General features: G+C 37.1%; 2 protein-coding genes and 1 long non-coding RNA gene across 7 annotated transcripts, besides 8 other annotated features; 1 reads left to right on the top strand and 2 right to left on the bottom strand.

Moving 5' to 3' along the window:
- Positions 1 to 31,491: 31,491 nt before the first annotated feature.
- PLPPR4 (phospholipid phosphatase related 4) lies at positions 31,492 to 78,152 on the bottom strand. Of its 3 annotated transcripts, none has more exons than XM_011542498.3 (7): positions 77,793 to 78,152; positions 52,926 to 53,111; positions 44,209 to 44,338; positions 41,846 to 42,041; positions 40,110 to 40,167; positions 39,179 to 39,352; positions 31,492 to 35,391 (listed from the first exon to the last, which is right to left on the bottom strand). In XM_011542498.3, the coding sequence occupies exons 2-7, from the start codon at positions 53,004 to 53,006 to the stop codon at positions 34,066 to 34,068; spliced, it is 1,965 nt and encodes a 654-aa protein (XP_011540800.1). In that variant the 5' UTR covers positions 53,007 to 53,111; positions 77,793 to 78,152; the 3' UTR covers positions 31,492 to 34,065. The 3 variants fall into 3 exon arrangements, with proteins under 3 accessions (XP_011540800.1, NP_055654.3, NP_001159724.2); NM_014839.5 differs by lacking the exon at positions 77,793 to 78,152 and adding an exon at positions 76,405 to 76,584; NM_001166252.2 differs by lacking the exons at positions 39,179 to 39,352; positions 77,793 to 78,152 and adding an exon at positions 76,405 to 76,584.
- Positions 34,646 to 35,845: an enhancer, noted in NCBI's record as "CDK7 strongly-dependent group 2 enhancer chr1:99770787-99771986 (GRCh37/hg19 assembly coordinates)". NCBI's record gives its function as "activates an origin of replication core promoter dependent on BRD2, BRD4, P300/CBP, MED14 and CDK7 cofactors, with strong dependence on CDK7, by STARR-seq in HCT116 cells {active_cell/tissue: HCT116}" and the evidence as "EXISTENCE:reporter gene assay evidence [ECO:0000049][PMID:35650434]".
- Positions 101,089 to 101,383: a silencer, noted in NCBI's record as "tiled region #9288; HepG2 Repressive non-DNase unmatched - State 24:Quies, and K562 Repressive non-DNase unmatched - State 24:Quies". NCBI's record gives its function as "represses a minimal TATA promoter and a strong SV40 promoter by Sharpr-MPRA in HepG2 and K562 cells {active_cell/tissue: HepG2 | K562}" and the evidence as "EXISTENCE:reporter gene assay evidence [ECO:0000049][PMID:27701403]".
- Positions 157,026 to 157,193: a silencer, noted in NCBI's record as "fragment chr1:99649439-99649606 (GRCh37/hg19 assembly coordinates)". NCBI's record gives its function as "represses an EF-1alpha promoter that drives an FKBP-Casp9 reporter gene in an ReSE screen in K562 erythroleukemia cells {active_cell/tissue: K562}" and the evidence as "EXISTENCE:reporter gene assay evidence [ECO:0000049][PMID:32094911]".
- PLPPR5-AS1 (PLPPR5 antisense RNA 1) lies at positions 192,224 to 336,800 on the bottom strand. Its single transcript, NR_033940.1, has 3 exons — positions 336,431 to 336,800; positions 196,946 to 197,040; positions 192,224 to 194,302 (listed from the first exon to the last, which is right to left on the bottom strand). It is a non-coding gene; the product is annotated as a PLPPR5 antisense RNA 1 (long non-coding RNA).
- Positions 262,654 to 263,189: an enhancer, noted in NCBI's record as "NANOG hESC enhancer chr1:99543443-99543978 (GRCh37/hg19 assembly coordinates)". NCBI's record gives its function as "activates a minimal SCP1, AML or CMV promoter by ChIP-STARR-seq in naive H9 embryonic stem cells {active_cell/tissue: H9 hESC(naive)}" and the evidence as "EXISTENCE:reporter gene assay evidence [ECO:0000049][PMID:30033119]".
- On the top strand, positions 335,290 to 450,831 carry PLPPR5 (phospholipid phosphatase related 5). Of its 3 annotated transcripts, XM_011540838.4 has the most exons (7): positions 335,290 to 335,970; positions 336,453 to 336,641; positions 384,335 to 384,467; positions 387,756 to 388,006; positions 419,018 to 419,194; positions 426,156 to 426,290; positions 447,972 to 450,831. In XM_011540838.4, the coding sequence occupies exons 2-7, from the start codon at positions 336,453 to 336,455 to the stop codon at positions 448,002 to 448,004; spliced, it is 918 nt and encodes a 305-aa protein (XP_011539140.1). In that variant the 5' UTR covers positions 335,290 to 335,970; the 3' UTR covers positions 448,005 to 450,831. The 3 variants fall into 3 exon arrangements, with proteins under 3 accessions (XP_011539140.1, NP_001010861.1, NP_001032394.1); NM_001010861.3 differs by lacking the exon at positions 335,290 to 335,970 and having other exon boundaries at positions 336,215 to 336,641; positions 426,156 to 426,275; NM_001037317.2 differs by lacking the exon at positions 335,290 to 335,970 and having other exon boundaries at positions 336,215 to 336,641.
- Positions 336,383 to 337,357: an enhancer, noted in NCBI's record as "H3K4me1 hESC enhancer chr1:99469275-99470249 (GRCh37/hg19 assembly coordinates)". NCBI's record gives its function as "activates a minimal SCP1, AML or CMV promoter by ChIP-STARR-seq in primed H9 embryonic stem cells {active_cell/tissue: H9 hESC(primed)}" and the evidence as "EXISTENCE:reporter gene assay evidence [ECO:0000049][PMID:30033119]".
- Positions 469,384 to 469,503: an enhancer, noted in NCBI's record as "active region_1357". NCBI's record gives its function as "activates an Ori minimal core promoter by ATAC-STARR-seq in GM12878 lymphoblastoid cells {active_cell/tissue: GM12878}" and the evidence as "EXISTENCE:reporter gene assay evidence [ECO:0000049][PMID:35858748]".
- Positions 556,512 to 557,101: an enhancer, noted in NCBI's record as "H3K27ac-H3K4me1 hESC enhancer chr1:99249531-99250120 (GRCh37/hg19 assembly coordinates)". NCBI's record gives its function as "activates a minimal SCP1, AML or CMV promoter by ChIP-STARR-seq in primed H9 embryonic stem cells {active_cell/tissue: H9 hESC(primed)}" and the evidence as "EXISTENCE:reporter gene assay evidence [ECO:0000049][PMID:30033119]".
- Positions 557,102 to 557,691: an enhancer, noted in NCBI's record as "H3K27ac-H3K4me1 hESC enhancer chr1:99248941-99249530 (GRCh37/hg19 assembly coordinates)". NCBI's record gives its function as "activates a minimal SCP1, AML or CMV promoter by ChIP-STARR-seq in primed H9 embryonic stem cells {active_cell/tissue: H9 hESC(primed)}" and the evidence as "EXISTENCE:reporter gene assay evidence [ECO:0000049][PMID:30033119]".

Below are 576,716 nucleotides of genomic sequence, written 5' to 3'. Positions count from 1 at the left end.
AAAGCAGGAAAGATCCAAAATTGACACCCTAACATCACAATTAAAAGAACTAGAGAAGCAAGAGCAAACACATTCAAAAGCTAGCAGAAGGCAAGAAATAACTAAAATCAGACCAGAACTGAAGGAAATAGAGACATAAAAAACCCTTCAAAAAAATCAATGAATCCAGGAGCTGGTTTTTTGAAAAGATCAACAAAATTGATAGACCACTAGCAAGATTAATAAAGAAGAAAAGAGAGAAGAATCAAATAGATGCAATAAAAAATGATAAAGGGGATATCACCACCGATCCCACAGAAATACAAACTACCATCAGAGAATACTACAAACACCTCTACGCAAATAAACTAGAAAATCTAGAAGAAATGGATAAATTCCTCGACACATACACCCTCCCAAGACTAAACCAGGAAGTTGAATCTCTGAATAGACCAATAACAGGCTCTGAAATTGTGGCAATAATCAATAGCTTACCAACCAAAAAAGTCCAGGACCAGATGGATTCACAGCCGAATTCTAACAGAGGTACAAGGAGGAACTGGTACCATTCCTTCTGAAACTATTCCAATCAATAGAAAAAGAGGGGATCCTCCCTAACTCATTTTATGAGGCCAGCATCATCCTGATACCAAAGCCTGCAGAGACACAAACAAAAAAGAGAATTTTAGACCAATATCTTTGATGAACATTGATGCAAAAATCCTCAATAAAATACTGGCAAACCGAATCCAGCAGCACATCAAAAAGCTTATCCACCATGATCAAGTGGGCTTCATCCTTGGGATGCAAGGCTGGTTCAACATATGAAAATCAATAGATGTAATCCAGCATATAAACAGAACCAAAGACAAAAACCACATGATTATCTCAATAGATGCAGAAAAGGCCTTTGACAAAATTCAACAACGCTTCCTGCTAAAAACTCTCAATAAATTAGGTATTGATGAGACGTATCTCAAAATAAAAACAGCTATCTATGACAAACCCACAGCCAATGTCATATTGAATGGGCAAAAACTGGAAGCATTCCCTTTGAAAACTGGCACAAGACAGGGATGCCCTCTCTCATCACTCCTATTCGACATAGTGTTGGAAGTTCTGGCCAGGGCAATTAGTCAGGAGAAGGAAATAAAGGGTATTCAATTAGGAAAAGAGGAAGTCAAATTGTCTCTGTTTGCAGATGACATGATTGTATATCTAGAAAACCCCATCGTCTCAGCCCCAAATCTCTTTAAGCTGATAAGCAACTTTAGCAAAGTCTCAGGATACAAAATCAATGTACAAAAATCACAAGCATTCTTATACACCAATAACAGACAAACAGAGAGCCAAATCATGACTGAACTCCCATTCAAAATTGCTTCAAAGAGAATAAAATACCTAGGAATCCAACTTACAAGGGACGTGAAGGACCTCTTCAAGGAGAACTACAAACCACTGCTCAATGAAATAAAAGAGGATACAAACAAATGGAAGAACATTCCATGCTCATGGGTAGGAAGAATCAATATCATGAAAATGGCCATACTGCCCAAGGTAATTTATAGATTCAATGCCATCCCCATCAAGCTACCAATGACTTTCTTCACAGAATTGGAAAAAACTACTTTAAAGTTCATATGAAACCGAAAAAGAGCCTACATTGCCAAGTCAATCCTAAGCCAAAAGAACAAAGCCAGAGGCATCACGCTATCTGACTTCAAACCATACTACAAGGCTACAGTAACCAAAACAGCATGGTACTGGTACCAAAACAGAGATATAGATCAATGGAACAGAATAGAGCCCTCAGAAGTAATGCCGCATATCTACAACCATCTGATCTTTGACAAACCTGACAAAAACAAGAAATGGGGAAAGGATTCCCTATTTAATAAATGGTGCTGGGAAAACTGGCTAGCCATATGTAGAAAGCTGAAAATGGATCCCTTGCTTACACCTTATACAAAAATTAATTCAAGATGGATTAAAGACTTAAATGTTAGACCTAAAACCATAATAACTCTAGAAGAAAACCTAGGCAATACCATTCAGGACATAGGCATGGGCAAGGACTTCATATCTAAAACAAAAAAAGCAATGGCAGCAAAAGCCAAAATTGACAAATGGGATCTAATTAAACTAAAGAGCTTCTGCACAGCAAAAGAAACCACCATTAGAGTGAACAGGCAACCTACAAAATGGGAGAACATTTTCACAACCTACTCATCTGACAAAGGGCTAATATCCAGAATCTACAATGAACTCCAACAAATTTACAAGAAAAAAACAAACAACCCCATCAACAAGTGGGTGAAGGATATGAACAGACACTTCTCAAAAGAAGACATTTATGCAGCCAAAAAACACATGAAAAAATGCTCATCATCACTGGCCATCAGAGAAATGCAAACCAAAACCACAATGAGATACCATCTCACATCAGTTAGAATGGCAATCATTAAAAAGTCAGGAAACAACAGGTGCTGGAGAGGATGTGGAGAAATAGGAACACTTTTACACTGTTGGTGGGACTGTAAACTAGTTCTATATACCCAAAGGATTATAAATCATGCTGCTATAAAGACACATGCACACGTATGTTTATTGCAGCACTATTCACAATAGCAAAGACTTGGAACCAACCCAAATGCCCAACAATGATAGACTGGATTAAGACAATGTGGCACATATACACCATGGAATACTATGCAGCTATAAAAAATGAAGAGTTCATGTTGTTTGCAGGGACATGGATGAAACTGGAAACCATCATTCTCAGCAAACTATCACAAGGACAAAAAACCAAACACCGCATGTTCTCACTCATAGGTGGGAATTGAACAATGAGAACACATGGACACAGGAAGGGGAACATCACACTCCGGGGACTGTTGTGGGGTGAGGGGAGGGGGGAGGGAGAGCATTAGGAGATATACCTAATGCTAAATCACGAGTTGGTGGGTGCAGCACACCAACATGGCACATGTATACATATGTAACAAACCTGCACATTGTGCACATGTACCCTAAAACTTAAAGTATAGTAAAAAAAATAAGAATAAAGAGACTGAGGAAAAAGTACATGGGCAAATAAACCTATGAATTCAACTGCAAAAAAAAAAAAAAAAAAGAAAAGGAAAAGAGGGAATCCTCCCTAACTCATTTTATGAGGCCAGCATCATCCTGATACCAAAGCCTGGCAGAGACACAGCAAAAAAAGAAAATTTCAGGCCCATATCCCTGATGAACATCAATGCAAAAATCCTCAATAAAATACTGGCAAACCGAATCCAGCAGCACATCAAAAAGCTTATCCACCACGATCAAGTTGGCTTCATACCTGGGATGCAAGGCTGTTTCAACATACACAAATCAACAAACGTAATCCATCACATAAACAGAACCAATGACAGAAACCACATGATGATCTCAATAGATGCAGAAAAGGCCTTCAACAAAATTCAACAGCCCTTCATGCTACAAACTCTCAATAAACTAGGTACTGATGGAATGTATTCCAAAATAATAAGGGCTATTTATGACAAACCCTCAACCAATATCATGCTGAATGGGCAAAAACTGGAAGCATTCCCTTTGAAAATCGGCACAAGATAAGGTAATATTATTTTCATTGAGAACTGAATATTTCCATATTCTAAAACTCATAGAGATGAAGTATTGGACCTTGTATAAAGAAAAGCATTTCTGCCTTTAAAAGAAGTACAAGCAATTTGGAGTTACAGACCGGCTATTACATGTAACAATCAGAGGCAGGGCACAGCCAATCAGCAAGTGGGTTGGAGAGCAAGCAAATGGGAGGTGTTTGGTCTAAAACTTCATAGCGTTGCAAATTTGGCATCGGAGATAACATTTACATAGTGGGACACTACGGAAATAATCTAATTTACTGTACTGACATTTTATGATTTCTAGTTTCTAGAACTAGATATTAAGGATTGTTTTCCAGAATCAGGACCCATTTTTTTAGTCACTATTTTTCTGATAGTTTATTTAAATGGAATACATGTATGTGGTTATAGGCAGAATAAACTCTGCTGGAGGTATACAGCCTCTGTCTGAACAGATCAAGAAATGGAAGGCATTGCTGATATTTCATTTTTGATACTATTTTCTCTTTCCAATAATTATAGCACTTACATATCTTTAAAAGCATTGCTTATTGCAGGCATAAAAAATGTAATTAGGTTTCTTTAGCACCGGAAATATGTATTTAACCATAATTTTCTGAACATCAGAAATAACAGTTGATACTATAATGTAATTGAATCATATTTTTGTTATAATGGAAGACATTTTGATTACTACAAGATACAATTACTTCAGTTATTAGGCATCTAATAAGGTCAAGTCATGCTCTTAAATACAAAGCAGCTTAAATGTCTAGCAGGCATTAAATGTCTGACATGCATTTCATTACACAGTCTTTCCTGAAATTAATGCGCAAATGCATCCTTAATGGAACATTGTACTGACTGGCATAAAATCAAGATACTTTCTTCCATCGTCTATATGTTATTACCATTGTTCTGAAGAAACCTCAGAAACTATAATATAATTCTGAACTTTTATGGGTAATTTGTATTTGTTTATGCTAACACACAGTGAGGAATATGTAACTTACATTTTCTATATTAAAAAGCATAGCTAATACAATTTATTAATTTGTATCATGAATTTACCCAGAAAGTATAATTCTAATGATAGTGAAACAATCAAATTTTGTGAGAAGATTAAAAACCTGACTAGATATTTAGATTATTTAGATGATTTTAGTGTTTTGTTTCAAATATTTTTTTCCAGAAAAAAAGATACATTTTAGAATAGACATTTTTGATCTTTCTGTTCTCTTATGTGAGACACCCACAGTTAACCCTCCGATTCTGATTAAAGTGAAAAAAAAAAAACCCTTCTTCAGTTAAATGTACAATCATCTTCTATGTGAAAAGCATTTAGAAATAAGACCAAATGAAGTATCAAAATACAATTTCAAAGCAGAGTAAAATTTCACAGGCTTCAATCAAACTGTGGGCTTTTTCACCGACAAAAATTAATGAAGGCAGTAAAGACTGATTGATTGATTCAACAACACTGAATGAGTTTCCTTTGTGGGCCTGGGCATCCCAAAATGAACAAGGTGGACTTAAAGGTGCTCACAACACAGTGGTGATTATATCATATGAAAACTTACAACACTTACTACATTTAGAAAAAAGTTGTGGTTAATCATTTTTGTAAAATAAAAGAGTAGTAATATGTTAATTATGTTTTAGAATTATCAGCCCTCTCTCTGGCTATTCATGTATTAATTGGGGCAGATATATATAAACTCATACATTTATGTATATGTGTTTTTTTCTTTGACATTTTGGCATATACTTAGATGATTTTCAAAAATGTACAAATAACTTGATGATCTATAAGGAAAGCTTTATAATATATATACAGATAGCTAATGAGAACATGTCTTAGTATTTTTTAAAATATATAAAGAAACTAAAAAACTGATAGAACTAGTAAGAGAATGCAGTTAGATGACAAAATGCAAGATAAACATGCCTGAATAGGTAATATTAATGGCAGTAAGTAATTAGAAAGAATAACTGGAAAAAATATTTCAGGCACAATAGCATGAAACTACACAATTCTAGAATTTTTTTAAGCAGGCAATAAAATATTACAATTTTACCGTCGAATATAAAACTGAACAGACCAAGTGGAGACACATCCCATGTTTCTGCATGGAAGATTAAACATTATATAGATGTAAACCGTGAACTAAATAATAAACTAAATGCAAACAGTGCTGGGAATTTTATGGAACTTCTAGCTGGTTCCAATGTTCATAAAAAAGAGTAAATAAACAGGTTACTAGCACACATTTGATACTTCCTACTATACAGTTGATCCTTGAACTTCATGGATTCACTTTTACGTGGATTTTTATTCCACCTCTGCCACCCCTGAGTCAGCAAGACCAACCCTTCTTCTTCCTCAGCCTGCTCAACATGAAGATGACAAGAATGACGATCTTTATGTCAATCCAGTTCCACTTAATAAATAGTAAGTATATTTTCTCTCCCTTATGATTTTCTTAATAGCGTTTTGTTTTCTCTAGCTCACTTTATTGTAAGAATACAGTATATAATACATATAACTTACAAAATATGTGTTAAGTGTTTATCTTGTGGGTAAGGCTTCTGGTCAACAGTAAGCTGTTAGCACTTAAATTTTTGGGGAGTCAAAAGTTACATGCAGATTTTCAATTATGCAGGAGTAAAAACATAATATACTTTAAGACTATTCAAGAATGAAAAAGAAATGTAGAGGAATGTGTTTGTAATCTTGCAGTAGAAAAGTCTCCCTAAGTTATGCCCAGATTCAGAAGCCACAGTGGAAAGCCTGCCATATTTGACTACATAAACTAAAATGGTCAGTAGAGCAAATAAAACCATAATACAATGAAAGTTAAAAGATAAAGAACAAATTGGAAGACAATATATACTTTCTATATAACCAAGGGGTAACACCCATACATAAGAGTTTCTACAAAGTCACACTGAAGAGTAATACAAGAAGGTGATGAAAGAAATGCAGACTGTAGTTTGTGTGTAGTTAATAAACGTTATTTTAAAAGATTGCATGAATTTTTTAATGGAGGCCAAATGTAAAAGTATATCCCAGTTTTACATTTTTCTTTTTAAATGGTTGAGTATTCCTTTCTTTTCACCATATGCTTGCCAGCATGCATCTACATGAATTTTCATTTTGACTCTTCTATTTTTACACTATGACAGGTACAAGAGATCTGTTTCCATAAACCTTGATTCATATGTTATTTTTCTAGCAATTTTCCTTCTTATTGCAGAAGGTTTCTCAAAAATTGAACTCTGATAAGCCTGTTATTATAAAATATCTATTTATAGGTAGGCAACTGGCAGAGTTACCATAGAAACCAAAACAGCAATCAATTCAGAAACCATAAAAGTGTAAGTAAAGATGTATTATGAATAGAAACCAATAAAACACACAATCCCTCATAATTATTAAAAAAATGCAAAATAGAATCTTTTTCAAGGGATAATAACAGAAGGAAAAACCGTTTACAATTATGGTTTATCCACTAATGTAAATTTGTGCAATTGTAATGAAGCTAGGCATGCTCTCATTTTAAGATGCTGTCACGAAATTGGTTATTTTAAGAAAACTGGGTAAACATAAAACTTCAGTACACTTTGAGAGTGTTAAGTACACTTAACACTATGTGTTAAGGCAAGCAATTATCACTCCTCTGTCTATACCCCCAGTATTAGACCTACCTCAAATGCAATGCCCAGATCATTTTGATTTGGCTATCTTGACCCACATCTACCCCTTCTACAGCTACCACCACACAAACACGGGAGTTGAATTCAGTGGGTGAAATTGAGGAACAGGTCAAGAATCTTTTTTGTTGTTGTTGTGGTTTGTTTTTTGAGATGGAGTCTCGCTCTGTCGCCCAGGCTGGAGTGCAGTGGCACGATCTTGGCTCACTGCAAGCTCCGCCTCCCGGGTTCACGCCATTCTCCTGCCTCAGCCTCCCGAGTAGCTGGGACTACAGGCGCCCGCCACCATGCCTGGCTATTTTTTTTTGTATTTTTAGTAGAGACGGGGTTTCACCGTGTTAGCCAGGATGGTCTCAATCTCCTGACCTCATGATCCACCCGCCTCGGCCTCCCAAAGTGCTGGGATTACAGGTGTGAGCCACCGCGCCCAGCTGAACAGGTCAAGAATCTTAATAGATGACCATCAAAGTGATAAAATCCTTTGACAAATAATTGTCTAGATATTTTTAGCTGGGATGTTTGGTGCAGTAATGTAATCATTCCCAAATTCATGATTGTGACTCTCTGGTAAGATTGCAGAAGGAATTATAGCTAATTCTGGTGGGAATGGCATTTAGTTTTCTCTTTTGAAAGCATGCTTTAATTTTTTAAAGGCAGAACAAAAGAAAGCAAGTGTTCTGTTGATAAATTATTTTATGAATGGATTTTTCTCATTTGTAGGTATTCACTACTGTAAAATGGAATTGTGTGAAGAATGTTAGAGTCAATATCCTTTATTTAGTAAATTAATATGAGTTACACCCTAAAGTCAAAGGCACCTTGTAATTTAACCTCACGTAAACCAATATGAGTAACTGGATTTTTTTTTTTTTTTTTTTTTTTTTACCAAACAAACAAAGGAAGTTTATAGTATACTAGGGAGCATAAGATAATTCATATTTCTATGAATATTCTCTTGCTAGATTAGAAGCTTCTCAAAATTTGGCAGGCAAAAAACATGGATTGCTTTCCCATATGTCTACTAAATGAAAAGGAAAATGATTGGTTTTAAAAATTCATATTAATTATATCAGATAGTTCCAAAAATGAAGATTATGACTCACTATAGGCTTGTTCAGTTGCAGAAAGCAATGCATTTCATTCCAAAGGGAAATAGCTCAGGTAGCTTTCATTACACTTAGGGAGCTGTAGACTACACTACCCTGACTCAAAGAGGTTTACACAACTGCAGGGGGATTACATAGTAAATCACTAACCTCAAAAATAATTCTCTTCATGAAAAATTGACCGTATTATTTGATTTTGAGAGTGTTAAAGGCCTTTCATTTATCTGAACACCCAAATTGTACATACTAAGTATGAGAACTAACAAAACAGTACAAATGATTTTAACTAAATGTAATGAGAAAAAGAACAGTAGTTGTGAATTTTAGGAATGAGAAATCCTGACAATGAAAATACTTTGCTGATGACTTTTATGAGTCAAATAAAATTAAGAGGGAATATTTCTTTTACCTTTATTTAAAATTTTAATGTTATATATAACAGTTTCTACGTGTACAGCCCAGTAAATTTCACCAAGTGAAAACCCACTTGTAGTAGTCCATTCTCATGCTGCTATGAAGAAATACCCAAGACAGTAATTTATAAAGGAAAGAGGTTTAGTTGACTCACAGTTCTGCATGGCTCAGGGGGACCTCAGGACACTTACAATCATGGCAGAAGGTACCTCTTCACAGGGCAGCAGGAGAGAGAATGAGTGCAAGCAGGGCAAATGCCAGACACTTATAAAACCATCAGATCTTGTGAGAGCTCACTCACTATCATGAGAACAGCCTGGGGGAAACTGCTCCAGGATTCAATTACCTCCCACTGGGTCCCTCCCAGGGCACGTGGGGATTATGGGAACTACAATTCAAGATGAGATGTGGGTGTGGACACAGCCAAACCATATCATCTCTCATGTAAATAGCACCCAAGTTGAGGAATAGGATATTGTCAACATCCCAAAGCTACCTCTTACCAGTCACTACTCACGCTTCCTAAGGTTAAACATTATTCCAACTTCTACCATCATGGAATACTTTGCCTATTTTTGAAATTTGTCTGAATAGAGTATTTTGTATATACTCTTTTATGGATGCTGCTTCTCTTACTCATTATCTTTATGGTATTTATCTACCTTTTGCATTTATTTGTGGTTTCACCCCCATATTTATTGTATAGCATTTAATTGTGTGAATGTTTTGATTCATTTATCTGTTCTGTTGACAGACAGACATGTAGTTTTCATTTTGGCTCTTATAAACAGCACTGCTCTGAACATTGTTGTTGCTCTGACCATTTTTGATCAATATGTAAGTATTTCTATAGAGTAGATACTAAGGAAGTGAGTTGCTGAGTCATGAGGAATGCACATATTCGGCTTCAGCAGATACTGCCAAACAGTTCTCCAAAGTGGTTATATACCAATTTAAACTTCTATCGATAGGATGAGAGTTGTAGTTGTTTCACATATTTGCAACAGTTAGCATTTTTTGTCCTTTTCATTAGTTATTCTTGTGAGTATGTAGTGAATTCTCATTGTGGTTTCTAATTAGCACTTTCCTAATATGTAATGAAATTGAGGACTTCTTCATACGTTTATTAGTGACATGGATCTTTTCATTGTGAAGAGCATCTCCAAAACAGTGATTGCTTCATAAGGGAAAATTGTAATCGGGTCTACACTTTAATAATTCTGCATTTTAATAAATACTCCTGGTGATGATTATTCATGCCAACATATGACAACCATCGCACCAGGCTCTATTCACTAAGACAGGGATTTTGTTTTAGTTACCATTGTATTTCTAGTGTCTAGCACAGTGCCTTGCTTTAGATCATTGGCTTTGCATTTTTCCTTTTAAATATGGACATTTAAAACTATAAATTTCCTTCTAAGTATAGCAATAGCATTTCTTTAGCTGCATCCTGCTAGTTTTGGTATGTTGTATGTGTCTTTATTATCATTTAATAAGAAATATTTTCAAATTCTTTTGTGATTTCCTTTTCATTCCTAAGTTATTTAGAAGGAAGCTGATTAATTTCCAAATATTTGGGGATGTTCTAGGTATCTTATTGATTTGTTTAAAAAATCCAGCTATGGTATGAAAACATGTGAATCCAATCCTTTTAAAGTTAGCAAGACTTGCTTTATGGCCCAGCAGATGGTCCATCTTAGTAAGTATTTCATTGTGCACATAAAAAGAATATATATTCTGCAGTTGTATGTATGTATAAATAAATAAATAGATAAATAAATAAATGAATAAATAAATAAGACTGGGCGTGGTGCTCACGCCTGCAATCCCCAGCACTTTGGGAGGCTGAGGTTGGCGGATCATGAAGTCAAGAGTTTGAGACCAGCCTGACTGGCATGGTGAAACCCCATCTCTACTAAAAATGCAAAAAAATTAGCTGGGTGTGGTGGCGGCGCCTGTAATCCCAGCTACTCTGGAGGCTGAGGCAGGAGAATGGCTTCAACCTGGGAGGCAGAGGTTGTACTGAGCCAAGATTGTGCCATCGCACTCCAGCCTGGACAACAGAGCCAGACTCTGTCTCGAAAAAAAAAAAAAGGTAATTTAAATTGCTATACTGAGGTATTGGAGCTAAACATTACATTTTTTTTCTTTTTTTTTGAGATGGAGTTTCACTCTTGTTGCCCAAGCTGGAGTGCAATGGTGTGATCTCGACTCCTTGCAACCTCCGCCTCCTGGGTTCAAGCGATCCTCATGCCTCAGCCTCCCGAGTAGCTGGGATTACAGCACGCACCACCATGCCTGGCCCAGCTACTTTTTGTATTTTTAGTAGAGATGGGGTGGGTACCCCATCTCTAAAAGAGTTTTACTCTTTCACTCCTGATCTCAGGTGTTCCACCCGCCTTGGCCTCCCAAAGGAATGGGATTACAGGCGTCAGCCACTGGACCTGGTCAAATATATATATTTTTTAATTTTAATTTTAATTTTAATTTTAAGTTCTGGGGTACATGTCCAGGATGTGCAGGTTTGTTACATAGGTAAATGTGTGTCACGGTGGCTTGCTGCACCTATCAACACATCACCTAGGTATTTAACCCAGCAAGCATTAGCTATTTTTTCTAATGTTCTCCCTCCCCACATCCCGCCCTCTGACAGGTCCCAGTGTGTGTTGTTGCCCTCCCTGTATCCAAGTGTTCTCATTGTTCACCTCCCACTTATAAGTGAGAACATGCAGTGTTTCGTTTTCTGTTCCTTCATTAGTTTACTGAGGATAATGGCTTCCAGCTCCATTCATGTCCCTGCAAAGGACATGATGTTGTTCCTTTTTAAGGCTGCATAACATTCCATGGTGTATCTGTAGCACATTGTCTTTATCCAGCCTGTCATTAATTAGGTCAAGTTTTGGCAGTGTTATTCAAAGCTTCTGTGTGCTTACTGATATTTTTCTACCTATCAATTACAAAGAGAAGGGTGTTAAAATCTCCACCGTTGAATGTGGATTTGTTAATTTTTGCTTTTATATTTTAAAATTCTGTTAATGGGTGCATGCAAACCTGGGACTATTATGTTTTCTTGATTCACTGATACCCCATCTGGTTAATCTGGCTGGGCTGATATCAATCCCTTTAGTACTTTTCTCTTGTGCTAGTCAAATTCTCTTAGGTGAGTAACTTTGAGATTTTTAATAAGGATTTCTGTTCCTATCTGTGATGAGTGCTTCCCAGGGACGGACCTCTTACCCTCTCAAATAAGCCTGTGTCTTATAGTCTCAGGGACAAAGCTGAAGTCTTCTGCAGAAGTGGGAAGGAACAGTGAGAAAGTTATGTGGTAGCTCTTGCTGATTCTTAAACATCTTGTTTTAAACCCTACATTTATCTCTATTTTTAAAGGTACCCAGTGCTGCAAATTCAGCATTGTGGGAAGAGTTGATAAAGAAAAAGCAGATTGCTTCTAAGTTTCCAAAATTTTGTTGCAGAGTTGAGGACTGTATGTAAAGGGAATAGTGGCCCAAATTATGGAAAGTAGGAGATTATTGGGGTTTATGGTTGAGTTGCTGCTGAAATTCTAACATCATAAATTAATTCTTCCTTTGAGTACTCATTTATGCACTTATTTGTTAAAAAACATTTCCTCTATTTCCAAAGGATTCAAATCAGCAGATTAATTTTTTAATTTAAATATCTCTTTTAAATGTAGATCACCCTGGGAAGTGTTAACACATGGACCTCCCCATCAGTCATTTACATGATATTCTTAAAAAAAATTAATCAGATCTTTCTAACAAACACATGAGAACCTCCCCCGCCCCTACTAAGGCTTGGGAATGTGGATAAGGAAATGCAAAAAAGCCAGGGTGGGTCTGTTTCTGAGCATTGTAAGCCTACAGTGTGGGGACCTAGAACACCTGGGGAAAGGAGTGCTATGAGGTGATGGGGAAAGAAGATAATTGACAAGATGCAGAGTTTTATCAGAAGTTGGACATGAAGAGAAAAAGGAAAGCATTCAAAGATAATATTAAAGTTTCTAGAACTTATCTGCTGTTAATATTGTAATACTTAAACTCCTCTTTGAAAGCTATATGCAGACTTTCTGGAGAATTACAGATTTTTCTAAAATGGAATTTTTTCTCTGGGCTCTTAAAATACAGTACAGATTAATCTTGCTTTCTTATGTTGTTTATAGGAAGTTATTTGTAAGTTACCAACTTTTTTCTAAATCAAATTATTTCATAGCAATTCATCTTGTAAATTTATAAATGTTCTACGTTACTTATTGCTTATTATTTTTTGACTCTTCAGGCTCTCTCTCAAGTAGCTAACATGTTTGGCAGTTAGAGGTACTACAAAGCTAATAATTAAGAAAAAGCAATTACTTTGCATTGCCTTAATTTTCTCCTAGAGTATTTATGTTTTATGCTGGTCTTTTTTCTTATACTCAAATAGTACCAATGCAAATAAAAATTGTAATTAATTTTCTGACTTAAAATATTTTTATTTTTAGAGGTCAGATAGATCCTATTTCTATACTTTGAAAAAATTTGTGAATACTACCCATGGAAGGTTTTTAGAGATGATGTTTGGAAATGCAATTAAACTGGGTACATGTATTGCTCGTAACACTGGTGGTGTGAGTTCAGCTTACCTGGAGGTGGCCTTCTAGACTAACAGGTTTTTCCGTTGTTACGTTTGTTCCTATGGAAACTGGCCTCTCTTGCATTCTCTCTCTCTTTTTATCACTTTAGAAACAGGTTACAGAAGCAATGGCCAAGAGGAAACATAAAATATTCATACAGCCACTACTTAGGAGCTTCAGCTAACATACTTACAGGTGTATATTTTCCCTTAAAGGTTATGCACACACATGCACAAACCCCCATGGCATCTATATATTTCTAGCAATCCAGACCACAAAGCTGAAAGAATTCTCTCTGACTTGGTAATGAAACAGTTCAGTGATGATGCTGCAAGATCTGTCAAGGCATGTGTGGAAGTGGACCCAAGCAGCATTAACAGAACTGAAAGATGATGGTGACTTCTTGGGTACGTTGCAGTTCTGGGCCAGGATGAATACATGCATTCCAGCCATGCTCCTGGTGCTCATTGATTAACAAAGAAAGAAATTGATTAAAATCTCATAAAGTGGATTAAAATCTCAGTTCTCAATCTTTCAGCGCATCAGTTTGCCCATCTGTAAGGTGGGAAAAATAATAAGATTTTTGTGAGATTACTCAGAGGACTCAAGGACCCTACTACTGCAGGCACATGCTGAGCTGGTACTAGAGTTCTGCACGGGCACAAAGAAGATAATATCTAGTTTCTATCTTGTCACAGCACTGAGCACAGCTTCAACAGCAAAAGCAACAGAAATAACAACACTTGCAATACTCTTCAAACAACTATGTTGGAGCCCTTTGTGTGCCCTGAGCCCCATTGTTTTAAAGGAAAGAGAGGAAGGGACCCACTCTAGTTCCATATCTAATGGGCAGCAGCAGCTGCAAGGGACTGGGAAAGCACCTCCTCCCAGGTGCAGAAAATAGAGTCTACGCTACATTCTTCCCTAAGTGTTGGTTTATCTGGTGACTAAAATTAGTTTAAATAAACCAAGCTGCTTTATGTGTGGGTCTTACATTTCTTAAAATCCTCCTCTACATGCTATTTTCTTTATTTTATATAAATGCATATATTTAATATTTGAGCAGTTTATTATTTTAATAAATATTAAGTAACTTATTCATTATAATTTAAATTGCTATGCTGAAGTATTGGAGCTAAACATTGCATTCTAATTATAGAAGACAAATAGTGCTACCATCTCCTGGTGGCGGCCTGCTGAATCACAGGTGGAAATAACTGAGCATTGCCAATCCATATTGCCAATACTTGAACCATTCACTGAAATGATTTACTTGAATATATCACATCTCATTTATTATACCTTCAGCTATGTATAATGAGGAAGTTAAATTATGAATTTTAAGCAAACCCTAAATTCATTTGCCAGTTTATATTTATGGTATTTACCAATCTTTTATAATTTTAAAAGAAATTGTAGATGTACCATCAATCCGATTCTCAAAAATCTGTGTGAGCTCATGTTTTTGGACTGATATTTTTTAAATTTTATTTTACAGAGGCAGAAATGGAAGTTCAGATAGATCAAAGGATAATTGATTTACACTGCAGGGAAGTTGCAGACCTGGGACTTGAATCCAAATCTTGTGACTGTATCTCAAGCCTTTATTCACTCTACAAGATTGCCTCTAACCTGGAGTTATCATCTGATTTTAAAATATAGCTACAAACATATATACAATATCTCCCACAAATTTCAGGTCATAAGTTTGACAAATCCAATTAATTTTAAATGTATAGAGTTAGAAAAGACTAATTTCCTGAAAGATCACTTTGCTTATTTATTACATAGTGAAAGTATCACAGATGTGCTAGGGTGCTGTTTAAAATAGCCATAGCAAAGGCTTATTAAGCTTACTGTTAACAAGACAGTCTGTTGTGGTTCCCCCATAGCCTATGTATGTCTTTGTTGAATATGTTTAACTGCAAGACCTAAGTGTCTTCTGATCCAGAACCATTTACTTAATTTTTCATGTAGGGTCTCAAGCAGTTCGAGGTGACTAGAACATGAATACCTAGGTCCTGCTTGCTCCCTGCTGGAGGGGAAAATGGCTTGTTTACTGCTTGCTACAAATTGTGCTGAACTCCTAGTCCTGGGTTCCCCAGCTGTAATCACCATCTGGGCCCACTGTTTTACCTCACAGGACTTGGGGGAATTTGTTCTACTATTTGATGCTCCTGATGTTTGCTGTGATGTGAGTAATAAATTGTTCTCTGATCCAATGTGTCTTGTCTACTCTTGGGATGTGTGCAACTGTCACAAGTCAATTTTTTTGCTTAGTCTTCTCTTTTGGAGTCTTGCTACTCTTTGCTCTTCTCTATGAGATTGAGGGCTCTTCCCTGACACTTTCCTTTATTCCCAGCAATTATCTAGGCACATGGTATTTTGGTTCTTACTTTACAAATAAGGAAATTGAGAGACTTAGTACAAAGTAGAAAGTGACAGAACTGAAATGAAAATATGGTGGATGTTCTCTCTTAATCATTACTTTTGAAAGAACAACAACAACAACAACAACAAAATAGCAAACCTTGAGCTAGGTTCTGACATTTTTTGAATAAATTCCAAGGATCACCACATCTGATAGAATTGAGATGCCATTTCATTTGTTTTGAAAGTTGCTACTGTTGATCAAATCTGAACTCCATAATTATTGCAATTATTGTATTTTCTTCTGGCAGGATTAGAATATATGATTCATTTGTGCGGTATGCTAGCAGCAATACTGGTCTTCCTTCAGTGGAGAGGAAAGACTGTGAAGCTAGAATAGAAAGTATGGAAAGCACAGTCAAGTTTGTAGCTTTTAGAGGATAAGGTTGAAGGATCTTATCCTATCTAGAGGATAAGATTGAGAAGACTAATGCCACAAGGAGTTCCTGGAGATTCCATTCAGCTCTAATCCTAGAGCTGGAACCCAGGTATTGGACTATCTGATTGGGGAAATAGGCTGTAGAAAGAGGTAGAAAGTTCAAATAGAGCAGACATGGTGAGGGTATCAGGAAAATATGGGCTCATTTCAACAACTGCAGCATCCAGGCCCTGAGTAATGGAGTTTGTGGAAATCAGGATTATACCTAGCTACATGAATTTGGGGGCATGCCTTTAATTCCACTAGTGGCTTAGACTAAAAGCGGACAACATTACCTAAAAGATCACAAAAGAAAACAGGTCAAGACTTCAGATAAAAGTGTTTTACTGAAGTAAAGGGAGAAGTAAAGGGAAGTAAAGGGAGAAGAGATTGGAGTGCAGGAGGAATTGTGGGAAAATTACTTTTGCTTGCCCCTGGGTTTATCTCAGCAGAATGACACTCCACCTGCCACTGATACATGGGTGAGGGGTCTTGACATGTCATATTGTGCAGTTACTTTCTCAGTAGTTCAGAGAGTAACATGATTGCCTGCTGATTGCTAGGTGTTCATTAGAAGTCTCTGGAATAGAGGATAGTCCTACCACTGAGGCTAACTTTCATGGCTATTTAAAGAAAAACAGCTTTTGAAAATACTGATATCGTGATTAATCTTAATAATGAAAGAATCCCCAAGACTGTGCATGATTATATGCACTCAACATCAATTTGAAGTGAGAAAATAGTCTGTCATCTGCAATGCTTTACCATTTTGATTTGCTTAGCAGAAAATGGTTTGCTTAGCTAGTGAAGCACCTCCTCTGTCATAGATGTTATTTAGTATTTAGACTCAGCAAGGTGGAAAAACTTGATTAGAACATTTAGCCTGGACAAGGAAAGCTGACAGCATAAACAATTTCTATTTATAGATAAGTGTAGATTAAGACTTTTTTTCACCTAGTTGTTATATATCCTTCAGCTGAAGTCTTAAAATTGAGGTATTCAAAATTTGATGATGGAGGAGGGGTGTATAGTGAGAGTCCTTAATTGGATTAACCTTTTTTTTTCTGAGACAGGATCTTTCTCTGTCACCCATGCTGAAATGCAGTGGCACAATCTCAGCTCACTGCAACGGCTACCTCCTGGGCTCAAGTGATCCTCTCACCTCAGCCTCCTGAGCAGCTGAGACTACAGGTGGGTGCTTTTATATTTTTTGATTTTTAGTAAAGACAGGGTCTCGCTATGTTGGCCAGGTTGGTCTTGAACTCCTGGCTTCAAGTGATCCTCCTTCCTTGACTTCCCAAAGTAGTGGGATTACAGGCGTGAGCTACTGTGTTCAGACTGGATCAACTTTTAAATGGCATGTAAACATAAACTTACTTACGTTTTTCATATAATGTATAGTTTCAGCATTTTTTGAAGTATTAATTCCAACTTGCACAAAAATAAAAATCTTTAATGATGCTGAGATAAATGTTTGCTGAAACTTGTTGAAAGCATTGCCAACATTTGCCATCTCCAGTTCCTTTCCTATTTGTTCTTGAACCCACTCCAATCAGGCTCTTCTCTCCTGCAAGTCTCCTAACACTTTCCTCATCGTAGTCACCGATGACCTTCCTGTTGCACAAATTTATATTAAGGCAATGGTTGGTGCTCATGTATGTATATTATTATGTAAATTTTATTCACTGTGGAGTCAAGCATGTACAAATCTACTTTTTCATTTCTTTTTTGGTCCAAAAGTTTTAATAGTTGCCTTTTTTATTTTCTTAGTTTTCTTTAAAGGTCTAATTGGTAATTTTTTCCAAAATGCTCTGAGATCTGTCAAATTTCTAGCAACAGTTCTTCCAGATGCTCAAACATTTCAGATGCACTCAGCTGAATTCCATTTCTAATGACATCTCACCATCCAGCCTCCAGCCTCCTCTAATTTAGACTACTTGATTTCTGCACCTGGTTACAACTAGACTCCTGAGGCTGCCCTTCAGTATTTCTGTGTGTTAGAATTGTGTTTTGGGTCCTATATCTTCTTTCTCATTTACTCTCTCATTTGTTAAAGCAAACTTGCCAGCACTTCCTAAGCATTATGAAATAAGAAACTTTTTTCCCATGCTACATCTCAAAAACAGAGAACAGTACTTAGCGCATAGGAGATACTCTTTAAATATTTTAGTTTTTATTTATTTTTAATTGACAAAATAATTGTACTTATTTATGGGGTACAATGTGATGTTTGATATATGTAGACATTATAGAATAATGAAATAAAGTGAATTAGTATATTCATTATCTCACCTTACTATTTTTTTGTGGTGAGAACATTTAAAATCTACTCTTTTAGCAATTTTGAGATATAAAATACATTATAATTAACTATGGTCACCATGGTGTACAATAGATCACTAACACTTATTTCTCTTGTCTGACTGAAGCGTTCTATCTTTTGCCTAACATCTCATTTTTCCACCCTGTTACCTCCACCTCCAGTAACCATCTCTGCTTCTGTGAGTTTGACTTCTTTGGGTTACACATATAAGTGAGAAGATGCAGAATGTGTCTTTTTGTGCCTGCCTTATTTCACTTAACTTAATGTACTCTATGTTCATCCAGGTTGTTCCAAATGACAGAATTTCCTGCTTTTTTTTAAAGCTGTATAGAATTCCACCATGTGTATATACTACATTTTCTTTATCCATTGATCCACTGACAGACACTTAAGTTGCTTTCATATCTTGACTATTGTGAATAATGCCACAATGAACATGGGAATGTAGATATTTTTTCAACATACAAATTTCAATTTCTTTGGATGTATACCCATAAGTGGGATTGCTGGATTCTATGGTAATTCTAGTTTTAGTTTTCTTAGGAACTTCAATATTGTTTTACATAACGGGTATATAATACTTTACATTCCCACAAACAGTGTGCAGTGGTTTCCTTTGCTTGCCAACATTTGTTATCTTTTCACTTTTTGATAATAGCCATTCAACAGGTGTGAGGTGATAGCTCATTGTGGTTTTAATTTGCATTTCTCTGATGATAGCGACATTGAGCATTTTTTCATATATCAGTTGGCCATTCATATGTCTACTTTTGAGAACTGTCTGTTTATGTGTTCGTGTCCTTTGTCTTTTTTTTTTTTTTTTTTTTTTTTTTGCTTTGAGACGGAGTCTCCCTCTGTCACCTAGGCTGGAAGGAGTGTGTGTGGTGGCGTGATCTCGGCTTACTGCAAACTCCACGTCTCGGGTTCAAGCGATTCTCCTGCCTTGGCTTCCTGAGTAGCTGGGACTACAGGTGTATGCCTGGCTAATTTTTGTATTTTTAGTACAGACGGGGTTTTGCCATGTTGGTCAGGCTGGTCTTGTACTCCTGACCTCAGGTGATCCACCTGTCTCAGCCTCCCAAAGTGCTGGCATTACAGGTGTGAGCCACTGTGCCCGGCTCTTTGTCCATTTTTTAATCAGGTTATTTTTTTTTTCTTGCTATTGAGTTGACTTCCTTATATATTTTTGGATATTTGCCCCTTACAAGATATATGATTTGCAAATATTTACTTTTCTATTCCGTGGGTTGTCTCTTCACTCTGTTAATTATGTTCTTTGCTATGTAAAATATTTTTGAAATGAAATTCCATTTGTCTATTTTTGCTTTTTTTTTGCCTTTGCTTTTGAGGTTATAGCCAAGAAATCACTTCCCAGATAAATGTCATGAAGAATTTTCCCGTTTTATCCTAATAGTTTTACAATTTAAGGTCTTATGTTTAAGTCTTTAATCTATTTCAAGTAGATATTTGTATATGGTACAAGATGAGGATCTAACTTCACTTTTTATATGTGAATGTCCAGTTTTTCCAACACCATGTGTTTTGAAAAGACTGTCTTTCACCATTGTATATTTGTGACACCTTTGTGGAAAATTAATTGTCCATAAGTGTGTGGGTTTATATCTGGGCTTTTCATCCTATTCCATTGGCTAATGTGTTTGTATATAGAAAATCCTAAAGATTTCACCAAAAAAAAAAAAAACCTGTTAGAATGGATAAATAAATTCAATAAAGTTGCAGAATACAAAATCAACATACAAAAATCAGTGGGATTTCTATACAATAACAATTATTGAAAGCAGAAATCAAGAAAGCAATCTCAGTTACAATAGCATTAAAAAAATACAGGAGTAAATTTAACTAAAAAGGTTCAAGATCTGTATACTGAAAACTACGAAACATTAATGAAAGAAATTGAAAACGACAGAAATAGAAAGATATCCCATTCTCATAGATTGGAATAATTTAGTTAAAATGTCCAATACTACCCAAAGTTATTTACATATTCAATGCAATACTCATTAAAATTTCAATGTTATTTTTCACAGAAATAGAAAAACAATCCTAGAATTTGTATGGAACCACCATAGACCCCAATAGATAAAGCAGTCTAGAGAAAAATGAACAAAGCTGGAGGCACCACATGATCTGATTTTGAAATATACTACAAAGCTATAGTAATCAAAACAGCATGATACTAGCAAAAACCAGATATACATTATTCATTACATATTTTAAATGAATGAATTAATAAATGAAGACATTAAAGAGTGTGTAAGGAATAAATTTTCTGAGACTACACATTTCTAGTTTCTTATTTTTACTATTTACATATTACCTTTACATGATGGTTTGGTGAGCTGTGCTATCCTAGATTGAAAATGATTTTCTTTCTCAATTTTAAACTTACGAATTTTGCTCAACTGTTTTCTCACATCTGGTATTAATAATGGAGAAGGCTGATGTTATTTTATTTCTGTTTCTCTCTTGTTCTTTCAAGAAGTAGATTATTTTCTTTCTTTTAAATTTCATGATGGTATCTTGGTGTGGTTATTTTTATTATCTTTTTGTATATCTCATGGGCTCTTTCAAGTTATAGTGTTAGGTCCTTCAGTCTGAAAAAAAAATTCTTGTATTATTCAATACTTTTCCCTTTCTATTGGACTTCTAGGATTACTATTCTCATTTTCTTTTTCCTCATTTCTTCTTTTCCTCCCTTCCTTCCTTCCTTCCTTCCTTCCTTCCTTCCTTCCTTTCAGCTCTATTGCTCATTTGTCCTTTTCCTCTAATTTCCAGATTTGCTTGCTTTTGCCTTTTAAATCTTTGATTAAAAATTTTATCATATTTTTATCATATTTTTAATTTCAAGAATTCTTATTCTCAGGTTAGCTTATTTTCATGCATCCTATTCCTGTTTCATAGATGTAATGTCTTCTGTTATCTCTGAGGAATTTAATTATAGTTTTCTCACAAAGATTTATTCTCCTATCTGAATTTTTTGTTTTTTCTGAATACTATTTTATAGTTTGTTTTGTTTTGGTCTCTATCTTTCACATGGAAGTTTTTAACAAACATGTAATGCTAAGTTTGGCTATCCGTTCATATTTATTGCAAAACACTAAAGTATTGGTTGGAAATTGTGTGGATGGGCAATGCTTTTGATTAATGGTATACTCTAGAAAGATCAAGGAGTAAGTCAACCATGTGAGTAAGGATCTTCAGATGTCAGCGTGTGGGAATATTTTGCATGGAACTGTTCATTTCTTACATTTCTTCAGAGAAGAATCATCCAATCTGAAGCTTGGTTGGGAAGGTGGGAGTTGTATCAGCTAATTGCAGTATTCTACCAAAAATGTGGAATGAAGGTCTTACATGTCAGACTTCACATGCCCCCTTTTTTGAGACTTACACATCCAACTTGCCCCCATTGCACCTCACATTTGTGTTATTTACCCGAAATATAACCCCCCAGTCTTTTCTATGGAAGGGGTTGACAGATGGCTGCACATAAAGGGTATAGGGAGGACAAATGATCTATGTACATGCTTTCTATAAGCCACTTGTTTTTATTTGTGTAATCTACCCTTATGGACTGAAGTTCCTATAGTCTTTGAGAGCTGAGCCTTTCAGGGGTTTCTTCTTTTTAGGCTTACCCCTCTGTAGGTATATAGATTGCAAATCTCCTTTTTCCTTTTTTAAAATTTGCTAATATAGCTACCACTCCAGTATCCACATTTTTACAAAATTATTTTAAAATATTCATCTGTTATTACATTCTCTTCCATTTTCCTTGTCTTTGTAGGTAATTATTTTTTATTTTTTACTTGTTTACTTTTCTACATTTGATTTAATAGAGTTTTGGGACAGAGAGAAGTTAAATGCATGTGGTCAGGTGGCTATTCAAATGAAGTAGGTGAAACAAGGAGTGATCAATATATGTGGGACATCTGTTGTGTACTGAATGGGTTAAAATGTGTTGCAGAATCGGGAACTCGTTGCTGTCACTATGTATATGTGATTCACAACTATAGCCAGAAAGCTGTTTCTATGGTGAAGGTACTGTTAGCCACCAAAAAAAATAGGATCTGCTTTGGTTATTTGGATATGAGAATAGCACTCACAGATATTTGGCATTTAGGCAAAAAGACTGGCAAAAATGTTCTCTTCTTCCAAAATTTTTTCCAAAAAATCATGGAGAAACATTTGCTGTGATTTATGAAACAGTGAGGGGTTAAAGAGGGGGAGGAGTGATCAAATGCCAAAAAAAAAGAAGAACCCAAACCATGCCCCCACTGAAGAAAACTGTAAGGAAACTTCATTTTTTTAGCATGTTCTTGACATGTTTTAAAATGCTTTTAGAATCAAAAGTGGCATTAGAGTTCCTACAGTGGGTAGTTATTCTAGGGAAACAAATGAACACTAATCCATTAAATAGTTTTCGTGTAAATGTTAAGAGTAGTGAGTAGGGGCAGTATTACGTAGGCCTAGGAGAAAAGTGGTAGTTTGAGACTATAAAAAGATAAAAATTACAAGAAAATCTTACGGTAAATATGTTGCTTGCTTTAAATAATTTTTGATTGAATCAGGTCAAATACACTGTTGTTTATGTTTTAAAAATATTATAACTATTGCCAGAATACTGTCAGGAAGTGAAATTTGTCAGAAAGGGAGGCTAAATATTTCTTAACTGCATAGTTCAGAATTGGGAAGAGGCTGCCTCACTGAACCCACAGGCTTCATTAATAATCTTGTATTCTAATGTGTGAAAATTATTTATTGGTCTAGAATTTTAAAATTATTACATGTAATGCTTGTTATTTACTCATAATTAAACTTACCTTCTTATAAAGGAATATTTAGATCTTGTTTTTGTTATATTGTGTATGAATGGTTTTGTTATATTGTGTATGTATGTTTTGTATTTATGTGGGTGTGTGCACTTCATGCATTCCTAAGTTGTTGCCTGTACCGTTTAAATATGATGCTGATGCTGTATTTAATGGTGAATTTTAATTTTAGCTGAGAGTTCAGTATTTTTAAAGGAATTAATTAACACATTATTAGATAATTAGAAAAAAATTAAAAAAATAGATCTGTACCATGCTAAGTATAATCTAGCAAAATATATGTGTTTAAAAACAATCCTGGATTTTTTTTTAAGACAAGAGGGCAGTGAAGATATTTCCACACAATCTCTAGACAAAAAACTGTCTCTAGAAGAACAGCTCAGATTTAAACATGAGTATTATCAGAAAGGGACCGGCTTGGAACCTATGTAAATGTTCTTGGGGGTGGGAAGGGAGGAGAAAAACCCAGAAGGAAAGAGACATGGTAAACCAAAGACAAATGAAGACTAAACCAAGGACAACTGTGTCAAGAATAAAATGAAAGCTTATAAACACTTGTCCTTGAAAACCAAGAAATAAAAAAGAAGTCTGAGAAGTCTGTCTGAGAAGAAGAGATACAAAATCTCAAGAAAGGGACATAAGAGAAGAGGATGAAAATGGAGATAGTGATGCTTGTGAAGGATAAAAGTAATATCTCAACAGAAATACATTCACATTAGAGAGAGGGGTGGGAGGATATTCAATAGTTACCCCAGTGGAAGAGTAAAGGAACTTATCTGCAGCTCATTCTGATGGGGAAATCTCAAATGGCCCAAATTTAAATTTCTTGGTGGACTTGGATAGCCAAAGGGCTCCAAAGACTCTTCCCAGAACCTCTACTCCCAGGGCATTATTCTAACACTTAAGTAGAGCCTTAAAAAAGGTAGGTGGCATGGAGTGAAACTAGCTCATGTCAGTAGGAGATGAGTTAGAGCTTTGCTCAACAGATAGAAGAAAAAGGAAAAAGTGTTTTTAAGAGACTTAAATAAATAGAAGCAAAATGAGAAACTGTGATCTAAGTAAAAAGAACCCAGGAAGTTAAACTCTTCACAAGGGCCCATTGGTGATCCACTATGGGTCCTTGTGAAGAGTTTAACTTTCTGAGTTCTTTTGCTTTAACCTGGCTTTTCTTTGTGGTAACCAGTTTTTTTTAGCAGTTGGTTAGAAGCCCTTGTTTTTCCATTCTTTAGTATCTTCTTTAATTCTGTGTATGTCCAGCAGCAGTAGAGAGCCTGCCTTGATTAGTTGACTTCAGTCATTGGGATAAGGGAGAGTTTTTGGTATACTTTTTCTAAGACAAGGAAACCATCAAAGTTGCAGAGAGAGTCACATTTGAATGACATTGCCTTGATTTTAGATTTACTACCTTACAAGTGCTATCATTGCAGACCAGAATTCCTGTCTTAGGGATTCTGATGGCCAACATGGATCTAAGAGAGGGAAACCATTCCTATCTTCGTGTTCCAGTTGTACCTTGAGACTTACCTCACCAAATGACCTGTTTTATCCTTTTCTTCCTCACCAGCCTGTGAATTCCTCAAATAAGAAAATGGTGTTTTATTCATGTTTATAAACTTGAGGTGCAATGATTAGTTGGAAATTGCTAGTAAAGGAATAAAACAGAGAGCATCAGAAGAAATGCCCCATGAGTCTTTGCTCCCCTGTGGTGTGTAGGCAACAGAGTTTCCCAAATATGCTCAGTAGAAATACAGGAGACAACTGATTTGAAGGCCATGGGTCTGCCATGGAATTCTGTGGAAAGAAGTGAGTGAGGTGCCTCCATAGCAGCACATCCTCACCTGGAGTAAGAAAGAAAATATGGCTGACACTCAGAGAATCTGGAATTCCAACAAGTGACAGGATAGTGGCAAGTCAGTGAAGGATAATCACAGGACCCAACACTGAAAGAACATACCTCACTTTTTCTGGTTGCCCACTGTAGCAGTAGGTACAAGCAGCATTAAAAGACATGGAAGTTAAGCTAGTGAGGGCTCATAATAAAATTCAAGGTTTGCACATGGGCTAGTTATGACTAATCCTACTGCCATCTGGACACATTAGCCTTTTTGCCCTATTCCCTGAAGCCTTTATCCAAGAGAGACTTTTGTAGGAAAAGTGGCTGATATACATTTAACTGATAATTTTGGTACGTAATCTCCAGACTACCACCAAGATGGGTGCTTCAAAGCAGCCTGAGAACAGTAATGGTAAAAAAGCCATTCTGTCTTGTTTTGTATATTTGTATGCAGGGCACAAATTTTGACCTTGCTATATGTATGTTGAAGAGTTTAATATTAATAATCTGGTGACTTGGGCATATGTTAAACGATGTTTAATTTTTTTTAAGTAGACGGCAGTTAATACAATTATGCTCTGGAAGGCTGTGATTTTAAATCATGCATGCACACACACACACACACACACACACACACTTCTTATTCTTACCAAATAAACAAACTAAAGAACTTTTGGGATCTTTGAAAACCCATTTTCTATCACTATGATGAAACGTTGAAAGATTTAAATCTAACGGAGTGCCTGAAACATAGACATGTTGAATGTGAATCATAATTATTTACCAATTGTATAATTAAAATAATTGTTTTGGGGTATTAATAATAGAGGTAACTTTTGATTAATTGAGGTCACTAGATAGTCTTAGACCCTATGAGTAATGTCACTGAAGTAAAAGTGACAGTGGCAGTCTTTTCTCACTGGGTCCTCTGCTCAGATTGAATTCATTCTACTTTCTGCATCTCATAGATAACATCACTGAATATTGAAATTTGTTCATGAGGAAACCTATCTGCCAATGAAGGAAACTGGATAGCCATATCTGAAGTTTCAATCTTTTTAGAATCTGAATTTCCATAAGCCATTTGGAGAATATTTGGAGGAGATCTGATCTGATTTTTTTTTAAGAAGTTCACCTTGACTGCCACCTGAAGACTATAAGGGGAGCCCCAAGCCTGGATAAGAGTATCAAGAGTTGATGGTGAGATAGCTAAGGGTAAAGGCAGTGATGATAGGAAAAGCGATCCTATATTTTGGAGGAAGAGCTGATAAGACTTAGTTTGAGAGTGAATGGTGAGAGAAAAGAATGGATTAAGGACAGAGTTTAGAATTTTTCTTTAGCAGCTGTGGTGGGAGGGTGGAGAGTTAGATATTACTAAGAGAAATAAACAAGTTTGGGAGTAGGAATCAGGAAGTGTATTTTGCAAATGTTAAATATGAGATAGTTATAGATATTTAAGTAAAGATATCAATGAAGTAGGGAGTTACATATTTGAGTCTAGAATTCTAGGGAGAAGTGAGGACTGGAGATAAAGAAGCCACAGAACACTTCCAAATAATAAAACTAAGAAAGAACATTTATGTGCTGCTTACTAAATGTCACATAGTATTTTAAATATTGTACCTATATTTATTCATTTAATCCCCATAACAACCCTAAATTATTATACTTATTGTACAGATAAGAAAACTGAGGCACACAGTAGGTGGTGCTGAAATTTGAATACTTGTCAGTCTGACCACAAAGACTCTCACTACTCTAGAATTCTGAAAAATATTGTGATATTCGAGTGGCACATTGAGTAGCAAGAAGAGTGCAGTGGATATGCCAGGTACAAAGAAATCACTGTAGGTCCTGGTCTATTATTTGATTTTGAATTAAGAAAAAAACCTTGCATGCTTGACTATACAAAGGGTTTTCTGTTTTTTTTTTGTTTGTTTGTTTTTTTTTTTAAATGTTGGAATAAGTAGGTATACTTTATTGTCACTTGCCTCCACAAAGATTACTGTGGAGGTGGGAACATCTGAAAAAACAACTGTTGCTAAATCATATGTATTGTGAGAAGACAGCTTGTTCCAAGAAATCTGGCTTATACTATGTCAACACTTTTTAAACATGCTTCAAATAAGAAAAAAGGGAAAAGCATAAATAGCATAAGTTTGGCTTCAGGGTCTCAGAGTGGATTTTTGAGAAACTGGAACTTCAGGGCACAATCAAATGGACAACCATTCCTTTCTCTTCCAAATAAGTCTCATTTACTTATTTTATTTATTTTTTATTCACAGTAGATAGAACACACTGTACTCATTCAATTATTCTGTATCTATTAAACACCTGTTGTGCTAGAACTGCTTATAAAGAACTTACAGTTCAGTGTGTAGTAAATATTCAATGTCTCATTTATCAAATTGATTAATCATACAAATTGTATGATTAAGTAAATGCATTGGTCATACAGATCAAGGATCTTTAAGTAGTTTCAAAAAGGAGAGATGAGGTTAGCCCTTTTAAAAAATGTACTAACTCTAGTGATGTCAGAAGATTAATTATTTGATTATTTAAAAATGTTTAATTACCTATCTATCATCTATCTATATGTCTATCAAACAGGTTTTCCTGGAGAAGTAGTAGACTATAGGAATTTGCAGGTTAGATTGTGAAGAGTTTTGAAGCTGGTATGACAGAGACTGATCATTAGTCCCCAGGAATTATTCTCATCCTCTTCTACCTACTTAGAAAAGATGCACACACAATTTTAGCTGGGCCCAGGGCCTCCCAGCTAGAGAGTACATTCTTCAGCCTGTCTTGCAGCAAGGTAATCTATTAGGTTGGTGCAAAAGTCATCGCGGTTTTTGCCATTACTTTCAATGGGACCAACATAATAATTACTTTTGCCCCAGACTAATAGTTTGGGCCAGTTGGGTAGATCATAAATAACGGATGCCAGTTATGTCATCTTCTTAAAGGTAAAGCTACTTATCCTTGACTTCCTCCCTCCTACTCCTACTTCTGCTTGGAAATTGTGGCAATTAGAACAACCTTGAAAGCCATGTATTAAAGATGAAAATCCACCTCTCCAAATACAGATTGCTTGTATCTATACTGTTTATTACATGAGATAAATTCATGCATTGTATAACTGTTTGGTGTTGGCTTTTTCATTCCATATAATTCTCTGGAGATTCAATCAAGTTAGTGGGGGTGTCAATAGTTCATTTCTTTTTATTGCTGAATAATATTCTGTGATATGATTATATAATAGTTTGTTTAATCATTCACCCATTGAAGGACACCGGAGTTATTCCTAGTTTTTAGCTATTAGTAATAAAGAAGCTATGAATATATATGTACCATTTTTGTTGTGGGCAGATAAGTTTTCATTTCTGTGGGATAAATGCCCAAGAGTGCAATTGCTGGGTTGTGTGGTTAAGTGTATGCTCAGTTTTTAAAATAAATTATAAATCTGTTTTTCAGAGTGGTTGTACCTTTTACATCCCCACCAGCAGTATATGAGTGATTCAGTTTCTCCACATTATTGCTATTTTTGATATTATTACTATTTTTAATGTTAATCATTCTGATAGATGACTACTGATATTTCATTGTGGTTGTGATTCGCATTTTCCAAATGGCTAACAATGCAGAATATCTATTCACGTGTTTATTTGCCATCTGTATATGCTTTTTTGGTGAAACTTCTGTACATATTTTTGTCCATTTTTATTTTACATTTTTACTTTTTTAATTTACTCTGTTTTTTTCTACTGTTGAGTTTTGAGAATTATGTTAATATTCTAGATTTGACCTTAAAAGCATTACTCATAAAAGGAAAAGTTTCACTGGATCTAGTTTGGGTCAATCAAGTGGATTATAAATGACGGTCACTTCTATATCATCTTTTTTTTCTTTTCTTCTTCTTCTTCCTTTTTTTTTTTTGACAGAGTCACATTCTGTCGCCCAGGCTGGAGTGCAGTGGCGTGATTTCTGCTCACTGCAACCTCTGCCTCCCAGGTTCAAGGGATTCTCCTACCTCAGCCTCCTGAGTAGCTGGGATTACAGGTGCCTGGCACCATGCCCCGCTAATGTTTGCATTTTTAGTAGAGACGGGGTTTCACCACATTGGCCAGACTGGTCTTGAACTCCTGACCTCAGGTGATCCGCCTGCCTTGGCCTCCCAAAGTGCTGGGATTGCAGGCGTGAGCCACCATGCCTGGCCTTATGTCATCTTTTTAAAGACAAAGAGGCTTATCCTTGACTTCCTTTCTCTCATTCTTATAAGGAAGTAGCCAGGCATACAAAGTGATAAATAGAAAATGAGATTTTATACAAATGCAATTTTCATATTTTCTCTTCTTCAAACTCATTTATCTAATGGTCAGTTGTACCATTTTGAAAATGTAACTTTAGAATTTAGATACATTTTTCTCATAGGCAATGACAGAATCTTAAGGTAGGGGAGTAAAGGAGATGAAAAGGGCATTCAAGTTCGTGAAGTAGAATTGGTGGCAGAACTATAGTTTCACTTGTCATTTACTGTGGTGCACAAATACACAAAATTAGGAACTTTCTTTGGCTGATAATTGTTTTGACCGTGAAATAAAAGTCACTTCTATATCAAATGGCTTATCTAAATGTTCTTTCAACTTGAAAGCATCGTCAATGGGGATCTTCTATAAATAGATCTTACTTGCAATCTATATACTATTACTGAAATATATGCTTTCTTCAAATGGGAATATTTGATCCTAGGGCATTTTAGAATCTTCTTACAGAATAAAGGCAGAAACATATTTAAGCAGAGGAAATGAAATATCCAATCACAGACAGGCCTTTGACAATTTTCCAAGTCATGGTTGTTGTTTTTTTAGATTAAATCATCTTAATTCATTTTGATTTTTTCATTTATATTAATTACATTACTCTCTGAATCATGCATACATATTCATTTTCCCTTTGACCTGTAATATGAAATTACCCATAGAGATCAAGTAAAGACTTGACCTATAAAAGACAGAAATAGCAGGGCCCTTAATGATAGCTTCCTAGGTGTATAATAACCAAGAATCTACTCAACTGTTGCCTCATGAGAAAGGTACTAGGACTAGGGGTATACGTATACAGGTCACCTGTTTTGATATGTTATGTGGTGAAATAGTTGATGTAGGCTTTCAGCAGCCCCAGTTGGCTTGCTTCTATTAACCTTGTAGTCAAAGATGGCAATACTAATTAGTTAGTTATTTTAGATCATCAAGTTATTTCCTATTTTCTTACCAGTTTTTGCTCATTGGATAAAATACATAATGATAATCCATAGAAATTGAGAACTTTAGGACATCCTTTAGAAGGGAAATATGGCTGAATGTCTCCATTTTAGAAATGAAAAAATCAAGACCTAGAGAAGTTTAATTTAAAGACCTAGAGAAACTGTATTTCACCCATTATATAAGATACACATTGTTTTTTCACATGTTAACTTCTCTAAAACCAGGGTGTTTCCTACAATCAATAGTATCTTACATTGGCTGTTGGCCAGGTAGTGATTGTGATGTTGTTGCCTGGTATGTATGAACTTTGTTGCAATTGGACAGCTACATGAACTTGGTGGCATTACTGGATGTTTGTAACTTCACATATCATTCAACAAACTCCTTAGGACCATTTGAGTAAATCCTAAGTTCTGGTTGTGGTCTAAAAACTTGTGCTAATACCTTCCAGTGAGATGTACAAATCATCAGCAGTAAAATTAATATAATGAGCCTTAATGGCTTGAAAGAATATCGTGGAGTTAATGGTGAAGCATTCTTTTAAGAAAAGCTGCAACGCCAATGGCCATGATGACATAAAGGTCTCTACTGTTTGGGAAAATAAGTACATCAACTACTCTTAGTCAAGTCCTTCATATTTTCTTTTTCATACACTGTAACATTGATATGCAAAAATATGTGTAAAGTATAAAAGAGCTCCTTTAATAAGCATAAAAGAAAATTCTAACAATAAGAAAACATGTCATAGATTGAGAAACTTTTCTTTCTTAGTTGTAACCCATTCCTAAACAATTATGAATTTAATCAATTCTGATTTTTTCTTATTTCCTCAGTTATTTTCCTACAAGCCAAGCTATTATCTATTCAGACTCTGAAGTAAAAACCAAACTATTCCAATTTTGATGAAGAAATCTAATCTTTATTTCTATGATTTTAGCACAATATACTCACACAATAGCTTTTATCTGTACTTAACAAAATACATTTATAGCACTTTACAAACTTTATCAGTTTGGAAAACATTGCATAACATTTTTTTAAACACAGTACTTTATATATACTATATATATTTTCATAATTTTATTTACTTTAAAAAGATAATTAACTCTCTTTATTCAATACTTGGTTTTATCAGTAAAGCACAGCCTAACAAAGGAAGAAGTGCTCCCATTAGCAAATAAGATAAATAGAACACTAAGAAGAGATACCACCTTTTAGTCTGATTTATTTTAAATTAAGGTACCAGTGGAATGTAAACAAATTTTTTTGTAATTTTTGTTTTACAAAAGACATGTTATCAAATATACATGCAGAGGTCTGAGTTCTAGTGTCTATCATTATATGTCCTTAACAATGTGGTACAATTTGTTAAGTCATTAAAAACTGTAGCCTTTGGCACTTTGAGTAGAAAAAGAATATATCAATATTTATGTAAAGAAAAAAAAACTTCAATGACTAGAGAAGTACTTTAAAATCTTTTGTTAAGAAATAGGAAAGATTAGGAAATATCATACTGCACCTGAAATGCTGCAGCAGGGGTTTTTGTTTGCTTGTTTTTGTCCTTCAGAGTACTAAAACCAGCCCACCTTTTCCTCTACAAACAGGCAAAAGCCAGTATGAGCGTCATGATGGCGGTGGTGGTGAGAAGTGGGGAAGGCAACATTTTATTCCCACTCCCCTCTCTGAGAAGGAAATTGCCAGAAGGGATATGGTTGAGTCCATGTTTTATTGCCAGAGTTTTCAATTCTGCTGGTTTCAGCTAAATTCCTAATGCCTTAGAGGTTGGTTTTTCTAGAAAGCTCCACCTTTTTCATGTGGAAATTGATAATGATGTGATACTATTCATCTGTAAACAACTCCTTCTGTTATTGGAAAGTGAGCTAAGATCAGATCAACCATCTCTGTTGTTTCCTTTCATCCCCTTGGCAATCATCAAGTATATATCGGAATTCTTATGAAATGGCATAAAAAAGGTTTAATACTAAGTTCCAAGAACTGAGTATGTCTTCATACTTTAAGTTGGAAAACACTCCAAAATATTTTGTTTTTATCTTCTTCTTATCAATGGTATTGGTTTGCTTTGATTTAGGCTCAAGGCTTGATTCAGGATAGGTAGCAACAATGGTTGTTTGCATGTTAAACTAAAACTGCACCTATTCAGATATTTTGAAGAAAGTCATTCTTAATTTGTACCGTGAGATACTTTTACTTACCAACATGCATTTTTTTTTCAGATTCTTCCTCTTGGTGTCCAATTAACAAAAACGTTTTAGAGACGAGTCAAACTTAACCAGTGTGGCTCTAATTTACTGGTCATCAGGATATAGAAAAAAAAAGTTAATAATGTAGAACCGAATGGGACTTTTAGATTACTTGTTAAGATGGCAACCTATGCCAGCTAGTTGTAGACATCTAAGGGCAAACTTGACCAACATTTCTGGCAATGTAACCCACAATGTCAAGTTTTGGCTCAGATTTCTTGTTTGCAAATTCACAGCAGTATATTTTGCTCAAGGAATGTCAATTGTTATTTTTGCTTTTAAAATAGGAGAACATATCTATAACTTCAAAAAATTAATCAATAAGTTAAGGAGAAGCCATAGAAAGCAAAATATGATCACAACAATTTCAAAAGATTCTCTAAAATAATATTTATAAAATTATGCAAATTTACTCACTAAGAAAACAGATTCATTAGCAGTACCTATACTTAAATAAAAAGTAAGCAGAAGAAAAACTATGCAGAAAAGTACTAGTTATTCCCTTTCACTGAAAATATTTCTACACAATTTTTGATGTTGAAGAAAGCAGAATTTTGAAGAAACGCACAAAAACCTTTTCATTTTTTGACTGTGACAGAGCCACTACAGAGAAGCTGCGGGGTGTCCTATTCTAACACAAAGCAGCCAGCATCTTCTTAATAAAGTAGCATTTCTTTAACAAGGAATTGCACACCACTATTTCACAGCTAAATAGAGTTTGAGAGTTTACATGGTATATGTACTATAATAATCAGCACCACCCGTATTGAGCTGTAGGTGCAGATTCTGCAAAATGAATATATAATACTGCATGGCCTCTGCTGTAGGGAAAACGTGTGTGTTCTGGGTTCCCACAGCTCACTATAAAGAAAAATCCCCAAAGTTGGCACATTCAGGAAGTAAAATAGTATACATTTGAAGAAAACCACTTTCTTTTGATACTGCCCTCTGCAAAACCTTTTAAGTTTGACGACAGGTCTTAAGAAAACTCTTCATATCATCACGTTAGTTAGGTTCTTGCATTGTGCTTTTCCCTCTCCTTGATGTGAGATCTGCAAGTTTGAGTATAGCAGTTCTGAAAAGTTACAGAGTTCTGGGCTGATGGTAGACAATCTAGCTTGGTGAGACTTCCCAATTCGCTGGAACAGAACACAGGTAGAATCAACATATGGTCTTTTGCGAGTAGCCCTAATGATGGAATGGACATCACTCAATCCTTATAAGCCCGTGTGGGGGAGGTTCCTTTGTAGAAGATATTTCTAGTGTTTTCGGGGCTGTTGCTTCTTTCAGGGATTAGAATGATATTGCCCTTTCTCCGCAGGGTGGAGTCGCGGGAAGAAGAAATGGACAGCGTCTCTGAGCCAATTTCGCTGCCCTCTACTGGGGTGACGCGGATGGTGGTAATTCCGTGGTGGTGATGCTCATTGCTATCAATGTTGCTTCTCTTGCGATCTCCAGAACCAAAGCTGTCTTTCAGAGACTCACAGCTTTCTGAGTCCCTGTTGAGATCGTTGAGCTCGTAAGTTTGGCGAAGGCTGCCCTTTTCAGGGGCTTTCCACTTCCAGGAGCCACTGCCTTCACCTTCAGTGGACGGGATCTGTATGATGGGCCTGTTGTTCTCTGGGTGAGCCTCAACCCTCACTATCCCACTGGGCTCATGGTCTGTCAAGGTTTTATAGCGGATGGAGCCAGTGCAGGAGACCGTGCTGCCTTCAGTGTTCTTGGGGCTGCTTTGGAGGACACCCTGCTGCTTGGACATGGCTATGACTTGCATGATTCGGGGCTGGCTGTTGCTTCTGTTACAGGCCACAGTCTTTTCAGCAGCTTTTAACCACTTGGCCCGAGCAGAGCTGCTTTTGGGGGAGGTGCTTATGTTTTCCTGAGTCTCCTCAGGGATGTGCACCAACTGTGAGGACCCAGGACGGGACTGAATGGACACTCTTGGCCCTCCAGGCATGCTGTTGTTACATCCGGGGACAGCGCCAGGCTGGATTTTGAGGTACTGATTGCCAGGACCATGGTGGTCTCCATTCACCCCTACCCTCGATGGCTCTGAGCTTGACCTCATTTCTATGGATCTGGGTGGTGACTGCCCAGGCTCAGGCTCTATAACTTGCAAGGACAACTTTCGACTTTCATTCTTATTCTTCCACTGGGTGAGGAGCTGCTTTGATCGAGCGGAATCCATAGAGGCATGAATGCTCGCATTTCTTCTGACAGGGTCTTCTACAGATGGGGTATTGGCTCGCGGCAAGGTATTGCTGAAGGTAACCATGTTCTCCTTCCCCATGGGGCTCCGTGGAGTAATGATTTCCACATCAGCATTTGCTCTTTTGAGATTTGTCAGAGAGCTAGCATCTCTGTGGTTTCGGTTGAGGATGCCTTCTGTATGAGCAATTCCATCACTGCTGCTACCATTTTTAGCAGATAAAAGTCGGTTGGGATCTTGATTGAGGTCTGTCAGAGACCTGAGGGCGTCTCTGTGCTGAAACATACTCTCATCACTGGGCAGGAAATTCCCCACAGCATACAAGCCCTAGTGTTTGAGAGAAAGCAATAAATATCATGCACTAGAAGACAGTCACTAGGGTTTCCTTAGAGTACCCACTGAAGTACATACATAGGTATATGCTTCCTATACACCATTGACTAGTACAAATAATGAAACATGAAAACTATATTTTTGCAGGGAAATACTTTGTAAGTTATATCATAAATCGCTGCATGAATTGCTCAGCAATGTGAACCCCATTCTTTTCTCCATCCTACTGGATGTTTTTGTCTATCTTATCCTGTGTATATTTTCAGAAGAAAAAGCAGACAAGAGAGAAATAAGGACTTTTTTTCTGCTTTTCAAAGCAATTCATTTTTCTGGATTTAGGAACTTCTTGTTGCGTGACATCTCAAATGGCTTAAATGATTTATTTTACCTTCCATTTTCAATCATATGATGGAAAGTAGAAGAAGTGTACAAAATATAGAACAATATATCATTTATAAAAAATGATATCTGGTTTTGAAAGAAGGTCGGAGACATATGTTATTACGACTCGCACTGACTACAGCCTTGTGTGTTCAGCATTGTACAGGGTGTTCTTGGAAGACAGGGCAAAAACCATCGCCAGATTGGGGCACCTAGATTCTTTCCTGATTTAAACTTGGTCATAAATTGGGAAATACTATTTGATCAATTTAGTACCATTGCACTAAATGTGAGCCAGATTTTATTTAATTTTGTCTTCATACACAGTGTATCTTTTTTTGTTTGTTTTAGATTTGGGAAGCAAAAATTTGGAAAAAGGCTAAAGTTCAGACTCAAAATCATTACCCTTTTGGCACATAGAAGATCTAATCCCTGCTGGACTTTCAGTTTTTGAGATACTTGGTATTAGAGATAAAAAATCAAGCAGCAGACACCTGTTTGTGTGCTAATTTCAAAAGGCGGTAACCACTGTCTACTATTCAAGTTCAAAACAAAAAAATATTGATTTAACATTTTATAGAATGCTTAACAATGAACAAAGCATTGGCTTAGAACTGAAAATTTTCCAATTTCAGGGCAAGAGTACAGACAGAAATGAAATAAAGCCAAGCTCCTGCCTCTTCAAGTATTTTAATTCCTGGTTGAAACCATCTTCTAAATATCTGTCTATGCTCTCACCAGAATGAGCAATCCCTAACTCATGTTCTATTAATAATTGTACTTAAATTTGTAAGTTGGGGAAGATCCTCCACTAAACTATAAGCTCTCCATACAAGTACAGCCATGTGTCATTTAATGACAGGGATACATTCTAAGAAATGCATTGACAGGTGATTTTGTCATTGTGTGAACATCATAAAGTTCACTTACACAAATCTAGATGGTATAGCTTCCCACACACCTAGGCTCTATGGTACAGCCTATTGCTCCTAGGCTACAAAATCCTACAGTGTGTTACTATACTGAATACTCCAGGGAATTGTAACACAATGGTAAGCACTTGCATATCTAAATATAGAAAACATATAGAAAAAATTCAGTACTCTAATCTTATGGGATCACCATGGTATTATATATGGGGTCCATGGTTGACCAAAATATCATTATGTGACACATGTCTGTAGTTGTTTAATTCTTGTTATGACATGGGACAGAGAGTTAGTATCTTTATTTTGTAGGTGAAGAAACAGGCTTCTGAAAAGCTGTGTAACTTGGCTAAGTGGAGGAAAATTTGGATTCATAACCAAATCCTTTGCACTATAAATCCCATGCTAATTCCAGGACATCATGAAATGACACACATGCAAAAGCAATACATAAACTAGAGAGTGGCATTTCCAGTCTCCTTTATTTCTTCTGCAATGCACATTGCCAACTAACACTCCCATGGGCAACCCAGGCTTATGCACAATTCCTGGCACACCAATTTTAATTTGATCCCTTTCTCCTGCAGTGAAGAATGCATGCGAGTGAGAATAACTTTTAAAGTGACAATCTTGACTGTGCCTGTTTATGAAAATAAAAAAACTTATAAAATTATAGCACACTTCAGTACTTTACCTGTATTTTGGTAATAATTTTCTTGTAATGCCTTTCCAAGGGCACTAAGACCACATGATTGAGAACTGTAGCTACAGATAATTTATTTTTACTTCTGTCAGCTCTTCTCAGTTTCTTTCATTATTGCCTTTTCCTCCGCATGTCACTTGTTTATTGGTATTCCCTGGCTACCTTTTATTTTTATGACCTGGCAGTTTTATATAACCGTAGTAACTACAATGGTACTTCCATTAAATATCCTTCTCCAATACTGATTGCTCTTTTGAATTCCAGAAGCAACTACTTAACTGCTTATTGATTCAATTGATCCCCTCAACTCCCTTTACCCCACAAATCTGCTTCATCTGTCATTTACCTGGTCTGCTAATGAAGTCATCATCTGTCCAGTGTTCCATGCTGGAAACCTGGCCATTATGTCTCATTCCTCCTGTTCCCCCACCTTCCACTTCCACTTGCTCTTTCAGATACCTGTCTCTTTGCATATGTAGTTTCTTCTTCTTGAATGCCCTCCCTTCTTTCTTTACCCCATGGAACTCCCATTAAAAACAACAACAACAACAACAGCTACACACATACACATCACTTTTGTGACGTCTTTTCTAACTTCCTCAGGCAGTTTGCTATTCCTAAAATACTTTGTTCATACCCTGTTATATCGTTTAACATGTTGTAACCATTTATATTTATGTTAGTCTTTACATTGTAAACTTCTGAAGAATACATCTCAATAGCAAAGACTTGGAACCAACCCAAATGTCCAACAATGATAGACTGGATTAAGAAAATGTGGCACATATACACCATGGAATACTATGCAGCCATAAAAAATGATGAGCTCATGTCCTTTGTAGGGACATGGATGAAATTGGAAATCATCATTCTCAGTAAACTATCACAAAGATAAAAAACCAAACACCGCATGTTCTCACTCATAGATGGGAATTGAACAATGAGAACACATGGACACAGGAAGGGGAACATCACACTCTGGAGACTGTTGTGGGGTGGGGGGAGGGGGGAGGGATAGCTTTAGGAGATATACCTAATGCTAAATGACGAGTTAATGGGTGCAGCACACCAGCATGACACATGTATACATATGTAACTAACTTGCACATTGTGCACATGTACCCTAAAACTTAAAGTATAATAATAATAATAATAATAAAAAAAAGAATACATCTCATTTCTCAGTGTTACAATGTTCAGTATAATCCCTGGCACGGAATAGATATTGAATAAATGTAAAATGCATGAATGCATGCATGCATGACAAAATGAAATGGACAATCTCAGTTTCCTTATGCTGAGGATATTTCCCTTAGAGGGGGACCAGGCTTGAAAAAAGAGTAGTGTTAAAGAAGTCAGTATTAGTTGGATCACAGTTACATTCAGGTGCTAAATTTGTGGTGTGGGGCAAGTTATATAACCTTTAACTAAATTTTTGCTTTCACTAACCTTACTTTTGGCAATAATCACTTTCCTCATCTGTAGCATTATAATTATAGTAGTAATAGTAGTCCCTGCCCACCTCCTGTTTGGTTGGCATAAAGACAAAATTCAGAAATCTTTCTAAAATTACAATTTCTGGCTCATAGTAAGAGTTCAATAAATGATTTTGTTGAAAGTGAGATATGTGTTTTGGCATAGAATGGAGATGCGGCCAGAGATTTTCTCATTTATATAAAATATATCGCAAGGAAGCTATTATAGTGCAAAATATTCTATGCATGTTTTCCATTTTAAACTTTGGCTTATAAGATAATAGTAACTTATTTACCAAGTACAGTGCAATTCCTCCTCCTATTAAAAAGCCACAATAGACATCAACTGGGTGGTTCTTATACTGAGTTATCCGTGTTAGCCCGCAGATTATTCCACAGATGATAAATGTGAAGACCAAGAGAGGTTTCAGAAGCTTAGAGGAATCCGTTAATGTGGAATTGAAGTACATCTTAAAAATGGAAGAAATGGGTTAAGTATGTTAGAAAGGCCATTTTATTAGTAAATTATAATCAAATAAAAGTTAAAAGTCTGATACAATTGACTTCAGTTTTACTGTTTCACCCCCTCTTCCTATGGCTATGTTCTGTGCCTGCCAAGAAGGGATATGCATGATGAAATTTATCAAATAAATAACAAATTAATTACATGAAAGTTGGAAAAATACCAAAACAGTAGAGTTAACCATTTAACTGTTTAGTCTCCATGTTACTTGTCGTATAATTTCGCTCATTTTTCTCAGGAAAGACTTCACGGACTATTGTACAAATTAGATAAAATGACTATTCATTGTACAACATTTCTAAATTTACACTGACCTAAAACTTATTGTTACAGAAATACTAAAGTAGCGTACGTGTGTGTGTGTGTGTGTGCACGTTGTATGTCTTTGTGGGTACTTATTGTGATTCTTTCAAGTTTTGTAACATTCCTATAATTCACAATATCCTCCTATGAAGTATAATATTAAAGGGATACCAGAATAAATAAATACTATTATAACTGTGTAGAAAAATTCTTTTACTGTACTATTTTTTATAGTAGTGTTTGATTTCTGCTTTGGATGCCATTGTATTGAAAGGCTGCAGTGCTAAATTTACCATTCTGTTATTACATGGTTATATCATCCAATTAGTCACCTGGAGACAACATTCATTCCTCAGATTTTCTGTAGAACACAACTTAACAAAAAAGAACCAGTTACTTACCGAAACATACACAGCTGCAAAGGCAGCAAGGGTTGCATGTTGAGAAGGGAAGGACTTTCTGCCAAAAGAAGATAGTCAAATTATGCCTTGTAGTTCAGATACACTGCTAGCAATCATCTCAAAGACACTGAGTGGTTAAAATGTTCAACTTAAAAGTCACAAGGCAATAAGCAATAATTTTACCTTCTGTCCAGCTTTCTGGTGAAAGACCTTAGTGATAAAATAAATGCTGCTAATCACCATTAATATTAACAAATAGTAGTGATGTAGTTTCCAGTATAAAAAACTGCTAGCTTGGCAAGGGGCCACTTCATTACATCACTAGAAGGATGGTTGAAGTAAAAATGGATTGGAAAACATCATTGTTCTTTGGTGTAAGAATTATACCAGTTCTAAGTAACAGCTCATAAAACCTAGGGGTTTAAAGCTTTAAACTTTTTCTATGCTCCTAAACACATTGTTTTATTTACATAAAAATTTTAAAAAATGAAGTTATTTTCTCATGGCATTGGATCTAAATGTGTTTTGTTAATACTCTAGAAAGCATAAGAAAAGTCTAATTTTAACAAAATGTTTCTCTACAAAATTAACAAAATGTAGTACACTTTACAATAATTTCATCTCAAGAATTATAGATCATCTTATTTAAACAGTTTAAAGAGCAGGCAAAGATAGTGAAGAGACTCTGAAAAGGGCAGGCAAAAGAAGAATAGAGATTTGTTTCAATGAATTAAAAAATTAGAAAAAATAAAATTCACTTAAATTAGTGCCTTCCTAATTATTTGGTACCATGATAAACAAGATCCCCATTCAACAGAGATAAGTTAATGTAATAGGACTGAGAAAAAAATAGAGGACATAGGTCTTGACTGTAGATCCAAAATTATTGAATGATACATGAGAACCTTAATGTGTATAATCACATAACATCAGGCTTTAATTATTCAGGTGTACCTATTAACTTATTTTTGACTCTTTAGTCAATATTTGGCAACTTATTGAATGGAAAATTCAATTCTTTCAATAATTGATTGGCCCTTATCCCTCTGCAATTTATTTCTTTTGAGACTGTAAACTACTATCTCTTGTCATGTAAGTTTATTTTTGCTTTATTTATTAAGAAATGTAATGCATTGGTAATTTCTTGAGTTTCCTTTATTTTCTGACATGTAAGGCCAGAAGCTATGCACACCCGGGTTCATTCAAAGAATGAATGAAATTATGTCACAGAGTCTGGGGCATGAGTTAGATCTGATTCAAAGAAAACATATGCAATCTTAGATGTTACCCCTCCTCAAACTTTACAAAAAGGAAAATTCACATTTTTTTTATGGAACATATAATGGAGATATAACTTTCATATGTGTTTAGTTTTTAAACCAGTACAAGAGTTATATTGACTGCCAGCCATGACTGACTGTAAATATTCTGAAATAAACCATTTATAGTAACCTAAAACCATAATGAGTATAGGATTGATCACAAAACATGGTGGAGTTTGGTGAAATAGGGACTAGTAGCAAAAATGTGAGGCTGAAATTTGGAGACATAGAGAAGAATTTGGAATAAGCCCCCAATGAGTTTCTATGGTTTAGTAATTGAAGAGATCATTGAATTGAAAAGAAAAATAAAAACAAAATCATTATGACTGAAAGAGGCATGCTTAAAGTGATACTCCAAGCAGCAATTGAATAATGAAAACAATGATGCAGAGTGTTTTTAGATCTGTTTCTAACCTGCCACTGTTGATAACTGTGAGGTCAGATCCTGAGCAAATATCTTCCACAATGTAGGAATTTTCTTTGCAAGATACATTCAGAGAGGTATAGTTTGGTTTGCACACAGTCAGAAAGTAAGGTGCTTGATATCCTGTGGACAGCTGTATGATATCTGTAATGAGAGCTGTAGAGCATAATCCAAATACATGAACACCTATAGGCAAAATGAAAGAAATTGTTACCAAGTTGGTGGTTGTGTCAGCATCAAACATATTCATTAAACATTAGTGAATTAAGATCTTAAAATCTATTGTGTTCATTTTCTCTAAGTTGATTTCAAGAAGACAGTATAGAAAATTCCTAAACTTCTAAACAGATACTTAAGTCCAAAATAAAGGCAATGAGTATCTCCAAAGTAGTAACTTTAGGCACTTTTGTTAATTTGGTGATAAAGTGCCAATTCTTAACATTAACTGTAAGTCACTTGTCAAGACACTTGGAACATGCTAAGGTATTATTTGAGAGCGACGACATGTGTGGAATGAAGAAAAATTTAAAGTAGTTTTAATTTGCTTAGCGTTTTTAAGTTGCCAGGGTTATTTCTCCCTGATGGTCTCTAACACTAGCCACAGTTATCACACCCTACAGAATCCATTCTAATTCTCTTCAAGCTGTGATCATACTAGGAATGCTAATTAAAACAGAGAAGAAGTCAGACAGGCCCTAACGTGGAAATGACAATCGTATCCTAGGTACACGAATGTGGGGAGCCCACGTGTGTGTTTGGAATTTGGACACGATGTTCTTACATATCTTGGTCCAAATTATTTTTTCTGTTTCTCCTAGGACCAATTTTAAACCATGAAATAAAAAAATCCTTGCACTTGTACATGCAAACTCCATGCCTGCTTGAAGTTGTTTGCTTGGCCTTATCTTTGGGAGTCCAGCTCTCTGCTCACAGGCACATGATCTGGAACTTTCTCACTCTAGGTTTTCTTGTCACCCTAGATTCATTCTGACTTGACAGCTTGCATTCTGATTCATGAGTTGCTCATAGAAATCATTATGAGAGGACCAGGGTAATTCTTCAGTCACCGCCTCCAGACCAAGAGTGCTGGCTTGCACATTACCCTGTTTTACATTTTTCTTCACTGCTTACTGTCACCTAACCACCATTCCTCCAATTGCTTCTCCACCCACACACCTGGGATTCATGACACAGAAACTTTATTTCTACATTCTAATTCCTAGAAGCATGCAAAGACTTACTTTTTCCTTTGGATAATGGACTTTCTAGACCTGTCGCTGATGCAGGCTCTGGAACATTGTTCTCTAGGGTAGAATGGATCATCCTTCCAGTCGAGAGAGGGTATGTGGCCCTTTGTCCAGAGTATTTTGTTACATTAGGGAATATTTTCTCTGTGTGCAGCTACATGTCCTGGAGTTTTATTTCCTTGCCTGAGTTTGCGATGCTGTTAAGCTGTCTATTGTTTTCTTATCATCTCAATGTGATGGTAAGAAAATGCTTAGTGGAGCAGAGTCTGGGGCATGAGTTAGACCTGATTTTTCCTCTTGTGGGAAAGAAATTTGTGTATAATTATCTACTAGGGATTAAGCAAAGCCATCAATTATTTTGAGCTTACATGTTACAGGTAAAAATAACTTTATGCGGACTTATTGGGAATGAATAGAAAACATTCAGGTTAGTGTGATGTATTGTGTGTGACTATTCAACTATATTAAAAAAATAAAAGACCTATGACTGGAACAACATTAGGATGGTCCAATGCTAAGCAGAAGAGATGAAGGTTTGAAAACTGGTTTGATTCAGATGCTGGTAGCCAGGTCTATAGATTTTCTATAGGTCTCATAAAAGATGAAAGGTAACATTAGGGGCTACAACCAAGGAAAAATGGCCATGATGCAGTACTCAATAGTGACATTTCAAAGTGTAGTAACTTCTGGATGGAAACACTCCAGGACAATTGAAATGGAATCATTAATGTGGCTAAAGTAATTCCTGAAGAGTTGTCTATTCATTCTGGCCTGCTGACGTTTGTTCTCCATTTTGAAAAACTGACCACAGATCCAGTGAAACCATTTTAAAATAAATTCATACTTCAACCAGAGCTAAGGCAAAAATAAATTGAAACACATGGCATATTAGCTCTCAAAACAAGGGCTACAACTGTAAATAACACATTTCAGATACAAAACCCAAATTTTGGTGTTTTAACAGTTTCTTGTACAATATAAAACTCATCATGTACTGAAATTATACATCTAAATTATAGCGTACGAGACTTAATATCTATAATTAAATATAACATTTCAATATAAAAAAAAAAGCATTTCTTTTCTTTGTGGTTCCCCACACCCACCAACGAATCTGACAGCTCGTCTGAGGAAGGAATTGAAGTTGCAGCCTCCAGCATTAATGTTGGGCTCTAGTCCGACCCCATTTCTTCTTTTGGAGAGGCAACAGTAGAGAATTCCTTCTCCTACCATAATCTGCAAAGATAGAAGGGTATTCAGGAAGAGGCATGTTGGAATACCTATTAAGCCAACAGGTATAAAGGAATTATATATCACTTTTTAACATATCAATTCAATAAAGTAAAGATGTAAATTTTCTTAAAAGCTGTAGAGGCACAGCAATTTCTTCTGAGAATTTGATCAAGCAGTGAGAAGTAAGTAATCAGGCCACTCTAATGAGATTTTGTAGGGTCTTCTGGACTCTCATGTACTGGAACATTTTACCAGCAGATTAGGTCCATAAACCAATTTGGGATTGAGCAGAAGGATCAATCCATGGAAAGTATGTGAGTGTAGAAAGGTGCTTTCTATAGCATAGCTGTCCCATAAATATTTCTGCAATGATGGAACTATACTTTGCACTGTCCAGTACAGTAGCCACTACCCATATGTAGGTATTGATCACTTGAAATATAGCTACTGCAAATGAGTAGCTGAATTTTTAATCTTATGCCATTGTATTAATTATTTAAAAATTAAATACACTTAAATATAAAATGAAGTGGCCACAGGTGGCTAGTGGCTATCTTATCAGAGAATGAAGATTACAAGAGAATCTAGGTCAGAAGGGTAGTATTTCCTAGATATAGACATCTAAACAATGTATTCACAATGTCATACAGTAGTATCAAGAGGACTCTCTTAAGATAAGGAACATGGCACTTTGCTGCAGGATTTTAGGACCTGTGAGATCAATGAAGGAACTCAGTATGATTTAGGCATGATTTCCCTCAGTAAGTTTTCTTTGAAACCTCTTACTGTACCCTAAATTGAATCACATCTCCGTCTATGTGGCTCCCTTAGCATCTTATCCTTCCCTCTAGCATAGCTTTATGAAATTGTTCATTTGGCTGTCTCTCACTAGACTAGGGCCCTCTGAGGGAAGAACCATTTCTTATTTACCTTTCACCTTCACTTGTCAAGCACAGTGCCTGGCACGGTGAGAATTGCATTTTTGGCTTTTACTGTGGGACTCACATTTGCTAACTACCTTAGGCCGTTGGGTTGTCAATTATTCTGTACAACAGAAGCAAGATTTAAAATTATCCATTTTATTCATGAAAAAGTCTTTCAAATATTTGAGATAATTGTGCCTAAAAGATTGTTGTGAAATTAAATATTGATTTGCTATAAATGCGTGGAGCTGAGGAAAGTACAATTAATGAGATACAAGCAGTCTCTTAAATGAGATACTAACAGTCTGTTAAATACAACTAATCATGTCACTGTAAATACTATAAACCTGATTTGGACTGAAACAGGTTTTCCATAGAAAACCTCTCAGTTGTCATTACTAGCTTAACATTTATTTTATGAAGTGTTCAAAATTATAGTTTTTTTTAAAAAATCTAATGACAGCAAGCCTATGGCCTTCTGCTTTGAATGCTTAAATTGCTATATTTACTTCTGTAGGGAATATGGTACATGTTTAATTATAGAGAATCTTACTTTGTATTAAAAATTTAAAGAGTAATTATCATAGTAGAACTCTACCTATAACCATATGTGTGAAAATCATGTGGCATAATAAACTATTTTAAGATCAATCATTATAGAAATAATCAAAAGTAATTCATTTCAAACCATTGGATGCTGAGTTAACCATTTATACTTTTTGAAAAATATAGTCCTACATTAGCACTTCAAGTTAGACATAGAAATTCAATAGGTTCTATACTCTGTGTAGACAGATACAACATAGTACAACAATTACACAGAATAATATAACTGCTACCTCAAATTCATCATTTCCAGAAAATTAACCACTTATTCTTGAAATGTATTGTATTCAGCTAAAAGAGGTTAATTTCACCTTCACTTCTTCAATAAAAATTCTGTGAATAATTTTTTTTCTCTCTGTATAATTATATTTGTAATGATTACATCTTGTCCATGAGTGTTGAATTACATAAGAATTTATCTGTATAGAAAAGTGTGTTTTGTCATACAATACAATAGTCATTATCTCAAATGAGCTTGAGACCTTGAGATTTCAGGAGTTTTTTTTTTTTTTTTTTGAGACTGAGTCTTGCTCTGCAGGCCAGGCTGGAGTGCAATGGTGTGATCTTGGCTCACTGCAACCTCCGCCTCCTGGGTTCAAGCCATTCTCCCGCCTCAGCCTCCCAAGTAGCTGGGAATATAGGCATGCACCACCAAGGTTGGCTGATTTTTGTATTTTTAGTAGAGACAGGGTTTCACCTCGTTGTCCAGGCTGGTCTCAAACTCCTGACCTCAAGTGATCCACCTGCCTCTGCCTCCTAAAGTGCTGGGATTACAGGCATGAGCCATCGCGCCCGGCCAAGAGTTTTATTTTAGTTGTTTGAATATGTTCAAAACTCATATGCAAAGAAAATGCATCAATACTTATTTGTCTAGACCATGTAATATGGATAGAGGTTTCTTGTCAGTATTCTGACATCACCCAACCATCCCTCTCATTAAACAGGACATTAATTTTCTCCTCACACTCACTTCTGTCACTTAACCTCAGCTAATGTCATTCACGAGTTTTCAAAATAATTCAATTTGGCATAAAGATAGGTCTCCTCAGGGTATAGGGAGATGTTTCCCAGTGCGTTTCCAAATGCCCAGCTTATTTCTCCTTTTTTTTTTTTGAATGGCACAGTGTTGTACTGAGGTATGGTGTCAGAATTTAGGTTCTGATAAGAAAATTATTTGTTGCTGTTGCATTTGTAAACAGAAAACAGTTTACAACAAGTATCTTTTCACAATCTCTGTTTTGTGCTGTACCCAACCCTGAAAAGGACGCAATTTGTTGTTGTTGTGGACAGGTTTTGGGAGGAGATATTATAATGACTACTTCAGGGGAGATTTTGAGAGGAAATATATTTCTTAGTACTATAAGGACCCTAGCCATGGAACAGTCATCATAGGGAGAACTCACAGTCCAAAAAGTCTTTCTTGTAAAACAAAACAACAAAAATTATTATAGTATTCATCATAGTATCTTCAATGTTTCAATTTTCAATGAATGTTTTTTGGAAGCCCTAACATGTCTAATATTCTGCATATTGATTGTGTAGCCTCCTAAAGCTAAGGCTATTCCAGGAGCTAGAATTAAATTCTGATGGAATTCTTCTATAAAATTAGATATATTAATTCTTTAACAATGTGTAATAAAATTGTATTTCCAGGAAGAAAAAGCGCCCTTTTTTTTCTGTTCACATAGACTTCATGAAGATTTGTGATAAACCCAAATAGTCTTTCTTGTTTTCTCTGAGAAATAATCTCCAAAGAACCTAAAACAGAATGCTTGTTTTATCACTCTAAAGTAAATGAAAATTGAATATTAAGGAATAAATTTTTCAATTTAAGGGCAATTTCAGAAAAATAAAAATATACATTTCACATAAATGAAATACATTTTTCCACTTCCATGTATAACATCACAAAGACAAGTTATTTTTAAACATCTCTCAAAGCATTAAAAAAATCTGGGAAGCAAATACTGAATGATTCATATTTAAATTCCTGCATACAAATCAGCCGATCTTTTTATTCATATGAAGGTCCTTTTGGAGAATCTGGCTGAAGCGAGGCCTTTTGTTTTGCTTTGCCTTACCCCCACTCCACGTGGCGGGTGTCAGCTCTCCTCACACAAGTCCTTTTGGACACTCATTCCCAAACGGAGAGTTCTGCTTACCTCCCTACCCCCTCTCATGACCCCATTTTTGGAACAGGCTTATGCCACCCTAAAGATAGAAAAGAAACTGGCATCCTTGAAGTCAGAAATTAGAGCCTGTTATTTTTACTTTCAGGAAGAGAGAGGGAAAGGAGTTAGCATAGCTGTATATGTAGGAAGATTCGAGATAGAATTATGGTTCTAGAACAAGATGACTGCAGACACTGGAGGATCACTGCTGAGAAAATGTATGTTTGGGGAGAAGGCCTTCAAAACCAAGAAAAAAAAATGAAAGTAGAGTGAAATCTAGAAGTATAGTATATGTTTGGAGAGAAAGCTGTGACAAAGTGTTTGATGTCAGCAAAGTCAAATCTGTCTCACCATCCAGTTGGTTACCTAAAACCTATAAAACCAGTGTGGTAGGAAAGAATTGCTGTCATCTTGGAGTATCCTGAAGTGATATAGGGAAATCAGGGATCCTGAAGTGTAAATAGTCCCGTAGTTTGCCTTTCCTTCCACGAAGAGGCATGCAGCAGCTATGGAGGTTCTGTGGAGATGCAGGAATTGAGTGGCACCTTTCTGGAAGGAGTTGGCACTGGACTTCCTACGTCAGCCTGGTGGAAGGGAGCCATGGTGTATTTTCCCTTTTATTTCTCAGGCCTCAAGAAAGAAAGTTTTAATGCCAAATCTCTCAGAAAGCATCTCAAACTTGTATATTGAGAATTTATTATAGGACGAGAAGGAGTCAACACAAGCAGGCACACAGTGATGACACCAAGGTTATTGTCCCCAGGACATGTACCAGTGTCAGCAAAGGAAGCAACATGAAATAAATAGTGCTGGCAGGGAGTGCCACAACTAAATTTGCTTTCCTAGCAACTTGATAAAATACCCTGGAGGAGAAAGACTTCTAGATATATACAAAGGAAATTGTTTCAATGATTACATATCAATACAGTTTTTATAACAGAGGCATGATCATTTGTGTAGTATGTTAAGTAATTTATCTCAAATTCAAATATATCAATTATAATAATTTTGAGCACTTTTAGGATAAGCGCTTTCTGGTGTGACAGTATGATACATTTAAAGCATCTATATATATAAAATTTATATATATTATAAACTCTATCTATCTATCTAAACTTTTATTTCAAGTTCAGGGGTACATGTGCAGGATGTGCAGGTTTGTTATATAGGTGAACACATGTCATGGGGATTTGTTGTACCCAGGTATTACACCCCATATCCATTAGTTACTTCTTCTGATCCTCTTCCTCCTCCCAGTCTCCACCCTCAGGTAGGCCCCAGTATGTGTCTTTCCCCTCTATGTGCCTATGTGGTCTCAATGTTCAACTCCCAGTTATGAATGAGAACACGTGGTGTTTGGTTTTCTGTTCCTGTGTTAGTTTGCTAAAGATAATGGCCTCCAGCTCCATCCATGTCCCTGCAAACGACATGATTTCATTTTTTTATGGCTGCATAGTATTCCATGGTGTATATGTACCACATTTTCTTTATCCAGTCTATAATTGATTGGCATTTAGGCTGATTCCATGTCTTTGCTATTGTGAATAGTGCTGCAATGAATATACGTGTACATGTGTCTTTATAATAGAATGATTTATGTTCCTTTGGGTATATACCCAGTAATGGGATTGGTGGGTTGAATGGTAGTTCTGACTTTAGGTCTTTGAGGAATCACCACTCTGTCTTTCACAATGGTTGAACCCACAACAGTGTATAAGCGTTCCTTTTTCTCCACAACCTCACCACCATCTAATATTTTTTGACTTTTTAATAATAGCCATTTTGACTGGTGTGAGATAGTATGTCATTTTCGTTTTGATTTGCATTTCTCTAATGATCAGTGATGTTGAGCTTTTTTATCATATGCTAGTTGGCTGCATGTATGCCCTCTTTTGAGAAGTGTCTGTTCATGTCCTTTGCCCACTTTTTAATTGTTTTTTTTTTTGGTAAATTTGTTTAAGTTTCTTACAAATGCTAGATATTAGACCTTTTTTAGATGCATAATTTGCAAAAATTTTCTCCCATTCTGTAGGTTGTCTTTTTACTCTGTTGGAAGTTTATTTTGATGTTCAGAAGCTCTCTAGTTTAATTGGATCCCATTTTTCAATTTTTGCTTTTGTTGCAATTGCTTTTGATGTCTTCATCATGAAATCTTTGCCTGTGCCTATGACTTGAATGGTACTGCCTAAGTTTTCTTCCAGGGTTTTTATAGTGTTGGGTTTTACATGTAAGTCTTTAATTCATCTTGAGTTGATTTTTGTATATGGTGTAAGGAAGGGGTCCAGTTTCAATTTTCTGCATATGGCTAGCCAGTTATCCCAGCATCATTTATTGAATAGGGAATCCTTTCCCTATTGCTTGTTTTTGTCAGGATTGTCAAAGATCAGATAGTTGTAGGTGTGCAGTCTTATTTCTAGGTTTCCTATTCTGTTCCATTGATCTATGTCTCTGTTCTTGTACCAGTACCATGCTGTTTTGGTTACTGTAGCCCTGTAGTATAATTTGAACTTGGGTAATGTGATGCCTCCAGCTTTGTTCTTTTTTCTTAGGATTACCTTGGCTCTTTGGGGTCTTTTTTGGTTCCATATGAATTTTGAAATAGATTTTTCTAGTTCTATGAAGAACATCATTGGTAGTTCAATGGGAATAGCATTGAATATATAAATTGCTTTGGATGGTATGGCCATTTTCATGATATTGATTCTTTCTATCCATGAGTATGGAATATTTTTCCATTTGTTTATGTCATCTCTGATTTATTTGAGCAGTAGTTTGTAGTTCTCCTTGCAGAGCTCTTTCACTTCTCTTGTTAGCTGTATTCCTAGATATTTCATTCTTTCTGTGGCAGTTGTGAATGGGAGTTCTTTTTTGATTTGGCTCTCAGCTTAACTGTTGTTGGGGTATAGGATTGCTAGTGATTTTTGCACAATAGTTTTGTATCCTGAGCCTTTGCTGAAGCTGCTTATCAGCTTAAGAAGCTTTTGGACTGAGACAATGGGGTTTTCTAGACATTGGATCATGCCATCTGGTGACTAGTCAGCAATAGTCTTACTTCTCTTCCTATTTGAATCCACTTTATTTCTTTTTCTTGTCTGATTGCTCTGGCCAGAATTTAATACTAGGTTGAATAGGAGTGGTGAGAGAGTTCATCCTTGTCTTGTGCTGTTTTTCAATGGGGAATGCTTCAAGCTTTTGCCCATTCAGTATGATGTTTGGGTTTGTCATACATGGCTGTTATTATTTTGAGGTATGTTCCCTCAATACCTAGTTTATTGAGAGTTTTTAACATGAAGGTATGTCAAATTTTATTGAAAACCTTTTCCGCATCTATTGAGATAATCATGTGGCTTTTGTCTTTAGTTCTGTTTTTCTGCCCTGGTAAAATGACTGTATAATATGAATTTTTTGTTAAAACTTCAGTAAATAATAGGAAAATAATGTTATTCTGAGCAATATCGCACTCCAAGAATGTTTTATTAGTCTCAAAGTCTCAGCTTCTTCCAAGTACATTATTAATAGTTCTAGTAATGTGACAGTCACTATAGAATAACTCATTAATTTTTAAAGTGTTTAGAGACCTTTCAAATATGATAAAGTTCTATGAAAATTAAGTTTCAATTTTATCTTCTGAGAATATTTTATACACTATGTATTTAAATTGTAAACAGCATATTATAATTATTTAATATTGGGGAATTAAAAAATCCATAGCTACATAAAAATATAGAGTTTAGAACATCTGTGCAGAGACTCTTCTTAAACTCTGCTGTACTGAACCTGAATAGGCGAATTCATTAGAATGTGGAGCTTTCAAATAAAGCTTTTAATTTAATAGCCATTTCCTTTGACATTCATGAACATGCTAAAAGCAAAACAAGAGTTTTTCACTGTAGAAGTAAATACCATTTCCCTTGAAAAGTGTTTCTTGTCCTCTTAGGTAGTATTTTTGGGGCAAAAGAGGTGGTGAAAAGGGTTGGCCAGTCTTATTTATTAATAGATTTATCTAAAAGTGTGTTACTCACAATGTATATTAACACATTAAAAACAACTATGTTTTGAATTCAGTTCCAGTACATTAGAGCATTTCTTTATGTACATATTTTATTTATTTAGTTATTTATTTTAGATTTTTTATTGATACATGATAGATGTACATCTTTTCAGGGTATAGCTGATAATTTGATACATTCATATAACATGTAAAGATCATATCAAAGTAATTAGGATATTCGTCATCTTATATATTTATCTTTTCTTTATGCTAGGAACATTTAAATTATTCTCTTCTAGCTATTTTGAATTCATGAACATATTTTAAAATGAAAATGCCTTTTCTGAATATAAAACAGTTTATTATTTGAGTATGTCTGTATGTATGTGTATGTGTGCATGCATGCATGGCTGGAATGAGTTTTTATATCTTTATAATTATTTATGCTCAGTATCCATAATCAATAAACAGTGATAATCTAGTAAGAAATAAAACTGTGAGTGATAGCAAATGCACTTTTGGCTATGTAATTTCTCCCCCATTTTTTCAGGCTTCAGATACTAAATAAACACATGTAAAGTAAGTTAATTAGGAAGTATATCAGAAATGTCCTATTAGCCATTCAAAGTGAATTATAAAGTTACAAAACTTTTCATAATGATTAATAAAAATAAACACTAGGAATCAATCATTTCTCCAATCATAAAATGTTTAAATTTTAATGCCAATAATGTTAAGCTATTAACTTCCACATGATACTGTCAATATATCTCAAAGACATGACTTTGATTTAGGATTTAGAGTTCACGTTTTGTTTGCTTTGAACCCATTTATTATACAAATGTGGTGATTTTTAGTTTTCCAGGACAGATAAACACAATTTTGGGGGTAATTCTTACCGTAATTGCAGGTCCAGCAAAAGCCAAGCTAAGCAACATGAGGAATGGAATTGCCTCCTGGGTTGGTTCAATGTACGGCATGCTAAGACTCCGGTCATAGCAGCTAAATCCAGAGTGCACAGGTTTGAAGACATCTGTGAGTTCGAGGAAATAGAGGCTAACCACCGATGATGCCAATATAGGCAACTAAGAATGAAGGACAAAGAAGATCAATTTATTCTACCTGATATACAGGGCATACATAGAAAACAAGTGGCTTTCTCTCCTTCTCTCGCTACTCTTCTCCGATTCCAGAGTTAAAAATCATTCATAAGTTCTATTACTTCTACCTTCAACATGGATTCCAATTCACCCCCCTTAGTCACAGCCTGTTACGCATCTATGTTGACCCCAACCTTCTAATTGGTGCTACACCTCCACTCCTACCCTCCCACCATACCCATTCATTTTCCACACAGCATTCCAAAGGGTCTTGTAGAAATATTTCAGATCAGACAGGTCAACATCACAGATAATCAGAAAAATGCAAATCAAAACCACAATGAGGTACCACCTCATGCCAGTCAGAATGGCAATTATTAAAAAGTCAGGAAACAATAGATGCTAGTGAGGCTGTGGAGAGCTAGAAACGCTTTTACACTGTTGGTGGGAATGTAAATTAGTTTAACCATTGTGGAAGACAGTATGGCAATTCCTCAAGGATCTAGAACCAGAAATACCATTTGACCCAGCAATCCCATTACTGGGTATATACCCAAAGGAATAGAAATCATTCTAGTATAAAGACACATGTGCATGCATGTTTATTGCAGCACTGTTTACAATAGCAAAGACATGGAACCAACACAAATGCCTATCAATGATAGACTGGATAGAGAAAATGTGGTATATATATATACACCATGGAATACTATGCACCCATAAAGAGGAATGAGATCATGTCCTTTACAGGCACATGGATGAAGCTGGAAGCCATCATTCTCAGCAAACTAACACTAGAACAGAAAACCAAACACACATATTCTCATTCATAACTGGGAGTTTAACATTGAGAACACGTGGACACAGACAGGGGAACAACACACACCAGGGCATGTTGGGGGTTGAGGGTTGAGGGGAGGGAACTTAGAAGACAGGTCAATAGGTGCAGCAAACCACTATGGCACACATATGCTTATGTAACAAACCTGCACATTCTGCACATGTATCCCTTTTATTTTAGAAGAAATAAAGAAAACAAACAAACAACAACAACAAAGTATTTCAGATCGCATCAGTCTAGTGGTTCCCACTCAACTTGAATAAAATCCAAATGCCATCCCATGCAATGCAAGTTGCTTCATGCTTTGGCTCTTGATTCTTCTTGTACTACGTTTTCACCACTTCTCAGCCCTCTGCTCACTGCAATCTAATTGGTTTTCATTCTTTTCCTGTAATATTCGAATTCATTTCTGCCCAGGGTCCTTTGTGCTTGCTGTTTCTTCTTCCTTTTGTGCTCTTTTTCTGGCTCTTTATACTACTGCTTCTTTACATCATTTAATGATGCCTTTCTGCACGCTTTACCCAAGGTAGATCTTGATCCATCCTTCACTCTCTACTTTATCATCTTGCTTGATTTTTTTCATGACACTTATCATTAACTGAAATTACCTTGCCAATTTAATACTTCACTTATTTATTTTTCATCTCTCCCAGTCTCCCACTGAAATAAGTGCTCTATGAAGTGAGAATCTGCCAGTGTTATTTATAAGTCCTGGCACTTGGTAGGCAGGGAATACATCATTTAATAATTTAAGGAAGCAATCAATACTTGTTGATAACTAGATAATTGAATAAATGTGTAAACCTTAATTTAATTACAATAACTAGACTAGAGTTAACAGAGTTAGCTAATAAAAATACAAGTCACCCAGTGAAATCAGATTTTCAGATAGCAATGAATAATTTTTAGTGTAAGTATACCCCATGCAATATTTGAGAGATACTCACACTAAAAGTTATTCATTGTTTATCTGAAAATCCTGACTTCACTGGGTCTCATCTATTTGGTCTCCCTAAACTAGGCACAGTGTACTTTCTAGGCTTTGTGTACCATTTTTGTGTTTAATTGTTTATTCATTCATGTGTGAATGTGCTAGGCACTAATGTAGGTAGATATAATATAGTGAATAAGAGATAGACTTGGTCACCAAGGAGCAATAGCTTAGTGAGAGACCTGCTCTCAGCTAAAGAGAAAATATCACACATGCTTAACCTAGTGCCAGACCTTCCAGAACCCAAAAATGTGGACTTACATAACACTCAAAGAACTGCTTAGTTTAAGGCTTTGTTCCTTTGGAGGATATAATATTTATTTAAGCAAACAGGAAATGTTTTTGATAAAGACAATATTAGCTACCCATGATTTCTGATTGTTTGGTTTGAAAAAACAGTTTTTTAATTTTTATTTTTAGAAGACAGCATTATGTCTTCTATTCCCAAGAGGTCTTTTTTTTTGTAGTTAGGAAATAATTAGGTTTACCGGAAAAAAAAGAAATACATAGTGAGTAAACTTGCATAATCTTTCTGTTTTTCAGATGGATGCTTTGCAGAGAACAAAAAGTATATCAAAAACATTTAGTTTTTCTTATCGGCTATTATTCGATCACTTCAAATATCTGATCATTTTGCCTCACTACTTCCCTCTCCTATAGTGCACGAATAGTAGCTTTCAGTCTTGACCAATAAATCAGCGCTTCGTGGTGCATGCACATTATTGAAATTTCCACTTAAATCCATATAAATATATTTAAGTATTAATTTAACAAATACTTCATAAAGTGCTTACTACGTGCCAATATTATGTTTTAGAAATTTTAATTAATTTGACATATTTTAAACTCATTTAACCTAAAACTTTCTATTGTGACATAAGATAGTTGCTATCAGTATCCTCATTTTGCAGGTGGATAAGCAGTTACATATCGTAAGTGACAGAGGTGGATTTTGAATCCATGAATTCTAGTTCCACAGTCAACAATATCTGGAATAAATAGTTTATAAATATTATTAAGTATTGTTGTTATTGTTATAACCAGTAACAATAATATATTCACTAAACATCACCTTTCTCATGAAGCTTTACTTGATAATACCTTTTGAGAGTAATTTCTTCAGTTTTAATCCCCTAGTACTTCTTTTTAGGAAATATTTACCCACTGCTCTTTTTTATCTGCTATAAACTAGGTTTAGTCTTTTGCTTTGCTTCCCAAACTAAAATCTCCTTAAGGCAGGGGCCTAATCGTACTGATTTCTATGTTGCCACTGATACACGTTATAGTGACTTCCAAATATATACGCATGTATCTCTATATATACATATATGCCACATTAACATATGAATTAAAGTAATTTGTCATTAATATTATGCATTAGTCTTTTCAGCCAGTAGCCTTCCTGAAACTGACAATTTTTCCAATTATATCATTTTTCTAATTATATAATTTTCCATATATATATTAATATCTTCTATATTTCTATAGAAGCATGTTTTAAAACCTTCATTTGTTTTCCTAATAAGAATCTTTTTTTCTCTGGGCGCAGTGGCTCACACCTGTAATCCCAGCACTTTGGGAGAGAGGCGGATCACAAGGTCAGGAGTTTGAGACCAGCCAGACCATCATGGTGAAACCCCATCTCTACTAAAAAGAACCTTTTTTTCTTTTTGATGTTTATTTATCTTATTTTTTAAAAAGCATATTTACTCTGCTCCTTACATCATTTTGTTTGTAATAGTTATTTGTATAAAATCTTCATTATATTCATTATATTTTGGAAATAAATAATTTTATACATGGTGTTCCCATACTGTAGTTTACTACCCAATGTAATGAATTAAATGACAATGTTTATTTCTAACATAATTGTCTTCAGAGTTACCTTTTTATCTTTTGAAATGCTCAACAACAGATTTTTTTTGAGTGTAAGGAATTTAACAGACGGTATGTGCCGGTTTCGGCATACATATAGAATTGATATGCACATAATAAAATTACACAGACTTGTTTCGATTGCATTTAAAATGAGATTTTGAAAATGAGATTTAAAGAGATTTTTTAAAAGTCTACATAGCCAAGAACTACAAATTTTATTCTCTAGTCATGATACAGCCCCCAAAAAAGTGTGAACCAAGCTTTTTTTGTTTTGTTTTTTTGTTTTCTGAGACAGAGTCTCGCTCTGTCGCCCAAGCTGGAGTGCAGGGGTGCCATTTCGGCCCCCTACAACCTCCACCTCCCGAGTTCAAGCGATTCTCCTGCCTCAGTCTCCTGAGTAGCTGGGACTACAGGAGCGTGCCACCACACCCGGCTAATTTTTTTGTATTTTTAGTAGAGACGCGGTTTCACCGTGTTAGCCAGGATGGTCTTGATCTCCTGACCTCGGTGATCCGCCCGCCTTGGCCTCTCGAAGTGCTGGGATTACAGGCGTGAGCCACCGCGCCCAGCCAAACCGAGCTATTTTTATGCAGCAATAGAGCGGAGGGAAATTACCTGAGGATTAGGAAAGCGGTTTATTTTCAAAAGGAAAAGACTGATTCTTATAATTACCATCTGCTGAGGAACCAGAAGAAAAATTATAACTGTTTTAGAGAACAGGGCAAACAAAAGAAAGGTGTTTTAAAATACCACATTTGCTAGATAACATTGATTTTTCTGATGCCAACTTTAAAAAGACAAATCTAGATTATATATCCATTTTAGTGAAACATTTTATCAAAACTATCATGATATTTTATCTAGATCAGACAGCTTACTTGTTTTTAGCCTGATTATAATAAAGACAAACTACTTTTCACTGGGGAGAGTTCACTTTGCTCTGAGCCTAGGGCAATACAGATCAGTTCCATTCTTTGCCTCTCTCATAGCCATTGTGAATTCAGAGTCCTATAACATCCTTTTGAACTGGTGGAAACCATAGTCACAAAGGGCCAATTTATATGCATGGTATTGGTGCCTCATCCATTTATTCATTCAACAAATATCTTTGATAGCCTGCTAGTCCCAAGCCTCGTTCTAGGTCCTGGGAATACAGTTATGATAAAACAAAATATCTGTTCCCATGAATATTTCATTCTAGTTGAGGAAGCCAGGTAAACAATATATATTTCATATATATAATATATATTATATATTAACTATATATTGCACATATATAATATATAATATATATTAAATATATATCAGAAAGATATATATATCAGAAAGAACACATACTATAAAGAAGAGGGCTGTGTAATTAAGTGCCTGAATTCCCATTTTAGATCTAGGAAGACCTATTTGAGTAGGTGCCATTTAAGCAGAGACTTGAATGGGCAAGAAAGAACTAGCCATATGAAAACCAGGTAAAGACCATAATCAAAAGGAGGAAGTGATACAAAATGAAGTCAGAGAGGTAGATTTGGGACCAGACGTTGCAGAGACCCGACGTCCAAGGAGGAAGTTAGAATTTTATTTAAAGTAGGATCAGAAACATTCTGGAGAGTTCAAGCAGAGGTGTAGTATGATTTGAAATGTATTTTACAAAGATCACTGGCTGTTAGATTGAGGATGATCATGGTGGGTCAAAAGTAGGAATAGGGTAAAAATTTAGAAGGCTGTTCAAAACTCAACAAATATTTATTAAATACCTAGTAGGCATCGGGTACTTCTCTAAGTGTAAGGAATGTAGCAGTAAACCAAACAGAGAAAACTCCATGCATTCACAGAGTTTACATTCTAGTGGATGCATGGCAATGGCGGAAATCCAGGAGAGATGAGACAGCATGTACTAGAGTTTAGTACTGGAGATACAAAGAAATCGGCAGATTGTTGATATGGTTTTGGACATAGATATGACAAACCTTGTTTATGGCTTGATCAATGAAGAAGATAAAACAATAAAGGTTGATTTCAAAGATGGGGTTTGAGGAATTAGGCCAGTAGTGTCATTCCTTGGGATAGGGAGAAGTTTGGATGGAAAGAATAGAAGATTCTGTTTTGAAAATATTAAAACTGTTACATCTCTTAGTTACTAAAGTAAGAGGTCAATTTGGAGCTAACAGGAGAGTCCAAGGCTGGAGGCATAAAGCTGAAAATTATTGGTACAAGATGATTTAAGCAGCAAAATCCTCACTTTTGGGGAACAACACTATCATAAGAGATTTCAAGGTTAAATTATTTTAGTTTTGATATAAGTAATGTCACAAGAAGTCAAAGAAAATAGTTGTGTATATTCATGCCAAACATATGCAAGAGCTATTCTAAGAGATTAAGGAAGATTTTAATATTAATAACACATTTAAAATGAGAGGCTTGGAACCAACTTTATAAATATCCCAAAATCATATATAATGTGAAATTTGAAACAATAACAGAATACATTGAAATTCAATTAAAACTGGGAAAAATACTAGCAGATCAAAGCAATTGTATTAAAGCCTGTAGCCATGAAGAAGATTGTCACAGGTCAACACACACGTGGTGAGGGAATTTTCTACTTCCTACAGTATGATCTTTAGTGGTATCCTGTAGTATTTTTTGCCTTGTAGCTAATACAGATTAATATTTTCTTCAAATATTGATAATAATAATAACATAATATTAGGCTTTATGGTATATAAAACTATCCTCACTCTAAGTATAGCATATTCAGATTGGCTGCAAAGAACTTCAAAAATATAGATTATAAACACAGACTAACACTTGAAGTGTCATTAAGGGAAATAATTGGTCAGAATGAGTCTGCAACATTACTTAAGGTCTAGAAATCTAAACTGGTTTTTATACATAAAACAGATGTGGCTTGTATGACATGAATAGATACAAATTGAAACAGGGCAGTGTGATTGAGGGAAACCAGTGCTGGCCTCAGAAGCAGGAGAATCCAGTTTCTCCCCTCATTTATTCTGCCAGCTTTTGGGATTTGGGAAAGTCACTTAACCTTTCTGGGCTTCATTTGTTATCAGTGAAATGAGGGGTTTTTTTACATTGCCATCTAATACTGAAATGCTTCATATACTGTCATGAATTAAGAATCATTTCTCTCATTTCTTTCACACTGTCACTGCCTTATATAAAGCATTAGGGCCTTTAAAAAAATCTCTATTCTCTTCATAATTTGTTTCATCCTCCACAATGTTTCCAAACTAATTTTCCTAGAATTCACACCTCATCATGCATTTAATGGTGCCCCATTAATAACAAAATAAAGTGCAAATTTTTTAGAATGATATTTATGACTTTTTAAAATATGGCCTTGATCTGCCTGTCTTGGTTGATTTTGCTTTCCACCTACTCTCCACTCTCCTAAACCAGAAAGACAGCCCATGTTCCCATTATATTTATATTTCAAAAAGACATGTTCTAGTCTCTGCTTCACATTATGGTTCCACATTTATTTCTCATAAAAATTGTACTTATTCTTTCAGGTTGAGATCATGTAATTTTTTTCTCCCTGAAACCTTCTCCAGGCTCTCCACTCAGAATTGAAGACTCCGTCTCACATACTTCATATATAACTTTATCGAAGGATCTGTTAGTCTGCCTTTGATTATAGTTATTTACATATTACCAACCCTTGCCCTAAGATCAAGTACTCAAGAGTGAAACCTTTGCAATTCACCCAGTGCTTTTAATGTTTTAGGTGTCCAATAAATGTTCACTGAATTTAATTGAAAGAAATCAAGAAATTATGATTAAAGGAACAAAAAACATAGGCAATTTCTGAAAAGTACACAGCATGTGTTGAGGACTTAGGTGCCAGATACTAGTTAAGTTTAAAAGATCGCTATATTCAATCTACACTGTATAAAGTATCTATTAGTATCCCCAGATTACAAATGAGAAAACTGAGGCAGAAATAGGTTATATAAATTGTGCAACAGCCACAAAGCCCCCAAATTGGGAACACCCAGACTCCTACCCAGGTGTCTAAGTTGGGAAACATGCTCAAAATTCTTTGCTCATGGAACTCAACTGGCTTTCCTCCTCCACACCGCTAAGATAACTGCATGTGGGGTGCCCATGTGGGGAGAGGGGGTCCTAGGGGAAAGGTGCAGTTTGAAAAACGCCACTCTGTTTCTCTTAATTCTTATTACTCTTAAACACATTCTCTACTCACTTATTCTTTATCACCCAAACATGAAAATTGCTTTGTTTGTTCCAATCTGAGATCTGTCTTTTCTAGAGCTCCTCTCAGTTTCAGTAGAATTTATTAGGTATGTACTTAGACCTAAAAAGCAAAGGACATTTACTGAGTTTTTATTTAGACATTTCATCCTAATTATCTACTTTAATTCTTAACCTCCTTGGGATCCCTAAGATAAATTTAAGATAAGGACCATGCCCCAGATAAGTAAAATAGCATGCCTGGCTTCAAAGGCCAGTAATTGAAACCTGGTCTGCTAAATTCCTGGAAGCATGCACCGCCGTGTATCCTGCTGTCATTCTGCCACATGTCACCATCTGGCACTAGTCTGGTGCTTTTCAGGAAAGGACAGCCCCAGGCTTCAATGAGATTGCCAGTTTAAAGGACACAAGGCGAGAGATGGCCATGTGTCAAGGGGTTTCAACGGCAACAACAGGAAAGGGGTGGCAGGCACTTTCAAATCACACTCTCACTGATGTGGTGCCCTCAGGTCCTGAACGTTATTCCTTGTGCAGTTTCTTTGAAGTTATTTGTATTATTTTGGTTTTGGGAATATCTTAAGAGCATTTAATTATATTTTGGATATGGTCTGCTTTTATTTTCACTTTTGTCTTCCCTAGTGAATGATTTCTAATATAAAGTATCAGAAATTAGGCAAACTTAAGGTTCCACATGTTTTCCTGCTTTTAGTGCTTCCTTCGGATCACTTTCTCTGACCATACAGAGATATCCTGATGAATGTCTAGATCATAGCAATTGTCATATGGGATGGCAGTTGTTCCTTTACATTCTCTCTTATTCAGCGACAAGATCCTTGAGAGCAGAGAAATAGTCTTATCCATCTCTTTATCCCTGACATACTAGGTGTCCCCAATATACAGTAAACTAATACATACATGGACAATTTGAAGAGAGATACCAAATGTTGAGACATTCTTGCAGTATTGTTAAGAAAATATCCACCATTTAAAAAGATCTTCATTTATTCTACCACAAGAAAATGCTTTCTATTTTGAATTTCTAGAACTCTAATGATTTCATTAGCATTAACAAATCAAGAAACTTAAATTGGATCCTCCATAGCAATGATAATTAATAGAGAAGAGCTACCTCACCTAATAGATGTATTAGGTTGAATGGGAAAAAAATCTGTTCTATGTTTTTATACCTGAATATGAAACTACATCTTTACAGCTCTAAAAGGACCAATGCAATCACACTGATGTAACAGTAAAGTCAAAAATAATGATAAGTGGTTGTTTTATTACCTGAATATTGATCTAGCACTAGGCTTGGGGTAGTTGGTTTTGCACTCACCAGACTTAACCTCAGGTAGTGAAAATTTGTTCTTCTTACATAATTAGACACTGAAGAATGTGCATTGTCTTGGAAAGCATTTTATTCTTTAAACCGTTAGAGACTAAGACCTGAGGCTGAGAATCTGTATTTCAATTATTAAAAGTAATTGCTTTTAAATCCTTTCTTCCAGCTGTAATTTCTCTTCCCTTACAACATACAGCTGACATTTAAAAATTTGGGTAATAATAGTAATTTAATGCTACTAATGTTTGACAGGTACCATTTAAAGTACTTTATATGTTTGAATTCATGCAATCTTCACAACACCTTTTTGATGAAGATACTATTATTACTGCCATCTTACAGATGAGGAAACTGAGATTACATGAGATTACATGATTTGTATGAGGTTATACAGTAAGATTCCATGATTTGTATAAGGTTATACAGCTTGTTAGCTGGATTACAAACTCAAGAAATCTGGCTTCCCAATTCATGTTTGTGATTATTGTACAGAATTACTGTATTCTACCTCTTCCTAGAAGCTTATACAATGGATCAATGGGTTTCCAAAGACATTGAGAAATAACAAAATAAAAAAGAGAATATTTCTTTTTATAGATAGTTAATGCTACCCTACAATTTCTATAGTGTGTGATATTGTATATATTCTTCATATCCTCTAAAAAGGTAAGATCTTAATATACTTAGATTAGTGTTTTCACTATTAGTGGGATTGTTTTATTCACACATAGAAAGCACACAGATGTTCACCTTGTAATAATGTCAGGCAAATGTGACATAACTAAAACTTCTACATGAGCGATCTTCAAAAGTCATGGAACATGTATATTATGAAAAAACTGTGAATGGATTTCAATTTTTTGCACCAAAATAAGCTCATACTCACTCATAACATATCTGAAAAAGATCTAGTTTGAAGCACCGAGAAGGATAAGATATCAGTTTGAAAAGAACCCCTGTCAGAGCAGCATGAGTTCTGCTAAAATTGAAGCAAGAACATGCATTGAATTTATGATGAAGCTTTAGTAGAAGAATGGCAAAATCATTGATAATTTGCAGAAAGTTTATAAATACAAGAAATCAGCAGTTTACAAATGGATAATTCATTTTAAGAAGGGAAAAGATGATGTTGAAGATAAAGCCCACAACATCAGACCATCCACATCAATTTGCAAGGAAAACATTTGTCTTGTCCATACCCTAATTGAAGAGGACTGACTATTAACAACACAAACAATAGCCAACAACATAGACCTCTCACTTGGTTCAGCTTACACAATTCTGACTGAAACATTAAAGTTTAGCAAACTTTCCATTCAATTGGTGCCAAAGCAACTGTGGCCAGATTGGCTGCAGACAAGAGTAGAGCTTTCAATGGACAAAAATAAACAAGTAGGATCAAAGTCCTGAAGCATTTCCTCAAAGAACTGTAACAAGTGATGAAACATGGTTTTATCAGTATGATCCTGAAAACAAAGCACAATCAAAACAATGGCTACCAAGATGGGAAAGTGGTCCTGGCAAAGCAAAAGTGGACTGGTTAAGAGCAAAGTTCATGACAACATCGTTTTGGGATGCTCAAGGCATTTTGCTTGTTCACTTTCTGGAGGGCCAAAGAACAGTAATATCTGCTTATTATGAGAGTGTTTTGAGAAAGTTAGCCAAAGCTTTAGCAGAAAAAAGCCCAAGAAAGCTTTGCTAGAGAATCCTTCTCCATCATAACAATGCTCATCCCTCTCACCAAACATGGGCAATTTTGTGAGAGTGTCAATGAGAAATCATTAGGCATCCATTTCACAGTCCTAATTTGGCTTGTTCTAACTTCTTCTTGTTTTCTATTCTTAAGAAATCTTTCAAAGGCACCCATTTTTCTTTAGCTGATAATGTAAAAAAGATTGCAATGATATGGTTAAATTCCCATTAGCATCAGTACTTTAGGAATGGACTAATGGTTTTTATCATTGCTTACTAAACTATCTTGAACTTGATAGAGCTTATCTTGAGAAATAAAGTTTATATTTTTTGTGTTTATCTTTTAATTCCATTTTTTCCATGAACTTTTAGAAGTCCCCTTGTATTTGAGTTATAGCATAAGAGAAGCAAATTTCTGATTTTGAGATTTAAATTGACATATAATCTTAACATTATATACACAGGAATGACTGAATTAAAGACCATCAGTGTTTCTAAATTAATTATGTTTTCATGATGTTTATTAAAATAAAGTATCAATTTTATTATTAAACCATTTTACTTAAATATTATGAAAGTTCATATTTTCTATTACATTCAATGCTTAACAAATACTTTTTAGTATTTTCCATGTGCCTGATACATTTTATTTGACCTATTAATTATCCAGAAAAGGAATTTCTCATCTAATTTCAGAGATTAGAACGCTCTAGCATATCACAAGCTTCTCTTCCCTCTAAGCTTGTCTCCTACATACACATCTTTATACACACTTAGATGCACACTTAGATGCCCATTATGAGCCCTTCTTCAAAGTTAAGTTTCCAATGCTGCTGAAGGCCTTAGTTATTTAAGTTTCATTTTTGAAAAGGCTTGGTGTATGTAAAAGAGATATTGAAGTTGAGCACTTAATGTGGGACATTAATAACTTCTATTTTATTTTCTAACATTTTAATGCTGTGATTAAGTTAATTAAAGTAAGTAGGATTGTGTTATGTGTTTTACTGGAAAACGTCAGTCCTTGTGATTCTTAGGGTCATCTCATATGAGGTACCTCATACCCCTCTCCCTCTCCCTACTGTGCTGCATTGACCTCTGGAATCTTAGGAAGGTGAAGGGTAGTGGTGGAGGAAGAAACAGCCTCCTGAGTTTGGTGGGCTGGGGGATTTGGAATGAGCAGTTCTTAAAGTTTTTTGTAGTCCCATAAAGTAGGCATTTTCTAGGATGTGCTACACTTGGCCCTTGTCAGTCATGTTGGAACATACATTTGAGCAGTGAAGTCTTAGCAATCTCTTCCTCTATTTCTGAACAGGACTGAAAGAACCACTAGCCTTTAAGGTCAGCCAAAGAATAATGTGGCCAAGGCCAAAGCCAAAGCTGAGGTTCAGTCCAGGCTCTGTCTCCCTATATTCATTAATTAAGCTGCTAGATTTATTGACCTACGCAACGACGAATCCATCACAGATTTATTGAGAGACTGTCTGCTCTCAGCTATTTGCATTGTTCTACAGGCTGGAGTTTAAAAATAAATAATAAAAAGAATTTTTCCTTAATTATGTCCTGGGCCAACCGTCTAAAAATTACCAGAACCAATATTATCTATGGAATAACCATTAGTCTGAGACTGAAATATTGAAAGATGTAACACCATCAAATAATTTTTCTTCATGTACATAAAATTCAACTGGAAGCTAGAAACCAAATGAGGTCTTAAAGGAGAAGAGTTTTCAAAAATTCATCTCCCTATAGTATATTGTTTATAACAGATTGCTGACCATCCTTTTTATCAGGTTTTGCCATGAAGAAGACATTATTTATGTCCAAATCTTCACAGTTGGATGTTCTTCATGTTTTAATAACTCAAATCTCAGTTGCTACAATACAGGCATTTTCAGATCATCACCCAAGGGATAAGTAACCTGTTAATTCTTCAGGGTGTATCCAACTGCCTTAAAAAAAAAGATTCCAATGAATCATACAATAGCCTAAATGAGATGACTCATTCCCAAAGACTAAATCTAATTTATTCATCATTTTTAGAAAGCATAATATTCTTTATTTCACAGATGGCTCAGTTGAGGCATGGGAAGATATTTAATTTGCATTGAACAGACACTGCTGCTGACGAGTTTATATATGATATTTTAGAACTCTGGAAAGATAAGAATGGCAGTGGCTTACAGATTATGGGCCTACCAACAACCTTGGAGTAGAGACTTTCAGTAGAGTGTTACCTGGGCACTGTGTATAGAAGACACACAGTAAATGAGAATTCCCCTCCACTGACTAGGTCAAGGTAAGGGTACTGAAAAAAAGTGGTCTCTATTTTGTGAGTGTGTGCATATGTCCCTCTATCTATAAAAATGAGCAGGAATTCCAGTAAATATTTGTTGTTGTTGTATTATACATTGTAATAAACTGCTCCACCATTGTATGCACACTGTATAAAACATACATAAATGTGTGATACCAATAAAAAACAATCAGGAGAACCAGCCCCTTTCCAGGGAATCAGGTAGCATCTAAAGCTACCACAAAGTTTACTTTAGACAAGATGGGAGAGGGGGTGTTGGTAAATGGGACAGAGAAAATTCATTTACTAGGCCTGTCTTTGCTTTAGAATTCTTGGCCATATTTTATAATTTGCATATGATTAAAGGGTCATAATTACTCTAACCTGACCACAATAGTTCCATCATTTTCAAATGAGAAAAATGAGGCTTAGAGAAAATAAGTTAACTGCCCAAGATTCTAAAGCTAATTGGTAGATCAAGTAAAAAAGAAAACTATATTCTTTTAAAAAAGTAAAAAAAAAATATATCTAATAGTTTGTTTTACCATAGGCACAGAAAATTGTTTGCTGGTATATGCACCTTATGTAACTAAAATAACTTTCTATGAAAATTAAAATTGCAAAGTTCTTTGCTTCAGTGATGCCTTTATTTGAAATTTCAAATCTCAAACAATCCATAGGTAAGTCCTAGATTATAAAATGAACGTAAGTACAATTAAGAGATGAGGACTCATATAGACCTTGGATATTGATCTAATCTTCAACTGTTCAATAATCCACAAGGCCGAGCAATATCTCTGATAGGCAATTTATGATCACTTTACAAATAAAAATGTCTCCACCAGCTGATAAAAGACAGTTAAAGAAAAATTTATGTTCATATGATTAGTCCTATTTTATTACATCCAGTTAAAATTTATTGAAATTCTACTATAGACCGGAAAGTATGCCAGTGATGATTCCATTTTGTTTCTATTACTTTTACCAAAAGTCACATCATAAGCAATTGATATTTATTCAACACATAAATAAATTGTTGTAAGAGTACAAAACAGGTTATACCCTGGAATTTCATTTTAGCATTCCTTATTGAAGAACATTTAATAAAAGATCAGTCTCTTTTGGACTCTATCCATGAGGACTTAATTTCTGAAGCATGCCTAGGATTTCATTAAATGGCAGTTTACCTCTAAGCAAACCCATAGCGCAGACTTTTGGTAAGAGCATTAAATTGTTAACGATATAGTCACATCTACTTCCATTGCTCTCACTCCCAAACATCATTCTTCTGTTAAATGTATGATTCCATGTTTACCTTTTCCCACAAATACATTGATTTTAATTACTCGTCTTTCCCCTTTTCTTTAATTTATTCTTAAGTGATCTAAATACCAGTTTTACACAGGCAGAAACCATCTTGTTACAGCAAATAAGAAAGCCATTAACCTCCTCTATGTTGCTTGACAGCCAACCAGATAGTTATGGACCTAAGTGCAATTGGTTCAGTCTAATTATTGGTAAGAAAAACACCTCAATGTTAGTTCTGCCAAAATTAGTATTTCTATCCTTGGCATCCATATTACAAAATCCACTTGACCATGAAAAGATTACTCCATTCGATAGTTATCTGTAAATACATTTCTCAGCTAATTCATACCATAAAAGGCTACCATGATGCTCATAATTAGACATTTCACAGTTTAAATATCACCTTTTTTTTTCTTCTGACCAAGATGAAAAATAGCACTACTTGAGTTTTAGGCAAGTTTTTGGACTTCCCTGAGTCTTCGTTACTTAAGTTTTAAAATAGAGTTTATATTTACTTCTCAGTTGCATTTAGAGGATCAGATGAGATAATGTATGAAAAATTTACATTGAAGTATAAGGGAAAATTCAAAGCTATTCCATAACTGATGACATAAATTATATTCTTACTGCTTCCCATGTTTATACTTCCCTGTACTCTCTGTTAGAGACCTCATGTCAAGGGAGTTAATTGTGAAATTACAGGTGGGCACTTAGGCAATGAGAAAAATCCCTCCTAATTTTCTAATCTTTAGCTATTACCGTGCTTTTCAAAGAGCCTAACAATTTGGAACAGTGGAAGATCCATTCATAATTGCTTTGACTTGTTTAATGTAAGGTGGTCATGAAATGTGTTTGGAAGTTAGCACAAACAGCCAGCGCAATTTGTTCACATGTAGAATTAGAATGACCTGTATTTTAAATGTTATAATCCAGAGGGAAACTTTCTAATAAAAGGAATTCTAGAAATAGTAATAATTAGGAAAGAGCACTAGAACAGGAGTCAGGAGACCTAGGTTCTATTCCTGATCTGATATTAACCAGTGTGTCCTTAGGTAACGCTGGCATACTTGATGTGTCCAAAGGTTAACTCAGTTAACCTTTTCAAAGCAAAATTTTCTTAGGTGGTAGAAGAAACAGTGAGGCCATATGTTCTTGGATCGCATAATTTTATTAGCCTTATCTCTGTAATAAGACTTTTAAACTCTGTGAGACATTTCCTCACCTTTTAAATACAAAAGTTGCTTGAGAAATAGCCTATGCTGTATACATATGCTGAGAGAAAATGTGTTTGCTTTGAGTAATATTTGTAATACATTTCCAACATAAACAGCAATAATTGTGTCTCAAATAATCTTTATTTAATAAGCCAGCTTAGAAAACCAAAATGTTTAAAGGGGTCTCCATGGTTTGCTCACAGATTGGATCTCCATCACACACACACACACACACACACACACACACACACACACACACACTTCACTCCTACCTTCAATTTTCTAATGCTTTTTCTTCTAATCCTGCTTGACTTGACCTCTCTCTGTTTCTATTACCTTGTTGAGTTTCTTTCTTTCTATCATTTGGACACACCTACATATTCTACTCTCCTAAACTCTATTTAAGTTCCAAGTCTTCCCTCTCACCCCCACCCACTGATCCTCATTAATCTTCATCAGAGACTCATGGGTGCCATTTGTGCTTGCCCAGAGGACGCTTCTTTTTAGGGGACACTGTGCCTTCTAGACATGTCAAAAATTAAACCAGTTACTATTAAGTAGGAAATACCACTAATACAGCCAAGTTTAGTAGCTGAATGTAGAGAAAAACTCTGTTCCAGAACTCTGACAGAGCCACAAACAGACATGTTTCAAATGCATGCATCCAGATACCATGAAGCTAGCCAAGTCACAGCACAGACAGGGCTCTCCATTGCACTTCATCACTAGGTTTAGCATTGTTGTTGGAAGCATGTGTGAGACAGTATGGTGTAGTCATAATGCAAGAGCAAGATGGACAAGCTCTGAAATCCTGACTCCCTCACTTCATTGCTATGTGTCCCTGGTAAAAACAGTAGCTCTCTGAGCTACAATTTCTGATTCAAAAAATAAAGATAACAATGCCTTCTCAGTAGGGTAGTTCTCAGGACTAAAAGTAATGTATCTAGAGAGTCTGCCATATAAAGAAGACTTGAAATGAACTATTCTTTGTTATTACTATGATTATTATCATCATTATTAAAATCTCCTTGAAATTGGCAGAAACCAAGTATTTTTTATTTCCTGATAGAGAAAAGTAGAAAAAAATCACATTTTGAGTAACTTGGCCATGAAGAAACAGTAAGATAGTGGTGGTGTTTAGGAATAGAAAATAATTCCCTAATAGCAAGTGCTATGTTCGATGCTTAGATTTGTAGAAATGTCCTCATTTAACTCTATCTCTAAAACTTAGGACTCTGTTCTCTATTTACTTTATTTTGCATCAGACTTTATGCATTGTGACTTTGAAAGAGAAGAGACTTGCCAACTCATCTCATTTGGCAGGGTTTGAAGTACTTCTTTAAGCAGACTCTACTTCTATACAATCTAGAGAAGAGAAAAAAATCTACAGCTACTATTTTGGTATATGCAATGCAGAAATGTGATTTTGTATTTCCTACTGATGCTAAAGTTTATGTAAAAGGGAATAGACTAGCAATATTTCTCAGCAAGAAAATCAAATGAGTTATATAATTTGTACATAGATCATGAGATAGAAGAGAAATCTTGTGAATTAATGTTTGCTACAATTAAAAACCTGTGGACACTTTCCAATGGAAAGAAAATAAAAATTGTATTAAGGTTTTGTCAAGAAGCCACAATTTCAAAATGTGTGTCTTTGCTCAAAGGCTTGTTGAACTTCCCCAGGTAGGATGGCAACAGAGTAGCAGCAATGGCTTCTTCTTCTGAACAAACTGTTTAGTTACTGACCTTATAGTAATTAAGCTCCATTAACAAAATCCTGCAACGTATCTACTGCTAAGTACACATTCAAAGTAATGAAAACTTTCTGAGTAGGCCAGGTGCAGTGGCTCATGCCTGTGATCCCAGCACTTTGGGAGGCTGAGGCGGGAGGATTGCTTGAGCCCAGGAGTTCGAGACCAGCTTGGGCAACATGGTGAAATCCTGTCTCTACTAAAAATTATAAATACTAGCTGGGTGTGGTGGTGCATGCCTGTAGTCCCACGTACTCAGGAGGCTGAAGTGGGAGAATCATTTGAACCTGGGAGGCAGAGGTTGCAGTGAGCTGTGATCATGCCACTGCAATCCAGCCTGGGTGACAGAGCAAGACCCTGCCACACACACACACACACACACACACACACACACACACACACACACACAAAAGGAATGAAAACTTTCTGAGTAATCTTAATTTTTTGAGATTAAAATATTCTGAATTGGAATGCTTCAGATACTGTAATTTTATGCTGAGTGGAGAGAGAGATGATATTCTTACTCCATGTGTATTTGTACATACCTATGCACAGAAGTGTGTGCATACATATGTGTCTTTGTGTGTTTTCTCGTATGAATAACAGGCAATTTCAAACTCTTTTCTCTATCTGTAGCCCTGTCAAAATATATTTGCATATAGGTCAAGCATAACTCTTCTGCCTTCATAAAATTAGCATCAGGTTTGTCATAAAAATGTTATATCATATAGCAGAATGTTTAAGTAAAAAGAATCCCTTTCCCATTTATTTCATGTTAGGAATTTATATTTTTTTAGGCTTAAAAAGGTAATTTGTCATTTGTTTACATTATATAGTGAATTGATCTTTGAGCAGGATGACTAATGAGAATAAAATTGTGAGCCTGAGCCCCAGAGGGACCACTGTAATTCTTTGCATAAAGGAAGTGCACTAGCCCCAGACAACCAGCCTTATCACATATAATATTGGGCTATGCCCAAATAATTATAAATCATTCTACTATAAAGACACATATACACATATGTTTATTGCAACACTGTTCACAGTAGCAAAGACTTGGAACCAACCTAAATGCCCATCAGTGATATTCTGGATAAAGAAAATGTGGCACACATTCACCATGGAATACTATGCAGCCATAAAAAAGGATGACTTCATGTCCTTTGCAGGGATATGGATGAAGCTGGAAACCATCATTCTCAGCAAACTAACACAAGAACAGAAAACCAAACACCAGATGTTCTCACTCATAAGTGGGAGCTGAACAATGAGAACACATGGACACAGGGAGGGGAACATCACACACCAGGGCCTGTGGGGGTTGGGGGGCTAGGGGATGGATAGTATTAGGAGAAATACCTAATATAGGTGGCAGGTTGATGGGTGCAGCAAACCACCATGGCACGTGTATACCTATGTAACAAAACTGCATGTTCTGCACATGTACCCCAGAACTTAAAGTATAATAATAAACAAAAAGTTTGAATACTCTTTTGTTAACTCTAGGTATACTGCTGGCTGCAATTGCCACTGTAAGTGATACAGCCATCACTTGCAGTGTACTTGGGAACTTTAAGGGCATGATAAACCTTTTCTCTAGTGGAACATTGCTTTTTACCTGCTTTTCTCTTTATCCTAATAAGGTGTGGGTATGCTTGTCTGAGAGTTCTTTTCACAACTTGACCTTTGTTTTCCCAGGCTGTACAGTGTAAAACTGAGTTAAGAAACTTGCTCATAAAATGAGGTGCAAAACTAAAAATCATCGTATTTTTCAAGTCACCATCTAATATTACTGTCAACCATAAGCCATTTCATTAGCAAGCAGCAGCATAAACCAAAAATGTAAGAAAAAAATAATTCTATCCCTAAATTCTATCCCTTCAACTAATGTGTGCTTTAACATCAGGTATCGTGGTGAACAAGGACAAGATTACTTGGTTTTAGTGGCTGAACACCAACACCTCAGCCTAATGCCCATTGGGGTATAATTAGAGATACCTTGACACTCTGCAAATGGGCTGCCAACATCTTTACTCCTTCCTTGCATCTATCCAGAGTTCTTGTTGAGGGGCACTAGCCACTAACTGATGAGCCAATGTGGGGAGTATGCACTGTCCTCCAACTCTTTGTGCTTGGACACTCCCAGTGGAGGAGGAACTGAGCTGAGGAAGCTGATCTGTTGCCAGAGAAAACTGTATCACCCTGTTTGTCAGTGTGCCCTTGCCTTACTACATCTTCCTTTTTTACCAGTGAGAAACAATAGAAAGTAACTTTGCCTATGTGAATGTTCTTTCAACAAGTTGAGAGAGATTGTTATTGCAGTGGTGAAGAGCGTGACCTTTGAGTTAATACCCAGCCCTGCCTCTAACTTTGCTTTATAAAATTGGGCAAGTTGTTTAACTTTTATGAGTTTCAGTTTCTTCTTCAAAACACAGATAATAATGGCCTCTTTCTTAAAGAGAAACTTTGAAGATTGAACAACATGGTGGATGTAAAGCATTTAGCTTTATTGTTAGTACATACTAAGTACTTTATAAATGGTTGTCATTATTCTTGTACAAACTGTAAATAGTACTTCACTCTCCCCATTTGTGTCAATTAATACAAGTCCATTTCAAGAAGCCTGTGGAGCCCAAACTATTTCTAGAAATTGGGGAGAAGATGACTTCTTCTCAACAATGGGAACTCTTAAGCTAGACCTTGTCAGGACTTGATCCCTTAAGTCCAAACTATAAGTAAAATAATTTATTTCAGGTCAAGAACAGTTATAAGAAAGGAAAGGAACTAACATATCTTGATTGCCTACCATATCTCAGTCATGATCCTTTAACCTCATAATATATTCAATATTCTAAGATGTAGGTATAATAATTTCTCTTATGTATGAATACAGGTGTATTTATATTTATATTATGTAAATTCTATTATATGTGAAGAAACTAAGGATGAGAGAAGTAACTTGGCCAGAATTATTCATGTAGTATCTGGCAAAGGCGGTGTTTGAACCAAGTCAATCTGTCTGCAAGGCCCAGGATTTTCCTAGAGCATGCTGCCATTTTCCTGACACAACTCAGTCCATCTTGATTTCAGCCCCCTCTGGCTCGAGTGTAAGTTTCCCTTCCCTCATTTTCCCAATTAAAGTTTCTTCACATCTCATACCTATCATGAATTAGTAATTTAAAACTTCTAAACTCCTTGAAAAAAGGCAAAGTGTAAGTTGCTCATGGTGTCACTGACTTGAGAACCAGGGACTGTTTTCTCCTGAGATCTGTTTTGTTAGCCTCTTCTTGTTACTTAAATTATGGTTTGAGTAACAGAGAAGGCTAAAAATATATGCTTTAGACTGATATGTGATGGAAGGAGATTCACTCATGTTTCACTTTTCCATCTTAATTTCTAAGGTCTTGGGAAACTATGCTGTAAAGCAAAGTGTCATTACTCTAGAGCATTTTACTAACATGCAAATTCCAGCTATGTTTATTCATCCTACGAAGGAGATGTAAATTTAGTGCATTCTCACCAGCTTCAAAATGAGTCATTTCAAAGGAGCGTGATAGTGCATGTGGTCAAACCCTTAAATAATTTTTATACTAATGCAGTCTCCCATTTTCTGGAGGCTCTTTAGTGGTTCATCATGCATTTAATTTTTAGGAAGATAATTTGCAATCCAATTGTGTGGCTCTGTCTTTGAAGTCTGTTAACCCCAAGATACAGTGTCATCAATGCTCATTTAAACTCCATGAATTGTGTTCAAGTAATTGTTCTACAGCTTGCCCTGCTAAGGAATTCATAGAGGGTATCTGAATAGGCCAAAGTAAAAGTAATGAATCTGGGCTATTTCCACTCATGGAAAAGAAGTAACAATTGTGAGATGTCTGTTCCTAAACACACAATTCAATTGCATTATGAGGCACTTGTACTTTTAAAATTCTTGCTTAAGGGACATGTACTCCGGTTAAAGATGCCTCAAAAGCGCCCACGTACATTCTGTAAAGGCACATCCTTAATTCTCTGGTTTGCCTCCTCTTTCATGAGGGCATTTTCCTTGAAGCCATATAGCTGCAACCCACATGTAGTCAGCTTCTAGCTGACCTCAGGTGTGTTCCTTCCTGGAGATGGAACTCAGCCATTAACTGATTTCTCCTAGACAAATGTCATTGATTCAGACACAAATGAAATCACTATAATACAAAACTACACGGATTAGCCATGCGACAAGTGGTCTGATGGATTGAACTTGAAGGCAGGTATCTCATCTTTCTATTCCTTCACCATTTTCATCATGGAATCTTCTGCTACCTACATTTTTCTTGAGAAAGCTCTTTATTATCTTTCAACAAAAATTACCTAAACCATGTTCCCAAAAATCTCTTGTGAAAAGAGAAAGGATAATAAATGGATTCATTATTTTAAATACATAGATTTTTTTTTCTTCTTTTCTATGGTTCATGAATGCAGGGGTCACCCATCATTTCTCTGAAAGTTATGCAAGTCACATACATCTTTCTTGAAACTGAAATTATTTAAAAAATCTATGACACTTCTACAAAACTTCCAAATATATTGTTACCTATAAGAACAGTCCGACAATGTCTCTTCTCCCAAGTTTCAAGGCAGTGACTATTCCTCAGGACAGATAAGCCTTACAATCATTGAATACAGAATCTACTGTTTGCACTTCGAAGGGCTAAACCTCCATATTTGGCTGAAAAGATGGCCAGAGAAGGATATTTATGATTCAGCAACAGTCTTATAATTCTCTATGCAACCCAGACTCTAACTAAACAGAATATAGTTTTGTGCCTAAAACCATCTGATTTCCCTAAATCTATGCAATACAACCCTTCAGTATCTGTAATTTAATAAACCTCTTGCTTAAAAATGTCTTCCTAATGCAATGGAGCACAGTACACGGAATCACTGTATCTGCCAATCTTTATAACACTCCTATGAATTGTTTCTCCCTCAAATACTGCATTTTGGTAAGTTAGAGGGTCATTACGGATACATCTGCATTTAATTGTTTATCTATAATACTGCTCAGCACAGTAAATACTCAGATACAAATCATGTAAAATCAGATGATGTCATAGATTTAAAATATTATATATAGTTATGTATACACACATATATAATATGTATTTTTTACTGTGGAAAGAGGCCAGTACATTGATGATTGATGTTTAGAGATGCAGATCCAATTTCAGAAGCGTATGTGAGCACCAAAATAATATAATAGGAGAAGGATTTGGGGGGGGGGGGCAGGAGCAATAAAAGCAATTAACAATATTTGTACTATGTAAACACCTTCAACCCTCATATGCCCTAGGCATAGCTGTGTGCACACGGAGTTCCCGACACGTACTCGGCAGGTTGAAGACACAAATCCCGAAATATGGGCATCATGGCCCCTCTGGGGCACTAGCGGACGTTGTGCACACAGGCACTACAGGAGGGCCAAGGAACTAAAACCACACTCACTCACACAGGTATCCGTTCCCTGCAGGCCACCCAGCAGCGACACCTCTAATGGTAATCACCCCGGGCTGACAGGTATTCACAGGCACATTCGGGGAGCTGCTGTGAAATCTAGGGGAAGAGGGGAGGGTCGGGCATTTGGGGACAGCCGCGCGCGCCCGGCAGGATCTCTGCGCCTCCAACACTGTCCAGGACCTGAATTCGCTCAGGAGATGCCCAGAGGATCTGCATTATGCCAAGGCACTGGGCCAACTCACCTCGACGAAATAAAAGCAGGGCAGGAGGGTGACGCTGTCCTTGATCACTTTGCCCTTTGGCCTCTCCTTCGCCGACATCCCTGCCGCCTGCCCGGGTCTGCGTCCTCCCCCGGGCGAGGTGTGCACAGCGCAGCTGAGGCGAGCTGCCTCCTCCAGCCCCAAGCGCCCGGCGCCGCTGATGTCACATTCCCCGCGGCCACCGCTGGAGCCAGCGCGCTGCATGCAGCGCCCCCGCCTTCTCCCCGCCCCTTTTTGCAGCAACCCAGCTATTCCCTGAGCGGGCCAGTCCTCTTCCTCCCCTAGTCTGGCTCCTGCTCCCCGTTTTTCTGGCGAGAGACGACGTCCAGCTCCCTCCTCCAAGCTGTTGCTGCAATGGCTTCCCCTCCCTGTCACCCTCCCTCAGCTCTCTACCGCCCTTGCGACGCTCCAAGGCTGTCGGAGCTTGACGTCAAGAATCCGAAAAGGAGGACGCACTCCTGGTTTCTGCAGTAGTTAGGCTGAGGAGCTAAGCCACCTAGTCTCCTCCTGGGGAGCCTCCTAGGTCACTCTAGGAATGCTATTAAAGAATGCTAAGGATCAGAAGCCCTGCTCCAGCGCGCTGACCCATAGCAAGAAAACCAACCCCTACCTCCACGAAATGAGATCTTGGATCCCATACTGAAAAGTAGGCTGAGGTAGGCATTAACTGACAGCTTGTTGCTACCCAGGAATGACAGCTCCTACGGGGGATTCTCTGCCTAGGAGACTCCTTATCTCCCTTCCATATCGAAGCACCCACTAACAAACACTACCGGTTGTGTGGGAATGATGTGGGTTCCTTGCATCCAGAGAGGCAGATGTGTGAATGCACAGGTAATGGGCATCCTCATTGAGCCCAGAGGCTACTGTATGTTCTAATCTCACTGTCACACCCCCAGAACAGTGTCAGTATTGCAATCATAACAGTAAAAAGAAGTATGTCTTCAGATATTAATAATCTAAAGTCCTTCATCTTGTTGGCAGTATACATGGCTAGTCTCAATTTTGTGATTACTTTGGCAACCAGAAGTATCAAGTTGATATAGAAGAGAGAAAGACCCAGCAAACACGAGACATGATATTATACTAATAAAGATGACCTAATTTTGTGATCACATGTCCCAGGCCATTTCCAATATCTCCAAGTCTCCATTTCAAGCATGTGATGGCCAATTCCCAACTCATTTATCCATTTCCCTTTTTTAGTTGCTCCTCCAATAGGTCTTTGGCAGTATGGGACCATCCTATCTAATAATATACTCATTTCACTGCCAACACCACCTCTTGCCCCCACTTTCTTCTGCCAGGCTTGGGTTCCAAAGTCTAGCAATATAATTGCTTGTTTCCGCCTCCCAATTTGCCATACTCACCTGATAATATCCCGGCTTAGTTGAACCCAATTCTCTGCCCTTACCAGAGCAACTGAAAGTGGCTGGAGAAAAACACACAACCGCATGATGCTGTCTCACATCCAACTCATGACCACAAACTCCAAGTAGGTCCTGGAGTTGCCCCCACGATTCTATAATTTTTTCTGTCCAGCCATTTTCCCATTCACAACTTCTCACTTCTCAAATCTCCTCATTCTCAGTTCATGACATTAACTCTTATTTCACTTAGAAAATAGAAGTAATCAGAAGAGAACTACATCTTCTTCCTAAACTCAGTGCTTGCCCTCACCCCCCACCACACACAGCGACCGCCATCTCTTGCCTAGACTGGAATAACCTAACGGCCTTCTAACTGTTCTACCAGCTTTTGCATTTGCCATTCCCACAACCTACAAACCATTCCCTACGCAGCAGCCAGAAAGGTCCTTTGGAAAGTAAACCCAATTGTTTTATTCCCCTACCCAAACCCTCCAAGAGCTCTCTTCCACTTCAATGGAAAGTCCAAACTTCCCGTCTCTTCCTTAAAGCCCTGCCTGGCCACCTTGCCTGGTTCTAGGACCTCATTCACATCACTTTGCACCTCAATGGTCTGGCCGTTCCAGCCTAGCCTTTCACTGCCTCAGGAGCTTTGTACTTACTGTTCCTTTGTCCAAGAACTCTGTTCCGCCAAAATTGCATGGCTTAACCCCTCATTTAATTCATATCTCTGCACAAATTTTAACTCCTCAGGGAAGTTGTGTTTGATGCACCGAGTAGATTCATAATCTCAGACCTCTGTTACTCTTTATTCTTTTATACTATTTTATTTTCCTTCATAGAATTTGTCACCATTTGATAGTATATCAAGTATTTCTGTGTCCTTTTTTATCTTGTCTGCCTCACCCACTAGTGAACTCTGTAAAGTCAAGCACATTTTCATTATTATGTTTTCTGGTAACTACAAGTGTGCCTGGCAAAGAGTAGGTTGTCAGTACATAGTGAAGAAATAAATGGAACAATAAAATTAAGTGATGCTTATATAACCGTATAGCATAGTTTTTCACATAGTATATGTTCATTAAGTGCTTGTTGATTCTGTTTAACTATTACATTAATCAGTAGTTATACTTTTCATTACTACCAATGTTACTTTGTCTTGTGGAGGGGGTGGGTACTGGAGCCCTTTCTTTTTTCAACCTTCTTGGTACCTCAAGAAAATTTACAATTTTTGGTGAGGTAAAAAATAAGCTAGAACATATTAAACTTAAGAGAGATGTTATCATCCTGGAAACTCAGTGTTTTTATTTGAGAAGAGGTGAAATATAAGACTAAACCTATACCCACCTAATTTCAATAGCAAAAAAACCTGAAGGTATGTGATAAAATATCAGAGATGTATGCTGACCATACATCAACAATTCAACAAATTGTCAAAACATCAGAAAGGTACTCTTTTTTTCCTCCCTAGCTGGTCTGCCCAGATTGACCTGCTCACATTGTCAAGGATCAGGAAATGTTTCAGAATTCAAAGCCAATACTTATTGTAAATCCTTTATCTTTCATTAGGTCAGATTCTCCTTCCTTCTGTCTCTCTTCTTTTGAATTTTATTTTTCTAATATATAGCATTTCATAAAACAATCAAGCTAAAGATTCCCTTAAATACTAAACACCATAGTAATGTCTTACATTGGGGTAACAGTTTGATATATATTACCTACTTTCACTTTTGGTACTCAAAACAATGCAATGAAGTGAACAGGGCAAATGATTTCCCTATTTTATAAAAAAAATCAGTAGACAGAACTCAGAGATAGAATAAATAAATAGAAAAATTTGAACCAAAACAGAATAAAATTTGGAGTCAGAAGACATGAACTTGAGCTCAGGATTTGTAATGTTTGAACTCTGCTCATAAGCAAATCACTTAGTATCTCCAAGCTTTAGTTTTCTATTATGTAAAATGAGAAGAGTACTGGTACTATCTGACAACAATGCCTGGTAGCTTAATTGTGACGATATATGTGAAAGCACTTGGTGAAATGTAAAACTGACTCATCCATTCATCAGTCCATCCATTCAACCTACAAGTATTTATTGATCCCCGGCTATGTGAGAGGCATATTTCTCACAAGACACCCACTGGAGAAAAGAGTATATATGCTTGTTGCCTTCATAGAATTCACAGGCTAATGTAGGTGAAGAGAAGACAGACACAGACAATAAATTAGTAATAGTAATAGAAAACACCTCCATGAAGCTCACTATGGAATAAGCATCATTAACAATACTTTGCATCTTACCTCACGTACTCACAAGATCCTTATGAAATTAGTATCATTATTATCACATTTTATAGTTAAAAAACTGAGACTCAGGGGGTAAACTATGATTTTATGGAAGGACCACAGATATAATTAGTAGGGCTGAGACTGTTGAACTCAGTAGGTTGCTGCAGGCTATGTGATCTTAAGGGCTACACCTACTGCCTCTCTTTACAAACATATAATTATATCTTGTGATATAGACTACTAAACAAACAATTAAGGTGCAGTTGTAATCACAATGAGAAACTTCTTAAGAATGGTGGTTGTGGCACTATTCACAATAGCAAAGACTTGGAACCAACCCAAATGTCCATCAGTAAAGAAAATGTGGAACATTTACACCATGGAGTACTATGCAGTCATAAAAAAGGATAAGTTCATGTCCTTTGCAGGGACATGGATGAAGCTGAAAACCATCATTCTCAGCAAACTATCACAAGAACAGAAAACCAAACACTGTGCATGTTCTCACTCATAAGTGGGAATTGAACAATGAGAACACATCGACATAGGGAGGGGAATATCACACACCGGGGCCTATCGGGGGTGAGGGGCTAGGGGTGGGATAACATTAGGAGAAATAGCTAATGTAGGTGACGGGTTGATGGGTGCAGCAAACCACCATGGCACATGTATACCTATGTAATAAAACTGCATGTTCTGCACATGTACCCCAGAACTTAAAGTATAATAAAATAATAATAACAATAATAATAAAAAGAAAAAGAAAGGTAGTCAAGGAAGTCCATGAGAGGAGTTGACATTCAAACCATTTACAGCACAGAGGCTACTAGAGAACACTCCAAAACTAAAAAATATGTTTCATCCCATCTTTACCACATAAATTCACATTGAAGCCAAGTGCAAAACTTTTATATTGAATGTTGCTTCATGTATGCTAGTTGCAGCCCTACATTATAATAGTGACATTAAAAACAATATAATGTGCCTCACAGAACTTGAACATTTTCAATGGAAATCCTGTTTCAGTGCATTCGAATGAAAAATGGCACCCACTGAAAAAGCAGCCCTCTGACATTTTGCGAGACAGAGTACTTCATAGCACAAATAACCTGGAAAAAATATGCCTGAAAATGCATTTGACACTATTATTTAAAGTGTCAGACTTCTCAGGTAAGAAAGAAGTCGTTTTTCTCTATATTGGATTTGTGTGCCCATAGCCAAATGCAAACTGCTTTTCTGTTTCCTGGCAACTATTTGCCCTTTGGGTATTTGCATGACATTTATCTTTAAGGTCATAAAAATATATTTAAATTAGTTACATATTTCTCAGATATCAGCCCACTCCACCACACTTTAAGGGGACAATGTAAGATTTTATTGCATTTTTCTAAATGGAAGAAACTTAACATAACTGAATATGCAGATGTGTGAAGTAGGAAAAACACTGAAATGAGAAGCTTCTGAAGGATGAGAAAGTGATGTTTTAGTTACAGCCTCATCATTGACTAATTCCACGGCTGTAAATAAGAGCATTTTAACTCAGGGACTCCGTTTCCACATCTAAAATGAATAGATTAGAGGAGTGAAATGGACATCTGTTGTGTGTTTGTTCAGGAGCCATCATTCCTTCTTTTTGTGATGGTTTCTTGAATTTTCATGTAAACTGTCCCACTTCTACAGTCCAAACTAGGACTGTAAATGAAGGTATTCTGTCGGCCCTAGGCCAGATAGGATAGTGACCAAATGTGAGCAACTGGACCCTGTTCCCCAGGAATCTGAATCTTGAGGAAAGTGACACAGAGACAGAAAATTGTTGGTGTTGATGCATGATAGAAGAAAAGAGAATGATAATTAATGCTGGCCTTTTGGTTCTCTGAACTGTCCTTTTTACCTTTCCCTTAAGAAGTCTGGCTTTTTTCTTTTCTTTTGTTTCTTTTTATATCCCCATTTTCTTTCCAAATATATCCTTTCCTCTACTCTTTCCTGTCTTTCTCATTAATTTAGCCAGAGCCCATTTTCTGTGCCCACAACAAATAAAAACATTTTCTGTGCCCACAATCAAACAAAAAAGTCACATACCTTTGATAAGAAGACATGACTTTTTTGTTTTTTAATCTAACATCAAATTTACCTAACGGCAATTCTTCTGGCAAGAGATTCTTTTTTTTTTTTTTGAGATGGATTTTCACTCTCTTGCCCAGGCTGGAGTGCAGTGGCACGATCTCAGCTCACTGCAACCTCCACCTCCTGGGTTCAAGTGATTCTCCTGCCTCAACCTCCAGAGTAGCTGGGACTACAGGTGTATGCCACCACGCCAGGCTAATTTTTGTATTTTTAATAGAGATGGGGTTTCACCATGTTGGCCAGGCTGGTCTTGAACTCCTGACCTCAAGTGATCTGCCTGCCTCGGCCTCCCAAAGTGTTGGGATTACAGGTGTAAGCCACCATGCCTGGCCCAGGCAAGAGATTTTTTAAATATAATTTTACCTTTTTTATTTTTTATTTTTTTTTACCATCGATGACTTTTGTCCACTATGGTCCTCTGTGATTCCCTATCAGGATATGGTAGAAGCTGATTTACATGAATCTACGGAGCTTCATCCCACAGGAACATAACTTTGCCCTGGAAATCAGTGGCTTCCCCAGGATAACCTATAGCAGTGATACAGGCAACAAAATAAAAAGTTCATTGCAGAGTTGTGTTGTGCATTGTCATACCAGTGTGTTGTGAATGGGTTTCAACTGTCCCATAAGATATTGATCCCCTCAGGGCCTTAGCAGGGTCTATGCAAAGTCTCAATGCAGATTGCTTCTGGTTGCAATAATCCAGATTCAAGGTGGAACAGTGCGTGACAGCAAGTTCAGAAGGCTATAAATCAGGAGAGAAACAACTTCAGAATTTGCTGCTGCACCCCAATGTACTAAATATAGCCAAGAGGGAGCCCCACTACTTGAAAACCCACTGGACAACCAGCTGCAGCATATGTTATTGCCCAAGAGCACCGGGCACACCCCTAGGTGTGGTCTGTTAAAGGTGCTTGGAGAGTGGAGAGATCCAACGGTTCTCCTCACAGGTACAATAGAGGGAAGAGATTGCTATTTCTGTCTTCTCTCTGTAAATTCTGTCCATGGGTACAGATATGTCTTGTTTATGGCTTCCATGCTACCTGCATAGCAATGGCTCTAAAAATGAATGTACATTCTGCAAATAAAGCATTATTTTTCTTTTGCAATATGTGATAAAAGATATTTAATTGGATTTAGAAACATCTAAGTTTATCACAAGAAATTTAAACATTACTTTTGTCAATGAAGGCAGTGCTATTGAATTCTTCACATGTAATTTCAAGGGTTGTATTTTTAATGATTATAAAGCAATGATATCAGATTTTTATCACCTACTTGTGCAAAGTTTCTCTTCAATGGTTACTATCAAGAATTTAAAGAGGTCCAAAGTAAAAATTCTGATGAGAAAATGCATGTAGCCATTCTTTGCACAAGTAAGCGCAAGTAAGCTCAAGTTTCTCATTTAAAAATTGAATAGATTTTATTTGGAAGTTTTAAATTTAAAGTATTTCTCCAAAACTTGATTTTTCTTCATGTTCACATACTACAAAAATGTGATGCTTTTCCTACTAAGTTCTGCACAGCTGCCTTCAATTCCCTTTTAAAACATTTACCTTATTGTGCTGTGTTAATACACTAGTTTATGTGTGAAAGGGTTGAGAAATACACACATATAAATTGGCCATTCCTTTTTCTTCAGTGTCACACTGCAACTGGTTCTCTACTATATTCCTGGAAAGTAACAAGCAGCAGCTATTTAAAGTATAAGATGATCCAAACCACTCAATCTAAAAATCTTGTCATCATCCTTGATTTATGCATGCCTGTGTCCCTTATATTTAGTCTCCAAATTCTTTTGAATTTCCAATGAACTTTTGCCCTTTTGTATTTTTCTCTTCCGTATTTCCATTACAATCAATTAATGCCTGGTTTCCTAAAAAAGTCAGCTATGGCCTTCAGGCTCTTCCATCATACAACACCCCTCTGGGTAAGTCCTGCCCCACTAGACACTTGTCTTGTGTCCCGCTCTGCAGAGATGTATCCTCTCCTCTGATGAGCTTGTTTGAGCTGCACTTGCACCATCTTTGTTCTGTTCCTGTGCCTTCTCACATGCTGTTCTACTCTCCTGGAATGCATTCATATCTCACATTTCTGAATTTTGTCCTTGCTACTCTAGCTCTCAAAGGCATCTCTCTGAATACCAGTAGACCTTATTTTGACTGCACAATCTAGCACAAGGCTATAAATCATTTTATTTTATTTGATATATTCTCATCTTGTACTTCCAATTGTATGAGTGAATTGGAGAAACAACACGTCATTTCTCTTTTCTCCATTTCCTCTTTTCCATGTCTGCTCTTACCATTTTGTTCACTTCATTATTTCAGTGACAGTATCATAGCATAGTGGCTAATTTCCCTAACTATGAATCTTCCATTTTCTGATCAAGTCTATAACTTTGCGCCATGAACATTCTCTTAAAGCACAATTTTGATCATGCCACTCTCTTGCTCAAAAGTGCTTTATGATTCTTCATTGCCTATAAAATTGTATTCAGTCTTTAGCCTGGCATATAAGGGCCTCTGTCTGGCCTCCACCAATCTTTCCATCTTACCTCTCCTTCCTGTACAGACACTAACTCCAGACATCCTAGGCTACATGGCATTTTATAAACCATATTCTCTTGCATCAAAGCCTTTTTTGTACTCTTCCTTTAATGATTTTTCAAATTTCAAACCAAAGTAACCTCCTTATGAGATTTCCTCAAACTTTCCCTCCTATGTGATCCTTTAGAGCTTTCTTTGGACATTTTTGTAGATCACGTATAAAAATTTTGCCTTGATTGTCTTATTTACCCCCAATAATATTTTTCTTCTTGAAAGTATAAGCCATATCTAATTCACCTTTTCTTCCTTTTTGAACCCTTAACATAGTATTTTGTACATATCAAGAGTTCAGCGAATCTTTATTGAATAAATAAATTTCATTCCTTTTACCCTTCCTTCTACAGTGATGACTATAACACTGGAACAACATAAATGTTTTGAATGTTCAATTACTGATTTTATAATTTATATAAATGAATAAGCACCCTGTCTCTCTCCCTTTCTCTCTCCTGACACTATGAGAATGCCATCGGCTCCAACAAGAAGTGCATTCTCTCAATCCTTTAGTAATTATCCATTGGTTGCAAGTTAGATTATGTATTATGATTAGTACAACATGGGAATTTTGAGCATCTCTTAGGAGCTGCTGAGAAATATGCTTCAGTAAAGTAGATCTTTATTGTCCCCTCTTCTCTCCGCAGTTTCTAGTCCCATGCCTTCTCTTAAATATTGCATCTTAAATTCTACTAAAGATTTGCTTCCCCTTTGAAGTTTCCGGGTTTGTTCCCAGGCTAAGACAGCTCCAAATGGTTCTATAATCTATATGTTAGTTGTCCTCGTTTTCTCTACCTGTGCATCTATGTGGCTCTTGCATACATCTTCCCACCTGTCCTGTTCTCCTTACTTGTTGAACTCTTCTGTGGGCTGGGACTTTTTTTTTTTTTTTTTTTTTGAGACGGAGTCTCGCTCTGTCGCCCAGGCTGGAGTGCAGTGGCGGGATCTCGGCTCACTGCAAGCTCCGCCTCCCGGGTTCACGCCATTCTCCTGCCTCAGCCTCCCAAGTAGCTGGGACTACAGGCGCCCGCCACTACGCCCGGCTATTTTTTTGTATTTTTAGTAGAGACGGGGTTTCACCGTTTTAGCCGGGATGGTCTCGATCTCCTGACCTCGTGATCCGCCCGCCTCGGCCTCCCAAAGTGCTGGGATTACAGGCGTGAGCCACCGCGCCCGGCCTGGGCTGGGACTTTTATTTGTCACATTAAAATACAATTTTTCTTTACACCCTCTCTTAATTTGACTGTTGTGATGATAGACATTATGTTTCAGAACCAATTGTAAGAAAAATTGGGGCAAAAGTCCAAATGATTTTAGAATAAATTAATGAAAGAAAACACCTTCCTGGATATGAAAAACCACCTTTGCTAACACTCATAAAACTTTCATGTATACTATTTGTTATCGAAGCTCCTATCAAAAGAGCTGAAGCAAGGTTATTCCTAAAATTAAGACACTTCATAACTTTAAAATAAAACATATAGAATTAAAGTTTATTTCAATTTCACAGCAGTATATAAAATACATAAAAATTGGCCAGGCGTGGTGGCTCATGCCTGTAATCGCACACTTTGGGAGGCTGAGGCAGGCAGATCATTTGAGGTGAGGAGTTTGAGACCGGTCTGGCCAACACAGTGAAACCCCATCTCTACTAAAAATACAAAATTAGCCAGGCATGGTGGCATGCACCTGTAGTCCCAGACACTTGGGAGGCTGAGGCAGGAGAATCACTTGAACCTGGGAGGCGGAGGTTGCAGTGAGCTGAGATTGTGCCACTGTACTCCAGCCTGGGTGACAGAGTAAGACTCCCTCTAAAAATAATAAAATAAAATACATAAAATTATAGACTTTAAATAATTTTTAACCCTTTAGTTACTCCTTTGATATAGATTTGTTCATTGATAGTTGAAAAATGACTCTATTTATACTGGACTCCTTTTTGATACATAACAGTAACACAAACTCGATTTCTTTCTTTCTTTCCTTTCTTTTCTTTTTTCTTTTCTTTTTTTCTTTAATGAGGTCTTTCTTTGTCACCCAGGCTGGAGTGCAGTGATGTGGTCATGGCTCACTGCAGCTTTGAACTCCTGAGTTCAAATGATCCTCCCACCTTAGCCTCCTGAGCAGACAGGACTACAGGTGTGTGCCACCATTCCTGGCTAATTTTTTTTTTGTAGATTTGGAATCTTACTATGTTGCCCAGGGTGGTCTTAAACTCTTAGCTTCAGGTGATCCTCCCACCTCACCCTCCCAAAGCACTGGGATTACAGGCATGTGCCACCACTCTTGGCTGCAAATGTGATTTCATATAGATGTGGAGTCACAAACAACAGAGAATCTCTAGTCCTGTCTCTGCAAATAGGGAGACTATGCTCACTTAATCTTTAGAATTCTCAGATTCATTGACTTGCCCTTCACATGCAATTGTATGTTATTAATTTATCATTCAATAAAATGTTCTTTCATAAAACTTTGACTTTGATTCCACATATAGGAAATATCTGTCGCTTTGGTTTGCAATGACCCCTTCTTTTGAGAGAGGTCCTCTCTTCCAAATACAAGCTAATATGTGGTCCTGAGACATCCGGACATTTTCTGTTAGATTGCACCACACTAATAGTGGGGTGAGCACACAACTGAAGTGAAGCCTATCATTTATGCTACCCTATATCCTCTGGCCATGGAGATTTGTCCAGAGATGATCACGAAACCAGTAGGAGCCTATCTGAATACCCAGGAGTTTTCTAACTAGAATCAAAGGAGAAGAGTGTCCTTCTCTTTCTGGTGGCAAAGCTGTACAGATGTAAGTACCAAAGCCGCCTATGTTCATGTCGCCTCAAGCAAATGAAGAAAGTCTTACACTTGTGAAAGAGAATAAAACTGGCATTAATAGAGAAGAGATGAGATATAGAAATTCTCAAGAGCTTTTAGTCCCTGAGTTCAATTACTTAGAAGAAGAGCTCCAACACAACCTTCTGTTCAACCTTTGAGGTTCAGTATATGAGTTAGTAATCACCTCCTCTCCCAACTATTTTTGCCTAAGTTACTTGTTTGTGAGTTCCTTTCACTTATAAACAAAAATCTCTGTGCAATATACACTTTATAAAGTGCAAGCAATATAGAATAATACTAACGATGTTGTAAGATTTTTTCTGTGGGAGTAAAGTATGAAGTGTTACCAATCAGTATCTGATTTCAAGCTATAATCAGTCTTACTATGCCATCATCCTGAGACGCATCACAATAGACTACAAATTAAGCCGTAACACAAGTTACTCACCACTGCATAATTTGCTGCCACCCACAACTTGCATGGAGAGGTGATGACAAGGATGCCCATCAACCCCTCTTATATAGTAATTCTGGAGTTTCTCTACTTGCAGGCACATATGTCTTGCCCGTGGGTGCAGCTCACTGGGGTTAACTGCAGCTGGCAGATTTTGATTGGTGAATTGTGCAAGTTGTGTGAGAAGCCAGCAGGTGTGAGGTGATGCCAGAATAAAGATAAGTAGGGCACTGGCAAGTTAAAAAGAATCAATACACAAAGTGTTGGTTTAATTTGCATTTTAAAAACTTGAGCTTCTATTCAATTTAGAATGTCTAGCCCTTCCAGAAAGGACTTCTTGCATTCCAGGAAAATGAGCTCACACCTGAATAAGGGTTTCTTTTGAACAAGGCTAAATTTTATTTTTATGAAGACAAATTGCAAGTTCATTCTACAGGAAAAGAGAGAAGTCATCTTGGAGCAGATCTTTACTTTAAAAAGAGTTGATCTAGGCAAATGTAAATAGAATAGGACCCAACAACCCTGAGGAAGACTTTTAAGGCCAAGGAAGCCACAAAAGTTGTTTGCTCTGGTATTTTGAAAAATGAATCTGTTTGATTTAATTTAAAAAGCTAGGATCCTCATGTAAGAAAGTGAAACCAGCCCAATTGTCTCACACAATTGATATTTACAGTTTAATAAACATAGAAATTGAACTTCCTAGTCTTAATGTTTTTTTTTTTTATTTTTTAAAACTTGTATTTTAAATTCAGGGTTACATGTGAAAGTTTGTTACATAGGTAAACTCATGTCACAAGGGTTTGTGGGACAGATTATTTCACCATCTAGGAATTGAGCCCGGTATCTAATAGTTATCTTTTCTGCTCCTCTCCCTCTTCCCACCCTTCACCCTCAAGTAGACTCCAGTTTCTGTTGTTTCTTCTTTGTGTTCGTAAGTTCTCACTGTTTAGCTCCCACTTACAAGTGACAACATGAGGTATTTGATTTTCTATTCCTGCATTAGTTTGCTGAGGATAATAGTCTCCATCTCCATCCATGTTCCTGCAAGGCATGATCTCATTCTTTTTTATGGCTGCATAGTATTCCATGGTGCATATGCACCACATTTTAAAAATCCCATCTGTCATTGATGGGCCTTTAGGTTGATGCCATGTCTTTGCTATTGTGAATAGTGCTATAATGTACATTCACGTGCATGTGTCTATATGGTAGAATTATTTATATTCCTTTGGGTATATATCCAGTAATGGGATTGCTGGGTTGAATGGTAGTTCTGCTTTTAGCTCTTTGAAAAATCACGATAATATTTTCCACAATGGTTGAGCTAATTTACACTCCCACCAACAGTGTATAAGTATTCCCTTTTCTCCATAGCCTCACCAGCATCTGTTATTTTTTACTTTTATTAAAAAGCCATTTTATTATTTTAGAATTATTAATTTAAAACAGTATATTAATATATAATTAATATTAGAGCAATATATTTTATTAAATTAATATTATGTAATTATTGTTTATTATTAAATAGCCACTATGACTGATATGAGATGGTATCTCATTGTGACCCATTCAGTCTTAAAGGTTGAGAAACATATTTGTCTTATCTGGATAGATAGATAGATAGATAGATAGATAGATAGAAATATAGATAGATAGATAAAGATGATAGCAATGGAGATGATAATTTCCTGCATTCCTTTCTCAGGAAATCGACTATCAGGAGTCCCAAGTAGTATCAAGGAACTGAAATTTACTAGATCATTGCTTCTGGACCAGGAGACACCAGACCCGTTATTCATCATGATTGCCTAACCAACCACCTGCTGCCTATTGACCAACTCCTCTTACCTACCCCTCCCCAATTCTTGTTTTCCTGCACTTTAGCTACATTCCTTCCCCACTATATAAACCCCTTATTTTGATCGATTGGGAAGATAGATTTGAAACTCCTCTCCCGTTTCCTCAGCTGTAGCACCTTGTATGGTGTTGTGCTTTGAGGAACCATGAATCAGCGTAAGATTGTGAAATAATAGAGCTCTAACCTGGCAGTCCCAAGGTGGGGCACTACTGGAGTCTGTGTCAGGCTCCAAGTGAGGGAGAGAGCCTCAGCATCCTCGAGGTAACCTGCACTGGGCCGTGGAGGACCAGGATGCAGCAGCAAATAAAGCAAAAATGCCTCAGGCAAAAAGAAGCTTTTCAATTCTCTCTCTTTTGACATTGGAAGTGGACTCAGCTCTTTGATGAACCAGTTAGACCTTGGGGGTTTTGGAGCCCCTACAGCAGGGGCTGGTGAATGACTGGCTCACAGCCCGAATCCAGCTTGCTTTTGTAATTAGTTTTATTGGAACACAAATACACCCATTCCTTTCTGTGTTGTCTATGTCTGCTTTGAACCTACAATGGCAGAGTGGAGTAGCTGTGACAGAGATTATGTAGCGTGCAAAACCTAAAATATTTACTCTCAGGCCCTTTATAGAAAAGTAAATCCTCATCCCTGATATTCAACAGCTTCCACAATTTCCATCACTTCATCTGTCCTAATTCTCACTAATTCTGAATTGTAGTCTCTGAGTTTGGTCTGAATCCATGTGATTGATCTTACTGTCCCTAGTATGGACCATGACTTTTTCCTCATATACCATTTCTTACTAATTTCCCTCATGTCCAAGTTCTTAAACCACATTCTACCCAACCACAATATATAGTGTTTGACTCTTTAATGTCACATTCTATGGATGTGAATTTCCTAGTGCAGTGAATTTCTGACATGACTTTAGACACACAGGAATAACAAGGACACAAAGTAGAGTTTAAAATTTATTTTTATAAAAAAGTTGACAGAAATGAAATATATTCCCTAATATGCCATAAAATACAGTGAAGTAATATTTTAATATGATATTTAAATTTCAGACATCTACTTGCCTCTGCAAATATTATTCATAGCAAAATTTAAACCTTAAAATGCCATAAAATGGCAAAAGCCACTTATAAAAATATCTTTAATTTATTCAGTCTGTGCTGAGTCTTTTGTAAGTTATTTAAAATGGCATGCAAATCAGAGTAAATTAAACATTATTTCATGAAAAGCAGATTTTTAGATGTAATCAACATGTCGTTTGAATAACCGTCTTAATGTTATTTAAACACCGAAACCAAATGTTGTATTGATTAGAAAGGAATATGACTAGATTTAATGGAAATAATGTTGTTTTCTATTGTTGACCAGCTACTCATTACCATCATAACACAATAACAATTTCAAAAGTATATATAATGATATACATATACATGTATCTACACACATATATGTTTATGTACATGCACATATAAGAGAGAGATAGCTACATTTTCATCCATATTTATCAATCAAATTTAAGCTAAACTAAAAATTTGATAATTGAACAAATATTTATTGAGGGAGTATTCTAGACAAAGATAATTTTTCAAATAAAATTGGCTGGCAAATAACTTAAAATCACAATACATGTAATGAGTTAAGTTCACACAAATGAGAATCAGCAGAATTAATAGACAGAAACAGATCCAAATTAACTCTAGATATTGGATACCTGAATAAAACAAGCACTCTGTAACTGTTCATGGAGATAAAAGTGGAACCAATGTTTTCAAGGGATTTAGGTTTGCATATTTGAAGAGGAACTATCTAAAAATTATGTAATGGAATGATTACATAGATAGGTTTAGCAGTAGATCGGACCCTGATAAAAGTATCGAAAAAGAAACATGATAAAAATGGCATGTAAGTCACGAAAAGCTTACATAGATCTAGAGTATTCTAAGTCTCTGCATTTTCTCATAGAAAAAAAAGAGGAAAAGAAAACATAACAGGTAGAACAAATTAAAAGCATACAAGGAAATGGAAGATATATATTTAAAATATATAATATGCATACTGTATATAATATATATTATGTATATAATTACATGAATTTATATTGACTAAGTTATATAGTTAAAATGCAAGGATTAACACATGATATTTAAAAATTAATTTCATCCTATTCACAGAAGATTTTGAATATTAAAAGTATAGATAAGAGAAATAGTAAACCATACAAAAACTTAGCCAAAAGAAACTAACGTAGCTGTATTTATTTGCAACAGTATAAAAAATGTTGCAGGCCCTAGAAATTAACTTAGAGTTGTGCAGGACTTCGACAGTAAAAGTTAAACATTTTAATGAGATAAAATAAAGTTCTCGATATTATACTAAGGGAGTAATACTTTTTTTGGAGTGAAACACTCAATAATAAAAAAATGTTAGTTCTCCTGAACTCACCTATAAATTCAAGACGGTCTTGATAAAAATCCAAAATATTTATTTGAGCAACTTGACAATCTATTTCTAAAATGTATATAAAAATTAAAATGCCATGAATTTTGCCTTTATTAAAAAACTGTTGATTAGACCTTATGGTCATCTGTTTCCTCAATTTCATAGAAGTATATTAAAAAATATTACCAAGACATAGCAAATGACTCTAAAGTATACCTTGCTCATTCACTTAAAACCACTTTGTTTATCCAGTAAAACTTATATGATGAAGGAGTAAAAGTAACTCTATAAAATTAGGTATTATTTACATTTGGAGTTTGCCCATTAATTACAAGTAAAAACTTATATGTTTATGCCAAAACTGTTTGAAATGGCACTCAAAGTACTTTAAAAATATAAAAAAAGAGAAATTGACACAAGAATTCTTACCAAGAAATTGATAATTTTTTACGATTAAAACTTAAATTTACAATTTTGAATTTGACTAACATAACTCTATCCGAGGAGGATAAATCGATCCTAGTTAATTGAAGCCAGTTGGTCAAAATTCAACATATTAAATCTTAGATTGCATTTGGGGATCTTGCCTACTGCAACAAGTCAAGGTGTCTGAAAATTATATCTGTCTTTTATAAAGGGAAAGGTGATTGCCAATAAGCAGATGAGAAAGGAGAACAGCATGGTGTTTTCTGAGGTAGACCAACTTTAGGAAAGAGTTTATATGGCAGTTTAGCACTTGGACAATATTTTTAAAAAAACTATGCAATAGAGAAGTCTTAGTGTATCAAACAGGATATCCATTACTCATTTTAAAGACCTCAGATATAATTGATATGGTAGAAGGGAGTACATGGTATGACTTAAAAAAAAATTGGACTTGCTCTGTATACTCTTACTGTTACCAAGACTTTAAATTTTATGTAATGCTAGTGACACCCAATACTCTCTCTAAACTGTCATAGAGCTGCTGGTGGAAATATCATTTTAATGCCTCCCAACTCCCATATGACCTCACATGATTTATCTTTCCTAAAAAACGTTCTTCCTGTATTCCTTTATTAGTTTCATCCAGACACCCAAGACACTTTTCTTATTTACCTCTCCTATTGGCCCCTGAGTCCTGCTAATTTTTTGAGGTATCCTCTCATTTATGTCACAATGCCCTAATCTCTTCTCATTGAGAATACTGCAAAATCCTTCCAACTGTTAGCCCTGTCTCCAGTTTTGTATGTGATTAATCACTGTATTCTATTGCCAGAGTAATTGTCGAAAATGCAAACCTCAGCATATTATACACCTATGATCACGTTTTAATGGTGTCCCATTCCATTCAGCAGTACTTGTCAAACTTTTCCATTTTTCATAAGAGGATAATAAATTTATATCTACAAAAGAGATAAACTTAGTTGAAGACTTGTATTTTATTTTTAATTCATGTGAATTAAGGTGTCATTCTGTAATATAATCATGTGTGGTGTTTTTAAAATTTTATTTATTTTTAAAATCATCACATTGTAATTGCACATTGAATCATGTGTATTTTAATTATTTACCATTTAAATCTGTTCACTGCCTCCAAAGGCCTCCATACTTGCATTGATGTCTTTCCTCCTCTCCCCATTATAAATATTGAAACTCTAGAAAGTTGTCCTAAATTGAGTTATTTCTCTGGCTTATCAGATATCTTTTGCACACGAATGTATCCAATCCCCACATATTTAAGAATAATGAACCTACAAGACAAATATAAGGTTTTACTTATATTTTTATTTTGCTTTTAAAATTGTAAAATATAATCACCCATATTCAAAAATACAGAGACAGATGTATAATTTAATAAGGTACAACACGGGTAACTCCAGAGTAATTTTCAGGTCAAAAAGTAGGAGGTTGCCAGCCTACCAGAACCTCCCGATGTGTCCTTTCTCTAGAGCTTGATTGTTTCACTCAACATGATATTTTTAAGAGTCCTCTGTGTATGATATATAAATGTAGTTCTTTTTTCTGTTCCCTTTTTTCTGTTGATTCTCCTGCCTCAGTCTCCCAAGTAGCTGGGATTACAGGCATTCACCACCATGCCTGGCTAATTTTGTATTTTTAGTAGAGACGGGGTTTCTCCATGTTGGTCAGGCTGGTCTCGAACTCCCGACCTCAGGTGATCCACCTGCATTGGCCTCCCAAAGTGCAGGGAATTTAGCATGTGGAAATACCACAATGACTTAGGCATTTCAAAGATTACAGATAGTTAGGTCAGTTTTTGTTTCTGGGGATTCTAATCAGGCTTCTAAGAATATTCCCATACATGTCTTGTGGTACACATGCGCACTAGTTTCTCTAGGGTGTGTACCTAGGAGTGGAAGTGCTAGTCATAGAGAATGAATATTTTGATTTTACTATATAACATCAAACTGTTTTCTAAAGTGGTAGTACCAGCAATGTGTGAGAATTCCCATTGCTCCACATATTCTGTAGTGTGAGACTATTTAATTGCAACAAATGTGGTTGTTGGTTTGTGATACCTCATTTCAGTTTTACTTTGCATTTTCTAAACATTTTTTTTTTTTTTTTTGAGACAGAGTTTTGCTCTTGTTGCCCAGGCTGGAGTGCAATGGTGCGATCTCAGCTCACCACAACCTCCACCTCCTGGGTTCAAGTGATTCTCCTGCCTCAGCCTTCCAAGTAGCTGGGATTACAGGCATGCACCACCACGCCTGGCTAATTTTGTATTCTTAGTAGAGACAGGGTTTCTGCATGTTGGTCAGGCTGGTCTCGAACTCCTGACCTCAGGTGATCCACCTGCATTGGCCTCCCAAAGTGCTGGGATTACAGGCATGAGCCACTGCGCCCAGATGCATTTTCTAAACTTCTAATGAGGATGATCACCTTCTCATACATCTATGGGCCATTGAATAGTCTGTTTTGCGGTGTGCTTGCTCAAATCCTTTGCCAGTTTTTCTATGAAGGTTCTTGTCATTTTTGTTTTTCATTGTATGCAGATTTTTAAAAATATCTTTTGGATATGTTTTCTTTGCCAGTTTTTTTCTGACAAATACAGTCTATCACTTTTTATTTTCTTTATGATATCTCTAAATGACATCATAAAGCTCTAAATCCTAATGATGTGCATTTGATTAACTTCTTTCTTTATAGTTATGGCTTTTTGTGTCTGGTGTAAGAGTTTTCCAAGATCTGAAATCAAGAAGATAGTCTGTTAATGAACTACTAAAATCTTTAATATGTAGGTCTATAATACTCCTGGAATTATTTTTTTATGGAATGAGTTACAATATTTATTTCCCAAAACATACTCAAATGTTATAACATTATGTATTGAAAAGTAAAACTTTCCCTTTCACTTGGCTATAATACCACTTACATAAATCAAATGTCTGTGTATACATGAGTCTCTGTGTGAGAATTCTATTTTACTCAGTCTATCTATTTTGTCTACCCAAGCACCACTGCCCTGCGATCTCTATTGTTACTACATGACAATAAATCTTGATATAAGGTAGAACAATTCCCTTCCACGCTGTTCTTCTTTGGGGGCTTTACTTATAAATTTTAGAATGAACTTGTCAAGTTTCACAGAAATAATAAACAATCAAAAACAAGAAGAGGTTTTTAACTGAAATAGCATTAAATCTGTGGATCAATTTATGGAGAATTGACCTCTTTACAATATTTAGCCTTCTAATCCATGGACACACCTATTTTTCAATATATTTTTGTCTCCTGTAAAATTTCCCAACAATGATTTTATAGGGATATTTTTGGCAGAGGTTTTCTTTTTTTTCATCTCTTTTCAAAATTTATTCGAGGTATTTGGTATTGTTGGTGTTACTGTGTACATGGTATTTTTTTCCTGTTTGTTACTGTTGTATAGGAAAATGGGTTACATCTGTTTATTGATTTTGTATATAGAAACATTGTTAGACTCTGTCATTAATCCTCATGATTTATCTGTAGTTTTCTTCATGTTGTTTGAGAATGACAGTTTCTCCCCCTCATTTTAAGCTTTATACTATCTTCTTTTCTTTTTTTTTTTTTGAGATGGAGTTTCACTCTTATTGCCCAGTACATATTCAAAATACAGATGTTTTATAACTTGTCTCCAATACTTCCATTATATGAGATCCTGTGGATCTTTGTTTTGTCTTTGTCTCTGCTGGTTGTCACCATCAACTTTTGTAGGCTTGACTGTTTTTAAACATGTTGGTAATTATAATTGAAAAGTTGTTTTTCAATGTGTTGAGGAGTTTATGTTAAGGTCAGTTCTGACATAGTAGTTTTGCAGTTGCTCCTGCTGGGTGACTGGTAGGATTATCAGCCTGAAATCATTTTAAGTCAAGTTGAGATTTCCTGATTAGACAACTTGAAAAGGGGCTGCAATTCCTTGAAAGGGCTATACTATTTCTGGTTCACTTTTACCCTGAGGATGTAACCTACCATGGTCCTAGCTCACTACGGGGGGTAAGCCCCACTTGTTGCCTGCTCTGGGCTTCTGTCACTGTTGCCCTACAAGCAACCAAGACGTAGGTTCTGAATTTCCAGTATTAACAAATGCCTTAAGACCAAAAGTAGCTTCTGTGCTCAACTATCTCTCCAGGTTCTTGTTTTCTTTTTCAATTTTGGCTTAGTAATTAATCCTTACTCTCTATTAGCTCTTCAGTATTTTTAAAACGGCATAGGGGAGAAATATATATAATATATTTTTTATGTACAGTGTGAAAAAGCTAGGATTGCTTCTGGCTGCAAGTAATAGCGCACACACACACACAAAAGTGGCTTAAGCAAATAAGGAATTTGCTATTTTTCACATGACAGTACCAGAAGTTGGTAGTCCAGGGTGGGTACAGAAATTCCATGAATCCTCCCTGAACCCAGGTTTCTTTTACTGTTTCCTGCATTCTTACTTTGAGCTTATTTAGTCACAAGTTGGCTTCTCCATCTAGGAGGAGGGGAAAAGGCCTAACAGCATCAGAAATGGGGTAATGTAATTTTCAAGATGGGCACATTGCCTAACCCAACAAAATCACAATTCTGACATTCAGGTGAGCAATTAGCAGCTTCTGCCTAGTGTTTGTGCAGGTAATATGTGAATGCTAAAGAAACAAGTAAATGTAAGGCAATGTTTTTATATTTGCTAAACATGTTTTCTTCGAATAAATTTTAGATATATTTACTTTCAAGAGCATATGAAAGTTGGAAGAAAATTTAAATTTCACCTAATTCAATCTAGAAATCGGATGCAGAATGTTTTTCTTTAACATCACTAACAGATGTTTACTAGTTTCTTCATGACAAATTCTGACTTCAGCTTGAAAAAGTTATCTGGTTAATAGATGATAACCAGCTTAGCATATTTTCTAGAAAACATACTGAGAACATAAAAATAAACAATAAAATAATAAAAACATACAACACTGAACATTATAATTGTTAATCTTTTGTTAGAACCAGAGTAGATTTTCCATTAATTGAGAAATGTATTTGATATCTTACTCATGCTTTGTTTCAAGAAGATAAGCAATTCTTCCCATCTGAGAAAAGATAAAAAAATCTAAATTCTTCTTCAGTCAAATGGCTTCTGGCTCAAATAATTGTTTTGTACAAACCAGGAAAATGAGGGGCTATTTTTTTTTCCTCTGGAATTGCTACTTTGTGGGATTATCCTAGTGTTCCTACATTCATTCAGAGACTACAACTTCCAAACACAAACAGGGAGAGACTTGCAATGTTGCACTGAATTCAGATAACTTAATTCCCCAAGTGAAATACAGTAAGCAGGATCAGAGGAAGTCTGAAGAGCTAGATTAAAGTACATTCCAAGGATTGCAGTTTTTCCTGGATTCCAATACATTACTGTGGGAGAGAATCAGATAGGAGGAATTAAAAAGGATTTACCTCAGTATAGCAGAACTGCACAAAGGGCATGCTTTGTATACAAAAAAAGATGGTGAGGTAGCCATGCATGTATATTAGCCATCCACTCATTTATTCATTTAGCAACTATTTACTGAGCATCTACTACATGGGAGAATAGGCATGGGACATACAGCAGTAAACAAAACAGACTAAGTCCCTGCCTTTCAAAGAGCTTACATTCTAACAGAAGGAAACAGACAAATATAAAAACAAAGATTTGTCAAGTAGTGAAGATGATGGGGTAAATACTACAGAAAGGCAATCTTATGAAAAAATGCTCAACGTAACTAATTATCAGGGAAATGCAAATTAAAACCACAATGAGATACCACCTTACTCCTACAAGAATGGCTATTATAAAAATAGATGATGACATAGATGTGGTAAAAAGGGAACACTTTTACACTGGTGGTAGAAATGTAAACTAGTACAGCCACTATGGAAAACAGTATGAAGATTTGTTAAAGAGCTAAAAGTAGAACTACCATTTGATCCATCAATCTAACTACTGGGTATTTATCCAAAGGAAAGAAGTCAATATATGACAAAGACACACGCACACACGTTTATAGCAGCACAATTCACAATTGCAAAAACATGAAACCAACATAAATGCCCATCAACCAATGAGTGGATAAAGAAAATGTGGAATATATACACCATGGAATACTACTCAGCCATAAAATGGAATGAAATAATGGCTTTTGCAGCAACTTGGAAACTTGGAGGGAGCTGGAGTTCATTATTCTAAGTAAAGAAACTCAGATATGGAAAATCAAATATTGTATGCTCTCATTTATAAGTGTGAGCTAAGCTATGAGGTTGCAAAGGCAAAAAAATGATCTAATGGACTTTGGGGACTTGAGGGAAAAGATGGGAGGCAGGTGAGGGATAAAAGACTACATATTGGATACATTCTACACTGCTACAATGTACACTGCTTGGGTGATGGGTGGACCAAAATCTCAGAAATCACCACTGAAGAACTTATCCATCTGACTGAAAACCACTTGTACCTCCAAAACTATTGAATTAAAAGACAAAAAAATGAAAGAAAGTCCAAGATCAAGACACCTGCAGATTTGGTGTCACTGGATACCTTGGTCTTGGTCTTCCAAGACTCCAGAACTTGAAGAAACAAATTTCTGTTGTTTATAAACCACCCAGTTTGTGGAATTTTGTTGTACCAGCCCAAGTGAACTAAGGCATTTAGTTTCACTTTTTTGTAACTTGAGATAATGATATCTTTACTTCATAAGTCATAGACTTAAGCTTTTGCAAATAAAAGCATGAGCAACTAATGGAGCTAGAAAGTGCTGAAGTCAAAAACCAACATTTGGAGGTCTTTGTAAACTTCCAAAGACCATAATATTTTCCTTTTTTAGGGCTGCCATGCTGCTTAATTGCAAAGGATACTATTCACAGAGCATTCTATGTCTTGACCAAGAATTGTACAGTCAGGCTACTTTCTGGCCATTGTTTTGTTATCCAATGACACCATTCAAAAAAGAAAAAGCAATACACAATCTAGTCTACAGTTTCAGTTTATCACTCTTCCACATCTCTTCCCATCATACTTTGTATCTATTTGAATACTCTATTCTAGCATCTATTTCATTGTGGTACAATTGTTTGTATGCATACTGGTACCTCTCCTTATGTTGTAGGTTACTTGAAAACATACATAGAATATTAGTCACCTTTGCTTCCTCAGTCTTACATAAATATTAAGTCAGTGAACCAATAAACTTTAAAAATTAGAATTGTAAGCTTCCTTTTCTTTTTTTTTGTCTGTGTATGTCTTTTCTCACATATTTCTAAGACATGTGACACAATATAATTTAGCGTCAGTTGCCAAAACAGCTCCAAACAGTTTTATCCTCTTATTTAGGGCATGCTTGTGAATGGTCTTTCATGTGGTTTTAGTAGTCATTCTTTTAAAAGAAGCTGGTATTGTAACCATAATCATACATCTGGGCAGACACAGATAGTCCATTATTTTTTTAAAGCCAGCCAAAGAGTTTTTCAAGCTGTTTGTCAGAACCATTGAAGGCAAAATATTTGAACTTAGCTTAGGCGACAGGGGTTGTGTGATGAAGAAAATGCACCAACATTTTTAATGATTCTTTCTCTACACATCTTAAATTCTCTATTCATAAAACACATGTTTATTTCACAAGTATCTGATACATAAAATTTGGCAAATCTATGAAAACACTCAAAACACTTTGCTATATAGTGATAATTATTTACATATTAGTGCATAGAACACATACTCTTTAAATTTTGTTGGACATTTGAGTTGTTATCATATTTTTTGTTCTCATTAAAAAATCCACAACTCTGATTATTTCTTTAGGATTAATTCCCAAAAGTGGAGAGGGGTTTGATTAATTAATTAGTACATTGAAAATATAATACATGGTGTTTGGACAGTTTAAGTGGCTTAGTCAATTTGTGGCAGGTCTTCTATGACTACCTTGATGGAAGAGCTACATACATTAGCCCTTCCTTCTCTCTGTGCCAGTGACTCTGCGATTCTGCTAGAAATAATGACATTTATCCTCCTTCGTAGCCCAGCTGTGGTGGCATTTCCTCCATTCTGTTTTCACTCTTAATACAATCACATAAGCGTTACGATTTCCAGACATTAGACAAAATTATTGTTGGTGCTTCATATCCTGTCTTTTCAACACTGATATACATTTATTATTTTATTTGGATTATGCAGTCTCAATGGAACTCTGCCAATAAGAGGAATCAAATGTGCGTCCTCAGCCTACGGTATTGATTCTGCAACACAGAGCGGGGATGGGGGAATGAGAAATGCTGTTGACTTGCTCCGCCTGGGGGCATGCTACAGCCCTCAAATGGGAGCTGGAGAGAGAGAGAGCACATTGTTCTTGGCCTCACCTGCCTGGAATGGAGCGTTCATGATGTCGAGCTTGAAAGGAAAGGAAGGGCACCTGTCATGTCACCTGTCAAATGCCACAGACTCATGCTTCTTCAGATATTTAGTATATTTTCTTGATTGAATATGTTTGCATTTGCTGTATGCCCTAAGAACAGTTTCCAGAGATTGTTAAGTGATTTTTAAAATATAATTTTCCCAGCTATGGTTGTGACACTGGGAAAAGGATCTGCTGAGCTCCTCACACTGCTATTCTGGAAGTAGTTCTCCATCATTTTTTTTTAAGCCTCTTAGTTCTAGGGTAGTTATTATGCAGCAAAGGGTATCTGAGGCATCTGTTATTATTATTATTATGATTATTACTCCTATAACCATTTATTTCATTGAGTATATATACTCTGTCTATGAGTACTCAGAACAGTAGGGATGTATATGGTGATAGTAAAAGACACTACTTGTATAACTACATATTTAACAATTCAGTTGGTGATTCAAAAGATACTCATGAAATATTGGGAGAAGGGAGATGGAATTAACTAATATTTATTAAACACATCTTATGGGTCAAGAGTTTGTATACATTACTTTTTCATTTTCTCAAAAGCACTGAAGTAAAATACATTCTCATTTCACATTTAAAGAAAATGAAACTCTGAGAACTTAAATTATTTGCGCATGCTGGCTCCACGGCAAGTTTAGAGTTGAGATTTCAATCAACATTTAACTGATTCAAGTCTTTGATTTTCTTACAGGTTAGTGATCAACCAACAAACAGAAGACTATAAGAAAATGTATAATAGACTAATTTAAAATATAAATTTCATAGAAATTTAAATAATGATGAATCTGTTTGAAGCTAAAATCTTATGGAGACTTGAAGGAAATAGGAACTGAATTGGACTCAATACTAATTATAAGAGAATGTGTTGGTGGAAAGATTTATTCTTGAAAGGTAGCACATGAAAAATAAAGGTACGGTGACAGAAATCCATTTGTCTGTGGAAAATAGTAGGATAAGTTTGGCCAGAATTAAAATGTACCTATGATACATTTATGATAGGTGTTTGGTAAATATGTGGGAGTTTATGAAATTGTTCTTGAACAGTAGGTAGAATAGATTCAATGGGTCCATCAATACAGGATTCCTTGATGCCTGAGGAATGTGAACTTTATCTAAAAATTGACCACATGGTCAAGATCAGAAAGGCAGGAAAATGAATGGAAAATAGATGGTAAAAACAGGATTCCTTGATTGCCTGAGGAATGTGAACTTTATCTAAAAATTGACCACATGATCAAGATCAGAAAGGCACAAAAAAAGAATGGAAAATATATGTTAAAAAACTAGATTAGTTATGACTGTTCACTTACGTACTTATATTTGTATAGTCTGACTGGAATAAGTTCCTGTTGATTTGTGGGGTAAATGTTTACAATTAGAGTAAACCATTTACTCCTCTGAAACAGACAGGTTATAAGGTTGCATAAATTTAAACTATTTGTCTGAATAGAAGCAGAGATGAGAACATGGCCTTTAAACAATAAAGGGCATTTTAATATGACACAAATCAGTTGGCTTACTTGCTACCTTAATCCTATTTCAATAAATGGTCTTTTGTTACTCTCTTGACTTAACCAGCCACCAGAAAGATTTATCCATCTCAGACCCTTACAAGTTGACAATTGTTTGACCCTCAATTCCTAGGTTCTATGTCAAGTCCAAGAATTTCCAGTGGGCTCTGGAGAATAAGTTAATGGAAGCCTAGTCTATTCTTGAGAAGCTAGTGGGGCGTGAGGGTTGGGGGAACTAAATGCCCAGGTAAATTGATTGTCTTTTACCTGCCGGGAAAGGATTTGCTGAAATTAAGTACATATCTTGAGTTAGGACCAGGTGAGCTGGGAAACCAAAACCATAAGTCAGAGAAGGAAATCTAAACTGTTCAACAAAAGTAATGTTAGAATGAGGAAATCAGAAGGCCAGCAATAAATAAGTGAGATACCTAAAGTTTGGTTCTAGGCAAATATCAGTGATGGCCAAGGTTGGCTTTTGAGAATTTTGTGTGAATTGATATGTGGGAGGGACAACTCATGCAAAAGCTGGTAGCAAGAAAGAGTACTTTGACAGTGAAAAATTAGCAACATTTTTAAATAAGAGAATCACTTTTTATAGAAGAATACAAAATTAAAGTTCATAGGGCAGGAACACCTCTAGTAATAAGAAACATGTTACTTTTTGAAGAAATCTATTCATTGTTGAACATGTCGAATTTTAAAAACTATCTCCCTTGTATTGCACTGAACTTGCCATCACCAAATGGACTGTTAAAAGTGCCTTCCACATGGCAGATCTTCAATATTTGATGACAGCTAGAGTGGTTCAATTTTAAATCTCTCCTAAATGCTAAATCTCTTCGTCCCATCAAGTGTTTCTTGTGTAATGTCAACTCTTTCTCTGGAATCATTCAGAATGTCAGTATTTTTTCAAATGGTCACTTTATGCTACAGCATCCACAAGCCTTTTCCACCTTGGTCTGAATATCACATAACACACACAAGTCAGTATAGTAAGCCAGTAGATATTAGATTCAGAATCTGAAAGACAGCTCAGGCACGTATTAGATGTGTGTCCTTAAAAAAGGAAATTAACCTTTCTTAGCCACTCTTTCCTAATCTGCAAACAGTTGGTATCTTTGTGTAGTTATAAGAATTGAATGACCTAATATTTACATCTAAATAAGTGCTATTATTAATAATAATCCAATGTATTTTTATCAATTTAATACTAGTATCTTGTACTGGCTTTATGTCTACTTGAAGCCCAACATTTTTCATGTGAATTGCTCTTAAGCTAGATTGCTCACATATTGCACTTTTGCAATTAATGGCTAAAAACAGGAAGTTACAAGTTTCCCAATTCTATTTTGTTTTTGACAGTTAAGCCCATATTTACAGTGTATTGAAAAGTTTATGAATACTGATCTGTGAATTGGCTGAATTGGCTGAATCTTCTGAATTGGCTACCTCTAAAACCATTATGAAATATTCAGATTTCTTTCTTTCAATGGACATTTATGGAGTTCCTTCCATGTGTCAAAATGGGCATAAGAGACAGCAGAATCAAAACACATGCAATTTGGTGAATATTATAAGTCAGCTGTGGATTCAACAAATATTAATTAATATCTTTATTCTGAACCTATACTTGTGTTAAAGGTATAAAAGTATTATCTCATTTAATCTTCACCCTACCCTATGAGGTAGATACTATTATTATCCCTGTTTTAAAGATGAAAAAGCTGAGCCTATATGCCTAACTCTAAAACTTTCTTACTCATGAAATCCTAAAAGGAGAAGTTAATTGCCACTGTTCTGTGAAAGATGGATGGTATATGTAGCATGTGCTTGGAGTACCAACCTCATTTCTGGCTTAAACTTTTCTTACTTTTCGTTAATTGTTTTCTTTTTCTAGATGCTGTTTTCATGTTTTAGTATAAATATTATTATAGGCTATGCTAAATTTCTTTTTGGAACAAGAGTGAAAATAAATAATCAGAGTGTTTGATAACAATCATTTCTATATTTTCAAGCCAAGGCCAAGAAGAAAAACTAATAGACATGACTGACTTCTTTAGGTGACATAAATCAATTTTCTTGCATATCATTATTTAATGAACTACTTACTCACATAATACTTGCTCTTATTCTCCATCATTATATCACAAAAGACCATCCAGTGCTTTTTTGAAATCTAGAAACATATTAATTTCTCCAGCATTCTCCTTGTCTACAACTGAGATCATCTCTTAGAGAAGAAAAGAAAGCTTAGTAGTGCTGGGTTGCTTTTTAATAATTCCACAACGAAAACAAGCTACCATTCTTTGCATTTCTAAGACACATGAACCATCTGTTTATGTCTTAGGGTTTCTTTGTGAAGCATTCACTTGTAAAGTGATATTCTTATTTTCAGAATATATGGTATTTTGTGCTGCTTTGAATACAATGAACTAGATTATTTTTGCTGGTGAACTTCTCTTGAGGGCCTCCCCAGCCAAAAAAAAAAAAAAAAAAAAAAAACACCTCTTTGGACAGCTCCACTTACTCTCAAGACCTATTAGGGCACCACTTTTGAAACTGTTTCTAAGATGCTTGGGAATAAAGAGCTTTAATGACTTACAATAATAGTTTACAAAATGGTACCTCAGTGATTCGAGAGAGTTTAATGCGCAGGCAGGGCAGAATTTACCTACCAGCTCACTATCAAGGAGTCAAGCTTCATGATTTCTAGGCTAGGCTTTGTCATTAACTGATTGTGTGACTATGGCAAATCATTAACCTTTCTAGTTCTCAGTTTCTGCATCTGAAAAGTAGGAGAGTTGGGTCGCGTTATCCCCAAGAGTTGCTGCCTGCTTCCCAAAGTCATGATTTACAAGAAGAGACTCAACCTTAATATCCAGCAAAACCAAAGGATTATATGGCAATGCTGTGAGTATATATGTATACATAATACGTAGATCACAATAAGTTAAGTACCATAATTAGTGGCATAATAAAGCTTAATTTATTATTTGAGACGGACCCTCTGAAATATATTCTTTTTTCACCATGTATTACATAATGTTCCTCTACAGGTCTGTTTTCTACTTCTTGCTTATTTAAAATTGTTTTTATTAAAATCTCACTTTTTGACTGCAATAGTGAAACAACTACCCCTAGAAAGCACTTGCATAGGCTCTCCAAAAGAAGAAAAGTTGCTGTTTAAAAATTACAGATTAATTTACTACATGACTTATTGATCAAAGATTTGGGAGTGACAAGGTCAGAAGAGATTTGAGACTCATAAGATCGATGTAATGTATGTTGAAAAGTCTAACGGTTAATAAGTAATAGTTAAATTTTAATCTAGGAAGTAACTTGAGCTTCCTAGGTTCTGAGGACCTCAGGTTAAAGTCTCAAAAAGATGGTCCACCCTAAATTTTACTGGCATAACAGTTTTTCTGAGACTACAACCAGAAAGTTGCTTGTGATAGAGCTTAAATCAATCCTTATATCTCTATTCACAAGCTCCATCATTGGCCTTCCATGACTATATGTGTAATGCATTGGTTTCTAGAGCTGCTGTAATACAACTGTCTTTCCATAAATAGGTGCCCAGTAATACCAGTTCCGCCAGCAAACTGGAAATTCTGGGAGCACTCTTAGCAATATTTTGTGTCCTGCAGGTTGCCAGAGGTATTTTGCAGAAAAACTAGATTTTTATATTTTTGTAACATTTCATCACTGGGTTAGGGCTCCTGAGAATGCACCAACCAGAGGCTGCTACAGAACCCCTCTTCCTTAAGGGAATACCTCAAGGGTTGAGTCAATTAGGGCTTTGCAGAGATTGGCTTACATTTTGTGAAAACTTTAAGACAATAATTCCAGTACACAAAAGTGTTTATACCATGCACCTTGAAAATCATCAGCAATCACTCCGGCAGTATTTACCATAGGAACACAATAATGGTTCCACTCTTTAAATTGTTACTTGCGTTTTCAGATTACTATCATCATTGTTGTTATTTTTAATATTGAAGGGAAAGGTGCTAAAATTATTTTGTGTCAACCATAGATAAGAATTTAACATTGAAGTTAAAATTATATACTTTCCGGGAAAAGAAGGTAAATACTGGATTCTTTTCAAACCTAGCTTCACAGAACAATGCATCCTTTGCAAATGCATTAAATATAAAGTAATTTCTTACCCTTTCATTTACAATTTTGTATTTGAAATGTGAGAGAAGGTGCTATACAAGGAGAGAAGAGTTTTAACAGGGGAGCTGCAGAAAAATACAACTTTGGATGAAATCTATGGTGCAGTGTGAGCATTTATACCAATAGCATTCACTAGTAAGTTTCAACAAGGGCACCTGCAGCAGAATTCTACTAACTTGCCCAATTTTCATGTGAAGCTGAATTTTTGCAAAGTAATGATAATGTTGTTTTGTTCTTGATAGTAGAAAATACAAGAAGGGTACAAGTTAATCAAAACTAGCATCCTGAGAATCCTGATTCAATGTCAGTAGCTTAGCTTTCATTGTAATAAAAGTTACCAGCCATTGTATTTGCTGGCAGTGAGTTAATTCCATAATGGCATTGGCTATGATACAGTTTAAGGGAAATTGTGGAGTAGAATCTGTCAGCACAAATCTTGAGTAGGAGTAAATGTTTTGCAGCACACTGTGTGCTTCCATGTCCATCTGGCGTTCTGAAATAAGAAAAGCCAGGGAGGTCTACAAAATGTGCTTGATGGTACATTTGAGAAAGAGAAATTCAGAAAGTGATACATATTCATATTTTTGTTTTTTTACAATACCTATTAGCAAAGGACACTGGACTGGACTGGCTATAGCTTTATTTGCCTAAAATAAATTTTAGAGAGACTCCACCTCACAATGAAGACAAGCATGTTGTTTACATGCCTTTTAATTTGTTAACAATAAAAAAATTATAAACAAAATTTTGACTCTAAAAGTGTCAGAGGTCCAGTTTCCAGACCAAAATGGAGACATATGCTTCTCCAGTGCACAATGCCAACCTCGCATTGTTTAATTTTATCAAATTATATATGTATGTAACATTTTGATATAAAATCCTCAATGCAACAAGAAAAACAACTTGAAAACAAAGAAAATGATAGAGGAAAAACACCTTTACCCCTATTGCCAAAAGATGATTGCTTTAAACATTTTGATAAGAGCCCTTCCAGTATCACACATATTTACACATTCAAATTATATATGCATTTCCCTCCAAAATATTGCTTACATATTACTTTGTTGCCTATTCTATTCATTTATATGGTAATATAGCATAGACATTTCCACAGAACTGTAAATCTTCACCTATAGTTTTTATACCACTTATGTTTAGAAATTAGCTTTCTAACCAGATTCTAACTTGATGTTCATCTAGTTGTTTTTGAAAAATAATCTGTTTCATTGCTGGATGCAACACCACTGCTTGCTCATTGTGGTTGGTATAAAGAGATAAAACTTCAGGGACACCTGCCACGCGGCACCTGATGCACCCAGAGAGCCTTCTTCCTCATTGTGTACCCACTGGTTAACCGATGGGCAGCATGGGGCAAAACTTTCATCAGGTACTATTTCCTGGGACAGAATCCAGAATGGTGGGATGCACCCAGCATCAGAGAAGGACATTTCATATTTCAACTGAAATAGTGTGTTGGAGCTCTGTTCATGTGAGGGTTATTAGTGATCAAGCAACAGCAGCCAGAAGTGGATGGTAAAAGGCCAGCTCATCTGATAGAGTGGCATTTTGCTTGGAAAAAGATGATGTTTTAATCTCCTAAACACCTCTTCTATATTCTGAATGTCTCTCATAAATTCATATGTTGAAGTCCTAACCCCACAGGTTAAAATTAGAAAATAGGAAGTGATTACATCATGAAATCAGAGCCCTTGTGGATGGGATAGTGCTCTTATAAAAGAGGCCCTGGAGAGGCCCTTGCCCTTCCCGTCATGTGAGGACATGGTGAGAAGGCACTGTTTATAAACCAGGAAACAGACCATCACCAGAGAACGAATCTGCCAGCATCTTGATCTGGGACTTCTGAGCTTCAGAGCTGTGAAAAATAAATTTCTATTGTTTATAAGCTACCAAGTATATAATATTTTGTTATAACAGCCCAAACAGACTAAGATAATCTGACTACTAGAAATGGCTATCATTAAAAAATGCTGTTGCCAAACAACTTAGCAGCACCCACGTTTTCTGTTTCAAAGCTTTTGCCCCTATTTTGGTGTCTATTCCCTCCATCCTCCAGGCCCAAATTCCAAATGTGGTCCAGTTGCCCTAGACTCTCCAGCCACTAGACACAACCATTTCCTATCTTGACTCCTACTAAAGTATTGTCAAGAATACATATGTTGTCTTTCTCAAGCACATTTTAAGTCTCAGCTTAATCATTATCTCTATCAAATATTTTCAATTCTCCACTTCACTCTGTCCCCTGAGATTTTTTATTCCTAGTGTCACATACAGTGCCTGGCTCACAAAAGCATATCAAGAAATATTGTGGAACTAATGGCTAAATGAATGAAAGAGTGATGTTTAAAAAAAGAACATAAACATGTATTTCTAGTGACGCGATGGAAGGCTTCTTGGTTCAAGCATCTCTCAAATCTCTCAAATCTAATGCAGTTTTGTGCCTTTTTATAAAATCAGACCTGAGTAGGCAGCACAGGGTTTTGCAATATCCTAACGTTGACACAAGACCTCCATTTAGTAGCTGGAGCTGCTTTATTGCTGCTGAAGGCTTAAGAAAATCAACTTTCTTCTGATATTTTCTAAACTCAGGAATTAAATAAAGCCTAAGGCCATTGTATTGGTGTTGTCCGTCTCATTTTCTTCAAGGTAAGATAAAGCTCCTGTTTGTCTACCAGACAGGCTTTCTCAAAGACTGAAGAACATAGAAACAGCTCCAGGTTTTCGATTTCCACAAAGCAATGTGAGGGAATGCTAGAGATAATAGTAATACACACTGCCTTCTCTGATTAACCCTGTCCCCAAATTCTGGCTCCAGTGGCTTTAGAAGTATACATTTTATTTAATGGGTATGATGTGCCCAAAGCAGCCCACTCTCTTTCATTTACTACCCACTGATTGTATTATGTCTAGTATCTTGATTATATTTGCACAGTGTCTCATTTTTTCTACCGATACAAACAAAGTGGCCAGGACTATGTCTTATTCTGTATTATTTCACTTGCTCCTAGAAAAGTACCTAGAATATAAGGTGACTTAAATCATTTCCTTTCCTAAATGCTTTGCAGTCTATCTGCTACTTCCTACATAGATGACATCAACTCTAGGACACATTTATTTAAAAAAATAGTTGTCTTTCCTTTGTTAGGTTATTTCTCTTTGGAAAAAGAAATTATTGCTGATGTTACAATAATTGATTTTTTTTTAAAATAGCTATTATTCTTTCTTAAGGAAATAATAATTGTGACATTTTAATAAAAAATATTCATTCTATGGTTTTTGTAAGAGTGACAGCACTGTGAGTACAGATTAACCTAACCTCTTCATCAGAAAAATTTAGTTATCCTTTATCTCTTCTTCTTTTCCAATTCATCCATCCATCTGTGAAAGTTTTTTTTTTTAAGATCCCAGCCTATTGATTAATCCCAGCAAGGCCTCAGCTGAAGACAAGAGAAGCCAGAAAGGTTAGTGGCTGGAAGGGCCACAGAGTAAGTAGATAAAGGCCAGAAAGCTAAAACAGCAGAAAGTATTTTGTAAGATTCGGAGAAAGCATCCTAGGTAGAAAATTGAGTGAGAGAGAAATTTCTTGTTCAACTCAACTCAACTCAACTCTATTCTCAGAGAAAAGAATGCATGAGAAGAAGAAAAAGTTACCAGAATACCCATGTTAATATGGATTAATCTAGTCCCTATAGTAATCATTATCCATTTCTTAAATCAGTCCTTCAAATGTTAGGTATCAGAGATAAAAATGTATAAAGAAGCCAAACAGATTGAATCCCTGGGTGGGGAAATATGACTTTTACTTACTCTCAGATCTTGTCATTGAAAACAATAGTTTTGAGTTAACTAGATATTCTTTAACTTGAAATTTTTCAGCGAATAATATGGGTAAGATCCTAGGAAACGTCTCACAAATAATAAGAGCATATGAACAATTCTTTATCTGATGACAATATTCATTTGCCATTAGCACTCATGTGAGTTAATTATACCTTTTAATAAAAAAACTCATTAGTTTTTATCTTGGTTTGGTGAAAAAATGTTTTTGCCCTCCTAGATTTCAAGTCTGTTCTTACATTGGAGAAGAAAATGGTATTTTTTTAATTCTCAAAATGCTATTTTACCTGAAGAATTATACAATTAAAAACTAATAATGAAAAAATTTAAGTGTAAAAGACCACAGGGGATATTTTCTAATTTAAAGGCAACATCCAAATGATACAATAACAAGAAGCTTTCTGTGTAAATTTTTTTGTCAAGGAACCTATTCAAGCTTATTAGAGAGGATTTTATATAAAACTTGGAGGGTTTTCATAACAAAGCATTTATTTTAAATAACATAATTTTGAGAAAATTCTTTTTTTCTTGAATACTGGTTACTCAAATGTTTCCTTAGAGGAAATGTTTCTAATAAATAGACAGAAAAACTGAAGTTTAAAAAAATCCTTCAAGTGGGTATAAGCTCTTTAATGTAGCCATTGACTTTACAGTTTTTTTAACCTAATGTATCTTACGTGAAGAGGTTCCCTCCACGGTTAATACTACATACTTAAGGCTTCCTATTTTGCTTAGAGAATAAATTAAAAATTAATGTTGATTCTATAAAGTTATATTTGCTGTAAGGAGATACAAATGAGCAGAGTATTTTGAAACGATTTGAAAATCAGAAACTGTGGCTAGGAACAAGTCAGTGGTAGATAAAATCTCTCCTTTTAGTTGATTTCAGATGCTAGCAATACATAAATATGAACCAAGCCAAAACCATTATAATTTTGAACCCCAGATGGAAGTTGTTTATGAACAACTAGAGAACATCCAGTTTATTTATAGTACAGAAATCATTAACACTTGAAAAACAAAAAAAAAAGCAATTACTGTATCTTCAACCGCGTAATGACCATGTTAGACAGAAGAATCACAAATTTAACTGCATCATTTTTAAATTTGGAAAACGAGAGAAAAATAACACTTTCAAAATTATAACACAAAAAAAGACAATTAAGTTGCTGCCATTATTCCTCAGGACAATAAAGTTCCAGTTTGGAAAAGACATAAAAGAATAAAAGTCATTAGAGAAATATTAAAATAAAATTAATTAGATGACAATAATTAGATGATGAACATTCTTCCATGTTTCACTCTCTCTTTCTTCTATGTTATGTATCTTCTTATATCCTTTCTTACTCAATTTCCCTTTTTTTGAGAGTCACAACTTTTACATCTCTTTCAAATATTTATTTTTTCCTTTTATATTCTTTCTAGTTATCGTGTGATGTTCCACCATAATGTCCCTCTTTCCCTTCCTTTCTATTTGTTTCTTTTCTATTCTCCTCTTTGTCACTGCAGAAGAAAGAAGAGTACCATTGGAAGGAAGCTCTAAGGAAACAGTTTTCTACTCAGAAGAATGAAGAACTTTTGGAAATCTGAGCATTATCTGAAATTGACACAAACAACTTTTCCGGGAGTGACCCCCTTGCTTTAAGAGATGTGCAGGAGGAAGATGGATAGTTAATTATCAGAAAAGTTGTGGAGAAAGCTTACATTAAGTAAGAGATTGAACTGAATGACCTCTAAATTTCATTTCAGTGCTAATGTAATATGCTTCTATGACTGTCTCTTGAGCAAAGCAGACGGAGAAACTTCCCATGATGCTGTATCATTCAGCACTATTTACAGAGGTAAATGATCATTCATATCTATTTTCCCCTCTGACTAGGAAAGTGAAAAAATCTTCACCAAGACTATACTAAACAAGTATTTGGTTATGCTCAGGTTAGATAAATCTTTTTTCTGTTCTGCTTTTCTGTTTCATTTTATCATCCATTTTTTTTCTTCTTTCTCTTGCTTCTCTTTTTCTTGCCATATACCCATCTCCTCAGTTTCCCGCTTTCTTCATCTCATTCTCTTCTCTTTTCCATCTTTTTCCTTTAGTCCTCATCCTATTCTTTCCCCCTTCTTTTTGTACTCCTGTTCTTACCTGAGGGCTTGCTTTAGGCATTACCATTCAGTCCCAGAGCTCAGAGCAATTAGTTATTAGAGAAGGAAAGGAGAAACTCTCTGGCCTGTTTCTGAAAAGATTACTTCTCATCCCTCCCCTCCCTTGACACCCCCTCCTACCAATGCCCGCTTTCCCCTTTAAATATTGATAGTATCACACTAGCCGCTTCCTAATGTAACTGTGGCTGGCACTCTGCAGAGGCAAGGGGAGCTGCAGGTTCTGTAGCAGGTAAGTGACTTGTACATGTTTTCCTTCCATTAGTTGCTCTTCTGTAGTCTCTGGGCTTCAAGCTTGCCAAGGACAGAAAAACCCTTATGTGTGTCAATAGATTTACTACCCAGGGAGAAGCTCCACTTCTGGTGCAAGCTATAAATTTTTCTGATACTTATCAGAAAGTGCAGAGGCTATTCTCCCAGCAGGAGGAAAGGTCGGCTTCTGTTCATCAGAGGAACAACTGCTCAGTCAAGATTCCAGGCATTGATGTCTTGGTGCTTCTGAGTTGAAGAAAGAAAACCCATTAGATATGGGGCTCTCTGCTTCCAAATATTGTTTATTCACAAGGCATCCTGCTGAACTATATCTGTGCCTACATCTCTCATTGGTTTGAGTGTGCCCAGAATAAGGGCAGTGTATTTTCTGAATTTCAGTGCAGCAGCAGCAGGTCCTGGAGAATTATGAAACAGCTGAGTGCTTAAATGTGTATCACTTAATTATGTGCCACATGTAATTTCAGAGCAGTTCTATTTATAGTGAAACTTTATTTTTAAAAAGCTTGTATTTCAAAGTGAGAGGCGATACAAATCATTTTAGACCCTGTAATGAGCTTTAAAATGTGACTCAAAGAAGCTATAAAATTGGGCAGCACTTCTAATGGGTCACATTTAGATCAAGATGGCAAAGAATACAATAGTGGCACAAAACCAAGCCCAAGGGCTGAAAATTTGAGACTTTTCTTGGTGAGTGTGTGTGTGTGTGTGTGTCTATGCCTGTTTGCATTTTGCTGTGTGTGTCGGTATGTGTGTGTGCTTGTGTTTTGCAGAGAGGTGATTATTGCTCGGTAGTAAAGATAGAGATGAAGTCAAAGGAAATTCAGGACATCTAACAGAAACTGGGAATTCATATAAATATCAAACAAGGTCAGATTTAGTATGATGCATATTCAAGATGAATTACTAATGAGGAAGACTTAGGTGAGAGGTAAGTATGTGACAGTGGGCAGGAGGAGCAGAGCTCAGAGAGCTGAAGTAAAGGAGGGCCCTGTCTGGGTTTTTGGTCATGAACCAGCAGCCAGGAGAGAGGGGAGATCCTGTGCCTTCTCCTCCACTAAGGTCAAAATGTGTGTTTATGTATGTCAATGTGTGTGTGTGTGTGTGTGTGTTTGTGTGTGTGTCCATGTGTTGAGGAGAGGGGAAATAGCTGGCTTATTAGAGGGCCCTCCATGTCTTGTAGGCAGATAGATTTCTATCTTTTCCTGCTTTGGCTATGGTATAAAGTATGACTAAAAAAAGAGATCCATTTTTTTCTTCACTAAGTGAAGGCAGGAATGATTGAGGACTGTAAATCATTTGGGTGGACCTAGAGGGATACTCAAAAATACATTGATCTGTTCTACAAGTGACTGTAGCCCTTCATCACCTAATGAGGAATAGCTGTTTGTCTTTTCTCTTCCTCTGTCCCCATCCATCCCACATTCTACCCATGGAGATTGGTCTCAATCTCTAGCAATTCAGCTAGAAACGCAGAGAGTGTGCTTAGCTTTAGAGTTGGCACAACACCCAGGTCTGTGGGGGAAGTCTTGATAAGGAGAATCAGTGAAAACAATTTCAGAAGCATGATCATCAGTTGATTGAATGTTTCTATTTTCTGAGACTGACTGTGGCATAGGGGAGATAGAGCTGCATATTTCTCACTGGTCTTAGCAGCTCTCTCTTATACTTCCTACTCACTTGCGCATCTACATTCAGCCTGAAATTTTACGCCTACTTTTAGGCCCAATCTCTAACCAAATTTGAATTATAATTCCAACATCCCATCCGCAATGCTTCTCCTTTCACCATGAATCTTAGCTCAGTGCCCACACACTTAGGTTTGCCAAAGCAAACTCATGCCAGTAACGGTTTTAAAAAGCAACCAAACAATAGCCAAGAGATTAAATGCATTTTCAAGATCTATCACAATACACATTATGGAAGTAAGAATGAGAAGACTGGATTTAATCCAACGATCCGCAGCAAAATATCACTTCTTCAATTTTTTTAAAAAAGCCAGTCTCTTTAGATATGGCTTCAAGGCCTAGAGTAGTACTCTGAAAAGATAAAATTATATCTTGTGGAATGTTACTAATTAGCTTTCTGTGGTTTGATTTTTTAATACTAAAAGACGAAGTATGAATCTGAATATTAGCTCATAAATTAGAGTATTGTCATAAATATCACTATTAACAACAGATAATATGGCAGTAATAAAAATTACTAGTAATAATAATATAGCGTTATACTTATTTAGAGATTATAAATTCTGTGTTATGTTCAATGAGTGCTTAGTATTTATAGAATGCTAATATTTTTCACATATATGCTTTTCTCATTCTTTTAACAATTCAGGAATCTTGTCTCATTCACATCTAAATCTTTCACATGCCTAGTACTGCAACTGGTGATACGGACTGGAGGCAGGGAAATACTTGGTAGAAGAGGGCGGGGTCCTTGGCAAGGACTCCACCCTCAAGCCTGGACCCTTGGCCCAAAGTGCAAACTCTCCCTGTTTTCTTGCCCAAATGTTGCCTTTTGGCTCACCCCACCTCCTATCCTGTGCCTGTAAGAACCCCAAACCCCAGACTCAGCACACACACACACACACACACACAAGAAAAGAAGCAGCTGGACATCAGAGATTATGGTCAGAGAGGAGTTCTGCCAGGGATAATCAGAGAGGAGCTCAGCCAGGGAGGGCTGGACTCCAGGGGAAGATTATCTTCCCACTTTGCCCCCTTTCTAGCTCCCCTTCCCACTGAGAGCCACTTCCATTGCTCAATAAAGTCTTTCACATTCACCACCCTTCAATGTATTTGTGTGACCTAATTCTTCCTGGACGCTGGACAAGAACTTGGATACCAAAGGGAAGGATATAAAAGGCTGTCACCCTGACCCTCCACTGAGCTGGTTAACACTTAGCTGTCCATGGACAGCAAATGCTAAAAGAGCACTGACTGTAACACACATCCTTTTGTGATCTGGGGGTGGGGGGGGTCATAGACACCCCCTACTGGAAAGCAGAGCTAAAAGAGCATCATAACACTTGGATGCTGCCACAAGGCCCACACAGAGCCTGCTCCCCACTAGACAGGAGTAACTGGCCAGTTCCAGCTTTTGTTCACTCTGGTTCCCGCACCCGTCCACTCATGGGCTCCCTCTCATAAAGCACTGAGCACAGCAGCTGAGTAAATGAGCCACCCCATTTGTGTGTCCTAAGAAGGGGTCAAGGGAATTCTCCCCTCTCACTGGTACATAGTTGACAAGTAGCAAATATTTGTTGGCTGAGGATGAGCAGCGCAGGCTTAATGTTTGTTTTGTGAATTCAGGACATATATCTATGACTTGGCCATCATCTGACTTAGCACAACCTTCTACAAGAGCAGACATTATCAATTCCTACTGTTCACAGATATCAGGTCATATATTTTATAATAAATGTATGCAAACTGTGATCCCATGCCAATTTTAGAAGATGCCATTACTGAATCTTCATCTGGAGACTGCCGGAAAGGCAGAGTTTTCTTGTATTCATATATTTATGGAGCATTGAGATTGGAGCAGCAATAGTTGGCTACCAAGAGGAATTCTTCCCAAAAATGACATTTTACAAATTTGACTTTCACACTTGGAATGGCTATGCAATCTTGCCACTGATTACTGGGACACTGCTCCAGGTTTCTGAGGATATTTGCTTAAATAAATAGTTCCGAATAGATTTGAAGTTATCTAAAATATTGTTGATAAACATTCTGTTATTCTTAAAAAAATTACCAGGGGAGATGATGGTGCCCTTGTAGGAGCAGTGACAAAGACAGACACCTGGGGGGTTGCTACGTGAGTAAGCACTTTGAGCCCTAGTGTCTTCATCCCACCTCAGATGTAATTGTGAAGAAGACCCTGGAAGCACATCAGAAACTAGAAACCACTATATAAATGTTAGTTGCTATCATATCTGTGAAATAGAGGTCACAATAGTACATCTGTCTTAAAAAGTTGGTTGGAGAATCAAATGAGATAATGTGGAAAGAGATTTTGAGGACAAGAGGCTTTCTATTCCCTAATAAAACTAATACTAAAACGTCCTCTTCAAGGACATCAATATCTTTTTCTGATGACTAAAATTAGCACAGATCTTCCTACAGAGTTCCATGGCAGTGGCACAAATTGAGTAACTGTTGCCATTACATGCTTATTGATTGAGTGATACACTATCAGCTGCTTCTTCAACATCAATTCTCTGTGATTCAATGGGCACAGTATTTAAAAATGCCATCAAAATTATAAAACCCATATGCCAAATAAGTTACCTGTTTCTTCAGCATCCACTTGTGCTCTTTAAAGAGCTGATAACTTCAAAAGGTGCCTCCTTGGCCAGGCATGGTGGCTCACACCTGTAATCCCAGCACTTTGGGAGGCTGAGGCGGGAGGATCACCTGAGGTCAGGAGATCGAGACCAGCATGGCCAATGTAGTAAAACCCTGTTTCTACTAAAAATACGAACCTGGGAGGCGGAGGTTGCAGTGAGCTGAGATCACGCCATTGCACTCTAGCCTGGGCAACAAGAGCAAAACTCCATCTCAACAATAACAACAAAAAAGTTGCCTCCTTAGAACATAAATCATTGTAATTGGAACTTTGGAAGTAATAAGGTAACTAGAATGATGAATAAAGCACAGTTGGAGAGTTTCAAGTATGAGAGTTTATATTTCCTCTAACGCCTGTCTTATGAGAAATTGGGAAGTCAAACAATATCTGTAACAAACACATGTCATATGAAATCCCATTGACTATTAATTATTCTTTTTAGCAGCTACAAAGTCCTTTCATGAATAGATTTCAATTTGCCCCAAACAGAAAGAACAGACATTGGTTGGATTGTATAGCATTTACCTTCATAACTTCCTAAGTCAGACTAATCCTCCAGTTTTCAGAGGCAGATATGCTACACTATTTAAGTAAAGCTTCCATCATCCTCATTGGTTCTGAGTATACCAATGGTTCTTCTGCTCCTCAAGGTCTTTGGAAGGGGCAATTAAAAAGTTAGAACCAGTTTTGTTTGCCATATTTAGGGGTCAGGAAGGAGTAAGAGAAAAGAAGAAATGATGTTTCTGACTGCATTTGTGGTTCCCATGTTGCCTTCGCTCTTACAATGTCCCTTGCTTACCAGACTTGGCAGTAGGAGAACTGCCTTTCATACTCTCTTCCCCACACACTCAGTTCTAGGTTAACAATAAAATATCAGTTTAAGAGGACAGAAACTATAAACATAAATATGGCATAATAGATAGTGAGGTAAAGTGTCTGAAAACACTTTTCTGTAATAGAGAGTGGGTACCTCTGCCACCAGTCTCTTCTAGAAACATCATTCAAGGGACTGAGAACACTTGACCCCTTTGGATCTGAGGAACAGGACCCCAATTCTCATTTTCAGTGGCTTCCAGGAACCAGCACAATCTGAAATAATTTTATAATGTATATAAATTATTTTTTAATTCAATATAGATTCTTTGTGCATAAACTGCAGAGAAGCAGGCAAATTTTTGATTGGCCATATAATTGGAGTTAATGTTTCTATGTAAAGTTAATTTTTTTTCTTGAACTTGGACTTTAATCTGTTGGATAATATCTGTCTCTTCTCCTTCTTCTCTTTAGGATGCTGTCTGAATTAGCTAGAGGGATATCTCCAAGTTCAAGGAAATGGTACATATCATAATCTACCATAACACCTAAAATTAGCGGCTCTTATCTTTGAATCCTTGTTCAAGAGTCCCCTCAAAAATCTTAATTTCCTACAGGCATTTCATTGGTTTGAGCTCCCTAAATTTTATTAACCCTTCCTCTTTCTAAGAGTCCATATATTTCCCAGATTCTTTATTTCCCAGTCCCTTCTTTATCACTTTTCTCCACTGTGCCTCTTCAGGCTCTCTATTCCACATCAGGCCTACCCACTTAACCTGCTTCATCCCATCTAGAGACTTTTTAAAAATCCATTTAATTGTAAAGTTATTGGATCAGCATGTAGGTTAATCTAGTCAGAGCTAACCAGTCTAAGTATATATTTAAAGACTTGCAATAGGCACCACTCAGAAAAGAGGAAATTCCTTTTCATTTATTTTTGTCTTCTTTAATTTTTTTTAATTCTTAATTTTTATGGGTACATAACAGTTTTATGTATTTAGGAGTACATGTGATGTTTGATACAAGCATACAATATGTAATAATAAAACCAGGGTGACTTGGATATTCATTACCTCAAACACTTTTCATTTCATTCTGTTAGGAACATTCCAAATCCACTCCTGTAGTTATTTTGATATCTACAAAAAATTTTCTTTCAGCAATGTTTGATAGTTTTCAGTGTACAAGTCTTTCACCTACTTGGTTAAGTTTATTCCTAAGTATTTTATTCTTTTGATGCTCTTGTAAATGGATTTTTTAAAAAATTTCCATTTTGAATTGCTCATTGTTAGTGTATAAAAACAGAATTGATTTCTGTTATGTTGATTTTGTAGCCTGCAGCTTTCATGAATTTATTTATCAAGTCTAATAGATTTCTGGAATCTTTAGAATTTCTACGTATAAGATCATCTCATCTGTGAATAGAGATAATTTTACTTCTTCCTTTCTAATTTAGATGCCTTTTATTTCTTTTTCTTGCCTAATTTTTCTGCCTAGGGCTTCTAGTATTATGCTAAATAGAAGTGGCAAGAGTGGTCATCTTTGTTTTGTTCCTGGTCCTAGAGGAAAAGTATTCAGTTTTTTTACCATTAAATATGATGTTAGCTGTCGACTTTTCATATATGACCTTTATTATGGTGAGATATTTTCTTTCTATTCCCAGTTTGCTTAGTGTTTTTATCACAAGAGTTTGAATTTTGTCAAATGCTTTTTCTGCATGGATTGAGATGATCATGTGATTTTTAATATCTTCATTCTCTCAGTGTGGTGTGTCAAATTTTCATGTGTTAAATCATCCTTATATCCCAGGGATAAATCCCCGTTGATCGTGGTGTATGATCCTTTTAATGTGCTGTTGAAGTCAGTTTGCTAATGTTTTGTTGAGTATTATTTTTGTATCTATATTCATCAAGGATATTAGTCTGTAGTTTCATTTCCTTTCAGTGTCTTTGGCTTTGGTATCAGGATAATGCTGGCCTCAGAGAAAGAATTTGGTAGTTTTTGTTGCTTCTTTTTGATCTTTTGGAAGCGTTTGAGTATCCAAAGTAATCTGTAGACTTAAATGCAATCTTTGTCAAAACCTCAATTGAAATTTTTTTTAGAAGTAGATAAAACAAACGTAAAATTGATACAAAACTACAAAGGCCATGAATAGCCAGAACAACTTTGAGAAAGAAGAACAAAGTTGGAGGCTTCACACTTCCTGATTTCAAAACATATTACAAAGCTACAGGAATCAAAACAGTCTGGTACTGGCATAAAGACAGACATACAGAAAAATGGAACAGAATAGAGAGCCATACCTTTAGTCACCTGACGTTTGACAATGATGCCAAGACTACACAAGGGGGAAAGAACAGTTTCTTTAACAATTGGTGTTGGGGAAACTGAATGTTTACATGCAAAATGAACCCTTATCTTACACCACACATAAAAATCAACTCAAAGGAGATTAAAAACTTAAATGTAAGATCTAAGCTATAAACCCCCTGGAAGAAAACATAGGGGGAAAGCCTTATAACTTTGGTCTTAGTAATGATTTCTTGGATACGACACAAAAAGTACAGGTAACAATAGCAAAAATAGGTAAATGGGACTACACCAAACTAAAAAGTTTCTGTGTAGCAAAGGAAGGAATCAACAGAATAAAAAGGCAATCAACAGAATGGGGGAAGATATTAACAAATCACACATATAATAATGGGTTAATATCCAAAATACATGAGGAGCTTTTAAAACTAAATAGAAAAAAAAAAATCAATTAGAAAATAGGCAAAGGACTTGAATAGACATTCTTCAAAGAAGACATACAAGTAGTAAATATGCAAAAAGATGTTCAATTTCACGAATAATTGGGGAAATGCAAGTCAATGTCACAATGATATTTTACCTCATACCTGCTAGGATGGCCATTATTTTAAAAATACAGAAATAGCAAGATTTGGTAAGAATATGGAGAAATTGGAATCCTTGTATACTGTTGGTGGGAATATAAAAATGATACAGCTGCTATGAACAACAGTATGGAAGTTCCTAAAAAAATTAAAAATAGGACTGCCCTATGATCTAGCAATCCCACTTCTTGATAATCATTCAAAAGTATTGAAGAGATGATCTTGATAAGATATTTGCACTCTCATTTTCATTGCAGCACTTTTCACAATAGCCAAGCAGTGGAAACAATTTAAATATCCATCGATGGATGAATGGGTAAAGAAAATGTAGTTTATACATATGATGGAATATTATTCAATCTTAAAGAAGGAAGTCCTGTAATATATTACAATATGAATAAACCTTGAAGATACTATGCTAAGTGAAATAAGCCAGTCATAGAAGAACAAATACCATATGATTCCACTGACATGAAGCATATAAAGTAGTCAAACTCATAGAAACAGAAAGTAGAATGTTGGTTACTGGGACCTGGAAAGAGGAAGAAGTGAAAGTTACTGTTCAATGGGTATAGTTTCAGTCACACAAGATGAAAAATTCTAGAGATCTGCTGTACAGCAATGTGCATATCAAAAACAGTCCTGCACTGTACACTTAAAATTTTGTTAAGAGAGTAGATCTTGTATTACATGGGTTTTCATTTGACTGGAAGAAAAGACCCAAGCCTGGTTGGTGGTGGTAGCAGGGGAAGTTGGGGTGGTAATGTTTGTTGCTGTAATTGTTGTTTTGATTAAAGATTTAGGGTATTACAATTTATCAAAACCAAAAACTCTATTTACACAAAACATTTTTGAACCTTAGCAAAGTTTCACTTCAATTGTTTCCGCTCATAAATGACTCTGACAAAGCCAACATACAAAAAGCTACCATGGCTATTGTCTAAAGGCAACGTGGAGGTCACTGAGTATTTGCACATCTCCAGAACAAGAGGAACTGCTTAAAATCTCCCCTACTCTAGGGTGAGGGCAGAAGGGGGTGAGTTTCAAATAGATGAATAAATAAGTATCTAGCTTTATTATCATGACCGATGGCTCCCAGGCAGAAACTCAGGGCTCCCTAAGCGGTCAACTGGACTCTGCCTGTGTTGGGAAAATGTACTAAAAAATAAAATCTTCTCTCAACCCAGAAATCTTTTCCATAAAGGTAGTAGAGAAAAAAAAACTTACTATTAAGCATTAAACCAGCATGTGATACTCATCATCAGCAATCTGCATAAGAGATTGCAAAGGCAGAAAATAAATCTCACTCTTTTCTGTAGCTAAGCAGATACAACCCATTACATCCATGTTTTCAAGATAAACAATAATTAGTCCTCAAATAACAAGGCTTGACAACACCTTTGGTCACACATAGTTGATCCCTACTTTATCTGATTAGGTAATTGAGGTGACCATCTGTGTTATCTAATTGGCTTACAATTAGGTAAAACAAACTTCTCATGTTTTTATGACAGTAGGTGGTTTTGCAACTTGGAGCAGGTTGCCTGCCCACTGAAGTTAGACTCCTACATTCCCACAGAAACTGGAAACTAGGGGTGCTATGTTTTTAATGTTTACATTTCAAAGAGATGGATCCCTGGTCCCTGAAAAATACATTCTTAGGTCATAAAGCTGACAAAAGGCCTATCTCATCTTTAAAGAATTTATATACACTTCAAAGAGAAGAGAAAGTATTTACAATGACAAGTTTTCTAATGTAAATATTCTGAATAAGAGGAGAGGGAAATCTCTTCTTCTATTTTCAGCTGCCAGAATTAAGCCTCTTATTTTTAATGCATATTTGTCCTTATGCTCTAGCTGACAGCTTGGAGCTCCCAAGGCAACCCGAGTGCGTGAGGGGTGTGTTTTGGGGACTTGAGGAGCCTCAGATTTTGGGAGGGCCCATGTGCCTGACAGCAAAGGGCGAGAGCCAGCACCATCTTCCCACTCCAGCCACGGGAGAGCCAAGCTGGGCTCTGGGTTAAGGGTTGAAAGGTGAGTACAGGGAGTTTCACAACCTCAGCAGCCCCTACCTCTCTAAGAAAGCATTTGGGAACCTCATGTAGTGTCAGGTGCCAAGGCCTAGCTATGCTCAGCTTTTACTTAAATTATAATATTTATTGGCTTATTGGTGTGGGGGAGAGGGAGGATAAAGAGATTTTTTTTTAATGGGGGAAAACTGGGTCCTTTCTATGAACTTTTTGATGAACGTGTATTTTAACATAACTTGTATTTCAAAAGGACTAGATTTGAATCCTGTGTGAAGCTGTCTTTAGAAGCAGTTTGTTAGTTTTTTTCTTCAAAAGTTAAATTTCTTCTATTAATTGTTTCTCTCCAAGCTCAATTTAATTGAACAGCTGAGTCCTAGCCAGCAGGTTTTAAAATCACTTGTTAGACCAGAATCCATTCTTTTGTTCAGTGAGTTTGTGAGAATAAACCTAGCTGTCATTTGAAATGAGGGCATATAACACCCTTGCTGCAGTCCTAACTTTCTCGTTACCTGACACTACACCACCGGATCGGTTGCTCAGTTAAAGCATTTAACCCAGACCAAGTGATAGTAGCAGGTGTTTGTATCATAAGGCAAGATCAAGTTACATCACCCTCATCTATACAAACTCTGCTTTACTTTGGCTATTGCCAGTATTAGTTCTTGATTTTCCACAGATAAACCGCTGTGTTGGAATTACAATATAAATTGCAACGTGCAAAGCCCCAGCTGAATGGAAGATGCTTTTAGGGGGACAGCCATTATGAAGTTCTACTCTGAAGTGGTTTGAATTTCTTAGTATGAAATAAATATATGTTAGCACAAAAGTTGCCTTAGCTACTTAGTGCTATCCTGTATCAACTTCATTCAGCAAAAGCTTCAAGCAGTGAGCAGATATTTAGTTACCAATGACTTAAGGACAGTATTAAATTTCTAAATTGTTTTATGTTGGGCATCAGACAATGTAATTATATTCTTTACATTATTTCTGATTGTTAATCACTTTCATTCTTATTCATTTATAAAATACACTCAAAATTTATTCACATTTGCTCCCTTTCCAAATGATAATTCTCTCTCCTCAATACTACTGAGCCTTCTACTTCTTGTATCATTGACAAGTTTTAGCAAATTATAGCCTTCATTCACAACCCTACCTAACATTTGATTCCCCTACCTAACAAAAGGTAATAATTTCCAAGCAATTAAATGGTAATATGGTAATTCTCAAACAAGAAATAAAATGAGAAATATGCCTGATATTATAGTTACTTCTCTATATTTTGTATCTCCACATAGATTTTAAGTTTCCTAAGAAAGAGGCCATGTTTTCCACATCTGTCTCTCACAGTGACTAGTAAAGTGTCTAAAACATTGCTTTGTACAGTTAGATGCTCAATAAATGTTATATTGACTGGAAGAAGAAATGCACCAGAAACAGATCCCCTTCATGATAAAGAAGACATCTCTGAATATCAAGGAAGTTGTGGTGACAATTTTCAAGATATTGAATTCATTAAAATGACTAATATTCTCATGTGTTTTTTGAGGACAGAATTCATTCAGTTTTTAGATAAGAATTTGATTTTATATTTGTTTGGGGGACTTATTTAAAACTTATAAGTGATCTTTTAATTTTAAGGAAGGGTTGAATGATACAGTCAACTATGTATTACAAGTTAACACAGAGTCAAAGTAAAAATAAATTGAATTAAATTAAAATAAGCCTGGAGTAAGTAATTAAAGGCTATTCTTTTTCTTTTCCTTTCCTTCCCAGAAAGCTGAACAATAGATGTGTTTGTTGAATATATTATATCTGTAACAGAAAGAGTTGACAAGTGGTCTTACAAGCTTATTTAATTCATTAAAAATTAATTATTTTTAAAAACTGATACCTTTACTGTATCATTAGTATAACAGATAAGCTAGTTTCTTCTTCCACATCCCTCCACTAAAGGAATTATTCTTACTATTTATATGTGACATTTTTCTTAATCAGAGAGCGGAAATGAATCTGCAAGCCTTTCTGGCTCTTGTGAACTTAAGAAAATTGGCATAACTGGTTTAAGAGAGAGTAAATGAAAAATGATTTTTCTAATGCCCCTTTAAAATCAATCATATTGAACCATAATTTTGCTTCCCATATTATTATCCCATTACTCTAATAAATAAAGGATTGATCAATATTTCCAATTCTTCACAATATAGTGTATGACTTTAATATGGATTTCATCACTAGTGAAACTAAAAAACTGTATGTATTGTTGAATTATTTTTTCTCACTTCTCAGTATGGAAAAAGCAGGGGCTAGTGTACTGGGTCAAAAAACACCAAATAAGCGGTTCAGAAAACAAGGAAGGTGAAGAGCACTAGTATTTATTAGGTGTCTGTAGCATATTCAACCCATTACCTCATTTAATCTTCAAAATAAACTGTATTGACTCTAGTTTAGAATGAGGAAGCTGGGCCTCTGTAATTGTGTCTAAGGCTTATAGCCAGACAAAAAGTGGGAGACCTAAGATTAGAATCTAAATTTCTCTAGCTACCAAATAGTTGTACTAAACTATGACAGCACAAAGATGAGTCAGCTGTGAAAAATAAGACATAGAATGGGATTGGAATAACTTAGCATGCAAAAGTGAATGGATGGGGGAACATTCATGTTTTAACTACACCAAGAATAGTTGCACAGAGGGTGAGAAAAAGATGATCTCCAAGAGAAGCTAGGAGAAGGTTAAAATGGAGCATGAGGGATTTGAGTTAGATTTGTGAAAGAAGTCTTGCCTATGAGGGCTGTAAGATGTTGTAGGAGATTATTGAGGGCAGGGGCTGCCCTTTTGAAAGTCTCTGTACAGAAGAGATTCTCACCTATTTGTGAAGATATGGTTAGAGACTTGGGGAGATTACACTAAATGGGTGTCAAGGGCACTTATTTGCCCTGAGTTCCAGTTTGTGGTGTCTGAGTCTCATCCCTGCCTCAGTTGACTTGTTAGTTGAAATAAAGGAAAAGGACTTGAAATCTGGCACAAAAGTAGAGTCTGTCGCTGGTGACAGGTTAACAGACAAGCTGAAAAACATGTGAGAATATAGATTTGGTATGACCAAAACAGCCTTAATGTTCTCCACAGCTTGAACAAACATTAGGCAGGCTTCTTCCTGACTCTAGGCTCCTGACCTCCCTTTTCTTAGAGCATTTGCTTTAGAAAACATAATTTTAGATTATTTCCCTGCCTCTCTGAGATGTAAATTTTTTTAAAAAAACCTTTTGCCAGAATTCATTCCTCCTAACTGCACATTTGTACTCATTGACCAACTGTAGTTAACAATATTGTATAGTATATTTCAAAATAGCTAGAAAATTTTGAATTTTGTCACCACAAAGAAATAATCATTAATGTTTGAGGTGATGGATATGTCAATTACCCTGATTTAGTTATTACACAATGTATGCATGTATCAAAACATTATATGGTGTCCCATAAATATGTACAATTATGTGTCAATTAAAAACAAAATACACAATGCTCATCATCACTGGCCATCAGAGAAATGCAAATCAAAACCACCATGAGATATCATCTCACACCAGTTAGAATGGCAATCATTAAAAAGTCAGGAAACAACAGGTGCTGGAGAGGATGCGGAGAAATAGGAACACTTTTACACTGTTGGTGGGACTGTAAACTAGTTCAACCATTGTGGAAGTCAGTGTGGCGATTCCTCAGGGATCTAGAACTAGAAATACCATTTGACCCAGCCATCCCATTACTGGGTATATACCCAAATGACTATAAATCATGCTGCTATAAAGACACATGCACACGTATGTTTATTGCGGCACTATTCACAATAGCAAAGACTTGGAACCAACCCAAATGTCCAACAATGATAGACTGGATTAAGAAAATGTGGCACATATACACCATGGAATACTATGCAGCCATAAAAAATGATGAGTTCATATCCTTTGTAGGGACATGGATGAAATTGGAAACCATCATTCTCAGTAAACTATCGCAAGAACAAAAAACCAAACACCGCATATTCTCACTCATAGGTGGGAATTGAACAATGAGATCACATGGACACAGGAAGGGGAATATCACACTCTGGGGACTGTGGTGGGGTCGGGGGAGGGGGGAGGGATAGCATTGGGAGATATACCTAATGCTAGATGACTCATTAGTGGGTGCAGCGCACCAGCATGGCACATGTATACATATGTAACTAACCTGCACAATGTGCACATGTACCCTAAAACTTAGAGTATAATAAAAAAAAAATAAAAAAAAAAATAAAACTTTGACAATCCTTTTGCCAGTTTTACATCCCAGGACTATCTTTCTTAAGGGTCTGAGAGTCATCCCTTTGAAATATAATCACCAAGGAAGATAGCATTCCTATTTCCCAGTTTCTGTGGGAGGGTGGGAGCCAAACTTCAGTGGATGCCTTGCTCCAAGTTGTAAAACTACTTACTGTCATAAGTTCAGAGAAAATTCACTTGTCCTTTAGGTAAAGCCAATTAGCAAACACATCTGACCTGTGATTCCCTCTTCTCAACTCTTAAAAACTCCCCAGGCCTTTGTTTCAACAGAGTTGAGCTGAGACTGAGCTCTGGCGTCATTCCCCTATGGCAATAGCCTTGAATAACATCTCCCTTGCTTGTTTAACTTTGTCCAGTGGATCTTTCGCTTTGATAGGTATTATAATACATCCTCAGTTACATATGATGAACTTACAAAAATTTGAAAGAAGTAGTAATTTAAGACAGAAAGTATAGTAATTTTCAGGTGTGCCAAAAACAGAATTAAAAATGCTTATGTAATTTTACAGGAAGACTTCATAGAGAAATTGTTTCCTTCATTGCCTGTATTTTATTTTTCATTTAGGTTTTAATTAATTAAGTTGATGTGCATCTTAGAAATATTAACATATCATTTCTTGCTGGTTTTATGCTGAAAAGGCACACAATCCCCTTCTGTTTAAAGTGGAGTTTTTGAGAAATGATAATTATTTTGCTTGTTCTCATGCTTTTAAGTTTCTTATGAAGTAAGCTCTTTATTTTGGGGGAGAAAAATTATCCTGGTAGTTAAGCTCATTGATAACACTAAAATTAATTGATCATCAATCTTTTACATAATTTATTAAGGTAGACATGATGTTTTTGAAAATCTCATTTGAGTTTTACTCTTTAACATGCATTCTATTGCCTATCAGGTTTTATCTTTATGCAAGAAATCATAGTACATTTAGAAATTCCTTTATAAAATTCTTTTATAATACATATAAAAATTCCTTTATAAAACACCTTTATAAAGGTGTACACATTATTGTAATATTATCAAGCCAAATGTCTCAAGTTAAATGACACTCAGATTATTATTAGGTTCCCTTGGCTTCTTTTCACTTGGGCTTCTAAGAATTACTGCATACTAGTATTACGAAAATATTTTGGATCATCCTTGGTTTCCCAAGTAGATATGTGAGATTTGAATTCTTAGAGTTGAATCCAAATTATACTAGATCTAGAAGTCAGGTGTTCTTGAGTAATCTTTTGGGCCACAACTGAGTCTTCAGTGAGTCTTTGGAAACAAGCATTAGCTTAGCTAGCCCATATTCCCCACTACCTTTTACTCTATTTCATCAATTACAGCTAAGAAGATTTGCCTCTATCCAATAGAATTTTATGTCTAGAACTAGTTTTGATTTCAGACTTAGCCCCCAGGTTTCTTCTGGTAGGCAACTCTTTTCAGATGATTCCATGTAAGTTTAGACAAGCATAATGGCTTTTGGTCACATTTGAGATAATTAACTCAGTCTCAAGTGATTTAAATTGTCATCTCTGAACTTGTGTTTCCTTCCTCTGGGTAAATTCTAAAACCATAAACGTTTTAAGAACACTAGTCAGGCATCTTGAGGCTGAGGTGGTGTCCATTTTCAACCACCATGTCATGAAGCCACACAAGGAGTCCTGTGAAGAGGTCCACATGGCAAGAAACTGAGGCCTCTTGGCAACAGCCATTTGAGTGAACCATCAGAAAAGTGGATCCTCCAGCCAAGACTTCTGATGAGTGCCGCCCAGCTAACATGATGACTACAAAACTTTTAAGGACCACTGAGCCAAAACCACCCAGCTAAGCTGAATTTCTGATTCATAGAAACTATGAGATAATACATACTTGTTGTTATTTCAAGCTGCTAGGTTTAGGGATATGGTTTTGCAACAATAAATAACTAATACAGAGTCAAAGATGTGTGTGTGTGTGTGTGTGTGGTGTGTGTGTGTGTGTGTTTCTTTCCTATGGTGGGCTGTCTTCACTATATTGGGGTATTAACAGTTAACTACTGGGTTTGCGTAGGGCCTGAGTTTGGGAGAGGGGAATGGGAGTAGAGATAGTCAAAAGGAATATATTGAAACACATTTTATTATCATATTGTCACAGAAAGTAATATCTCTGAAGAGATGGAGGTAATGTCTTAAATTTAATAGTAATGACGCCCTCAAATCCATTTTCCACATTGCAACCAGGAAGCTCTCACTGAAGGGTAAATCAGCTATATAATTCCGCTGCTTAAATCCCTTAAAAAGTCAAAGCCAGTACTCCATAAATGGTTCACAAGACCTCTGTTAACCTGTGCTGTGCTTATCTCTTTAGCCATGATTCACCAACAACTCCAGTCTCCAATCTCTGGTCTTAGGCTTTTTCTTCTGCATGGAATTCCAAACTCTTACCCTGACTTTTTTGGACTCCAAGTTATCTAGCCAAGTTTAGGTCTCCTTCAAGACTTTCCTGACACCCTAAACACAGTTAGATGCTTTTTCTCTAGGCTGCCATAGTATCCTTGCTTACATCTGAAATGTCCTTTATTGATGAATATTAATATTACCCTCCTAATATCTATCTTTCCCAGTATAGTATAAGAAATTTGAGGGCAAGGATTGTGTCTGTTTTATTTTGCAACTTCAGTGCACATTTGGGAAAATAATTATTATTCAATGAAGACCTAATAAATTGAAGAATAAATAAACACAAACTTATTCCAAGCCAAACTGGTATAATGCACACAAACTTTCCAAAAAATAAATGATACTTTCTATTCCTTTTTTAAACATATAGCATTACAAATGTTTCTAAACTTTGGGAGTTATTTCATTAGCAGGAAAGTCAAGATTGCATTCTTTGAGCATCACTAAATCTTTTAAAGAAATGTGATATTTTCCTTTGGGGTTGTTTTAACTTGATTATTAATGATATCCTTTGTAAAATGCATGGAAGCTTTTGTGACATTACAAATGTCCTTTTCATAAGCCTTATCATTAATCAGAGCAGGTAGATATGGGCAAAAATTGCATTATAGCAAAGAGAATTGAATGTTCCCTATAAATTCAATAGTTTAAGGCCTTTTCTTCTTAACATAATTCTCACTGAAGCAGTTATGCTCTACTTATACACCATAGTCTCACTGGTTGTCAGAAAACATTATTAATCCCATTCCAAACTTGGACCTACTGTTGTGATTCTGTATCCAGAAGGAAATAAAATATTTCATGCTTTTACATTGTCTTAGTTCAGGCTGCTATAACAAGAATACCATAGACTGGGTGGCTTAAACATCAAATATGTATTTCTCATCATTCTGGAGGCTGGAAAGTCCAAGAGCAGGGTGCCAGTGTGGCCAGGTTCTGGCGAGGGCTTTCTTCCTGGTTTCCTCACATGGTGGAGAGAGACAGTTGGGGGTCTCTTCATCCCTGTATAAGCACACCAATCTCATCATGGGAACTTCACCACCATGACCTCATCCAAATTCAGTTACATCCCAAAGGTCTCACCTTCCAACCCTATCACATTGGGAATCAGGGTTTCAGTATATGAATTTTGGAAAAACAGAAACAGCCCATAGCAGATATTGACCCATGTTGGATTGTAAACTGGTATAAAGGGAAAGATTTTTTTTCCCTGTCATCACAATACATTGGTTCTGGCTCTGCGCTGTTGGGTCTTTGGCTTTAAGCCAGGAATCTAACCTCTCTGAACCTGTTTTTTATGATAAAATGGGTGTAATCATTTCCATATCACCAGATCACTATGCAAATTAAATAAGATTATATATCTTTTCTATTATGTAAAATGATATACAACTATAAGATGTTAAAGTATAGTTGTGTACCACATAAGGACTTTTGGTCAGTGATGGACCATATATGACCATAGTCCCATAAGATTATAATGGAGCTGAAAAATTCCTATCACCAAGTGACACTGCAGCAGTTGTAAAGTCACAAACACATATTACTCATGTGTTTGTGGTGATGCTGGTGTCAACAAACCTACTGCACTGCCAGTAGTATAAAAGTATAGTGGATACATTTATGTACAGTACATAATAGTTGATAATGGTAATAAATGACTAAGCTACTGATTTATGTATTTACTATACTACACTTTTAATTTTTATTTTAGAGTGTGCTCTTTCTACTTATAGATTAAAAAGTTAACTGTAAAACAGCCCCAGGAAAGTCCTTCAGGAAGTATTCCAGAAGAAGGCATTGCTATTATAGGAGATAACAGCTTCTTGTATATTATTGCCCCTGAAGACCTTCTAGTGGGACCAAATGTGGAAGAGAAAGACAGTGATACTGATGATCCTGAACCCATGTAGGCCTAGGCCAGTGCATGTGTTTGTGTCTTAGTTTTTATAAAAAAGTTTAAAAAGTAAAGAAACAAAATTAAAAATAGAAACAAGCTTATGGAGGAAATATATAAAGAAATTATTTTTTTACAGTTGTATAATATGTTTGTGTTTTAATCTGTCTTATTACAAAGGAGTCAAAAGGTTTTTAAACAAGTTTATAAAATAAAAAGTTACAGTAAGCTAAGATTAATTTATTACTGAAAAATATTGTTTTATAACTTTAGTATAGGCTAAGTATACAGTGTTTATAAAATTTACAGTAGGGCTGGGTGCGGTGGCTCACGCCTGTAATCCCAGCGCTTTGAGAGGCCGAGGTGGGCAGATCATGAGGTCAAGAGATCGAGGCCATCCTGGCCAACATGTTGAAACCCCATCTGTACTAAAAATACAAAAATTAGCTAGGCATGGTGGTCACGCACCTGTAGTCCCAACTACTCGGGAAGCTGAGGCAGGAGAATTGCTTGAACCGGGGAGGCGGAGGTTGCAGTGAGCCGAGATTGCGCCACTGCACTACAGCCTGGTGACAGAGTGAAACTGTGCAAAAAAAAAAAAAAAAAAAAAAAGAAAAGAAAAGAGAAGAAAAAAAAGTATATAGTAGTGTATAGTAATATCCTAGGTCTTCACATTCACTCACAACTCCGTCACTTACCCAGGGAAACTACTTACAGTCCTGGAAGCTCCATTCAAGGAAGTGCCCTATACAGATGTACCATATTTTGCCTTTTATATATGTTTTTACTGTACCTTTTCTATGTTCAGATATGTTTAGCTACACAAATACTTGCATTGTGTTACAAGTGCCTGAAGTATTCAGTACATAACATGCTGTACAGGTTTGTAGCCTAAGAACAATAGGCTCTATCACATCGCCTATACGTGCACTAGGCTATACTACCTAGGTTTGTGTTGGTATACTCTGACATTTTTATGACAACAAAATTTCCTAAGGATGCATTTCCCAGAACATATCCCCATTATTTATTTATTTATTTTATTTTATTTTTTTTGGAGATGGAGTCTCGCTCTGTCGCCCAGGGTGGAGTGCAGTGGCATAATCTCGGCTCACTGCAACCTCCGCCTCCCGGGTTCAAGCAATTCTCCTGCCTCAGCCTCCCTGGTAGCTGGGACTACAGGCGCACACTGCCATGCCCAGCTAATTTTTTGTATTTTAGTAGAGACGGGGTTTCACCCTGTTGCCCAGGCTGTTCTCGAACTCCTGAACTCAGGCAATCCACCCGCCTCGGCCTCCCAAAGTGCTAGGATTACAGGCGTGAGCCACCGTGCCTGGCCCATATCCCCATTATTAAGTGATACTTGAATGTAAATCTAATTTTTGGTTCCCAAGAGTAGCAAAATAACAACAAAAACAATTATAAAAACACAACTAGCATTTACATTTTATCCAGGTACTTTCCACATATTAACTCATTTACAATTAGCATTGAATTTTATCCAGGTACTTGCCACATATTAACTCATGTAATCCTCAAAACAACCCAGTGAGGTAAGTATTTTTATTATTTCCTGTTGTGGTTTGAATATGTTCCCTCCAAAATTTAGGTGTTGCCAATGTAATCGTATTAAGAGGTGGGGCTTTTAAGAGATGATTAGACTTATAAACAATCGCCATTCTGACTGGCGTGAGATGATATCTCATTGTGGTTTTGACTGGCATTTCTCTGATGATTGGTCATAATGAGCACTTTTTTTCATATGTTCATTGGCTGCTTCAATGTCCTTTGAGAAGTGTCTGTTGATGTCCTTTGCCCATTTTTTAATGGGGTTATTATTTTTTCTTTGCTTGTTGATTTAAGTTCTTTATAGATCCTAGATATTGGACCTTTGTCAAATGCAGAGATTGCAAACATTTCCCTGCATTCTGTAGGTTATCTGTTTTACTCTGTTAATAATTTCCTGTGCTGTGCAGAAGCTCTTTAGTTTCATTCTCCCACTTGTCAATTTTTGTTTTTGCTGCAATTGCTTTTGGGGACTTAACCAAAAATTCTTTGCCAAGGCAGATGTCAAGAAGAGTATTTCCTAGGTTTTATTCTAGGATTTTTATAGTTTGAAGTCTCACATTTAAACACTTAATCCATCTTGAATTAATTTTTGTATATGGTGAAAGGTAAGGGTCTAGTTTCATTCTTCTACATATAGCTAGCCATTTACTCCAGATGTTGGTGAGGCTATGGAGAAAAGGGAACGTTTATATGCTATTGATGGAAAGGAAAATTAGTTCAGCCACTTTGGAAAGCAGTTTATACATTTCTCAAAAAACTTAAAACAGAGCTACCATTTGACCCAGTAATGGAAATAGATCATTATACCAAAAGACACATGCATTCATGTTTATCACCACCCAATTCACAATGGCAAAGACATAGAATCAACCAAGGTGCCCATCAGTGGTGGATTGGATCAAGAAAATATGGTACGTATATACTATCGAATACCATGCAGCCATAAAAAGGAACAAAATAATGTCCTTTGCAGCAACATGGATAAAGCTGGAGACCATAATCCTAAGTGAGGTAACATAGGAACTGAAAACCACATATTCTCACTTATAAGTGTGGGATAAACATTGAGTACATAACATGGACACAAACGTGGGAGCAACAGACGCTGTGGACTACTAGAGAAGGGAGGGAGGGATGGGGCGTGGGATGAAAAACTACCTATGCTCACTGCTTGGGTGCAATATACCTATGTAACAAACCTGCACATGTACCCCCTCTATCTAAAATAAAAAATCAAATTTGAAAAAGAGAGAGAGAGATGATAGGCCATGAAGTTTCCTTCCTCATGAATGGGATTAAGGGCCTTATAAAAGAGGCTTTATGCACCATGCAGGGAGCTTGACCTTCTGCCTTCCTCCATATGTGGATGCAGCCAGACAGCTGGAACCTTGGTCCTGGACTTCCAAGCCTGCAGAATGATGAGAAAATCAATTTCTGTTCTTTATAAATTATTCTGTTACAGTAGCACAAACAGACTTATAAATTCACACCTTATAGAAACTGAGAAAAAGAGAGGTTAAGAAAACGGCTAATGATTTTGTCTTGATTCTTGCCAATCATTTTGATTTTTAGCAAAGGCAGATAATACATTTTAAAGATAATTTTGCTTCAAATTTATTTAATGTTTGTTAATCAGAACTTTTACTCTCTTGCTGGCAGGCTATACTAACCCAATTCAAACTACATTTCTCAAATAAAGAAAATTTATTGGTTTAGATGACTGAAAAGTCTATTGTTAGATTTGAACTCTTTCTCCCAACTTCTTCACTTTGGCTTTCTCCTGGTTGGCTTCTTTCTCAGGCATAGCTTGCCCACTGGCCACTGGAAGCTGGAAGCTAACAGTCCCAATAGCTCCAGAAAATGACCTGGGACCTAACATAGTACATGTGCCCTCCCTGAACCAACCACCATGGTCAGAGTTACCTACTAACCTCAAGTTTCTTGTCTTCCCTCTAATGAGAGGTGGGTCAGCATTACTCAAATTATAGGGAGTGGCTTTGGGTAGGGCAAACCCAAAAAGGAATATACCCACCATAGTAGTATCCCACTGAACAATGCATCTCACAGAAAATACCATTCTTTAAAAAGAAATTCTTTATATTATTAACAGTGTTTTCTTTTTATAATGGTACAGAAAAATATATACTAATGGTGGAAAACACAGAACACATACTATATAAAGTTTATGTTATACCTGTTGAAAATAGAATTATAAAAACTGGAGCGAAAATATAAAAAATGAAATGAACAAGGTCCAACTTATCAATCTTTTCTATCATGGATTGTGCTTTTGTGTTGTATTTACAACTCGTCCCTGAATTCCAAATTCATGTAGATTCTTGTATTCTTTAGAAGTTTTAAAGTTTTTCATTTTACATATAAGCCTTCAATACACTTTGATTTAATTTTTGTGAAAGATGTAAGGTCTCTATATAGGTTCAGCTTTTTGCATTTAGCTGTTCAATTGTTCCCCTGCCATTTTTTTGTAAAGATTATCTCCTTTCCTTTGCAGCTTAGATCAGTTGACTATATTTGTGCAGGTCAACTTCTGAGCTCTCTATTCTGCTCCATTGATCTGTGTGTCTACTCTTTTGCCAGTACATCATCTTGATTTTTACCTGATTTTTGTTACTTTATAGTAACACTTGAAATCAGGCAGTGTGAAACCTCCAAGTATGTTCTCTCTAGGTATTATTTTGTTTTTACTGTTTTTTGCCTTTTCATATAAACTTTAACATTAGTTTGCCATAGCTCCTAAATAGTTACTGGTATTTTGTTTGGGATTGTATTGAATCTACAGAACAAGTTGGAAAGAGTTGACATTTTAACAGTAGTGAGTCTTTCAATTCATGAACACAACTATCTCATTTATTTACATATTATTAAATTTTCCTCAGCATTTTTTTAGTAATTAGGTAAATATTCAGTAAAAAACTAAAGAAACGTGAGTAAAGTATTAATTATACTTAATGACTTAAATATTAGTATTAGTTCATTAATTGTGAAAAATGTATCATTATATTGTAAGATGTATTAAAGTGTTTTCTAAATGATCCTCCAACTGGGGTTCAGGCCTGAGGGCCTGAACCAATGCCTCGGTTGATGAAAAGGTATGGTCATCCAACTTATCCTCTCACTAAGAGTTTAGAGGCTAATTCTGCTCTTTTTAAAAATACACATGGTCTTCCAATTTCATATGCTCAGAAAATTTTTATGGTGACTGCCTTCATAGTACAGAAAAGCAAGTTTACAAAATGTTGTATATCACCCATAAAGCAAGTTTTACACAATCCTAAAATACATTTGATACTTATATATATTAAGGCTGTTTCTCAGGCTCAGTCTTGAATAAGAGTTTTAAAACTCAAGTTCTAATCTAGAACCTGCCATGGCTTACTGTGCTACCTTGGATGACTTACTTAACCTGAGTTACTTTCCTCATCTGTCAAATTGGATAGTAATACTTTTCAAGCCTAAGGTTATTGAAAAGATCAAATCAGAAAATTATGTGTTAATATGTTTTGCAAGGCATAAACATCTATAAACATATAAACAAAGAATAGAATTTTTACTTGTCACTTGAAAAACTAGGAGAAAAACATTTCTCTGAGATAGGAAGAGGATCAATCATTTAAAAATATTTTATTCTCAGGAAAGAAAAGTAACTTGTATTAGAGAGCTATTTTGTGATAGAGTATTTGCACAATTTATTTCATTTCAGTGCCATCCCTGTGCCAGGCACTGGGCTAGGCACCAGGAATTCAACAATGATTAAACTATGTGATCCCTCATTTATCCCTTATGAATACCTTTCTTTTTTAAGAGAGGCAGGGTCTTGCTCTGTCACTTAGATTGCCACATCAGGCTCAGTGCATCATTGGACTCCCAGGCTCAACTGATCCCCCTGCCTTATCCTCCTGAGTAGCTGGGACTACAGGCATGTGCCACCAGGCCTGGTTTTTTTTTTTTTTTCTTTTTTGTAAAGACAGGGTCTCACCATGTTGCCTAGGCTGGTATCAAACTCCTGGCCTCAAGTGATTCTTCCACTTTGGCCTCCTAGAATGCTGAGATTATAGGTGTGAACCACTGTGCCCGGCGGCCTACAAATACCATTTCGAGCAGGCAGCTTAAATTAGTCCAGGTTATTCAAGAAGCAAATGCCAAGAGGGGATTAAATTTGCAAGTTTGTTATTTGGGAGACTGCCTACCTTACCATATCTGATTGAAATCTATCCTGAGCACCCTTAAAGCATTTTATTTCCTTCCACACAGGTGTTCTCCCAGGGCCAGGTACCAGATAATGAAGGACAACTTTTAAACCCTACATCCCACTGAAATTATTCAATCAAGCCAATCCTACACCTGCTCACCCTGACTTACTCATTCCTTCCCACAGAAACTACAATAAAGGCTTATGCCCACAGGTTTCTATGCTCCCTCTGTCTCCTACCACAACCTGGCACACCCCTGTAGGGTCCTGGGCAGTGTGACATGCCTCCTGATTCCAAGAAACTGTAAGTATCATTTCCATATGTTCTTACCAGGTAAGCACCAGGTTGGGTTGGGAGACAGAGGGAGCAGAGGAAAATGTGGGCAAAACCCTTTATTGTGGTTTCTGCTGGAAGCAATGGCTGAGGCAGGGTGAGCAGGCTGGTTTGTTTCAATAATGTCAGTGGGCTCTAGGGTAAAAAGGCTGTCTTTAGTTGTCTGGTACCTGGTCCTGAGGTGATTAGGGCAAGTGGATAGTGACCCAGAGTGCAAGAGCCAGATAAAGTAGGTGGTTGGGTGTAAGGGCTTTGAATTGGTAGATTTGAACCTGAAAAGCATGCTAGTGTAGCAAGTTGTTGTATTATCTCTGGGAATTGGCTAACCCTGGGGGAAGAGGGCGGAATCCCTCCAGGTTTAGTGGACTCCAGATACCAAAGCATCAGAATACAGAAAATAAAAAGACATGATTAATATAGAAAGGAGCCAACAGACTGCGATCTGAGTCTGATCCTGAGAGAGAGAAGGTTGTGTGGAAATGTTCTAGAGAACAAAGCAGACTGAAGAAGGTTTGGCAAGGCACCTGGGGAATATTCAAGCTGAAGTTTGCCAGCAAAGGAATCTCACATCTCCCAGGAACAGGACTGAGAATCCTTGTCACACTCAGTCGCTGGCTGAGGCATGGCCTCAGTGCAAACACAGCCAGTGTTTCAAGGAGCAGCAGCAGGAGCATGTGTACTTCCTGTACCAAAGGGACTGGCAAGCACAGTTTCAAGACCTCCACTGAGCATCATCTTTATTTCACAGGAGGGAAAACTGCATTTCAGAAAGTTTGAGAAATGTTCCCAGAGTTACGATGCTAACAAATGGAAGAGATGGAGTTCAGCATCAAAAACCTTTGCTCATACCCCATGCAACATGTCACCCTAGTAACAGACAAGCTACTTACCAGGCGGGGCACGTGCATCAATGTTTCATGTACTTAAAAAAACCTTTTGGAGGTGTGGCCCTTCTGGGTAGCTTCCGCCAATTTCCTTTATCAGTGTGAGTAATCCTTCTGCTGTCATTGGAAGTGAGTGAATTCATCAGGAAGCTGATGAAAAGAACACAACGTTGAATGATGATTTTCATTTTTCAGACATTTAGAATTTAGGTGTTCAGCAGAGTCCAGATCACTTTAACATAGTAAGTTTAGGAAATATTTTCCTAAAAGGAAAATAAGCAGTGTTCTTTATCATTTCCACATGTTTATTGCTTGATATTAGTGGCCACTGACTTAGACACCTACAGTCACTATGTTACTCGCGCATTGTTAACCTTAGGATCAAGTACTCCGTTGGTTGGGGTTAAAGAGGTCAAGGTCATTGGCTTAACCATCTTGAGGTTCACGTTGGCTTTATCCAGTCCTAAGGTCACAGACATTATTATTATTATTATTATTATTTTTAGTAAAGTCAGCTATATTGCAAAGACGTATGCACAAGAACACCGGCATGTATTAACATCCTGTTAGGGCGGATTCACTATTCATTTACTGCCCACTTTTAGGCATAGGCCATGAGCATTGGCCATATTCACAGGGTTAAGTCTAGTCCAGAGGATAGATTTCACACATTCCCATTATGTCTATTCATCTTTGTCATCAGACGCTGGTGTGGTAGGCTTTGTCTATAACTTTGAAAAATGTAAATTACTATACAAGTATACATTACTAATGTTGAATAAGTATAATTGTATGAGATTAATGTATGTCTTATAATTCAGCAAGTGTTAGTTTGTGTGGTAGGCAGCCTCTAAAAAGATCCCCAATGATCTCTGCCTTCTGGTATTCACATCCTTATAAAATCATTTCTCCTAAGCATGGGCTAGATCTAGTGACTCAATTTAAAGTAATAGGGCAAAGTCCTTACACCTTATACAAAAATTAATTCAAGATGGATTAAAGACTTAAATGCTGGACCTAAAACCATGAAAACCCTAGAAGAAAACCTAGGCAATACCATTCAGGACATAGGCATGGGCAAGGACTTCATGTCTAAAACACCAAAAGCAATGGCAACAAAAGCCAAAATAGACAAATGGGATCTAATTAAACTAAAGAGCTTCTACACAGCAAAAGAAACTACCATCAGAGTGAACAGGCAACCTAAAGAATGGGAGAAAATTTTTGCAATCTATCCTTCTGACAAAGGGCTAATAACCAGAATCTACAAAGAACTTAAACAAATTTACAATAAAAAAAAACCCATCAAAAAGTGGGCAAAGGATATGAACAGACACTTCTCAAAAGAAGACATTTATGCAGCCAACAGACACATGGCAAAATGCTCATCATCACTGGTCATCAGAGAAATGCAAATCAAAACCACAATGAGATACCATCTCACGCCAGTTAGAATGGCGATCATTAAAAAGTCAGGAAACAACGGATGCTGGAGAGGATGTGGAGAAATAGAGACCCTTTTACACTGTTGATAGGGGTGTAAATTAGTTTTCAACCATTGTGGAAGACAGTGTGCTGATTCTTCAAGGATCTAGAACTAGAAATACCTTTTGACCTGGCGATCACATTACAGGGTATATAACCAAAGGATTATAAATTATGCTAGTATAAAGACACATGCACATGTGTGTTTATTGTGGCACTATACACAATAGCAAAGACTTGGAACCAACCCAAATGTCCATCAATGATACACTGGATTAAGAAAATGTGGCACATATACACCATGGAATACTATGCAACCATAAAAAAGAATGAGTTCATGTCCTTTGCAGGGGCATGGATGAAGCTGGAAACCATCATTCTCAGCAAACAATCACAAGGACAGAAAACCAAACACTGCATGTTCTCACTCATAAGTGGGAATTGAACAATGAGAACACTTGGACACAGGAAGGAGAACATCACACACTGGGGACTGTTGGGGGTTGGAGTGCAGGGGAGGGATAGCATTAAAAGAAATACCTAATATAAATGACAAGTTGATGGGTGCAGCAAACCAGCATGACACATGTATACCTATGTAACATACCTGCACGTTGTGCACATGTACCCTAAAACTTAAAGTATAATTTAAAAAAATAAAAAAAGAATAGGGCAAAGTGATGAGATGTGACTTCAGACATTCGATTACAAAAAGACTATAGCTTCCATCTTGCCCACCATTCCTCATCCTCTTCTGCTTGGAGACCTTGATGTGGAAGAAGCAAACTGTCCTGGTTGGGGGAAGCCCATGTAGGAAGAAAATGAAGTTTCCATCTAATAGCCAGTAAGGATACGAGTCCTGCCAGTAGCCACGTGAGTGAGCTTGGAAGTGGATGGATCTTCTGAGGCTTGCCAACAGCCCTGTGATTGAACTCAGAAGCAGATCCATTCTGGGTCAAGCCTTGAGATGACTGCAGCCCTGGCTGACACTTAGATTGCCATCTTGTGTGAGACCCTGAGCCAGAGAATCTCATTAGCCGTACCCAAATTCCTAACCCATAGAGACTATGACCTCATAAATGCTGATTTAAGCCTTAAGACTTTGGAGGAATTTGTTATGCAGAAGCAGATACCTAATACACCTAGGAAAGCACGTTAAACATTTGGGATGTGAAGATTTGCTGCAGATTCATAAAGGACTCGCTTGAATTTTCAATGCTACTTCCCTCCCTCAGTGCCTCCAAAGGACTTGCAACAGCAGAAGAAGTCGGAGGAGGTGTTTTTCCTCCTTTTAATTTAAAAAGTATCCATTAGGTATTCTCTAAACGTTTCATATTAAACAGTTTCCATTATTAGGTAATCATCTACTGCTTATCTCAGAATAAATTGGAAAGAGCTGAATTTTGTAACATATTTATGCTCCTATTCAAATCAGAAGAAACCCACAAACCTCTATTTTAGAATCACCAGTGAAAGTATAAGAACATTTTGGAGTTTCAGTTGTCACTGGTGTGTTCAATAAGTATTTTTCACAGGCATACATTTATTTGTTCTGTCCCAAAGTATGGCATAGCATAGTGCTTTACAAATACTGAACATAGAACCTTATAAAAAGCCATTAGGGGAATATTAGCTCAAAATTCATTGATTTGAGCATAAATCAATTTGAAGATTTTGTGACCTGTACCACATCTTTTAGGCTCAGCAAAAATAGTTTCCATGTTGTTATGAAAGCCTAGGAAAATTGTGAACAGTTTTCCTTCAGCAAAGAGGTGCTGCAATGTAACAAAAACACCATGGAGTCAAACAGATATAAATTTGAAGCCTGACTCTTGCATTTTATGAGCTGTGTGACACTGGGCAAGTCAATTCCCCTTTCTGAGTGGTTTTCCTTGTCTCTAAAGCAGTGATAATTAATCTCCTGGCATTGTCAAGAAAATGGAATGAGACATTCTTTGTGAAACAATGTGCTATGCACATTGCAAGTGGACAAGAAACAGAAGCTACTGTAATTGCTCAAAAACCCTTTCACATTATGAAAACTCTTCTAAAAAGCTTTCAAACATCATAGCAGATCAATCACCCCTGAATTTACGCTGATCTCCCATTTTACCTCTGCTTATCTACCATTTTTTGTCCACAATTTTAGCTCCTTCTTTATGTTTCACTTCTTGCCAAACAAGAAATGAAGGGAATATAAATTGCCCAGGCTTAAAATCTCCACACTGGTCCATCCTTTCCTGGGGAAAGCTATGGAAGACAGAGGAGAAATATATTAATAGGATAATCCCTACATACAGTTTTAGAGTAAGATTTATGTAGCATTATAATTTATGAGACATTTACTAATGCACATATAAGTGTGATCATTTGGATTTCAACCTCATATCACTAATTAACTTGAGTGATGTGTTATATGTTCACATTCAGTTTATTAACGAGAAAGAAATTTTTAAAAGCTAAATCATATTTGATGTAACTATGACATACATAATATTTTAAAATAATTTTGAGAGTGAAATGTACAATTGGAATGTGTCATTTGAGACATATTTTAAAAGCTATAACCAGGTAATAATGTTAACATGGTAAGTTTCAGCCATGGTTTTTTAAAGTATTTCCTTATCATGGAGATAGGTCAGACAAAAATATGAGTCTCCTATGGCCCCCTCCCCGCAAAATCTAAATTAGCCTTCACTATCATTCTCTGCAATTATTATCTGTTTATCTTCACAGCTCAGAGTTATGGGTTTACTTGGTGATTTATATTTTTAATGTTCCTACTAAACTGTTAGCTTTAGGAGGACAGGGATTGGAAATATTTGTTTACCATGCAATACTCAGCCCAGCCCTTAGCACGGGGCTCAACAATTACAGAGTTAACATATGTGTTCATGGGCTGGTTTTAGCTGATTACTTTTGTGCATGTTTGGAACATTGATGAGCATTCAGAAACATTTACTGACCATAGGTTCTGATAACTATATATAACTGTATGTATGAAAAACTGTACATGTAACTACGTATATACAACTACAACTACAATTCTTTATATATATATTCCAATTTATTGGAGAGGAATTATGTCTTGATCCAAAATTTGAAAAACTTGCATCTTAAGATTGCAGACTTTAAAAGGTAAATCATTAAGAATTCCAGAGTCAACCTTGAAGAATGATAGCAATTAGTAGAGGTCTTAAAGTCTTAGTACCAATAAAGGGAATGATTTTGAGACGTCTCATTCTACCATACAGTCAATCTCTAGATACCACACAAGATGATTCTGATTGTTACAGCTAGATGGAGACTTTGTCTTGTTTGCCGCTGTATCCCCAAGACGTACAACAAGACTAAGCATATAGAAGGCAGTCACTAAACAACCGTTGACTATACTGCCCAGTCAGTGTAGATGATTTGCTAAACCAAGCAAATTAATAGGCTCTTCCTGTGTTGTCTTAATTTAACAAGTACAATTTTGTGTCGCCTAACAATGGGACAATGGGGACATGCTCTGAGAAATGGGTCATTGGGCAATTTCATTGCCGTACAAACATCATAGAGTGTACTTACACAAACCTATATGGTAGAGCCTACCACACCCAGGCGATATGGTGTAGCCTGTTGCTCCTAGACTACAAACCTTTATAGCATGTTACTGTACTGAATGCTACAGGCAATTGTAACACGATGGTAAGCATGATGTAGCTACACATATCTGAACATAGAAAAGGTACAGTAAAAAGATGATGGAAAGATTTTAAAAGGTGGTACACCTGTGTAGTGCACTTACCATGAATGAAACTTACGGGACTATAAGCTTCCCCAGATGAGTAAGTAGTGAGTGGTGGGGCCTAGGGCACTACTGTACACTACCAAAGACTTTATAAACACTGTACAGTTAGGCTACCCCACATTTATAAAACAATATTTTTCAATATTAAATTAACCTTAGCTTACTGAAATTTTTACTTTATAAACTTTTTAAATTTTACAAGCTTTTTGACTTTTTTTTTTTTAAGATGGGGTCTCTCTCTGTCACCAGGCTGGAGTGCAGTGGTGCAATCTCCACTCACTGCAACCTCCGCCTCCTGGGTTCAAGCGATTATCCTGCCTCAGCCTCCCGAGTAGCTGGGAGTACAGGCGTGCGCCACCATGCCCAGCTAATTTTTGTGTTTTTAGTAGAGAAGGGTTTCACCATGTTGGCCAGGATGGTCTGGATCTCTTGACCTCGTGATCTGCCCGCCTTGGCCTTCCAAAGTGCTGGGATTACAGGTGTGAGCCACTGCACCCAGCCAACTTTTTGACTTTTATGTAATAACACTTAGCTTAAAACACAAACATATGGTACAACTATACAAAAATATTTTATTTCTTATACCATTATTCTATAAGCATTTTTTTCCTATTTTTTAAACGTTTTCAACTTTTTAATTCAAAACTAAGACACAAACACACACATCAGCCTAGACCTACACAGTGTCAGGATCATCAGTATCACTGTCTTTCACCTCCACATCTGGTCCCACTGGAAGGTCTTCAGGGGCAATAATATGCATGGAGCTGTCATTTCCTATGATAAAAATGCCCTCTTCTAGAATACATCCTGAAGAACCTGCCTGAAGCTGTTTTAGTTATTTGTTTAATATGTAGAAGGAGTGCACTATGAAATAACAATTAAAGTATAGTATAGTAAATACATCGCTAGTAACATAGTTGTGTATTATTATCAAGTACTATGTACTGTACCTAATTGTATGTGCTATACTTTTATATGACTGGAAGCACAGTAGGTTTGTTAACTCCAGAATCACCACAAATACATGAATAATGCGTTGCACTACATGATGTCACCAGGCGATAGAATTTTTCAGCTCCATCATAATCTTATGGGACCACTCGTGTATAGGTGATCTGTCACTGACCAAACTGTCGTTATGCTGTGCGTCACCGTAATTTTGATGATGTGTTTTGATAGCAGTAAAGTGATCTCTGGATTCAAAAGTGACATATGCCAATAAATAATCTTAGAGAAGATATGTTTAGAACACCTTATTATTAGTTTTCTAGATGTTTGGCAGAAATACATATGCATAAATAGCTTCTAGTTATTCAGTTTGGAAACAACAGAAAGACATTTCTTCATTATGACAGGTTTTAAATGCCAATAAAAAGAGAAGATATTTAAAAAGAGTGCTCATTGGGTACAGAGAATAGTTCAGAGGATAATATCAGTTTAAAAAATACAGATGGTTTTAGACAATGTGTTTGCTTTAGAAAAGAGAAAAGTCAGTCATGTGCTTTAATTCACCTTGAAGTGACAGATAATTTTGATAAGGCCATTTTGAAGCATCCAAGTCAAAGTAGTCCTACCAAAATGTAAGAATTTTATTACCAAATCATATTTACAACACGCATCTCAAGTTTATTCTCCTTTTATACTATATCCCCTTTCCACCCTCCACTTCCCAAATAAGGAAGACTTTCCCTTTTTACCTTAGTGTATCTTACTGTCTGTGTTGTTGGAATTTTTAATAAGAATATGTAGACTTTACAATCAGATATTTTTATGTAAACCTGTTTTTAAGTCGTTAAGAGCTAACATTTATCAGAGTTTTTCACTTGTTTCCCATGATTGTCAAGTAATTTAATGACATTGGGCTTTTTTGTTGTTGGTGGTAGCTATTATAAATGGGATTTTTAAAATTGTCTTTTGTGGATAGTTTGTTGTTAGTGTGTGGAAACACTATTGATGCTTGTGTGTTCATTTTGTATCCTGCAGTTTACTGTATTTGTTTATTAGTACTAACAGTGGTGTTTGTGCGTGTGTGTGTGTGTTGTGTCATCTTTAGAGTTTACCATATATAAAATCATCATGTTGTCTGCAAACAGGGACAATTTAACTTCTTCCTTTCCAATTTGGATGCCTTTATATCTTTCTCTTGCTGAATTGCTATGGCCAGGATTTCCATTACTATGTTAAATATAATGCTTCTCTTATTGATAACTGAGATACTATTAGACCTTAAAAATTATTTTAATTACATAAATGAGGCCTAAATATACTTATGTTAAAAACAAACAAAAGAATTCTGCTATGGTTACAACTCATGATTTACTTGTTCACCACTTCCAGTTGCATCATTATCCAGAGGTAGTGATGATTATCAGTGTGGTGGGTATCCTTTGGTATTTTGGATTTCCTTTTATATAAACTTTATGCTGTTACATATGTAATATGAAATAGGTATATAAACTTTATGCTATTACATATGCTATTACATACATATTACAAATGTTTCCACATTTCCATTTTTAAATTTCAGTGCCCTTTGCAAATTTTCCATGTTAGTACTCATAGATGAAATACTAGAAATGTAATTGAGGATTTCCTCTGCAATTTGCACTAAGAAAAACATCATATTTTTGCCCAAATAGTCTTTGTTATCCTATCAATTTCTAAGACACAACTAATCAGATAAAATTACCAAAATCAGGAAACCTAAAAAAGGCCCTAAAGGTAGTTTTGCTGTATAAATATTAAGTATGTCAAGCTGGAAATTCATCACTGCAATGCTTTTAGTTATCCAGCATTTCACACTGGAAAGCCACCTTCTTTTTTACAATTCCATGGCATATTTAGAAGTGTTTATAGAAAATTTATGCCTCCAAAACAGCAAAAAACCCTTTGAATCCTAACTTTAGAACTCATCATTTTTTATGCATTCATTTACGCCTTCATTTAATATTACCAAGCTAAAGCTATGTACAAGGCACTCTGCTAGGGGCTAAGAATGGGAAGATAAATACCTAATCCCTGACACAAAGGAGCTTGTAGTTTACTACATAAAACACTTAAATAACAAATTCAGTGGAGTGTTATAAATGCTGTGATAGAAGTATAAACAGTGCTATGGGTGCACCGAGGAGAGAAGACTATTTCAGACCATCAATTAACCAATATTTATTGGCCAACAATATGAGCTAAGCACTGTGCTAGGTGCTGTCATTACACAGACATTTTTTTCTTTTGTAAAAATAAAGTATTTAAATGTCTTCTAATTTTATTGCTTTTCTGAATATGTTGGCGAAATACAGTTCAGTGATTAAGAGCAGAGATGTTGGTGCTAAGCTGCTTGGGTTTAAATCCTTGCTCTGCCCTTTTCTAATTGAGGTATCTTGAATGTAACATCACAGTTTCATCACTTACAAAATATGGATATTAATCATTTCTGATCCATAAAATTGTGGTAAGATTAATACATGTGAAGCACTTAGTACACTGTCTGATATTGATTAATTACTCTAAATGTGTTAATTTCTATTTTGTCATTTTTCGTGGCATTTTAAAAGAACTCATTAGACATTTTCTCTTTATCTTCAGTTTCAGATGCTCAACATTTTGTCTTAGGTTAAATTTTCATGGACTGCCATAAAGATTGTCATATGTACTCACTCATTAGTGACTTAGAGAAAGACAGATTTAATCTAGATATCTCCATGATGAGGGCAAATAGTCACTCTGAAAATAGTTTCAAACCAGTTATACATTAATAAGCATTGAATTTGTTTCTGGGATGTACTATCAAATACAATATTTCTTTTAGAAAGAAAATAAATGAAGATACTTCAAAATAAAATACGCCATGAACACTTGTGCACGTGCACCTGTGCATGAGGGCATGTGCACACACACACACATACACAGACACATTTTTTAAAAATTTTTATTTGAGGTTTGGAGGTACATGTGAAGGTTTGTTATATAGGTGAACTTGTGTCACTTGGGCTTGTCATACGGTTATTTCATCAACCAGGTATTAAGCCTAGTGCCCACCTAGTTATTTTTTCTGCTTCTCTCCCTCCTTCCACCCTCTACCCTCAAGTAGACCCTAGTGTTTGTTGTTCTCTTCCTTGTGTTCATGAGTTCTCATCATTTAGTTCCCACTGATAAGTGAGAACATGTGGTATTTAGTTTTCTGTTCCTATGTTAGTTTGCTAAGGATAATAGCTTCCAGCTCCATCCATGTTCCTGCAAAAGACATAATCACATTCTTTTTTGTGGCTGCATAGTATTCCATGGTGTTTATATATACCACATTTTCTTTATCAGATCTGTCATTGATAGACATTTAGGTTGATTCCATGTCTTTGCTATCACACACACTTATGACCCAAATCTTGTTTGAGTAGTTCTCCAAGAAACTTCATGGTACAGACATTATAAATACAACATTTAAAAAGATCTAGCACTTTAATCTCTCTTAGCTTGTGCAATGCTGCTCCTTGGCAAAATTGACTATAGGCCATCTCCATCATGGGACAGGTAATAGAGTTGCCAGATTCAGCAAATGAAAACACAAGGCACTCAGTTAAATTTTAATTTCAGAGAGATAATGAGTACTTTTTTTAGCTTAAGTATACTCCATGTAATATTTGGAATGTACTTACGTGGAAAAACTTACATGGTGTTTACCTGAAATTCAAATTTCACGAGGCATCATATATTTCACTTGGTAATCTTAGAGGGGACACATCAAATCTGTTTCTAGGAATGCTTTCTCATGCTGTTAGATTCTCTTGACTATACTTACCTCCCACCATTCCTGTTCCAGCTCTTTAGAAATATTTCTTAAAAGCCTTCATAAATAATCACATTTTTAACATTTAAATTTACTGAAGCAAATGGTATAGCCATCCCCACAATCAAATACTATCATATTTATCATTTTCTTCTGTCCCTTCACTTTATTTTCTCCTCAATTCACCTCCATTTTGTTTTCCATTTTGATTCCTTTTGGCCTTTGTTTGTTTGTTTGTTTCTTTCCTTCCTTCCTTCCTTCCTTCCTTCCTTCCTTCCTTCCTTCCTTCCTTCTTTCTTTCTCTTTCTTCTTTTTCTTTTTTTAAAAGAGTCTCACTCTGTCGCCCAGGATGGAGTGCAGTGGCACGATCTCAGCTCACTGCAACCTCCGCCTCCCAAGTTCAAGTGATTCTTCTGCCTCAGCCTCCTGAGTAGCTGTGATTACAGGCACGTGCCATCACGCCCAGCTAATTTTTGTATTTTTAGTAGAGACGGGGTTAATCCATGTTGGCCAGGATGGTCTCGAATTCCTGACCTTGTGATCTGTGCGCCTCAGCCTCCCAAAGTGCTGGGATTATATGTCTTTGTTTTAATGATTACTTTTCTTCCTTGGACAACATTCCTTCTCATTTGTTAAGATGAGGTGTTGGAGGAAAAGGATGGAAACAAATATTTTTAAAAATCCTATTGAGCCTAGATATAATGTCTCCCTTTACTTCACTCATTCTTTGCTCTTGTCCTCATCTCCATTAATTATTTCTTCTTCCATTGTCCCTGACTGATTCAATATGAATACTGGACCAATCCAAATGTCCTCTTTTTTTTTCCCCTGGAATCTGAGCATTATAATGGGAACTGCAGATTGATGCCACTATAAATTGATAGTTTCTAACCAAAAATGTGTATTCAGGTCTGCACAGAAATATCCTATTGTTTTATTATTTTTTTTCTCACTGGCTGTCTTCTCATTGTCCAGATTGGCTATTTCAATTTTTTTATTCATTTCAAAACTTTCTAATTCCAGGCTTCACCCTTTGCTCTTAGGAAATAACTTATTCTTCAATTTTGCACGGAAAATAGAAAATAGAAACCATCACACAGGATTTTCTTCAGCTTCCTTAAATCACATATACAATTTGCCTGAACTCATTCTTCCCTGATGCTTGTGTTTGCAATGGAAGAGGTGCCATTTCCCATGTCTAAAGTTGAGGATTCTAAAACTGCCTGTTTCCTGTGTTTTACACTCTTTTACTTGTATTGCTAACATTTTTCTCCTTGATATTTCAATTGTTTAAGAAGATTTAAACACCTGATAGTCTAATCTTTTTTTTTTTTTTTACCTTAAGGAAGTGAACAAGACCCTTAAGTTAACCCTACAAATCAGTTTAACCAGAGAGCTACCTCTTTCTTTCTCTTCAAACTCAAGCATTTTGAAAGAAAAGAGGTATGTAGAATAGCCATTAAATGAGGTAAAGTCCTCACTTAACCATTTACCATCTGGGACATTAAAATTTGCTGTTTATCTTTCAAATTGAACTGTTTTCACAAAGATTCTCATTGCCATACTTGTAGCCTTATCTAATAAAAATCTTTTAGTCTCTATTTTATTGATCTTTCTTTAGCATGTGATGGCCTAGATCACCTTTGGAAATGTTTTTCTCTTGAATTCTGTGATGCCACACCTTCCATCTTATTCTTCTTCCTCCTTCCATTATGCCTATGACTCCCAAATCTGTCGACCTAAACTACATGTTTTAATTTCTTATGGTTGTTGCAACAAATTACTGTACACTGGGAGGTTTGAAACAACAGAAATTTACTCTCTCACAGTTCTGGAGACTAGAAATCTGAAAGTAATGGGATCTCGGAACCACACTCCCACCAGAAGCCCTATGGAAGCACCCATTCCTTATCTCTTCCTGCTTCTGGGTGCTGTTGGCATTTCTTGGTACGATGGTTAGTTTTCTGTGTAAAGTTGGTGAGGTTATAGTAACCAGTGATTTAACCAAACACTTAACTGAGGTGTTGCTGTGAAGGTATATTGTAGATATGGTTAATATTTACAATCAATTGGCTTTAAGTAAAGAGGATTATTAGACTAGCTAGTATAATACTATTATTTTCAATTAGGAAAATATATTGTTACTGTCAATGGAGCTTGCAAAGAAAGATTTTAAATTCCTAGGTGAGTCTAGTTTTCCTGGGGTTCACCCGTACCTCTCAGCTCTGGCCTCCTCTGTGTCATGAGGGCTCTTCTCCAGCCTGGCTCATCACCATGCTTTCCAACTGTAGAGGGTCAGTGCCAGCAAGATGTGAGCACTGGAAACTACAAAATACTGCTTAGAGAAATCATAGAAGGGCCAAATAGATGAAAATATGTACTTGTTCATAACTGACACACATACTCTTGAAACCTCAATAAAAATTCAACCAGGGATTATTGTGTAAACTAACAAGTTGATTTTGAGATTTACATGAAATAGTCAAAGATATAAAAGAAACAGTACAATCTTGAAGGAGCAAAAAAAGTTGGGGACTATCAGTAAAGATGCAGCTAATAAGACAATATAGTGTAGGAACAAGGATGGACAAAGAGATCAATGGAACAATATAGAAAATCCAGTGGTAGCCTCATACATATCTGATCACTTGATCTAAAACAAAAACATCAATATATTCAGTGGGTAAAAGGGTTGTCTTTTGAAAAAGTAATGTTGGCCAACTGGATATCTATATGGGGAGAATGTGAACTTTGATCTCTACTTCATATACCACATTTGAAAATTAGTTTTGAGAGAAAGTAGGTACCTAAAGGTAAAAGGTAAAGTTTCCGTTAATCAAAAGCTACCATAAAGAAAAGGAAACATTATGCCACAGAATAGAAGAAAATACTTGCACACATATATCTAAAACATGTCCAGAATATATAAAGAAACCCTTCAAATCAATAAGCAAAAGACAAGCATAACAAATTTTAAAATTATAAATGAGTTAAAGAGGGATTTAGCCCAGGAGGATATCTAAATAATCAGTAAGTATATGAACAGGTAAGGAATATCATTACTCATCACTGAAATGCAAATTAACGTAACGAGTGGTAATATTTCTCCTGACACCAAATAGTTAAAATTTATAAAGATTGACTATATCAATGCTGGTGAAGATGAGCAACTAGAACTCTCATATTTTGCTTTTGGGGAATATGAAATAAGTCCTTTAGAAAATTAGCTGTTTTTGCTAAATCTAAACATAAACCTGTCCTATGACCCAGCAATTCAACTCTGGAGCATACACTCAGAAGAAATGAGTGCATACATTTACATTCTCTCATACACACACTAAAGATAAAAATGTTTCTAGTAACTTTATTTATAGTAGCTGAAAATTAGAAACTACTCTAATGCCCATCAACAGAATGAAGAAATAAATTGTGATATGTTCATATAATGAATTCTACCTAGCAGTTAAAAAAATGAACTAATGGTACATGTAACAATATGGTTGAATCTCAGAGACATTATGCTGCATGAAAGAAGTCAATTATAAAAGAGTATGTATTGTATAATTCAATGTATAAACTTTAAGAATAGGCAAAACAAATCAATAATGGTAACAGTCAGAATATTCTTTATTTTCTGAGATGGGGTAAACTGGGCAGAGGACAAACAGAAACTTTTGTTTTGTATCTTGATCTAAGTGGTGGTTGCATGGGGACATAGTTACATAAAAATTATTCAGGTTTTAATTTAAGCATATATACTTTTTATCTATGTTATGCCTCAGTTAAAAATGTAAATAACAACTATAAAAAATACTCAGGTTACAATTACGTGAAGTCAAATTCAAGATTCTAAACTGTATTATAATATGATTCCTTATATATAGGAAAAAGTGCTAGAAAATTAAAATAAAAGTGGTTACTTCCTGGACAAAACTGTTTTGGTCTGATGTGTATATTTGTGAAGAAATAATGCATTTTTTTATTATTATACTTTAAGTTCTGGGATACATGTGCAGAAAGTGCAGGTTTGTTACATGGTATACACGTGCCATGGTGGTTTGCTGCACCCATCAACCCGTCATCTCTATTAGGTATTTCTCCCAATACTTTCCCTCCCCTAGCCCCCCACCCCCTGATAGGCTTCAGTGTGTGATGTTCCTCTTTCTGTGTCCACGTGTTCTCATTGTTCAACTCCCACTTATGAATGAGAACATGTGGTGTCTGGTTTTCTGTTCTTGTGTTAGTTTGCTGAGAATGACGATTTTCAGCTACACACATGTCCCTGAAAAGGACATAAACTCATCCTTTTTATGGCTGCATAGTATTCCATGGTGTATATGTGCCACATTTTCTTTATCCAGTCTACAATTGATGGGCATTTGGGTTGGTTCCAAGTCTTTGCTATTGTGAACAGTGCCACAATAAACATACGTGTGCATGTATTTATAGTAGAATGATTTATAATCCTTTGAGTATATACCCAGTAATGAGATTGCTGGGTCAAATGGTATTTCTGGTTCTAGATCCTTGAGAAATCACCACACTGTCTTCCACAATGGTTGAACTCATTTACACTCCCACCAACAGCGTAAAAGCATTCCTATTTCTCCACATCCTCTCCAGCATCTGTTGTTTCCTGACTTTTTAATGATCGCCATTCTAACTGGCAGATTGATCATTAAGAAGCATAATTTGCAGGTGAGAATTTCTGGCAAGATGGTTTTTTGGTCTTTTGTTTTGTTTTGGAAGCTGGTGGAAGAGCGACCTGTGTGCCCACGAATGGGTATTATAAGCAATCGGCTATTTGACAAGGCTTTAATATAGACATCAAGAAGCACACCCACCTAAAATGGCCGATAAACAATTGGAAATCATTTGGTTGCATTATATACTCACCTCAGGAAAAGATAACTGTGTCTTACTTTAATGGGGGACCAAGTAGGATTCATATGTTTTTAGAAAAAAATATGTAAATAAGTATATACACCTACTATGTGCCCACAGAAATTAAAACTCAAAAAAGAAAAAATCATAAGTAAGTAGGTGCAAAAGTGGACAACTTTTGGACTTAGACTTGAAATCAGAAGATCAGGCTTGAATTCCAGATCTAACTCATAATGGGCATGAAATTTTCAATAATATAATTTACGACTAATTTTCTTATATATTTAAATATCTTGTAAAGATAAAAATGAGGCAAGTAAGATGTTTTTGAACTGGAAAGCATTCAGACAAAGCATATTGTTGTATGTTATTATAATAATATATAGTTGTGTGTGTGTGTGCGGGGAGATATTGTAGAGACTTCCACTCAGAGCAAGTCTTATATATGTTTTATACACTCCTACACACACCATTTCTTAAACCCTTCTGCATTGAAAAGCCTTCTTCTTAGGGACATTATCTCCTTCCTCTCCCAATGTGATTTCAGGGAAAGTTGGTATATTACCTGTCCCTGCCTCCTAACAACAAGTGATTGGTCCAGACCTTGGAAACTGACCCAAGTCTGGACAAACAGAATATTCCTTAAAAATTTATGAACTAGATTAGAAAATAGACATAGTTCTTCTTTGACTGTAGAAATATGAAAATGTATAATATAATAGCTACATTTCTCATCCAGTAGAAGTAGCCCATCCACAGTGAGAGAATAAACCAGGTAGGAAAAGAGAAGCTGGATTACAGAAAAAGCAAGTGAAAGAGAAGAGAGCATAAGAGAATGTGAGGACATGAGAGAGTGATCTGGCAGTCTTCACTCTGTCATTTTAGTTGTTTCTAAGCTGGGTTGCATCTCTGCTCTGTCCACTCTTCATAGTTCAACCTGAGATAGCCCAGTATCCTTGTGATGAATTTCTCCCTTACTTTAAGCTAGTTTGGTTTTGACCATTTGCAAGCTAAGGGGTTGACACAGGCTGAGTTGCTTAGGAAGCAAACTCTGAGATGATGATTGGCATGCAGAACATTTGCTCAGGTGTGTTGTTGGGATCAACTTCTGTGAAGGGAAGGGAAGACAGCAGGATTGGATAGAAGGAGAAGTTGAGATGTAATGCAATCTCAATGAAGACCTCAGCTGACCTGAAAGACAGCCTGGAAGCTGGAATGGCCTTAGAGGTCTGTTCTAATTTGGGGCAGGAGATGTTTTCCCCTGACATTCAGCAGTCATTAAATGTAAGCCATGCTAGAAAGAGTGTGTAACTTATGGTGAGACATTTTTCTGCAACAAAGGCAATCACTGAAGTGGGGTGGCAGTTGAGGGTCATTCCCTGGCCATACTACCAGCAGCTGGGGGAGTAAACTCTCCCTTCCTGAACTGGGGATCTGGGTGGCCCATTACAGAATCCCCATAGTCCAACTCAAATCCTTTCTATCTGCATGGGTTTCAGGTCTACAGAAAAAAACACAAGTTCACCTGCAGGACTTGTGAATGTATCTTTAAAGTTAACTTAAAGTACTCCAAAAGTAGTTACTAAAATTGAATGCTTCTTGAATTCTATGTTATTTCATCATCATATAAGCTGTTTCATTTTCTTTATCGAATTTCAAAGCAGAGTTTTCAAGTCTTCAAGTCTTGTTCTGGATCAGAATACTCTGTGGAGCTTGTTAAAAATACAGACATATGGGCTGCACTTTGGAGTGACTGAAACAGAAGTTCCTGAGTAGAGCCTGGGAAATCATATTTTTAAAAGCATATAAATGGCACAGGCCTTTTGAAAGGCAAGATCAACTCCGAGATATTAGTCGTAAGCTGCAGCTTCCATTGGTTTATTATTCTTTAAACTACTTAAAAAGAAACAAGCTATTCAAATGTACAGCTTATTACAATGCAATTAGTGACTAAAATAGGCACCAAATTCAATGTCAACAAGTAACCTATGATTCACTGGCCCTTGCACTGACATGATAAACTAGGACCCTGTGTCTCCCAAGCTCTCAGAATAATCCTAGGAGCAATTGTGCTTTTGGCCATGTTTTTCTCCTTCCTGCCTTCTGTTTTCTTGGCCTTTCCACTGGGCAGTTGCTTTAGTTGGCAGCTGTCACATATTGCTTTCACTTCCATGAGATGTCATTTACAATAGGCATGATAACCATTTCTACTCTTGAGGACAACAGTCTTCTCCAAACTTTGCCACCGCAAAGGGGCACCACTACTGCTTGCTTTCCTGGGAATCAGCAGGGCCATCTCAGCTAAATACTATTGCCTATTCCACTGGGTGCTGCTGGTGATGCACTGGGCAAATGCAGGGCAAATAGATTCTGGCACTCTACAATAAATTGGGGGGAAAAGGTACTCTCATTTTTTTTTCCATTAAAGATAAAATCAGGTATATTTGAGTGAAATATATCTTTTACTTTTGACTTTCTGCCTTCTCCAGAATTCAAACAAGGACAGTATCAGAAACAATTCTGAGTGACAGTATGTTGTACTCAAAAATCTTCCCCTACTCAAATTCAGAAATCTGTTACTAGATGTGTGTGTCTACCTGTCCTGTGTTTTAGAATTAGCTTCTCTTGGAAGTTCCTTAGTCCTTTAAATAGTTAGGTTTCCAAAGGTCTGTTTGATAAGTTGACCAAATATACATGTTGATATGGTTTGGCTGTGTCCCCACCCAAATCTCATCTTAAATTGTAGCTCCCATAATTTCCATGTGCCATGGGAGGGACCCAGTGGGAGATAATGGAATCATGGGGACAGGTTTTTCCCATGCTGTTCTCATGATAGTGAATAAATCTCATGAGATCTGATAGTTTTATAAAGGGGAGTTCCCCTGCACATGCTCTCTTGCTTATCACCATGTAAGATGTGACTTTGCTCATTCTCCTTTGCCATAATTGTGAGGCCTCCCCAACCATGTGGAACTGTGAATCAATTAAACCTCTTTCCTTTATAAATTTCTCATCCAAAATATATATAAAACTCAGGCCAGATGCAGTGGCTCATGCCTGTAATCCTAGCCCTTTGGGAGGTTGAGGTGGGCAGATCACTTGAGGTCAGGAGTTCAAAACCAGCCGGGCCAACATGGAGAAACCCCATGTCTACTAAAAATATAAAACAATTAGCCAGGTATGGTGGTGGGCATCTGTAATCTCAGCTACTTGGGAGATGAGGCAGGAGAATCGCTTGAACCTGGGCGGCGGAGGTTGCAGTGAGCTGAGATTGTGCCGCTGCACTCCAGCCTGGGCAACAGAGTGAAACTCCATCAAAAACAAAACAAAACAAAACCAAAAAACCCAAAAAACTCAATATGCAACAGTAAGGAAACATAGAAATCAATTTTTAAAATGGGCAAAAGCTTGGACACTTACCAAGAAGGTTATAAGGATGGCAAAGCAGCATATTAAAAATGTTCAACATCATTAGCCATAAGTGAAATGCAAAGTTAAGCATTAATGAAATACCACTGCACACTTATTAGAATGCAGAAAATAAAAAATACTGACAACACCAAGTGCTGACGAGGATGTAGAGCAACTAAAACTCTCATACATTGCTGGTGGTAGTGAAAAATGGTACAGCTATTACATAAAATGGTTTGACAGTTTCTCATCAAGTTAAACATGTAGTTATGACTCAGCAACTCTGATTTTTTGGGAAAAGAAAGCTTTCGTTCAAACAAAAACCTCCACGCAGATGTTAATATAGTAGCTCTCTTCATAATATATTCCCAAAACTGGAGACAGTGCAAAAGTCCTTCAGTGAGTAATGGAGGAAGAAACTATGATACCTCAGTACAATGAAACACTACTCAGCAATAAAAAAGAACAAACTATTGATTCAGATCAGAATTTGAATTAATTTCAAGTGCATTATAATGGGAAAAAGAAGTTAGTCTCAAAAGGTTGCATATCACATGATTCCATTTATATGAAATTCCCAGAAAGATAAAAGAAATGGACAGGAGATCAGTGGTTGCCAAAGATTAGGGGAATGGAGTGCTGTGATTATAAAGAAATGACACCAGGGAGTCTGAGGTGATAGAAGGAACTCTTTTCATATCCTGATAATGGTGGTAGTTATTTGAATCTATAAAAGTATCAAAATTCAAAGACCTGTACAAGAAAGTCTGTGACTATATGATAATTTAAAAAGCAAAATTAACATTTTTTAAATCCCATGCTTACAACTTACAAAGATCTGGATGAGTTTGTCAGGTTCTAGCTATAAGGAGCTTATACAATAACATTAGAGGTATTTTCTCTTGCTCGACCTTACAGTTAAAAATCTAACCAGGCCTCTATGTCTCCATGTGTTAAATCTATATGTTAAACATTGTTTGTGTAAGCTATATTTTCTTCCCTTTACCTGTGTTGGCTTCATTTTGAAAAGCTCTCCCTATAAGATGACAATAACTTCAGGTTTATGTTTGCCCTACAAGCAAAAAGAAATTATCTCTGGCCAGGTGTGGTGGCTCATGCCTGTAATCCCAGCACTTTGGGAGGCTGAGGCGGGTGGATCACCTGAGGTCAGGTGTTTGAGACCAACCTGGCCAACATGGTGAAACCTCGTCTCTCCTAAAAATAAAAAATAAAAAATAAATAAAAAATCAGCCGGGCGTGGTGGCACGCTTCTGTAGTCCCAGCTACTCGGGAGGCTGGGCTGAGGCAGGAGAATCACTTGAACCCGGGAGGCAGAGGTTGCAGTGAGCCGAGATTGCACCATTGCACTCCAGGCCAGGCAATAGAGCAAGATTCAGTAAAAAAAAAAAAAAAAAAAAAAAAAAAAAAAAAGAAAGAAAGAAAGAAAAGAAAAGAAAAAGAAAAAAAGAAATTATGTCTTTCTCAATAGCTTCAGAGTTCTCTGGGAGGAAACAATTTTCTTTGGCAAAGCTATGACCCATGCCCATTCCTCAATGTAACATTTGGCAAGGAGATAGAGCTTTCTCTTTGTCTAGGCATCCGTTTTATGTCCACTGTTGAGCCAGCCCCATTCATTTCCAGGCAAGAATGAAGTAAATGAGGTTGACCAAAGGCATGCTGGACAGACATAAAACATATGTCATCTCTCTTGGACTTAGTGCTGGGGAAGACACTTAACTTTTCTTTGTCTCAATTTGACCACGCAAAAAGGTAGTAGTAATCATACTTTCTTCAAGCAATGACAACATCTATCCACAAGTAAGCTGGATTGCAAACTGGCTGCTTTATTTCTCCCGGTCATCATCATAGGGTGTTAGAGATGGTTAAAATGAATGAAGCAACAGTGCCATAGTATCTACATTTCATGCCTATAAAAATCACAAGATGCTAGTAATGAAAGGGTTCATGAAGAGTCACCTGCCTCAGTCGTCTGATTTCAGGAAAAGTTATACTTGCACATTTCTAGGAAGAAGAAAAAAAATACATGTTTATGATTTTCATGGCATAGTATTCTATGATAACTCTTGGTAATGTTTTACCACCTTGATTCCATTCTTAGGAATCTCAGAAATGTCTTAAACTCAACTAGTCTTTCATGTTATTGCTTATATGAAATAACATGAAAACTCACATCCCATTTTTATATCTTTATTAATTTTTTAAAAAGGAAAAATATAGCTGGTCACTCTATTTTTAAATATCTTCATATATGGTACTTGAAAATGTTATTGTCATAAATTCCTCCACCAATCATTTGTTCTCCATACGCTAAACTCTTGATCCACTAAATTTTCTTTACAAGTTGCATTTTTTTAACACTTTGAATATATATATTTTAACTCTTCAAAATTTCTGAACAATCTCTTTCAGGGCAGCAGAAATCTGAGCTCTACCCATTTTTTCAGTAACAACTAAAAACTCCAGAAATGTCTTCAGAAGACGAAAGGAAGCATGTATCTGGAGAAAAGGTTATTCCAGGATTCTGAGGGAGTCCCAACACTTTCCAGACCATCTGGCTGAAATCTAATTGCTAATGAAATGAACAGATTTTTTTTTTATCCACAAGTATAGCCTGAAGGGGAATTAAGCCAGGATTTTCGAGAATGCCTGGCACAAAAGAGCTGTTGTCAAAGAAAGCTAAAAAGGATAGTGATAATGATAGTACATTAAACCATACAAAATATATATTTTCATTTGCTTTTGGAGAAGAGAGTTAGGGCTGCTTGTATAATGAATTATTATTACCCACTAAGTCAGCTGCACTAATTAGAATCAATTTAATTTCTCAAATCTATTATAAAAAATGAATACTAGCCAGGACTCAGATTTTTTTTTTCCTGAAAAAAACTGATACTGTAGCTTTAATTGTGCATGGAACTGAAAAGGTTGTCATGGAGATGGGAATCTGTGATAGGCCTGCTCCACTTCGCTGGCCTTGTTCTGAGCCTGAAGTGGAAGGTTCTATTGTTAGAGTAGGTTTTCAATTTCTTGCAATAAAACCTGTGTTTAGATTTTTTTCAGTGCAGTTTTGTTCCTGCTGCTATCTTTTGTTTCATGAAAACAGTGAGAGTGCTTATAATGACAATAATGAGACCATTTTAGAATATTCTATTTGTGATTGTTGGGGAGCACACAAAATGGTGTCCAACAAACTCTGATAGTCACTGCAGGCTCCTGCAATAGTTTGGAAACGTTTGCCACCTAGTGGCGGCAATTGAGAAATGCTGAGAGATAGTAAACATTGTTACCTTTTGGCTAGTAGGAAGCAGAAAGAAGAGTATAACTACCTCTATAAAGAGATTCTTCATTTCTTTTTTTCCTTAAGATATAGAACAATTCCGATTTCCCATCCTTATTTCGTTATTTAAAAAATAATATTTTAATGGTATTTGCTTATTTCATTTAAATATTGAAATTACGGACATAACATTGTTTATATCTTTCTATTATATTTTAACAATTATAAAATCTAAAGTAATATCCTGGCTTTTATTTCTGACTTTTTTGACTTCTCTTTTTTTCTTGACCTTGGGGTTTATAAATTGTGTTTTATTTTTGAAGGACCAACTTTTGGTCTTCTTTATTAATTTTATGTTTGTTTTCTCTTCATTGGGCTTCTGCCTGTGTCATCTTTTTCTTCAACTTTCGTTGGATTAATTTGCTTTTCTCATTGCTTCTTCAGATAGATATGTAGAGTGTTGATATTCAATATTCTTTTCTAACATATGCACATAAGCCTGCACATTTTACCTAAGCATAACTTTAGTTATGTATTTTGATATGTCAACCATGTTATCATTTATTTCCAAACATTTATTTCCAAACATTTTCTAATTTTCATTGTGATTACTTGTTTTCGCAACCGTGTTTTAACACCTATATACATGATAGCAATTATTAAGGTTTTTTTCTGTTTATCTTTTTGTTACTGCTTTCTAGTTTAATTCTACTTTCTGCAGAGAATAGAACCTCCTCTGAGATTTAAAATAAACAGATCCATCAAACAAATTATTATTTAATAGACTTCTGGCCACTATTTACACCTGGTGCTTCTCTTCATGCTGTTGCTTGGAATACCTTTAAGGATCAGCTAACATGTCAATTACCCAATAAAATATTGGCCAATTCCTTCTTTTGATATTTCCTTAATCACAATTAATTTCTCCTTCTATTGTGCTCCCACAGCCTTTTGTTCTTACTGCTATTACAATACCGCTTCCATTGCATTATATCTAGAGGTAAGCGTGTGTGTGCGTTTAGCCATCTTTTGCCAGATTAAGAATTTCCTTGAGAGAAAAATGCTTTATTACTTTTTTATTCCTCTGTACCTACATTACTAGCAGGGGTGTGGTAGGCTTCCCATAAATATTTACAAAATTAATGAATTGTCTGCCTTTTACTTTTCAGCCCCTCCTGAACCATTCTGCTTCCCGTTACCTTTATTCTTTTTATTCCTCCTCATTAGGATGGTGTCCCCTGCTACAGGGCCTTTGCAAATGGTTTCGTCTGCCTGGAATAACATTCTTTCCTTCCCTTTTTCACCTGGTTAACACGGACTCATCCTCTGGTTCTCAGTTCAGATATCTCCCTTTGAAGGAAGTTTTAACCCAGTCCCTGACCAGGAAATTCTCCTTATTATACACTTTCATTGTATAATATTGTTATTCTTAGTGTTCATAACATTTTTAAATTTTTCCACAAAAATAATTATAAAAGAGAAGTTATAAAATCAATCTGAAAAAAATTTAACCTTATTTAAAAAAAAACACAGACCAAAACTATTTGAAGGGAAAAATCCTCATTTGAATACTTGAGTTATTGCAAAAATAATCTCCCCTTAGCCTATATATACATTGAAAACACTCCGTTATGTCTCTTGGTGGAATTTTCACAGTCTGTCTTCAGTCAGTAAATGCACAAACAACCCTGAGCACATGTGTGGGTCATTATAGTGAAGAAAACACAGGCTTCAGATTCAGATCTGGTTTCCAATAGTATGGCTATTTCAAACCGTGAGATCTTGATCTTAGAATTTCGATTTCTTCATCTGTTAAATGGGTTTAACAAAAATCGTTTTATAGGACAGTTGGAAATATTAGCACACCCTTATTTTTTTTAAATCATCCTTGTTAATTCTTGCTAACCAAAATGTGCTAGGAAAGCAAAAATAAATAAGATATCGTCCTGGAACTCAAGTAGACTCGTGACGGAGTTCAATACATAAATCAATGATTATTACGATGAGAGATAACCCTGAGAGGTATGGATAATCCAGGACCGTGGACAGGTGGGCAGTGTGGTTAAGCAGGGATGGGTCCCCCAGTGCTGTCAGTGGGGGTAGGAATAAGCAGATGGTGTTGCCAATCTTCTCTTATATTAGAGGCATATTGGCTAATACATGTTCTAGCACACTGGTGGGGCAAAACCTTGTATCTTTCCAGACACTGGGCGCACGATTTAGGGCATATCTTTTAATCTCTATGTGCCTCAGTTTTGTCCTCTGTGATGATAGTAGTAGCTAAAACTTACAAAGCACTTACTAGGTGCCCGACACTCTTCTAATTGCTTTATGTATCTTAATTCCCTTAATCCTTACAACAACCGCATTTTACAGAAAAGGAACCAAGGACTGATAAAGTTAAATACCAAGTATCTTGCCCAAAGTCAAAGAAATAATTCAAATGGCAGAGCTGGGATTCAAACTCAGGCAATCTTATCTCCAAAGTTTCATGCTGAACCGTAACTGACTCTCTATAGTGCAATGAATAATAATAATGGCTACATATCCAGCACTAACCACATGGCCTGCACACAGGAAGCATTCCATCGATTTTGGCTTTGATTACTATTAGTTAACTCTTTAATTTAAAGTATTTTTTAAAAATTTAATTATCCAGGAAATATTTCAAAATCTTGTTTCTCTGGTTTTTACCAATAGATGTAAGCAGATTACTAATCATGGGCAATATTTTTGACTTTCAAGAGCCCTCTTGTGGAAAAGTATAATAATCCAGGACAGCATTTTTATTTATCTAAGGATTGTCATATATGTGAAAAGAAATCCTAAATGTAAAGAAAATTCATTATTTTTTCAATCTGGCATCACACTTGGTTTCACTGAATGTAGGAAATATATTATTGATGACTCACATTATGAAATTAAGTAGGTAAAACATTGCAGTGCTGTAAAAAATTAAAAAGCAATTCCACAGAAAAATTGAAATCCATTTTGTAAGTAACCGCAGAGCAAACTGCATGGCTTAACAAATAGTTCCTATTAACTTTTAAAATTGTCAGAAAAATTCTAAGTTAAAACATTACAGGTAAAAATCTACTTATCTAAAGAAAATAATTACAACATTAGCATTTAGTATGAAGCGATAGTATTCTTTTCTTTTGTGTCATTTATTCATTTTAAAACAAGTTTGACTAAGGAATTAAACTTGAATAAGTAATAACCCTGAATATGTTTAAATATGCTATAGTGTTTAAAAGGTTCTTAGAGCAATTGAAGATAAGAACTGATTAAATATTAGTGTCTAGATGAATCATTTATTAGATGACTCTATTGTGAGAATTAATGCATGCCTTTTACCCAGGAGAAAATATTCCCCTGGCAATGAGTATTTATTTGTCTCTAATGTTCCCTGGTTTGTTATTGCAGAAATGTGTATCACAGTGACTTTATCTCTACTTTCATTTATAAAATGATGCCGCTATCTGCTCTGAAAGCAGGGAGACAGCTGCACTTTCTAACTCATGTTTCTGAATCATAATGAGTGGTCCTAGCCATGTGCTTTTTTCTTGTGTTTTTTTTTCTTCTCATCTCCACTCTAAAAATAGAGATGATATGAAAAACCTGCAGTTCTTTCCAAATGAAATTTTATGTGGTCAAAGGATCTTTTAAATACAAGCTTACTATTTAAGTAATTTTCAAACCTCATCAATTTAATTTATTAGGAAGAGCTCAATGTTAACTTCTAATTTTCTTCCAACAAAGATATTTACTGAGCATCTATACTGTTATTCAGGTAATGTACTAATGTTTTATGGCCATTATCTCTTATTATCTTTACAATAAAAAGACACCATCAATCAGGGTAGTTAAGTTTCTCAAGTTCCTAGAAAAAGTAAATGCAAAGCTGAGACTGGAACCCACACCTGTCTGACTTAGTGGTTTCCCAGCTATTTGTCAATGGCTTCCTTAATGCCTTAGAGACCAGGAAGCATCTCGGGTGCTTCCAAGTTTTGGGGAAAGATGTGAGAAGTGTCTGAGCAGGTATAACTTGGGTTTTCAGCATGTTGCAGAGAAATTTTTTAATGTTTCACATTTTGAGGTTCTCTGAAATATTTCATTTGCAGAAGAGTAAAAGAGTTCTGCAACTAAAAACAAGATGAATACCACTCTAACTACATATACTTCTCTCTTAATTTCTATTTCTCTGAATAGGGAGGGTAGAAGTTCCCTTCAGTGACTTTATTTCCTATCACCACCATCCCCCTTTTCCATCTTCCTGGCTTTCACTACAGGTTTTCTCTTGAGTTCTGATTTAGCTTGCTTTAGTATAACATACCCAAGTATATTACAGCTCTGAAGCTCTACCCATGTTTCTCTTCCAGCTACACTTGAGATGCAAGCTAGAGAATGAAGAGGTAGGGCCTAATAGGAAGAGGAACCCACACCTGGGTTCCAAGACCAGGTGGAATATCCAGCTAATATTAACCTGTTAGTTATCTCTCAGAAATCTATTTCCCCATCTATAAAATGGGGATAATAGCATTCATGTTATTTTGAGGATTAAATGGACTACCCCATGAAATTCATATATTAAAGTGCTAAATGAAAGTTAAAATATTAATGTTCTTTCTCTGTGTGTGTGTGTGTGTGTGTGTGTGTAAGTGTGTGTGTGTGTTCTGAGACAGGGTCTCGGTCTGTTGCCCAGGCTAGAGTACAGTGGCACAATCATAGCTCACTGCAGCTTCAAACTCCCTGGCTCAAGCAATCCTCCTGCCTCAGCCTCCAGAGTAGCTGGATTATAGGTGTGCAACACCATGCCTGACTAACTATTTTTATTTTTGTAGACACCCTGACTGAAAATAAAATATTAAAATAAATAAGTAAAATTACTGGTAGGAAAGTCTTGGGGCTACAAGTAAGCATGGGTTGGAGAAGCACCTTAAATGAGACTGGCAGGAAGGCAGAATCCTGGTGACCAGGTTAAAGAATCTGGATCTTATCCTAAACATCTCTCAAGTATCATTTTCTCAGGTCCTTTCATCTTGATTTAGTTCTGATGGAACTAAAAGAGTATAGAAACCTTCTGTCCCTAAGAAGAAGAAAAATCCTAAATTAAACTACTCCATAAGGGAGACTAGTAATTCAAGGAGGGGCTAAATGACTTGTTCAGTGCTTTCCTCTGAACCACCAGTATTGCTGAGTATTTCCCATGAGCCCCCTAAGTTCTTTTCTAGTGCTCTAGTTTACAAAATATGATTCCATGGCTAAGTGTCTGATTAGGCTCATAGAGAAACCCCATAGAGGCATAGTTCGATATTGCACTAAATGCAGTGACAATAAATTTACTTAGGAAATTTATTTTATTTCTCTTTAGTAAAGGGAATAGTTGCTTTTGCTATCAGAAGACTGTCACTTTCTTCTAATATTCTAGTTCCTGATACATCTTCAAGTAGAATTTCTTTTAAAGAAGACTTGTGCATGGCAGTTTTATTGCTTGGAAGCTCAATTTGTTACTGGGATAAACCCTGAGTAAAACAAATGGTATGTTTTCTGAAAAGCCTCACAGCTATAGTTTTTCTTCCTGTGTATGTCAAAAGAGATGAAGCTAGAGAAATAAGCAGGAAGACAACCTGGTTAAGATGGCTTAGAAATCTCAACATTTAATGTCATTTACCATTAGCAATGGAACTAAATATATCCAGAAATTATGTTAAGAAGGTGAATTGAATTAAAAATTGAGGTAGTAGGAAGAGAGAGAGAGAAAAAAAAAGAAAGGAAAGAAAGAAAGGGAAAAGGAAGAAACTCAGTTTTTACATAACTACATCAAAAGACAAAGCATCCTACCCTAGATTTGTATAGTGCATGAGAAGCTTTGAAATTACAAAAACAGATATTAATATAGCTCTCACTATTGAGTAACTACTAGGTGACCAGGTATTTAAGAGTATTATCTCTGATCTTCACAACAACCTTTCAAGATAATTATTATTGTTTATTTATTTATTCATTTATTTATTTTTGAGATGGAGTTTCGCTCTTGTTGCCAGGCTGGAATGCAATGGTGCGATCTCGGCTCACCGCAACCTCCACCTCCTGGGTTCAAAGGATTCTCCTGCCTCAGCCTCCCAAGTAGCTGGGATTACAGGCATGCACCACTGCGCCCGGCTAATTTTTTGATTTTTAGTAGAGACGGGGTTTCTCCATGGTGGTCAGGCTGATCTTGAACTCCCAACCTCAGGTGATACGCCCGTCTTGGCCTCCTAAAGTGCTGGGATTACAGGCATGAGCCACCACACCGTGCTTCTAGTTAATTATTATCTCCGTTTTATAGATAAGACTACTGAGACTTCAGGCCAGGTAACTTTCTCATAGTCACAGAGCTAACAGGTATTGATAATGAGAGTCAATCCTCTTCTCCATTTTATGATAGAGCCCACATTTTTTTCTTCTGCTGTAAAACCTCTAAAGAAGGCCTCAAATGTGACTACTACTGTTAAAATCAGCCACAGGAATTTGTGTTTTGAGTGCTACATTAAACAAACAAATAATCAAATACACCCACTTCCCATCTCCAGTAGATGTCTCTATCCAGGTTATTTTGTGTGATCTCTACCTCTATCCCTTAGGAGCATCCATTATCACGGCTACCATCAGGAAGTGTAACATGGAATCTCGAGTTTAAGATCACTTTCAACCCCTTGACTAGTAACTATCTTTCATAGGTAGAAACACATTTGTTGTGAGCCATTACGAGGAAATGTAACTGACTCCCAGGTCGCCAGAGATAGGCAACCAGGTAGGAAGTGATAGCAAGAGAGCTACAACTTCAAATCCTAATCACTTTCATTCATAGCAGATGTAAGTTTCAGGACGGCAGCCTGCAAGATTCTTTTGGGTAGTAAAGATAAAATCACCCACATAAACCATGGATTTGCCATCTGGAGTGTATTCTTTGGAACTGGTATATCTGAGTTAAAAAAAACTCCTTGGCAAAATATTGCTATCCTGTTGCCATAGTCATAGTTACATTTTTTTCCATTTTATCATGTGTGTGCTTTTTTTTCTCCTTGACCTATTTCTGGGATGTATTTTAAAAATGGAAAGAAAATTCAAGTTGATGTGATAACAGCATCTGGTTTCCCAAATTAAACAAGTTACCTTTATTACCTTTATATTTCCACCTTATTTTCCTTTAAATTATTAGTAATAGAAGTATTTTGGTATATGTTTGGATTTTAAAATTTAGGTGAATATATTTTGAATCACATTTCTAAAATCAAGTTGATATTCCTGAAGTAATTTATCCATTGAAGTTGCTGAGTATGAGTCTATTTCTGATATTAGAAGTAAAAAAGATATAGAAAATGGTATCTAAATATTTTAATTAGACAAATACTTATGAAAAGATTTAGCAAAAATATTTGTGAAACCTATTTTCAGTGGTTTTAATTTTTGCTTCAAGGAACTTTTAAAACATTGAGATCATTTTGTTATTTTTGTCAGATAAGAAATACTTAAATTTCCCAAACTGTACTGTGAGTGGGTATATGAGTTAACATGTATCCCTTAGAATTTGTTTAAGTTTTGTTATTGGTCAAACTGTTAAAAAGCCCTGTTTGATAAAGAAGAAATTAGAGACTGATGTAGATAACAATATGTTAAAGATTTCCTTGTCAGTGATGTAAGAAAAAAAATCTTGTTTTATACAAACATGCACAGACACACATATGTATGTATAAACACACGTAAAGGTATATATATTTACCGCTACATCCATGTATTTCTAACTTCTAAACAAATAAAAATTGACTCAATTGCCTCCAAAGTGTGACTAAAATATAATAAAATTCTCAGTGATTAAATAAAAAATTAAATGGCGCTGGAAGCCATTATTCTTAGCAAAGTACCCTGGGAGCAGAAAACCAGATCCCACATGTTCTCACTTATAAGTAGGAGCTAAATGGTGAGAACACCTGAACACATAGAGGAGAAAAACGCACACTGGGGCCCATCAGAGGGTAAGGGGTGGGAGGAGGGAGTGAACAAATAATCTGTACAACACATCCCCATGACACATGTTTACCTATGTAACTAACCTGCATATGTACCCAAGATCCTAAGAGTTTTGTTTTTAAGAAAGAAGGAAAATAAACGAGAAAGAAAACAATAAGGATATTTAGCCATCTAAGCTAGGAGTATCAAAACACTCTTCTGTCTTTTAACATCTTCCTTAAGTTATTTGATATTGAGGAGAGGGAATAGAAGTTTCTAATTCTATATTTTAAAATAAGTCCTGTATTTTATGTTTATCACATAGGTACTCGTTTCATGAGAAAATACCTTAGCATAAACTTTGCAATATAAAGAACTCAAATTTCAAGCTCTGATTATGTCCACAAAGAGAACTTAATATATTGTACATGTGAGAATATGGTTTCTTTGAAGAACTTCAAGATTTGGGGGGTTGTCTGTGGACATGGAATGAGTTATTAAATAATGAAAGTTGGGCCAGTAGTTTTATTGACTTTATGTGACAAATTTCATTAATATTCATAAGATTTTACTAACAAAAAATTTTAGTAATGCTTTGTTTTGTAATATACTTTGAATAAATAAAAGAAACTCATAATAATTATTGTATCTGTTTTCATTGGGACCAACTAGACTCCAAGTGCTTAACATATATTAGTTTTGGTTAATAATTCTCCAAGACATTCTACAAGGTAGTTATTAACCCCATCTCACAAATAAGAATGACATAAACATCCAGAGGTTAAGAAAATAGCCAAACTCATACAATTCATTAATCAACCTCAAGGTTGCTTTCAAAGCCTGTGCTTTTACTATGAGACTGTCTTTCCTGTAATCAGCATGTTTATTTTCAGCCAGTGCCAACTATTTTAGCGTTAATTTTAGGTTGCGCTGCATGTGCTTGTAGTCTCTTTTCTATTTGGATCAGTCAGGGTAGACTAGGATTTGTCGTGGTAGCAATTTAACTCTAAAGTGTCCATGGCTTAACAGTAACCGTGGTTTATTTCTTACTCATGTACGCTGTCAAGTTGACAACTGGAGCTCTGCACTAAAGGTCCCAGGAAGACTGAGGCTCCACCTTCTGGAACCTCACAGGTGCTTCAAGAGAGGGAGAGAGAATGGGGTGTGCCACAGATTTTTCAGTGCCTTTACCTGCAACGACGCAGTCACTTCTACTCACATTTTATTGCCCAGAACAAGTCTGAGGGCCCCATATAACTATATGGTCTTAGGGGAGCACAGCTTCTCTTATGCAGGGAAGAACAGGGGAACTGTTCATTGGTGAACAGTAATATCTACCATAGCACTCATATTGTATGTTAATTCTAATTAGCCTTAAGAAGTCTGGTAGGTATTCAGTGATATAATTTTTAAAAGACTATGCCCTCCAAATTATTTAGGGAAAAGCACATAGACCATATAGCACATACATTATAAAAGGATCAGAGGGAGCACAAAAACAAGCATACAAGCACACAAGCAAAAAGAATTAGATAAATGAGGGAATAAAACCATGCATAATTATTAAAAATATTGATTAGAAAATAACATAAGGACAGAATTAAATTTTAAAAAGATGGTGTCAGCTCTATTAAAGAAACAAAGTCCAACTACAATGCATCCTATGCAGATGAGTCATATCTAAATCTAGTTAAAGTATGACTAATTTTGTATGAGTCAAATACAGGCAAAAAGATAGTAGGAGATGAAATCAGAGATTTGCACAGAATGGCAGGTATCTTAAATAGCTTCACCACCAAATATGAAAGAATCAAAATCAGTTAATTAAGCGTCCAAGCCAAGAAAGTGGGAAAGATCACCAAAATATATGTTAGGAAAGCAATAGGAATGTTTTAATAAGAATATTAATGAATTTTGGAACAAGAGGGGAAGGCAGAATCAAACACAAATTCCCCAGGTTTGATTCTTGGAAAACAGCAGCAGTAACAACAACAACAGCAAGATATCAAGCTTTATCAAGCATCAACGATAATTACCCAAAACATAAATGTCAATGTCACAAGAAGTAGTATACCTTTCTTCTTTCACAAAAAACCTATATTTTGAATTTAATGATTCTTAGATATATGTCGTTGCTAGCTCCAACCTATTTTCTTCTGTTGCCAATAAATTTGATAATCCAAATAAAGAGAAAAACAAAACCAACAATAACAAGAAAATTAAATCATGAAAGATAGGAATATTTCAGAAAATAGAAACTCATAATTTTCTCAACTAATGAATAATAAATTCAATAATATGTAATGAATAATAACTAAAATCCAATATAAACTGATATTGTTGATAAAATACAAATTATATAATTTGATACAAGAAGAGAAACATATCCAAAGTCCAATAACTGGAAAATATTTTGAGAAAGTTGTCAAGAGATCCTTGAACAATATTTCCAATCAAAGTGATTTCAAAGATTATCTTTCAAAGCATGAATAGAAATAGAAACATTGGTATTTAAACTGTGCCTGATTTCATAAAAAGAAAGAAATCTTTTCAATTATTTTGCAAAGTGAGAATTACACATACACTGGAATCTGAGAGAGATAATATAGATTTAAAAAACAAATCTTTCTCTAATCTGTGCAGATAAAAACCCCAGTAAAGCAAATAATAATTTAAAAACAAAATTTGACTATTGATGCAAAAATATGGCATACTCCCCAAATGGTTAACATCATAATGTATTTAATATTTTTGTACATGACCTACTTGAATTATTCTTGGAATTAAGGAATAGTTCAACATCTGGAATGTATTAATTTTATTAGTTATTTTAAGAAGTTACAAGGGTAGGTAAATGATCTTATCAATGAGTACTAAAACAGGTTTGCTAAAACTCAACTATGATTCCTTTTAAAAAAATCATAAACAGTCTGGGCGCGGTGGCTCACACCTGTAATCCCAGCACTTTGGGAGGCCCAGGCGGATGGATCACCTGAGGTCAGGAGTTTGAGACCAGCCTGGCCAACACAGTGAAACCCTGTGTCTACTAAAATACAAAAATTGGCTGCAAGTGGTGGTGGGCGCCTGTAATCCCAGCTACTCTGGAGGCTGAGTCATGAGAATTGCTTGAACCCGGGAGGCGGAGGTTGCAGTGAGCTGGGACCGTGCCACTGCACTCCAGCCTGGGGTAACAGAGTGAGACTTTGTCTCAAAGAAAAATAAAATCATAAACACAAGATGGATATCATTTCTATTTCTTATACACTAAAATGATATTATGTTTAAAAGTGTCATAATATTAAATGCTCCTTAATGTATAACTATGATATATATCTCATGGTTTGCAAAATGCTTTATAGTGAGCCATAAAAGTATTCTATTAAAGTCATGAACTAGAAAGACACAGATACTTGCTACCATCTCTGTTATTTAATATTGTCAGAGAAATGTTAAAGGAGTTAGAAGTTAAAGAAGGAAATACAATGTGTATGCACTAGAAAAGAAAATATAATACATGAATGTCTCTAAATGATATTGTTATATGCTATGCCTAGAGATGACAAGAAATTAACTGAAAAACCAATAGAAGCAAATAAGAGAGTCTGATAAATTAAATTGCCAAATAATCTAAATAATGTACAAGGTAATGTAAAAGTCTCTGTAATGCCAACAACCGCCAGATAGAGGGAAATGAAGGAAAAAGAGATGTCATCTACAATAATAATACAATGATAATTTCCAAGGAAAAAAACTTTAAATAAATTGTACAATATGCATATGTATAAGCCACAGACTTTACTAAGAAGTATAAAATAAAATTTGAATGAAAATAGAGACATCTTCTATTCTTCATTTGAAATTCTTAAATTAGAAAGATGTTGGTTTTACTAAATTAATTTAAATATGCAATGTAGTACTACTCAAAATCCCAACAGAAAGTTTGGAACTTTATTACTTGATTCTAAAGTTCATCTGGAAGAGTAAGCATGGGGAAAATTTAAAATATAGCAGCAATGTGGTATATAGTAATAAAGCAGTGTGGTACTGCCTCAGAATGTGGAAATCAATAGAAAAGGCCAGATGTAAGAGATAAACCAAGTATATGTGGGATAATTTTCTCATAAGGTATATGATAAAAGTAGCATTTCAAATTAATGGCAGACAAATAGATTATTCAATAAATAGCATTGAGATAACTAGCTAGCCTCATAGGAGGAAGTGAAATTGTCTGTAATAGCACAGACGTAAAGCCTATTGATTTGGCTCCTGGTCCTTCCATTTCTCCACTGCTCACTGCCAGTAACCAGGAGAAGCCATCATCACCTCTCCTGGACTAGAAGAGTCTTCTAGAAACTCTCCCCAACCCAGTTTTCTCTTTAACTTAGATTTAAACAAACATAAAACAAACTATCCAGAGTTTAAAAGAATAAAAATTCAGATTAAGATATTTATATTAATAGGAATTTTCAGAAAAGTGTTCTGAGATGTATTACTAATTCCATAATTTTATTTATGGTTATATTATAAAGCCAGTATTTTAACAGTATCTCACCAATAATATGATTTCTGACCTAGAATGAAATTTTGGAATATAATAAAGTAAGGCTTCTATGTTCAAATACAGTCACTTTTTGATTATTCTCTGATTTCACAATAAGAAGTAAACTTTGATGCAAATAATATACAACATTAGATGATACAGAAACATTTCCCTTGGTTAGGAATAGGTTATATTTATTTTTGGAAGTAGATTTTTCTTTGCAACCGTCACATTTTTTATAGGTTCACATTGGGTGAGGGACCAGACCTTAGCACTTACAAAGTATGATTCTGTGACCAGCTGTATCATCTTTTCCTGGGGACTTGCATGGAATGAAGAATCCCAAGAAACATCCTGTAACTATTGAATCAGAATTTGAATTTTCACAAAATCCACATGTGATTCTTAAGAACATTAATATTTAAGAAGCACTGAACCAGAGTGTCTTCTGGGATAATCTCAGATTTGAAATTTTCTTTCCATAATACATGAAATCACAGGGAATAAACAGCTCAGTGTGTCTTTCTGTTTGTCTACCTCTTTTCTACCCCTTCACCAAATGTAAAAATTAATATATATCACAGAAAATGAGAATCGACAGGGATGTTTTGTCCTATGTTCCATGATATTAAGCTTAATCAAGCATCAAATATACTCACCCAAAACATAAATGTTAATGTCACAAGAAGTAGTATATTTTTCTTCTTTCACAAAAAAAGATATTTTGCATTTAATCATTCTCAGCTAGATGTCATTGCCAACTCCAACCTATTTTCTTCTATTGCCAATGATATATATATATATACATATTTTAAATTTACAATCCAAAGCATTGTGCAAAGATGAAAACATTGAAACAATTTGGTTCAGTCAGTATGTGCATGTTTTACTACCCTCTATGACATTTATAGTCTCTCCTGGCAACAAATATGACTTTACAGTTTATGAATGACCTTGAAAGTAGTATGAAATTGAAACCTGTATCCCAAATTTTGAGGCTATTCTTCTAAACTTGTCTATTTTATATATATCTACCTACCTTGGGGAGACAAATTTCTTTTCTTTTCATTCTTTCAGTCAAAGTAAATTGAACAATAATTATGGGTGCACTTTTGCGGCATAAGTACTTTCTAATCTTTCTCTGTCACAGCAGGAAATTGCTTATTGGTATTGTGTATTTCATTTAAAAGCAGATGATCTACCCAACAAGATAAATCTTAGCCATATGCTGGTAGCCTGACAAAAATATCCTAAACAGAAAATATGTTGAGAAAATAAGGTACTTAGAAAATTGTCCAAGCTGCCATTGTTTTAGGGATTTGGATATTGCAAATATATGCTGCTCTCCTGGATCTCAAGGTACACAATGATTTTTATTTTTTATAACAATGCTAAAACTCTCGTTTTCAACCACTGGAGTTTTCTCAATGTGTTTTCTTAGACCATGAAAGAAGGAGGAATCTCCTTTTTGTTCCAGAGGGAAACTTCATATTGAGTAATTCCTGTAGAGGAGACAGAACTTCATGGAAGGAGGAGAAAGGGGGGCAGTGTTGCTGGTCTCTGAGCCACAGTGTGGTGGTGCAGGGTGAGTCTGGGAGAGGAGATGGCATCACATAGCACTCACGTTGTGGCCTCAGGTACAATGGGATACCCGTGGCTACACTCTATCACATCTCTTCATTCATCTTCTCAGCAACTCTCCATTGAACACTTACACTGTTCTAGACACTCAAGAAAGAGCACTCCTTAAGGCAGACAAAGTTGCCTGCCCTCAAGAAGCTACTATTCTAGTGAAAGAAGACAAACAAAAATAAATCAACCAAAAAGTGGAATATTAGAAAATAAGAGTTATGAGAAAAAAGTAAAGTTGGGGTGGGGCACAGGCAGAATTAGGAGGGGTCACTGTATATGGCTGGTCAGTCACCCTTCAAGAATCGGTTCAACACCATTTGAATCTCAGAGTTCCCCTGTGCTTTATAAGATGAATGTTGATAAAAGATTCTCCCTGTCCATGTCTATAGGAGATATCATTACAGCCCTGTGTCTCAGGACTAATTTTTTTTCCATTTTGTTCATTTATCCATTGAGCTATTTTTAAACAAACATATGCTTGATTTTATAATGTCTCACCTCACAATCATCTAAGGGCTTACTGTCTCTCTCTTTGTAAAATCCCAAATCCTTATCATGGCCTATAAGTCCCCTATCTACGAGCCCATGATCTGGTCTGCTGCTGTCTGACTTCATGCCCTGCCTTTCTCCTCTTCGCTCACTCATCTCCAGCCATCATGGCTTCCTTGGCACACCAAATCTTGCCTCACGGCTTTTACACAACTGTTCCCTTTACCTTAAAGGTTTGTTGTCCAGATATCCACATGGCTTGCTCTTTGGTCTTTCCTCAGTATATTTTCAGAGAAGCCTTTTTTGAGCCTCCACCCCCACGCCCATTCACCCCATTGATCTGTCCTCTTCCTGGATCTCAATTTTATTTATAAACACAGACTGGGTATTTACATCCCTAAACTGGATGATTTATGAAAGGCTTCTCCATGTAGCTGACACTTATGCTGAGGTGCTGATATGGTTTAAGCCTCTGTCCCCACCCAAACCTCATGTCAAATTATAATTCCTAATGTTGGAGGTGGAGCCTGGTGGGAAGTGATTGGATCATGGGGGCAGATTCCCCCTTTGGTGATGTTTTTTTGATAGTGAGTGAGGGTATTAGTCCATTTTCAAGCTGCTGATAAAGACATACCCGAGACTGGGAAGAAAAAGAGGTTTAATTGGACTTACACTTCCACATGGCTGGGGAGGCCTCAGAATTATGGCAGGAGGTGAGAGGCACTTCTTACATTGGCAGCAACAAGAGAAAATGAGAAAGATGCAAAAGCGGAAACCCCTGATAAAGCCATCAGATCTCATGAAACTTACTCACTACTATGAGAACAGTATGGGGAAAACTGCCCCCATGATTCAAATTATCTCCCATTGAGTCCCTCCCACAACACATGAGAATTATGTGAGTACAATTCAAGTTGAGATTTGGGTGGGGACAGAGAGCCAAACCATATCAATCCACCCTTGGCCCCCCCAGATCTCATGTCTTCACATTTCAAAACCAATCATGCCTTCACAACAGTCCCACAAAGTCTTAACTCATTTCAGCATTAACCCATAAGTCCACCGTCCAAAGTCTTATCTGAGAAAGGCAAGTCCCTTCCATCTACGAGCCTGTAAAATCAAAAGCAAGCTAGTTACTTCCTCGATATAATGGGGGGTAGAGGCATTGGGTAAATACAGCCATTCCAAATAGGAGAAATTGACCAAAACACAGTGGTTATAGGGCCCATGCAAGTCCAAAATCCAGCAGGGCAGTCAAATTTTAAAGTTCCAAAATGGTCTCCTTTGACTCAATTTATCACATCCAGGTCACACTGATGCAAGAGATGGATTCCCATGGTCTTGGGCAGCTCCGCACCTGTGACTTTACAGGATACAACCTCCCTCCCAGATAGTTTCGTGGGCTGGCATTGAGTGTGTGTGGCTTTTCCAGATGAATGGTGCAAGCCATTGGTGATCTACCATTCTGGAGTCTGGATAGTGGCCCTCTTCTCGTAGCTCAACTAGGCAGTACCCTAGTAGGAACTCTGTGTGGGGGCTCTGACCCCACATTTCCCTTCTGCACTGTCCTAGCAGAGGTTCTCCATGAGTGCCCTGCCCCTGCAGCAAACTTCTGTCTGGGTATCCAGGCATTTCTATACATTATCTGAAATCTAGGTGGAGGTTCCCAGACCTCAATTCTTGACTTCTGTGCACTTGCAGGCTCAACACCACATGGAAGCTGTCAAGGCTTGGGGTTTGCACCCTCTGAAGCCATGGCCCCAGCTCTACGTTGGCCCCTTTCAGCCACAGCTGGTGAGGCTGGGACACAGGGCACCAAGTTACTAGGCTGCACACAGCATGGGGACCCTGGGCCCGGCCCACAACACCATTTTCTCCTAGGTCTCCAAGCATATGATGGGAGGGACTGCCATGAAGGGCTCTGATGTGCCCTAGAGACATTTTCCCCATTGTCTTGGGGATTAACATTCAGCTCCTCCTTACTTATGCAAATATATGCAGCCAGCTTGAATTTCTCCTCAGAAAATGGGTTTTTCTTTTCTATCACATTGTCATGCTGCTGATTTTTCTTAACTTTTATGCTCTGCTTCCCTTATAAAACTGAATGCCTTTAGCAGCGCCCTAGTCACATCTTGAATGCTTTGTTGCTTAGAAATTTCTTCCACTAGATACTCTAAATCATCTCTCTCAACTTCAAAGTTCCACAAATCTCTAGGGCAGGGGCTAAATGCTGCCTATCTCTTTGCTAAAACATAACAGGAGTCACTTTTGTTCCAGTTCTCTGTGGGAACACAGAACCAAACCATATCAGCGAGTTATCCTGAGATCTGGTTGTTTAAAAGTGTGTAGCAACTCTGCCCTCCTCCTCTTCCTCCTGCTTCAACCATGTGAAGACATATCTGGTTCCCGCTGGCTTTCCACCACGATTGTAAGTTTCCTGAGGTCTCCCCAGCCATACTTTCTGTACAGCCTGCAGGAACCACAAGCCAATTAAACATCTTTTCTTTATAAATTACCCAGTCTCAGATATTTATAACAGTGTGAGAATGGACTAACACATATGCAAATGACAAAGATGGATTCAGTCAGTGAAAATCAGAAGAAATGCTTTCTAGGCAAGTGGAAATTGAGGCAAAAGGTCTAAAATGGGAATGAGCTTGACACCTTTGATTTACAAGAACATCAATGTGGCCAGAACAAGGAGGACAAAGAGCAGCAAAGTTTTTAGATAAAGTTGGAAAGATAAGCAAGGGCCAGATCATGTGAGAACTCAGTTTATAGTAAAGAGTTTAGGTGTTATTCTACATCTGATGGGAAGACTTCATAGAATTTTAAGTGGGAAAGTATTTAGGCAGGTAGTATTTTTCAAGAATCACTTCAGTCATGCAGTAGTGCTATTATTATAGAGACTAGGAAGTTGAGAGAAGGAGCTGCTTTGGAGGAAAATCATGAATTTTGCTTCAGCTCTCCTTGGTATGATGCACATATAAAATATCCATATATAATAATTAAATATCCTGGAGTTCTAGGAAAATACTATGGCTACAATATTGTTAAAACGAAAGATGGAGATTGCTGGCAAGATGGCCGAATAGGAACAGCTCCTTTCTGCAGCTCCCAGTGAGATTGACGCAGAAGGCGGGTGACTTCTGCATTATCAACTGAGGTACCCAGTTAATCACATTGAGACTGGTTGGACAGTGAGTGCAGCCCACGGAGGGTGAGCTGAAGCAGGCTGGGGCATCGCCTCACCCAGGAAGCTCAAGGGGTTGGGGAATTTTCTCTCCTACCCAAGGGAAGCCGTGAGGAAATGAGCCTGAGGAACCATGCACACTCCAGTTCAGACGCTGCACTTGTCCCACTGTCTTCTTTGCAACCCGCAGACCAGGAGATTCCCTCTGGTGCCTACCCCACCAGGGCCCTCAGTTTCAAGCACAAAACTGGGCAGCTGTTGGGGCAGACACCATATTATCTGCAGGAGTTTTTGTTGTTGTTGTTGTTTTCCATATGCCAGTGGCACCTGGAACGCCAGGCAGATAGAACCGTTCACTCCTCTGGAAAGAGGTGCTGAAGCCAGGGAGCCAAGTGTTCTGGCTCGGCAGGTCCCACCTCCAAGGAGCCCAGCAAACTAAGATCTGCTGGCTTGGAATTCTCGCTGCCAGCACAGCAGCAGTCTGAGATTGATCTGGGATGCTCTAGCCTGGTGGGGGGAGAGGCATCCACCATTGCTGAGGTTTGAGTAGGTGGTTTTATGCTCACAGTGTAAACAAAGTAGCCAGGAAGTTCAAATTGGGCTGAGCCCACTGCAGCTCAGCAAGGCTGCTGTGGCCAGATTGCCTGATTTCTCCTCTCTGGGCAGGGCATCTCTGAATAAAAGGCAGCAGCCCCAGTCAGGGACTTATAGATAAATCCCCCATCTCCCTGGAACAGAGCACCTGGGGAAAAGGGCGGCTGTGGGTGCAGCTTTAGCAGACTTAAAAGTCCCTGCCTGATGGCTCTGAAGAGCACAGCGGACCTCCCAGCATGGCGTTCGAGCTCTGCTAAGGGTCAGACTGCCTCCTCAAGTGGGTCCCTGACCCCCGTGTATCCAGACTGTGAGACACCTCCCAGTAGGGCCGAGAGACACCTCATACAGGAGAGCTCTGGCTGGCATCTGGCAGGTGTCCTTCTGGGATGAAGCTTCCAGAAGAAAGAATAGGCAGCAACCTTTGCTGTTCTACAGCCTCTGCTGGTGATACCCAGGAAAACAGGGTCAGGAGTGGGCCTCCAGCAAACTCCAGCAGATCTGCAGCAGAGGGGCCTGAATGTTAGAAGGAAAACTAACAAACAGAAAGGAATGGCATGACCACTCAAAGACCCCATCTGAAGGTCACCAACATCAAAGAACAAAGGTAGATAAATCCACAAAGATGGGGAGAAACCAGCGCAAAAAGGCTGAAAATTCCAAAAACCAGAATGCCTCTTTTCCTCCAAAGGATCATAACTCCTCGCAAGCAACAGAACAAAACTGGACAGAGAATGAGTTTGACGAATTGACAGAAGTAGCCTTCAGAAGGTGGGTAATAAAGGAGCTAAAGGAGTATGTTCTAATCCAATGCAAAGAAGCTAAGAACCTTGAAAAAAGTTAGATGAATTGCTAACTAGAATAACCAGTTTGGAGAAGAACATAAATGACCTGATGGAGCTGAAAAACACACCATGAGAATTTTGTGAAGTGTACACAAGTATCAGTAGCCTAATCGATCAAGTGGAAGAAGGGAGATCAGTGATTGAAGATCAACTTAATGAAATAAAGTGAGAAGACAAGATTAGAGAAAAAAGAATAAAAAGGAATGAACAAAGCCTTCAAGAAATATGGGACTATATGAAAAAACCAAACCTACAATAGATTGGCATACATGAAAGTGATGGGAGAATGGAACCAAGTTGGAAAACACTCTGCAGGATATTATCCAGGAGAACTTCCCCAATCTGGCCCCAATGTAGGCAGGCCAACATTCAAATTCAGGAAATACAGAGAACACCACAGAGATACTCCTTGAGAAGAGCAACCCCAAGACACATAATTGTCAGATTCACCAAGGTTGAAATGAAGGAATAAAACGTTAAGGACAGCCAGAGAGAAAGATCAGAATATTCACAAAAGGAAGCCATCAGACTAACAGTGGATCTCTCTTCAGAAACCCTACAAGCCAGAAGAGAGTGGGGACCAATATTCAACATTCTTAAAGAAAAAAATTTTCAACGCAGAATGCCATATCCAGCTAAACTAAGCTTCTTAAGCGAAAGAGAAATAAAATCCTTTACAGACAAGCAAATGCTGAGAGATTTTGTCATCACCAGGTGTGCCTTACAAGAGCTCCTGAAGGAAGCACTAAACATGGAAAGGAACAACTGGTACCAGCCACTGCAAAAACATACCAAATTGTAAAGAACAACTACACTAGGAAGAAACTGCATCAACTAATGGGCAAAACAACCAGTTAGCATCATGATAACAGGATCAAATTCACACATAACAATATTAACCTTAAATGTAAATGGGCTAAATGCCCCAAGTGAAAGACATAGACTGGCAAATTGGATAAAGAGGCAAGACTCATCAGTGTGCTGTATTCAGGAGACCCATCTCATGTGCAAAGACACACACAGGCTCAAAATAAAGGGAGAGAGGAATATTTACCAAGCAAATGGAAAGCAAAAGAAAGCAAGAGTTGCAATCTTAATCTCTGATAAAACAGACTTTAAACCAATAAAGATCAAAAGAAACAAAGAAGGCCATTACATAATGGCAAAGGGATCAATGCATCAGGAAGAACTAACTATCCAAAATATATCTGCACCCAGTACAGGAGCACCCAGATTCATAAAGCAAGTTCTTAGAGACCTATGAAGAGACTTAGACTCCCACACAATAATAATGGGAGACTTTAACATCCCACTGTGAATATTAGATCAATGAGATGGAAAATTTAAAAGGATATTCAAGACTTGGACTCAGCTCTGGACCAAGCAGACCTAATAGACATCTACAGAACTCTCCACTCCAAATCAACAGAATGTACACTCTTCTCAGCACCTCATCGTACTTATTCTAAAATTGATCACATAATGGGAAGTAAAACACTCCTCAGCAAATGCAAAAGAACAGAAATCATAACAAACAGTCTCTCAGACCACAGTTCAATCAAATTAGAACTCAGGATGAAGAAACTCACTCAGAATCACACAACTACATGGAAACTGAACAACTTGCTCCTGAATGACTTCTGGGTAAATAACAAAATGAAGGCAAAAATAAATAAGTTCTTTGAAACACAACATACCAGAATCTCTGGGACACATCTAAAGCAGTGCTTAGAGGGAAATTTATAGCACTAAATGCCCACAAGAGAAAGCAGAAAAGATCTAAAATTGACACCCTAACATCAAAATTAAAAGAACTAGAGAAGCAACAGCAAACAAATTCAAAAGCTAGCAGAGGATAAGAAATAACTAAGATCAGAGCAGAACTGAAGGAGATAGAGACACGAAAACCCCTTCAAAAAATCAGTGGATCCAGGAGCTGGTTTTTTTTTTTTTTTTTTTTTTTTTTTTGAGACGGAGTCTCGCTTTGTCACCCAGGCTGTAGCGCAGTGGCGCGATCTCGGCTCACTGCACAGGAGCTGGTTTTTTGAAAAGATCAACAAAATAGATAGACTGCTAGGCAGACTAATGAAGAAAAGACAGAAGAATCAAATAGATGCAATGAAGAATGATATAGGAAATATTACCACTGATCACACAGAAATACAAACTACCATCAGAGAATACTATAAACACCTCTATGCAAATAAACTAGAAAACCTAGAGGAAATGAATAAATTCCTGGACAGATACAGCCTCCCAAGACTAAACCAGGAAGAAGTCGAATCCCTGAATAGACCAATAACAAGTTCTGAAATTGAGGCAGTAATTAACAGCCTACCAACCAAAAAAAGTCCAGGACCAGATGGATTCACAGCTGAATTCTACCAGAGGTACAAAGAGGAGATGGTATCATGCCTTCTGAAACTATTCCAAACAATAGAAAAAGAGGGAATCCTCCCTAACTCATTTTATGAGGCCAGCATCATCCTGATTCAAAACCTGGCAGAAACACAACAAAAAAGAGAAATTTCAGGCCAATATCCCTGATGAACATTGACGCCAGAATCCTCAGTAAAATACTAGCAAATCAAATCCAGCAGCACATCAAAAAGCTTATCCACCATGATCGAGTCGGCTTCATCCCTGGGATGCAAGGCTGGTTCCACATACAGAAATCAATAAACGTAATCCATCACATAAAGAGAACCAATGACAAAAAACATATGATTATCTCCATAGATGAAGAAAAGTCCTTCAACAAAATTCAACACTCCTTCATGCTAAAAACTCTCAATAAACAAAGTATCAATGGAACGTATCTCAAAATAATCAGAGCTATTTATGACAAACCCACAGCCAATATCATACAGAATGGGCAAAAACTGGAAGCATTCCCTTTGAAAACTGGCACAAGACAAGGTTGCCCTCTCTCACCACTCCTATTCAACAAAGTACTGGAAGTTCTGGCCAGGGCAATCAGGGAAGAGAAAGAAATAAAGGATATTCAGATAGGAAGAGAGGAAGTCAAAGTGTCCCTGTTTGCAGAGACATGATTGTATATTTAGAAAACCCCATTGTCTCAGCCCAAAATCTCCTTAAGCTGATAAGCAAATTCAGCAAAGTCTCAGGATACAAAATCAATGTGCAAAAATCACAAGCCTTCCTATACACTAATAACAGACAAACAGATAGCCAAATCATGAGTGAACTCCCATTCACAATTGCTACAAAGAGAATAAAATACCTAGGAATCCAACTTACAAGGGATGTGAAGGACCTCTTCAAGGAGAACTACAAACCTCTGCTCAAGGAAATAAGAGAGGACACAAACAAATAGAAAAACATTCCATGCTCATGGATAGGAAGAATCAATATTGTGAAAATGACCATAGTGCCCAAAGTAATTTATAGATTCAATGCTATCCCTATCAAGCTACCATTGACTTGCTTCACAGAATTAGAAAAAAAACTACTTTAAACTTCATATGGAACCAAAAAAGAGCCCACATTGCCAAGATAATCCTATGCAAAAAGAACAAAGCTGGAGGCATCACACTACCTGACTTCAAACTATACTACAAGGCTACAGTAACCAAAACAGCATGGTATTGGTACCAAAACAGATATATAGACAAATGGAACAGAACAGGGGCCTCAGAAATAACACCACACATCTACAACCATCTGATCTTTGACAAACCTGACAAAAACAGCAATGGGGAAAAGATTCCCTATTTAGTAAATGGTGTTGGGAAAACTGGCTAGCCATATGCAGAAAACTGAAACTGGACCCCTTCCTTACACCTGATACAAAAATCAACTCAAGATTGATTAAAGACTTTAATGTAAGACCTAAAACTGTAAAAATTCTAGAAGAAAACCTGGGCAATACCATTCAGGACATAGGCATGGGCAAAGATGTCATGTCTAAAACACCAAAAGCAATGGCAACAAATGCCAAAATTGACAATTGGGATCTAATTAAACTAAAGAGCTTCTGCACAGCAAAAGAAACTCTTATCAGAGTGAACAGGCAACCTACAGAAAGGGAGAAAAATTTTGCAATCTATCAATCTGACAAAGGGCTAATATCCAGAATCTACAAAGAACTTAAATGAATTTTCAAGAAAAAAGCAGACAACTCCATCATAAAGTGGGAGAAGAATATGAACAGAGACTTCTCAAAAGAAGACATTTATGCAGCCAACAAACATGTGAAAAAATGCTCGTCATCACTGGTCATTAGAGAAACGCAGATCAAAACCACAATGAGATACAATCTCATGCCAGTTAGAAGGGCGATCATTAAAAAGTCAGGAAACAACAGATGCTGGAGAGGATGTAGGAATACTTTTACACTGTTGGTGAGTGTGTAAATTAGTTTAACCATTGTGGAAGACAGTGTGGTGATTCCTCAAGAATCTAGAACTAAAGATACCATTTGACCCAGCAATCCCATTACTTGGTATACACCCAAAGGATTATAAATCATTCTACTATAAAGACACATGCACATGTATGTTTATTGCAGCGCTATTCACAATAGCAAAGACTTGGAACCAACCAAGATGTCCATCAATGATAGACTGGATAAAGAAAATGTGGCACATATACATCATGGAATACTGTGCAGCCATAAAAAGGATGAGTTAATGTCCTTTGCAGGGACACGGAAGAAGCTGGAAACCACCATTGTCAGCAAACTGTCACAAGAGCAGAAAACCAAACACCGCATGTTCTCACTCATAAGTGGTATTTGAGCAAGGAGAACAGATGGACACAGGGAGGGGGAACATCACACACTAGGGCCTGTCAGGGTGTGGGGAGGTAGGGGAGGGATAGCATCAGGAGAAATACCTAATGTAGGTGAAGGTTTGATGGGTGCAGCAAATCACCATGGCACGTGTATACCTATGCAACAAAACTGCAAGTTCTGCACATGTACCCCAGAACTTAAAGTATAATAAAAAATAAAAAAATGAAAGATATTAATCAGGTAGTATTTATTAAGTACCTTCTATGTGCTCTTCACAATGTGAGATGCCAGAGGAATACAGAAGATATATTAGACATATTTATTTCTCTAAGAAACTTGCAAGCTAACTAGAAGTATTGCTAAAATCACAAATTAATTATAGTACATTTAAGTGTTAATTTGATAATCTCATCAATAACAACTGGGGGAAGAGGATGATTAGTATTAGTGTTAGTTGTCAAATAACAGCTAATGTTACTTTGCCAGATTCTTTTTCTAATTTAGTTATTGACAACTGCAAATTCATTTATTCTTTGTAACTGGAACATAGTAGCGAGGAAAATAGACCTGGTCCCACTTCTCAAGGAGCTTATGATATAGTAAAAGATAAAATATTTACACAAAATCTGTGACTTAAAACTGTGATGATTGTTATGAAATAAATACTCCTATGTGTTATGAAAACATTTGAGGGGCCTGGTCTAATCTGCTATCAGGAAAAACTTCTGTGCTCAAGTGTCATTTGAATTGAATGTGAATGAAGAGAAGAAGAGAAGATAGGGGATAGAGGTGGAAGGAAAAGCATTGGTTCCAGAGAATCATGGGTGAAGCCTCTGGATTGTTGGAAGCATGGTGTACTTGAGGAAGTGAGAGGAGGCTGTTGTGACTGGAGGTACTAGATGCCTGGCTGGAGAAGGAGAGTCAAGCAAAGGCTGGTTTAATAGGTTCTTATAACCATGTGAAGAGTAGTGAAAAGCCAGTGAAGGATTCTACACAGGGAATGTCATGAACAGATTCTCATATTTTAAGGATCTTCTAGCATGTATATATTCAATAGGTTTGGGAGAGTGTAAAGCAGGTTTCATAGGGATAAGAGGTTTGCATAGTACAAGGACCTCTGGTAGATGAATGGAATCCTGGTGCTGAGGCTGTTAAGAAGTAGATAAATTTGATATTACGTAAATGCATAGATGGATAGATGGTTAAGTCAACCAGATGTGGTGATACATTGCATGAAGGTTTTAGGAAGATAGAGGTGTCAAAGATGATTACCTGATTTGTGATTACCTGGTTTGATGACAACCTGGTTTGTGTAGTCACAAACCAGGGAGCTGGTCATCATCTTTGACACCTATACCTTAGAGGATGGTGTTTCCCTTCACTAAGATGAGACATTTATTTTTGTTGTCGTTCTTAACAAATTTAAATAAGAAAGTATGAAGAGTACGGACAGGAAGGATTTTAAAATAATATTTATAAAAATCAGTCTTTAAAATTTTTAGACTGGCATTATGACCACACATTAGACTTTTCCTATAACAAAAAGACTGGTTTATTATTATAGTACCTTCTACCTTAAGAAAGAATAAAATTATCCCCTAATGGCATATGGTATAATCTTTAGAACTGGGCTAAAGATTTTATTTAATGACAAAATATTCTGCCAAAAAATAATCTGTCTAAAGTGTTTGTTTCATGTGCAATTGGGAAATATTCTGTCAAAAAAAGGTCTTTTCTCTGTGATTTCTTTTTTTAAATTATTTTAAGTTCAAGAGTACATGCGCAGGATGTGCAGGTTTGTTACATAGGTGAGTTAGGGCATTTATTAATGTCACAATGCTTTCCAAAACAATGTATTGTATTGGTCACTGCACGGTGACCTTTTAAAATTAAATGAAGTTTTAAAGCTCACACCATAATTCCAGGTATTACTTTATTTTTGAGGGCTTTATTTTACAGTGCTTTCCATTTAAGCCAGATACATCCTCTATATATAGAAGCTCTTTTATACACTTGGCTGATGTTAGATATTTACTTGCTATAAGTTTACCAAGTTAATCTTGTTAATTTTCCTCACAAAAGCATATCCATAATACATTCTGACCATGAAAATCTTCTTAGCTAGTAATTATGATTAATGAAAATGATGCTGTTTGCCTCAACTCTCATCTGCTCTTTTCTCTCGTTATAAGCCATCTTTATCCTTTGGAGAGAGCAAAGGGAGAAATTTTATTCAATGAGTGGCACATATTTGCAGCTTTCTTACATTAATCTCAAGATAATGAAAATTTAAGAAGGCAAAGATTCTTTCCTCCTGTCTGACTTTTTCACATTATTTCCTGATAACATTTTTTTTAAATGAAATGCACATAATACAAAATTAACCATTTTAAAGGGTAGAATTAAGTTGCATTTGTTGTATTCACAATGTTGTGCAATGATCACCTCTATCAAGTTTCAAAACATTTTTGTCACCCCAAAAGAAAATCTCATACCCATTAAGCATTTACTCCCACTCTTCCTTCTTCCCAGCCACTGGCATTCACCAATCTGCTTTCTGTTGATGTTATGTCTTCTACTACTTCTCAAAATTAACACTTATGTTTAAGTATAAAAATATTTATTCAGAATATGCTTAACATTTAAGTATATTCTTTTGCTATATAAAATTTGAAAGCTCCACCAGCATAAAATTAACATTTATATCTAACCTACAAATTCTAATTTAATGTACTAATTTAAATCTCCCAATTGTTTTAAATATTCAAATTCATTCAACAGAATTATAATAACTCAACACCTTCTACATACTAGGGATCATAAGGATTAAAAGAAATATAATAGTCCAAGCTTGGTGGCTCATGCCCGTAATCCCAGCACTTTGGGAGGCCAAGACAGGCAGATCAAGGTCAGAAGTTTGAGACCAACCTGGGCAACAGAGCAACACTACATCTCTACAAAAAATGCAAAGACAGTTGGGCATGGTGGCGCATGCCTGTGGTCCCAGTTACTCAGGAGGTTGAGGCAGGAGGATTGCTTGTGCCTGGGTAATAGAGCAAGACTCTGTCTCTCTCCCATACATACATACATACATACATACATACATACATACATACATACAAAAAGAAGTATAATACATGGTTCTTACATTCAGGGAATAAATTTTACTAAATTTATTTTGAGTAGTCAGTTTGAATTGTCAGTAGTAAGTTTAAATTCAGAATCTATCTCATTTCTTAGGTGGAGAAACTGAGGCTCATATGCTAGAAAATGTTTCTATATCATGCTCTGTACCAACAAGAAGCTACTGGTTAATCAGGAGTGTTGGCGTTTTATTGTCTGAGTCTATGTATTGTCTGGCAGTCTATTATAAACATGTTTATTTGGTCTAGTATATAGGGAAAAAAAGAATCTGTTTCTCTAGTGGGAGTTATAGTTGGAGTGGAATAATATTCATCCTAAGTAAAATTTAAACGCTGCTATCAATAAGAAAATAAAGCATTTCAAAGTATGAAGACTGGACTATATCTTTATTGGATAAAGATAGATGATAGATAGATAGATAGATATATAGATAGATAGATAGATGATAGATAGACAGATAGATAGATAGATGAAATTTATTTTAGTTCCCAACAACTACTCCATTACTTTTGCAAACAAACGGGAGGATGTGGAGGAGATAGAGAAAATTTATTGACAAGACACTGGACATCTTCAGTAATTTAGAGAGAGTTGAGCAATCTTATCACTTAAATCCAAGGATGCAGGCCCAGTGTCTCTCCTTTTTAGATTTCAAATTCCTAGGGAAAATTTAATTTGCCTGGTTTGGACCAGGTATCTACCAAAAGACTGGTTATTTATGGTGAGTGTTAGAGGAAGAAAACAGACATGCATGGATTCTGGGGATATTCCATTCAGTACAGTTGTATTTTCCAGTAAAGCAGAAATAATGTCTATAGGATAAATAGCTCAAGAGGTTATCTATTACTATTTGTGTTTGTTTCATGTGCAATTGGGAAATATATTGGTTTAAAGGATGTGATGTTACAAGGGTCAGACAAACCACGTTTCACAATTAAGTAGCTTAAAAGGTCAGATAGGGAAAAACAAGATAAAATACCATTAAAGCTGCTTTACACAGCTAGCAATCTTGATCACAAATACAGAATTGCAATGAAATTCTACATCTTTTGGCTATGCAGTCTCTGTATTATAGCTGTATATTTTAGAAATAGGAAAATAAAAACAGAATACTAGTGCAAACTTTCAGATATTACATTTCTGGATTGAAAAATATGACTCCTAATAGAAATACTGATCATATTCATATCTCTCTGAACTCCTGTGGAAAATGTTAATTTCTTCTGCACAACCTGATTACCTACCCAGATGAGCCAGGCTGGATAACCTGCAAACTTAGAGAATATCTTGTTCCTTGATATGATTTAGATTTGTGTCCCTGCCCAAATCTCATGTCAAATTGTAATCCCTAATGTTGAAAGAGGGGCCTGGTGGGAGGTGATTGGATCATGAGGGTGGATTTCCCCTTTGCTGTTCTTGTAATAGTGAGTGAGTGAGTTAGTTCTCATGAGATCTGGTTGTTTAAAAGTGTTTAGCACCATCCCCCCCACCCTCTCTTCCTTTCGCTCTGGCCGTGTAAGACGTGCCTGGTTCCCCTTCGCCTTCTACCATGATTGTGAGTTTCCCCAGGCCTCCTTCGCTATACTTCCTGTGCTGCCTGTGGAACCATGAGCCAATTAAACCCCTTTTCTTTATAAATTACCCAATCTCAGGTATTTCTTTACAGCAGTCTGAGAATGGACTAATACATCTCTTTAACTCAAGAGAAAGACCTGGATTATTTCTTTTCTCCCTGCTCTAAGTCTGGGTGGTACCTAAGTCATGGTAAAGATCCGATGATGCACAACAAATCCTGCAAACCTGCTTCTGCAGAGAAGTTCCATTTTTGTTTGTTTTGCTTTTTGTTTTCTGCTTCAGGCTTAGCTTAAAGAAAGGGCTCTGCTGCTAAAAATAATAGTCAATCGATTGCAATAAACAGGAAGGTTGCAGAAGTTTTTACAAAAGGGGAAGCATTGAAAGGGGTTCAAATAGATGACAAAAAGAGGAAACTCAACTCCAGGTAAAAGGAGACTGTGAATGAAATTCAATCACACAGATGAGGTAGTGATGTAAAGAACTTTCCTACAGCATCACCAAATCACATTTTCTATGTCCCACCATTTTATTAATGCTTTTCCTTTTCAAGAACAATAACTGGAGGTTAAAGAAAAGAAAAGTGAGTAGGGCCTGAAGTCTGAAAACCAGGGTTCCATTATGATTGTGCTATGTAATTGTGATATTGGTAAGCTATTTATGCTTATAAACTTCACTTTTCTTATGTACAAAGAGATCTTGTGACTGTTGCTGATTTTTATTAACTAGGCTGCCATTGTAGAGTTTACATCCAGGAGGGAAATAGGGATAATAGAAAATGTAAACCATGCTACTTGGTGATAAGGACAATAAAATGAAAAAGAGTAATGGTGGTTTGGTTCTGAAGGCCAGTGGAGTCGTGTATGTCCTTTTACAAATAGTAGTTGGAGAGGGCCCCTAAAAGGTTAGCATTTGAGCAAAGACTCGAATGAAGTGATGCACCAAGTCGTGCAGTTTTCTAAGGTAAGAATAGTTCAAGCAAAAGGAATAGCAAATACAAACACTCTGAAATGGGAGATTACTTTGTATAATCTAAGAAGCCAGGATATCTGAAGCAGAGTGACCAAAGGATGAAAATGGCATCAGAAAAGAAGTTGATCTGGGGCTGGGAGGACAGACCAAGTACAGTTTATAGGTTGTGGTGAGGATTTTGGATATTATCATGAGAGACATGGGAAATCATTGAAGGGTTTTGAGCAGAGAAGTGACATAAAATGACATATTTTAAAGAAACCACTAAGGTTGTTCTATGGAGAATAGACAGCATGGGGTCATTAGTACAAGTGGAGGGACCAGTTGGAAAGTTATTGCAACCATCCAGGTGAAATACAATGCTGTTGTACAGATTATTTCTGTAAACTGTAATACACATATTTGTTATTACATTTTTCCTTTTTTTCCATTCCATTCCAGGAAATCCAGTTTAGCTCTGAGTATTTCCTTCTATTTCTTGCTAGATGCAGGAAGAGATGATTGACCCACAATGCAATTTCCATAAATCTGACTCCTGCAATCTAGTTTGCATTATTTTCCAGGCTCTGATCTGTCCTATTGATAAGGATGCACAGCGTTTACGGTGTGAAAATGGCTGAGATGTCAGAAATCACCTAGTGGTATTTTGAAATTTACTTTTTACTTCGTAAGTGCAGGGTTTTCTTTATTAGAAGGAGGTAGATAAGAGACATAATTTCTCTTGGGGCAGATTCCTTTTAGGCATGCATCTGTAATGAAAAGCACCATGGTTAGGGAGGGCTGTTGTACTTTAGAAAATTGTATTAAAACTGGATTAAAGAACATTTTATTATAAATTACATAAAAACATAATCAGTTTTAAAAAATACGGTATAACCCACTCAATTTAAAAGACAGCATATTACAACTTGCACTGCTTGGTTTTAATGGGTTGTTGTGGTGGTAGTCATAAGCTATTGTGCTGAGGCTTATTAATGTAGTTATTCAAATTTTAAAATATGACAACCTTTAAAAAAGATTTATCCCATTTCTTGGCTTAAATACTTATTTTGTGAAGGTGAACAATAAGAGGATTCCTAGTTTTTTGCTTTTGTTTCACTTTTTCTATCCTCAACATAGAACTGATTTAGTACAAAAGCTTTGGTCCAAGAATGGCTTAAATGTCAAACATTCTCAAATCCGTGATCTTCAGAAGTCCCAGGTTCAGGGGAAGCTGCAGTGGGGAATATTAGTTGGGGCAGAGTCTTTAAAAAACTGCTTACAATTCTGTTTTTCAAAACAAAGAATCACCTTATTTGTCCCTCATTTCAAAAGCAGATGGTGATGATTTCAGAAGTGTTGTTTTCCATAGCCACTCACCACTCGTTTGCATTCATCCTGCCACTTCACCTTACAATATTTGCCACCAAGACTTCTATGTTACAGGAAACCACACTTCAAAAAAATTGCCATTTACTGATTTTTACTGAAATGATTCACTTACTACCTGGGTTTTCTGACTTGTTGCCAAACTGCTCTCATTTCTCTACAGTCTCTTTTTAAAAGAAATTTAGAACTGCGAAGTCCCCACTTTTAATCCATTAATATTTTGAATAGACAGTTACCACTCCAGGTACTCCACAATCTTCTTAGCAAATAAAACCATAGACTACACTGGTATACATATGGGTAGGGGGAGGAGTAGAGATATAGAAAGAGGAATCAAGGTAAAGATACAGATGAGTAAAGGATTCAATAGAGGGATGCAAAGTTCAATTTCTATATTTTTCAGAGCAAAAGTACTTCACAAAACATTTTCTAAAAATGATACATGCAAAATTCAATGAAAAACACAACTGGAAATATAGAATATATTTTTATTTCTTTGAAAAGTTATATGAATAATAAAGTAATTTTTACAATTTTACAATATTACGGTAAGTAGTCTTCATGTGTATACAATTTGTGCCTGTTATTATTGGATCTATTGAGTTGTCTTAAAGATTGCTGAGTAGAAGAAAAGTGTAGGATTAGAGCCAAAAGCTTTAAGTTTAAGCCTAGTGGAATGACTTTGGTCATTTAAATTTTCAGAACTTCTTGGATTTCCTTTATTTTTAAACATATAAATTTCCAGTCTCTCTATCTATATTTATATCTGTATCTATACTTATAGGATTGATGTAAGAGTCAAATCGGTAACAAATATATAAGCTTTTTGAAGGAGCAAAATATTCAGCATAAATTTGTGATTGATTTCTTATATTATTACCTTTTCATAAATTAACAAATGATCTCTAGAAAGTGAGGGCAGAATTATGAGAATTTCAGAGGATAAAAATGTAATGCTATGACTTCTACACCCAATTGTGTTATATATATACTATCTTAGTTCTTTCTGGCATATTTCAATCAAATTAAGCTTTCTTAAACTAAGGCATGTATAAAAGAAGAAAGAAGATCTTTTTATTGTGCACAGCTTAGGAAAATATAAAAGCAAGCAAGCTTTGCAACAAATTATTATTTTTCATATTAATTGCATCAGAAATAGTGACTTATATCTTAATATTTCCAGGTGGGATATGCTATTGTTTGAGAAATATTTATTCCCTACCCACACCTAATACCTCCATGGAAGCAGATACTACCTTAAGCCCAGATATTGCCCTGGCCTGTGGACTTCTGCCCAGTAGATGAGAGTGAGAGTGTGCCAAACCTAACCCTTATGAACAACTATTCTCACTACCCTATCTGGGAGTTTCCGATTTTCCTTATGAGAAAATATACTTCAGGATTTTGCTGTACCTCCTGTCTGGGTGCAAAATGAGACACATGGAATGGAATATCTTCACTAGCCTATCTGCAGACCTGCAAGCAAGTGACTAAATGCCTATTGTTGTATGCTACTGATTTTGGAGTGTTTGTTAGGTGGCATTATTATGACAATAGCAAATTATTAATATTATAATTAGTCACTACTAAGCCCTAAATGAGCCTCTGACTTCTCCCCAGCCTAACTTTTAGAGTAGTATTAGCAGGGTAGTCTTTAGAGTTGGAGGGAAGTTTTGGGTCTTCAGAGCAGACACTAGCACCCAAATCACTTATCTTAGTGGAGGGCAGGTAAGGGTAAAAGAACAAATGCTCTTGGTTTAAGATTTGGGAAAATTTAAGTTTACCTAAGTAAGAAAACAAAAACCAAAAACAGCAGATAACTCAGTCTATCTTGGTGGGAGGAATCAAGGAAGGGAATCAAGAGGTTATTAATGTTTAAGGACAATCCCTCCTCCTGGAAACTAGAAAATTAGAGATGAAGTGTACCCTCTTCACAAACATAAACACTTTGTGCTTTTAATACATTGGACTTAACAATTAAGCATAGGTCAAGCAGGAGCATGAGCAAGTTCTGTTATGGGATCCTCGGGGTGTCACTTTTCTGGCCGGAAACCTCTGTGGCCGGTGGCACCTTTGCCTGAGTTCTGGTCCTGTGTCCAGGAAGAATGAGATATGCAGACAAATGCAGGGTGAGCAAGGTGAAGAGGAGCTTTGCTGAGTGTTAGAAACAGCTCAGAAGAGACACACAATGGGTAGCTTCTCTCTGTAGGCAGGCTGTCCTGTTGAGCGTTCAGGTCTCAGCAGAGAGGAAGCCCTGGAGTGAGTGGAGGAGGAGGAGTGGAGGCCCTGGAGTGAGTGAGCAGGAGAAGGCTCCTCTCCGCGGGCAGATCACCCCAACGAGTGTCCAGTTCTCAGTAGAGAAGCCCTGGAGACGGTAGCTCCTCTCTGGAACTGGTAGTCCCATCATCTCTGCAGGTCTCTGAAGTTCTCAGCAGAGAGTTCCTCTCTGCAGCTGGTCACCCAATTATCTGCTTCTGGCTGAGCACGGGTCTTTTGTGGGCCTCAGAGAGGAGGAAGTGGATGCCAATTGCTCCATGAGTAGCCATGGGGGGACCTGGAAAAGGCACCACAAGTTCCCACTTTGGTCCATGGGACTGGCAGCCTGATCCTAGCCTCAGGCCCTCCCTGGCCTGAAGGTGGAGCCTCATGAGGGACCCGCCCCTTCTGTCCGGAAATCTGTCTGCCTCCTGCTGCTGTTCATCACCCCCAACGCGCAGCAGGACAATGCCCTAAGATCCAGCAGGTGCCAACAGCAGGGATAAGCCAGGCAGCGGGAGCAGGCACTTCTGAACCTGCGAGAGCACAGGTTCCCCCAGGCCCCCAAGAGCACAGAGAGGCTGGATCCACAACTGCAATTTGGGCAGCTGCAGCCCTTCCGAGGAGGGCAGGGCTCCAGCCTGGTCCCTGGAGCAGGAGACCTGGGTCTGCAGCCACAGTTTGGGTGACGGCACCCAGGAAGTTCCCACTCCAACTTGGATGGGGCGGGGCTCCCGCTGGCTCCATGAAGCGTGCAGCCTGGGCAGCGCCTCCCCACTGCAGCCAGGTGATGGCAAAAGCAGGCTTTCTGGCCTCTGCCATCAGTTCCTCAAAGACAGAGGTCCGCAGCCTGTCAGGCAGTTCGGCTTCTACCTTCATAAGCCCCTCCTTCTATTCCAACCACTGCACCTCTCTAGATCCTCCTGGTAGACAGTACACATTTTACTCAGGAAGACTCTGAAGTGACTCACTATTGTAATTAATTAAATTGAATCCAAGGTAATGTTAAATTCAAAGCCAAATGTTTATTTTTGATTTATGTTCTCTTCTAAAATATGACTACCCATGTGGTTAGCATAACAATGAAATTAAGATCTTCTAATAATCAGTGAAAACATTCTTGAGATGCTAAAAATTTTTACTGTAAACTTTGTCATATTACCACATTTCCTGGGAGAAATTAATTCTAAAGATTAACTGTCTTTATAAATCCAAAATTAAAGTCTAAAATGAATTCAAATCTGATATCAAATTATCTTGTCTTATGAATAAAATGTTCAAGGAAATAAAGGTCTTCCATCTGTCCTCTGAAACATTTAATTCTGCCCCCTCTCAGCTAGAAAATTCATGTTGGGTGGATTTGGGGTTTCTTCAACTGCTGCATTCTAGACTGTCTCTTAAGAGAATGGGGGATTATTTTAATGGAATGAGGGATTATTCCAGAGTCTCAGAATTAACTATTTAGTCACTGACATTATGCTAAGGAAGCTGAAAGATTTAAGAAGGACATGAAAGATTTTATAGCTGTTCTCCCCTTTCCAAGATTTTAAATGAGTGACTCTCTAGCCCCTAACGAATTAGCTCAGGCAGCACTGTGATCCTAGACACCTGCTTGTACTTAATGTTGGCCACAACAGCAGCAGGAGCACAGTGGCATATAGGTGAAGGGGATAGATAAAAACAAATCTTGATTTTAGGCTGATTCTATGCAGTTTGCCAGAATCAATGGCCGGTGGAATAAAACTTACTGGAGAGAAATCCCTCTACGAGAGGTTAATTTTGACATTACGGAATTCTCATCTCTAGGGAAATAAAATATATTTCTCTGTGTAAAATCTCTTAATTTCCATTTTGCTTTTGAACACTGAGTTTCTGGTATCCTCACACTGAATTGAATGTGGGTGTAGGATCTATCCACACACCCTCAAGAGCAGGCTTTGGCAGACTTTTGCCATCATGGCTATTGTCACTGCTTTTTGCATGCACCTGTTTGGACCTATCTCCCGAAATCTATCTCCTAGGAAGGTTTTCTCTTCATCCCTACATTTGTTTAAATGGAGAAATCCTTTCCTCAGATTCTTAAGTTGTTAACGCTATTTTTAAAAATTTATTTATTTGTTCGTTTGTTTGTGCTGCAGTCATAGATCACTGCAGCCTCAAACTCCTGCGCTCGAGCAATCCTTTAACCTCAGCTTCCCGAGTAGGCACATGCCACGACACCTGGCTAATATTTTTAATTTCTTTCTTTTTTTTTTGTAGAGACAGGGTTTCACTATGTTGCCCACGCTGGTATCAAACTCCTGGGCTCAAGCAACCCACTGGCCTTAGCCTCCCTAACTGCTGGGATTACGGATGTGAGCCATTGTGCCAGCCAATTGTTGCTGCTATGGATGCTTCTGAAGCTGTGTCCCTGAGGGCCTGAAAAGAATCAATACCTCTGCCATGTGCCCGCAAGATTCCATACACATTGGATTTGGTAACCCTAAAGCCATGGTCAGAGCTTGCGTTATTAACTAATCCAGACCAGTTGGAGACCACATGCTAGGGGCATCATACTGGAGCGTCTGAACCAGCCACATGAATCCGAGATTTGTCCCTCCATGGGACTATGGGTGTAGGATGGGATTTGGAGCAGTTTTCTAACACTCTTTAGGGCTAACACCAACAATTTCAAATCAGAAATTCACTAGTTCACAGGGACACCAGCTTCTTTGCAATTAAAAGTAGGAACTATGATGCTGCCTCCCAGTGCATGAAAATAAATTGAATTCTATGTCAGCCTCTCCAGCAATAGGCAGAGCAGACTGCCCCTTTGGGGACAAGAGGATAAGCTGCAGCAGCTTAGGGTCTGTGAGCCCTGCATGCTTTTTAGTTAAGGCCACTTGCCCACAATCCTTCCTATATAAAAGCAGCCACTCACCTCTGGGCAAACCTGCCATACCTGCAGTAATGCAGCAAGGTCAAAATCTTGCCTGGTTTGCCTGCTTGATGTCCAAGGCTTAAAGTCACTGGCTCAGGCTGCAGCCATCGGTATACCTGGAAAAATACAGCATGATATACACCAGCAACACCTGCTAGAGTCACAAACCCACACGCTCTGTACTTTGTCAAGCCTCAGCAAAGCTTGAAAGCATTCACTCTAACAACACTAGAAGTCTATTTTTTTTTCTTTCCTTAAGCTAAATACCAGACCTCGTTGATCTTTCAGGTAGCCTCACCCACCCAGTCACAGGAAGCACAAGACAATATAGGTGCCTACTGGAGGGAGAAGGCAGTTACTACCAGTTTACTGCATATTTGAGAGTAGATCAATTGCATGCTTTCTGCAGGCAAGCCAATTCCAAGGAGAAAGAAAAGAGTAATAGGTGGAGCTCAACCCAGTTCTTCCTGTCAAATCTATTAATGACTGTAAGGAGGTGTTGAGAGGCAAGAAGTGCTTAGAGAAATTCAGAAGGAAGGGGGAGGAGTCTCACTGGTCCCTCAAAGTAAGGGTTCAGATTTATTATTTTTTTCTAAGCATCTGTCATTAAAACACACTTTTCCCCACTGATTTGAAGTACCACATTTCAATTACTTCATTTATTTTTATTCATAGGCCTACAATTGTCCATTCATTCACCAGTTCCCAACTGTTTAAATTATAAAGGTGTTAAAGATTATATTTTAAATATTTAAGTAGATCATTATTCCCTCTTGCTCTTTTCCCACACTAATTTGATGGATATTTATGTGATCATTTTCTTACATTTAAAAGTAATAATTTTCTGATATTTTGAAATCAGATTATAGATGTGGCATAGGATTCTAATACAATAAACACTTTATAACATATACTTATTTGTACTTTTTTTCCTTCAACTTCTAGACTTTGAGCTCCAAAAGGACAAGGAGGACTTATTTTCAGCTCTGCATTTTATACAATAGTTCCCACCTATGTTGTGATTGAAACAACAAGTTTTTTAAAGAATATATCATTCTTTGTACACCACTGCCTTTTTAAAAGTATCCTCTACTTAGATTCCTTTTCTCTAACTTTTCTATCAGCCGTATTCTGTTTATTCTGCCATAACCACACAGAATGTAAACTCCTCTGAGAAGCCTTCATTTATGCTTGCCCAGGTAGAATCTTAGCCTCTCCTCTAGAATGCTGTATTACTATCTATTGGTCTCTATTTTATCCTCATCATCTTTAACTGTGTTTTTATTTATCTATCTTCCTAGAGATAACAAGTTAGGCTATTGATAGAAGAACTGTAATATTCATGGTTTTTTTTTTCACCCTGGATATTCCCTGACATATACATTTGATAAATGAATGAATGTAATGAATGCGAATTGCTTTTGCTTTGTAATATTTGTCACAATTAAGAATAAATTTTGTGTAACAATTCTATTTTTTAATGAATGCTGTTAAAAATAATTGTAACTGGGGGGCTATTAGATTGGCATGGCTCTAGCGCTTTGAGTTCCTACCAAAGCAAATCAAACCTCTAGCCATTGAGAAACTATCAACTAACCTCCAACTAGGAACTTGCCACTCTAACCAATTATATAATTGTTTGTCTTGCTTGTGCCAACACTTCATAAGTTTCCTTTCTCACTTCTCCAGCGGAGTGCCAAACTATTTGCAGTCCAGTGCTGCCCGATTTATGAATCACTGAATGCTCAAATAAACTCTTTAAAATTTGAATGCAACTAAGCTTATTTTTTAACAATGTCTTTCTCATTAGATAGTAAGCTCCAGGAGATCAGGGACCACGTCAATCTTGTTTACCATTGTATTGTCTGGTTCTGGAACAGAGTAGCTTGTCAAAAAATATTTATCAAATAAATTGTTATTATTTCTTAGTGATATTATGAGACCTTAGCAAATGTTTATGTGAAACATTTGCATAGAAAAATTATTATATATAAATGATCAATACACATTTCAGAAAATAACCCCATTTTATAATGGGAGTCTTTAAAGTCCTTATTTTTTACATTTTTATTTTTGTTTTTTTTGAATAAATAAGTGTTTATGGAGCTTACTCTACAGTAATGTCCAATACTGTACAAAATTGTACAGTAATGTCCTAGGTCTTAACATTCACTCAGCATTCACTCAATGACTTACCTGAGAGAAACTTCCAGTCCTGCAATCTCCATTCATGGTAAATGCCCTATATATGTGTGCCATTTTAATCTTTTATACAGTATTTTTACTGTGCTTTTTTTCTTCTTCTTCTTCTTCTTTTTTTTTTTTTTTGGAGACCGAGTCTCATTCTGTTGCCCAGGCTGGAGTGCAGTGGCGTGATCCCGGCTCACTGCAACCTCTGCCTCCTTGGTTGAGAATAAATCTGGATATATACCCCTGGAATATTATTTTTCAGAATTATTGATTATTTTACAGACCCTTTCTTATTAAAACAACTATAAATATTCAATACAAAAATCTAAATGCAATGACAAGATTTCTTCGGGAAGTAACAAGTGAAATAGAATAGTCCGTCTCTACTAAATACACAAAAAATTAGCTGGGCTTGGTGGCCTGTGCCTGTAATCCCAGCTACTCAGGAGGCACTGTCGCCCAGGCTGGAGTGCAGTGGCGCGATCTCAGCTCACTGCAACCTCCGACTCCCAGGTTCAAGCGATTCTCGTGCCTCGGCCTCTTGAGTGGCTGGGACTACAGGTGCCCGCCACCACGCCTGGCTAATTTTTTGTATTTTTAGTAGAGACGGGGTTTCACCATCTTGGCCAGGCTGGTCTTTAACTCCTGACCTCATGATCCACCCACCTCTGCCTCCCAAAGTGCTGGGATTATAGGCGTGAGCCACTGCGCCTGGCCTAAAGTCCTTATTTTAAAAGTCATCAAGAGACTGTGATCACAGAAGATATCCTTCAGGAAAGTAACACATCTTGCTCTAAGTCAAGATATGATGGGAAATCTATTCATAAAACATTGATAGGGTGCATATAAATAGGCTTTTAGCCATTGAAACAGCAGCCATAGGTTTACTGTGTCAACAGAAATGTATTAACATGACAGCTGGATAAAATAACATAAAATGAGCCATAATACTGCTTCATTTTTATTTCACTTGTTACTTCCTGAAGAAATCTTGTCATTGGATTTAGATTTTTTTATTGAATAGTTATGTTGTTTTAATAAGAAAGGGTCTGTAAAATGATCAATAATTATGAAAATAATATTCCAGGGGTATATATCCAGAACAGCACACTTCTAAGGGAAAAATGCTTCCAAAAATATAGAAATTACTGGATCTCCATATACATGACAGAAAATATCTAGATGCCATTATTAAACAATGTACTAACCACGAACCATCAGTAAGTCATTATTGTTAATATGCATGATACGTATTGTACTTAATATATGATTATAGGAAAGGAAAAATAGTTTTCTCTTATTCTTTCTGAGTTCTCAGATGGAAACCCCTGTAACAAAAGACAGATTAACAGGAGAAAAACAAGCAGAAGTTTTTTAACATGTATATTTTATATATAAAGTCATATATCACTTAATGCAGGGATATTGTCTGAGAAATGTGTCATTAGGTGATTTGATTGCTCTGCATACATCATAGAGTATACTTACACACACTTAGATGGTAGAGCCTACTATACACCCAGGCTACATGATATAGCCTATTGCTCTTGGGCTACAACACTGTATAGCATGTTACTTTGCTGAATACCGTAGACATTATAACACAATGGTAGGTATTTATGTATCAAAATATATCTAAACATAAAAAAGGCACAGTAGGCAGGGCTTGCTGACTCATGCCTGTAATCCCAGTACTCTGGGAGGCCGAGGTGGGTAGATCACCAGAGGTCAAGAGTTCGACATCAGCCTGGCTAACATGGCGAAATCTCGTCTCTACTAAATATACAAAAAATTAGCTGGGCGTGATGGTGTGTGCCTGTAATCCCAGCTACTCAGGAGGCTGAGGCAGGATAATCCTTGAACCCAGGAGGGAGAGGTTGCAGTGAGCCGGGATCGCGCCACTGCACTCCAGCCCGGGTGACAGAGTGAGAATCGGTCTCCAAAAAAAAAAAAAAAAAAAAAAAAAAGGCACAGTAAAAATACTGTATAAAAGGTAAAAATGGCACACCTATATAGGGCATTTACCATGAATGGAGATTGCAGGACTGGAAGTTTCCCTCGGGTAAGTCATGGAGTGAATGTTAAGACCTAGGACATTACTGAACAGTTTTGCACAGTAATGTACACTACTGTACAGTAAGCTTCATAAACACTGCATACTTAGGCTACACTAAGTTCATTAAAATATGTTTCTTTCTTTAATAATGAATTAACCTTACTTATCATAACTTTTTTACTTTACAAACTTTCCAATTTTAACTTTTTGACTCTTTTGTAATAAGGCTTAGCTTAAAACATAAACACTTTGTACAGCTGTGCAAAAATATATAAATATTTTTGGATGGAGTTTCACTCTTGTCGTCCAAGCTGGAGTGCAATGGTGTGATCTCGGCTCACTGCAACCTCTACCTTCTGGGTTCAAGTGATTCTCCTGCCTCAGCCTCCCAAGTAACTGGGATTACAAGCATGCACCACCACACTTAGCTAATTTTTGTATTTCTAGTAGAGACCGAGTTTCATCACATTGGCCAGGCAGGTCTCGAACTCCTGACCTCAAGTGATCCACCCACCTTGGCCTCCCAAAGTGCTGGGATTACAGGTGTGAGTCACTGCGCCCAGCCAAAATTATTTTCTTTATGTCCTTATTCTATAAACTTTTTTCTACTTTTCAATTTTTTTATTTTACTTTTTAATTTTTAAACATTTTTGTCAAAAACTAAGACACAAACACACACATTAGCCTAGGGCTACAGAGAGTCAGGGTTATATATATCACTGTCTTTTCATGTCTTGTCCCACTGGAAGGTCTTCAGGGGCAATAACTTGCATGGAGCTATCTCCTCTGAATGGCTTCTTCTGGAATACCTCCTGAAGAATTGCCTGAGACTGTTTTACAATGAACTTACGTTTATAATAAGTAGAAAGAGTACACTCTAAAATAATGATAAACAGTATAGTATAGTAAATACACAGACCAGTAATACATTTATTATCAAGTATTATGTATCATACCTAATTGTATGTGCTATAATTTTATATGACTGACAATGCAGTAGGTTTCTTTACACCAGCATCACCACAAGTATGTGAGTGTCAAGGAAAAGAGTCAAACTCTGTAAAATATTTGAAAGGATTTATTCTGAGCCAAATATGAATGACCATGGCCCATGCCACAGCCCTCAGGAAGTCTTGAGAACATGTGCCCAGTGTGTTTGGGGCGCAGCTTGGTTTTACACATTTTAGGGAGGCATGAGACATCAATCAAATATATTTAAGAAATACATTGGTTTGGTCTAGAAAGGTGGGACAACTCAAAGCACGGGCTTCCAGGCTATAGGTAAATTTAAACATTTTCTAGTTGACAATTGGTTGAGTTTGTCTAAAGACCGGGGTTTGATAGAAAGGAAATGTTCAGGTTAAGATAAAAGATTGTGGAGACCAGGGTTCTTTTGAAGTCTTATAGTGGCTGTCCTTAGAGACAATAGATGACAAATGTTTCCTATTTAGATCTTTAAAAGGTGCTAGACTTTTAGTTAATCTTTTTACGATTGGGAGGGCCTGGAATAAAAAGATCTAGCTATGTTACCAGAGATTCTTTACAGGTGCAAATTTTCCCCCTATAAAGGACAGCTTTGCAAAGCCATTTCAAGATATGGCAAAGAAACATGGTTGGGGTAAAATATTTTGATTTTCTTCCTTGTCTTGTAATGTTATGCCAGAGTTGGGTTGGAAAAGTAAGTCATGATATATAGGGTTAAATAAAACTCATCTGATGAGAATTTATGATTTGTAGGGCATAACTCCCAAAACCCCTTAGATAGGAATTTGGGCAAGATAAAACTCTGAGTTTAGTCCTCATGAGCAATGTGTTGCACTGTGATGTTATGATGGTTATGACATCAGTAGGCGATGGAAATTTTTCAGCAAAGGTAGGACCACTGTCATATACATGGTTTGTTGTTTACTAAAAGGTTGTTATGTGGTGTATGACTGTACATGGGAGATACCCAAAGAAGTGAGTAAATCTCAAAGAGGTGGCTTAGAATTGAGACTTAAATACCATCCTCAGAGGAAACAAAGAAAAGAGGGTAAGGGAAGGCTGGTTAGGGAGGTAACCAGAAAAAGTAGAGTAAAACAAGAGTAAGGTTTGTTATGCAGATTTAAATTGGTTACTTTTCCATTGATAAGATTTTCTGGTGATTTAGTCATCCTTCTGCTGATACAGAAAGAGAGACATCCTTACAAATGCAGATTTCCTTTATAAATGTAAATTGCTCTTACAAAAGGGTAATTTCTACTCTCTTTTCAGGGCTTCTTATGTGTTAGCTATTTCTAAAAATAATCAGCTCAAAATAATTCTTATGGCAAAGAGGCATATTTTGGGGTGGCATATTCTGGTTTCCTGCATGATCATATATACTATATTTGTATGAATAACTGCAAGCATGAATCCTAATAATAAAATCCCAGGAGCATTTAAAATAAATCTTTCTAGATCCTATTAAGAATACATTTGAAAACTTAACTGTAAAAACTTTTTGGAAAACTTGGTTATAATAATAGCCCAATGGGTTCTTCCTGTCCACTCCATAGACAATGATCAATTCACTGAGACAGTGACATTGTAGTAGAGAAAGGTTTTAATTGACATGAGGCTAGCCACATGGGAGACTGGTTTATCACTCAAACCAGCCTCCCGAAAGTCTCAGAGGTTGGGGTTTCTATGGACGATTTGGTGGGCAGGGAGATAGGGAATGGGTGCCGCTGATTGGTTGGGGATGAAATCATAAGGGCATAGAAAATTATCTCTGTACACTAAGTCCACCTCTGGGTGGGGCCACAGGACCAGTTGAGTCATGAGTCACGTGTCCAGGTAGGGTCCCTAAGTTGCAAGAATGCACAGTCTGATTTAAAAAAAAAATCTCAAAAGACTAATCTCAGGATCTACAATAGTGATGTTATCTATAGGAGGAATTGGGGAAGTCACAATTCTTGTGACCTCTGGCCACATGACTCCTGAGCAGTAATGAATTATAGAAAATATACCTACATCTTTTCAGAATTTAGGTCCCTCTCATAATCCTAACCTTGAGCCTTTTTATTAGTTTTACAAAAGTGATTTAGTTTTGGGAAGCACTACTGTCATCCTTGCTTTAAGGATAAACTATAAACTAAATTCCTCTCCAAATTAGCTTGGCCTGTGCCCAGGAATGACCAAGGACAGCTTGGAGGTTAGAAGCAAGATGGAGTCAACTATGTCAGATTTCTCTTACTGTGATAATTTTGCAAAGATATTTTCAGCATGATTCATTCATACTAATAAGAGTTCATATATATTGAGAATTCACTATGTATCAGGTGCTGTTCAAAGCAATTTATACACATTCCCTCATTATTTGTTCCATACTACAACATGTGGAGTAGGTGTTATTATTATTATCCTTTGATTAAAATGGGATCTAAGACTGATAGTGGTCAATGACAGGGCCTGTGTTAAAACTGTCAGCAAGTGGCAGAGCTAGACTTTGAAACCAGTTTTGTCTGCCATCAAAAACTGTGGGTTTTTAACCACTGTGCTCTTTTCATAGGACAAACTGGTGGTGTAAGAAACAGATCTTTCTTGGTCAGGAGACTGTTAAAAATATACATGAATTTGAACACATTTTGGCATGGCATAACTTTGCATCTCTTTGCATGTTTGCATTTCTTATTACTCTCTATTGCCTTATTAAGCAGCTGATTTGGCTCAATACAGTTAGTTTACCTTCCTGGTTATAGAAGACATTTGATTTTTGAGACTCCTGCTCTAATGGATCAAAGAAGTAGTAAATGTGGAATCTGGGAGGGAAAATGAAAGGACATAGGATCACTAAGACTAGTTGAAAATCCAACCAAAAAGGCTCTAAAGAACATCTATATCTGTACCTGTCTTTGCATCTATCAGCCTCTCCATCTGAATTGACTTTCAGTGTAGATCTCATCAATTTTGACCACATGTATGTCAGGATTTTTGTATGAAGACACCTCAAAGTGGGATTACACAGAATGGAATTGACTTAGAGGACACAGACCTTGCCCACAGTCATTTTGTGATCTAGATTAGGAGACTTCTGGTTGAAAGCAACTCAATAGAGATGGTATAGAGATTGAAGTAAATGATATTTATCCCCCTAGTCTAGTATGATCTTTTTTCTAATCGATAATTTAGCTGCATCTGGGAGGGGTTAGAGTTTGAGTAAATTTCAAGGCACTACTTGTTCCAAGTAATTTGAGGGCCCTCTTAGGACTCTCACTCAAGCAGAACTTGACTGATTTAGGCACCCATAAAAATCTTATGATGTCTTAGTGCTTTATATGTATTGCTTTTAACATTAACAGGAAACTTTCTCTGCTCTGCAGTCCTATTTCCAGCTTTCATCATTTTATACATCTTTCTCTGACCTGCTCTGAGAAAGAATTGGCAGGTGGGTACAAACTTGCTCTGCATCTGGAGTTCCTCAAGATTTTAATGTCATGCCAGCCTGTGTGTGCCCTTTAAAAGTTTGGCTGGCTTCTCCTTACCCTGTAAATTTCACCATCTATGTTGGGCCTGCATCTTCTGCCACTATGTTTCTATGGATGAACTTATCAGGAGTTGCCTTTTCTCCTGGAAAGAGCTTGTAGAGCTCTGAAATTTAGTTCCTTTAACTTTTTTGTTCACCTCACCTCTCTGATGGGTATTAAAAATTATAATTTCTCTGTACTCTCTCCAAAAAATTCTTTAGGTGTTCTGTTGGAAGCAATGATTATTTGTGATTTTCTACATACAAACTGAGAGAATCTTAACCATTCTGAGTCACTATTTTGTTCTCTCTATAAGGGAAAATTTTGAGAGGATTTAAATATGTCACGTGAAAACTACTTAGTTTGGAGCCTGACATTGGTAGGTGGTACCTCATAAGTATTAATATCCTTTCTCCATTAAGTTTGATATCAAGGGATGTCAAGTAGAGATACATGCAGCTGTGTGGGTTTTGCCTGGATAGCATTTGGAAGGAGTTAAGTTTTGAAGACAGAGAGCATAGATTGACAGTGAGGAAAAAGAAAAACTGAGTTTCTGTCTGCTTCATTTATTTTTTTCAACAAATGTTTACAGAACACTTACTTACGGATTGTCCTTATGATAAGCATTGTTCTTGAAGAGACTTCTAAACCAGAGACCTTGTACTTATTCTTTTAAAATCTTATGAATATAACCACTATGTTCTACAGAAGCAAACACAGTTATTTCCACTTAGGTGCCTGTTTAAAAAGGAATGGGAGATAAAGTGGGAGTTACAGAAACATAATGAAATCTGATAAAAGAAAAATTAAACCAAGAAACAAAACAAGCACAATGGGTAACAAATGAAAAGAGGAAAACTGTCCAAGGACAACAGACAATGGGTGGATGGAAATGAATTTGTAAACACTTTGTAATATTCTAGAGAAGAGCTACAGATCAGTGCTAGGATTCATCTCAGTGCTCCACACCTGGAAGAATGAATTGGCTTACTGAGGGGGTGGAGGAAAGATCAAAAAGGGAAACTGCACTGTTAGTTACACTTAACCCTGCTCGAGTTTTCTCTTGATGGTTTTCATTTACTCTGACCAAAGAGAATCTTCTTATTAAAGCTTCTTTTTCTCTCACCAGGACAGCCAGATGGGTGACCCCAATAGGAAGATGAAGTAAGCCTTTATGTATGAAAAGACTGTTGTTGAACGGAATAATTACATTTTGGAGTATGTGGATTTTTCAAATCAGCCAGTTTTATTGTGAATACATGATTCATAGAAACAAAAGAAAGACAGGAAATAAAACATGAAAAGAAAGTAAGAAGAGAGTCCTGTATATTTTATTTGGGTCAGAAACAAACTAAGACCTCAATGAATTAAAATCCTATAGGATAGGAGTAGAGGTGGATTTATCCATTTGTGATCTTGACCTATCAGCTGTTACATGAGGTTTCTCAGCTGCTGGCAAAACCACTCATCCCTCCCTGGAGGCAGCAGCTGGGATCTCATCATCCTCTCTACAATTTCCTGCTTGATCTGGGAGCATTTGATTAAAATACAAATACAAAAACAAAGAAACAAAAAAATTCTAACAAACATTAACGTGTATATACAGGCCAGATACTTTATTTCTCCTAAAGGCACTCTTTCTTTTTCATAAAGAGAGTTCTGCTGTGTCATCTGCATTGCTACCATGTTATCCCTTTTTCTCATTTCCTGTATCTGCATGGAAGGAGAGATTCCATCAGAAGTCTGCTCTCTGAACATGGAAACTAAGATTCTCCTGATTGTACCATTTACTTTGTTGAATATAGCACCATATTTTTAAAATTATATTTATTTTTATTTATTTATTTATTTTTGAGACAGAGTCTCACTTTTTCACCCAGGCTGGAGTGCAGTGGTGCAACTTTAGCTCACTGCAACTTCAGCTCACTGCAACTTCTGCCTCCTGGGTTCAAGTGATTCTCCTGCGTCAGCCTTCGAGTAGCTGGGATTACAGGCGCCCACCACCACATCTGGCTAATTTTTGTAGTTTTAGTAGAGACAGGGTTTCACCTTGTTAGTCAGGCTGGTCTCGAACTCCTGACCTAGTGATCCACCTGCCTCGGCCTCCCAGAGTGCTGGGATTACAGGTGAGAGCCACCGCGTCTGGCCCCATATATGTATTTTTTTGATTACGCTTATGAATGTTACTCCTTGATAGCCTATTTGTGGCAGTCACTACTCTAGGAAATAAACATATTCTGAGTGTTTAATTTATAAGTCACTGACCTTGATAACTATTTCATGACTGCCCTCCTTGGCATATTTGAAACCATAGTTCCCCAGGCTTACCTACATCCAGCACTTATCACATAATATTTTAATTGTGAGATGTGATGGCAAATTAGAAAGTATATGAGCCTTGTAATTCATCACAACAGCTCAGATACTAGCTGTTTGACATTGGGCAAGTTACTCTAAGATTCACTTCTTTCACCTGTAAATTAGCATAATAATAAGATTTCTTTTCTACTTGTGGGGCTTTAGGGAAAGTTACTGCTAAGCAGAAGCAGATGGCACTAGACTGGCTGCCTTAGAAATTTTTATTCTTTCCTTTATCAATTCATCAATTTCTGTGTTCTTTCAGGTCAAACAGAACATCATAATTGTACTAATTCCTCAAGATGCATGTGGCTTGTCTTTGAATCTTTGATGCAAACCTTCCTTATGTTCTCAAATTGATTCTGGTTTGAGCATTGAGAAGCCCTGATCTCTGGGATTGAGTTAGGCACAAGATCCAGTCTCTTGTGATCTGTGAGCCTTGACTGAGAAACATCTGAGAGGGCACTCTGCTTTATTTCCCCATTTAGAGTCTTTGGTGGATGTTAAACAATCCCTGATAGTGGCTGTGGATGTTACAGACCCAGAGGGAAGGAATAGTGGAATTTATCAATTTCCCAATGAACAGATAAAGAATAAATATTCTTACTACTGGAGGAATGTGATTTCTTCTTAAACAAAGTTGGAGGAAAACTAAAAGAAACAATCACAAACTCAAAAGCCCCATACTTCGTGCAATGTAATTTGATCTACCATTTCTGTGGAAGATCTCTGAAAATCCTGCTCCATTCTCAGAGACCTTACAGGATTCTCAGTCTCTGCAATAAAAACGTAATCTAAAAAAATTTGACTTTTGCTAATCAAATATCGAGCCCTTTTATATGCCAATATGATCTGCTTTATTTGCATTTAACTAGCACTTAAAAAGGAAATGCTAGATATTAAGAGAGAAAGAGTCCTCAGGAACAAGGATCCTGAACAAACACACTTGGGCTTAAGTAGTCACAGTTTTCTAAGCATCACAAAAGAAAGATAATTTGTTCCTAGGGAAAAATATTGGCAAAGGAATACTTTAAAATTCTCAACTACTATCTTAAATTTAGTTAACCCCTATCTAGTGCTAGTTCTCCAAGGAGTTAAAAATCATCACATGAATAAATATTTCTTGCCTACAATAGTGCAGACTCCTGAGAAGTCAAAACAGGTTTGCTCTTCCCAAGGCTTGCCTCTTACTACTCCAACAGCAAGAAAAAGAAATCTAGAACATATGTAAATGGGAAATAAAAAAATGTTGACCTCAAGGTCTAGGGTGAACTGTCCTAGGATTCCTTTGCAAAGCCTTCCAATGCTGAACAGCTGCTGTGGCCCCAGAGCTCCCTTTACCTCATCAGTGTTTGGAAAAACTCCCTAAGCAGGCAAAAGAGGGAAGCCAGAAAGACAGAGCAATGGCTGCAATTTCTTCCAACAAGTAGCTTCAATGTCCTTATTTGTATATCAGCTACTGAGAAAAACTACATTAAGAAACAGAGATGTGGGTCCTGAACTTTAATCCATTTCTACTTCAAAAAAATCTATAATATATATTGTAATTCTCTTTTTTTCTGTTTCACATATCTATTTTATATCCAATCCTTTTAAAATTTCTGTATTCTAGAAAAACATGTTAATTTTTTAATCAAACATTGAGTTGTCTTTCTGTAGCTTCAATTCTGCTGTGTATGACCTCAACTGAATTTAAATTGCTCATATTTCATTTTAAGTTTTCTAGCATTTTAAAGTTATTTCAGCCTAGTTATATTCACTTAGCTATCATTCATGAAATTCTAGTTTATTTTATGGCCCTGAAGATTGGCTCTAAGCCAATTCTAACTGAGATATTATATAGTTACAGTAGACAATTACTTAAAATTTGGTGAGGACAAATTAATGTTACTTGGGAAAGTTATAATTTCTAATTCTTAATGTATATGTTGCTAAGAAGGGATATCATAACTTATATACCCTGTTGTCTCAATATGATGTTTCTATAATACAAAAATACTGAATGCAATAAGAGAAAATGTCCCAGAATGTAAAGCACAAAGACAAAGTATTAAGAATATAAAAGAGAGTTATGAGACATGGAAAATCAAATAAGGAGGCCAAATGTACTTTGAAAAAAATGTTCAGGTCTATTGAGCTGGAACTTAAAGAAAGAAAACAAAGAAAGAAAGAAAAGAATTTTTAGAGAAAGAGCAGAGATAATACAGGAATATAGGAGAGACATTAGTCAAAGGAATAATATAAGACTATTTACCAAAGATAAGAAAAAACACAGGCCTTCAAATTAAAAATATTCAGCAATATAAGGTAAAAAAAAAAAAAGACCCACACTTAGGCACATACTCCTAAGTTTTTTGAAGCTGGAAAGAAGGATCCTAAAAGCTTATGAAAGCATTTTATAATAGAATAAAATTGGAGGAGCTAGCAAAAATGGCTGACTAGAAGCAGCTACAGTGCATGGCCCTCACAGAGACGAACAAAAGGGGAAAGTAAATACAGCAACTTCAACTGAAACATCCAGGTTCTCACATTGAGACTGATGGGGAAAACAGTTCAAACCACAGAGAATGAGAAAATCAGGGAAGAGTGGTGGCCCACCCAGAAGCAACACAGAGGCAGGGGACCCCCCCGCCACCGACCCAGGGAAGCAGTACTGGAAAATCCAAAGTGACTGGGGACTGGAGCAGATGCCCAGCAAATCATAGCAGCCCTACAGAAAAGTGGCCAGACTATTAAAAGGAAAAACAAAACAAAATAAACAAACAAACAACAACAACAACAAACACAAACCCCATCCAAAGATCAGCAACTTCAAAGATTGAAGGTAGTTAAGTTCACAAAGATGAGAAAAAATCAGCACAAGAACACAGAAAATTCAAACAGCCAGGATGCCCTCTCTCCTGCAAAAGACCACATCACCTCTCCAGCAAAAGTTTGAAATGGGGTGAGGCTGATATGGCTAAAATAACAGAAATAGACCTCAGGATATGGATAAAAATGAACTCCACTGAACTAAAGGATCATGTTCTAACTCAATGCAAGGAAGCTAAAAATCATGATAAAATATTACAAGAGCTGAAAAACAAAATATCCAGGATAGAGAATAACGTAACTGACCTGATAGAGCTGAAAAACACAATATGAGACTTCTATAATGCAATCACAAGTATTAATAGCAGTATAGACCAGGCAGAGGAAAGAATCTCAGAGTTTGAAGACTGTCTTTCTGAAATAAGACAGGCAGACAAGAATAGAGGAAAAATTATGAAAAAGAAGGAAGAAAACTCTGTATATAAAGAGACCAAATCTTTGACTGATTGGTGTACATGAAAGAGCTGGGGAGAATGGAACCTATTTGGAAAATGCATTTCAGGATATCCTTTAGGATAACTTTCCCAACCTTGTTAGACAGGGCAATATTAAAATTCAGGAAATGCAGAGAACCCCAGTAAGATACTGCATGAGAAGATCATCCCCAAGACACATAATCATCAGATTCTCCAAAGTTAAAATGAAAGAAAAAATATTAAGGCAGCCAGAAGGAAAGGCCAGCTCACCTACAAAAGGAAGCCATCAGACTAACATTGGACCTCTCAGTGGAAACCCTACAAACCAGAGAAGATTGGGGGCCAATGTTTAACATTCTTAAAGAAAAGCAATTCCAGTAAAGAATTTCATATCCAGACAAACTAAGCTTTACAAGTGAAGGAGAAATAGGATTCTTTTCAGACAAGCAAATGCTGAGGGACTTCATGACCACCAGACCTGCCTTTCAGGAGCTCCTGAAGGAAGCACTAAATATGGAAAGGAAAAACTGTTGTCAGCCATCACAAAAACACATTGAAGTACACAGACCAGTGAAACTATGAAGCAACCACACAAACAAGTCTGCAAAATAACCAGCTAGAATCATGATGACAGGATCAAATTTACACATAACAATACTAACCTTAAATGTAAATGGGCTAAATGCCCAAATTAAAAGACACAAAGTGGCAAGCTGTATAAAGAACGAAGTCCCATTGGTGCGCTGTCTTTAAGAGACCCACCTCATGTACAAAGACACACATAGGCTAAAAATAAAGGTATGGAGGAAAATTTGCCAAGCAAATGGAAAAAAGCAAAAAGGAGTGATTGCAATTCTAATTTCCAACAAAACAGACTTTAAACCAACAAAGATTAAAAAAGACCAAAGAAGGGTATTATATAATGACTTAGGGTTCAATTTAATAAGAAGAACTAACTATCCTAAATATATATGCACCCAACTCATGAGTACCCAGATTCATAAAATAACTTTTAGAGACCTTCAAAGTAACTTAGACCCCCCACATAGTAATAGCATAAGACTATTGGGGAACACTCCACTGACAATATTAGACAGATCGTCAGACAGAAAATTAACAAAAATATGCAGGACCTGAACTCAGCTCTAGATCAATTGGACCTGATAGGTATCTACAGAACTCTTCACCCCAAAACAATAAAATATACACTCTTCTCATCAGCCACAGCACTTACTCTAAAATCAATCACATAATTGGAAGTAAAACTCTCCTCAGCAAATGCAAAAGAACTGAAATCATAAGTCTCTTGGACCACAGTGCTATCAAATTAGAGCTCAAGACTAAGAAATTCACTCAAAACCATACAAATAAATACATGGAATTGAATAACCTGCTCCTGAATGACTTTTGAGTAAATAATGAAATTAAGGCAGAAATCAAGAAGTTCTGTGAAACTAATGAGAACAAAGATACAACATGCCAGGATTTCTAGGACAAAGCTAAGGCAGTGTTAAGAGGGAAATTTATAGCACTAAATGTCCACATCAAAAAGCTAGAAAGATCTCAAGTTAACAACTGAACATCTCAACTAAAAGAACAAGGAAACCAAGAGCAAATAAACCCCAGAGCTAGTAGAAGATGAGACATAACCAAAATCAGAGCTGAACTGAAGAAGATAGAGACATGAAAAACCATTCAAAAGATCAATGAAACCAGGAGCTGGTTTTTCAAAAAAAAAAAAATAATACAATGGATAGATCACTAGCTTGACTAATAAGGAAAAAAGAGAGAAGATAGAAATAAACCCAATCAGAAATAATAGGGAGGATATTTCCAACACCACAACTACTGACACCACAAAAATACAAACAACCATCAGAGAATATTATAAATACCTCTATGCACATAAGCTAGAAAACCTAGAATAAATGAAATAATTCCAGGATACATCTCCCCTCCCAGCACTGAACCATGAAGAAATTGAATCCCTGAACAGACCAATGAATGAGCTCTAAAATTGAGGCAGCAATAATAAATAGTCTACCAACCAAAAAAAGTCCAGGACCAGATGGATTCACAGCTGAATTCTACCAGATGTACAAAGAAGAGCTGGTACCATTACTACTGAAACTATTTCAAAAAATTGAAAAGGAGGGGCTCCTCCCTAACTCATTCTATGAAGCCAGCATCTGACAGAGATATGACAAAAAAAGAAAACTTCAGGCCACTATCTTTGATGAACATCAGTGAAAAAGTCCTCAGCAAAATACTGGCAAACCAAATCTAGCAGCACATCAAAAAGATTATTAACCATCATCAAGTAGGCTTTATCCCTAGGATGCAAGGTTGGTTCAACATATGCAAATCAATAAATGTGACTTATCACATAAAAAGAACAAAAGACAAAAACCACATGATTATCTCGATAGATGTGGAAAAGGCTTTTGATAAAATTTAGCTTCCCTTCATGTTAAAAAACTACAGATAAACTAGATATTGAAGGAACATAATCCAAAATAATAAGAGCAGTATAGGAAAAACCCACAGCCAACATCATACCGAATGCACAAAACCTGAAAGTATTTCCCTTGAAAACCAACACAAGACAAGGATGCCCTCTCTCACCTCTCCTATTCAACCTAGGATTGGAAGTTCTGGTCAGAACAATCAGGCAAGAGAAGTAAATGAAGGGCATTCAGATAGGAAGAGAGGAAGTGAAACTATTCCTGTTTGCAGATGACATGATCCTATATCTGGAAAACACGATTATCTTATCCCAAAAGCTTCTTAAGCTGATAAGCAACTTCAGAAAATTCTCAGGATACAAAATCAATGTGCAAAAATTACTAGCATTCGTATATACCAACAACAGTTAAGCTGAGAGCCAAATTATAAATGAATTCCCATTCACAATTGCCACAAAGAGAATAAAATACCTAGGAATACAGCTAACAAGGGAAGTGAAAGATCTCTACAAGGAGAACTACAAGCCACTGTTCAAAGAAATCAAAGATGACACAAACAAATGAAAGAACATTTCATGCTTATGGATAGGAAGAATCAATAACATTAAAATGGCCATACTGCCAAAAGCAATTTATTGATTCAATGCTATTCCCATTAAACTACCACTGACATTCTTCATAGAACTAGAAAAATCTATTTTTAAAATTCATATAAAACCAAAAAAAGAGCCCCAAAAGCCAAGGCAATCCTAAGCAAAAAAGAAAAAAAGCTGGAGGCATTACACTATTTAACTTTAAAATATACCACAGGGCTACAGTAACCAAAACAGCATGGTACCGGTATGAAAGCAAGCAGATAGACCAATAGAACAGAATAGGAAACCCGGAAATAAAACTGCACACCTACAACGATCTGATTTTTGATAAACCTTACAGAAATAATCAATGGGGAAAGAACTCTCTATTCAATAAATGTTGCTGGAGTAACTGGCTAGCCATATGCAGAAAATTGAAACTACACCCCTTCCTTATACCACGTACAAAAATTAACTCAAGATGGATTAAAGACTTAAATATAAAATCCAAAACTATAAAAACCATTGGAGAAAATCTAGGCAATACCATTCAGGACATAGACACAGGCAAAGATTTTATGACAAAACATCAAAAGCAATTGCAACAAAAGCAAAATTGATAAATGGGTTTTAATTAAACTAAAGGGCTTCTGCACAGCAAAAGAGACTATCAACAGAGTAAACAGACAACCTACAGAATTGGAGAAAATTTTTGCAAACTATGCATCTGACAAAGGTCTAATATCCAGCATCTACAAGGAAATTAAACAACTTACAAGATAAAAACAACCCCATTAAAAAGTGGGCAAAGGACATGAACAGACACTTCTTAAAAGAAGACATATATGTGGCCAAGAAGCATATGAAAAAAAGCTAAAGAACACTGATCATTAGAGAAATGCAAATCAAAACCACAATGACATGCCATCTCATACCAGTCAGAATGGCTATTATTTAAAAGTCAAAAAATAACAGATGTTGGTGAGGTTGTGGAGAAAAAGGAATGCTTTTACACTGTTGGTGGGAGAGTAAATTAGTTCAACCATTGTGGAAGATAGTGTAGTTATTCCTCAAAGATCCAAAGACAGAGCTACCATTTGACCCAGTAGCCGCATTACTGGGTATATACCCAAAGGAATACAAATTGTTATATTATAAAGACACATGTGTGCATATGTTCATTGCAGGACTATTCACAATAGCGAAGACATGGAATCAACCCAAATGTCCATCAATAATAGACTGGATAAAGAAAACGTGGTATATGTACACCATGGAATACTATGAGGCCGCAACAAAGAATGAGATCATGTCCTTTGCAGTGACATGAATGGAGCTGAAGGCCATCACTCTTAGCAAACTAACTCTGGAACAGAAAACCAAATACTGCATGTTCTCACCATAAGTGGGAGCTAAATGATGAGAACACAAGGACACATAGAGGGGAACAATACACACTGGGGCCTATCGGAGATTGAAGGGTGGGAAGAGGGAGAGAGGAAGGAAATATAACTAATGGATACTAGGCTTCATACCTGGTTGATGAAATAATATTTACAACCAATCCCCATGACACAAGTTTACCTATGTAACAAACCTTCACATCCTGCACATGTAACCCTGAACTTAAAATAAAAGTTAAAAATAAATGAATAATATTTTAAAAACAGAATAAAATTGACTATTTTATTCTAGAAGTAAGAAGTTGAATGACAACATGTTTTTCAACGGCAACACTGGATGATAAAACAGGAGACATCCCTCACTTAAAAATTTTCAGAATAGGCCAGGTGCAATGGCTCATGCCTGTAATCCCAGTGCTTTGGGAGGCCAAGACAGGTGGCCCATGCGTGTAGTCCCAGCTATTCGGGAGGATGAGGCACCAGAATTCCTTCAACCCAGGAGGTGGAGGTTGCAGTGAGTTGAGATTGCACCACTGCACTCCAGCCTGGGCCAACAGAGTGAGGCTCTGTCTGTCCCCACCAAAAAAATTTCAGAATATCAGGAAAATAAAACTTACACAAGAGTGGGCATAACATTTCTCTGTAACAGCTTAGTTACTTGTATGGTTTGGCTGTATCTCCACCCAAATGTCATCTTGAATTGTAATAATCCCATGTCTAGGGTGGGGTCAGGTGGAGATAACTGAATCATGGGGGTGGTTTCCTTCATACTGTTCTTGTGGTAGTGAATAAGTCTCACAAAATCTGATGGTTTTATAAATGGGAGTTCTTCTGCACAAGCCCTGCTGCCATTTTAAATGTGCCTTTGTTTCTCCTTTGCCTTCTGCCACAATTGTGAGGCCTCCATAGCCATGTGGAACTGAGTCAATTAAACCTCGCCTTTATAAATTACCCAGTCTCAGGTACGTGTTTATAGCAGTGTGAGAACAGACTTATACAGTTAGCTAATCCTCAGCTATAAGGAGATGTTTTTCAGTGAAGTCCTTAATAAATGGTTTATTTTTCTGTTAAAAAGTGGAGAGTAAAGTTTCTTTCTTTTCTTGAGTATGCCTAAGAGACTGTAGCTATATAAATAATATATGGAATATTTCTCAGCCAAGAGGTGAACAGCCCAGCAACAAGCACTCAGGACCCATGGGAGAAAGACTCAGAGTAGTTGCATCACAAGACCTATTCTCTCAGTTACTACAAATCAGAATGTTGGAGAGAAGCAAACCTTTCCACAGACTTTAATTAATATATTGAAGTCATCATAGATGTATAAGTAAAGTCATAAAAGTTTTAAGCATCCCCAAACCAAGGTGATAGATTACCATGGGATAGTTAGGGAAGAGACTCTGATGGAACATGTAGGAAGTAGAGGACCAAGAAAGCCAGAGGATTTCCAAGTAACCCCTGTAGCGATTTTCCCTTAAAACTTGAAATAGTATCATAGTTACCAAATAGCGTGATAGCATGTGCTTAAGATAATGTGCGGTAATGAACTTATTAGTTCATGGTCCCTAAGCATTGACAAAATCTGGAGGAATATATACTAAAATGCTAGCAGGAATTATCTCTGGATGGTAAAATTACACAATATTTTTACTTTTTTTCTTTTTACACTCATTTATAAAGAGAAGTAAATACTTTTATATTCAGAAAAAAATAAAGCAATTATTTCCAACTGATAAAATAGAAATTAGAATTGTGTTAGTAATGGTAAATTCAGGCTGCCATAATGAACATACTGCTAGAGGAGCTAAGAGTAGTCCAATTAGACCAAAAGAAAGTGGAAATGACCAGTAACAACCTAGAGTGCTTTTTTCACTCCAAAGTTTTATAGCCTATGTTTATCTCACAATTTCTGTTCCTACCGAGAGAAAAAACATACTGTCACAGCTCTTACATGACATGACCACAGCTCTGAAATGCACAGGGAGACTTTCTGATTCACCATGAAGCACCCAAGGTATACTGCCGGATATCAGCTCTGCTGCTCCACATTTTACAGTGGACTATTGAATATCACACCAAGCCTTAGGACATGGCCTCAGTTTCCAATATGGTGTTTGTGGAATGTCTGGGTTCTGAATTAAGATTTCTAAAGAAAAAAAGACATTTACCTATTCTTTCAGGTGGAAGAACTTACTCATCCCCTAAATTCTTCTCCATATAAGAAATTTCAGTGGGACAGATTTCTCAGCCTCACAGGTAGTTGGCTGTGGCCTTTTGAATATGGTCTGGCCAATCTGGAAGTGATGTTCATATATCTTTAAAAGGATAGGACATACTTTCCTCCCATCCCTTTCCTCATTCTTGTTTCCCAGAAAGCAAACCTGGTAAAAATGAGCCATACTGGGCTACTTAGATGAAGGGGACACTGTGGGATGACTCAGTAATGTGACAGAATAAGCCTAGATCTTCAGCACTGGGCAGCTTTACCTGCCCTAGACTACATACACCTGGACTCTTACTAAGTGGGAAATACAATTCTTTGTTTTGTTTAAACTATTGTGATTTTAGTCTTCTAATTTAGTCCTTTAATTTATATACTGAACTCATCACAAATGGAAAAGTAAAGTCATGAAAGTTTTAAGCCTTTCCTAAGTGATCCACTTTTATGTTCAAAATGGTTGGAATAACAAGGGAATAGCGTTTTCCTGGGAGAGTCAGTTATTAAACACTTTTGTCATATTTAAGGACCCACTATTGTCAACCTAAAAGAAGAAGCTGAGGCAAAATTAATGTAAGCAGAGAGTTTATTTGGGCCAAGCTTGAGGATTGCAACCTGGAAGCATAGATTCAAGTGGCCTTGAATATACACTCCAATTAGCAACCATTACAAGCAGGTTTTTAAAGGAGAAGAAGAGGCAGTACCTAAGTTGTTTACCAAGAATTCACAGCAAAATAACGTAAGTATTGTTTGGCTATCCTCATTCATTGTATCACAAATTCTAAGAACATGAAGACGCTGGGTGAAGAAGATAGTCAAGAACAAAGTAACTTTAAACAATTGCCCCCAGGCATGCGTGTGGGGACATGACCGAGGTCCTGGGCTCCTGTATCTCTGAGCCTGCATTCCTCATGGAGCTCAGGATGCCCTGAGTCACTTTTCTTTTCTCACTCTGAAACCAGTAGGTTTTTACATGATGCTTCCTTACCTGCTGGAAAGCTAACACATTCACTTATTATTTTAAAACCTCATAATTTAAAAATCAAGGTTAGGACTTTACAAAAAGGAAACTTTTATGTTTAGGTTTTCCCCCTCCCCTCTCCTCTCTAAGAAAATGCATCATATAAGCTACCAGTTTAATTACTATGGGCTGGTGAAAAGATAATCTAGCCAAATATTCTCTGAAATTAGACACAACCCATTATGACAGTCCTCTAGAGCACACAAGGTTATTGGAGTTATTGAAGATTTTAATCTCTTTTTGTGAAATTCCTCAATAGAAGCTGTAGTCAATCGCCAATGCAGTTATTTTATTGTAGAAGGTGCATTCATGTTTTGCAAGTGCTTGGGACACGAGGGGACAATTAATGTAAATCAATTAATACAGAAGATGGTATTAAAACAATATATAAATGGTAATAAAATGTAGAATACTATTGTAGGGATCTCTGGCAATAATATAATAGCACTGGTGCAACACAATTACATTAATTTTGCCTTGCAAACATTATGTGACTTTTTCTGCTGATATTCACATACTTTAAGAACAAAATAGTATTACAAAAGTAGTAATGCTGCCCATTCCCCTCTCAGTTTTTTGCACTGATGATGAATAGATGTAGTGAAGTTAAGGCAAATTTCTGATCTTCCCCCTAAATAATTGCTAATGGGATACATTATTCGGTTTGAGGGATGGGAAAAGCAGCAGATTTACCTTTCTAATTATGTTTTTCTGAGACTAATATTAACATTAATTAGCATTCAATTTGCACCCACAAGGAAAATGATTCTAGAATTTAAATTTGCCAAGTTAAGCTAAGCTATGTGCAAATTAAGTAGATTTTCCTGTGTATATTATTTTCCATGTGAAAAATTTTTAAATTTCCCCTAAGTGGGTGAAAAAAACCTTCCAGAATAACTTACATTTGAATAACTTGAATAATTCTTTCAAATTTTTGTCTATTTTACAGCAATGTAGAAATTGTTTCAAGATTACACAGCTAGTAACAGTTCTTAAGATTTTTCCCCCACAAACTCATCATCTTTTATCACCACAAAACTGCTACCCAGATACCAGCTAGTACCAAAGGTATATAGATAAGTATTGAATCTGAAATAGCATGTGAGGCCCCACTCTTAACACCTTGGTAGCTATTACCTAATGTATTAGTTTGTTAGGGCTGCCATAGCATAGTACCACAGATTGGGTTGCTTACACAACAGTGGTTCATTTTCTCACAGTTCTAGAGGGTGGATATTTGAGATCAAGACATCAGTAGGTTGGTTTCTTCCAAGAGCTCTCTTCTTGGCTTGCAGGTAGTCATTTTCTATGATTTTCTCTATGTACGTGCATGTGTCCTAATCTACTCTTCTTATAAAGGCACCAGAAAATTGAATTAAGGCCCATCTTAACAGCTTTATTTTACCTTAATTACCTCTTTAAAGGCCCTGTCTCCAAATACAGTCACATTTTGAGGTACCGGGGGTTAGAACTTCAACATAAATTTTAGAGGAAAAGAATTCAGCTCATAACACCTAGAAAATTTACTAGTCTCCCCTTTTTCTTTTCTATCACATATATCTCAAACATAGTTTCTGAGACAGGAGCGTGAAGTAATCCATTTGGTTGGGAATTCAGGTCTGGAGGATCAGATTCCATATTCACAGCCTATTTGGAGTGGACAGTACTTTAAAAAGTCCTCTTCATACACAATATTGCATTTGAGCCTCAACATGAACTTGTGTGGTAGGTATTATTATTATACTCATGAAATAGATGAGAAAATTGAGAACCCTGCAGGCTAAATGCCTTGCACAAGGTTCGTAGCGACTGATAGAGCTAGGACTCAGGCAGTCATAGGACACTGCACCTCCTACAAGGAATTTACCAACCAACTTCTCTGTTTCTTCCCTTCTTTCCTTTCTACTTTCTTTCCTGTCTATTTTTTTTTTCTTTTTTGTTGTTTTAGTTGCTCTATTTAACTTTTCATTTTTTTGAATGCTACAGAGTCAACAAGGATTGGTCTTGTTGGTTAATTGGACTAATTAAACCAAAGGAAAGCACCAGACGAAAGTGCCAGTTTGACCCACAAAAGCGCGATTCCATATGATTCAGTTTAGAAATAATTTACAGCCAACACTCGGTTTTCTGGTTTTGTCTCCTTTGCATGCGTTCACTTGAGATTTACCCTCATTGTTTGCCTTTCATCTGACCCCATCTCAAACCTAGCCACTGGTCAGCCAGTTGTGCCCTTCATGATAACAACCTGAGACCAAACTAGAAGGGTCAAGGCAGACATGACAGTATGTATGTTGGGGAGTAAATAAGTTAGTGGATCATGAGCAAACAGTAAAACACAGGAACCACCTCTAAGATTACTGTTGGGTGTTCCCCTTCCCAGGATGGTTATTTCTTTACAAAACACAAACAGACCAAAAACAAACCAAGACAACTTCCTTCTTGACTGATATCCAGTATGCTAATGTATCACCAACAATATTTATAGCAGTTATCTATTACTGTGCAAAATATTACACTAAAATTTGATGGTTTAAGTTAATACAGTTAACATCTCACAGATGTTGTGGCCCAGGTATCTGGGAGTAGATTAGCTGGGTGGTTCTGACTCAAGGTTTCTCATGTTGATGCTGTCAGGACATTGGCAGGAGCTGCTGTTATCCAAAGGCTTGGCTGTGGATGAAGGATCTGTTTCCAAGGTTCCTTCCTCACGTGACTATTGGCAGGAGGCCTCACTTCCTCACTGGCTTGTGGCAGGAAGTCAAAATTCCTGGCCACGTGGGTCTCTCCTCACAGCATGGCAGCTGACATGCTCTAGACCCAGAAATCTAAGAGTGAGCCAGTGAGCAGAAGGACACAGTGCTTTCTGTGACCCAGTCTCTGAGTTAAACCCCATCATTTCTGCTATATGTTATCCATTTGAAGTGTCACTAAGTTCAGGCCACAGTTAAGAGCAGGGGAATTAGGCTTCACTTCTTAAAAGGAGGACCATCATAGAATTTGTCGACATATCTGTAACTACCGCCCATATATATGGTGTGAAAAAACAATCAAGTTCAGAAAATTCAATGGCTCTCAAACAGCAATTAAAGTTCAAGGATGGGCTTATTTAGGTCTTAGCCTTGTCACATATAATGGAATACATTAAATAAGTTATATAAGCCTGAACCATTTCTGAAAAGTATGTCAACAAAACGAAATATACCAGCAGTAATTTGTCTTGGCCTATTTAAAAGTACAAAAATATTTTTTGGTTCTAAAACATTGTACACATTAGACAACATTGGCCTTTTATTTATGGTTAGCTCATCCCTTGCTGACATGTTCTGCTTCTATTCACCTTTCAATTTTATTTAAATCCCAAAGGCATGGGTAACTTGTACAAAATTTTAAAAAATTGATCAAAATGTATAGTTTTATGAACAGTATGACAAATCAGTGTACAAAAGTTATCAAAAACTCCCCCTTACCTTTGCTCCAGCTCTCAAAAAGACAGCACCAAGTGCCGAAGAATAATGTCTTCATTTTCAAAGGAGGTCCCTGATACCTTATACTAAGATCTAAAAATATTTAAAATGTTTGCAATATGCCCTTGTAGTATCAATCCTTACTTTCATTCCAGTTTAATAAATATCATATTTCCTTTTTCATCACTCATTCACTGCACATTTTAAATTTTGTAAAATATTACATTGTGTTACATGTACGGAGAAGAGAGGGAGGCTACAGGAATGAACGCCCTGGGTGACATGGGCTGACAACACTTGCAGTGTAGCAGGTGTCTAAGGGCTACATGACCCACAGCTGAAGCAAGAGTCCCAGTCATTAGCTTCTTCCTCTCTCTCCCACCTTTTTGTCCTTCATCTTAAATTTCTGGGGCTCTCATTTTGTTTGTTTTTCATCATCATCAGTTACGAGTAATCTTTTATTGTAGAACTACTTCACAGTCAGCTCTACTTTTCTCCCAAGGCTTCTATGAAAGTGATTTGCAAGGAAGTTCAGAAACCCCTCCATCTCTTCCAATCCCTTCAGTCCCCACTGAAGTCTCCCTGCCCACATTCTTTTGTTTCTTGGATTTTGTAGCCTGGCAAAGTAGCTGTAGCTAGTATAGTGCTGGCAATAAAGCCCAAAGTCCAGCTACTTTCTCTTGTGTCTGCTCCGTTCGCCCTCTGTTCAATGGCCCCTGGGAATACAGGCCACTTTTCCATGAGCCCATTTCTTCAGCCTTACCATTTCTTTCTAAGACTCTAGTGAAAGTGTCAGAGTAAAATTGAAAAATATGTGCATCCCCAAAATAAATGGATAATTTGGATATCTAATTGTCATCACACAGATTTCTTATCATTATGCTAAAAAATTAAAGCATATATATAAAGAAGTAAAATAAAATGTTTTAAAATGAATTTTATTAATGAAATTCAAATGTCATGCTGATGCATGGCATAAACTTCACTAGCTAAATAACATTGTATTAGATATGAATACTTTAAAAGCCTTATATCTTGAAAACCTTACATCTTTAAATATTACATGTCTGTGATCACTTCTTTGCTTTTGCCATAACTGCATTACTGCACCATGCAATGAAAACCTCTTAAACTAAGTATGTAGTGGGGAATAATTTTTGGTGACAAAAATGTTTCATGTAAGTTATAAAATTATAATTTTAAAAAAATTTCATGTAAGTTAAAAAATTATAATTTTTATAATTGCAAGACCATTGCTCTTTTCCATTTAAGCTTCCCTATGCATTACAGTCTTCTTTTAAATTACCAGGATTTTCATATATGTTTTTATACTTTTATTATTATAATAACTGAACTGCTACTGACATATTTTCATAATAGGACATTAGAATGTAGGGCAGGATGTGGGAACAATTCTTTACTACATGTTGAACATTGTAGAGCATGTAACACCCTTGGTCATTGTGCCTACATATCAATAAAGGGTCTAACTCATTATGAAAACCCACTTTCCATATACCATTTCCAAATATTCTCTGAAGTGAGACATTCTACTGAAAACTACTGAACTATGAGGAGAGTGGTGCTTTGGCTCCTCTCAGGAAGGAGGCTGATCTCAAATGTTTATAGCAAATTGAATTTAGAATATGGGATACATCAACATTTTGGCCTGGTCATGATATTGCAATACAGGAAAAAAAATTACACTTCCTCACCGATATGGTTTGGCTGTGTCCTCACCCAAATCTCCATTTTAGCCCCCATAATTCCCCCATGTTTTGGGAGGGACACGGTGGGAGGTAATTGAATCATTGGGGCGGGTCTTTCCTGTGCTGTTCTCGTGATAGTGAATAAATCTCACAAGAGCTGATGGCTTTATTAAGGGGAGTTCCCCTGCACATGCACTTCTTCTTGCCTGCTGCCATGTAAGAAATGCCTTTCTTCTCTTTGCCTTCCACGATGATTGTGAGGCCTCCCCAGCCATGTGGAACTGTGAGTCCATTAAACCTCTTTCCTTTATAAATTACCCAGTCTCGGGTATGTCTTTATTAGCAGTGTGAAAGCAGACTAATGCACCGACCACTTCAGTTTCATCTACAGAGGAATTTGTATATGTTTTCTGTTTTGATGGGTTATAGGATCATATTCATTTTTGCACATCATTCTCTGCTAGTGATTCCATATAAACATCTAATTTTGACTCTGTAAGGTCTTCTGGTTTTGCCTACTTGGCTGTTTGAAAGGAGGTCAAACTATTTACTTGTGTATTTTTTTCATAAGGATTATAATCAAAGTATTAATTGATAATTCTGTGTAGATGATTCCACTGTTTTGACCCATGTATACCTAAATCAGGTATTTCATAATAAGATTTTATTTTGAAAATTTTAAACTATATAGCGGGGATAACGTGGAAACTCCTTGGAATTTGAGTTCCTGCTGCAGCTTAGGTTTAAGATCCTCTTCCTCCTTCCCATAATCTTGGAGGCAGGAATACCTTTGAAGGGGTTATTGACAAGCTTCTTAATAAAAGGCCATCTCAGAAAATGCTTAAAATTTTGATGGAGCTAGGGGAAGGACAGGTGCAGAACTGTAGGGGATGATGTTGCCATGGTACCCAGTGAACTCTAACATACTGTTTCTAGTCAAATGTGTCTCTGTCCAACAGATATAGTCAAATGTTTGTTATCTGATTATGTGTGCACTAGGGTAGAAGTGAAAATGTTTGACGATCTCTCAAGCCAGAGGGAACATTTAAAAAGGAAGGATCCTTGTAGATGCTAGATGTAATGTAAGTGGAAGATATTGATGTTTTCAAACAATTACTCAGGATGCCAGATGTCAGTTCCTGGTAAAGACAAAGTTAGCTTTGTAATGAGAATTTATTGAACTTCCACAGAGCATGTAGCCATGTACAAACTGGATTACAAAATCATTGTATTCTTTCCTCCTATCCCAACAGGAAAATATGTTTCCAAATCACCAAAGCCAAGAGTTTAGTAGAAGCAACACAATTTTTCCCTGCTTCATCTTTGTAGAGGTAAGAAAGCTCTGGACATTTACCATTAGAATATGTATTATTCAAAAGAAATAGACTGTTCCTTTAATACTTACTTCATGTATCCCTTTTGACATACATTGATGATGTAACTATAGAAACATGTAAGGTCATGGGCTTGTTACCATCTGAAGTGTTTTGTGGTCATTGTAATTAGGAACACAGGGGCAGTTTTGCATCATGCACGAATGAGTTTTTAGATCCAGAGTTATTATTGTATTACCTCACTGATGCATCTTTTTCTATCTGTCCCCATTTTCTAGTATCTACCCCTCTTCTCACAAGCTCTTCCTTATCCCAGAACTTCTCAGCGTTGTTTGAGAACCCCATAATGTTACCTTTACTTGATTGGAGGATACAGCTACAACTGACCCCTATTTAACCAGCAAACCCTGAGGTTAATGTCAAGCACTTTGGGATCTTTCTCCTCTCTCCTGGATCAGCACCACTCACCTGTTTCAGTTCCCTCCACTTAACTTTGCTTCTCTCACATTCGTTCCTCATACACATGACAAGATCTATGAGTTCTGGTGTTCTCTTATTTCAGTCTCATTATGTCCATGAAGGATTGTAAGAAATACAAACTATCATCAGAGAATACTATATACACCTCTATGCAAATGAACTAGAAAATCTAGAAGAAATTGATAAATTCCAGGACACATACACCCTCCCAGGACTAAAGCAGGAAGAAGTCGAATCTCTGAATAGGCCAACAACAAGTTCTGAAATTGAGACAGTAATTAACAGCCTACCAACCAAAAAAAAAAAAAAAAAGCCCAGAACCAGATGGATTCACAGCTGGATTCTACCAGAGGTACAAAGAGGAGTTGCTACCATTCCTTCTGAAACTATTCCAAACAATAGAAAAAGAGGGCCTCCTCCCTAACTCATTTTATGAGGCCAGCATCATCCTGATACCAAAACCTGTCAGAGACCCAACAAAAACAGAAAATTTCAGGCCAACATCCCTGATGAACATCGATGCCAAAATCCTCAATAAAATGCTGGCAAACTGAATCCAGCAGCACATCAAAAGCTTATCCACCATGATCAAGTCAGCTTCATCCCTGGGATGCAAGGCTGGTTCAACATACACAAATCAGTAAACGTAATCCATCACATAAACAGAATCAATGACAAAAAACACATGATTATCTCAATGGATGCAGAAAAGGCCTTCAATAAAATTCAACACCCCTTTATGCTAAAAACTCTCAATGAACTAGGTATTGATAGAACGTATCTCAAAATAATAAGAGCTATTAACGACAAACCCACAGCCAATATCCCACTGAATGGGCAAAAGCTGGAAGCGTTCCTTTTGAAAACCAGCACGAGAAAGGGATGCCCTCTCTCACCACTCCTATTCAACATAGTATTGGAAGTTCTGGCCAGGGCAATCAGGAAGAGAAAGAAATAAAGGGTATTCAAATAGGAAGAGAGGAAGTCAAATTGTCTCTGTTTGCAGATGACATGATTGTATATTTAGAAAACCCCATCGTCTCAGCCCAAAATCTCCTTAAGTTGATAAGCAACTTCAGCAAAGTCTCAGGATACAAAAATCAATGTGCAAAAATCACAAGCCTTCCTATACACCAATAATAGACAGAGAGCCAAATCATGAGTGAACTCCCATTCACAATTGCTACAAAGAGAATAAAATACCTAGGAATAAAACTTACAAGGGATGTGAAGGACCTCTTCAAGGAGAACTACAAACCACTGCTCAAGGAAATAAGAGAGGACACAAACAAATAGAAAAACATTCTATGCTCATGGATAGGAAGAATCAATATTGTGAAAATGGCCACACTGTACAAAGTAATTTATAGATTCAATGCTATTCCCATCAAGCTACTGTTGACTTTCTTCCAAGAATTAGAAAAAAACTACTTTAAACTTCATATGGAACCAAAAAAGAGCTTGTATAGCCAAGACAATTCTAAGCAAAACAACAAATCTGGAGGCATCATGCTACCTAACTTCAAACTATACAAGGCTACAGTAACCAAAACCACATCGTACTGGTACCAAAACAGATATATAGATCAATGGAACAGAACAGAGGCCTCAGAAATAACATCACACATCTAAAACCATCTGATCTTTGACAAATCTGACAAAAACAAGCAATGGGGAAAGGATTCCCGATTTAATAAATGGCGTTGAGAAAACTGGCTAGTCATATGGAGAAAACTGAAACTGCACCCCCTCCTTACACCTTATACAAAAATTAGCTCAAGATGGATTAAAGACTTTTAAATGTAAGACCTAAAACCATAAAAGCCCTAGAAGAAAACCTAGGCAATACCATTCAGGACATAGGCATGGGCAAAGACTTCATGAATAAAACACCAAAAGCAATGGCAACAGAAGCCAAAATTGACAAATGGGATCTAATTAAACTAAAGAGCTTTTGCATAGCAAAAGAAACTACAATCAGAGTGAACAGGCAATCTACAGAATGGGAGAAAATTTTGGCAATCTATCTATCTGACAGTGGCTATAACTAGAATCTACAAGGAACTTAAACACATTTACAAGAAAAAAACCAAACAACTCCATCAAAAAGTGGGTGAAGGCTATGAACAGACACTCCTCAAAAGCAGACATTTATGCGGCCAACAAAAACAAATGAAAAAAAGCTCACCATCACTGGTCGTTAGAGAAATGCAAATCAAAACCACAATGAGATATCATCTCACGTCAGTTAGAATGGCAATCATTAAAGAGTCAGGAAACAATAGATGCTGGAAAGGATGTGAAGAAATAGGAACACTTTTACACCATTGGTGGGAGTGTAAATTAGTTCAACCATTGTGGTAGACAATGTAGCGATTCCTCAAGGATCTAGAACCAGAAATACCATTTGACCCAGCAATCACATTATTGGGTATAAACTCAAACGATTATAAATCATTCTACTATAATGACACACGCACATGTATGTTTATTGCAGCGCTATTCACAATAGCAAAGACTTGGAACCCACCCAAATAAATGCCCATCAATGGTAGACTGGATAAAGAAAATATGGCCCATATACACCATGGAATACTATGCAGCCATAAAAAAGGATGAGTTCATGTCCCTTGTAGGGACATGGATGAAGCTGGAAACCATCATTCTCAGCAAACCAAAACAGGAACAGTAAACCAAACACTGCATGTTCTCTCATAAGTGGGAGTTGAACAATGAGAACACATGGACACAGTGAGGGGAACATCACACACTGGGGCCTGTCGGCGGGTGGAGGGCTAGGGGAGGGATAGCATTAGTAGAAATACCTAATGTAGATGACGAGTTGATGGGTGCAGCAAACCACCATGGCACATGTATACCATGTAACAAACCTGCATATTTTGCACATGTATCCCAGAACTTAAAGTATAATATATATATATAAAATAATATATATATTTTATATATTATATAATATATAACATGTTTATAATTATATGTATATAATTTATAATGTATATATTATATTATATAATTATATATACATATATAATTATATAATATATTTTATAATATAATAAATAATATATATTATATAATTATATATAATTATATAATTATAATTATAAAACCATTACTTATATTGGCTTTTTAATATAATATAATATATATTATATAGTATATAATTTATATATATAATTATATAATTTATATATAAAGTACATACTATATAATATATATTATTTATAATTATATATAATTATATAGTATATATTATATATATATAATTATAATTATAAAACCATTACTTATATTGGCTTTTTTAGATTGTGTGTGGATAAGCAACATATCCATAGTAGTGCATCAACAACAATCAAGGGACACCCAGTCGGAACCTGTTTACCCAGCCCAATCTACTGTTGGATACTTGCTTTCTTTTTAAGTGTATATAAAACATTAGAAATATCACACATGCACTTTTACAGTGATGTCACCTTTATGATATGTATGTAATTTCCATGTTATAATGAGTAAAATTAATAATTTAATTAAGCCATAAATGCTTAATTGGTAATAACTTCTTTCAACAATGACTTTAACAAGATTATAGCTTAGTGCTCAGTCATTACAATTACTTTCTTGGAGTCTGCCTCCTTTTTTATGATTGCAATTCTTTTCTAGTATCCTTCTAGAAAATGATCTAAGGCACTCTGTATTGGGAGGCAATGATATCAGGAAAGTAGGGGAGGGTGGGTAATGAAATCACTTTCATTTAGTTTTCAAACTTGTAGATTGTTTAAAATATTCTTTAATGAATGAGAACTACAAGAAGTAAAACACTTTTAAGAAACTATGGTTTGAAAAAAAATTTAGCAAAAATCCAAAAGTAAGGTAAAATGAACTATTTTTAGTGTTTATGGCAAAGAAGTTTAGCCTTAGCATGAGCAACATTTACCTAAAGACAAACTTACAAATGATGGACTGTAGACAATACTTTCTTTATGGTTCGGTGAAAAGATATCTTACATGCTATTCTACCAATCATTTTTCTTTAATCTGGGGGAAAGAAGAGATTATGGCAGTGGGAAGAATTTGAAATGTTAATTTTAGACCACAAGTAAAAGAGGAAGAAGCTCCTAGGTAGCTGAATAGGGCTGGCAATGGGAAGCACAGATATGAGAGATTTTGCTATTGAAAGTTCTCGAGATTATATAGAGCAAGAGAACTGAAGCACAGCGGGATAAATGACAACCTCTAATGCCAAATCACGTTGCTGTCTAAACTGAAACAATTCTGGTGTTTGGGGAGCAATGGATGTTCTTTAGTAGGATTCTAACAACTGAAAAAAATGCTTTAGGGTGAGTTGGGGATGCTAGCTAAACTATCTGTGGAGTATATCCAGGAATCCAGACAGTTAAGCAGAGACAGAAAATAGTTGGGACTGAAGTGGGGAAGGCAGAAATGGGGACTAGGTGTTTTAAATTATCTTTAAATGGTATTCTGACTGATGTTATGTAGGAACAGAGGTTGTTGGTCTATCGATTTACTTTCGGTATGTTAACCTTTGCCCCAGTTGGGTAAACTAGGGACTGGATTAAAAAAAAAAAAAACTTGTTGCATAGCATTCACTAATCTACCTAACTTTGCATAACTAAGAAGGGAAACCCAGGCATGTCCCTTCTTTCCCAACTATTGCACCAACTCCATCCACTCTATACTTAATTAGGTAGGTGAGAATATAAAATCCTATTCTGACCTGGTTTCCTGGACCCTCCTTTGTTAGCTCAACTTCTGGACTTTCACAGACCCACGTGCATTTTCCATGTTCCATGTCCTTGGTCTTTCAAAGCAATGAGACAAAACCAGCAACTTCTGCTGGATCATCCACCCCACTCCCCTGTTTTCTTCCTAGACAGCACTTTTTCTTTTTCTTACAAAAAAGAGACTTCTTTTTCTAATTTTAAAGTAATAAATATTTGTAATGTTTAAAAACTACTATAGCACAGTTTTTAAAATTTCATTTATTCGTTTCTATTTGAATGCCTTCTATGTAGCAGACATTGTTTTAGGCTCTGGGAATACAATGGTGGTGAAATTATGTAATCTGTCTCCTCATGAATGTTACATTCCAATGATCTGAGAAAACAATTAGCAAATAAGTGAGTAGAGTATTTATGGTAGTAATTGTGGATAAATGCTATGGAGAAAAACAAATCAGGAGATGAGGGTGAGGTCTGGTGATGGCAGATGGGGCCTCATAATTTTCCTTATAATATTGCTACTTATCTGTTAATATTTTAGCTATAAATTACCATACATTTTCTTTTTAACATTTATTTTAGTTTTTAATTTATTAACACATACACATAGCTTAAAAGGTTAAAAAACTGTTGAAAATTAAAACAAAAAATTCCAGTATACTAATTCTGTCCCCCTACTATAAAATAACTTTACCTGTTCTGTATCCCCCTATTATGAAATAACTTAATCTATTTCTCCAAGTAATATGTGTAGACTGCTATGTTTTGACTTATAAATGTTAAATATTATCTATTGATTTCTTTTTAAGGGAATTAAGTCTCTAGCTTTTACCCTTACTCATTTTCCTCCTAACCATTCTCTTATAATAGATGGATTACAATTTTTGGCAAAATATATATAATGTCTTTATTATTATTATGACTACATTGATTCTACTCAAGTACTGTACTATGGGTGAATGAATTTCCTTTTTTTCACAACTTTTTGCTTAGTTTTCTTAAATATCTGGCTAACTCTTGACACACAATTTAATAACTCTGTTAAAAATATCTTGCTACAATTTTCTGCATGATTAAATATATCAAATAATCTATTAATTACTTTTTTCCTCTGAATCCTTCAAGTGCTTTTTTAAAAATTTTGTTTTAAGTTCCAGGATACATGTGCAGGATGCACATGTTTGTTTCATAGGTAAACGTGTGCCATCGTGGTTCACTGCACGTATCAACCAATCACCTAGGAATTAATCCCAGCATCCATTAGCCATTTATCCTGATGCTCTCCCTCTCACCCCTACAGGCCCCAGTGTGTGTTGTTCTCCTCCCTCTGTCCATGTGTTCTCATTGTTCAGCTCCCACTTATAAGTGAGAACATGCTGTTTGGGTTTCTGTTCCTGTGTTTGCTGAGGATAATGGCTTCCAGCTCCATCCAAGTGCCTTTTATCCCCTTGTTTCAGATTGGTCTATGCAGTCTCTAGGTTTGGTCCACAAAAGTTGTGTTGAAATTTTCTTTTGCAGCCATCTTGGGAATTACCTTTTCTTTCCCTTTCTCCTGTGTTATAGTGCCTGTATTGACCTGTATCCTAGATCTCCTGTTCTTGGTTTATTCTTCCACTTTAGTGGAGAAAATTTTACTGTACATTCTCACAAAAGCATATGTATTCGTTTTCTATTTTTTTTCTGTAACAAATTACTGCAAATTCAGTGGCTTAAACAACACAGATGTATTACCAGGTAGTCCTGTAGTTTAGAAGTCTTAGATCTCATTGGGCTAAAATCAAGGGGTGTATCACTTTTTTTTGTCTGTTCTAGTGTCTAGAGGCTCCCCACATTCCTTGACTGGTGACCTTCTCCTCCATCTTCAAAGCCAGCAATGGTGGCCTGGATTCTTCTCACTTTACATCTGACCTCCTCTTCTGCACCCCCACTTCTACTTTTAAGGACCCTTGTGATTACACTGAGTGCATCTGGATAATATAGGATAATCTCCATATTTTAAGGACAGCTTGATAGTAAACTTTATCCCATCTGCAACCTTAATTTTCCTTTGCCATTTAAAGTAACATATTCACAGATTCCAGGGATGAGAACATGGATATGTTTAGAAGTCCATTATTCTGCATACCACAAGGTGCCTGGAAAATGTGTCTTAAAGTTTCCATTGTACATATGCATCTAGTTAATGGATTGGCTGGGTGTACAATTCTAGGTTGAAAATAATTCCAATAAAAATTTATAAAGCATTACTTCATCTCTTGTATCTTGCAAATTGCTCAACTAGGACGACGTTCTGAGTCTCAATAAGTTTTAAATCTCAAGGCCTTGTTATTATTGGTATTACAAAATTTTGCAAACATTAGTCTTGGTTTATATTTTTTTATTTATTGTTTTGGGCACTTAAGTGGGGTTCTTCCACATTTTTCCATTCTGAATTTTTTCTAATTATTTGCAATTATTGATGACGTCATCATCATTTTTCTATTTTCTCCATCTAGAGCTCTAACGGTTTGGATGTTGGACTTTCTGAATATCACACATTGTATTAGTCCATTCTCACACTGCTATAAATAACCACCTGAGACTGGGTAATTTACGACGAAAAGAGGTTTAATCGACTCACAGTTCCTCATGGCTGAGGAGGCCTCAGGAAAGTTACAATCCTGGTGGAAGGTGAAGGGGAAGCAAGGCATGTCTTCCCCCTGTGGAGCAGGAGAGAGAGAGAGTGAAGGGGGAAGTGCCACACACTTATCAAACAACCAGATCTCCTGAGAACTCTATCATGAGAAAAGCAAGGGGGAAGTCCACCCCCGTGACTTGATCACCTCCCAGCTGACCCCTCCTTCAACACATGAGGATTACAATTCAACACGAGATTTGGGTGGGACACAGAGCCAAACCATATCACACATATATGAGATAGAAGAGATGTTACACAGACACATGCATACACACAGTGTATAAATATATAAAAAGGGGAAATTATATATACACACACACACACATTCAACATTCTCTGTTGTTTTGCTCTTAATTGTTAACTCCTTGCTTTCTGAAAGATTTCCAAAATTTTCCTAAGTTTTATCTTCCAGCATTCTCACTGAATTTTAAATAATAAATTAATTACAAAATGTGTGATTTATAAGAATTGCACTTAGTCCCTGATCTGTCCTTTTTCATCTCATTCTTTTCTTGATTTAGAGATGCAATGTTGTCTCTTAAAAATTTTTTTTTGAAATTTTCTTCTGTGTCCTGCACTGTCTCCACTTGCTCTTAATTTCATTTATTTCTGCATTTTTTTTTTTTTTGAGACAGAGTCTCACTCTTTTGCCCAGGCTGGAGTGCAGTGTCACGATCTTGGCTCACTGAAAGGTCACATATCTCTGTTTCTGCAGAATTGGTCCTTGGTAGCTTATTCAGTTCATTTAGTGAGATCATGTTTTCCTGGATGTTTTTGATACTTGTAGATGTTTGTGTCTGAGCATTGAAGAGTTAAGCATTTATTGTAGTCTTCTCAGTCTGGACTTGTTTGTGCCTGTCCTTCTTGGGAAGGCTTTTGAGATATTCAAAAGGATGTGGGTGTTGTGATCTAAGCTGTATCTGCTTTAGGGGGCCCCTCAAGCCCAGTAACACTGTGGTTCTTGTAGACTCTTAAAGGTACCACTTTGATGGTCTTGGACAAGATCCAGAGAAATTCTCTGGCTTACCAGGTAGAGACTCTTGTCCTCTTCTTGTTTTTATTTCCAACAAATGGAGTCTTTCTGTTCTGAGCCACCTGAAGCTGGGGGTGGAGTGTCACAAGCAGCCCTATTGCCACCACCACTAGGACTCTGCACTGGATCCAATCTGAACTAAATGCAGCTTTGGTCTCATCCAAGGCCTGCTGTAACCACTTCCTGGCTATGTCCTATGTTCTCTGAAGGCCCTGGGGGCCTATAATCAGCAGGTGGCAAAACCATTCAGGCCTGTGTCCCTCCTTTCAGGGTGGCGAGTTCTTCCAAGCCCCAGGTGGGTTCAGTGGTATCATCCAGGAGCCAGGGACTAGAGTCATAAACCTTAGAAGCCTTCCTGGTGTTCTGTTGTACTACAGCTCAGCTGATACTCAAACCCAAGATGCAGTCCTTCTCACTTCTCCCTCCCCTTTCCAAAGGCAAAGAAGCCTCATCCCATGGCCACTGCCACAACAGACCCATAGGGAATACTGTCAGTCTACCACCAGGGTTCCCTTAAGGCCCAAGGGCTCTTCAGTCCACTTGTGGTATGGTCTGGGGCTCACTCTTCAGCATCGTGGGCTTCTCTCTGGCCCAGGGGAAGTCCAGGAATGCTGTCCAAGAGCCAAGTCCTGGAATCAGGGATCCCAAGAGCCCAGTTGGTGCTCTACCCGCACTGTGGCCAAGCTGGTTCCTAAGGTGCAAGACAAAGTCCTCTTTATTTTTTCCTCTGCTTTTCTCAAGCAAGAGTCTCACCCATTAGCCACCACAGCTGGAAATGTGCTAAGTCTCACCTGAAGCCAGCAAGTCTCAGAGTCTCACCCAAGGCCCTCGACGTATTACCTGCGTATCACTGCTGGTATTCAGGGCCCAAAGTCTCTTCAGTTAGCAGGCGATGAATCCTGCCTAGACTGGGTCGTTCCCTTTAAGGCACTGGGTTCGCTTTCAGCCCAGATTGTGTCTAGAAATGTTTTCTAGGCTCTAGGGCCTGGAAAGGGGATCTCATGACTCTGGCCAGTGCCCTATCCTTATGTGGCTGACCTGTTATCCAAGATGTATGCCTAAGTTCTCCCTATTCTTCCCTCTCCTCTCCTCAAGTAGAAGGAAGTCTCTTTTGGAGCCATGTAGCCTGAGGTTAGGGGAGGGGTGATGCCAGCACTCCATTAGCTGCCCTGGCTAGTGTCTCAGTAGGTCATTTGCCCCCAGAGTCCACTGTCTCTGAGTCTAGTTCGGCACTAGGACTCACCTAGGAGTTGCAGTCCTTGTGGTCTGGACTGCTTTTCAAGTTTATTTAGAGCCCTAGTGCAATTTAGCCTATGGTGGTGAGGCTTTCAGGAACTCAAGTTCAGGAACTCAAGTTTGGACTACTGGGATTGGTGATTCACCTCTGGCTAGGGCTGATTTAAATACTGTCTCTGTGGCTGGGCATCAGAGGAGTATGGTCCAGTTTGTTTTCTATTATAATAGGAGAGCACTGAGTTTAAGGCCTCAAAATTGCTGTGCTCTCCCTCTCCCCGGAACACAGAAATGCTCTCCACACCAGTCTGTCACTGCCAGGAGAAGGGGAGAGGTGGCACTGGCAACTCAAGACTGTTTTTCCTATCTCTTCAGTGTCTTTTCCAATTATATGAAGTTAAAACCAGGTACTGTGAGTGCTCACTAAGATTTTTTGGTTCTTATGAAGGACAAAAAATGTTTTTGTTGTCGTCATTTTTTTTTTTTTTTTTGAGACAGAGTCTCACTCTGTTGGCCAGGCCAGAGTGCAGTGGTGCGATCTCGGCTCACTGCAACCTCTGTCTCCCAGGCTCAAGCAATTATCCTGCCTCAGCCTCCCGAGTAGCTGGGATTATAGGCATGTGCCACCATACTTGGTTAATTTTTGCATTCTTTTAGTAGAGCCGGGGTTTCACCATGTTGGCCAGGCTGATCTCGAACTCCTGACCTCAGGTAATCCACCCACCGAGGCTTCCCAAAGTGCTGGGATTACAGGTGTGAGCCACCACCCCTGGCCTCTTTTTTTTTTTTTTCCAATTCTTTTTTTGTGTAGATGGTTGTTACATTGGTGTCCTTGAGGTGGGGGGACAATCAGTGGAGATTTCTATTCCACCAACTTGCTACACTTCAAGTGCCTGAAAGTAATTTAATTGGTGGGATATTTTTTATAAAAATTAGAGTGGTGATGGTATTCCAGATTCTTTTCTGTGAAGTCTGGTATAGGAAGACCACACAGAACAATATTTTATTAATTAACTTTTGTAGTGATAAAATCCTAAACTATTAAGCAGCATAGTATATAAAGAGGACATTATGCATCTAAGGTGTTGTTTCTAAGGGAAATAGCAATAGTCACTCAATGATTAAGTACCTAGAAAAGAGAATAGAGAAGTTAAAGATAAAAAAACTTCAAGCTTAGAACCAACTTTAAGAAATTTGTGTGCTAAGAAATATTTTCAGTATTAGGTAGCATTCTAGTACTGAAACCATTAATAGTGCTATTATATAGAATATAGGTGATCTATACTCTCAGCATTTCCTGTTTACATTTAAAAAATTTTAGTCATTCTCCATTTAGTCTTATCTCTTTCTCATCTCCATTTTTATGACCAAGTTTCTGGCTTCTTCCTGAAAAGTATTATATCTTAGAAACAACAACTCTTTAATTACTTAATACTCTGTTTGTCTGTATGAATGAAATGCCCACATAATTTCTATTCACTTCTGGATATTTAAAAATTATTATTCAGATCATATAGTGATTTGAGTATTATAACATAGTTTCTTCATATGGGATAATTCCCAAACTAAGAAATGTATACTTTTTATGCAAGTTTTTATAAATTGATAATATTTTTAAAATCCATCTTTTTCCCTCCTATTTTTAACATGGGTTAAATTGCTAAATAGTATTAATTATTTTAGTCCTATGCCCAAGTTTCATTGGCACCACATAATAAATATTTGTGGATAAGCAAGTGACTATACCTAGATGTCATGAATACTATAGATTAGTGGGTGCCATCATTCCCCAAAATAAACATAACCAGGTATCTACTAATGCATGGTATAGTAACAGGCACTAGGGGTACAGACAGATAAAATATTACAGTTGATTAGGAGACAAAATATATACCTAAGATGGCAAACAACTATTGACAGTTGCCTGAGGCCAATATATCATTTCATGGCTTATACTAAATCTCAACCTTCTCTTTAAAACTAAGTCTTAAGTCAAATTGTCTCTGTATTCTCTGCCAGAAAAATCTTACATATCTTAATTCCTCAAAACTGTCAGAATAGAAGAATGTGTAACCAAACAAAATAAATGAGGAAATGGAGCAACATTTCCAACAGACTACTTTTACGTGTTTGAATTTGTCTTATGTTTATTCAACTTACTAGGTAACTATAACACATACTGTCTCAAAAATTCACCACGAATGAGTAGATAGTGCTTTCTATTCTATTTTACTATAAGACAATAGGATATTTATCTTATTTATATTCCATCTGACACATTTTAAACTCAGTTGGCTCTTGAAAATTATTTGTGACTCCTGCTGATCCTTCACCCCTTTCTCTCGTTTCTTTTTATCTTTAGAGAAAAGGCATTTTTCGAAAGTTACTTCTAAAGCATCAAAGAGCAGTGTTGTTGCCATATACAATACTCTTTCCATCAGACAATTTGAATTGCTTTGGTAACCTAGCAATTTACATTCACTCCCTTCAGGTAGCATTCGGACTCCACTAAGGCATCTTCCACAGCAGGCTTATTGCTTTTTCAATCCTATGGAGTCTTGTATGAAGACAACTTCTTTTTATTATTATTATTATTATTATTATTATTATTATTATTATGCTTTAAGTTTTAGAGTACATGTGCACAACGTGCAGGTTAGTTACATATGTATACGTGTGCCATGCTGGTGTGCTGCACCCATTAATTCGTCATTTAGCATTAGGTATATCTCCTAATGCTATCCCTCTCCCCTCCCCCCACCCCACAACAGTCCCCAGAGTGTGATGTTCCCCTTCCTGTGTCCATGTGTTTTCATTGTTCAATTCCCATCTATGAGTGAGAACATGCGGTGTTTGGTTTTTTGTCCTTGCGATAGTTTACTGAGAATGATGATTTCCAATTTCATCCATGTCCCTACAAAGGACATGAACTCATCATTTTTTATGGCTGCATAGTATTCCATGGTGTATATATGCCACATTTTCTTAATCCAGTCTATCATTGTTGGACTTTTGGGTTGGTTCCAAGTCTTTGCTATTGTGAATAGTGCCGCAATAAACATACGTGTGCATGTGTATTTATAGCAGCATGATTTATAGTCCTTTGGGTATATACTCAGTAATGGGATGGCTGGGTCAAATGGTATTTCTAGATCTAGATCCCTGAGGAATGGCCACACTGACTTCCACAATGGTTGAACTAGTTTACAGTCCCACCAACAGTGTAAAAGTGTTCCTATTTCTCCACATCCTCTCCAGCACCTGTTGTTTCCTGACTTTTTAATGATTGCCATTCTAACTGGTGTGAGATGGTATCTCATTGTGGTTTTGATTTGCATTTCTCTGATGGCCAGTGATGATGAGCATTTTTTCATGTGTCTTTTGGCTGCATAAATGTCTTCTTTTGAGAAGTGTCTGTTCGTATCCTTTACCCACTTTTTGATGGGGTTGTTTGTTTTTTTCTGGTAAATTTGTTTGAGTTCACTGTAGGTTCTGGATATTAGCCCTTTGTCAGATGAGTAGGTTGTGAAAATGCACAGCAAAAGAAACTACCATCAGAGTGAACAGGCAACCTACAAAATGGGAGAAAATTTTCTCAACCTACTCATCTGACGAAGACAACTTCTGACAACAGGTCTTCCACCCAATCACAACTCCTGGACCCAGTAACACCCTGCTGTGATTCTTATATTCATCACAAGATGACTTGATGGTTATCATTGCTAACTTCCCAGAGAAATGGTAAGAGCAGAAATGTTTAGAAGATTTGGCCTTTAAATCTCTATAAAAATTGGCCAGTTAAAAACAATTATTAAAAAAACAGCCTCCAAACAAAAGTTTTTCTTCATTCTGATGAAAGACATAATGGAACACCTTGTAACATCTACTTCACCAAAGAAAGGCAATCTGTCAAGTTCTGTATAAGTAGCTGGATGTATGTATAGTGATGAATGCTTGCTTTTACTCAGTTCATTTTTTAGAGAAGAAAAATAGCTGTAAATTTAACTGAGACTACTAAATACTAATACAAATGATGAAAGGGCAGTGTGTTAGAGAGGAAGACCCCTAAGTTGAGATGCTCAGGATCCCTGGGAAACCTGGGATCACTTGGTACAGAATAAGTGTTGATTTGTTGATAATTTGGGAGTTAGAGTCTTAGATTCAAGTTCATCTCAATAGAAGTGAAAGCTTAGGAAGTTACTGCAATCTCTCTCTGAGACTCAGTTTTCACATCTGTAAAATGAAAATAATTATGGTGGCTACCACAGAGGATTGTTGTAAGGACTAAATAAATTATTTTATGTAATGTATTTATCAACATGCCTGATACATATTTGGTTCTCCTTAATGTTAGTTACTTTGTTTATTTATTCAAAAAATGTCTACTCTTCTACTTTCATGTTATAATCCTTTCTAGATATTACAAATTGAACAGTTCTGCACTCAAGGAGTCTGCAATCTAATATAAAAGATAATTTCACGGACAAGTCATTTAAATGAGCAGGACCTATAGTGGCAAGTCCTGGAGGCTGTATTTGTTTTTTGTGATGTTGCTCTTTTGATTAGGTGATTGTACCAGGTGTTGCTATTCGATTCAAAGTGAACCAGTCAGTTTATGGCTTTAGATAATTTTGAATTGACATTCAAAAATGAAAATTGGCCTCTGATTATTACCTGAATTGAGGACAAGCACAGTCAGAAATTATGGGATTCATGGTCAGCTAATTCCAAAATGAATCAGAGAAATTTGATAAGGTAGGAGTGAAAAAGACTGTGAGTACAGTTGCTTTGCTTTCTGTAAGTTTTCCAATTTCTGGTTCCATTTATTTGTAAAAGCAAAATGTACTTGCTGTTTGTGGGTTAAATTTAAAAATCTGTATCTTAATCATCTTTTTTTCAGTTTGTATGATTTAATTTCTATTACTTAAAACCAAAGTGCTTTATCTAAGACATATGATTTGATGTGAAGGAGTGAACTAATATTTAAAGATCTGTAAACCAAGTTCAATCTGATGTAAGATTTGTTGTTGGTCATAAAAAGGGAAGCTATAGGAAAAGAAGAGTGAAAACTGAATCAAAACTGAGTAGCAAAGTTAGTGCATGCCCGGGACCCAAACCAAATTGTATTGAACGTATTATTGCTTTCTCAGCAGACTTTTATTCTCAACCATTTCCTTATGGAAATCTAAGTTGTGGAACTGTGGAACTTCTAATAATAGCAGTGGTCAAAGTTCATTGATACTATAACTTGCAAATAATATTTGTTAGTAAAATGATAGAAATCCCTGCCTCAAAATTGTGTGCCCCAGCAATGCCCTGACTCATGTTCTAATGTATTTTCTACATGGAATACAATAGTGAATATACAGTAATTGCTTATTAAAATTTATATTTTGCATAATTAATATATACTGGGTTCATGGAAAATGTTTTTGAGAATATAAGGTAATATTTTATACTAATGATATACATTAATGAACCCAAATAAAACCTGTAAATTACCTTCTGCTAATTCTATAGTTATCAGTTAATGTCACTTGTTTGGGATTCTAATTTTATTTAATTAAAAAATTATAAACATGAATAATATGTAGATTATTTTGAGACTTAAAGAGGAGCTTTCCTCAGTAGTAAAACCAATTTTATGCAAATGCATCCTTAATTCTAATTTTTGTGTGTTGCTGAATATCAGAAGTATTTACTTCTCATATTGGGGCTTAATTTCTGAAAAATTTAAGAAATCATTCCAAAGGAAGAGAGGTCCAAATTTAGTCCTCTAGGTATAAGTTGAATGAGATAACAAAAATTTTTACCTAAAATCTTAGAAATTTGGAAAAGATGTCAAATGCTTCACCGTCTAAGAATTCCTTTTACAGGAAAAGGTTTTCTGCTTTTAGAAATATTTTATGTATGTACCACATTTACTTTATCCAGTGTATCATTGATGGGCATTTGGGTTGGTTCCAAGGCTCTGATATTGTGAACGGTGCTGCAGTAAACATATGTGTGCATGTGTCTTTATAGTAGAATGACTTATAATTCTGTGGGTATATTCCCAGTAATGGATTGCTGGGTCAAATGGGATTTCTGGTTCTAAATCCTTGAGGAATCGCCACACTGTCTTCCACAATGGTTGAACTAATTTACACTCCCACCAACAGTGTAAAACCGTTCCTATTTCCAGCACATATACACCATGGAATACTATGCAGCCATAAAAAGGATGAATTCATGTCCTTTACAGGGACATTGATGAAGCTGGAAACCATCATTCTCAGCAAACTAACACAGGAATAGAAAACCAAACACCACATGTTCTCACTCATAAGTGGGAGTTGAACAATGAGAGCACATGGACACAGGGAGGGGAACATCACATACTGGGGCCTGTTGGGGAACAGGGGGCTAGGGAAGGGATAGCATTAGGAGAAATACCTAATGTAGATGATGGGTTGATGGGTACAGCAAACCACCATGGCATGTGTATACCTATGTATCAAACCTGCACATTCTGCCCATGTGTCCCAGAACTTAAAGTACATATATATGAAATATTTTATAATATATTTACTTACAAATATACCACATTTTATTTAAAGTGCTTACATGGCATTTTGCATGAGACCAAATGGAGGAACAAAAATTGTATTTTCAGTCCCATATGAAACAAGAAGCAGATGTAATATGTAAAACAACGGTTTTCAAATATTAGAAATCAGACAGTGCCAGAAAATTATACAGGAGAGAGATGAAAGGATAAGGTAAGTCAAATGACTGTCCCAGCAGTTCCACAGGGGCCACAGAACAGAGGGGGAACCTAAGCACAGCCCAGTGTTCTTTCTGAGTTGAAACATTGAAGTTGAGAGTCCAGGAGCAGGGTATTAGTAAAGAGAGAGAGAGACAGAGAGAGAGAGATCTGCAGAGGATCCTCTTTGAATATCTAGCTGAGTATGGATCAGTACATGCATTTGAGAAAAGTACTCAAAGCTAGAAAAAGGATTATTTAAAAGAAGTAGGGGAAACAATTGATAGTTATTACATAAGGCCAGGAATAGTTTGCATTTTTTTTTGTTTTTGTTTTTTCTTTTACTTTAAGTTCTGGGATACATGCACTGAACATGTAGGTTTGTTACATAGCTATACATGTGCCATGGTGATTTGCTGTACCTATCAACCCATCATCTAAGTTTTAAGCCCTGCATGCATTAGGTATTTGTCCTAATGCTCTCCCTCCCCATTCCCCCTATCCCCCGACAGGACCCGGTGTGTGATGTTCCCCTCCCTGTGTCCATGTGTTCTCATTGTTCAACTCTCACTTGTGAGTGAGAACATGCAGTGTTTGGTTTTCTGTTCCTGTGTTAGTGTGCTGAGGATGATGGTTTCCAGCTTCATCCACGTCCCTGCAAAGGACATGAACTGATTTTTTTAATGGCTGCATAGTATTCCATGGTGTGTATGTGCCACATTTTCTTTATGCAGTCTATCATTGATGGGTATTTGGGTTGGTTCCAAGTATTTGCTATTGTAAATAGTGCTGTAATATACATATGTGTGCATGTGTCTTTACAGTAGAATGATATATAATCCTTCTACTGAAGGATATCAGATATTGAAGATCAACTTACTAAAATAACGTGTGAAGGTAAGATTAGAGAAAACAGTATAAAAAGGAATGAACAAAGCCTCCGAGAAATATTGGACTGTGTGAAAAGACCAAACCTATGATTGTTTGAGGTCCTTGAAAGTGACAGGGAGAATGGAACCAAGTTGGAAAACACACTTCAGGATATTACCCAGGAGAACTTCCCCACTCTAGCAAGATGGGCCAACATTCACATACAGGAAATACAGAGAACACCACTAAGATACTCCTTGAGAAGAGCAACTCCAAGACAACTTATCACCAGATTCTCTGAGGTTGAAATGAAGGAAAAAATGTTAAGGACAGCCAGAAAGAAAGGTCAGGTTACCTACAAAGCAAAGCTCATTAGACTAACAGTAGATCTCTCTTCAGAAACCCTACAAGCCAGAAGAGAGTGGGGGCCAATATTCAACATTCTTAAAGAAAAGAATTTTCAACCCAGAATTTCACGTTCATCCAAACTACGCTTCATAACTGAAGGAGAAATAAAATTCTTCACAGACAAGCAAATGCTGAGGGATTTGTCACCACCAGCCCTGCATTACAAGAGCTCCTGAAGGAAGCACTAAATATGGACAGGAAAAACCAGTACCAGCCACTACAAAAACACACCAAAATATAAAGACCAATGTCACTATGAAGAAACTACATCAATTAATGTGCAAAATGACCAGCTAGCATCATGATGACAGGATCAAATTCACACATAACAATATTAACCTTAAATGTAAATGGGCTAAAAGCCCCAATTAAAAGACACAGTCTGGCATATTGGATAAAGAGTCAAGACCCATTGGTGTGCTGTATTCAAGAGACCAATCTCATGTGCAAAGATACAAATAGGCTCAAAATAAAGGGATGGAGGACTATTTACCAAGCAAATTGAAAGAAAAAAAAAGCAGGAGGTTGTAATCCTAGTCTCTGATAGGACAGGCTTTAAACTAACAAAGTTAAAACAAAACAAAACAACAACAACAACAATAACAAAAAAAAAAAAAAAACAAAGAAGGCATTACATAATGGTAAAGGGAGCAATGCAACAAGAAGAGCTAACTATCCTAAATATATATGCACCCAATACAGGATCACCCAGGTTCATAAAGCAAGTTCTTAGAGACCTACAAAGAGACTTAGACTCCCACACAATATTAATGGGGGACTTTAACACCCCACTGTCAATATTAGACAGATCAATGAGACAGAAAATTAACAAGGATATTCAGGACTTGAACTCAGTTCTGGATGAAGCTGACCTAATAGACATCTACAGGACTCTCCATCCCAAATCAACAGAATATGCATTCTTCTCAGCACCACATAGCACTTATTCTAAAATCAACCACATAATTGGAAGTAAAACACTCCTCAGCAAATGCAAAAGAACTGAAATCACAACAGTCTCTCAGACTGCAGTGCAATCAAATTAGAACTCAGGATTAAGAAACTCACTCAAAACCACAAAACTACATGGAAATTGAACAACCTGCTCCTGAATGTCCATTAGGTAAATAGCAAAATTAAGGCAGAAATAATGAAGTTCTTTGAAACCAATGGGGACAAAGAGACAATGTACCAGAATCTCTGGGCTACATCTAAAGCAGTTTGTTCAGAGGGAAATTTATAGCACTAAATGCCCACATCAGAAAGTAGTTTGCATTTCCACCAGCCAGAATTTACAAAAAAAAAAAAAAAAAAAGAAAAAAAAAAACCTCACATTTCAAGAGATTTTATTCAAAGTATTCAGAAGTGTATTGTCTCAGTAGCTGGAAAAAAAAAAGCCATCAACCGAACGCTGCTTTGGTCCAGAATAACAAGCTTAAAGCAGTCCTCAAAAATATCAAGCAGTTACCAAGTAACAGATTCATCGCATCACATCACATTCATTCATTCATGTATTTCTACACATGAAATCCAAAGATATCCAGCACCCAAAAGAGAAATATTTACAATGCCTAGCATACAGTAAAAAACTACAAGGCATGCAAGAAAGCAGAAAATATGACTCGTAATGTAAATAAAAATTAATAAAAACTAACATAGAAATTACAAAGATGACTGAATCAGTGGATAAAGACAATAATACAATCATTTAGCTGTGTTTCATTGGTTTAAAAAATAAACAAAAGATTAAACATATTAAGTAGGAATAATATATTTAAAAATACCCAAATAAAAACCTCGATATAGAAATTACAATGTTTCTATATTGCTAAAAATAGGTGTATACTGAATGGGATTAACAGCACATTTGAACCTGAAGAAGAAAAACTAGTGAACTTGAAAACATAGCAATAGACACTATGAACAGGAAAGTATAGAGCAACATAATAATACACAAGTAACATAGTACACATGCAGATGGAGTGCCCAAAGGTGGAGGGGGGAAAGTCAGAAAAATATATAAATAAAAGACTGGGTAAAATAATTCCAATTTTCACATAAACTAGAAGTCTGCACATCCAATAAGTTTAATAAGAGCAAAACATGAAGAAAAATTGATCCAGATGTATTGTAATCAAATTTCTGAAAAGGAGACATAAAAGGAAAATTTTTTGTCCAAGGAAGAAAAAAATGACAACAGTCTTTTGGCGGAAAGTCCTGTAAGGAGGCAACCATGGAGTAACATCTTCAAAGAACTGAAAAACAAATTGCCAACCTAGAATTCCATACCCATAAAAATATATTTCAAGAATGAGGGTGAAATGAGGACAAGATAGTATGATATTTTTACTAGACAAACCAATGAAATAGAATGGGGAGTACAGAAACAAATATATACATCTACAATTGACCATTAAAAAATGTCAGAGTCTTACCCAGTTGCCCAGGCTGGAGTGTAGTGGTGGGATCTCAGCTCACTGAAACCTCTGCCTCCCAGGTTCAAGTAATTCTTGTGCTCAGCCTCCCAATTAGCTGGGATTACAGGCATGTGCCACCACACCCAGCTAATTTTTGTGTTTACAGTAGAGACAGGGTTTCACCATGTTGGCCAGGTTGGTCTTGAACTCCTGTCCTCAAGTGATCTGCCTACTTCGGCCTCCCAAAGTTCTGGGATTTGTAAGGTCACTGCGCCCAGCCTTATTTCATATTCTTGATTGAGAAACTTGTGTATCCATACAATGGAATACTGCTGAGCAATCAAAACTATTGATATATACAACATGGACAACACTCTAGTGTATATCTATGACATCAAGAAGTTACTTAACTCAAGATTTCATGAATCTAATAGCGATTACTTAGAAATTAGTGAGCCTACTTTTTGAGGAAGAACTAGGCATTTTACTGAACAGGTCCACTAACAGAGATGAAAATGGATTTCCACCAACTCACCAACACTTATCTATTAGCAGTGGCTGCCTGAACATTGTGTGGAGAAGAAATCTGAACTCAAGATTGGGTTCAACATGAAATAATATGATTCTTTATTATCAATATCTAAACTAGCTGAGCACATGGAGTGAAGGTTCATATGGTGTATATTTGCCATTTTTGGACTAGATTGTAAAAGATGAAGGGATTCTGATAATAATTATTGATTCCTTCTTTTATTAGTTTGTTAGAGCTGCCATAACAAAGTACCACAGACTGGGGGGCTTAAACAACAGAAATTTGTTTCTTCCCAGTTCTGGAGGCTAGAAGTCCAAGATCAAGGTGTCAGCAGGTTTGGTTTCTCCCGAGAGCTCTTTCCTTGGTTTGCGGGTGTCCATCTTCTCCCTGTGTCTGTGTCTGTATTGTCTGCATTAGTCCTCTTTTATTTATAAGGGTACCAGTCATATTGAATTTGGGACTACCTATATGTCCCCATTTTACCTTAATTATCTCTTTAAAGACCCTGTCTCCAAATATAGTCACATTCTAACCTTCTGGAAGTTAGGACTTTAACATATAAAATTTGAGGAGCTATAATTCAGTTCTTACCAGAGATTCAGATACAAATTTTTGATTCCTCCTTAATGAACTGACAGAAATTCTCAATTCAGGGAATTATCTGCAGTCTGAATTGTTTTTCTTCCAGGTTCTCTTTATTTTTTTTTAATGTAATGACTATCACCACTTTCCTGTCAAGGTTTGCACTAGAACAAAATGTTCTTTCATAAGATACCTTACTAGTTCTTGAAGAAAATTATTGATCTTAGCTTACATATTTGCCATTTTCTACATTTTTTTCTATATTTTTGTTTTCCTTGCATTTGATCTCTCCTCCTGTGCTGTGTGAATTCACCACTGTATAAGTCTTGGTCTTTGTGAGAGGTGAAGCCATTTTAAATGCCTAAATGGTTACATAATCTTTATTCCAAACTCTGTTATAGCACAGGAACATGCAATTGATCTAGGTTAAACCAAACAAATGCTATAGGTATTCAGACAGAAGCCAGTAACAGATAGAAGCAGATATGGACATTGTGATGGTGGTTGCAGTAGAAGTAGCAGTATCCTTTCAAAAATGGCTATTACCGTGGCTCCAGTGGAAATGTCCAGTATCCAGCACTGGCCTTTGTGAAAGTGGCAGTTATAACACATGCTGTGGCTTCCTGTGGCCAATGGCAGCAGTAGCAGCAGTATCTCTACCAGAATTTTCTGTGCTGTGATTCTGGCTGAGGTTCTTATTGCTGCTATCTTCCTTTGCTTTTGCACAATATTAAAAGCCTATTTCTCCAGCTTTGTCATAAATACTGTAAAAAATCTAATATATTTAAAATAAATTCTTTTTCAGCTTAAATAAGTCAGAATCATTTCCTCTTCTTTGTAGCCAAGATCATTGACTAACAAATTTATGAAAAGCCTTCATTATTAATGAAACTAGGTAAGTTTTTGGCCAAGGCAATCAGGCAAGACAAAGAAATAAAGGACATCCAAATAGGAAGAAAGGAATTCAGGTTATCCTTGTTTGCAGATGAGATGATTCTATATCTAGAAAACCCCATAGTCTCAGCCCAAAAGCTCCTTCAGCTGATAAACAACTTCAGTAAAATTTCAGGATACAAAAATCAATGTACAAAAATCATTAGCATTCCTCTACACCAACAACAGCCAAGCTGAGAGCCAAATCAGGAACACAGTTTCATTCACAATTGCCACAAAAGGAATAAAATACCAGGAATACAGATAACCAGGGAGGTGAAATATATCTACAATGAGAATTACAAAACACTGCTCAAAGAAATTAGAGAGGAAAAAAACAAATGGGAAAAGCATTTCCTGCTCATGGATAGGAAGAATCAATATCAGTAAAATGGCCATACTGTCCAAAACAACTTACAGATTCAATGCCAGTCATATCAAACTATCAATAATATTCTTCATAGAACTAGAAAAAAACTATTTTAAAACTCATATGGAATAAAGAAAGAGCCCAAATAGCCAAGCTAACCCTAAGCAAAAAGAACAAAACTGGAGACATCATGTTACCCAGCTTCAAACTATACTACAGGGCCATAGTAACCAAACAGCATGGTACTGGTACAAAAACAGACACATAGACTAATGGAACAGAATAAAGAGCTCAGAAATAAGGCCACACACCTATGACCATGTGATCTTTGACAAAACTGAAAAAACAAGCAATGGAGAAAGGACTCCCTATACGATATATGGTCCTGGGAGAACTGGCTAGCCATAGGCAGAAAATTGAAACTGGGCCCCTTCCTTACACTTTATACAAAAATCAATTAAAAATGGATTAAAGACTTAACTGTAAAACCCAAAACTATTAAAAACTTTGGAAGACAACCTAGGCAATACATTTCTCGACATTGGAACTGGTGAAGATTTCATAATGAAGATGACAAAAGCAATCACAACAAAAGCAAAAATTGACAATTTAATCAATTAATTAGTTTATCTAACTAAACTTAAGAGCTTCTGCACAGCAAAATAAATGATCAACAATGTAAATAGACAACTTATAGAATTGGAAAAATATTTGCAAACTATGCATCTGACAAAGGTCTAATATCCAGTACCTGTAAGGAACTTAAACAAATGTACAAGAGAAAAACCAAACAACTCCCTAAAAAAGTGGGCAAAGGACATGAACAGACACTTTGCAAAAGAAACATACATGCAGCCAACAAGTATATGAAAAAAATGGTCAGTATCACTGATCATTAGAGAAATGCAAATCAAAACCACAATGAGATACCATCTCATACCAGTCAGTAGAGCTATTATTAAAAAGTCAAAAATTACAGATGCTAGCAAGGTTGTGGACAAAAGGAAACACTTATACACAGTTTGTGGGAGTATAAATTAGTTAAACCATTGTGGAAATCAGTGTGGCGATTCCTCAAAGAGCTAAAAACAAAACTACTATTTGACCCAGCAATCCCATTACTGGATGTATACCCAAAGGTGTATAAATTGTTCTGTCATAAAGACACATGTATGTGTATGTTCACTGCAGCACTATTCACAGTAGCAAAGACATGGAATCAACCTAAGTGACCATCAATGGTAGACTGCATAAAAAAAAATGTGGCACATATACACCCTGGAATGCAATACAGCCATTAAAAAAAGAATGAAATCATGTTCTTTACAGGGATATGGATAGAACTGGAGGCCATGATTCTTAGCAAACTAACACAGAAATAGAAAACCAAATACAGCGTGTTCTCACAAATGGAATCTAAGTGATGAGAACACATGGACAGAAAGAGAAGAACAACACACACTGTGCTCTACTTGAGGGTGGAGGATGGGAGGAGGGAGAGGATTAGGAAAAATAACTATTGGATCCTAGGCTTAGTGCCTGGGTGATGAAATAATCTGTACAACAAGCCCCTGTGACAGGAGTTTCCCTGTATAAGAAACCTGCACATGTACCCTTAAACCTAAAATAAAAGCTTTAGAAAAAACAGAAACTAGGTAAGTTTTGCTTCCCTCTACTTTGCTCTGTAGATGGGAGCTAGCTTTGTTAGTTGGTAAACTAGAAAGGGTTTTCTCTCTCCTTGTTAAGATTCACTCCTCTATATAAATTCTCTCTATATTATACACCATGGTTTCTGCTATAGTACAGCAATGGGACTGATCAATTTTGTGCCTTTTGACTCTAAAAGTCTGAGCTAATAGTAGAAAATTCATCTTGAGAAACATGGATATCATAAACCTTCCTTGTTACTGTTTCTAATGATGACAAATATATTCCAAATCCAACCACTTATTACATCTCCATTCCAACATCATTACCATCATTTCCCCAAAGATTACAGAATAGCCAAATAATTATTTGGTTCCTATACTAGTCCATTTTCATGCTGCTGATAAAGACATACCCAAGACTGGGCAATTTATAAAATAAAGTCTAATGAACTTACTTAGAGTTCCACATGGCTAGGGAGGCCTCAAAATCATGGTGGAAGGCAAGGAGAAGCAAGTCATATCTTATGGATGGCAATAGGCAAAGAGAAAGCTTGTTCAGGGAAACTACCATTTTTTTAAACCATCAGATCTCATGAGGCTTATTTACCATCATGAGAAGAGCATGGGAAACACCTGCCCCATGATTCAATTACCTCCCACCAGGTCCCTCTCACAACACATGGGAATTCAAGATTATATTTGGGTGGGGACATAGCCAAACCATATCATTCTGCCCCTGGCCCCTCCCAAATCTCATGTCCTCACATTTCAAGACCAACCATGCTTTCCCAACATTCCCCCAAAGTCTTAACTCATTTCAGCATTAATTCAAACGTCCACAGTCCAAAGTCTCATCTGAGACAAGGCAAGTCCCTTCCACCTATGAGCCTGTAAAATCAAAAACAAGTTATTTACTTCCTAGATACAATGGGGTATAGGCATTGGCTAAATACAGGCATTGGCTAAATACAGCCATTCCAAATGGGAGAAATTGGCTAAAATGAAGAGGCTACAGGTCCCATGCAAGTTTGAAATTCAACGGGGTAGTCAAATCTTAAAGCTCTAAAATTATCTCCTTTGACTCCATGTCTTACATCCAGGTCACACTGATGCAAAAGGTGGTTCTCATGGTCTTGGGCAGCTCCAACTCTGTGGCTTTGCAGGGTACAGTCTCCCTCCCATTTGTTTTCATGGGCTGGTGTTGAGTGTCTGCAGCTTTCCAGGCACACAGTGCAAGCTGTTGGTGGATCTACCATTCTGGGGTCTGGAGGATGATAGCCCTCTTCTCACAGCTTCACTAGATGGTTCCCCAGTAGAGATTCTGTGTGTGAGCTCCAATCCCACATATTCCTTTCACACTGCCCTAGCAGAGGTTCTCCATGAGAGCCTGCTCCTGAAGCAAACTCCTTCCTGGACATCCAGGCATTTCCATACAACCTCTGAAGTCTAGGCGGAGGTTCCCAAACCCCATTCTTGACTTCTGTTTTCTTATAGGCTCAATACCACATGGAAGCTGCCAAGGCCTGGTGTTTGCACCCCCTGAATCCATGGTCTGAGCTGTACTTTCGTCCCTTTTAGTTACGGCTGGAGTAGCTAGGATGTAGAACACCAAGTCCCTAGATGACACACAGCACAAGGACCCTGGGGCTGGTCCAACAGAACCCCTTTTTCCTCCTAGGCCTCCAGACCTATGATGAGAGGGGCTGCCGTGAAGTCCTCTGGCATGCCCTGGAGACATTTCCCCCATTGTCTTGAGGATTAACATCTGGTTCCTGGTTACTTATACAAATTTCTGCAGCCAGCTTGAATTTCTCCTCAGAAAATGGGATTTTCTTTTCTATCACATTGTCAGGCTACAAATTTTCTGAACTTTCATGCTCTTCTTCCCTTATAAAACTGAATGCCATCAACAACACCCAAGTTACATCTTGAATGCTTTGCTGCATAGCAATTTCTTCCACCAGATACCCTAAATCATCTCTCTCAAGTTCAAGATTTCACAAATCTCTTGGGCAGGAACAAAATGCTGACAGGCTTTTTGCTGAAACATAACTAGATCCACCTTTGCTCCAGTTCCCAATGAGTTCCTCATCTCCATCTGAGACCACCTCAGCCTGGACCTTATTGTTCATATCACTATCAGCATTTTTGTCAAAGCCATTCAACAAGCCAGTAGGAAGTTTCAGACTTTCCCACATTTTCCTGTGTTCTTGTAAGCCCTCCAAACTGTTACAACCTCTCTGCATGTTACCCAGTTCCAAAGTCACTTCCACATTTTCTGGTATCTTTTCAGCAATGCTGGTACCAACTTATTAGCCTATTTTCATGCTGGTGATAAAGACATACCCAAGACTGGGCAATTTATAAAAGAAAGAGGCTTAATAGATTTACAGTCCCACATGGCTGGGGATGACTCACAATCATAGCAGAAGGTGAAAGGCATGTCTTACATGGTAGCAGATAAGAAAAGAGAGCTTGTGCAGGGAAGCACCCTTTTGTAAAACCATCAGATCTCATGAGACTTCTTCACTGTCATGAGAATAGCATGGAAAAGACCTGCTCCCATGATTCAGTTACCTCCAACCAGGTCCCTCCCACAACACGTGGGAATTCAAGATGAGATTTGGGTGGGGACAGAGCCACACCATATCAGTTCCTCTCTTGCCTATCACACATGTATAGTTTGTCTGGAAAATAATAATCCTTAATCGTATTTCCAGGTAACTTAGAAAAAATAAATCCAGAATCTTTACTATGGTTTACAAGACTCCATTATTTTGCTCTTGCTTACCTTTCTGACTTTTTTTTTCCTTTTCTCTTCTTTTCTTCTCTTTTCTTTTCTTTTCTCCTTCCTTCCTTTCCTTCCTTCCTTCCTTCCTTCCTTCTTTCCTTCCTTCCTTCCTTCCTTCCTCCCTTCCTTCCTTCCTTCTTTCCTTCCTTCCTTCTTTCCTTCCTTCCTTCCTTTCTTGCTTTCTTGCATTTTCCAAGTCTCACTTATGTTGCCCAGGCTGGTCTTGATGTCCTGGGCTCAAGGAATCCTCCTACCTTGGCCTCTCAAAGTGCCAGGATTACAGGTATGAGCCACCATGCCTGGTATACTAGTCTGTTCTTGCACAGCTATAAAGAAATACCTGAGACTGGGTAATTTATAAAAAAGTTTAATTGGCTCAGGGTTTTGCAGGCTGAACAAGAAGCATGATGGCTTCTGGGGAGGCCTCAATAAATTTTCAATCAGGGTGGAAGGCAAAGTGGAAGCAGGTATGTCTTACATGGCTGGAGCAGGAGGAATAGAGAGAAGGGAAACGTGCTACACACTTTTAAACAACCAGACCTCATGAGAACTTAGCACCAAGGGGAGAGTGCTAAACCATTCATGAGGTACAGCCCACTGATCCAATAGCCTCCCACCAGGCCCCGCCTCCAAGACTGGGGATTACAATTCAACATGAGATCTGGATATGGGCACAAATCCAAATCATATCACCTGGCCTCTCTCTGACTTCATTTTCTACAATTTCCTCTCTTGCCAAACTGGGCCTTTTTGCAATTCGTTTACCATGCCAAGAAAGCTCTCACCTCAAGGCCTTTGATTTGCCATTCTCTAACTTGAGAATTCTTTTCCCAGATATTCACATAACTCATTTACTCACTTAATCCAGACGCCTGTTCCAATACCTTCCCCACAATAGCACTTTCCTTATTGCCCTTTCTAAACGACCGTATTTGTCATTCTTTGATCCCCATCCTACTTTATTTTTTTCCTTGTAATGCTTATTATCATCTGACATCATATAGATATTTGTTCTTATTTATTTATTTGTTTTCCCCCCATGTAAATGTGAGCTTCATGGAAAGGCAGATACTCTAATTTTTTTTTTTCACGGCTGTATGTCCAGTGCCTGGAAGAGTTCCTAGGACATAGTATTAAGTGAAGGAATGAACCACAGTGGTTCAGAGTTGGGTCTTGGATAAGTGAAGAAAAGTTTTGTATAGAAACTTTCTTTCCTACTACTAACAAGCTGTTTTATTTAAGCTGGACTCAAACACATCATCTCTGATATAAGCACTAACAAACTAGGCTGCCAGTTTGTCAGCATAGCATCTGACAAACTCAAACAAGCATTAGTGGCTGACTACATACCATTAATTGGTGACCAAAATACTCAATAAATATAATTTATTTAAATAATGATGAAATGATTAAATAACAGATAAAATATTAATCAGACATGAACTTGGAAGCCTCACAAGCATTAGGAAATGTCTATGGTGGCCTCGTTCTTAAATTCTATAATTTTTCCAGGTTTCTATATTTTGTATTCATATCACTGGTTTGATAAATTTTCTTGGATCTTTATGTTAAATCAAAACAACATGAAAAATTTAAACTATTTTTTAAAGTCATAGTTGTTATTTGGTTGGCATTTATGGCTTTTACAGAAATTCAGCTAAGCAATTCGTTTATCATCATTTATCATGAGTGTCCAGGTCAATATTTTTTACTTCATTCTGAGAATATAGTGTTATCTGGTGCTTGGTTCAAGTCAATTAAATTCAGAGCATGCTGCTAGGGAATGAGGGGATTCTCTGGAGAAAATGACATATTTCCTGCCTTCAAAGAGACTGTCAGTTCTAACATTAATACAAATTGGGTCTCTTTCTGGATATGACACTTGGTTTGTTTCTAGCTGAGTCAATCTTTGCCTTAGATTCCTCAGCTGAAAAATAAAGCTAATAATAGAACTGTTAAGAAAAAATAGTATAGAATAGTAAGGTAATGTTTACAGTTGGAACTTAATAAGGTACAAATTAATACATTCTAGAATGTTTCCTTGTGTGCATCAATAAAGAAACTAGAGTCTGTTCTAATTTCAATTAGAGCTAGAATATCTATTAGAACTGGAATGTTTAACACCCTGGTAGTTTTAAAGTTTTTTATGAATTATGTTAAATGAAATTTTAAGCTGAAGCATAAGCAAATAAGCTTGTTAAAACTGGAACTGTACACCTGGGATTGCTTAAATAGAGTTCAACATCACTAAGACCTAACTCCTGGAAATTTGTCACATAGATACAAATGATTTCGAGCAGAGTGTGACAGTTTTATGGCCTCTTGCACTAATTTGGATACAGTTTTCCCATTTGGCACCATTAGACAGATATTACTCATTTCCAGGGCAACAATATAAGTTATCCCAACACATAGAGATAATGGAAAGAAATTTAGTTGCCTTGGTTATAAGAATAACTCTAGTCTTCATCTCAGTAATCTCCATTTGATATTTTTAAACTGTAGAGAGCCTTCCTTAATCCATGGCATCCAATCCTTGTATCTGTGATGTCATCTGAAAAATTAGAAGCCCATCTGTGATGCACTCTTGCCCTAAATATGATTATCTGTCACTCAAATGTACTCACATGTGCACACACACACACAAACACACACAACCTGATTCCATTCAAGTTGTTGGTCACAACTGAAAGTGAACTTGCCTCTATCTGTTCTGCCAAGACAGTGTGGAAAGTAGATCTCACATTCACCATTGTATCTCAAACACCTATCACAGTTCCTTTGTATTCATACATGAACGTAGGCGTGCATTTATTCACCATTCAGTTGAATACATGCATGCTCTCTCTGTATCTGACACTGTTCTAACGACAGGGAAATAGCATTGAGGAAATTGGTTCCTGCTCCATGGAGCCTACAGACCTATGTATGGTTGGTGCTTTATAAGCATTTGTTCAGTTAGTGAAAACATTTTATTTGCTCGTATATAAAGAAGAAGTCATGGTAGAGTTTTTAAGAAACTAAACTTTATCTTTTAGAGCAGTTTTAGGTTCACAGCAAAACTGAGCAGAAAGTAGAATTGCCCTATAACCCCTTGCCCCAACACACAGCTTCCCTACCATTAACATCTTGCACCAGAGTGGAATTTTGCTACAATTAATAAACCTATATTGACACATCTTTTACCCAAAGTCCATAGTTAACTTTGTGGTACACTCTTGGTGTCATACATTCTGTGGGTTTTGACAAATATATAATGATTATGTATCTGCCATTAAAGTATCACACAGAATAGTTTCACTACCCTAAAAATCTGACTAGACTTTTGAAATTCTATTTTGGGATTTATAGAAACTAGATTGATTGGCAGCTTCTTTCAGATTTTCTTAAAAAGTTCTAGTCTACACGATATTTGAATTTCTGAGGTAGCAGCCACCCTGGCTGAAACATGCTTTCAGATCAGGTGATCTCACAAATGTGTAAGGGATCTGGTTTCTCAATCTCTTACAGCAAAGTAGTTTCTGAAGACTTCTCCAAAATGAGACAGTTCATAGAATGAAAAAAAAAAAATCTCTGCCTTTATGATCACTATGCATGAGCATAACTTTGACACTCCTTTGTTTAATCCTCTCTTCTCCTTCTCTTTCTTCTTCTTCTTTTCTTCTTCTCCTTCTCCTTCTGTTCCCACTCCTGCTTCTGCTTCTGTAAAAGGGTGGATGATTTGATTTTCAGAAATGCGTGGTCTAGAGGTGCTTCTTTATAAATTAGAGATTGTGTCTGATATGAACCCCTCATCAGCCATGACACAATCATAAGGCTGAATAGGATTACTAATCAGACTTTTCTTTTGCATCTGACCACCCAGTGGGCTCTGGTCTTTAGAGCCTAGAGAGTCTCCGACCTCAGAAAATGGGATCCATTGAACACAGTACCCTCTTCCTGACTCAGTGATTCTTGGGACATCAAACACACTTTAAAAGTCACTGTTTCCAGTTTCCTCATTTTTTAGAGCAGAAAACAGAGACCCACAAGCATAAAGGTACTTGCTTCAGTGGAGACAAAAGTTATACTAGAGTATCAAGATTTACAACATTAATTTTCACTGCTCTATATTAATGATACATTCTATGATGTATTGACTTTCATCAATTAATCATAAACCAAAATTTAACAGAATTTTGCTTAGAGATAATATCACTGATTTAGTAAAGCATTTTGTAGCAAAATGAATCAAAATTTTCCCATTGAGGATACAGTTTTCAGGAAACAGAAACATGACATTTCACACCAAGGAACATTTCTTGGTCCTAGAAATGTTCAAGAATCCTTTAATAACGCTGCCTTTTTCTTTCTGAATTCCATGTGCCAGGGCACCAGCAGTCATTTGCAGGACTCCTGGATTTCTTCAAATTCTATTATTTTGTTAGATATGACTGCTGTGGACATAGGATGATTCAATTTTATATACATGTATGTAAATATATACACATATGGGCATTTAACCCCATTTAAACTTCCGTGTAATTATGACCAACACAACTATGCAACGACTGAAACCAGAACAAAAGAAGGTCTTAAGCCTCTGAAATTCCTACGGAACTTAGGCAAGCCACGTAAAATGATTCTTTGGGAAGCTGGTCCTGGCATGAGCATAGCCATCACCACACCAGAGAGAATGGCATGGCATTTTTAATAAGAAGATGTGGTAAAACATTGGTTTCTATTTTCAAAAAATATATATCATATTTAAATCATCTAAGAATAGTGCAAGAGTTCACTATCACTTCCATCTGATTATAGAACTTTTGAAATAGATGGAAACTGACAATTTCATTCAGTCAAGGACTGCAGCATCCCTTAAGGTTTCAGTGGAGTACTCACAACAGAAAGATGTCTAGACTGTTTTGAACACCTCATGGACAAAATTCCACAGAGTTTTAATTATAAAAAGTATTTATATATATGTTAATATGCTTACATGTATTTTTTCCTTCTATGAGGATAAAATGAGATACCACAGGCAACATGTTAAGCACAGAGGCTGAAACATTATAGGGCTTAATATATTTCATTTCTATGTCACCAAAATTTAAAAAAAATTCCAAAGATAATAAGCTAATTGCATGTGTACTTTTTTCTACTAGACTGTAAGCACTTAGAGCAGCCATATTTTTTTCTGCACTTCTGGTGCCTAGTTTAGTGTATTACTGAATAGTAGAAAATAATATGAGAAGAATGCAGAAGAAGAGAGGAGGGGAAGATGGGAGAGGGCATGGAAATGGAAGAAAGGAAGGAAGGAAGGGAGGGAGGGAGGGAGGGAGGGAGGGAGGAGGGGAGGAAGGAAGGAAAGAAACAAGCAGGAAGGGTGAGAATAAGAGATAGCAAGTAGACGAAGATATATATTTCTCCAATAATTTCCTACCACTTTAAGTATAGATAGACTTCCAACTATTTAGCATGGTTTACAAGACAATTCTTTGCTCTGGGAAGCTCTGTAACCTCTATAAATACACCTCATGTTCAGCTTCAGTCACACCCAATTAGTGGCGTTTCCTCAAGCATTCAGTCACAGCCCTGGGCTTTGCATTTGTTATTCCTCTAACTAGAACATATACCCTCTTCATTTCTGTCCCTTTGTCAGTCTAGCTGGCTTCTTATCCTTTAAGCTTCAGCTAATGCATTTCATATAATCACAGTAAGTAATTTTTTATTATTTCCTCTTATATCTTCTTTTTCTGTTTCAATAAAATGTCTTGTCATTTTTTCTTTTTTATGTATTTGTACATGATAGCATATTTGTTTTCTCAGAATGTACACCAAATATTTTTGTTTACCATCCTATTTTATTCATACCAAATTCACATATAATTCTTAAAACCATATGTTCACAATCTTCTCCCCAAACGTTGCCTATTGTCATCTAGTTTTTTTCTAGTGTGCACTCAGGAACCAGTGTTGAACCCTTCTCCATTACGTAGATGCACTCTCTTTAACTCTGGAATTCTGGAATATTCTTTAGGAGAACATTTTTTTTTCCTCCAATGCTACCTTTTTAAAATTAAGCTTTTTATTTTGTATAAGCATAGACCGACATCCAGTTGTAAGAAATAGTACAGAGAGATGCCAAATACCCTTTACCTATTTTTCCCCAAAGATAACATCTTTCACAACTCTAGTATGATACCACAAACAGGATTTTGATATCGGTATAGTAAAGATACAGAACAATACAGAACAGTTCCATCATTGCAAGGATTCCCTGTGTTGCCTTTTAAACCACAACCACTTCCATCTCTCCAACGCTGTCCCCAACAGGTGGCAACAACTAATCTTCTCTTCATTTCTATAATTTTGACATTCCAAGTATGTCATAGAAGTGGGATCACATAGTATATGACCTACTAGAATTAGCTTTTTTCACTCAGCATAATTCCAGGAGATCCATCGAAGTTATTGCATGTATCAATACAGTAGTTCATTCTTTTCTATTGCTGAATAGTATTTCATGGTTTGGATGTATCACAGTTTATTTAAACATTCACCCATTGAAAGACATATGGGTTGTTTCCAGTTTCTGTCTATTTCAAATAAAACTTCTATAAACAACTATGTACAGGCTTTTTGTGAATATAAGGGTGCATTTCTCTGAAATAAATGCTTAGGAGTACAATGATTGGGCCACATTGTAGTTGAATGTTTAGTTTTAAAAGAAACTATCAGTTTTCCAAAATAGCTCAACATTTACATTCCCTCCAGCAATGCTTGAGAAATCCAGTTTTTCCATACCTCATCAGCATTTGGTGTTGTCACTATTTCTTATTCTAGCACTTTTAATAGATGTATGATTATACCTCTTCATGGTTTTAATTTGCATTTTTCTTAATGGTTATGATGTTAAATATTTTATCATATGCTTATTTGCCACTTGTATATCCCCTTTAGTGAAATGTCTCTTCATACTTTTGTCCATTTTCTAATTGGGTTTCTTATTGAGTTTTGAGAGTTCTCTATATTAATATTCATTAATATGTTAATGAACATCTATGTGTTAATATTCCTTAATATATTTATGATGATGATAATTAATTTGTGATGAATATTAGTCTTTCATTGGTAATATGGTTTGAAACAATTTTCTTTCAGTCTGTGGTAATATTTTCAACATGTTGACAGTGTCTTTGCAGGATCAAAGTTTTTAGTTTTGATGAGGTTCAGTTGGTCAGGTTTTTGTTTTATGGGCCATACTCTTGGTGTAAAGGTTAATAAGTTTATGTCTAGTCCTAGATCCAAATATTTTCTCCTATATTTTTCAAGCAGTTTTATAGCTTTATGTTTTAAATATAAGTTCACAATCCAATTGGAGTTAATTTTTGTGAAAGGTGTGAAGTTTAGGCCAAGGTTTAAATTTTCTGTCTATGGATGTCCATTGGCTTGCAGCATGATTTGTGCAAGAGGTTACTTTTCTTTTATTGAATTGTGTTTGCACCCTTGTCAAAAGTAAGTTTGGTGTTGCTATGGATTGAATGTGTCCCCCAAAGTCCAAATGTTGGAAACTGAATCCTCTATGTAACAGTATTGAGAGGCGGGCCTAATAAGAGGTGATTAGATCATAAGGGCTCTGCCTTCATGAATAGATTAATATCAGTATCACAAAATTGGGTTAGTTATCACAGACTGGGTTTGTTTCAAGTGAGTTTGGCCCCCTTGCAGTCTTGTGCCCACTTGTCCTTCCACCTTCTAGCATGAAATGACAGCAAGAACAGCAAATGTGATCTCCTCCACCTTAGACTTCCAGACTCTACAACTGTAAGAAACATACTTATTTTCTTTATATATTACCCAGTTTGTGGTATTCTGTTATAGCAACACACAACAGATGAATGCAGGCATATTTTTGTGAGTCTACATCTGAATTCGCTACTGTGTTCAGTTGATCAATTTATCTGTCCCTCCACTGATACCACACACTGTTGTGATTGCTATAGCTATATAGTAGAACTTAATATCAAGTGGAGTGGTTCTTTCTACTTTATTCTTCCTTTTCAAGATTGTTTTAGCTATTCTAGGGTGCTTTTCCTTATATATTTTAGAATATATTTGTTTGTGTCTATAAAAAACCTCACTGGAATTTTGATAGGAATGGCATAAACCTATAGATCAGTTTGGAGATAATTGACGTTTTCATTATGCTAAGTCTCCCAACCCACAAATACGGTGTGCCTCTCCATCTAGTTGAGTCTTCTTTGATTTCTCTCATCAGCATTTTGGAATTTTTAGCATACAGTTCCTGTACATGTTTTGTTAAATTTATACCTAAGTATCTCATTTTCTTTAGAGAGATTATACATGGTATTCATCCTTTAATTTCAGTTTCCACATATTCATTTTTAATATGTATAGGAAAGAAATTGTCCAAATCAGAAAGGAAGAAGTAAAATTATCTCTGTCTTTATATGACATAATCCTATATGTTAAAAAACCACAAAGATTCCACACTGTTTGAACTAAAAGTGAAATTCAATAAAATTACATGTTACAAAATTAACATACAAAAATCGGGAGCATTTTTATACAGAAATCACAACCTACTTAAAAAAGAAAATAATTCTCCCTCTCCCTCTCCCTCTCCCTCTCCCTCTCCCTCTCCTTCTCCCTCTCCCTCTCCCCGGTCTCCCTCTGATGCCGAGCTGAAGCTGGACTGTACTGCCACCATCTCGGCTCACTGCAACCTCCCTGCCTGATTCTCCTGCCTCAACCTGCCGAGTGCCTGTGATTGCAGGCGCGCGCCGCCACGCCTGACTGGTTTTCATATTTTTTTGGTGGAGACGGGGTTTCGCTGTGTTGGCCAGGCTGGTCTCCAGCTCCTAACCGGGAGTGATCTGCCAGCCTCGGCCTCCCGAGGTGCTGGGATTGCAGATGGAGTCTCATTCACTCAGTGCTCAATGTTGCCCAGGCTGGAGTGCAGTGGCGTGATCTCGGCTGGCTACAGCCTCCACCTCACAGCCGCCTGCCTTGGCCTCCCAAAGTGCCGAGATTGCAGCCTCTGCCCGGCCGCCCACCCCGTCTGGGAAGTGAGGAGCGTCTCTGCCTGGCCGCCCATCGTCTGGGATGTGAGGAGCCCCTCTGCCCGGCTGCCCAGTCTGGGAAGTGAGGAGCGCCTCTTCCCGGCCGCCATCCCATCTAGGAAGTGAGGAGCGTCTCTGCCCGGCCGCCCATCGTCTGAGATGTGGGGACCGCCACTGCCCCGCTGCCCCGTTTGGGATGTGAGGAGCACCTCTGCCCAGCCGTGACCCCATCTGTGAGGTGAGGAGCGTCTCTGCCTGGCCGCCCTGTCTGAGAAGTGAGGAGCCCCTCTGCCAGGCAGCCGCCCCGTCTGAGAAGTGAGGAGCCCCTCCGCCCGGCAGCCGCCCCATCTGGGAACTGAGGAGCGTCTCCGCCCGGCAGCCGCCTCATCCAGGAGGTGGGGGTCAGCCCCCGCCCAGCCAGCCGCCCCGTCCGGGAGGGAGGTGCGGGGGCAGCCCCCAGCCGGCCAGCCGCCCCGTCCGGGAGGTCGGGGGCGCCTCTGCCCGGCTGCCCCTTCTGGGAAGTGAGGAGCCCCTCTGCCTGGCTGCCACCCCGTCTGGGAGGTGTACCCAACAGCTCATTGAGAAGGGGCCATGATGACGATGGCGGTTTTGTTGAATAGAAAAGGGGAAAATGTGGGGAAAAGACAGAGAAATCAGATTGTTGCTGTGTCTGTGTAGAAAGAAGTAGACATAGGAGACTCCATTTTGTTCTGTACTAAGAAAAATTCTTCTGCCTTGGGATGCTGTTGATCTATGACCTTACCCCCAACCTGGTGCTCCCTGAAACATGTGCTGTGTCCACTCAGGGTTAAATGGATTAAGGGCAGTGCAAGATGTGCTTTGTTAAGCAGATGCTTGAAGGCAGCATGCTCGTTAAGAGTCATCACCACTCCCTAATCTCAAGTACCCAGGGACACAAACACTGCAGAAGGCCCCAGGGTCCTCTGCCTAGGAAAACCAGAGACCTTTGTTCACTTGTTTATCTGCTGACCTTCCCTCTACTATTGTCCTATGACCCTGCCAAATCCCCCTCTGCGAGAATCACCCAAGAATGATCAATAAAAAATAAAAATAAATAAATAAATAAAAAAAGAAAATAATCCCATTATATTTCCTGATAAAAGTATTAAGAAATTTAAAATACTGAGGAGCAAATTTAACCAAAGACTTATAGACTGAAAACTATAAAGCATTGATGGAAGGAATTGAAGAAGACACAAATAAATAGAAAAATATTCTGTACTCACAGACAGGAAGAATTAATATTATTAAAATATCCACACTATGCAAAGCAATATACAGAGTCATGCAATCCCTATCAAAATCTCAATGGCATTCTTTATGTAAGTAACAAAATCCATCCTAAAATTAATATGGAGCCAAAAATACCCCAAATAGCCAAAACAATTCATAAAATAAAAAACAAAGTTGGAAGCATCACACTTCCTGATTTAAGACTTTATTGCAAAGCTATATTAATCAAAACAGTATGGTACTAGCATGAAAAAGAGACAAACAGCCCTGCTTAGTGCTAACACTACCCTAGCAGGGAATCAGGGCACCATCTGGTTCTGTCAGACTGTGCTTTATACTCCAACACCATCTTATTGGGGAGTGAAAATTTCTTCCCTACTTCCTTGGGATGAATGAGGTTTTTTATTGGTGTTTAGCTGGACTAGGGAGGATATTGCAAAAAAAAAAAATCTGCTGTCAGGCAATCTTTTTTCATGTCTCTTGGCTAAAGGGACAGGTTTTCTTTGGAGCTGTGTGTCCATGTCTATTGGAGGTTTGGGGTTGGAGGCTTCTGGATCTCCCTGTCCAGGATATACGGAAGGCACTAAGAAATCCAGTGGACCCACTGCTATGTCTTCCCTCAAGTTCTGAGATCCCTAGGCAGAACATCTTCCTTCTACATTTTGGAGGCTTCCTATGTTTGTTTGCTACATATACCCAAAGTTCTTTTGTTGTAAGAAGGATCTGGGAGGAATAGTACTACTAATCTTCATGGAATCTGGAGACCGCCAAGGCTAACTTTTTTCATATATTAAAAGTATTTAAGTTCATAAGTATAACCATTACATTACATAGGTGTGAATGTGTTAACTATGTGAAAATGTAATAAAATATAATACCTGTCATAGGACCCTGTATAGTGATATGCTTCCCTTAAACAGTATAAAATAGTGATTACATCTTACTCTCTCTTCTCTGCATTGCACTTTTCATTCATTCATTTATTTATTCACTTACTCCTTTGACCTATGTTTGTTAACTGCTTTATACAACCCATAAAACTCCAAGGATATAAAGATTGAGATATATTTTTACTCAAGTTTTGCTGCATTTACCCAGTAGCCCAAATGAGAAATTTAAAAATAATTGACTTCTTCCTCTCCATTAACCATACACCCTACATAGATACAATTTATCAGCAAATTTAAATATTTTCCCTGCGATACAGGTCATAAATCCATCCAGTTCTCTCCATATTTCTTATGAGCCTCTAATTCAAGCTGCCATCATCTTTCATTAAGGCCCACCTTTCAAGTTGACCTTCCTCTTTCAACCAGCAGCCAAGTAATCTGTTAAAAGTATCAGTAGGAATGCGTTAGGGCTCACCTTAAAAGCCCTCCAGTAGTTTTCCTTAAGATGAAAGATAAAATCCAAATTCTTTATAATGGATCTTAATAGTTTGCCTACACTTCCGAGCTACCTTGGACCACTCTACTATCTCTCTTTAAGCTTTATACTTCTCCAAGTTGCTCAAACCCCAACCTTTTTTCTACCCTAAGTTCCCTGCCTGTTCAGTTTTCTCCAAATTAACATTCATTCCATTACCTCTTTCCAAGAAAATTTCTGTTCAACATTTTGAGCTCTTAAACCCTTAAAGTTTCTTAAGGCTTTCCATTTATTCTATAATTACTGAACATCTTCTGTGTGCCTGCCACTGTATTTGGAGCTGGAGATAAAGCAGTAGACCAGACAAAAAGACAAGAGTCTTAGCTTTTACGGACCTCATATTATATGAATGAAGACAGACAATGTATATGCAAACACACAAATTAGCAAAATTTCAGATAATGACAAGTGCTCTGAAAAAGACAACATGATATAATATGGTGGAAATATATATACATATGCACATACATATACATATACATATACATATACATAATATGGTGGAAATACACTGGTGGTATGGGTATGATGGGACTGCTTTTGGAGCAATAGATTAGAGACAGTCTCTTTGAGGAGGTAATATTTGAGTTGAGAGGTAAATAGTATGAAGGAATCAGTCACATAAAGATTTAGGGAGGAAGAGGATTTTAGGCAGGGCAAATAACTAGTGCAAAGACAGAAGAAAAACAGGCATGCTTGGGAAGCAAATGAAGAGCCAGTATGGTGGAGCTTTGATGGTAGGCAGTGATCTTGAAGAGGTAGGCAGAGAACAGATCATGCAGGACCATTCAGTTCATGAGGAGCTTTGGGAAATATCTGGAGTGTAAAGAGAAGCCACAGAAGGGGTTTAAAACAAGATAGGGACACAATTTTATTTATATGTAAAAAGGTCACCCTGGTGATGAAGTGGAAAATAGTTTGTGAGTAGGCAAAGAACAGAAGAAAACTAGTTAAGATGCTCTCTTCATGGTCTAGGTAAAAGGTAATGGCAGCTTGAAGGAGAGGAGTGAAGAGGAGAGCGTCATTACAGTTAGAAAGTCTTGCCAGTACTCTTGAAACCCCCTCACTTCTCCAGGCATGATCATCCTCTCTTTTTTTTTTTTTTTCCAATTTAAAACTGTTAATTTAAAAGTAAACTTTAATGTCAAAAATGCAAACTTGGGGAGGGCAGAAAGATCACACACAAGGCTGGCACTTCACACTTGGAGGGTTGCACAGCGGCCAGGCAGAGGGGCTCCTCCCTTTCCAGACTGTGGGGCGGCCTGGCAGAGGGGCTCCTCACTTCCCAGACGGCATGGGGGCTGGGCAGAGGCGCTCCCTCTCTTCTTATAAGGACCACCACTACAGTCACTTTTAACAGCATAGGTAGATACGTTTTGTTGGGATGTTTTGTATTGTGTTGTTTTGTAATTTCTGTGACTGGAATCGTAATTTTTTGTGTCTTTCACTCCCATCTTTCCATATTTTAAGATTTTTCCATCTTGTTGCATGCAGCTATAATTTGTTAATCTCATTGCTGTTACACCATTCAGTCAGTGATTCTATCAAAATTAATTTACTCATTTGAAGGGTAGCAAAGTATGTCACCCCAAAATCTGCCATTTTGGCATAAGGGTTATTTTGAATTGAAGGGAATTGAGAAGAAGCAGATACAAGAAAAACTTTCTGTCCTCCCACATTTGCCTAAAAGCAGGGCATATATTTATAAACATGTCTTCCCTTCCACCTCTACCAGGAAAAACAAAGATTGATCACCAAAGATAAATTTAGACTTTTATAAGCCAGGAGACAGAACCAGAGGAATCAACAAAACAAACCTTTATTAACTAGACTTTACCTACCATTAGTTTCCCATAACTTGCCTCCTTCTTTCTTTGAACTAAAGATATTATATAAACTAAAATTCTAGTTCATCTCTTTGAGAATTACTCATTTCTTCGGTATGTCACATGTATATATGAAATATACATGTTAATAAGCTTCCATTTGCTTTTCCTTTGTTAACCTGTCTTTTGTTGCAGATATCCCAGCCAAGAACTCAGAAGGGTAGAGGAAAAATTACTTTTTCTTCCTACACATTTTACTGTTGATGGACATGTGGGTAATTTCCAGTTTGGAACGATTACTGATAGTGCTGCTATGAACATTTTAGTGCATGCTATTTGGAGATATGAAGTAGAATTGCTAGGCCATAAGACACACATATGTTCTACTTTAGAAGATACTGCCAAACCATTTTCCAAAGTAATTGCACAGATTTTAATTCCCACCAGCAATTAATGACAATTCCAGTTACCTGGCATTTTTTTTTTTTTGTATTTTCATCACAGTCATTCTGTAGGTGTAAGAGGTGTCAATTTCTATTTTTTGGATATGTTTATTTCTTATATTTACTCTCTAAATTTTTTTAAGCCTTTGATCTATACTCTCTTTTTGTTTCCTTTACTTTTAGACAACAACTTCCAAATTCGAATATCTTTTCCTTTCATCAATATGTTCACAATCCTCTGTTAGTCTATGCTGCCAAATAAAAGAAGAGCACTTGCTTTCACAGTTATTGCTTTCATAAGCCTTCTTATCATTGAAATACAGAAGTATTAAGCTTTCAACAATCCTACATTGTCTTACATTCACCATAGGCTCTAAGCATTATTCTGTGGATTCATGGGAGTTTTATCAGTAGCTGATTTCAAAGTCCCTTACATCTTCAAATTTTATTTGAATAATTTTCATCATTCTTTCTTTTTGTGAATCCTCTTTCCTTTGGACCAGGCTCTACTCGTTTCTGCATCAATGGTATTTCCCCTTTTACCACCCATTTTCACTCAGTCTAGGATCCCAAAGCAACTCTTAGGTATAATTATTCCACTCTGATAGAAAGTTATATTTTATGTATGAGTTTAATTTTCCAGAAATTTAAAAGTTATTTTCCCTAGAGAAAAGGGTCATAGAGCAACACCATTTTTAAATGCTTTAAAATAGAAGGTCTTTAGTAATCAAAGCAATTCAAGATCATTTTCACAGATATAGAATTATCCAACTTGTTCCTAAATCAACTTCAGAGTTGACAGTCCTTATACACTTTGGACAATCAAAGTGATTAATACTTCTGGGATTTTGCCTATCATAGCACCACATCAAAATAGTAATTACTTCAACTGAAAGTTATGAGTATTACAGTTTAGGGTTGTACCTGCAGCTGTGCTTGTGGGAATACCATTGATTCAGAAAATAAAGAGCAATAAGGGTCTACAAGCAGGCAATTGAATTCCCTGGTACATGAATTTATAAAAACATGTCGCGCCCGGCTCTGTGGCTCATGCCTGTAATCCCAGCACTTTGGAAGGCCGAGGCGGGCGGATCACAAGGTCAGGAGATCGAGACCATCCTGGCTAAAACGGTGAAACCCCGTCTCTACTAAAAATACAAAAAATTAGCCGGGCGTGGTGGTGGGCGCCTGTAGTCCCAGCTACTCTGGAAGCTGAGGCAGGAGAATGGCATGAACCCAGAAGGCGGAGCTTGCAGTGAGCAGAGATCATGCCACTGCACTCCAGCCTGGGTGACAGAGCAGAGCGAGACTCCGTCTCAAAAAAACAAAACAACAAAAAAACATGTCTTGGTGACACTGCTAGCAGTTAATGAGATATTGCGGTGCTGCTACCTGAGTCCCTTTAGCCACATGATTCCATATTCTGCTTTTAAATAATTATAAATAGTATTGGAGGAATATCAGAATAAACTATTGTCTTCTCATTGTCCACTGCTAGGATTTAGTTGAGGTTACATAAGTTGTAGAACAGATTTATTAGAAATTTTTTCATGACTAAGAAGCTTTCTACGAAAGAATATAAGCTGTGTCCTCTGCTGAGTTTCAAACATATCTGATCCTATCTGATGAACTGGTGAGTTGGCCCCAAAGAAGTCTGATTGTGAGCAAGAGATTAAGAGCTCTAGGGAACTCATTCCAAGGAAACAGGCAAATGGTCCCGACCCAACAACAAAGCCATCAGAGGAGAAGGAACTCCGGATACAATGTCTTGGCTGTTGCATGATTTCCTTCTAGGCTCAGCTTCATGGATCTAAAAGTTAAAACAGGAAGATTTTTGGTTTTTTTACTAAATACTGTGAAGTACTATACGATGCTTCCTTGATGCAGCAGCTTCTCTACTAGTGGTCTTTGCAATTTCAGGGTGTGTCAGAGGCTGCTTGCTGTGTTTACACAAAGTGTAAACACTTTGTGGCACAGGCGACACTAATTTTCACCACTGTAACAAAAATCTATTTAAAAAATATTTGAAGGGAAACAGGACAACTCTCAAATCCTTTCACAGGCCACATCCAGCTTTGTTGTAACTGAGGCCTTAGTGTGGGCATTCAGACACCTTGGGTGCCCAGACAAGCAAGAGGAGAGTGTCTCATAACAAACAAGCTGTGTGGTGATCAGCAAGCAGCCTCTGACACACTCTGGAACTGCAAAGACCACTAGCAGAGAAGCTGCTGCATCAATGAAGCACCATATGGAGCATACAGTCAGAGGAGCAGCATCGATGCTGAATTAGGTCTTGTTATATGAGACATTTCTTGGGTACTCTCAGAATCATTCATTGCCGGGTATGTGGAGTTAGGGTGGGGGTGCTTTGATAGGAAATGAGATTTTTTTCAGAGTTTGGATTTTTCTGTGTAGCCAGGGTAATTTGACTTATAATAGGATAAAAAGTTTAAATTGTCCTTAAAATTAAAAGTCTTCTCTGCATCTGTCCAATCATCCAGCTATATAAACATACATGTATATGTTTTATACATATTCAGAGACTGCCTTTATTTCTTCCCTCTGAAGACAGAAACAGAATTATTTGCCCATGTGGTTGTGCTTGTTATATAATTTCCTACATTTTAAAGTTCTTTGTCTTGTTTTAATAATCTTAATTTAAAAATTCCTTCTTAAATCCCTTTCTCTCTTTGATTTAACTTTGAAAATGGTTCTTTGAGAACTAAAATAGCAATATTTCAAATAAAATGGGCATATGTGTTGTATAACTCCTGGTTCTAGCTAATTGAGAAATAGAATCAAGAGACTAAAAAAAGAACAAATTTCAGTGCCAACTTTATTATTGGTAAAGCTAGATAGAGAGCCCTGCATAGATTTGAGGCCAGATTGGCGCTTCCTATGCCCGCTTCTGAACTAAGGCTACCTAGCTTTTAGGGATGTATTCATCCAGTCACAGGCAGAGACATTGGATCAGGGAGAGCAGAGGACAAGCTGGGCTTGCCAGGGGTCTTTTTTGGTTTGGTTACAGAAGGATGAAGGAAGTGCAAGTCAGGCCCTTAGCACTTGAGGGTAAATGGATTTTTGGAATGGGGGAGGGAAAAGGAACATCCTTAGCAATGCAGCATTTCCACTAGTGACCCCCTGCCTTCCAGTGTGGCTCACGGATATTAAGCTCTTCAAGAACTCACCAATTAGATATTTTACCTCAGCTCCTATGCGACTATGTTCAAATTCCCCTCTCTACAAGGAATAATAGAAAAAGAAGTCAGGAAATGAGCTTTCTTCTTGAACACTCTCAAACTTTTTGTTTCCTTAACCTTTGACCACAACCAAGCATATGGTCAACCAAGGTTGTGGCTGTATCTCTTCAGAGGAGTGACTAGCAGAGTATCAGAGAGCCCCACTCTCTATTTGGGAAACCTCTTTTCACTCCCTACCAGTGCCCCTCTGGACCTCCTTCTGGGACATTAGTGAATAGTTTCATTTTTGTTCCCAGAAATTTCCAATATATCTCAGAATAAACCATTAACTGATGTAACTTGCAGGGTACAATGCACTTTTAGCCAACAGCTCATTCTCTATTCAATTTCCAACTTTAAATTATGCCCAGCCATATTGTCACATAGTTCTTATCAGAGAATATACCAAAAAATTCAAACAAAAATACCTCCAATAATACAGTATAACTTTACAGTTGATTCCAACTTAAATCACATGGAGTTCCCTGTATTATTATATTCTCAGAGAGAAATTATGGACCCAAAACAAAATCGGATTAAAGTTCATTAGGTTTTAAAGAAATTAAAATCTAAAATCTTTTCTATCCAATGGTTTTCTGTTTTCGGCCAGAACAATTTCACTCATGTGGAATCTGGGCTCTTTCAGAAGCAGATTGGCCCTTTTCCATGAAAATAAGTGTAGCAACTTCAAAATTTAATTACTCCAATTTCAAGTCACTCAATTTCAAGGCACATCATGTGTGACATGCCATCAGACAAAGAATCCATAAAGTCAATAGGATACATATGATGATCTCAGCTGCAGCCCTCACCCATGCAATTTAGAATAGACAAAATAATTTCAATTCTCCCAAAGCAGTTACTCCTGTTCATAATATAATGCAATATTGCAATTGCCAGCATTGAACCATAGAAAACCAGAAGAGAATAGATTTGAATTCAGCTTTACCAGAATGCCCAATAATCTAGGCTAGTTTATTGAATATTTAACCTATGAACTTAAATTTAAGTATGAGAATATTTTAATTAAGAAGTTAATTATGGCATTGCTTCTACATTTATTGCATTCTTTCATTTTGCAAAAATATATACATATAAATTTGCTGTGATGGCCTCACCAGCCTTCAGGCCTTATTTGAAGCTCTTTTCTTTCATTTCATATTCATTTCACATTTTTTCATTTCCATATCTCCTCGGAGCCTTATGATTCTGGCATGTGGATGCTGAAGGCTGAGCATGCTGCCTAGGGATACAACCTCTTCTTCCTCTGGAGAGCTGAGTGTCCCACATTTAAAGAGTCCATCCTCCAGAATTCATTGCATTGTATTCTCCACAATGTCAATCTTCTGCTTTTTTTTTTTCATTTTTCTGGATTTCTCCAACCACAAAAATATCTAAAGGCATTTTTAGCAGTGTGCCATTTGTCTGCTGCTACTGCCTCCCCCTCTAGAATTCCTTGGGCTTACGAATCCTGTGCCTTAGAGGGTTCTTTCCCTTGTCTTTGCATCACAATTGCCTTAGCTGGAGATTTTTCTTCAGGAGATTCTTGAACTGAAACAGCTGCTGATTTTTACGAAGCTTGTGCCTTAGTGGATTGAGGACAAATGTTTCCTTCCTTTGTGTACTTCGCCCAATACTGCCTTTCTGGAATTTTGGAGTTGGTAGAGCTTCAATCCCTAGGTTCCTTCCATGTCATCCCAAATTCTGCTCTTTGCCATCTTTTTGGCACTTCCCCAGAGTGTTCTATTTCTCTCTGTTCCTCTACTTCTGTCAGCTACGCCCAGCCGAGCTTTTAAAATTTTACTAATTTCTCAAAATTTTCTCTTCTTCTCTTCTCTTTTCTAAAGCAACAACTATAATATTAATTGTAACAACGGACATTTATTGAGCATTTACAAGGTGCCAGACCTTATGCCTAGAGATTTAAAGGTAGGCATGCATATTTCCAAGTTATACAGATGACGGTATTGATGATTAATGAAGTTAAAGTATTTTTTGAAGTTTACAAAATTTAGATTAAACTAAAAGATAAAGTTAGAGGAAAGAGGTGAATTACTCATTGTCCACACTTTAATAGAACATCTCTATCCCTAATAAATATACACTAAATTCCTCATTTTATTAGCCACTCCTGCAATAGAGATGAGTAAACGAAGAGGTGGAGATATGAGAAAATATTTGGTTTACTGGAAAAAGGCAGTGTTTCCTTGTGGTTAGTGGCCCAAACTCTCTAACTGAATTGTCATGGAAACTAAATGATTTCATATAAATTAATTCTCATTATTGAAATAATTGCTGCTCTTTTCTCAAGAATATTGCAAAAGTCTCTAACCCTCTATAGCCATGAGAGGGAATAACTGTGCTTTTCAACAACAGCTAAATTCAACGCACTCAGCCAAGGATGTGACTACTCACAATTATAATGGAAGGAGAACCTGTTGATTAATTCGCATCATATTTCTGTCTTTCCTACAGTGTGGAGGAAGAGCTCTGTGTGTTGATTACTATTTAACTTGTGACTATGTGACTACTTCCCTTTTATATTTTATGATAATGTTGCTTGATCATTTATTCACAGTTATATACAAACAGTAAGGGTTTTTCCCTAAAAAACTGCCTTGATTTTAAAAGAATATAAGGCAAGTCATTGCAAAAAATGATAAAATACTTAAACAAGGAAAAGAAAATGAATATCTTTGGTGATTCTACTTCCAAGAGGTAATTCCTTTAATATTTTGGTGGTAATCTCTTAGGGCTTTTTCTGTTATAATCACACATACCTTAGAAAAGGTAAAGTTTTACATCCACTTTTAAAGCACTCACTAATGTTTAAGAATGTGTTTTTTTTTTTCTTAATAATATATCATTGGAAAAAATCTAGGTGGGGCGCAGTGGCTCATGCCTGTAATCCCAGCACTTTGGGAGGCCAAGGCGGCCAGATCACCTCAGGTCAGGAGTTCAAGACCAGCCTGGCCAACGTGGTGAAACCCTGTCTTTGCTAAAAATACAAAATTAGCTGGGCATAGTGGCGGGCGCCTGTAATCCCAGCTACTCGGGAGGCTGAGGCAGGAGAATCGCTTGAACCCAGGAGGTGGAAATTGCAGTGAGCCGAGATTGCACCACTGAACTCCAGAATGGGTGACAAGAGTGAGACTCTGTCTCAAAAACAAACAAACAAAAACAAAAAACAAAAAAATTGTGTTAACACATATAGACATCAACATTTTTAATTGAGGTAGTCCATTGTATGGTTGTATCTTTATTTATATGTCCATTTCCTATAATCAGCATTTAAATTAGTTCTAGTATTAAAATGTATGCTAAGATGAATATTCTTTTACATATATATTTGTGCATTTGTCCCATTATAATCCAAAAGATGAACAAATGGATCATTTTTTAATCTTTTGCCAAAGATGTATTAAAAATCAGGGACATTTGCTGGTACATACAAATCAGAATGTGTCTGACAGGGGGAGTGTACACTGAAAAATCTATTTTGTTTCTGAGGGCAAAGCAAATCTAAGTCATGATTTGCTCCTCAATTCAGTTTCATTGATCTTGCAATTAAAAATTCTTGCAAGAGTTTGAAACTAGCTTGACTATACATTTAGTTTCCATTGTTGTTATAAACTTCTCCATTATTCTGTGCTTTTGTAACTATTTTGTTAATATTTTTCATTAAATTGTATGTTTTTAAATATAGAGAATTGCAAATAAGATAACATGTACAGCACTTTTTGAGACACAGTCTTTAATTTTGCAAGAACACTCTGTTATTTTCAACAACATTTTCCTGTTCTGTGGGAAACTTTGTTTAGGTTATTCAACCACTAGTTAAAACAACTAGGTCAAAGATAAATTCTCTGCTGGATTATGTCATGATGAAGAAGAACTCTACCCTTTTTTAAAGGGTAGTAATATCTGGTCTAGGTATGTAGAGAAGTTATCTTATACCCATGGGACAACAGAGGTGGATACTTGCAGCCCTGAGTCAACTCACTGCCACAGCTTTACCCATGTTTTGCTGTGGAATCTTTTTAGACCACCAATTAGGACCAGAAAGTCAGTAAACCATACTCAGGGATTTACCTCCCAGTAAAAACAAGTAGAAGAAAAACAGCTATGAGTAGCCAGACATCTAATCTTTGATAACTTTACTTCCAGTTGATAATTGGCCTACTACTATGTATCATGGCTAGCATATGAACCTGAACTCTGTATTTATAATTTCACCATCCATATTTCATTCTTCAGTCACTTATTCAATAGTTATTTATTGAGCATTTATTAAATTCCAGATTATATTGTAGGTTCTGGAGATACATTAGTAGACAAAACAGAAATTACTGCTCTCATAATTAATGAATGACTATTTTGTGATCAGCAAACTGCCTCAGATATGCCTAGATATTTAATATCAAATTCAGATCTTTGGAATTTTTGAACATAGTAGAGTTTCCTGACACCTTTTCAGACTTGACAGTTGGATTTTTATATTTGACTCTTGACTGTCCTAACATCGATAAACTCCACATGGCAATTGGTAACAAAGACATAGCAACTTGATTGTGCACTAAATCAGTGTTTGTGTTTGTAAAAGAGCCATAAATTTACATCCACAGAAAATATGGCTTACTTGGAATAACTGATATAATCCTTCTTTAAGACCACCTCCCTGCCACCCTCACCAACAATGCTGGAGAGCAGAGAAAATATAATTTAGTTTAATTCAGTAACTTATATTGATCCAACAATTTAAACTTTGTTTTACAGATGACTATCTTATTTTGGTGAATTCTGCATCTTTCAGGGTTCCCATCTGTCCCTCTGGTATGTCCAAGTGGGTCTCAAATTGCAAAATGGGGAGGGTTACATAACCCGTAGTGGTTGAGAAAAAGTCTGCTCCACTCACAGGTCTCGCTATCTGCTGGTGTACCGTGCTAACGTTTGTGCCTGGGGAATGTATTGCATCCTCCTGGATCTGATCAGGGCCCAGAGATCCTCCCCTCCTGACTCAAGTTTACCTTTACTTACTGGTGCTGAGAGGGCTTGGGTGTGACTGCAGGGTATTGTACTTGACTCTTAGATCACTCAGTGCCTGCCAGACCACTGTGGAACTCCGGCAATTACCATAGCTGGACTCCCAACTATCTCTATATCCCCACATTCACCCAGCTCTGCGGGCATGTGGTATTTTCCAAGACTTTTCCATGGCATGTGGGAGTTAAGAGTGACTTAAGAGTTTTATCTAAGGCTCTTATTCTGCCTAAGATTCCAAGAGGAGGTCAGAAGGAACATGCTCTGAGGCTGTGTCCTCTTTGAGGTAGAGTTGTTTAAACAGCACTTGACCTAGGACTCAGTGCAGCTGATTTATCTCTCCATATTACAATTGGTGTTTGGTGTGATAGCCACATGTACATGTCAGGTATGATACAAATCCTATATTCCCAGCTTGTGCTATAAACAGTTCTTTAATCTCCCCTGGGATTTTCCATTTAAGAACTGACCTAACTTAGTGATGTACATAGGATTAGATGAGCTTGTCATAGCCCATAAAGCAGAACCACCATCACCAAGCGGCTGCAAAAGCTTTTGATTGAGGCTGAGTGAGCAGTTGATGCAAACAAGCATAATAGAGATATATCCTTTGGCAGGTGAAATGGTGTCTGGATCCGCATTGTAGTATACAAATTGTGGTCAGCAGTCTTTATTTTCTCAAGTTATTTACAATTTTAGAGATGCCCAGTTTGCATTAAGGCAGAATGAACCTCATGTGATTTTAACATTGTCGGCCCAGTTTTAAAATGTAACTAACTGATTTGCTAATGTAGTGTGAGTTCCTAGGATTACATTAGGTCTATCAGTCTAATTAGGTTGCATGCCCACTGGGCATGGACTGTGAGTGCTTTACTAAGTTTTTCCTTAAGACCTAGGGCATTTTTATGTCTCAATAAATATCTTTTGTGCGAAATCTCACAAAGCAGTACTCAAATAACCACTTATACATTGCAAAAATAAAATCACATGATGTATGCAACCAATACTTTCACTCAATTTTGAAAATTGGCCTCTGATTTTTTCCTTAGAAAGATCATTGGAACTGTTATATAATTTCTTTCCAAAACAGTGAAGGGAAAAATCTAGTGATCTGTATACGTTAGATAGACGTTAAACTATTATACCCCTGTAATTCCATATCTGTATAAAGACCACTTCTTTTAAAAATTATAGTGTATTATTTTCTTCTAAAATTCTGCAGACTGATTTATTGGTGATTCATCTCTTTAATCAGTAACTCAAGATGATCTTAGGATACTTTACTTCCTCAGTAAGCTGAACTAACATTAACACTGGTCTACGTAAACATTACTTTTGTGCTTCACCAATAGCTAACTTTTTTTTTTTTTTTTTTTTTTTTTTGGTAGAGATGGAATTTTGCCATATTGCTCAGGCTGGTCTAGAACTCCTGGGCTCAAATAATCCACTTGTCTCAGCCTCCCAAAGTGCTGGGATTACGGGCATGAGCCACCACATCTGGTGATAGCTAACTTTTAACACTTTATCAGAACTAATACTTTTCTACGGTTCACAGCTATTTTTAGTACATATGCAATCAGTGGTAAAACATTTTTCAAGATAAATTTTCTAATCAGATGCCTAGATCATGGTATCTAGGCCATAAGATCCACAAGGACACAGACAAGTCTTTTATAGCTTTGTTTTACAACACAGAGTCTGAATATGGTAAGGACACAACCAAATAGAAATGAGTATATACCTGATTCAAATCTCTCCACACTAAGGGACACCCAAACATGTGTTCATGAGACACCACCTTGGAAAAGAAAAGGGATAGGAGGCCAGGAGACTTTGTCCTATGATGCTCCAGAGGACTCGTAAGTACTTCAGTCAAGATCAAATGCTCTATGCAGGCAAATATTTCCCTGCAAATAATACACCTGCACCTTGATTTGGTCATTACAGCGTTGACTTCTTTTAGAACACTTTGTAGGTTTCACAGGGTCTATAAGCTCTATATGAAGCACACAAAAGAGAAAATAAGCTCAACATTGTATGAACATTTTATAGTGTCAGAGAATTCTAAAGTTGAGAAGATTCTCAGAAGTCATCAGTCAAAGCTTCTACCAAGACTTAGAGATCCCTCTTCACCCATAAAAATCATCCAGCCGGAATCCCTCCACTGAGAGAAATGATGTTCTTTGTAACTATGCACTTAGGTGCTTGTCATCCGAACTTAAGAGGTCCAGATCTTAGAGAAATAAATGAGCCTGAAGAAAAGAACTGTACATGTGAGACAGAAGAAAATTTACCTGATTCAGAATAAAACCTATATCTATATCAAAGAAAATCATTATGTTTCAAAAGCCAAAATTAATGAAAGAGACCAAACCCCTTCTACAAATGTTAGAAAAATTTTAATTTCAAGGACAAAGCATCTTTTCGGTTATATTAGAGGCTGCTAATTGACACCTCCCCCTTCTCCTCACCCCCCTGCTCCAAATATTTCCTGTCATCTTCTTTTGTGGTAAGAATATTTTAACAGAGTTACCTAAAGTAAGGATTCCCTTTCTCAGCCTCCCTTGTGTCTCAATGTGGCCATGTGATCAAGTTCTGGTCCAATGATATAAGCAGAATTTGTACGTGGCTTCTAGTCCATGCCCATTCCTCTAAAAGGAAGAAGTGTGTCTACCACTTTGCTCTCTTTCCCCTTATAGCTGGCTGAGATGTGAGCATGGTGGGGAGCCCTCCTCGATGTGGATAAGGCAACATTTTGGAAATGTCAGAGCATTTCTGAAGGAAAGGACCTCCATATTAACCCTGAATTGCTTATTCTGGGGTTACTGCAGAAAGAAAGAAAGAAAGAAAGACAGAGAGAAAGAAATGTTGGACTTGTTTAAGATACTTTTATTTTAGGGTCTTACTATCACATAAGTGTATAGATAAACTGCAAAGAATCAGCCTTTCAATAATATAGGTGTATATTTGTTTAACTGATATAAAACAACTGAAGGATCCTACAACAGATACAATACATTCTCTTCAACAGCTGATAAAATATTTTAAAATATGTTAGGTCATAAGAAACTCATTAAACCACAAAAGCAAAAATGTGTAAAAATTGTTTTCTTTGTTCAAGAAAACAATAACAAAAATGAAAATAGATAATTGAAGAAAACTGAAAAAATTTAAAATATACTTTTTAGATCAAAGAAGAAATTAAAGTTGTAATTGCAGATTATTTAGAAAACAATGATAAGGAGTTTCCATTAAAACTTATGAGATATTACCTCAGTACTGTGATTATGGTATCCTAATGTCATTTTCCACTTTTAGGACCAGGACTCACTGAAGAAAACTAATTTCAGGTCTGGGTGAGGAAATTCATAATGTAAGTCTAGAACATTTGTCATAACAGAAAGTAAGGAAGCTCTCATAGTATGCAAATTTCCTATCAGAATGACTCAGGAGTAAACATGAAGAGGTTTCCACTGGACAAAGATGAGCATTTTGAGCAATAATAATAATATCTGCTCTGGATAGAAACAAATCATATATAATTAAATCCCTGAATCTATAAGGTTAAGTACCTCTCCAACTCCCCAAAATATTCCTTGGATACCTATGAAAACACTAAGGAAGCAACTCAATATTTTGAAAAAAATAAGCAAAAGGAATAAATCAACCTGCTTTTCCCATAGGAACTATATCTCAGAATAATCAAATAATTGATGAGTGAAAGTTTGTCTTTTGTGGAAATTTTGCAGCTAATAAAGAATGATAAAATTGCAAATGGCCATTCTGCAACTTCTAATGTAAATCTAATGTAAACAATCTAGGCAGTAATCATTAATGGCTGCTAATATGGTAAAAACACAATCAACATATTATGTATCTCTTGATGAAAGCATATTACTCTACCTATGAAATGAATATGCTTAAGCATCTCAACATAAAAACCAATTTACAGTGAAATAAGAAACAGAGAAAACCTAGCAAATGACACACACACACAAAATCATCATCAGAATCTGTACTGTGGGAAATGCTATTGAATAATAGAATAAGTTGACACCAAAAGGAAATAATCATCAGAATCTGTACTGAGGGAAATGCTACTGAATAATAGAATAAGTTTTTCTTCAATACAAAAGGGGAGGAGGGAGAGAAAGAGACACAGAGAGGAAAGGCAGGGGGAGAGACAGAGAGAGAGAGAGAGAGCTGTAGAGTATATTTAAAAGACATAACAACTTACATAAGAAGATAAGAATCGTTACATAAAATGATACAATGTCTCACTTCAAAATGATCCAATGGTGGGAGATCTATCTGGAGACCTATTACAGGAAAGAAGATTGGCTATCAATTGATATAGCTCCAACTGGGTAATCGATGCACACGAGGGGTCATGACACTGTTCTACTTCTGTGTAGGTTCACACTTTTCTAAAATTCATGAGTTAAAGTTATGGGATAGAAAAAAAAAACATTTCTCAGAGAAAATATTTTAATCATGGATGTCCTCATTATTAAGCAAGGTATAAACAAATCAATCAGCTCAAGAGTTTAAAAATGAATAACAACAAAAAACTTCAAAGAATATAAAGTAAATTTAAAAATTAAAGCAGATAGTAAGGATTTCAAAAGTATGATGACTTCTATGTCACAAATAGTCTTTAGTAAAGTAATTAATTCATAATTGCCTCTGTATCCTCTGTGAAGGCGATTAAGTCCAGCAGTCTTAAAATCTAGCTTAACAACAAAAAATCCTTCTATTGGAATTCAGTCAAAATAAGCACTTCTCTTCATCTGCACTCCTTGTTTCTAAGAATGTGTAGAGCTTCTTATGGATCCTGATGTCACAGGATCAGTGGAGGTGTTGGAAATGACTTCTTTCAATCCAGTCAGAATCCTGGCTTGTTTCTCGGACCTCACAGGTGTACTCTTAGGACTGTTGGCTCTCCTCTGACTTGAAATCTTGCCAATGAGCCAAGCAATAACTCACTACAGGCTTGCAAATCACTATCAGCACAGAAATTCCTCAAGAAAGAGTTTCCCAGTATCCCATATATGGTTCATATACAGTTGACTACTGCCTTCACTGGTGTAGATTGCTGTCTCCTCTTCCCCTGCTCCCACCTGGCCTCAGCTTCCTTCCCTGATGCTTCCCTTTATGACCTCCATACAGTGCACAAACATCTGGCAGGGAAGCTTTTTAAATGATAAATTTCTTTTACTTAATCAAGGTAAGATTCCAAAATCAAAATTATTATACAAACAACAGAGATAATAGACTCTTCCATATAAGGGACGCTGAAATCCAGGTACTTAAGTCTCTGATGCAGAAAGTCACTTTATAATATACTCCATAAATAAATGGTAAATATTTAGCTACAGTTTATGATATATACTTTTAAGATGTAAAATCACTTATTTAAAAAATATTTCCACAAATTTTGAATTGGCAATAATTTATGTAGGCATTATTTTATGTATCTATGTATCTAATTATTTGCTCAAGGATTTATATTCTATGCAATATTGTGAAAATATTTTGTGTTTCTGAGGCAAATCTTCTTCATAGATAATGTTGAGATAGTAACACTTCTCTCATATTGATGTTACAAGGATTAAGTAAGATAACAAAATGAATTTTCAACAGAAATAATTTATGGTATGTACTCTATATGTCTTAGATTTCTCTTAAAAAATAAAAGAACAAACATTTAAACACTAAACATATATTCCTGCTAAATTGTATATTACTATGCTATTACACTAACAATGTGGAGATTTTTTTACAATAATTCTTTTCTACATTAGCCAGGACATTCTTTCCATGATTTAGAAGAATTATTTGGAGAAAATCATTTATAAAGAAATACAATTTAAATTATGTTTCAACTTAATGACAAAGAAATTATGCATTATGCATCTAATAGAAAAAATACTATGCAAAGGAAATAAAAATGAGGCTATTAATGGTAGCTTATTCATGTATTATTGATTACACTGATTTAATTACACAGAGTTATAAAATTTTAGAATAAAAAAATTGGAGGGCATCAAGTGATATCCTGATCATTTAATCTTCTGTACTTGAGAGCATTATTAATCTTTTTAAAGGGGTTATAGATCCCAATAAATAAAAAAATAAATGATTTTTCTCTGTTGAATCATTTCAGGATATGAACATTACAGGAGTTTCAAAAATTTAAGGGTAAAACCTTTTGTTTTCTATATTCATTTGATCACACTGGTGGAATGGGGTGAGTGTGGTGGGTGGGGCACAAAGAGATGAATCCCTAGCAGGGCATGGTGGTGTACCTGTAGTGCCAGCTATTCTCGAGGCTGAGGCGGGAGCATCACTTTAGCCCAGGAGTTCAAATCTATTCTGAGTAACATAGCAAGACCTTGTCTCTAAAATACATTTAAAATTAAATACAATTTTAAAAAGAAGAGAAGTACAGGGAAATAACATTTGGTTTATTACAAGGCATAAGCTGGTATTTTTTGTCCACCAAAATATCAAATAGAGAAGGCATAACAATGACTTACTTTCAAACATGAAATAGAAAAAAGGTTAACATACTATAATGCATGTTTGATCACATGGTTGCCTGATCAATCTCATTTTTTACTGATTTATGTTATTACCTTCAGGGAATTTTAAAAGTTAAAATCTGGTCCAAACGACAACATTTTTTTGTTTGTTTCTTTTTAAAAATTTTTTCACTTTAGTTCTTAAATTTGGTGTACATTTTCAAACCCAGAAAAATGTCTTAGTTGTGTGGGTAAAAAGGATGCATCCAATAGGATATTTTGTCAAATTCAAAGTTCACAATTTTTGTGTGTGTGTTAACAAAAGACATCAGTAAAAAGTCACCAATATTTGGTCCCTTCCAATAGGTAGAGCTTTCCTCCCTTCCTCTTTTTCATCACCTCCCACCCCTGCTCACTCCATTAAAATATTTAGGATATACATAATGTAGAGGCTAATTAGACCCATCTATTTGATGATCTCCATGATTCCTTGACTCACTTAGACTTTTAGTTTTCCAAAACTGTCCTTCTATTTGGAAAGACCATCCAAATATCTTGGCCATTCAAGCTCTATACAAATCTTTGATTTCTCCATTTGGAATTAGTATCTCTCCACTGTAATAACTTATCAAAACATCAACCCTGGTTAAATTCATTTTTTTCCTTTTCCTTTCCTGCCCCAAGCAGCTAAACATGGCTAGAGGAAAAAAGTCACAATAACCATTGTAATTTAAAATTAATAAACACAGACCTTAAGGTGCAAGTAATTCTACCACATCTCCTCAGCTAGTTCACTTTCTTAATCTCCTAGGTAAATATTTCACATTTTCTCCTCTCTCATAAAACTCCAATACCCTCATCCATACAAGATGTCCTTGATTCTTATGTCATTGAGAAAATATAAGGAAAAAGAATACAATGTCCCCATGCTCTTATTACCAAATTTACCAAATTATGTACATCTATACTCATATAACTCGTCTTCTTTCCTAGGATAATGACAAATTGATTGTACTTCTATCTAAGAACAAACCATACCTTTGTGCATAGAGTTATATTTTTCTCACTTATTCTAAGATACTCTCCTGTAATTGGTTCTTTCTCTCTTCTATCATTATTTTTCCCCTTTGTAGATAATTTTTTTACCAGCACAAAGACATGCCACGATATCTCCCATCTTAAGAAAAAGCCTTTCTTTACCCCACATCTTTTTCCAGCTACTATTTTCTTCTTCTGCCCCTCTTTACAGCAAAATCTCTCAGTAAGTTATCAACACTCACACTTTCAATTTGTTCTTTCACTCTCTGGACTCCAAAAGATATTTGCTGGCTAACTAATAATATAACATGTTTGATCTTCCATTATACGATGTATTATAACTTGCTTTTACTATGTATGTAGTTCCACATACATATACTTTATTTTCTTTAGAGCAACCAATGATGCCAAACACTAGACCTGCATTTTACATACATTATCTGTTTTATCTCTTACAACTCTGAGATAAGAATATTATTAATATTTTATAGATGCAGAAACACATTCAGAGAGATTAAAACTGCAACATGTTACTATTCAATAACCTCATTCCTAACCCTCAAACAAAAGGCTTTTACTATTACTTTACATTTTAGTTAAATTTTCTAACATTTAATTTAACCTGTGTAATTTTAGGGAAATTTCATGAAATTAAGCATCAAGTTAACTAAATGTATTGCATATATACTTTTGAAACTTTGATCTATAGAAATTGCAGTTGAATTAACTACTTGAAGTATTTTCTCATTTGCTTTATTTACTTCTATAATCATTAATGAAAACACATATTCATTAATGAAAACACACTTAGAGTTCTACAAAATAATGGAGTTGCCTAAGCTATTGAGCATGAAAGGCTAGAAAAACACACTATTTCAGCTCAGTGAGACATGGAAATTTTTATTTTTAGAAATATTTTTGGAAACAGTAAGCCTTAATGAAGTATATGAAACTTGAATTTAAATATTTTATTCATCAATTTAAATTTCTCAATAACCCAACCTTTAATTTTTTTGCAGGCTTTTTTTTTTATGCCACTAATTTTCTATTACTTTCTACCCACACTCCCACATCCCATCTCCCAGGACTTAATAGTTCTAATTCCTACAGATGCAATATAGGCTAGAGCAAGTTAATGAAAAAAGTAGAAATTTGCTCTCCCAAATTCTCTCTGTAATTTTCTAGATGTGCCTCCCTCACTCCCATATAATCCCCAGTTAAGGAAGCAATGATATTAAAGTTCTAGAGTGAATCTATAAATATCTAGAAACTTGAAAGAAGCTGGAATTGACAGAGAGAACCTTTCCTTCACTGCTGTCCCCCCTCTGTCTTGTTCATCTCCGTGCATGGTTATGCCATTTGTCCAGGGGCACCGTATCTATTCCCACTATCCCTGGAAATCATCTTAGGCATTCTTTTCTCTCACTATGCTTTCTGTCCCTAAATCAAATCAATCACTAAATCCTGTTGACTTTACCTTCTAGATAACTCTCCAAAGTGTGAACTTCTCTCTCTGTCTGTCGCTGCAACCCTGGCCCAAGCCCCTGTATTATAGCAACAACTTTCACATGTCTTCCAGCTGTCTTCCAGCTGTCAAACCTTTTAAATAAACAGCCAGTCTGATTTATTCTAAAGACAAATCAATTCATGTTTACGCAAAACACGTCAATGTCTTCCCAATGTGTTAAAGAAAAAGTTCAACTCCTTACCATAAGCTATAGGATTCTGTGTTTAGCCTGGCTAATACCACTTTCTTTCACTGCCTACCATTCTGTGCATGAAACATTGCTGAAAGGTTTGCAGGTGAACGTCCCTGTGCCTAGAAGGCTCTTTACCAGACTCTGTAGGGTTGGCTTCTTTTCACTTTCAGGTCTCAGTTTAAATGACTTTTCCTTAGAGAGGCTCCCTCTGATCACCCGAAGTAATTGTTCTCATTATATTCTTTGTCAGAGTTTTATTCATAATATTTTTGAATTTTCTTCGTAATACCTTTTGCCTCACAATTACATATTTACTTGCTTATTCTATGTGTCTTTCATTAGACTAAGCTTCACGGGACAGAGACAATGTCTATGTTGCTCTCCAGTGGACGCCCAGGGTCTAGCGCAATGCCTGGCATATGGTAGTTTCTCAATAAATAATTGTTGAATGCATGAATGAACAAACAACTGAATGAATTGCTTGATGAATTTAGTAAAGATTGACTATTCCTTTTTGTTGAAATGTTGTACTTTCATTTTCAAAATTCTTTGGTTTAGATCATCTTACGAGATATTTAAGCAAATTTAAGCTTAAACAAGCTTAAAATTATCGACAAAACAAAAATATGTATAGTCATATTTTATAGTAGGGTTTTACTTTTTTATATAAAATGAGCAAATTTTTCATTCTGGAACATCAACTTTATCAACAAAGCATTAATTATTAGACCATATATGTTGAGGTTCCCTAATTAAAAGTGAAGGCACATCTGACTCAGCACTATGGATACTCCTCCTCTTACAATATCCCTCATAAAAGCATCTCCTTCAGTTTATGCCTCTTGTCGTTTTCTCTACAAGGCTCAGATTTACTTAGGTTAAAGTATTGCTCTGGGAAAGGAAGTCACATTTTCCGCCTTCATCACCTTCATATTCTGCCATATTCAAAGAAACTTGTGCAAATAGATGTCTGAGAGCGACTGCCTCTGCAGACTCAGCAGATCTATGTGTATCTTTATCTGGGCTCAACTAGGTCTCACATCATCTCTACAACTGCATGATACAACAATAGAAGTTGCTTCTTTATTTTTCAAGGAAAATTCTTAATTTAAAATGTTAAGCTAAAAGGAAAGGGACAAAATAAATATGGAAAATAAATTATAGGACATTTGACTATAGACATCATAAGTAGTCACATTATAATCTAGGAAAATTCTTTACTACAGAGACAAGAAAACATTTAGCTTTACCACCTATTCATTTTCTAAAAGACTACTAAATTTTGGGAAGAACTTGTAAAAAAATAGGAACAGTTAAACTCTTTTGAACCATTGGTTTATGAGAGGTATTTTTCTAAGCACTTCACGTGCATTAAATAATTTATGCTCCACAAAATTTCTATTAGGTAGGAACATTTATCCACCCTGTTTTACAGATGAGTAATTATGATATAGAGATATTAAGCATCTTTTACAAAATCACAGAGCTAGTATATGGCAAGGATGAGATTCAGATTTAAAGCCCACATCTTTAAACATCATGCTATACTGCCCTCAATATATAAATTGTATTCCAATCCATTTATAAAGAACCTATAGATCAGGAAAATGTGAAAATGTGTACAAGCACAAGGTATTAATCTTTTCATATAATTAATAGTTATAGTTTCCAAAATACTTTCACTATACTATTACATTAGTTTATACATGTAAATATTTAACATAATATCTGGTATATACTACACGCTCAAAAAGTGGTACTCTTCACTAGATTCTCACCTTGATTCTATGAAATAGGAGATCATAAGTGTCAGGTAAGAGAAGCTGTCTGTGACAATAAATTAACCCGACATAATTCAACACAAGTTTATTTCTCACTCAAGCAAAGTGTCATGTGAGTCAGCATGCATCCACCTTCAGGCGTAGATCAGAGAGACTAAAATCCTTGACAATGGTTACCAATTACAAATCTTAGTGCTAGCCCATCCATCTCAACACAAGGCTACTGGATAAGGGATAGGGTGCAGTGAAAGAGGCAGACCACATGATAACTCCCTCAGTCTAGTCATTTCTGCTTTCGTTTTCTTGATCAGAATCAGTCAAATGATCTGAAGGTAAATCCAAAACAAGTTAGAAAATCCTGTTTTCCAATGGGCCTGTAAAAAATAAATCGTAAAACAAAGAAAAAGCATTGTCTCTGCCACAAGAACTAGTATTCCTCTTTGTCAGGTTAGTATAATGAGATATGTAAAGGTTGATAGACAGGCTCTTGGCCATTCAGTTAGTAATTGCAGAGCTGGAACTTTAAACAGGCTTTCTGTATTTGAAATTAATTAATGATCATTATGGCAAGTTTCATAACCAAAAAGCTACAATTTTAAAAAGTTAATAATATTTTCAGTTTGAAATTATGAGAAGTACTTAATGGAAGAGGTGCCATTTAAATTGTTATTGAAGGATAGATGGAATTTGTGTATGGACAGATGGGGGAAGGGAAATCTAGGCAAAGTGAGAGAGTACATACAGGAACTAGGAAATAGCTCAGTCTGACCAAATCAAGAAGATTATCCTGCCTGAGTAAAAGAATTCACCTCGATTTGATGGATATAAAAATTGAATTGCTAAATTGATGTGGACATTAAGACAACTTATTTTTTCATAATTTGATCAATTTGTTTTCTTTCATTTTTATGCTAGTCATATAGCCTTGGGTTCTGAATGATACCTGAAAGCTCACATGATTTATTTAAATTTTGCTATGGTTGAAATATTTCAAAATATTCTTCCAATTCCCAATATGATCATTAATGATTAAATATTGATCTGTACTTAAAAATTATCAGAAGAGCCCTCATTATAGAAATATCAAATTAAAAAAAAAGAACTTGCATTTATTTATTTATTTATACATCTGACTTTTCCCTTTCAAGGATTTGTTATGTTACAGTGAAGGTGCTAGATGCAGATTAGACATGATTGGGATGGATCACTTGGGATGGGTCCACTGATATGGATCATTCTTCTTACAGGCGTAGGCTAATGCCTTCAGCATACAGCTGGAATGAACAGAGTTTGCAATAATAAAAATATACATTATATGTACTTGTATTTTTTCCCTTTTAAAATAACTCAAATTTTAAACTAGCAATAGAAAGTAAAGCTGGGTGAAATTATACTAATATACAAAGGAACAGAATGTTATTTTATCATACCCAGAAGCATTCAAGTAAAGCAGAGAATCAGTTTTTTCTCTCTTTGTGTGTATATTATCCTAGGGAGACTCTGAGGTTATGGCAATGGAGTTGAAAAAAGAAGCAAAATCTCCCTAGGCAAAGTTCCAACAAGATTTAAACTTTTTGTTTCTATGAGGCATGCTATATGTGATATTATTGGGATGAAGTAGCCAAGAGCACAGAAAACAATATAAATAATCCAGATTTCTATCTGTGTACCTCTTACAAATTAGGCAAAGAGGATGCACCCAAGGACAGATTAGCTACATAAAACATGACACGTGCACTCTGTTAGAGGGCCCTTTCATGTTTACATTCTTTGGTCTCCTGGGTTACAGAAAACTGGACCAGACTAAGATTGCCTTGCCTTCATCTGTCTTGTAAATTGAAGAGTGATAAGCAAATTTTGGGTCACAATTTTACCATGCCCAGAAGTGTCAGAAACAAGTAGACTATCAAGGGATGACAAAATATCATCACAATTATTCATACAAAGTTGAAAAGACAAATTTATTTTTGGATTTTTGGTATATAAAGATGATGAATTTTGGTATGAATTACAAAGTGTTATAATTTAAAACCAACTATATATTCTAGAATGCAGTCTAGGATTAAAGGAAGTTTTGACAATGAATAAAAATAAATAATTGAGGAGAGACAACATGGGCCATTCAGTGCATCCAGAAGTGCTACTCCCATGGAGGGAGACCAAATTCTCAAGTAAACCAACAAACTTTGAAAAGATCTTTAGAGAGAAAACACTGAGTCAATGGAGCCATGGCTCAGACACCAAGGCTGAAGGGGGGAAAGCTGAGTCCTGTGCAGGGTTGCTGAATGCCAGGGCTAGTGCCTGCCCCTCAATAGCTACTAAGTAAGGGGTGAATGAAGGGACAGAGGGACAGCCAACTCTTGCTGCAGACGCCTGGGATCCTAACTACAAGAGAGCTCACGACCTCCATAGACATTTGAACTGGCAGGGGGATCTGCACTAAAAGTAGGCAGAGACAGAGCTCCAGCCTGCACAGAGCCCACGGAGTTTGCACGCACAGGGCAGCTGCAGTGGAATGTGGACATATTAATAGGTGCTCAACTCCCAAGGCTCCCCATCTCCCTCTGAATAGCTCTAGCCCAAGCTGACCATAGGGCCAAGAGAGAGCACAGCAGACTTTCCACTGGGAGTGGAGCACATCTGTTCTGCAGGCCTACCTCCCTGCCAGCCCCTCCCAAAGCCCATACCTGGCCGCTCCTGCGGGGTTGTGTACACAGTGCAGCCTCTGCTACCCAACCTGGGTGTTTTGCAGGGGCCCCATCTGAGTACTTTCTTGGAAGCTTGGGTGTACTTTGGATCCTCCAGTGCCACTGGTGCCGGACCTCAAGGGACTGGAGATGGAGCCACGGGCTGGTCTCAATGCCATAGGGCTGTAGTGCTGCTCAGGAGTGCTCAACCAAGATTCACAGCCGGTGCTCATGTTGGTGAGGATCCCCCCACTCTGAGAACACTGAGAGAGGTGAGATGCATGGGCTAGTGGGCCAGCGCCAGAGCAAGGATGTGCCTTCCTTTACAGGGCTGGTCCTAGAAAGGAACCTGTGGCCTGTCTGCCAGCTGTGTCCTCTGCCTGATGGAGCCCACGGCTCAGAATACCTAGCAAAGGAAATGCGGGCCTTGTGCCAGTGGTTGGAGGGAGCTCTTCCAAGGCGCAGGAGAAGACATAGTGAGGGGATCATCTTTCTCCCCCTCCTATACCACAAAGAACTGCTGCAAATGCGCTGAAATACAAAGGAGATGCATGGTTGAGTAAGAACCTATCTGCCAGTCATTACTCTTAACCATCATCTACTGGTTCACTTGACAAATTACAACATCAATATTCAATAAACATGGCCTGTGAAACCCAGGGCAAAAATCCATCAATAAATAAAGGTTCCACTTCCAACATTAGGAATTACACATCAACGTGAGATTTGGGTGGTGGGGACACAGATGCAAACCATATGAATACCCAAAGGAAAATAGGTCATTCTACAAAAAGACACATGCTCTCATATGTTCATTACAGTGCTAATCATAAGAGCAAAGACATGGAATGAACCTAGTTACCCATTAATGGTGGAGTAGATAGAGAAAATGTGGTATGCATATACTATGGAATACTATGCAGCCATAAAAACAAACAAAATTACATTCCTTTTATGTTTTGCTGCAACATGGATGCAGCAGGAGGCCATTATTCTAAGCGAATTAACACAGAAACAGACAACTAAATACCACATGTTCTCACTTATAAGTGGGAGTCAAATATTGAATGAATACACATGGACATAAAGATGGGAACAATAGACGCTTGCCTCTACTAGAGGGAGGAGGAAGACGGGGTGTGGTCAGAGCAACTACCTATGAGGTACTATGTTCACTACCTGGATGATAGATCATATTACCCTAAACCTCAGCATCATGCAACATACCCATGTAATAAACCTGCACATGCACCCTCTGAATCTAATATAAAAGTTGAAATTATTTTTTAAAAACATTTTTCTCTAGAAGAAGTAATCTAAATAATGTTCTCTGGAGTTACAGTTTTGGAACTTTATTATTTAGTGAAAATTTTTGATGTAGGAAACCAAATTATTTACTGGAGATAGGTAGTGACAAAATGAATCTACAAGAGATTGAATATTTCAAGTAGGGCTTCAAGGTTTTGTTAGAACAGGGAGATTAGCCACCTAAAACCTAAGAAAGAGAGTGTTTCCAGGTTGTCTGTCTTAAGAAACAAAAGCAATCAAACAAAAATATTCACAATCAATAAACTTGTTATTGAAGAAGAACAGAATTATGTCCTTTGCAGCAACATGGATGCAGCTGGAGGCCATTATCCTAACTAGATTAACACAGAAACAGAAAATCAAGTATCACATGTTCTTACTTATAAATTGGAGCTAAACATTGGACATAAAGCACACATGGAGCCCTTGCTATAGAAGATGGGGGCTATTTAAAGGAACATTCAAGAGCTTTGTGCCTGTTCCCAGAAGACAAAGATACCATGTGATGAGTAGTGCTGATGTCAGTACTGAGGGCTGAAGGAGGATGGAACCTAACACGCAGTAATCAGAGTGATGTAAGTTGGGACAGAATGAAGAACTAAGTTGTTGGTTTTCAGTCTTCACGTGGAAGTTTGGGGTAAGAGACTGTGTATAAATACTAGATTAGACAGATTAATTTCAAAAGAAAAGTGAGGCTTGAGGTGAAGCTTAAATGAAGGGTAGAAAGAATACTGAAAAGAAGGAGTTAGAGAATTCCAAGACAGGGGGATGGCATGAACAGAGATATGGAAGGAAGATGATGAAGCTTGGGAGTCAGCATCAGGGAGGAGTGGGAAGTCATTTTAAGGTGACGTCAGGAGGTTCAGAGCAAACAAATGATTTTAGAATTGAATCTATGTTTAGATTACAGTTAATTAGAATAGAGTCAATGTTTAACATAAACTCCATTGGAAGTTATTATAAAATGTGTGATGTGATCGACTTCGTCTCCTCTGAAGAGTAGTCTGGAATGACTGAAAAAAAGATGAATGGGAGGGTGAGATATGGAACCAGGGAGACTGGAGATTGCAAGTAAGAGATGATAAGAGGCCAGGGATACTCTATGTCATATACAGAGCAAAAGATGGTCTTCTTTGACTACTAAAATTAATCTGCTCACAATGACACTTTCTAATCCTTTCCAGGAACTGCTTTTTCATAGCTTTCCTTACCACTTTATTTTTATTTATTACCTATATCTCCCCTGTAATATGTAACATGTTTTGTCTGTTTTTCATTGTTATATTTCCACAATCTAGAATAGTGACTGACACATGGTAGTTGTTCAATGAATTTTTTATAAATTAATAAATAAATATCACCAAAATTTTGCAGAAGGTAGTACTATGTAGCAAACTGAATATAAAGAATGAGGAGAAAGAAAGAAAAACTAAAATAATGATTTCAGAGAATACAGCCTAAAGTGTGATTTTAAATGGGAGGAACAGTTGGAAGCTTTTATGTAACAGAAGGAGTTTGGAGATGGTTTTAGACTGGAGCCTAAATAATATTGAAAGTATTATTTGGTTAGTACTGCATTACCAGCACTTAGCGTGGTACCTAGCACAAGGCTGGTGTTCCATAAAGAGGTGTTTAAAGAATACATGCTCTACTGGGTTTGAGGATTTAGTAAACGTGTTTTTTGTTTGGAGTTTGAAAAGTAGGACTGAAGGGCAGGAAAAAAATCCTGACCAAAAAAAGTAGATTTGAACTTTGCATAAAAGCTGGACAATCTGGTGTGGCAGAGGAGTTTTTACAGCTCGGAAATGTATAAAGGGTTTACTATATTCATGTAATTAATTTTGTGTAAGAAAGGCTAGTCTCATTGGGCCAAAATCATGTTTTAAAAAATTTAGAGATTAATTTGAGAAATTTGCAACCTGGAGACAAGAGCACAGAAATGTTAAAGCTTTGAATTAATGTTATGAAAATGTGTCTTTTATTCATTTGGTAAATTTCTAAAAAGCTATATGCAAATTAAATAAGGGCAAATCTGCTTACATTGACTTACATTAGAACAGTTTATTTTATCTGCATTTCTAATTGATTTGCAATTGACAATCCTTCATAACACCTTTGCCATTTCTCTGCCCTTCAGGATATTCTGTCAATTAGTTGATGAACTGTCAGCATTTACATTCATCAAGAGCTTCCTATTTAAAGGCTGTCTGTAATGAATGCTTCAGTTATATCAGAAAATCATATTTATATATATTTAGTTTTCTAAAGAGCAAGGATCATGTATCATTAAATCTCAGAAGACTTTTGGTATCATAAATTTATAAATGAAGCATAGATGGCCAGGTGTGGTGGCTCAAATCTGTAATGCCAGCACTTTGGCGGGCCAAGGTGGGCAGATCACTTGAGGTCAGGAGTTCTTCAAGACCAGCCTGGCCAACATGGTGGAATCCTGACTCTACTAAATGTACAAAAATTAGCTGGGTGTGGTGGTGCACACCTGTAATCCCAGCTACTCAGGAGGCTGAGGCAGGAGAATTGCTTGAACACAAGGTGGTGGAGGCTGCAGTGAGCCAAGATTGCACCACTGCACTCCAGCCTGGGTGACAGAGCAAGATACTGTCTTAAAAAAAAATAGAATATGCGAAAATCATTATTTAAAACAGCAAATGTTGATACAAATGAGTTCATTAAAGTGTAAAAATAAGATACATTATGTTTTTAACCAATGTGAAAATTTAGCCAGCTATTAAGATCCCTGAATTTGGATTTTCCAAGAATAGGGACTTCATATGAAAACCTGGAAATGTTACCGATTTTCTTCTATGTCACTCTCTCTGGTCTTAAGTCAGGCTTAATATTTGTACTATAAGGATATGTTAATTCCATGGTGGGCGGGTAGGTGTGTCTTCTGTATATCATGTATACATACACATAAATGATTAATCAATTTTTATATATCTTTTTTTAGGAAACCTATAGTGCACAGTTTAAATCCACTTGAGCCAATTAACATTTTCAAAAAATATTTTATACCATCTACATTAAAACGTTAAGAAAACAAACTTTGAATAAGTTTTGAATCTCAGTCAGGGAGTTCTGAAATTAGGGACCAAAGTTCAAACTGAGAAGAAGGAACCTGGAGAGCAGAATGCTCATCAAATCCTCCCTTTTAGATTCCCAGAGCACTCATTAAAGCTGCTCAGTTAGTACTTAATAAATAATGCATCCCTTGCTCTGAAAATAATCAGATTTATTGGATTACATAGTGATGTAGTTATCTTCTTTTTCTGCCTTCTGAAAAAGTAGACAAAAGTATTAGCAACATGAATGAGATTAAGGCAGATACATATGTACCATGCTAAAAAATGTCAACTTTATCTGGAAGATAATAGTGAAACACAGGAGATTTTCTGCTTTCGAAAGAACACTCAGTTGGCAAGTAAAGAATGATGTTCACTGCTTTGTGCAGTGCCTGATACATTTGGCCCATTGTATCTGTGGGTTCCACATTCATGGATTCAATCAACCACAGAAAGAAAACATATGGAAAAAATATTGTGTCTGTATTGAACATGTACAGACTTTTTTCTTGTCACTATTACATAAATAATACAATATAGCAACAATTTACATAGCATTTACATTGTATAGGTATAACAAGTAATCAAGAGATGACAAAGTATACAGGTGAATGTGCACAGGTTTTATGGAAATATTATGCCATTTTATATCAGAAGCTTGAGCATCCATAGATTTTGGCCTCTCAGAGAGGTCTTGGAACCAATCCACTGCAGCTACTGAGGGAAAACTATGTATAATAGGCACTCAAAAAACAATGTTGAGGCCAGGCACAGTGGCTCACGCCTGTAATCCCAGCACTTTGGGAGGCTGAGGCAGGTGGGCCACAAAGTCAGGAGTTCAAGACCAGCCTGACCAATATTGTGAAACCTCATCTCTACTAAAAATACAAAAATTATCCAGGTGTGGTGGCACACACCTGTAGTCCAAGCTACTTGGGAGGCTGAGGCAGGAGAATCGCTTGAATCCAGGAGGTGGAGGTTGCAGTAAGCCAAGATCTAGCCTGGGCGACAGAGCAAGACTCCATCTCAAAAAAAAAAAAATGTTGAATGAATGAGTGAGTGAATGGTGGCATGTAGGGCTCAGGGGAGATTTCCTGAGTATAATACATTAACCATTTTCTTCTAAATTTAGAAATAGCATACATGCAAGATCTTGGTAATGCTTACAGTGAATGTTTCTAAATAACGTAACAATTCATAAATGCAACCATTCATTTATTCATGCACTGATTTTTTCTTTAGTTCATTCATGTGACAGATATTCTATGCAAAGTACTATATAAAGTATCATGGGAAGCAATGATAATATATTTTGTTCTTGCAAGAAATCTAGATCCCAACAGAAGAAATAAGACCAATATTCAAATATTAATACAACATAGTCTGTGGTGAGAAGAGTAAGAGAAACAGAAATTGAAGTTTACTTTATGCTGGCAGTTACAAATGGTTTCTGGAATAGGTATTATTTGGGCCCAACTTTAGATAAGTAGATTTATTTTAGACTTTAGAGATAGTCAAGATAGAAGCAAATAAAGCAGGCAGCAATACCTACTTGTAATAATTTGTTCAATTTTTTATGGTTATTGCTTACTTTATTCTGTCAATATTATGCCAGACTACTTTTTGACACTATTATTATTATTAATTAATTTATTTATTTTTAATTTTACTTTAAGTTCTGGGAAACATGTGCTGAACGTGCAGCTTTGTTACATAGGTATGCATGTGCCATGATGGTTTGCTGCAACTATCAACCCGTTCATCTAGGTTTTAAGCTCTGCATGCATTAGGTATTTGTCCTAATGCTCTCCCTCGCCCCTTAACACCTGACAGGCCCCCGTGTGTGATGTTCCCCTCCCTGTGTCCATGTGTTCTTACATGGAAACCAGGGATGGTTTCCAGCTTCATCCCTGTTGCTAAAAAGGACATGAACTCATTCTTTTTTATGGCTGCATAGTATTCCATGGTGTATATATGCCATGTTTTCTTTATCCATTCTATGATTGATGGGCATTTGGGTTGGTTCTAAGTCTTTGCTATTGTAAATAGTGCTGCAATAAACATACGTGTGCGTGTGCCTTTATAGTAGAATGATTTATAATGCTTTCAGTATATACCCAGTAATGGGAATGCTGGGCCAAAAGGTATTTCTGGTTCTAGATTCTTGAGGAATTGCCACACTGTCTTCCACAATGGTTGAACTAATTTACACTCCAACCAACAATGTAAAAGCATTCCTATTTCTCCACATCCTCGCCAGCATCTGTTTTTGCCAGACTTTTTAATGATTGCCATTCTAACTGGTGTGAGATGGTATCTCATTGTGGTTTTGATTTGCATTTCTCTAATGACCAGTGATGATGAGCTCTTTTTCTGTTTGTTGGATGCATAAATGTCTTCTTTTGAGAAATGTCTGTTTATATCCTTCACCTGCTTTTTGATGGGGTTGTTTTTTCCTTATAAATTTGTTTAAGTTCCTTGTAGATTCTGGATATTAGACCTTTGTCATATGTATAGATTGCAAAAATATTCTCCAATTAAGTAGGTTGCCTTTTCACTCTGGCGCTTGTTTCTTTTGTTGAGCAGAAGTTCTTTAGTTTAATTGGATCCTATTTGTCAATTTTGGCTTTTGTTGCCATTGTTTTTGGTATTTTAGCCATGCAGTCTTTGCCCATGCCTATGTCTTGAATGGTATTGCCTAGGTTTTCTTTCTTTTTTTTCTTTTTTTGAGACAGAGTCTTGCTTTGTCACCCAGGCTGTAGTGCAGTGGCACAATCTTGGCTCCCTGCAACCTCCACCTCATGGGTCCGCCTCAGCCTCCCAAGTAGCTGGGATTACAGGTGCTCACCACCACGCCTGGCTAATTTTTGTATTTTTAGTGGAGATGGGATTTCACCATCTTGGCCAGGCTGGTCTTGAACTCCTGACCTCATGATCCACCCACTTTGACCTCCCAAAGTGCTGGGATTTCATGTGTCGGCCACCACACCCGGCCGCCTAGGTTTTCTTCTAGGGTTTTTATAGTTTTAGGTTTTATGTTAAGTCTTTAATCCATCTTGAGTTAATTTTTGTATAAGGTGTAAGGGAGGGATATAGTTTCTGTTTTCTGCATATGGCTAGCCTGTTTTCCCATCACCATTTATTAAATAGGGAATCCTTACCCCATTGCTTGTTTTTATCAGGTTTGTCGAAAATCAGATGGTTGTAGATGCCTGGTGTTATTTCTGAGGCTTTGTTCTGTTCCATTGGTCTATATATCTGTTTTGGTACCAATACCGTGCTGTTTTGGTTACTGTAACCTTGTAGTATAGTTTAAAGTCAGGTAGCATGATGCCTCCAGCTTTGTTCTTTTTGCTTAGGATTGTCTTGGCTATACAGGGTCTTTTTTGGATCCATATGAAACTTAAAGTAGCTTTTTCTAGTTCTGCGAAGAAAGTCAATGGTAGCTTGATGGGAATAGCATTGAATCTATAAATTACTTGGAGCAGTATGGCCATTTTCACAATATTTATTCTTCTATCCATGAGCATGGAATGTTTTTCTATTTGTTTGTGTCCTTTCTTATTTCCTGGAGCAGTGGTTTGTTGTTCTCCTTGAAGAGGTCTTTTATGTCCCTTGTAAGTTGTATTCCTAGGTATTTTATTCTTTTTGTAGCAATTGTGAATGTGAGTTCACTTATGATTTGGCTCTCTGCTTATCTATTAATGGTGTATAGGAATGCTTGTGATTTTTGCATATTGATTTTGTATCCTGAGACTTTGCTGAAGTTGTTTATCAGCTTAAGGAGTTTTGGGTCTGAGACAATGGGGTTTTCTAAATATACAATCATGTCATCTGCGAACAGAGACAATTTGACTTCCTCTCTTCCTATCTGAATACCCTTTATTTCTTTCTCTTCCTTGATTACTCTGGCCAGAACTTCTAATACTATGTTGAATAGGAGTGGTGAGAGAGGGCATCCTTGTCTTGTGCCGGTTTTCAAAGGGAATGCTTCCAGCTTTTGCCCATTCAGTACCGGTTTGTCATAAATAGCTCTTATTATTTTGAGATATGTTCCATCAATACTTAGTTTATTGAGAGCTTTTATCAGAAATTGGTGTTGAATTTTATCGAAGGCCTTTTCTGCATCTATTGAGATAATCATGTGGTTTTTGTCATTGGTTCTGTTAATGTGATGTATTATGTTTATTGATTTGTGTATTTTGAACCAGCCTTGCATCCCGGGAATGAAGCTAACTTGATTGTGGTGGATAATCTTTTTGATGTGCTGCTGGATTCAGTTTGCCAGTATTTTAGTGAGGATTTTTGTATCAGTGTTCATCAGGGATATTGGCCTGAAATTTTCTTTTTTTTGTTGTGTCTCTGCCATGTTTTGGATTCAGGAAGACACTGGCCTCATAAAATGAGTTAGGGAGGAGTCCCTCTTTTTCTATTGTTTGTAACAGTTTCAGAAGGAATGGTACCAGCTCCTCTTTGTACCTCTGGTAGAATTTGGCTGTGAATCTGTCTGGTCCTGGGGTTTTTTATTTCAGAACTTCAGATGAAGGGGTGGCCTGCCCCTCCACACCTGTGGATATTTCTCGTCAGATGGGACGAGAGACTGAGAAAAGAAATAAGACATAGAGACAAAGTATAGAGAAGGAACAGTGGGCCCAGGAGACTGGCGCTCAGCATACGGAGGATTCGACTTCTTCCTGGTTTAGTCTTGGGCGGATGTACGTGTCCAGGAATTTATCCATTTCTTCTAGGGTTTCTAGTTTATTTGCGTAGAGATGTTTGTAGTATTATCTGATGGTAGTTTGCATTTCTGTAAGATCAGTGGTGATATCCCCTTTATCCGTTTTATTCTTCTCTCTTTTCTTCTTTATTAGTCTCGCTAGCAGTCTATTTGTTAATCTTGACAAAAAAGCAGCTCCAGGATTCATTGATTTTTTTCAAGGGTTTTTTGTGTCTCTATCTCTTTCAGTTCTGCTCTGATCTTAGTTATTTCTTGTCTTCTGCTAGCTTTTGAATTTGTTTGCTCTTGCTTCTCTAGTTCTTTTAATTGTGATTTTAGAAGGCAGATTTTAGATCCTACCCACTTTCTGATGTGGGCATTTAGTGCTATAAATTTCCCTCTAAACACTGCTTTTCCTGTTCCAGGGATTCTGGTAGCTTGTCTCTTTGTTCCCATTGGTTTCAAAAACTTCATTATTTCTGTCTTAATTTCATTTTTTATCCAGTAGTCATCCAGGAGCAGGTTGCTCAGTTTCCATGTAGTTGTGTGGTTTTGAGTGAGTTTCTTAATCTCGAGTTCTCATTTGATTGCACTGTGGTCTGAGAGACTGTTTGTTATGATTTCCGTTCTTTTGCATTTGCTGAGGAGTTTTACTTCTAATTATGTGGTTGATTTTTGAATAAGTGCTATGTGGTGCTGAGGAGAATGTATACTCTGTTGATTTGGGGTGGAGAGTCCTCTAAGTATCTGTTAGGTCCGCTTGTTCCAGAGCTGAGTTCAAGTCCTGAATATCCTTGTTAATTTTCTGTCTCATTGATCTGTCTAATATTGACAGTGGAGTGTTAAAGTCCCCCATTAATATTGTGTGGGAGTCTACGTCTCTTTGTAGGTCTCTAAGAACTTGCTTTATGAATCTGGGTGTTCCTGTATTGGGTGCATATATATTTAGGTTAGTTAGCTCTTCTTGTTGCATCGATCCCTTTACCATTATATAATGCCCTTTTTTGTTTTTGATCTTTGTTGGTTTAAAGTCTGTTTTGTCAGAGACTAGGATTGTAACCCCTGCTTTTTTTTTTCTTTTTTTCTTTTTTTTGCTTTCCATTTGCTTGGTAAATAGTCCTCCATCCCTTTATTTTGAGCCTATGTGTGTCTTTGCACATGAGATGGGTCTCCTGAATACAGCACACTGATGGGTCTTGAGTCTGTATTCAATTTGCCAGTCTGTGTCTTTTAATTGGGACATTTAGCCCATTTACATTTAAGGTTAATATTGTTATGTGTGAATTTGATCCTGTCATCATGATGCTAGCTGGTTATTTTGCACATTAGTTGATGCACTTTCTTCATAGTGTCATTGGTTTTATATTTTGGTGTGTTTTGCAGTGGCTGGTACCGGTTTTTCCTTTCCATATTTAGTGCTTCCTTCAGGAGTTCTTGTAAGACAGGCATGGTAGTGAGAGAACCCCTCAGCATTTGCTTGTACATAAAGAATTTTATTTCTCCTTCACTTATGAAACTTAGTTTAGCTGGATATGAAATTCTGGTTTGAAAATTCTTTCCTTTAAGAATGTTGAATATTGGCCCCTACTCTGTTCTGGCTTGTAGGGTTTCTGCAGAGAGATTTGTTGTTAGTCTGATGGGCTTCCCTTTGTAGGTACCCTCAACTTTCTCTCTGGCTGCCCTTAACATTTTTTCCTTCGTTTCAACCTTGGAGAATCTGACAATTATGTGTCTTGGGGTTGTTCTTCTTGAGGAGTATCTTAGTGGTATTCTTTGTATTTCCTGAATTTGAATGTTGGCTTGTCTTGCTAGGTTGGGGAAGTTCTCTTGGTTAATATCCTGAAGTGTGTTTTCTGACTTGGTTTCATTCTCCCTGTCATTTTCAGGGACCCCAATCAATCATAGGTTTGGTGTTTAACATAGTCCCATATTTCTTGAGGCTTTGTTTGTTCCTTTTCTATCTTTTTTCTCTAATCTTGTCTCATGCCTCATTTCAGTTAGTTGATCTTTAATCTCTGATATCCTTTCTTTGGGTTGATTGATTCAGCTGTTGATACTTGTGTATGCTTCACGGTGTTCTCATGCTGTGTTTTTCAGTTCCATCGGGTCATTTATGTTCTTCTCTAAACTGGTTATTGTAGTTAGCAGTTCCTATAACATTTTGTCAAGGTTCTTAGCTTCGTTGCATTGGGTTAGAACATGCTCCCTTAGCTCAGAGAGTTTGTTATTACCCACCTTCTGAAGCCTACTTCTGTCAATTCATCAAACTCATTCTCTGTCCAGTCTTGTGCCCTTGCTGAAGAGGAGATGCAACCATTTGAAGGAGAAGCAGCATTCTGATTTTTGGAATTTTCAGCCTTTTTGCACTGGTTTTTCCTCATCTTCGTGGATTTATCTACCTTTGATCTTTGAGGTTAATGACATTTTGATGAGGTTTCTGTTTTGGGGTTCTTTTTGTTGATGTTGATGTTATTGCTTTCTGTTAGTTTTTATTCTAACAGTCAGGACTCTCTCCTGCAGGTCTGCTGCAGTTTGCTGGAGGTCAACTCCAGACCCTATTTGCCTGAGTATCACCAGGGGAGCCTGCAGAACAGCAAAGATTGCTGCCTGCTCCTTCCTCTGGAAGCTTCATCCCAGAAGGGCACCGGCTTTATGCCAGCCAGAGCTCTCCTATATGAGGTGTCTGTCAACCCCTGTTGAGAGGTGTCGCCCAGTCAGCAGGCACAGGGTTCAGGGACCCACTTGAGGAGGCAGTCTGTTCCTTAGCAGAGCTTGAGCGCTGTGCTGGTAGAATCCTCCTTGTCAGGGTCCACTGCTCTCTTCAGAGCTGGCAGGCAGGAACATTTAAGTCCACTGAAGCTATGCCCACATCCGCCCCTTCCCTCAGGTGCCCTGTCCCCGTGAGATGGAGTTTTATCTATAATTTTATTTATAATCCCCTGACTGGGGCTGTCGACTTTCTTTCAGAGATGCCCTGCCCAATGAAGAGGAATCTAGAGAGGCAGTCTGGCCACAGCCGCTTTGCCACACTGTGTTTAGTTCTGCCCAGTCCAAACTTCCAGGCCTTTTTAGTGCAGTCAGGGGAGAACTGCCTACTCAAGCCTCAGTAATGGCAGACGTCTCTCTCCCCATCAAGCTTGATCATCTCAGGTTGACTTCTTACTGCTGTGCTGGCAGCAAGAATTTCAAGCCAGTGGTTCTCAGCTTGCTGGGCTCTATGGGGGTGGGACCTATTGAGCAAGACAACTTGGTTCTCTGGCTTCTGCCCGCTTTCCAGGTGAGTGAACAGTTCTGTCTCCCTGGAGTTCCAGGTGCCACTGGGGTATGAAAAAAATACTCCTGCAGCTAGCTCAGTGTCTGCCTGAACAGCTGCCCAGTTTTGTGCTTGAAACCCAGGGCCCTGGTGGTGTAGGCACATGAGGGAGTCTCCTGGTCTGCGGATTGCAAAAACCATGGGAAAAGTGCAGTATCTGTGCTGGTTAGCACAGTCCCTCACAGCTTCCCTTGGCTGGGAAAGGGAGGCTCCCATGCTCCTTGCACTTCCTGGGCGGGGCGATGCCCCATCCTGCTTCTGCTCACCCTCCATGGGCAGCACCCACTGTCTAACCAGTCCCAGTGAGATGAATATGGTACCTCAGTTGGAAATGCAGAAATCACCCACCTTCTGCATTGGTCTCACTGGGAGCTGCAGACCGGAGCTGTCCCTATTCTGCCATATTGCCAGCTAAATACAGACTATTTTTAACTAAGTAACTAATTCAAGTAAAATAGCCAATCAAAGGTTTGCATATAAATGAGCTCTCAAAGCACCAGCTATTCACCTTGAGTTATCTTTTCTAACTTGTGGAACAAATATTAATGATCTTTTATCACCAATATTTTCAAAAAATTAAAATTTAGCAGCATTCTAAATAGTTAACAAATGTTATCCTTTAGAAAACAAGTGGTAACAGAGAATGATTTAGTGGATATGCAGATATTGCAGACAATATGTTACCTTTTATAACCCAATAGTTTATATAATCCCTTCCTTTATATTATTTCAATAATTTATTAACAATTTGAGTAATTATGTTGCTGAAAATGTACCAAATGATTAATAATCATGTCAGATTCATTAAGACTTTCCATTTGACAGTAACTGTACTGTTTGTTTCGTATATCTTACCTCATTTAATCCTCAAAATGACAATATGCAGTAAGCATTAACATTCCTATTTTACAAATGAGAAAGCTTAAGTGTAGAGAGCTTAGATAACCTGTCCAATATCACGTAAACCATATATGATGACCCAAGATTCAAACCCAGATCTGTCTTTTCCAAAATCGGCACTCTTAATTGCTGTATATACTAATAAAGACATAGTAAAAAATCTGACTCATCCCTAATATTGACCAAGGATAATCAACTACAATAATGTAATACAAGTGAGAAATTGGGACTGAAAGTTCTGAGAAGGTGCTATCTTTTCCCTTTTGAAATACCAATGCCACCCCTTGTTCTTTGGTGTGTAGTAATCGCTTAAGATGCATTTGTTGACTGAATAAATGAATGAATGGATACAAAGAAATACAAAGAGGGATTGGAGCATCAGGGGTTACTTTTGCAGAAGAATAAATAAAAAAGTTAAATGTCTCCTCCAATGCCATATATTTATCTAATCAAAATGTAGAGGCTTGAACCCAGATCATCTAATTCCAACTTTATTCTTTTTCAAGGTTACTACAGACGCCTACCTTTGGCATTATCCAGGAATATGGCACATAACAGAGATGGTGCATGTCATTTACTAAGATGACAATATCATATTTTTGCTTTGGCTCTTTAAATTGTTTCAGCTTTATTGGTGTATAATTGACAAAAATTGTATAGTTAAAGGTGTACAACTTGTCAAACTAGTTAACATAGCCATCATTTCACATAGTTAACATTTGTGCATCTGTGTGTATGTGTGTGGTGAGAACACTTAAGATCTACCTTTGATATGGTTTGGCTGTGTCCCCACCCAAATCTCACCTTGAATTGTAACTCCCACAGTTCCCTCATGTTGTGGGAGGAAACTGATGGGAGATAATTGAATTATGGGGGTGGGCCATTCCTGTGCTGTTCTCATGATAGCGAATAGGTCTCACGAGATCTGATGGTTTTCAAAACAGGAGTTTCCCTGCTCAAGCTCTCTCTCTTTGTCTGTTGCCATCCATGTAAGATGTGACTTGCTCCTCCTTGCCTTCCACCATGATTGTGAGGCTTCCCCAGCCACGTGGAACTGTAAGTCCATTAAAGCTATTTTTCTTCTCAGTCTCAGGTATGTCTTTATCAGCAGCATGTAAATGGACTAATACAGTAAACTGGTATCAAGAATGGGGTGCTGCTGAAAAGATACTTGAAAGCATGGAAGCGACTTTGGAACTGAGTAACTGCAGAGGTTGGAAAAGTTTGGAGGGCTCAGAAGAAGACATAAACATGTGGAAAGGTTTGGAACTTCCCAGAGACCTGTTCAATGGCTTTGCCAAAATGCTGATAATGATACAGACAATGAAATTCAGGCTGAGGTGGTCTCAGATGGAGATGAGAAACTTGTTGGGAACTGGAGCAAAGGTGATGCTTGTTATGTTTTAGCTAAGAGACTGGTGGCATTTGTACCTGCTCTAGAGATTTGTGGAACTTTGAACTTGAGAGAGATGATTTAGGGTATCTGGCAGAAGACACTTCTAAGCAGCAAAGCATTCAAAAGGTGGCTTGGATACTGTTAAAAGGATTCAGTTTTAAAAGGAAAACAGCATAGAAGTTTGGAAAATTGCAGCCTGTCTATGCAATAGAAAAGAAAATCCCATTTTCTGTGAGAAATTCAATCTGGCTGCAGAAATTTGCATAAGGAGGAGCCGAATATTAATCCCCAAGACAATGGGGAAAATGTCTCCAGGGCATGTTAGAGGTCTTCATGGCAGCCCCTCCCATCACAAGCCTGGAGGCCTAGGAGGAAAAAATGGTTTTGTGGGCTGGGTCCAGGGTCCCTGTGCAGTATGCAGCCTAGGGACGTGGTGCCCTGCATCCCAGCTGCTCTGCTCCAGCCATGGTGGAAAGGGGCCAATGTAGAGCTCGGGCCGTGGCTTCAGAGGGTGAAAGCCCCAAGTCTTGGCAGCTTTCACGTGTTGTTGAGCCCACAAGTGCACAGAAGTCTAGAATTGGGGTTTGGAAACCTCCACCTAGATTTCAGAAGATGTATGGAAATGCCTGGATGCCCAGGCAGAAGTTTGCTGCAGGATCAGGGATTTCATGGAGAACCTCTGCTAGGGCAGTGAAGAAGGAAGATGTGGGGTTGGAGCCCTCACACAGTGTTCCCATTGGGGCACCACCTGGTGGAGCTGTGAGAAGATAGCCACCATCCTCGAGACCTCAGAATGGTAGATCCACTGACAGTTTTCACCATGCACCTGGAAAAGCCACAGACACTCAATGCCAGCCTGTGAAAGCAGTCAATAGGGAGGCTGTACCCTGCAAAGCCACAGAGGCAGAGCTTCCCAAGACCATGGGAACCCATCTCTTGCATCACAGTGACCTGGATGTGAGACATGGAGTCAAAGGAGATAATTTTGGAGCTTTAAGATGTGACTGCCCCACTGGATTTTGGACATACCTGGGGCCTGTAGTCCCTTCATTTTGGCCAATTTATCCCATTTTGAATGGCTGTACTTACCCAATACTTGTGTCTAGGAAGTAACTAACTTGCTTTTGATTTTACAGGCTCAAGGTGGAAGGGACTTGCCTTGTCTTGGATGAGACTTTGGATTATGGACTTTTGAGTTAGTGCTGAAATGAGCTAAGACTTTGGGGGACTGTTGGGAACACATGATTGGTTTTGAAATGTAAGGGCGTGACATTTGGGAGGGGCCAAAGGCAGAATGATATCGTTTGGCTGTGTCTCCACCTAAATCTCATCATGAATTGTAACTCCCACAATTCCCACATGTCATGGTAGGAACCTGGTGGGAGGTAATTAAATCATGTGGATGGGTCTTTCCTGTGCTGTTCTTGTAATAGTGAATAAATCTCACGAGATCTGATGGTTTTGAAAACAGGAGTTTCCACATTCCAGCTCTCTCTCTTTGCCTCCTGCCATCCACGTAAGATGTGATTTGCTCCTCCTTGTCTTTCACCATGTTTGTGAGGCTTCTCCAGCCATGCAGAACTGTAAGTCCATTAAACCTATTTTTCTTCCTAGTCTTGGTTATGTCTTTATCATCAGCATGAAAAAGGACTAATACAATCCTCTTAGTAAATTTCTAGTTTAAAATTCAGCATTATTAACTATTGTCAACATGCTGTACATTAGCTCTTCAGGACTTATTCATCCTCCATAACTGAATCATTTTGTCGTTGATCATATTCTTATTTCCTCTACCCCCCAGCCTCCTGGCAACCATCATTCTCTCTGTGTTTCTATAAGTTTAACTATTTTAGATCCAAATATTAATAAAATAAGGCAGTATTTGTCTTTCTGTGTCTGGCTCAATTCGCTTAGCATAATGTCTTCTAGGTTCTTCTATGCTGTTGCAAATGGCAGGATTTTATTATTTTTAAAGGCTGAATAATATTCTATTGTATAAATATATACCTAATTTTCTTTATCCATTCCCTGTCCACAGAAGTTTAGATTATAACCACATTTTAGCAATCACAAATATTACTGCAATGAACATGAGAGTGCAGATATCTCTTAAAGATAATAATTTAATTTCCTTTGAATATTTAACCAGAATTGAGATTTGCTGAATCATATGGTAGATTTATTTTTAATGTTTGGAGGAATCTCCATACTGCTTCCATGATGGCTTTGATATTTCCACTAACAGTGTACAAGGGTTCTCTTCTCTCCCCATCCTTACCGGCACTTGTTATTTTTTGTCGTTTTGATAACAGACATTCCAACAAGTGTGATGTGATATATCCTTGGGGTTTTGATTTGCATTTCCCTGACAATTAGTGGTGTTGAGCACTTTTCATGGACCCGTTGGCTATTTCTGTGTCTTTTCTTTAGAAATGTCTATTCAGGTTCTTAGCCCATTTAAAATCAGGTTATTTGTTTTCTTGCTATGGAGTTGAATTCCTTATATATTTTAGATACTAGCCACTTATCATATATGTGGTTTGCAAATATTTTATCCCATTCTGTAGACTGCCTTTTCACTCAGATGATTGTTTCCTTTGCTACAATCTCACTTGTCTAATTTTGCTTTCATTGCCTGTCCTTTTGGGGTCATATCCACAAAATTAATGCCCAGACCAATGTCATGGAGTTTTTCCCTATGTTTTCTTCTATAAGATTTACATTTCAGGTCTTGCATTTATGTCTTTAATTGATTTTAAGTTGATTTTTTATATACGGTGTGAGACAAAGTTCTAGTTTCATTTTTCTGCATGTGGATATATGGTTTCTCCAACACTATTTATTGAGGAGACCATTCTTTCCCCATTGTGTGTTCCTGGAAACTTTGCTGTAGACCAATGGACTGTAAATGCTTGGATTTTATTTCTGGGATCTCTCTTTTGCTCTGTTGGCCTATATGTCTATTTTTATGCCAGGGCCATACAATTTTGATCATGCAGCTTTGTAATACATTTTGAAACCAGGAAGTGTGCTGCTTCCAGCTTTGGTAAATGAAATTCTTTTCAGATAGCTCATTGTATGTGTATAGAAATGCAACCAGTTTTTGTATGTTGATTTGTATCATGAAACTTTACTGAACTTGTTTACCATAACAGTGTTTTGGTTGAATCTTTAGAATTTTCTACATATATGATTGTGTCATCTGCCAAAAAAAAAGATAATTTTACTTCTTCCTTTTCAATTTGGTTACCCTTTATTTATTTTTCTTGCCTAATTGCTCTGGCTAGGACTTCCAGTACTGTGTTGAATAGAAGTGGTGAGAGTAGGCATCCATGCCTTTTACTGGATCTTAGAGGAAAAGATCTGAGTCTTCCTCCATCGATTATGATGTTAGCTGTGTGCTTTTTATATGTGGTCTCTATTGTGTTAAATTCCTTTGATGCCTTGTTTGTTGAGCGTTGTTATTAAGAATGGATGTTAAATGTTGTCAAATGCTTTTTCTACATCTATTAAGATGATCATGTAGTATAAATTTTCATTCTGTTAATGTGGTGTATCATATTGATTGATTTGCATATGTGGAATCATTCTGACATAACAGAGATAAATTCCACTTGGTCATGATGTATGATCCTTTTAATATGCTTTTGAATTCAGTTTGCTCTCTTCTCCTTCCAGTATTCCCACAATACATATGTTGGTTAATTTGATGGTGTACCATATTGTATGCTTTCTTCAATCTTCTTCATTCTTTTTTGTTTATGTTCCACTAACTGGCTAATTTCAAATGATCTGTCTTCAGGTTTATTGATTCTTTCTTTCGCATAATTGAGTCTGCTGGTGAAGTTCTCATTGAATTTTGCTGTTCAGTCACTGTATTCTTCACCTCCAGGATTTCTTTTTGGTTCTTTTTAATGGTTTCTATTTTTCAAATAAAATTTCTCATTTTGTTCACATTTGTTTACCTAATTTCATTTGATTGTCTATTAAATTGTAGTTCATTGATATTCTTTAAGATGATTGAGTTCTTTGTCAAGCTGTTCATATAACTCCACTTTTAGGATTGGTTACTGGTCCTTAATTTTCTTTGGTAGTGTCATATTTTCCTAAGTCTTCATAATCTATGCAGCCTTGCCTTGGTATCTGTGTATTTGAAGGAGCAAACAGCTCTTTCAATCTTTACAGACTGATTTTGGCAGGTAAGTACCTTCTCCTGCTGAGATGATAGGCTGATGGGACTGCCTCTGAGAGCATAGTCAAGCAGGGCTGGAGCCAGGTCAAAATATGGGATGCCTTTATTCCAGTGGTATAGATGAGTGTGACTTCATCTAGGTCCTTGGGGGATGAAGTAGAGGGATGCTGGAGTTTGGTCACAGGACTGCTTCATGGTCCACAGTCAGGTCTGAGGTGAATGGGCCTGCTACTGTGGGTGCTAATGAGTATGGCTGCCTATAAGTCCCTGGGTGGGCAGAACTGCCCCACAGACTGCAGCAGAGCAGGATTACAAACAAATCATAGGGCTGCTCAGGGTCTACAGCCAGGTACAAGGTTGGCAGGCCTGTTAGGGAGGTTATTGATGGACATGGCTCTTACCAGATCCCTGGGTGAGCAAGACTGCCTCCAGACCATGGTAGGGTGAGGCCGGAGCTGAGTTAGAGGGCAGCTTCAGGGTTCACAGCCAGGACAGAGGTTGTCAGACCCACCTTGCTGGCATCACTTTCAAGATAACAACATTCTTGAACTGGGGTTTTGCTCCACATTTACTCTAAAGCTCCAATGTCCTATTGTATGCACCAGGAAAACAGTAGGTAGTGATTAAAAGCATGAACTCTCAGTCAGGTAGACTGGGTTCAAATTTAGGCTCTCCCCTTTACTAGCTATGTGGTCCCAGGCAAGTTGCTTTAATTTCACTAAACCTTGGTTTTATCATTTATAAAATGGACATAATAGCACACAACACATAAAACTATGAGGACTGAATATTAAAATCCATGAAAAGTGCTTAGTCAGAAAGTAGAATGGTGATTACCAGGGGCTAGGGTATGGGGTGGCATATTAGTCCATTCTCACATTGCTATAAAGAACTATCTGAGACTGGGTAATTTATAAAGAAAAGGGGTTTAATTGACTCACATTCTGCAGGCTGAACAGGAAGCACATCTGGGGAGGCCTCAGGAAACTTACAATCATGGCAGAAGGTGAAGGGGAAGCAGGCACATCTCACATGACCAGAGGAGGAGTAAGAGAGAGCAGGATGAAGGTGCCACACACTTTTAAACAACCAGATCTTGTGAGGACTCACAAACCATCACAAGAACAACAAGGGGGAAATCCACCCCCATGATCCAATCACCTCCCACCAGGCCCCTCCTCCAACACTGGAGATTACAATTCAACATGATACTTGAGCAGGGGACACAAATCCAAACCATACCAACTGGGGATTTGGGAAATATTGGTCAAAGGATACAAAATTTTTGTTGGAAGGGAGAAATAAATTCAGAAGTTATATTTAATAACAATACATTATATATATAAAAATTGCTAAGGGAGACTTTACATGTCTTCACCACAAAATAAGAATGTGAAATAATGGATATGTTAATTGGCTTGATTTAGTGATTACACAATGTACGCATATATCAAAACCTCATGTTGTATGACATGAATATATAACTCATTTTATTTTATTTTACTTTATTTTATAGACAGAGTCTCGCTCTGTTGCCCAGGCTGGAGTGTGGTGGTGCGATCTCGGCTCACTGCAAGCTCCACCTCCTGGGTTCACACCATTCTCCTGTCTCAGCCTCCCAAGTAGCTGGGACTACAGGCGTCCACCACCATGCCCGGCTAATTTTTGTATTTTTAGTAGAGACGGGGTTTCACCGTGTTAGCCAGGATGGTCATAACATTTTTATTTGTCAGTTAAAAAATTAAAACTAAAAAACATGCTTAGCACATTGCCTAATGTATATTAGTCTTAAGGAACTGGCTGTTATTTTATAGCATCAGGTTTGTTAGTTTCTCAGGGCTGCCATAGCAAAGCACCAAACAATGGATGGGTTAAAACAATAGAAGTCTATTGTCTCACAGTTCTGGGAGTTACAAGTCTGAAATAAAGGGGTTGGCAAAGCCATGCTCTCTCTGACAGTTCTAGGGGGGAGAATCCTTCTTTGCCTCATCTAGCTTCTAGTGTTTGATAGTAACCTTGGCTTTCCATGTCTATCTTCTCCCTGTTCATCTTCACATCATCTTCCTTCCATCCAGGTCTGTTTCTGTATCCAAATTTCCCTTTTTTATAATGATCCTAGTCATATGAATTAGAGCCCATTCTGATGTCATCTTAAACTGGTTACCTCTTTAAAGACCCTATTTCCAAATAAGGTCACATTCAGAGGTAACCGGAGTTAGGATTTCAATATATACATATTTGGGAAGACACAATTCAACCTGCAACACCAAGAATTTACTTTTAATACTGCTGCTCAGAAGAGCCATGTAACTTCAAATCACCCACCCCAAAAAAGCAATGTGAAAAGCACTTAAACTGATTATTTCTTTAAAGACTCCATTTCCAAATTAAGGTCATATTCAGAGGCACCAGGAGTTAGGGATTCCTATATACATATTTGGGAGGACACAATTCAACCTGTAACACCAAACATCTACTAAAAATACTGCTGCTTAGGGGAGCCATGTAACTTCAAATCACCCAACCCAAAAAAGCTATGTGAAAAGCACTTTTCTGAGAACTGTCCCTTGTGTGTCCTACTTTTCTTCTCAGCCAGCTCCTGACAGCCTCAATTGAGAGTTGCCTCTTGGGTCTGGTTTAGCTGTCACTCCTAGTCTAATTAGGGGAGTCACTGGCTGACCTACAGCCTCTGTCCCCAGTAGGGCCCCAGTTCTGCTTTTCTTGTTTTAGTACCTGCCTCTCTAGTGACATGACTGCCTCCCTTGGAGGCTGACCTTGTCCTCATTTTACCTTCACTAATTCTCTATTGCATAAATGATAGTAGTAAGAGCTCATATTTATGGAAAGTTCTTATGAGTTATACCAAATGCTAACACTCTATAGGCATTGCCTTATTTAATTCTTACAACAGTCCTATATGGTAAATTGACCATTTCACAGATGAGAAAACTGAGGTTCAAAGAGCTTAAGTTGTCCCAAATTGCACAGCTAGGAACAGACAACACCAGAATGTAAACCTAAGTATATTTAATATCAAAGTTTGCTTCTTAGCTATACAGTAAAAGGCAAAAGATTTATACGATCTGAGGAGAAACCAGAGTATAAAGATTGCTTCTTAACTATATAGGCTCTGCTCCAAGAGGGTGCATTGCTTATGGGGAAATAAGTCTATAAACACAACAACAAAGTAAAATGATTAGGATAAGAAGTAAACATAGAAAACTATGTGAACACCCAAAAAAAGGGTCCTAATCCTAATGGGAATTATCAGGAAAGGCTTTCAAAAGATTATGATTTATCATGCATATGTGAAAGTGTGTGCCATGGACAGAGACAGATGACCAGAGGGATCAGGAAGAGCCTTTATAGGATACAAAAGTTTGAAATCTTAAAGACAATAGAGGAACGGAAATTTACAAAGAGAAGATCATATTAACAATTCTTATTTAAGCAAGGAAATGACAAAATCTGTTCATATTTTGGAAAGTTCACTCTGAAAGCCATACGGAGAGGAGATTAGAGGGATACAAATCAAGAGCTAGGGCATTTATCAGAGGCTATTGCCTGAAATAGGCAAGAAATGATGAGGCTTGAGTTAAGCTCATGGCAGAGGGAATGAAGAGGAGGGAGAAGATTCCAAAGAGAAAGAAGTTATAATTATTGCACTTGGGACTGATTTAATGTTAGCATAAAAAAGAGGGAAAACAATGAAATAATGTCCAAGATTCCAGTATGATTTCTGGATACACAGTGATGCTACTTACTGCAATAGGTAACAAGAAGAAAAACCAGGTGTGGAGAAGGTGGGAGGCAACTATGGATTTAACTCTGAATATGTTAAGGTTGAGGTACTTTAAGTCATGAAAGTGGAGACATCTGTTAGGCAGGCAGATGTATGGACCCAGAGGGCAGGGAATCATTATAATTGCCTCCTAAATGATCTTGTTTCTGTCTCTGCTCCTCACATCCCTCTGCAACCTGTTCCCCCTACACAGTAAGTTAGATGTTGTCCCTTCCCTATTTCCTAACAATAGCTTCCCATCTCATTCAAAGTGAAAAGCCAAGTCTTGACTATGACCTACAAGGCCAGATATAATCTGCTGCTTTCTGGCTATTTCTGATCTTATCTCTTAGTACTTTCCCTCTTACATACTCCACTCTAGCCACACAGGTGCCTTTATTCTTTTTGAAGCCACGAAAGTTCCTACTTCAGCCAGGCAAGTTCTTTGTTATTTTTCAAGTGAGGCAAGTTCCCACTGCTACACTTGAGGTTTCTTCTTCCTGGAACATTCTTCCTTACAGGTAAACCTGTGGTGGGTTCTTTCACTTCCTATAGATCTTTACTCAAAAGCCACCTTCTTTCTCACTGGGACCATTGTATCTAAAATTGTGTAATTGTATCTAAAATTTCAATTCTTATTTGGCATTTCATCTCTTCATTCTCAGCTTTATTTTTCTCTCCTTTGGACTCATCACTATTTAACCTACACTACGTTGTACTTACACGTCTTGTTTTTTTGCTCAAATGCAAGCTCCCTGGGGCACAAAGATTTTATCTGCTTTGCTTGCTGCTCTATTCACAGTGTCTAGATGAGTGCCTGGCACAAAGTAGGCATGCAATAAACACTTGTAAATAAACGAATGAATGGGAACATCTGCTCATTCATTCATTCAGTAATTATTTCTTGAATATTGTTTCAAGCATTGTTCTAGATTCTGAGAAATAACAAAATAGATCACTTATCTGCCATCATAGAGTTTATTTCCTACTTGAGGAGGGCAAAAATGCCAGATGGTGACAAGCACTATGGAGAGAAACAAAGGAAGCTAAGGAAGCTGGATTTCAGATTCATAAACATAAGATGCTGGAGTCCCACGTGAAAATGAGGGACAATATATAATTTCTGATGTAAGGAAATGCCAACATTTAAGGGATTAATGGAGGAAGGGAAGTCCATGAAGAAATCTGAGAAATGGAAGAAAAGCCAGGACAGGGCAGCCTCAGGGAAGTCAAGGAAGTGAAGAATCTTGAGAAGGAAGGAGTAATTCATAATGTCAAACTTCTAACTCATAGAGGTCAAGTACTATAAAGACAATAATGTGTTTTAAAAAATTGGGCATTTAGGTGAATTTACAAAGATCAGTTTCAATGGACCAGTGAGATCAGAAGCCATATTACCATGAACTAAAATGAGAACGAGATACAAGGAATTCAATTTGGTAGATATGATCCACTCTTCTCAAAAAGTGCTGCTTAAAAAAAAAAAAACAAAGGAAAAAACTAGATATTAAAGGAATAAATGAATTAAGAAGACAGCTAGGGGAACACTTGAAAACTTCATTACAACTGTTTTGAATACAGTCACGAAATTGAAGGCAGTTCTCTCATTCTCTCTTTCTCTCTCTCTCTCACACACACACACACACACTCACACACACTTTGCCCTCAGGAAGCTTGCATTTGAGCACAAAAGACCCATTATAATCTTAATTTTCAAAGGATGGCATTCTCATAAGCTTACATGAAGTTCCTAGAAGCATACAAACTTTATGAAAGCTGGGGCTTGTTTAGTGGTCAGCAAACTGCAGTTTAGCTTTACCCACAGGTTTAATGCAAACATAGGTGAGTCACAAAATGTATATTAACAATAAGAACAATATTATCAGCAACTGAAATAGAATGAGAGCAATAATTTTAGCACTAGCTAAAATAGAATGAATATCTAAACACTATGCTCCACACTGTAAATTTATTTTAGTTCATTTTTGAGATGTGGAAACTGAAGCTCACAGATGTAAATAACTTGTCCAGGGTTACAGGGCTTATAAAAGTAGAGCTGGGAATCAAACCCAGATCTGTTTAATTTCCTTTATGATTCCACTGTACCAGGCTGCCTCAGCTATATAATGCTTTAGTGTCTTACGCTATTGCAACTTGTAGATAAATTCCAAATGGGTGAAAGGCCAGAATGTAATAAATAAAGACATACAAAAACTAGAATGGATACATTAGTACTGGGAAAACTTGCTTGTTTTCAAAATTGAGAAAAATAGAGAAAAGATTTAAAAACATGAGTACATAAAAATGAAATAATTTCAAACTGGGAATATACTTATATTACATGCAGTAACATAATAGCCCTAACATATAAAGAGCCTTGAAAAATAGAAAAGTACCAGCAACTTTATAAAAAACTGAGCTAAACATATGAGCAAGAAAAGAATGCAGTATATTAGTAATCTATTGTCCAGTAGCAAAGTATCCCCAAATTTGGCAGCTAAAAACAATAAATATTTATTATTTTACAGTTTCTATAGGTCACTGATTCAGGCACAGCTTAACTGTGGCTCAGGGTCTCTCACAAGGCTACCATCAAAATGCTGTCATCTTGAGGTCGGACCAAAGAAGAATTTGCTTCCAAATTATATTGTAAATAGTCTATATATCTATAACATATTTTGAAGAAAAAATATAATCCCTAAAACTTAAAAGAAAAATGAAACAAATGAACTTTACTATTTATGAAGTTGATGACATAAGTACATAGGGAGGAATTATTTAAAATAACTTTAATGGCCAGTAATGTCGAGCATTTTTTCATGTGTCTTTTGGCTGCATAAATGTCTTCTTTTGAGAAGTGTCTCTTCATATCCTTCGCCCACTTTTTGATGGGGTTGTTTTTTTTTTGTAAATTTGTTGGAGTTCATTGTAGATTCTGGATATTAGCCCTTTGTCAGATGAGTAGATTGCAAAAATTTTCTCCCATTCTGTAGGTTGCCTGTTCATTCTGATGGTAGTTTCTTTTGCTGTGCAGAAGCTCTTTAGTTTAATTAATCCCATTTGTCAATTTTGGCTTTTGTTGCCATTGCTTTTGGTGTTTTAGACATGAAGTCCTTGCCCATGCCAATGTCCTGAATGATATTGCCTAGGTTTTCTTCTAGGGTTTTTATGGTTTTAGGTCTAACATTATGCAAATCAAAACCACAATGAGATACCATCTCACACCAGTTAGAATGGCAATCATTAAAAAGTTAGGAAACAACAGGTGCTGGAGAGGATGTGGAGAAATAGGAACACTTTTACACTGTTGGTGGGACTGTACACTAGTTCAACCCTTGTGGAAGTCAGTGTGGCGATTCCTCAGGGATCTAGAACTAGAAATACCATTTGACCCAGCCATCCCATTACTGGGTATATATCCAAAGGATTATAAATCATGCTGCTATAAAGACACGTGCACATGTATGTTTATTGTGGCACTATTCACAATAGCAAAGACTTGGAACCAAGCCAAATGTCTGACAATGATAGACTGGATTAAGAAAATGTGGCACATATACACCATGGAATACTATGCAGCCATAAAAAAGGATGAGTTCATGTCCTTTTTGGGATATGGATGAAGCTGGAAACCATCATTCTCAGCAAACTATCACAAGGACAAAAAACCAAACACCGCATGTTCTCACTCATAGGTGGGAATTGAACAATGAGAACACATGGACACAGGAAAGGGAACATCACACACCAGGGCCTGTTGTGGCGTGGGGGGAGGGGGGAGGGGGGAGGGATAGCATTTGGAGATCTACCTAATGTTAAATGAAGAGTTACTGGGTGCAGTACACCAACATGGCACATGTACACATATGTAACTAACCTGCACCTTGTGCACATGTACCCTAAAACTTAAAGTATAATTAAAAAAAAAAAAAAAGAAAATGCCTAAAATTCTCATTACTTATTTAATTGAACAAGTTTTCTCAGGGCTTAAGTCTAAAAAAATTAAAAAGAAGAATAGAATTAAAAAAATAAAATAACTTTAAAACACAGAAATTTATTTGTCTCTGTATTTCTAGTGAAAAATGGCTTAAAACCAACCAAGCAGACAAAACTGCCCCACATCATGGGAAAAAGCACAACAAAGACATTTAACTCTTTTCAATGATTATATTATTTGTGGTAATGTTGATGTTGTTGGTCTGTTATTTGTATGATGTGTGATAAACAGATGCATAATTATGTTGATATCCTTGTGAAGCAGGATTTCCAGCATGATAAAGTACAGATGTAAGATTAAAGAGATTAAGCACAAATCCTGTATTCTTGACTGTGAATTGGAATGTCAGTATAAACTCATGGCATATTTTCTCTGAAAGAAAAAAAATCTAGTTCTTTCTACTGAGAAGAACTGGAAACAATGGCCAGCCAATAGGTAACAACTGGCAACTCTATTGACCAGATTTCAGCCGCTACATAAATACCATTTCCCCCTAAAAGGAACCAAAGCACCTCGGAAAAATAGCTAGTTCTAGTTCTGAGACAAAACATATATAAGATAACTGCTACATCTTATACCAGAAGGAAGCTAATGATGATACTGTGATTACAGTTCTGTGTAAAGGATACAGGAAGCCAATTGAAGAGGCTTCTAGTGGCCAAAAAGTGAATAATTGGAGTATCAAGAATAACAACATAATGAATTGAAATATATCAAATGCCTCTAAGTTCATAGATTTATAACTATAAAATAAATTATATATTAATAATATATAATTAACTATATAATTGATAAGTAATGTAAAATATATTAAATACTAATAATATATTAATTATATTAATATTATATATAACATGCAATATAGTAAAATTTATATATAATGAAATTTATATACAAATATTATATAAAATATATTAATATCCAGATTGTTTACCTTTGCAGGATGCTAGAAACTAACTCACTTTTTATACTACAAGGGAGCTAAAGAAAAATTTATCCTGTTTTTCTACATAAACTCTACTACTGACTAACTAAATAGTTGATTAGGTGAAGTTTCTCCTTATATAGGTACTATAGTTAATAAATGAGGAATGAATGATAAAAATAAAATTTCAACATTTTTCAACCCCTAAAAGAAAAAAACAGATCTAGGAGATAATCATTGATGATGGATAATATCAGTAATAGAGAAAAAAAAAAAAAACCATGTTATTTATTTCCTAATGAAAGTACATACCAATGCCTATGAGGTATTTTTGCAAAAAAAAAAAAAATACAAAAACGCTAGATTAATCTTCTAATACACAGAAATGCAGGGGACCACAGAATATGTCAATCAACCCTATTAGGTTGCAATTATCAAAATCTAGCCTATGGGGACTCTATGGCTCATTTTTAATTTTTTTAAATTTTTATTTCTTTCTGTGACAGGATCTTTCTCTGTTGCCTAGGCCGGAATGTAAATGGCATGATCACAGCTCACTGCAGCCTTAACCTCCCAGACTCAATCAATCCTCCCACCTCAACCTCCCAAGTAGCTGGGACTACAGGCATATGCCACCACACCTGGCCAATTTTTGTATTTATTTTTTATTTTTTTTGTAGAGATGGGGTTTCACCATGTTGCCCCATCTGGTCTTAAAGCCCCTGGGCTCAGGTCATCCACCTGCCTTGGCCCTGCAAAGTGCTGAGATTACAGGCAACTCTATGGTTTAAATGATTAATGTTTAAAATAAATTGCAAGGGAAAAACATATAGGAAGAGGAACCTATAAATTAATATAGAAATTGCAAAATCTGAACCTTATTTGGTTCCTTATTTGAAGAACGTATTAAGAAAAGAGACAATGTGGAAATGTGAATACCGACTGGATATTGAATATTTAATAGTTAACAATCATTATTTTATTTTTATTTTTAAAAAGCATATGTATACATACATATATGCTTACATTGCATATATACTGAATTATTTGTGGATTAATTAATATATACTAAACTATTTGTGGATGAAATGACAGGTTGGGGATTTGCTTCCAAATAATCTGTGGGAAACGGAGAGTGAGAGTAAAGATAAAGCAAGATTGATTACAACATGATGATTATCAAAGGTGGGCAATAAGAACAGGAGAGCTTATTATACGATTCTCTAATTAGATACATTTTTGAAATTTTCCGTGATTTTTTAAGGAGGGTTGTTAAAAATACCGTATCAGTCTATTTCTGAGTTGCTATAAAGAGATACCTGAGCGGGGGTAATGTATAAGGAAAAAAGGCTTATTTTGGCTCACAGTTCTACAGGCTGTACAGGAAGCATGGTGTCAACATCTGCTTCTGGTGAGAGGCTTAGGAAGCTTATTATTATGATGGAAGGCAAAGGGGCACCAGCATATCACACGGCAAAAGAAGGAGCAAGAATATGATGGAGGGAAGTCCTAGACTCTTTTAAACAATCAGATCTTCCATGAATTAACTGAAGGAGAACTCACTTATCACCAAGGGGAAGGTGCTAAACCATTAACGAAGGAGCTGCCCCCATGATCCAATCTCCTCCCACAAGGTCCTACCTCCAATATTGGCAGTCACATTGCAATATGAGATTTGGAAGGGATAAACATCTGAACTAACATCACTTAGTTATGGGATGTCACTGGGATTCTTTTAAAACATTATTTCTGTATTTTTCTAAATGTTCGAAATGTTTTCTAATAATAGTACAAAAAATATGTTGATTAGTACAGTACTTCTCACTTAAGAGACATATAAGTTATAGCTCTTATTATCACGTCCTGAAAGTAACCAGCACCCCTCTATGACTGTTTATTCATTATTTTATGGATTTCAGTCTTTTTATGAATTTTAAGAAACTCATTTTCAATTGAGACTAACTCACTGATTCAGGGGAAATTGTTGAATTATCTTACTCCTTTAATAACTCCATTTTCCTACTTTTAAAAATAAAAACAAATGAAAGTTCATTGTTAATAGAGTTTAGTTTTCTGTGCTTCAAATTACTTGAAGAAAATCATTATTCAATATAAAGATTTTGTATGTAACCAATACGTAACTTACTCTATGATCTAAAAGAAAGATTTTGATAACAGAGCTAAATTATAAAGAGGAAATAGTGTTTGTTTTCAGATAAAGTTACATATAACTTTATCATTAATAAATAAAATGTTTTTATATGTAACTAATCTTGTCAATGATTACATTGCTTTTGCCTTTTGTTTACCGCATATTTCAAACATTTTAACATTTTCTCACCAAAAAAAAAAAGGTAGGGCGCATAACACATTTTTGATTTTCCCTGACAAGTGCTAGACCACATGAAAAACCTTGTGAAATTAATTTTCTCCTTTGTCTTTCTCCTATGCTATGCTGATTTGATGTGCCCCATGACTTAGTTCAGTCTCAAAACACGGCATTGGATCAATCGGTGAAGTTGGCATAACTTTAGTTGCTCTGATATAAGATTCTTTTAAAAGGAGTCACATTCATAAGATATTTTAGCCGCTAAAAAATAAAAATAAAAGTGTGTGTATTCTTGCTATTTTTTCCAAAGGAAAAGGGAATAAAAGGGGTGGTATGGGGAGTAGACGAAGACAAGGGAGTGCAGGACATGTGTCCTGGAGGTGGAACACTTTAGGCCTGTCTTTCATCTTCAGGCATGAGTTACAGGCATGCACCACTATGCCCAATTAATTTTTCAAAAATACTTTTTGTAGAGACAGGGTCTCGTTGTGTTACCCAGACTGGTCTTGAACTCTTGGCCTCAAGAAATCCTCCCACTAGGGCCTCCCAAAGTGCTGGGATTTTAAGCATGAGCCACTGTACCAGGCCTACTGAATAATTTTAAACTAATTACAAAATTAGACATAGCAGATCAGCAAAGGTATAGTAACTATTTCTTTTAGATCGGTGACTAAACAGGAATGTTAATATCGTCTGCCTCCCTACTTAGTCCAAGCTCTGAGATTGAAAGAAACTACTCAAGGAAACAAAATAGATCCGTGGGGCAGACATATATACCCAGAATTGCTGCCTCCCCACAAAAAGAGGGGACATATCTCCGGATCTTTCATCTTTTAAGTAGATAAGATTTGTCTAGTGGAACAAACGTGAACCAATGTATGTCACTGTCCCTCCCAGTTAGGTAAGTCATTGCTCCCACTTGGGCAGAAATGAGGAAGACACACCATGAGTATTACTCTAGTAGAGGTCTCTCCACAAGGAAATATGAAGCTATGTATACATTCACAGTGTAGGATATTCTCCATTTTTATTGTTTTGACCCTCATCTTTATGTAAATACTTTCCAAGTCCATATCTCTAAGTCATTATGTGTGTCTAAACTTTCCAACATTGAAACTGCCTACTCTCTTTCTCTCCATCCCCTGCCCCATGCTCCCCTCTGTTTTGGTCAGCGGCACTATGACTCTCCAGTAATCATTTGCATCATCTTTTATTCATCACTCTTCTTTGTTCTATTGGTTCTTCTTTTAAAACATCTCTCATGTTCCTCCTTTCTCTCCAATTTGTACTTCTGTCATCCTATGCCACTTTTTATTTGTCATGCATTCCTTTAACAGCTATTGATTAAGGACATACCAAATGTCAGAACATTTTTTAGGCAGTGGAGATACAAAAGAAAGGTACATCAATTCATCCTTCATGGGGCTTAGAAAAATGAATGAAGAGTTATCAAATAGTAGCCCAAACAAATGGATAGACTCAACATAGACAACTGCAATGCCTCAAAGACACTTAGTGCTATGTGAGCCTATAATCAGAAGCTTAGGGAGGTGGGAAATGACTTATCTGGGAAGTGACACTCAAGTTGAAATGTAAAGTATGAGTAGGAGTTAATTAGACAAAGAAAGCAGAGAGGAACACTCTAGGTCACACTCCACATGTGCAGATGCCTTATAATTGGAGGTAGCATGGTGAAGAGAGGTTACAAGAAGCTAAGTGCTGATTTGGGAGAACACGGTACAGAGTCAGAAAGCTGGAGAGGTAGGGAGAGGCCATGTAGAGCCTTGTATAACATGTTAAGAAATATTTTCTTTATTTTGAGATAAAAGAAAGTTATCGACATGATTAAACAAAGGGGTAACCTGATCAGATTGAATTTTCAAAAGATCACTTTTGCATTTTTGGATCACTGCCTTTGCTTCCCAATTGATTGTATGTGTGCCTCCTATCCCTTCACCTTGTGAATTATTATACATACCAATGTCCACATAATTGTCACAGGGTGCTGTTTTAATCTTATCTGTTTCCTGATCAAATAGTTTAGATGGCTTCCCATTATTCTTAGGACACAGTCCAAACTATTAGATCTGTTCTACTGAAGCTTGCTAGCATCTGGGTTCAGTCTCCTTGTCGAAAATAATTTCCCACTTCTTCCCAACACTGATTGGTTTGGCTAAGTCAATCTTCCACTTGCCTTGCAAACACATCTATCTCACTTCTGCCTTTCATTTTTTTGTTCAAAGTTTTGAGGTTTTGAAACTCCTGCCAAAATCTTTCCTCTTACTAAAATTCAAACACATTCATGATTCCGCTCAAATCCTCCCTTCTCTGTGAAATGTCCCCTAACCAATCCAGATCATTGTGTGAGGGCACTGCCCCTAAACCCCAACAGTACTTGTATAATTGTCACAAAGCTAAACAAGACTGGGCTTTTCACAGGCATAGTTCTCTTGCGAAATGCAATTTATTTCCTATTTTAGGCACCATCATCTTGGCTTCATATGTCAATTTAGACCTATATTATGACCTTCTTAGCAATATCATTTTGTTATGTTTTTCCACTCTGAATGTGATTTTTTTTCTAAAGAAAGCTTTGGAAAATAGAGAAAAAGTAAAAGAGAATAAAAGTCTAATTCTAATTCTTATAAAGGATTTTCATTCAGTGTTCTTAAAAGTTTTTTGGTAATATTTTTAGTTGCTTCATGATATACTATTCAGTTGCTATTCCACAATTTATTCAACCATGCTCTGTTTCTGGGCATTAAAATTTTTCCATTTCATTATGATGTAAATAATGTGGTTAAACCATAATTTCTTTTCATAGGTCCCAATTATTTTCTTAGGACAGATTTAAAAATATAGACTTACTGGGTCAAGGAGCCAGTTTTTGTCACTTACCACCTAATAGCTTTCCAACAAGGCTGTACTACAAATAGTACATGAAAAATATTCATCTCAGCACATTCTCACTCACATGGGCTTTTATCATTGCATATATCTTTAGTAATCCAATATTTTAAAAGTAATGTAGTGGTAATATTTTGAGTTGAATATCTGTATGTAATGAGGTTTAACATTTGTATATAAATTATCTGAGAGAGTGAATGTTGGGGAAATTACAGCAAGAATGGGTGCAGGACTAGAAGGCTGCAATAGCTAGAAGGCTTTTTATCCTGAGGCTAGATTCTTTGATTTATTCTGCAAATACAAGTGCTGTGCTGGCTCTGTCAGGCACTATACTCTATATCAGATTGGCCATAAAGCAGTGGTTCCCAAATTTCGCTACATATTGAAATCACCTGGGGATTATTAAAAACTGTGACTACCTAGCTCCCACCCACAGACATTCTGATTTAATTGGTATAGGGTGTGACCTGGGCAGCAAGAGTTTTAAGTTTCCCCAGGCAATTTCAATGAGCTGCGAAGTTTGAGAGCCCTGTCAGGGTTAAAAAAGGTGAAGTCACAGAACACAACAAGACAACAACAACCAGTGTTTTGAGAGTCTGTCAGACTTCCTCTCCAGTGGGTTATCTCAGACAGTGACTTTAAACAGTACTGCTTGGATGACTTCAAAATGATAAGACTATGCATTCAGCAAAACGAGACACTGATCATGACCAAATAGCTGTTTACTATCTCAGCCTAAATCTTAGCTTTCATTTGAGAAGCCTGGTAGCCACAGATACATCAAAGGTGACCTCCTCAGTGTCCCTTGTGAATCAGTTGAATGGAGCAGAGCTTTGCCTGAGAGAGTCATTGTTAAAACAGAACTCAGGCGTTTACACAATATGCCTGGTAAAAAATATTGGCATATTGTAAATACGCTTAGTATTTTGATATATGTGATTATGTTAGTCAAAAACAATATATATTTTTTATTTCCTCTGTAAATTACTTATTACAGGGTATATCTCTCCTAGCATAAATATAAAAAGTGTGTGCAAAGATTTATCTATCTTGATTTTTTTGTCAGAACATACATCTCTGGATTTAACACTTGTGAATCAGTTAGGTGGAGAAGGGCTTTGCCTGAAAAGGTCATTGTTAAAACAGAACTCAGGCCTTTACCCAGTATGCCTTGTAAAAATATTAGCATAATGCTGTAAATACACTTAATATTTTGATATATGTGAATTGTGTTTATTAAAAATAATATACACTTTTTAATTTTCCCCGTGAATTACTTATTATAGAGTATATCTCTCCTAGCAAATATGTATAAAGTGTGTGCCAAGATTTTTTATCCATCTCCTTTTGATTTAGTTGTCAGAACATATAACATCTGGTACAGCTAAAGCCCATAGTCTTAGACATTTTTCTTTCATTGCACTCTCAGTCTGCACATCATTAGTACAATTCAGATGGAAATTTCATAGAGATGCAATATTGCTAAAAGATTGTACGTCCCCAGAAAATTTGACCCCCCCAAATTTGATTTATTTAATATATTTGCATTTTAATGGTTTCTCTGAAAGGGCAATCTTCTAATCAAGACGGGCTGCTGTGGTTTTACTGAGTAATTCACAATTTTCAACTCATTTGTATGTGTTTGTTAATATGCGGTATGAATATTTACACAATGTATAAGCACATATGGATTATGTTTACCTGAAATGCATGTTTAAAAATTTGAAAGACTGAGCATTTGGTATTTTGGTTACCTTACAGATGTTAGTCCTTTAGTTAATTATATTCCACTGAGTCAGTCTCCCAATTTCAAGGTTAATAATAACTAACTCCTGTGTGGTACCCTAATGTTTATAGTACTCTTCACATACATGAACTCATTTAATAGCATTCCTGAACCTTTGGGAAGGTTCAATAATCCTAAGAAGCTACAAGTAAACCACTTTAAAGAGCCAGCTCTTCCCCGCAAGCCTCTATCATTAACCTTCAAAGATGCAAGTTCCTAAGCTATTTCTGAATAAGCTGTTAGATTTAGGTAGTGGACATGGTCAGTGGATGTGGTCAGAGGGTGACCTACTATCTGATATGGCCAGATTGAATTCTGGCACTCTCCCCTCTCACCAGCCCCAGCCTCCTGCCAAACTCCACTTTCTAGGTTCGATTGACACAAATGTGTTTTGTTCCCCTCCAATGCCTCTTTCGTAGTCCCCTAGTTCTCCACAGGAATTGGTACAGTCTCCCTAATCACTGAGACAGGGTGCCTATTTGTGCCACCCACTGGCTACCCTGCAAAGGAACTATTGGATTTAAGGACTAAGTTCTCTCCAGCTACTGGATGGGATCTGCTCTTAATGCATTGATTTGTTGTCTGTGGTGTCCACCATACTTCTTAGGATAAACACCATACATACCAATTTCAAAACACTGTTACATGTCAGTCTCCATTATTCGTAAGCATCATGTTTATCATCTGCCAAATGCAGATACCTCAGAATATGTATCTGTCCATATGGGACTAAAGACTCTCACAAAACATGTCACCTTCTGTGTAAAAATAAAACTATAAAAATATTAGAAGCTTAGTATATTGTCACCCTTTCTTCTTTTTCCATGTTTCAGATATTTTTCCTTGATGTTTCTGGTATACAGGTCTATGAATTATAATACACATATAGTTCAGATCATCACCATAACAACCAAGATGCAAGACAGTTCCATCAGTCCAAAGAACTTCCTCGTGATATTCTTTCATGGTCACACCAAAGCCCTGGGAACCACTGATTTGCTCTCTGCCACTACAGATGTGTCTTTTTAAGAATGATATAAAAACAGAACAGTACAGTATATAACCTTTTGAGACTGGCTTCCTTCCTGAAGTATAATGTCTTTGAGATTCATCCAAATTATGGAGTTTTTTTTCTTTTATTGTTCATTAGTATTCTATTATATGGATATATCACAGCTTGTTTACTCAAATATATTGTTGAATACATATAATGGTTTTTTGGAATTGGTATAACATATTAAAAATTGTCAGTATGATGCAATAGAAATACCTTGGGAACTAGCCAGATCTAGATTCAAACATCAATTCTGCTGCTTATGAATTGTGGGCAAGTAGGAAAGTACTCTGACACTCAAAATTTGCAAATCAGGGAGTAATGATATTAATTTCATAGGGTTTTCAAAATAATTAAATAAAATTAAAGCATGTAAAGTGTCTGTCACATAGCAAATAGCCAAACATGTCTATTTTCCCACCCATCTGTCATAAAGTTGAGGTAGCCTGGTATATATGTTTAGAAATTGTTATCATCCTGATTCATAGGTGTGGAAATTCTTAATACTGACTTTTTTATGAATGATTTTGTTAACAGACCAGAGATAATCTATTGTACTATGCATAATAGAGATCTTTGCATATCATAAATTCTTAACAAGTAAGTTTCTTTACAAGTGCAAAACACTAGGTTGCATGACTTTCTAGTACAAGGTTGTCTTATGGAGTGAGTTCCTAGAAGCCAGGAATTTGGTAAATCTGTTTGAAATATAACCAGCAGAACTGGTGACACCATGTAATCTGATGCTGATAAGTGATTGATGCAAATTTTATGTGTTCCTTTTCAGGCAGTCATATCCAACTGGAAAGAGGGAAGCAAAACTTAAGGCAAAAAAGGCTTGGGTGGTCCAGACAGCATTAGGAAAGTCTTCCGATGAAGCTGATTTCTAAGCATCCTTATCTTAGTTGATACTGGACCCCATCGCTTGTCAGTAATTGACTTGTTGCAATTCCTGAAGCATAGCATATGACTTTATCAGTATGAGCAAGAAGATGCAATTAAATTTCTAATCCAAAGTTAAAAAATATGAGTGTGCTTATTCCAAACTCCTCATATTTTGCCATTTCCTACTTCTGGCTATAAGTAAGAGTGACCTTCATTATCAATATTTATAGTATGAAAATCACATTGAAGGGGGTTTTAGTGGAGTTGTTTTGCCAAATAAATCATTAGAGTTATGTGCCATTAATTCAGTTTTAACTTGTGCTTTTTGACTTTTATAATGAGGTAATAAAAATTAACTTTGTCTCACACTTAACTTTAAAGAGTTCAAATCTGTCAGATTGGGAGGCATGATATCATTAAAAGTGAGTACATATGATATATTTCTCAATGTTATAATTTATGAGATCACCTAGATAGTTCAGCAATAAAGCATACCTACATGACCTTGTATAGACTGATGCAATTAAAGTTGTCAGTGAGCAAGTCTTTTTCACCTAAAGAAATGGCAACTTCACATAGTTCAACCTAATAAAACATCCCAAGATGTTGACTTAGGAGAGCTGTGGGTTCTTCTAAGTAGAATTTAGTGTGTAACACCCTCCCAAGTAGAGTCTAAGCTACTCCGGGAGCTGTTATAACCTAAATTGTATCCCCCTAAATTCATGTGTTGAAGACATAAGTTGCAATGTAATGGTATTTGGAGACAGGGTTTTTAAGGAGGTAATTAAGGTTAAATGAGGTAGTAAGGGTGGGGCCCTAATCAGGTTCGACTTGTGTCCTTATGAGAAGCAACACCAGAAATCAATGTCTCTTTGTGCACACACCAGGGGAAGGCCATGTGAGGACAGGGCAAGACGGCAGCCATCCACAAGCCAGCAAGAGAGGCCTCACCAGAAACCAATCCTGATGGGTGTCTTTGTCTTAGACGCCCAGTGTTCACAAATATGAGAGAATAAATTTATATGGTTTACAGTCTGTTGTTATTTTGTTATGGCAGCTCAAGGAGACCCTGATACAGGTGTCTACACCCAATTCTCCTCTAATCTCCTGGTTAGGTAACCAAGACAGATTATCAAATATTAAAGGGATATAGGGGCACCTACTCTTCAAACCTACAGCCTCATCTGCAGGTCCACTGAACACCAAAATGAAAACTCTGTGTCACTCAAGAGCAACTTCCATTTCTATTTCCAAAAGAGTAATTTTATGCTTCTGTAGAATTACAATTATGTTAGGTTTAAAAGTCTGCAGACTCAAGCTTGAAATTTCTTGAGGTCTCTGTACTGCCTGCTGTAACAGCACACGGAAGTCCTGTGCTTATCATGTATTTTGTCCACTTTGTCCCAAATTCACTTTGCCACATCCCTGACATGCCACCATTAGTGACTTATATCCTAAAAGTTAACAGGGCTTAAAAGTGAAACTGCAAATACACCTGTGGCAGATCCCTTTGTAACACAAGTTACAAAGTATATTTGTATATGCTGTCTCATTTATTTCTCTCAACCAAAAACACACATTGTTGTTAGGCCCATTACGCAAACTGAAATTTCCCACATAAACTTTTATTCCTTAACATTTATATTAATCAGGTAGATACATAAAGAAGCTTTTTTTTTTTTTTTCTTTTTTTTTTTTGAGACAGTATCTCACTCTGTCACCCAGGCTGGAATACAGTGGCACGATCATGGCTCACTGCATTCAACCTCCTGGGGCTCAAGGGATTCTCCCGCCTCAGCCTCCAGAGTATCTGAGACTATAGACACACACTTCCATGCTCAGCTAGTTTTTTTTTTTTTTTCTGTAGAAATGAGGTCATGCTATGTTGCCCAGGATGGTATCAAACTCCTGGGCTGAAGTGATCCTTCTTCCTCTGCCTCCCAAAGTGCTGGGACTTCAGGTGTGAGGCACCTCACCTGGCCAAGAAGCAACATTTTACAGTAGAACAACACCTGGACTAAGATTCAGAGAACCTACATATGGGACATGCTTGGAATCCTTTCTCATAAAAAGTCATTTAGATAGAGTTAAATATAATAGATACAGATACACTCAGTCCAAAGAACTAAGCTACTTGATAATGATAAAAACATGACTTTGTCTTGCTGAAAATAGTAATAGTAATAAAGTAAACTGGAAATTAGAAAACCAAGAGGTTCTCTTCCTTGCTCTGTAGTTACATGACCTCAGACAATTAGTTAATTACTTTGGGACTGGTTTCTTTGTTTAAGATGAATGGGATTCAAATTGTAGCCCAATCCAAGGTTCACTTCTGGCTCTTCTTGTCTTTGAGAATGATAACAGATTTAGGAAAAACAGACCTTCCTTCATGCTCTGTCTAGTTTCCTAATCATCTGCTTTGAATGAGGTATTTTGTCATGAAGAATGAAAAGGTGGACGAACTGCAATTGTCTCAAGGGCGTTTTTCCATAAAAATTTCAGATGATTTTCAGAATGCTATTTTGGTGATGGTGAAAACCCTGCCCTAAATTTCATCACACTTGCATGGATTACCAAATTATGAGGCTATATTCTCCCCAAGAGTTTACAACTATAAGCAAGGAATATAATTTTCATTAAGGAAAGAAAATAATTGTCGAATTGGAAGATACTAAGTCATGGAAAATTTTAACTTTAAAAATATAATTATTGGCCGGGTGCAGTGGCTCATGCCTGTAATCCCAGCACTTAAGGAGGCCGAGGTGGGTGGATCACCTGAGATCAGGAGTTCAAGACCAGCCCGGCCAACCTGGTGAAACCCATCTCTAATAAAGAATACAAAAAAAAAAAAAAATTAGCCAGGCATGGTGGTGTGTGCCTGTAATCCCAGGTACTCAGGAGGCTGAGGCAGGAGAATCACTTGAACCCGGGAGGTGGGGGTTGCAGTCAGCCAAGATCACGCCACTGCACTCCATCCTGGGCGATAAGAGCAAAACTCCATCTCAAAAGAAAATATATAGATATAATTATTTAGGCCAGGTGCAGTGGCTCACACTTGTAATCCTAGCACTTTGTGAGGCCAAGGCAGGAGGATAGCTTGAACTCAGGAGCTCAAGAACAGCCTAGGCAACATAGTGAGATGTCCTCTCTACAAAAAAGTCAAAAAATAAGCCAGGCATAGTGGTGCACACCTGCTACTAGCTACTTAGGAGGCAGAAGTAGGAAGATGGCTTGGGCCCAGGAGGTCAAGTCTGCAGTGAGCCATGATCACACCACTGCACTCCAGCCTAGGTTACAGAGTAAGACTTTGTCCCAAAATAATAATAATTAATAATAGGTATTTATATACTGTACCACTATGAAATTAAACAAAGTCATTTTGAAAGAAAGTTGGGGAAAATATTTGGAAGAGAAGCATATCACTGTGAATATTGTTTTGTTTACTTTTCTGAGTATCACTGTTATTGTATCAGTATTTCTAAAGACATTTCATTATATCAATCAACCATTATAACCAATGCCTTAATGTGTAATGATGCCGTACATGTTCAATTAATGGAGAAGTACAAAATATTTCCACTTGTTTAGTCACTGATGACTTGCTTTAATACATCTTTAGGCTAATATAGATCTCTAATAAAGATAGAAGAACATGAATAGTGAAAACTCAGTTAACTTCATAAAAGAGGGTATCCTGGGGAACTACAGCTTTTATTAATAGAAACCCTCTTTTTTTGTCAGAACTCTTAAATTAGTAATCAAAACATGCTGAATATACTGCATTTATCTTTGATGATCTGACACAGGGGTCATTATTTTAATGTTCAGTTCTTACTGTTCATTACTGTAGCAGAACAAGATGTAGAAGATTGAATTTTTTAAGTGCTGATGGCAGGGTAAACTCTGGACATTTTGTAAAAAAGTGCCTGAAATATGTTTGTTTGGTTTTTTTTGAAACAACAACAAGACTATTTATTTAGTGACTACTATACGTCAGAAAGGGGGGGGTGCCATTTTACTCACAGATTTCTGATCCTCACAACTATCTCCACTTTACTGAAGAGGTGTAACAGCATTAGTTTTGGTTTACTTCTCTTTCAAAAAGTGGTGTGCAGAATACTATTATGTTCTCCATTTAATTGAGGCTTCCAGTGTGGCAGGGGGTCCAGTTATGAATAAATCAGGTTTTCGTTAATCAAGATTATGAACCTTGATTTGTTCATCTGCTCTTGATCCCAATTTTTAAAGATGAAAATTAATAGTTGATTATGGTCCAAGTATTAACATAAAGAATGATTTTGAGTGCCTAGTTTCTGTCATATTTTTATTTCAGTCATTTACCTAGTACAGGACACTGAAGGACAACCAGGCAAATGCTGATTAGCATTCATAGTCTGTAGCTTTGACAAAGAACCTGCAGCTGTCATCAGCTTAGTTGCCCCATGTGTTCTGTATCAGTGCTAAAGAACCTTTGTTTCTCAAAGTATTAACAGGACTTGTGATTTAGTTTAGAGTGGTCCTCATTTATCATAACACAAATAATGACTTTCAAGTGTCTTTAAGAAACATGAAGTTACAAAAACACTTCTGTAGGAATGCTGCCACAATTCCAAATGGATCAATGAAAGTTTTGCTGATTCAGCAGTGGCAGAATTATACCAGTGTAGGTGATGAATAACAATCACAGTAATGATCGTGGCTATCATGAATGGCCTAGGCTCTGTAAGGCACTTCGGTGAAGTAGGAAACATTATCCTCATTTTAGGATACTGTAGACACTGAGAAACTGAAATGACCTGGTCAAGCCCCACCATCATGATTCTACAGTGCAAAGATACAAACTCTGATCTGTTGAATCCCCAATCCTTGCATTTAACCACCATATTTCACAGACACACTCTTATGTACTTTTCTTAGTAATTGTTATAGTTATTCTCAGGGAATTTGAATATTTTGAAACGTCCTCTGATTTTATAGACTCATGGATTTATACTTAACAATGTGTATTTTTATGATTAACACATATAGTAAACAATCCAATATTCACAGATGTGAAAACAGACCAGGCAGTGATGAATCTGAGTTTTTGTGAGTTGGAACCCAGTGATGGGAAGAAAACCCGGGACCTACTTAGATTAGTCATTCTCTTTTCCTGATCACATATTTTCTAATGCAGATTTTCCCAATGCTTTACTATTTATGAAGCATTTTATAAATATAAGCCTTTTCAACATCTTTGCATAGTTAAGATTCATTCACCCAATTTTAGAGATGAGCAAACTGAGACTCAGAGAGACTAAGTAATTGCCAGGTTTACACAGTAAACATTATCAGCATGTTCCAATTAACTTTTGCTAACTTAATAATTTAAAAATGTTATGTTCACATAAGAGTGTCCCCTTACATATTAGTTAAGTATTTCATTTCTTTCCCAGCCTTAATATTTTATTTTATTTTAGCTCTTTTCACCTGGTCCATTAATTTCACATCTGTACCTTCGGTGAAATATAACTAGATTCTCTAATAAAATATACGTTCTGTTTGTGATAACTGTGTTAAAAGTGAAAACTTAAAATACTGGAAATGTAGAACAGAATAAGCTATAATACAGTCGCAGAGTAAGGCATTTTAAAGACATCTCAGCGGTCCCAAGATAAATACGACTTGTCCAGGTCAGATGCATCTGGCCTTTGAGATAAATATCCCATAACAACTGGAAACTCAAAGACAGACACTCCAATTACTACCCTAGCTGTTTTTCTTCCTGTTTGCTTAAGAAAGCAGCTACAACCTAAATTAAGCACTGGAAATCATTTTGTGAGGATATAGTACCGTATGATGTCAATATGAAGAGGTCAAGGGTGTAATCCCAAATGTTCCTACCTTTTCAAATTTGCCTTTCAGAATTTTGTATCTTTGAATTTATGTGAATGTCTTTAAGCACACATTTCTTGAGTTAACCAGATTCTACATCTTATTTCTCTTATTCAAGCTTCAGGGGCATTCCTCACATCAAGTAGTCTGGGAGTTAGTAGACTAGTGTATTTGTTCATTCTCCAGATTCAGTCCAGTAAAAAGCTGCTAGATACTGCCTTTTGTAGGCTTTTAAATAATTTTAGAATAAAATACCAGATACTCTTACTTATTCTGAAAGCAGTTACCTGGTCTATTAAAAATATCTCTTTCCAAATTTTCCCCTATGAGATCTTCCACCAATCTATATGTTAATATTTGAAGTTCCTCATTAGTTCATACTCATCTAACTTTGTGCACCCTTGAATCTCCTTAACTATCTCTAGCTCAGGTTTGACATTATGAATACAGGTTTTGTTGCTGTTGTTGTTGTTGTTTAAAGGAGAAATCTATTCTTTTGGAGATGCTTCCCGTTTGTCTTATGTAAAACTGTCTCAATCCTTCATATTACACCATCTCAGCTAAAATTTTTTTCTCTGTTTTTGCATATGGAATGAGAACATTTCAGGAAAATGGCTTGGCTTATGTACTATTTACCCGAAACACATGGAAATCAACATTTAACATTCTGTATTTTTTTTTTGGAAATGCTCAGGTATGTCTTTGCCAACAACATTATGTCTATAAACCAATGAAGGTCAAATCCTTGGCCCTTAGAGGAAAATCTCAATCTAGCTCTCTCAACAATAAAAGATTTGTTGTATAGAACCAAACTGATAATAATCTTGAGGAGCCAGGTACAGATGTACTGTACTTTTCTAGCAGACACCTTAGGTTTTCGAAGTTAAATAGGAAGAATACACTCACTTATCTAAGCCATCCACAAATATTCAATGCTCGCCCATTCAAGGACTATCCTCTATCCTACGAAGATAGAGGTCTCCTCCACCTTGACTTTTTGTACATCCATCTTCTGTCTGTGAAAGAAGAATTATAAACCTTATGGATGAGGACTATATCTTCCCATGCTAGTTGAGCACCTTACTAGTTTTTTTTTTTTTTTTTAGTTGCTGTTCATCAGTTTATTATCTATATCTGAAAAATCATCATAGAAAATTGTTTGGTTTGGCTCTCAGCAGCCCGCTCCTAAGCTCTGAGGAAGCTTGCCTTCTTTTGAGCTACCCAATCCTTCTTCTGAGCAAGGGACATTTTGGAACGGTTCCACCTCTTCTTTTTAACTTCTTTCTTGGGCTTCTTTTCATAGACCGGATTCTCTGGTACAGCAGCATGAGCTTTCTTATACATCTCCTCCATCATGTCTGGAGTTACACTGTTCTTTATGTATTGAGAGAACTGTTTCTTGTAAGCATCTTCATCTTCTTCCAAGAGCATACAGTATTGGGGTGGAGAGAGGTATTGGAATTGATAAATGTTTCTCCCAAGATTTGTCTTAACATTTACCATGGTTCATGTTTTATGGCGGAGAAACAAAGTGGGAGTGGGAGTGGTTAAGTCATGCACATCTAACTATAATATGAATGATGAGAAATTGGAAAATAAAAGTTATGAATTCCACATTTTTAATCTAGATTATTCACGTTGGTAGCAGCTGAGATAGGGACAGTTTGAAGGACAAGACAGTGTTTTGCTAAGACTGACAGCTATAATACATTTGAAAGCACAATGATGTGCCTAAGAATGAAATTAAGGATTCAGGCAGGATTGTAAAGGATTAAATATCAGTAGTGCTGTTTTTCATCTAGAAAGAGCCAGAAACTTAAGTAAAAATTGAGGCAGGATTCCAAGGGATTCTTTGCAGTTGGAAAGATATATTTTGGAAAAGAATTAGCTTAAGTGACTTAATAGAAAATAAAGTGAAGAAACATCTAAATAAGTGCCTACTTTGGACCAGGTAGCTCACATATTCTCATTTAATTGCCAAAATAAACCCAAACGTTAAAAAAATTACTTCATTTTGCCCCCGAAGCAGCTCAGGCTTAGGAAGGTAAAGGAATTAGCCCAAGGGCACATAACTCATGCTCTTTCATCCACCCTGAACCACTTCTATGAATACCTAGTCTGCTCAAATATTCATGGAAGGTGAATTTAATACTGGTATCCTTATAACATGTGTTAAGATTCAATATTAACTTTGAATTTCAGCACTGGATTGTTATCCAACCATGAATCAGTCAACGACATTCTTTCACCATCTAAAACAGACAAATAATGGGGGATATTAGAATTCTGAAGGAATATAATATCTTATTCCTGAGATGGATAGCATTTAAAGGAGAAGACAGAAGGTGCACAAATCTATAAAAATATTTGCACACTTACAAAAATATGGGTTCAACCAGAATCATTCTGTAAGCAATAAAATGAGAAGAAAGTGACTGGTGATGGCTGTTGAAATGCCCTGAGTTACTTAAGGTAGGTTAGATACATTTATGTAGAAATTAAATTTTACAAAATGTGCCAGACATAATAAGCTTAGCATCATTTAATCATTATAGCCACCTTGTAAATTAGGTACTAGTATTATCTCAATTTTACTGGTGATGAAACTAAGGCAGAAAGAGTTCGGACATCATGCCCAGGCTTCCAGAGGTGGTAAGTGGCAGAGCTAGCATTTGCACTGAGGCAATACCAGAGTCACTGCTCTTATGCTGAACTTACACCTTTTACTTCAGTGTGACCATGTAAGTATGTGGGCTGTGTTTATCCGGATTCTGACTCCTTAACCCTTGACAAATTTTGTACGTGAAAACAGTTTCCCATTGTACTTAGAGGAGTCAGTTCGTTTATTTACTCGACAAATTTTTCTTAAGTAACCATAATGTGCAATACAGTGCAGTGCTCATGCTGGGGACACAGCAGTGAACAGGTCAGACAAGGACTCTGCTGTGTTGCATGTACTGTGCTGGGCACTCCATACACATTAACAACGCAATACAATGAGTCTTAATTGTGAAAATAATGCTCACTTTCATTAGACTGAAGAAATGAGTTGCCCTTAAAAATTAACATCATTCTTCCAAAAATTGGAAAAATGTCTATAAACAAGACTTCAGGGGCATTCCTCAGCGAATGAGATAGTTTGGGGGGATTCCTACTTAGAACCAGAGTACCAGTTTAAATACCCTTACAGTCTCAGAATGATTTTCTTAATGAAGCCTTAAAACATGTATCTTTGTAGTAGTTATATTTTCATAATATAAGCTGCTCATGTCCATTTTGGAACAGCTTACTCCCACTGCCCAAAACTGCTTGTTATACACATTGCTTAGTGTTGTCTATCTTGTAGCTCTAAGTAATTAGTTGTGGAATTATGTTTACGACAATGCGGAGGGTGAGGTATGTATGATACTACATTAAAGAAACTCACACTGCCTTTACTATCCCATCCCAAAACTACCAATCATTTGCCAAATTTCAACAGATTTTTAAGCCAACAGTGTTTTGTTTTGTTTTTCCTGATGATAAAGGCCCACCTCTAAAATTCATCAAGCTACAGCCTATTACAATGAACCAACATTCTAGAACCCTGCTAAGGTGATTCCAGGTTTTAATGAGCAGGGCAGGGCTCTAAAAATATTTTCCTCCTCTTGCTTGTATTCATGCTTCCTCACCTGCTCACTGGAGTAGAGGAGTGTCAGCCTGAGGCTCAAAGAAAGACCCCTTGAGAGTCTGCTGACTAAGCTTGCAGCAGGGACCCACATGGCATGACAGAACGGGCTCCTTGCACATATGCAGTTCCATAGTTAGTTACATACCCACGCATAGGCGTGGATAGCCATGGACGGATGAATTTTTGTATGCATGTGCTGTGAGCCAGCATTGGTCTCCCTCTCCTTTATCCCGACCCCTGAGGAATCCCTGCAGTTCCCTGGAATTCAGGGAATAAAGAACGAGATGAGGCAAATAGTCCTTTTTCCTACCCTGGTGGCTGGGACCGCTCAGTGCCTGGAATCTGCAATGCCTCCTCTCACAAGCAGCTAATAAAGACAGACTGAAAAGATGAGCAAGAGAATGCATGGATCCAGGAAGGGGCCGCTGTACAAGAGATGATGCTTCGGGAGCTACTGGGCTATGATTTCTATTATTATTTGTATATACATATATATATACACAAAGCCCTAGGAAGCTGCAGAGGAGGCAAAGAAACCTCGCTGAGATTTTTCTAACAGCGCCTAGAAACCACCGCCAGGCTCCAGCCCCGGGCTGGGTCAAGGAATTCGAGGGATGCAGGCTGAACGCACCGGTTGAAACTCTGGGCGCCGCATCGGCACTTTGCGCCTTGGTGGGCTTTGCGCTCGGAAGACGCGTCCACGCACCATTTTCCCAGGCGTTGTGCGGGTTTCTTAAACCTCTCAGCTGGTGCCTCGGAAGAGTTTCTGGAAGCTCCATCTCTACTGCCTCCCCTCCCCCCCTTTTGATTTTACCCCCGCCAGGAGCTTCTCCAGCCCCACAGCGTCCGCCCTGTGAGGGGTACAGGTGCCGCTGTCCCGCCGGCTGCCGCCCCGTCCGCCCACGCAGCGCCTCCTCCGGGCTAGCCTGGGGGATTGACCCAGCGCCGCTGCTTCTCGAATGGTCTCGTGCAGGGGCGCAGCGGCCGCTGCCCGTCGCCCGGGACTCCCCGCCCTCCCTCGCGACCCCGCGCCGGGGCGGGCGGCGCTTGCGGCGGGCAGGGGGCGGGCAGGGGAGAGGGGGCTCGTCCGGGGGTAGCCGCCTCCTCTGCAGCCTGCCGGCGCCTCGAAGCCCGGACCTGCCTCCGCCTCTTCCTCCAGCGGCTCCATCCCGCCTCCCGTGCCTCGTCCTCCCGCCGCCTCCGCCGCCGCGCCCCCGGTGGCTGCCTCGGCGGACCGGGGAGGGGGCCCACCGCGTCGACCGCCCGCTCGGCTCGGCTCGGCCCGGCCCGGGAGGCGTGCATGCCCCTGCTGCCCGCGGCGCTCACCAGCAGCATGCTCTATTTCCAGATGGTGATCATGGCAGGGACGGTGATGCTGGCGTACTACTTCGAGTATACGGACACGTTCACCGTGAACGTGCAGGGCTTCTTCTGCCACGACAGCGCCTACCGCAAACCCTACCCGGGCCCGGAGGACAGCAGCGCCGTGCCCCCCGTGCTCCTCTACTCGCTGGCCGCCGGGGTCCCCGTGCTCGTGGTAAGCCCGGGGGCGCTCGCCCTCGTCGCCGAGTCCCTGATCTCGCCCCTCGCCTTCGGGGTTGAGGCCCCTCTAAGGGTTGGGGCGCAGTAGGTTTTGCCTTCTAAGTTCCTCCAAGTTATGGGCAGCCCCTTCCCCAGAGGACATTCTAGGGCGCGTGAGGGTGGGTGCGAAGGAAGCCCCCAGCTCTTCCCACACGTCACCCCCCCACACCCCGCGGTGGCTTCAGCGTTGGGTGACTGGGCGGGGATGGAAGGGAAGAGGGGCCGTAGGTGGTGAGGAGTGGGGATCCGGGTTGCAAAGGAGGTGAGCTTTGGGGGTGAACCTTGATTCCATCCACTCTGTGGCCTTGACTCGCTCACTGCCTCCTCTTCGATTGTGCCTGGAAGAAGAGCAGCGGCGGGCGGGCCGGCGAGGAGAGAGGGGATCAATTGCTGGGGTGTGAAAGGGACTCCCACTTCCCGAGTCGGGGCACGTATTTCTATTTCGCCACCTCCCTCCTTTTCAGGTGAAAGTGCCAATGGGACTAAGCTGACCAGGGAACAAATATCTGAAAAAAGAATTTGAGAATTTCTAAATGAAGAGGCCTCAGCACCAGTGCTTTGCTGAAAAGCAGGAGCTGTACCTCAATTACAAGAGCACTTCAGATTTATTTAAAGGCTGCTCCGCTCCCTGGGCAATTTAAGTCCTTTTCTCTTAGAACCTCACAGAGCATGCCTTTTGGATTTATTGAGTGTATGTGTGTGTGAGAGAAAGAATGACTATACAGATACACTCACGTGTATACACACACCTCACATATATACATATGAAATTATTGGGGATAAATTACACATAATAATATTAATTTTATTATAGTAATTTACATATGTGAATATGCTACATATTTATTCTTAGGAGAATTGTTGGTGTTTCTTTAGAAAACCTGATATTTTATGGTTCCTTTAATATTGACAAAGTATTGGAGGTTCCCTTCCTGTGATGCGCGCTCTCTCTCTCCCTCAACAGATAACAAACGGGAAATAAGAAAATGAAGGGGAAAGGAAGAATGAAGTTTTATTTTCAGTAGCTAAATGTGTAAATTGAATGTTAAGAATGTCTGTTGAATCCATTAAGTTTGGATGTTCATCTTTTTTTTTAATTTTAGGAGCAATGACTTACTAATTTGTAAAATAATGAAAAGTTCCTAACACATAAGATAGAAATCAGTGAACAAATCAAGTAATTTCTTGATAACCTTAAAGTAACTTTATCACATGTCCTGTGATAGTTGACTTCAAATTGCCTCTGTCATAATGGTTTGAAATGTGTTAGACCTTGCCCCAGATAATGTTTTACATATATATATATATATATATATATATATATATATATATATGTAAAATAAGTTGCTAAAATGTGTTAGAAGCCCCAAATCCAGCCTTCATGTTTGTGTTCTCTTTTCTCCATTTGACAAGCTGGCAGAGAAAAAAAAAAAGGTCGATTTTTGGGGGCCCTTTTTACTTTCTGGAGATCGGGGTTTCCCATGTACAGTTTTCCAGGAGACTAAATAGCTCAGATATTTTTCAAGGATTGTTTTAAAGAAAAAGGAAGAGCCTGTCACTTTCAGCTCATTGGTTTGGTCATAGCTATAATCAATAATGTCTGTAACTCATCCTTTAATTCCCATTCTATGTCTTATTTAAATAAGATAGCACTTTTCAGTCCTAACCATCCAATCATGGTGGCAGGTGCTAGTTAGAGACGAGAGCACACTCACCCAATGATTTGGATGATTCTCCACTTAGGAGGAATGTAGGACGGAGAAAAAGAATGAATTAGTCACTATTTAGTGCCTACTCTATTTTGGGTACCGAATAGTCATAGTCACGTATATTTCTCAGAGCAGCTCTTTCAGGAGATATTATCTCCAATTAATATTTGAAGAAAGTGAGGTTCAGATAATAAGGAATATCTGAAAACAAAAAAAAAGGTGGGTATGGCATTTGTATGCCTATAGGACGGATGCCTGAATGCCATGCGACTTACATTGCTTCCAAAGAGCTTGTTCTCTGAAAGAAGGTGGAAGCTGGCTGGTCAGGCAGGCATTGAGAATATAAGTGGATAGATTTTTCTGAAGTCAGAATCCAACTTGATTTCGATGTTTTGGCTTTTAGTTCTTTTAGGTACAAGAGAATGGGTTTGGGAATCAGTTTAGAAGAGAAGGAAGTGGTAGGTTTGGGAGGATGGCTGTGCTGCTGGCATTTGTTTTCCCTTCTGCTTCTAGGAATAGTGCACTCTGTCACCATGTGAGGAGCTGGGAGCAGTAAGGGCAGCTCTGCCTCTCCACTCTTCTCAAGAACGCTGGGTTAGCATGCTCACTTGGGCATCAAAATAATAATAATAATATTAACAGTACCCATCATTTGTTGAGTTACTACTTTCTTCCATATACTCTAATAAACTTTCTACATACCTTATATCCTTCTAATATTTGCATTATCTCTGAAAGCAATAATTATTATTCTTATCTAACATTTGGGAACATGATGGCTTAGAAAGATTAAGTATCTTCTCCAAGGACCAAGGCTAAGAATGTTACACCCAGAATTCTCCCCCTACTCTGTCATACTCTCAAGTGTGGTTTTTCTATTACAGGATGAAAATTCAATTCGCTCATGAATCGTTCTTCTAAATAAATGCCTCAAATAGTCTCTTTTACATTTTTTGTCCTGTAGTAATAAAGCTTCATATATATATATATATATATATATATATATATATCTTTAACTTTCAAACTCATTTCTAGTTCTTGAGAGTAATTTTGAAAAGTCGTTCTCCTCACTACCACAGTCTACAGATTTGTTTCATACTTGCTAAATTCATTTATGTAAAAATTAAAAACAATATATATTTTGAATTTTATCACTTTTATATAATGCTGACTAGGGCTCAGGTTCCGAGTCTAGTAAATTTGGATTTAAATCCAAAGCACACTCTGCTGCATTGTTAAGAGTTGGGGGTCGGTTGCGGTGACTCACGCCTGTAATCTGAGCACTTTGGGAGGCTGAGGCGGGTGGATCACAAGGTCAGGAGATCAAGACCATCCTGGCTAATATGGTGAAACCCCGTCTCTACTAAAAAGTACAAAAAATTAGCCCAGCATGGTGGCGGGCGCCTGTAGTCCCAGCTACTGAGGAGGCTGAGGCAGGAGAATGGCGTGAACCCAGGAGGTGGAGCTTGCAGTGAGCAGAGATCATGCCACTGCACTCCAGCCTGGGTGACAGTGCAAGACTCTGTCTCAAAAAAAAAAAAAAAAAAAGAGTTGGGAACTCTACTTGCTGTGTAATCTTGAACAATCTATTTAAGCTCTTTAAGCCTCAATTCCCTTATTGACAAGGTTTTGAATATCAAATTAGTTACAATATGTAAATGTCATCTTTGGCCCATAGTTGATACTCCATAAGAGTTCACTACATCATTAACATTATTGTTATTAAGAAAATAATAATTCAGTAAAAATTTATTGAATTCATGTGTTCCAAGCATTATATCTGGCTGAGTAGAGGTTATAAAGGCAACTTCAGAAGTAAACCATAGTAACTGATCCTAAGGCATTTACAGTCTAATTTGTGAAATTAGATAAACATACCGCAGATCATAATATAAGTAATTATGACAGAAGTTATACATATGTATGTATATATGCATATCCATGCATCTGTATATACCACAAAGACCTCTAGTGGTTCAGAAGAGGAGGAGATAGATCACTTTTGTTTGGAGACATGAGGAAAGGCTTCATGGAGAAGATGGTGGTATTTAAGGTGTGTCTTGAAGGAGAGACTGAAATGGAATTTGAGTTAGGACATCACTCCGTGAACAACCCCTTGGAGGCAGCAAATGGAGACTGCACTCTTGAAACAGCAGTTGGTTTGTTTGTTTCTAAGAGTGGTGTGTGGGGAAAATGGCGTATACATCTGAAGGTGAAGGCTGGGGTCACATTGATAAGACCTGAAATGCCATGCCAGGCTGAGAGATTTTCTCAGTTTGGTAGGAATTTAGCAGAGATAAAGTTTGATGGGTGGTGGTTTAGGACATTTTTTTAGGTAGCAGTGTATAGTACTCTAATGTTATCAAAGTACATAATTTCAAACTCTTCATCTCCAAGTTTATTTTGCATTGTCTAATATTACTTCAATTGCATTTTCAGAAAACGCCTGTAATTTGGGCTTATTTACAGAGATGATATAGTTTATATACTCTTTGAAAATAGGTACTGTTCAGTTTGTTCTGTATAGCATTTGCCAGAGCACTGGACATTGCTTGTACAGATACAGGTTTAGTTAGTGATCCTTGGTGTTCATTGATGAAAAGAACTGGTGATGACAGTGGTTTCTGCTCCCCAAATTTGGATACAGTGGCCGCTAGCAGCTATTGTTCCTTAGATCTCTGAGCAACATAGATGATTTAAAGGAAATGAAGCTAGATCACCATCTTCACAAAGCTAGAATAAAGATAAAGAAAACCAGCACCAACCAAGGCAGCCCTGGACACTGAGCACGGCAGGTTTGAACATTAAGGTACATCTCAGATTATTTATATCTGCCACTCCAGGAAGCTCCCTCTGGACCCGGAGACTCAGATTTGAGAAATGTAGCTACTGCTGCTATCCCAAGGGTGCTGGCGTCATTGTATGTGGTACAGATAGATGATAGAAAGTCATCTCATACCTAGAGCTCCCCATTGGATCAACCTGCCTAAAGCTTTCCCATAGACCTCTTTTCCCCCAAACCCTGCCTTGGGCATCACTGCCCATCCCCATTCCTGGAACATTCCCGTGGTGTGGTGTAGGAGAAAAAGCACAGACATGGGTTTCAGATGTGTCTGGATTCTTATCCTGGTTTCTCCCACTTACTAGCCATGTAACCTCAGTCAAAATGTTCTCATTCATAAACTGAACATAAAAACACCCACCTCTTGGAGACTCAGTACATGCACAGGTTAAGATCACAGACTCTGGAGCCTTCTTGGGTTTGAAGGCCAGATCTGCTACTTTCCAGCTGTGAGAATTTGAGCCAGTTAGCCTCTCCATGCCTCCGTTTTCTCTATTGTAAAATTGAGGTAAATATAAGTACTGGCCTCACAGGATTACTGAGTATGAAATGGGTTAACATGTGTAAGTATCAGAGCAGTGCCCAGCTGTATACGTGTTAGCTCCTATTAGGCTTTCCAAGGCTGTGTTGATTAATCAGGAAACCTCTTTAAAGCACCTAGCAAACTACTTTTGTTTGTTAGTGGATTCCAAGGCTGGTAAGAAATTAAATGTGGATAGAAACCACCTAGTTTAGTCTACTGACCCTCACAAATTGGGAGTCTGAATAGGAAGAAAAGCAAAACTTAAGCAGAATTCAGTTCTTAGAATGAAATTAATGATTCCTATCTTTGGTGACTCCTCTGTTTGTCCAAGTGGGCTAACATTAGCTAAAATTGGTCATGCATTTCTTATACACCAGCCACTGTGTTAGGTGCATTTAACCCATTGCTCCATTTAATACTCCCCAGGATAGTACTTTCCTTAATCATATTGGGGACTAACATTAAATATATTTATTTTATAAATGAGAAATAGAAGTTTAGTGAGATTACTGTATGTCAGACTCTAATTATTTAAATTCATTAATGTAATCAATTTTCACAACAAATTTATGAAAGAGATTTGGAAGAGGTTAGATGACCAATCTGGAGTCCCGTGATGGCAATGGCAGAATCACCAAAGGCTGTGCATTTCATTTTTTGTTATATACTTTTATCCTAACATGTTAATTAGTCTTTAAAGATTTTACTCATAGTGATTCAGTACCAGGAGTCAAAATTTTCTCAAACCTTTTATCCTCGATTTCAATGTTCCTGCTTCGATGGAAAACTTCGTGTTCTATCGTAGATGATGATTTCAATGGGTGGTGTAGGAAATCGTTTGTTTCCTATTAAGCTTGGAAATGTTGTAGAGGAGTAGGTGGCAGCAGAAGGGATTCAAAGATATTTCTATTGTTTTGATTTAAAGGCATGTGTCTCATCTCAGTAACACACACTACTACAGTGCTATAAGCACCACCTTTATGTGGAACCACCCTCTGGTTCTAGATCTGCAAACCGTGGTATATGGAGAGGTGGAGGTACTTCTGTTTCTAAGGCATGCTTTTTAAAATGAGACCTGGCACTAGATTTGGGGGTGCAGTGACTCCTTCTTGTGCCTCTTAGGATTTTGGTTCACTTAGATACTTTCACTCATACTGATTTTTCTCCCTTCTTTCCTGTTTCCCTCCCTTTCTTTTTCCCTTTCTCTCTTCATTCCTCTTTGTCTCTTTTTCCACTTATTTTCTCTCCTTTGCATACTGCTAAGGAGATGGTGATGCTGAGGGAAAAGCAAAGAACCATAACACCAGTTAGTGTTTTTTTCTCCCTTCACCTCTTCCACCCTTCTCTCTCTTTCCTGTTCCTGTCTCTCCCTCTGTCTTTCATTGCTCACTATCCATGTGGCTTCTCTTGCCAGTTCCTTATCTGAAAAATATTGACTTATTTCTTCCTACTTTTCAGTGCTGTTGTGAGAATGAAATGGTTGAGAAAACACTGTGGAGACAATAAACCACTTCATACATATAAGGAAAATATAATGTGAGCAGGTTACATGGGTTATGTAGCTACCTGGTCATTGGAGATGGTTAGCACTGCTTGCAGCACTACTTTGCCAGCCTTAGTCTGTGGTGTGGAAAAATGAGTAAGATTTTTATACTTTTTTTCCTGATTTTCCTATAGAAAGAATAGCAAAGATTAAAAAAATGTAAAATGGTCTCCTAACTAATTATTAATGCAATACCCAAGGCTGTTTTCAAAATATTTCAATAAGCTCTGAGTATTGTCAACATGATTAGAAAGAATCATCTCGTTCATTTTGTACTTTGAAATAAATAATGTTTCTAGGGAGCATAGCTGATACCATGTATTAAGTATGTCGTGTATCATATTAATTTTTAAATTGGTACTGTGCCACAAACACATTATTTGCAAAAGTTTTGAAAGACGACAATGTATCTACTATGTAATAGGTATAGTGCTATTGCCTGGGCTTCTAAAGTAAGTAAGGCATATCTCTGCCCTTCGGAAGTTCAGACACAAATACTTAAAATTACATATCCAAGCCTCAGTTTTTTTAATCTGTAAAATTGAAATAATACTTAACCTGATACCTGATAAGAGTTAAATGTTTACATGCACTAAGTGCTTGATAAGTGATAGCTAGTTTGTTTTACATAAATGCTAATAATTTTTATTGATAATGCAGAGCAAATGACATTATGTGTACTTAATCATTTTTGTTGAATGAATGAGGTAAACCATTTACTCTTTAATCCTTTCAGATAGCATATGTAGGAACATATGCAGGGAGCTTTAGTAATTTGCTCCAGTTGGTAAATGACATATCTAGGATCTGAACCTATTACTTCAGGTCCAATGCTCTGTTGGCTGCAGTTGCCCACTGATTTGATTTATAGCATAAATGATGGCATTCCTAGCAGGCAAGGGAGAGTTAAAACATATTGAGTATACATCAATATGTTCTTACAATATCCACATGCTTGTTAATATATAAGTTTAGTTACAACCAAACATAAAAAGAAGAAAATAATCTATGTTTAAAGATAAAAGTTTATTGATTCCTAAGACCAGTGGAATAGCCAGTAGAACTAAATTTTCCCAGCTCATCATTCCCATTTATACAGGTTGAGAAGGTAAGTTCTGAGGTCAGAGTTAGGATCTTAACCTATAGTTAGCAGCACCCTTATAACAGACTTTGGAAAATCCTAAGGAGTATCATTATTATGAAAGATATTTTAACATATGTGAAGTGGAGTTCTATATTCAGTACTATTTAAACTTTTTGTGAGAATGCCAGTTTTCACTCAGCAGGCTGGTTACTTTTTTAGTCTTATTATGACAGATGTAGTTTAAGAATCACTGTCAGTAAAATCACCATTTTTTTTTGGTGGCAAAAACAGGACTCTAGAGTTTTATTCTCCAGGCCAGGTACATTTGAAACTCTGTAGATAATTTATTATGGGATTTTCTCACTGATACAACATGTAAGAGTTAAGCATGTGTATGTATGTGTGGGTGGGGGTAGTGTATGTGTGTGTATAATACATTTGTAGTTTCTTGTATGAATTCATTTTTATGTTCCTTTCTTCTCACCTCTATTATGCTTCCCTCACCCCCACAAAACCAAAAAACAACTTCCTGGAATATTCTGATATATTCTTCCAAGCTAGCACCAATGCCTTTATGTAGGTCTCTTGGACTCTGTCAGTTGAATAACTGCATTCTCTTCTATGATCCTTTCATCATTTAAACAAGTTGTGAAACTCAAATAACTTTATATTATACTTTATATTGTATTTTATTTACATTTCCATAACTAGACTTGAGCATCTCAAAGTCATGTGGTGTTATCTGATTCAAGCCAATTTGGTCATGCCCAGCTTTTAGGTTATTTTTACTAGATAAGGTATCCAGACACCAACTGAAGTTCATGGTGATGATGTTATAATGAATTAAATTCAAGTGTCAGAACAAATTCTGCTGTGCATAGTTATTTAATAACAACTTATTAAGCAACAGTTTACATATTCCATTCTCTAAGTTCTCTAAGTTCAGTGAATTCCCATCTCTCCGTCCTTGAGAAGTTTTTAGTTCATGAAATCCTGTATGAAAGTGTGGGCACAGCCACAGTGGGATTCTGGGTCCCCAAGTTGACATGCTCCAAGCAGAAACTGTTTTAAACCAAGGGCTGGACTCTAAATCCATTAAGAATAAGCCACTGGGGGAGAGGGTGCAGGCCTTACTAGAGTCCTGTACCCTACTCATTCAAGAGTGGGAAGTATCTCCAAGCTATTTTAGTTAACCCACATAGCTTGAAAGTCTCTTTTTAAACTTTTATTCTAGGTTCAGGAGGTACATATGCAGGTTTGTTATAAGTAAATCGCATGTCACAGTGGTTTGGTGTACAGATTATTTCATCACCCAGGTAATAAGAATAATATCCCATAGGTAGTTTTTTGATCGTGACCCTCCTCTCACCCTTCACCTTTAAGTAGGCCCCAGTGTCTATTGTTTCCTTCTTTGTGTCCATATATACTCAGTGTTTAAGTTGATTCCGTTTCTTTGCTATTGTGAATAGTGCTGGGATGAACATACATGTGCATATGTCTTTATGATAGAGTGATTTATATTCTTTTGGGTGTATATCCAACAATGGGATTGCTGGGTCAAATGACAATTCTGTTTTAAGTTCTTGGAGAAATCACCAAAATGCTTTCCACAATGGTTAAACTAATTTACATTCTAACTAGCAGAATATAAGCATTCCCTTTTTTCTGCAACCTTGCCAGCATCTGTTATTTTTTGACTTTTTAATAATAGCCATTCTGACTGATGTGAGATGGTATCTCATTGTGGTTTTCATTTGGATTTCTCTAATGATTAGTGATGTTGAGCTTTTTTTCATATTGTTGGCTGCAAGTATATCTTCTTTTGAAAATCTTTGATTTTACCAATGAGTTCATCTTTAGCATTCATCATGCGAATTCAGTCATTACTTTCATCAATGAAAAATTCTTTTTTACATCCACAATGCTAATTAAATCATTGGTAATTAACATGCAGATAGCAAAAAGACTTTGGAGTGGGACCTTTCTGATAAAATGCTGGTGACTATGTAGGACTTGGCATTTTGATAGCATTTTAGCTGACTACTCCTTAAATCAGAATATAAACAAACTGGTACATACATATCAGACAGATTATGATGAAGTGTTTTAAAGTAAATTACAGACTTCATAACTTAGGAACGAGGTCTTCTTTGTCCTCATTATTTCTAGAATAGACATACAAAATTTGTTAGCTAATGGGTAACTTAATAATTGTGGAAGTGATTGAATTTTATTTGCCATATTGCCACAATTACATTTGCTAGTCTATTGAATTTTTCAAGTTTTCATTAATTTGTTGATGACCTGTTTTGTGTTTGGCATGGCATGGAAATATCTAAAACACTTGGAATTGAAACAGTGTGGAAAGAATGGAAGTACAAAAAGAGGAGAGTAAAGGAGGGAACTTTTTCTGCTTCCATTCTTGCTGCCCTCTCCCCTCCCTCCTTCCATTTTTTTCCTTCTCTCCCTTCATTTCCCCCTTCTTTCCTTTCTCCCTCCCTCTCTCATCCTTCCTTTCTCCAGACAAATATTTGGTGAGCACCTTCTATGTGCACCATACCTTGAGATTAAGGCTTAAAGAGGTTAAGTGACTTGTTCCAAATCCTAAAACTAGGATAAAGCCCAGCCCCCACCACTCCTTCAAATCTTTCAAAGAAATATGTGGAAATAAAATACTTATGAAATTATAGAGCAGTTATGTACAAATGTACCCCTGACATATCTGCATAACACTAAAATAACGTGGCATTTCCTCTCTAAGGAAAATTGAATTTGTGTTGATATGACCAGAACCTCTGTGCTGAGTAAATTGTGTTCTAGTGCAGTGATCCCTTTTATAAAGGGTGCTTTTGATAGTACCAGCAGAAACTGTACTTTCTAATATCCATTTCATATTTAGCATTTTCTCACATTGGGGTTCATAGAAGCACTTTTTACACTCCGAAACATCTTGTATTTCCAGATATCTCATCAAAGCAGAACACTATGTTCTCACACACACCAAAATTGAGCAGTCCTGGATAGAGATAATGCACTTGGGGATTCATCTTGTAATTTAAAATGAACCCCTAAAATTTCCAATTAAAAAAATACTAGACAGTATTTTTGGGTTGGTGACAATGTCCTCTTCCTTCACATGTGTCTTCACAGTGTTGGGCTTGCTCAGTTACTAAATTGAATGAAGAGACTTAGTCAAAACTATATGACAATCTTTTTGGTCTTTCACAAAGAGATCTTTATTTCCTCTTCTCTCTGGCTCCTTATCACATGAATACTTGGGGTTCCCTTTTTATTTTTCCTGGGCTAAATCTAGAATACAGATATGAGAATCCAGTAGACACTTTTTTCAAGCCACACTATCAGGCTCTTTCTGTCATCCCATTTTTGGAAAAGATTCGTGAATCCAGTGTGAAAGAGAACATGCTTCTTCATAACTGGAACTTTTTAGTCGTGAAGAAGGGCTTAGAGATTATATAGTTTTATCTCATAATTGTCAAATCAATGCCTAGAGAGACTAAATGACTTGGCCAAGGTTATGCAACTAATGAGTTAACACAAATACACAAGTAGCTGACGTATATAGAGCACTTACTGTGTAGCAGACATTGTTCAACTACTTTATACATATTAACTAACATAGTGCTTACATCAGCATTATGAGACCCTATTGTTATTTCAGCTTACAGATGAGGACACTGAGGCACAGAAAGATTAAGTGGCTAACCTATGACCCCACATAAAGGAAGTGACATACCTCGACAGAATGGTTCCATATGTGCTTTTAATACAGGGATGGCCCTTCTCACTAATACTGTTATTTTTTGCCATTTCCTACAGATGTTAAGGCCATCTGCAATGAATCTTTCTTTATGGCAGTATTAATTGGAAGATAGATGAAGAGTATGTGACTACTATGAGAGTTTTTTTCTGAGTGACTATACTGTTGTCCCAAAAGATTTTACTGAATATTGTATTTATAGTTAAATACTGTGATAGTGAAGAGGTAGCAAAAGACAGGGAAAAAGAGCATTTAACACCCATGTCATTTGGCTTGATATGATGCTTTTTTGTTTCTAACATCAAATCTTTTCAGACAAAAAGTAACACTACATTTGAAACTTGCTACAAGTGGATATAACCAAAATCTACCCATTTTTGATGCACAGATTTTGAATTCTTACAGTGTGATTTTCACATAGCATAATATAACAGTATAAGTAACATATAGAATATCTATTGCACCTGAGACATAGTCATTAGTTTGGCAACTGCTTAGAGGCAGAAGAGATATTCAGTGGTATAAATTTAAGAGAAAAGCATAGACATTTATATATTTATATTTTGAACTCATATTTATTTTTGAAGGGACACAATCTGTTCTTAGGAGTACTCTCAAAATAATAGCAAACATAATAGCAGGACTGGTTCAGTCCTGGTACCATTTCCTGGGAAGCACCAGTGACTTGAGAAAGTAGTTCTATGAGCTACTGTACTTGATGTTGTTTTCTGTGTTCTTAATTTGGATTTATTTAAACACTTTCCATCCTTTAATTTAGACAGCTCCAATACTATCTCTTTCATAACTCTTTCCTTAATGCTTCTACTCAACAGTAATCCATCTTTTCTATAAACTCCTGTATTTTTCCCTTATCTTATATATTCTGCATAAGATAAAAGGGTACCTGTGGGTATGGGATGGATTGCTGGAGAGAAAGCAAGACAAATGAAATGAACAGTGACTCACTGGCCTGACAGGCAGGCAAGTACGTGTTCCTCCTTGCTCTGCTGCTTACTAGCTATAAGCCCTTGAGAAAGTCTAGTCCTTTTTTTTGGGCCTCTGTATCATTAGCTATCTGGTTAGCAAAGGTTTGAACTCCAACTGGGACAGGATACTGACTCATTGCTTCCCCAGGCAGCTGTTTCTATGTAAAAATCAAGTCTGACTATTGGGATGCTCCGCCTTCCAGTGAAATAAAGTCTGTCTTTCTGAATCTCCTCACTGACCTCAACTCAACCTTTTGAAGTTATTTGGAACAACTTAGGTGGTTTCATAGTGTTTGAAGTTACTTTTCAGTTCTCTGACTGTTCTTTTCTTGAACTGAGAATCTTTAACTTCATATAACATGGACATGAGCCCTTTCTACTATTCTGGCTGCCCATATCTGACTGTACACAAGATGTCTTATGTTCTTAACTGTTGTCACCACTACTGAATGATGTATTTTGAGTGTACCTTGCAAATGGAGTAGAAAGTGTACTTATTTTGCAAATGGAGTAGAAAATGGAGTAGAAAGTGTACCTATTTTGCATGCTATTTTTTTTTCTCAATGCATTAGACTTGGGGCGGGTGTAACGACACCTTGTGGTCAATTTGTTTCATCCTTAGAGTAGATTCATCTTTTTTTTTTTTCAAATAGGCAAAACACAGTATGGTGACACTGTCCTGCTTCATGAACACAGTAAATGTTGCTGAGAGATCATGGCATTTTCTCTCCTGCTGAGACTAAGCTGGGCTTCTAAACCTTAAGAGAACACTCCAGGAAACTTCATCTAATTGGGTTTACTGTCTTGGAATCAGATGATTATTAAAATGCTTCCAATTGTATGTAGTATATATGATGTAGTATACTACATGGTTGTGCATTATAGTTAATTACATACACACATATTTTGGCTGTCAAAAGATTATAAATTCCTATAGACTAGCATATTTGTCTTGCGTATTTTTGCTTCTTGCTCACCACATCCTGACTACCATAATGCCTTTAAAATGGTAGATATAAATAACGCTAATATTTGTGTATTTAAAAAAATAAAATTAATAGAAATTAAAATTAGTTTAGACACTCTTGTTTCTTTAAGACTGTTAATAATTTCCTGGGCACTTGAATGAAAGAAAATTTTTATGAGAAAATATATTTAGGCGTACTGCCCATCCATAGAGGCCTAGGTTATAAAGTCCAAATTATTTTTCCAAAACTCAAGTCTTTAGTTTTACTTTATTTCCTAATCATCACTGATTTCTAATATTTTCTTCATGTATATTCATTTCATTTTTTGTTTAATCAAAGCTGTATAAGACAGTCCAAAATAAATCTCACTTACTTCAAATGGAGAATATTTCACACACTCATCATTTTGTTTTAAAAATCTTTAACATAGTCACATTTTGCCTCTGTAATTACTATTTCACATTCCTATATCTTTAATAGTACATAGCACATATATTCATAACTTTAAATTTTCACTACTTAAGCATTTATATAGTATGGTATGTGCTTTTTCTTTTTTTGTTTTTTGTTTTGTTTTGTTTTATTTTGGGATGAGCCTCCTTACTCTGTCACCCAGGGGGAAGTATAGTGGCGCGATCTCAGCTCACTGTAACCTCCACCTCTTGGGTTCAAGCGATTCTCCTGCCTCAGCCTCCTGAGAAGCTGGGATTACTGGCGTGCACCACCATGCCTGGCTAATTTTTGTATTTTTAGTAGAGATGGGGTTTCACCATGTTGGCCAGGCTGGTCTCAAACTCCTGATCTCAGGTAATCCACCCACCTTGGCCTCCCAAAGTGCTGGTGTGAGCTACCATGCCTGGCCTGCTCTTTCTTTATCAAGGGTGATATTTTATATACTTTGTACACTTTTTAACAATTTTTTTCTGAAATTAATCAGATGACTTAAGATCATCTTTCTTTCACTTTTATAAATCAAACCACTGTCAAAAAATTACAACAAATTTGGTTTAAATATCTTAATTGGCTTTTATTTGTGATTCTAGAATTGGATAACACTTCATTCTATAAAACAGAGTGAGTTCCAATGAGCTGAGCAGAGGAGTCTGGTTATATAGACATAAAAGGGCTGAGGAAAGAAGAAACAGAAAACAAAAAGCAGATTGGTTATTTCACAGTCACTTCTCTTACACAGGTCAAAGCAGAGTGGACTTCCTTATCATGCCAGCCAGAACTGGCTTGTTTGGGGTTTTGGCTATTGTCTCTTATTCTGATTTCTTGGAAGGGCAGATAAATAACTTAGTTTTGGCTTGGTGACATGGAACTTTAGCATGGATGATTACATTTAGTTTGGTTCCTTAGGCCTAGTGCAGGAGCTCAGTCCAAGCCCGTGTTCTGTACATTTTATTTAACAGTTCTCCTCTTTTGATCACACTCTTACTTTTGGTAGATTGGAGCATTACCACAACTCTGTTACTGTTATTCTGAGTTTCTAGTGTTAACACACCATTTGTGGGTTACAGTGTCCTCATGATTAAGCATTTCTTTGAGTTCTTTTTCTATTCCAGCCAAAGAGACCATTTGACATTCCATGAATAGTTGAAAGCAAACATTTAAAACTTGAGATAATACAGTATACCAAGGAGAGTACTATTATGATTATTAGGAGAATAATTCCAAGAGTTTGGAATATGTTTCTTAGCCAGGGTCCCCATGAACCAAACCAACTAAAATTGAACAGATCAAAGAATGAGCATATGATGATTCTGCCCATTTTAACCAAATAGGCTGTTTATTAACTTTTTGCAACTGAGTTCCTACAGTGCTTCATGTGTTTATTCATGTGCAACGAGAAGTGTCAGCAACTGCACAGACTCCTCCCTGTTCAGTTAGTAGGTAATCTGACAACCCATGACTCTGTTAAATTAAAGAGGAGTGAGAACAAGCAGATCTAGAAGTCTTACTCTATAAAAGGGATCACTGGTACAACTTGAACAGCAGTTGTGTTAGGGATGTTGCTAAAGTTACGTGCTGGGTGGACTAAAGGATTCCTTAGTTCATATAATGATCTGAGTTTGGCATGTCAAATCCAATATTTCATCAAGTTACCCACAGAAGGCACCGATTGAGAAATTACAACTATAGCATGATCCTGCCAAGGGAAAAATAGAGGCATAAGCAAGGAAAACTTAAGAGAAGCAAGAATCTTATTATGATATGTCCAAATATCTTGAGAAAAGTAGTATACTACATGAAGTCATCAACTTCTTGTCCTAATTTATAGTGTCAATATCTGTGGTTATGGTATTGGGTGTTTGGTGAGCTCTCAGTATGGCCCACACATCAGGCATGAGATTTGTTCCTTGAAATTTAAATTGAGTTGTCCAGTTTTAGCTTACAGGGCTTCAGGAACAAAGCAGATCTTGTTCTTAGAGAGTTGTAGCCCAATATTGGAGGAAACTAGATAATTCAGGATATAGTCTAGCCTACAAGTTGATAATAAATCTTAAAAACAATGAATAGGGCTACAACCTAATAACAGGTATAGTATATTTTTTCTTCATAAACATAAGCTTTTTCTCTACAGTTATCCCATTTATAATAAAGATAATTAGAGTAAGACCAATTTGTTTACAACATAGGTCTAATCTCATTAAACTTGGCCTGAATACATAAATGAAACAATAGAGATTGACCACATAGGCTCTTTGCAAGTTTGCTTTGCTGCAACTTTTGACAAAGAATTTCAGATTTGACTTTTTAAAACCTCTCAAGGCTGGGAAGTCAAATCAAAGTGGACTTTAGACTTGACCTGCAGTACATACAGATTCATTCTAGGTCTTTTCTCAGATACCACATTCCAGTCAAAGTTTTGGTAATATAACCAATATTTCTGACTCTATACTGTTATAAGCAGAACATACTCTTACTGCACTTGTGCAAATAACTTTATTTCCATAAAAATAAGAATGCCCATGAATAGTTTCCAAATTCTGGAGAGATCGGTTATGGAGAAAAAGTAAATATTTCAATTTTTGTTCATGAAAGTATACTATACCAAATTGCTATAAATTTTCGGTAGCTTAAGAGAAAAAACATATTTTCTTAAACCTAGAAAAACAAATCAAAAGAATCAGCAATGTTAAAAAAAAGTGTAAAATGCATAATTCTTTATTAGTTTATTTCATCTAATTAATTTTTATTCTGCTTGCCTTTGGTTAACAGTTTCATGAACCCACTGGTTTCTTCATTAGAGTGATAGAAATTCTTACCCAGTCCCATGGTGTGATCTAAAGTTATCAGAAAACAGTATTTGTCAGAGTCTTTTCCATGAATTTATTTGAATGCATCACACATTAGGATTACAGTTGCTTGCAAAAGGCTTTCAGAAAAGCATTAGAATAAAGCAATTAACTGTGGACAAAAGGACTTAAAATGACCATAGTTAAAGATCTGATTTGAGTTCACTATGATAATGGCACAACTCATAGGGAAATATGGTATTTCTGTTGTGTACCATGTTTTAAAATAAAAACCAAAATTATGACTAATAACAGATCAGATTTTTAGGAATTTCATACAGTATTTTAGGACACTCATTAGTAATATACCCATAAATATCACTTAAAGAAAAATCACTTAATATTTGAAAGTGCTTCCCATATAATTTAACATATCAAATAAGCCTAATTATTTTAATACCTCTCTTATACTACATAAGAGACATATCCTTAGAAGTTTTTCCGGGGCTTAAGTGGAAAAATCCCAAAGTTAACTTGAGATCAGGAAGACTTAATTTAGCATTTGATTTTGGGAAGTTTGTCAGTATCAAAGTAGTTAAAACACTTGATCAAAACAATATTACATATCACTGTAAAGTAATAGTCATTTATTTATCCAGAGTGATAATTGAAAGACTTTAAGAGGCAAATACAGGAAGTTATATAGATGTCGGAAAACCTTAGCTCTTTCAGTATGGAGAAGAATCAATTTTCTTAAGTAATCAAAGAACTAATAAAGAAAATTTGAAGCATAGGGAATCATCTTGATAGCAGAGAATCCCTGTTTCCTAGGCCAATTACCTAAAAGGTTAAAAAAAACACCCATTTCACTATTTTCTATTAAGAGCAGATCAACTCTCCAAGAAAACCTTGTCATTGTAACAGAGGACCAAATTTTAATTTTGCATCAGTGTACTTTTGATGTGTAATGTTCCCTATTTAGAAAAACATAAAGAGTTACCTTCTAATTTTAGCCAGCTTTATCACGCATAAAATTCTTTTCACAAGATTCGTCTTCCACAAATATTCTACAGTTTTCTTATCCATTCAGTTTTTGGCCTATACTTTTCCTATTTTCTCATTTTGGAATAACCACTCTACTTTGGAACAAAGATTATTCCCTTATTCCTTTAACAAAAATATATCCTTATACTTTACAACTTCTTTTATTAAAAAAAGCCTTACTTTTCTCACATCCAGAGTTGTTCCCCTTATTATTTCTACTTTTAGTTACCATATGTTAATTAGAATTTTAAATTCCTAGTAACCTTAAGTTTTAGTGAAAACCTGGGAATTAAGCAATTTTGAACTCCGTGTCTTATACTAACATTTTATGAATGTTAGTACATTTTATAATTTTTAAAATTATGTGTTTCCTCTAGAACAATTTTTTCATGTTTACTAACATACCTAAATATATTTAGCTTCTCCATACCATATAAAAATAAGATGCCAAAGTATATATACTTTAAACATATGTTCAGCAATTAATGTTTTAGTATTATAGCTAACTTAGAAATGACTCAGATGTTTCATAAATATCCATTACTTAATTTAATATAATGTGACTTTAAGATTTCAAGTTACTGAAAAAATATTTTTGAAACGGTGACAAGTGCATTTGTAAACTTTTATCCCATTAACATTCTCCAAATTTACTCATTCTTAACAATTATACTTCAGTTGTTCCTTAAACAAACTAGCCATTGAAGGAATTCAGGAAATGCCACCTCAAAATATGTTGCATTGTATACAGTCATATGTCCCTTAACAACAGGGATACTTTCTGACAAATGTATTGTTAGGTGATTTTGTCATTGTGCAAACATCATGAAGTGTACTTACACAAACCTAAATGGCATAATGTGTATACAATGAGGCTATATGGAATAATCTGTTGTTCCTAGGCTATGTACCAATGTGTACAGCTTGTTACTATACTCAAAACTGTGACAGTTGTAACGCAGTGGTATTTGTGTATATAAACATATTTAAACAGAGGAGGTACAGTAAAAATATGGTATAATAGATTAAAAAATGGTACACCTGTATAGGGCAATTATCATGAAAGGGGTTTGCAGGACTGGAAATTGCTCTGGTGATTCAGAGAGTGAGACGAGTGAATGTGAAGGCCTAGGACATTACTGTACACTATTGTAGACTTCATAAACACTGTACATTTAGGCTACACTAAATTTATTTTAAAAAATAAAGTAGTTGTGCTACAATGTTATGATGGTATAATATCACTAAGGAATTTTTCAGCTCCACCAAAAAGGTTTTGAAACCGCAGTCATCTGTGTAGTCAATCAATGACCACAATGTTATTATGCAGCACGTGACTCTGTTGATTAGTTTGAGGGCACCTGAAAAACAGCATAATGCAAGGTGGAGCTTTCTGAATTCCCCTTATCTGCCTAAAGACAGATCATCCCAGAGGAACTCAGTTATTATCAATCCTCTCCCTAGGATGTTCCAGCAATCAGGGACAATTAACTTTTATTAAAGGAGAGGAGACTTCACCAAACCTAGACAGCCGTCATCTATTGTTCTAAGAGCTCCTTCATCCCAAACAAGAAAAGGTGTAGGTAGGAAGCCAAGTTAAGACAAAATGGTCAAAGGTCAGGCTTGTTGAGACCAATGAGCTTTTCTGTTGTAAGGATTTTGAGTGGTTTTTCTTATAGATACAAATTTTTATGAAGAGTTTTTACATAGCCAGCTCAATACAAGAAAGATATATTTTGGAGACAAATTTAGTTAGCTAGGTAGTTTTTTTTCAACTTAGCTTGTTTCCTTACTAGATTACCAACTTCAGGGTGGAACCTATTAACAAATAGATCAAAGAAAGTATTTTCTTTGCCTGGACTCAGCATGGATACCTCTGAAAAAGAAGGAAACCTGCTCTACCTGAGGTCCTAACCTTTATAAACATCTTAGATTTCTTTTCACTTTTGGGATAGGATAGTAACTAAGGGAAAAGGTTAATAGATTCAAATTTTCTTATCAATTAGTCACTTAAGATTTTTATTCACCTTTGCAAAAGAATATTTTTAAAGAGTCAATAAAATGTTTTGAAATCTTTTTAGAAGCTTCTGCACAAGATAGGTGTTCCTGAGTGGGCTTAATTTGAGAGTCCTCAATTTTAGATGCACTCTGTAAAGTTCTGTGTTGTTCACCTGGAACATTCTACATAATGGCCACTTTAATTCTAAATTACCTTTGGTAAGATTTCACCATTTTTGTAAGCGTTTGAAGCTTCCAGGGACAAATACTTATACATGTAAAAGGCAAGCATAGCTGGAAGGGGGTGTACTCAGTTCTTTAGAAATTAAGGATCCCATTTTTACATTGAATCTTGGTTCCCTTAGAACAAATATAAGATCCTAGGAGGGAAAGACTGCAGGGTTGGGTCATGTAATGCTTTGGCAGGGTATCTCATTGCATAGACACTCTCTTGATGCTGGCGGGCACTGCCCTGTTCCATGTCCAGCTTATCCTAACATAATAGTCTTATTTTCTGTTGCCAGGCTGCTTTAGTAGTTCTTAAGTTCCTGAACTGAGCCCACCAGTCAAGTTGTGGCTTTGGCTTTGAGATACACTTGAGCAGCTTAGCTAGTGATATTCCAGTTTCTGTCTGACTCAGGAACCTGAGGCCTCCCTTACCTAAGTGCACAAGAAAAAGAAATTAAGAGAATAGAATTCAAATTACATGTGAATTTCAAAAAAAAAAAAAGAAAAAAACAACCCATCAAAAAGTGGGCGAAGGACATGAACAGACACTTCTCAAAAGAAGACATTTATGCAACCAAAAAATCACATGAAAAAATGTTCATCATCACTGGCCATCAGGGAAATGCAAATCAAAACCACAATGAGATTATCCCATCTCACACCAGTTAGAATGGTAATCATTAAAAAGTCAGGAAACAACAGGTGCTGGAGAGGATGTGGAGAAATAGGAACACTTTTACACTGTTGGTGGGACTGTAAACTAGTTCAACCATTGTGGAAGTCAGTGTGGCGATTCCTCAGGGATCTAGAACTACAAATACCATTTGACCCAGCCATCCCATTACTGGGTATATACCCAAAGGACTATAAATCATGCTGCTATAAAGACACATGCACACATATGTTTATTGCAGCATTATTCACAATAGCAAAGACTTGGAACCAACCCAAATGTCCAACAATGATAGACTGGATTAAGAAAATGTGGCACATATACACCATGGAATACTATGCAGCCATAAAAAATGATGAGTTCATGTCCTTTGTAGGGACATGGATGAAATTGGAAATCATCATTCTCAGTAAACTATCGCAAGAACAAAAAACCAAACACCGCATATTCTCACTCATAGGTGGGAATTGAACAATGAGATCACATGGACACAGGAAGGGGAATATCACACTCTGGGGACTGTTGTGGGGTGGGGGGAGGGGGGAGGGATAGCATTGGGAGATATACCTAATGCTAGATGACGAGTTAGTGGGTGCAGCGCACCAGCATGGCACATGTTGACATATGTAACTAACCTGCACAATGTGCACATGTACCCTAAAACTTAAAGTATAATAAAAAAAAAAATGGAGTTTATGCCCTCTGCAGTAATAAGCACTTACTGCAACAGCTATCAGTTAGCTTTAAAACTGCAGCTCTTACCAGTGACTCCTCAGCCACCCCAAACCCAAAGGTTATGCGCTCTCTCGCAGCACAAACTAACTCTTGGTACCTAATCCAAGGTCAAATGTCTTCTCACAGAACAAACTAAGTCTGGCTTCAAAAGCCCATAAAAACAGCGGGTTGATGCAAAAAGATCAGAGTCCTACCTAAGAGGAACTTACAACCCTTGGGGCTCCATGAGGAAGACAGGGGACCTCAAAAGGGTCAGCAGTGCCTCTCCTGCTTTCCTCAAGAGATCTCTGGAGTTGTCAGCAGTGATATTCAGGTCCCTTAGGTTGCAAGAACTGTCAAAAGACAAAATTACAACACATTTAATTCAAAGATCTTAATTGGCTTTTACTTGTGATTCTGGAATCTGGCAACACTTTATTCTATAAAATAGAATGAGTGTTCCAACGAGCTAGGCAGAGGAGGTTGGTTTTATGGAAAGAAAAGGGCCGAAGAAAGCAGAAATAGAAAACAAAAAGCAGATTGGTTGTTTCAAAGCTACTTTCTGTATAAAGGTTAAAGCAGAAGGGACTTCCTTATCCTGCCAGCTAAAACTGGCTTGTTTGAGGAATTGGCCATTAACTCTTCTGGCTATTAATTGGCTATTAACTTCTGATTTCTTGGAAGGTCAGATAAACAACTTAGTTTCTGTTTGATGACATGGAATGTTAGTATGAGTGACTCCATTTTGGTTTGGTTCACTGGGCCTAGTGCAGGAGCTCAGTCCAAACCATTGGCATCCTATAAATTTTACCTAACACCGCCAGTAAAATTTACATCTGAAAACGTGTATATATGATAAAATTAGAACACTTTTTTGGATGTTGTTCTCATGGTGCATTCAGATAGCTGGCAGAGTTTCTAAATGAGATGAGTCATGATTTTATTGTCACTCAGGATCTCTGAATCATACTCTGTACATTTTCATCAGTAATCATAGAGTAAGAGTTGAAACATTTGACTCAATACATGGAACTATTTTTGAGAAAAGTTTCTTTCCTTGGAGAGTGATAAAAATTAGTGGTACTTTAGAGATTGACATTAATGAGTAAAGGAAGATTCGGTGCTGCTTGGGCAGGCAATCACTTACAACTTCAATTAACTTCAGGCAGAACAGATAAAATAATATTAGGATTTTGTTGTTTATAGATACTGTTCATTGAAATTCAGGATTTCCTAATTTGTGAAATATCAAACAAGTGCAAATTAGCTTCTCCCCTTATCATATGGGTTCAAAATGAAATGGCCTATTAGCAATCGTGTTAAAGCACAATGACTTAAGCATGCTTAAGTTAGTATTCAGTAATTCATTCCTTCATATAGTTATTAAAAACATTTACCAAGTGTTTCTTGGACAAGTCTGTCTGTGTGTAATGGGTTCTAGATAGTCAGAGATAGAAGAAAGGATCCCTGTATTAGTATATTTTTAACTAATCCTGATGGAGGTATGCATAACTGGAAGTGGAATGAGGTGGAGTGGAGTGAGAAAAATGGAAGAGGCAATCATGAAAGAGAAGGTTTCTGAGAGGAGGTGATGTTGCTAGTCACGGAAGTGAAGGACGAGTGTTCTCAGCAAACAGCATGCAAAGTTGTTTAGGCTGAAGAAAGCTTGGTAGGTTGAAGGAACTACAACAATGCCTAGACTGGGAAGGTGTATAGCACAGAGGTAGCTAGGTTCAGAACATAAAGCTGTTGAGTCAAAAATGTATTACAATGATACTGAGAGGTTGAAGTCAAGATTCCTTTACCAGCTTGAAGAGGTAAACCTGTAATACACAATTTAACATCTTACCCTCACTTTCTTTATCTGCAAAATGGGGCCTCTAAATCTACCTCTCTCGCACAAGTAATTCTATTTCTGTGACCAATTTTAGTTTAGTAAACTAAAGAGAAAAAATATAATATTGGTTTAGAGTTTTAAGGAATCTAGGGCAATATTTAGCACATGGATCTCAGCTGCTAAGTGTGTTGCAGAATTCTTGGGTTTTTCTCACTTTGAAATAAAAATTAATACTGTGAAATGCATTTTTGATTAGATGGTTACTAAGAAGTTAACTTTTGTCACAAACATGCTACCTGATGTTAAACTGTTATTTGCATCATGGACAATGCTAAAAGATAAATATTTGTGCAATTATGAAAGTTTGTGTTGGAAATATAGAATTAAAATTCAACTTGGCAAGTTTATTTTTATTTCTCTTTCTATGTTTTGCTTCTATAATTAATTCACCTTGACTTGTATTTTCTAAATTGCATAACAGGTGTGTTCACCTGTATAATACATGTCTTCAATCTTCTCACTATAAATTGAAAATTAAAGTGTAACATATACACCTATATATTGCTCTATAAATTTGAGGATATGATACTGCAGTTCTTTCAGAAAAACACTGATTGTAATTAATGTGAAGTCGAACAGTACTATTCCTGGTAGGTAAAACTCAGGTTTTTCCAGTTTATACTATTAAGGATTAAATGTGCTTGGTTTTCTTGCAAGATGCACTATCCTTCTAAATTTAGTCATCTAATTAAGATTTCCATTCATGGGAAATGACTTCAAAGAGCACATAAGACAGGCTTTTACACAAATAAGTTTTGATTGGATTAATTGGATTTGCATAAGTTTTATGATATGAGTGTACTAGAGTCTTGACTTCTTTCGCTTATGAGAGAGAACTTAAAGGAGTTTGAAAGAGAAAACACATAAAAGTTTGCAAAGGAAGCAGGTAAAAGCAGTCATGTTAATGGCATGGCAAGAACACACTATGAGGAACAAAAGTAGTAAAAGCTTTGGCAGTATATAGGCAGGTCAAGCCACAAAACCTGGGCATAGGAAGAAGGAAACTGAAGATTCAGACAGATCACAATATTTTGTTGCTTCTTTCAGGAGAAAAAGGGTCTAGAGCATCCCTGATGCCTGAGGTGGGTTTGGTTATAGAGACTGCCACAGAAACCAGTAGTGCATTTAGGACCAGGAAAACCAAGATAAAGATGGCTTCTTGGATTATGGGCAGGCAGTCAGGCATCAGAAAGATAGCTCTAATAGAGGGTCACTTAGACATGAGAGAGCAGTGCTGAGCCAGAGTTACGGATATGAGGGCAGCCTGGAACCAGGATGCTGAGAGGCAAGGCAGAGCATGGCAGTCTGGAAGAAGCAAAGATGTGGTGAATTTGAGAAAAGATACCTTAGTAAGATGAGGCAGGCTGGTCAGATTCAAAGTCAAGAGAGGGAAAAGTATAGAACATGGTGGTGAGATGAGATCCCAGGCACACGATCTGGGTTGCAGAGCTTGGCAGCCCCACATCAGATTACCAGCAGTTGGAGGCCAGAAATCCATCGCAGGAGGCAGAAATCTGCAACCTGGGACCAGAAATTGATTCTAAGGAGAGTCTGAGCAACAGATGTGAGGTAATATAATTATGAAAGCCTTGATATGGAACCAAACAATCTGACCTTACATTTGCTAATACAGAAGCTAAGTGCAGAACATTCATCCTAGCATTCATATATTAAATAATAATGTGATGTCTATAATAGCAACAACATAGCCCCTTACGTTTGTATAGGCTCTATCACTTAGAGAATAGCTCACAATAATCAAATGGCATGGATATTGCAGTCATTTAGAGATGATAAAACTGAGGCTTAAAAAATTAGACTTGCTCACAGTCATGCAACCAAAACAGTAGCAGAGCTTAAATTAGAACATAACCCTGGCATTTTTAAACCTTTGTTAAGTACTTTGCAGTGAGTAAAGAACAAGAAAACTGCTCTGAAGAAATTAGAAGGGCTCTTCTGACCTCAGGAAGTTTACAGTCAACATAAAAATCATACAGAAATAACCTAAATGAGAAGCTAAACTTTCAAAAATTCACTCCAGTACCTAGAAGAATGCCTGGGACCTGGGAGGTACTCAGTCACTGTTTTACGTATAAATGAGTATCAGGTGAAATGCTGGGTAGCCCAGTGAAGAAAATAATCAATTTGAACTCAGGATATAGAGAAGCCTTCTCTGAGAACATGCGTTTTAGCAACTCAATGACAGGATGTTTTCATGTCATCCTGTCAGGTGTATTTGGATTTGGTTGGGAAGGAAAGATAACTAATAATTCATTGAGAGAGATTTAGAATCAGACATGCCTGTGTTTGAGTCTTGGTTCTACTAATTCTTGTAATATGGAATGAATTATTTGACCTCATTGATTCTCAGTTTCCTTATGATATGTGTTCATTGTATAGAAGCTAATGCTTTTGAACATCTTAATTTTTCTGGTGGGGGGAGCTGATTTAATTTTCACAACAGATCTGTCATTTTGCATTATCATTACCCTTTTGCAGAAGAAGAAACAGATTAAAAAACCATCATGTAATCTGCATAAAGTTAAGTAATTTGAAACCAGTTTTGCCTGGCTTCAAAATTCATTCTCTTTCTCTCACTCTCCAGTAATGGCAAAAGATGTGTTCCAGGGGTCCATGGGGAGTTTTGAAGACAAGGAGCATGTTTCTTCTACTTAGTCTGTTTTATAGTATTGAGGAATTTGTAGAAAGAGAAAGAGAGTTATGAACACGTGAAGAGAGCAATAATTTACATGTAGCTGAAACAAATCCCAATGCAACATCGAACCATCATTAATGGAGAAGAAGATTGAAGATGGGATAAAAATTCTATGTGAAAATCAAAGACTGCGAGACCAATTGAAAATGTAGCATTATTTGAACAATTGAAATATACAATTGAAAATGTAGCACCCCTCCCTCCCTGTCTTCCTTCATTCCTTCTTTCCTTCTTTAGCAATCATTAGTTGATTTTCTTCTCTATGTGAGGAACTGGGCAGAGGTCTAGTGATACAAAGATAGAGTCAAGAATTCATTGTCAAATGTAATCATTGTCGATGCCAGAGGAATTAAAAATCATTTCTACTTTTCTCCTCTTGCATTTGACAGACAAAATTTGGAGCAAGTAAAAGATTTTACGACTTTTATCTAAAGTCACATTCATGATTATTTCATAGCTATACCACCAGAGGTAGTTTGATTTGATTATGCATGGACATTTTGAAAAAGTTAGCATTCTTGATATTCTACCATGCCATTATTATTTGTTTTCTTTGGTTACTGGTTTGTAAGACTGATTGAAAACCTTCTTTTCTAAAGCGCCATTTACTATAGTATATGTATTTACTATAGATGATGTGAATGCTCCTTAAGAGCCTTCTCTGGGTCAGAGGCTAGTTCTCTACCAGAAGATAAACCTTTCTTCCAAGCAAATGTTAGGTTCACCATGTATAGAGAAATTAACCTGAATAAAAACATACCAGGAAGAAGGTATGTTCAAATGTCAGCATGAGGAACCAGATAAGGTTCAATACATTCACAGGGAAGAATGTATTGAACTTGCTGCCTTCAAATAACTTGTGTCAATAAAAACATGATGGTCTTTTTTGCTTATTATCTAAGCATCATAGCATCCTAGATCAAAAGCAAATAGTCATAATAAGAAAAACAGGTTAGAAATTCTAGATATATTAGCATACATTCATAGAACCAATGAGAACATTGCTTTGGGGCAGGAAGATGGGAGAAAAAAATAAGGAACAAATTTTGTGAGTTGACTCCATTGTGATCTGTTTGTTTTAGTTATTACAGAATATATGGGAATAATGGATCATGAATTGTTACAGATTAGACCTCAGATGTGATTGACATGTTTAAGCTGCATCTAATTCAGGAACATGAAAAATATTAGGACAATTGATTAAAATGCCCATCGAATACACTAGAGTTTCACATGTATTTATTTAATCCATCCACAAATGTATGCCCAGTTGCCTGGTGGAGTCTCCATCATATGGCATTTTATCTTTTAAAGACCAAGTCACTGGAATAAAGAAACAAGATGAAATTTATCTAAAAGTTCTGCTCATATTTATATTTCAACTAGAATATCAATCAGATGTGCCTGCCAAAAGAGGCCTCAAAAATCTATATCCATGATACCTATGCAGCTGTCTCCTCCACTCTGGCTCTTTTTAAACCTGGGACCTATTGAGCAATTATTATTGTGGAGCAATTATCTGCTGCTATGATGGGCCAGGGGACATGAGAAGAGAATCTGGACACACGATACTCAATAGAAATACAATGTGAACCATATTTTAAATTTTCTAGTAGCCACATTTTAAAAAAGAAATAGGTGAAATTAATTTTGATAATTTATTTTACTAACTCTATATATGCAAAATATTCTAACATGTAATCAATATACACACTTATTAATAAGTTATTTTTTATTTTTATTAATAAGTTATCGTTTTTGTACTAAGTCTTCGAAATCTAGTCTGAATTTTGCACTTACAGCACACCTCAATCTGGATTAGCCACCTTTCTGGTGCTCAGTCACCAAGTGTTCAAGGCAATTGGCAGTTTCATCAGACAGGGCAGATCTAGATTTTTTTTCTGGCTAATTAAAGAAACTTGGTGGTTTCCTAGTCTACTTTTTCTGTGGGTTTAGGAAATACCATTGAATTGATATGCACTATTTTGATCTGTACTTTAGAAGATATATCTGAATAGATTTTTAAAGCCATTTTCTCAAATGCTTGGTTTACAGTACCTGTTTCAAACATGATTTTTACATCACCTTTTTGTAAAAACACTTTTTCATCAATGTTAGGACATAGAGAAGGATGTGAAAATATTAGAACATTTTTGAAGCTTAAACTTGAATCAAGACATATTACAGATTTCCCTTTCATGTATCTCACTGTGAGAGGAAAAGATTCATTACTATGTGTGGATTCTCTCCCCAACTCCTCTTCCTTTTGTTAGCTCATTTTATATGTTAAAAAAAAAGTTGTTTGAGAAAGGTTATTCATGGCATCATTTAGGCTTTTTTTTTTTTTTTTTTTTTTACTTTTTAGTAGGATGATCTCATCTTCAGCACGTGCCTTACAGATTGCAGGGCCTGTCTATTCCCTGGAACCACAACTGCCTTGACTCTATCACAGTCCATTTAACATATGTATTCATTAATAAACTCTTAGTATATATATATTACATGCCAGGCAGCTTGCTAGGCGTGGGATCCAATAATGAAAAGGAAGTCCTCAACGATCTCACATTAGTGGGAAAATTGTGCAAGAAGATTACAAATATTAACATATGTTGTTCACCACTACCCTCAACAGGACATATTATTTATTCCTTGTTGGTTCGGTAGAGCTTGGGTCGAGATATCCCGATTTGCTGGAAATCGGGAAGTGTCCCCCTCTTCCTTGACTTTTCTTAAAGGTACAAAGTATGTTCATGTGTATGGGTCCCAGCCGACCCTTTTTCCAGGTAAATACTCCTATCAGGGGAAGCTTATGTCTGTATTTATGCATAATTGTCAGAGGCATCAGATCAGGTAGGATAGATATTGAAAGAAGTCAGTGCTTTGCAATCTCCAAATAACATGTAGGTTATATTTGTACTTCTGTTGACAACTTTATTTGTACTGCAAATATTGGCAACAAATATTCCGCTGAAACCTCAAAAGGCTTCATCTGTATGCATGGATCAGTGCTTCTCCCTGCTTCCTGTACATCTCCAAGGACATGAATCACATGCCGTGATTTCTGTCAATGGAAGAGAACAATGCAAAATCTGTTTTCCTCTGGTTCCAATTTACAAGTGTTACCACATGCCTGAATACTTTATGCAAAGAAGGGATTGGACACAAAAACCTATTATGCATCAGGACAGGGTGAGGCAGAGTCCTACTCTATAAACCAATGAGATGAATTAAGTCAGCAAGAACTAGGGTGTGGAAACATTTGAGGCACGGACGCAGTCAAGGCATAGAAGGGTAGACTCTCCTGACGATTCTCTGGGCATCTGGTCCTGCAACAGAACATGATCTCTGAAAGGAATAGTTACAAAAGAGGCTGCATCAGGGAGGTCTTGTGGGGAGCAGTGACATGTCCTCGTAGGTGGGTAGAACATAGCTCCCAGGAATCTAGGAGCAGATGGGTGTTAAGAAAACCTGTTGCTAAGTAAGAGAACAGTGCCTTAGCCACCATATAGGGTTTAGCAGCAAAACTTCACTGCCTGTAAGACAGACAGGAATCACAGTCCCAGACAGTCCCAGCCTTAGAGCAACTGAGGTGCAAAGTAAGTGATCAAAGCGAAAACTCAGGAATAGGGATCTGCTAATGGAATTCAGGTACAAAGTAGAAATTGCATTTCAGGAATAATGCATACATCTTGTTATCAAATATAGGCCAGAATATACAACCTGAATTAGCAGAGGAGACTTGATACTGAATCACAGCTTGGATTATAGCTCTATAACTTTCTCCTGCCTCAGTTCAGAGTTTTCAGAGATCAGAGAGAGTTTAGGGAGCAAGGGAAAAGAAATATATTTAAGCACCTATGACTTCGTGAAGAGAGTGGGGATGGTGGGACAGAGCTAAGAATGAAACAGGATGAAGGACCTGTGATCCATTTCAGAGTTTCTTCTATTTTCTACTCCTCACCTAATTGATTTCATCATTTAAGTCAAACCCATTGCCAGGTCATATAATGTCAGATTTGCTGTGTGTGTGGAGAATTCTTCCATTGACTTAACTAACAAAGTTTTCTGAAAGGCAAAGGCAATGTGAAAAAGTTTTGTGCTTTCATTACTGTCAAGCTTTTTCTCAGAGGTCACCAATGACAACCTCCTTGCTTGAACATTTACTTCTCTTACTTCTTTGTGACACTGAATGTGGCTGATCGAGGACCCCTGTCTTGAAAGTCTGTCCCCTCTGGTTTTCATGGCATGATAATTTTCTTCTCTACTTGCTGACACTTCTGCCCAGTGTCCTTTGTTTGCTTCTCTTTATTGCCCACTCCCCAAGTGTAAGTGATCTAAAAATGGACTTTGGAGCCTTCCTTTCCCTTTGCTCTTTTCTCCTCATTATTTGCATGTGCCCTTTTGCTTTCCCGCGGCTTTAAGCATGGTTCACTACCCGGAAAGGATTTACTACACCAGACGCTTCCTGGGCTTTCTACCTCCTCTCTCCAGTCTCCGCTGCCTTTTTCGGGATTGATTTTCCTGCAGCATAGGTCTGACCCCACCCCTCCCCTGCCCAGAAATTTTATGGCCTCCCACTGTGAACAAAATTAAGTACCGGCACCTCACTTGGATCTTAAACCATTTACATCATGGTCCCAGGATAATGTCCCATTAGGCCCCTGTATCTAGTCTGCATGCCAGCCAAGTGGGCCCACTTGCTGTTCTTCAAGTACATTCTATACTTCCCCTCCTCTGAGACTCCATTTATATTCTTCTTTGCACTATAATTGTGTCAACCCTATGTCCTGGTTTCCCTGGGTCAGTTCTGGATTATTTCTTTTGTCTTGGTATTAATATTATTAATCCTCCCATTTCACATTCAAAAATAGTAGTTTGAATGATAAATTACATGATGGCCCTACCTGTAAAGCTCTTCCACTTGTTGCTTCTCTGAGTCTTATTCCCAGTGTCCACTCTGTTTAGCTTTGCTTGTGATCAACATAACCCTGTCCTTTCAAGCCATGTGCCATGTGAAAACATCAACTTTTGTAAGACTTTCTTCCTCTCTCCCCATCCTACTGTCCCTAATTTAAGGTATTCTCTTCCTACTGTCAATCCCTACATTTACGGTATTCTCTTCCTACTGTCAATCCCTACATTTACCAACATGGCATTGCAATTATTTGTATTTATAGATAGTTATTTGTATATTTTAAATTTTATCTTCTATGGTACTTCACAGGTTCAGGGTCTTTGTAACGATTAAATTGCTTTCATCTGCAAATAACAGAAAACTCGGACTTAGATATTTAAACAATTAGGAAAATTTATTCTGTCACATAACAAGCAGTGTTAAGTTAGGATGGCTCAGAAATGACTAATTCAATATCTGAACAATAGGTCAAAGATCCAGGTGTCTCTTCTCTGTCCACTCTGCTACAGTATGTGTCTGTTCTACCCTGGGCTGACTCCCCTCGTGATTGCACAACGATTGCCCTTTTTCTAAACTTCACATCCAAACATAAGGATGTCTAGCTTTAAAAAAAGTATTCTGTGAGTCCCTTTAAAAGAAATAAACTCCTATTTCAGAAGCATCCATCCCTACCAGAAGTCTCTTCATGCTTCATTGGGCAGAATCTCACGCCATGCCCAGGCCTACACTAGCCCCAGATCAGGGCCATCAGGACCTGACAAATCATTCATCACTTGAGGCAAAAGATGGCCCTGACTCCCCTGAAGATCATAGCCATTCAGTAAGGTTGGTAACTGAACAAAATTAAGGCTGTTTGAGAAGGAAAGATAATTAACATTGATTAGGCCAACAACATTGCTACTTATAAGTTTAAGTTCAATTAATAATTATTAAATAGAGCTTTAGTTTGACTTCAGAATGTAAAGGATTTTGATTTACCTCAATATTCTAATGGTATCATAAATTATAAAAACTGATGTTAAATAGGCTTTAAACAGTATCAGTACTGCACATAACAGGTTCACTTTCATATTGTTTTACTTAAGTTCATACGGGGAGATTATAATTAAGATTTTGAAAGAAAACTTGATTGAGATTTTAATAGCCATCTAAAACTGCTGGCCAGCAAACTGTGTTCAGAATTGCTCATTAAGTAGAATTGTTTTCTGTTGCTTTTTGAGGCAATGTCTAAGTATTTGTTCATAGAATTTCAAATATATATTGCAAATTCACCATTTGGTATTGGATTGCAGAATTCTCAGATATCTGCCAGCTGTGAAATGTGACAAACAATTGGTTAAAAAATTGTGATTTTGAAATGTCTTATAGTACCAAGGGGAGCTTGGGAAGAGAGGCTGCTAAATGAGGATCCCTGCCTCTCACACCCTTTATGAATTCTTTCTTCTCATTGAGGGTTCGTTTGGGCCCAACACCACTCATGATCCTCCATAGTTAAGTCAGAGGTGGCAGCTGGAGAATGTAGCACAGAAGTTAGTATGTATTCTGCAAATGGGGGCTCATTCAAGCCTCTGAATTGTTGTCACCAGTCAGAAACACAGATGGTCCCAGTGGTGAGACCATGGGGGGAGCCTTGCCTGTTCTGTGTCAACATGAGAACTCTTAACATGAAAATATTCATCACAATGAAGGGGTCAGAAAGACTAATTCTGTTTTTGAATGAAATGGAAAGAACAGAACAGAGAGAGTCTGCTTCTAAAAATTTCACTGGGCATTGCTGCTCAGAGTTGTAGACCTTGGTGCCAGGGGGCTTGCAGCTGGCATTTTATGTTCTCAGCAACACTCATGCTAACTGCTGGGATGTGATGACTCTCAATATTTTAGCAGCCCACAATAGGACTCAGTAGAAAAGCAGAATCTAAGATTGTGCATGATTTGGACATTTGGACAAATATTCACAAGGATGAAGGGGCTGGATAGGATAGATTGCCTTACAAGTATAAAAGTCAAGGATTCCTATCTCAGAGTTCAAAAAAAATGGAAATGCTAATCTGAATCTTGAAGGGAGGGGAAATCAGATAAAAACTGAGTAAGTTATATGTGAAAGAGATAGTGTAGTCATACTTTTTTTTTTCCTTAACATTTATAATCAATAGGAAAGCTTACATACCACTTCTATGGGCTTCTGCTATGCTGTGCAACATCTGCAAATAAATATATAATCATTATTGCTTTGAGATGTAATATGAATATGTAACTCTTCTCCAAAGTTTATTTTTCATAAATGAACTTCCTGTTAATATTATCTGAAATCATGTTATTTTCTTCACCTCTCACCAAACTGCCCCATCACCAATATTTCAAAAGACATTTTGGAGTAGCAGGCTGCTTCTAAAAATAAGATGTAGTAGTCTGGGAAAACACTGCAGAAATGAACATTCCAGGCCTCATCACACTGCCCACCAATACACACTTTGTTCTCTACTCCTCGTTTGAATAAATGTCACTGTTTATTAGAGCATCTTATTGGTTTATCAAGCATTTTTTACGCTTTATGCAGAAAAGCTTATTGGAAGAAATTATACTGATAAGTGCAGAAGTTCAGATAAAAAGTTTTAACTTTTCTTCCTAAAATAAAACAAAATAATAAAATATTATAATGTCAAGTTTGACATTGAGTGATAAAGTAGGTTAATATGTATCTCATAAAGTGCTTTGACTCCATTCCTACAAAAATCTCTTATGATGAATATAATATTAAAATTGAAGTCAGACTGTCAGATCTGTCATTTACTAGCTGTGAGACCTTGGGAAAATTACTTAACCTCTTTGTGCCTCAGTTTCCTTACCTGTAAAATGAGGTAATAATATCAACCTCATAGGGGAGTTGTGAGGACCAAGTCAAGTTAATATATGTAAGATGTTTACAACAGTACTTGGCCTAGGGTAAATGCTGTTTGTCACTTTTTAAAATGACAAGGAAAGGGAATATATTTATGAATTTATATAATAAATATACATATATATTATAAACTGAAATTAAAGGCATTTGGAATAATAATCTGATTTCTAAATATATTTCCCATTGTGTATTAGAAACCCTTAAATTGGCTTGCATAATAAATTCAACCCATTCCAAGCTGTTAGAGTTTCACATTTAAATTATAATTGCACCTTTTCCTAGTACATGTGAGCAGTAAGCTGGAAAGCTGCATTTATCCCAAGCACAAATGAGACCAGACTGCAAAATGAGTTTATGTTCCAAGACTCATTCATTTATTTTTGGGTTTCAATCATGCTTTTCTTTGTGTATTCTCATCAAACATTTTTAATGGCTTGGTAAAATATAAGGATTTCCTATGTAATCAACATTTACTCTTCCTGTGAAAGTGTTTTAAAAATAAAGTCCTTCAAATGTCTAGTTCTTTTTCAGTAAAAATGAGTGGCCTTAAAAGACATTTGTTCTGGCAGTCTGTTTAAAGATGGGAGAGATGAAAGCCAAGAAACCCAGAAGAAGATGGCCTCAAGGGAATGATCTGTATGATGAATTTGAAATTGCAAGGAATACTGTTTCTGCTTTCTTAGGCAGAGCTGTCACCTCAAAAGCCTATTTTCTTGAAAAGGAGAGTGTTACTCAGAGTATCACGGTTTAGTCAATTGAATATATATTCCCTGAATGCAGTGGCAGGGCACTTACAGGTGACCACTGTACAACAGAAACATGTACTTTGGAACTGAAGACATCTCAACCATATGACAACATAGATTTTTTCTGAACTAGCAAAAAGAAAGAAAGGAAGGAAGGAAGGAGAAAAAGAGGTAGAATTTACTGTTTGCTACCAGACATTGGCAAAGAGCCACCCCACTGATTCAGGTCCCTGATAATTCTCCCCAGATACAGTTGTCAGAGACAATCTAAGGAAGTCCAGTGAGGAAAAGTATAGGTCTTCCATACTGTAAGAAAAAGAATGTCATTCTTTCTAAGCCATAGATCCAAAAGGTCAGGTAAATCCTTATATCCTCCCCTAGCCACTTCTGCTGCGCATAAATCTCAAAACTCTACTTAAATGCCTTTTTAGTTTCCTACCTGGGTTACCTTTTAGAATCATATTTTTTCTCTCCCATTGTGTGAATTAATATTTGCTCTCTTTTATTTTAAACTTCCCTCTCTTCTTTTTCTAATAACCAGGGAAGTGGTGAATGAGTTTTTCACTTTCTAAAGACAGCATTTCTCAGCTTTACTTTTGCCTTCTGAAGACCTCTAATTCTTTTCTCTGTCATATAATAGCTACACTAGACTATCTTTCCTAAATTTAAGTTTCTGTCCTCTAGAAAGGAAGACTTTTACTTTTGCGTGTTCCCTGTAGTGTTTCTGAGATGCTAGCTCTACCAGATATTTAGGATTGTCCCTGGAATATATATTTCTAAGCTCAAATAAGTTTGGAAAACACTGGACAATAAAGTTAACAATTTTCTTTAACAGATTGTCATGCTTTTGGTTCATACAGGGAAAGTAGTTGGGAGGAAACTATACTCATAAATTCAGAATTTCATACGAGAAAGCTTAAGCTACTCGGCCTTTCTTCCTAAAATGAAGCAAAATAATCAAATATTATAATGTCAAGTTGAACTCCAAAACTAGACTGCATGGGATTGGGTCTGGCTTTGTATCTTAGTAGCTAATGACCTTACACAAGTCATATAATCTCTCTGTGCCATTGTGTCCTTATCTATATGCTGAATACAATAAAATGATGCCATCATGGGGCTGCTGGAAATTATGAATCTTTTTACATTTTTTAAATTTTTTTTTCACTTTTATGGGTACATAGTAGATTTATATATTTATGGGGTACATGAAGTATTTTGATACAGGCATACAGTGCCAAGTAATATAATTTATAAATGTTGATGAACAAGTAAGGTTTTAGCTGATGTTTTTTCACCAGAATTTTTTTTCCTAGAAAATATCACTTAACATCCTGCTACATAAATATTATTTGAGAAACATTGACCTAGGGACAGTTAAATTTTGCTTGTGCTTAAAAGGTTTATTTCTAAAATCTCCATCATCTTTAAGTCCCAGAGAGTATTTAAATTTTATCATATTGCTTTTTTGTTGTTGATAAAGAAGAGGGGAAAATGATTCTAATGGGTATTTTAGAAAAACTGGAAAGCTTACTAATAACCCACATACTAATTTTTTATTAATTATAAGCTCGCTCTTTTGAGGAATGATAGGTACATTATAACAGTACTGGCCAACAGTAGATCTGTGAACATGGAGACATTGACTTTATATATTAAAATTAAAAACAAACTATAAGTATATAACATGAGTGTATTCATTTTCCTTAGAGCTTATGTTTGCTACCTTTATGTGAGTGGTTTGGCAAAGCATAAACATCATGTAAAGTTTAATCAGCAGCATTTGTTTTTGCTAGGGAAGTGTTTGTTAATGGTTTCACCAGCTTTTTGTCATTTAAAAAGAATGCTCGTAGCTTGTGAATCTTGGTGTTCTTGTTCAGCAAACTGAATCTCCTTTTTCTGTATCTTCCCACTGACCCTCATCTACATGTGCAGTGAAAGATTAGTGTCAGGACTTTTACTTTATCCCAAATGATCAAACAACTCTATTACCCTATTCTAGGCATCCCAGACTCCTTTACTCCCTTACCAAAAACACTAATCCATCGCAGATACGACTTAGAAAGAGCCTTCAGGGCTACCTAATAATGACTAAAATTTACGTAGTGCTTACTCTGTGCCAGCCCCTTTACTATGAATGTTATAACAATAACCTCATTTCTATGAATGTTATAACAATAACCTCACAACAGCCCCATGATGGCATTATTTCTATTGTTTCCATTTTGTATGATAACATTGAGGTGAAGGGAAGTTATATGACTTAATTAATTAATTAATTAAGATCATTCAGCTAATAAGAGGCTGAAAAAGATTGGATAACTTTCTGCCAGATTGTTTCAAAAAGGGGCACTGAGTTTCTTTTTGTGCAAGTTTTGGTGAGTTGCACACTCAGTTGTCAGTTATCACTTACCCCTAATCTCATCCCTTCTTCATTTATTTACTAGTATTTTTACATGTGTCTGTACTGGCACATGCATGCATAAATAAGTGCAAGCTAAGTTGTAAGTTTCTTTGATGGCCTCCCCATTTTAAACATAGTGAGCCATGCAGTAGACTCGCAGAGGATGTGAGTGGCCTTCCTGGGTGCTGAGCATTGGTTAAGTGAGCCATCCTTCTCAGGACAGTTCATCTCTTCATATTTCACTTAAAATATCTAGAAAGTGAGAGTGTTGGATTTGTTTTTACTTTAGGATTTATTTAACCTCTCTTTCTATAGTCCCATCCTTTTATTGCAATACCTAGAATAGCTCTTTGCACAGTACAAGTACATAATAATTATTTGTTTGAATCAGTATCTAAAAATCCCTTTTAACATAATCTTGACAAATTTACAATGTAATAAAAAGGAGTTTTAGACACCTTGAAATATCTTATAGAGCTTAGAGAACTTGTTGAAACACAGATGGCCAGACCCCCACCCCCAGAGTTCTTGAGTCAGTAGGGGTGGGGCCCGAGAATGTGCATTTCTGTCAAGTTCCCAGATTGCTGATACTGTTGGTTCAGGGACCACATTTGAGAGCTACTGTCTGTAGAGCTCTCAAAATAGACATATATCTTTCCCAGTTGAAAAGTGAGTTAATAAGCTCATCCCACCCAGTGGGTGGGATGGCAGCTTCATGTGTTTCTTATCCTCTGGTATCTGCATTTTAACAGGGGTCTCCTAAAGACTGCGAATCTTAACTCAAAGGTTCAGATCCGCAACTCAAAGGATCAAATCCAATTCTTGACCTCATATCCTTCCATCAAAGCGGCCTTTGTCCCTCCACTTCCCTTAACTGTCCTCTCCCCAGAATATTAGGGCTTCCTGGTTGCCACATCCCCACAATTATAACCACGGCTAGTAACATATATAGGTTACTTTATTCTTTATTTTCTTCTTCTGTAACTGGATTTTAATAATAGCATCTACCTCATCAGATTGCTTTGAAAATTAAATTGGCCAATATTTGGAAAGCACTTAGAACAGTGCCTAAAACCTAAGCCCTATTTACATGAACAGTGTAAATGAGCTTTTATTATATGTTAAATGTTTCCCAAATTTTCCTCTCAGGACATCACCTTCATGACTTAAATCATAGCTGCATACCAACTCAGCTAGCATTCATTTTTTCTTGAAATCAGTTCACTTTACTAACAAATTATTATAAAAGAATACATTCTATTATTACTACAAATGGAAAACCAGTATCACTTGGTAAGTAGAAGGGAACCATAAAATAAATACAAAAAAGCCTACATTGTTTTAAAAATTCTAGCCAGGCATTGTTTTCTGGAAAAGACCCTGAGACTGATACTTGCTCTCTCTCTTTTTAAAAACAGGGAAATTAGCAAGTTCCAGTTTCTGTAACAAATAAAACCCCACATTTCACTGGATTCACACATTCAGAGTTTAAAGTTTAGGTGTGTCCCATGACTGTACTTCTGTGGATTCATTTTGCTTTTTGGATATTATTTCACACATCTCTGAAGGATGTGAAACACATGCCAAATACTATCACACTGATTACATAACTTCTGTTTCACTGCATTACATCTGAAATGGTTTTCTTGTACCAATTTCAAATCAATGATGCATGGATATCTTTGAGTTACCACCAGTTAGAGGGGAGAGGAATTTCTAATTGTGTGCTTATAAATGAAAACATAGAGCTATTTGGAGTTTGACATTTGATGAAAATCTACAGCGATTTTCTCTTCCTAGTAAAACTTCAGTATTTTGTCATCAAGGACTGTAGATCACAAAGTTGGACTATGCATAACAAAGGTTGAGGTATGAGAACAAAGTGATGTGCACATCCTGGAGACATTTATGATTCACACCTGCATTCTTGTAGGTTGCTATTCATCAGCAGAATGGGGCTTTTTACTCATTACCAAAGACGGTAATTGATTAAAATAAAAAAAAGGGCTAGATACCAGACCTGTCCTCAAAGACATGATGGAGACTTAGTTGCGTCATTAGGAAGGAGCAGACAGTGTGTAGATCCAGCTTGTTAGGCAGGGCAAGATTCGAGGAGCTTCATAGTGTTCAACACTGGGATTAATAAAGCATAATGTAATGTCCAGCAAGGGGATGAGGTGTAATAAGGAATGTGATACTCAAGTTTGAGAAGGTCTGTCAGTGGGGTGCAAGGCTTCTATCAGGTTGGGGTTCAGGAGCAGATCTCTTCCTCCCAATGAGGTAAACTGTCAGATTGCAATAGGGAGGGGACTGTGACTAAGAAACACCACAATTGCTCAGACCCAGCTCTGAGTGCATAGATAAAGTAGTGAGGCCAGGTGCAGTGGTTCATGCCTGTAATCCCAGCACTTTGGGAGGCTGAGGCGGGCGGACTGCATAAGCCCAAGAATTCAAGACCAGCCTGGGCAACATGATGAAATCCCATCTCTACCAAAAAAAAAAAAAAAAAAATCAAAAATTAACTGGGCATGGTTGCACATGCCTGTAGTCTCATCTACTCAGGAGGCTGAGGCAGGAGGATTGAGTCCAGGAGGTCGAGGCTGCAGTGAGCTGTGATTGCACCATGGCACTCCACCCTGGGCAACAGAACAAGATCCTGCTTCCAAAATAAATAAATAAAGCAGTGAAAGCCCTTCAGTATTAGTTTCTGAGCCCTTGGTGGGCATCTCATCACATTCTATATCAGATTGATAAGGACTATGAACAGTCACTAATCTTCCTTGGAGGTTGTTTGAGGGCTTCCTGTACAACTGGGAACAGACAGGTGCTTTGCCTCTCTTGGCAGAGTAGGAGTAGGGATGGGTTGAGTTTAGTGAGCCCAGATGAGGGGAGCTGGAAGGCAGATGTAAGAGAAACGAGGTAAGGGTTGACAGCTCTGCACTTACTGTGCCAGCCTGCCCTCTGTCTACCAGCAGAGTCCTTTTTTCCCTCCTTTTTCTTTCATGTCCCAAGCAATGGAGAGTTTTTGCTGAGGTGGGGGAGGAGTACCTCCGTGAAAGGCTGATCCATGGGAGGCCCGTTGATCCTTCCCACTGGGACCACAGGTGTCCTTCCCAAGGTTCTGCTTCTTTCTCCTCCTCTATAGACAGCTGGTGCCTGTGGGAGGCAGGAGGGGCCCTGCTGCTTCTCAGTCGATCTCAGTTAACACTGTTCATCATCTCAACTCTGTCTAGAAACAGCTTTCATTGGTTGGTTCACAGAAGAAAGGAAGTTTTATCAAAGAAAACTGTGAAGTGACAAAGCTTTTAGCATCTCCATCTCTGGCTTCTGTGACCTGGAAATCTCATATTTTCCACTCCCAGCGGGGAAAGCAAACCAGTTATGCTCGTTGCCCCAGGGATGCTTTGGGAATCTAGTGAAAATGGTAGCGCGTGATTCCAGAATTAAGAACCCCTTCTTGATAAAGGTGAGAAAACGACCAAAACACCAGATCCTCAATGGCACCTAAGAACCAAGGATATGCAAAGAAGACATGAAGACATTTCAGTGAAAAGAGTGTCTCAAAAAATTGCAATGGAGTTAGAAAGGGTGATGTGAATGTTTTTGGTATTTGTTGGAAGACTGGCTTGTGTGTTAATAGGATCAGGAAAATCTTTTTTTCTATACTCGGCTTTCTTATACCTGGACAGCAGAGGAGTCCAGAGGTCCTTATGAGGTGCTTTGTGCCCTATCTCCTATCTTTTGAAACTGTAGAGATGCTAGGAATGTGGTAGGACTCCAGGGTGTGACCTGTAAGTGGGCAGCAGGGACTGACCTATCTTAACTTGGAAAAGCTGGAGGAGAGGCTCACAAGTTCCCAGGCAGAGGCTGTGGTCAAAATAAAACTCTGAACTTGGATTCAGACTCTGGCTGTGCCGGTTACCATGTGACTCAGGCATGTTCAATCTCTCTCTCTCTCTGTCTCTCTCTGGAGGTTTCCTTATCTATGGAGATGGGAAGATTGAACTGCATTCTCTTCATTCATACAGTATTCATATTTATTGTCAGTCACTGTGCTATAATAGTAGAAGTTTAAAGATAAATGTTATGCAATCCTTACCTCAGAGAGGCTCTCAACTGAGTGGAAGACACAGATGTTACTGATACTTATAAACGCATATGCAAATTATCATAATAAATGTACAACGTGCCATTGGAACACAGAGAAGGGAATGATGAACTGCACCAGGAATAGAATAAAGTTGCAATAGAATAGGCAATATGTAAATCATGTCTCAAGCACAGAACCATGCACTGCCTACCAAGATATACTAAGCCATGGACCAAGCATAAAAACCTGGATGTATGGAAATACTGGATATGTTGGAGAATGAAAATGCTTAGCTGTGACTAGAGCACAGAGTGTCTGAAGGCTATGTAGGAATTGCTGAAGCTGTAAAAGATAGGTTTAGGCTCAGCAGTAAATGATCTCTTATGAAATTTTAGTTAATCCACAAGCTATGAGGACACACTGAAAATTGTAAATAGAAAATGTGGGGCTGGGTGTGGTGGCTCATGCCTGTAATCCCAGTGCTTTGGGAGGGTCGCTTCAGGCCAGGAGTTCAAGACCGGCAACATAGCAAGACCTGATCTCTCTACAAAAACTAAAAATAAAAAATAAAAGAAATTAATTGGGCATGGTGGCACATGCCTCTAGTAGTTAGTCTTAGCTACCCAGGAGGCTGAGGTGGGAGGATGGCTTGAGTCCAGGAATTTAAGGTTGCAGTGAGCCATAACTGCACCCCTGCACTCCAGCCTGGGTGACAGAGGGAGACCCTGTCTCCAGAAAAAGAAAAGAAAATTTGGATTATACAAAATTTGCTTTCAATAAACCAATCTGACAGTAACAGTTTGAAGAGCAGAGAAAATGGAAGCACAAAGGCAAGTTCTGAGTATGCTTTAATGCAGGAAAAAAGTGAAGAGGGACTGGATTTTAAAATGGAGGTAGTGATAAAAGTGGTCTTATTTGAAATAGAATTAAGATATATAATCAACAGGATTTAGCAATTGATGGAGATTCAGTTAGAAGGAATAAGATCTCTTGTGCAACATGGTGACTATAGTTAATAAGAATGTAGTGTATACTTAAAAATTGTTAACAGAGTAGATTCTAAGTGTTTTCACCACAAAAAATGCTAATTATGTGAGGTAATGCATATGTTAAATAGCTTGATTTAACCATTACATAATTCACATATTTCACAACATTATGTTGCACACCATAAATATATATAATTTTGTGTCAATTAAAAATAATATAAATAAAAGCAATTGATGAAAAGAGACAAATGAAGGAACTGGAGGTGTCAGCATGATATGTAAATGTATGAGAGTTTTAGCTTGAGTCCAAGTAGAAATTGAATGGATTAATTGAGATGGTGACACAGAAGAGCAGGAGGAACACATGGATTTTATTTTGGATGTAAAGGCTGTGTGGCCTTCCAATAGGTAGATATGAGCATGTTGAGATGTCACTGTTTAATAGGTGGATGGAGACCTGCATCTGGGGTTTAGGGGAAATATGCAGATTTAGGATTCCTTAGTGGAGCAGGGGATGGTAAAGTCTTAGGAGGAATGAAGTCCACCAGGGAGAGCTTCTGTCAGGAAAAGAGAGCCAAAATAAAATGCCAGATAATATAGAACTTAGGTCTGTAACTCACTGACGAGAGCCTCTGATTCAAAATCAAGAGGAAAAAGAGAAATATATACCTTAGAGTCAATATGACCTGGTATTAAATTAGCCATAAGGACAGACATATAGGGCAGTAGAAAATGAAAATTCCCTACTTTGTGCCTAGTACTGTGCTAAGCTTAGGAAGAAAGAATAGATATGAATATCAATTATTAATGGAAATATAAACTGCATACAATTACATATATATTAGACTGTTTACTAATGCCATTGGCTTTAATAGCGACATTGCTATTGTTAATGATGCTCTTGTTGCCAATAATTTTTTCAACAGTTATGACAGTGGTTAACATTTACCAAGTGCTACCTACTGTGCCTCTGCCTTCAAGGCAAACTCAATCTACTTTAGCCTCTGTTGAGGTCAAGCTGAGAGCTAATAGGAAAAAGGTTACCTCCTCCTCTCCAAATGCGTTCTAGTTGGAGTTGTTTTTGAATTCTGTATATTTATCTAATAACAAGCTTTAAGTGTAGTAAGGATTGCACCCTATCTTTGATGCTGTGTATGTTTATATTCTCCTAGAAGCAATTATCAAGTGAGATTAGAAGTACAAGAGTTGTTAGAAAAAACATCTGTGAAAAACAGAAGTTGAGGGGTAAGCCAGAGACAGCAAGGAGAGCCTTCAGACTGTGATGGAGGTCTGTCCCCTGTGCGTGAGAGGGAGAAAGAAGGAAGACTGGGTGGGAAACACTTCAGACTAGGTTAGGTAGTCTCATTGGGGTAGTGGGATTGTATAGGAAACATGGCTCCAACAAGGATTTGGTCAGGCTCATGGAGAATCTTTGAACCAAAATTGCAAATTGGAGGTATCCCATGTTTCAGAAGATTAGGTTCACTCCCACCATGCTTAGTCATTGGCTAGGAGGAGCCTGTAGAAGTGTGGCCTCAGCATGGATACAGTATTGGATCCAGAGGAGCGCAGCAGCCGGGGCCATCTGTGTGTAAACATCTCTGCAGTGGGAGATTTGAGTGATGTGTTTCATTGCCACCACAGATTCTCTCAGTGACTCAGTGACACTTCTTCCTAAGTGTTCTCCTAGCATGTATTGTCCAAACCAGTCAAATAAAGCTCAGCCTATGCAACCTTGTAGCATTATTAATCAATTTGCTTGTGTCTACCCTGTTAGATTATAAACCTTTCTTCAAACATTAGTGTCTAGCACTGTGCCCTTAACTCAGAAGGCATTTACATAAATACATTCATCATAATTATAATTATTTTATTTTCATTATTTGAATTTATCTGAGAGCAGGCTGGGCACGGTAGCTCGTGCCTGTAATCCTAGCACGTCGGGAGGCAGACGCGGGTGGATCACCTGAGGTGAGGAATTCGAGACCAGCCTGGCCAACATGGTGAAACCCCATCTCTACTAAAAATACAAAAATTAACCTGGTGTGGTGGCATGTGCCTATAGTCCCACCTACTTGGGAGGCTGAGACAGGAGAATTGCTTGAACCTGGAAGGAGGAGGTTGCAGTGAGCCAAGAGTGCGCCACTGCACTCCAGCCTGGGTGACAGAGTGAGACTTCATCTCAAAATAATAATAATAATTATTATTATTATCTGAGAGCAGTAAACAATTGGAGTTTTAACTCAGGAAGTTGGGTGGGGGAAGTTAAGAGAGAATATGGTTTTGATGAGGGGTTCCATGGATATCACAGTGAGCTGTGGGGGAAACAGAACTAGGGTGTGTGAATTAGACATACCCTTGGAGGAAAGCAGACACCTAGGCATATGCATTTGATGAGATGAAGTCCAAGTAGGTGGACAGAATACAGTATCCAGAGAACATGCTGGAAAGAGCTAGTCTAGACCAAGAACTGGCCGGAGGGTCCAGCAAGATGTGATGGACAGGCATTTGACATCGGCGTCTAATGACAGCAACTCTCTGTTTGAAAACTACCTTCTCTACCCACAGTGACATTTTCATGTACCATAACATACCTTCTTAACCTTGGCTCATCGGACTGAGGGAGATGCCTTATCTCAACCTAAACCTCCTGGGAATTTGGAATTGAGGTTTGGAAAATCTTATCAGTTGAACTGTTTCCTTGGACCGAGCTGACAAATTCAAGATAAGCTTCTTGAAGACAACTGGGGAAATCATGTATGCTCGGAATCAGGAGCACTGGCTGGCAGAAAGGCATACAAAGAGAAACTGAGATGAAAGACAGTATGACTCCAGGGAAAGAGGGAGAATGAAATGGTGACAGCTGTTGCCTGGATTCCTGAGGACTTTCCATTCATGGGCCTAATCCCCAAGCTCCCTGCCCTTCAATTCTGAGGAAACTAACTGTAGAATAAACTTACTATTTTAGTTAACATAGTTCAAGTGGGTTTCTTATAGTAGCAGCCAAATGACAGTGACTGAGAAACTGTTCTGGCAGAAATGCTCAGGACACAAATCGGAAATTCCGCAAGGTGAAATGTGCTGAGATGCAGGCAAGCAAGAGGTCAGCATTAGAAAGCCACTGGGAAGAGAGCCCCGGGAAAAGTGGCCCCAGCAAGGCAGTTCTTGGTCTGTTAAGACCCTGGTAACTAAAAAGAATTATCAAGTCAGGGACTTCATATACAGGCTCCAGTTTTAGGAACTAGGTACAGGATAGATCCTTCATCATAGGAACAAGCCAGAAGTTGGTTTTTAGAAGTCAGGCAAAAGATTAATAGCAGACTAGGACATTCTGATCTATTGAAGCTGACGGTTTTTTGAAAATGTGATTCCTTTATGCATTAAATAAGAATTATTGGGTACCTACTACATTCTAGGGAGTTTAGCATGGTAGCCTGAGTTGGGGTGCAGTGTACCATGGGTTGGGGCCTGCCAGGGGATGGAGACCCCGTGGAAGCTGCAGTGGAGAAGAGGAGGCTGAGAGGGCAGCCATCATGTGCAGAGCCGGTCAGCTCATGAAGTGGAGTGGATGATGCATTGTTAGAATTTGAAACATTCTGTGGTAAAACAGACCCAGAAGAAGTTGAATCTGAAAACCCAGAAAGCATCATCATGGTAATCTCTTTCAAGGTGCACTGAAGAGGAGGTAGGACATGAGAAAAACGTTATTCAGAAAGAGAGATAAGGTATCAAACACACAGTTCATCTACTTATCAGATTCTCCAGATACTCATGAAAAATAATTCTTGTGCATCCTTTGGCTGGATGAACTGTTTCATCACACATCCGCTCTACTTCACCAATGCCAGAGTTAAAATTCAGGAGGAAGTTGGAAGTTCTTATCTCTCCCAACTCAATCCACTCTCACCAAATAGGCAAGACTAGTCTCTTTTAATTTAGTTCCACTCAATGTCTTCTGATTTAACATTGAACCCTGGCTTACTTGAAAAAAAAGTATAGTTAAAAAAAGAAAGAGGAAAAGGGGGTAGAAAGAAGGATGAAAGTGAAGAGGTATCTCATAATCTTTTATTCACACTGGGGTAAAAGTAGGTCAAACACCTAATCTCCTGTAACCTCCTTCTCTACCTCACACTTTCTATTTTGAATATCTTGTAATCATAGATACTACTTTTCATAGAGATCCCAAAAGCATTTCCCCAGGGAATGTCAGGGACTCCCTGTATAGCATGTTAATTAAGCTTGACAAGACATAATAAAAGCAAACTTCACAATGACAAATTAGTAGACACACTGTTAGCTCCAGTTTCTTTTAATCTTATTTCTCATGCTGTTGTTCATAGTATTAGAGAGAAATTTCTTCTTGGCTTCTGACTGGCCTTAAAAAGAACACATTATTTAACTTCCCTAAATCTCCATTTCCTCATTTGTAAAATGGAATATTAATACTTCCTGTAATACCTTACTAGGTGATTTTGAGGACCATGTATAAAAATCACTACCAATGGTACAAATATGGTTGTAAGATAGCCAGGTCCTTTAATAAGTCAACAGAGTAGAGCAAAGCATCTGTAACAGAACCTTGTTCTTGGGCAACTCACTTGTGTTCCAAGTCTTGGTGTTTCTTTACTTGTAAAAGGGTAGGATGCTATTCCTAGTTTCATATGGTTTTAATGAAGATCAAAATAACATTTATACTAAAGTATAAGTAGTATATTATGACAATTCCTAGTAATGTCTCAGAACAGGAGGCTCTCAAAGTCAAAGGTGTGCAGATTTATTTTTTCTTATTTATAAAAGTATTAATATGATTTTAAATTAGTATGTGTGTATCAGATGCCTTAAAAATATTTGCATGGAGAATCTGTTGTGAATTCTGTAGCAGAGTCAAAATTAAATAAGACACAGTAACTTAAAAAAATAAAACATGGAATTTAATTACACATAAAAATAAATGAGTGCTTCCTTACATATCTTTTGTATATTTTATTTTTTTAATTAAGACTTTTAGGAAACAAAAATGTTGTCTATTTTTGTTCATAATTTTTCTTTTTATTTATTTATTTATTATTATTATACTTTAAGTTTTAGGGCACATGTGCACAATGTGCAGGTTAGTTACATATGTATACATGTGCCATGCTGGTGCGCTGCTCCCACTAACTCGTCATCTAGCATTAGGTATATCTCCCAATGCTATCCCTCCCCCCTCCCCCAACCCCACAACAGTCCCCAGAGTGTGATGTTCCCCTTCCTGTGTCCATGTGTTCTCATTGTTCACTTCCCACCTATGAGTGAGAATATGTGGTGTTTGGTTTTTTGTTCTTGCGATAGTTTACTGAGAATGATGATTTCCAATTTCATCCATGTCCCTACAAAGGACATGAACTCATCATTTTTTATGGCTGCATAGTATTCCATGGTGTATATGTGCCACATTTTCTTAATCCAGTCTATCATTGTTGGACATTTGGGTTGAGAAAAATATGGTTTACATACATACGGACAAGGCTATAATCAAAGGATCTAGGAAATCGATTATGGCTCTGTTTTACATTGAGATTATTACCATTCAAAGGGGCTCCATTTTACATTTTTAAAATAAAAATATTTTACATTTATACTGGTTAAATTCTAATATTCCTTAATCTTTTATTTTCTTTCAAGATAATAGTTGGAGAAACTGCTGTCTTTTGCCTACAACTAGCCACAAGGGATTTTGAAAACCAGGAAAAAACTATTTTAACTGGAGACTGTTGCTATATAAACCCGCTGGTGCGCCGAACTGTCCGATTTCTTGGTATGTGTTCATTAAATTATTTTTAATATTTCTGAAACAGTGTCTATGTGTAAGCTAAACCTTAAAATAACCCACATGTTAACTGTTTGCAAATATTAGGGGTTTTTTTCTTTGAAATGTTTCAATTTGCTTTTAAAAATAAACATTACACACTGCTTGGGTGATGGTTGTATCAAAATCGCAGACATCACCACTAAAGAACTTACTCATGTAACCAAACACCACCTGTTCCCCTAAAATCTACTGAAATAAAAAATAAATTAAAAAATTTAAAAATAAACATTACATACTACCTTCTCTTTAATATAGCAAGATCCCACTTTAGGATGTCATTTCCACATTCTTTTAAGGAAAAAAGAACACCACCTTTGGATGTTTAATATTCTTTAAGAGCCAAAAATTACGTGATTACTGTGTTTATGAAAATCTTTGAACGGTACTTAGTGGGAGGGTGGTGATAATCCAGGTAGGTTGTCGAACATCACGAAGGATAAGAAAAACAACTTGGAAAATAGAAGAAATGTAGCACTCCATGCACTACTTCTAAGTTGATTTTTATATAAACAAAAAAGTATTGGGGATTTTATTAGAGGACAAGATTCACTAATAATTTAACTTTCAATCTCAAATACTAGCAATAATAAATATATGCATGAATGAATTATTGAAAATCATTTTAATTCAGGACTTAGCCTAGACCCATTTTTTAACTGACGCAATACAATTTAATATAAATAATTGTTTCCTGGATTTATCAGATAAAAATAAGTGTATATGCTAAATGCCATTTAAGATAAATTTTTATTAGTATTAAGAGATGCACTAAAGATAATGTAACTCTTCAACATAGTTCTCATATTGAAGGGAACTCTTCCACATATTTCTCATATTGAAGGATTCAGGATGAAGACTTTGAAGATATTATGCATAGATCACCTAATCTATCTATAAACCCATTAAAGACTAGCCAAATGTTATCAGGCTTTTGGATCTCTCTGAAGACGAAAGGCCTTCATATCCAAGATTGTTATTTTTACTGACATCAAGTTATGTATCTCCAAAGCCCTCATTTATCCTGTTGAAGGGACAACTTTTATATGAAACCTTAAAAGTTATTTTTTCACATGTATCAATACTGTGTTCTTGACTAATTTCTTTTTGTATAAGTCATTTAATAAAAAAAGCAATATGCAACAATATGCTTAGAATTAAAACTATTTAAAGAAATTGATGCTTTCCTAAATACTGTTAAGCAAATTACATTGTACCTATTTAAGTAAAATATTTTTCTGCATTTGCACACATATTTCTAAAGAATATTTGGCTCAAAGTACAGTATGCTTTTAAGTCTCTGCATGCTTCTTCTTATATGATTTTATAAAATATGAAAGCCCATTTGTTTCTTGTTCCCTTATGGTTTGGATGTTTCTAGCTGTAATAAGTGGAAGCATGTAAGCGAAGCATCACTGTATAATAGTACATCATTCTGTATAGTGACTTTATTCTTTAGGTCAGTGCTTACTTTAGGTAAGCACTTTAGGTAAGTGTAGATACACTTACAGGATCTCACTTTAATAATTTTCTTTGTAGTCAACTACAGTATTAGCCTTGGGCTGATGCACTGACATTTTAATTCCAAACACATTTGGGAACTTTAAAGTGTCAAGAGACATTTCCACATTCTTATCAAATATTTCTCTCTGTTATAAACAGGAAAACCCGTTACACCAAACAGCCTAGATTTCAAAGGTGTACAAATGAAGAAGACTTGTGATTTAGGTTCCCATGCTTGGCCAGGAGATTTTGGAAGAAGTTTTATTGAGCTCAGTTCTCTTTAATTTCTCTTCCTCTTTCAAATTTCTGATTTTGATAACCTTTACTTTGTATGATTCAAACAATGCTGGTGAGATGTTAAGAAAGGGCTTCTTACTGTTTGCTTTTTAGATAAAGAGTGAACTAATATCTTTGTTTCATTCCCATTTGTGTACACATAGAGTTTTGCTGTGTGGGGGTTTTTGTATGTAAACTTTTTGTAATCTTATATAATATTTCAAAAATTTAAAAGAACAGCTATGCATCTAATACTGGAAAATTATTTGATCTGGTACAACTTTTATGGTGATATACTATACAACAGCCAATAATGATGAAAAGGCTTGGGAAACAAATAATCCAGAAATATATGACTAAAAAGAAAAACATCTAACTATTGTAACCTAAGTATATGACATTTTAATAAATCAGTACTTTTAGAAGTATTACTTTGGGATAGTTTTAAAAGGTCCTGTTGGATTTTATTCCCAAAATTATAAAAGGATGAATTTCCTTTCATTGGTACCACATCCTTGAAGATTGTAGCTCTAAGTTTAATTGAAATTAATGCCAAAAATTATTTTGCCCGTATAATAGAAAAATAAGTTTTAACAATAATAACCAATGACTTTGAATTTAGAAAATGTTTTTGGTATTCAAGTAAATTGGCAAGTTCCTTAGCAAAGGAGGAAAAAATATCTACACACTTAGTTCTATACCTTCAGGTAACCAAAGCAAATAAATTTTAAAACTGTAAAAATCATTAATAACCTATAATTTTGATTGCCTTGTTTACTAAATAGCCCACATTGGATCAATTGGAAGCCAGTCCATATAAGATAAGGTGGAAATAAATTACTAGCTGTTCTATGACTTTAAAAAAAATGTGTTTCTGAAGGCAATGTAGAGATTACTCTGAAAGCATTCTGGTTTACTTAAGATTTTCCATATTTAAATGAAAACTGATGGTACTGGATTTACTGCTAATTGGCACCTCCAGCAGCGTTAACATCAGTCTGAATGGGAGTAACAGCATAATCAAAGAGAGACAACTGCTTTGCTTCGTTAGTGAGATAAAAAAATTTTCAAAAAATGGGGGAAAAAAGGAAATTGCTAACATTAGTAGAGCATGATAGACTATACCCTCTCAAGGAACACATGACTCCATGAACAATTGCATTACCCGGAGTCTGAGAATACATGTTCTTATTTTATCTTATGTCTTATAAACCTGCCATGCCCAAAAACCAGTAGTAGACAGAGCAATATTTACCACTTTCACCACTCCAGAAAGCCAAGGAAAGAACTGGAGAGGGATGAAATAAAAGGAACTATGTATATGCATGGAATATTTTATAGTTTCTAAAATATTTCCATTTTGGTTTATTGTAAACTGAAATTCACACACACACACACACACACACACACACACACACACACAAGCAAGAAGTTAAAATTATTTGTTTTCTTCCCCAGGAATTTATACATTTGGACTGTTTGCTACAGATATCTTTGTAAATGCTGGACAAGTAGTCACAGGAAATCTGGCCCCACATTTCCTTGCCCTGTGTAAGCCCAATTATACAGCACTTGGATGTCAGCAGTATACACAATTCATCAGTGGGGAAGAGGCCTGTACTGGCAACCCAGATCTCATCATGAGAGCCCGAAAAACCTTTCCATCCAAAGAAGCAGCTCTCAGTGTCTATGCAGCTATGTATCTGACCGTAAGTAAGGATTATAAATTTGTTGTCTTAGTCTGTATTATTGTTAATTTTTCCAATGTAGAAATTCTTTTTCTCTGCCATAATGAAAGTCACTTAAAGCACATTCATATCTTTCTGTAGGCCATTTAATCTATTTTTAATAATAGCTGTTTGTACTCTGAACAAAATTAAGTCAGTTGACTCTCATGAGATTATGTGTGGGTAGTTGGTTGTATTAAAAAATGTAGCCATTAGCATTTCTATTTGAGAATATGTTTGTCTTTATATTAAACAGGACTTAGTGGAAACAAATTTGTTGTAGCATTCCCCATGAACTTGTAATAGCACGATGAAGAGAACTACCTAGGCCTCTTAGCTGCCTACCCAAGCTCTCATAGTCCCTGCTGGGGATGAAAGGGACACTCTTTTTTTCTAGAAAGCACTATTATTACAGGCAACTATATCTTCATCATATCTCAATTAGCGTTTAACGTTTTCTCATAGAACTAACCAAAGTGTCCTTAGAAATTCTATTTTTTCCTTTAGTCTTGAGAGTATTGGCCACCATCTTAGTGGCAAGAGCCAGGCCCCCAGGCAGCTATCCTAGGACCTTTAGTTGGAAGTGAGTGAGTGCATTACCCATATGCAGAAGGAAAAAGAAGGGCAGCTTTGGCAGGCAGCTCTTGTCCCCAACAATGGTACCATCAGCCTCTCCCTCCTCACAAGGATGTACCTTGCAGCTCAGGAGGTGGACTCCTAACGCGTTCCCTGTAGGCTTTTCCACAAACCCCAATAAGGTCAGAGATTTTTTTTTTTTTTTTTTTTTCTGAGACGGAGTCTCGCTCTGTCACCCAGGCTGGAGTGCAGTGGCGCAATCTCAGCTCACTGCAAGCTCCGCCTCCCAGGTTCACCCCATTCTCCTGCCTCAGCCTTCCGAGTAGCTGGGACTACAGGTGTGTGCCACCACACCCGACTGATTTTTGTATTTTTAGTAGAGATGGGGTTTCACCATGTTGGCCAGGCTGGCCTCAAACTTCAGACCTCAAGTGATCTGCCCACCTTGGCCTCCCAAAGTGCTGGCATTACAGGCGTGAGCTGCTGCACCCGGCCAGATCAGAGAATTAAATGTCTTCTGGGGTTCTCCTTCCCAGTGGTGCCAAATCTACTTCCTTCCAATTTCAGCTCATTAACAAGAGATCTGTAAAATCTCAGGACCAATTCGAAACCAAATTTGATTATTTCTAATGACTTGGAAAAACTTGGAATTATTTTTTTACCCTCAGAGAGCTATTTGATAATGGAAATGTTTTCAATACAATCATGTTATTTCTAAAAGCAGAAAGAATATATGGAATACCTTGTGACATCTCTACTTGAGATTCAAATAAAGATTACTGAATAAAAGGACAATTTAGGAAGGAAATACAGCATTACACGTAACATTTACAATGGCAGGATAATTTTAGAACCATAGAGTATGCATTTTAACATTTTTTAAAGTTTTTAAGCCAAGTTAATTCTATCCCTCACTGCCTGGACATTTTAAAAATCCCATCCAGAAACTTTTTATGGAGTCAAGGATTCTTTCCTTTATCCTATCTTATTTATTTTCTCTTTCACTGCTTCCTAACTTTTCTGAAGTTTGTCTGTTACAACTCTCTCCTTGCCATCTCACTGTGTCCCCAAACTCTATTCTTCTAATTTCCCCTGTTTTCTTTAGCCCATCAGCATTGCTTTTTCTTGCACATTCTAAGGTACCTTTGGGCCTGATATGAGGTATGGTAGCCCATGCATATTCTTTCCTATTCAAGAAATCTCTTGGCTACATGTTTCACCTCTACTAGAATATGAAGCACTCAGCCTTAAAACAGGGATTGAAACTTGAGTGAATCAGAAGTCACAAAGTACTTTTCACTCATTGCCATCACGTCTAAATTTGATGTTCATATTTGTATCTGGGTATGAATTGCAAATATATCTGCATATAAATACGTGACCTAGCCAATGATGGGAGACAAATTCCAGAATGCTCTCTGACCCCAAATATTCTTATACAAATATTTTAATACTAATAGACATTAGATTCAGATGGGGCGTGGTGGCTCATGCCTGTAATACTAGAACCTTGGGAGACCAAAAAGCAGAAAGATCACTTTGGAGTTTGAGACCAGCCTAGGCAACCTAGGAGATCCCATCTTTACAAAAAAGAGAGAGAGAAAGAAAAAAAAATAAGCAAAACCTCAGCCAGGTGTGGTGCTGCATGCCTGTAGTCCCAGCTACATGAGAGGCCAAGACGGGAGAATCTCTTGAGTCCAGGAGTTTGAGGTTACAGTGAGCTATGATCACTCAACTACACTTCACTCTGGGTAACAGAGCAAGACCCTGTCTCTAAATAAATAAGCAAATAAAAATTTAAAACACAGTACATGTTAGATTTTGCTGTGTAACCAATGTTTGCCAGTGGTGTTGATTGTGCTGCTATAATAATATACTTGGCCTTTTTATTCTGGCAAAATAGTGTTTCAAAGGCATTGCTACAGGAGACAGTATTATTGTTTATGCACTAGAAGAATCTCAACATCTTGTCTTGCTCCAGTCTACTGGCCACTGGCATGTATTTGTTTTATAAACTTCTGAATTATAAATCATACTGTTCTATAATAAAAATTGGGACATATTAATGATAATAATTATAACAAACATTTGTTGAACATTTACCATGTGTCAGGCACCAATTGCTTCACTTTTACTAACTTAGTTAATACTTTACTAGTTCCTTTGTATTTTTAAAGTTATTTATCATTATTATTTATTTAATAATTGATAATTTGTGATAATTTATTGAATCCTCGTAGCATTTTCTTAAAGTACGTGATATTATTTTACCCATTTATAAATGAGGAGACTCAAAAAGTAAAGTAACTTTCTCAGATCCATAGAACCACAAATTTTTCTGGTGGCGATGTTTCTGAATGTTCCAGAGAAGGAAACATTAGATTATTTTAGCCCTAGTGTGTGCATCTGCTGCTGAATTCTTTCCTGCATAATACCAGCATCCAGTAAACTGTAAAGCCAAGGGTGCAGATGGTAGATTCATTTAGAGCAAAATCCCTTAATAGACACTCCAGCACTGGGAAGTGTTGTACTGTTAAACATTGGTTCAGACTACAAACTAGGATTCCTGCTTGTAATTACATTGATGGGTACTTCTGTCTTTTTAACAATAGATTCTGTTCTCTGCTGTTTCTCTGTCTTACCCCACCACCCCTTTGTGTGTGTGTGTGAGTGTGGGTGGCTGCTATGGCAACTCTGAATATAACTCCTGCTGCAAATGTAAGCCTTATAGGCAGGCTTTGCTGTTATATTTGAACTTACATACAAATATATTTTTTCCCACTTTCACTAGAGACACCTTGGGAAAAGTTGATAATAGGAATGTTGGGGTGTTTCAAACTAATGCAGTCTCATGAAATGCTTGCCAGAATTTTGATGGGTAGTAAATAGAAAACAGCCATATATTCAATATCCTCTGTGGAAATGGTCTTATGGCTGTATTTAGTTAAAGGCATATTGATTTAATTTAGTGTTGGTGTTATAAACATACATAAATGCATAAATAAAAATCAATGAGCCCTGTTATGGAGTACGTAAATAATAACTGAGAAATATGTTTCTGATGCCTCTTTGTGTGGATTAGGAAATAAAACTGAGGAATTTGAACTCTCCCTTAACATCTGACTTTAATTAAGGCTTTGGTGCTAAGTTGATCATGGAGGTTTATTTTGCTTTACTGAAAATTTTCAGGAATAATAAAAAAAAAAAGCTCTATTCCTATTTTTGTAAGTACCATTGGTTCTCCGGGAAAAAAAAAATTGTGAGAGTTATTTAACTCTCAGTCATCAAATTTATAATTCAGTGTTCAGTGACATTAGAATGTTTAAATTTACCTTTGTGGTATTTCTTTTCATATAAATGGGTAAAGTTTTTTTCAATTAAAAGCAAATGAACTTCAAGGTTGAGAATGAATAATTATGTTTGGTGAATTTCCAGTTAACCTCATATAAATTGTTGAAACAGACAGACATGAAATGACCTCCTCGGGTCACTTCCAATTCTGACCTTAGATTTTTGAAAATGTCAAGGAAAAAGGGTCAGTTACATTTATTGGCCTCTGTTTCCGCTACGTGTTGCTGCATTATAAACCACCCTAGACCTTAAAACAACAACAATCTGTTACTGTCAGGATACGTAGGGTTGACTTGCAGTTTTCCTGCTAGTCAATCCTTGCTTCTTTCACATGACACATTCAGCTAATTCAGAGATCTGGGGTTTGGGCTCAGCCGAGACAGCACAAATAGCTGGGCCTCTCTCCTTCTCAACAGGTCTTTCTCACAAGGGTCATCTTCCCTGATGGCATCTCAGAGCCGCCTTCCAATAGGGTAATGACCCAAGCTGCAGGGTATCTTAAGACTTAGGTTCCTAAGCTTGTTACACATCTCTGTCACTGTATTTTATTGTCCAGAGAAATCACAAGGCCAGCCCAGATTGTTGGGGGTAGAGAAATAGATTCCACCTAGAGATGGGAGGTGCAGCGAAGTCACACTGTAATGAGGAGAATTTACTGGGATGGGAAGAATTTGTGGCATTAAACGATTTATCCCAGTCTTTTCCCAGAATACTGGTGGAAACTCTAAAATATCATTCCCTCTCTCCCCTTCCTCATTGGTGGCCAATCGTTGGCATTATCCCACTCTCACTTCCCACACAGCCATCTTTTATAATAAGCTCACAAAGTCCCATGCACAACAATCACTGCTCACAGGCTGCTGAGACAAGGGTTAAATAAACACAACCCACTAGTGTCTGTTTGCCCCTCTCTTCTTTTGAGACTTATTACCTAATTCTGTACAGGAGCATGAGCTAGCCCTCACTTGGAGGTATAAGGATTCAGGGAGTGCATGTCCGTTTACTTGTAGCAGGTGATTTCATGAGACTGGTCAGGGATTGTGTCTGGAGTAGAAACAATAGGGTGAGCCAAATGAAAAGCTCCAGGCTGCCATCATGTACTTCTTTTCACTGGCAAATGAGATATAGCTGCCATCAGAAGGCCATTCCTCTAAAGCTCCCTGCTTAGGCGTAATGTAATGCTGAAACGTATAAGGTCCCTGTGCTCTAAATGTCAAACAAGCAAATTTGATGAAGCATCTGCTATGTAATACATCAAAAATATTTACTGAGCATGCACTCATACTGTGACTGCTATACTATTATTATGACAACTGGTGCCATGACCACTATTATTAGTCGATTGATGTTTCACCTATTAGCCTTCAGCTAAGTGTTATTGATGTAGTTGGGGGAGAGTACAAAAGACATTTGTGAGGTATCTACTGGGTTCCAATATTTTCACTACCATGGACCCCTTTCATTATTAACCCTGTCTCCCTTTCCCCACACTACTCCATGAACTGCGTGTTTTAAAATCTTTAAAACACTTTTTAAATCTTTAAAATACTTTCCCATTGTATCTTAGGCCCAGATATTAAATAATTGCTCATAATCATAAAATATAATAATGCTGTTTTGCAGTTACACACATACAGCTATTAAAATGGCTTGGATGATAATAAACAGTTAAGTAAATGACTAAAGACCTAGAGATACTCTGCATCCTTACCTTAATTTTACTTGGCTTCTGTAAAAGACACTTACATTTGGGTATTCTGTGATTGACATGTGGCTTTATAATGGTTTTCTGGTTCTTCAGTCACATCACAGAAATTCCCATGTCTTCAACAACCACTAAGCAGCATGAGATCACCAGTGTTGCCAAATGACTTAGTGTACTCCCAGCCAAAAGCAAAGAACATTGACGTTTTGGTTAATGCATGTGGGCTTATGATGGATAAATATACTATTTGATTAGGCTGTTTGAAATATTGAAAAATATGTCAGAATTATATTTATGTGTCTGGGGTTTCTTATGTTAGCAAACGTCGGCTTGGGGACTGCTGATAGCCTCTTGAACATTCTAATTAAGAAAAGAGGACTTTCTATTCTAGGACATTATAAGATAGGGCTGTATTATGACTTCCATGGACCCTAGGTACTTTTGCCTTCATGGGCCCCTTCCACCATAAATAAAATTAAAAATGATATTTTACAAGTGTAGTTCTATAAAAATAATATATAAATGTTATACATTAAACATTTTCTTTTCACCTAAAAATTCACATTTACCTTCCGCTTCTAAAAAAAAGTTATGATATTTTCACGCGTCCTTCAAAGTGTCATGGGCCCTAGGTACTGTGCTTACTGTAATGCTGGATTAGTCTGCCCTGAGTAGGGGGTCTAATAAAGTTCTCTATGGAATATGATTGTAAGAGTATCTGGTAATGATGAGTCCCACCCAATGTCCAGGAGGGATGAGGTCCTGCTGGCAAGCATCACGGGAAGTGCTTCAGAGGTGAGTGGTACTTGGGGTGAGTCTTGGAGATGGACATGATTTGAACAGGGGGAGAAGAAGTGTCCCAGGGAAGGGCAATAGCAGAAGCAAAGGCAAAGAACAAGAAACACTGAAACAATCAGAAACAGGTAAGGGGGAACCTCAGCACGAGGGTGTACATTTGGAACTGTGGGATTTAAGGATTAGCAAGGGTGAATAAATCAGGAAGACTTTGTAAACCAACCTGAGGCTTTATGACTTGAATTAAAAAGCAATGTGGAACTGAGAAATGACATTACAGAAGCAGTGCTTCAGAATGGCTGTGTTTGATTCAATTCCATAAATATATATTGAATACCTAGAATGCATAAAGTCTCTACATACTGTTATAAACTCCTTTGGCAGCTTAAAAATGGTCTGGTAGAGAGTAAAGAGAGAATTAAAATTGAAAGAAACTAAAGGCGAGGGAAAGCTTTTAAGAAGATCAACACAGAATCTTGGGCATAAAATCAAAATCCCTAGACAGAGTCTCAGGATTTGGATTTGGATTTGGATTTAGCTGGTTTCCTTAAGATTGAGAGCCCTTATACTGATGTGACCAAGACCAGATGAAATGAAATGAAAGTCATAGTTTCTGAGGAATGGAGTAAGCTGGGACTCTGAGCTGCCAAGCCTGAGCCATGGCAGGGTGAGTACAGATTGGAGCTGCTAGGGAATCTCTAAGCACTTTCTCCTAAAGCACAGGAATAGGCAAGTCAGATCTAGACCTAGAGCCAGTACTGCATTGTCCACCTCAGAGTTTCTAAACCATCACCAGCTTACTTACACTATGGCTAAATGTGGCCGAGTTCATGGTCCAATTGTTCTGCTGTTTTATTTCAAACCTATGTCCCAGTTACCATTTACTGAAAAGTGACTATTGGCCTACTATCGTACTAGTTACTTTACCTTACCTCTTTATATGGCTAATTCTTTAGAGTGGCTGAAATGAAAGTATGGCTGTATTTATTTCACAGGTAACAAAATTGAGACTATGAGAAGCTAGTTGACTTGTCCAGGGTTATTCAGCTAGTCTGTTTTACAGCCAGGAATGTGACCCAGGCCACTGTGACTCCAAAGTCGATATTTGGTCTTTTACATCACACTACCTCCTGGAAGGTACCCCCATTGAAAAGAAGGCAGCCAAATTTTGAGTTATCCCCAGAGTGCAGTGCCTCACACACAGTAAGTGAAGGAAACTTGTTAGTTGATTTTAATTAAATGATGCATAATATGAATTAGGAAGATAGTTGAAAACGTGTGTGCTCCAGAAATTCCTGTCTTATGTCCTATTTTCCAGGTGACCAGGTAGCTCAAGCACTAAAAGCCATATAGATAGTCTTGATTATTGGATTTTAATTGTTCTTTAATTTTAAGTGAATGCATATTTTATAATTTTTATATGTTCTGCTCTACATATCATCTAAGGTGTTAAAGAGCTTTGCTTTTTAAAGTGACAACTTCTAAGTATTTTTAACTTCTTTTCCATATGCAACAATTGACTGCCTAACAACAAAACTAACACTGGCAGTGCTTATAGCTGGGTAGAACTCCATGGTAGGTAATATCACTTTGACAAGGTGGAACAGAAAAACAACAACAACTTATAATGAGCAGCTCTGAATACATGGTCATTTGATGTCAGGCCCAGTAACATGCTCGAGTCTGCTTTTCAAACGACACAATTATCTGCTGCAGGTGACATGGCCTTACTCCTGGACCCCTGGGGCATACATTGCGATGCTCCCACTGGAGCCTGCCATAAGCTCCAGACTCTATGTTTTCCCACCACTGACACATCAATCCCTAGAATGTCTGCTGGATCCATGGCCCAGGTACCAGAGCTGCTTTCCCCACAGCCTGTACCTGCTGCTGCAGAGCCCTTTCTTGCTTCAGGTTCTATTCAAAGTTGGCAGCTTTGTATGCCACCCAGTATCTTAGTCCATTCAGATAGCTCTAACAAAATATCACAAACTGGGTATAGCATATAAACAAAAGAAATTCATTTCTCACAGCTTTGGAGACTAGAAAGTCCAAGATCAAGGCTCTGGTAATTTAGTGTCTGGCAAGGGCCTGCTTTCTGGTTCATACATGGTGTCTAGTCATTGTGCCCTCACATGGTGGAAAGTATGAGCTAGCTCTATGGGCTCTGACCTCAAAACCTAAGCACTCCACCTCTTAATACCATCACTTTGCGAGTTAGGATCTCAACATATAAATTTGTGAGGGGGATACACACATTCAGATAATAGTATTTAGTATATGGGGCAGAGCAATACTTACTGATATGGGAGGTATTTTTCCCAAAACCCAAAGTGATCTACAAAGTATTGTGCGTCCTTCTTTGTGGTAGGGGTACGAGATGCAGTAATTGTCTTTTACTTTGGAGGGAATGTCTAGCATGCCACTGACCACTGGATCCCTAAAATCTTTATTGATGTCATTAGGCCCTGAGTATTGTAGGATTTATCTCCCCAAATCTGGAATGCATGTGTCTTACCAAGGCCTACAGTGTGCTAGCCAACTCTTGTTTATCTTGTCAGCATGATGTCTTGTATATAAGTGATCAATGACTAAACTGGGGGACATCCAAACTATCTCTATCTCCTTAGTCTAAGTTATGGCAGAGAGTGGGAGGGTTAATATAGCACTGACATCAACTGTGATGTAAGGAATTGCCTGTACCAGGTGAATGTGAACTGTTCCTCATCCTCTTTTTGGAATGGAATTGGAAACAACCCATTAAACAAATCAATGGCCAATATTAGTTGGTTGAAGATTCAGTGGTCTACACTTATCCTTCAGGATCTGAACAGTCTTGTGAATTACATGGAAATAGAAGAACCAGCACTCCTGCATTATTGAGATCTTGAGAGGTGACATTAAATCTTCACTATCCTCCCTTCAATAATGTAGTAGTATTTTTTATTTATTATCTTGGAGTTTCCGAATATTTCAATTAAATTCCCCTAATAAGTAGTTACTCCTCTTGTCAAGTATTGTGCATCCCCATTTATGCACTCATGGACTGAGGAAATGACCCCTGCATATGCTCAGAGACTTAATAGATCCACTTTCAGCCAGACTTTGGCCTGGACTTATTTATTACCTAGGCTCATATGTCCCTACTCTAACAGGGGACCGTGATGACACTAATTCAGGTCTCCATGTATCATTGTCTACACAGACCCTGTGTCCAGTCATCCTCAAAATATCTGGATATTTTTTTTTCTCCAGTGTATGGAAACCTGAGTAAATGACTGTGGGTCTTTTTGAAGAAGGACTGGGGAAATCATTACAATGTATACCTCCTACAGAGTTTCAGGGTCCTTCCCTCTGGGGACCTGATGCCTCTTCAGGCAATGAAGTCATTCAGTGTTGTAACTGTGCAAAGGGTTGAAGATTTTCCCTGGGGCACCCACCCTCATGTCATACATTCCCATTTTCTTGGGATGATATATATTAGGTAGTCTCGTGGCTCCCCGTCTATTTTGCCCCTAAGGGATGCTATGTTCTATAAACCACCTCTATAACTTTCTGTGTATTAAGTCCCTTTGGCTGTCACTCTGGCTTTGTGCATTGTTATGACAATTGGGACCCACTGGCTTGTGGTGGTTAAGCCCAGCACCTGGCTTCTCTTTCTTCAGGGATGCTGTAATCCCCATGGATATTAAGACACCCAGCTTTGTGACAGCTTCCCCTACCATCAGCCCTGACCTGCAGAGGAAAGGTATCACTGAACTTCTGGGTGATGCTGGTGTCCCTCTCACCAGTACACTCTGATGCCTCAGTGAATGAGGTGTCCACCCCTCAAGGCTAATATCATCTGGTGGGCCTTCAGTTCTCACATGATGTGTACATTCCAGCAATGCCCACTTCCTGGAGCCTTTTAATTCCTTCTACCCATTTGCCAAGACAATTCAGGAAATTCACCCTCATTCAGATAGAGCTATCACTTTCTCCATGCTTGTAGGGGCCAGCCCAGCAGGGAGTTTTTACCATCCAGTGCACTAGAGGTGGAAACTCAGCTCACTGGTCTCCTTACAGCACAATGACACAGTATTTCTTGAAATAGAGATTAGAGAAATTTACCTCTGTGGCTGCCACACTGCTTTCACCTAGTTCTAATGCAGACAGGATCTAACAAGCTAATGCACAGCCAGAGATTAATAGCGTGATATAGTATCTTCTCTGATCCTCCCTGTGTCAAATATATTTACATTTTAAGTGCCTTAACATATAGGAAAAAATATATAGCACTGTAGTCCGGGTGCAGTGGCTCATGCCTGTAATCCCAGAGCTTTGGGAGGCCAAGGCGGGCAGATCACTTGAGGGTGAAACTCCATCTCTACTAAAAATACAAAAAAATATTAACCAGGCAGTGGTGCATGTCTGTAATTCTAGCTATTCGGGAGGCTGAGGCCGGAGAATCGCTTGAATTCAGGAGGCAGAGGTTGCAGTGAGCCGAGATTGCGCCACTGCACTCCAGCCTGGGCGACAGAGCGAGACTTCCTCTCTCTCTCTCTCTCTTTCTTCCTCTCTCTCTCTATCTCTCATATATACGTATATGTGTATATATATATGTATACGTATATGTGTATATATATATATATATACGTATACATATATGTATCTGTAATTGCAGTTATCAAACTCCTTCTAAATTGAGGATGCATTTAAATCGAGGAGATTTCTTGGTACTTCTTCTGTTGTATTACAAGAAAGGTTACCTTCTTCTTATAAGCACAGTCTGCTTTGAGCTATTTGTTTGTTTATGGCATTTAAAGAAACTCTTGGAAGGAGAACAAAAGTCTCCAAAGAACAAATAGAAATCTCTCTATAATAATACAGCAATTTGAGGTATAAAAATAATTATTGAGTTCTTACTGTGCTAAATACTTTATGTACAGTGTATTTACTGCTTTGTTCTGTCAAATACATTAATCAGGCATCTTTCTATTATAGAGACTTATGCTATTAACTTCTATACATTATAGGGAAATATTTTCTCCTTGGACATTCTAAAACTTCCACTATCAAAAAAAAAAAAATCCCACAACCACACAAATAAATTCCGTTAATTCAAGCTACCGTCGCATCTTTGAAAGAAATTTCTAGAAAGACTATTTTACACTTTCTCACCTTATAAACCGGTTACATGGGGTTTGCCCCTTCCACCTCCACAACACACACACAAACACACATATGCACACTCACTCTCCTGAAACCACTCCTCAGACCTCATCCCCCAGATCTTATCAAGAGCCTCTTCAGATCCTTGTCTTGCTGGCCTTCTCAGTAGCATAGATACTCTTAATTATTCCCTCTATTTGAGCTTTTCTCTTTTTAATATGTTGGAAACATTATATTCTTCAAATTTGCTTTTCTTCTCATTAAGTGCTTCATTGCAATGTCAGAAAACTGTTACCAGCAATTACCGAGTTTCTGTTCTAGATCTTTTCTTCCCTCTGTTATCCCTTCCAACAGTGATCCCATCTATTCCCACCTCCACGCCTTTCAAGTGAACCCCACAACTCCTTCATTGGCCTTAACCTCTCTCTTCAGCTCCAGACTTTACGCCTAACTTGAACATATCTCTGGAGTGTCTCATCAGCACCTTACTTGCAGAATTTCAAAAACCGAAACCATGATCTTGCCACTGCTCCCAGCCATCTCCTGCTTTTGTGTCTTCTGATTTGATTATTGACATTCCTACCCTCGTTACCCAAGCCTGAAATCTCTGAGTCATTCTCAGCTCCTCCCTCTTCCACACCCCCGCATCCAGATGTCTGATTAATTCTGTTGGTTCCACATTTGAAATACCTCTGAAATCCAGACTCTTCATATATGTTATTCTACTGGTTGAATTTACCTTCTTTGTGTTGTTTGCCTTGACTATTGCAGGATCATCTCCAATAAGCTTCCTAACATAATTCTTTTCTCATCCTTGTCCATTCTGCACTTTGCCACTGGAGTAACACCCCTAAAGCATGAGTTATAAGCGCTTATCCCTTTGCATAAAAGCTCTCCATAGCCTGCCCTCCCAGTGAAAGCCCTTTCAAGCGTTACACTCCTACGTGTGCTATACAAGGCCCTCTTAGCCCTGGCTAAAAGCTGTCTTCCCTCCAGTTATGGACTAAATTTTTTCCTCCCTTGATTCATATGTTGAAGCCCTAACCCCTAAGTGATAATATTTGGAGATGAAGCCTTTGGGAACTGATTAGGGTTAGATGAGATCATGAAGGGGTAAGGCCCTCATGATGGGATTGTGTCCTTATAAGAAGAGACAGCAGAGAGCTTGCTTCCTAGCTCTCTCCACCATGTGAGGACACAGCAAGAGGGCAGCATCTGCAAGCCACATAGAGCCCACACCAGTACTCAAGTATGCCAGCACCCTCATCTTGGACTTCCAGTCTCTAGATCTATGAGAAAATTAAATTCTGTCTTTTATGCCACTCGGCCTATGGCATTTTGTCCTGGTGCCCAACCTGAACCCCCTCCCTTACTGCATAATGCCCTCTCTCACTTCATGTGAACCCAGTCCATATTAGACTACATTTGATCACTCTATTCCACTCGTTTACACTAGACTATTTCTGCTATTCTCTCAGCCTACATTTCCAGTGCCTCCAACCTCCATAATCACCCGTCAAAATTATATTCACCTTTTTGTGTGTCCATTAGCGTTCTCTACGATAAATAATAGAAAATGAGTCAAGTTGATTTAAGCAAAATGAGGTGAAAGGAGAGGCTCGAAAATGAGGCTCAGGGAATGAGCAGGAACTGATAGAACCTAAGCAGCCAGAACCACAGCCAAGACCAGACAACAGGAAGGGTACGCTGAGGATACACACGGCTGTGACTGCAGGACCCAGGTATCGCTGGCACCACCACTTCTCCATGCCTCCACCTGCACTGCCACCACTGTGGCTGCCAGTGGTGGGGATGTTTCACTTCACCCACTTCTTTGCATCATTTGCAGAGCATCTGGTTGAGTGTGGATCACGTGCCAGTGGCCTGCCTGCCAAGGCTTTGAGGAAGGCCACACTCAGATTTTTGTTTAGTTTTGGTGGTGGCATAGAATATATGCTTCCCACACAGGAGACAATACATGTGGAGAATTTCCCAATCACAAGAAAGGGGTTAGATGCTAAGTAGTGGGAAAAAAATTCTTTTTACCTTAGCAACCTGGATTAAGGCTGGTCCCCTTTTTAAGGCTTTATCTCATCTTTTTATTTAAAATTAATCTGCACATCTTCAGTGGTGCACCTAGCATATTTGACACAAAAGCAAATCACTTTTAGCATCCCTTCCTCTATATGGAAAAATTATTTTCAGTAATAACTATGTGATAATAATCATTATTTTATTGATTTATTTTTTATTTTTAAGATAAGAATAGGTAAAGTATATTTTTAAAATATACTATATATGCATGGTTAAATTTAAAAAATTTAATATATATTTAATTTTTTAATTTTATTTTAATTTCAGGGGTTCATGTGCAGGTTTACTATATAGGTAAACATGTGTCATGGGGTTTGTTGTCTAAATTATTTCATCACCCAAGTGTTAAGCCTAGGACCCATTAGTTGTTTTTCCTGATCTTCTCTCTCCTCCCACCCTCCACTCTCCAATAGGCCCCAGTGTGTGTTGTTCCTCTGTATGTGTTCTCATCACTTAGGTCCCACTTGTAAGTGAGAACATGTGGTATTTGGTTTTGGTTTTCTGTTCCTGCATGAGTTTGCTAAGGATAATGACCACCAGCTCCATCCATGTTCCTTTAGAGGACATGATCTCATTTATTTTTACAGCTGCATAGTATTCCATGGTATATATGTGCTACATATTCTTTATCCAGTCTACCATTGATGGGAATTTAGACTTCAAGCACCAGTGTTCCAGTGAACCGGGCAGAACTTCATCTTCTTTTATGAGCCCATAGTTGATTCCATGTGTTTGCTATTGTGAGTAGTGGTACAGTGAATATACATGTGTCTTTGTGATAGAATGATATATATTACTTTGAATATATAATAAGTAATTTAAATAAATATATTTATATTTATATAAATATATAAATGTATTTTAATTTTAAAGCTATAAATATTCAATATGCTATTTTATGTATCGACTAAAATTTGCACTTACCCAGTAAAAATACTATACTTTTTTTTTTTTTTTTTGAGACGATCTTGCCCTGTTTCTCAGGCTGCTTAATTATTTGTACATTCCTCACTGCAGCCCTGAACTCCTGGGCTCAGGCAGTTCTCCCACTTCAGCCTCCCAAATAAAATACTATACTTTGCATTCACACTAGTTTATTATTTTAAGTTTTAGACATGAATAAAAACTCCAGGTGGTCACATAGATTGGAAGAATTGAAATAGCTCAAGTTCTCTTTCTTCATTTTTACAATTACTATGCTATCATGTCTTTTTTTTTCCTTTTTCTTTTTGCTTTTTTTCAAAACTACTGTTTAAATGCATCACCACAGGGGCTGGAGACACTAAATGGAGCAAAAGCCACAAATGATTCCCACCCTCTATGAGCTTACTCTCCAGATGAATATGAGTAGATGAGTCCACATGTCTGCTAGGGGGCAAATGTATATAGGTGGGCATTCTTTGAATTAATTTCCATGTGTAATGCAGTATTTATTACAGATTATGTAACAAAAGTATGCTTATTTAAAGCTTACATACATATTTTTAATATTCAACAATAACTGCAACAGTTATTTCAACTTATATCAATGTTCTGTTTACTATTGCTCCTTAACAAGCCACCCCAAACTTAGCATAAAACAACCATTTTACTATGCTCACAGACTCTGTAGGTCAGATATGTGAAAAAGGCAAAATGTGGCTATCTTTTCTCTTCTCCATGGTGTTTCCAACCTTAACTGGGAAGATTCAAAGGCTGACTTCAAAGGTGACTTGATAGCCAGGACATGCAGTTATCCAAAGGATTGTTCATTCACCTTACTGCACCTGGGCTAGGAGAAGGTGAAGACCACAACAGCCTACCCATAATCTTCTCACATGCCTTGGCTTCCACACAGTGAGGCAGCTCCAGGGAGTGCAGCTTCCTACAGAACTCCAAGCACCAGTGTTCCAGTGAACCAGGCAGAAATGTGTCTTATGAGCTCAATCTTATGAGCTCATAGTGTCACATCTACTGCATTTTCTTGATACAAGCAAATTGCTAAGGCTGCTCAGATTCAGAGGGAGGGGAATTGGACTCTACCTCTTGATAGGGAAGATTCAAGAATGCAAGGGGTTAGAGACTGTTATAGCCATCTTTGGAGAATACAGTGTGCCACAATCAACAAGAGATTTAGAAGGCAGGAGTATGTTATCACTGACACTGCTTAGAATTGCTAGAGCATGGCAACAATAAAGAGCAGATAGACATTTAGTAGGTTTTACTGTTGCATCCCCTCACTGCCTGCACCTGGGCAGACTGCTGCTATGCCCACCCTTAGTTTGCCACTGCCCATGTTCTGATCTCTGCAGGCCTTGGTAATGTGGCTCTTAAAAAGGTTAGAGATTACCCTTGTCCAGTTATCATGTGTGTATTCCTACCTCATGTAGCCTATAACATCTCTGAGGCTACAGACTGTTTCTCTATAGCTGTCACAATGCCAGCCGGGGCATAAATACAACCCAGACTTAGAAAAATAGGTTGATTGGTTCAAACAACAACAGCCATATATTCAGTGCTCATTATTTGGAAGTAAGACTTTCTAATAGATGACTTGCCCTTGTCCTCTAATAAATCTATTGTCTCAATGTATTCTGATGCAGGAAAAATACCCAAGACTTAGAGGCTGTGCCTACACAAAGCATAGGATCGATTGTTCTGAATAAATAGGTCTAATTCCTTAAATAAAGTAACCATTTGCATTTTCTCTGGCAATTCTGTTAAAACCAACAGAGACTGTCTGATACACCTTGGCATTTATAGAAGACCCCACACGTCCTCCTACTAAGTAGCCTCTTCACCACTCCAGTCTCAACTGGGAAAACTTTTAAGCAATCCCATAGTTGGAGATACTGCCTGAAGGGGATCCATGCACATCCTGAGGATCAGGAAATTTTGTTACACACCAGTAAACAATTCTGAGTACTTCTAACATGCCTGTAGATGTGGAAACAACTGGGTTGGGTTTGGAGATGCTGGCTGGAGGACTCCTTGTCTCTAGCTGAGTCTATGGCTGCTTATGGCCGTGTCAGCATCTGCACAGCACAGGACCCTTCAGCAGCCCACTTCAGAATGCTCTTTACACACTCTAAAAAGCCCTAAAACTTAGGACCTTTTAACTCTTATTTTTTCACAGAAGGGTACACTGTATTTGTGTGAATAATAAGTAATGTCCTTCTATTATTTATGCCAGTACTGTGCTAAGTGCTTTACATAGATTATCTCATTTAATCCTTATAGTCAAATTCCATAGGTACTATTATAATTCTCAAATTAAAGATGAGAAAACTGAGGCTCAAAGAAATTCATTAACTTGCCCACAGTCACACAGCTGGTATATGCTGGAGACAGGATCTGAATCCAGAACGTCCCCCGTGTCTGTTCTCAGAACTACTTCATTCCATTGCCTCCCCCTTGCAGCCAGTAAACCCAGGTGCACGTTGAGGTGGCTGACCATGCAGAATTCCAGGTCCCTTACCCTGGGCACTTCGTTCTGGGTGGCGAATGTCTCTGTAGTTTTTTGGAAGAGAGTGGGATTTTGATTTCCAGCATGGTTCTTTGCTACTCACATGGCCATGGCATAAAGCAGTGTTCTGGCACTGCTGGCTTCTCAGTAAAGAGTGAGCAAGTAATCAACATGCACCTGCCAGATAAGGAACACGAAAGGAACCACTGCACATAAAGCAAGCATATTTCTTATATTTAACTGTTCTTAATGGCCCTTGTGTTCTCATATTCCTTGCTTTTAAGTTTAACTTACTTACAGTGACACCCACTAATTCAGTGGGGCTATTTTTAACATAGAATCATAGGGACGTTTGACTTGTTCTTATAATTGGTTTTTCTTATCCCATTAAAGTTTTCTTATTGGGTACTTTCTATTGCATGAAGCTCTATGGTGTTGATATCATAAATTGGGGGTTATTACAAATATAATGAAGAAAATTAAATAGTAAAGGTGAACAGTCGTATTACCTAGGATGATAAAACTGCTCTCCTCTCCCACTTGTACAGACTTAGTTCAGGCCCTCATTATGGCTTACCTGGATTGCTAATAAAAATTTCCTAATAGCCCCTACTCTTGCTGGTTGAAATTATTCATTCTTTATATAATTGCCTACACAACTTTCTAAAATGGAGATTATGATGTGCGGACCTGGCTTCAAGGATGTGTGACCTGATTCAGGTCCTGTCTCCAGCACTTGGCTTAATGCTCTGCTGTCACTATCTTGTAATTTGTAATGATTTTTGAAAAACAGGTCTGTCATTCATTTTCATTTTGCACTGGACCCTACAAATTATATACCCAGTCCTATAACATGCAATCATGTAATCCACCCCCAACTCCATAGAGGCTCCAGAAGCCCCTCTGTGAATTACCTAAGAATTCATGAATGTGGTTTAGAAGCCCCTGGATTTTCTGTAAACTTCCTTCCACTTTATTTTTTTTTAATTCTATGAACCATAAAGTGTTTCACAGATGGAGGGATGTCACAGACTTAATGTTTATACAAACACCTCAAAAATGATCCTCACTCTTCTTCTCCTGTTCCCTCATTTTTAAATCTCTCATAAAAATGGCCCCTACAGGAAGTTTTGCCTAACACTCCCCTCACGTCCGGGTTGGTGGTTGCTTCCATTTTGCTTGAGGGAAAGAGTCTTTTTATACTTGAGACTTAGAAGAAACTGTTGATCAACGTGACTTCTATTTCCTGTGAATTATTTCTGTGATTTGTGCTCTTCAACATACACCTCAGTTATTCTTACTTGTCTTTTATATGTCTCTCCTTTCTCTTGGACTAAGAGCTCCTTGAGGTCAGCAGCAACAGACTTCCCTATCTCTATATTGCTAGCCCAAGCTCATTATCCAGGACATGGGAAAGACACCATAAATAGTATTTGAAACTGGATAAATGAGTGTGGGAATGAATGAATGTATTCTGTACACTCTTTCTTTCTCATGAAGCCTCAAGCTGTTTTTAAACTTTTAATTAATAGCTTTTTCTATATACTATATGTTCAGTGGTATTCTAGGAAATCTTTTCTTATCTGCCATAAACACACAGTCTGCATCCACTCTTCCTTTCTGTGTTTTGCCCAGGGATGACAAGCTTGCATCCATTGGCTCCTACCTATCAGCAAGCACATGCCTGCTCTGCTCCCTCACTATATGTCCTATTGCCACCCAAGCTCCAGTTCCCAGAAAAGCAAGAGTTGGGAGAAAAAGCCTGTGAAATAATTTATCCTCTGTCCCACATTCCCATGGACATTTATCCCAGAAGCATAGCTAAACTTCTCTGCCTTCTGGTTCCAACTTCTATGTCTCCTGATGCTGCCAATGAGAGCCTAGGATCCCTGTGTTGTCTTCCTCCCCTGGTGCCCATGCTGCACCACCTGCCAGAAACATCTTCCTCTAGCCCCTCAAGCACCTAGGACACTACCCCCTCTCCTTTTGCGTAAGTAACAAATTCCTTCACCCAGCTTTCAAGGCCAAGCTAGTTTTCCCACCATGATTCTCCAGCTTTAGCCAGATACATCTGCTCACGTTGCCCAAATCTTGCCTGACTTCATGCCCCGTGGTGCCTTTCCTCACATCACTACATGCATCAGAGACAACCCCATCCCTGGCAGCCCCTTTACCAGGAAATGCCTTCCCAAATCAACCAACATTCTCTGGCTATTTGAATGGTCAGTATGTTTTCAGTAGTTTCTCAGGTTTCGGAGCTAGATGTAAATGCCTTCCTGCCACCATAATTGGAGCTGCCAAGTAGTTACAGCACCAGCTTTGGTTATGCAAAGCTCAGCTTTTCATCTCTGCACTTGGTTCTTTAGTGTCATTATCTCATCTGGTCCTCAGAACAGCTCAGTTTCATAATCCTTTATTCTTAATTCTGAAATCCTTTTTTTTTTTTTTTTTTGAGACGGAGTCTCACTCTGTCGCCCAGGCTGGAGTGCAGTGGCACGATCTCAACTCACTGCAAGCTCCGCCTCCCGGGTTCACACCATTCTCCTGCCTCAGCCTCCTGAGTAGCTGGGACTACAGGCACGCGCCACCACGCCTGGCTTATTTTTTGTATTTTTAGTAGAGATGGGGTTTCACCGTGTTAGCCAGGATGGTCTCGATCTCCTGACTGTGATCCACCCACCTCAGCCTCCCAAAGTGCTGGGATTACAGGCATGAGCCACTGAAACCTTTTTTTTTTTTTTAAAAAGCCCTCTCTATGCAAGGCAAGACAAATTTTTGTTTTGTTTGTCCCTGGATGAAAAACTTTATCTGACCTGAATTTATTGGGGTTCTTTACTTATTCTGCTTACTGTGAGTAGCCATCTGTTTTGAGGTAGAAATGTGAATGTGTTTTATTATAGGGTGCAGCCCGGACCACACTGGAGGTATCAATGGGCGGTACATAGATCATATTACCCCAAATCTGAAAATGTTCTGAATGCTGAAATACTTCTCTACTTGAGGGCTCAGATAAAGGAGTGTGGAGCTGTAGTAAAGCAGACCTTGCTGCTTTCCAGATTTGACCAATGAGGAGACTCAATGAGGATAAGTCATCACCCACCTAACATCATAGCCCTAATGTACTGAAGGATCAAGACTGGAACTCAGATCCTCTGATGCTATCTGGGCCTTTATCCACTCATTATAACCAACTAATGTGCATGCTTACTGCAGGCTAGAGGGGAAGTAGAGATTCTTTTACCATAGCCTGTTAAGTACATTAGATTTTAGAAAAATCAATAGATTCCTGGAAAATAATACAGTTTCTTAGAGGTCATTTCCAAAATATAGTAACTACTACACACCTAAAAAATAGCTAAAGTAATGCATAAGGCTGAAAGGTCACATAGATTATTCATTGTGAGAGTTGCTGTACATTTTGTATATATTTTTGTTCTAATTATATATAAGCAGTGTGATATACACAAGCCCAGCTCTCCAAAGCAGTACGTTCATTTATTCACCCATTGAGTGACCCTGTGCCAGGGCTGAGTATTGAGTAAGCGGCAAAACAAACATAACCCCTGTCTCCACGGAGGCCTAGATGGTGTTTTAACTCAGTTGTTTGAAACTGTGACCTGATGGAAATCATGTCATACACAGAGTTTAGGTATCTAACTCAGCCTTCAAAAGCCTATTTAACCCATGTTGTACTTAAAATATATTATTAATCGTGGACTACCATGAGGTACAGTGTTTCCACGAGAAAGCAGGTGGAACATCTTGATTCTTGTCATATGTCTGGATATAATTGTACTTCCAAGTGGAACTATAGATTTCCTGCCTAGAAACTTCTGTTGGCCACTGAGGCCTGAGACTTGTTATGTTTTATTCCTCCCTCACCGCACTTTCACCTTCCACCCATGACCTCACCCAGTTCAAACTCATGGGTGCACATAAGCACGCATCCAATTAACCAACAGTTCTGGCCAGTTTAACATCCTAAATATTCCAGTCTGTTCATAACTGCAGCTATGACTCTAGTTCAAGATGTGATGATCCAGCACTGGCAACTGATTCTCCCAAAGTGATATTTTAAAATTCAAGTGTACTCCTGTCACATTCTCATATCCCCTTTATGGCCTCCCATTTTCCTTTTAATACGAATCCTTCACTTGGCACACAAAGCTTTTTGAACCTGGCCCCCGTTAACCTCTCTGGCCTAATTCCTGCTACTTCCCTCTGTACTCACCCCCGTCCCGACCCACACAACCTCCAGACTGACACACTGAGTCATTTTCAGCTCCTCCTTCAGGCATGCTCTTGAAGGTAAGTAGTCTTACCTCTGCTTGAAGACTACTCCAGCCCCGCCTTCCTCCCCAAGGCTGAGGGAGAAAGGATCCTTGACTCCTGTACTGCATGTATTAATAGCATCTTTGTTAGAGCATGGGCTCTGTAACTGAACTGCTTGAGTTTGAATCCCAGCTTCATCACCTTTTAGCCTTAAGTCCATCGATAAGTTACTTAACCTTTCTGTGTCTCAGTTACCTCTGTTGTTGAGTACCAATGTCATGGAATTGTTTGGATTACCTGATTGAGTGCATGTAAAGCACCGAGCACAGTTCTTGACACATAGTAAGCATTCATGAAATTTTATTATGATTAGCTGTTACTGAGAGTGAGCCAAGAACCATACCAGGCGCTGAGGTTACAAAGAGAAAAGGATATTCCTATCCCATATAAGCTAGCATGGGAGAAAAAGATAAATATTTTTATTTAAAAATAACTCTTTTTATAATAATTATGAACAGAATACTGGGTAGCAAAGTGAGAAAGAGTCATCCTGCTCCTCCAACAGCTGAGACTAAGGCTGAGGATGTGATTTGAGGTGCAAGCAGACACTAAGCAAAGAGATGTGTTTTGACACCTTTGATAACTTAACATGCCTTAAACGAAGTTTTTGTTGTGAATGGTAGAATCTGGTAGGCGTGGGAGAAGAGAGGTCACAGAGGTTCATCCCCATCACCTTCCTCCTTCTTGAAAGGGTGTAAAGTGAGAGTTGGAAGCTGGGTGGGGACTCAGTGGGAATGGATGTAGGAAGCTTTTGGTTGAATGAAAATTAAAGGAGTTGGGGAGGGTAATCGCAAGCCTTGAGAGGGGGAAAGAAGAGCACTTCCTGAGGACCCAACCTGGAAAATTTCTCCCCTGCCCTTTACTTACTCACTAATGAGGGTTAGAAATGAGGTCAGAAATACGTTATAAGCACACTCTTAAATTTTAGGACATCCTTTGAAATGTCACACTGTCATTAATATTAGTTATATGTATTGAAATTAGTGTGGAGCTGATAAAGTATTTTGTTGCTGATCACAAACCTATAATGTGCTGCAATATTATCTTTCTAAGGTATGATGAGTCTTTTTCTGTTATTATATAATTTAAGATAGTATTTCAACAGTATCTCATAATCTAGAATCTAATTGTGACTTAATATTTAAAATTTTCTGGTTCTAGATGATATATGTATATTATGTACATAGTAGATCATACAAAGATCAGACATATAGATTATCACATTATCATTAATTATAGTTTCTCTCCTTATCTGAAGAAATCCTGAGAAATATTTTGAGTCCTAAAGATTTAAGTACTTCAGACAGCTTTAAGGACTATTCAGAGATACTTGAAATATGCTTTTATTGTTATACTATTAATTTCTTGTCCCTGACAGTAAACTTAAATTTTTTATTTATGTATTTTAAGTTTTGCAGGTTCTACTTCATTTTTGTTTAAGGTATACCAAATCTAACCCTTCAATTCACCCAAATGTCTTGTGCATATTTTTGTAGTATTTAAAATTTCCAGATTTGTCTTTTACATATTGATTTTAGTTCCTTACTTGCTAGTCAGGGAATTTTAAATCTTGGAGATGATGGGATAGAATTATAGCAATCAAATATATTTTGCTTGCAGATAATTCTTCAGATGTTACACAGCTTATTTATTTATTTATTTTTGCTCGTATCACAAGCTATCTTTATGTAAATATCATCTCACTTTCTATCTGGTGTATGGAAAACAAATGTTAAGTGGTGAATATGTGTGGTTCTTGATTTCATAGATGATAATGTCAAGCAAAAGTGTATTTGTTCTTCTAGCTGATGGATGAAGTGCCATATGTGCAGTATATTTATTGGGTCAGGGGGGAGTCATACTGGAGATAAATAGTCTCCATGTAATATCAGCCATGGCTGCACTTTAGGGATTAGGTAAATGTGTCTGTGATGAAGGAGCTGTTATTCATAACCAAACCATCAATCGGCCTTTGTGCTGAGGGCAGCAGAGTTACTGAGCATATTCAGATCTTAACTTCATGTACCAGCTGGTCCTGAACACTGAGGTTGTTGTTACTTACATCACATTTGTGACTCCTTAGTGTTTTTCATTCAAGGACATCAGCTACAGGATAAATTCTGTGTTCATAATGACATAATCTTTTGTTAGGTACCCATTAAGGATATTGTAAAGAAAGTGGATGTTTACTCTTGATTTTCAAATACAATAAGGAGCTTTATCCCCATGCCCATAAGTTAGAATACATTATTTCTCCTAACACATGTATAGTTTTAATCCAAATATATTGTTTTAATCCATTTAATTTATTCTAATCACAAAGCAAACAAAAATTCTCATGGTGCCATGTGACGGCAATGAAACTTACACTTCTTATGTGATTGCCATTCTAAATCCTACAGATTATCATAGTTATTTTCATTTTACAAGTGATATAACTAAGAGTCAGAGAAGTTCAGTAATTTATGTAAGGTCACAGAGCTAATTGGTGGTAGACTGAACTTTTAACCCTGACTGTTAAATTCCTAAAGCTGAACTTTTCCTCAAAGCTTACACTGACTAAATACGGAATCTCCTAAGTCTCTAAAGGTATCAATAAAATACAAAACAACTGGTTAACTTTGATGAAGTAACATATTTAAAAAGTAGCCATTATGATAATTAGAATCTGAAAAAATAGGCTATATATATATTAGTTTAACTTAGAAAACCCTAAATAATTCCATGATATTATCATTTTATTGCACTGTTTACCATTTGACATGGTAATATATTAACAAATATTTAAAAATAAATGTAGATAAAAATATGCAGGTAAATGTTGCCTAACGCAGCTCAGGCAGCCTGGAAAATGGTTTTAGGATCAGTGCCCAACTCGAAGCAATATAATAAATAAAAATAATAAAGTAGCAGTAACTGCTGAAGCGGGTATAATCTTTTTTGGAATATTCACTGATCATTTTGCGTACCCTTTAAATTATGATGCTCTTGTCTAGGTCAGCATTGTTCAATAGAAATAGAAAGTGAACCATATATATATATATATATATATATGATTTAAAACTTTCTAATAGTTTTTTAAAAGTAAAAAAGGTGATATTAATATTTAATATTTTGTTTAACCCAGTGTATCCAAACTATTACCATTTCAACGTGTATCAATATAAGTTAGTAATAAGATAGTTTGCATTTTTCTTTTTCAAAATTTTCTAAATCCAGTGTATGTTTGACACTTGCAAAATACATTTCAGTTCAGACACTAAATTTTCATCTGAAATCCTTATTCTGTATTTAGATATAAAATTTACAGTGTAAAAAGTAGATGTGAAGCCCAATTTGTTTCAAACATATATTAACATTTTCTAATAATCTAGTTGAGTACCATTTTTGAAATCCTTTTCATTAAAACCAAGTAAATTGAAAATTTAGTACTATAGTTGGCCTCATCATATTTCAAGTGCTAATGGCTACAGTAGCTACTGGCTACCACATTGGTTCAGTGCCTCAGAGAAAGACCTCAAGATAAGAAGAAAAAGAAGTGTTTAGCTTCAGTAGTTAAATGAGGCTATCTTTGTCAAGAGAGAACAGGAATTTCCAAATACCACAGCTTTACATATCAAAAGCAAAATTTGAATATCTGAATATTTTATTATGAGCATAAAATATAATTATAATTATATATAATGAAAGTCTTATTATTATATTTTATTATCTGAGTATTTTATAGAGAAAACACAAATTATAAAGGGTGATACCACCAACCTAGGGGAAGGGAAGGAAGTACTTCCTGTCCTAAGAAGTGGAGGGTTGGAGGAGAGGGAAGGGCTGAATGGCAAATGTGTCCATGTAGGTGAGCACCCTTACGTCAGAAACCCAAAGAAGGCAGTTGATCACTGGATAACAGAAACTCCAGAGAGGTTGTGGAGATAACAGAAAGTAGAAGGGCTTGTACTTCATTTCTGGCTTGAAACTGGGAGAACAATTTCTCTTAGTACACCTGCAGCAGGTAAGTCAGGCTGCAGAGAAGACAGTGGGAGCCCAGGGACCTTGCAGCAGAGCTTGGGAGGGCAGGCAGCCCACCTGGGGCTATAAGGAAGGTGTGCTGGAGACAAAAGGATCTTTACTTCCTGTGAGCCTAGATGGACCAAGTCAGTATGGGGCCACAAGGACGTTAGCAGTGGTTGTCAGTAGGGCACCAATGAAGCAGTGGGATACACACCTGGCAGTGGAGGCCAGTGAAGGCTGGTGGGTTGCCTCCCCACCTTGACCTTGAGGTCTTGCAGGCCTCCAACTAGACCCCACTGTTGTTTTTCCAGAAGAGAGAATGGTGAGAAACTGAGAACAACTAAGCATTTATTCAGAATTCCTCCCATCCCATTTCTATTCAGTGAAAGATGGGTGCTTATGATGAAGTTTTGATCAGTTATGGAAACTAGAGTTACTGCATGTTTTATACAATCTAGATTATAACACCGTATAGAAAATTTATGACTTCAATATCCCACTGCTTATTGTACCACCATTACCAACCCTGGCCCCCATCACAGGTCTGAATTAAGTGAACACAGGTCTGTCTGGCAAAGTCCATGGTCTTTCCACCATTGCATCACAATTTTGTTACACACCCCATCAGACACCTTTACATTGCTCTTTGGCAAATTTATCAGTGAATCAAGAATATCAAGTCTAGGTACATAAATAAAACTTTCAGGACATTACACGGTTGGCTTAACAAACGAATGCCCCATTTTTTAAATAAAAATTTTATACGAAAAATGTCAGTAGCAGTTTGTAAACAGATCTCGGGCAAAGTGCCATGAGGCTCTGTCCTTGATGCTGTCTTGTTATTAGTGATCTGTGTGTAGCTAACTAGAATCTGGGAGAAAGATAACTAATATAATATGATAGATGCCAGCATAAAAGTTCAAAATGGTGTTGACAGGGTAAAATATTTTTTGAAAACAATAATAAATTTGACTTTTTGAACAATTTCAGGAGCCCAGGGTAAGGGGAACTTGATAAGGCATCAGTTCATGTGAAGAAGTCATGGAAGATTCAGTGGACCACAAACACAGTTTGACCAATAATGCTATGAAGTTATTAAAACACACACACACACACACACACACACACACACACACACACACACACACACTAATCAAACCTAGTGCCCTGTTAGATTGCATTAATCAAAGTCATCAAAATCTGGAAATCGGTTTAAAGATAATCCAATCCTAACTTGACTATGAGATACAAATCAATGAGTTAAGACTATAGGGTGCAATCTGGAAAAATCTCAACTGCACTCTGGGCTGGTCAGTTGTAGTGGGCACCGGTTTGCTTAATTTTGGGCTGTACTCTTTGAGGGAAGTACTAACAGATGTCAAAAGCACTAGAGTGTGCAGAGTGCTGAGGGATCTGGCCACTGAGTTATTCCCATACTGAGGGGAATTGAGGCTGTTTGATCTGTAGAAAAGAGGCGAACAGTAAAAGAATACGTATAATCATCTGCAAATAAACAATTAGTGGATGTCTTTAGGGCTAAATAGCATAAGAAAAGGGTGAAAGAAGCATGAAAACAAGAGAAAGAAAAAGGTTCTCCAAAAGCTAGGCCACAATGAATAGCCTAGACTTGGCTTCTATGTCCTCACTCTAGTGAAGGAAACAATGAAAATAAATTATAACCATACATTGTGGCCAGGGTTCTCAGATGAGGAACAAGGTGCTTTGAGAACACACAGAAGGATTGTGTATGTTGTCTAGGACACCTTTCCCCCACCATTTCCCTTTTGCCTGGAACTCTCATGCTCATTCTTCAGGATCTAACCATAGATGCCTCCTCTTTGAAGAAACCTAGCACAGCCTCTGATGCATAGTAGGTGCTTAATAAATATTTGTGTTTTTTTATTTCCATTTATTTTTGTAATAGCATTGTTTTATTATTAATAATAGTTCAGTGTTTTCTCAATTTACACAAAAAAGGATGTATATTATAACAAGTGAGTCAATGCATATTACAGACTAATAGGACATTATGATTATATTTTAGTAAAAGCAAACAAGTAAGCAAAACCTTTTTATATGTGTGTTAATTATTGTATATATTTGTATAAGCAAAGAGAAAAAGTGTAGAAGAATATACACCAGGCTCTTAACAGGGAGCAAATGATCAGCTTTGGCTTTCTGCATCTTAGTGCTAATGGATATTTGTGGAATGGGTGAATAAGCTCTGCTAATAATGATTAAATGGATTGGCCTGCGAGATAGTGAGCATCTACTGACCCTAGAGGACTGAGTGAATACCATCCTGCTCAAATCACACACCCTGCTGTTTGTATTTTATTTTAGCTACATTTTGACATCTGGTTAACCTAGATGGTTTCATAAGTGAATTAAAAACCAAGAGAGCATAAATAATCAATTCCTGTTCTGTATCCAACATGCTTAATAGATTATTATGCCATAATTTCCTTTTCTGCAAATTAAGAATAATAGACTTTATGTAAGGATAACACAATTAGACTGGCTAAAAAGGCACTTATGTTCATAAAGTACTGAAGAGTTGCTGAGTACAAGTGAAAGCTCTCTTATTTTTTCTTTTGTAACATCCATGCCAACTGATTATTCTGCAGAAAAATTTGTGCATTATAAAGCACTGCTATGATCTACTTTAAAGTTAAATATATAACCCTTGAAATTCACATAACCCTTGAAATTCAGCCACTGTCCACTCTCCACTCTGATGGAGGGAAAAGCCAAATACCAGGCTATTCCTAAAATAGAAGCTTTTTCATGAGTTTGCATTGTGGCTAGACTGTCTATGGGCTCCTTATGAACCTTGCTTGAGTCATTAGGGCAATTTAACGATCAACTCGACATTCAAGAGAAACTTCACAGGGATGTAGCCCAAGCCCACATTTTACTATGGTCTCATACAACTTGGACAAGTAAGGGCTGGACTGTATCTGAGATGGCCTTCGGGGGTGAGGGAAAGGCAAATTTTTTCTGAAGCCGTATAGATTCTGTAGGGTATTTTGCACAAGGACCACACACTATTTCCCACTTCCCCCTAATAGCAGAGCATAGATGTAGCCTTACTCCTATGATTCTGTGGTGGCCTCCTTTCTCCTGTCTTTAGTTTCTGACTGTCTTGCATTCACTGGTACTCAACTTATGCTCATTGGCCATTTCCTCCAGGCAAGAAATCAATGAAAAAGAAAGGAAGATTAGGAGATACCTAAGTGCCTTCCCTCTACTTTCCATTTACGCCTGTCTTTTCTCGACAGTGCCACCACAATCATCAAATTGTGTACTCTTCATAATAAGCTTTATCTTGATTCAGTTTTTAACCTATAAAATGGAGGTAACAGTGATACCTAACTTCAATGATTGTTTTGAAGATTGAATAAGTAATTTGTTAATAAAATGCTTAGAACATTGCCGTGAAGAGCAATCACTCATTAAATGGTAGCTATAATTGATACTAGCAGTATTAGTATTATTCAATTATCATCCCACATTTATTTTGTCTCAATGAGGACAGAATATCTTGAGTGTTAACAGATGTAAAGAAATGCAAAAGTAAGAAATAATTAACCAGCCTTATAGCTGTGTTAAAGAAAACCTCACAAGAAGCCTGAATTTCCCTGTCTATTCATACGCACTCGTCATACAAGGAGTTACTCAATTAGCTGCATCACTGAAACCTGAAGTGATGTGATAGCCTGGCCTTGTTATTCATGTGGGCAGAACTCTTTAACACATTCTCTCAGAATGGCAAAAGCATCGTTTTCTCTTTCTCATCTCTTCCTGTTCCCCTCTCATGTATACTTACCCTCCATAACTGAAATTATCAAGCTTTTCCAAGCACAGTCTTAGACACACAGACCCAGCTCCGAAGGTCACAGGCCAAGATGGAGACAGTTCAGCTCCCCCTGCCCCAGAGTATTGAGACCTGGGATGGATTGTAAAAGGCTAGAACTTGGCTAGAGAGATGCCTTGTATCACTTGGACTGCTTACATATTTATACAGCCCCTTTTGGCAGCTACAAGGGCTGCAAACTGCCCAGAAAAAAAAAAATAGAGAAGATAATTACTGGATTTCATAGTGTTCTAAAATGGCAGGTATGAACTAAAAACTTAAATTTTCATTTTGGTTTACTCTCTTAGGCAGATGTATTGTTTATTTAACCAGGGACAATAGTTAATGGTATATATGCATTTCTAAGAATTTTTCTGAGTATATTATCAATACCAGATACTTATTGACGTTTATACCATAAAATCTGATTATATTATCAAAGTCATTTCTTTTACAATTGCTCTACTCATGACTTGAAATAATAATTGAATACAGTCAACAAATTTGCTTATAAAATAATACATAAACTTATGAGCAGTTGAGCTATAGAATACATTAGATGGGGGAAGGACCAAATTATTCTTGAGCGTAGTGGCTCATGACATTTCATTTGCTGCAATCAATTGACACCATATGTTCATTAGCATAAGTCCAGATGCCAGAAATGTAGGTACCTATTCACTGTTTTGTTTTGTTTTTAGTTGACACATTTCCCTTATCGTACTTATGGTTTTTTTTTGTTGTTGTTGTTGTTTTTGAGACAGAGTCTCGCTCTGTCACCCAGGCTGGAGTGCAGTGGCACGATCTCAGCTCACTGCAAGCTCCGCCTTCTGGGTTCATGCCATTCTCCTGCCTCAGCCTCCCTAGTAGCTGGGCCTACAGGTGCCCGCCACCACGCCCAGCTGATTTTTTGTATTCTTAGTAGAGATGGGGTTTCACCATGTTAGCCAGGATGGTCTCGATCTCCTGACCTCATTATCTGCCCGCCTCGGCCTCCCAAAGTGCTGGGATTACAGGAGTGAGCCACCGCGCCCGGCCTACTTAAGTGTTTTATTGTCCTAATTCTGGCTGATAAAATGTAGTTAAACAAAGTAATTTCACAATTTCATTTAACAACATGAAAGCAACCTCGGCATTGCATTGAATCTTAAAGTCTTCCTTCAAAGTAACATCTGTTTGGTAGAAATCTATTCCACTTTATTTTTTCTAGCTGTATTCATAATGCTGGTTTTTATCAAGTATGTGTCCTCTAAATATGGCATACACAAATGGAAACATTAAAAACACTTAAACACTTCAACAGCTTCCCCCTGCTAATAATATTGTTGAGGTTGATCTAAAATGAAAATTCAGATAAAACAAGAATGGATACAGTAAGAATAAAAAGAAAAAAAGACAGTTGGACTATCTGTGCTTGGTGTTTCTAGATGATTAAGAATGTTATGCTAAGAATTGGCCATTTGTAAGAGATTGCCATACGAGGTAAGTAAAACAAAATAATTGCTACTCTTGAATTCTGCTTTTAAGAAACTGATTTCAAAAACTTCATAAACTCCAGTTAATGATTTGAATCATACAGGCGTATATATGTCTATAAATATATGTTTGTACATACACATAATATGCTATGCTAATAAAGGAAATACCTTCATGAAAAGTCATTTTTTTTATTGAATGTTTCAGATGTACATCACCAACACAATCAAAGCCAAGGGAACCAGACTTGCTAAGCCAGTTCTATGCTTGGGCTTAATGTGTTTGGCATTTCTTACTGGACTCAACAGAGTAGCAGAATATCGAAATCATTGGTCAGATGTTATAGCAGGCTTTCTGGTTGGAATATCTATAGCAGTATTTCTGGTAAGTACAAATTTATTTATATATCATTGGGTTTTTAATTAACTTGCATAATCACCATGAGAAAATACAAGTGTGAATCACTGGGTTTGTCTAAATGTAGTATATCAAACAAATCATTCATTTAAGTATATAAAACAAATCATTTAAGTCATTCATTTCTTCCTCCTCCCCCATTTGTTCTGCCACAAGTCAGGTTTGGGGATGAAAAAAATACAAATCCTATGCTTAAAGTTGAACAATATATTTTCATATAAAATAGAGCTGGCCTAAAAACATACTGTCCCTCCCAAATAGTTTTTAAGACTGGGTAAAAACTGCCTATAATATTTTTTAAGGATTTATAACAAACTTTATATAAATCCTTAAAAAATGTTATAGGCGAGTTTCAGGACTGGTTTGGATATTTTTTAAAGATTCCTCAGGGAAGTTGGCATGCTGGGGTATTGAGAGAATCCCAAAGTCCCCTAGTGAGTCCCTGCTGTACTCTCCCTGAGCCTCCATGTCCCAGTGCTAGCAGGTCAGCCTCACCTGTGAGATGAGGCATTTTACATCAGTAACTAAAAACTCATGAATAGTTTCTAAGACCATACCATGTCAAATCATATTTCACCGCATAGTAAAGAGCATACACAGTGACTTCTAATGAAGTAAGCATTCCATTTATACTCTTATTATAAAATCTTCTAGGACTATTTCCATAGGTTTTGGTTGTTGGAAAATGTATTTTAGTCTGACTTTAGAATTCATTATTATTTATTTAACCAGAGGCAATAGTCAAGGGTTTGTATGCATTTCTAAGTATTTTTCTGACTTATTATCAGTACCAAATACTTACTGATGTTTATACCATAAAATCTGATTATACTCTTAAAGTATAGTATAAGTTGTGAGTGTATAACATTTTATAAGTATGAGTATATAATAAACAGCCTGAACTTCCCTCTATTCATGTGCACTAATCATTATGAGTATATCACATTTTACCCAAATGAAACAATGTGTAGACTATGAATCAAAACATATTTTTGCATTGACACATTATAATTTAAAAAATACTTTATGTCCATTTTGATTACATTTAAATTGCCCTTACATGTAACTTAACTTTATTAGCCTCATTTTACTAGTTAATAATCAGTAAGCAAACACTTCAGTGAATCTTTCCAGCTACCAAATGTTGAAACATAATTTATGTACTGGGCATTTTAAATAAGTTATTTCCTCTAGAATCTCCTGCGGTAAAGTAGTCACCATGACCTCATCCTGTGCTGCTTTTTTTTTTTTTTTTGGTGATACCACTCTCTGTGATTCCCAAGGTCCCTGGGAGACTTAGACTCAACCTTCTGTCTTTCCTGGAGATATCCTGTAGCCTCGTGAGAACTGGGGCCCTGGCTTGAACCAAAAACTTTTTTTTTTTTTTTTTTTGCATTGACTCACCACAGTTGAAACTGGTTAACATTCAAAAAGCAAAACCAACAACAAACTTTACATAAATCCTTAAAAAATAGTATAGGCAAAGCCAAGAGCATACAAGTAGCCAAAATTTCAAAGCACTGGTGTCAGATGCAACTGTATTTCAGCTCTGCGGGTCCATAACATCTTCACTGGCATCTCATCAGCCTTCTTGTTTATCTGTCGCTATTGCCACCTTCCCTATACTTCCAGTGAACACCTTACCTTACAAGGCCAACCTCAGAATGCTGGTGCCTTCCAAGTCACTTCCCTGTCTGGTGAATGTTGAGCTGAGCTCTGGATCCCCCTTGAGCTCAAGACCCTCCAATTGCACAGGTTGAGAACGTTTCATGATAGCCCTTTGAACATTCCCATACTCTCAGGAAAATGACTTCATGAAAGGATTATATGTAAAAACTGACTATATAATAACTAAAAATGCATTTATGCATTCATTCACAGCCATTTATGAATGTGAATGCCTATAGGTGTGTTATTTAAATGTGGCTAAATAACAGCCTCCCTAAAGGATCATTATAAGGCTCTATAAAGGTTAAACAAAATAGTGCATGTTCAGCGAATTTGTGACATGAATGACTGGAAAAAGTTCCATAAACTATAGTTTGCTTCCTCTCAGTTCCTTTTACCCTACGTAAGATTTGTGTTTTGAAAATGTATTTGCAGGACAATAAGACAAAGTTGAGGATAGAAGAGATGGGTTATGCAGAACCAGGGAAACAGGATGGTGCAAATTGGCCCTCAGTGGCACAAAGAGGGAGGATATCCATCATGTCCTCCAGGATATTTAGGAGGTGGAATGGTTTGGAGCCTGGTGGAACATGGAAGGTGATGTGGACGAGGCACAGGGAGCCTTCTATGATGATTCCCAGTTTTCTCATTTGGGAAACTCAACACATTTATTCTGAGCAGTAACTCCAGCTCTGGCCTGTAATATGTTGTAATATCCTAGGGTGTTTCTAATTATCTTGCAGTGTGTGCAGAATTCTAAAGTGATTCCAAAATAAAATTAATGCTAATCTACTCCAGGTCTCTATGTCTCAGTTAAAGGAACCCAGACCACCCAGTCACCCAGACTCAATGCCTAACATTTGCCTTTGGCTCATTCTCCTGTTTCATTCCACACACCAGTGATTCATTTAGGCCAGGTTAATTTCCACTATAAAAATATTTCTTCCATGTCTTGTATCTTTGCTCTCTGACCATAACTTTTGAATTGTAGACATTATTGCTTCTTACTAAAATAGTGAGGCCTTCTCTGAACCATGTTTAAAATGACTTCTCCTCCTTGAGGATTCCTTTCCTTATTCCTTACTTTACTTTTCTACAAAGGATATTCCAACTTTTAATATGTAATATTAACTAATGTGTAATAAATTACTGTGCAGTATACCATATGGAGCATTTTTGGTTTTGCTTTGCTATCAATCCCACTAGAATGTAAGCTCCCTGTGAAGTCTTTTTCTTTGTTTTGTTCACAGCATATCCCCAATAACTAGAACAAGGTCTGGTACAGAGGAAGTACTGAATAAATATATGACGAATGAATTAATACATGAAGGAATGATTAAAGAATTTTTTATTTACTTCCCAGAGTTCTTTTAAGGATTAAGTGAAATCACACATGTAAGAAGTGAAGCCTAGTGCAGACAAGACACTGAATACCACGGTCTTCACGTTTGATGACTATATTCAAACCCTTTACACATTTGAGATTTGGCTCAGACAAGATCCAATTTCCCCAGGAAGTTTCCCTGATTGGCTGATTTTTCCATTTTTTCCTGAATTTCTACCACTCTTTCAGTCTGTCCTCTTATAATTTAATAAGGAATTATGTGCTGTGTTAATTGTATTACTCTTATCTCATGGGCATTTTGTTTCAGGTTAGAGCGCAGAATCACCATACTTAGCAAAATACAAGGCAAATACTATTTGAACACTATTTTTAGATTGATTATGATATTTATGACAGTGTCAGGCAGAAGAGCTCAAGTTTATTGAGCCACAAAAATAGTTTGTCATGTTATCATATACAACAATAATAGTTATTGTGCTCTTTACTACATTAATGCAATTAACCCTCAGAACAGCTCAGTGAAATGTTTTTATTGTCTTCATTTTGCAGGTTTAAAAAAATTGAAGCCTGATTATATAAAGTAACTTGCCCATGTTTACAAAGTTAGTAACTGAGAGATCCAGGATTATGATCCAGACCAGTTTGACCCCAAAGCCCATGCACTTAACCCCATGCAATAATGATGTTTCATTTGCCAACAAAGAGTGAAAATGAACAAGAATGGATCAGATTAAGTTATCATCATGACAGGAAAAAGAAAATATATATGCAGTGATGATTTACTCATATCATCTTGGTAGGAGAGAATAGAATTACAAGAATTATACATGCGGAAGTCACTAATGTAAAACCAGAACGTCTGAAAGCAAAGTAACATTAAATTATATAAGCACATCAGAAAATTTGAGAATTTCTGTCCTAGATGCTTGCTCATTCATTAATCTGATCCCTCACTGTGACAGTGTGAACACAGCAGTGAGCAAAAAAGAGCATCTTTGCATTTGTGGAACTTGGAAGAGACACATCAATCAAAGTATTACTTTAAATGATGTTTAATTTCATACTAAGTGCTCTGATAAAAATAATCACAGCTCCATGTAAGCAAAAAGCAAACAAACAAAAACAAAATAAACCATCCCAGCTAGGAGTTCAAGGAAGGCATCCACGAGGAAGTGAAGCTGAGACGAGATATCATGGCTGAGTTAGGTATGGCATCCAAAGACAGTGGAGGTGAGGAGTATCTAAACAGCAGGAAGTGAAAGGTAACAGAAAGTGTTTTGAAAACAGAGAAGGAAGGCTGCAAAAGTGGGGCTGGGCCAGAGTTTACACATTAAGAAAAACGGAAAGCCAAGCCATGAATGGCTTTAAGGGGGTAACATAATCCAGTTTGCATTTGGAAAGATCATTCTCACATTATGGTGGAAATAGAGGGGCCAAGATTAGATTTAGAGAGATAGTTTAGAAAGCTGTGTAGGAATCCAGGCAACAGGTGGTAGTTGCTTCGTTTTTGGAGTTGGTGGAGGAGATAAAATGAAGCAAATATAAGAAATCAAGATATTTAGGTACCAAGATATTTGGAAAGTAACATTGAGCAGATTCAGTAACTGGTCAAGTATAAGAGGTGTAAAGGATTAATTCAAGTTTTTAGCCTTGTGAATCTGCACTGGGGCGGAGGTGGGTGTTGGGGAGTGGGGTGGCATGTTGCCTTTCCTTGAACGTGTCCAGAGAAGAGATCAAGTTTGGAGTGGGTGCTGGAGGGGGCAGATCTTGAGTTTAGTTTTGAGTAGTTGTTGAATTGTCATACCTTTGCCAGCCAAAGAAATGACGTTAACTTAGTGATCTATTGCAACCTCTTCGTTTTCTAATTGATAAAACTGAGACTCGGAGAACTGTCTGATAATGTATAGACTCAGGCATGTTCAGGATCAAAAACCATGTCCCTCACTTTTTCTTATCACCATTTTTACAAACAAGACCTCTGTTCCACATCGTAAATGTTAGCAGACAAGACTTATTAAATATTGGAATATAACTCTACAGAGGATTAGGTAATTTCTTTCCTAATAATTAAAATACTAAGAGTAAGAAGAATAATCATCGTTGTTATTGTTGGCCAAAATTCTTGATTATATCCTTTGTATTTTAGAGCAGTGGTCAGTCAGCCAACTGCAGCCCACAGACCAAATTTGATCTGCTGCCTATCTTTGTAAAGAAAGTTATATTTGAATACTGACACTCCCATTTGTTTATAAACTGTCCGTGGCTATTTTTGCACCAAAAAGGTGGAGTTGAATAGTTGCTGCAAAGGTTGTAAGGCTGCAAAGCCAAAAATATTTACTGTCTTCCTTTTACAGACAAAATTTGCTTACCTTATCTCTAGAACAGTCAGTATCTGTCAGACCTTTGTGGGGTCATGAAGCTGGTAACATCATGAGGTAGTAGCTTTATCAAGTATCCATCTCCAAGCCCTTACTGTCCCTTACTTTAAAGATCTTTAAAGTGGCAACTACAAAGTTGAGGTATCAAATTATCAGGCTTTGATCTATATCTCTAATCTGTAGTTCTTCTGGGAAGTGGAAGGATAAGAAATCTATAATAATTTGCAAAGGAGTATTTTTCTGACGTAAAATCTCAGTAGGTGTTCTTATTTTGTAGATTTGTAAATTTTATTTAAAAACTGGAAAGCAACCAAGATCTAATTGATCTAATTGGCCTTTGAAGATATTCAGTAATGAACTCTATGAAAGAAAAGGCTTTTCAGTGTAGCATTTGTGAAAATATGAAATGTAAATGTATAATTATATATTAGGTACTTTACAAAATGAATGTTAGGTTATAGCTGCAAATGAGGCCTGTATTTTGATTTGTAATAGAATATGAAACACAGAAAATAAAACTCAAGAATACCTTTACCAAGAATACCTTGTTTATTGTGTAAGCAAACAGTAGCAAATAATCTTCCTGGTATGTTTAATTCATTATTTCTTAAATATGATTCACCTGCATTAGAAGCTTCTCGAATGCATTTTTGAAGTGCCAACTCCTAGGCCCCATTCTTCATTTACTAAATCAGAATCTTTAGGGGAGGGCTTAGGAATATGTATTTTTAACAATGCCAAAAATGTATTTTTATGCACATTAAGGATGAGAACCTCTGGTTTAGTTCAAATTCTGTCACCAGTGAGATATAATCCATTGAAACAAGGGTCAATTTTCTTTTCTTTTTTTTTAGAACATCAGGCTTTTTATTTTTATTTTTTATTTTTAAAATTTTATTATTATTGTACTTTAAGTTTTAGGGTACATGTGCACAACGTGCAGGTTACATATGTATACATGTTTTATGCGGAGGGTTTTCTATTTCAGTGGTAGCCCCAGTAAGCTATTGTTGGATTGCCAAGTGTATATGGGACACAATAATAGACGATAAGCTAGGTTAATTAAGGGATGCTGCTAAGTTAGAGAGTACCAATTGTAGAAGGTTTATTATGAATATAATGATACTGAAGCAATGAAAAACAATTAGCATTTAAATTAAGTTGTAGAATAGCCATATTAGGAAAAGGTTAGCTTGCTATGAATTTTTATAAGGTTATGGTGTTATGATTGATTTGAGCATTGACTATACTTCGATGTAATGAAAATTTTCGAATAATAAAATTGTCATAATTAAGTGAGCTACATATTAACCGATGAGTTTTCTTAAACATATCTGCATTGGAGTAGCTATTAAAATTTATACAATAAACTTTACAATAAATGAATACAATAAATCTGGATATAAATTCATATACGTGTAACATTTAAGTAATTTTAATACTTTCTTACATGCTTAGCTTTATTAAGCTCCTCAAAAGGCTGAAAGTCACAGTGAGCACAGTTTGCTTTAACTGTAATTGTCTTCTGAAATTTTAGGTTGTGTGCGTGGTGAATAATTTCAAAGGGAGACAAGCAGAAAATGAGCATATACACATGGATAATCTGGCACAGATGCCAATGATCAGCATTCCTCGAGTAGAAAGTCCTTTGGAAAAGGTAACATCTGTACAGGTGACTCACAATTTAAATTCTAAATTATAATAACTAGAGCAAATGAATCATTATTCCTGTATGTATATCTGGAGCATGTCCACACAGTTTATGTTGATTTACTTAGTGTAATGTGATATTTAGCAAGAATTTAGCCACTAAAGAGATAATCATAGAAAAATATATATCACATTTAAAAAATCTGTTTGTAGGCCGGTCACAATGGCTTACACCTGGCCTGTAATCAATCCCAGCTCTTTGGGAGGCCAAGGCAGGCAGATCACTTGAAACCAGGAGTTCAAGACCAGCCTGGCCAACATGGAGAAACCTCATCTTTACCAAAAAAATACAAAAATTAGCTGGACGTGGTGGCATGCACCTGTAGTCCCAGCTACTTGGGAGGCTGAGGCACCAGAATCACTTGAACCTGGAGGAAAAGGTTGCAATGAGCCAAGATCATGCCACTGCAGTCCAGCTTACGCAACAGAGTGAGACTCCGTATCAAAAAATAAAATATCTGTTTGTCTTCCTCATGCTAAAAGCTGAGGAGTACCTGTGTGTGAAATCCATTTAGTACTTTGCTGTAGTTTCTAAATAAGGAACATTGTGTACTGGTCTCACACATAGGAAAAATAAAATAGTTTTACTTGAGGATATATGCATTTTTTACAAAATATATTCCACATCTTCCATGCTCCATTTATATGAGAAAGTACTCAGCACAATGCCTGGCACACATTCACAGTTCAATAAATATTTGTTGAATCTCAGTGCACAAAGGTCTGATATCAGGAAAACACCAGTCGTGCTCTCCTAATCAGGGAGATTCTGAGACTCCATTGGGCTGAATGCAGCCAGAGGGTAGCACTTGGACTGGTAGGCCAAGGCCTCATTAGGCATGGCAGTGAGCACAGAAACCAGGTAAATACTTTTCTTGAGACTTTTGTGAACCACATAGGATAATATTTCCTAAATGCTGGTGCAGTTATGTGCATTTGTAACTAGTTAAATGGTTGCTCTGAGGGCTACTACTGGCTTCTCTTCGGTCCTGTTCAGTTCCACATTTGGTCAATATCTTAGCTGAGGAGTCAGTTACACACTAATCAGGTGTTCTGATTGTGTAAATCTGTGAGAGATAATTAACATATTCAATGAAGGAATAAAAATTCTTCAGTGACTGCAATAAGATACAATTCATAATTAACTAGAAATAAAGGAAACATTTTGTATTTGGATTTTTTAAAAACTTCACGTGTAAAGTAGGGTACATCCAGGTTAATTGCACAAATGAAAAAGGCTTGGGGTGTAATAGGCACCAAGTCAACACGTGTCAACAGCATGATAAGGCTGCCAAAAGAGTTAAATGATCTTAAGGCCCACTTGGGGAAAATGATACCCTGAATGAGGGGATTGATGGTGTGCATTGCTAGGCTCTGGTCAGACCAACTCTGAATATTATGTACTGATCTTGACAACACAGTTTTAAAGTGGGCATTGATAAAATAGTTGATACTCAATAAATATTTGTTAAATGAGTGAATTAATGTTTTTGGGATGTACTCAACATCATGGATTATGAGGGACTGTTGCAGGAACAAAAACGTGCTTAAAGAAAACTCATGAAAGAAGCAATAGCTTCCCATAAGAATCTGAAGGGCTCTTGTATGACAGAGGGATGAGATTTGTTCTGGAGGGTGTCTGAGATAACAGTTAGGACAAAACAAAGAAAAGTGAGTGTAAGAAGATAAATAATGGCTAGAAAGAAGAAAAAACTCTGAAAATGAAATGGCTGCCATAAGAGAGATAAAATTTCCTTTTACTATAGGAATTCCAGAATAGCTAAATAATTACTTGTCCATGGTACTTTGGAGAGAATTCAAGCATTCAGGTAAGGATAGAAGTACTTAATAATAATAATATACTAACACTAATAATGACTACCATTTAATGATCATCAGTATGTGTCAAGTCCTGTGCTGATGGTTTATATAAATTCCACAAAATACTTCTGTGCTCTACAAATACAATTTCAGTCCTCACAGCAATTTTTAAACATGATCCTCATTATAATGGTAAAAACTGCTAATATTTAGTATTCCTTCTCACCTTCTTCCTTTTAGTAATTGAATTCCCTAATTTTAGCTATATTCATGACTGCCCAGCTACAATCTATATTTCCCAGCTTCCCTTGCAGTTAGGTGTAACCATGAGACCAAGTTTAGACAAATGGAATGTCAGCAGAAGGGATAAGTTCAACCTCTGATTTATCTCTTTGAAGACTCTTGCCCTGGACATTCCCTACCCCTTCTCACCAAATGAAAAAGGTAATGACTGGAGCAACCTTGGAAATCACTTTGTAAGATGACCAATCTATCCTGTAGTCTGGGTCCCTGGATGAGCTTACGGAGCAGATTTCACCCAGCCTAGATGGTTCTGAGAAAGAAGTGAACTACTTTCTCCTCTAAGCCATTGAATTGTTCTAATTTCTTTTCTATAGTGACTTAGCTAATATCCTATTATAATGCATATTCCCATTTTACAGTTAAGAAAACTGAACTTCCAAATGGTTAAGAAATTTGCAAAAGTCCAGATCATTGATAAGCAGCTGAGAAAAATTATACAATGTAATGTTTTGAGACACATACCTATGTAAGAAAATACATTTAAAAGCTGAATGATCTGTACAAAATTAGGTCTTGTTTAACTTACTAAATAAAGTTTAAAAATAGTAGAATTTAGCCCAGGGATAGTGGTTCATGCTTGTAATCCCAGCGCTTTGGGAGGCTAAGGTGGAAGGATCGCTTGAGGTCAGGATTTCGAGACCACCCTGGGCTGTAACAATAGTGAGACTCCATTTCTACAAAAAATACAAAATAAAAATTAGCCAGGTGCGGTGGCATGTGCCTGTAGTACTAGAGACTCAGGAGGCTGAGATAGGAGGATTGCTTGAGCCCAGGAGTTCAAGGCTGCAGTGCACTATGATCACACCACTGTACTCCAGCCTGGGCAACAGATGGAGAACCCATCCCTGACCCCATCTCTAAAAAAAAAAAGGGTTGTGAAATATAGGAAGAGATCTTAGACATATTTTGAATAATATGGTCAGGGTAACTATTACAACCTTTTCATTTTGTATACCTCTGAAATTAACTTCAATAATAATCACTGCCATCTACTTTTTAACATTTATTTGCATGAGTGTTTTTTGGTAGCTTTCTAGTATTGCCAAATATTCATATATATCATTACATCATTGTATCTATTAAATTATTTAAAAGGTTCTTGTTGATGTTATGCTAGTTCATTTTTATTTATAGTGAGCTTTGAAATATTAGACAGTAAAAGCAAAAAAATTCTATTCATCTATAAATTGTTACAGATGAGTATTCATTAATATATGTATTCATGTACATATTAGGTTAAGTGGCATGTTTCTTTTATTAATTTTTAGGTTCATAACAAATTTATGTGCTCTGTTTTCACTCCGGTAGCTAGGAAATAAAAATGGTTTGAATCTGATTTGGTTTCCCCCTTACTCACTATAGTGCATTGGCACCACACCCTGCTGAGCTCCAGCTTTACTCTCCCATCTTTTTATTCCTGTTCCCAGGCAGAATGCTGTCTGCACAGTGCAAGTTCTGTCCCCTGCACTCACACAGAGCATGGGATGACCACAAGGCCAGGTGCTGAGAATACATCTCAGGCTTGCCTTTGTAACTGTGCTGCTGAGAGGACATGTATTTGTGTTCATCAGGCAGAAAGGGAGGAAGGCTACCACTTAAGGAAAGCCTACAATAGCTTTCTCTTTGTGTGTGTGATAAGGAGCATTTGGGATAAATACACAGCAGGTCTTTGAATTACATCGTTTCATTCAATATCATTTCTTTCTAACACCGATGAGAAAAAAAAAAAAAAAAACACTCTCTGGCTAGGGCTGCTGTCTGTGTGGAGTTTGCACATTCTCCCCATATCTGCATGGCTTTTCTACCCTGTTTTCCTCCCACCTCCCTAAGATGTACCTATTAGGTGAAGTGGCATGTTTAAATGGTCCCAGTGTGGGTGAGTGTGATGTGCGCGTGTTAGTGCACCTGCTGTGGGATGGCATCCTGTCCGGGGCTGGTTACTGCCTTGTGCCCTGAGTGGCTATGCTAGGATCTGGCCATCTGCTACCCTGAACTGAAATAATTGGGCAGATAATTATCATGCTTGTTTTTATTAATCTTTCTTAAATGTATGTATAATCACATTTATTCCAATGTTTTATACTAGAAACATTTTGGTCTTTATTTAGAAGTTTGGTGATGTCTTTATGACCAGAAATATGCCATAGAAACTTAATTCCTGTTTATATCAATTAGCCTGTGGTCAAATTGGTTTCATTATACTTCATTCTACTTAAACTTCATTTCCAAGAGGCCTGTCAACATCACTGAGTACTCACCTTATTGGATTCATTATGGCTCATACTAGTAAACAAGTAAATGCAAAATTCTTCCCAGTACTTTGATCTTAATAACTGATAGTTGGAGAGTGACATTAGACGTTAAAGCTGGCCCTCTGAAAAAAGTAAGGGAGTCTGGTGTGAAAGTTTGGTCTGCAAGTATGGCCAAGAGTTAGCATTATTATGCCAAGCTGTCATTTTCTGGTTGTCACTTTTGTATGGAGAAGGCAAAGGGTTTCGTTTAGAAGTTATGTACTTATATAACCTTTTATGTTCAAAGTACATGTTTGATAAACTGTAAGCTGCAGTGTAATTATAGTATAGCATACAAGTATTCGTTATTTTTATGCCAGCAATTTATCCCTTAATTATAGGAGTTTTTCATATAGTTAATTACCATAGTTTATGAGGAAAAGTCCTGATTTTTCTGGAAGACAAGTATATCTATCTGAACATTCATTACATTTGGTTTGTGAAAAGAATTAATCATCTGTGGAAACTGGCCCGTTGCATCCCAACGTCCACTAAATATTCAGGTTACTAGTAACTTTTTTATGACTGCTTGTCATATTAAAATATATAAGCTAAAATATATATGAGCAGTGAATTATTAAATCAATGGGATCCAGTGCATTGTAGTGTAGTGCTTCTGCTCGTAGGTTCTGGATGCAAACTAGCTGAGAATTTTGGATAATTTTGACCTTAGGCAACTCACTTAAATGCTTGGTGATTTGGTTTTCTCTTTCATAAACTGATCATCATATGAGTTCAATAAGTTAATGGTAAAAGCACTTAAACTGTGTCTGGTACCAGTGAAACCCTTAATAATCATAACTATAATTATTATTTAACAGCTAAGATGGATGAGGTAAATCAAAACATGGAAAGTTTTCCAATATATATCAGAAAGTTTTTTTAAAAAAGACTTTATATGTATATTAAATGTATATATAATAAAATCAATTATGCGAAATACCATCTATTTTTCTTTAGTAGTATAGAAAGGAACATGTGGATGAGAGAAACAAAGAAAAGAAAAGAATAAAGAACAGAAAGAAGGAAGGGAAGGGAGGGGAGGCGGGGAAGGGAGGGGAAGGGAGGGAGGGGGAAGGGAGGGGAAGGGAGGGAAAGGGAAGGGAAGGGAGGGGAGGGGGAAACAGACACCAGTCAGAGCAATGCTTAAACTTAAGGAGGCAACTGAGGTTAGTGGACCATGACCTTATCCACATTCCTGACCCTTCCTTCCTCCCTCTGTCCCTCCTTCCCTTCCTTCCTTTCTTCTTTCCTTTCTTCCTTCCTTCTTTTCCTTCTTTCTACAATGAAATACTATATTATTCCTGAATAATTTTATGACTGAAAATCATTATCTTTTAAAAATTTTTTCAATTATTTAAGCTGCTCTCTAAGGAGGTTCCAGTGCTTCCTCATTGGATTGACTGCTGATATGTTCAGATTGACAAAAGGCCCTCAGAAAAACTCCCCCAGGGTAATTTAAAACCCTGTACTTCCTTAGGGCTCACACAACCTTTCTGAAAGTGTTTGGTTTTTCTGTGCCAAATTGTGCATGGAAATCTTGGCGATAGCTCTCACACCTTCATGCCCAGGGTTCAGCTTCCTGTGGCACCTGCAGCCATCCCCATTTTAGGTACCATTAGCCCTGGGGCCTTTCATATGAGCTGTGTGCAGGTGCTTGTCATTTACAGGATCCACAAACCCCCCATCCACCCAAGGACCCAGGGATCCAAATCTCCTCATGGGTCACACCATCCCTTTCTCTCAAATTCATGCTTTTCTGGCTCTAGTCTTCAATGGCCCACATATCTCAAATAAAGCACTGGTGTTGCTGGCTTCAGGATATCTCCAAGACACAAAAACTATATTAATTATCCTTAGGAGTCCAAGAAACAAATTTCTGACTCTTTCTAGGAAATAGAGATGGAGACGTTTACATTTCATTACTTTTACACTCCTATATTATCAAAAATAATGTAGGAATTAATATCTTTATAGCTGTGTCACCAAGAGTGAAAACTACAGTAAATTTTTTTTGGCATTTTGACTAGATATGGTATAAATAAATCCAGTTTTAGGAAATCCCACAAAGGACAATTCCATTTTTCCTTTGCTCCTAAAGAACTACAGTGCTGTACAGGTAGCTAAAATTCTGTGCAGCCTCAATAATGTCCCAAAATTCCAGAGTGAGAATGGCAGCTAGGAGCAATCTCTAACAGAATAAGGAGTCCGTTTCATTTACAGAACGTCTCAACACCTTGGATCAACACCATTTTGAGACAGAGTTAGCAAATAAGCAACTACCCAAAGAAAGCTCTCAGACAAGAAGCTGTCCTTGGATTAGGCTTCTCACTATTAGGGGTTCATGCCAGATGAAGGAAACCTTTTGTGAACTGGATAGGTACCCCACACCTGGATGGGAAGTTACCTTTGGCCAAAACCAAAAGCTGCCTCCAAGGATTGCACATACTCCTGGAATAGAAGTTAGACTGAACTAATCAGTAGTCTTCCTGGTTTCAACAAACAACAAAAAATTGTATAGAAACAAAGTGACCTTCCTGAAAATGCTCATGGTCTTAGCTTCTCACAATCCATTCAGACTGATGACATAAAACTACATCCTCCAGCTCTTCTGCTCAGGATCTAAGTGGAGGATTCCCTAGCAATTCATGGTTATCATTAAGAGATAACTGATGAATCTTTTCCCATTCATTTTAGGAAAATCAACTGAGCTAAATCTGTCCTATTTCAAGCATGAATAATCAGGACAAGAACTTAAATCCTTTAAAATGACACAGAATAGAGAGAAAGAGATATTTTAATAGAGCATTAAGAAAAAGAAAAAGATTACAAGAAATTTGGCTGGGTGCGGTGGCTCACACTTGTAATCCCAGCACTTTGGGAGGCCAAGGCAGGTGGATCACCTGAGGTCAGGAGTTCGAGGGCCGACATGACAAAACCCCGCCTCTACTAAAAATACAAAAATCAGCTGGGCATGGTGGCATGTGCCTGTAGTCCCAGCTACTTGGGAAGCTGAAGCAGGAGAATCGCTTGAACCTGGGGGGCAGAGGTTGCAGCAAGCCAAGATCGTGGCACTGCACTCCAGCCTGGACAACAGAGTGAGACTTCATCAGAAAAAAAAAAAAAAAAGGATTACAATAAATACAATTAAATTTATTTTAGATAGCATCTTCTTTCCACAGTCAAGGAAATTAAAGAAAACATATGAAATGAATGTCAGATGAAAGATAGCTGACACATCAGAAATGTAATATAAGAAAACAAATAATGCCGTGGTGGGATTAAAACTGTACTAGAAACCATAAAGAACAAAGTCCACACTGGAAAATGTTGACGGTTATATTACTGACAGGTTTTATAATAAAAAATGAGAATTAAATTGATATCTGAGAAAAGATCATAGATATGGAGGACATACCACAGAAACCTAACATATGAATCATTGTATCTGAAGAAGATGATAAATGGGGCAATAGCAATATTCAGAAATATACTTTAAAGGAAATTTTCTTCCAAATAAATACCTGAATCTTTAAGATGGAAGGGTTAAACAGATACAAAACAACTATTGAAATATATATATTGGAATTAGATGTTTCTCAGTGAAATTTTTGAATTTCAGTACTGGAGAAAGAACCCTATAAATTCCGTGATAGGTAGTAGTATTGTTCCCAGTTGTTAGCTATTTCCTTCCTTAGGCAGAGTGTTCTTCCTACTCCAGTTACTTTGGACTTGGTCAAGAACATGTGAATAGACCTGATATAAATTTCATTAATCAGAAACATGTAGAGCTGTCACGAGTTTCTGCCGGTATTCTTGCTTCTGCCTTCTTGCAGGAAAAGATCATTTTCCAGACAAGTACTGCTGCCTCAGCCTGGGCTGTAAAATGGAAAGACAGGAGAAGCCAACCTGCCCCCAACCTGTGGCCTAGAGCAGATCCATAGAACCTGGCCAACAACATGTAGTATGAGGATGAAATAAATATTATTGTTGGAAGCCACTGAGCCTTTTGGGTTGTTATACAGTATATATATACATATATATGTATATATATAGTACTAGGTAATACTATATACCTAGTATATATACACACACACACTGTGTATATACACACACTGTATATATACACACACACTATATATATATATACACACACACTATATATATATACACACACTGTGTATATACTAGGTATATAGTATTACACACACTGTATATATACATACACTGTATATATACTAGGTATATAGCATTACCTAGTGAAAACTAACACAACCACAATGACAGAAAGAGTTGTTTACCTACCCAAGGCTGATAGCATGCTGGTCTCAGACTTGTGTCTGCATAACATTGGATGCAAGCTCTATCCTACTCTATCTATTCTAGATGGAGTAATGTCTTCAGAATTTTCAAGGAATTAGTTTGTGACATAATCCTATTTCCACCCAAAAGGTCATTTAAGTATTAAAATAACCATAAAATATCAGCTATGCAAGAATTTAGGAATTAAACTAATCACAAAAAAAGTACAGAAAATGTTTAGCAATTAACTGAGTAATATACCAGTAACTAGAGATCAAATTAGGATATGAATGAATTGGCAGAAAGAATAGAAACCATTTAAATATAAAACTTAATTAGATTTAACTGTGGTAAAATAAAGTAACAGAAACTGTACAAAACTATAAAATTTAAGTAGAAGATATATAAGAAAAGAAAATTATCTAAGATGACAAAATGAGACAAATTCTAGATAATACCAGCAAAAATGTTAAAGTACAAGACTCTCCAGATTTCATAAAGGTGGGACTCATTATCACTGCTTCATTCTTAGCATTGCTAACTAGGAAAAATGTTCAAGCATTTTAAAAAATAAGTTACCAAGAGTAGTTTAAAATGATTTATAAAAGGCCAATTACAAAGTATAAAATGTAAACAACACACATGTCAAAAAGTTGATGTCTATAATATAGAAAACATCCTAATTGGTAAAGTTCATGAATAGACAAATCATTAGAGAGCAAATACAATTAGGAAATAAATACATGGAAAAGTGTTCTGTGTGACCTTGTATGAATGTTATGAAGGATCTTTTATGCAACATTAAGAAGTTGATTCTTATCCTGTAAGCAATTGAGTACCTTCCAAAAAGGACTTCCTTAAAGTCCTTCCATAAAGGGACTTTAAGAAAGTGAGTAGTTTAATTCCTAAATGGCTTGTTCAGAGAGGAGAATAAGAGAGCAGCATGGAAGAACAAAAGAATCGGAAAGGCTATCGTAAGAATCCAGTTGAATGCTGCAGATGATGCTTACTAAATCTTAGTAAAGCCCAGCATGTTATGCCATTTTGACTGATGAGATGTCATTTGGCAAAGTCTGCTGTTAGGTGCTGATTTAGAGGACTTATCTCACCTCATGATTTACAGTAGAAAAGGGCTCCCAGCCAGAGTGTCACTAAGAAAACCATCCCTCTCCCCTACCCATAGTATATGCTGATCCTTCATCTATGGCCTTTCCCTGTTCTTTCTTCACGGATACCTCTCCTTTGTAATTAACAGATAAGGTGTGCATTGGCAGTCCTTCCAGATGATCCTCATAGGTCAGACTGCAGTCACCCCAACAGCAAAGCACTGAGCTCTGTCGTCCTTCTCTCTCTCCTGCCTGTGCTTATTCTCACTCCAAGGGCCAGTGCTGGGTCTATGAGACTGGCATAGGTCAGCACATGGAGATAATATATGAATTATCCATTTTAACTGATGCCATATAGAAAATATAGAGAAAAAGGCTTTATCTGGTAAAAGAACAAAAATATTTAAAAATAAATATAAGGATGAATAGGATTTGATAGAAAATGGGATATTTCCAGTAGATCTAAGGGAAATTAATATCCATATAGTTTTATTAAGGCAGGTACAGCAGGCCACAATAACCACTCCTGGCTAATTTGAAAATGCTTTTTGAGGAAATGATTTTTTCCATCTAAACCCAGGCATTATTTTTTCTTAGGTTGATGTGCTCCTAATCAATTGAACCAAAGGGAATTCTCTCTTGCCAAAAAAAAAAAAAAAAAAAGGGAAAGTAATGATAGGAATAGTTTACAAGATTCAGTTTTATACTTAGGATAAGGGGCTTTTCACCAACCTATACTACCCAATGAAGCTCATCATGTAAAAGCACACCCCTTTTAACAGAAACATCAGCTGAGTGAAAGTGATAAGAAGTGACGATAGCTCCAAAATCTAGAAATATTATAATGAGGATGTACTATTACAGATGAAAATTACCATGTTTAATTCCCATGGCAACTGCCAAAAAAATTATATGGATAGGAATGTTCTGAAAGAGCTCATGGTGACCCAAGGAATTGAACTTTACATTGATTGACTCTTTTGTAGATTTTATAAGATTACAGTGGTCATGGTGAAATGTGAACTGGAATGTAGTCAGAGTGATGGGTGGACAGAGAGCTTGGATTTTGCAGCTAGGTTTGAAGCCTGGTTCAGCTGCATAATAATGAAGTGGAGTTAGACAAATCACTTCTCTCCTTATCTGAAGAATTGATACAATGATGGTTTCCCTGTAGGATAATTGTTGGAATTAACACATCACAGATAAACTTCTCGGCACATAGTAGGTGCTTCACACAAGTTAGTTCCCTCCCGCAACAATCATTTCTTTAATGGGATTTTTTTTTTTAATTTCACACTAGGATACTCCCATACAAAGACTTCATGGATTTAAAAGTTTATACAGATATTGTCTATTTCATACATCGCACAAATGCAGGAAATACTGTAGTATAAAATGTTGCATATATTAGTGTCATAGCAATAGCAAAACAATCCTGTGGTTTCTTGCCAAGACAAATATGATTATACATTACTGTGTTCCCTGTGATAAATTCCTTTGAGGTTTCAGAATGCTGTGCGTGAGTAACTCTGGCAATCTATTTAAGATTCAGTTGATTTTCTATAATGCAAATCTTTGTTTTACAGAGCTGCTGAACTGTAATATAAATGTTATATAGGACCTTGTCAAAACAATCTTATTAGTGATTAGATATTGGAATAGTTAGTGGAACTAAATATGTTCATATTTAGGCATTTTTCTTAATCTAGGCTTTGAGCATTTATTAAAAATATTTGAAGTAAGTCAATATTTACATGCTATACTGTGTTCTCATTTGTAAAATTTAATTTTGTTTAAAAAAAGGAAATTGAAAGTGGAAGCTTAAAAATTTCCAACAGGCATCAACATTTTAGGTTGAAAATACTGGCACATTCTGTTATTATTTTGCCATATGTCATTTTCCTATTTGTACTCCAGTATACTCAGAATCAATTTTTCCACACTATTTATGAATTATTACATACTACATGAAAAATAAAAGACAGCTTTTCCCTTCAGTTATCTAACAGGCCTTTTATAAAAGCATCTTTCATTAAATTACTTTGGAATATAGACTAGAAGCTTTCTCATCTGATTTATGTGAATAAATATAGAATTGATGACTGTATCTTTAAATTATATGATTCATTCAGTCATTAGTTAAGGAGAGAATAATCAATGATAGATTTAAAAATCATTTCCAGTGCACACATAATTAGTTACACATGGATGGGAACCTGATCCCAGCCGTTCATCTCCCTCTTTTTTCAGGTCTATTTCCTTATTGGAGACCATCCTGGAGACACTATGGAGGGCCTTCAAAATCAATCAGAGGATCGCAGTTCTGTGAAAACATTTTGTTGAAAAAATATTAAATTTTATTTGACTAAAACTAGGTAAATAAGCAATGACTCAATTCACAGTTTTATGAAACAAGCAGTTTATTTTTCATAGTTTTGATTAAAGAAGAAATCAGTAAATAATTTGCATATATTTATGATCTGAAAATCTGAATAAGCAAAACAAAAAACGAATAGGAAGTATCTATGGGGTCATCACAATAATCACAGGAAACATTCTTAAAATAACCTTCAAGACCCAATGAACGTGTGTATGAGTTTGTGTTGAACACAGAATTTCCCTGTATATTTTATTGCCTTTATTCACATAACAATGCATCATAGATATGATTTCAGATCCATAAATATAACAGTCATATCAGGCATACTATTAAAAGCTAATCTTCAATTATAGCTTAATATGTGCTTGGAATTATGCAGAGAACTTCACATATAAAATATGTGAAGTCATTTGAGTGTGTCTTATTTCCATTTTAAGGAGAAAGGGACATAGGTTAAGTAATACATCCAAGGTCATACAACTGGTCTGTGTTCTGAAACAAGAATATGAATCCTTAATTTCCATTTTCAAAGAAATATGTTCCATATTTGTCACTTTAGAGCTCCAAATCATAATCACTGTGCTGCATGATATTATAAGATTATATTATTAAAAGTTATAATCCATATAAATTCTCTAACCATTATATTTGTTAGACATAGATTATTGCTTCCACTTCCAATTTTCCACAATTATAAGTAATACTAAGGTAAATGTTCCTTAAATATATATTTTTGTAAGCTCAATTAATAATTTAAGATAAATTCATAGACATAGAAGTGCAGAAACAGAGCATGAACACTTTTAAGGCTTTTGGTTGAATTCATATCTGTATGTTCTCTGCAACAATGGAGAACATTGTTCTTCATAACTTTTACAATCTTATAGGCAAAAAATAAATAAAGTTCTCATTTCAATTTATATTTTTGAATATTTTTCAATAAACTTATTTTGTATTTTTCTTTCGTACTGAAACAACCAGATGATAAAACAATAATTCAATAACTGACACACCAAATTTTAGACATGTCTTGGCCTTTAGACTTCATGTTATGTCTGGTGGGCCTAATTTTTTTTAATTTGGATTTATTAAAGCATAATTTGCATCCTGATACATCCTTCCTTGGCGTATAGCTTTATGAGTTTTGATGAATGCATACTTTCATGAAATTATCACCATAATCAAGTCAGAGAATGTTTCTGTGAGTCCCAAATGTTTCAGCCTTCCCCTTTGTAGTCATCCCTCCTTCAATCTCCAACTTCGAGAAACCACTGATTTGTCTTGGTTCCTCGCGTTTTGCCATTCTCAGGATATTATATAAGTGGACTCATGCATTTTGAGTTTTTGAGTCTGACTTATTTGTTACATGCATCTGTAGTCTGTGTTTTTCCCATTTAATTGCTGAGTAGTATCCTGTTGTATGGATGCACCACAGTTTGTTTATCCATTTGCCAATTGAAGGTTGGGTTATTTCCATTTTTTGGCAATTATGAATAAAGCTGATACAAACATTCATATACAGTTTTTTGGGAGTACACATATTTTATTTCTTTTAGATAAATACCTAGCAGTGAGATTGCCAGGTTGTATGGTAAACATATATTTACCTTTATAAAACATTTTTCAAGTTATCTGTGTCATTTCTAATGGCCCTTATGATTTTGAATGGTTCTGAAATGAATCTTGATGTAGCTCATTCAGATTTTTATCAGTGGTGCCTCTTTGTGAAAATAAGCAAGTTTTTAAATGAGGAGTTTTAATCAACTCCTGGTTCTACAAGAATTTATCATGCACTTGGTCCATTATCCACATCCTCCGATTCTTCTCTGTCAAGTAGTGTTAGGTTGCTTATTTAGTAAATCTAAAGCATTTTAAAAAGTTAAAGGAAAATGAAATAACTAAGAAGAAGCCAATTTTATAGGTTAAAGTATTAGTATATAAAACAAGGCATGGATACAATTTACTGTTGAGTTACCTTATCATCAGCTGTTATGATAGTGAAATTTTATTTATAATCAGATTCGTAATATATGAAATGTAACAAATATTAAATACAGAGCACTATGATATGTCTCGTGGGGAGAGAGAGAATTTTGTAACCATATACAGAAGATGATGATGGCTATACTGGAGGAACACATAAAGGGAGACCTGTCTGAACTTAGCAATGCTTGAAACGTCATCTTAGGGGAGATCTTCAGGACCATGAGCCAAGTGAGGACAAGAGAGAAGAATGGTCCAGCTGGAGAATCCAGCTCACGCAACGGTTTTGTTTAGCAGGCAAGATAAGGGCACGAGGGCAAGAAACTTGAGGATGCTGTTAAAGATTGATCTTATGATCAACTGTAGGGTCCAGAAGGAGTGAAAAAGAAGCGGAATTCATAAGGAGCATGATAGACTGGAACAGATGGATAAATTAGTAGTCAGGAAATTTCCTCATGGCCAAAGAAACCTTGTTGTGTGAGGGAGGTAAGACAGGAGTTAAGTTGGGATTTTACATTTCAAACATGATTACTGGTTGAGAATATAGCTATGAATAAGGGATAAAAGTGTGGTAGAGAGGAAGGTTATTATAGTTGAGGAGGTTAACAAACTTAGAAGACAAAGTGCATGGATACCCATATCCACCAAATACCATAAACACATTAGTATTCATAGACTTCCATGAAATTTCATGTCAATACGTTTGGGAAACATTGAGTTAAAGTGAAACAAACAATTAGCTGGGTGTGGTGGTGTGTACCTGTAACGCCAGTTACTCAGGAGGCTGAGGCAGGAGAATTGCTTGAACCCGGGAGGCGGAGGTTACAGTGATCTGAAATCTCACTACCGCACTACAGCCTGGGCGACAGAGCAAGATTCCGTCTCAAAAAAAAAAAAAAAAAACAAGTGAAATAAACAGGTATTTTCTGAAGGTCTTCTTAACACTTTTATGCATTGTGTAACTCTAAGCATGACATATAATGTGCAGTTAATGTCAAAAGGCTTGAATTCAAAGATTTATTTTTTGGAATTATTCCAGTTAACTGATTTTTTAAGCAATACTCTTTTGCCAGTGAAAGGACAGCATCTTAAAGAAGGAATTGATTTTACATCCCTGATAATGCTTACTTCATTAATCACTTTCTTCACCTTTAGGCAGTGGTACTCAGACTGGCATAAAAGACAATCCATTGCTTGTGGCACTTGCAAAAAGAGAAGATATCTGGGTTTCACACCAAGACATTCTGATCCAGAAGGCCTGGGCTTGGGCCCCAGGACTTGTACTACATCAGTCATATCAGGTGATCCGGATGTGGAGTCAGCACTTGATCTGGATACAGCTGGGCCTGCAGAACCTCTGACACAGTGGTTCTCAATATTGGCTCTACATTACAATCATCCAGAGAGCCTTCAAAAATTCCAGTAACCAGGCCATGCCTCATACCAATTAAATCCTGGTCTCTGGGGTTGCATCAGTATTTTCTTAAAGATCCTGGGTGATTCCAGCATGAAGCCACAGTAGAGAATCAGTGCCTCTAAAGATCTGGTGTGAAAAGCCTTAAGCTTCTTTGGCTTCTCAGGACTTGGAAAGACTTCATAAGATCTGTAGCTAATGCTCTCGTAAAAACTGGGCCTGCCTCTGGTTTAATTATCAGAGAAAGCTGCCTAGAGATTCTTTTAGAAGGTAGCTGTTAGCTCCTTTCTCTGAATAGTAAAAAAAAGGGAAACTTCTGAATGGAAACAAAACTCTGAACCAATATAAAACTCTGAACTGAAACAGAACCACTGTACAGAAAGGTTAATAGTCCCCCAAAAAAGTCACCTTTCCCAAGAAAACTTTGGTTCTGTCACATGATAGCTTTTATGTCTCCAACTTCTTAAAACAACAAGAAATTGCTCAACATACATTTTAGAATCAGTTTTACAGCTTCAAATCTGAGTTTAACTAATTTCTTCTTAAATAGTTCTAACATTGTTTCTCTTTACTAAAATACCAACTTCACAACCTACCAGAAGGAAAACAATGTGACAAAGTAGAACCTTCGAACACATACTCCATGTACTTTGCTTTTTGCCTCTCTTCTGCTCACCTTCCCCTCCTCAAAGGACACAGTGAATGAAGCAAGTGAATGCGTTAAAGAAGCAAATCGCAAAATAAACAGGGACAATATTCGAGATTATGACATCCACCTATCTTTTCCTGATGCAATGTAGGCTATGTCAGAATTGTTGGTTAATTTATTGGACCATGATTCCTTCTCCAGAATCCTTAGTGTCAGATGTTTTTACAGAATTCAAAATATTTTATATTTTAGGAATATGTATATTTGGTTACACAAGCAGCATCTGGAGCAACAATTGTAATCACAGATGAGTATTTCTGCAGCAAAACATGGAGTATAAATTGCCTCACAACAGATCAGGTTTTGCCACCAAATGAGTTTGCATCAATCTTAAAAGAAACATTTTGTTGGGTTTTAAACTTTGTTTGGATATGAGCATTGAAGATCGGTAGAATAGTGTATTTTATATTCAAATAGTGAGCTTTATTTGTAAAATTCTAACCAATTACTTAAAAATTATTTATTTTACTTTTTCTTTTTTTAACTTTCCTTTTTAGCTGTTTCTGTGGCTTTTATAAGTAACTATAAATAAATGATGAATAAGTTTGAGTAGGGACAGGGACCTTTGTGTATATAATCCCATTTAATGTTAATAAAAATCCATTCAAAAAGTATGTATTCTTATCTCTATTTCACAGATGAGAAAGCTGGGTCTGTGAAAGGTTAAATTGCTTGCTAAAATTTCACTTGTGATGGAGACCACATTTAAACACTTGACATTCAGATGACTTGACTGCAAAGACCACTGTACCACACAGCTTCCGCAGCAACAGAGTCAGAGACATAAATCATTGCATGAAAGACAGGTGCACAGATCCCATTTTATGTTTAGGTTAAAACCCTATGCTGATTGTTGATAGCTTCTCCTATTCAAACACAAAAGCTTTTTATCATCAATCATCTTGAAAGAATGAAACTGGAATAATATTTAATCTCAGCATTTGGTCTAACGATGTAAGAACATGGAACTTTAAATAAACCAGTACTTTGAATAAATTAAGACAATGTTTAAATAAACATTTAAGTAATATGTAAAACACATTTTGTAGGTGTGCCAAAATCAACCTGTTGAGAATGGTCAAGAAGAAAATTCACAGGAAAGGTCCTTTAAAGACTGTCTTGCCAGGCTCTTCAGCTGGATAATGGGAATAAGCCACTGTGAACACCTTCAATTAAGGCAATAAACGTATGTGCGCTGGAGCGCACTGGTGTTGGAATTGGGTTGCAAAGCTAAGACAAATACAGAAAAATGTGTCCTTCTGTGCAGGTTTTCCTTACAACCAAAAGCAATATAGGAACTAGAGCTTTTGGTTGCTGTTGTTGTTGTTATAATTATTAATCTTTCAAATACATTTTATTTTTCAATCATTAATATGAATTTAGCATTCCTTAACTAAGAAGCCATTAATAATGGCATTTTACTTGTTTTCCTATAGCTGTAATTCCAAAGACTTCCCTGGAGTGCCCTTTTTGCATTTTCTCATACTTTTCCCCTTATTTGTTGATTGAGTGACAGGTCTTGCCAGATGGCAAGTCATCACCAAAGTTTCGTGCCACGAATCGTGACAGTTTTGTCTTAATTAACATTTTTTTTTTAAATTACAGACTGTATTTTCTATGTGGAGGTGTAGAATAAATAGTAAAATAGAGATTTTCATGCAGAACTTAGAGCTTTTAAAATGGACATGCTATAGAGACTTTAAAATTTATTAAATTTAAGTATCCAGTACAACTTCCCAGAAACGTGTTTGCTTTCTCTTGTGACCCCTGCACTCAAGGACCAGACTCAGTATTTTGCTCAGTGGTTTGCTGTGCACCTGAGTGAACACTTTCTAATGGATGCTTCATGTAGCATATTCTAATCTACAACTATTTGGGGTCAAGCTTTGTCATCTCCATGGTAAGCCTCTGTTAATGTAATTGCAGAAGGTACCAGGAATTGTGACAAAAAATTATATGACCAGTTTCTTCTCATGATTCTGAATAGAACTTTTAAGCATGAGCTTTTGGTTTGCCTACTGCTTTTTTGCACTATCATCTACTAAAAAGATTTAGTATTGCATATTCAGAATTTAGCCATATTGAAAAAGAGAAACACTTGGTCAACTACTTTGCCTCACAGGCAGTCCATTTCTCAAGACAGCAATCTGAAAATATTAAACACAATTCTGGTTTTCCATGTTAATGGGAAAAATACTGCTGGGAAGTGAATAGACAATAACTTCCTGCACAGGAATTAGGCCATCTGTATATTTCAAATTATGCATGTACATACCTTGGTAATGTAAGTTGTATAATGTACCATCATATGATAGATTCTTATAAAAGGACCTCAAGTAATTATCTTGGCGCTTCTTTAGATTGCTTCAGGGAAAATCACCCCTGTGCCAGAAGTGAATTAAACTTAAAAAAAAAAAACTACTGAGATAAATAATCCATCTCTTTCATTTATGATATAGGTTCATTAGCTCTTAAACAGTAAAGTAAATGAACAGAAGCTCTCTGATCTGTCTGTACACTCCTTTCATGTACTATGATTAAATTTCCCCTTAATTTTCTCTTCCCTAGGCATAGTCACTTCAGTGTTTTATTTTCCTCTGTTTATCTGTCTGCTAACTACAACTACCTTAAAATGATGAGCCCCAAGCAGGATACTTCTAATCCCAGTCAAATAGAAAAAAATGAAAGCACCTCAGAAGTTAAAACTTAAGTGATGTGAAATGGAAAGATGCTAATTTGGGGGAGGGGGCAAGAGTTTTCCCTAGAATCCTAGGATCTAAAAATATAGTCAATCTAGAAATCAACTGTTGTCCTTGTAGTTTAACTTGGTGATATTTTTGCATAGGAAAAGAGTATTATGGCTTAAAATGTATGGGCAGTTAAAGGGAGATCTAGTGATCACTGAAGCATGTGATTTTAAATGCCAAGACTGAATTCCAGTATTTTCTAGATCTCAATAGCTCACCTACAATTATACATCCATGCCTCATTATTAAGGTTTCTTAGTCTGTTTTGTGCTGCTATAACAGAATACCACAATCTGGGTAATTTATGAGGAGCAGAAATTTATTGGCTCAGGATTCTGGAGGCTGGGAAGTCCAAGGTCAAGGTGCTCACATCTGGTAAGGGCCTTCTTGCTGCACCATAACATAATGGAAGCACAAAAAGAGGGAACGAGAGAGAAGGGGACTAAACTTGCTTTTTTATAACAAACACTGACCTATGATAAGGACATTAATTCATTCATGAGGGCAACACTCTAGTGGTCTAATCACCTCCCATTAGGCCTCACCTATCAACACTGTTGCCTTAGAAATTAAGTTTCCAACATGTGCATTTTAGTGGACACATTAAACCACAGTATAGGGTGACTTTATATTACTATTTGGGACAATCCTCATTTAAGCCTGTTGTCCTTGTGTTGTATTAGCACCCTTTTCCCCCTTCCACATGTCCATATTTAGATGATAAATTATATGGTCACCCTACAGTTATTACAGTTTCTTTGTTACACTGTCCAGCTTGCACTTGTGCACTTGGTTTTTCCTCTATTTCTGTCAAGCTCTGCATTGATCATCAGTGGTTTGCTTCTGGTTATTTCTCTGTTTATTAAAGTCCTTTAATGTGTATTTAATTCTCCCTTCCAGGTTAGTGGTTGTCCTCTTAAGATCATCTTCAGCAAATTTAATGAGTCTTGTGAACCCTCCCTTCATTATCTGGGTCAACAATGGGAACCCTGAGGCCTAGGCCAGTGGCCTTTGGGACACCATCCATGTTATTTCTTACCTCCTTTCTTTTCTCTCTACTGCCCCTTATTGACCCTTTTCCTACCCACCAGTTGTCACTGACTGATTAATCTTTAATTTCTATCTTAACATCTTTCCAGAAATTATGTTGTTCTAGATCCTATTAAGAAGTGTGATGTTCATGACGGTTTTGTGCTGAAACACTCTATATCGAATTGCATTTTCTCAGTTCACTGGTTTCAAGTACCCGTGGGGCCACTGGAAATAAAACTGTGATGTATTATTTCCACAGTTCTTATTGTTTTAATTCAATCATAGTGCATTATATAACTCTGACAAGTCATCTTTACCCTGAAGTCATGCCTGAGCTTTTGTAAGGAAAACTCAAGAAAACTTACAGATGAGCTACTGAATTTCCAGACATTTTCATGATGCATTTTTAAATGGGAAATTAAAGTTTCTAAAATGTTACCAGGAGTTAGTGGAAAAACTCAGCATGCTCTGCTCACTCCTGATTCGTACTAATTTTGTTTTTTTCTAGTATTAAGTGGGTCAAGCCTAGAAGATAATGCCCCAAATTGTAGTCAATGAGATTCCTTTTGTGTGGTTTAATATGCCTAAATTCAATGAAAATGAATTTTAATTTCTTTACACACATTTTAAATATGTTTTGATGAATTAAAATACTTAAACTTGAAAAAAGCTATATGTATGTTGAGAACATTTTATGGCATACATTCATCATATGAAATTCTGTTTATGATATCATTTGTTATAAAAATCCAATGCAAATGCCATACAAAAACTATACAAAACACATTTAAAATGGGTAGTATGATGGTAGAACCCTTTTGTAATGCTGATGTTATTTGTTGGGGTTGTCAGTCATATTAGATCTTGACATAAGCCCATATGTAGCATGATTAATTATGTAATAGTAGTTTTTCATTGCAGTATTTCAGCAGGCATGACATGGCCTGTTGCATGCCTGAATCTATTTAAATGTTAGGCATTCCACAGAGTTTCTTTGTACATAATTCTGTTGATTTCCCAAAAAAAAAAAAAAAAAAAAAAGGCGCTGTGAAGAATTCTGTGGTAGAGGTAAACAACAGAGACTACAGTCTGGAGTCAGGATTCATGCATCAAAAATGAAGTGTTTAAGTAGATTTTTGTCAACTAGCAAATGCCATTTTAGTCTGAGCATTTCACTATCTCATTCTACACCATCTGTCTCTCAGGGAGCAATTAATCTGAAACTCCAACATGCAGCATTAAAATTCCATTAACACTGAACAGAATATTAACGTGTCTGGCATTGCCATTTTTATCTTTTCAAATTTCAGAGTTAATTTTGAATAAAGCAGGTATAACATTTTAATCTATTTGTATAATTAAGATTATTGAATAAAATATGTAATTAGCAGCAAAAATTGTGTAATAATACATAAAACTTAGTTTAATAATGCTGGATGTTTTGCAACTTCAACATTCAGCATATAAGCTAATGATTATTTGTAAAGGTACTACATATTTTACAAAGCTAATGTTCCCAAGCCTCTCACTTTGTCATTCCTTTTTCTTTTTGCAGAACCACATCACTGCCTTCGCAGAAGTCACATGATATCGAAGCAGATGGTTTTTCACTGCATTGGACATCATCCCTTTTTACCATCCATTCATAACACCCAAAGTTTGTTTGATTGCAAGTGAAGTTTATAAAGTTGTTTAATAATTTTTATAATTTTAAAATCAATGTCAACCTATCTGTTTCCCCCACTAGACTGTGAGCTCCTCGAGGGCAGGATTGTCTTTTTTTTTCTGTGTCCCCAGCACTTACAACAAAGCCTAGCACAAAGTAGGTGTTCAACAAAAATGTGATGACCAAATGAACAAAATTCTTAAATAAAACATTCACTTTAGTTTCTCACAGAATCATTGCAATTATGTTAAAAGAAATCTCTACATAAATCGTATTTGTGTATGAAAACCTTCTATTTTGGGCTAGTTATTTTTTTAATCTTCATATATCTATTCAGCAGTATGCCATATTTAATTTGAAGTGGACTTTGAAAGTCATGGGGGTTTTTATTTTGTTATTCAGCATGACATTATTTCCATTCTAACATTTCAGTGTGTGAAATTACTTTATTTTTAGAAAGTATGTTCTATAGTAAAATAATGTTTCCACATTATATTATGTTATATTTCACTTAAAATACTATTCATACTATACATTCTAAGACTGGTGCTTCTGCTTTTGAAGGGGAAAATGCCAATTTTTACTGTAATAAGTAATGTATCATAATTAAAAATTATTTATTTGGACTTCTTCTCCTGACAATTGTGGCTTAATTCATGACTTGTTTTTGAATGCAGGCAGTATTTAGGGTAGTTTAAATGAGTAAATTCAGCACTGGTACCTTATTATTGAGTAATTTCCCATGGGTAGCAGTGTCTCAAGAGTGGTCAAAAGCTCCACTCTTAGGCTTTTTTACTACTAAAGATTCCACATAATTTAAATGGGAAAGAACTATACCCTGACACATAATTTAAATTATATAAATGCTAGAAATATGGTTAATGTATTTTACTTTGCATTTGTGTAGTACTTTATAGTTTACAAAGCATATTTACACCAATTATTTTATGTAATCCTCATAATAACCTGGTATAAACATGAAGGGTATGGCTTTATTTTTATAGATAAGAAAAATGAAGCCAAGACAGGGTAAATAACATGCCAAATCACAAACTAGTAAGAGACATAGTTGAAGCTTAAATTCAAGTTTTCTGGCCCTGAACTCATATTCCTTTCTAATATAGCACAGCTGTCATCTCATTTTGGACACTGAGGCCTTTCAGAGCTCAGTAGAATCCTGGGCAACTACCTATGGTTCAAAAAATAAAGAAATGCCAGAATACAAATATGAAAGCTCTGCTGTATTTTAAATGTTTATGTTTTAAGAATGAACACTTTTCAAATATAAAACTATATAATAATTATAATCCAGTTTTAAGATAATATCAAGAGTCTAGATGTGAGGCTTTTTGTGAAAGAGAAGCCTAAATTCAGCATCTCCCCTTCCACCCTCACCCCCAGGTCCCAGCCTCCCACTCAGCAGAGTGCCCAAGGGACATACCTTACATTTAGCATGTAGAATTCCAGATTACAATCGCCATAATATAAGGAAGGTGAGCTCCTCAACAATAACTTTGCAATAATTAAAACTACCCTAAGTAACTTTGGCTTATATGGCAAAGTAACTTTGGCAGTAATTGACTGAAATGAATCTTTCTAAACTTTACAGTACTAAAGAAAGCAAACTTTTAATTTCCTCTGTAATTTCAACAGAGATCAGCAAATAAATATAACCAAAGATTGTCCATTACTCCCCAAATAGATGTTATTTGCCCATTTCTATCACTGTGGAAGCTAAAACACTTCTACTAGGGCCAAAAAGAGAAAAGAAAAGAAAATTTCTACTAATTTCAGACCTCTAGAGCAATTCAGTCCTGTTGGAAATTTAGAACATGAAGAAACTTTGAATGTCTTGACCCTTTTTAAAGATTTTTTAGGCAATAACAGTAATAGGGAATTCACTTATTGAGAATGAAAGTGAAGGGGATGATCCTAATGTCTTAGAAAGCTAGATTACTAGTAAGGCTTCCAGACTTCTATCAGTTCTATTGATTCTACATCAGACTTCCAAGCAGCCAAGCAGGAATGTTTTTCCTGTTGGAAGCCTTAGCCATATATTCTTATGTCAAGGTTGCTTCTTTGCACCTTGCTAAACCTGATACGAATGCAGGAGTTTTAAATTCTTCAAAAACTCAGATTTAACCCAGAACCAGAGTAAAGTCACCTCTACTATTTACACATCATAGGCTCAAGATTGTACAGTGAGTGATGCTGTCATGAAGAAAATTCAGATGAAAAAGGCAAGATACATGTGAATAAGGCAAAAGCCAGAAAATAGCCCTTATTCATGATGCTGTTACTGAGAATAATGAAAATCATATTTCAGAAAATATTACCATGTAAATATGTACATATGTAGTCTAGTAAAAGCAGGCAAACACATATCTTTCTGATAAAAACATCTCCTTTTTATTCTACTTACTTGGGGCCCAGGTCAGTATAATTTAGTCAACTTGAAAATTTCGGTAGTCTCTGTTTGCATGGCAGAAATTCTGCACATGTTTTATCTGATTCCTGTGATAACTTAAAAGGCTCTTTTATGTTAAAAGAGAGGTGAATCTTCTTTGACAGACTTTGTATTTTCCACTTCTAACTGGGCCTCTCTTTTCTCAGGATCTATCCTAGCCAAATATCTCAGTTACATTTACCATACAGTTTCCTTTGTGAAAGAACAGTAGGGGAGGAAATAATTCTCTGCTGTGTATTGTATTTTTCAAATAAAAATTTAAAAATTCAATTGAAAACTGAATTTTGACTTTGTAATATATTGGTCTTGATAGGGGGTAGAGGAATAAGGAATGCTTATTAATGTGCATGAAAGAATTCTCAGAGTGACTGAAGAATGTTTGGAAATGGATCACAATGGATCAGATTAGACCAGTTCCTTGGACGGCTCAATTACCCTCTGCATCTCGTGGACCATCCTGGGATCTTACTAACATCCTTATTTCCAAATCTCAACTCCCTAGAAACTATTTGAGATACTGAGCAGGTATATGATCCACTATATAGGCTGACTTCTATGTTGAGCAAAGCATTTAAGATTGGATGTAAATTAGCATATTCCTGCCTTCTAAGGCACTATTTATTACATTTTGATTGCATGCTCTAACAAGTTGCACTGGAAATATACCAAATGGTTCTATTTATGCTTTGAAAATATTGATCTCAAAATTTGCCAGGCATGGGCTTTCTAATGAATTTTCCAAATTACAGTTCTTTTAGAATATCAATTAAGGGAACTTCCTCCAGACTTTAAGTGAATGAATCTCTTTTAAGAAAAACGAGAGTATTCAAATTCCTCTTTCCTGTCCACCTTAGATTATAGTCTGATCTTAGCCTAATAGAGCCTCAGGACATGGCCAACACTGAATAAAATAAGTCTGGTCTCTTTACCCCAAGTCTTATGAGCCATGAATGGATCATAGCATCTAAATTCTAAACTCAGATTGCTATCTTTCAAATCTGTGGCCTTGCTCACAAAGGAGCTTCAGATAAGAAAATATAGATGAGTGGATACAACCGCCTTTAGCATTCACATGAAAACTCAAAGCCATGTCTCAAAGGCCTCATTCTTTAGATGAGTGATATGGACAGGTGCCATCCTCTGGCATGATTATCTTCATATTATTTCATTTATAAATATGTTCTCATTTTTGCATGGGAACTCTACTGCTTGTAGACACAATTATTTTTTCTTCTCAGGAGGAGCAAAAATGAAATTTTAATTGAATTTTGTTATAAGGAAAACCTTTTCAAAATGGTGAGATGTTTTGAGCATTAATCAAGTATCCCTAGATGTATTGCTCCTTGTCAAGAAGCACTTTCAGCCTTCATTCATTTGGCATATTTATTGAATGATCTTGTGAAGCAGATAATTTGCAATGTGCTGACTAAACAGTGCATAGAAAGATCTGGCCTCTGCCCTTCCAGATTGTATGCTTCAGCAGCTCTGATGATGGAGCTGTAAAAGATCTGTTTTAAGTTCAAGTAGGAGAACTGGCTTGGAGTTAATCTGCTGCTGAGGACTAAAGAAAGGGCATTTTTATAGATTACAACAGCAGCTAGGTTAATTTAAGAAAACAAAAAGCAGTGCCCCCATAAACAGTATTGTATTATTCAACTATTGGTAATTTTTAAAACCCTAAAATTCTATATAATAAACATTTACTATCCTTCACAAGTCTGTGGTTCAGCCGAGTCCCTTTTCTGGTCTGAGCTGAAATTTTCATGCAGCCGTGATCGCGTTGGGAGTCTCTGGCTGATCTTCACTGAGCTGTCTCATATATGAGAGTCATCTGGCTGTATGCTGGTCTAGGATGGCTTCTCTTGGGACAACTTAATTTTTCTCTATGTGGTCTCTCAAACTCCATCAGGCTAGGTAGGCTCTTTGGCAGAATGGGCTGAGAGAGTAGAGGCATGTAAGGCAGTAATACATTGTCACTTGGCCATCTCAGTCAATTGGCCAAGGCAAGTCCCAAGGCCAGCCAGATTCAAGAAGTGAGGGAGGAGCTACAAAGTCACATTACAAAGAGGCGAACACAGAGATGGGTGGAGAACAAGGGCCATTTTTGCATTCAATATATCATAAACTTTTACTGCTGCTAAACTTGTTCAAGCAGTACTCCCCAGAGTTGAGTTCCTAACTTGTCAAGTACCGATTTATTCTGATAAACATGAGAAACCCACAAATGACAATAGAAAGCAAGTTTGTTGTAACTGAAAAAGAATGGCCATGCCACCAGTCACTGAGTACATTCCAAAATGCCTTTGTGATGGCTGTCTAGAGAACTGTCTGCCCAGCACCTGACAGCAACAGGGAGCTTGCTGAAGTTTTGTTTACAGCAAATTTCCTAGGTCTTCTCCAATAGGCAATAATGAAGGAAGAGAACATAATTTTACAAGCAGAAATAAAATAAAGGAGAAAAACCACCTAGGTGGAAAGAATAGGAAAGTAACTAAAATATAAGATCAGGTTACGACACATTGATTCTATATATGTATGTGTGATGTGTGTGTGTATATGTATGCATGTGCTTGCTTTGTATAATTCTGATTTTTAGAAATTTCAGTTACTATGACTTAGATAACACTACTCCCCCCAAAACAGCATTCAAATTTTAGTTACAGTATAATAACTGAGAGTAACGATTAAATGTACAAACTTTGCTGCCAGTTCTTCAGTCCAAAAATCACTATAAAAATAACACATGCACATATGATTAGTGACCAGTCATCTCACTTCCTTCAAAGTCTTCCAGTGATCTGTCACTGAATATTTGCTATTCTGTTCATGCACAGACAGCAAAGCATGTATGTGTTGACTCCTTGTCTCTCTGTAATAAATCCACATGACATCTTACAGAAGAATGCATAATTTAACCAGGATCTGGTCAACAAAAATGGAACTACAGCAAAGACAAAAAGGTGGCAATACTGAAAGTGAAATTTGAATATTGAACATAAATACACTTATAAAAGACATAGCATAGCCAACCTTGGAAATGCTGAAACTACCACCACCATCTGAGAGACTCTAGAAATGCATCCAGAGAAACAGTGAAAGTGAGCTTATTGATATAAATGGGAGAAAAGTTTGTGATGAAGATGATATTGTAGAGGAAATAATTCTGATTCAAAAAAATTCACATTAAAGGAATTCTTGGAGATATTTCACAACACTGAAAATACAAAGGATAAAAAATTAATTAGTAATGGATCCAAATGTAGAAAAGGATATGGCAATTAGCGTAGACACAGAGAAGATGCTTGCCCCATATCCTAAGTTACATGACAAGAAGGTGATGGTAAACGCTGTTCAAACTTGTCTTAGCTTGGGATGTAGTGACAAACTACCATAGACTGAGTGGCTAAAATACAGTCATGCATCACTTAAGGACAGGGACGTACTGAGAAACACATCATTAGGCTATTTTGCCATGTGAACATCATGGAGTGTACTGACACAAATCTAGATGCTAGAGCCTACTGTATACCTAGACTATAAGATATATAACCTATTGCTCCTAGGCTTCAAACCTGTACAGTATGTTACTGGACTGGTGATACTCCAGGCAGTTGTAACACAATGGTAAGTATTTGTGCATCTAATGTATCTAAACATAGAAAAGTTATGGTAAAAATATGGTATTATAATCTTATGGGACCAGCGTTATAGGTGTCGTCTCTCACTGATTGAAACATCATCAGTATGTGGCACTTGACTATAACAGACATTTATTTCTCACAGTTCTGGAGGCTAGGAAATCTAAAATCAGAGTGCCAGCTACAATGGTCAGGTTCTGGGGAGGGCTCTCTTGCTGGCTTGCAGAGAGATGCCTTCTCCCTGTGCCTTCTACCTGTCTCACATGGTGAGAGAGAGTGAGCTCTGGTTTCTTCTTCCTTTTGTAAAGATACTAATCCCATCATGAAGGCCCCACACTCAGGACCTAATCTAAACCTAATTTCCTCCCAAAGGCCCCACCTCCAAATACCATCACATTGGAGATTAGAGCATCAACATTCGAATTTATGGGAAACACAAACATTCGGTCTGTAACAAAACTACTCGATAAAATTTTTACAAAGAAATAAGACATTTAATTCTCAACATTTCGGTTTTAGATAACAGAGTATGGAATAAATATCAGCTATTTTTTATTTTTCTCTGTATTTAAAGCTGTCAGTAAGAGAGTTTTAAATACTTTAACAAAATGTTTAAAGGTAACATTAATTATAATTTTTTTCCATTGCTTATTAAGACACTTTGCATGGTTTCAGCTTGCATGGTCTTTTTCTGGTCTCACACTGCTGTACAAAGTAAGGACTGCCTGTCTATATTTATATATAGGGATACATAGATGTGTGTGTGTATATGACTGCCTGTCTATATTTATATATAGGAATATATATACAAACCCACACACCCACATATATATCCCTATATGTAAATATAAACAGGCAGTCCTGTCTATACATATATATGGGGCTGTGTATGTATATATATGTGTTTGATACATATATGTTTTAATACATACAGATATACACCTATTTTTAATACATATATATATACACACCTATATACACATATATAAAACCCCATATAAATGAATAAAATCCCATATATATATGCCTTCTTTTTAAAATAAATATTGTCCCTACTTCATATTAATACACAGCAAAGAACTTTGTAGCCTCCTAACTGTTAATTATTAGATTTATTTCTCTTGGTCACTTATTTTCCTATGGCCATATTTAAAAATACTGTTCTGATCAGTGGATAGAAAAGTATTTGTATTAGTGTATCACTTCAGCTATTCAGAGAAAGAAGGATGAGGAAAAGTGATTTTTTTCAAAGTTATTTGTATTTGATTTTTTTTTTTTTTTTTGAGACAGAGTCTCATTCTGTTGCCCAAGCTGGAGTGCAGTGGCACAATCTCACCTCACTGCAACCTCTGCCTCCCAGGTTCAAGCGATTCTCCTGTCTCAGCCCCTTGAGTAGTTGGGATTACAGGCGTTCGCCACCATGCCTGGCTGACTTTTTGTATTTTTAGTAGAGACAGGTTTCGCCATGTGGGCCAGGCTGGTCTCAAACTCCTGACCTCAGGTGATCTACCCGCCTCAGCCTCCCAAAGTGCTGGGATTACAGGCGTGAGCCACCGCTCCTGGCCTGTATTTAATATTTTAACCATCTTTTAAAATTATATTGCTCACATTCTGGCTTGGTACACATACACACATAATTTAACCCACCACACCTTTTGAACATGAATCATTTGTTGGTACTCTAATGAAGTTCTTGAAAGTTATAAAGAGCTATATAGGGGAGTTGAGTCCTTTGATCTAAAGCATCTCAGAAACTATGATTGTTTATTTTTTTTCTGTTCACCTTTTTTTATGGCTTTATCTGCCCTCTGCTGTTAATTCTCATTATTTCTTGTCTTGAAAACTATCTTAGAAACTTGCTCACCTACTTCCAGTCTGCTATTGTATTTGTCAACTCAGGCTGCTATAAAAGAATATCACAGGCTGAGTGACTTAAACAACAGAAATTTATTTTCTCACAGTTCTGAAGATTGGAAGTCCAAGATCAAGGTGCCAGCAGGATTGGTGTCTTGTGAGAGCTCTCTCCATGGGTTGCAGACGACTGCCTTCTCCATACACACATGGAGAGAGAGATCTATGGTGTCTCTTTTTATAAAGACACCAGTTATATAGGATTTGGGCTCCATCCTTATGACCTGATTGAACCTTAATTGCCTCCCTAAAGGCCCAATTTCCAAACAAAGTTACATTAGGGATTGGGACTTCAACATACGAATTTGGGGGGTGAAACACAATTCAATCCATAACAGCTATCCACTGTCTTGAAATTTCATCTCTTATAGTTATGCCCTGCAGAAGAATTAAAGGATGCCAATGTAACACAGATAACCATGGTGTGATTGTATGTAAAATTAAGTCAATTAGGCAGAAATGGACTCTACTTCTGTCATATAAAATAAAATGTCTGGGATTTGTGATGGATGTTTTCATTGCTGCTATTCTGACTTATTTGCTGTACTTCTGATTTCAGATGGCCCTTTATTTATGGCTCAAATTAAAGTCATCTGATCATCAAAAGTGGTACTATGATTATGGATAAGTATATCTATGATCGTGGATAAGTATATCTTTAAGTCGAATATTTTTTTCTCACTACTAAAAGTAAAAAAGTGAAACTTGAGGTTCATAGATGTCATGATAAAGAATAATCTTCAAGTGCCCAAACAGATCTCAGATAATAATATTTGCTCTCTTAGAGAATGATTCTAGCATATGGTTTGATGTTAAAACAGTTTTATTACAAATGAAATTTAAACCTCTGGGATCCTAAATTGCAGTGATTGAATGTGAAGCTTCAATGCTATAAAAATTTCATGCAATCTTAGCTAGCTTGCTTTATTTATGATTCATTGTTTTGTGTTATAGGAGAACAACTTGTATATTATACTAGATAAGTCAAATGATATAGACTTTGTATTTTTAAATGGGAATTTCATAAGACATATGGTGACAGTATCTGGGATCAGATCCATACATTTTCAGATGCCTTTATATTTATTCTGAGTACTTAGTACTAATCTTGAAATACTGAAGACATATAGACGTAACAGCTGGGCCACCATCAATTGAAACTCTAACACTGTTCACTTTAACAACATATATTTTGAAAAATAACAATGCTGCTTTTCAACTCTTTTTTTTTCATTATTGCTTTTTATTTCTAATTCACCAAATTCCCAGGAACACTGGAAGGATAACAGAAGCAATAGTAAGCTAAATTCTCTTACATCCAGGTTAATCCAGATGTTGTCAGAGAATTGTTTATACTGTGTATATCCTGATATAAACTCATGGCAATTATTTTTAAATTTTGGTGTGTGTGTGTGCGTGTGTGTGTGTGTGTATTCCAGCATCAAAAATGAAAGACTCAAAATAAATTTTGTAACAATTCAGTTATAACACACAGAAAAGATTAAAATGCCTAATTCTGGCAAGAATGTAATATTTCTGATGCAAATATATATTTCTGCTGGCAGTGTAAATCCCTTTGGAAAGCACTTTGGCATTACATTTCATGAGCCACTAAAATGCGAATAACCTTGACCCAGTAATTTCATTCCTGTGAATCTGTCTCCAAAAGTAATATAATTTAATAATCACAAAGATGATTGTAGCAGTATTATTTGTGATAGCAAAAACCTAAATACATAGCAATAGGAGAACTGTTAAATGAATTATGGTTTACCAATTACATAGAATATTATGTAGGCATTAAATGATAATTATGCACATTCTGTAGCAACAGGAAAAATGTTTATGATATAATTTTATGTTTAAAAAGATATAAATTATACCCTACAATTACTGTTATGTAAAAATCATAAATGTAAATGTGTAAGATTAAAAGCGAATGTGGAAAAGTGAAATCTGGAATGTGCAAATTTGCTGTCATTTAAAAAAATACTTCAGTCATTTCTTTATCTATGTCAAATGCTTAACAAGTAATTCTACAGTACTGTTTATGTAATTAATTCAAAAATATAATTAAAATGACCACAGAGAACAGTGCCTTCCCTTTCAATTGATTTGATCTTGACTGAAATCCTAATATCTATATCCTGTAATCTGACTGAACCTTATTCTATACTAATTTATAATCATAATATCAGCACTTTTGTGATTTCTACTTTAAATTACTGTTGTAAATGGTGCCCTATTTCTTAAACAAATACATTTGCAATTTAGTGAATGATATAATAAACTATAACATATGTATTAGTCCATTTTCACACTGCTATAAAGATGCTACCCAAGACTGGGTAATTAATAAAGAAAATAGGTTTAATTGACTCACAGTTCCATATGGCTGGGGAGGCTGCAGGGGGCTTGCAATTGTGGTGTAAGGCAAAGGGGAAGCAAGGCATGTCTTCCATGGGAGCAGAAGAGAGCAGTGGAAACTGCCATTTTTAAGCCATCAGATCTCCTGAAAACTCTCTCATTATCATGACAATGGCATGGGGAAAACTGTCCTCATGATCCAATCACCTCCCACCAAGACCCTCCCTCAACTCCTGGGCATTACAATTCAAGGTGAGATTTGGGTAGGGGACACAAAGAGAACTCATATCAACATATTTCTAATACATTATTTTAAAATGTAGATTAAAAATTTTTAGATATTTGATATCCACATTACTGAAGTTTGGAGGCAAGGCATCTCTGCCTTCATTGCTTAAAAGTGGATTATGTACTAAAGCTAGTAGTTCTCTAAAGAGAGCAAGTTTGTTCCCCAGGGGACATTTGGCAATGTCTTGAGACATTTTTGCTGTCACAACTCGGGGAGGGGAAGTTTGCTCCTGGCATTCAGTGGGTAGAGTCCAGCGATGCTGCTAAACATCCTACAATGTACGGTACAGCTGCAGGACAACTCCCACAACAAAGAATGATCTGGCCTAAAATGTCAGTAGTACCAAGGTTGAGAAACCCTGGAGTAGGCAGTGAAAAAAATAGCTAGAATAGAGAAACCTAGCTTTTCGCTTTATTTCCACTGCAAAAAGAATGGGCTTGTGCTAGCTGCTTACATTCTGTCCCTAAATTTCCTTATTTGTAAACTGAAAGTAAATAAGATTTATTTTATCTCACAGGATGGTTCTGAGAGTAAAATGAGAAACAAAGTGATAGTACTTTGAGAGGCTAAAATGTACCATACTGGGTTCTGTTCCAAGATGGCCGAATAGGAACAGCTCCAGTCTGCAACTCCCAGCGTGATCCATGCAGAAGACGGGTGATTTCCGGATTTCCAACTGAGGTACCTGGTTCATCTCATTGAGACTGGTCGGAAAGTGGGTGCAGCTCACAGAGAGCGAGCTGAAGCAGGGCTGGGCATCGCCTCACCTGGGAAGTGCAAGGGGTCAGGGGATTTCCCTTTCCTAGCCAACGGAAGCCATAACAGACTGTACCGGGAAAATCAGGACACTGCCACCTAAACACTGTGCTTTTCCAGCGGTCTTAGCAAATGGCACTCCAGGAGATTATATCCCATGCCTTGCTCAGCGGGTCCCACATCTACGGAGCCTTGCTTACTGCTAGTCCGAGATGGAACTGCAAGGCAGCAAGCCTGGCTGGGGGAGGGGTGTCCGCCATTGCTGAGGCTTGAGTAGGTAAACAAAGTGGTCTGGAAGCTCGAACTGGGTGGAACCCACTGCAGCTCAAAGAGGCCCGCCTGCCTCTGTAGACCACCTCTGGGGGCAGGGCATAGCTGAAAAAAAGGCAGCAGAAACTTCTGCAGACTTAAACGTCCCTGTCTGACAGCTCTGAAGAAAGCAGTGGTTCTCCCAGCATGGTGTTTGAGCTCTGAGAACGGACAGACTGCCTCCTCAAGTGGGTGCCTGACCCCTGTGTAGCCTAACTTGGAGACACCTCCCAGTAGGGGCCGACTGACACCTCATACAGCTGGGTGCCCCCCTGAGACGAAGCTTCCAGAGGAAGGATCAGGCAGCAATATTTGGTGTTCTGCAGCCTCCACTGGTGATATTCAGGCAAACAGGGTCTGGAGTGGACCTCCAGCAAACTCCAACAGACCTGCAGCTAAGGGATCTGACTGTTAGAAGGAAAACTAACAAACAGAAAGGAATAGCATCAACATCAACAAAAAGGACATTCACACCAAAACCCCATCTGTAGGTCACAATCATCAAAGACCAAAGGTAGATAAAACCACAAAGATGGGGAAAAATCAGAGCAGAAAATCTGAAAATTCTAAAAACCAGAGCTCCCCTTCTCCTCCAAAGGATCACAGCTCCTTGCCAGCAATGGAACAAAGCAGGACAGAGAATGACTTTGACGAGTTGACAGAAGTAGGCATCAGAAAGTCGTTAATAACAAACTTCTCCGAGCTAAAGGAGGATGTTCGAACCCATCACAAGGAAGCTAAAAACCTTGAAAAAAGATTAGATGAATGGCTAACCAGAATAAACAGTGTAGAGAAGACCTTAAATGACCTGCTGGAGCTGAAAACCATGGCACGAGAACTATGTGACGCATGCACAAGCTTCAGTAGCTGATTTGATCAGGTGGAAGAAAGGGTGTCAGTGACTGAAGATCAAATTAATGAAATGAAATGAGAAAAGAACTTCAGAGAAAAAAGAGTAGAAAGAAATGAACAAAGCCTCCAAGAAATATGGGACTATGTGAAAAGACCAAATCAATGTTTGATTGGTGTACCTGAAAGTGATGGGGAGAATGGAACCAAGTTGGAAAACACTCTTCAGGATATTATCCAGGAGAACTTCCCCAACCTAGTAAGGCAGGCCAACATTCAAATCAGGAAATACAGAGAACAACACAAAGATACTCCTCGAGAAGAGCAACTCCAAGACACATAATTGTCAGATTCACCAAGGTTGAAATGAAGGAAAAAATGCTAAGGCAGCCAGAGGGAAAGATTGGGTTACCCACAAAGGGAAGCCCCTCAGACTAACAGCAGATCTCTCAGCAGAAACCCTACAAGCCGGAAGAGAGTGGGGGCCAATATTCAACATTCTTAATGAAAAGAAATTTCAACCCAGAGTTTCATATCCAGCCAAACTCAGCTTCATAAGTGAAGGAGAAATAAAATCCTTTACAGACAAGCAATGCTCGGTGATTTTGTCACCACCAAGCCTGCCTTACAAGAGCTCCTGAGGGAAGCACTAAAGATGGAAAGGAACAACTGGTACCAGCCACTGCAAAACCATGCCAAATTATAAAGACCACCGATGCCAGGAAGAAGCTGTATCAACTAACTTGTGAAATAACCAGCTAACATCATAATGACAGGATCAAATTCACACATAACAATATTAACCTTAAATGTAAATGGGCTAAATGCCCCAATTAGAAGACTGGAAAAGACTGGCAAATTGGATAAAGAATCAAGACCCATCAGTGTGCTGTATTCAGGAGACCCATCTCACATCCAGAGACACACATAGGCTTAAAATAAAGGGATGGAGGAAGATCTACCAAGCAAATGTAAAGCAATAAAAAAGCAGGGGTTGCAATCATAGTCTCTGATAAAACAGACTTTAAGCCAACAAAGATCAAAAGAGACAAAGAAGGCCATTACATAATGGTAAAGGGATCAATTCAACAAGAAGAGCTAACTATCCTAAATATATATACACCCAATACAGGAGTGCTCAGATTCACAAAGCAAGTCCTGAGAGACCTAAAAAGAGATGTAGACTTCCACACAATAATAATGGGAGACTTTAACACCCCACTGTCAATGTTAGACAGATCAATGAGACGGAAGTTTATCAAGGATATCCAGGACTTGAACTCAGCTCTGCACCAAGCAGATCTAACAGACATCTACAGAACTCTCCACCCAAAATCAACAGACTATACATTCTTCTCAGCATCACATTGCACTTATTCCAAAATTGACCACACAGTTGGAAGTAAAGCACTCCTCAGCAAATGTAAAAGAACAGAAATCACAACAAACTGTCAGACCACAGTGCAACCAAATTAGAACTCAGGATTAAGAAACTCACTCAAAACTACACAATTACATGGAAACTGACCAACCTGCTCCTGAATGACTACTGGGTAAATAATGAAATGAAGGTAGAAATAAAGATGTTCTTTGAAACCAATGAGAACAAAGACACATAATACCAAAATCTCTGGGACACGTTTAAAGCAGTGTGTAGAGGGTAATTTATAGCACTAAATGCCCACAAGAGAAAGCAGGAAAGATCTAAAATCGACACCCTAACATCACAATTAAAAGAACTAGAGAAGCAAGAGCAAACAAATTCAAAAGCTAGCAGAAGGCAAGAAATAACTAAGATCAGAGCAGAACTGAAGGAGGTAGAGAGACAAAAAACTCTTCAAAAAAATCAATGAATCCAGGAGGTGGTTTTTTGAGAAGATCAACAAAATTGATAGACCACTAGCAAGACTAATAAAGAAGAAAAGAGAGAAGAATCAAATAGACACAATAAAAAATGATAAAGGGGATATCACCATTGATCCCACAGAAATACAAACTACCATCAGAGAATACTATAAACACCTCTACGCAAATAAACTAGAAAATCTATAAGAAATGGATAAGTTCCTGGAAACATACACCCTCCCAAGACTAAACCAGGAAGAAGTTGAATTGCTGAATAGACCAATAACAGGCTCTGAAATTGAGGCAATAATTAATAACCTACCAACAAAAAAAGTCCAGGACCAGATGGATTCACAGCCGAATTCTACCAGATGTACAAAGAGGAGCTGGTACCATTCCTTCTGAAACTATTCTAATCAATAGGAAAAGAGGGAATCCTCCCTAACTCATTTTATGAGGCCAGTATCATCCTGGCACCAAAGCCTGGCAGAGACACAACAAAAAAAGAGAATTTTAGACCAATATCCCTGATGAACATCGGTGCAAAAATCCTCAATAGAATACTGGCAAACCGAATCCAGCAGCACATCAAAAAGCTTATCCACCAAGATCAAGTTTGCTTCATCCCTGGGATGCAAGCCTGGTTCAACATACGCAAATCAATAAACGTAATCCATCACATAAACAGAAGCAAAGATAAAAATCACATGATTATCTCAATAGATGCATAAAAGGAGTCTGACAAAATTCAACAGCTCTTCATGCTAAAAACTCTCAATAAACTAGGTATTGATGGAACATATTTCAAAATAATAAGAGCTATCTATGACAAACCCACAGCCAGTATCATACTGAATGGGCAAAAACTGGAAGCATTCCCTTTGAAAACTGGTACAAGACAGGGATGCTCTCTCTCACCACTCCTATTCAACATAGTGTTGGAAGTTCTGGCCAGGGCAATCAGGCAGGAGAAAGAAATAAAGGGTATTCAATTAGGAAAAGAGGAAGTCAAATTGTCCCTGTTTGCAGATGACGTGATTGTATATTTAGAAAACCCCATCATCTCAGCCCAAAATCTCCTTAAGCTGATAAGCAACTTCAGCAAAGTCTCAGGATATAAAGTGAATGTGCAAAAATCACAAGCATTCTTATACACCAATAACAGACAGAGAGCCAAATCATGAGTGAACTCCCATTCACAATTGCTACAAAGACAATAAAATACCTAGGAGTCCAACTTATAAGGGATGTGAAGGACCTCTTCAAGGAGAACTACAAACCACTGCTCAATGAAATTAAAGAGGAAACAAACAAATGGAAGAACATTCCATGCTCATGGATAGGAAGAATCAATATCACGAAAATGGCCATACTGCCCAAGGTAATTTATAGATTCAGTGCCATCCCCATTAAGCTACCAATGACTTTCTTCACAGAATTGGAAAAAACTACTTTAAAGTTCATATGGAACCAAAAAAGAGCCCGCATCACCAAGTCAATCCTAAGCCAAAAGAACAAAGCTGGAGGCATCAACACTACCTGACTTCAGACTATACTACAAGGCTACAGTAACCAAAACAGCATACTACTGTTACCAAAACAGAGATACAGACCAATGGAACAGAACAGAGGCCTCAGAAATAATACCACACATCTACAACCATCTGATCTTTGACAAACCTGACAAAAACAAGAAATGGGGAAAGGATTCCCTATTTAATAAATGGTGCTGGGAAAACTGGCTAGCCATATGTAGAAAGCTGAAACAGGATCCCTTCATTATACCTTATACAAAAATTAATTCAAGATGGATTAAAGATTTAAATGTTAGACCTAAAATCATAAAAACCCTAGAAGAAAACCTAGGCAATACCATTCAGGACATAGGCATGGGCAAGGACTTTATGACTAAAACACCAAAAGCAATGGCAACAAATGTCAAAAGAGACAAACGGGATCTAATTAAACTAAAGAGCTTCTGCACAGCAAAAGAAACTACCATCAGAGGGAAGAGGCAACCTACAGAATGGGAGAAAATTTTTGCAATCTGACAAAGGGCTAATATCTAGAATCTGCAAAGAACTTAAACAAATTTACAAGAAAAAAATCAAACAACCCCATCAGAAAGTGGACAAAGGATATGAACAGACACTTTTCAAAAGAAGACATTTATGCAGCCAACAGACACATGAAAAAATGATCATCATCACTGGCCATCAGAGAAATGCAAATCAAAACCACAATGAGATAGCATCTCACATCAGTTAGAATGGCGATCATTAAAAAGTCAGGAAACAACAGGTGCTGGAGAGGATGTGGAGAAATAGGAACGCTTTTATACTGTTGGTGGGAGTGCAAACTAGTTCAACCATTGTGGAAGAGAGTGTGGCAATTCCTTAAGGATCTAGAACTAGAAATACCATTTGACCCAGTGATCCCATTACTGGGTATTTACCCAAAGGATTATAAATCATGCTACTATATGCACACATATGTTTGTTGTGGCACTATTCACAATAGCAAAGACTTGGAACCAACCCAAATGCCCAAGAAAATGTGGCACATATACACAATGAAATACTAAACACCCATAAAAAAGGATGAGTTCATGTCCTTTGTAGGATATGGATGAAGCTGGAAGCCATCATTCTGAGCAAACTATCTCAAGGACAGAAAACCAAACACTGCATGTTCCCACTTACAGGTGGGAATTGAACAATGAGAACACCTGGACCCAGGGCAGGGAACATCACACACCAGGGCTTGTTGTGGGGTGGGGGGATGGGGGTGGGATAGCATTAGGAGAAATACCTAATGTAAATGATGAGTTAATGGGTGCAGCAAACCAACACGGCACATGTATGCATATGTAACAAACCTGCACATTGTGCCCATGTACTCTAGAACTTAAAGTATAAAAAAAAGTACCATATAAATATCATCCCTACACATACTTGAAAATCTCCTGAAGTTTCTTACCAATAAAAGGAAAGTAGAGACAATTATCAGATAGCTTATGCATAATTGCTTGACATTTTTAATTTGTCATGTTTCCCTAAAGAATATTAATGAAAACCGTAACAACATAATTCCACTTTGCTTATGTTTTCCAGATAAAATAATCTAGCTTTCTTACTTGTCTGCCCTGTCCTGTGTCTTGAATTTCTCCATTGTCACTTAATTTTTGCTTCAGATACAAACATGCCCAGGATCACTTTGTGACCACCCAGGCTTGATCTCAAGCTCTCACTTCTTCTGTCCCATTTTCTACTTGTTACTGTGAATTTCTCACTTCCCATTCACTCCACTGTCCAGTGGCATGTTATTCTTCCATTTCTCCTACAACTGCTGAGATTAATCTCAATCTCCCTCTTGGTTTCCCAGGGGTTAAAGGGAATGGCATAGAAGCAATTATACCTCAGTAGCAGTGAGCACACCCAGTGCCTTTATCTTGGTTTTAATACCATTCTCCAATAAAAGTATTTACCTTTTAGGTAGGGCTCCTTGAAGAAATGCTGATTCTAGGACTGGGGCAGAAAATATACAAGATGAGCCTGGAGCAGTAAAGAAGTCACACATACACACACACACATACACACACACACACACACATAGGGAAGGAAAAGTAATATCTTCTCCTCACCTGTTGTAAGGTTTATGCTGGGGCGCCTATAACAAAAGACAGATTAACAAGAGAAAAGCACGTAAGTTAACTTTTTGTACATGACTAGAGAAGGACCCTTCAGAAATGAAGACCCAAAGAAACAGGGAAATTTGTATATTTTTATGCTTAGGTTTAAAGAGTGGAAACTTGTGCAGAAGTATAATTAAACAAGGGGGCAGGATGATCTTATGGTAATAAATTGGAGTGAATTTAGCAAGGCCTAAGTTCAGATTCTTCTTAGTGTCTCTGTGTCTTCAAGGACAGGATGTTTCTGGACCTCAGGACCAGAACCTCAGGACCTCAACCTCAGGACCAGGCTTAAGGAGATACCTCTGGATGAAGCTTTTATGATCTGCTTCAGAAGAGAAGAAAGACGGGAAGATGAGAGTGATCCTCCTACTTCTGCTTGTTTCTCAAATGCCAAGGTCATATTTTGGGGTAATGTGTCCTGAACCCCATGATATGTGATGGGCAGATGTTAAAGTGACATAGGGCTCAACCAAATGATCTCCCAGTGGCCAGTGTTGAAACAATTTGAGCAAGAAAATAAATAATATAATATTGTACAGATTATATAACATACATTAAAAGAAAAACAAAGATTCCATACTGATGTAAATAAATGATTGAATTAATACATTAATAAATGAGGGAAGAATAAACACATCTACTCAGCATAATTGTGAATAGGTGGATACTCCAGTCTCAGAAAGGTGAAATATAGCTCCCCACTCCTTAAGTGTGTCCTACATATAGTGACTCCTATACAGAAAGGATTATATGAAAAAGAGTGTTGATAAAAAGGGTAAAACTCTGCGAAATATTTGAATAGATTTAGTCTGAGCCAAATATGAGTGACCAATGGCCCACAACACAGCTCTCAGGAAATCCTGAGAACATGTGCCTAAGGTAATCAGGCCACAACTTGGTTTTATACATGTTAGGGAGACATAAGACATCAATCATTGCATGTAAGATGTACATTGGTTTGGTCCAAAAAGGTGGGACAACTGGAAGTGGGGGCTTCCAGGTCATGGGTAGATTCAGTGATTTTCTGACTGGCAATTGGCTGAGAGTTAAGTTATTGTCTAAAGACTTAAAATCAGTAGAAAGGAATGTCTAGGTTAAGATAAGGGGTTGTAGAGAACAAGGTTCTAACATGCAGGTGAACACTCCAGGTTGCAGGCTTCAGAGAATAGATTGTAAACGTTTCTTATCAGACTTAAAGAGTCTGTTTTATCAGTCTTAAGGTCTGTGTTGATGCTAATGCCAGTCAGCTGGGCCTGAATTCCAAAAGGGAGGTGGGCATAATGAGGCATGTCCAACTCCGCCTTTCCATCATGGCCTGAGCTAGATTTTCAGGCTAAATTTGGAATGCTCTAGGCCAAGAGAAAGGGTCCATACAGATGTTCAGAGGGGATCAGCATTTTATTTTTGATTTATAAGAGTAACTTTACAATGCAGAAACATGACAAATACTACCTCAACCAGATGATCAAAAATAATATTAATAGCCATAAATCATGTTTATAGTATGTACCCTTCATGTGAAGCACTGAGAATGGCACTTTACCTCTGTAGTCTTCTCAAAACCATAAACCCAATCTAATCATGAGAAAAATATCAATCACATCTCCATTAAGAGACATTCTACAAAATACCTGGTTAGTACCCCTCAAAGTGGTCCAGATCATCAAAAACAATGAAAGCCTGGAACACTGTCATGGCCAAGAAGAGTAAGAAATAAGACAAGCAAACGTAATATGGTATCCTAGATAGGATCCTGGAGCAGAACAAGGACATTAGGTAAAAACTAAGGAAATCAGAAATAAGTATGGACTTTAATTAATAATGTATCACTGAGTTCATTAACTATGAAACACTTGCCAGGTTAATGTAGAATATCCAAAATAAGGTAAACTGGGTTTACTAGGGTATATGGGAATTCTCTTATATCACATTCACAAATTTTTGTATGAATTTTGTGAACCTATTCTAAAATAAAGTTTACTTAAAAATAATGCTTATTATATTAAAATTTTTAAAAACTGTTTTTAAAGATTAGTCAGTGCATCTTCTTCTTGCTGAACTGCCTGAATGTCACAGAAGACTTCCTTTACTATCCAGACTTCAACATCATCTATTGTTTGTTATCAGTTACTCATAAAAATGCCTAAAATCTACTTGGCAGCCTCTCTATGAATATTCATTTACATATTAAGAACTAGACATTGTTGGCCGGGCGCAGTAGCTCACGCCTGTAATCCCAGCACTTTGGGATGCCGAGATGGGAAGATCACGAGGTCAGGAGTTCAAGATCATCCTGGCTAACACGGTGAAACCCCGTCTCTACTAAAAATACAAAAAATTAGCCAGGCGTGGTGGCGGGCGCCTGTAGTCCCAGCTACTGGGGAGGCTGAGGCAGCAGAATGGCGTGAACCCGAGAGGCGGAGCTTACAGTGAGCCGAGTGCACCACTGCACTCCAGCCTGGGCGACAGAGAGAGACTCAGTCTCAAATAAATAAATAAATAAATAAAATTAAAAACTAGACATTGTTGAGAGAGTTGATGAAAAATTAAGAATAATAAAGGGAAACAAGGCTCATGTCTCCCTTAAAGGAACAGGGCTTGCTGCCAGGCTGCAATTCATTTCTAGCACAGCCCTAAATAGGATGCTATTTGTGTGATTTCCATCTCCCTACACTGAAAACAATGGATGAGTTAATTAACCCTCTACACACCCTGAAAACTTGTTCTTTCAAGCATGGATTTTTGACTTCCGACAGGTTTGGAGTGAGACAAATTTGAGTACAGGGCCCTTCCCGTCCCAGGGCAGCCAATTCTCAGTCCTATTTGTTTTTCAACATGAAAGGCTTATTCCAAGATCTACCAAGTATCCTGGGAAATTGGTCTGGGAACCTGCTTAGCTCTACTATTCCTGCCTTATACATAAGTCAAGAAGCTCCAAAGGGTAGCATTTTGATAAATCATTCTTAGTTCATTTTGCCACAACTCTATGTCCCAAGCCCTCGTGGTTTTGTTTTTATTTCTGATTTTATGGCAGACATTGTTAATCTATCACTGAATCCATTCTCACTGAGTAGGCCAGATAGGCAGACAGGCTCATTTCCTGTTTTCATGTGGTTTAGAGAAAAGATCAAAAGCCCTTTACTCAAACTGTAGCTTACCTAACTTCCAGCCAATCAGCAACAAAAAACCCAAGAAGCTATTAACCACAAGTTCCTGCTTTAGGGGGATAGGGACTTCCCTTCGGCTCCACATGTGCAGGTAGCCTTAAACTTTAACTTATAATTGCCCCTCCCCCTCATTTTAATACTAAAAGTCACACAGCCAGTAGTGGAGATTTAAAACGGTAATATTACATGTGGTGTATGAAGAAACATGTAGAGCCATTGCACAAGTGCTAGAAAAAACCCTCCTATACATGCCCTGATGAAATCCTTCCCTATAGAAAGTCCGCATAAAACAAATCCACATACTACCCTCCAGGAGCAGCCTGCCCTTTTCCTTTTGTGGTGCCGACTTCCTTGTGCACAAGCTAAAATAATGCTTTCTCTTTCTCTATGCTGCTATATCTAGTGATCTCTCTTGATTTCTATTGTCATCTTTCTTGAGACATTACAAGAACAAAGGGCACTGATAACACCTGTATGCAGCTTCAGAATCAGGCTTAACTCAGCAACTCAGTGGATAGGGAAGGCACGATTGGCTCAGGCTGGAATCAGGTGGACCTATCTTCCTTATCAGCAGATGAGCAATTATATGAGAAGTCATGATTTACTCTAATGACATTATGTCTTCTCTGGAAGGAAAAAAATTAATCCTAGAGACAGAGCGCCTCAAAGCCAGGATATCGTAAGTGTATTGACAGCTGAACTCAGACAAAATTATGGACGAGACTAAATTAAGTTTCAAGTCTCCTCCCACATGCCCACCTCTTAGTTTCTCCATAATTAAGCCTGCTTGGAGTGATTACCATACTTCATTCCCTTCCAAAATATATTTTTTCTTCTATTTCCTCCACCACAAAACTTAGTAATTTATAGACTCATTGCTTTAAAAATAACCTTTCGGCCTTAGCACACCTTAGACATTTAAGAAAATGCTGGCTTATCTGATAAGTGGGGAAAAAAGTGTCAAGAAAAAAATGCTCATTAGATGCAAGGAGTGCTTCCAATTAGGTAGTTAAATATGCTGAATCCTGTAAATCTTTGTATAGCAACACATGGCAGATTATAACTGCTGGGATGACCCTTACATATAGTGAATATGAAATAGTCAAACAGTAAAGTCCTAGCTAGGTGGCTGGGTGGCACTCCGTTTTAAGTAATTTTTAAAACCAACCACAATATCCCCACTGGGAAATTTGCTACACAGAAAGTGGCCACTGTTTACAGCCATTGGTCACTCTCCAACCCAACAACTCATTTATTCTTCATAACTCTTATCAATATGCAGAAATATTTACTTGTATTATTATTATTTATTACATATGTTCCCTTACTAGAATTTAAGCTTCAAGAAAAAAAGAACCTTGACCATGACTAGATCCTTAGGAACTAAATAAATATTTGTTGAAAGAATAAATGAATCTAAAACCCAAGCCTTTGACAGTACCCCATAATTAAAGCCAGAGATAATTATAGAATCCCATTCTTCTTAGCTACTGAGAAAATTTTAGAAGATACTTTATCAATGTATATGTATAATACATATATTATATACAAATATATGCACATTTTACATAAAGACCAGAAAATATGATGGTATAACTTAATGTTGAAGAGAAAGAAAGGGGCAAAGGGAAAGGCGGCTTTTTAGACACTAAGTAAAATTTGGCCACTTGGTAATTTTCCCTTAGGTAGGACCTCATCAGAAAGCCTACTTAATTTAATGCAGTTGAGATTTTTCCAGGTGTCAGCCTTCATGCTGATGATATTTCTCAAAACTTCTTATTATATCTTTCAAAATAAGCAATTCCAACTTCTTTACTCATCCTTTAGGAGTCCTGTTGTTTCTTCTCTATTGGATCCAGCTATGAATTACTCTGGCACTTGAGATTTCACTTGCACCTTATATCAGAGACTGTGAAAGCAAATGCTTACAAGACCAGGAAGATAACAATAATGAGTGATACCTTGGTCTTTTTGTGAAAATGTTTTTCATTGTATGAATGAGGGGTATGTACCCACACAGAGTGGTGGAGGTTGCTATGTGTAGCTCCTGTCAATTGTTGTGATACCAGAATTAAGACCCTCCACCACCGGATCATCTAATATTTCAAGAGAATCCAGAAATCTGGATTGTATGAGAAAATTATAGTCTTCAGTTGGATTGATTTTTATAAACCACTTGAGGATACACAAGTTAGGTCTATGTATCCAGTGCAACATGCTATCAGTTGTTTTTCAATTCTAAAATAATGATACTCTGGTTACTTTTCTCAAGACATATGCAGACTTTGGCTCTCTAAGACCTTTGACTAGCTGTGTTAGGACACATTAGTCTACCAGACTGTGTGGGGCAAGCAACATATCATGCAGCACCCTCGTTTAATAGTGATTACAGCAGTTTCACCCAGCTCATGTAAATGCCTAAGACAGTCCTGGCTATTGGCAATACTGTAGAATATTAGAATGACCTTGCCTTTCGTCTGGGTCATACACTGATTTTATATACATATATGAGTTTTCTGTGTTGGTTCCTTATTACAGACCTTCTTGCCTTCTTTTCAGCTTGTTGGCATTTGAGCCAATGCTATGGCCCAGCCATGTTATAAAATCATAATGATTCCCAATTACCTAATATGTGAAGTGTTGGGTACTTTTTCCCTTCAGGGTTTTTCATAGCTAGTAATGTAATAAACTATGTTCAATTTGGCCCATTCATTGTACTTGAAGAGGATGATATATATTCCATACCTGAACTATTGATTATTCATTAAAATTCAGCCCTTCCTTTTCCCCTGATTAATTCCTGTCAGTTTAATTTCTCTTCTTCTATTACAATAAGCTTTCAATTGTTTCCTGACCACAAGTCTCATGCTCATTTTGCCAGTCATTCAAACATATGCCCAAATAACTATTTAAAATCTATGTTTCTATCATAATCAGATAATATTCATAGTTACTTATCTGTAGGATAACATCTATGTATCAAAGCATGTGATATTATAAGAACAAAATATTTAAAATGGTGCTTTTTGCCACTTTCTCAAACAATCTAATATTTAGTCCCAATTCTGCAGAGACCACTTGCTTTCACACCTCTCTGGCTTTACCATGTTTACACTATTCTTTTCAGCTATCCATACCCATTGTATCTTTTGAACACTGACCAAACAGCAATTCTATTTGACCATTTCCTCAACAATTCCAGATAGTATTGTTTTCCTTACCTGTGCTATTTACTTTTATGATAGCATTCAACATATCTTTTTAGATTTTTTATTTTTCCTTATATTTGCTTGGGATCTTAAAGTAGATGGGGACCATGTGTTCATTTATATAGAACCACTACTCTAGTGCTGAAACTACAAAATAGGAGGCATTTATTAAAATATTTTCATATAAATAAATAATTTCATGACTCTTTAGTAATAAAGCATAAGGACTAAGAGGTAGGATTTGGAAAACAAAAAGAATTGAGTTCAAATTCCATATCTGATATTTTTAGCTGGGAAATTTTAAGCAAGTCAAATTACCTGCCTTGGCCTTAGTTTCTTCTTTGAAATATACTATTAAGAAAATGAAGAGGAAATCCAGAGCCTGCAAGAAAATATTTGGAACACATATGCAGATGCTCCTCGATTTATGATGGGGTTACAGCTCAATAAATTCATAGTAAGTTAAAAATATTGAAGTCAAAAATGCACTTTAGTACACTCAACCCACCCAACATTATAGCTTGGCCTAGCCTACCCTAAATGAGCTCAGAACATTAGCCTCTTGTTGGGCAAAATCATCTAACACAAAGCCTATTTTATAATAGTGACTATCTCATATAATTTATTGAATACTATAAATACATGGTTTGATATATGCAAATCAATTTATGTGACTCATGGCATAAAAAAATTAAGGACAAAAATTATGTGACATGGTTTGGCTGTGTCCCCACCCAAATCTCATCTTGATTTGTAGCTCCCATAATTCCTACATGTTGTGGGAGGCACCCAGTGGGAGATAATTAAATCATGGGGCAGTTTTCCCCATACTGTTCTCATGGCAGTGAATAAGTATCATAAGATCTGATGGTTTTATAAAGGGCTTCCCCTTTTGCTTGGCTCTCATTCTGTCTTGCTTGCTGCCATGTAAAATGTGCCTTTTGCCTCCCACCATGATTATGAGACCTCCCCAGTCACATGGAACTGTGAGTCCATTAAACCTCTTTTTCTTTATAAATTGCCCAGTCTCAGGTATGTCTTTATCAGCAGCATGAAAACAGACTAATAGAATAGAGTGGGGCACTGCTGTAAAGATATCCAAAAATATGGAAATGACTTTGGAACTGGCAAACAGGAAGAGGTTGGAACAGTTTGGAGGGCTCAGAAGAAGAGAGGAAAATGTGGGAAAGTTTGGAACTTCCTAGAGATTTGTTCAACGGCTTTGACCAAAATGTTGATAATGATATGGACAATGAAATCCAGGCTGATATGGTCTCAGATGGAGATGAGAAACTAGTCAGGAACTGGAGTAAAGGTGACTGTTGCTATGTTTTAGCAAAGGGACTAGCAGAATTTTGTCCCTGACCTACAGATTTGTTGAGCTTTGAACTTGAGGGAGATGACTTACAGTATCTAGCAGAAGAAATTTCTAAGCAGCAAAACATTCAAGAGGTGATGGGTGCTGTTAAAAGCATTCAGTTTTAAAAGAGAAACAGAGCATAAAATTTCAGAAAATTTACAGGCTGACAACCTGATAGGAAAAAAAAAACATTTTCTGAGGAGAAATTAAGCAGGCTGCAGAAACTTGCATAAGTAAAGAGGAGCCAAATGTTAATCACCAAGACAATGGAGCAAATGTCTCTGGGCATGCCAGAGGTCTGCATGGCAGCCCCTCCCATCACAGGCCTGGAGGCCTAAGGAGAACAAATGGTTGCATGGGCTGGGGCCAGGGCCTGTTGCTCTGTGCAGCCTAGGGACTTGGTACCTTGCATCCCAGCCGCAATAGCCTTGGCTAAAAGGGGCCAAGGTACAGCTCAGACAATGGCTTCAGAGAGTGCAAGCCCCAAACCTTGGCAGCTTATACATGGTGTTGAGCCTGTGAGTGCAGAAGTAAAGAATTGAGGTTTGGGAACCTCCACCTAGATTTCAAAGGATGTATGGAAATGACTGGATGTCCAGAAAGAAGTTTTCTGCAGGGGCAATACCCTCATGGAGAACTCTGCTAGGGCAGTGCAGAAGGGAAATGTGGGGTTGGAGCCCCCACACAGAGTTCCTACTGGGGCACTACCTCGTGGAGCTGTGAGATGAAGGCCTCCATCCTCCACAGCCCAGAATGGTAGATCTACCAACAGCTTGCATTGTGCACCTGGAAAAGCCACAGATACTCAATGCCAGCCCATGAAAGTAGCCAGAAAGGAGGCTGTACCTTGCATAGCCACTGGGGCAGAGCTGCCCAAAACCATGGGAACCCACCTCTTGCATCAGTGTGATTTGGATGTGACACATTGAGTCAAAGGAGATAATTTTGGAACCTTAGGATTTAATGGCTGCTCTATTGGATTTTAGGCTTCCATGGGGCCTGTAGCCCTTTTGTTTTGGGCAATTTCTCCCATTTGGAATGGGTGTATTTACCCTATGCCTGTACTCCAATTGTATCTAGAAAGTAACTAAATTGCTTTTGGTTTTACAGGCTTATAGTCAGAAGGGACTTGCCTTGTCTCAGATAAGACTTTGGACTGTGAACTTTTGAGTAAATGCTGGAATGAGTCAAGACTTTAGGGGACTATTGGAAAGGCATGATTCATTTTGAAATGTGAGGACATAAGATTCACGGGGGTGCCAGGGGTGGAATGATATGGTTTGGCTGTGTTCCTACCCAAATCTTATCTTGAATTGTAGGTCCCATAATTCCTATGTGAGTGGGAGGGACCCGGTGGGAGAGAATTAAATCATGGGGTAGTTTTCCCCATACTGTTCTTTTAGTAATGAATAAATCTCACAAGATCTGATGATTTTATAAGGAGTTTCCCATTTTGCTTAGTTCTCATTCTCTCTTGCTTGCTGCCATGTAAGATGTGCTTTCGCCTTTCCACTATGATTGTGAGGCTTCCCCAGCCATGTGGAACTGTGAGCCCATTAAACCTCTTTTTCTTTGTAAATTACCCAGTCTCAGATATGTCTTTATCAGCAGCACGAAAACAGACTAATATACTGTATGATCAGCTCAATAGATGCAGAAAAAGCTTTTGATAGAATTGTGCATCTCTTCATGTTAAAAAATCCCTGAAAAAACAGCAGAAAAAACATACCTCAAAATAATAAATGTCATATACAATGAACACACAGCTAATATTATCCTGAATGGGGAAAAGTTGTAAGCAGTCCCATAAGAAATGGAACAAGACAAGGATGCCCACTTTTACCACTTCTATTTAACATAGTAGTGAAAGTCCTAGGCAGAGCAATCAGGCAAGAGAAAGAAATAAAAGGCATCCAAATTGGAAAAAAGGAATTTAAATTATCTCTCTTTTCAGATGATATGATATTACACCAAAATCCCTTAAGATTCCTCCAAAACTCTAGATTTGACGAATGTATTCACTAAAGTTTCAGGACAAAACATCCATGTGCAAAAATTATTAGCATTTCTACCCACCAATAACAATCAAGCTGAGAAGCAATTTAAGGAGGCAATCCCACTTAAATAGCTACACACACACACACACACACACACACCCCTAGGGATATATTTACCGAAGGAGGTGAAAGATTTCTACAAGGGAAACTATAAAGCATGGATAAAAGAAACTGTAGATAAGACAAACACATAAAAAATATTTTGTGCTAACTGGTCAGAAGAATTAATATCACTAAAATAATCATACTGCCCAAAGCAAACTACAGATTCAATCCAACCCCTTTCAAAATACCAATGCCATTTTAATGGAATTAGAAAAAAAATCTTAAAATTCATATGGAACCAAAATGGAGCCTGAATAGCCAAAGCAATTCTAAACAAAAAGAACAAAGTTGGAGACATAGCATCACCTGACTTCAAATTATACTAGAAGGCTATAGTAATCCAAACAGCATAGTACTAGTATAAAAATAGAGACATAAACCAATGAAACAGAATAGAAAACTCAGAAATAAAGCCACATATCTATAGCCAACTGTTCTTTGACAAAGGTGACAAAAACATATGCTGGGGAAAATATACCCTTTTTAATAAACGGTCCTGGAAAATTGGATTGCCACATTCAGAGGAATGAAACTGGACCCCTATCTCTCACCATATACAAAAATCAACTCAAGATGGATTAAAGTCTTAAATGTAAGAACTGAAACCATAAAAATACTAGAAGAAATCCTAGAGAAAACTGCTGGATATTGGTCTAGGCAAAGAATTTATGACAAAGATCTGAAAAGCACCACCACCACCAACAACAAAAATAGACAAATAGAAATTAATTAAAGTAAAAAGCTTCTGCATGGCAAAAGAAATAATCAACAAAGTGAACAGATAATCTGCAGAATGGGAGAAAATATCTGCAGACTATGCAACCAATAGAAAATTGATATCCAGAATCTACAAGTAATTCAAACAACTCAACAATTGAAATAAACAAATAACCCCATTAAAAGGTGAGTGAAGGATATGAATAGATATTTTTCAAAAGAAGACATACAAATGGCCAGTAAGCATATGAAAAAGTGCTTAATATCATTTGTCATCAGAGAAATGCAAAAAGAAATTACAATAATCTATCCTCTTAGACCAGTCTGAATAGTTATTATTAAAAAGGGAAAAAGTAACAGATATCGGCAAGGATGTGGAGAAAAGGGGAACACTTATACACTGTTGGTGGAATATAAACTAGTACAACTGCTATGGAAAACAGTATGGAGATTTCTCAAATAAATACAAATAGAACCACCATTTAATCTGGCAATCTCACTACTGGGTATCTACCCAAAGGAAAATAAATCATGACATCAAAAATATACCTGCACTTTATGTTTATCACAGCACTATTTACAGTTGCAAACATAAGGAATCAACCTAAGTGTCCATTAATGGAAGAATGCATAAAGATAATGTAAAATGGAATGCTACTCAGCCATAAAAAAAAGAATGCTTTTTGCAACAACATGAATGGAACTAGAGACCATTATCTTAAGTGAAACAATTCAGAAACAGAAAGCCAAATATCATATGTTCTCACTTATAAGTGGGAGTTAAATAATATATATTTTAATGCATGGACATAGAGTGTGGAATGATAGATATTGGAGACTCAGAAGGGTGGGAGAGTGGGAGGAAGGCAAGGGATGAGAAATTACTTACTGGGTACAATGTACACTATTCGGGTGGTGGTTATACCAAGAGCCCAGACTTCACCACTACACAATACATTCATGTAACAAAACTGCTATTGTACCCCTTATATTTATATAAATAAAAAACCCTTAAAACTCACAACCTAATAAAAAATGGGCAAATGATGACTTGAGAGGCTGAGGCAGGAAGATCACCTGAGCTCAGAATTTCTAGGCTGCAGTGTGCCATGATAGTGCAGCTGCACTTCAACCTGGGCAACAGAGTGAAATCCCACCTCTAAAAAAAATGGTCTAAGGATTTGAACAGATACGTTTACAAAATAATATATGTGAATGGCAAATAAGTACAGGAAGAAATGTTTCACATATTTAGGCAGCATGAAAATGCAAACTAAAGCTATAATGAGCTACCACTACATATAGGTTAGAATAGCTACATTTAAAAAATAATAGAGAGTCTGGCCATATCATATGTTGTTGAACATGTAGGGTAAGTGGAGATGTTATTCACGATTTTTGAGAATATAGAATGGCATCACAATTTTGGCTAACAGTATAGCCAAAACTATTAGTTTCCTAAAAAGTTAAATATGCATTCACCATACACACAGACATTCCATTCTCAGATATTTACTCAAAAGAAATAAAAACATATGTCCACTCAAAGATTTGTACATGAACATTCATAGAATTTTTATTTGTAATAAACAAAAGCCAGAAAAATCCAAATGCCCATCAATAGTTAAATGAGAAAAACAAATTGTGGTAGGTCTATACAATGGACAATTACCCAGCAAAAAAAAGAGGAAGGAATTATTGACACACATAACACAGATTAATATGAAAATTATTATGCTGAGTGAAAGAAGTAAATTAAAATAGTATGTACTTTATATTTCATTTATATACAATTCTAGAAAATGTAAACTAATTTATAGTGATAGAAAGCAAATCAGTAGTTTCATGGAAATGGGAGTGGAGGAGGAATGGATTACAAAGAGACATGAGGAAATTTGGGGGGATGATGTATGTATTCACTTTCTTTATTGTGGTGGCAATTTCACAAGAGTATGCATGTATCAAAACAAATTAAGTTATATACATTCTACATGTGTGCTTGTTTTATACTTTAATTTTATCTTAGCCATTTATGCCTAGTGTTCCACTATTGGAATGCTAAGCATGTGGGAGCTATTTATATGCTACTGCTCATGGTCATCGCCAAGCTTTGATTGCAAAAATTCAAAAAAATTGCAACCTCAGGCATAAATGGGTTAATAAAATTATAGTTATATAAAAACTATACCTATCATTAGATGATAAAAAGAAGATAAATTTGACAAATTTAAAAGAATTGGCAGAAAAAAATATTTTCAATTTTTTTCTAATTTTTTAATTATCCTCCTCTCCAATTACTCAAGACAAACTGGAATTTGATGGTCATCAGTGCTGACCAGAATTAATGATTCAAGGGACAAAATAGCAAAGAGACTGTCCTGACATCCTCCATACCTGAAAACTGGTAGCATGGCACTTGCACTGAATTATTATTATAGTCATCATGGGTTTTCTACTGATCTTATATAAAACCACCTGAATATAATTATGAATGTCAGAATGATATCTGTGGCCAGGCAACCAGGGAAAAGAAACTCATCAGCCTGTAGAATAACAGGTCCCAAACCTGTAGCTCTATGCTATAACCAATTCATCTACACAGGTCTCTGGCTATGCCCACTACTGGAGACTAGTCTACATATTTAATTTGTGAAAAATGCCACTAGCCCTGTACTCAAGTGAGGGGGATGTGAGGGCAGAGAGAGAGAGAGAGAAAGAAGAGAGAATAAAATTCACGTATGAAAAATGGGTGGAGGAGAGAGAGAATAAAATTCACTACTAAATAGGAAAAAAAATAGAAGAAAAACAAGTCTATCATCTTACTAAAGAGTGCATCCCCCAAGGAGAGTATAAGATAGGAAATATAAATCTAATGTTTCCTCCGTAGGCATCAATCTCCCAAATTTCTCTCCTACTATAAGCACTTTGTGATCTAAGGCTTGTGGATAAAAGAACTTTTTTAATAACATGGGCCATAAACACTAGCTAACTTCGTCATCTGATACTCAAAGAAGCAGAGCAACTATCTGTTGGACTTCCCAAGAGACAACGTGAATCTCTACTGAGGGATTTTCTATAACAATTATGAGCACATATAACTTTTGTCTTATATTCCAACTTTAGAATTTACCCTAGACACACATACATACCCCATCACCATCTCTACCACAACCACCATCATAAGCACTTAAAATGTGATCTCATTATGTTAATTACTCAGAATTTCTACAGCATATTTTCCTAGGACTGAAAAAATTGTCATTTAAAGATTTTTTTTTCTAGGGGAAAACTTAAAACTGTTGAAAATGATTAAAAATAACAAATCATGATTCAGTTCACAATCAAGTAACTAATATTGTACTTACCCTCACATAATAAAGAATTATAAAATTGAAAAAACTATTATTTTAAAAAACTGTTTTCAGATATTGAGCAATGGACAGCACAAGACTGTGATCCTTGAAAGAAGGGAGCCTCATGGAGTCAATTTCATTCACGCATTCTGGCTTTCTCTCTGGGGGAGATTTCCAAATTATTTTTCAGAAAATTGAATAAGCAAAAAACCTCTACATAACTGGATAGAGAAAAAGGTAAGTGGGTTAAAAAGATGGATATTAGAGTTGGAGGATTTAATGTCATCTTGGAGTTGTTAGGGCAGGGCTCTGAAGAGAGAAAACTACATCAAGAAAGTCTGAGAAATTTGCATAGAAGTTTCCTGCCAAGTCATTGATCAAATTCTAAGTTGTACATGTGTGGGGCATGATTCTGTGAAGATAAGCAAAAACAGCTGCTGGGGAACTGAAAGGTGAATAGAGACTTCAAAGGTCTCACGGTGCTGGGGAAACATTGGCATTCCCATCCATCCAGTTGGAGGCACCTTTTTTTTTTTTTTAATACTTTAAGTTCTAGGGTACATGTGCACAACGTGCAGGTTTGTTACATATGTATACTTGTGCCATGTTGGTGTGCTGCACCCATTAACTCGTCATTTACATTAGGTATATCTCCTAATGCTATCCCTCCCTGCTCCCTCCACCTCACAACAGGCCCCAGTGTGTGATGTTCCCCTTCCTGTGTCTAAGTGTTCTCATTGTTCAATTCCCACCTATGAGTGAGAACATGCGGTGTTTAGTTTTTTCTCCTTGCGATAGTTTGCTAAGAATGATGGTTTCCAGCTTCATCCATGTCCCTACAAAGGACATGAATTCACCCTTTTTTATGGCTGCATAGTATTCCATGGTGTATATGTGCCACATTTTCTTAATCCAGTCTATCACTGATGGACATTTGGGTTGGTTCCAAGTCTTTGCTATTGTGAATAGTGCCGCAATAAACATACGTGTGCATGTGTCTTTATAGCAGCAATGGCAACAAAAGCCAAAATTGACAAATGGGATCTAATTAAACTAAAGAACTTCTGCACAGCAAAAGAAACTACCATCAGAGTGAACAGGCAACCTACAGAATGGGAGAAAATTTTTGCAATCTACTCATTCGACAAAGGGCTAATATCCAGAATCTACAATGAACTCAAACAAATTTACAAGAAAAAAACAAACAACCCCATCAAAAAGTGGGCAAAGGATATGAACAGACACTTCGCAAAAGAAGACATTTATGCAGCCAAAAGACACATGAAAAAATGCTCATCATCACTGGCCATCAGAGAAATGCAAATCAAAACCACAATGAGATACCATCTCATGCCAGTTAGAATGGCGATCATTAAGATGTCAGGAAACAACAGGTGCTGGAGAGGATGTGGAGAAATAGGAACACTTTTATACTGTTGGTGGGACTGTAAACTAGTTCAGCCATTGTGGAAGAGAGTGTGGTGATTCCTCAAGGATCTAGAACTAGAAATACCATTTGACCCAGCCATCCCATTAATGGGTATATACCCAAAGGATTATGAAGGCACCTTTTTGAACAACCTGAGCATTCAACTGAGAACCTAGGAAGCCCATGCCTCAGGGGTTAGGACCACAGCCTAAGAGTAAAGACCACATGCCAGGACTCAGAGCAAATTAAATCAAAGTATCTGCCACAAATTTGACTGTTGGTCAGCACAATGCTCTCTCTGGAGCTGGAAATGACATAATCCAGAAGTTCTATCATATATAATTTGCAACATTCAGCATACAATAAAATTACTAAATATGCAAGAAGCAAGACACTGAAATCCATCAACAAAAAAAAATGGCTTATAAAAGACCCACACATAATCCAAATTTTGGAGTTAGCAGTAAAGGATTTAAAAGGGCTATTATAAGTATGTTAAAAACTTTAGTGAACAATACAGATAGGTACAAACAGATGGAGAATTTCAGCAAAAAGCTGAAAGACTAGAAAGGAACTAAAGGGAAAATTTTAAACTAAAAATAAAATCTCTCTATGGCAAAGAATTTATTGAATTGCTTAACAGCTGACTTGAAAAAGCAGAAAAAAATTTAGTAATCTCAAAGTCAGGTCAGTAGAAATTATCTAATCTCACATACAGAGAATAAAAATAAAAGAATGAAAAATGCAGGCTAAAGTTTCCATATCATGTGAGATAATGTCACTTTAACATACATGCAGCTAGAATCCAGAAAGACAGAGAGAAAATGGAGGACAAAATGTATTGGAAAAGATAATGGCCAAAACATTTTTAAATTTTATTAAAAATATCAACCCACAAGTCCGGCAAATTTCAGGAGACTTAATAAATATAAAGGCCACATGGGGCACATCAAACTGAAACAGAAGCATACGAAAAAGGAAAAAAGAAGAGGGAGAGAAAATCTTAAAACCAGCAAAGGGCAGACAACATTATATTCAGGGATACAACCATAAGAATGATAGCTGTCTTCTTATTATAAATAAATAGAAGCCAAAAGATAATAGGATAACATCTTTAATATTTTGAAAGGAAAAGTCTACTAGCCTAGAATGAATATATACACATATCCAGGAAACATGTCTATCCACAAGAAATATCTACCCAAAATGAAGGCAAAATAAAGGTATTTTGGACAAATAAATGCATAGTAAGTTCAATATCAGCAGACACACACTACACAAATACAAAGGAAGTTCTCAGGTCAAAGAGAAATGTTCCCAGATAAAAATGTGAACCTACCAGAAGTAATGAAGAGTACTGAAGATGGGAAACATGAAGGTAAATATGAAAGGTTATTTTTAAAATGTTCTAATAACACATTGATTAGAATAACAGTAGAACAAAGGAAACATGGACATATAGAAAACAAGGAACAAGATGGTGGGCTTAAACTCCGCCACATCAGTAATTTCAATAAATCTAAATAGACTAAACCACTCTATTTAAAAGACAATGATTGTCCACTAGAAAAAAGACCAACTAAATGCTGTTTACAGGGCTAGGATCTATTTTAGCATTTAGGATCCATTTTAGCATTTAGGTTCTATTTTAAGTATAAGGACATAGATATGTTGAAAGTAAAAGGATAGAAAATTATATACCATGCAAACACCAATTTAAAAATTCTATGGCTGTATTAATATCAGACAAAGGAGACTTTAAAGACAAAGAGGATTAATAGAGATAAGAAAGAGAATTCATAATGATAAAAGTGTCAATTCATCAGGTAGCTATAACAACCCTAAATACATTTAGCTGAATAATACAGTTTCAAAGTATTTGAAAAAAATGAAAAGAGGAAATGAAAATAATAGGAAAATCCACAATACACTTGACAATTTTAACACTTTTCTCTCAGTAGTTGATAGATTTAACTGACAAAAAGTTCAATAAAGATATGGAAAATTGGAAGAATACTATTACCTAACTTGATCTGATTGGAATTTATGGAGTACTACACCCAATAACTGCCGAAAATATACTACTTTTCAGTATACTTGGAACATTTGTCAAAATAGATCATAAGCTAGCTCATAAAATTGAGTCTTAATAAATTTAAAAGACTGTAATCACAAAAAGTATGTTCCTTAACTATAATAAAATTAAATCTAGAAATCAATTTTAAAGTCCCCTAAGATATGAAAATTGAATAACACACTTCTAAATAAATGTGTCAAAGAATAAATTGTCATAAATATTAGAAAATATGTTTAATCACTCTGACTGCTATGTAAGAATAGGCAAGAAAGAGAAGCAAGAAGAGAGATAAGGATACCAGTTAGGTGGTTATTACATTTATCCAGGTGAGAGATGATGTTGGCATGGATGCGGATACTAACAGAGTATAAGGATTGGTCAGATTATGAATACGTTGTAAAACCATAGACAATAGGATTTGCTGATAGATAAATATGAGGTTTGAGAGAACAAGAGAAGTCAAGGATTAATCTGAGATTTTGGCTTGAGTATGCAAAAAGATGAAGCCACCATTAACTGAAATGAGGGAGATTAAAAAAGAACCAGGTTTTGAGCAGAAATAGTATGAGCTGAGTTTTGATCACAACTACTAGTTTAAGATGCTTGTGCTGGGCACAGTGGCTTACGCCTGTAATCCCAGCACTTTGGGAGGCTGAGGCGGGCGTATCACCTGAGGTCAGGAGTTTGAGACAAGGCTGGCCAACGTGGCGAAACCCCGTCTCTACTAAAAATACAAAAACTAGCTGGGCGTGGTGGCGGGCACCTGTAATCCCAGCTACTCAGGGGGCTGAGGAGAGATAATCACATGAACCCGGGAGGCAATATGTTGCAGTGAGCAGAGATTCCGCCATTGCACTCCAGCCTGGGCAGCAAGAGCAAAACTCCTTCCCTCTCTCCCTCTCCCTCTCTCTCTCTCTCTCTCTCTCTCTCTCTCTCTCTCTCTCTCACACACACACACACACACACACACAAGATGCTTGTTATCCACTTAAGAGATGTTCAGTAGACAGTTGGGTTTGAGTCCATTATTCAGGGGAGAGTTTGAAACTAGAGACATAAACTTTTAGAGAGAAAGAGAGAGGGATAGATAGATATAGTCAGATATATATACACACATATATATAATTTACAACCAAAATAAATTAAATACTATACACTTACATACTGAGATCACTAATAGAGTAAGTGAGACTTATCCCTTAAGCACCCCAATGTTACCTAGCCAGGGGAAAGAATCAGAGACTGAGGTAGTAGGAAAAACAGGTGTGAAGCTGTGGAAGCCAAGGGATAGTGTTTCAAGGAGGAGAAAATAAGCAAATTTGTGAACTTCCACTTGTAGCTCAAGTTAAGATGAAAACTGTGAACTGACCTTTGATTTAGAATAGTCATGAGTTTGAGACCAGACTGGCCAACATGGTGAAACCCTGTCTCTACTAAAGTGTTTCAAGGAGGGATAGTGCTTCAAGTAGGAGAAAATAAGAAAATTTGTGAACTTCCACTTGTAGGTCAAGTTAAGGTGAAAACTGTGAACTGACTTTTGATTTAGAACCCATCAATTTGTGACCTGAAAAAACGCTTGTGGTGAAACAGTAGGAGTGTGAGCCTGACTATAGTGAATGTAAGAGAAAATGGATACAAAAGAAGCCAGTGTGTGGAGATAGCTGTTTTGAGCATAGCTTTTCTAAAAGAAGAGAAATAATGGGAAAGTTGGGTTAAGAGAATTTTTTAAGATATAAGAAATAATAGCATTTTTCTATACCAATAACGACAATCTAATAGAAAATAACTACCAATTCAGATATAAAAAAAAGAGAGTTGAAGCGATATTTTTAATTGGGCAAAAGGTGATGAGATTTAGAACCAAAGGGAAAGAGAGGTTGGTGTTAAAACAGAGGACAGGCAGTTCTATTATAATAGGAGAGAACACGGATTGTACAGACATAATAGAAACTTGGGAAATTCTGATTGCTTTATCAGCTGAGAATAAGGATGGTGAAGAGGAGGTGGAAGTTAGAAGTTTCAGGAGAGAAGAGGAAGTATAAAGTATTCATTTAGGAAAACGTAAAGATGAATGGAGTGGGAAATAGAGTACTACTGCTGAGCAGCATTTACAGGCACAATTAAAGTAATCAATTGTGAATTTAAGTGAGACCAGTAATACTGGTTGTTTGTTTTTCTCCATGCATTTTCATCTAAGCAGGTACAGGTGCAAGATAGGCAGAGATTTCGATTTAACCAGGATTGAGGCAAAGCCTCAATCAAGCACATGAAAGGTAAATGTGTATTTGAGGAAATGATTATGAAGATTAACCATGGAATTTAAGGAAAGAAGGAGGACATAAGGATAAGTAAAAAGCTGGTAGAATCAATGGATTTAATTCTTGAAGGGGGTTGAAACACTAAGTAAAAACAATAGTAGGAATGACCAGAAAAGATAACAGAAACTTTTAGAGATTAGGATGCTTACATTTAAGATTATGGGGTGATTTCAGTCATTGGAATGAATGTCAGAGATGGTTTAGAGGAAAAAAAAATCATTTAAGGAGAACAGTTAAGGAAATGGAAACATTGGGGTTTAGAAAAATAGCCTATATGAATACTGAAATCACACAGTTACGATAGGAGTACTGTGGAAGAGATGGACACTAAGCCAGGATTTAACATCTTCAAGGAAAAAGGTGACTTTAGTTAGCAGATAGATTGGTAGATGGGCTGTATCTGAGTGTAATTTGTTGACACGAGATTAACACTCGAAGGGTAGGGCTTGGAAAGGAAATAAAATGTTCTGGAAGGGATAATAGGAGCAAAAGGGATTCCTGCACCACCTCTAGGCCCTGGTGTATTACAAGAGCAGGAGGGGAAAAGCCACCCCAAAAGAGATTCACAGGAGAGCTTCAAAGATGTTCACAGAGATTCAAAAGAGAGCCTGGTTTCAAACTTACTTTTGATGACAACAATCGTGGTCTCTATAAATAGCCCAGGAAAGAATGGCTGCAGTAAATCTGCTTTTCTGGCTGCTGAAGTGTCTGGTCTGTCTTGACACTTCCTATGGTGCCATAAGGAAGTGTTTCTGCTGCATCTCTGGCAGTCTCAACCAACCCCCGAACCACTAACAACTTTGAAGATTTCACACCTATTGATAACAAAATCAGTTTCCATGTGACGAGACGGAGGTTCTTTCTTTTTCTCTTTTTCTTTGGCTCCCTCACTTCTTCCCTCCTTCCCTCTCTCTTCTTACCACCCTTTCTATCATTTAGAGAGGGAAGACAAATGAAGAGATGATGAGATATTCAAAACACTTTTGGCTCCTGTTAGAACCAGAAAATAAGAAAAATATACTATGAGAAAACACTACATATAAAACTGAAGTATGCAATTTGTCAGTATTCTCTAGCACATTAAGTAGAATGTGATGAATTCTGAAAGCAACAAGAGAGAATTCTGAAAAATGAGACTCCCAGGCCAGGAAAATGAGAATTATATTAAAGAAGAAAAATCACTGATGACCAAATGTCTATTTCCTTTTTGACTTTGCTACATTTCTTCACTTTAAGTTGATTCCTCAGCAGAGGGAAAATGTTCTTGGGGATTAATTTACTAGATTATTAGACTACAGTTAGAAATCAATTTCTCTCATTTGTTTGATGAAATTATGTGAAATAACTTGCAGTGGACCATTCACTAAATTTTCCTTGCTAACATGTCTTGCATTAGAGATAACTGAATTTCAAATCAGGGTATTGGAATTCCAACCCTGATTCTGCTGTAGGACCATCCTCTTACTCATCCTACTAATCTTACTTTCAGTATCTCTTTCTCCATGACAATTTTCCCCCTAAGTATACTACTTATTCTGATAATAGTCTGCTATTGCACCTTGAAATTCTCTTTTGCATTCTACTGGAAATGTATACTTTTTTTATTTATTTGATTAATGTATGTCTTTCCTATAGAATTGCAAGCTCTATGAAGCCAGAGAGCTCATATTACCAGTATCTACATAGAAGATAATCAATAAATGCTTATTGTCTGCCTGTCTGGCTTGGACAAATAACATACTGAACTTCAGTTTCTTCAGATCCAGTCTGTCAACTTCATGGAACCATGGAGTCCAATATACATAAGGGCACTTCAAAACCTTTAAAGTATTTATCAAATAGGAAGGATTTCTTAATGCATCAAACAGTTTCCTGATACAATAGTATTATCAGCATATATTATTGGCAGAGAATACGTTCCAAGACATCTAGTAGCTAATACCAAAATGTATATATATTATGTTTCTTCCTATTCATTACATATCTATAATAATCTAATTTATAAACTGGGCACAGTAAGAGATTAACAACAATAAATAATAAAATAAAACAATTATAACAATACGACAGCACCACTATTCTTCTGCTGTGGGGCCATTATTAAGTAAAATAAGGCTTACTTGAACACAAGAAAGGCGATAACATGACAATTGATCTGGTAATGTAAACAGCTACTAAGTGACTACCAGGCAGGTAACATTTACAGCCTAGATACACTAGACAAAGAGGTGATTAACATCCCAGGTGGGATGGAGCAGGCTGGCACAAGACTTCATCACACTACTGAGAATGGCATGCAATTTTAAGTGTATGAATTGTTTACTTCTGGAATTTTTCATTTAATATTTTCAGACCATTGTTGACCATGAGTAACTGAAACCTTGGACAGTGAAACCATGCATAAGTATATTCGTGATTAATTCACCATTAAGTTTTACTACTTCTCCTAGTAACAAGTGTTTATTTTCCATAGGATTTGTTAACCACTTTTTAATAGTGGGCTTCAAGAAACCAAAAAAGCCCCAGGAATTTGAGAACCTATTTTAAATTTTACTAGATTTATAAATGTCCCCTGAAAACTTTAGATTACAGAATTCTGAGACAAAACGTTACCTCATGGTTTTTGGAGATGCCTTACTGTCTTCTTTAAGTATTATAACAAATGGATTACCTCGCTAGGTTATTTTGTTGTGAGTGACACTTATCATCATAACCCCACTGAATACGAGGTCAGATAAGGTGCATCCTCAATGTTAATCACAAGCTGGTAATTTTACAGGTTGATTCAGGCTTTCTAACTGGTGGACTTAGTACCTTAGCCGTTCATTTTTACATACTACTGACCATCTGCTCATTCAACAGATACTTAGTGAGCAAGTACTTTGTGTTTAGGATACAAAGAAATGCAGAGAGGGCATTACGAGCCATAGCTTCAGTCTTATAATATTATGATCATACATGTTATAAGTATTATAACAATTATGCCGTGACACATAAGAGAGATACATAACTCAGAATGGCAGGCTCAAGAAGTACTTTTCAGATAAGGAGCCACCGGAGCTGAGACCTAAAGAATCAGTAAGAAATCAGTGGGGAAAAATGATAGGCATATTATTTCAGGAAGAGGCATGAGCGTACAAAGTCATGGAGGTGATACAGTTATTGGTGAATTTAAAAAAATGTTGATCATTTAATACTGTTAGATAAAATAATATGTATCCTGGGAGGGAGGGCTGGAGAGGTCAGGGAGATGAACCGGGGGAGGACTGCGGACACCCAGTCATGAAAGTCTGCATATGTTTAGACTTTATCTTAAATGTGAATGGAAGCTATAACCTGGATGTTTGTCTGTAGAAACAATTTATTCTATTTCTCCAGGTTAATAGTCTAAAAAAAGTAGAACTGGAAAATGGCAATTGTGTGTAGATCCCATAATATATCATCTGAAGAGGATTTGCCAAGTGCCTTCTACCTGCAGGGCAATGTTGCAGAAGCCTTCATTTATTCAAAGAAATCTAGACAATCTATCAACAAAGACTAATGAGAAATTATTACCTAGGAGCCCTCTCTTTAATTTGTAAAACCAGCCATTCCAGAGTCAATAGGAAGTAACACATCATGGGTCGCATGTCACCTGACCACTCACCATTTTAGCTGTAAGTAGTGCCTTAAACAACTGTTATTATTTATATGACAAATATGTATTCTAATTTTTCTGGAATAGTCATAATGTCATGAAATAGTTAAACTTTGGTAAGTTTCATTTGTTCAATACATAGCTTAAAAATTGATTAAATGTAATTTAAATTGGACTTATTCATAGTTTAAGAAATAAATATAAAAATTTAAAAATTCTCTTCAGGAGTATGTAAAGAATTTTTGTTCCTCAAATTTGCTTCCTATGCCTCCACATCAACATTTATAAAAACTATTAATTGTAATGTTCCCAACACAAAGAAAACCTAAGTGTTTGACATGATGGATACCTGTACACATTATGTAAAGGTATCTAAATATCACATGTACCCTTAAAATATGTACAAATATTATATGTCAATTTAAAAAAAGAATAATATAGAGCACTTCCTCAGTTAGAAAAGAGGAATATATCTGATTTATTTTTTAGATCAATCGCATAGCATGAAGATAGCTGATAATTGAATTTGTAAATTTCAGTATCACTAAAAGTATAATTGTAATATTCTCATCACAAACAAATGTTAAAAAAATTAACAAACATAAAAAAACACAAACAAGGGCATTACATAATGGTAAAGGGCTCAATTAAACAAGAAGATATAATTATCCTAAACATGTATGCACCCAATACAGAAGCACCCAGATGCATAAAGTAAGTTCGTAGAGACCTACAAAGAAACTTAGATAACTACCCTCTAATAGTGGGAGACTTCAGCATGCCACTGACAGTATTAGACACATCATCAATGCAGAAAACTAACAGAGGTATTTAGAACCTGAACTCAACACTTGACCAAATAGACCTAATAGACATCTATAGAAATCTCCACCCAAAAACAACAGAACATACATTGTTCTCATCTGCACATGGAACATACTCTCAAAGCAACCATATAATTGGACACAAAACAATCATTAACAAATTTAAGAAACTGAAATCACACCAACCACACTCTTGGACCACAGTGCAATGAAAATAGAAATCAATACTAAGAAAATTGCTCAGAACCATACAATTACATGGAAATTAAACAACCAGCTCCTAAAGGACTTTTGGGTGAATAATTAAATTAATGCAAACATCAAGAAGTTGCTTGAAACTAATGAAAACTAAGACACAACACATCAGAATCTCTGCAACACAGCTAAGGCAGTGTTAAGAGGGCAGGTTATAGCACTAAATGCCCACATCAAAAAGTTAGAAAGATCTCAAATTACCAATCTAACACCGTAACTAGAGGAAATAGAGACATGAGAGCAAACCAACCTCAAAGCTAGCATAAGACAAGAAATAAGCAAAATCAGAGCTGAACTGAAGGAAATTGAGATGGGAAAAACCATACAAAAGAGCAATGAATCCAGGAGTTTGTTGCTTGGATGAATTAGTAAGATAGACCACTAGCTTGACTAATACATAAAAAAAGAGAGAAGATCCACTGAACACAATTTGAAATGACAAAGGGGACTTTACCACTGACCTCACAGAAAACAAAACAAAACAAAACAAAAAAACAACAAAAAAAAACACCCTCAGAAACTACTATGAACACCTCTATGCACACAAGCTAGAAGATCTAGAAGAGAGGGATAAACTGGATAAATCCCTAGAAACATACAACATCTGAAGACTGAACCAGGAAGAAATTTAATCCCTGAATAGACCAATAATAAGTCCCAAAATTAAATCAGTAATAAAAAGACTGCCAATCAAAAAAAGCCCAGGACAAGTTAGATTTGCAGCCAAATTCTACCAGATGTATAAAGAACTGTTATCATTTCTACTAAAAGTATCACACAGAATTGAGGAGGAAGGACTCCTCCCTAACTCATCATATGAGGCCAAAACCTGGCAGAGACACAACAAAAAATAAAACTTGGCCAGGCACAGTGGCTCATGCCTGTAATCCCAGCACTTTGGGCGGCCGAGACGGGCAGATGACGAGGTCAGAAGTTTGAGACCAGCCTGGCCTCATGGTGAAACCCCATCTCTACTAAAAATAGAAAAATTAGCTGAGCATGGTGGTGTGTGCCTGAAATCTAAGCTACTTGGGAGGCTGAGGCAGAATTGCATGAACCTGGGAGGTGGAGGTAGCAGTGAGCTGAGATTGCAACACTGCACTGCAGCCTGGGCAACAGCGCAAGACTCTGTCTTGGAAAATAAATAAATAAATAATAAATAAGTAAAACTTGAGGCCAATATTTTTGATGACCATAGATGAAAAAATTCTCAACAAAACACTAGTAAACTGAGTCCAGCAGCACTTCAAAAAGCTAACCCACCACGACGAAGTAAATTCTCTCCCTGGGATGCAAGGTTGGTTTAACTTATGCAAATCAATGAATGTGATTCATTACATAAACAGAATTGAAAACAAAAAATACGTGATCACTTTAATAGATGCAGAAAAGGCTTTCAATAAAATTCAACACCCCTTCATGTTAAAAACCTTCAACAAAGTAGGCACTGAAAGAACATACTTCAAAATAATAAGAGCCATCTATGACAAAACCACAGCCAACATCAGACTGAATGGGCAAATGCTGGAAGCATTCCTTTCGAAAAGCAGAACAAGACAAGGATGGCCTTTCTCACCACTCCTATTCAACATAATCCTGAAAGTCCTGGCCAGAGCAATCAGGCAAGAGAAAAAATAAAAGACATCCAAATAGGAAGAGAGAAAGTCAAACTATCCCTGTTTGCAGATGATATGATTCTCTACCTAGAACTCCCCACAGTCTCTGCCCAAAAGCTCCTTGAGCTAATAAACAACTTCAGCAAAATTTCAGAATACAAAATTAGCGTACATAAATTACTAGCATTCTTATACACCGATGCTATCCAAGCTGAGAGCCAAGTCAAGAATGCAATGCCACTTACAATAGCCGCAAAAAAGAATAAAATGCCTACGAATATAGCTAACCAGGGAGGTGAAAGATCTCTACAATGAGAATTACAAAACACTGCTCAAAGAAATCAGAGAAGACATAAATAAATGGAAAAACATTCCATGCTCATGGATAGGAAAATCAGTATCATTAAAATGGCCATACTGCCCAAAGCAGCTTATAGATTCAATGCCATTACTATCAGACCACCAATGACATTCTTCACAGAACTAGAAAAAAACTGTAAAAATTTAAATGGAACCAAAAAAGAGCCTGAATAGCCACGGCTATCCTAAGCAAAAAGAAAAAAGCTGAAGGCATCACATTACCCAGCTTCAAACTGTATTATAAGGCTACAGGCCAGTTGTGGTGTCTCACGCCTATAATCCCAGCACTTTGGGAGGCCGAGGCAGGTGGATCACGAGGTCAGGAGATCGAGACCATCCTGGCTAACATGGTGAAACCCCGTCTCTACTAAAAATACAAAAGAATTAGCCGGTCGTGGTGGCGGGTGCCTGTAGTCCCAGCTACTCGGGAGGCTGAGGCAGGAGAATGGCATCAACCCGGGAGGCGGAGCTTACAGTGAGCCAAGATGGCGCCATTGCACTCCAGCCTGGGTGACAGAGGGAGACTCTGTCTCAAAAAAAAAAAAAAAAAAAAAAGGCTACAGTAACCAATACAGCATGGTACTGCTACAAAAGCAGACACATAGACCAATGGAACAGAATAGCAAGCCCAGAAATAATGCTGCACACCTACAAGCATCTAATCTTCAATAAAGTCAACAAAAACAAGCAATGGGCCGGGGCGGGGGGACAGGACTCCCTATTCAATAAATGGTGCTGGATTAAATATCTAGTCATATGCAGAAGATTGAAACTGGAACCCTTCCTTGCACCATATACAAAAAATCAACTCAAGATATATTAAATATTTAAATGTAAAACCTAAAACTAAAGAAACCCTGGAAGATAAACTAGGAAATACCTTTCTGAACACAGGCCCTGGCAAGGATTTCATGACAAAAACTCCAAAAGCAATTGCAAAAAAACCCCAAAATTAACAAGAGGGACCTAATTAAACTAAAGAGCTTCTACACACCAAAAGAAACTATTAACAAAGTAAACAGACAACCTTCAGGATGGGCAAAAATACTTGCAAACTATGTATCTGACAGAGTCCTACTATCCAGAATCTATAAGGAGCTTAAACAAATTAACAAGCAAAAAATCAACAACTCCATTAAAAAGTGGGCAAAGGACATGAACAGACACTTATTAAAAGAAGACATACACATGACCAACAAGTATATGAAAAAATGACCAACATCACTGATCATTAGAGAAATGCAAATCAAAACCACAATGAGGCCAGGCATGATGGCTCACTCCTGAAATCCCAACACTTTGGGAGGCTGAGGTGGGTGGATCACTTGAGGTCAGGAATTTGAGACCAGCCTGGCCAACCTGGTGAAACCCCGTCTCTACTAAAAATACAAAAATTAGCCAGGAGTGGTGGCAGGGACCTGTAATTCCAGCTACTGGGGAGGCTGAGGCAGGAGAATTGCTTGAACCTGGTAGGAGGACATTGCAGTGAGCTGAGATAGTGCCACTGCACTCCAGCCTGGGCAACAGAGAGAGTCTTCATCTCAAAAACAAACAAACAAACAAACACAATGAGATATCATCTAACAGCAGTCAGAATGGCTATGATTAAAAAGTTAAAAAATAACAGATGTTGGTGAGGTTGCAGAGAAAAAGAAATGCTTATACACTGACGCTGAGAATGTAAATTAGTTCAGCCACTGTGGAAAAACACTTTGGCGATTTTTCAAAGAACTCAGCAGAATTACCATTTGACCCAGCAATCCCATTATTGGGGATATTTCCAAAGGAATATGCATCATTCTTCCTTAAAGACACAAGCATGTGCATGTTCATCACAGCACTATTCACAATAGCAAAAACATGGAATCAACCTAGATGCCCATCAATGGTAGACTGAATAAAGGAAAAGTGCTAAATATACACCATGGAGTACTATGCAGTCATAAAAAACAATGAGGTCACATCCTCTGCAACAACATGAATGAGCTGGAGGCCGTTATCCTAAGCAAACTAACACAGGAGCCAAATACCACATGTTCTCAGTCATAAGTGGGAGCTAAACATTGAGTACCTATGGACACAAAGAAGGGAACCACAGACACCAGGGCCTGCTTGGGAGTGCAAGGAGGGAGGAGGGTGAGGATTGAAAAACTTCCCACAGAGTACTATGCTTATTGCCTGAATGGTGAAATAATCTGTACACCAAATGGCCATGACACAAAATTTACCTATATAACAAACCCACACATGTACTCCTAAACCTAAAATAAAAGTATTTTAAAAAGTTAGAAATTTGAGGTGATGGATATGTTAACTATCTTAATGTAATCTTTTCATATTATATTTTAAAAGCATAATATCACTTTGTAACCAATAAATATATACAACTATAATTTGTCAACATAAAAGACTATACATGTGACTGGATATATTAGGAAATAAAGTTCTGTCTGAGAAAAAGTTCATATTTTCCTTTTGTCATGTATTAAGACCAATTAAAGAGCTGTGTCTCCTTTAATCTCAAATGTATTTACCACTCAAGCACACCAAAAGGCACACTAATTTGTATAAACCTATGTGTACAACCAAGCTCAAAAATGGCCCCCAAAGACTTTTCCCTCCTGGTATTCATGATGTTGTATAGTCCTCTATGCCCTGACTCATGGCTTGCCTGGGTGGTCAATTGGATACTGTGGAACTGATAGTGATGACTTCTAAGGGTAGATCAAAAAACACTGTGGTTTTCACTTTGGCATTTCTTGGATTATTCTCTCCAGAGGAACTCAGCTGCCGTGTAATGAGGATTCTTAGGAGGCCTATGCAGAGGTCCATTTGGTGAAGAACTGAAGCCTCCAGTAATAGCCAGCATAAACTTGCTATATATGTGAGTGTGTCATTTTGGAATCAGATCTTGCAACCCAGTGAGACCTTCGGATGACTGCAGCCCTGAGGACATCTTGACTGAAACTTCATGAGAGAATGTGGGCCAGAACCACCCAGCTAAGCCACTACAGAATCCCTTACCCACAGAGACTATGTGAGATAATCAGTGTCTGCTGTTATTTCAAGCCACAAAGTTTTAATTTGTTACATAGCAACTAAAGCTATGTAATACAATCGAATTCAGATACCTAATGCAACCCAAAAGGGATTATTTATAATCACAGATGATAGTGAATCTGGTGCTTTTAGAAGCAATAGTCCAAAAAGAACAAAAGGTTTTGAGCATTGAAGTAGACAGAATTATGGTCTCCCAAAGATTTCATTAGGATTCAAGGAGGTCTAAATCTCTAGAACCTGTGAATATGATACCTTACATTACAAAAGGGAGTGTAGTTGTGATTAAATTAAAAATTTTGAGATGGGGAGATTATCCTGGCTTAGACAGGTAGGTCCAAGGTATTCACAAGTGTCCTTATGAGGAGAATGCAAGAGGGTCATGAGATGTGACAATGGAAGCAAGACGTACAAATGGTACAAAAAAAAGAGATGATGATCCAAGGAATGCAGGCAGCCTCTAGAAACAGAAATAGGCAAGAGAACTGATTCCTCAGTGAAGCCCCCAGAAGTTACACAGTACTGCCAACATTTTAATTTTAGGTGAACTCCAGATTTGTAAGAGAAAAAAAATGGGTACTTTCAAGCCGTTAATTGTGTGGTAATTGATTACAGCAGTAATAGGAAACTAAAACAGTAAACTGATATTGTGCCACAAGGAAAAGATAATAAAAAGAGTCAAAAAGAGTGGTAGGTTTCATTACTTTATCTCACGAAAATTTCTCTGAGCTTAGTGAGAAAACAACAACAACATTAAGATTCTATTCTGAACAAATGTCTTCCAAAGGCTGCAATCTAGAAAGTGAAAAGGGTCAGATGACTTATCATTTAATTGAAAAATGCATTTGACAATACCAAGCCTCCTGTGCTTTCACCCAAAATGCAAATGTTTTTGATGCAAGGAAAGAAATTTTATTTCCAGTATGAGTTCAGTAAATATTTGTTGATGATGATATAGAGGATAATTTACCAAAAGCACTTTTAGCAAAAAAACGAATTTGGGGATCTTTGCATACTTACTTTTGAAAGTGGATTTCATGCCTCCTGATGTGTGACCTTTTTTTTAAGTGATAAGAACAAACCTAATACTTATATAGCCTATCACAAACATTTTCACATACATGTCTCAAGTAATCTTCAACATGTGAAGTAAGACTATTATTGTAATTTATATCTTATTCATGAAGAGCCTAAGTCTCAGCAAGTTTGACTTCTCAAAACTCACCCAACTATGAATGATAGAACAGCAAGAGTGAATGAAAATCCCTATTCGTTTAGTTACGACTTCACTCTACACTGTGCCTTTCTAGTGTTAAGTTAAATATAACAAGGTTATTAGAAAAATAATTGGATACAGTGTTTATCATTGTAACTTTTTCTTTTGACAAGTTAACACTGAGAAATTCTATGTTCCAGCCACCAGGTTTACAACAGTGAAACAAATGCGATTTCTATCTTGAAGTTCATTGTGTAGTAGAAGAGACAAATGAGTGGGTTGATATTTACCCTGAAGGCTAGTGGAGACTGTGACAGGGCTAAGTAGCACTGTGTCAGGGGATCAAATAGCAGGGGACATTAATCTATAATTGAGGACTTAGGGAGAACTTCTCAAAGGTAGTAACTCAAATTTGTCAACTGAAGCTAAGAAGATCAGCTAGGCAAATAGAAGATAAGTGTGGGTAAGGCAAGTTGTTCTAGGAAGAAGAAACAAAAAAGTCTGGGAGTGGGCTGGGAGCGGTAGCTTATGCCTGTAATCCCAGCACTTTGGAAGGCAGAGGCGAGTGGATCACAGGAGGTCAGGAGTTCTAGACCAGCCTGGCCAACATGGTGAAACCCCATCTCTACTAAAAACACAAAAATTAGCTGAGCATGGTGGCCTGTGCTTGTAGTCTCAGCTACTCGGGAGGCTGAGGCAGGAGAATCACTTGAACCCAGGAGGTTGCAGTGAGCCGAGATTGTACCATTGCACAAGTGAAACTCTGACTCAAAAAAAAAAAAAAAGTCTGGGAATGGGTTTCTAAGAATGTTTTCATCGAACTGTCCTATATTCAGATGGAGGAACACTCTTACTATTCAACAGATGTCACCTTGATGCCAACAATAGTGAGTGCTGAGCCTTACTGGTCCAAGAGGATATCTGAGGAGAATCTATTTTTTATTTTTCTTTTCTCAAGAAATTGGCAGACTTTTATAGTATCAAGTGTTAATTTTTTCACTTTATATCATAAAGGCCCATTTCTGGATTCCTTCTAGGAGAAGCTCTAAAATACACATCTTTTCGGAATAACTCCTGTTAGCCATTGTCCATGAGAATCTCCTTCTTTTGAACCCTGCTGAACCTTTTCCCAATATTCCTTTCCTTTATCTTGTATTCACTTGGAGCTTAATATTATTTTCTATATACTAGGCTCTTGCACTTGACAAAGAGCAGATGTGGCAATAACTTTTTGAAAGGTCATTAGTATATCATTTTGCAAATTGCTTAACACCAGAAGTATCAGGCCTGGAGTGTTTAAAGCATTTTAATAATTTAGAAATGCAAGATTAATGCAAAGCAATGTTACATTAAATAAGAGTTCATTGCTTACCTTGTTGTATGCTATGTCATTTGATGAACAGCCAAAATTAATTCACTAAGTGTCATGCTGGGGCCCAAAAGAAAAAAAAACCGCTTTGCAAACTTTACTACTAGATAGAATGAATTTATTTATTAAATATAGCTGATTTATTTATCTTCCAGGTTTTGAAAGGGCAGATTGTATCTTCTTCTAGCTATTTGAAATATGAGATTAAATTGTTATAATAATGTGAAGAGATAATTCATAAGGAGTCCAGAGGGGTACAGTGGACAGCACCTTAGACTAGACAGGCACTAATGACACAACATGTCCTTAGGGCAGGAACCTTATCCGTTTTGTTCACTGCTGACTTTCCCAGCATCTAAAACAGTGCCTTGCATCCAGCAGGTATTTCGTGGTTATGTGTTTAATAAGTAAATGAGTAACTATCTGTTATGTTTGAATTGTGTCTCCTCCACACACACACACACACATGCACAGACACACACACACACACAAATCATATGATGAAGCCCCAATCTCAGGTACCTCAGAATGTGACCTTATTTGGAGATAGGATCTTACAAAGGTCATCAAATTAAAATGAGGTTATTAGAATATGCATTAATTAAGTCCTTGTGCAGTCCTTACGAAAAGGAGAAATTAGGAGATAGACATGCACACAGAGAGAATGCCATGTGAAGATGAAGGCAGAGATTGGGGTAATGCTTCTACAAGCCAAGGAATGTGAAAGATTATCAGCAAACCACCAGAAAGTGGGCAAGAAGCATGGCACAATAGATTCTCTCTCACAACCCTCAGAAAAATCAACCCTTCCAACGAATTTATCTTAGATTTATAGTCTCCAGAACCATGAGACAATAAATTTCTGTTGTTTGAGCCACCTAGTTTCTGGTACTTTGTTGTGGAAGCCCTCAAATTAATGTAATATCTTTCTAGTTAAGTCTTGCACATCCAAGTTACAGGCTATCTTGCTTTTAATGTTCTATTATGACTTAAGTTCTCCAGTTGCGTTTAGTGTTTGGCTACCTAACCACTCTCTAAAAGAGAAAATAAATCTATTTTCTTTGGATTTCACATATCATTAAGCTGTACGTAGTGCAAGTGGTCAAAAAATGCTTAATTGTATACACTGTATAAAATAGTCTTGTCTCTTCTGTGATTGAGTACCTTCTGCATATGCTTGTTTGATGATTAAATGAGACGACTTGTGAAAACAAAAAGCTAGCCTAGAGAAATCTCTCCATAAGTGAAATTTGCAAAGACACAGTTGAGTTTAGTGCAAAAGAAATATGAAATTAGACAACATGGGTTTAAACTCTTATTAATTATAACCTTGAGCAATGTACACAATCTCTCTGTGTTCATGGAGAGATTATATTTCTTCAAGTTTCCTTGTAATGATTTTGTGACATGTTTTAAAGATTATTGTGTAATATAAGAAAATCTATTAGCATAGTGATTACCACATAACTAGTATTCAATAAGGAACAGTTTTATTTTTACCCATTTAGTATGAAAATACTATGCTAGATACTGAGTGGGAATTGAGCATGTAAGAAGTTTCAAAAATGAATCACTTTTACTTCTTGGAAAACACATAAAAGCATATGAAACTATTATAGTTAGGAAATGCTAGCTGCTGTAACAAATAAACCACCAAATGTCCATGCCCAAACCCAATAGATGTGTATTTCTCATGCAAAACTCTAAGGTGATAGTCCCTATTTGACAGGCTTTCCTTGATAGAGTCATTCAGAGAAACAGGCTCCTGTCTTGTGGCACTGGATTGCCTTAAAATTCTGTGTCTTCTGCTCCAACCAGCAGAAGAGAAAAGGGAGAGAGTGGGAGAGACATTCGAGAAGACATAACTAACTTTTAGGAACCCTGGTCCAAAAGTGACCATCCCATTCATGTTCCGTTGATGAAAATTATTTAACCTGGATGCATAAGGTTCAGGACATGTAGTTCCTAACTCAGTAGAACTTCCAGCAACAACTTCATTCTATGAAAGGAGGAGATGTAGCTTAGCCATATCTGCTACTGTCACAGAGCTAAACCTATATATAGCAACAAAATGAAGTAAGCTCCAAATGGGGAAGAAGTACAGAGTATAGTCTGGGTGTAAAACCAGCCATTCTCAAAGCTCCAAGTTGGTTCTCTGGGGTTCTGGGCTACTCTAAAATCCACTGTCTGTTATGTAATCAAGAATAGAAAATCCTACTTGGTGGTAGAGGAAGGAGAGAAATAAGCAGGGGAAATGCTACTAAACCGTATTTCAGGAATGTGGTTACTACTATAGTACTCCAGAGTGATATTCTAAAGAAAGAATTTAGACATGGGTGAAGAGTTTTCACATGGTTCTACTTACACTTATCCCTGATAGTTTAAGGCTACAAATCAGATTGGACATAATTACTTGGCACAGCCAGTCTTTAATAATATATGTGGACTCTGTGTGTGATGGGTCTGACCTTATGAGGTATGACCGAGTTTTCTGGGTTTTTGTTGTTGTTGTTGTTGTTATTTTGCTCAATAGAAGATCATTAAAACAAAGTTAGTATTTGGTAGCAGCACTTGGCTTTAGAGAAGACCTTTTCCTCAAATTAGCTAGGTCAGCAGCACGACTGTACAATTTGTTAATGCACAATAAGAAACTCTAAATTTCAGTGCTGAGAAAGTCACTCATTGAGATGCAATGCATGGCATGCAGTTATGCAAAAAATCTGCCAGGTTGTGAAAGCATTTTCTAAGAGCTAATAAACACAACCAAATAACTTATAGCTGGTCCCAGATCAAGGCAGGGGGAACTATCCAAAGGGAAATATGTGATAGCTAGCATTAATTTATCTATGAGCTAAATGTTCTGTATTAAAGTAAGTCAATAGAAAATGCTTTGCTAGAGGACTTAGATTTGGGTTCAATATGAAAATAACTCACTGTATTACCATATTAATTTTTATTTAAAATTATATTATCCTAACAGAAGAGCAGAGTTTATGTTATTTCCTGGGTAACTTTTAAAATTATATAATCTGCCAGGTGTGGTGTCTCATGCCTGTATTCGCAGCACTTTGGGAGGCTGAGGCAGGAGGACTGCTGGAGCCCAGGTGTTTGAGACCAGTATAGGCAACATAGGGAGACCTCCTGTCTACAAAATTTTTCAAAGTTTAGTTGGGCATGCTGGTGTGCACCTGTAGTCCCAACTACTCAGGAGGCTGAGGAGGGAGGATTGCTTGAGCCCAGGAGATTGAGGCTATAGTGAGCTACGATCATGCCACTGCATGATCTAGCCTGGGTGTCTCAAATATACATATATATATTTTTCTTTTTTAATATCCTTCATAAGTGATGAAATCACAGAGTGGCACACACATTTTTTATGGCTGAATAGTTTCCTCAGTCATGTTCCTTCAAAGGCTATTTTTTGTAAGTAATGATAAAAAAGTTGTTACGTCTGTAATTTTATCTGCAAATATTATTAAGCCTGGGGGACAAATGATACTCAAAGAAAACATGAAGTTTCTATGTGCTACTTTTATTTATTTAATAGTAGAGCCTTCTTAAAAATGCAGTATTGATTTAAGTTCAAAATCTATTTTAAAATTCCATTAAAGTTCATCAAAGAAAAGCACTAGCACTATAATTTAGTACAAAAAGTAACTAGTAATAGATGAGAATTGGTATACCAGAAATAATAATAGTGTGAGACAATTGCTTATTGAAGTTTTAGAAGTTGCATCCAATGGCTAGCCATTCTGTTTGCTAAATCAGATGAAATGAGTCCAATTTGTTTAATCCTGTTTGTTATACAATCAAAGACTTATGTATTTAGGAAGAAATAGGTTCTGGCAGTAAAACAGGAGCCTATCTAAGTGGTTCTAAGCATTTAGTGAAAGGCCACCATTTCCACGGCAGGGAAAGGAAGACCTTTTACCAATACAGAAAAAGTACATGATAGTTTACAAATTCCAAGGCAGAAAACATAAGGTTTAGGAATGAATTGCCTAACCAATGGTAAGAGGGGAAACAAAATAAACCGTAGGCATATTCATAAGAGCTATAACCAGTAGCTTATCCCAAGAGCTCCAGATATTAGAATTAATAATTAAGGCCCAGAAACTAGCAGTGCAGAGGTAAGCATAATAATTTCATGGTTATCACATTTTATATAACTGACTTTCCAAATTGCTCTAATTTTTAAATAAAAGAAAGTTTCTTTTATTTAAAAGAATGGAAAGTGATGAAATCACAGAGTGGCACACCCATTTTTTGTGGCTGAAGAGTTTCCTCACTCATGTTCCTTCAAAGGCTATTTTTTGTAAGTAATGATAAAAAATTGGTACATCTGTAATTTTATCTGCAAATATTATTAAGCCTGGGGGACAAATGATACTCAAAGAAAACATAAAGTTTCTATGTACTACTTTTATTTATTTAATAGTAGAGCCTATGGAAAGGGTATTGGTTGCTAAGTCTGGAGACATACAATGTATGACTTTGGGGAAGCCATTTACACACTGTGGACCTCTGTTACCTGAGATATAAAAGAAAGGATTAGGTTGGATGAGTCTATCTTCTCTTTGCTGTATTATTTTAGGTCTCTATTTCATTATTCTAGTGCTAGGGCTCCCAGTTCAGTCATATGAAGAGGGAAGTGGTACCTCCTTCAAACTAGAGTTGAACAAGCAATCTGAGTTTTCCCAAAGATCCTGCAGTTATTTTCCAGAAATGAAAAAGAAGAAACCTCAGCTGGTGGCAACATTGTCACTGAAACAAGGCCTTTTAAAAATATGTTGTAGCCCAAAATCAACTTCAAAAGCAGTCAGAGTAGCAAGGTGACATTATTATAAGTGGCTGCTAATCTCACATATCATCTATAGCTTGAATTCAAGAGACACTTTTTAATCACAGCAAGAAAAATTAACCAAATGTTAAGAGGAAACCATTCATTACAGAAGACAGACAATCCTTTACACAGCTGATTGATTTTATGACATCTCATTTACTTTTGCACACAATCAAAAAGTAACAGTTTTCCTACACATTGCCAATGTATAGGATATCAGTTTCCAACAAAACCAGGACACTTGTTTGAAAAATGAGTCTGAAAAGACTGATTTGAGGTTATATTAATTTCTCTTGCACAATAAAGCAATATGACTTCATATGTACCAAATGCATTGTCATGTCAAAGCCAAGAAAATGAAACAAATAGTTATTCCACTCTAAAATTCATTTTTAATGATGGAATCCAGGTGGTCATAAATAAGCATTTTCCAGGTCTCATTCCAAAATCAATAGTGGAGTTCAAGATAAAGTCTCTGCTTGTAGATTTTCCCTTTCCACTGCCCCTTCCACAATTCAGCATGTTTCAAGAGGCTGAAGCAAATAGATTGAATGAACACTACACATCCATAGCATTCATTGTCTCTGTTTGCCTTCAGCCCATGCTCTGTTCTGAGATGAAAGAATCTGCAGAGTCCAGAGAAAATAGGCAAAAGTGTCAGAGAGCTCAGCATTTTCCTTAGGCATGACAGGTAGGCACTAAATCACTGGACCCTTTGTCCAGTCACCGGCATCATTCGTGACAGCCAGCCAGCCCTCCAAGCTTCAAAGCTGATGTGTGTGTGAGTGTGTGTGAGCGTGTGTGTGTGTGTGTGTGTGTGTGTGTGTGTGTGTTTTGGTTTGATTTTCTTCTTTTTCTTTTTTCTTTTCTTTTTTCTTTTTTGAGATGAAGTTTCACTCTTGTTGCCTAGGCTGGAGTGCAATGGCGCAATCTCGGCTCACTGCAAATTCAGCCTCCCAGGTTCAAGTGATTCTCTTGCCTCAGTCTCCCGAGTAGCTGGAATTACAGGTGCCTACTACCATGTCAAGCTAATTTTTTTTTCCTACATAAGGGCTTTGATATAAAATAGAACTAGAATCTGGGTATTCTAATTTAAGCAACTTCCTGTTGCTTCCTAGAGAAAGGAGTGAAAAATGACTGATGAATGAACTCATCATGAGTGTATATATGAATAAATTAAAAAAGAAACTCTTAAATCATCTGAACCTAAGAAATTTAGATCTGTTCTATGTTTTTACCTAACACTGCTCCTATATAGATGAACTAAGAGGTCATTTACAGCACCATCCCTGAGAAGTGTCTAAACCAAAAAGGATAGATAGATAGTCTCCAACTTAGGATTTTTTGACTTTATGCTGGTGTGAAAGCAATATGCATTCAGTAGAAACCATGCTTCAAGTGCCCATACAGCCATTCTGTTTTTCACTTTCCATATACTATTCTTTATGCCATCTCTTCTTTCTTGGATTTAATCTTCATATAATATTTAGAAAGCAGAGTGAAAATATTTTATCACTGAATATCAAGAGTTCTTATATGCTTACTAGCATGTATTTAACATTTTATTTATGTACAAAAATTTGTAGATATTTAGTTTGAAGACAAATTTATAAAAATATATTCTTTTAAGTTAAATTATGATATTTATAATCAATCTTTAAATTGAGGAAAAATCTATATATAGTGATTTCAAGTAAAAAGTTTCATGAGATATGACAAATGGGATACCAGTATCACAATCAGACAATGCAGATATGGAATATTTCTATCACTCCTGAAATTTACCTGTGCCTCCACCCCCTGTAGGCAACCACTTTTTAAAATAATTGCTATCATTATAGGATTAATTTTGCTCATTCTAGAATTTCTATACATGGAATTGAACTGTCCTTATGACTGCAACTCTGCAGTACATGGGTACTTAATAGGGTGATATTCTTAATAGGGTGATATTGGCCTCAAGGGGATGAAAGTTGATTATTGGTAATAAGTGAAAAAAGCTTGAATATTACAATGATGTGTGGCACTCCAAAACTCAACCTTATCTGACACGTATTATGTAAGACTTAATTTCTCTCATTAGAAAGACAATTGAGACTTAATTTACCTTATTAGGGAGAATTTAAATTTAATTTTTCTCAGGGCAGGGGATAATAATTTTTAAAATGTTGAGATGCAATAGAAAAGATACGGTATTGTGCAATTGTTTGCCATAATATTTTATTAAGCAGATGGGGTCAAGTTGGTTGATAGTGTTACTTATGTCTTTTGTATCCTTATTGAATTTTTAGTCTACTTGTTCTATTAGTTATTTTTAGGAGAGAGCTAAGTCTCCATTTATAATTGTGAATTTGTCTATTTCCCCCTTCAGTTTGATCAGTTTTTGTTTCATGTATTTTGAGGCTCTATTATTAAGTACTCTGAAATTCCAGTTCTTCAGATCAAAAATGAAGAGTCATTCTGGGATATCTCTATCTTATTCCACACATCCAAATTGTTTTTATTTTGTTTGCTCTAACTTTAAAATATATCCAGGATCTAATTATTTTTTACCACCTTCACTGTTACAACTATGTCTAAATTACCATTATGTCTCACTTGCATTGCTGCAAAACCTCCTATTGGGCCCTCGATTTCTATCTTGGCAAGGTAGAAATGTTTAAGCTTAGTGAAGAAGGCATATTGAAAGTTGAGAAGGGCCAAAGCTAGGCTTCTTGCACCAGTTAGCCAAATTATGATTATAAAAGAAAATGTATTGAATACAATTAAAATGCTACTCCAGTGAACATATAATAATACAAAAGCAAAACAGCTCTATGGCCAATATGGAGAAAGTTTGAGTGATGTGGATAGAAAATCAAACTAGCCACAACACTTTCTTAAGGCAAAGCTTAAACCAGAGCAAAGCCATAACTCTCTTCAATTCTATGAATGTTCCAGAGAAGTGAGGAAACCGCAGAAGAAATTTTTGGAGCTAGGAGTTGGTTCATGGGGTTTAAGGAAAGAAGTCGTCTCCATAATATAAAAGTGCAAGGTGAAGCAGCAAGTGATGATGTAGAAGCTGTAACCAGTTATCCAGAAGATCTAGCTAAGATCATTCATGAGGCTGGCTGCACTAAACAACAGATTTTCAATGTAGACAAAACAGCCTTCTATTGGAAGAAGATGCCATCTAGGACATTCGCAGCTCAAGAGAAGATGTCAATGCTTGGCTTCAAAGCTTCAAAGGACAGGCTGACTCTCTTGTTAGGGGTTAATGCAACTGGCAACTTTAAGTTGAAGCTAATGTTCATTTACCATTTCAAACATTCTAGGGCCCTTAAAGATTATGCTAAATCTCCTCTGCCTGTTTCTATAAATGGAACAACAAAGCCTAGATGACAACATATCCGTTTACAGTATGGTTTACTGGATATTTTAAGCCCACTCTTGAGATCTACTACTCAAAAAAGATTCCTTTCAAAATATTACTGCTCACTGACAATGCACCTAGTTAGCCAAGATCTTTGATGAAGATGTATAAGGTTAATGTTTTTTCAGCTAACACAGCATCCATAATCTATGGGTCAAAGATTAATTTTGACTTCCAACTCTTATTCTTTAAAATAATACATCAAGTAAGGCTGTGACTGCCTAGTGATTCCTCTGATGAAACTGGGGAAACTAATTAAAATCCTCTGAAAAGAATTCATCATTCTAGATACCATTAAGAACATTTATGGCAGGTCAAAATATCAATATTAATGGGAATTTGGATGAAGTTGATTCTAATCATTATGGATAACTTCAAATAATTCTAGAGCTCTATAGAGGAAGTAACTTCAGATGTAATGGAAACAGCAAGAGAATTAGAAGTGGAGCCTGAAGAGGTGACTGAACTGCTGAAATTTCATAAAACATAAACAGATGAGGAGTTACTTCTTGTGGATGGGCAAAGAAAATTGTTTCTTGAGAAGAAATCTACTCCTGGTGAAGATGTCACAAACGTTGAAATGATAACAAAGGTTTAGAATCTTTCATAAAATTAGTTAATTAAGCAGTGGCACAATTTGAAAGGACTGAGTCCAATTTTGAAAGAAGTTGTACTATGGGTAAAATGCCATGAAACAGCATCCCATCGTAGAGAAATCTTTGGTGAAAGGAAGTCAAAGATACAGCAAACTTCCTTGTTCTCTTATTTTTAGAAATTGCCACAGCCACCCCAATATTCAGCAACGAGCATCCTGACCAATCAGAAGCCAGCAACATCGATGCAAGACCCTCCACCAGCAAAAATATTATGATTCCCTGAGACTCAGATGATCATTAGCATTTTCAGCAATAAAGTATTTTAAATTAAAGTTATGCACATTTTTTGACATAATGCTATTGCTCACTTAATAGACTGTAGTATAGGGTAAACATAACTTTTAAATGCACTGAGAAAACAAAAAACTTTATTACTCACTTTATGGTGATATTCCCTTTATTGTGGTGGTCTGGAACTGAACCCACAATATTTCTGAGGTATGCCTGTACTGGTAAGAATCTGCCAGTTGTTTATAATAAAGTTATACAGTACTTTATTTCAATAACAAATTAGGCATTTCACTCTCATTGCAGAAATACCACACTGGGTAAAAAAATTAGAGAAAAAAGACAGTTAAAGAAAGGAACAAGGTCCTCAGTTACAAACCTCCAGGTTGGTATGCATAGTATTATTACAATACTAAGTACTAGTCAATAATGTTTAGAGACTGTTCAGAATAAGTTGCAGTGATCTGCTGCTCTCCTGAAGTCAAGTAAAAATATACTCTTCTTGCTCACAAATTACACCAAATACTTGTTTTGCCAGATCGGATTCATTCACAGTCAGCATGAAGAAGGAGATCCAATTAGAAGCTGAATAACATTTGCTTTCATTGATTTCCAAGTCCAAAAATCCCAGGCGAAACACAATTTTGATTAGTATAGATCAAAAATTTTGAATACTAGTTGCTGTCAACAGAATGCATCCCTTGCCATTACCTCATTCTCTGAGTAAAAGTGTCAGATAGTACCTCTGCTAATGGACTTTTCACCTAGGATCAGGACACATCCTTTTTTATAAACTGCTGGGCTTCATGATTCTCAGTTAAAAAATAAACTTTACATTGTTATGCATATTTTTACTTTGCAACATGCTCTCATTTATTTTCTCTTTGATCTTGGAGGATATATTAATGATACTTTTTCATAATTAGGTATTTTAGTTTCCACCTTACCAAACTCAAAATTCTGGTTGATCGTATCTACATCTTCAAAATATATTATTAATAATACACACTTGTATTTTTAATCCTCCTATTTCTTTCTCCTTTTTTCTGGTCTTCACTCTTTCTTACTTATAAGCATTCACATTTATGATTTTCCAGTCAAGCTTTTGCACAAGAGGAATGAGTTTAATAAATATTCTTCCTAGGTCCTTAAAATCTAATAAATTTTTAGTTGGTAATAAAAATAAATGAATTTCAATTTTAGAAAAATTTGAGGACACAGATGTATAGCAAAAAAAGTAAACAAATAATTAAACAATTCCAAAGAGATTAACACAAAACTGTGTTGCAAATTTCAAGCCTTTCTTTAATAAAAAATGTTTATTTTTAACATGTACAGTTTTGATTCTTCCTTTTTTTAGATTAAATGAAAAAAATAATTTTATGTCCAAGTTTGCTGAGTTTTACTCAACAGATATACTGCAAGCAGATGTAGAATATTTCCATCATCACAGAAAGTATCTTCCTGCTCCTCCTTTCCAATAAATCTACTCTCATTTCTCAAGGAAATCACTGCTCTAATATCTATCACCATAAGTATAGATTTGCCTATTGTAAAAGTCACATGCATAGAATCTTTTAGTGTGTGTCTAAATTATTTAGTTATTTAGTATGGACTGGATGACTGGCCAAATCATTTGCTTCTCTAGGTCCTTGTTTTTTCATTAGAAAAAAGAATAATTGGGCGGGCACAGTGGCTCACACCTGGAATCCCAGCACTTGGAAGGCCAAGGTGGGTGGATCACTTGAGGCTAGGAGTTGGAGGCCAGCTTGGGCAGCATGGTGAAACCCTAACTCTACTAAAAATACAAAAATTAGCCCAGTGTGGTGGTACATGCCTGCAATCCCAGCTACTCAGGAGGCTGAGGCAGCAGAATCACTTGAACCCAGGAGGCAGAAATTCAAGCAAATAAGAATGAGAAGGAGGAGAAGAAGGAGGAAGCAGAGGAGGAGGGAGGAGTAGGGGTAGGAGAAGGAGATTGGATTTGATCTATCAGGTTCCTTTCAGTTAAGAGAGTGTGATTCTACAATACACCAGTTGAATGTTGTAGCATTATATTCTTACTTGCCTCAGTTTAGTTGTTAAAACCGCTTTTAGAATTTTCTGACACACACCTGTAGAGTCTTTTTGTATCTGCATTAATTCAATCAACATTATGTACATATAATGTTGATTGAAATTATATATGTAATGTTGGTTGGATTTACAACATTGTGGAAGTTGTAGAGATTTTGCTTTTACATTTGGGTCCATGATACATCTTGAATTAATCTTGTGTATGGTGTGAGGTATGGGTAAAGCTTAATTTTTTTTAATTGTATATCTTCTTATTCTAGTAACATTTGTTGAAAAAAACTATCCATCCTCAATTGAATTACCTTGGCACCTATGTAAGTGGTTATATACATTTGGGTCTATTTCTGAAATCTCTATGTGTCACATTTATTATTTACCTGTTTATTTACTTGTTCAGTTAAATGTATGCTTATTTATTTGTTTATTTTATTTTAAATACCACAGTGTGTATATTACTAACTCTTTAAAGAAAGTCTTACTTAAGTATATATTTTCCAAATTCATTCTTGTGACAGATTTGGCTAATTTACTTTCTTTGTATTTTGATACAAACTTTAGTGTCAGACAATTTTTTCTAAAACAGAAATCCTGCAGATATTTTGATTTAGCACTGAATCTATAGATCAATATGAGAATAATTAACAACAATTGACAACAATATAAAATTTTTGAATCCATGAATATAATAGATATAGTATTCCATTTATTTAAATCTTTTTAAATTTCTATGGGTAATTTTCATTGTGGAAATATTGAAGATTTTTATTAAATGCATTCATAATACTTTATAATTTTGATAGTATTGAAAATAATATTGTTTCATTTTATTTTATATTCCACTTGTACTAAATATAGGAATTTAATTGTTTTTTATACTGACTCATGTTCTTCAACTTTGAAAGATTCACTTACTGTTTTGTAAATAGTTAATTTACTTTAAATGTAAGAAAAAACAATGTAAGAAATAATGTAAAAAATAAAAACATTTACGTAATGTAAGCAAAAAAGATAATAAAAACAATGTAAGAAAAAATAAAATTAGTCTTTGATATTTACCATTTTTAGTTCTCTACACTCATTCCTGTTGACCCATATTTCCATCTGGTGTCACTTGTTTCAGCCCAAAGAGTTTCCTTTAGCATTTGTTGTATTGCTTGTCTGCTGGTGACATATTCTTATAGCTTTGTTGTTTTCCCTTTAGTTTTGAAATACATTTTCACTGGATATAGAATTCTAAGTTGACAGGCTGTTTTTCCTGACATCTATTTAATGGTGTAGTCACATTGCCTCTGGCCTCTGTTGTTTCTGATGAGTCAGCAATTACTTATATTCTTTTTCTTTTGTGTGTAATATGTCTTTTTCCCTCTGGCTGCTTTTACAATTTTCTCTTTATGATTGCTTCTTAGAAGTTTGATGCTGAAGTGACTAAATATGGCTTTCTTTTCATTTTTATCTTTCTTGGGGTTTGCTTAGCTTCCTGGTTTTCTAGTTTGCTTTTTATAATCCAATTTGAATTTTTTTTGCCTAATATTTTCTGCTTCAACTGTTTTTCTGATACATCACTCTATCCATGTCTTCTGGACTACAAGTTCATTATATAGCTTGATGCTGTCCCACAGATTACTGAGGCTCCTTTCATTTTTCAATATTTTTGTTTTGACCTGAATAATTTCTATTGATCTATCTACAAATCCACTTATACATTTTTCTGTTTTTATCCAGTCCATTGTTAATTCCATCCAATGGATGTTTTATTTCAGATATTGCATTTTGCAGTTCTAAGAATTTCATTTGATTCCTTTTTGTAGCTCTGGATATCTCCTGAAATTTCTCAGGACTTCAATAATTATATTACTTTTTCATGTACAAAACGTACATGATAAGTACATGATAAGATATTTGCCATAGTTATTTTAAAGTTCTTGCTTACTTATCTGTTTTTTCCATCTTCACAATTTCTTTAAAATTTTAGACTACAAACTTTAGATAATAGTTGTGGAGCATGTCAATTCTGTTATATACCTCTGAAGAGTATTGATATTTGTCTGTAAATTATTACCTGATTACTTTGAACTAGTGAAGGCCATTCACTGTGTGCTTTGTTAGGAAGGAGCTATTTTAGTTTTGCCCTTAATCTTATCATTATTCCTTTAGTTCTGGTCATGTTCTTTTTCTAATCCCCATAGTCCCTCTGGACTTTCAATAAAAACACTGAAGTGTTTAACAAGCCTGTCAGAAATCCAAGCACAGCTTAACAGTTACAACTCACTCAAAATCTTTGATTAAGGTGGCTGTCAGCCAGGGCAGTGGTCTTATCTGAAGTTTCAGCTGGGTGGTTATATGAGAAGGTATAATCTATTTCATAACCATTACATGCTTACTGTCAGACCTTTTGTTCCCTTGTTGCATGGGCCTCTGAAAAGGGCCACATAACATGGCAGCTGGCTTTTCCTGGGGTAAGAAATCCAAGGGAGAGTGGGAGAGAAAGAACCCCAATTCAGAAGTCACAGTCTTTATTACTTGATTTTGGAAATGACATACCATCACTTCTGCTATATTCTTTCTTTACAACTGAGTAAATAAATCCAGGCCATACTTAATCAGAAGGCAATTATACAAGAGAGTGAATACAAGAGGTGGGACTTTTAGGGGTCATCTTAAAAGTTGCTTACCACACCATGTAAGCTTTTATAAGTAATAAAACATATAGTGACATATTGTCATTGTGTTAGTCCATTCTTGCATCACTATGAATAAATACTTGAAGCTGAGTAATTTATAAGAAAAAAAGGTTTATTTTGGCTCATGGTTGTGCAGGCTGTACAGGAAGCATGGTTCCAGCATCTGCATGTAGTGAAAGCCTCAGGAAGCTTACAATCATGGTGGAAAGAGAAGGGGAACCAGCATGTCCCATGACAAGAGAAGGAGCAAGAGAGAGAAGAGGATGAAGTTCTGAACTCTTTTAAATAACCAGATCTCACTTGAACTAACTGAGAAGTCACTTATTACCAAGGGGATAGTGCTAAACCATTCATGAGGGATTCATCCCATGATCCAACCACCTCCCATCAAGCCCCATCTCCAACATTGGGAATCACGTTTCAACATAAAATTCGGAGGGAACAAGCATCCAAACAATATCATTCCACCCCTGTCCTCTGCAAATCTCATGTCCTTCTCACATTTCAAAATATAATCATGAATTTGCAATAGTCCCCCAAAGTCTTAACTTGTTCCAGCCTTAACTAAACAATCCCAAGTCCCAAGTCCAAAGTCTTATCTGGAGATGAATTCCTTCCACCTACGAACCTGTGAGGTCAAAGAATAAAATGTTACTTATTCCCAAGATACAATAGTGGTATAAATACTTTTCCATTCCAAAAGGGATAAATTTGCCAAAGGAACAGAGCAATAGGCCTCAGGCAAGTCTGAAACTTAGCAGGGAAGCCATTAAATATTAAAGCTCCAAAAGAATATTCTTTGGTTCCATGTCTCACAACCACAGCACACTAGTGCAAGGCTTTGGGCAGCTCCACCCCAGTGGCTTTGCAGGATGCCACCCTCACGGCTGCTCTCATGGTTTGGGGCTGAATGCCTATGGTTTTTCCGTGCTGAGGCGGCAAGCTGCTGGTAAATCTTCTATTTTGGGGTCTAGAGGACTGTGGTCCCCTTCCCACAGCTCCACTAGGCAGTGCCCTGGTGGGGATTCTATGTGGGGTCTCCAATTCCACATTTCCCCTAGGCACTGCCCTAGTAGACTTTCTCTATGGGGGTCTGCCCCTGCAGCAGGCTGCCTAGGTGCCCAGGTTTTCCCACGTATCCTCTGGAATTTAGGTGAGAGATGCTAAGCTTCCTTTACTTTTGCATTCTGGGCACCTGTACGCTTAATACCACATGGAAGCTGCCAAGGCTTATAGCATTTTGTGCTCTTCAAAGTGGAGCCCAAGCTGTATCTGGGGCCGTTTGAGTGACGGTGAGTGGCTGGGATGCAGGGATCAGTGTGCTATGGCTCTGTAGGGCAGCAGTGCTTTGTGTCTAGCCCCTAAAATCACTTATTCCTCCCAGGCCTCTGGGCCTGTGATGAGAGGCACTGCCTTAAAGATTTCTGAAATTTTTTTGAGACTTTTCTCTCATTGTCTTGGATATTAGCACCTGGCTCCTTTTTAGTCATGAAAATCTCTCTAGGAAGTGGTTGCTCCACAGACTGATTGGATTCTTTCTCAACCACAGGGACAAGCTGCAAATTTTCCAAATGTTTATGCTCTACTGGTCTTTTAAATAAGAATTCAGACTTTAAGGTGTTTCTTTGCTTCTGTATCTAATGATAGGCTGTTGGAAGCAGCTATGCCACTTCTTGAATGCTTTACTGCTTAGAAATTTCTTCTACCAGATGCCACAGATCATCACTCTTAAGTTCAAACTTCTGTTAGAGCCCTAGGCCATGGACACAATGCAGCCAAGCTCTTTGATAGACATAACATGAGTGATCTTTACTCCAGTTTCCAATAACTTCCTCATTTCTGAGACCTCATTAGCCTGGCCTTCACTGTCCGTGTCTCTATCAGCATTTTGGTCACAACTATTTAACCAGTTATCTAAAAAGCTGAAATCTTTCCATCATCTTCCTATCTTCTCAGAGCCCTCCAAATTCTTCCAAACTCTGCCTGTTACCCAGTTCCATAGCTGCCTCCTCATCTTCAAGTATCTTTATAGCAGTACCCCATTCTCAGTACCAATTTTCTATGGTAATGCATTCTTGAATTGCTATAAAGAAATACCTGAGGCTGGGTAATTTATAAGGAAAAAAAGTTTATTTTAGCTCATAATTCCACAGGCTGTACAGAAAGCATGGTGCCAGCATCTATTTCCAGTGAGGGCCTCAGGAAACTTGCAATCACGGTGAAAGGTAGAGGAAAACCAGCATTTTACATGTTGAGACAGGGAGCAAGAGAGAGAGCAAGAGGAGGTCTCAGACTCTTTTAAACAATCAGATCTTGCATGAACTATTAGAGAGAACTCACTTAACACCAAGGGGATATTATTAAACCACTCATGAACAATCCACCACCATGATCCAATTACCTCCCAGGCCCCACCTCGAATATTGGGAGTCACATTTCAGTATGAGATTTGAAGGAGACAAACATCTAAACCATATCACACTGAGCACTCACTTTTAGTTTCCTAATCTCAGACATCCTTATGCTAATAATAATCCTATAAGTTTGGAAAAATTAGTTTCAGAGTAGAGACAATCAAGACACAGAATTTAAGTGACTTGCCAGCTGAAATCACAATTTTGATCTTCTAAGTTCTTTATTGCATAATCAAAGGCTGACACATTAATAAGGCAATTCCCACCCCTTTATTTATTTTTTTTAACAGATAGGGTCTTCATCTGTCATCTGGTTTGGAGGTTGGAGTGCAGTGGCATGATTATGGATCACTGCATCTGGAACTTCTGGGCTCAAGTAATTTTCCCGCCTCAGCCTCCCAAGTAGCTAGGGCTTACAGGCATGCACCATCATGCCCAGATAACTTTTTTTTTTATTTTTATTTTTTGTACAGATGGGGTCTTGCTTTGTTGCCCAGGTTGGTCTCAAACCATGGCATCAAGTGATCCTCCTGCCTCAGCCTCCCATATCGTACTCTTTTTATGGTCTCAGTTTAATCATCATTTTTTCCAGAAAAATTCTTGAATTCTCCAAGACTAAACTTGGTATACATTTATAGGACTACTTTGATCTCTATTGTTGCCTTACTACAGCACTTAGTACCCTATATTTGTCATATAATAACTATAATACAAGCTTTTTGAGGGTAGATATGGTGCCTTACTCATGATGCATTTCCATTTATTTCTATAATAGCAATCTAGAGAGATAGCCTTATCAGAGTCATAAATACTGATTTCTGAATACCCTAGAGGGCAGTCTGTCTTTTTTTCATATATAAAGGTTAAAAACAATATTGATGTTTGATTTTAAAAAAGAAACAAAATGGCCAATAAGAGGTTAAAAAAGAGAAGAAAAATATGGAAAAAAGAAAGCTCTCTTCTTTGTAACATTCCCATTCCCAAATTTCCTCACTCAGTGACCTAGGGATTGGATTATTTTATCTTAAAATATATGTCCAAAATGAAGCGGCAATAAGAATTTTAAGAACAGGTTGCACATTAGCAGGACAGTGAATGAAAGCACTGTGACCTCTTCTTAGTTATTGAGCATTACTGCTAGGCTAATTTGAGAAGCCACGACAGAATTGTTTGATGCTTCTTGAAGGTCATCTTTGACAGTTAGTAGTTAATTTTCTGACTTATGGCACTTTTTTCTTTTCTAAATTTGGAAATTATGATTCTTTTGTGTACTTTGGCTTTTCACTCATTACATTCTATAGGATTGCCAGAGAGGACCGTAGAAAGTCTTTTGAGTGACAACATTTCAGCAGGTTTTTTTTTTGAGCATTGAGAAATATTGTCACTGGGGCTTTTGGAGGATGGATTATTTTCTTGGCAGGTAGCGTGGCCTCCACAGGGCTCATTAGGCTTTCTGTTGGGAAGATCTAAAGTGCGCAGTTGAATACTGTCATAAAAAGGGGAAGTGGTTTGGGCCTAATTCCTGATGGAGCTGCAAAGACTACAGCTCCTTTTTGATCTCTGAATTCCAAATAGTCCTTTTATAGTTGTCATATTATTGACTGTTCATTCCAGAGCCATGATTCCTTTTCTTTCTAAATCTTTTATGCTCAGAATGTTATTCAGATGCTTAGTATTACATGAGCAGATTGGCACCCTAGTGTATTTAATAATATCAATATTTCCTTCTAACTGGCTGTGGTGTGTGTGTGTGTTTCATAAAAGAGTTCTTCTTTGCAGGACCTGGTTTCTCCAGGTTAAGCAGTCATACATCAAACTCAGTTGTCATTTTCTATTTGTTCCTTGTGTAACCTCTTACAATATTCCTCAACTGATCATTGACAGAAATTTTAATGCATGATGTTATTTGGTGGTGTGAGGTAGAGAAAACAATTTCTTATTTTTCATATAAAAGTGATTTGCAAATTTTCTTGAGAATGATGACAGGACTACCGTATTGACTAAAATTAAAGATCTCTGTCTGGATAAGAAAGCAGAAAAATATGACAAGGTAATTCTACATGTAAAACTTGCATTTTTTCCCCATGAATAACTATTTCATATTGTTTTAAAGAAATATAACTTTAAGAAAAAGAAGGGTGACAGGCGCGGTGGCTCACACCTGTAATCCCAGCACTTTGGGAGGCCGAGATGGGCGGATCACGAGGTCAGGAGATCGAGACCATCCTGGCTAACACGGTGAAACCCCATCTCTACTAAAAATACAAAAAAAAAAAAAAAAAAAAAATTAGCTGGGCGCGGCGGCAGGCGCCTGTAGTCCCAGCTACTCGGGAGGCTGGGGCAGGAGAATGAACCTGGGAGGCGGAGTTTGCGGTGAGCTGAGGTTGCGCCACTGCACTCCGGCCTGGGCGACAGAGAGACTCCGCCTCAAAAAAAAAAAAAAAAAAAAAAATTAGCCAGGCAAGGTGGCACGCACCTGTAAGTCCCAGCTACTCGGGAGGCTGAGGCAGGAGAATTGCTTGAACCTGGGAGGAGGAGGTTTTTCAGTGAGCCAAGATCACCACGCCACTGCACTCCAGCCTGGCAACAGAGTGAGATTCCGTCTCAAAAAAAAAAAGAAAAGAAAAGAAAAAGAAGTTTTATTCCACCTTATGAAATAAATCACATACCACTTATTCATCTTTTCTCTGTTGCAAATACAAAAGGCATGAGTTTAAGGTTTATTATCACGAAACATTATTGTTTATATCTGTCATGAACTGGCAACTGTTCCATGAGTAATAACATGTTAATGTGTAAGATTTAGAAATAAAAAATGATTAAGAATTTTTTAATAATTTCAAAACGTAATTCAGTGTTTACTCAGATTAATAGTTGATATGAGTATGACCATTTTGTTTTCCTTTTCATTAATGATTGTTTTTATTTTAGTCCTTTCTAATCTTCTAATTTATCTGGATACTTACTACCCATAGTTTATTTTTTGCTTAGGATTATTATCAATTAAACTTGCCAGGACTTAGTAGTTTAGTTACAACATGAATGAAGAAGATTTGGTTTTGGACAAGTGGGCAAAGGTAGTATGAACTAAAGGCCTGTATTAGAAACACAGAATACTGTAACAATTCTAAAGGCATCATATCCATTTTTACAAAGAAATCCCAGACTGTTTGTTGATGTTTCTAGAATAATCTTTTGTGTTATAATGGCACCAGATTGTTCTGCTGTATCATTTTAAAAATAAAAAAGATAGTGCTCCAACAGTATTGAATATAATTTTGTAAAAGGAAAAATAGTTACCTATAACCCTAAACCTCAACTAGGTATTTTAATTTTTGCATGTTAGCTTCCAATCCTTGTGTATTTGCATCTATATTTTTAATAAAATTTATTCCACTTAATATTTACACCCTACAGACTTCACGTTTTTAGTAATCTTTATAATTATTATTTTCACAATAAGTATAGCTTTTCAAAGAGACTGGCTTACTTTCATAGCTAATAGATTTGAGTCTCCTATTCTTATACTTACAGCAAAAAAAGGTACAAAGTTACGCTAATTTGCTACTAAATCACTGGTGCAGAGCTGCTAGCACGATGAAGATTTAGGCAGACAGAATTTTAAATGTTCGGTTGGCAGTGCTGAACTGGGAACTTTCTTCAATCAGAACCTGTAACCACACATGCCACATTCCTGTCCTCTTGGGTCCCTAAAAGTAAATATTACAATGCACACCCAGACCTTGTGAAAATCAAAGAAGAATCTATTACCTAAAGTCTCTTTTTAATCTTAAGAAACCGATGGAATTGTTCTATCTATGGAAATGAATTCTTATAATGATGATAGGGATTATTATTTTGTCAATAGCCAATGTACAAATCAGTAAAAGAAAAAAGGAGTAACATTTCCTTGAACATGTTTCCTTAAAATATCAAGTGAAGATATTTTGAATGATTTAGCACCATTAAATATTTATCGATGCGAAAAGTATAGATTTTTTATAACTGACATTAACATTTCAAAATTAAAACAATTATGTCTTGTACTTAATTATAAGACATAGTGTTGGCTTTATAAACCTAATCTTAACTAGAATAAGAGCATCATAAAATTAACTATTTAGTGTTAGAGTTATCTAGGAACAAAATATAAAATAGGATCCATGTAAACCATTCATTCATATATTCACTTTATGAATATTTACTGAACACTTTCCTTGTATGTGGTAAGAATATAACAAACACTAATAGATCCTTCTCTTCAAGAAGCTTAAATATTTGAAATGAAATACTTTGGAAATTGAAGCCTGTTAGGAATATTAGTGGCCACATTGTTCTTTCTGTTATTTACTATACGATTTAGGTAGGAAAAATAAAAGAAAGCAATAAATATTTAGTTTGCTTGTTTTCTTATATAAAGACAGTTCTTATTAAGACCTGTCTGGAAAATTAAGAGCTTGAGGTATAAATATGTAAATTATTTTTCTCCTCAGTGAGATTGGATAATCTTAATTTAACAAGAATCTCAACTGTGTGGTGGTGCTCAGCTCCCACTGAGATGTTCATTTCTTTGCCAAAACAGAGTGATCAGCTTCCACTATGCAAGCACATGTTGGCTTCTTTTTAGGCAAATGGTGAACACAACTCACTTGCAGATATGTGTGTAAAGAGGCTGCCTCATATATGCCACACACATGCTTTGCAAATTTAACAAATATTTTCTTACATGTGTTTCACCATTGATATTTTATGACCAAGGAAGCTCCATATTTGTGGTAAAAGTGTGGTTAACAATACCTCTCTTAGATGTTGGCACTTTATTCCTTGAGGTCTGGGATCAAGTAAATATTTGTCCTCTTTTCTGGTTCACGTCAAAAAGACACTGTACTATTTGCAGTGTTTCCTATGACAAATGTGTTTCATTTACTTTTAAAGATGTGTACTTCTAATCCATTTTCAAAGAATGAAATAGCTTAATTATTTTGAATATTTTTTCCTTGCCAGATTAGTAGTTTAAAGAGATAATCACATGCAAAGCTTCCTCTAAGCTAAATCACTCCTGAGGGGGGCTCCTTCAACAACTTAACCCATATTTTGGTTACTTTTCTTCCTGCTGGTAAATAAAGACATTCAACTGTAAATATATTCCAGAGCAGCATTGCAAGGTCAGTGAATTATTGGATAAATAAATAATTATTAGATAATCTCTGATTACTTGACAGAGAAAGACATTATTATTTATTATTACAACTACATGTATGTGAGCATTATCATAATAATGTACATTACATCATTGTACATGTGCTTTATAATAATATATATTATAATAATATTCACATGTACAAGTGCATTATAATAATAATGATTTCAAATTGGTTTTGTTTTATATGTTATGCCATATTTGTGTTTTAAATTAGCATTAATTAAACTATAATAAACCTACAACTGCAAATAGAAATAAAATGAGGTATAAAATGTGATCCCCAAATAAGCTCAAATTTTACCTGAAAGAGGGATAAATACACATCTATACAGGTGTCCTATTTAAACTCAAACTAAAAGTGTGGCTATTTACATCAGTGGGTTAGAAACACCTAATTTGATGTGGTTCCTTTGAGTCAGAAACCCGAGTGGATTTCGGTTCTGGATGGAGCAGGTTGAAGATATCTTGGAAACCTGCTGTCTAAACTCCTCATTATCTTTTTTTTTTTTAAATCCTCTTACAGAATACTGTACATTCCCATTGAGATTGTTATGAATGTCACCTAACTGATCTTTCTACCTTTAAATTTAGCCCATTCTAGTCTGAATCTGATCTGATCATTGAAGCCAAAAAAATCTTTCTAAAATATGTCTGACCTTTCCATCTCCCTGCTTAAAAGCTTCAATGAATCCCATTGCTTTTATTATAAAGTAAAAACCATAAGTATATTTTCCAGCTTCTGAATGATTGGGCCAGTGCTTAAATCTGAGTTCATCCCTGCCCAATCCCCATTCACATTACATCCTCCAGTAGAAATGAAGTTCCGATAGTTCTTTGAATGCATTATGTTCACTGTGCACTTGGGCCTTGGATTTCATGCATGCCCTTCCCTTTGCCCTGACGCTGGCAGCCTCAGTTTTCCTCCTTCCTGGCTGACTCCAATTAATTTCTTAGATTTCAGATTAGATCTCTTCATTCAGGCAAGGTTGAGGTTAGGTATTTTTTGTGTGTGTGGCTATGACCTCTGTACTTACATCATCAATATACTTCTTACATCCTACTTGAATTTCCTATTTGCTTGTCCCAGTAGTCTTTAAGCTACGTGAGGGAAAGTGCTTGGATACAATGTAACTGTGTTACAGTTTTATCCATTAAAAACTGTACTAAAGTACAGTTAAAAACTATATAGAAGATGTTAGAGGTTTTGGGGAATTAGGTTACTTGAGATTCTGTCCTATAAGAAATAATTGAAAGAGAAAATAAAATGTTTCATCAAAGGTTCTGAGAAATCTAGCCAGTTGAAAAAAAAAAAAAAAAAAAAACTCTGGGAGTATTACATAGCAGACAACACATTTAGTGTTGTCTAAACATCCAAGTGCTCTCCTACATTTCCCAGAGTTGGGTTATGGTCACAAGACGAGTTCTGGCCAGTGGGCAGAGAGATACATCACTTCGAGGACATGGCAATGAACAGTTACTCTGCTACTTCCATCTCTCTTTTCCTCTGGAAAAGTAATCCTGAAGGCCACATGTTCCAGAAAGCATAGTACAGGATTCAGAAAGGCATCCTGGCCCACACGAGAAAGAAATAAGCCTTTATTTTTCTAAGACCCTAAGATTTCAGGGTTTGTCTGATATGGTCAATAATTACCCAAACCAGTACAGGGAATAATGACTGTCTTCAAGTATTTTAAGAAGCCAGTCATATATAAGAGTAACAAGATATGATCTATCAGTTCCTAACGAATAGAATTAAAACCAAAAGATAAATTTTATTTTATTTTTTTAACAATCAGAACTATACCAAGATGGTTTGGGGTCTTAAAAAAATGAGCACTACTGGTATTTGGTCACTATGAGAACATTGTAGAAGGCATTGGAGTGCTTCATAGGTGATTAGGCCAGGACATCAACAGAGAGCCTGGAGGAAGTGGTAGTTTTTAAGAAGAGGAACGACCTACAGCAAGGCTGCTTGGAAGGTGTGTGTTATTGACTCAAATGGCAGCAAGAATATACATATTAGCCTATTAGCCACCTCTTGTGACCAAACAGTTTAACCCTCACCTTGCCTCACCACCACCTTTGGTGAACTGGCAAATTTCCTTAGCTTCCCAAATATCCTTCCAATGATACCTTCACCGGTGCCCACAGCTTTTGACCCTGGCTTTTCTAGCTAGCATTTTTTCTCTTTCAACAGTTTTGCTTTCATATCTACATCACTACCTTCTGGGGATCTTTACCTATTATTGTGTGAAACTTGGCCTTAAACAATGTGCCTCCCAGCCACAAATTCAGATTAACGTAGGTGCAAGCTGTTAGAAAAATACATGTATTTTAACTAGAAATAGTGTATTATTTCTAATTTGTTCATTTTTAAACTCCTTATATGCTACATTGATTTAAAAAAACTGTTCTGAGGCAAATTTGCAGTGACCCTTCCAAGTGATATATTTTTACAAAGGTAGGCATAGTTGTTGCCCATTTTATTGATTCCTAACACAACACACTTTGAGGTGGATGAGATCAACAGGCAGCAGGATGACATTCACTTAATTATTCAAGATTTGTTTATTGAACACCTACTATGTACCAGGTATGCTGGATGTTTATCTGCACAGAAGAAATTCAGAGTCCCTGTCTTCTTAGAACTTGCCTTCTAATGGGACTATTAAAAAATAAACAAGCGGGGTAAATATATATTAAGCAAGTATCATTTAGTAATGTGAAGGGGGTATGTACAGTGCTATACTAGAATCTGATGGAAGTGAGTAATTTATTCCAGGTAGGTTACTAATATCCCAGGTTAGGCTATTTGATTTATACAGATAAATTTAAAAATTAAACTCTTGTTTTCTCCCACGATCTAGCTCACAGGATTTCATATTTCATCAGATAATTACCACCAAATCCCAAAACATAACATTGTATAATGCTGGTTCACAACCAACAAATACAGCAGTCTAGAAGGAAAGAGAAGATACAGCATTCTCTTGAAAGAGGAAAGCAGAACTTTTGCCAATGTAATAGCAAAGATACAAAATTCAAGAAATCATCAGAAAAAGAAGGACAAACAGAGCTGTTCAACCATAACATCTTATTCCAGGCAGAGAAAGGGCACAGATGGACAAGGGATTACTGCCATGTGCAGCCCAGTGCCACCACCAGGCTAGGGCTCAGCAGTGCTGGGAGCCAGTGTGCAGAAGAACACCCGAACACCACACGCCATAGGCAGCCATGTGCAAGCCCCGCTGAAAGGCCGGTTGGTTGCTCTGCACTTTTTAAAGCTGGCATTTAAAATCACTCTGGCAGATGGAAGAAAAGTATGGAATAAAAGTTGACATTTAATTTTACTCTGTATGTTAAGTTAATTCTAGTATCATTTACAGGGAGATCTTCACTGAATGGTTATCAAACTGTGGCAGCTTGCAGCTAATGTAAACAGTATACAGTTTCTAGGGGTCAAATAAATACTAAAAGATTGGCAACAATTAATCATAAGAATGTTATTATCTTAAGAGGTCCTTTATAAATTAAAGGTAAAGTTATAGAAGGTTAAATCTATCTTTGTATACATTTTTCAACAACATTCTCTTTGATTTGCACATTCCCAAAAAGAAAGAAAGAAGAAAGGGAGGGAGGGAAAGGGAAGGATGAATTTTTTTCATTTTGTGTTTTCATTTTGTGAGTCATATCTCTCTGTAGTAAATCATCATTCTCTTTTCTAATACTTTTTCTATTTCATTCAAAAAGACAGCTTTTAAGTAGATAACTCAGGTAAAGTCATTACTTTTGACTTAGAAATATACCCATTCACACATTCATCTCAGATAATATAAAACTTTTTTGAAGCTCTTTATTTGACCCCCAAAGTTATAGTAAAAGTATTTGATTTTACATAATTCTTAGAAGTTATAGGAGAATTAATCTTTCCTCCACAAATGGATTTCCTTTTTTCCTTGCTCCATTTCTGTTATTTCATCTTTATAGATGTTATTTCCTTTTTCACTTTATCCAATATATCACTGCAATAAATGCGGCCAGAGCCCTGCCCATATACCTGTGTCTGCCACAGAGGTCACCTGTGGCTTCATAAGCAGTTCCTGTCCATGCCCATGACTTCTTATCTCAAGCACTTGCATTTATGGAAGGGTAGAAGTACCAATAGGTTAATGATCCCAGGAATAACACAACCAGTGAGGGGCTACATCTGATGGTCTGGTACTCCAGCTTTCTCATCACTAGATGCAATTATTCCGAGTTCTTTTTTTTTTTTTAACTTTATAAAGAGCCCCAGTAGACACAGTCCCTCTTGTCCACATGGGCAGCCCAGTGTAACATCATCCTCTCTTCCCTGTCTCCTCTTCCCACTACCTCACTCTGCTTGTTGGAATACCTTCCCAAATAAACTACTTAGACCCACCTCCTTCTCCCAGTGAATGCTTTTGGGAGATTCGTTTGGGGAGAACTGAAACTAAGATCAACGCTGATGAAAGAGAACTTGGAAGGAAGCTGGCCATTAAACAAACACTTACTAGGTGCTAGGCACTGTCTAATTTTCGCACATAAGAAATATATTTTATTACTTACTCTTGGAAATACTTCCCTTTAACGTCCTCCCAGAATGATATTGTTTCCCCACCCCAAAGCAAGTATAATGTTCTCATTTTAACTTATGAATTATTTATTTTCAAATATGTAATAAGAGCCCTATGGAATTGAATATTCCTATAAATTTTAGCCACAGCGCAATTCAAGCATGTGTGCTGGGGATGCCTATCCCAGTGTATCCCCGTTAAGAAGCCACTGGAATCCACATTAAAAGAAATGTCCTCAGGAAAAAAAAATATATTGGCCACACATATGATAGACCAGGTTAATATATTCTGAATATACAAAGCATGTATACAAATCAATAAAAATTCAAAAATGAAGATTTTACAATGGGCAATGGGTATGAATAGGTAGTTCAGGAATGGCCCATAAACAGGACCTTTCTCAATAGTACTCATTGTAGCAGGCAGTTTTTTTTCCAAACATGGCAGTACAATTATCTCCATTCCACATATTCTTCTAACAATATGACCTTGAAACTTCTCAACCAATAGATTTCAGCTGAAATGACGTTATGCGTCTTCTGAGTCAGGATTACAAAAATGTCACATACTTCCCCTTTGTTTTCTTGGAATTCTCAGCCTTGGAACCCAGCTGGGAGGAAGACCCAGCACCACATGGGGAGACCTATGTGGAGAGCAACCAAGGTCCCTGACCGACAACCCTGGTTGAGCTTGCAGGCAGTAGCCTCCAGTGAGTAAACCCTCATGAAAATGGCTGTCACGTTTGATACTGCATGGAGCAAAAAGGAGTTACATCTGCCCAAATTATAGAATTGTTAACCAAATAAATGATTTTTGTTGTTTTAAGCCTTTATGATTTGGAGTGATTTGTTATGTAACAATGAGCAGCTAATACATAACTTGATACCTGTAAATGGATACTGTCATGACAAAAACCTAAAGCACCTGGTATTGGTTTGAGGGTGCGGTGGTGAACGGAAACTGGAAGGAACTTGAGAAGATTGTTAGTGATGTGTGAAATGGCTTTGAGGAGAGTTTTAATGTATACTTAGAAGGTCTCAAGCCCAGAAGCTTATTAAGTGAAGGCTTAAATGGAAAAAAAAACAAAAACAAAAACAGAAACAACAAAAAAACTACTGCAAATACAGGAATGTGTCCCTTGTTACATAATGATGGAGAGTTTATCAACACCATTGCCCTCTGTAATGTGAAAAAAAAAATAGAATATGTACCTCATGTGCTTCTTGAATATAATGATATAGCTAAGGAGATTTCTAGCATAATATTACAATTGTCACCTGGCTTCCTTTCTAAGCCTTTGATAAAATATGAAAGGAATAAGTTGAGGAATAAGAAAAAAACTGTTAATAAATATCAAGGACTAAGGACGTGTTGGGCTTGAAAATAAGACTATTTTTCATTTCCAGTGTTTCCAGGTTGGAAATGATTTTCAAATTAAGAAAGGACCACACCAAAGGTCAAACTCTGGATGGGACTATAAGCTATTTTGTTAAAACTTCAGAAAGTTCTAATATAGTGCCTCATAAAAGCTTTCAGACAAACAAAAAGCACTTTCAAGTGCTTAAGAGAATGTCTTGCAGATTCTCTGCACCAAAATATGAAGCTTGTGTTTTGGTGGGTAGCTGCCCTGAGTGATTCCAAGATAGACAAGGGCCAGTCTTAAAGATACTTCTACTTGTGACTTTTTAAAATTGGGATGAACCGTAATAAGATTCATAAAACAGTCACAACATTTAAAAAAAATGTTTTGGCACAAGCACTGAGATCACACATGGAAAAGAGCAGAAACAGTACCAGATGAGAAGAAACCTTTGTACTCACAATATTCTACAGGCAGAGAGCAGGCTGAAAAGGCTCCTCAAATGAAACCAAAGACCTGTTCTTGTGGAAAAGGAGAAACTCAGAAGACACAACTGAGAAATATTGAGAACAACTCCCAAGGAATAGGACTGATCAAAGAATTGGCAAAATATGTCCCATTGCATATTAGAGCTGCTATGAACCAGTGAATACTGTCTATCATATCCCCCGGTTTTGAGTAGTTATCTTATTCCTGTCCCAGAATTATATGTTGGGGCAGTGAGGAGAAAGGTAGAGAACAGATAATTTGTCTCTTTTAGTTCAAAAGTGTTTAGACTGAGAGGAACTGAATTCCTTCCAGTACTGAAGAAGCTGTACTTGAGGAACTGCATTTAAGGAACATAGACCTGAGCTAAATAATGAAATACTGGGCTTTGAGCAGATGCTGTAATGAATTACAGTTTGGAAATCTTGGGGCAGGGGTGGATGCATTTTACCTCTAAGAGTAACGTGAATTGTTGTGACCAGAGCCTGGATTGTGGCAAACTATACTTGCAAAGATGCCCATCATCAGCATCTCTCATTATGTGATCTTACAATGTGATCTTGAGTCTCCTGTGATTTTGTGGTGGCATCTATGTCCCCTTCTAGTGAACATGGGTAGGGCTTTGTGACTGCCTCTACTCACTGAGTACTGTGGAAGTTACACCATGTGACTTCCAAATCTGGGTGACAAAAATCTTCATAAAGAAGAAATGTGTTAAGAAAAGTGGAAACAATCTTTATGAGTCATAGAAAAATGAAAAGCAGAGAATGAGTTTGGCAGTAGTTCTTCAACACTTGCTAAAGAAAACAGACATGAAATCTTACAAACACATTTCTTACTCACTAGAGAAGTGGAACCAGTTGTGCAGCAGGGAAGATGTGAAGAGCCTCACCATGGACGAGTAAAACCTATCTCAAACTTTCTGTTTCTCTTTCTCTGATTCTGTGCCTATCAATGAACATCCTAATAGCCAATTCAACAACCCCAGACTCTATAACTGGGTAGGAATTTACTTGGGTAGAAGAAGGATATCTTAATGGCTGGAAATGAAAATCCCTTATTGTGAACTGATGAAATAAAAATCAGTTTACTTAAATTTGGTTAGTATGAGTTAGTCTTTATGACCAATGAACTATGATCATGTCATTGTGTTACTGGGTCTACAAATGTGAGAAAGACAGCACAATGAGAAAAAAAAAAAACACTTGGGAAACCCAATTTAGAAGGCTCTTTGTTTTCCCTTTTCATCATATTATTTGAACACTATTCCATTTCTAAATTCCATGCAATGGATTTAGAAAAAAAATGTGATGTTAATAGAACAGGCTGAGTTGAGATGACAGGCAGGGTTAGATATAGGTCAATTTAAAAGACATTTGTGATATTAGAGATCTTAAATAGTGGATCAAATATTTTTTTCCAAAGGCTTTTGCAATAACAATAAGCATCTAAGTATGTAAATTGTATTTGTAATCTGAATAAATTCATCAACAAAAACCTGCCACAGATTTTTCACTCCAGCCTCCTTTTGGTTGGACATTTCCCACAGCTTTTTTGCAAGTAGAAATTGTCTATGAATATCTGTTTGGGAAAAAAAAACCCATATGATATGAAACCCCATTAGAAATTTTAAGATTTAGAGAATAGCACTTAGAGCTAATAAATATATTCTTATAATTTTTATTTTATCATTTTGTGATTGTATTCTCTCCTTTCTACCTTCCTTATATTTTTATATAGCCATACCTTAGAAAATGGCCATTAAATATCTTCGAAAACTTCCAAAATTCAAATCTCAGATACAGATAGGCAGTAAAGACATTTGAGAGAAGAAAGCCATGCATTTTCCATATCAGCAAATGAGAGATATATCTCTAGCATCATCTATACCTCCAACCTGTGCTTCATAGTGGACAACTTGTGCTCACAAAGCACACCATGCTGATTGCCTCCTCTGTGCTTGGGAATATCCTCCTACTTCACAGTCTACCTGATAAATGTCCGCAGCAGATGGCTTAGTATGACATGCACTACTTTTTAAAAGGAGATAAGCTTAAACATACTTTGTTTTCAATTTCTGTTTTCATATTTTGTTTTCAATTTCATATTTTTCAATGTTTTGTTATCATATTTTGTTTTCATTTTTTTAAGTTCTCATTTACAGGTTAACACCTGATTTTCTTTTCTTTATCCTCTAAAGTGACACAATCATAAACTTTAAGAAATATCTAAAGAATAACTATTCATATTTTAAGACTTTTTTAAAGTGCTACAAACTTTACAAAGATATCATGATGCCATGTTACAAATTTCAAGATGAAAACAATCTCATTTTTGCTGTACAAGTATTGTACCTACCATAACCTCTTAATCAGAGGATTTATAATATTTCATTAAGCTATTAATTCCCACTATAATTTGAATACTGAAAGATCCTTGAAGGTAGGTACCTACCTCTGTTCCCATGGCCCACAACATTGTTGACATCATTAATTTTTTGTGAAAGAATGGGAATGAAGAGGAGAGAGAATACGAATATAGAGAGATAGTGGAAAATGAATTATTTTATTCTGTATCCTATATTCTGGCCACGTATGAGCAGAGTTGGCCTAGAATCACATCAGCCTTGAGTGAATATGGAAGACTGCATCTGTCAGAATATCCCAGAAAAAAATGGCATGATGAATACTGGATGGTTTCTAGGGTCACTAAGAATTGTGCTCAGTCTGGGTTAGTTTATGGTTTATTTTCAACTTGGATTACTGTGCCTTGTCTGAACACCTTCCAGTGACAGAAATTTCCAAATAAATGTCTTATTTCAGGTAAACTCTTAAGGAAAAAAGTTATCTTATTCACTTAATAAATAACAATTGAGTACCTACTATGCGTGAGACACTGTGGTAGAAGCTAGACATAACAAAAGTAAATGAGTCCAAGATCCCTCAAACTGTTAGGTGTGGCCTAAAATTGTTTGTTTGATAAGCATATTGAGAAAGTAAGGAAAGAGCCATCATTTCATACTCCCTGTGAGCTTAGCCTCAAGAGCTCCTCTGTAGAAAACTGATGCACTTAGCCAGACAGCTGACCTACCAGAAAGCGTGGGGTATTTAGAAATGGTGTTCAGCATCAGTGATTTCTCAAAAAAAAAGACACAATTATTTTGTATCTTGAAGCTTTACAGAAGTTGTTTATCAGTTCCAAGAGCCTTTTCGAGGAGTCTTCAGAGTTTCTAGGTAGGTAGGTATGGAATCATATTGTCTGCAAAGAGAGATGGTTTGACTTCTTTTCCTATTTGGATGCCTTTTATTGCTTTCTTTTGTCTGATTGTTCTAACCAGGAATTCTAGTACTGTGTTGAATAGGAGTGGGCATCCTTGTCTTGTTCCAGTTCTCAAGGGGAATGCTTCTAGTTTTTTCCAATTCAGTATAATATTGGCTGTGGATTTGTCATAGATGGTTCTTACTGTCTTGAAGTATGTTCCTTTGATGCCTAGATTCTTCAGGGCTTTTATCATGAAGGGATGTTGGATTTATCAAAAGCTTTTTACATGAATATTGAGATGATTACGTGGTTTTTGCTTTTAATTCTGTTTATGTGGTGAATCACATTTAATGATTTGTGTATGTTAAACCAACCTTGTATCCCAGGAGTGAAGCCTACCTGATCATGGTGAATGAGCTTTTAGATATGCTGTTAGATTTGGTTTTCTAGTATTTTGCTGAAGATTTTATGTGTATATGTTCATCAATGATATTGGCTTGTAGTTTTCTTTTTTATTTGTGTCTTTGCTAGGTTTTAGTATCAGGGTGATGCTGGCTTCATAGAATGAGTTTGGGAGGAGTCCCTCCTCCTTAATTTTTTGGAATAGTTTTAGTAGAGTTTGGAATAGTTTTAGTAGAGTTTAGTACCAGTTGTTCTTTGTATATCTGGTAGAATTTATGACTCCATCTGGTCCAGGGCTTTTTTTGGTTAGTAGATTTTTAATTTCCGACTCAATTTCAGAACTCAATATTGGTCTGTTCAGGGTTTCAATTCCTTCCTGATTCAATCTGGGGAGATTGTGTGTTTCCAGGAATTTTCCATTTCCTCTAGATTTTCTAGTTTGTGTGCATAGAGGTGTTCATAATAGTCTCTGAGGATCTTTTATATTTCTGTGAGATTAGTTGTAGTGTCACCTATATGCTTTGGCTGTGTTCTCACCAAAATCTCATCTTGAACTGTAGTTTCCATAATCCCCATGTGTCATGGGAGGGACCCAGTGGGAGGTAATTTAATCATGAGGGTGGTTACCTCCATGCTGTTCCTGTGATAGTAAGTGAGTTCTAACAAGATCTGATGGTTTTATAAAAGGCTTTCCCCTTCCTCTTTGCTGTCACCATGGGAAGGGCCATGTTTTCTTCCCCTTCCACCATGATTATAAGTTTCCTGAGGCCTCCCCAGCCTTGCAGAACTGTAAGTCAATTAAACCTCTTTCCTTTATAAATTACCCTGTTTTGGGCATGTCCTTATTAGCAGTGTGAAAATGGAATAATACAGTAAACTGGGGTGTTGCTATAAGTATACCCAAAATACCAGTAGAGTGGGGTGTTGCTATAAGTATGCCCAAAAATGTGGAAGAGACTTTGGAACTGGTAACAAGCAGAGGTTGGCAGAGGTTGGAACAGTTTGGAGGGCTCAGGAAAAGAGAGGAAAATGTGAGAAAGTTTGGAACTTCCTAGAGAATTGTTGAATGGCTTTGACCAAAATGCTGATAGTAAAGTGGACAATAAAGTTCAGCCTGAGGTTGTCTCAAATGGAGATGAGGAACTTGTTGGGAACTGAAGCAAAAGTGACTCTTATTACGCTTAACAAAGAGATTGGCAGCATTTTGCCCCTGCCCTGGCGATCTGTGGAGCTTTGAACTTGAAAGAGATGATTTAGGATATCTGGAAGAAGAAATTTCTAAGTGGCAAAGGATTCAAGAGGAAGCAGAGAATAAAAGTTTGGAAAATTTGCCATCTGATGATGCAATAGAAAAGAAAAACCCATTTTCTGGTGAGAAATTGAAGCCTGCTGCAGAAATTTGCATAAGTAACAAGGAGCTGAATGTTAATCACCAAGACAATGGGGAAAATGTCTCCAGGACATGTCAGAGAGCTTTGCAGCAGCCCCACTCATCACAGGCCTGGATGTCTATGAGGAAAAAATGGTTTCCTGGGCTAGGCCCAGGGCCCCACTTCTCTCTGAAGCCTAGGAACTTGGTGCCCTGTATCCCAGCTGCTCCAGCCATGGCTAAAAGAGGCCAAGGTAAAGCTCAGGTCATGGCTTCAGAGGGTACAAGCCCCAAACCTTGGCAACTTCCATGTGGTGTTGAGCCTGCAGGTACAGAGAAGTCAATAATTGAGATTTGGGAACTTCCACCTAGATTTCAGAGGATGTATGGAAATGCCTGGATGTCCAGGCAGAAGTTTGCTGCAGTGGAAGAGCCCTCATGGAGAACCTCTGCTAGGGCAGTGTGGAAGGAAAATGTGGGGTTGGAGCCCCCATACAGCAACCCCACTGGGGCACTGCCTAGTGGAGCTTTAAGAAGAGGGCCACAGGCCTCCAGACCCCAGAATGGTAGATCCACTGACAGCTTGCACTGTGAGCCTGGAAAAGCCACAGACACTCAATGCCAGCTCATAAAACCAGCTAAGAGTTGGGGGTTTTACCCTGCAAAGCCACAGGGGAGGAGCTGCCCAAGGCCATGGGAAACTACCTCTTGCATCAGTATGAACTGGATGTGAGACATGGAGTCAAAGGAGATCATTTTGGAACTTTAAGGTTTAATGGCTGCCATATTGGATTTTGGACTTGCACAGAGCCTGTAGCCCCTTCGGTTTGGCCAATTTCTCCCATTTGGAATGGATGTATTTATCCAATGCCTTTACCCCCATTGTATCTAGGAAGTAAGTAACTTGTTTTTTATTTTACAGGCACATAGGTGGAAGGGACTTGCCTTGTCTTAGATGAGACTTTGGACTTTTGGGTTAATGCTGAAATGAGTTAAGACTTTGGTGGATGGTTGGAAGGGCATGATTGTGTTTTAATTGTGAGGACATGAGATTTGGGAGGGGCCAGGGGTGGACTTATATGATTTGGCTGTGTCCCCACCCAAATCTCATCTTGAACTGTAGTTTCCATAATCCCCATGGGTCATGGGATGAACCTGGTGGTAGGTGATTAAATCATGGAGCAGTTACCTCCATGCTGTTCTCATGATAATGAGTGAGTTCTCACAAGATCTGATCGTTTTATAAGGGGCTTTTCCCCTCCTTTGCTCTGCATTTCTCCTTGCTGCCTCCATGTGAAGAGGGAAATGTTTGCTTCCCCTTCCACCATGAGTGTAACTTTCCTGAGTCCTCCCCAGCCCTGAGGAACTGTGAGTCAATAAACTTCTTTCCTTTATAAATTACCCAGTCTCAAGTATGTCTTTATTAGCAGCATGAGAACAGACTATGCAGTCACCTTTATCATTTCTGATTGTGCTTGTTTGGAACCGCTTTCTTTTCTTTTTTTTCTTCTTTGTTAATCTAGCTAGCAGTCTATTGATCTTGTTTATCTTTTCCAAAGACTAACTTTTGGTTTCATTGATTCTTTGTATGAAATATTGGATCTCAATTTTGTTCAGTTCTGTTCTGATTTTCATTATTTCCTTTCTTCTGCTAGCTTTGGCATTAGTTTGTTCTTGTTTTTCTAGTTCTTCTAGGTGTTATGCTAAATCATTAACTTGAGATCTTTCTAACTTTTTGAGGTAGGCGTTTAGCATTATAATCCTTTCTCTTATCACTGCATTTGCTGCATTCCAGGGATTTTGGTATGACATATCTCTGTTTTCATTTATTTAAAATAATTTTTTTATTTCTGCCTTCATTTCATTCTTTACCCAAAAGTCATTCAGTAGCAAGTTGTTTAATTTCCATATAATTTCCCATATAATTGTGTGGTTTTGAGAGATATTGTTGGTATTGATTTCTAGTTTTATTCCAACGTGGCCCAACAGTATGCTTGGTATAATTTCAATTTTCTGAATTTATTGAGACTTGCTTTATGGCCACATTTCTGAGCATGAGGGCAATCTCGGAGTATGTGTTGTGTGCAGATGAGAATGTATATTCTGTGGTTGATGAGTGGAGTAATCTATTGTCTGTTACTTGTTTAGTAATCTAAATGTCTATTAGGTTCAATTGGTCAAGTGTTGAGTGTGAGCCCAAAACTTTTCTGTTATTTTTCTCTCTTGATGGTCTGTCTAATGTTGTCAGTGGGGTCTTTAAGTCCCCCACTATTACTGTGTGGCTGTATAAGTCTTTTTGTATATCTATAAGTACTGGTTTTATGAATCTGGGTGCTTCAGTGTTGGGTGCATATGTATTTAGGTTACGTATTCTTGTTGAATTGAACCCTTTATCATTATGTAATGCCCTATTTGTCATTTTTATTTTACTATTTTTATTTAAATCCTGTTTTACCTAAGAACAGTAACTCCTGCTCTTTTTTGTTTTCCACTTGCATGGTAGATCTTTCTCCAACCCTTTACTTTGAGCCTATGGGTGTTTTTATTTGTAATATGGGTCTCTTGAAGACAGTGGACAGATGGACCTTGTTTTCCTTTATTCAACTTGCCACTCTATGCCTTGTAAGGAGAGAATTTAGACAATTTACATTCAACAATAATACTGATATATAAAATTTTGATCCGATATCGAATATTAACTTGTTGCTTTGTAGTTTCTATTGTGCAGTTGCTTGATAGGGCCTGTAGGCTATGTACTTAAGTGTGTTTTTGTGGTAGGATTTCAGTGCACCAACAATATTCAAGCTGAGAGACAAATCAAGAATGCAATCCCATTTATGATAACCACAAATAAATCTAGGAATACATCTAGCTAAGGAGGTGAAAGAACTCTACAAGTGTCAGGCCTCTGAGCCCAAGCTAAGCCATCATATCCCCTGTGACCTGCACTATACATCCAGATGGCCTGAAGTAACTGAAGAATCACAAAAGAAGTGATATTTAAATGGCCTGTTCCTGCCTTAACTGATGACATTCCACCAAAAAATAAGTGAAAATGGCCAGTCTTTGCCTTAACTGATGACATTACCTTGTGAAATTCCTTCTCCTGGCTCATAATGGCTCAAAAAGCTCCCCCACTGAGCACCTTGTGACCCCCATTCCTGCCTGCCAGAGAACAACCCCCCTTTTTCCTTCACCTACCCAAATCTTATAAAATGGCCCCACCCTTATCTCCCTTTGCTGACTCTCTTTTTGGACTCAGCCCGCCTGCACCCAGGAGATTAAAAGCTTTATTGCTCACACAAAGCCTGTTTGGTGGTCTCTTCACACAGACGCAAGTGAAATTTGGTGCCGTGACTCAGATCAGGGGACCTCCCTTGGGAGATCAATCCCCTCTCCTCCTGCTCTTTGCTCCATGAGAAAGATCCACCTACGACCTCAGGTCCTCAGATCGACCAGCCCAAGGAACATCACACCAATTTTAAATCAGGTAAGCGGCCTCTTTTTACTCTCTTCTCCAACTTCTCTCACTATCCCTCAACCTCTTTCTCCTTTCAATCTTGGCGCCACACTTCAATTTCTCCCTTCTCTTAATTTCAGTTCCTTTCCTTTTCTGGTAGAGACAAAGGAGACGCATTTTATCCATGAACCCAAAACTCCGGCCCTCACGGACTCAGGAAGACAGACTTCCCTTGGTGTTTAATCACCGCGGGGATGCCTGCCTGATTATTCACCCACATTTCAGAGGTGTCTGACCACGTGGGGATGCCTGCCTTGCTCCTTCACCCTTAGTGGCAAGTACTGCTTTTCTGGGGGGCAAGAACCCCCGACCCCCTCTCTCTGTGTCTCTACCCCTTTTCCACTTTTCTGGAGGGCAAGAACCCCTCCACCCCTTCTCTCCATGTCTCTACCCTTTCTCCACTTTCCTGGGGGGCAAGCACCCCCCACCCCTTCTCTCTGTGTCTCTACTCTCTCTTTTTTCTGGGCTTGCCTCCTTCACTATGGGCAGACTTCCACCCTCCATTCCTCCTTCTTCTCCCTTAGCCTGTGCTGTCAAGAACTTAAAACCTCTTCAACTCACACCTGACCTAAACCTAAATGCCTTATTTTCTTCTGCAATGCTGCTTGACCCCAATACAAACTCAACAGTGGTTCCAAATAGCTAGAAAATGGCACTTTTGATTTTTCCATCCTATAAGATCTAAATAATTCTTGTCATAAAATAGGCAAACAGTCTGAGGTGCCTGACATCCAGGCATTCTTTTACACATTGTTCCCTCCCTAGTCTGTTCCCAATGCAACTCCTCCCAAATCATCCTTCTTTCCCTCTTGCCTGTCCCCTCAGTCCCAACCCCAAGCTTCACTGAGTCTTTCTAATCTTCCTTTTCTACAGACCCATCTGACCTCTCCCCTCCTCCCCAGACTGCTCCTTACCAGGACGAGCTAGGTCCCAATTCTTCCTCAGCCTCCGCTCCTCCACCCTATAATCTTTTTATTGTCTCCCCTCCTCACACCCGGTCTGGCTTACAGTTTCATTCCACCACTAGCCCTCCCCCACCTGCCCAGCAATTTCCTCTTAAAAAGGTGGCTGGAGCTAAAGGCATAGTCAAGGTTAATGCTCCTTTTTCTTTATCTGTCCTCTCCCAAATCAGTTAGCATTTAGGCTCTTTCATCAAATATAAAAACCTAGCCCAGTTCATGGCTCGTTTGGCAGCAACCCTGAGACACTTTACAGCCCTAGACCCTGAAAAGTCAGAAGGCCATCTTATTCTCAATATGCATTTTATTTTACTGCCCAATCCACTCCCGACGTTAAATAAAGCTCCAAAAATTAAATTCTGTCCCTCAAACCCCAAAACAGGACTTAATTAACCTCGCCTTCAAGGTGTACAATAATAGAGTAGAGGCAGCCAAGTAGCAATATATTTCTGAGTTGCAATTCCTTGCCTCCACTGTGAGACAAACCCCAGCCACATCTCCAGCACATAAGAACTCCACACGCCTGAACCACAGTTGCCAGGGGTTCATCCAGAACCTCCTCCCCAAGGAGCTTGTTACAAGTGCCAGAAATCTGGCCACTGGGCTAAGGAATGCCCACAGCCAGGAATTCCTCCTAAGCTGTGTCCCATCTGTGCAGGACCCCACTGAAAAATCGGACTGTTCAACTCACCTTGCAGCCACTCCCAGAGCCCCTGGAACTCTGGCCCAAGGCTCTCTGACCCCTTTCCAGAGCTTCTCAGCTTAGCAGCTGCAGACTGACACTGCCCGATTGCCTTGGAAGCCTACAGAACCATCACAGATGCTCTGAGTAACTCTCACAGTGGAGGGTAAGTCCGTCCCCTTCTTAATCAACACGGAGGCTACCTACTCCACATTACTTTCTTTTCAAGGGCCTGTTTCCCTTGCCTCCATAACTGTTGTGGGTATTGACGGCCAGGCTTCTAAACCTCTTAAAACTCCCCAACTCTGGTGCCAACTTAGACAATACTCTTTTAAGCACTCCTTTTAGTTATCCCCACCTGCCCAGTTCCCTTATTAGGCCGAGACACTTTAAATTATCTGCTTCCCTGACTATTCCTGGGCTATAGCCACACCTCATTGCTGCCTTTTCCTCCAGTTCAAAGCCTCCTTCACATCCTCCTGTTGTATCTCCCCACCTTAGCCCACAAGTATAAGATACCTCTACTACCTCCTTGGTGACCAATCATGCACCCCTTACTATCTCATTAAAACCTAATCACCCTTACCTTGCTCCACGCCAATATCCCATCCCGCAGCATGCTTTAAAAAGATTAAAGCCTGTTATCACTCGCCTGCTGCAGCATGGCCTTTTAAAGCCTATAAACTCTCCTTACAATTCCCCCATTTTACCTGTTCTAAAACCAGACAAGCCTTACAGGTTAGTTCAGGATCTGCACCTTATCAACCAATTGTTTTGCCTATCCACCCTGTGGTGCCAAACCTATATACTCTCCTATCCTCAATACCTCCCTCTACAACCCATTATTCTGTTCTAGATCTCAAACATGCTTTCTTTACTATTCCTTTGCACCCTTCATCCCAGCCTCTCTTCACTTTCACTTAGACTGCCCCTGACACCCATCAAGCTCAGCAAATTACCTGGGATGTACTGCTGCAAGGCCTTGCGGACAGCCCCCATTACTTCAGTCAAGCCCAAATTTCTTCCTCATCTGTTATCTATCTCAGCGTAATTCTCATAAAAACACACGTGCTCTCCCTGCTGATCGTGTCCGACTGATCTCTCAAACCCCAACACCTACAAAACAACAACTCCTTTCCTTCCTAGGCATGGTTAGATACTTTCGACTTTAGATACCTGGTTTTGCCATCCTAACAAAACCATTATATAAACTCACAAGAGGAAACCTAGCTGACCCCATAGACCCTAAATCCTTTCCCCACTCCTCTTTCCGTTCCTTGAAGACAGCTTTAGAGACCGCACCCACCGTAACTCTCCCTGACTCATCCCAACCCTTTTCATTACCCACAGCTGAAATGCAGGGCTGTGCAGTTGGAATTCTTACACAAGAACCGGGACTGTGCCCTGTAGTCTTTTTATCCAAACAACTTGACCTTACTGTTTTGCCTAGCCCTCAAGTCTGCATGTGGCGGCCGCTGCTGCCCTAATATTTTAGAAGCCCTTAAAATCACAAACTATGTTCAACTCACTCTCTACAGTTCTCGTAACTTCCAAAATCTATTTTCTTCCTCACACCTGACACATAGACTGTCTCCTGGCTCCTTCAGCTGTACTCACTCTTTGTTGAGTCTCCCACAATTACCATTGTTCCTGGCCTGGACTTCAATCCGGCCTCCCACATTATTCCTGATACCACACCTGACCGGCATGACTGTATCTCTCTGATCGACCTGACATTCACCCCATTTCCCCATATTTCCTTCTTTCCTGTTCCTTACCCTGATCACACTTGGTTTACTGATAGCAGTTCCACCAGGCCTAATTGCGACACACCAGCAAAGGTGGGCTATGCTATAGTACAAGCACTAGCCTGCCTCTTAGAACCTCTCATTTCCTTTCCATCGTGGAAATCTGTCCTCAAAGAAATAACTACTCAGTGTTCCATCTGCTATTCTACTACCCCTCAGGGATTATTCAGGCCCCTTCCCTTCCCTACACATCAAGCTCAGGGGTTTGCCCCTGCCCAGGACTGGCAAATTGACTTTACTCAACATGCCCTGAGTCAGGAAACTAAAATACCTCTTGGTCTAGGTAGACACTTTCACTGGATAGGTAGAGGTCTTTCCCACAGGGTCTAAGAAGGCCACCACAGTCATTTCTTCCCTTCTGTCAGACATAATTCCTCAGTTTGGCCTTCCCACCTCTATACAGTCCTATAACAGACTGGCCTTTATTAGTCAAATTACCCAAGCAGTTTCTCAGGCTCTTAGTATTCAGTGAACTAATGGTCTTTTAAAAACACACCTCACCAAGCTCAGCCACCAACTTAAAAAGGACTGGACAATACTTTTACCACTTGCCCTTCTCAGAACTCAGGCCTGTCCTCGGAATGCTACAAGGTACAGCCCATTTGAGCTCCTGTATAGATGCTCCTTTTTATTAGGCCCCAGTCTCATTCCAGACACCAGATCAGCTTGGACTGCACCCTCCTACCCCACCACCAAAAAAAAAAAAAACAAAAAACTTGTCATCCCTACTATCTGCTGTCTAGACATACTCCTATTTATCGTTCTCAACTACTCATTAATGCCCTGCTCTTGTTTACACTGCTGGTTTACACTGTTTCTCCAAGCCATCAGAGCTGATATCTCTTGGTGCTAACCCCAAACTGCTACTCTTAAATCCCTCTTAAAGTAAATAAATAATCTTTGCTGGCAGGGCTATGCTGAACCTCCTTAGGCACTCTCTAGTTGGATATCCTGGGTCCTCCCAATTCTTAGTCCTTTAATACCTGTTTTTCTCCTTGTCTTATTCCGTTCTTTTTTCAATTCATACAAAACCGTATCCAGGCCATCACCAAGAATTCTATACGACAAATGTTTCTTCTAACAACCCCACAATATCACCCCTTACCACAAAATCTTCCTGCAGCTTAATCTCTCCCACTCTAGGTTCCCACGCCACCCCTAATCCCACTCGAAGCAGCCCTGAGAAACATCGCCCATTATCTCTCCATACCACCCCCAAAAATTTTTGCCACCCCAACACTTCAACACTATTATGTTTTATTTTTCTTATTAATATAAGAAGACAGGAATGTCAGGCCTCTGAGCCCAAGCTAAGCCATCATATCCCCTGTGACCTGCACTATACATCCAGATGGCCTGAAGTAACTGAAGAATCACAAAAGAAGTGATATTTAAATAGCCTGTTCCTGCCTTAACTGATGATATTCCACCACAAAAGAAGTGAAAATGGCCAGTCCTTGCCTTAACTGATGACATTACCTTGTGAAATTCCTTCTCCTGGCTCTTCCTGGCTCTAAAAGCTCCCCCACTGAGCACCTTGTGACCCCCACTCCTGCCTGCCAGAGAACAACCCCCCTTTTTCCTTCACCTACCCAAATCTTATAAAATGGCCCCACCCCTATCTCCCTTTGCTGACTCTCTCTTCGGACTCAGCCCGCCTGCACCCAGGAGATTAAAAGCTTTATGGCTCATGCAAAGCCTGTTTGGTGGTCTCTTCACATGGACATGAGTGAAAACAAGGAGAACTACAAAACACTGCTAACAGAAATCACAGATAACACAAACAAATGGAAAAACATTCCATGCTTATGAATTGAAAGAATCAATATTATTAAAGTGGCCATACTGCCCAAAGCAATCTACAGATTCAATATACTTCCCATCAAACTACCAATGTCATTTTTCACAGAACTAGAAAAAACTTTTCAAAAATTCATGTGGAACCACAAAAGAGCCTGAATAGCTGAAGCAATGCTAAGAAAACAAACAAACAAACAAACAAAAAAAACAAGAGGCATCACATTACCCAACTTCAAACTATACTACAAGGCTACAGTAACCAAAATAGCATGGTACTGGTACAAAAGCAGACCCATAGACCAGCAGAACAGAATAGAGAACCCAGAGATAAAGCTGAACACCTAAAGCCATCTGATCTTGATAAAGTTGACAAAAACAAGTAATGGGGAAAGGACACTATTGAATAAATGGCATAGCTGACTGTCCATATGCAGAAGAATGAAACTGAACCCTTGCCTTTAACCACATACAAAAATTAACTCAAGATGGATTAAAAATTTAAATGTAAGCCATCAAACTGTAAGAATCCTAGAAAGAAACCTAGGAAACACCATTCTGGACACCAACTTTGAGAAAGAAATTAAGACCAAGTCCTCAAAAACAATTACAATATAAACAAAAACTGACAAGTCAGACCTAATGAAACTAAAGAGCTTCTGCACAGCAAAAGAAACTCTCAACAGAGTAAAAGACAATCTAGAGAATGGTAGAAGATATTCACAGGCTGCACATCTGGCAAAGGTCTAGTACCCAGAATCTATACGGAATTTAATTGAATAAGTAGAAAACAAATAACCCCATTAAAAAAATGAGCAAAATACTTGTGGAACCATGTATTTTGTCGAAACAAGACATACAAGCAGCCAGCAAACTTATGAAAATGTGCTCAACATCACTAATCATCAGAGTAATGCAAATCAAAACCATAATGAGATACCATCTCACACCAATCAGAACAGCTATTATTAAAAAGTCAAAAAATAACAGATGCTGGTAAGATTGCAGAGAACAGGGGACACTTATACACTGCTGGTGAGAATGTAAATTAGTTCAACCACTGTGGAAAGCAGTTTGGGGATTTCTTAATGAACTTAAAACAGAACTATCATTTGACCCAGCAATGCCATTACTAGGGGTATATCAAAAAGAAAAAAAAAATCATTCTACCAAAAAGACACATGCACTCACATGTTCACCACAATACTATTCACAATAGCAAAAACAGGAGATCAACCTAGGTGCCCATCAATGGTGGACTGGATAAAGAAAATGTGGTACATGTATACCATGGAATACTATGAAGCCATAAAAAGGATGAAATCATGTCTTTTGCAGCAAAATGGATGGAGCTGGAGGCCATTATCCTAAGTGAATTAATGCAGCAACAGAAAACCAAATACTACATGTTCTCACTTACAAGAGGGAACTCAACATTGGGTACTCATGGCCATAGAGATGGCAACAATAGAAACTGGGGACTACCAGAGGGAGGAAGAAGGGGAGCAAGGTTTGAAAAAGTAACTATTAGGTGCTATGCTCAGAACCTGGGTGATGTGAACATTTGTAACACAAACCTCAGCATCTGTCAGTAACCCAGGTAACAAACCTGCACATGCACCCCCTGAATATAAAATAAAAGTTCAAAAAAAAAGGAGATGGTCAACCAGTATCTTGGGGAAAAAAAAAAAAAAAAAGCTCAACACCGCTAATCATCAGGGAAATGCAATCTATAATAAAGCGTTATCTCACCCCAGTTAGGATGGCTACTATCAAAAAGACAAAAAATAAATGCTGGTGAGGATGGAGAGAAAGAGGAATGCTTGTACACTGCTGGTGAGACTGTAAATTAGTACACCCATTAAGGAAAACAGTACGGAGTTTCCTCAAAAATCTAAAAATAAAATTACCATATGCTCCAGCAATCCCACTACTGGATATGTATCCAAAAGAAAGGAAGTTAGTTTGGGGAGGCCGAGGCGGGCAGATCATGAGGTCAGGAGATCAAGACCACCCTGGCCAACATGATGAAGCCCCATCTCTACTAAGAAAACAAAATTAGCTGGGTGTGGTGGCACGCACCTGTAATCCCAGCTATTTGGGAGGCTGAGGCAGGAGAATCGCTTGAATCTGGGAGGCAGGGTTGCAGTGAGTCGAGATCACGCCACTGCACTCCAGCCTAGACTCTGTCAAAAAAAAAAAAGGAAGTTAGTACATCAACAAGATATCTACACTCACATGGCTCTTACACCACAATTCACAACAGCTAAAATATGGAGTCAACCTATGTGTACAACAACAGATGAATGAATACAGAAAAGTATTCTACAATGGAATATTATTCAGCCATACAAATAATGAAATCCTGTCATTTGTAACAACATGGATGCCACTAGAGGTGGCACATTAAGTGAAATAAGCCAGGCACAGAAAGACAAGAGAACATTTCATGTTCTTGCTTATATGTGGGGACTAAAAAAAAATGGATCTCACGGAAGGAGAGAGTAGAATGGTGGTCCCCAGAGTCTGGGAAGGGAAGAGGGAAGGGATAAAAAGAAGTTGGTTAAGGGTACAAAAATTCAGTTAGATTGAAGGAATACATTCTAGTATTTGACAGAACAACAGGGATATTGCAGTTAACAATAATTTATTGAATATTTCAAAATAGCTGGAGGAGAAGAATTATAATGCTTCCAACATAAAGAAAAGATAAATGTTTGAGGTAACAGATATCCCAATTATTCTGATTTGATGACTACATGTTTTGTACATGTATCAAAATATCACATGTACCCCCAAAATATGTACAACTATGGTAAATCAATAAAAATACAAAAAAGGAAAGATTGGTCATCACAGAAAAGGAAAGACAATTAACTTTGAATATGTTTCATTTATGTTCAATGTTATCTAGTTATCCCCTCTCCAAAGAAACAGAAAGGGAGCTCAGGTCATTTAAACAAGGGCAAGACTCATGTATTTGTAACTCAATACATCAATACTCAATACATTTGATACTCAATACATCAAAAGTAGTTTATTTGAAAGCTCTGCTTACTGTTAATCTAAGCAACAAAAGTTACCCTTCAGCCTTCAATTAACATAAAAAATAAATCTGTGTTTGAATGCCTTTGAATGGATTATAAATCATGCTATATTTTCTCATTAAATACGGTTTTTGGGGCATTACGTACCAGAAAGCAAAAAGCCCCATATTATCATATGCCACTAGGAAAAAAGTTCCCCAATTCACAAAACCTCTTCTAAGACAAAGTCTATATTCAGGAAACCACAAAGAACTTAAAAGTCAGTGCTTTCATTTTTCATCCTTCAGAGTAGCATAGGATTTTCTTCTGAGTGGTGAAGGACTTGCCTATTCCCTAGTTGATATGCTTAGAGAACAATAAAACAGACACACACAAAAATAAGAAAAATATATGTGACAGAATTTAATATTTCAAAAAGTATTACAGTAGTTATCAACACATTGATGGACTTTGCCACGTGTATTTTAACAATGACTACCATTCTCACTTTGAATTACCTTGAATTACCTTTTAATTGCCTGAAGGCTCAGAGCCTTCAGATCGCACTCAGATCCTAAACAGTGAGGAAAACAGAGCCTCATTTCCTCATTTGTAAAGGGAATGTATTTTTGACACACTTGGGGTTGGGTGCGCAGCCTACCACATCTTCTCAACCCCTCTCCTTCCCCTACCCATGAGTTACCCTTAAAGAACTTTAACTCATGGCCCCATGCCTTGTTCAACCTGATCCACACAGGGCATTTTACTTTCTCTGCTCTCCACTCCCGTCCCATTTATTCCCAGAAACTTTTAATTGGAATACAGAGATTCCAGTAACTAGCTGTAGATGCTAGAAGTAGCAAATACATAAAATAAAATTTCTGTCTGTGATCACATCCCTTAAAAACAGATAAAAGGATCTTCACCAACTTTAGAGGATATGTTAGAGATGATGAGTCAACACTTATGGAATGTGACATAGCAAAACGAACCTTGTCGAGTTCAGTGTTGCTAACATTTTCACTTAATTTCCCCTTCATTTGTTATCCAGGATTAACTCTCAGCATCTCTATCACTAGACATATTAGTAGCCTATTTCTTATCAAAGCAGAGACAGCTCATCTAACTTCATAACAGAATATCTTGTACTCCATACCAGAGTCACATCTAGACATATGGATAAATTGGACTAGCTAGTAATTCCATGCACATCTAAACCACTATCTCCAAAATATCCATCCAACAATTATTTATTAAAATAGAGAGAAAGTGTCTTTTTATACTTCTTTCATTGTATTTAAGATAACTAAGATAGTCACATGCACTGCATTTAATGTAATATTCTAACTTAATTTGGAATATTCTTTTCTTTTGTAGTTTTCTTTATTCATAGTTTATATGCATGAATATAGAAGTACCTTATAAGAATATATTACAAAGTTCTGTTCAAAGTACCATTGAAAGCTCTTTTCTAGTGTCTTTTATGTCAGCAAAATGTTTTTACCTTCTCGGTAGTTCTTTCTCTCTTTTTAGTTTCTTTTGCAATATTCTAAATCAGAAAACATCTTGGCAGGTATATTAGAGCATTTAAAGTTTAGGGGTAAAATTTCCAGTTCTCACTAAACAGCACTATCACATGCATTTTTCAATTTCAGCTCTAACTGCTGACTTCAGGCAGCTGTCAACTGGCTGTTCTCAGAGTGATTGTCACCTGTTGGAAAAATTCTCAACAGAGATCCATCACAGGTGGCAAGGAATGCTTTGTTTTGTTTTAATTTTCACTCCAAAGTGCACTTCAATTTGGCAGAAGCCAAACTATGAAAGAGGCCAGCTACAAAAGGAATTACATGTAGAAACCTGAATTAAATGGCACCATGTCTTCAAGGGCTGTAGTTGTTTTAGAGTCCCTTATACGTTGATACACCAAATGTCTTCCTACTTGGCCCTGACCATCGGCTCCTTGCCCTTTTCCAACCATAATGGTCCACGGATTTCCATCCTAGCCTGACAGCCCCCTAATGTTTGACTTTCTTGAGAATCTAAACAATGTATTCAGTTCTTGTTTACTGTTCCCATCAGCAATGAAAATACCAAAGCATCAGTGATCAATACAACTGGCACCAGCTTATATTTCCTTACTTAATGGCTGGTAGATTTTGAGGTTGGATCTAGTGGCATGGAAAGTAATGGAAATAAAAATGGACAAAGGAGAAAACATCTATCCCAAAGGAAGGAAGAGAAAGGATTAAATTAAGAAGCCAGGTGAAAATTTATGTGAACCCCTTGGCCCCTCAACCCCCATCTTCCTCAGCAATCTGGCTCATTTTTTGAGTGCCTACCATGTGCCAGGCACTGTGCTTTACCCAAATAAGAGTATTTTAAAATGCAATGCTATAAATTAGATATTATTAGTCCCTTTTTAAGGATGAGGAAACTAATGTTGAGAGGTTCTTTCTCACAATATCACATTTAACAGGTCTTCAAATCCAGGCATGTTAGCTAAAATGTGAGACATCTAAGAATAAGAAAATGAACACTGTATATTCTGATCCAACAGTCTGTAATCTTAAAGTGACCGAGGTAGAGATGATCAGAATCAAAGTTGTAATTAGTTCAGGGGAAATGGGAAGACCTACTTGTCTTATAAAAAAATTTTCTATAGCCAATGATGTCTGAAATTTTGAAGTAAAGTATAATAGAGAGAACAGAAGATTTTTTTTAAGTAAATAAAGTATTGGGAGTAAGGAATAATAATACTAGAAAACATTTATTGAGTACTACCATGCACGAGATACTATTGAAAACATAGTTCCAAGAGTCATTTCATTGTAATCCTAACAACTACGTAACTAAGTTATTATTGTTTTATTCATATAAAGATTACGAAAACTGAGATCTAACAAGATTAAATAACCTTCCCAAGGTCACAGAGTTACTAAGTGTCCAAACCAGGACTCCAACTCAGAACTGTATGCCTCTAGAATCTGTGCTTCAAAGTACTAGGCTAAACTACATCTGTAAGGGAACTGATGATCCTAGCATAGGTGATCAAGTCATCATCTACCTTAGCTGGAATCCAAGCTCTACAGAAGAGGATTCCCCAAGATAAAGTGAACACCTAAGCATCAGATCACTATATATATATATAAATTTAATGAGGCAGTACTAACAGTGTAGCTAAGTTCTTTACCTGGATTATCTTATTTCTTGCTCACAACAACCTAAGGGATAGGTACTAATACTAACTTTGTTTCAAAGTTGAGGAAACTGAGACTTAGGAAAATTTGCTATTTTGCAGGACTTGAAACCTAGACCCTAGGAACCATCACTCTTAACCACTATATGCTCCTTCAAGTCATATCTTTATGGGCTGAGATCTAAATCCATCTTTTATAGTACTGACTCCGTAGTACCCTACTACAGTAAAATCTTTTGCTCTTACATCTGGACCAGTCTTGCCTGTTGAGTAGTGGATGGAGTAGCCTCCAGCTCCTCCTAGTGGCTAGAATGGCCACTAACATTTACTAAAGAGTTGAGTACTGTGAATCATTGCAAACCAGGAACCACCAGCTTACGGGTTTGTCCAAAGGCCTGACAGCCATTAAACACCTGCAATCAAATTTATCCCAAACCTCGGAGGCCTCATTAAATGTCTGACATCTGGTATGCACCAGGGTACTTTAGCAACTGGGGAAGAGCAACATGCAGATTAAAATGATAAAATTACCCCCAAATTAGTTCAGCAGATGTGGAGTGGAGACACCAGGAGTTTTGTTTTTCAGTTTCTTCCTTGCATTCCACAACAATAAATATCAATGCTTGTTATCTCAGCTAATTACACAGTTTTTCAGCAGTAAAGAAACTCCATTTTCCTTTCCTTTCTGACACATAGCATTTAGATGCATCCTCTCTAATGACCCGCTTCCTTGTCTTTTAAGAATGGAGTACTACTGCATCCAGCTAGTAATTCAAAACTGAAAGTTGCTCCATCCTTCAACACTTATTCTTTTTAGGGTTAATTTTTAAATCATACCCTAATTTACAGGAATTTACAGTCTTTAAAAAAGTAGCTATTTTCAGACCTGTTTACTAGACCACAATCTGAAACATCAGTCAAAAACAGCTTGAACTGACTGCATCCTTCTCTGGAACAGAACATCTAGCAGCAGAACATCCTATTGTAGCTGGCCCATCTACCCCATAATTAAGGTTGCATTGCAGCCCTGCTCCAAACTTATTTCTGCAGGAGAACAGCTAAGATCCGTTAGATAAGATGTCAGAATATGTGCTACTGGAATTGCATCCAATCTGTTGGTTAACATTACCAGAGCCAATTTAGTGTTGAATTTAAATCACGGAAATGTTGGTGATATGGCAACATATATTCACAAAAGCTTTAGTAAAGTCAATAATGACTGCCTTGCTCTCTGAGGCTCCACTTGAGAATCCTCTTCATAAGACCCGGTCAAAGCTCAGTGAGGGAAATATATTGCTGTTAAATTAAAAAAAAGACTTATGATGTTCATCAACTCAATATTGCACACTTAAAAGTCATAAAAACCAGCTTTTTGAATCACAGGGGATTTTTAACCATAAGTTCATTTTTTTGCAATTATTCATACAAACAGATGATGTAATGTGCATTTTAAAAACAAGAAATCAACTTTAGGAATTAAGTGGGTCAAGGATAAGAACAGTGTGACTCAAAGAACTCAATGCCTCCTTTCAGATTAAAGTGAGAAACTCTAAAAACGAGAACAATATCGGGGAAAATCTTGATTTTTTTTCTTTCTAAAGCAAGTTTCATGGAAACAAAAAAACAGCAAGTGTTTTCAGAGGCTGCTATGTTTATATTATATAACCATATCTTGCTAATATATCTTTATGTGTTTATCCTTCAAAAGTAAACGAATTAAACAGACCCAAGGAATTCCTCAAATCTAAAACCAAAGAATACAATAGGAGACTAACAAAGATTTGCAGAGAACCTACTATATGCAAAGCACTGTTTTGCTGTGAGCTGCATAGTGATATAGAAAATTTGGCACAAACTGTTTGTCCCCAATGTCTACTTTATAAAAAATTCTTTCCTCTAAAACGTGATCCCTTCTACTGTCCCTTAGCTGACAGCCTCATGCCATCACAAAGCCTTCCAGCCTTAAGATCTAGAGTCCATTTTTGAAGCAGCACAGTGCTACCAAGGAGAGGCAGATAAAACGGATGGACCCCATCTCAGCATGCTAGGCACACAACTCCCCCCTCCCCAGATTTTATGAAATCACCTCAGAAACCCTCACATATAATACTCAGATAAGTTAGTCTTTCCTTTTAGCTCCCTGTCTTGAGAAATGTTTTAAGAATCCAGCCCCATCCAAATGCTCTTTGTTTTCTCCCAAACACAGAACCTGTGAATGAGTGTGATTTTAAGTCAATAGAGACATACATAATTTATAAGAGGGTTTTTTTGAAAAAAATCATGCATTTCCAAACACAGTTGTTAAGGCTATAGCAAGTAATAAAAATGCAGAGAGCATCTTGCAGGAGAGACAGGCTTTGGGAACCCCCTACTGGCTTAGCCAGAGGAAAACGACCCCATTGGTTCACTTAGCAACAGCTGTGGGATCCAGATTACAAATTCCTCCCAAGGCAGTATGAATATGAGCTTGAAATATTCATCTCTCTTCCCAATACAAACTTGCTGATGCATTGCTGCCTCAATATTTCTATAAACCAAAACACCCCACCCTCAGAGCAGAGCTAGTTGAATCCTAAATTCTTAGGACATAAAGTATGCAATGCTCAGAAGGCACATATGAAAAGATTTTCCTTTGGAATCTCAAAATCAGTTGGCAGTTGGTAGCAAGACCAAACACAGAGATAAAGTCAAAGATCCTATCACTATTTTTGGTTTTTGAATCTCAAAAAGTAAACATATTTGTGGTGGGATTAATAGTTTTCAGTGGGGAGCCATCTCCAGTAAAATGCAGGCACATTATTACACAATTTAGAGAATATCTTATGTGTGTGTGTGTGTGTGTGTGTGTTTAAATAAACAGCACCATCGAATTGGATGAAAACACACAGACTATATAACAGCCAAATTCACAGTGACTGGAAAATGTCAAATATGGGTGAAGGTAAAACTCTTAACTGAAGCAGGAAATCTCCGTGACCCCTTTGTGGGCAGGAACTGGAGTACACGGGCGCTGGACCTAGCTGGGTGCTTCAGTGGCAGCAGGGACAAACTCCACTCACATGAACTCACTGCATTCTACCCCTCACAAGAGGGGGCGCACAGGTGAGCAGGTGCAGGATCCAGGGCAAGCACTTTTGGGTGCCAGCAGGAATGAATTCCGTATTGCCCCCACAGCAGCGTCTAGGGGGATGCCTGGGACTCTTGAAGCCCCAGAAGGAGTGTTACAGAAGGAGTGTTACACTCAGTGCTTGTTTAGCTTGCCATCTGCAGTTGGCTTAAGTGTTAACAGCTCAGTGGAGGGTCAGTGTGACAGCCTTTTGCACCTGCACTGGAGTTCTTGTCCAGTGTCCAAGAGGAATGATGTTGCAGGAACAAATTGGAGATGGAAATGGGGGGGGGCGATGGTTTATTGCCAATCAAAGTGGCTCTCAGCAGGAAGAGGAGATGAAAAGGGGATGCAGTGGGGAGGTAATCTTCTCCTGGAGTCCAGCCCTACTCAGAGGGACTACTTTCCAAAGCTACACCATCAAGCTATCCCTCTGAAGTCAAGCCTCTTCTCTCTGACATCCAACCACAGTCTCTGACATTCAATTGCTTCCCCTCTCCTCCTCTTTCTGCTGGAGAGCCCGGGGTTTTTAATGGGCACAGGATAGGGGACAGGGCGGGCCACGGGTGGTTTTGGAAAAGGCATTATTGAAGCAGGAAAGCAGGAATGTATGTTCTCATTTTGGGCCGCGGTTCCAGGCTTGAGGGTGGGGCCCTCACTGGGGACCCACTCTCTTCTGCCAAGAATTTCCCTGCCTCCTGTTCCTATCAGAACTACTGGCCTCACCTGAGATTATGATGAAAGTGAAGTGTGAGTTTGATAACAGTCCATATTTTTATTCTAATTTCAGTTCAAGTATTGGTTATGATCCATTTTCCTGATATTACATTGAGTGTCAGAAATACAAGGATGAAAGACAAATGTCCTGCCCTCAGGACATAGTCCAATGGGAGACTCCCATAGTCTGATGGGAGAGACATATTAGGTTGGTGCAAAAGTATTGCAAAAAGTAAAACCAATTACTTTTGCACCAACTTAACACATGTAAATATGCAACCACCCAAAGCATAATTTATGCCATAACGGTATCTTGGTATGTTGCATTGTAAGTGCTCAGTAGATAATAATGAATTCTTATGCTAGAAAGAGACATTTTTAGGTTACAGATATGCTTAAGAAAATAATTCCAACTCAGAGAAACTTTCCCAAGAAAGCAGCTTTATTCAAAAGATGAATACTGCAATATTATTTATAATAGTGGAACATTTAAAACTATGTAAACATACAGCAACAGGAGATTGGTAATAAATTATGGTATGTCTAAATGATTGAATTTATAATGGCTATTAAAATCAATATTTAGTACAAAAATTTCTTCTTTAATATCAAGTGAAAAAAGCAAGATACACAGTTTTACATAGTATTATTATAACATGTACTTACGTACAAAAATGTAGGTAAGTTATGGCAAATATTAATAATAGTTATAACTATATAATAGACCTATAAATATTTTTTCTTTTTCAGTATTTTTTTTAAATTTTACTTTAAGTTCCAGGATACATGTGCAGAACTTGCAGGTTTGTTACATAGGTATATGTGTGCCATGGTGGTTTGCTACACCTATTGACCTGTCCTCTATGTTCCCTTTCTTCACCCTCCACCCACCAACAGGCCCTGGTGTGTGTTGTTCCCCACCCTGTGTCCACATGTTATCACTGTTCATCTCCCACTTATGAGTGAGAACATGCAGTATTTGGTTTTCTGTTCCTGTGTTAGTTTGTTGAGGATGATGGCTTCCAGCTTCATCCAAGTCCCTGCAAAGGACATGATCTCATTCCTTCTTATGGCTGCACAGTATTCCGTAATGTTTATGTACCACATTTTCTTTATCCAGTCTGTCATTGATGGGCATTTGGGTTGGTTCCATGTCTTTGCTATTTGAATAGTGCTGCAATAAACACATGTGTGCATGTGTCTTCATAGTAGAATGAATTATATTCCTTTGGGTATATACTCAGTAATGGGATTGCTGGGTCAAATGATATTTTTGGTTCTAGATCCTTGATCTAGAACCAAAACCATACCATCTTCCACAATGGTTGAACTAATTTACATTCCCACCAACAGTGTAAAAGCGCTCCTATTTATCCAAGCCTCACCAGCATCTATTGTTTCTTGACTTTTTAATAATCACCATCTGACTGGCAAGAGATGGTATCTCATTGTGGTTTTGATTTGCATTTCTCTAATAATCAGAGATGTTGAGTTTTTTTTCATATGTTTCTTGGCCACATAAATGTCTTATTTTGAGAAGTGTCTGTTTGTATCCTTTGTCCACTTTTTCATGGTTTTTTTTTTTTTTTTTGTAAATTTGTTTAAGTTCCTTGTAAGTACTGGATATTCAACATTTGTCAGATGGGTAGATTGCAAAAATTTTCTTCCATTATGTAGGTTGCCTGTTCACTATGATAATATTTTCTTTTGCTATACAGAAGCTTTTTAGTTTAATTAGATCTCATTTGTCAATTTCAGCTTTTGTCGCAATTGCTTTTGGCGTTTTCGTCATGAAATTTTGTCCATGCCTATGTCCTGAATGGTATTGCCTAGATTTTCTTCTAGGGTTTTTATGGTTTTGGGTTTTACATTTAAGTCTTTAATTCATCTTGAGTTAATTTTTGTATAAGGCATAAAGAAGAGGTCCAGTTGCAGTTTTCTGCATATGGCTAGCGAGTTTTCCCAGCACCATTTACTGAATAGGAAATCCTTTCCCCATTGCTTGTTTTTGTCAGGTTTGTCGAGGATCAGATGGTAGTAGATGTGTGGTGTTATTTCTGAGGTCTCTATTCTGTTCCCTTGGTCTGTATGTCTGTTTTGGTACCAGTAGTAAGCTGTTTGGGTTACTGTAGACTTAGTATAGTTTGAAGTCAGGTAGTGTGATGCCTCCAGCTTTGTCTTTTTGCTTAGGATTTTCTTGGCTATACGAGGTTTTCTTTCATTCCCTATGAAATTTAAAGTAGATTTCTAATTCTGTGAAGAAAGTCATTGGTAGCTTGATGGGAATAGCATTGAATCCATAAGTTACTTTGGTCAGTATGGCCATTTTCATGATATTGATTCTTCTTATCCATGAGGATGAAATATTTTTCCATTTGCTTGTGTCCTCTCTTATTTCCTTGAGCAGTGGTTTGTATTTCTCCTTGAAGAGGTCATTCACATCTCTAGTTAGCTGTATTCCAAGGTATTTTATTCTCTTTGTAGCAATTGTGAATGGGAGTTCATTCATGATTTCACTCTCTGCTTGTCTATTGTTGGCATAAAGGAATGCTTGTGATTTTTGCACATTCATTTTGTATCCTGAGACTTTGCTGAAGTTGCTTATCAGTTGAAGGAATTTTTGGGCTGAGATCATGGGGTTTTCTAAATATACAATCATGTCGTCTGCAAACAGAGACAATTTGACTTCCTCTCTTCCTATTTGAATATGTTTATTTCTTTCTCTTGCCTGATAGCCCTGGCCAGAACTTCCAATACTATGTTGAATAGGAGTGGTGAGAGGAGGCATCCTTTTCTTGTACCAGTTTTCAAAGGGAATGCTTTCAGCTTTTGCCCATTCAGTATGATATTGGCTGTGGGTTTGTCATAAATAGCTCTTATTATTTTGAGATATGTTCCATCAGTACCTAGTTTATTGAGAGTTTTTACCGTGCAAGGATGTGGAACTTTATCAAAGGCCTTTTCTCCATCTATGAGATAGTCATGTAATTTTTGCCTAGTTCTGTTTATGTGATGGATTACATTTAATGATTTGCATATGTTGAGCCAGCCTTGCCTCCCAGGGATGAAGCTGCCTTGATCGTGGTGGATAAGTTTTTTGATGTTCTGCTGGATATGGTTTGCCAGTATTTTTTTTTAGGATTTTCACACTGATGTTCATCAGGGATATTGGTCTGAAGTTTTCTTTTTTGTGTGTGTCTCTTTCCAGTTTTGGTATCAGGATGATGCAGCTCTCATAAAATTAGTTAGGGAGGAGTCCCTTCTTTTCAATTGTTTGGAATATTTTCTGAAGGAATGATACCAGCTCTTCTTTATATTTCTGGTAGAATTCAGCTGTGAATCCTTCTGGTCCTGGGGTTTTTATGGTTGGTAGGCTATTAATTGCAGCCCCAATTTAAGAACTTGTTATTGGTCTACTCAGGGATTCGACTTCTTCCTGGTTTAGTCTTGGGAGAGTGTATGTTTCCAGGAATTTATCCATTTCTTCTAGATTTTCTAGTTTATTTGCACAGAGGTGTTTATGGTATTCTCTGATGGTAGTTTGTATTTCTGTGGGGTCCGTGGTGATACCTCATTTATTATTTTTTGTTGTGTCTATCTGATTCTTCCCTCTTTTCTTCTTTATTAGTCTAGCTAGTGGTCTATTTTGTTAATTTTTTTCAAAAAACCAGCCCCTGAATTCATTGATTTTTTAAAGAGTTTTTCATGGCTCTATCTCCTTCAATTCTTCTCTGACCTTAATTATTTCTTATCTTCTCCTAGCTTTTAGATTAGTTTGTTCTTGCCTTTCTAGCTCTTTTAATTGTGACCTTAGGGTGTCAATTTGAGATCTTTCAAGCTTTCTGATGTGGGCACTTAGTGCTATAAATTTCCCTCTTAACACTGCTTTAGCTGTGTCCCAGAGATTCTGGTACATTGTCTCTTTGTTCTCGTTGGTGTCAAAGAACTTCTTGATTTCTGCCCTAATTTCATTATTTACCCAGGTGTCATTCAGGAGCAGGTTGTTCAATTTCCATGTAATTGTGTGGTTTTTAGTTAGTTTCTTAATCCTGAGTTCTAATTTGAGCACACTGTGGCCTGAGAGGCTGTTATGATTTCAGTTCTTTTGGATTTGCTGAGGAGTGTTTTACTTCCACTTACGTGGTCAATTTTAGAATAAGTGCCATGTGGCACTGAGAAGAATGTATAGTCTGTTGATTTGGAGTAGAGAGTTCTGTAGACGTCTACTAGGTCCACTTGATCCAGAGCTGAGTCCAAGTCCTGAATATCCTTGTTAATTTTCGGTCTCATTGATCTGACAGTGGGGTGTTAAAGTCTAGGTATGGGTGTCTAGGTCTCTTTGTAGGTCTCTAAGAACTTGTTTTGTGAATCTGGGTGCTCCTGTACTGGGTGCATATATATTTCAAATAGTTAGCTCTACTTGTTGAACTGTTCCCTTCACTATCATGTAATGCACTTCTTTGTCTATTTTGATCTTTGTTGGTTTAAAGTCTGTTTTGTCAAAGACTAGGATTGCAACCCCTGCTTTTTTTTTCTTTTTTTTTTGCTTTCCATTTGCTTGGCAAATTTTCCTCCATCCCTTTATTTTGAGTCTTTTTGTGTCTTTGCACATAAGGTGGGTCTCCTGAATACAGGACACCAGTGGGTCTTGACTCCTTATCCAGTTTGCCAGTCGGTGTCTTTTAATTGGGGCATTTAGCCCATTTACCTTTTTAGTATTGTTATGTGTGAATTTGATCCTGTCATCATGATGCTATTTGGTTATTTTGCACGCTAGTTGATGCAGTTTCTTCATAGTGTCATTGGTCTTTATATGTTGGTGTGTTTTTGCAGTGGCTGATGCCAGTTTTTCCTTTCCATATTTAGTCTTTTCTTTTCTGTTCTTTTCTTTTTTCTTCTTTTCTTTTCTTTGGAGACAGAATTTTCACTCTTGTCACCCAAGCCAGAATGCAATGGTGCGATCTCAGCTCACTGCAACCTCTGCCTCCCGGGTTCAAGTGATTCTCCTGCCTCAACCTCCCGAGTAGCTGGGATTACAGGGGCCCGCCACCACACCCAGCTAATTTTCATATTTTTAGTGGAGACAAAGTATCACCATTTTGGCCAGGCTGATCTTGAACTCCTTACCTCAGGTGATGCACCCGCCTTGGCCTCCCAAAGTGCTGAGATTACAGGTGTGAGCCACCACACCTGGCTTTAGTGCTTCTTTCAGGAGTTCTTGCAGGGCAGGCCTGGTGGTAATGAAATCCTTCAGCATTTGCTTTTCTGGAAAAGATTTTATTTCTCCTTCACTTGTGAAGCTTAGTTTGGCTGGATATAAAAATTCTGGGTTGAAAATTCTTTTCTTTAAGAATGTTGAATATTGGCTCCCAATCTCTTTTGGCTTGTAGAGTTTCTGCTGAGAGGTCCGCTGTTAGTCTGAAAGGCTTCCCTTTGTAGGTGACGTGGCCTATCTCTCTTGCTGCTCTTAATAGTTTTTCCTTCATTTTGACCTTGGAGAATCTGATGATTATGTGCCTTGGGGTTCATCTTCTCATGGAGTATCTTAGTGGTGTTCACTGTATTTCCTGAATTTGCATGTTGGTCTATCTTGCTAGGTTGGGGAAGTTCTCCTGGATAATATCCTGAAGTGTGTTTTCCAGCTTGTTTCCAGTCTCCCCATCTCCTTCTGGTACTCCAATCAATCATAGGTTCGGTCTTTTTATGAAGTCCCATATTTCTTAGAAGCTTTGTTTATTCCTTTTCATTCTTTTTTCTCTAGTAAGGTCTGCATGCCTTATTTCAGCAAGATGGTCTTCAAACTCTGATATCCTTTCTTCCACTTGGTCAATTCAGCTATTGATACTTGTGTATGCCTCGCAAAGTTCTCGTGCTGTGTTTTTTCAGCTCCATCAGGTCATTTATATTCCTCTCTAAACTGGTTATTCTAGTTAGTAATTCCTCTAATCTTTTATCAAGGTTCATAGCTTCTTTGCATTGGGTTAGAACATGCTCCTTTAGCTCAGCATAGTTTTTTATTACTCATCTTCTGAAGCCTACTGCTGTCAGTTCATCCATCTGATCCTCCGTCCAGTTCTGTACCCTTGATGGAAAGACATTGTGATCATTTGGAGAAGGGGCACTCTGGCCTTTTGGGTTTTCAGCATTTTTTCGTTGATCCTTTCTCATCTTCGTGAGTTTGTCTAGTTTCGGTCTTTGAGGCTGCTGACCCTTGGATGGGGTTTTTGTGGGGGATTTGTTGTTGTTGATGATGATGATGATGATGATGATGCTGTTGTTGCTTTCTGCTCATTTGTTTTTCTTTCAATGATCAGGTCCCTCTTCTGTAGGGCTGCTGCAGTTTTCTGGGGGTTCACTTCAGGCCGTATTCATCTGATTCACTCCAGAGCCTGGAGATGTCACCCAAGGAAGCTGGAGAACAGCAAAGATGGGTGCCTCCTCTTTGTTCTGGGACCTCTGACCTTAACGGGCACCAACCTGATGCCAGTAGGATGGCTTCTGGTGTGTTCCTCGCTGAGGGAAAACCCACTCATCTGGGCTGCCCAGATTCCTCAGAACTACCAGGAGGAAAGGCTAAGTCTGCTGGTCCGCAGAGACTGCAGCCACCGCTCCCACTAGGGGCTAATGCCCAGGGGGATCCAGGTTCTGTCCCTGAGCCTCTGGCTGGAGTTATTGGAGTTCCTGCAGGGAAGCCCCATCCAACGAGGAAGGATGGGTCAGGGTCAGGCCCGAAGAGGCACTCTGGCCACAGACTGCCACAACTGGTGTGTTAGGCTGTGGGGGACAAGTCTTAGGACCAAGCCATCCAGCCTCCCTGGCTCCAGCAGGCGAAAATCACAGTCTGGGACTATAGAGATGGTTGCTGCCCTTCCCCCGCCCAGGGAGCTTAGGCAGTTGCAAGTCCCAGTGCTGGTGGCTGCCCCTCCCCCAAGGAGCTCAAATGGCTTAGATGGCAGGCAGCCACAGTCCAGTGATGCTGGTTGCCCCTCTCCCTGAGAGTTTAGTAGGCTTGAGCAAATTCCAGCTGAGAGGCTAAGAGTCTGCGCGTTCCAGGGTTGGGATGCCAGGCCCCGGTGGTGTGGGTTTGTGAGTGGGATCTTTCAATCCATGGGTTGCAAAGTTCCATGGAAAAAGTACGGTTTCCCTGCCTGGGTAGCATGCTCACTCACCACTTCCCTTGACTGTGGAGAGGGGCTCCCCGATCCCATGTGGCTCTCAGGTGGGCCACTGCACCACACTGTTCTTCCTTCTCTTCATGGGTCACGTCAGCCTCCTAGTCAGTTCTGATGAGAGAATCTGGATTCTTTGGTTGCTGGTGAAGGATTCACATGCTTATTATGGTTTTTTTTTTATGGTTGCCTCTGAACACAACTGTTTCTAGTAGACCATCTTGGCTCCACCCCCAATTATACTATTTTCTATTCTCACTAGCAGTATATGAGGGTTCAGTTCCTCCATTTTTTTGTCAGCACTTGATATGTTCTGTCTTTAGTTTAATCCATTGTAATAGGTATGCGGTGTTATTTAATTGTGGTTTTAATTTGCATTTTTAAATAACTAACAGAATTGTTTATTATTTCATTTCTTATTTGCCATAAAGGTATATTTTATTTGGTGAAGTATCTATTCAAATCTTTTGACTATATTTAATAAGCAAATTGTTTCTCTTTTATTGAGTTTGGGGAGGATATAAATTAATGATATATTTTTAAATTTTCTGTTTATCATTGGTTTTTACAATTGGATTATAGGCTTGGTTTGGTGGATGACACCTGGAATTTCAGTGCTTTGGGAGGCTGAGGAGGCAGGATCACCTGGGGCCAGGAGTTCAAGATCAGTCTGGACAACACAGTGAGACTGGGTTTATACAAAAAAATTTTAAAATTAGCCAGGTGTGGTAGCATATCTATGTAGTCCTAGCTACTTAGTAGGCTGAAGTGGGAGAATTACTTGAGCCCAGGAGTTTGAGGCAGCAGTGAGCTATGGTTGTGCCACTGAACTTTAGCCTGGGTGACAGAGAGAAAAAAAAAAAAGGGTGACTCAAAAAAAAAATTTTTAATTAAAAAACCCAATTAATTGGATTATGATGAACTGTGTTTGTTATAATTGTCTTCATGTTTCTTGAATTTGGGGTTCATTGTGATTCTTGGATCTGTGAGTTTACTGTTTTCATCAAATTTGAAAATTTTCAAACTTACTTTCTTCAATATTTTTTCTGTCTCTCTCCTTGCTTTGGCCACTTACTTACAAGCATGTTAGACCACTTGAAATTGTCTCATATCTATATAGTCCATTCATTTTTTTAAAAAATATTATCCTTTATTTTTGTGTTTTATCTTGATGGTTTTTATTTTCATGTCAACATGTTTACCAATATTTACATCTGCAATGTTGCATTTGTCATTAATCCCATCCAATATATCATTCCCCTCACACATTTTAGTTTTCCTTTCTAGAAATTCCATTTTTGTCTTTCTTATAAATTCCATTTCTATACTTAATATTTGAACATATATAATAGTTATATAACTGTTTTATGTCTTTATTTGCTAATTGTAATGTCTAAGTCAGTTGTGGTTTTCAGTTGATATTTCCTCTCATTATAAATCATATTTTTGTACTATCTTGCCAGTTTATAATATTTTATTGAATTCCTGACATTGCAAACTTTACTTTGTTGGATGTTAAATGTTTTTGGATTCCTATAGATATTCTTGAGCTTTGTTCTTGATACATGAGTAATTTATTTGGATACTGTTGGAGCTTCCTTTTAAGGTTTGTTATGCGTGACTGGAAAGGTGTTTTAGCTTAATTATTTCCTACTATTGAAGACAGGTCAGTGTGCTTTACCCAGTGTTCCATGAAACATGAGATTTTTCCAGTTTGGCCGGTGGGAATGGGTGATATGTCCAGCCTTGAGTCACTTCTAGGCAATGTCACTTTTAGTCTATTTAGTCAGTTTTTTCCTCTGTCCTTGGGTGGTCTCCTCATACATGGGCACTCAGTAGCACTCTGCTAAAGACATGGAGGGGCTTGCTGTTGACCTCTGGAGTTCTCTCTCTGTGAAGCCCTCTCTTCTCCAGCAGACTATCCCACATACTCTCAGCTCTGTCTCTTCAACTCAGAGAATTGGCCCGGCTCTGCCTAGATTCTGCATCCCTATACTATGTCCTGAAACACTCTTGAAGGCAATAAGATAGGGAAATAACAGGGCTCACATCATTTTCCCCTGTCTCTCAGAGATCATTGTCCTACATTGCTTGATGCTAGTGTTTTGATAACTTTTGTTTCATATATTTTGTCAATTTGTTTATTTTTCAGGTTGGGTGAAGTGTATGTCCCTAAGTGCATTCATTTTTCTTCTAAATGATAACTTCGTAAGTCTCAGAATTCTAAATAATGAATAAAATATTCCCATAGCAACTGTTACGTCTAACCAACCATGTAGACCCAAATCTTCCTTTGTAAAATACTTCACATAAGAAAACCTCAAAACAAAAACAAAACAAAAAAAATGATGGCTTCAACCAGAATTGTTTTTTGTTGTTGTTGTTAAGGAGCATTGCTTTGAATAAATATTTCTCACTTTATCTTTTGAAAAATTGCCTTTTAAAATTAATATTTTAATACTATTCTTGAGTAGCTATGTTTATTAAAGCACTAGATATTAATTTTGATTTTTCATTGCCAACTTAAAGCTGTTCTCAATAGACTATAGAGATAAATTCAGAAACTATTGGTTTTACATTTTATTCTTTTTTGAAATTTAGGATACTTCTCTGCAAACTTAATTTTAGAAAAATATTTGAATATTTTTTAAAAGCACAGTAAAGCAATGGCAATATTTTCTAATAACACATAATTTTTGTGTGGAGAAAACTTACTAACTTATAAACCTTCAAATCAGTTGCTTAGACTATACCTGCAGGTAAAATGAGCTATTTGGCCTGAATTGACTGCTTGGTTGTTCAAAATCCCTGAAAATTCAGTTAAATTGGTTGGATCATTACATAGTATGAAACTGGCAGATTGCTTATTCAAAAATGGTTGAATTGGCTGTATGTGGAGCTATAACATGAATCTGGAATAGTAGTCTCATGCTGGGTGCTAAGGGTACTAGAAAGAACTAAGAAAACATTTGTGAATATTTTTTATCCCATAATTATGCTGTTTTTCATCAAAGGACTTTGAAGTTACAATAGTATTAATCTCCTTAAATCTAAGGTGTGTATGTCATTAGAGAAATGATGCTGGGTACTTGCAAATTGTCCATGGCATGTATTATAGACATAATAGTAAATGAGAGGAAATCACAGCGAGAACTTAGAATTATCCCATTTACACAATAAATAGAACACCTGTTATAACTAAATTAAACACACACCAGCAAGAAACTGGCCCAATCTTTACCCAAGGACCACTGAAAAGCTTAAACAGAAACCTCAAATGGCATTCAATAAATAGATTAGTATATTCATGCTAGATTTACAAGGTATACCTCAGCACTTCTTGTCACTGAAAAGTCAGTAAGCGTTACAGTTACCAATAGACCTGCTTAAAACTTCTTCCTAAAAGTAAGAACGGAGGTTTTTGCTTAGGATGTTATTTGGGGGATTAAGAGATTTAGACAAAGCTTAACTGGGAAGAATAGTATAGTTTCTTTGAAATCTTGTAGTTTAAAGCTGAGTTGACAATTGCACATTCACTAGTTTAGTTTCTTTCCTAACTCTGAATGATTTTGCTAAGAAAGAAGAATGCAGGCCGGACTGAGCATTAGAAAAGAAATATCATGATATAAAATGAGGGCTGAGGTAAAGGTGAGGGTAAATGACTATCCAAATGTGATATCTCATAGATCCAATTAACTTTAGAGTTAGAAAATAGTGAAACAGCCAGCTCATATTCCCTAATTTTGCAGATATTCTAGGAAGTGAAGCGACTTCACATGAACACAGGATAAAAGTCCACCCAAACAGACTGATTGTTAGCAGTTCTCAAAGACTTACCAGGTAGATCACCAAATTTGTGGACACTGATAGTTCCCCTTCCCTGAGGTTCAACAGGGTTTCTAAAGGTGAGGGAGGCTGGCTGTCGCTGGCAGCACGCAGTGCTTCTTTCTGCCTCTACATAGTGTGGCTGGCACTCTTTCTATCTTCCAAGGGACTTCGCTGAGAAAGCTCCACTGCTTCCCATCACTGTAGATCTAATGTTTCAGAGAAACATAAAGTGACTGATGCTTCCAAAATAAATTCTTGATTTCTTAGACTGGGGAAGGGAACTTAGGGGCATGGTTGAGAGCACTGACTTAGGTGTGAATCACACTGATTGTTTTGTGAAATTGTATGAGCTATTTCACTTCTCCAAGGCTTACTTTCCTTATGTGAATAAATACAATAATTGTTCCAGTTTCATAATACTGAGAAGGAATAATCACATGTAAGATGCTTAACCCAGTATCTGTCAAAAAATATTATCCGTTGTCACAATAAAATAGCATTGCTCATCTCCTATGTTTCTTTACCTGGAAGAGCATTGTTGTCTGGTAGACCCTTATTTTACTCTAGATTCACAATGGGGGGAAATGACATTTTTATAGATTACAAAGTTATTGAGGCAGCCGTGGAAAAAATTGTCACACATCAAGTGTGAAGTATTGTAAACACATCATAATGAAATCAACACCATATTATTACAAACTTCTCTTTCATATTTATCTGGGGTCACAGGTTTCTCAAAGGACTGTGGGCTTGAAAATATAGTGTCAATGGAGCTTCAATGCCAGTCTAATGGTGATGGCAATGACCCATAAGATTCTGGAGTTGGGACTGGGTGTGGTGGCTCATGCCTGTAATACCAGCACTTTGAGAGGCCAAGCTAGGCGGGAGTTTGAGACCTGAGGTCAGGAGTTCGAGACCAGCCTGGCCAACATGCTGATACCCCATATCTACTAAAAATACAAAAATTAGCCAGGCGTGGTGGCTCGCACCTGTAATCCCAGCTACTTGGGAGGCTGAGGTAGGAGAATCGTTTGAACCCAGGAGGCGGAGGTTGCTGTGAGCTGAGATCGTGCCACTGCATTCCAGCCTGGGCTACAAGAGCAAAATTCCATTTCAAAAAAAAAAAAATGTGGAATTGGGAAAAATGTCTTTCTGCACTTCTTTACCCTCTTCACATCCTCTTTTTCCTCAAACAAGCTGGATTCAAAGAAGGGCTGGGAGCCGTGTGGCTTGTTGGTAACAGCTCCTGAAAACTCAATGTAGCAGTGTAATAGGAGAGAATGAAATGGTAAAAGAGAAAAGTGAGAATCACTGAATTAATTCAGTCAAGTGTCTCTTTGCTTCCTGTACTAGAACTAGAGTCAATGTATGTTGGAATAGTAATCACTTATATAAATTATGTTTCTCTTATTTCTGTTTAAAGAACTTTGAGTGAATGAATTATTAAATTATTGAATGAAGGTGAGCATGATATAAACAAATTTATTCTTCTCCATAAGATTTGTTTGGACATGGTGCAAAATGAATGGCTCTCAGCTTTCAGAAAGAGTGTTCCCTGCACAGTGTGCCTCCCTTTTTCTGCTGAGCCACATGTGACAAGAAAACACAATTAAATTTTCAGTTGGGTTTTGCATTTTTCTGATCTTCTAACAACTGGGTGTCAGATATCTCAATGCATAACCACCCACTCACAACAAGATTATACATTAGACTCTTTGTTATCTACTTTTATGAAGGATTTCTGAATGCTAAAAGGAATAAATTAACTGTGCCAAATCTGTAATAAAGTTGTTCTCTCTATCTGATTGTTAATATTTCCACGATTGTACAGTAATCCTCATCAAGGACAAGAGTATTTACATCATCCTAAAAGAAGGACACAGAAAGGAATATAAAATGCATTTGATTCTTGGAACTATATATCCATATTTGCTCTAGACTAAATATCACAATAGTATCTAATAGCCAGGTGTAAAATAACTATTAGAATAAATCTTTCCAAATATAATGAGAATACAAACCAGGAATGCAAAATCAAATAAAACCATTTTATTTAAATTTCTCAGATTTTAATAATCTGATACCTAGGTTTTCTTCTAAGTGCTATTATAGTGTTAATATCCCTGTGCCCACACTTGGTAGAAAGGTACTTGCTGGTGACTGCCTGTGAGCAGAGAGGTTCATCTTTTCCAACATTAACTCCATCACCAATGAGAGTGACTGGCACACATACTCAAAACATACTGTTTATTATTGAATCAAATAGTACATAAATCATAAACTGTGAATTATGGAGATTAATATACATTTTAAATAAAAATAATAGCTACAATGTTTGGAATAGTCTCAATGGGTAGGCTGCTTCCATGTATATCATATCTTTTCAAAGTCATAAATACACGATAATATGTTAGCATGATCACTTTGAAGATTTGAACATAAGCAAACTTTTAAAATTTTCAATTTAAAAATGATTTAACATAATTTGTGCAGAAAGGCAGAGGATATATCACACGATCTGTTACCTGTGACCACTCTGATATCATCCCCAGCACTCTTCCCCTCCCTCATTCACATTGCTCCAATCATCCTGGCTTCCCTGTTGTTCTTGAAGACACCAAGTTTAATGTTGGCTTAGGGTATTGGTATTTACTGTTCCCTCTCCTGAGATATTCCTTCCTCTGTACCCGCAAGACTGGCTTCATCACTACTTCATATATATCATTGTCTTCTCAAAGAGACAGTCACTGACTACCCTGTGTCATATAGCTGCCCCACTCTCTAACCCCTTGCCTTGATACAGTTTTCTTCACTGTACTTGTTGCCATCATATTAAATACTTGCCCGTTTGTTTACTCTAGATCTCTTTCCACTAGAATATAAGCTCCAAGAGAGCAGACTTTGTCATTTTCTTCACCACTGGCTCCTCCCAGTGTATAATAGTGCCTGGCACATAGTATCATTCAATAAGTACATAAGTATTTCTTAAATAAATGACTCAATTGGTTGCTCTTATTTACTTAAAAATATATTTTACATGTGTTACGAATAAATTCATTTGGACTTTCTTAGTTCATTATAGATTAGAAACAAAACTCCAAAACAATGGTCTAATTCTGACTTTCTTGAGACATATTTTGAGAATATTTTGCAAAAATGATCACCAGTACTCATCACTGCTATGGATTTGCCTAAGGAGAAAAGGGATACCTCAATTTACTATGTTAACTTAACCCAGGAAATGTTGAGATATACAGAGCCCCACAATTCCAACACTCATTAGCCACGCAAATTAAGTTTTTCATAAAAATTTTAGTGAACGCAAAAGGTTATTGTGGAAAAAAAATTCTAGTGATTGTATTTCTGTTGCTGTGTGCCAGGCATTGTATTTAGTACTTGACATGTATTAACGTATTTAATTCTCACTTCAGAGCTCTCTGAGGCACTATTATCACGCTATTTGTTATGGGCTGAATTACATCCCCCTCAAAATTCATATGTTGAATTTCCAACCTCAGTACCTCAGAATGTGACTGTATTTGGAGTTGGGTCTTTAAAAAAATGAGTTAGGTAAAATGAACTCATATAGGTGATCTCTAATCCAATATGACCAACATGCTTATAAGAAGAGGAGATTAGGACTCAGACAACACACAGACTATGAGGCATTGTAGTAGTTAAGAGTTCTCCAGAGAAACAGAACCAATGGGATTTTATATACAGATGGTGCCTGGCTTACAATGGTTTGATTTAGGGTTTTTCAACTTTATGATGGTGTAAAAGCAATAGGTATTCATTAGAAACCATACTTCGTGCAGCCATGCACTATTCTGTTTTTCACTTTCAGTACAATATTCAATAATTTATATGAGCTATTTAATATTATATTATATAATAGGCTTTATGTTAGATGACTTTGCCTAACTGTGGGCTGAGGTAAGTGTTCTCAGAGCATTTAAGGTACGCTAGACTAAGATATCTCTTCAGTAGGTTAGGTGTAATAAATACATTTTTGACATAGGATATTTCAACTTATGATGGGCTTATCAGGATATAACCCCATTGTAAGTCAAGGAGATTTATTTGAAGGCTCTCAAGATTATGAAGGCTGCCAAAAAAAAAAAAAAATCTGCAGGGTGGGCCAGCAGGCTTGAGACCTAGGAAAGAGGCAATGTTGCAGATGAAGGTCCAAGGCAGTCTGCTGGCAGAATTTCCTCTTGCCCAGGTCAAGTCAGTCTTTTGTCCTATCCAGGCCTGCATCACCAAAAACAATATATTTTATTCAAAGGTCATGCACTTAAATGTAAATGCCATCCAAAAACATTCTGAATAACATTTGACCAACTCTCTGGGCACCATAGCTCAGCCAAGTAGACACATAAAATTAATCATCACAAGTCCACTCCATGTGAACTTGGTGCCCACACACATCTTTAACCATACAGTAATCCCCCCAGACTCATTGTTTTGATTTCCTTGGTTTCAGCTACTCAAGTCAACCATGGTCCTAAAATATCAAATTAAAATTACAGAAATAATCAATTCATAAGTTTTAAATTGAACACTGTTCCGAGTAGTGTGCTGAAATCTCACACCATCCCACTCTGACCCCGAGACGTGAATCCTCCCTTTGTCCAGCATGTCCACTGTCTATTCTCTCTGCCCATTAGCCACTTAGTAGCTAACTTGGTTATCAAATAGACTGTCATGGTTTACAGTGCTTGTGTTCAAGTAACCCTTATTTTACTTAATAGTGGTCCCAAGGCGCAAAAGTAGTGATACTCGCAATTTGGGTATGCCAAAGAGAAGTTATAAAGTACTTCCTTTAAGTGAAAAAGTAGAAGTTCTTGACTTAATAAGGAAAGAAAAAAAACATATGCTGAGGTTGTTAAGATCTACAGTGAAAATGCATGTTCTATCTGTGAAATTGTGAAGAAGTGAAAAGAAATTCATGCATACTATTTATAGGTTTGGGATTATCCTCAGTTTCAGGCATCCACTGGGGGTGCTGGAACGTATCTGCCACAGATAAGGGGGCTACTGTACTTTAATCTCCAATAAAGACAATAACAAGGTCATACTTCCATCTAGCATAACACAACTGTCCTGTGTACAACTGAAAATGCACTAACTCTTTTCCCAGAAAAGGATGTGAAGTCCTTACATGATGTTTACTCTTCTTGATATCTTGTAATTTAAATATTATGATATGAAGTCAACAATACTTAATACTATGACATGAAGTCAATACATCTTATATCACATAATAAGGGGAAAAAAGGGAAGAAAACAAAGATACTATATATTATATATATAAATACATACATATGTATGTGCATATATACAAACAAACATATTGATAACAAAATAAGGAAGAAATACTCATGACAATTACAGTACATAGTTCTGTAACTGGTCACATGGTCATAGCTGAGATCTATAATTACCTTATTTCACTGCCCATTCTGCATTCTAGCACCTCAGCTGGTCATAGTTCCTTCCCTGGCGGGGTGACCCAAACCTTCATTCCTGAAGGGTCTGGGCCATTAGCAGTTCTATCTGGATTGGGTTATTTTTCCATTGATCTTAATCAATGTATAGTAATATATTGATTAAGGTATAGTAATACTAGGAGAAACCCTAAGGGATCTCTTGTATTGGACGGACTCTTACTTAGTGTCAGTCCAATTTCTCCTTGGTATAATAGTTAGGATCAATCACCCCAGCTAACACAGTAACTCCTGTATTTGCCTATTGATTCAGAGGCATGAGTAGCCTAAAGTGGTTGGGTGGTAGTCTTAACTGCTGGTTCAATGGGATCATTGTTATCTGTCCTGGTGGAAGCATTCCCCCATTTGGAACTGAGACCTCTAGGCAAGCAGAGCACAAGGTTACAGGAACAGAAAGCATATATTTTGCTAGTTGGTTATAAATGGTGCTGCTCCCATTTCTACCCCTTGATTCCTGGACATTTGAGTGTCTGCTGTGGAAGAAACAACATGATATATTGCACACTAATTTAGAGTATGTACAGCCTCTTGCAGAATATTGACCCAGCCGGGCAAGGTACCACCCCTCAGATGTTGCTGAAACTGAGTCTTCAAAAGGCCATTCCACTATTCTATCAAGCCAGCTGCTTCAGGATGGTGGGGAACAGTTCACCATGTGTGGACACAGTGAAAAAGTGGCAATCCTTAAAAACAAAAACAAGAAGATAGGACTCAGAAGAAACCAAACCTGCTGACACCTTGATCTTGGACTTCTAGTCTCCAGAATTATGGTCTATTGTTATAGCAGCCCTAGCAAACCAATGCACTATTTTGATAGATAGATAGATAGATAGATAGATAGATAGATAGATAGATAGACAGATACATAGATGCATAGATACATAGATAGATACACAGATAGATAAAAACCCTGAGACTCAGAAAAACTGATAAATTTGCCTAAAGTAACACAGATAATAAATGATTAATTCGTAACCTCAGAGCCCTCATTCTTGACCATTAGTTAAGAGAGCACCCGGTTGCCTTATCTGCATAACTAATGTCAAGTACTTCTGTGGTTTTGATTATGCTCGGCACATTAGGTGGTCAACAATTAATAATTGGTGATAAATTTGTTCACCAGTCTTTTCAAGGATTGTCAAGCAAATTAATATCTAGGAGGCATGAAGCTGTAAAGAAAAATACTTGTTCTACGTGTAAGAGGGAAGAGAATATGGGGCATTCATTTCTTGAGTGACATAAAATTTAGAGAACATTTTTGAGAAAATTTTTACTTTATGAAGAAAATTTTGAAAACTTCCAATGACTTAGCGGCCCAAGCTGGCCCATGTGCTGAGGCTGAGGTGTATCCACCAGTCAACAGTGCAAAAAGCAAACACAAAATCTCCAGGTGCTTCTGAATTATTTCAGGAGCAAGGTGCCTCAGATTCTTAGCTGAGGTCAGGGCAGCTTCACACATTTGTTCCCTCTGAGAAAAGAGTTCTTTTTAAAAGATTTGGCAAATGTTTACTTGGAAAACTCTTCAGCTTAGTAATAGTTGGGGCTGTAATTTACTCAAAATGGACAGAGAACAGCCAAAGAAGAAGAGAAGCATCTTCATTCAGAATGTAAAATGTAAAAAACAATCGATACCAAGTGGGAAGGAGGAAAGATTTATATCTGAAAAGAGTAATTAGGTATTATCCCTCCCTAAACCATTATATAACATATAATCTATAATACATAAAGCTATAAATACACTATATATACACATATATATCTTTCCCAGATATTGAATATCTTTCATGTATTATTGACTATTATTTCCCCACCCATCTTGTATATGTAGAGCAATGCTTTAAAAATATAAAAAAATTAACTTTTAGTTTTCTAAAAAATAAACTTTCCTATTTACTGTCAGACTAGCAATATATATATATATTTTTAAGATACAGAGTTTCACTCTGTCACCCAGGCTGGAGTGCAGTGGCACAATCATAGCTCACTGCAGCCTCAACCTCCTAAGATCAAGCAATCCTCCTGCCTCAGCCTCCTGAGTAGCTGGGACTGTGGTGTATACCACCACACCCAGATAATTTTTGTATTTTTTTGTAGAGACAGGGTCTTGTTATGTTGTTCAGACTTATCTTCAACTGGTCTCAAGTGATCCTCCCACCTCGGCTTCACAAAGCACTGGGATCACAGGTGTAAGCCAGCATGCCCAACCTGATCCTTAATTTTAAAAGCTTTTTGTGGATGTGTACTTTGCACTGAGCTTGCGCTGATGATGAACGACAACCAAAGGGGTTGGCTCCTATATAGAGCAAGGAAATGCCTCCTATATAGAGCAAGGAAACTGTAAATAAAGCATCTCCCTTTCCACCTCTTTGCCATTTACTTGATGTAATTAAGAAAGATGGCATTAGATGCTTGTATACTATCCGGAGTAAGGCAGCCAGACACTGAATATTAGGAGGAAAGTTATTTTAAGGAGTAAGGAGATTCACTTGAAACCATGTTTGGCTATGGAAGTGAGAGTACGAAGAGAGGGGATGAACAGTTCTAATTCTGACTCTGTTTTCAAATAACTGGAACCAGGGCCCACTGTATAATGTGTGGATGAAATACTGCAATATGAAAACACTGGGCCTTTTTTTCAAGAATTACTAACATTTCCAAGACTGTGGCAGCAGAGCATTAAACCAAGTGTCGGGCCCTGGTAAGCCTAGGAACCTGCATAACGAAACAGGTCACATACTGTGTCCAAAGACCTGGATTCACAATTTATTTGTGAATTCAGGAACTGATTTGCTAAGTTAGCTTGTCTCCATGGTCCCATCCAGAATTTAGAATTCCACATCATGACAGTATAACATCTTATGTTTCTTATATGGAAAAGGTTATAACCTTCACTTGCTGTAACAGAATTTGATGATGTTTTTCTCTAAAAGTGAATTACTCACCAAAATATCTTCCAGTATTTATAGCATCCTTGCCTTAAAGAAAAAAAAACAATAATCTCATAAACGAAATTTTTGATTTCTATCACATATTTCTAAAGAAACACGAAGTAATCTTGTCTGTTAGAATTTGCATAAGTCCTTCTAGAAGGAAAAAAAATGCAGCTATTACGTATTTTGAATCTTAAAATTTAAAGTTTAGAAGCAGATGTTATAGTTCTTTGGTTGTATTTAAGCCTTCATTAAAGGATACAAATTATGACATCAAGCCACTTTGAGTTTTTTATGTTTTTGTAATATGATAATTAAATTAAAGGGTTTTCTCTCCAGGAAAGTATTGATTTTAGCACAATTCTCTCTCTCTTGAAATATTAGAATCTGAATTCCTTTAAAGGGGGATGTGTTACATTATGACAGAAATATACAGGAGCATGAAATACCAAGAGAAAGAATGATTATAAGAAATGAATAAAGGGGAAAGAGGAATGGAGAAAGGAAGGGAAAAAGGTAAGTTACTGTGATGCTATTCTAAGGAGTGTTTATATTTTATATTAAAGAATATTCAAAAGTAAAATTATGAGACTGCAATGGTGATTCAGAAGAAATAGTGGGGAAAGAATCTATAAGACCTTTGAGAGGAGCTCTGGGCAATCATGAAGTTTGGGATCAGGCTTGCAGACATTTCCTAAGACTCAGTCTTCAGGTCGGCAATTCACTGCAGCAGACTGACAGCAGTGAGAAATGGGATTTCTGTACTGTCCACTGGAGGTTGTGATGTATTACAGATACTGCTGGTTATCCACCCTATACCTAGACTTCCATTTTACCCTAGTAATGGAGCTCTAATTTTATTCTGTGGAAGCTGTGTGTAAAAATAAATACTAAATTATCCAGTATCCCTTAAAGGTAGGTGTGCTGTGTGACTGGCCATTGAATTTGTGGTGAAATCTGGCCACTGAATTATAAACAAAACTATTCATTATAGTTAGCATGTAATTCCTAATTGCTTAGTTCAGTAGGTCCATTTCCTATAAGTTCTCTTTGGAGCAATTCACTTTATGTTTTTATGTATCCTGAAACTCTGTCCTTCCTTAGCTTTCAAAATAAAAAATTCTGATTTTTTTCCTCTAATGTTTTAGACACTCTTTTCAAATATCTATTACCGCAAGTTTGGTTAAGATCACAGTAATCTCTAATGGGGACTACAGCAATAAATTCTAAATTACCATCTCAGCCTTTGGTTCAAATATAGCTCTTCAGTTTGTTATGCACTGAACATTTTCATATTTTTCTCTAATGGCATAGAACTAGTACAGTTTGCAGCTGAGAATATGACACAGAGAATTAGAGAAAAATTATTATTCCTGTGACTGTATTTTTCCCAGAATGATCTAAGCAGGTAGACTTCAAGAACAGTGGCACATGTTACAATAAATAAACGTAGCTATAAAGTGCCACAGGAGGATGCAGGGAAGAGTGATTCTTGGAGATAATAGGAAAATTCATCAACGACTGGATGATATTAAGGTGGGTCTTAAATGAGTAGGAGTTTGAAAGGCAGGAAGGAAGAACTCATCAATACAAGGAAAAACATGAGCACAATTACAGAAAAATGAAAGTGCAACTGTGTTTGGAGAATGCTAAGTCAGTCTACGTGATTGGACTTTAGAGGAGGTGAAAAGTATGGAAGGTCATTCAGACCAGTAGTCTTCAAACTAGCCTGGGGCTACAGAAGAAAATTTCCAGAAAGTACTCTGGTATGGGTAGTGTTTTTGGTTATCAGTTTCTAGATACTAAATTCCTAAATCTATTCTTTTCTAAAACTGTCCGCTTGAGAATATTCCTCCTTTCTAGAAGTCATACCTAATTTTCTTTCTTTCCGTTTTACAGTAGATGCTCTCTCACTTTAAAAAAGAGAGGCATAGCTCTTACACATCTGGAATTTTACTATGGCTAATTGCCTAAGAGTGCAAATCCACTAGTCGCTAAACAAAGAGAAAATTAAAATGTTTCTCATATATATATATGGGGTGTGTGTTTGTGCTGTGTAATTACAAATGCTGCATTCTTGTCAATGTTGCAATGTTCAGAATAATTTTGGGTGAGGTAGGGTTTATTTCATTTTCATTTAGTGACCTCAATCTCATCTGCCTCTGGAAGATCATCAAAGAATGCTTTGCTCCAGTGACCGTGTCTCATGAGAGCAAAGCAATAAGTCTGTTAAGAAATGCGGAAAGTTGTGATGCTTTATTTTATGCAAATGACAAGCTAGTAGCAAGGGTGAACTATCTATTTACCTATCTGTGCACCCATCCTCCCAGCTATCACCTATCTGTCCATGTAATGATCTTAAAATTCAGAAGGGAGATGATTCTCATGAAAATATGAATTTGTATGTTTATTTAAACTGAAATATAATGACTGACTTCACAATGAGGGCTGGTTTGATCAATTAGGTTATATGGCTGACATTTTCTATAAATTTCATGAGCTAAGTCTGTAACTCCAAAGTTTTGACAAAAAAACTTACAATACGTAAGAATAAAGCACTTTATCAAAAATTGTTGTCATAGCAAAGGTTTATTAAAATTAGCAATATTTAAATTTCCCTAACCTTTTCTATTAAACAAGGTGCCTCTAAAGTGAAAGAGTAAAAGATGAGTCATTGTCATTCAATAAGTTTTGGTAAAATCTGTGCTATTTTCCAGAAACTAAAAAGAGAAGAAAAACTCTGTGTGACAGTCACTTAGACAGCAGCTAAGTCTGTAGCTTAGCTCTTCTTCCAGGAGAGACCCTGTCATGAGAAGTGTAGTTAGCAGGCAGCCCCCGACTGCCACATCTTCAGATCCACTGCGATTTCCATGCAAACATCCTACTTTCCCCCAGACTGCTCTCAGCCAGTGACAGCCTGGCAGAGGTACCAGAGCTGGGGGTCACTTCTGCCAGGCCAGGATCCATAACAGAAAAGTTTTGCTCTGGGAATCTCTTTGGCCTAAGACTTTTTGAGAATTGTGCTGTATTCTGAGGCCCTCTGAACCAACTTTCTTCTCCTTTCACCTCTCCCCTCATAGATCCAGACTTGCATGGCAGTCTGAAGCCTTTCTCTGGCCCTGTCTTCTTTATCTCTTATACCCATAGTTTCTATCAATCTTTGACATTTCTAATTTTGTCTTGGAGTCTGCCTCCCAGTCTGAGACACTCTAATACCAGGGCATCAAATCCTTTTCTGATTATTTACTTTCAACAAAATTGAGAGAGAATCTAAGCAAAAGATCCTTTGCTAAACAGTAATTTTAAAAACTGGTAATACATCCAGGAGTAGGTTAAATAGAGTAAAAGTAATCTCATTCCCCTAGTTTGGAATTAGCTTAGAAACTCAGGCCTAGGCCAACTGTGTGACAAAATAGTCACAGGGATTTGTTCAGGATAGGCATAAATTTCAATTTGGAGAAATGAGACACAAGGAGAATGTTGGGTATTCTGGAAAAGAGTTTTCCTATTCTTAAAAAAGTAACCATTGGAAAAGATAACTTCCTGCTTCCTTTCTATACCATGTATATGGATACAAAATTAAAAGCCACCAAGTCACTTTCATACTGTAAGGAAAGGAAGCCAATAAGCAACATGCTCACAGACCAGGGAACTGCAGAGAAACAGGGGTGGAGCAATCAGATCAAGCTGATCTTAAAGCCCACTCTACTCAGTGACTTCCTAGTTAAATGAGGATACATTTTCTCTCCATTTTAACCTGCTAGAGTCAGTTCCCTATCACGGCCAAATGCATCCCACTTATTTGAGAGTGTTAGCCTTCCATGCCTCCACTTACATTGGAACCTGCCTGGAATCCACCTTGCCCCAGCTCCCTCCCATGTGCAGTGGATCCTGTCCTTTATGTCTCAGCTGCTTTCCTGGAATGGGGATGCAGTTGTTTATCTGGACATTGGGCTTTGCCTCTGCCTCAGCCTCCCACTTCTTATATTTTCTCTGTGGAAAGGGACCAATTTGGAAGTGAATACCAGCCTGAATCAAAGTCTACCTGGTCGTTTATTGGATTTTCTGCTTCTTTGTTTACCCAGCTACATTTCTGTCTCTAGCCCCTACAACTACCCTGTCAGTTAACGCTTTTGCGTCTCCGTGGATCGTTAAGATTTCAGAGACTATGGGCATATAAAGACAGACATATAAAATAATTAACTTTTAAGCTTATTCTGCTAATTTTCACTAATACATGCAAGTGTGCAAACATATTTGCATATATATTTTTGCACACATGCACATGTATATGGACATAGAGACATATCTATATATAGAGAAAAATGCCTTTCTATATATTTATGTCTGAATATCACGTTTGAAAGTTCTTATTATGATATATCCAGTGTATCATGGGTGAACTAATCTAAAGAACTAATCCGAATAAAGAGCTAATGCAGGGGTCTCCTAGGCCCCTACTGTCTCATGAGACATTTTCATTTCTGAAACTTGGGGACAATCTGTCTGGGGACAGTTCTAGAACACGAGTCAGTGGGGTGATTGGAGGCCTATGCCAGCAGCTATTTAGCAATTATTATCAAAGTATTTAAATGATTTGTTTTTCCTACTGGCATATGTCTCTGGATAGCATCAAATAGTTAAATAACAAGTATGGCTGTACTAGTACAAACCTCCCTGAATATGAACACTACTTATGACAATTTGAAGCCTGGTATCTTGAATTTCTATTAGTTCTACTGATGTTCTTATTTATGCTTTAGGTTTCCTAATTCTTCCGCTGTTCCTAGCTTCGTATGTTCTCCAATATCCCCACCTTTGTCACTCACTATAAAGGAGGTAATAAAAACCATATTGATTGAGTCCCTTAGAAGTTCACGCTATCCCCAACCAAGTTCTGGTAATCACTCACAATTCCTAAAAAAAAAACAAAAAAATAAACCAACAACAACAAATTCCGGTAAGTTTCAACAACTCATCTTGGAACTTCTTCTTTCTTGCTCACTACAGCCCAGACACCCTGGTTTTCTTTCACTTCCTCCTATGCATTAAGCTTTTTCCCATCTCTGGGCCCTTGCATGCATTGTTTCACTCAGCCACAATCTACTCCCCTTTGCCTGGTTTGTTCTTATTTTCTCGGTCTTAAGTCGTGCTTCACTGTCTACTCAATTTAAAATAGATGCTCCACATTATTACCTCTCTTACATCACAGCACTTCACACAATATGCAATTATGCATTGTTATGGGTTGAATTGTGTCTCCTTTCCAAAAAAACATATGTTGAAGTCCTAACCCTCAATACCTCAGAATGTGACCTTATTTCACTATGGGGTCTTTATAGAGGCAATCAAATTAAAATGATGTCATTAAGGTGGGCCCTAATCCAGTAAGACATGTGTCCTTGTGCCAAAGGGAAATTTGGACACAGGGACACAGAGGGAAGACAATGTGAGGACACACAGGGAGAAGATGTCCGTGCGATTGGAGTGATGCCTTTACAAGCCGAGGAATGCTGAGGATTGCTCGCAAACACCAGAAGCTAGAAGTGGCAAAGAAGGATTCACCCCTAGAACCATCAGGGAGAGCACAGTCCTGCAGACACATTGATTTCCCACTTCTAGCCTTGAGAACTGTGAGACAAGTGTCTATTGTTGTAAGCCACCCAGTTCTTGATACTTTTATAAGGCATCCCTAGGAAATAATATATGCATTAATCGAGATTTATTTATTATTTATTGTATGATGTCTGTCTCATTAGACTTTTAGCTTTATGAGAGTAGGGTATGTTTACTTATCATAATTATTTACAGCAACACAGAGGATGGTGTCTGGCACCTATTAGTAGTGGAGTATTTGTGGAATTAGTGAATTACTGAATAAGTGGATGCATGGATAATATTTTAATGCAAGGTCCTTCAAAAGAATTTAGAATCTCAGATTGTTCAAATAAACCACTTAAAAGCAACACTAATTTAATCTTAAAATCAGTAATCATAATGCTTCAAGTAGGAAAAGAAAATTTCTGATGCCTAATTATCAAACACTTCATTTAACCAGCTCTGATTAGTTATTAAATTGCATGTTGTGGGATGATTCCCCTTAAAATGGGAAAGCATTGTTCTTCTGATCTTACCAAAAGATTACCCTGTCATGTTTTAAGATAAAAAGCACAAACAATCTCTTCAATCTTCACGATTTACATTAAGAGAAATATAAACAGGAATTGCAGAAGTACAAATTGAACGTATGTAATTATAGCCTTAAAGAATTACACAAGCAAAAGTGATGGCAAACACATTTAAATAGCTGTCCCATTTTAAGGGATCTCACTGCACAATAACCTTATGAACAGGCACATAAATACATAATCAAACCTAGGTGAACTGTAACACATGAAGACTGGGAGATAAGTAACAGCAGGCATGCAGTTGGCTTCCTGCTCCATTGATTTTTATTCCCGTCTTTCCACTGATCACTATATACATTCACACACCACACATGTATACAAACACGCCACATAACACATATATATCATGTATATAAATATGAGCTTAAATATGTATCTATATCTATTTCTATTGACACATATGCATGACATTCTGAACATATCTTACTATGACATGCCTTGGTAAATATGACTATTGTTTGCTTTATCTCAGGATTCACCTATGAAGGGATTCGGAGTTTCAAAGATTTAATAGGTAACAAGGGGAAGCTGAGGCAGAACTTAACTTTTTAAATTCAAAGTAAGTAGTCAAAGTCAGCTGTTTCTAATTTATTCTTACACTTTCCAGCAATGTAGATCTGGCAGATTAATTCCCCTTTTCCACAGATGGGAAATTGGGGCCTAGAATAGTTAACTCACAAACTCAGAATTTTAAATGCTAAAATGACTTTTTTTTTTTACAGTATGTTCAGAATTTAATTCTAGTTCTAACAACTCATGTGTTTCAATGGAATCTTAATTCAGTATTTCCACATAAGAATATTTCTTACATATTGAACTCCTTATTCAATCAATTCTAACGTAAAGGTTGATTTTTTAATACAGATGAATGCACTAACAACTCTAATTTCACAGTCTTGTGCTATTTTTTAGCTAACACAATTATGATTGACTTCCTACGTAATTATATGTGCTGGACTAA

The sequence above is a fragment of the Homo sapiens genome, chromosome 1 (assembly GCF_000001405.40).
Source record: "Homo sapiens chromosome 1, GRCh38.p14 Primary Assembly".
In the NCBI taxonomy this organism is placed as follows: domain Eukaryota; kingdom Metazoa; phylum Chordata; class Mammalia; order Primates; family Hominidae; genus Homo; species Homo sapiens.
The sequence above is the reverse complement of the archived record's forward strand: the minus strand, read 5'-3'. Positions and strand labels throughout refer to the sequence as shown.

Bases quoted from the DNA above. Each gene is read 5' to 3' on its own strand.
- PLPPR4 (NM_014839.5), bottom strand. From the start codon at position 76,482: ATGTCGGCGAAGGAGAGGCCAAAGGGCAAAGTGATCAAGGACAGCGTC. The intron at 39,353-40,109 runs GTAAGTAACTGG...TCCATTTTTAAG, and splicing joins TTGCAGCTGTGTATGTTTCG to ATGTACTTCAATTCCACATT. The intron at 35,392-39,178 runs GTAAATAAGTTA...CTCAAACACTAG, and splicing joins GAGGAATTGCACTGTACTTG to GGCTTGTATGCTGTGGGGAA.
- PLPPR5 (NM_001037317.2), top strand. From the start codon at position 336,405: ATGCCCCTGCTGCCCGCGGCGCTCACCAGCAGCATGCTCTATTTCCAG. The intron at 388,007-419,017 runs GTAAGTAAGGAT...TGAATGTTTCAG, and splicing joins ATGCAGCTATGTATCTGACC to ATGTACATCACCAACACAAT. The intron at 419,195-426,155 runs GTAAGTACAAAT...CTGAAATTTTAG, and splicing joins TATCTATAGCAGTATTTCTG to GTTGTGTGCGTGGTGAATAA.